At 43.2% G+C, this 576,689-nt stretch overlaps 1 protein-coding gene across 3 annotated transcripts; it reads right to left on the bottom strand.

Annotated features, from left to right (window-relative positions):
• Positions 1 to 115,347: 115,347 nt before the first annotated feature.
• TNR (tenascin R) lies at positions 115,348 to 549,398 on the bottom strand. Of its 3 annotated transcripts, none has more exons than XM_024251170.3 (23): positions 548,964 to 549,398; positions 326,173 to 326,273; positions 203,927 to 204,488; positions 200,898 to 201,374; positions 194,602 to 194,865; positions 191,829 to 191,944; positions 189,332 to 189,482; positions 184,060 to 184,329; positions 177,597 to 177,782; positions 164,459 to 164,548; positions 163,127 to 163,390; positions 162,262 to 162,531; positions 160,966 to 161,085; positions 159,921 to 160,067; positions 156,868 to 156,987; positions 153,583 to 153,726; positions 152,766 to 152,896; positions 151,656 to 151,788; positions 134,838 to 134,989; positions 133,011 to 133,107; positions 127,419 to 127,580; positions 121,700 to 121,863; positions 115,348 to 120,792 (listed from the first exon to the last, which is right to left on the bottom strand). In XM_024251170.3, exons 3-23 carry the CDS (start codon positions 204,423 to 204,425, stop codon positions 120,673 to 120,675), a joined length of 4,077 nt encoding a protein of 1,358 aa, XP_024106938.1. In that variant the 5' UTR covers positions 204,426 to 204,488; positions 326,173 to 326,273; positions 548,964 to 549,398; the 3' UTR covers positions 115,348 to 120,672. The 3 variants fall into 3 exon arrangements, with proteins under 3 accessions (XP_024106938.1, XP_054380867.1, XP_024106941.1); XM_054524892.2 differs by lacking the exon at positions 548,964 to 549,398 and adding an exon at positions 427,008 to 427,249; XM_024251173.3 differs by lacking the exons at positions 203,927 to 204,488; positions 326,173 to 326,273; positions 548,964 to 549,398 and having other exon boundaries at positions 194,602 to 194,761; positions 200,898 to 200,978.
• Between the last annotated feature and the right edge of the window lie 27,291 nt (positions 549,399 to 576,689).

Here is a 576,689-nt window from a genome sequence, read left to right as displayed (position 1 = left end):
TAGATTTCTTTAAAGCATGAATACAAAAAGGCACACACATGATGCTATGACATATTTGTTTTTTTAAATTTTAAACTATATTTTAATATAATTGGTTTCCTATATATTTTATTCTGTGCATTTCATTTAAAAACATTCCCCCTAAGCTTTATAGGTTTCACCAGACTACCAAGGGCTCATGAGCATAAGAAGTTAAGAACTCCCTGACCTAAAGCATATTAGCTAGCTCATAGCAGGATTGGTTACATAATTTTCAAGATCCAAGCAAAATGGAAAGGTGAGGCCTCTTGTTAAAAGAACTGTAAGAATTGCAAGATGGCAACAGCAGAGCATTAAACCAAGCACAGGGCCCTGCTGAACCTGGGGCCCTGTGTGATGGCACAGATTGCATAGCTATGAAGCTGGCCCTGGCTCACAGAATTTCCAGAAAGGTCTAGGGGCCAGGCTCAGGGGCTACGAAGCCAGGAACAATATGCAAATTGTGCTGGAGAACTGGCCTGGTGAAAACCCAGTGCTGCTCCTGCTGGGTGCAGATACTGAAGCTTGTGCTCATGCCACACTGACAGTAGATGCTGGAAACCACCCTTGAATCTGCTGCCACTGATGCATCAGCAAGCTGGATAGAGTTGTTCCCATTGCCAGAGTGACTCCTGCTTTGATGTATCACTAGTTTCCAATTTAAAGTCTTGATTAGATGCATTTGATTGGTGGTGCCTAGATCGTGGTCAGCCCTCCAGCTGCAAGGGAAGGTAGTGAAACAAATATCTGTGATTGCTAGCCTCCATAGAGGGAGATCAGCTCTGTCTAACAGGGAGAGGGACTCCCCAGACATAGGAAGGGGGTTCAGATGCCAAGTGGCCAAAAGCATGACAAACGTTCTCGACAGAACCCACGGACCCAATGGACATCTTGACTATTTTCGAAAATGCCTGTGGGCTAGTATAGAATATGTGGCCACCATTAGGTAGATGAGACTGTCTGGGAGACCATACTTTACATGCTGAAATATTTTTAATTTTGGGGACATTTGGATTGTTTCTAGTTACAATAAGGAAGAATATTTGGAATAGAGATTATTCAAGAAAATTCACACCGTATGGAGGTAGGACAAAGAAACTTGGCACTTTCACTAAATATTCTCTATCCACAAGACCAGACAAAGCCAAGAAGAGCAGATGGGCTCTACACTGTCACAGAATGACAAGGCCTAATTAATTTAAGAGTTTCCTTGAAGCAAAGGACAGTGAGTCAATGTGGATGCACTTAACGTTGTGCCGAGCCAAGGGGAGCAAGTGTTGTTCTGGAAATGAGCCACTGTGTAGTATTGTAGAGAAAGTAACACTCAGTGAGCAGGGGCTGGGCCCTAGCCTCAGCTCATGGCTCATTGCTTTCCTTCTCACTTTCAACTGAAAAGTAAATGAGCAAGTATGTGGTAGGTTTTCTGCCTCCCTATCTCAACAGAGTGATGGGTGGGCTGTTCTTTAAAAAGTGGTGCAAGGACAGAGCTGCTGCCAGTAGTCTTGGCAGGAGCCAGCAGAGTGCAAGCTGCTCCCTAGAAGTGGAGTTGAGAGGCCACTACTCACTGCCAAGGGGCTAAGCCATCCAGCAGCTCCTCAGGAGGTCAGGAACACAGGGGATCCTGCCTGATGAGACAGAGGAGCAGTTGCTGCGCCCAGAGGGCCTACCTATGAGAGCTGTCAATGAAAAGAGTCAAACTCTGTAAAACATTTGAAGAGATTTATCCCAAGCCAAATATGATTTACCAATGGTCTGTGACACAGCCCTCAGGAGATCCTGAGAACATGCATCCAAGGTGGTTGGGCCACAACTTGGTTTTATACATTTTATGGAGACATAAGACATCACTTAATACACATAAGATGTACATTTGGTTTGATCTGGAAAGATGGGACAACTGGAAATGGGGGTGGGGAAAGTAGGCTTCCAGGTCATAGGCAGATTCAGAGATTTTCTGATTGGCAATTTGTTGAAAGAGTTATTATTGACCAAGCACGGTAGTTCAAGCCTGTAATCCCAGCACTTTGGGAGACTGAGGAGGGTGGATCACCTGAGGTCAGGAGTTCGAGACCAGCCTGACCAACATGGTGAAACCTTATCTCTACTAAATACAAAAAATTAGCCGGGCACGGTGGTACATGCCCAGCTACTCAGGAGACTGAAGCAGGAGAATCGCTTGAACCTGGGAGATGGAAGTTGCAGTGAGCCGAGATTGCACCATTGCACTCCAGCCTGGGCAACAAGAGTGAAACTCCTTCTCAAAAAAAAAAAAGAAAGTTATTATCAATAGAAAGGGATATCTGGGTTATGATAAGGGGTTGTGGAGACCGAAGTTTTATCATGCAGATGAAGCCTCCAGGTAGCAGGCTTCAGAGACAATAAATTATAAATGTTTCTTATCGGAATTAAAGAGTTTGTTCTATCAGGAATTTCAAAAGGGAGGAGGGTATAATGAGGTATGTCCAGCTCCTCTTTCCCATTAAGGCCTGAACTAGTTTTTCAGATTAACTTTGGAATACCCTTGGCTGAGAGGAGGGTCTGTTCAGATGACTGGGGGGTATATAATTTTATTTTTGATTTATAGAACTCCTTTGAGAGGCTGGCAGGAGAGCCTGTGGAGTTGGCCTGAGAAGGAGCAAAGGGAAAGGCCTCTTACCTAGCTCCAGATGTGTGGAGTGCTCTATGTTCACTCTCTCCTTGATTCCCCACAGCAGCACTGGTGAGAGGTATTACTATCCCCATTTTACAGACTGGGGAGCCCAATTCTCAATTCTCTTTACGTTCTCAACATAGTATCTTGATGGGAAAGGAAGTTGGCCACCATCTTTTTTTTAACGTCTAGTAAAAAGCTGGAGCTAGTTGTCCTTTTAATACACTTTTCTCTATGGAGAAAGAATTATAATTCCAATCCCTCCCACTCATCAAATAAGAGTTGTTCAGCAAAGAAACCTTAACTTGCTATTTTTGTGTGATTTTAAAAATAAACAGTTAATTAAACTTTGGAATAATTGTAGATTTATAGAAAAGTTGCAAAGATGGGTGCAGAGATCCTGTCTACCTTTCATTCAGCTTTCCCTAATATTACCATCCAATGTAACCAATGGTGCATTTGTCAAAACTAAGAAATTAGCATGGTATAACACTTAACTAAACTATGATCTAAACGTGGTTGTTTTTTAGATTTAACCAATTTATCCATTTATATCCTTTTTCAATGTTTTAGGATCCAGTTAAGATACCATTGCTTTTGGGACAGTTTTCATTTTAAGAGAACATTCAGATTGCCACTGGAGGGTTTGACTCAGGATGAAAAACGAGTTTTATTTATAATATTCTCTTGTTTTCTTTACCAAAGAGCTTTGAATATTAAGTGCTTTTTAAAGTTTTGTGACCCCAATGGGCTCTTAGCTGCTTCATTGACATGTTAACACCAGACAAGGTTGAAGTGATTTGAAGACTTTGGAATCAAGATACTGCAAAGGTGCAAAATATTGTGGTCTTTGGAAATTTGGTATATCCAGGTCTATTTCTTCTCCTCAAGTTCCAAGTCTTAAACAACAGGATACTTTTCACACAGACTTCCTCCTTACATCTTCCTGTGGAGTCATATAAGTTTAGGCTTGGACTCTTGCTTTGTGCTGAGGCCAAAAAAGAATTAAAGCAGGTGAGGTGTTGTGTGATCTCATTTGTGCAATTGGTTTCTCTGAGTTACCCAATCCATTGTTCATAGCCCTGGCTTTGCACTGGCAATATTCCAAGTCATGAAATGTCTTATTATATTTGTCTGGGCTTCTGCTTATTCAGTGGGCATTCTTGCTAACATAGTTTATATTCTCTTGAGAGGGATTTAAAAATGAAATTATTGTTAGATATTCTTGAGTCTATGGCAGGTCCCTCTTTATATTCTACTGACCTGGACTCTTGGTGCTTTTGGAAATCTGAAAAATTTCAGGAGCTGGGTGGCTGGAGGTCCCCAGTTATGAGGAACTGAGATCCCACAGAATAACTCTAATAAGAGTTATTTATGAGACTTCAAGAAATAGATATAGCATAATTCATAAGTGCTTGCTTGACTGATAATTTAACTCTCCACTCCCAACCATTATCAAAAGGTGTGAGCATATTATAGAACTGTACATAATAATACCAAAATGTGGAGATATTATAGAACCATACGTATAAATCTATCCATCTGCCTTGTAGTCCACCTAACTCTTAGGGCTTACTTTTAGAATAGTGATACTTGCTAATGTTTGTTGAGCTTTTACTATGTGTTAGGTAGTCTACTATATTATTTACATGTTTTTATTTTGTACACTTTTTCATAACTCTGTGTGGTAGGTACTATTATTATGTTCATGATTTGGATGAGGAAAATTAAATTAAAAACTTAATTTCATCCAAGGTCAGATAAATAGGAAATAGGGAAGCCAGGACTTGAACACAGAGCCCTCTAACAACTCCAAGCCCAGTATTCTCTTAACCACCTTGTCACTGAACCAGGATATATGGATAGTTGGTAAATATACATACACTTTTCCAAGCAATGACTCCCTATACCCCTTTTATGCAAAGACTACTTAAGTTCCAGAAATCAATAATCTACGTTATTAAAAAAACTTTTTCTACATGCAGAACCCTGTGTTTGGTACTCAACGGTATAGAGAAATCAAGAAAATTAAGAAACTACTGGAAGAGAAAGATCCTGGGAGACCTAATTTCTCATTCCAGCGCATTCACTGATTGGTTTGGCCACATGATGCAATCTCTTTGAGCATTAGATGATTTATCTGTAAAATGAGCAGGTGGGATTAGATGAACAAAAAGGTCCCTGCCAGTTCTTTGATTCTGTGCCCCCAGCTTTGTGTCAAACATGGCACAGGAAAAATGCCAGATCAGATGTCATTCCTGTCCTCAAGGACCATAAACCGAAACCTTCAAACACATGAAGCAATTAGAGAACAGTAGAGTTGTAAATTGTCTACCATGTGCTATAAGCAATCACTGGATAAGTACTCACTTGAGCCTCTTATGTGCTCAGCAGTGTTAGGGATAAAAGACGTGTGTCATAATTTCTGCCATTAATCACTGTACAAATTAGTTGGGAAAACAAGACCTAAGAATTTGGAACAATAGCTAACACAAGACATTAGATAATTAAATGCTAAACTGTGTCATGTAGTTATTGTGTGGTGATTGTAAAATGGTAACAACTGACATTTACTACCTTACTTGCTTAGGCAAGTGTGCAAAATTTAAGGAGTGTAAAAAACCTCCTCAGTAATCAAGATAAGTAATATTTTAATGCAATATTTTAAAAAATAAAAATTAATGCAAAAATTTCATGCTGAACAAAATATCAAAATCTTAAAGAAAGATTCGATCATTATTATGGATTTTTCCTTTTGTCTCAGGGTCCAGTAAGGCTCAGCATAGCACTGTGTGCTGGAGACTATACCTTGCTGGTTTATGTTCATTGTCTTATTTAATCCTCACAATGATTCTTGTGATTAGATTCTACTATTAGTGGAAGAGGAAACTGAGGCTTGGAAACCTCAAATCTTAGAGGTTGTAAGTGGCAGGACTTGCATTCAGGTCTCTGGCTTTATAATTCATGCTTTTAAACACTGCTGTATATGTTCTTACAAACATGCAGAGTTCACTGCCCTGGAAGGCCATGCCCCAGTGCTGCTGAGCTGGGAAGGTCTCTGCCCAGGGCAACCCTGTGGTCCTCCTGGAGGGGCACTCAGTGCAGCTGTGCTCCTTGCACCTGTTGCCTGCTGGCTGGAACACTTAAAGGGCTCTTTTCCCCAACCAGATCCTGAAACCACTGTTGGGGGATCCCCAGCCAACACTACAACACCAGGGTGCTCTTCACATTCCAGGGTGTGTTTCACATTCATTTCATTCATCCAGAAGTAGGGAATCCAAGGTGAGAGTCACTGAAATTGTACTTTCTGCCTGACCCCATGAAAAAAAGAGGCTCTGTGAACGTTTACCAATATCTCCCAGCAAAGGAAACCATGCTGAATGCAGAGCCTATCTTAGAAGTTTTTATCATCTAAGGCCCCATCTGCAACACTGAGCTGCATTTCTGGGCAGGAAATGAAACCACAGAGTACAAGTGAGGTCTTGATTTTCAAGTTACCACTTTGGGGCAGCAGTCAGTATTTTGGCAGCTGTACATCCAGCACACATTTGCCCAAGGTTGGGGGCGAAGGCACGGACCATCTAGGCTCATGGGGCACTTCAGCTGAACTACACAGTTTGGGCCAAAAATCCACTCACATAGAGTTGGGTTTCTGTTGCCCAAGACAATTGATTCTTAATACAGACGGAGCCTTGAGATAACTAGATATAAAGGAAAAGAGGAAAGAATGGCAAACTGTCAAAAAGGGAGCTGACTTTCAAGGTTATCTGGTTCATTTCTTCCTTTTACAGAAGAGGGATTAGAAGCCCAGATAAATTATGTGACCTTGGGAAAGGTCACATAGCCACTTTGTGGTAGGTGTGGGACATAAAATTGAGTAGATATTTTGAAGTGGTAATTTAAACACAACCACAGGGCCTAGGATGACACCTAAAAAGCACTATTTTTAAGAGTACAATGAATAGTTTCACTCTTCTTTGATCTCGCTTATCCCCTTCTCTCAGGTTCAGTGGGGAAACAACTGAGATCATCTAGTGATGTCTTCCACAGTGGAAGCCCATGTGTAACACATTGGCTATTCCTGCAGCATAAGTCAGATAATCCGTAGTAGCACAAAACCCTAGGGTGTTTTGGGTCTCCCCACAAATTGTCATATACTGTCTTTATTTTTAATCTTAGAGGAAATTTTTCCATTTTTGTTTTGTGGAATAAACAAACTATGTCTTAGGTTTCACTTTGTACATAGCTGATTTATGTACTACTCATAGCTCTATCATATTATTAACAATTCCAAAATCTGTATTCCTTTAGGATGTTGGGTTGCTTTCTTGGGCCATGGATATGCACACACTGGGAAGTTGTATCCCTTTATCTTTCAGCCCCCTTCCTTCCTATCCCTTCCCATGGTCATCATAATTGTGGGTGATCTGTCCCATAAGAATTTAAGAATCTGTGAAAAGCAAGGTATCGATGACTGAGGGCCATTTAATGATCTATAATTGGTTACATTTCAGGTGTTAGAATTGACGTTATAAGGTGAATCTGATGAGTGATTAGGTGAATCACAGAATAGGGAGGGAAAGGGTATGGTGCATGCATCAACAAAATGGGAATAATTATTTGCTGTTGAGTGCACAAGTATATTAAGATATGTTTATACTATACATGTTAGACACTATATACGCATACATAATGTATGCCTTATAAATGTCCCAATTTTTATGGAGCTATCCACAGTTCCCCGATTTTACCCCATAATTTCAGCCTTTTCCAAGAGGTTCTCCTTGCATGCACTGCCCTTTCCTTCTGTTGGCATGGCAAGCTTCTTATCTTTTAAGAAGGTCCAGCTCAATTGTTACTATGTTTGAGAAATATTTCTTAATCCTTCAGGTTAAACAGGCCACTCTTTTCTTTGTGCCACCATGTGTCATCATACATGCCTTCAGAACAGCTAATCACACTCTGTTGTCAATTATTTGTTTATAGGACTATCTCTCTAACTGAGGACAGGGATCATGATCTGTCCATCATGGTGTTCCAGAGCCTAGCATGGTACCTGGAATCTTAACTATTTGTTAGGCAAACCCTGTCTTCAGGTCAATGATGTTCTAGGAAATGTTCTAGCAGACTCTTTAGTTATGGGTGCATAGGGTGGTCCTTCCAGGGTCATTTGGAAAGAGGTGGTCACATGTCATGAATACACATGTCCCTCTATATTTGGAACACTTTTGCTTCAAATGCAGCAGTTTTTTTCCAATAAGGTGCCAGTATTTTCGGTACTGTGCCTATAGGTGTTTATATAAACTTGTGGCTATAAAAGAAAACTTCATTTTTAAAAAATGATTTTCCGTTTCCTTTACTTTTGCTTTAAAAAATGAAATACTTATTGAAGTATAATCATTATCCTGTGCAGATTCCAAATTACTTTTTTATGTTGTTATCTCTTTCTATATATGTGATTTTATGCTCCGACTACACATTTGTCAGTCAACAAGTATTTACTGAGAGCCCTGTGGGGTATCTAAGATAACATTTTTAAAGCATAGTATACTTTTCTTAAGTATTTTCCTGGTGTTATAACTTTGGTTTCTAATATGGTTTAAATTAGAAAAATATTTCATGTGAAGGTGTTTTGGAATTCATAATCCAGAGATAGGTGCCTTTGACAGGGAAAGGGACAGTTATAATTTATTGGCCTACTATGTGCCAGGCATTATGCTTCACAATTTACATACATTATCTTATTTAATTCTCACAGCCATCTTACATATTGATGCTCTAATAATTACATTTTACAGCTAAGAAAACACATTCAGAGATGGCAGGTTCCTATAACTAGAAAGGATCACCCAGGGCTTGAATTCAGGCCCATCTGAAGCAAAGCTCACACTCTTTCCCATGTATTATTTTCTTATTACATTAAACTAGCCAAATTTTATTAAAGGAAAATGTTTGGAATGATTACAGCTGAAAGTAGATTGTAAATTTGTCAAGGCTGGGACTGTGAATAAAACTAAAATGTGTCATTTGGTGATTTTAACATATGTTTGTGTCTCTTTTTTCCCTGGTATGTGAAAAATAGGACTCATACTGGGATTTCTCTCTAAGCAGCTGGAAATGATGTGAAGATTTCACATCCTCCATCCTTCCATCAGTCCCAAAGAATAATCTGCAGGAACTAACCCCAAACTCAAAAGCTGTGCAATGATTCCAACTGTATATTCATTCTTTTTTGTTAGTGCTCTTGCTTACACAGGGCTCTTCCTTGTGCGTTATGTGGTTTTTATTTGTCTTACTGTGTCTCTCTTTGTATGTGTGTGCATATATAAAAGGTCCTGGAATAAAGCAAAAAAATTATCAATACTGTATAATATATAAGGCATTGCATGGTCATTCATTCATTTGTTAGTTCATTTGTCAATCTATTTTGAGCCCTTTGATGTTTCTAGAAAGTGCCTGAAAAATGCACACTACTCACCTTTGAGGAACTCTTAGGCAAGTATGCACAGAGCTGACCGCAAGATGTTATATTAATTCCATATTAGTTCTGTGAACAAAGTCTAAGGGACTTCAGGAGAGTAAGAAATTAAGTATATAGGAGGAAGGATGAGAAAAGGGGAGACCAAGGAAATCAGCAGACTGGAAGAATCATTTAAGCTGGGTATTCAGCCATTCCACAAATATTTATTAACTACCTAATATGTGCCAGGCAATATTTAAAGTACTGGCAATGCAAAGATGAATAATACACAGATGAATAATAACCCCCAAGTCGTTCGCAGGATTGAAGAGGAAGAAAGACACAGAAGCAACTGTTAGGTACCAAGATCAATGTACAGGTTACAAGACAGAGTTTACATTATATTTTAGATATATTACTGAAAAGTTTTCTTCTAAAGCATTTACAATTCTATATTAAAATTTGAAAATACATATGAATTATGTTGATGGTCATTTAGGTTGCTTCTGCATCTTAGGTATTGTGAACAATGCTACAACAAACATGAGTGGAGATATCTCTTGTATATGCTGATTTCCCTTCTTTTGAGTATATACCCAGTAGTGAGATTGCTGGATCAAATGGTAGCTCAATTTTTAGTTTATTGAGGAACCTCCAAACCTTTATCCATAGTGGTTGTACTAACTTACATTCCCACCAACCACGTACAAGAGTTCCCTTTTCTCCACATCCTCACTGGCATTTGTTATTGCCTGTCTTTTGGATATAAGCCATTTTAACTGGGGTGAGATGATATCTCATTGTAGTTTTAATTTCCAGTTCTCTGATGATCAATGGTGTTGAGCACCTTTTATATGCCTGTCTGCCATCTGTATGTCTTCTTTTGATATATGTCTATTCAAATCTTTTGCCCATTTTTAAATCTAATTATTAGATTTTTTTTCCTAGAGGGTCGTTTGAGCTCCTTATGTATTCTGGCTATTAGTCCCTTGTCAGATGGGTAGTTTACAAATATTTTCCCCAATTCTGTGGATTGTCTCTTTACTTTGTTGATTGTATCCTTTTCTGAGCAGAAGCTTTTTAACTTGGTGCAATCCCATTTGTTTATTTTTGCTTTAGTTGCCTATATTTATGGAGTATTGCTCAAGAGATTTTTGCCCAGATCAATATCCTGGAGATTTTCCCCAGTGTTTTCTTGTAGTGGTTTCATAGTTTGAGGTCATCAACTTAAGTCTTTAATCCATTTTGATTTGATTTTTGTATATGGTGAGAGATAGGGGTCTAGTTTCAACTTCTGCATATGGATATCCAGTATTCCCAGCACCATTTATTGAAGAGACTGTCTTTTCCCCAGCATATATTCTTGGCTCCTTTGTTGAAAATAAGTTCATTGTAGGTGTGTAGATTTGTTTCTGGGTTCTCTATTCTGTTCCATTGGTCTATGTGTTGATTTTTATGCCAGTGCCATACTGTTTTGGTTACTATAGTTCTGTACCATAATTTTAAGTCAGGTAATGTGGTTTCTACAGGTTTTTTTTTTCTTGGTATAATTTTGGCTATTCTGGGTCCTTTCTGGTTCCATATAAATTTTCAGATTGTTTTTTCTATTTCTGTGTAGAATGTCATTGGTATTTTGATAGGGATTGCATTGAATCTGTAGATTGCTTTGGGCAGTATGAACATTTTAACAATATTGATTCTTCCAATTCATGAACATGGAATATCTTTCCCTTTTTTGTGGCCTGTTCAATTTCTTTAATCAGTGTTTTATAGTTTTCGTTATAGAGATCTTTCACTTGTTTTGTTAATCCCTAGGTATTCAATTTTATGTGTGGATATTATAAATGAGATTACTTTTTAAATTTATTTTTCACATTGTTCACTGTTGGCATATAGAAATGCTACTGATTTTTATATGTTGATTTTGTATCCTGGTTTTGTAAACTGAATTTGTTTATCAGTTATAATAGTTTTCTTGTGGAGTCTAGGTTTTTCCAAATATAAGATCTTATCATCTGCAAACAAGGATAATTTAATTTCTTCCTTTTCAATTTGGGTAGCTGCTCTAAAATCTTTGTAGGACCATTCTAATATCTCTTTCATCTCAGCATTGGCATTTATTGATTGTCTTTCTTCAGTCAGTATGAGATATTCCTGGCTCTTGGTATGAGGAATGATTTTCAATAGAAACCTGAATATTTTCATATCATGGTCTGAGACTCTTTATTTCATTTAAACTTTCTGGTTTTGTTGGCCTTTTTGGTACTACTATGGCAGGGGACAGGGGTGGGGGTCACCACCTTATTATTGCAAAGTGAAGGCAAAGACCATGTTCTTTACTTTGTCCTTTGTTGACAACTGACACTTGAGGGGGCTGCTTCTCATTACTGTGAGGGGAGGATTGGAGTTCTGTCTCCCCGTGTCATCTCCATTGACTCTGCAGTAAAGGTGCTTTTTTTACTGCTGGATAGTCATGAAAGTTTGGACTCTTTATGTGGCCTCCACCAGCACCACCCCAGAGGAGAGGAAAAGAGCTTCCTGGTAACTGCTGGATGAGGGGGTAGAAGTTCAGGCTTCCAATGTTGTCGCCACAGACACCATGGTGCGAGGTGGGTTGGGAAGCTTGTTACTGGCCAGTGGAGATGAAAGTCTCAGCTCCCTATGTGACCTTCTCCGACACCACTCCAGCAGATGTGTTAGACACCTCATTACAGTTTCTCAAAGGTAGAGAAATGGCTCCTACTTGGACTTTGCTGTCACAGGTAGGAGTGGGCCACAGGCTTTTGTTTGTTTGTTTGTTTGTTTTCTGTGGTGTTTGGTGAGAGAGGAATGGTTATTGCGTAAAATTTTCTTGTCATGCTACGCTGCTCCTTTTGTGGGTTTTTTTTTGGTCTGTGCCTTTTGATGTTTCTGGGTTGTTGTTTTGTTTAGCTCCAAATCTGAGATATATGAGGCAAAAAGAAAATCCAGAAAACTCACTGCTCTGTTATTCCTTGGGCTTTGGAGTCTTTAGCCAGTCTGCTTTCCTCACTGTACTTTTCAGTGTCTTCTTATCTTCATTTTATACATAATATCCAAGGTTTTTAGTTGTACTTAATGGGAGAAATAGATATGTCTACGTGTGTCTATTCCATCTTCCTGGAAGTAGAAGTATTGAATGCAAATACTTTAAATAAAAATTTTGTATAAAGCTGAATTTTAACTTAACTTTAAACAATTTAATTATATATTTTAAGTGTTTTTATAGAAATAAAGCAATTTATAGTTTTAGTATTCAAAATCTCTTTAGTTGACAATAAAAATATTGGTAGCATATAGATCACCACTACGTACAAATTTAAGGGTAATATGATTTGTTTAATATTGCAAAATACACCTCAGCTGCTACCTGCATCTGTTGCAAATACTGTGTTAATTTGTGAATATTTCTGGAGCCTCAAATTAGAATATAAAGAGAAGGAAGAAAATAGACATATGACACTATTAGGAAACAATTATTTGGCATGCAAAAAGTATTGCATTTAAGCTGAAAGGAAGAATTTGACAAGTTAATCTGTCTTTTCTCTTACACTTACGTGCTCCTGCTGCTCAAACTGTCCCCATGGTTCACTGCAGGACAGACCCCACAAACCTTCATGGCATTCAGATGCAGCTGCCTTCTGTTTCAAGGATATGGGCAAGAGATGGGAAATGTTTCCCTGAGGCCCAAAGAGTCCTAGAAACAAGACTGAATGTTTGGGGTTGTGGGTTGCTCTGCATCAGAGCCAAGCACCAGACCCCAAGTGACAGAGGTGTTCATATTGTCTTCAATAAGTGTATGTGTGTATAATATGAGAAATGGGAGACCCTCTAACACGTAGGCCTGGGGCAGGGACCCTCTTGCCCAGAACATAAAGGTAGTGCTGTATCCCACTGGGCAAATTTGGTTAAGACTTTTCAGCTACTTACCATATTTTAAGGGCCTTCTTTCTCATCTATTTTCTTGTAATCTGGTGTAAGACTATTAACAGTGTAAATGAGGCAAAACTAACCATTTCCACATTCAACTGAGAGTTAATATTAGGTAAACACAGATCAGGAGATGGTGAGAGTTCTTTCTCTGTAATTTATGATACAGTTTTAATGGCACTGCACCACTGTGTCTCTGTGTAGAGAAACCATGTGGACAGAGAGGAATATTTCTCCCCCCGATTCACTGGGAAAATAGCTTAATATTTTTTAACAGTCAATTTTTAAAAACTAGATTCAAACGCATGATATGATAATTAAAAATACATCAAGTCACCCAGAATAGTAGCAGTTGTGTGTTTGGCTAGATGACAGGATAAGAGCCAGCCCTTATCTCCAATTTTCAGACTTAAATGTCCTTCCCATTTAGTTTTAATTGGCTCTAGGCTTCCATCTATCCTTACCTTTGTGTCGATTGTTTTACATGAGCTAAGCCCATCTCCAATGGATACAATAAATCTTTGTATCTGGTTAATCTTTATTTTTATGGTTAATATTTTTAAGTTATAAAACCAGACTCTTCAGAATGTGAAATACAGGAGTAAGTCTCTGCATTCCAGAATTACTCTGTTGGTGTCTGAGAAAAGGCATTAGCTCTTGGGCATTAGCTTATTGAATTACATTTCTTAAAAGCTCTGTCTTAAAATTTTTTTTATATTTTTATTTTCCCTGCTTTTAACTCCTGTTGATTTTTCACAACTTCCATAGCAGGTATTTTTGAAAATTTAGATCTTTTCATAATGACTTCTTCTTTTTTCCCAGATCGCCAATTAAATAATGACCTGGTTTAAGGCTACATTACCACCTTAGGCTGTAATGTTCATGCAGAGTTCGACATGGTCCTGCTCACTGGCTATCGATAGTGGATAAAGCCTTTTTAGGGTGGAGAGGGGGTTGGAGATGCCTATAAATATCTTATTAGGTTGGAGATACTTGTAAATATCTTATTAAAATTACAAGCCCTGTCCTTAAAAAAATGCACTTAAATGCCTACAGTTTTAGGAGAGTCACAGACATCCTGAAGTTGTACCTATCTTCCTTAGGGTTTCCATGACCCCAGGTTAAGACCACTTGGTGGCAGAAGCATTTGCAGCAGTTATAACATAGTAATGTCTTGGATTACTTACAAGATGCAGCGTGCTGATGCTGTCTGGGCAGGTAGATTGAGGTAGAAAGTTCATTTTATTAGCCATGAATGTAATTAGAGGCTCAGTGCCTAAAGGATAGTAGGACAGAGAATGCTACAAATCAGAGAGTGGGCTTATAAATGAAATGAAAGACTCCTTCTCTGATTTCTAATGAATTAGAATTAAAGTCGTCATTATATTGGCAAAATGAAGAAAAAGGATCAACACTGAAAGCAGCTGTCTTTGCAAGCTGATGCTTCTAAAGGAGCCAAAGGATTTTGGTTCCATTGCACACCTAGATGGGCTTCAGACATGCAAAGCAGGGGAGAGAGCTACCATGCTCTCAGCCAGAAGTAGCAAGAATTCTCAGGGGAGAGAGGGAGAGAGGAGCTGTGGTGTTGCACATTAAGGCACGGCCAGTGAGAAATCCCCGGAGAATGTTCAAGAAATGGGACATCAAGTATCAGATGTTAGGTTGTTTGCTGTGTGGTGAGAAAATGTAACCCAACCCTCATGACCTACAAACCATCAGTAAAAATTCTGCTAACGTGCAATGCTTGTAAAAATGATTGCTTTTAGGTGAGAGGATAGGGTTGGGTGAAGAAGGTGCAGAATTATGGAGAACAGAGAATAAGAATTCAGCAAGGGCAGAAAATTGGGGCCAGAGGTGAGAGGAGAATATAAGCTCCCTTGCAATTTGCAGAAATCTCAAGGGAGGCATTAGATTTTTCCCTCGGACATAATATAGGGGTTTGAGCCAAACAGATGTATATTTTAAAGAGCCTAGCGACCTACACTGACCTCTGAGTAACATTTGTCTAAAGCTTTTACCTTTCTAGAGCACCTTTATACTCATTCCCATTGTTCTCCTTTGTCTGCACAGGCAGCAGGGCTGACAGCGGCCTGCCTTCTTAGTCTTGTGAGGTGGCACCTGCCCCAGGAAGCAGTGACAGAGAGAATGCAAGAGTGCTTTTAGAACGTGTGGGGAGAGAAGCGATTAATGCTGCTCTTAGAGTCAAATAAAAACGTTGATGGGGCCTGAAAATTTGAAAAGCATTTCAAAACTTTATTAAAAGGTGCCTAGTTTCATCATATCTAATTCCCAGGTGTGACAGCCCTGGCGCCTAGTGGTGCCACTTTAGTTTTTTTCTGGGAGGAAATGTCCTGTAAGAATATGCTGACCTGATCTGACCCCTGGTCTCTCCCAGACATGTAGAGCCCTGACTTTTGTGGGGCAAGAAGCAAGGTCTTGTCAGGTTGTGAGGTAAAGTAGAAGTGGGGTGGGCTGTGATAATTCCTTTCTTCTTTCAATTGTTGGCTGACAGGGCTAGGCCCTAGGACAAATTTGGTATGCTGACTTGCGCTGTCTCAAGTGAAAATAGAATAAGTACACCCATCTCCCTTGCGTATTAGTGTGCCTTATACATGCTTTGACTCTGCACAGGAATTCCTTCCTGGGGAAATCTTTAGTGCTCTTTGAACGTTCTCTGGAAGAGGGAGGGAGAAGGCGGATGCTGATGCAGAGCCATAAAAGGTGGAAGTGCAGGGCCTGAAGATAAGTTAACTTATGATAATTAAGAATGCTGGCCTGTTTCTTTGGTCACATGACCTGCATTCTCAGCCCTTTTCTACAAGAATCTAATATAAAATGTTTTCTGGAGACCTGGGGTGTTCCCCTTCAGAGTGGGTGAGGACACGAGCTGTGACAATACTAAGTCTTATATTGCATCAGGGATGCTTGCAGGGCTGAAGGGGGACATGGAAGTGTTGGGGAGGGGAAAGGGCATCCCTTGTTGGTTGGCAGCGATGACTCAGCATTGATGCATACACTAGGACATCATAAGTGCATTTCACCTGCAATGATCCACTTGACAAGTATTTACTGGGGGCAGGTAATATGCCAGGGGTTGGGGATGCAGAAATGAAAGTGGAGCTTATGGCAATTTCTATTCCAGGTGGTGGATTACAAATTCGGGCAAAGGCTTACAAGACCCTATCTGACTTGGACCCTGTTACTTCTCCACTCCAACTCCCCCTACTTTATCCTGTGTTCCCTCTGACATCCCCAGACACACTGGCCTCTTTGCTGTTCTTAGAACACCCAGGCACACTCCCACTTCAGGGTCTTTGCACTGACTGTTAACTCTGTCTAGGTTGTTCATTTCCCTCAACTCTTTCAGTGTTTACTCAACTGTCTGATCTCCCTATTAAAAGTGTGACTGGTTCTCTTGCCAATAGTGCTGATCTCTCTTATTTTGTTCTATATTTTCTTTCTAAAGCATTTATCTCCTTCTACCATACCATCCAGTTGATTTATTATGCTTTATTATTTATTTTCTGTCATCACCTGCTAGAATATGAGCTTCATGAAAGCAGGCATTGCTGATGCATCTCCAGCACCTAGAAGAGCGTCTGTTGAATGAATTAATAAACTATAGTGGGGGTTTCAGGAAGTCATCCTGCCCCTCCCCTTTCTAGGTCGGGCCTTTTCAGGGCTTTACTTGAGTTCAGCTCTCCTGCCCTTCTCTTGAATCTCACCCTTAGCAACTGTACCAGGGAAGATCTTTCAGGTTCTCTAAGCAAGCTTGGCTGCATGAGGAACTTTCTTCCTGTGGAGCCTGCAGGAAAAGCAATGCAACCAAGTAGAAGAGGGGACACACTGTCACTCTGGGAAATGTTTTTAGGAACTTAATTATCATGGCTTTGTGATAACTCAGCAAAGGAAGTTTTTGGAAGAAGGATTTTGTCTTTCATTTAGAGACTCAATTCTAGTCTCCCAAATGTGATCTAAATTTTGCTCATCCATCAAGTTCTAATTATCCTTCAAGAGGCTACACACACACACACACACACACACACACACACACACACCCCTGCTTCTGTCCCTCCAACATAAAATGGAATGTAAACTCCATGAAAACTAGAATCTCATCTGTCTTGTTCACTATGATAGCTCCAGGGCCTAGAAGATTGTCACATGGCACATAATAGGTGCCCAATAAATATTTGCTGAATGAATGGAAAACTCAGACCTCATCAAAAGTACCTAGTTTTTCATATTTTCTTATTTTTCAAGAAAAGCCAGAAATTCATATGTTAGGTATTCTCTCCTGATGTGGCAATTTATTTAAAATTGTTAAAATATTGTGTTAGTCAAATAAATCACACATGCAGGATTATTTGTCCTGCCAGCTTCTGGTTTGGAGTCATTGCCCTAAATTCATTGCAGATACTATGCTAAGTATTTTGGAGGGAGAAGAGAGAGAGGTTGGGAATTTTTAGGGGAAAGAGGTAAGAGAGGAGACAGGGGAAGTCTCCTTTTCTCAATGATCAGAGGGTCCCACAAAAAGTGGGGATCCCTGCTCTTCTCCCTGACAATGTGTTTGGGGAGGTGGTGAGATTTCAGAAGCGGGCAGGACTGTAGGCCCCAGGGGGATTGGGGCTCACAGTACCTCTCTAGGTTTACATGAAAGTCGTGGGGAGGTCAAATTCCAAGGGATCATGAGGCAGGCACAATGCAGTCACCAGTTATAAGGCAGGCGGGGACCTGCCAAATATTTTGGGTAGCCTAAGCATCCCCGGGCCCTTTGCATAACCCTAGTGGGTAGGTGGGGGCTGCAGTAATGACCGGACTGGATTTCCCACCAGACTGGAGGGAATGGGACTCAGAGGCACATTAAAATGAAAGTAAATAAAGCTGTAGGACATTTCTTGTACAACCAAGTTTGTGGACTAATATTCATTCACAGTGCTTCATATTTTGTTTCTGTCAAAGTGGGGAAGACAGCTGGGAAGGGAGAAAGTATAACATCAAACTGTGCCCCAACACAGGCTCCTAGTCCCAGGGTCCTCTTGAGCTCCCTTGGGCACCTTCCAGATCACCCTTGGACCGTGTCCTCCCGGATGTGTTTCCTGGTTTGAACTCCCACCCAGAGTAAGGCCTCACTTGCTCCAAAGCCCTGTTCCTTAGGAATTTGCAGTCACAGCATTTGCCACATATGTTCCGGCAACAGGGGTGAGGTTGAGGCATCACAGGCCTCTTATGGTCCAGATGAGGGATGATCAGTGCCAAATGCATAACATCCCTTGGTCGGCCGTGGCCTCAATCCTCCCAGCTTGTAAAGAGGAATTCCTAGGCTCTGTGAGCTCAGTCCTTCTGGGAAGAAAACAAAACCCTTCTTGACCCTTTTTATGTTCTAAATACCCCTCTCCTCCTCAGTCCTCTTCCCTCACCCCTCTCTCTAGAGAATGACCTGGAAAGAAGGAAACCAGCTGGCTCAGGGTGAGATTTTTGTGCAGAGTTTTTCACCAAATGGGAGCTGGAAGCTAGAGGTGGGATTGCTGCTGCCATCTCAGAAGCAGAGTTGCTCTCCGGCAGAGAGCTTAAGCAGGCAGCAGCAAGGTGCACTGTTCCTTTTGCAGACTCACCAGTCTCCTGGCCCCACCTACAGGAATTCCGAGGGCTTGTGAATTAAGTCTGCAGGACTTTCTGTGGGGGCGGGACTGCTTTGTGCTTCTAGAATGTTTTCCTTTTCCCCAAAGGAGGTGAGTGCACACAAATATGGGATAAAACCAAAAAGCTCCCAACTTTCTCTGAGGACTGGCAAACTATAAAATAGTTATCTGCTTCAGCAGTGGAGGAAAAATATCCTCAGGTTGAGTCATGCTTTTGCCTTTCTCCACATCTCACCCTTCTAACCCCACCACCTTGTCCTGGATAAGTAAAGGAGGGAAGGAAGGAGAGGGAGGGGATGGAAGAGAGGAGAAGAAAGGAGAGGGATGGAAGCCCCAAAGTCAGGTTTGAAAGTGGTTTGGCCAGGAACCGAGTATAAGATTGGGAAAACTGTCTTTATTGAGGGCATGAATGTAACGGCCTTAGGGGGACTTGAGGCCTGCTTGTGTCAATCACCATTTATAATGCAGGGTGTGCTGTAGCCACCACTGGAATTCAGACATGTCTGGGCATCTCTGGCAAATTGGTCCAGTGAGACAGGCAGGGACTCAGGAATCTACTGGAAGACTCCTCATCCTATGGGGGCAGAAATCAAGCACCACGATCTCAGCCACATAACAGGGCCTTAGACTTCTGAGGGGAGGAGTGACGGTGTGAGCCCAGTGTCTGTCAGGCACACCTGTCCCCGTGCTGGCTCCGTGCCCTAGCGATAGAGAGAACTAGCTGCTAGTGTAAACTCCCAAGAAGTGGGGCAGGAGCATCTCTGCTTTGGTAGTCCTGAAGCACTTCCTAACTGCACATGTGGAGGGAGGCGTTCTCCTCCATATGGTGCCATAGATAGCCAGTGTCTGGTGGGTGATGAGGCTGTTATGGGAAGTCTTTGTGGGAGCCAAATCATCACTGATCTAAATGGTGGAGGGCACATGCAGGTCAGTTCTGAGGACTCCCGGAACAACTCGGGTGGAGCTTGGTGGGGTGGGTATCTGGGATCCCACATCAACAGGATTACGGCAGCCACAATAGTAATTCTGCCTTGCATTTTATACCAGAATGGGCTTTACAGAAATTTTCACATATATGTTCTTATTTGCTCCTCATGACCTCCCATGTGGTAGAAGCAAGTGTAATAATCTTCCTCAGTACCAAGCAGGGCTGGACTCGACACCTTTGAGACCACTTCAGCTCCATCACTCCAGGGTTCTTGAGCATTGTCCAAGGGCCCACCTTGGGCTATTCATTAGGTAGGCACACTTCAGAAGCTGTGAAGTCAAGATACATGCATTGCTTGGGGGCCTCCTCCCTGCCTGGGGTTCTGAACAGGAGACACAACACTAAAGAGGGAGAGAAAAATATTACCTTTATTAATGCTAGAGGCTAAGTGGGAAGAAGCAACTTACAGTGAGAAACAAATGACCCTGCTATTTGAGCACAGGATTGGGCAGACCTGCCTACCCTATCCCAGCAGGGGACATTTTTCCAGGTAAGACTTTGAACATAAGAAGGCAAAAGGGAATAAGAAGAAATAGAGGAAGGGGCTGGATGACTCTGTCTGGTGCTTCCCTCCAACTCACCAACCAGGTGAAGGGTGGGAAGGGCCAGGAATATCACATGAATGGACGTCCCTCCACGTGGGAGAAACATCAGAGCTAGGGAAAACATGTTCCTATACGAACAACTGTATTGTATTGACATGCAACTTCTCTTGGGGCCAGGCCCTCTATACTGGCAGGAGTGGCTTAGTTTTTTGGCCCATTAAGAGTTCATAGCCATATTAGGATTCTCCAGGGAAACAGAACCAATGGGATATATAGGAGATGAGTGTGTGGGTGTGAGTGTGTGTGTGTGTGTGTGTGTACAGAGAGAGGGGGAGTACTGGGGAGGGAAAGAGACACCAATATAAGTAAATTCACTGAACAAAATTAAATTATGAAGATTGATATCCATCCTTGGATCAATTGGTACCTCTCAGTCATCTGGCATCTGTGGACCATGCCCTGAGTCATGGGGCTTCTTAAATATTTTTTTGTGTTGAAAACAAGATAAGAATGACTTGCTTCTTGATTCAAAGAGGAGGAGAAGTGTCTGCTGTGTGCATTGCCCTGTGTTGTAGAGGACACAAAGGGGAATGATATGTGGTATTTGTTTTCTGGGAGCTCAAGGTTAAGTTGATGATGGCAAAGCATAACATAATGAATGCGTTCAAGAAGATATAAGCCAAGTGTTGTGGTCTGAGGTGGGATTAATTCCCAGCTGGAGTCTGAAAAAGGCTCTGTGGAAAAGAAAACATTTAAATTGTAGCCTGAAGAGTGAACAGAATTTTGAAAAGCAGAATTTAGGCCGAGTATGGTGGCTCAGCCTGTAATCCCAGCACTTTGGGAGGCTGAGGAGGGCAGATCGCTTGAGGTCAGGAGTTCGAGACCAGCCTGTCAACATGGTGAAACCCCGTCTCCAATAAATATTCAAAAATCAGCTGAGTGTGGTGGTGTGTGCCTGTAATTCCAGCTACTCAGAAGGCTAAGGAAGGAGAATTGCTTGAACTCGGGAGGCAGAGGTTATAGCGAGCTGAGATCACACCACTGCACTCCAGCCTGGGCAACAGAGTGAGACTCCATCGCAAAAAAGAAAACAGAAAAAGAAAAAAGAAAAGCAGAAGTTAAAGAAAAGGATATTCCAGGCTGTGTCGAATTTGAGGAATGTTGATAAATCTGGTCTTGTTAGAATATTTTTGCTGTTGTTGTTGTTTTTTGTTTTCAAGACAGAGTCTCGCTCTGTCACCAAGACTGGAGTGCAGTGGCGCCATCTCGGCTCACTGCAACCTCCGCCTCCTGGGTTCAAGAAATTCTCATGCCTCAGCCTCCCAAGTAACTAGGATTACAGGAGCCCACCACCACACCTGGCTAATTTTTGTATTTTAGTAGAGATGAGATTTCGCCATGTTGGCCAGGCTGGTCTCAAACTCCTGACCTCAGGTGATCCACCTGCCTTGGTTTCCCAAAGTGCTGTGTTTATGGGGTGTGAAGTGGGGAGGGGGATGTCTATAGGGGCCTTCTTCTTGGGGCTGGAGCATGAGAAGAAAAAATTTAAAGACAGAGCTCAGGTGGAAAAGATAGCTTACGGTTACATTGGGAAAGGCATTGAGTGTTGTGCTAAGGAGTTAAGACTTCCCTCTGAAGGTAATGGGGGGCTATTCACTGTTTTTAAGGACAGGACACACACACACACACACACACACTCACTCTATATAGCCCATTGGTTCTGTTTCCCTGAAGAATGCTGACTAACACAGCAATGAAGGAGTGCCTTCTGGCAATGCAAATGCATGAAGGAAGAATGGTGGTCAGGGGCCAGTACGAGAGCCTTGGTAACAGTTGGATGAGGACTGAACCATTGCAGAGGCGGTGGGAATGGATACAAGGGCACTCACTGGAGAGGTTTGGAAGGCAGAACCTGATAACAGGAGTAATTTTGGTTGGCATGGGAGGACGTCAATCAGGAGATTATCCCTATTTTAACTTTGAAGCGACTCTTTCTTCTGTGTCCCCCAGGTCCCATCTAGATTGAAGGTTCGTTGAAGACAGTCGGAGCTTTCATCTTTGCGTGCCCCTAGCCTTCAGCACACAGCTCTGGCCAGGTGAGTGCCATATATAAATGTTAGTGACAATGAAGTGACCCCAGGAGGATAGGCCAGGGCATGCAAATCACATGGGAGAGGGTCTGTTTGTCTCTGTGTGGGCGTGCCACCTGGCACCTGAAGTGAAAATCTGCAAAGCACACGTGTGGTACAGAGGAGCCTGTGTGGGAAATCCCTTCTTGACACCCATGAGCAGTCACCTCATTAGCATCCCCAGAATGGTAGAGGGAGGGAGCCTGATCAGTAACAGGAGGCCAGGAAGGTCCTCCTATTCATCCTGTTCTGGGCTGGGGAAGACAGGCAGGCCAGGATTCCTGCTTGAGGGGAGCACAGGTCCTGGCCACTCACCAACCTAAGAATCACCACCTATGGCCATCACAGGAGCCACAAAAGGATGTGGAAGTTATCATTGGTGATAAGTTCCCGGGGTCACCTGCAGGGGCATTTGTCTGAAAGGATGAGGGCTAAACATTCTCTTCTTTTATATTTGATTTACTTTTTTTAGAAAAAGTAATGCAAGTAGAAAATTTTTAGAGTATTTGAAAGTCCATACAATTAAAAAGATAAATAAAAACACCCATTGTCCTACCAGAAAAGACAGCTTTTGCCAAATTTTCATGATTGTAAGGCAGCATGTCTTTTCCATACATATCAGGTATATATATTATTTATCATATATACGGTGTACCATATACCATACTGCATATATGGCCACTACCAAGTAGATGGTGCTTTTCATTTTTTCAGTTAATCACCAGGGTGCACTTTTATCCTTATTTGTAGGAAGTCCAGGTTCTCATGAGATGCCCTTTTCTCTTCCATTGTTCTGAACACCAGGGGGTCACTCAATACAAAGAGAGCCAGACTTTTGGCTCAAACACAGTAGGTGACAAAGCAGGGTCTGATCCAATGCCGCTTATTTTTCCTGCTGCCACATGGTATCCCTGTTGAAAACTATTTGCCAATCCCATGGCATCTTCAAAGTTCTAGGCTATTGTTAGTACTTAGGCTGCAAGGGTACAGCTCCCTAAGTTCACACTCTCACTCTCAAACATTGCTCCCAAAGGATTACCATGAGTTCTGACGGCTGCACTGTGAGCCTCTTTCTGCCTCAGCCACACACTGTCCCAGAGTTGATTCAAACCCATAAGCCTCAGGCCCCAGTGATAAGCCTGAGTCCCCAGCATGGCATCCCTTCACCGCTCTTGTCTTTGGGGCCTTAAGGATCCTCTCCTGCCAACAAAACATGGTCAGGCCACTCGTGCTTCTGTAATTTTAAATCTTGGGTAGAAAGGTGTAGGAGTGTAGGTTACTTCCTTTCCAGAAGATTCCGAATGCCATATGCCAATTGGTCCTTCTTTTCCCCAGAAATCAGCTCTGCATATTGAGGAATATTTGTTAGGCTACAAAAGGTTTAATTCCATTGTTCTCCAAGTAATGTGCCAAACAACTAAGATCTCCTCTAAGGTGTCAGAGAGGACAGCTACAATAGATAGTTGTATGACTGACTGAAAAGTTAGCTGATTTCTCACCTAGGAAGAGAAGCAGGGGCTGCTTTGATGCATGCTCACATGGGGCTTTCCCTTTGGATCCAATAAAATCTACTGCTCTGCCCACCTGAGTGCTGTCCTGGTGATTTGGGCCTCTCTGCACTCAATGGGCAGGCTTGGAATGCCAAACATTGCCTCCCAGGGCATTGATGAAATACTCAGCTCAGCTCTCTCAATCATCAGTTAAAAAAAATGGAAATGCTTCCAAACCTCAGAGCTGAGGATTCACTCTGAATAATAATTTTATGTGAAATTGAGGTACTCTGTTCAGATTAAATCCCACGTCTTATCACTTCTTACCACACAGGTTCATGCCACTATCATTGCTCATCTGGACAATTACAATAACCTCCTAGTTTTTTTGCTTACATGCTTTCCCCTCTGTTGTCTGTGCTTCACACAGCAGCCAGGATAGATGGCTCAAAGACCTCCAGTGCCTTCCGAGAGCACACTAGAATAAAATCCACACTCCCCACTGAGGCAAGTGGACCCTCCACTGTGTGACCCCTGTGAGTCTCTCCAATCTTACCCCTTTCTCTTGTCACTCCAGCCACACTGCCCTTCTTGCTCTTCCTTGAGTAACCAAGCCTGTTTCTTCCCCAGGGCTTTTATTTGTTTTTCCTTTTTCTTAGAATGTTCTTCCTTCATTCCTTTACACAGTTCACCTTCTTGATTCATTCAAAGCTGCTCAAAAGTCACTTTTTCAGAGAGGACTTTAAAAATAGACACTGCTTCCTGACCAGCGTCCTTCCTTGCTCCCACCTGTATCCCTGGATCACACTATTTTTCTTCATAATTTTTACCATTACCCCCACATTTTTTTTTTTTTTTTTTTGAGACAGAGTCTTGCTCAGTCGCCCAGGCTGGAGTGCAGTGGTGCGATCTCAGCTCACTGCAAGCTCTGCCTCCCGGGTTCATGCCATTCTCCTGCCTCAGACTCCCGAGTAGCTGGGACTACAGGTGCCCGCCACCATGCCCAGCCAATTTTTTTGTATTTTTAGTAGAGACAGGGTTTCACCATGTTAGCCAGGATGGTCTCAATCTCCTGACCTCGTGATCTGCCCACCTTGGTCTCCCGAAGTGCTGGGATTACAGGTGTTAGCCACCGTGCCCGGCCTACCCCCCCACATTTTATACTTTATTGATTTGTTTCTTTATGTGTTGTCTGTCTTCCTAGCATTAGAACTGAAGTTCCTTGAGAAAAGGCCATGTTTACCCTTTCCGTGGTGGAGTCCACTGGTCCTAGAGCAGTGCCCGGCACATAGTAGATGCTTAATGAATGTGTTGTACATGAATAAATGAAGGAATGAGACTGTTTGTCAAATCAAATAGTCTTTAACCTATTGTTTCTTTAATCTTTTGGGTTTATAAACAGGAATAGTTAGCAATTTGGATAGGGTTTGGCCAGATAATTCTGTTTCATGTGACACTGGCTGTTGTCATTTATTCATCTGCATTCAGCTGGTGCCTAACACGGGCTGCGAGATCCAAGAAGGCTTCATTCATATGTCTGGTTCCTCAATGCTCTCTAGAAAGCCTTTTTTTCTCCACATGGCTAACTGGGCTTCGTTACATCATGGTGGTCTCAAGGTGGTTGGACTTTTTACATGGCAACTGACTTCCAAGAGGGAGCAGCAGTCCACGCACTGAGTTCTAAAATATTACCATCTTTATGACACTGGAAAAATTATTTCAATTCTCTAGGCTTAAACTTCCTCATAGGTTTAAAGTGATATCTGTATAAGAGGAGAATGGAATCCCAGAACTTCATGACCCCTATGCTAGGGACAGGGCGAGAATTACTTTTCTATTCACTTCCTTTCCACTTATAAGAACTATTGATAAGAGAGGAGTTTCTGACCAGAAGTGCAAGAAAAATTGCCATTTCAAAGCTTCATATCTTTCAGCCTAGAAAACTCACATTAAAGGGTCGTTCGTGGTTATTGAAGGCAAAGCCCAGGGGCATGAAGTAAGACTAAGGGGATCTAAAAGTGCCCTGCGTTACAAAGTAACAGAAAATTTCTATTTTCTAGCCCTGGAGCTGAGAGAATGAGAGAAAGCTCGCAGTGGGAGGTTGAGATCCCAGGTACATGGCAGCCTTAGGCCTAGGCTCTAGAAGAGGGGGGGTTGGTGAGACTGTGATGTTAAACTCCAGCCTGTTTCCTTTTCTGTAATTGCTTCCATTATCACCAAACCATCAGGAAAACTTTGTGTTGGTATTATGTGGAGGCCTAAGGAGAAGGAGCCATATTTAACCTTCAATGAAAGAGGAGAGGAGAGAGGACAACATCTCAGGAGGAAGAGGGAGAGAGGAGGTAAGAGGTGAGCTGACAGCAGGAATTTGAAGAACATTTGAGCCCATATTAGAAATCCTGGAGAAAATTAAATTAGACTTCTCTGACATAGCATGTTACCTAGGGGCTCAGGCTATTTTGTTAGGGGAGGCTGACCCCAGGATATTAGTAGAGTAGGGGATATTCTGATTTTGCACATAAAATACTTGGCCCATTACTGACTTATCTTACGTGGTGACTCCTGCTATTATTATTCAGAGTTGAAATAACTTGCCAAAGGAAGTAAAGTTTGGCATGGCAACTGGCATTCAGAACCAGGCTTATCTGAGTCTTAATATCTTCATTTTTTCCACTCTACCACATTTATTTCAAGGACTATGTACTTGCTACTAAGTCTTTATTTAGAGTATTAAAGCCAAATGAAAGACCTAGTGGCAACTTGCAGCCAAGTTATATAATGACGCACTCTAGATCACCTAAGGCAAGGCAGGGGCATTTTTAGAACTGGCTGGAGATGGCCCAAGCACAATCTCTCTTGATTATTTTGGGGTCAAGTCTCCAGAGAGCATAAGGCCCTAAGTCCATCTCTGTTCCAGACTTTAAAAATCTTGTTTATATGCTAATTGTACTCCACCTTCAGCTGGGGTTCTATCATCTGTCAAGTAAATAGTTTCGATAATGAGAAAAGCAACCAGAAATGCAAATGAAAGGAGGCAAAGAGTGTGAGTGAGCCGGAGCAAGTTTAGATGAAACTTATAAATTCCTGCTGAGAGCCGCATTGTCTCATGTGTAAACTCACACCTTTATTTTTATTTATTCTGGCATAAAAAGCTTTCCTTGCATTGGTATTGATACGGTTAACGTTTTATAGGGTGTAGAGATCATGGTCACGTTGAAATCCTCCTTCAGTAGATGGAGGATTCTTATTTTTATTGAAACATGTACTGAGTTTGAGTCAGACTGTCATTTACCCCTACCAAGGACCTGAGAATTCTTCAGGGCTGTTGGTGACCTTTAGCCCTCCTTCCATTGTTAAAATACTCTCCTCTATGTCCCCAAAGAGTGAGACTCTTCAACCCTTTTTTCTTTTTTTAGTTTTTGAGACGGAGTTTCATCTTTACGCCCAGGCTGGAGTGAGGTGGCGCAATCTCAGCTCACTGCAACCTCCTTCCCCCGGTTTCAAGCGATTCTCCTGCCTCAGCCTTTGGAGTAGCTGGGATTACAGGCATGCACCATCACGCCTGGCTAATTTTTGTATTTTTAGTAGAGACAGGGTTTCACAACCCCTTTTTCTTAACTGAGACCTAGATCTTCTTGAAGACCCAACTTCCTCTGCAGCCTCCACCAATAGAGGCTACCCATTCTACATTCCATGCAGCCTCCTCCCCAGAAAAAGTTGCTGTTTTCCTAACTCACACCTCCACCTCCAGATCAGTACTCATTAATCTTCTGATGGAAGCTTTTTTTTCTTCTAAGTCTTATCACTCACTTATGTCATGTTCTTTCCTCCTGGTCACTAACATCAGCCTATGTCCTGGTTAGTTCCTGTATTAGTCAGGGTTTTTTTAGAGGGACAGAACTAATAGGACATATATACATATAAAAACCTAATAAAGTCCGCTATATATATATATGAACATATATACCCACACACATATATATAATAGGGTATATATAATAAACTTCCCTATGTATACACACATATACACACACACATATATAAACACACACATATATATACGTGTATGTATGTGTGTGTGTGAGTTTATTAAGTATTAACTTACACGATCACAAGGTCCCACAATAGGCTGTCTGCAAGCTGAGGAACAAGGTCCCACAATAGGCCGTCTGTAAGCTGAGGAGCAAGGAAAGCCAGTCCAAGTCCAAAAACTGAAGAACCTGGAGTCCGATGTTCAAGGGCAGGAAGCGTCCAGCACAGAGAAAGATGTAGGCTGGGAGGCTAGGCCTGTCTCTCCTTTTCACATTTTTCTGTCTACTTTGTATTTGCTGGCAGCTGATTAGATTGTGCCCACCAGATTAAGGGTGGGTCTGCCTTCCCCAGCCCACTGACACAAATGTTAATATCTTTTGGCAACACCCTCACAGACACACCCGGGATCAATAGTTTGTATCCTTCAGTCCAATCAAGTTCACACTCAGTATTAACTATCACAGTTCCCTTCCTTCATTGATGATTTTGGGTTGTCTGTCAGTCATTGTCCCTATTTATTTTGGGCAGAGTCCTAGGATATTTTAACATTTGTGAGACCGTCCAACAACCCAGTCTCCAAACTGCTAGACATTGTTGACTCCAGTGTATTCTATTTCTTTCCTCATCAACCAACCTCTGCTTGGGCAGTACTCCAGGATCCTGCCCTCTGATCCCAATGTCCAGTCCTTAAAATATTCTTCCATTACACTTTGACCTCATGTGCACTTCCTGTCCCTTGATCACTCCATTTTCCTCACATTTTATTAACACCTTTCTGACTGCTTTTTTTCTGTATGCAACCTAGATCCCATGGGTTATACAGATATCTGAACCACTCTTCTGCAAGCATCTTTGATTCTTTTTCATCGTTTATGCTTCTGTTATACCACCTAGTAAAATCCCAAACTAGAATCAATAGTACTATTACTCCCTGTCTCCTTTGTTCCTGTACCTGTGAAGAGAGAGAGGAATATACTGGAAAAATAATCATATAGTTGTATGGGTTGGTGTTGGTGTGCTAAAAATTTCATGGTCTCCCATTTTAGCTTGTCCCTTAGCCCTGCCTCTCAATCTTTCATCTTTAGTTAACACTTTCTCTCATTTCCTTCAATGACTTTCATATCTTTTTTTAATCCTCATACTCAACCCCTATTTCTTCACTCTCAGCAGAAAATCAAGAAAATCAATGAAATTAAGCATAATTTCTACTCCTGAATATAAACTTTTCCACATTTACCTCAACTGTGATAGATATTTACCCATAGTTATGCCCACCCATTTTTCCTTGATAACAGAACCTTGATTTGGTTTAGGTTTGTGGTACTCATGTTCTTCAGGGAGACCAGTCTCTTGCCTAGCCCCAGTGGATTGATCATAATTAGCCTAGCCCAAAACTATGATTACTTCATTTCCCTTGCCAGCACTTGGTTTAGACATGTGAAAAAATTCTGGCCATTGAATGGAAGTCTGTTGAGGGATGCTGGGAATGTTTTTCTCTCTCAAAAAATGGAGCCTCAAAAAGAGCTCTTTATCCCTGTTTTGTTCTGATGTAGACTGGAGCTACTGCAGTGGTCTGTTTACCATGATGGGAGTAGCTGATGTGTTGAGAGTGCTAGTACAGAAACATGGAAAGAAACTGAGTCCTTGATGATATTGTTAAGCCATCAAATTAGCCAACCCTACCTGTAACCATCCCACTCTTTGACTTTTTGATAAATAAAACAATAAAGTTTTCTTATTCTTTAAACTTTATGTGGTTGGTTGGATTTTCTATTGCTTGCAAGCAAAATCATTCTAAATATTACACTGCCCCTTTTTTCCAGTCCCTAAAGTCACTCTCCTCTTTTAAAGGTCAATCTCCTCACCTGTGCTCTTAATCCTGTTGCTTATTGCTTTTTAAAAGGACTTTTTACATCATTCATCCCCCTTCCATCCTGTATCTTCTACCTTTCCTTCTCTAAGTCTGTTGACTTACTTAGGTTCTCCAATGTTAAGAGCTTCCCTTGAATCACATCTTCTAGTTCTCAACAAACCTCTCTTCTCCCCTTGTCATACAAAATTTTTGGAGTCCGTTGTAATTCTCATCTCTACTTCTTCACTTCCCATTTCTTCTCAATTCACTGAATTTGGCTTCTGGTTCCATCATTCCATCAAAATGGTCAAGTTAAAGTTATTAATGAGGACTTGGGAGGATCATGGCAGACAGGAGGTAGGACTAGATTGCAGCTCTGGAGACAGCAGCATGTGGAGGCTTGCATTGTACATTTTAGCTCCAGATGGACTGCAAGAAAAAACCAGCGATCCTGAGAGGACCCACAGATCCTCTGAAGGAGGCAGACTGCTCCTGCAGGACTTGGGAGAGACCCCAAATATTCTGAGTGCCCCAACTGCGGAAGTGGGAAAGGGAGACCCTCCTCTCCTGAACACACACACACCCACTGGAGAATTTGAAGTTCTGTTTGTGGGAGATGTCCCCGACTTTACTTGGAACTGAGTCAAGTTAGAGAGCCGAGCCTAGCAAAATACAGGGATGGAGGAGGCAGCAGGGAGGCCCTGAGAGCTCACTGAATCCCCAAGCAGCCCATTCCTGCCTGACACTACAGGGATCCATCAGGAGGGAGGCCAGAAGGGCAGGGGGTAAAACCCCACAGGGAGAAGGACTTCCCTAGCTGAACTTTGTAATAATCTGGCCAGAACTTGGGGGAGGGTGCAAATCCTGCTTGCAGACTTCACAGGCTGGGGAAGAACTAAAGCAGTTTTCTTTCACAACTGGGAGGCAGAAAGCCTGGGGCAAGTTTTCAAGCCTGCCCTCTGCCTGGAAACAGATTCGAGACTGTGGTGGGGGGCATGTTGGGAGTGAGACCAGCCCTTTGGTTTGTGTGGGAGCTGGGTGAGGCCTGTGACTGCTGGCTTTCCCCCACTTCCACGAAAACCTGCATGACTCAGCAGAGGCAGCAATAATCCTCCTAGGTACACAACTCTAGTGACCTGGGAATCTCATTCCATCCCCCACAGCAGCCACAGCAAGGCCTGCCCTAGAAGAGTCTGAGATCAGACACGCCTATCCCTGCACCCGCCTGATGGTCCTTCCCTACCTACCCTGGTAGAGGAAGACAAAGGACATATAATCTTGGGAGTTCTTGGGTCCCGCTTACTGCCAGTCCCTCTCCACACTACTACAGCTGATGCCCTCTGCAAAATGCCACCTCCTGACAGAAGGCCAACCAGCACAAAAATAGAGCATTAAACCACCAAAGCTAAGAGCATTCACAGAGTCCACTAACACCCTCTGCCACCTCCACTGGAATAGGCAGTGGTGTCCACAGCTGAGAGACCCATAGATGGTTCACATCACAGGGCTCTGTGCAGAAATCCCCAGTACCAGCCTGGAGCTGGGTAGACTTGGTGGGTGGCTAGACCCAGAAGAGAGGCAACAATCACTACAGTTTGGCTCACAGGAAGCCACAACCGCAGGGAAAGGGGGAGAGTACTACTTCAAGAGAGCACCTCGTGGGACAAAAAAAATCTGAACCACAGCCTTCAGCCCTAGACCTTCCTTCTGACAGAGCCTACACAAATGGGAAGGAACCAGAAAACCAATCCTGGTAATATGACAAAACAAGGCTCATCAACATGCCCCTCAAATCACACTACTTCACCAGCAATGAATCCAAACCAAGAAGAAATCCCTGATTTACCTGAAAAAGAATTCAGGAGGTTAGTTATTAAGCTAATCAGGGAGAGACCAGAGAAAGGTGAAGCCCAAAGCAAGGAAATCCAAAAAATGATACAAGAAGTGAAAGGAGAAATATTCAAGGAAATAGATAGCTTAAAGAAAAAACAATAAAAAAATTCAGGAAACTTTTAGAAATGTGAAATGCTCTGGAAAGTCTCAGCAATAGAATTGAACAAGTAGAAGAAAGAAATTCAGAGCTCCAAAACAAGGTCTTTGAACTAACCAAATCCAATAAAAACAAAGAAAAAAGATTAAGAAAATAGGAACAAAGCCTCCAAGAATTCTGGGATTATGTTAAACTACCAAACCTAAGATTAATCAGTGTTCCTGAGGAAGAAGACAATTCTGAAAGCTTGGAAAACATATTTGGGGGAATAATCAAGGAAAACTTCCCCAGCCTTGCTGGAGTCCTAGACATGCAAATACAAGAAGCACAAAGAACACCTGGGAGATTCCTCGCAAAAAGATCTTTGCCTAGGCACATTGTTGTCAGGTTATCCAAAGTTAAGGTGAAGGAAAGAATCTTAAGAGTTGTGAGACAGAAGCACCAGATAACCTATAAAGGAAAACCTATCATATTAACAGCAGACTTCTCAGAAGAAACCCTACGAGTTACAAGGGGTTGGGGCCCTATCTTCAACCTCCTCAAGCAAAACAAAACAAAACAATCATCAGCCAAGAATTTTGTATCAAGTGAAACTAAGCATCATACATAAAGGAAGATACAATCATTTTCAGACAAACAAATGCTGAGAGAATTCACCATTACCAAGCCATCACTACAGGAACCACTAAGAGGAGCTCTAAATCTTGAAACAAATCCTGGAAACACATCAAAAACAGAATCACTTTAAAGCATACAGGACCTATAAAACAAAAATACAGGTTAAAAATCAAAAACAAAAAAGAAATAACTCAAAGGATGCAGGCAACAAAGAGCACGATGAATGCAACAGTACATCACATTTCAATACTAGCATTGAATGTAAATGGCCTAAATGCTCCACTTAAAAGATACAAAACTGCAGAATGGATGAGAACTCACCAACCAACTTATCTGCTGCCTTCAGGAGACTCACCTAACACATAAGGACTGACATAAACTTAAAGTATAGGGGTGGAAAAAGGCATTTCATGCAAATGCACATCAAAAGCAAGCAGGGGTATCTATTCTTATATCAGACAAAACAAACTTTAAAGCAACAGTGGTTAAAAGAGACAAAGAAGGACATTATATAATGGTAAAAGGCCTTGTCCGACAGGAAAATATCACAATCCTAAACATATATGCACCTAACACTGGAGCTCCCAAATTTATTAAACCATTACTAATAGATCTAAGAAATGAGATAGACAGCAACACAATAATAGTGGGGGACTTCATTACTCCACTGACAGCACTAGACAGGTCACAAAGACAGAAAGTCAACAAAGAAACAATGGATTTAAACTATACCTTGGAACAAATGGACTTAACAGATATATACAGAGTATTTCATCCAACAACTGCTGAATATACATTCTATTCAACAGTGCATGGAACTTTCTCCAAGATAGACCACATGATAGGCCATAAAATGAGCCTCAATACAGTTCAGAAAATTGAAATTATATCGAGCACTCTCTCAGACCACAGTGGAATAAAACTGGAAATCAACTCCAAAAGGAACCCTCAAAACCATGCAAATACATGGAAATTAAATAACCTGCTCTTGAATGAGCATTGGGCCAATAACAAAATCAAGTTGAAATTTAAAAATTCTTCAAACTGAATGACAGTAATGACAAAACCTATCAAAACCTCTGGGATAACTAAGGTAGTGCTAAGAGGAAAGTTCATAGCCTTAAACACCTATATCAAAAAGTCTGAAAGAGCACAAACAGACAATCTAAGCACCTCAAGGAACTAGAGAAACAAGAAACTGAAACCCAGCAAAAGAAGAAATAACTAAGATCAGAGCAGAACTAAATGAAATTGAAACAAACAAACAAAAAACAGTACAAAAGAGAAATGAAACAAAAAGCTGGTTCTTTGAAAAGATAAATAAAATTGATAGACCATTAGCAAGATTAACCAAGAAAAGAAGACAGAAAATCCAACTAACCCCATTGAGAAATGATACAGGAGATATTACCATTGACACCACTGAAATACAAAAGATCATCCAAGGCTACTGTGAACACCTTTACGCACATAAACTAGAAAACCTAGAAGAGATGGATAAATTCCTGGAAAAACAGAACCCTCCTAGCTTAAATCAGGAAGAATTAGATACCCTGAATAAACCAAAAACAAACAATGAGATTGAAACTAAAAATTAAATTAATTATTTTATTTAAAAAATTTAAAAATTAAAAAATTACCAACAAAAAAAAAGTCCAGGACCAGATGAATTCACAGCAGAATTCTACAAGACATTCAAAGAAGAATTGGTACCAATCCTTTTGACATTATTACACAAGATAGAGAAAGAAGGAACCTTCCCTAATTCATTCTATGAAGCCAATATCACCCTAATACCAAAACCAGGAAAGGACACAACCAGAAAAGAAAACTACAGACTGATAACCTTGATGAACATAGATGCTAAAATCCTTTTTTTTTTTTTTTTTTTTTTTTGAGATGGAGTCTCGCTCTGTCGCCCAGGCTGGAGTGCAGTGGCGCAATCTCAGCTCACTGCAAGCTCTGCCTTCTGGGTTCACACTATTCTCCTGCCTCAGCCTCCCAAGTAGCTGGGACTACAGGCGCCTGCCACTGCGCCCAGCTAATTTTTTGTATTTTTAGTAGAGACGGGGTTTCACCGTGGTCTCGATCTCCTGACCTCGTGATCCGCCCACCTCAACCTCCCAAAGTGCTGAGATTACAGGCATGAGCCACCGCGCCTGGCCTTAAAATCCTTAACAAAATACTAGCTAACCAAATCCAACAATATGTCAAAAAGATAATCCACCATGATCAAGTGGGTTTCATATCAGGGATGCAGGGATGGTTTAACATACGCAAGTCAATAAATGTGATTTACCACATAAATAGAATTAAAAACAAAAATTACATGACCATCTCAATAGATGCAGAAAAACATTCAACAAAATCCAGCAACGTTTTATGATTAAAATCCTCAGCAAAACTGGCATACAAGGGTCATGCCTTAATTTAATAAAAGCCATCTATGACAAACCCACAGCCAACATAATACTGAGTGGGGAAAAGTTGAAAGCATTCCCCCTGAGAATGGGAACAAGACAAGTATACCTACTCTCACCACTCCTCTTCAACATAGTACTGGAAGTCTTAGCCAGAGCAATCAGACAAGAGAAAGAAATAAAGGGCATTCAAATCGGTAGAGGAAGTCAAACTGTCCCTGTTTGCTGATATGATCATTTACCTTGAAAACCCTAAGGAATCCCCCAGAAACCCCCTAGAACTGATAAAAGAATTCAGCAAAGTTTCTGGATACAAGATTAATGTACACAAATCAGTACTTCTTCTATACACCAACAGTGACCAAGCAGAGAATCAAATCAAGAACTCAACCCCTTTTACAATAGCCACAAAAAATAAATGAATAAATAAAATACTTAGGAATATACCTAACAAAGAAGCTGAAAGACCTCTACAAAGAAAACTACAACACACTGCTGAAAGAAATCGTAGAAGACACAAACAAATGGAAACACATCCCATGCTCATGGATGGGTGGAATCAATATTGTGAAAATGATCATACTGCCAAAAGCAATCTACAAATTCACACAATCCCCATCAAAATCCACCATCATTCTTCACGGAGTTGGAAAAAACAATTCTAAAAATCATATGGAACCAAAAAAGAGCCTGCATAGCCAAAGCAAAACTAAGCAAAAAGAATAAATCTGGAGGCATCACACTACCTGATTTCAAACTATACTATAAGGCCATAGTCATAAAAACAGTGTGATACTGGTATAAAAATAGGCACCTAGACCAATGGAACAGAATAGAGAACCCAGAAATAAACCCAAATACTTACAGACAACTGATCTTCAACAAAGCAAACAAAAATATAAAGTGGGGAAAGCACACCCTTTTCAACAAATGGTGCTGGGATAATTGGAAAGCCAAATGTGGGAGAATGGAACTGAATCCTCATCTCTCACCTAATACAAAAATCAACCCAAGATGGATAAAGGACTTAAACCTAAGACCTGCAACTATAAAAATTCTAGAAGATAACATTAGAAAAACCCTTCTAGACATGGGCTTAGGCAAGGATTTCATGACCAAAAACCCAAAAGTAATTGCAATAAAAACAAAGATAAATAGCTGGGACCTAATAAAACTAAAGAGTTTTTGCATGGCAAAAGGAACAGTTAGCAGAGTAAACAGACAATCCACAGAGTGGGAGAAAATCCTCATAATCTATACATCTGACAAAGGACTAATATCCAGAATCTACAACAAACTCAAACAAATAAGTAAGACAAAACCCAATCAATCCAATCAAAAAATGGGCTAAGGACATGAATAGACAATTCTCAAAAGAAGACATACAAATGGCCAAAAAAATATGGAAAAATGCTCAAAAATCACTAATGATCAGGAAAACACAAATCAAAACCACAATGTGATACCACCTTACTCCTGTAAGAATGGCCATAATAAAACAATCAAAAAACAGTAGATGCTGGCATGGATGCAGTGATCAGGGAACACTTCTACACTGCTGGTGGGAATATAAACTAGTATAGCCACTGTGAAAAACAGTGTGGAGATGTCTTAAAGAACTAAAAGTAGAACTACCATTTAATCCAGCAATCCCAGTACTGGGTATCTAACCAGAGGAAAAGAAGTCATTATTCAAAAAAGACACTTGCACATGCATGTTTATAGCAGCATGATTCCCAATAGCAAAATAGTGGAACCAACCCAAATGCCCATCAATCAACAAGCAGATAGAGAAACTGTGGTGTGTATATATACTCTCTCTATATGTATATAGTATACACACACACACACACACCATTTATCCATTTGTATCGTATATATGTATATATGATAGAAAAATGTGTATATATATATATATGAGAAACTCTGGTATATATATATATGTATATACCATATATATCTCATATATATGTATATACGATGGAATACTACTCAGCCATAAAAAGGAATGAATTAACAGTACTTTCAATGACCTGGATGAGATTAGAGACTATTATTCTAAGTGAAGTAACTCAGGAATGGAAAACCAAACATCGTATATTCTCTCTGATATGTAGGAGCTAAGCTATGAGGACACAAAGGCATAAGAATGATACAGTAGGCCAGGTATGGTGGCTCATGCCTGTAATCCTAGTACTTTGGGAGGCCAAGGTGGGCAGATCACGAGGTCAGGAGATTGAGACCATCCTGGCTAACACGGAGAAACCCGGTCTCTACTAAAAAAACAAAAAATTAGCCGAGAGGTGGTGGTACATGTCTGTGGTCCCAGCTACTCGGGAAGCTGAGGCAGAAGAATCGCTTGAACCCAGGAGGCAGAGGTTGCAGTGAGCCGAGGTCACACCACTGCACTCCAACCTGGGCAACAGAGCAAGACAGTAGACTTTGGGGACTTGAGAGAAAGAGTGGAAAGGGGGTGAGGGATAAAAGACAGCAAATATGGTGCAGTATATACTGCTTGGGTGATGGGTGCACCAGGATCTCACAAGTCACCACTAAAGAACTTACTCGTGTAACCAGATACCACCTGTATCCCAATAACTTATGGAAAAAAACAAAAAAACAACCCCCCCCCACCCAGCATTCTAAAAAAAATAAAAGAAAGGTGATCTTCCTTCCCTCGCCAAAAAAAGTTATTATTGATTTCTTAACCACCATGATTTAAGATTTTATGTTTTGCTGTACCTCTGCTGCATTTGATGCAAGTTGTTGAATTTCTTTACTATTTTGGCTTCCATGGAGCCACTGTCCTAGCTCTATAACACTTCTTTAGGTCTCTTATAGATAGACATGTTTCTCTTCTCTTGCCTCTTATATTTTGGTATCCCTCATGGTTATGCCATTCTTTCTTCTCATTCCACATAGTACTTCTGGATCAGTGCATCCACTTTTATGGTTTACATTGTCCCCACCTTGCTGCTGATGACTTCCAAATCTCAAATCTTTTGCCCGATGTTCAGATACTTCTGTTAAATGATTTGCTAAAAATCTGCACCAGACTGCCACTCAGCCCCTTCAACCTAATGTGGCTAGGCTGAACTCATCATCTTCCCCTCCAAACTTCCACCATCCTGTATTCTCCAGTTATGTTTGTGGCCCCACCATCTACTAATCTATGTAAGACACTTGAGGGCTACCCTGAACATTTCCTTTTATTCCCCTCTCCTCATTCAACGTACTACCAAATGCAATTTTGCCCCTCATGGAGCTCTCAGTTTTGTTCCTACCACTTCATTCCCACAGCCTCTCCTCCAGTTCAGGCTCCCATCACCTCCTTCCTAACCATAATGATGCTCTTTACCTTCTCCAACTCATTCTCCATACAGCCAGCAGAAAGTTACATCTTCACAATCAAGTTTGACTATGATATACCCTTGATTGAATTCTGTCCATGGCTTCCCAGTTTTCATATATAGAGTGAAGTGAACTTGCATTAATATGGCAAATTTTTTAATGAACAACCTCTGCTTGCTACCCCAGGTTTATTTCCTGGCATCTTGCCTCACAACTTATTCTTTAGCAACCAGAGGTTTCTTTTGCTCCCTATGTGTGATGGTTAATACCGAGTGTCAACTTGATTGGATTGAAGGATGCAAAGTATTGACCCTGGCTGTGTCTGTGAGGGTGTTGCCAAAGGAGATTAACAGTTGAGTCAGTGGGCTGGGGAAAGCAGATCCACGACCCACCCTTAATCTGGTGGGCACAATCTAATCAGCTGCCAATGAATATAAAGCAGGCAAAAAAATGTGAAGAGGAGAGACTGGCCTAGCCCCCCAGCCTACACCTTTCTCCCATGCTGGATGCTTCCTGCTCTCAAACATCTGACTCCAAATTCTTTAGTTTTGAGACTCAGATTGGCTCTCCTTGGTCCTCAAGCTTTCAGAGAGCCTATTGTGGGACCTTGTGATTGTGTAAGTTAACACTTAATAAACTACCCTTTATGTGTATGTGTGTGCATATATATATCTCTACATATATATGTGTATATATGTAGATATATATATACATATTATATATATAGATATATATATACACACTCATACAAAGGGTAGTTTATATATATATCTACATATATATAAACTATATACATATAAAGGGTAGATATATATGTCTACATATATACATATGTATGTATATTGTATATATATTCATATATATAATATATATAATATATATAATATATAATATGTATATAATATAGATATATATAATATGTATATAATATAGATAATATATATAATATGTATATAATATAGATATTATATATAATATGTATATAATATATATATTTTATATATAATATGTATATAATATATATATTATATATAATATATATATCTCCTATTAGTTCTGTCCCTCTAGGGAGCCCTGACTAATATAGATTTTGGTACCGGGGTGGTTCTAGAGGAACAGAATATTAAAGATGGAGTTCTTTTTTTGATTTGGGAGTTTCTGGAGTGGACTGCTTAATATGATTAGACCCCAAAATGCTAAGGATTCTACTTTTAATAGTATGGAGAACATTGATAGTCCTTGGCATAAACTGTTGTGAAAGATATGCAAAATAAATGCATTTGACACTCTTGATTCACCACTCATGAGAGGCAAGGAGTTTAGCTATTCTATACATAATACCTTTGACCATATGTGGAGAATCAAGGAACATAATGAAGCTGGTTGGTTGCTCCTAAGTTCAGTGGACAAAGTGATGAAAGAAAATGATGAACTCAGGGATTCTTTCTCCAAGTTTCAGAAGCAGATACTGAGCCTCAAATCTGCTAAGATTGCCCTGAGTGAGAGTCTTATCTCCTGTAGAGAAAGAGCTGAAATTGTTGAAAAGCAGACATAAGCTCTTATCATGTGAGTGGCTGATCTATAAGGAAAGATTCATGCACAGCCTCTCCAGGTGTCTACTGTTAAAGTGAGGTCATTGATTGGAAAAAAATGAGACCCTGCAACTTAGAATGGGGATGTGTGGGAGGGCCCTGATGAAGCTGGGGACACTGAGTTTTTAAACTCTGATGAAACTTTTTTTGCCACAAAGAACAGCTTCCCCATCCTCAGTAGTGGCAACACCCTCTCCCTGATCCATGCTGCCATCAGCCTTTCTACCTTTGTCTGAGGAGATAAACCCAGTGCTGCCTGAGGCAACAGTGATAGCCTCACCTGAGGCAGTTGCCAGGCAAAATAATGTTGATTATCCTCAGGAGCCACCCCCAACACCTCTGTTTGCTTCCAGACCCATAACTAGACTAAAGTCCTGGTGGGCATCTAGAGGTGAGGTTGATAGTGTGACCCATGCGGAAGTGCACTACACTGGAAAAGAAGTGCTTGAATTTTCTAATTTACATAAACAGAAATCTGGAGAACATGCATGGGAATGGATATTAAGGGTATGGGATAAGGGGGAAAGAACGTATAGTTGGATCAGGGTGAATTTATTGATTTGGGCCCAGTAAGTAGGAACTCTGCATTTAATGTTGCAGCTAGGGGAATTAAAAAAAGTTCTAATAGTTTATTTGGTTGGTTAGCTGAAATATGGATTAAAAATGGCCCACTGTGAGCAAGCTGGAAATACCTGATCTTCCTTAGTTTAATGTAGAGGAAGGTATCCGAAGGCTTAGGGAAATTGGGATGGTGGAGTAGATTAGTCACTTTAAAACTACTCATTCCAGCTGGGAGGATCCAGAAGATATACCCTTGACCAATGCCTTGTGAAGTGGATTTTTGAGGGCAGCACCTGCATCTTTGAAGAGCCCTGTAATTGCTCTTCTCTGTATGTCAGATCTAATGGTGGGAACAGCAGTCACTCAACTACAAAATGTAAGTACAATGGGAATAATTGGATCCTGAGGTGGCACGGGCCAAGTGGCAGCACTCAACTGTCAAAGGTAAGGTGGGCATAGCTATGTAATGGACAACAGAGGCAAAGTGGAAATCAGAATAGTATGACTCACGTAGAGCTCTGGCATTGGCTAATAAATCACAGTGTTCCTAGAAGTGAAATTGATAGGAAGCCTACTGCATTCCTACTTAAATTATATGAACAGAAAAATTCTAGGTCAAATAGACAAAAGACTAATTTGAATTATAAAAACAGAGAATCACAGCCCCTTAATCAATTTCCTGACTTGAGTCAGTTAACAGACCCAGAACCCCTTGAATGAAGGGGAGGCCACGTCCCCTTGAGGAAGGACACCACTACATTACTAACAATTTATGCAGTGAATTTTTCTCCCATCCTTCCCCAGGGAGACCTCCAGCCTTGTACCAGGGTAACTGCACTGGGGAAAAGGAAATGATCAGACATTTCAGGAACTACTGGACACTGGCTCTCTGAGCTGACATTGATTCCAGGGGACCCAAAACGTCATTGTGGTCCTCCAGTTAAAGTAGGGGCTTATGGAGGTCAGGTAATTAGTGGAGTTTTAGCTCAGATCTGACTTACAGTGGGTCCCCAGACTCATCTTGTGGTCATTTTCCCAGTGCCAGAATGTATAATTGGCATAGACATACTTAGCAGCTGTCAGAACCCTCACATTGGCTCCCTGACTGGTAGGGTGAGTGCTATTATGGTGGGAAAGGCCAAACAGAAGCCATTAGAGCTGCCTCTACCTAGAAAAACAGTAAATCAAAAACAATATTGCATCCCTGGAGGGACTGCAGAGATTAGTGCCACCATGAAGGACAGGGGTAATGATTTCCACCACACCCCAGTTCAACTCTCCCATTTGGGCTGTGCAGAAGATGGGTGGATCTTGGGGAATGACAGTGAATTATCATAAGCTTAACCAAGTGGTAACTCCAATTGCAGCTGCTGTACCAAATGTGGTTTCATTGCTTGAGCAAATTAACATGTCTCCTGGTACCTGCTATGCAACCATTGACTTGGCAAATGCCTTTTTCTCCATTTCTGTTTATAAGGCCCACAGAAGCAATTTGCCTTCAGCTGGCAAGGCCAGCAATATACCTTTACAGGCCTACCTCAGGGATATATCAACTCTCTGTCTGTGTGTCATAATCTTATTCCGAGAGACCCAGATCACTTTTTGCTTCTGCAAAATATCACACTGGTCCATTACATTGATGACATTATGCTGATTGGATCCAGTGAGCAAGAATTAACATACACACTGGACTTACTGGTGAGACATTTGTGTGCCAGAGGATGGGAAATAAATCTGACTGAGATTCAGGAACCTTCTACCTCAGTAAAATTTCTATGGGTCCAGTGGTGTGGAATATCTGTCAAGATATTCCTTCTAAGGAGAAGGATAAGTTGCTGCATTTGTTCCCCCCTACAACCAAGAAAAAGGCATCCCTATTTGGATTTTGAAGGCAACACATTCCTCATTTGGGTGTGTTACTCCAGTGCATTTATCGAGTGACCTGAAAGGCTGCCAGTTTAGAGTGTGGTCCAGAACAAGAGAAGGCTCAGCAACAGGCGCAGGCTGCTGTGCAAGCTGCTCTGCCACTTGAGCCACATGACCCATGTGGCTCTTGAGGTATCAGTGGCAGATAGGGATGCTGTTTGGAGCCTTTGGTAGACTCCCATAGGTGATTCACAGTGGAGGCCTCTAGGATTTTGGAGCAAGGCCCTGTCATCTGTAGATAGCTACTCTCCTTTTGAGAGACAGCTCTTGGCCTGTTACTGGGCTTTGGTGGTAACTGAAAGTCACTGTGTGACCTGAACTGCCTATCATGAACTGGGTGCTTTCTGACCCATCTAGCCATAAAGTGGGTCATGTACAGTAGCATTCCATCATCAAATGGAAGTAGTATATATGTGATCACGTTCAAGCAAGTCCTGAAGGCACAAGTCAGTTACATGAGAAAGTGGCTTAAATGCCCATGGTCTTCATTCCTGCCACCCTGCCTTCTCTTTCCCAGCCTGCACTCATGGGGAGTTCCCTATGATCAGTTGACACAGGAAGAGAAGATTAGGACCTGGTTCACAGATGGTTCTACACGATATGCAGGCACCACCTGAAAGTGGACAGCTGCAGCACTACAACCCCTTTCTAGGACATCCCTGAAGGACAGCAGTGAAGGGAAATCTTCCCAGTGGACAGAACTTTGAGCAGTGCACCTGATTGTGCACTTTGCATGGAAGGAGAAATGGCCAGGTGTGTGGTTATATACTGAGTAATGGGCTGTAGCCAATGGTTTGGCTGGATGTTCAGGGACTTGGAAGAAGCATGATTGGAAAATTGGTGACAAAGAAATTTGGGGAAGAGGTAGGCGGATGGACCTCTCTGAGTGGTCAAAAACTGTGAAGATATTTTTATCCCCTGTGATTGCTCACCAATGGGTGACCTTGGCAGAGGAGGATTTTAATAATGAAGTGGGTAGGATGACCTGTTTTGTAGTCACTACTCAGCCTCTTTCCCCAGTCGCCCCTGGCATCGCCAAATGGGCCCATGAACAAAGTGGCCATGGTGACAGGGATGGAGGTTACACATGGACTTAGCAACATGGACTTCCACTCACCAAGGCTGACCTGGCTACGGCCACTGCTGAGTGCCCAATTTGCCAGCAGCGGAGACCAACACTGAGCCCTCCATATGGCACCATTCCTCGGGGTGATCAGCCAGCTACCTGGTGGCAAGTTGATTATACTGGATATCTTCCATCACGGAAAGGGCAGAGTTTTGTCCTCATTGGAACAGACACTTACTCTGGATATGGGTTTGCCTATCCTGCATGTAATGCTACTGCCAAGACTACCATCTGTGAACTCATAAAATGCCTTATCCACCGTCATGGTACTTCACACAACATTGCCTCTGACTAAGGCACTCACTTTACGGCTAAAGCAGTGTGGCAGTGGGCTCATGCTCATGGAATTCACTGGGTCTTAACCATGTTCCCTGTCATCCTGAAGCAGCTGGATTGATAGAATGGTGGAATGGCTTTTTGAAGTCACAATTACAATGCCAACTAGGTGACAATACTTTGCCAGCCTGGGACAAAGTTCTCCAGAAGGCTGTGCATGCTCTGAATCAGCATCCAATATATGGTACTCTTTCTCCCATAGCCAGGATTCACAGGTCCAGGAATCAAGGGGTAGAAGTGGCACAACTCACCATCACCCCTAGTGATCCATTAGCAAAATTTTTGCTCCCTTTTCCTGCGACATTACGTTCTGCTGGCCTAGAGGTCTTAGTTCCAGAGGAAAGAACCCTGCCACCAGGAGATATGACAATGATTCAATTAAACTGGAAGTTAAGGTTGCCAACTGGCCACTTTGGGCTCCTGCTACTTTTAAGTCAACAGGCTAAGAAGGGAGTTACAGTGTTGGCTGGGGTGATTGACCCAGACTATCAAGATGAAATCAGTCTACTACTCCATAACTGAGGTAAGGAAGAGTATGCATGGAATACAGGAGATCCATTAGCACATCTCTTAGTATTACCATGCCCTGTGATTAAGGTCAGTGGGATACTACAACAGCCCAATCCAGGCAGGACTATAAATGGTCCAGACCCCTCAGGAATGAAGGTTTGGATCACTCCACCAGGAAAAAACCACGACTTGCTGAGGTGCTTGCTGAAGGCAAAGGGAATTCAGAATGGGTAGTAGAAGAAGGTAGTCATCAATACCAGCTATGACCACGTGAACAGCTGCAGACACGAGGACTGTAACTGTCATGAGTATTTCCTCCTTCTTTTGTTAAAAACAAAAGTGCATGTATACACTTGTACTAAGAAAATATCTTCATTCTATTTCCTCTTCCTTTATCATGTGACATAATATTTATTGACTTAATATCAGCGTTTAAATATTGTTAACTTTATGTAATAGTATTTGGGTTGGGGATTGGTGCATTTCAGGTTGTATGTAGGATAGTTGTATTATGTTAGGCACAATTATGACCTTCTTATTGTCTTTATTTGAAGATTATATATGATCTCAGGAGATGTGTATGGGTTCAGGTTGACAAGGGGTGAAGTTGTGATAGTTAATACAGAGTGTCAACTTGATTGGATTGAAGGATGCAAAGTATTGACCCTGGGTGTTTCTGTGAGGGTGTTGGCAAAGGAGATTAACATTTGAGTCAGTGGGGTGGGGAAGGCAGACCCACCCTTAATCTGGTATATATATATGATATATATATATATCTGGTATATATATATGATATATATATATATATCTGGTATATATATATGATATATATATATATCTGGTATATATATATGAATATATATATATCTGGTATATATATGAATATATATATATCTGGTATATATATATGAATATATATATCTGGTATATATATGAATATATATATATATGGTATATATATATGAATATATATATCTGGTATATATATATGAATATATATATATCTGGTATATATGTGATATATATATATCTGGTATATATATATGATATATATATATCTAGTATATATATATATATATCATATATATGATATATATATATATATATATATCATATATATGATATATATATATATATATATATCCTATTAGTCCTGTCCCTCTAGGGAACCCTGACTAATACGCTATGCATAAGGTATTATTTCTCAAAACATGAACACACACACACACACACACACACACATACACACACACACACACACCACTTTGTCTATCTCATTCTCTAAGTTGGATGCCATTTTACAATCCTATCATAGGACTCTGTCATTTGAGAGGAGTCTTGTTACTATCTGGGTTGCCAGTGATTAGCCCAGAGCAGGGATTCCATATTTGTTGAAGGAATAAACGGATGAATAAGTATATCCTCTAGGGGGTTCAGTTTCCTGGATTTGACTATAGATTGGGCCTCTCTGTTCCTTCAGCTCAGAGCCTGTAGAGTGAACTAAGAACTGTGCCTACAGATACCTCTGAGATTACCTTGTCATAGTTCCCATATATCCCATCCTATTGTAATTCTTAGATTGTGTTGTCACTGTTCTGGTGTTGGAATGTAGAAAGATTTCTCCATGGGTCCACATGCAAGAAATAGTAAAAACAACTTATGATTCTGGGATTATTTGTATAAAGTGAACATATGCATAAATAAACTGTTTGGTCCATTTTCAGGCTACCATAGAGGATGTTGTTTTCTGATTTTTTTTTTCCTTTGCCTCCTTATTCTCCCACACTCATTACCTCAGAACTGCTGGATGAAGAGATCCCCTGTCAAAAGAAGGAAAATCTTAGAGCTGGAGGAGGCTGAGAAACAAAGCAGTGGCCCCCGAGAACTTTGCCTCTTCCTGGATTTTATAGCCTACTGCATAAAAGTCTTTTCCAGTTTAGAAATGTTCCTTTCTCCATGAACGCCACTCTCCCTCCACCATTCATTTGGGAAATGCTGTTTCCCAAATACCCACCTGGAAGCCTCTGTACTCAGCTGGCCATATATGAAAAATGTAGAAGGTTAGCCCTGGGCACACTGTGGAATACATGGATTTAAATGCACTGTCTCGTGTCCCTTTCCTCCCTGCAACACAGAGAGAAAAGAAGGGACCTTCATCAGTGAATCAGAGGCAGAACTTCAGGCCAGAGAGATGGAACTATATGGGGTAGGCAGGCCTTTTGTTGATTCATGTCTTCAGTCCACATTACAGAGGCAATTGCATATTTGACCTCTTAATCAGAATAGGGTAACATTTATCTTTGACCAATAAGTTTTAAGATTCTTCAGACTTCCTGTAAATTCCTTAACTTCTTCCAATCACAAAGACTTCTTAAAGCAAACTGAGGGGCTGGGGTGGTATTGATAAAATTATAGATTTCTTTTTTTTTGTTACGCAAGTACTTACACACACAGGCTGTTCCTGAGGATAAGAAACAATTCTAAACTAGGAAAGACAGTTTGTGAGGACAAGAACAGCAAGGACACTTGCCAATAAGTGGCAGACTCTATTCTTCCTCTTGTCATTTGCTGCAGAAACATGAGTCATGATCAAACCTTTCCAGATCAGGGAAGGCCTCAGAGTCACCCCAAGATGCTCCCAGATGTGCCCTGTCAGATGTCCTGGGTGTGCCTGTGAGCTGTCTAAATGCCCTTTCCCTACTTTTAGAGCATTGAAATGGAAAATCCCAAGAATGTATTGCAGTGGGTTCTAGGGCTCCTAGGGCTCCTAGGCCTGGTGTACTTAGCTGTCTGGTGTTAAATAAAAGGGATTAGAAGAATGCCAATGGAGGTATTGTATGTGCAGGCTGTGGTTAGAGGAACAGAGTTACAGATACATGGGGCTGTATTCTTCAGGACTGGGGCAGTGAGGGAGAGGTAGAGTTGGAGGTCTGAGGGGCATATTTCACCTTCTGCAGCCTTTCTTGCCACAATCCTCTTAGGAGGTACCAGAAATCTCAATGGTGCAAACATGGCAGCATATTTTGTCTAAGAAAACATTCTGCTTTGATTTTTGGAAGTTATGATTCTGTAACTATGATAATCTTGTAAAAGTGTTAACAATATAGATAAGTCATGGATTATGACCCACACAATTAATCCCTCACTGTCTGTAGGTTTTAAAATCAACGATCAAACTCCCCTATCCATTTTATGAAGCACCCATGATTTTAACCTCAGGTTTTAACCAAGAACTAAAATAAAAAGAAAACTTTAGATTATTTTCTTTTATAGATAGAGGTATAGGGATTGTAAATAAAATATTAGCAGATGGAGGGCTGCTTTATAATCAGTAAGGAAATCCAAAAAGTGGGTGGGAATAAAGAGGTGAGTAAAAAGACATTAAAGACAAGCTCTACTCACTTAATTGTTTGGACAGGAGCATGCCCTGGTGAGATAATTAAATCAGGAAATGAAAGAGGAGAAGGTTGCAGACAACTATGAAGCTATGTTATTAGAATAATAGGTGGCAGTGGGTCAGATAAGTGAATTTGAATGCCAAATACTGGCATACCTTATGTCAGTGCCCAATACCTTATTTGGAAATAAAGTTGGATAAACTAGCTAAGTATAAAAATCAATCAATGGTATTTAAGAGGTAGTGAATGCAGTTTTAATAATGAGGAGATTGGGGACAGCCTATTTGCTTTGGGACCATAGAGAAGTCACTTAGCTTCTCTGTGAAATAGGGTGGCTGCTCTAGTTCAGCACTTCCCAAACTTTAATATGCGTATGCGTCATCTGAAGATTTTTGTTAAAATGTGGATTTTGGTTCAGTAGGGTCTGGGACTGGTCTGAGATTCTAATGAGGTGAGGCCAGTGCTACTGTTCTGTGGATGACACTCTGAATAGTAAGGATCTAGATGATCTCCATGTCTCTTCCAGTTCAATTAAACATGGTTTTATGACATACTCTTTCACAAGCAATCAGCTAAAAACTTTGTATTATAAGAACGAAGGTAAAATAATGACAAGAACTACTGTACTAAATAAGAAAAAAATCAAGAGATGTGGGCTCTCAATAGGATGGATCTAGCAGTTAAGTTTGACTCAGTGACTCAGTGAGTAAGAGAAGCAGAGCCAAGTTAAAATCAGGGAATGAATCTCAGTCCAAAGAATGTGACCAGAGAGAGGGAAGATCAATGGAGTACTTAGGAATCCTGTGTGACTGAAAGCCCTTAATGAAGCATCCCTTATACTGCAAAGGAACAGAAGGAGTCAGAGCCCTGTCAGCCCTCCATCAGTTCCCTCTCAGTCTCCTAGCTTCGTTTGAAGAACATATTGTCACTATGATCCTTGACATTCCTCCTAAGTCACTTAGTTTCTCTAAGATGCAAAGACAGAAAAGGAGTTCATTTGTAAACCCATTATAGAGCATTCTGAAGAGCCATTCAGATGTTGACTGATAGACATCCTAGTCTTTGGTTTAAGGCCAGCCACCAGGAGTGGAGGATCCACAACACAGGTCTCAGGCTTGTCTGAGAACCTGGGAGGGGAAGAAAAAGGTGAGGAGGACACAGCAAGATAAACACTCAAAATGCCTTCAAAACCAGAAATCTTCCCTATTGCATTTATTCATTGAAACATTGACTTCAGGTTCATGGCAATAATGTTTAGTAATCATTGGATATTAAGTAAAAATTCTATGGGGTTTATAAAGGCAGCATTGTGATTCAATGTAAAAAAGGAAGAAATCAATATTAGGCAGGTTGAGACCATCCAGCTAGTTAGTGTTGGAGGCAGAATTCAGCCAGTTAGTGGTGGAAGAGATCTCAGGTGTCTTCATCCCCAGTCAGTGGGGCTCCCTCTACAATGTTATGTACCTAGTACCACATGTATTTAAATATATTGGACTTTGACTTTTCTCAAATACTCCACTAACCTTTTGTATTCATTATTATTATATATTTACAAGATGCTTTGTTTTACTATTTGATAGCAAAATGTTGTAGAAAGTAAATGGTTTCCCATACTGGTGGGAGTGACAGTCGTTGTTGGTTGTCAATCCCAGAACATTTACTCTTTCTTCTTTGCTGACACATTTTATTTGTCTTCCTCTGAGAATCTGCTTTCTTCAGCAGGGGCTGAGATCTTCTTAGCCTTAGGGCACTGAATCTTAATTGATCTAAGCTAGTTAATATAGAGTCACTTGCCAAATGACTGTTGAACTGAGAGCATACGGTGAAATTGTGGCCAATGAGACATGAAAGGAGGTTGCTTATGCTTTCAAAAAGGCACACATTGCAGAGATATTCCCTTTTCTTCCTCTGGACTTTGCCTACTACAGGTGATGCCTGGAACTTGGAACCATGAGAATATATTTAATACAATGTGAGTAGTAGAGAAGAAAAAGAGATAGGACCTGGGTTCTTGATGATGTCACCGAGGCACCGAATCAACCAAATGCAGGACTGCTCCTCCTTCAGATTTTATCTGGGGTTTCTTTTATTAGCAGCCAAAAGCATCCCAACAAATACAGAGTGACTGAGATTCACTCTGCCGTAACTGGCATCAAACAACCAGAGATGAAATCTCAACAGTATCACCAACTAGCTTTGTAACCTTGAATAAGTTATTTTCCTTCCAAGAGCCTAACTCCTTATAAAAATACTTTATAAGGTAGAATTTCTAACATAAAATATAAAAACACCTGAAAATTATTATTATTACTATTCTATTTATTACTATTACATGATATATAAGAATAATGGCACCATAATCAGACTTCATCCTAAGCAATCTGCAGTGAGAATGCTTTCAAGTCTTTCTCTGTTTCCAGGAAAATCACTGCATCCTGGGACATTTGTACCTCCCCTTTCTCCTAAGGGCACATGACAAAAAGTCAGCCTGGCTATGGTTTGGAATGAGGGGAATTCAATGGAATATGAGAGCAACATCTTCTGACAAGCAAAAGGGGGCTCATCAGATTGCTTTTGGGGCTAATGTTCCATGAGAGTATTTCCAGCATTTCACTACATATGCAGGGCTGCAACACACACCAGGTAACTTCTCACCATTTTCCTTTGCTTTGAGAAGTGGAGAGCTCACAAATTTCAGGTGAAAGGTCATGTCTTTGGTGCATGGAAAAGAAATATATCTAGGAGCCCAACTGCACTGTATTACTGAAAGCAGCAGTTCCCCAACTAGAGATTTTTAAAGGGCTTTCTTCCATTTCATTTTTTCTGTCCTCCCTGCTCCTCTGGACAAGACAACTGTCAGTCTTTTCAGGCTGCTATAACAAAGTAGCACAGACTGCGTGGCATATAGACAACAGAAATTTATTTTTGACAGTTTTGGAAGCTGGGAAGCTCAAGATCTGAGTGTTTGCATGATTGGGTTCTGGTGAGGGCCGTTTTCTAGGTTGTAGACTGCCTTCTTGTTGTATGCTCACAGGATGGGAAGAGAGTGAGAGAGGAGAGAGCTCTTTGTGATTCAGGGTCCTTCTTATAAGGACAGTAATCCCATTTGTGAAAGTTTTACCTATTTCCCTTTCAAAGGCTCCATTGTCAATACCATCACATTGGGAGTTAGGATTTCAACATGTGAATTTTGGGAAGACACAAGCATTCAGTCCATTGCAACTACATCTTAAGTAGCCCCTAAACACTGCAGGACTTGGTTTGTTTACAGCTATAGCCATTTTATTACTCTTTTTGTTACAATAGTAAGGGCCAGAGGAGCGCTACATTGTGTATGTTGTTTGTATTAGCAATAGCCTCTTGTTTTGGGCTGAAAGTAAGAGTGTTGGATGTGTATGACACCTGTGAGGACACTCTCACTGCTGTTTGTTGTGAAAGCTCTGGAGAGGATTGGCAATGGGTTTGGACTGCATCATGAGGCCATGGGATCATTTCTTGACCCAGTTTCATCCCAGAGTTCACTGTTTGTTTTTTAAGTGGAAGGTCAAGAAATAAGGAGCTGGGCCTATGGACATCTGCCTGGAGTGGTAGTTCCAAATTGGTATTTCTCCTCTGGAGGTTTAGTTTCAAATTTAATTGGCTAATTCATGATGGTAATTACCATCATTAATTAATGAATGCTAAAGTGCTCTGACTAAACAAAGCACTAAGCATAATTTTAGGGCAGTTAATATCTGGTCTGACTGTGAGGACCAATTTGGGAAAGAGACTTTTACAGCAATAATATAAATAATAATAATAGTTATTTAATGATTTGGACTGAAACCTTCTCTTGGTCTGGAACATTCTCTTAGAGGAGCATCTTATACAGTCTCTAGTTTCCTTAGTGAAAAGATTTCTTGAAAAGACTTCTTTGCCAGAAGCATCCCTGGAGGAGGAAGACCTTGTGAGAGAGCGGCAAGTGTGCCTTTACAGTACAGTGGGTAAGACAAAAAAGTAAACAAGTAGTTATTATCCAGGAAGATATATACTGTGATAGGGAGTTATCCAAGGAGCTGTGGGATCACAGGAGGGGGTCTTGGAAGTGTCCCAATGGAGGTGAGAGCTCCTGGTGAGAGATGAGCAGGAGTTCCTCAGGCATAGATAGGAATGGGGAGAGGGTTAGAAGGGCAAATGTGTGTGTATGTGTGTGTGTGGGGCGGGTGGGGGAGAGAGGGAGAGGGAGAGTGCAAGTGCAAAGGAGAATCTAACACATTTTGAAAACTGCAAGTTGAGTGTGTTTGGAAGGGCATCAAGAGATTGAATAAAATTTGAACACTGCATTATCTTTCATCCCTGACAAAACTCTATTAAAGGGATGATCATAGGATTTTTTTTTTTCTCAAGATGAAGTCTTGCTCTGTCACCCAGGGTGGAGTGCAGTGGCATGATCTCGGCTCACTGCAACCTCCGCCCTGCGGGTTCAAGCAATTCTCCTGCCTCAGCCTCCCAAGTAGCTGAGATTACAGGCGCGTGCCACCACGCCTGGCTAATTTTTGTATTTTTAATAGAGACAGGGTTTCACCATATTGGCCAGGTTGGTCTCAAACTCCTGACTGTGTGAATTGCCTGCCTCGGCCTCCCAAAGTGCTGGGATTACAGGCATGAATCATCACACCAGGCTAATAATAGGGTTTTTTTAAAAACAAAATACATAAATATGGGAACAAACAGAACAGGAAAAAGACAATAGTAACAAAACTTTTAGAAGCTAAGCCATATGTGGAAGACTGTTAACTGATTTAGCATACTGGAGAAAGTGGAATTTGAACCTTAAGTAAGCAGTGGACAAACTAAGTAGGAAGCTGATTTGAACCAGGGATTGCCCTGCAAAAATCTCAAGAAACAGAGATAATGGGCACTCTGGAACTAGACCTAAAGGAAGATGTAAAATCAGGAGGATTATTTCAAATTCCTTTTTGTGTTTGTTTGTTTTTGAGAGACTGAGTCTCACTCTGTCGCTCTGTTGCCCAGACTGGAGTACAGTGGCACAGTCACAGCTCATTGCAGTCTTGACCTTTTCAGCTCAAGTGATCCTCCCATCTAACCTCCCGAGTAGCTGGGGCCACAGGCACATGCACCACAGTCTTCTAATTTTTAATTTTTTTTATTATTATACTTTAAGTTCTAGGGTACATGTGCACAACGTACAGGTTTGTTACATAGGTATACATGTGCCATGTTGGTTTGGTGCACCCATCACCTTGTCATTTATATTAGATATTTCTCCTAATGCTATTCCTCCCCCAACCCTCCACCCCCCAACAGATCCTGGTGTGTGATGTTCCTCTCCCTGTGTCCACTTGGTTTCATTGTTCGACTCCCACTTATGAGTAAGAATATGCTGTGTTTGGTTCTCTGTCCTTGTGATATTTTGCTGAGAATGACGGTTTCCAGTTTCATCCATGTCCCTGCAAAGGACATGAACTCATTCTTTTTTATGGCTGCATAGTATTCCATGGTATAGATGTGCCACATTTTCTTTATCCAGTCTATTATTGATGGACATTTGGGTTGGTTCCAAGTCTTTTCTATTGTGAATAGTGCCGCAATAAACATACGGGTGCATGTGTCTTTATAGTAGCATGATTTATAATCCTCTGGGTATATACCCAGTAATGGGATTGCTGGGTCAAATGGCATTTCTAGTTCTAGATCCTTGAGGAATAACCACACTGTCTTCCACAATGGATGAACTAATTTACACTCTCACCAACAGCATAAAAGCGTTCCTATTTCTCCACATCCTCTCCAGCATCTGTTGTTTCCTAACTTTTTAATGATTGCCATTTTAACTGGCGTTAGATGGTATCTCATTGTGGTTTTGATTTGCATTTCTCTGATGACCAGTGATGATAAGCATTTTTTCATATGTCTGTTGGCTGCATAAATGTCTTCTTTTGAGAAGTGTCTGTGCATATCCTTTGCCCACTTTTTGATGGGGTTGTTTTTTTTTTTTCTTGTAAATTTGTTTAAGTTCTTTGTAGTTTCTGGATATTAGCCCTTTGTCAGACGGATAGATTGCAAACATTTTCTCCCATTCTGTAGGTTTCCTGCTCACTCTGATACTAGTTTCTTTCGCTTTGCAGAAGCTCTTTAGTTTAATTAGATCCCATTTGTCAATTTTGGCTTTCGTTGCCATTGCTTTTGGTGTTTTAGTCATGAAGTCTTTGCCCATGCCTATGTGCTGAGTGGTATTGCCTAGGTTTTCTTCTAGGGTTTTTATGGTTTTAGGTCTTACATTTAAGTCTTTAATCCATCTTGAGTTAATTTTTGCATAAGGTGTAAGGAAGGGATCCAGTTTCAGCTTTCTACACATGGCTAGCCAGTTTTCCCAACACCATTTATTAAATAGGGAATCCTATCCCCACTGCTTGCTTTTGTCAGGTTTGTCAAAGATCAGATGGTTGTAGATGTGTGGTGTTATTTCTGAGGTCTCTGTTCTGTTCCATTGGTTTATATATCGGTTTTGGTACAAGTACCATGCTGTTTTGGTTACTGTAGCTTTGTAGTATAGTTTGAAGTCAGGTAGCATGATACCTCCAGCTTTGTTCTTTTTGCTTAGGATTGTCTTGGCTATATGGGCTCTTTTTTGGTTCCATATGAAATTTAAAGTAGATTTTTCCAATTCTGTGAAGAAAGTCATTGGTAGCTTGATGGGGATGGCATTGAATCTATAAATTACCTTGGGCAGTATGGCCATTTTCACCATATTGATTTTTCCTATCCATGTGCATGGAATGTTTTTCTATTTGTTTGTGTCCTCTCTTATTTCCTTTAGCAGTGGTTCATAGTTCTCCTTGAAGAGGTCCTTCACATCACTTGTAAGTTGGATTCCTAGGTATTTTATTCTCTTTGTAGCAATTGTGAGTGGGAGTTCACTCATGATTTGGCTCTCTGTTTGTCTGTTATTGGTATAGAAATGCTTCTGGTTTTTGCACATTGATTTTGTATCCTGAGACTTTGCTGAAGGTGCTTATCAGCTTAAGGAGATTTTGGGCTGAGACAATGGGGTTTTCTAAATATACAATCATGTCACCTGCAAACAGAGACAATTTGACTTTCTCTTTTCCTAATTGAATACCCTTTATTTCTTTCTCTTGCCTGATTGCCCTGGCCAGAACTTCCAATATTATATTGAATAGGAGTGGTGAGAGAGGGCATCCTTGTCTTGTGCTGGTTTTCAAAGGGAATGCTTCCAATTTTTGCCCATTCAGTATGATACTGGCTGTGGGTTTGTCATAAATAGCTCTTATTATTTTGAGATGTGTTCCATCAAAACCTAGTTTATTGAGTGTTTTTAGCATGAAAAGCTGTTGAATTTTGTCAAAGGCCCTTTCTGCATCTATTGAGATAGTCATGTGGTTTTTGTTGTTGGTTCTGTTTATGTGATGGATTATATTTATTGATTTGCATATGTTGAACCAATCTTGCATCCCAGGGATGAAGCCAACTTGATCATGGTGGATAAGCTTTTTGATGTGCTGCTGGATATGGTTTGCCAGTATTTTATTGAGGATTTTCACATCGATGTTCATCAGGGATATTGGCCTAAAATTCTCTTTTTTGTGTCTGTGCCAGGTTTTGGTATCAGGGTGATGCTGGCCTCATAAAATGAGTTAGGGAGGATTCCTTCTTTTTCTATTGTTTGGAATACTTTCAGAAGGAATGGTACCAGTTCCTCTTTGTACCTCTGGTAGAATTTGGCTATGAATCTGTATGGTCCTGGACTTTTTTTGTTGGTAGGCTATTAATTATTGCCTCAATTTCAGAACCTATTACTGGTCTATTCAGAGATTCAACTTTTTCCTGGTTTAATCTTGGGAGGGGGTATGTGTCCAGGAATTTATCCATTCTTCTAGATTTTCTAGTTTATTTGCGCAGAGGTGTTTATAGTATTCTCTGATGGTAGTTCGTGTTTCTGTGGGATTGATGGTGATATCCCCCTTATTTTTTTTATTGCGTCTATTTGATTCTTCTCTCTTTTCTTGTTTGTTAGTCTGGCTAGTGGTCTATTTTGTTGATCTTTTCAAAAAACCAGCTCCTGGATTCATTGATTTTTTGAAGGGTTTTTTGTGTCTCTATCTCCTTCAGTTCTGCTCTGATCTTAGTTATTTCTTGCCTTCTGCTAGCTTTTGAATGTTTGCTCTTGCTTCTCCAGTTCTTTTAATTGTGATGTTAGGGTGTCAATTTTATATCTTTTCCACTTTCTCTTGTGGGCATTTAGTGCTATAAGTTTCCCTCTACACACTGCTTTAAGTGTGTCCCAGAGATTCTGGTACGTTGTGTCTTTGTTCTCATTGGTTTCAAAGAATATCTTTATTTCTACCTACATTTCGTTATTTACCCAGTAGTCATTCAGGAGCAGGTTGACCCGTTTCCATGTAGTTGTGTGGTTTTGAGTGAGTTTCTTAAACCTGAGTTCTGATTTGATTGCACTGTGGTCTGAGAGACAGTTTGTTGTGATTTCTGTTCTTTTACATTTGCTGAGGAGTGTTTTACTTCCAATTATGTGGTCACTTTTAGAACAAGTGTGATGTGGTGCTGAGAAGAATGTATATTCTGTTGATTTGGGGTGGGGAGTTCTGTAGATGTCTATTAGGTCTGCTTGGTCCAGAGCTGAGTTCAAGTCCTGAATATCCTTATTAATTTTCTGTCTCGTTGATCTATCTAATATTGACAGTGGGGTGTTAAAGTCTCCCATTATTATTGTGTGGGAATCTAAGACTGTTTGTAGGTCTCTAAGAACTTTCTTTATGAATCTAGGTGCTTCTGTATTCAGTGCATATATATTTAGGATAGTTAGCTCTTCTTGTTGAATTGATCCCTTTACCACTATGTAATGGCCTTGTTTGTCTCTTTTGATCTTTGTTGGTTTAAAGTCTGTTTTATCAGAGATTAGGATTGCAACCCCTGCTTTTTTTTTTTTTTTTTGCTTTCCATTTGCTCCCATCTTCCTCCTTACCTTTATTTTGAGCCTATGTGTATCTTTGCACGTGAGATGGGACTCCTGAATACAGCACACATACCTGACAAAAACAAACAGTGGGGATAGGATTCCCTATTTAATAAATGGTATTTGGAAAACTGGCTAGCCGTATGTAGAAAGCTGAAACTGGATCTCTTCCTTACACCTTACACAAAAATTATCTCAAGATTGATGAAGGGTCTTGACCCTTTATCCAATTTGCCAGTCTGTGTCTTTTAATTGGGCATTTAGCCCATTTACATTTAAGGTTAATATTGTCATGTGTGAATTTGATCCTATCATTATGATGTTAGCTGGTTATTTCACCCATTAATTGATGCAGTTTCTTCACAGCATCGATGGTCTTTACAATTTGGCATGTTTTTACAGTGGCTGGTACTGGTTGTTCCTTTCCATGTTTAGTGCTTCTTTCAGGAGCTCTTGTAAGGTAGGCCAGGTGGTGACAAAATCTCTCAGCATTTGCTTGTCTGTAAAGGATTTTATTTCTCCTTCACTTATGAAGCTTAGTTTAGCTGGATATAAAATTCTGGGTTGAAAATTCTTTTCTTTAAGAATGTTGAATATTGGCCCCCATTCTCTTCTGGCTTGTAGGGTTTCTGCTGAGAGATCCACTGTTAGTCTGATGGGCTTCCCTTTGTGGGTAACCCGACCTTGCTCTCTGGCTGCCCTTAACATTTATTCCTTATTTCAACCTTGGTGAATTTGACAATTATGTATCTTGGGGTTGCTCTTCTTGAGGAGTATCTTTGTGGTGTTCTCTGTATTTCCTGAATTTGAATGTTGGCCTGCCTTGCTAGGCTGGGGAAGTTCTCCTGGAAAATATCCTGAAGAGTGTTTTCTAATTTGGTTCCATTCTCTCTGTCACTTTCAGGTACACCAATCAAATGTAGATGTGGTCTTTTCACACAGTCCCATATTTCTTGTAGGTTTTGTTCATTTCTTTTCACTCTTTTTTCTCTAATCTTGTCTTCTTGCTTTATTTCATTAATATGATCTTCAACCACTGATATCCTTTCTTCTGCTTGATCGAATCAGCTATTGAAGCATGTGTTTGCTTCATGAAGTTCTTGTACTGTGGTTTTCAGCTCCATCAGGTCATTTAAGCTCTCCTTTACACTGGTTATTCTAGTTAGCCATTTGTCTAACCTTTTTATGAGGTTTTTAGCTTCCTTGCATTGGGTTAGAACATGCTCCTTTAGCTTGGAGAAGTTTGTTATTACTGACCTTCTAAAGCCTATTTCTGTCAATTCATCAAACTCATTCTCCATCCAGTTTTGTTCCCTTATTACTGGTGAGGAGCTGTGTTCCTTTGGAGGAGAAGAGGTGTTCTGCTTTTTGGAATTTTCAGCCTTCCTGCTCTGGTTTCTCCCCATCTTTGTGGTTTTTATCTACCTTTGGTCTTTGATGTTGGTGATGTATGGATGGGGTTTTGGGGTGGATGTCCTTGTTGTTGATGTTGATGCTATTCCTTTCTGTTTGCTAGTTTTCCTTCTAACAGACAGGCCCCACAGCTGCAGGTCTGTTGGAGTTTGCTAGAGGCCCATTCCAGACCCTGTTTGCCTGGGTGTCACCAGTGGAGGCTGCAGAATAGCAAATATTGCTGCCTGATCCTTCCTCTAGAAGCTTCTTCCCAGAGGGGCACCTGCCTGTATGAGGTGCCTGTTGGCTCCTACTGGGAGGGGTCTCCCAGTCAGGCTACATGGGGTTCAGGGACCCACTTGAGGAGGCAGTCTGTCCGTTATCGGAGCTTAAGCACCATGCTTAGAGAACCACTGCTCTCTTCAGAGCTGTCAGGCAGGGAAGTTTAAGTCTGCAGAAGTTGTCTGCTGCCTTTTGTTCAGATATGCCACCCCCAGAGGTGGAATCTAGAGAGGCAGTAGGCCTTGCTGAGCTGCAGTGGGCTCTGCCCAGTTGGAGCTTCCCTGCCACTTTGTTTACACTGTGAGCATAGAACCACCTACTCAAGCCTCAGCAATGGCGGATGCCTCTCCCCCTGCCAAGCTCCACTGTCCCAGGATGATCTCAGACTGCTGCATTAGCAGTGAGCAAGGCTCTGTGGGCGTAGGACCCACTGAGCCAGGCATGGGAGGGAATCTCCTGTTCTACCAGTTGTGATGACCATGAGAAAAGTGCAGTATTTGGGCAGAAGTGTACCATTCCTCCAGGTACAGTCACTCATGGCTTCCTTTGGCTAGGAAAGGGAAATCCCCCAACCCCTTGGGCTTCTCAGGTAAGGCGGTGCCCTTACCTGCTTTGGCTCACCCTCTGTGGGCTGTACCCACTGTCCAACCAGTCCCAGTGAGATGAACCAGGTACCTCAGTTGGAATTGCAGAAATCACCCATCTTCTCTGTCAGTCTTACTGGGAGCTGTAGACTGGAGCTGTTCCTATATGGCCATCTTGGAAGCAACCCTGTAATTTTTATTTTTTTTTTTACAGATGAGGTTTCACTGTGTTTCCAAGGCTGGTCATGAGCTCCTGGGCTCAAGTGATTCTCTTGCCTCATCCTATCAAAGGGAGGGAATAGAAGCATGAGCCACAACACCTGGCCTCAAATTCTTATAAAGAAAGATTTGGACTCCCAAATCATTTCTCCTTTGTAATAAGATGACTTCCCACTTCAACTCTGACAGAAGACTGGAGGATTATTCTCTTAAGAGAAAAAATTAGATGCCATGTAGAGTTGGGTATGAGAATATCATATGGAAAATGTGGTGAGTTAGCAAAAGTTTACATATTGAAACTGAGACACCCTAAGTCTTCATCTCCTAACAGGCTCTTAGAATTTTAATAGTCATCTTTATACTCGAGAAGGAGACTAAAAGAGCCTTCTCTGGAAGGATGACTAACCCAAGAAAAATGATCTAAAGTTACAACATCAGGGCTTTCCTAGGGAGCCCAGTGAGATACCAACAATGAAGATTACAAGTTCATCCATAGACTGAGAGCTTCCAATCAACTTCTTCGAACACCAAGGATTGGCTGAGAAAAGCTACAAATATAAAAGATAGCAATAAAAACAAACAGAAACAAGCAGCTTAGACAAGGTAGAGAACAAAGGAAGAAAAAACTTAAATAATATACCATAATTAATATCCATGGAAAGGCAAAAGAGGGTACTGCATCAAAGAAACAGAAATATGATGCTATAAAAATAACACCCAGAGAACAAAAAGAGAGCTCTTGGAAATTAAAGATGTAAAAGTAGAAATAAAAATTTCAGTAGAAGCTTTGGAACATAAGATTAATGAACTCTCCCAGAAAGAAGAATATAAAAGCAAAAGGAAATAGGAGAGAAAAGATTTTAAAAACTGTCCATCATCCAAATAAAAATTTCCAGACAGAGAGAAAAGGTACATTGAAGAGAAGGAAAGTATCAATAATTAAATCCGAAAATTTCTTAGAACCAAAAGACATGAGTACCAGAGTTCTGTACAATGAATGAAAATAAAACCACACAGAGGGTCATCACTGTGCAATTTCAGAATAACACAAATAAAAAATGAAAATCTACAATTTTTGAGATGGGGGAAAAGATGTCATACAAAGGATCAAGATTCAGAATTACATCAGACTTCTCCTTATCAACATTGAAAACTGGAACGCAATGGAATGATGCCTCCAAAATATGGAGGGACAGTAACACAACTTAAAATTCTACCAGCCAAATTCCTACTTAGAGTAAAATAAAGACATTTTGAGACATGAAACATTTAAAAAATCTGCTAACATACATCTTTTATTAGGAAGCTAGTGGAGGATGTGATCCACCAAAATGAGGGAGTAATACCATGTAAGAGAAAACTGTGCAATCCAAGAAACAAAGGATCAAGCAACAGAGAGAGGTGAGTGGCATCCCCATGATGATGGTGAACAGAGTTAACAAGATGAACAGTCTTGTAATATAGTTGGAGAGCTGGAAGCTCAGATGGAGCCGGTTAGAAGGCTTCAGGATGGTTTCTTCAAGAAAGAGAAATTGATAGAAAATTGATAGGATACCTAATATACCAAGATGGGTTATACAATTGATGGAAATGTGAATGAAGACCATGAGTCTACCCCTAGACACAGAGCTTCCAATCAGCTGAATTACTGGTAAGTATACAGAAAAAACTAAAGATGCATTCATAAAAATCTAAGCAAATAAACAAAAGACAACTAACTTCAAGGAAACCAGAGAGTTGTGCAAGAAAGGAAAAGTCATTATAGTACACTACATGGCTCAGTTACAAAACATGTTTACATAGTCATCATAATATAAGCAAGTAATGTTTATGCTACCAAAATTCTAAATTACAAGTAGGGTGGAGGGATGGAAAGTGTATGCTGGGAACAGGGATGTATGTGAGAGAGAACATCCTATCCTCATCTTCTACAGTAGAAAATCAATAGGTTACATCTAATAATGGAAAAATCAGGAAGTAGTAATATAGTGATGGTCTTTATCAAGATAGGAAACACAGGAATTATGAGGGCTGTAATAAGATGTATTGTTGAATTGTGGGTTTTGAGATATCTGTGAAACAACCAAGGGGAGATGTCTGCTAGGCAGTTGGCTTTATGGGTTCAGTGCCAACCAGCCTGAAGAAGGGTTCTTGGAAGGAATTAAGTCCTACATAAAATTATTTGCATGACTATTTTTCTCAATTATTTCCCAGAATGACTGATAACTACTCACATTCTAAATACGTAGGAGAGAAGTCCATTAATGATATACAAGTCATACCTAAGGGCACTAGAGCTTAATGTCCTTACAGAAGCAACTGAAAATGGCTGATCAGTATGGTGGGAAATAGAGATTTGAACTCATTGTCTGTCTTGTCTGGGGAGTAGATGAAACTGGAAGAGGGCCAAGGATAACTGCTAGGGGACACTAACAGTTTACAGATGGGCAGGGCAAGAGGCAACTACAAAGAGACTAAGGAGTAATAAGAAATATCTAGAGAACATGGCATCTAGAAGAAACAGAAGGGATTTTGAAAGAGAAGGTACCTGGGAGGTGCCAACAGCTGCAGAGAAGTTATATGAAGTAAGGACTATAAGGGGGCTATTGATTTTTACCCATAAGGAAGTTGTGAGTGACCTTAGTTGAAGCAGTTCATTGGATTAGGTGGTATTCAGAAGCCAGATTTCAGTGTACTTGGAACCCAGCAATCAGTCAGTTGAAACTAGCTGTTTCTTAATGCCCATCTCTGAACTGAAGCTAATACTTCATTCATGCTCCAAGTCACATCTAGGAGGGAACTGTGTTTTCACCCAGGAGACCACTTAGACACACAACACTGGGTTTCCACAACAACTTTATGAGAGCATTTCTAGGGATTCATGGACCCTGGCCAATCTTATTATTGCATTCTTTAGATTAGTTATTTTTATGTTTTTTTTTTCTCTTTTGTGAAAGCTGACATGGGATGAGTCCCAAACTGACCAGGGGAAGAGTGTGTTGCATTACCTTGTCGTTTAAGTAATCTCTCAACATGGGCCAAGAACTACTGCTAGAAAAGTAAGAACTTCCCTGTAATAGAATGGGTGCTATTTATCTGTCACTGAAACTTCAGGTGGTATGACCTTACTACTCCAAATATCTGTCATTATTTATCATTCATTCATTTTTTCAAATACAGTAGTCTCCCCTTTATCCACCAGGGATAAGTCCCAAAGCTCCCAATGGGTGCCTAAAACTGTGGGTAGAACAGACTTTTATATATACAATATTTATTTTCCTGTACATGCATGCCTATGATAAAGTTAAATTTATAAATTAGTCAAAGTAAGAGATTAACAACAACAATAATAAAATAGGACAATTATAGCAATATGACAGCATCACTACTCTTGCACTTTGGGGCCATTGTAAGTAAAATAAGAATGACCTAAACACAAGCACTGTGATACTGAGACAGCTAATCTTATCACTGAGACAGTTACTAAGTGGACTAAAGGTCAGGTAGTATATACAGTGTAGATACACTGGACAAAGGGAAGACTCATGTCCTGGGTGGGATAGAAGGAGACAGGGCTAGATTCCATCCCTCTACTCAGAACAGCACGTGATTTAAAACTTACAGATTGTCTATTTCTGGGATTTTCCATTTAATATTTTCAGATCATAGGTAATATTAAAGCCATGGAAAGCAAAACTGCAGAGAAGGGAAGACTATTGTATTTACAGTATCCTAGGAGTTATAGAGATAAAACATGGAGCAAATACGAATCATGCTTTCAAGAAGTTTATAGCAAAGGGATGGTTCATGAGCCCACGTACCACTGGTACAAGGTAAAAAGGACTAGAGAACCTCCTTCTTCTGGAGGGTCTTCTATCCAAATCAGCCATACAAGGGAGGACTAAAGTGGGGTGTGGTCTCCTACGAAGTGTATTAATGGTTTTGCCTTGACATTGTCCCTCATCTGACCTAAGTGTTACCTCAGTTTTTCCAAAGTGGTATGGGTTGTGAACTCTCAACCTACAGGACTGCTTTCAAATAGTGTAGCTGTGCCTCATATGCAAATAGAGGGTGAATTGGAGGCTCCATCTGAAGCTTGTCTTTGGAGTTTGTTATAAAGCTCCCTCCTCAAAGGATAGCAAACAAACAAACAAAAACAAACAAACTGTTTTTCCTACTCTCCACTCTCACATTTAATACAACACAGCACTTCTGTTTATCAAAATGTGTGGGGATTTCTCTGCACATACAACCAAGCAATTCTGTAGTAGATTCTCCAGTAGACACCAGGTGGGTGTCCTACAGTTTAACTAAATTCTGATTATCTACCTGGAGATAGCGTCAGATCTCACAGGTTGAGGGCTCAGTCCCACAAGACTGCCCCCACCCTTGAGATACTAGCATGGCCTGTGCTTCTAATCACCTGGCTATCAGTGGGGTTTCCCATAATCCCCTCTTTGAGTTGCTAGAGTGGCTCACAGAACTCAAGGAAACACTTTACTTATGTTACCCATTTATTATAAAGAGTATTACAAGGGATACAGAAAAACAGCTAGTAGAGAGATGCACAGGGCAAAGTTTAGAAGAAGGGGCACTGAACATTGCTCCCAGGCCCTCTCTTGGTGTGCCACCCTCCAAGAAGCTTCATGTGTTCAGCTATCCTGAAGATTTCTGAAACCAGTCCTTTTGGATTTTTATGTAGGTTTCATTAAGTAGGCATGATAGATTAGATCATTGGCCATTGGTCACCAATTCAACCTTCAGTGCTCCATCCTCTTCCCAGAGATTAGAGGGACCCAACTTTCTAATTAGGCATGGACTTTCGGGTGACCAGCCCCCATCCTGAAGCTCTCAGGGTGCCCCCAGCTACCAGGCATCTCAGCATACAAAAGACACTCATCACACCAGAGATTTCCAAGGGTTTTAGGAGATGAATGTCAGGAAATAGGATGAAGACCAAATATGTATTTCACAATAGCATACTTCCTACAAAGGAATTATAAACTTGGGTGCATGAGTAAGGTGATACTCCTGAGCTGCTAAGTGCTCAAAGAGTGTATCAAAATTTAAACAAGGAATCTCAACACTTGTAACTGAAAGACCCAGATCTTACTTATCTTTGGCTATGAAGTCAAATCAGATTTACAGTAATACCCCAAATATCAATGCTCAGAGCCTAAACATCCTTGACAGGCAGAGATCTCTTTGCTTCCAGGAGTTTCTCTTCCTAAATATTTCTGGGGCTGCTCTCATAGATGTTTGTGCATCTCAAATGTTCTCTTGGTTTCCTGGGGTTATGCTAGGTTGGGATTTGTGGGGGGCCAGCAGCTTCTCACAGTTGTCAGCAGAGCCTCTGCCAGCAGCTCTGATTTCCATGGCCATTGGTCAGCCAGGGATGCTGTGTATTCTTCCAGCTGGCCTGATGGCTTTAGGATGCTTCTCCCTCTGCGTCCATGGGGAATGCCTTTCTCTGCTAATCAGCTCTTTCTGGAGTGTTCTGCAGAGCACAGCTGTTGAACTTCAGTGACACAGTCTCTCCTTTGCCCTACAGCCCATGCCTTCCCAGAGTGGACAGCTCAGCTAAGAGGAGTTTGGTTGGGTGATGTCAGACTCCACATCACACTCCCCTGGAACATTTGCTCCTCCAAATCCCAGACCTATTCTACCACTAAGCTCACTTATATGTTTGTTTTGTTCTTGGCCATTAGGCATAGCAGGGCTATTATTGGGTAGCTACTTTAGAGTCCTTCAATATTTCTGGGCAGTTAAGAAGCTCCCTTAAACATGCTCAAGGAATCCCAAGAATTTCTTGAAGAAAGTGCTGCCTCATTTCACAACACTGACCTAGCCAGCTGTGTGTGGGGGTTGAGGGGAGGTTAGGATAGGAGGCATATTTTTAATTTAAGTGTGAAAAACTAACAAAATTATCTTTAAAAATGTGAACGTGTATATTAATGCCTAGAAGGGTTACTTGGGGCAGGGATGGTGAAGTGGGCATACAAAACCAAAAAAACACGTGAAGTTTTGATTGTAACTTTCAAACCTGAGCCATTGCCAGCAGTGGTAGCTCCACAGGTTTGAGGGAGCTTGGCTCATTAAATAACATGCTATTATAATGTTTGCTGGAGAGTCTCAGCTATTTGTAGATTAGTTTCTGAAACTTCATTTTGCCTTAACATTTGTACTAGACAGAGGAGGCGGAATGTATGTGTTGTAGCAGGATGAGAGAGCAAAGTCTAACTGAATATGAAGTAAGGAAGTTGGGGAGGATAAAAAATGTTTTCGGAAAGTGGACATTTGTCATTATTTTTGGCTGAATACTCAACTCTTCCCCTTTTATCTTGAGACATTCTCCTTTTTGGCAGAGAGCAGAGTCCTCTTCACTCAGTAGAACTTACATACCATTCTAACCTTCCTTCTAGCTAGGTTATAGGCACATGACTCAGGATACGTGATGATTCATCAGTTCCATCCAAGGTAGATTGTAACTTAGAAGGTAGGAATCCACAGAGCCAGGGCCACCAGGAAGCTATCTTGGTGAAGTTAATGGTGTCTGTGGTGGCTAGATCCAGTTTCCAGAGTTCATGGTAATGGTTCCAGCAGCCAGCAGGGGCCAGTGTCCAGCATCAGTGTTGCCAGTGGGACAAGCAGTTGAGTCTGTGCCTGGTAAAAACAACAGTTGTGCCTTCACAGAATCAGTTATATGAGGGAATTTTGAATGTTTTTCTTGGATGGGCGGCATTTAAGATGATTCTGACACTCCTGGAACTTCCATGAGTAACACAATATCCTTCAATAATTCCCTTTCTACCTAATCACTCAGCTTGTCAGAGGCGTTTGAAGCAGAGCAACTCCATCTTGAATGGGGGTGGGAAAATGAGTTTGAGACTTGTTGGGCCACATTCCCAGGAGGCTAGGTATCTTAGTCACAAGGTATTTACAGTTAAGGGAACAGAAACAGACCCAGGCAATGTCCTGATGTCCTGATATCTTGAGAACAAAAGCATTCCTAGTTTAAGAACAAGTTTTCCTTTAAAGATAATAATATAGACTCTTGTGAAAGATAGTAGTTACACAAAGATTAGCAATCCTTTATCCCAAATCCTTGTGGTAGAGCACATCTCTCCCATGATTTGTCGTTATATACAAACAAGCATTGTACCTAAGGTGGGTTTATTCCTGTGCTTACTTTCAGGAACACCCTGCTCTGTCTATGGAGTAGCTATTCTTACATTCCTTTAGTTTTTAAAATAAACTTGTATTCACTTTCCTCTTGGACTTGGTCTGAATTCTTTCCTGAACAAGATCCAAGAACCCTCTCTTGAGGTCTCGATGGGGACAACTTTCCGGTAACATCCTTCTGGTGAACCACAAAGGGACTAATGAAGAGACCCCTGACCCAAAGGAAATAAATTGCAGCACCAATTGGCCAACTTTGGGTAAGTAGTGGGGGTATATTCTATCCCAGGTAAAGAATGAAATTGGATTAGAGACCCAACCTGGAAGGGTTGGAGCTACACCTAAAACATAGGGGCTTAAAGACTCCTCTTGGTAAAGAGCAAGGATGGTTGTCCAAACTCGGGTTAAAGGCCCAACTTAGGGGGGTTAGAGTCCCTCCTAAGACATAGGGCATTAGAGATGCCCCTTGGTAAGCCCCCTCTTGGTTAAAAATAGATCTGACTCTACAGGATGTTTATCACTATTAACTTTGGATTAATTCACCTTGTCCTCTTCGCTTCCTGAATCAATTTCCTGGTTGCTGTCTTTGTTTCACGGCCACTTTCAGGAGACCTCATTTAACTGGTCTTGGGATTTTAAGTACCAGGATGGAAATTAGGGGATTTTCCTTGCTGTTTTGTTTCATTTGTACACTAACAAAGCTTCTTTCCTTTCTTGGATTCAGGCAAATTGGCTTTGTTGTCCAACCCATGCTGCCACTATTGCCCAGAACCTGCTCTCTCTGGTCATCCACACCTAAATCCTTCCCATTTCCTTTGCCTGATTTGACATTTCTTTTGTAAGCTTCCATATCATGGTTTATCTAGGGCCCATGGCTCAGCCTGTTTGTATTATCTGGCTAATATAAATAAGGGAATTCAATTTTCAGCAGGTTTTCGGTCATAATGCAGCGTGCCTTAAAAACTCTCTTGTCCTTTTTAATGGAACTTGGCCAATGGCAATACAGTCTCGTAGGTTTGGAACTTTTCTTTCAACATCATCTACCTCCTTTATGGGGAATACAGCATCAATCCCAGAGGACTCATCACTAGGATGTATTCTCGAACACTGGGACAAGTTTAAACCAAATGGGCTTAAGAAAAGAAAATTGGTGGTTTCATATAATACTACCTGGCCTCAAATTACTATACTTGGAAAAATAAGAAAAATTGTCACCTACCAGAACTATGGCCTTTAATACTATACTTCAACTTGATTTGTTTTGTAAGTGTGAGGGCAAATGGGATGAAACCAATATGTTCAAGCATTTTTATTGCCCAGTCAGAATAAAACTCTGCAATAGGTATGTGCATGTTTAATGAAAGGAAAGGAAGAAAAAGAATTAGACATACTAGATGATCACTTGATGCAAGACCACCCCGCCCCGCCTCCCGCGCCAACCAGTTCAACGGGTACGTTTGAGTGGAACATGTCAGCTCTGACGCTTCAGGTCTATTGGCCTCTTCTTCTAGCCTCTTTGGAAGTCCTATTGAGACTCCTTTGTCCCCTCCTCCCTACCTGTCTAATCCCACTCTATACCTGCTACTCCCTAAGGAACCTAGCCCTGCTAGTACTACTTGTAGTGGAGCCTCTTATCAACTTCCAAAGGGAAATTTTTGTCTGCTTAGAGCAGTGGCAAACCGGGAAGAAGGCACTGTAAGGGTACATGTCCCCTTTTTTATGTCTGATTTGGCTTTGTGTAGAGAAAGTTGGTCATTTCTCTGAAGATCCAGGGAAATTCATAGATGAGTTTGAGAAATTAACTCTGACCTATAACTTGACCTGGCAGGATCTGTATGTTTTGTTGTCTGTTTGTTGTGCAGTGGAAGGGAAGCAATACATTCTGGGAATGGCTCAGACCCATGCAAATGAGGTATTGGCCCATAACCCTAACCATAATATCTATCAGGCAGTGGGTGCAGCAGTCCCTGATCAAGATCCAGGATGGAACTATCAAAGGGGCAGTGAGGACTTGGGGAAGAGAGATCACGTGGTCATTTGTTTTTTGGAAGGATTGAAGTATATGAAAAAGCCTGTTAATTATGAAAAGATTAACAAAAGTATTCACGGTAAAGATGAGAATCCAGCGTTGTGTCAAGTTAAGACAATCAGGAAATGTGTAAAACTGATCCTGCATCAAGGAAATAACAGACTTTATTGGGAGTACATTTTATAACCCCATCTGCCTCTGATAGTAATAGGAAACTACAAAAAGCAGCCTTGGGTCCCTGGACTCCTATGAATCAGCGTTTGGATATGGCATTGATAGTTTTTAATAACAAGGACAAAACAAAGGAAGCAGAAAGAGCTAACAGAAACTTCCACAAAGTGCAGCTTTTGGTTGCAGCCTTAGGTTCACCTCCTGCATGGGTTGCCCTTATGGCTGTTGGCCTGGACAAGGGAAGCTAGAAGGTGGAAAGCCCTGAGTTGGGCTTCCAAGTCATTGTGCCTTGGGCACAAATCAGTGTGCACACTGTCAGAAAACTGGCCATTGGAAGAGGGAATTCCCAGTGTTCTGAAGGGAGCCATCAGCACCTGAACAAATGATGGCCAAAATAGCCAAGCAAGCCCATGAGTGATGGGGCCTCAGACCTTCAGCCACCAGTCCCACTGGACAACTAACCATTTCTTTGGAGGAGCCTCAGGTAACCCTTGAAGTGGCAGATAAAAATATTAACTTTCTTTTGGATACAAGGGCTGCTTTCTCTGTTTTGAACCATTATAATGGGCCACTGTCACCTTAAAACTGTGTGGTCATGGGGATAGATGGACAAACTCACAGATACCATTTTACCTGTCTGTTAAGATGCTCTTTAGGGACTTCAGCTTTCTCATATGCCTTTTCTTATCATGCCTGCATGTCCCACCGCTTTGTTAGGAAATAATTTGTTGACTCAGCTGCAAACAGTGGCATCTTTTGGAGATCACAGGGCAGATAAGGGATTGCTTCTTCTCCTTTTCTGTGATAAGAGAGGATAGTCAATAGGGACTTATCTAGCTTGCCTATTGAAGTAACCTCCCAAATAAATCCTATAGTATGGGATATTGAGGTTCCAGATAAAGCATTAAATGTTCCTCTGGTTTGCATTTAGCTTAAGCCTGATGCCCTGTACTCCTGGAAGAGACAAGATCCCCTAAAGCCAGAGGCATAAAGAGGGATTCATCCATTAAGAACTAAGTTTTTGCAATTTGGTTTGTTAAGACCCTTTGAGTTTCCTTGTAATACTCTAATCTTGCCAATTAGAAAGCCAAATGGAGACTATAGATTTGTTCAAGATCTTCAAGCTGTCAACAGTGCTGTCATTCCCAAACATCCTGTAGTACCCAACCCCTACATGCTGTTAGCCCAGGTCCTTGGGGATGCAAGTTGGTTTACAGTCTTAGAGCTCAGGGATTTTTTTTTTTCTGCATTTGACTATACCATGATTCAAAATTTATCTTTGCTTTTGGATTGACTGACCCTTGATAGTCATTTGGTTTCTCAATTAACTTGGACGGTTTTTCCCCAGGAGTTTAGGGACAGCCCACATTTATTTGGAAATGCACTGACTAGAGAATTAAAGATGTTAAAATTGAATAGGGGCATAATATTTGGTATGTGAATGATTTGTTGGTAGCTAGCCCAACCAAAAGGGGCTCAAATAAAAATGCCATTACGTTGCTAGATTTTCTGGGCACTAATGGGTATAGAGTGTCACTGCATAAGGCCCATGTTTCAACTCAAGAAGTTAAATATTTAACACATGTCTTAACCCCTGGCAATAGCCCTCAGAAAAAAAAAGAAGTGATTTATTTCTGGGCAATAGCCCCCAGAAAAAAAAGAAGTGATCTTGGGAATCCTGGAACCCCAAACTAGAAAGCAGCTGTGGGCTTTCCTAAGGATGGGACGATTCTGCTCTTAATGAGTGCCTGGATTTCGGCATATGGCCAAGTCTTTATGTAAGGCTCTAAAAGGAGTACACTTGATCCTTTTGAATGCAGTATCAATTGTAAAACATACTTTTAATCCTCTCAAGGAGAAACTGGGAACAGCTCTAGCCCTAGGGGTCCCCAATCTTGATAAGCCATTTCCTTTATGTGGCTGAAAAACAAAGAACACTCTGGAAGTCCTTGTCCAGAAACTGGGAGGCATCCCTGACCAGTAGCATATTTTTCTAAGTAATTAGACCATGTAGCTTTGGGATGGCCCAGATGTCTCAGGGCAGTTGCAGCAATGGCTCTTTTGGTAAATGAAGCCAATAAACTGGCTTTGGGACAACATCTGGAGGTTTTGACCCCACACCAAGAACAAGGAGTACTAGAAGCTAAAGGACACCAGAGGATGACTGGGGGACATGTATTAAAGTATCAGGTTTTGTTGCTAGACACTCCTGATGTAACCCTTAAAGTTTGCCAGACTTTAAAGCCTGCTACTTATCTGCCTGAATTCACAGGCACCCTAGATCATTCTTGCATGCAAGTTATGGAGCAAGTTTATTCCAACTGGTTGTACTTAAAGGATGAGCCTCTAGATAAACCTGAGGTAGAGCAGTTTACATGTGGAAGTAGCTTTGTGCACCAGGGAAACAGAAAAGCTGGGTATGCTATTGTCAGTCAACATGACATAATTGAAGCTCAGCCATTACTGGCTTCTACCTCAGCTCAAAAGGCTGAATTAGTGGCTCTTATTGCCCTACAGCTGGGAAAGGGTTTAAGAGTTAGTTGGCCTGGCGCGGTGGCTCACACCTGTAATCCCAGCACTTTGGGAGGCCGAGGCGGGTGGATCACGAGGTCAGGAGATCGAGAGCATCCTGGCTAACACAGTGAAACCCCGTCTCTGCTAAAAATACAAAAAATTAGCTGGGCGTGGTGGTGGGCGCCTGTTGTCCCAGCTACTCGGGAGGCTGAGGCAGGAGAATGGCGTGAACCCGGGAGGCAGAGCTTGCAGTGAGCCGAGATCTCACCACTGCACTCCAGCCTGGGCGACAGAGGGAGACTCCGTCTCAAAAAAAAAAAGAGTTAGCATTTCCACTGATTCTAAGTATGCCTTTCTGGTGCTTCATGCTCATGCTGCTATCTGGAAGGAATGAGAACTCCTAATTGCTAAGGGTTCCATTATAAAACATCACTTGGAAATTCTAAATCTGTTAGATGCATTTTGCTGCCCAAGGGAGTAGCTGTAATCCATTGCAGAGGGCATCTGAAAGGGAACTCCAGTGTGACAAAGGGAAACTCCTTTGCAGATGCTGCAGCTAAAGTCACTGCATTAAAGGATCCAGTTAAACTTGTAGATACGTTAGTGCCCACTGCCCCAGTAATAACAGAACTGAGATACACTAAAGAGGAACAAGAATGGGCTAACTGTCATGGCTTAATTCAAGATCCTTCTGGCTGGCTGATTAGTGACAGCAGACTATTGACACCAGATGCTAATTAAAGGAAAATAAACATTTGCGTGACTCTACTCACTTGGGAAGAGATTCCTTGTTTCAATAAATGTTTCATCTTTTTATAGGAAAAGGCTTACGTGAAACCGTAAAGCAGGTAACTTGAGCCTGTGAACTTGGTGCCTGAAATAATCTAAATAACCCAGCTTTACCTTCTCCTTCAGTAAGGCTTGTTCTGCATAGGGGAACATATCCCAGTGAAGACTGGCAAATAGACTATACTCAGATGCCCCCGTGAAACAGGTTTAAATATCTATTAGTATTTGTTGACACCTTTTCTAGTTGGATTGAGGCTTTTCTTACCTGGTCTGAAAAGGCAATCAAGGTTTCTAAATTCTTATTAAATGAATAATTCCTAGGTGTGGGCTGCCTAAAAGCTTGCAGAGTGATAATGGCCCATCTTTAACTGCAACAATAACCCAAAACATATCTTTAGCCCTAGGAATTCAGTACTGCCTTCATTCAGCATGGAGCCCACATCTTCAGAGAAAGTAGAAAGAGCCAATCGAACTCTAAAAAGGACTGTTGCTAAACTCTGCCAGGAAACATCAGAAGCCTGGCTGACTCTATTGCCTATGGCCTTGTTGCGGGTTTGTGCTGCCCTTAAAGGAAACCTACACTTCAGCCCTTTTAAAATAATGTTTGGAAGACTTTTCTTAACTACAGACTTCCTAATAGACATAGATACTTTCAAGCTACAAAATTATATAATCAACTTAGGACAAGTGCAAAAAGCACTCCTTGAATATGGAAATAAAAGACTTCTTTTCCCTGCTTAGGAAGAGAATCTTATTATAACCTCGTGGGGAGACTGGGTCCTATTAAAAACTTGGAAAGAAGTATCCACAGCAGATCAGCTTTCCCCAAAATGGAAGGGATCCTACGAAGTCCTCCTTAGTACCCCAATTGCAGTTAAACTTCTAGGAATAAATAGCTGGGTCCAGTTATCTTGAATTAAACCTGTCCCTTAGGAAGCCCCACAGGCCACTGGAGATGGAGACTGATCCCACTTATTCCTATGAGCCAACCAGTGACCTCTGGCTCCTGTTCAGAAGAAATGAAAAGGATGGATAACATAAAATATGGACTGGCATTCTACTTTTGGGTATAAGTTAGAATCACATGGAGAATAACTTATTTGCTGAGTGGGCACAGACTTTAGCCTCCCTGCATAATCAGACCAAATATTGGGTATGTGGAAAATTACCACTTTCCTTCACTTCCAGATTGCCCTGGCATATTCAACCAGCCAACCTAAGTTTATGGGGACTTTATTATGATTGGGAAACTGAAAATAATAAACATACACCCTCTTTCCCCATGCACTATAGCTTGTGTGGCCTAAGCCCCTTTCCTCTCATACAGGGAGACAAAGACGCACTTTTTTTTTTTTTGTTTAATTAGGAAACAGCTAAATTCCATCCCAACTTAGGTTATACTGTGCAGGATGGACTTGGGTGGATAACAGGTATCAAGCAAAGTGTCTCTATGTCTTGAAAGGCACAATGACAGTCACCACCAGACAGGGACCCATGACATGGGATTGTTGCCACCTCAACAGTGTAATCAGACCCTTCTTTAACAGACCAAATGTGGATGGGATGGCAACATAATTCACCAAAAATAGGTGCCTACCCTTCTCCTTGGGGATGGTTATGGGCTTGTGGAACTCATGGCTAGCCATACTTACCTTAAAATTGGATTGGAAGGTGTATGTGGGGTTGTCCTTATCTCCCAGGATGTATGCTCACTAAATTGGACTCTCTGCCATCTAACTGGGAAATTGTAAAGGCTCGCCATAGGTGACAAAAACAAGCATCTTGATGGTTTTACCTGATGGCTATAGTTTCCCCACAGGCAGCCACAATTGATATTGCACTCAACAAACTCACACTTGCAGCTTTCAATAATACACACCATGCCCTTACCTTCCTAACTGAGGAAACTTCTCAAATTAGGCAGGCAGCCTTACAAAACTGCATGGGTTTGGACATTTTAACAACGGCTCAAGGGAGAACTTGTGCTTTGATCAAAACTGAATGTTGTGTATATGTTACAGACTACTCACATACTATTACCCAAGCTATAAAGGCTTTAGACATTCATATCTCTGCCACTGATGTGCCGTTAGTTGACCCCATATTGGCTTGATTCCAGCAATTGTCTAGTTCTTGGAAAGACTTCTTGTTTAGTTTACCTGGAATACTTTTACTTATATTGCCTTCCTGTTGTGGAATATAGTGCAGTGGTACTCTTTGTGTAGGAATGCAAGATAAGCTTACTCAACGCTTTCATAAATTGGAAACTTATTAATCTTCCAGATTTCACCTTTTATCAGGACTCAGAGTTGTGAAAGACCCTCACCATACCAACGTTTTCTGACTGAGCTCCTCCATACTCTGAATACAAGAGACCCTAATGATTAGATGGGAATATCATTGCCTCTGTTCAGCATGAAGAAGCTACAGAAGATGGATCTTCATCCCTCTGCAACTCTTAGGATTAAAGATCTCCTTGTAAAAGGAAGGGGGGAAATGTCAGAGGCATTTGAACTAGAGCAACTCCATCTTGAATAGGGACTGGGTAAAATGAGGCCAAAGCCTGCTGGGCGGCACTTCCGGAAGGTTAGGCATTCTTAGCCACTAGATATTTTTGCGTAAGGAAACAGAAACAGACCCAAGACCTAACAGACCCAGGAAATGTCCTGATGTCCCGATATATTAAGAACAAAACCATTCCTAGTTTAAGAGTAAGTTTTGCTTTAAAGATAATAATATAGACTCTTGTGAACGGTAGTAGTTACGCAAAGATCAGCAATCCTTTATCCCAAATCCTTGTAGTAGAGTACATCTCCCTCATGATTTTGGTTATCTGATAAATAAACAAGCTTCGTACCTAAGGTGGGTGCGTTCCTCCTTTTATTTTTTGGGAACACCCTGCTCTGTCTATTCTTTTATTCCTTTACTTTCTTAATAAACTTGCTTTCACTTTATTCTGTGGACTCAAATTGTTTCTTGCACAAGATCCAAGAACTCTCTCTTGGGGTCTGGATTGGAACCCCTTTCCAGTAACAAACTTGCAACTAAGAACCCTGACACCAAAATAAATAAATCAACAAAATAATCAAAACAATTTCGATTACAACATGCTTGGAAAGGAGGAAAAAGGCCCCATAACCTTATCGCTTTAACACAAAAATACTGACTGCTATGTTTCCCTCAAGGCACCCTCCCAAAAGGATTTCATAAAACACTGGATGTCATGTGGACAAAAAAAGGCTCCATCATAAAATGATTTCAGAAATTTGAGAAATGTTCTGATAATATTACACAGCTTTCTTTACTTTGTTGCATAACTTCTCAAAATCTTTAGTATGGTAATACACTTTAAGAAGATTCAAGAAAGGGATAAACAGCTACATTTTTCCCCCTGGGAACATTTCAAGGGATATTGAGGAACACATGCTGCAAAATGCTGCCTTCTGCTCTTTTTGCACATCCAAGTGATTTACATCATGATAAGTATAGGGCATGTGCAATTTTCTTCCCTGCTTTCTTCTATGCTGTCCTGGGACTTTGAAGACAAGGCTGTGTGTAGAAGCAGATTCTCTCCATTAGTCTCTGGGGTCTGTAAGTGTTAACCTGAGATGATCCAGCAGCAAGCGAGAAGGTAGGAACACCTGCCCTGAGCTAGCAGATGGCATCTTGGTAGATAGTCTCCACTCATGTGTACTCTTGTAGAAGCAGATTGTCAGGCCTTGAAATTAGGGCCAAGACCTCCTAATCCTGAAATAAACTTAATTTACTTGGGTATTTCCAACTCACTAAAAAGCACATCCAACTTCCCATTCACTTCCCAAGCTTAAGGGTGCGACCTCTACAGTGATTTTACACAGACTATAAAGGAGGAAAAGAAAACTGATTTTCCAGACCTAAGCATGACCGACTACAGCAGGGTTTGCCATGTAAATGGACAAAGAATATCCTCCTTGCTCTCAATTATGCCCACTGTGGAAGGGGCAGAGATTTAAGAAGACTTAACTCTGAGGAATGAAAAATAATGGATCATTTGTGGAGCATGGGCTGTTAAAGGAAAAAAAAAAAAAACCTCCTTTTCACTCTAGTATTTTTTTTCACCTGCTGAGTTGGCCTCAGGAAACATGACACTGATAGCTCTATCCCAACTGTGGTGCATAACTCTGCTGGTTAGAACATAGTACTGAAAAAGTCACAGACATGAATCTCCATTTGAATTTACATTCAGTGAGGATAGGGACTTGGTTTTCTTTCACTGCTATATCCCCAGGATGTAGAATAGTGGCACTATAAATATTTGTTGAATTAATGAAATCTATCTTTTTAGAGAAGAACTAGTTTGGCTAGGCCTCACAGACAGAGGTTGAACCTCGAATCCCCACCAGCCTGAAACTTCTAGTTTAGTATGTATGTGTGTGTATAAAGGTAATTACTATCATATTTCTCTAAGTTTCCTTTGAAAAACTGTCAAGCCACAGATCTTTGTTTTGTCCTGTTTAGTCAGAATTCACAGTGAATAATCTCCTTGCTGTAAACATGCTTGTTCAGAAATGCATTGCTCTGTTTCTGGTAATATAATGGCTAGGTACCTGCAACAATCTTCTTGCTAATATTAAAAAAGCAAGTTAATGTATATTTTAAAAACTCTTCCTAAAGGCATCCAAGAGCTGGTAAAACATAGCAGCAAGGATTTATCAGTCCAACATCTAAGGGAAGGCAGGAACCAGGAGAAGTAAGCAAAACTCCGAAACTGGTTTTACCCTGAGGGCTATTGCTGAATATGATGAACCTGAGCTTCAATTTTCATATTATTTTAGGACAAGTGCCTCTGTGTGTATGGGGTGTGTGTGTGTGTGTATGCATGTGTGTATGTGTAAAAGAGAGAAAGAGAGAGACAGCAAACAAAGTTCAAAGCCTATTCCCAAATTCTGTAAACCCAATGTGTCACAAGCTAAGTGTAGATGTGAGTGAGATCTAAACCCAACTTCAACCTTTCCACACACAGGAAATTTCAAGGCAAGTAGCTTAAGTACCCAACAAAACAGGGGTTAAAAAAAAAAACAAAAAAAAACCAGCCGGGCGCGGTGGCTCGCGCCTGTAATCCCAGCACTTTGGGAGGCCGAGGTGGGCAGATCACGAGGTCAGGAGATCGAGACCACGGTGAAACCCCGTCTCTACTAAAATTACAAAAAATTAGCCGGGCGTGGTGGCGGGCGCCTGTAGTCCCAACTACTCAGGAGGCGGAGGCAGGAGAATGGCGTGAACCCGGGAGGCGGAGCTTTCAGTGAGCCGAGATCGCGCCACTGCACTCCAGCCTGGGCAACTGAGTGAGACTCCGTCTGAAAAAAAAAAAAAACAAACAAAGCCAGAGCAAAAGATCTGAATGGACACCTTACCAAGGAAGATAGATGACATGTAAGCATGTGAAAAGATACTCGACAGCATTTGTTATAAGGGAATTGCAAATAAAACAACAATGAGATACCACTACACACCTATATAGTCAAAAGTAAAAAACTGACAATATAAGATCCTGGCTAAGATTCAGAGAAACAGAAACTCTCATTTATTGCTGGTGGGAATGCAAAATGGTACAGCCACTTTGAAAGAGTTTGGTAGTTTCTTACAAAGCTAAACATAGTCTTAACTATACCTTCTGGCAATCAAATTTCTACATGTTTATCCAGTTAAGCTGAAAATTTATATCCACTCAAAAACCTTCACACAAATGTTTGTAAGAGTGTTACTCTTAATTGCCCCACACTGGAGGCAACCAAGATGTTCTTCAATAGGTGAATGGATAAACAAACTGGTATATCCATGAAATATTATTCAGTGATAAAAGAAATAAGCTATGAAGCCATGATAAGACATGGAGGAATCTTAAATCCATGTTGCTAAATAAAAGAAACCAGTCTGAAAAGGCTATATATTATTTGATTACAGTTACATGAAATTCTACAAATGTCAAAACTATACAGTCAGTAAAAAGATCAGTGGTTGCCAGGGGATTAGAAAGTGAGGAATGAATGAACAAAGCACAGGGGAATTTTTTTTTTTTTTAGGGCAGCATAACTATTCCGTATGCCACTATGATGGAGGATACATGATGTTATGCTTTTGTCAAAACTCATAGGGCGGTACAACACAAACAGTGGACCTCGATGCATACAAATTAAGAGAAAAATCATTTAGGTGTCTGAGTGATCCCCAGAAATAATGCAACTGTGACAACAGAATCTAACTAGATCACAAATACATTTTAAAAGATCTCACTGAACAGGGTGGGAGAATAGGTGGGAGAGATAGGTGGTAGGTTTGGAAATAAATGGTGTCTGTTAAAACTAAAGGCGAATGGAACATAAGCACTGGACTCTAGCTGACAAAATTGCCTCCCATGGAGGTACAGGCTAACAATTCTGATACTACTATGGCTGTATACTGGAGTTGTACAGTTAAGTAAATGGATGGCAGATGGTGGGAGTTAGGTGTCTCACTGTTGGAGTGGGAATTTACAGAGAAGCATGGAGAAGAGGCTAGAATGAGCCATATGGACTAGAGTTGGGAACATCAGTAAGAACTTAAGTCATCTGATATAGATAAAAATGGTTATGTGTGGGTTAATATACACACAGATATTTATTTGCCCTGTCAACTGAGAGGGCCTGAGAGAAATGACACCCCAGTCACAACGAACACACCTAGCTCCCAGATCTTGATTTATAATACCCTTATCCAATAATAATAATTTAAAAAGTCAGGCTTCTTGGAGAAATGGTTGATTCTAAGGCTGGGGCAGGAAATATGCAAAATAAGCCTAGAACATCTTGGAATGCTATAAAGTAAGAAAGTGCTCAAACAAACAGAAAAAAATTAAAACAAAACAGAACAAAAATGTCACCATGATGTACGGGTGCAGGGAGCCAACTAGAAGAGCTCTCAAAAGCCAAAACTGGAGGAATTTGAGCCATAAAATGAAATAATATTGACTTATAACACAAAGTTAAAGCAAATATCCATGAGTCTATAGAGATAAAAATGATTGAATGAATAAGTAAATGAAAGAGAAGAAACAATTCTCCCATGCAGAAAAACTGCAAGTAATTTCTGTAGCTGCTTTGCACTCAAGGAGATGATGCATAACTCAAGTGTGGTCTGCACATACTGACTTCCAAAAAATACAGTATGGATGTGGGAAAAGAAGAATAACCTAATAATGGAGAAACTTGATAAACACTATCTCAGCCCAGTGAGTGGGGTCAACCTCAGCAGTGATAAGTCATGTTGATAGCATGTACCCTTGTTATGATGTGATGAAAACGGCACTTTACTTCTGTGTTATTCCTCCTCAAAACAAACTATGTCAAGCCTAATTATAAGAAAAAAATCAGACAAATCCCAATTGGGAGACATTTTACAAAATATCTGACCAGTAATCTTCAAAACTGTCAAGGTCATGAAAGACAAGGAAAGCCTTAAAAATCATCACAGCCAAGAGGAATCTAAGGGGACATTGTGACTAAATGTAATGTGTTATCCTGGATGGAATCCTGGAACAGAAGAAGGATATTAGGTAAAAAGAAATCTGGGCTGGGCACGGTGGCTTGCACCTGTAATCCCAGCACTTTGGGAGGCTGAGGCGGGTAGATTGCTTGAGTTCAGGAGTTTGAGACCTACTTGGGCAACATGGAGAGACCCCATTTCCAAAAAACAAAAAAGAAAAAAAAAGAAAAAAAAAGAAATCTGACTTTAGTTAATAATAATTAAATTAGTAGCTGATATTGATTATATCAGCTAATTAATTATAATATATTTATATATAATATATAATTATAAAAATATAATATATTAACATAAGATGTTAATAATAGGGGCAACTGGGTATAGAATATATGGAAACCTTCTGTGCTGCCTTTGTAATTTTTTTGTAAATCTAAAACTGTTCTAAAAAATACAGCTTATTTAATAAATTTTTTATTAAATAAAATGTGTATTTTATTAAATAAAAATAGTTTATTTAATGAAAAAAGAATAAGTGCTACACAGTTAACAGCAAAAAGATGATCTGACTGGATAAAATACAAAATCCAACTATATGCTATCTATAAAAGAAACATCTAAAATATAAGGATATAGAAAGGGTAAAAGAAAAAAGAATGAAAAAAGATACATCAGGCAAAATCTAACCAAAAGGAAACTACTGTAATTTAAGATCAGAAAAGCCAAAATTCTTACCAGAGATAATCACTTCATAAAAACAAAAAAGCCCACTTCAGTTTATCAAAAAGTTATAATAATTTTAAATTATATATACCTTAATAATAAGACATCCAAATATTCAAGCAAAAATGGTCAGAATGCAAAGAAGAAATAGACAAATCCATAATCATAGTGGGTTATTTTATTTTATTTTGAGATGGAGTCTTGCTCTATGGCCAAGGCTGGAGTGTAGTGAGGTGATCTCGGCTCACTGCAACCTCCACCTCCTGGGTTCAACTGATTGTCGTGCCTCAGCCTCTCAAGTAGCTGGAACTACAGGCATGGGCCACCAAACCCTGCTAATTTTTGTATTTTTTAGTAGAGATAGGGTTTCACCGTGTTGGCCGGGCAGGTCTTGAGCTCCTGACCTCAAGGGATCCGCCCGCCTCGGCCTCCCAAAGTGCTGAGATTACAGGCAGGAGCCACTGCACCTGGCCTCATAGTGGGTCATTTAAATACTCCTTTTTCAATAATTGATTGAACGAGCAAATAAAAGTATCAATTGAAATATAGAGTATTTTGAACAACCCGATGGAAAAACTTGACTTAATGAACACATATTATTGCCTTAATGAACACATATCATTGCCTTGACCAGTGCAGCATATTCATTTTTTTCAAAATACACAGAATATCTTACAAAAATTGGCTATATGCTGACTGTAAAGCAAACCTACACAAGTTTTAAAAGACTGAAAAATGTAGATGGAGTCTTCTGAGCGCAACCAAATTGAGCTAGAAATTGATGATAGAATGATAACTAGAAGGATTATTGTTTTGAGGATGAAAAAACACTTCTAAATAACCCTTGGTTCAAAAAAGAAATGCTTATGGAAATTAGAAAAAATTTAAATCGAATGATAATAAAAAATACTAGATACCAAAATGTGTGAGATGAAGCTAAAGCAGGACTTGAAGAAAATTTTATACCCCAAATGCCAACATAAATAAAAAGATTAATCAAATTTAACAATGTATAAAACTGATAATGCATCCTGACAAAGTTGAGTTTATCTCAAGAATGTAATATTTTAATATAGAAAATTACATTTATTTTAACATTACTAGATAAATGGAGGAAAGTCATGTCATGATAACTAACAATAGGTGCAGAAAATATATTATCCAGTATAACATTTAGCAAAGCATTTAGCAAAGTGGAAGTAAGCATTGTAAACATTTAGCAAAGTGAAAGTAGAAAAGAATTATTTAATTTAATAGAAAGTATCTATAAAAATAAAAGGGGAGAGATGAAGAGAAAGCATCATTTATAATGATACAATTTTGAAAACTTTCTCTTTGAGATTAAAAGAAAATGAGATGAGAGTGCTATCTCTCACCACTTACATTGCTCTGGAGATTTTAACCAATGAAATAAAACAGGAAAAAAAGAATAAAAGATGTGATGTTTAGGACAAAAGAAACAATACTTTATTATTGAAAATATGATTTACATACTATTTTAACTGATGCAGTTTACTTTTATCTTTTTTTTTTTAAAGAAAACATACAAGATATTATTTTATAGAATGGAAGGATAGGCCAGGCACAGTGGCTCACACCTGTAATCCCAGCACTTCAGGAGGCTGAGGCAGGTGGATCACTTGAGGTCAGGAGTTTGAGACCAGCCTGGCCAACATGGTAAAACCCCGTCTTTACTAAAAATACAAAAATTAGCTGGATGTGGTAGAACATGCCTGTAATCCCAGCTACTCGAAAGGCTAAGGCAGGAGAATTGCTTGAACCCAGGATGTGAAGGTTGCAATGAGCCAAGATGGTGCCACTGCACTCTAGCTTGGGCGACAGAGTGAGTGAGACTCTGCCCCAAGGAAAAAAAAAAAAAGAATGGAAGGATAAATGATTAGAATTAATGAGTTTGGTATGCATGCTAAAAGATTAGTATACAAAATTAAATTATATTTCTGCATATCAGCAACAGAGAGTTAGAAAATGAAATTTTTACAAAGGTAATCATTTACAAGATGACTTTTACAAGAATGCAAGGCCCCAACAATTCTTCATGCAGGCCACAAGGGGTTGCTTTTGCAGTGAAAAATCTTGCAGGACAAGATAATATCTTCCTCTGGAGAAAAGAGCAAGCCTGCTTCTTGTTTGCAATGGAATAATGGCTTTCCCAAGCTCAGTGTTCCTCAGCTGTCAGGCAAACCCCCTCCGTGCATAGCATCCACCCGTAATCCTTCATGGGACTTGGGTTGAGGAAAACCAATGCACATGCTGCTTGCTAGGCCGTAAGTAATAGAGTTTTCATCTCTTCAGGAGGCTTGTGTCTTCTGCCAGCATTCATGAAACAATAATAGGTCAACTTATTAGCTTGTAAGTAGTATAAAATCAAATCTCAGACCCAAAATAGTACCTTGCAGGGAATCTAATAAGAGACATATAAAACCTCTTAGATGAAAATTATAACTTTTTATTGAAAGATATTAAATAAGACATAAATTGAGAGGTATTCGGTGTTCATTGACTGAAGGATCCAACATTGCGAAAAGGACTATTCTTCCAAGTTGATGTATGGAGTTAGTGCAATTCCAATTAAAATTCTCACTGTTTTTTGTTTGTTTGTTTGTTTGTTGTTGTTGAAAACTTACAAGCTGATTAAAGAACTTATTTGGAAAGGCAGAGTCAAGAATAGCCAAATTCACTGACAAGAAAGAACAAGGTGGGAGGTCTTGCCCTAAAGATATTAATAATTGTTTTAAAACCATAATAATCGAGTTGTGTAGTATTGGAACAGAGATCAACAAAAAGAACTACATTAGAAAGATGGCACTGTGGATCAGTGGGCAAGATAGACTTGTAAATAAATAGTAATGGGGAAATCTGCTACTCATATGGGAAGAAACAAAAATATATTCCTGCCTCATATCATATATTGTGTTGAATGATACAGAATCGCAATTTTGTAGGTCAAAAGCTGTCAAGTATAGGCAATTTTATTCAACCTAATGAAACATAATAATAATTTAATTCAACCTAATTAAAAATTCTGGGTAGATTAAAAACCTAAATGTAAAAGGTAAAAACACAACGTTTCTGAAGATAACATAGGAGAATATACTCATGTGTCAGGATCAGAAAACAAGGCCAACAAACACTAACCATTAAAGAAAAGACTGATAAATTTGACTACATAAAAACCAAAAAATTCTCTTTATTGAAGACATCATAAAGAGGGGGAAAGACAAGCAAATAGTACAAGATAAGATATAAATGCACATAACTGAAAAATGCTTCCTATCTAGAAAAAAAAACCTCCTAAAACCAATAAGAAAATGACAAACAACCTAACAGAAAAATGGTTCAATGAGTTATGCAGATCTTTCAAATCTGACATATCTTATTATACAATATCAAAAAATTACATTTTTACATGACTACTGATCTCATCAGAAAAGATCTTAAATGCTGGGAAGCTGTCAAGCTTACTGTGGTAGATACAAGTTTTTCAAAATTCTAATTTTCTCTTGAGAGCTGAAATTTTATCAAGATTGTTTTCCTTGAAGTGACAGGTTCACTTGCTCATTTTCGAGGAAATGTCTGCCAGATACCCAAGTCTGAGAAAACCACAGTTTGTCAGTTGTTCTTTCAAGTAAAAATGGCATTTCATGAAAAAAGCAACTAGTTCAGCTGGTGATTTGAACAATCACACAAGCTCTTTTCCTCAAGACGATCATTGTACTTGGGTATACCGCAGAAGTGCTTTAAGCATACTTTCCATTTAGTCACACAGAATTAAAAAGACACGCAATCACGGTCAAGATGTACTAAAGTTAATAATTTCTGCTCTTTTGTCAAGGACATTCTTAAGTGAAGTGATTTTTTGTTTGTTTGTTTTACTGGGAATAAAAAATATAATTACTGTGAGTACGGTTTGTTGCCATTGCCTTGATTTGTGCTAAGACCCCTGTAGTTTTGCCAACCACTGGTGCAAATGTCGATGTGATGAAATTTTTCCTTAATATTGTTTTAAAAATAGTGTGGATTTTGTGGGTCTCCTGAAAAGGCCTCATGGGCTCCTAAGGATCCATGGACTACAGTTTGACAAATGTTGACCCAGAGGGGTGATTTTGCTGATGTCAACAAGGCAATAATAAAAACACCTAAAATCCATGTGGTCATTATCTTTCTTTTTTGCCATAAGGTCTCTTGGGACCATTCTGCCTGAAATGGTAATCAGGGCATTTTGATGGGTTCTATATGATGGAGAACTTTTGACATAACTCATTTGACTACACAACTGACATGACTTTGGGATGGATGCAGTGAGTTCAAAGACGGACAGAAATTATATTCAACTCTCCTTAGCTTTTTTTCAAAACTGGAAGTTAATAATAGACTTCTTTTTAGACTGGGTCAAAACTTTCCTGATGTCTAAATGTCATAAATCTACTTACCATATTTTACAAGGTAAGAGGCCTTTAACAGTGTTCAATTAAACTAAATTTGGCCTAAGAATGCCTCCATACTTTGAATCCTTACATAATGAACTGTAACCTAACTTAATACATAAGCTAACTCAAAGCCTAACTTCTGTCACAAATGGCTGAGGCTCAGCCAATCACAACAGTGGAGCTTCAGTCAATTGCAGGCAGCCCATGGATCAGGTGATGTTCAAAAAAGGTAAACGCAGAGCTGTAACCAATAAGGCTGTTTCTGCATCTCACTTCTGTTTTCTGTCCATAAATGCTTCCTGCCCACGTTGTGGAGTGGCGCTCTCTGAACCTCTGCTGCTTCTGAGGGATTCACAATATATTTTTTGCTCAATTAAACTCCTAAATCTAATTTATCTAAAGCTTTTCTTTTAACAGTACCAAATAACAGAAAACCCAACTGAAACTGTCTTAAACAAACAAACAAACAAAAAAAAAAGGAGATACATTCATGATTCCGGGTCAGAACTGACTTAGCAATTTGAAAATGTAATCAGAACTCAGTTTCTTTCAGTGTTTCTGTTTAGCCTCATGTGGTGTCAGCTTCATTCCAAGCCTGGCGTTTTTTCATTTTAAGCCTGGCTTTTTTCCTTAGTGCAGGGAAAATGAAAGCACTGGTTCTTAGAGTTTCGTTCATATACTACAAAATTTAGAGAGAGTGAGAGTTTCATTTCGTGAGGCTAACAAAGAAACATTTGCTGTAATACTCTTGAACTGAATTGGGACATGTGTTTCCCCTTGAAAAGATAACTGTGGGCCAGAATGGGATTGTAATAATCGACTTAGGCCGGAACAACTGTGTTCTACCCCTGCAGCAGTGGTTTTCAAAGGGAAATGATTTTGCTCCCATGGAACAACTGGAGGGAGGGAGGTGTGCTACTGGTATCTAGTCGGTGGAGGCCAGGGAAGATGCTAAACATCTAGCAATGTTATGGTGCACAGGATGGTCCATCCCTCCACCCACAAAGAATTAGCTGGCTCAGAATGTCAATAGTGCCAACATTGAGAAACTCTGCCCTAGGGGAAGGTGTGTATATCTGAATGAATTTGGAGGAATTTAGTAAGAATAAAGGGAATAGATGTTGGGTAGGCAGGCAAGTATTAAGTCTATTACGTATACTTTTCCCCACTTCAACTATCTTCTATTTGGTCTCAATTCCCACTCAGGAAATTGGGAAGACATTTTTACTTTCATTAGGAATAGAAAAGGATTTAAATGTTGCCGATTGCCTTTGAATACTTTAAGGATTGAATAAGTATGATAGTATCTGAAGTGAAAGGAAAAGGAAATTCTCTCTTAGGTGGACACTGTGAAAGTTGTCAGAATCAAAATGGAGTCGCTTGTGTTAAAAAAAAATCTTGACAAATAGATCCAGGGAAGGCCATGAAGAGAAGGTTCTCATGCATACGTGACTGATAACAAGAATATCACAAAAGACTGAAAAAAACACAACTTTGCACAAAGGCCATTACAACCTTACACCAAAAAATACTCCTGTGGGGACAGCTGCCCAGCAACTGCCTGTCTAATCTTGAGCTAATGCTACTCTTGTTCTTGATCCTTGTAGTCAAGGATAGTTAACTACAGTGTATGTGTTCCCATTGTAATGCTGCACCCCCAAATAAGCATCACTTTCTTCTATACAGCCTCTCTGATAGAAATGGTGTCCAGAAGTGGGACCTTATATAAGATCACTTTTGGAAGGAATTGGTGATTCCTGGAACTGGTATGCAGTACTCACCTGAGCCCTGTGGGCTCTCTCCTTCATGGCTCACCTTTTCTGCACAAGGAGTCTTCTCTCAAGCCAAGCCCCCTTCTTTTTGGTACAGGCTTTTTGAATTTATTCGGGATTTGGTTTTGTTATAAGGCTATCTTAAATAAAAAACCTTGCCTCTATCTCTCTTGGGACACTGGAAGTTTTTTTTTTTTTTTCTTTGAAAGCCCTTTCTTGTATAAAGACAAGTGTCCTGGTCTGAGTAGCTTGGTTTCTACAGGATTTACATTCTCTATGGGGCATATCTTTTCTGGTGAATTCATCTTAGTTCTGTGTGCCTAATTTAATATTGTGTTTGATCTGTATGCTTGATTTAAAATATTTGTGAACACACTGATTTCAGTTTCATTTTGGCTTGGTTAGGTGTGTCTACAAATGATTTGACTCTTTTCCCTTCTTGTTTTTGAAAATTTTCTGAGAGCGAAAGAGAACATTCTAAATGGTGGATGCAAGATGGCCAGTTAAAAGCCACTTAGGACAGTGAACACCATATAAACACCAGTCCAAACTCCTGATATTCCCCGATCAAAGTTATAGGATTTTCTTGACTCTGGAAAGATTGATAAGAAAGGGAATGGGATTCTCAAAATTCTAAGGCATGCCAGTTTTTCTACGGCCCCAGCAGACTACATGGCTTTTCTCATGCGCATTTCTAAATCCATGGCTATCATGGAGATCATTTGAACTCACCAAGCCTGTTTTTCTTGGAGCTGAAGTAAAAACTGCAACTATGGAGTTAATATATAGAGCCTTCTAAGATCTCTCGTTATTTATTTATTTTTTTCCAGCCTACTTCTGACCTTTCTGCTGATGTTGAGATGAACGCCAAATATTCACAGCCTATAAAAATGATTAACAGGGAAATAACTTGAAATGATGACTTGCTTTGTTCAATATGTCAGTTTTCATAAATGGTCTAGGTAAATTTTTGAAAAATAAATAATTTAGGTAAAAAACTGGGTAAATAACAAAATTAAGGCAGAAATAAATACGTTATTTGAAACCAGTGAGAACAAAGACACAATGTACCAGAATCTCTGGGACACATTTAAAGCAGTGTGTAGAGGGAAATTTATAGTACTAAATGCCCACAGGAGAAAGTGGGAAAGATCTAAAATTGACATCCTAACATCACAATTAAAAGAACTAGAGAAGCAAGAGCAAACTAACTTGAAAGCTAGCAGAAGACAAGAAATAACTAAGATCAGAGAAGAACTGAAGGAGATAGAGACATAAAAACTCCTCTAAAAATCAATGAATCAATGAATCCAGGAGCTGGTTTTTTGCAAAGATTAACAAAATACATAGGCCACTAGACAGATTAATAAAGAAGAAAAGAGAGAAGAATCAAATAAACACAATAAAAAATGATAAACGGGATATCACCAATGATCCCACAGAAAAAAAACCTAGCATCAGAGAATACTATAAACACCTCTATACAAATAAACTAGAAAATCTAGAAGAAACAGATAAATTCCTGGACACATACACACTCCCAAGACTATATCAAGAAGGAGTGAAATCCCTGAACAGACAAGTAACAAGTTCTGAAACTGAGGCAGTAATTAATAGCCTACGAACAAAAAAAACCTCAGGACCAGATGAATTCACAGCTGAATTCTACCAGAGGTACAAAGAGGAGCTGGTGCCATTCCTTCTGAAACTATTCCAAACAATAGAAAAAAGGAATCCTCCCTAACTCATTTTATGAGGCCAGCATCACCCTGATACCAAAACCTGGCAGAGACACAACAAAAAAGAGAATTTTAGGCCAATATCCCTGATGAACATCAATGTGAAAATCCTCAATAAAATACTGGCAAACCAAATCCAGCAGCACATCAAAAAGCTTATCCACCATGATCATGTCGGCTTCATCCCTGGGATGCAAGGCTGGTTCAACATATGCAAATCAATAAACATAATTCATCACATAAACAGAACCAATGGCAAAAACCACATGATTATCTCAATAGATGCAGAAAAGACCTTCGATAAAATTCAACACCCCTTCATGCTAAAAACTCTCAATAAACTAGGTACTGATGGAACGTATCTCAAAATAATAAGAGCTATTTATGACAAACCCACAGTCAATATCATACTGAATGGGCAAAAGCTGGAAGCATTCCCTTTGAAAACTGGCACAAGACAAGGATGCCCTCTCTCACCATACTATTAGTCCATACTATTCAACATAGTATTGGAAGTTCTGGCCGGGGCAATCAGGCAAGAGAAAGAAAGAAAGGGTATTCAAATAGGAAAAGAGAAAGTCAAATTGTCTCTGTTTGCAGATGACATGATTGTATATTTAGAAAACCCCATCGTCTCAGCCCAAAATCTCCTCAAGCTGATAAGCACCTTCAGCAAAGTCTCAGGATACAAAATCAATGTGCAAAAACCAGAAGCTATCCTATACACCAAGAACAGACAAACAGAGAGCCAAATCATGAGTGAACTCCCATTCACAATTGCTACAAAGACAATAAAATACCTAAGAATCCAACTTACACGGGATGTGAAGGACCTCTTCAAGGAGAACTACAAACCACTGCTCAAGGGAAGAGAGAGGACACAAACAAATGGAAAAACTTTCCATGCTCATGGATAGGAAGAATCAATATCATGAAAATGGCCATACTGCCCAAAGTAATTTATGTATTCAGTGCTATCCCCATCAAGCTACCATTGACTTCCTTCACAGAATTAGAAAAAACTACTTTAAATTTCATATGGAACCAAAAAAGAGCCTATATAGCCAAGAAAATCCTAAGCAAAAAGAGCAAACCTGGAGGCATCATGCTACCTGACTTCAAACTATACTACAAGGCTACAGCAACCAAAACAGCATGGTACTGATATTAAAACAGAGATATAGACCAATGGAACAGAACAGAGACCTCAGAAATAATGCCGCACATCTACAACCATCTGAACTTTGACAATCCTGACAAAAGCAAGCAATAGGGAAAGGATTCCCTATTTAATCAATGGTGTTGGGAACACTGGCTAGCCATATAGAGAAAACTGAAACTGGACCGTTCCTTACAAAATTTGACTCAAGATGGATTAAAGACTTAAACATAAGACCTAAAGCCATAAAAACTCTAGAAGAATACCTAGACATTTCCATTCAGGACATAAGCATGGGCAAGGACTTCATGACTAAAACACTGAAAGCAATGACAACAAAAGCCAAAATTGACAAATGGGATCTAATTAAACTAAAGAGCTTCTGCACAGCAAAAGAAACTATCGTCAGAGTAACAGGCAACCTACAGAATGGGAGAAAATGTTTGCAATCTATCCATCTGTTAAAGGGCTAATATCCAGAATCCACAAGGAACTTAAACGAATTTACAAGAAAAAAACAACCCCATCAAAAAGTGGGCAAAGGATATGAACAGACACTTCTCAAAAGAATACATTTATGTGGCCAACAAACATATGAAAAAAAGCTCATCATCACTGGTCATTAGAGAAATGCAAATCAAGACCACATTGAGATACCATCTCATGCCAGTTAGAATGGCGATCATTAAAAAGTCAGGAAACAACAGATGGTGGAAAGGATGTGGAGAAACAGGAATGCTTTTACACTGTTGGTGGGAGTGTAAATTAGTCAACCATTGTGGAAGACAGTGTGGCGATTCCTCAAGGATCTAGAACCAGAAATACCATTTAATCCAGCAATCTCATTACTGGGTATATGCCCAAAGGATTATCAATCATTCTACTACAGAGACACATGCACACATATGTTTATTGCAGCACTATTCACAATAGCAAAGACTTGGAACCAATCCACACATATACACCATGGAATACTGTGTAGCCATGAAAAAGAATAAGTTCATGTCCTTTGCAGAAATATGGATGAAGCTGGAAACCATCATTCTCAGCAAACTAACGCAGGAACAGAAAACCAAACACTGCATGTTCTCACTCATAAGTGGGAGCTGAACAACGAGAACACATGGACACAGGGAGGGGAATATCACACACCAGGGCCTGTAGGGAGGTGGAGGGCTACGGGACAGATAGCATTAGGAGAAATACCTAATGTAGATGATGGGTTGATGTGTGCAGCAAACCACCATGGCACGTGTATACCTATGTAACAAACTTGCACATTCTGCACATGTATCCCAGAACTTAAAGTATAATAATAAAAAAATGCAATAATGAGAAGAAAAAATAAAAAAATAGAAAATAAGTCAAATACATGTTTATAAATGAACTTTTCATGTAATTTAAAGTCTTAAAATTATGTTAAATTAAGTGATAGATATTAACGTCTAGGTCATTTACAAATAAGATAAAATACTGAGATGTAGCCGACAGTTCAAAATTTCTTGCTTCCTAGGTTTTCACTAGAAATTGAGGTTACTAAGAGTCAAAAATTCTAAGTAATATATAATTCTGAAGTATACCAAAAAGTAAGATATGTTTTTAATGACAGAAATTATAAGAAAAGCATAAAAATGTATTCCTCTGTTGGGCGCAGTGGCTCACGCCTCTAATGCCAGCACTTTGGGAGGCCAAGGTGGGCGGATCACGAGGTCAGGAGATCAAGACCATCCTGGTTAACACGGTAAAACCTGTCTCTACTAAAAATACAAAAAAATTAGCCAGGCATGGTGGCGGGCGCCTGTAGTGCCAGCTACTTGGGAGGCTGAGGCAGGAGAATGGCGTGAACCCGGGAGGTGGAGCTTGCTGTGAGCCAAGATCGCGCCACTGCCTGGGTGACAGAGCGAGACTCCGACTCAAAACAAAACAAAACAAAAAAATGTATTCCTCACTGAGAAAAAAAAAATTAGTCTCAATCCAGAGGCTTGTTTCCAGAAGTAAATTTAGAAAAGACGTAGAATAAGATAGAAAGGAACCAGTAAGTAGGAGAGTGAGAGATGTGAAGAAAGGTACAGGTATGAAGATGTATTTTTGGTAAGGAAGATTAAAAAACAACAAAAGAAAAATTTTGTATGAGAAAGAATTTTGTGTAGTGAATTTTTTCCTAAAGTAAAATGACTAGTTATTTAAGAAAGAGGAAGCATAGAACAAAGCAAAAGGCTGAAGCATGTCATTGACAGTCTGAGTAAGTTGTGATAAGGTTTGTGAAGGATGAATTTAGGAAAGAAATTTTGTCTGTGATCAAGTTGGCTATAATTAGATGGAAATTATGTCTTTCTAAAGATTGAGCTTTGATATAAAAATTGAGCTTTTGTTATGAAAAATTAAAAAGATTGAGCTTTGATACATAACTAAAAAATTTTGGTTCCCTGTGTTAGCACAACCAAGTTTCTTTTGAAGTATTGATCTTCTCTTAGTAAAAGTTCCAAGAGGTTTTGATTTTTGATTCTGAAATCTGTTTCTTTTAATTTTCAATTATCTTCTGAACTGCAGCTTCTTCCTGTTGTACGGTTTATGCTTCTGCCACATTTCTTCCTGAAATACATTTAGTTTTTCCTAGTTTCTGGTTAGAAATGTGGTTTTAGAATGGTAATTTCACTTATCAAGGTAAAGTTTTCCTCTTGAAGATTCTTGGATTCGTATATCAGAAGTTCAGCTTTTGCTATATCTCTGCATGAGATTTGTAGGTCACATATCATTGCTTTCTGATCTCCTCCTTTCTCTCCTTGAGAAGGTCTAGGATGAGAACTCTCTCCTTAAATATTTTTGCCAGCTCCTATAACATTTTCTCTATTTCTATCCCTACCGTTATGGCCCCACACTAAAATGTTTCCCTTGAAGGCCTAGCAAAGCAACGTTTTCCTCCAGTATAACTTGACTCTCTATTCTTGGCTTTTCTTAATGTGTCTGTCTTAATTGTTTCATGTAGCCAGAAAACTTCCCATGCTATTACTAAAAGCCATGGATTACCCTGCTCAAGGTGTTGGTTTTCCTGTTTATGTTCCTCTTTAATGTGGTGTACGCTCATAGCTTTGAACATGTTCTTCCTGCGTCTGATTAAATTCAAGTGCCTTTTCATCAGGTTTGACTCCAGAATATCTAAATGGGTTTCCCATAAAAAGAAGCAATCATACTGCCAGAAGATTTTAATAAAAACAAAATCCTTTTGGTAACTGGCCTGAGAAACAAAGATTGTGTATTTTATTAAGATAATTTCAGGTTGTGTTTATTAGGTTTTTGATTACTTAGAGAAACTGAATTTTGATGAGGTTAAGGATTTTTACATCCATGTAACTTTCTGTATTGCTTTTGAAGTCTTTTGATTATCACTTTAGTTAAATGAATAACTAGTATTTCCATAATGACCTGTGATCCTGTTTTGATCAAGTGTTTTAAACCTTTTGGTATCTTTGACAGACTTCCCCATGTCAAAATTCTAAATTAAGTATTTTTGACCTAAAATTGACTTTGATATTTTTCAGTGGTGTCCCTGGAGAGCTTCAAAGGATGTATTCCTCATCTTGTAGAGAGATATTAAATGATTAGGCTTATTTGGTAAATTATATGGGGAACATTATCAAATGAGAGTGATACTAGATATTTTTCCAGTTACATTTATGGGTATGTTACTAATAAAAATGTTTCAAAACTGCATACAAGATTCTTTTTTTTTGAGACGAAGTCTCGTTCTTGTCCCCCAGGCTGGAGTGCAATGGCATGATCTCGGCTCACTGCAACCTCCGCCTCCCAGGTTCAAGCGATTCTCCTGCCTCAGCCTCCCGAGTAGCTAGGATTACAGATGCCTGCCACCACACCGGGCTAATTTTTGTATTTTTAGTAAAGACGGGGTTTCACCCTGTTGGCCAGGCTGGTCTCGAACTCCTGACCTCAGGTGATCCGCCTGCCTCGGCCTCCCAAAGTGCTGAGATTACAGGAGTCAGCCACCCCGCCCAGCCCTATAAAATTCTTAAAAGTGTAATGTGTCGTATCTGTAATAGTTCTGGTTATTACATTGCATGCCACAAAAAAAACCAAATTCCCTTGTCAATTGCTGATTGTAATGAACTTTCATCAGATTTTTAACCATGGCTATTTTAAGTCTGTCTTCCACGTTATTGTCTCAATTTTTCTCTAAAAGCATTTGTAATCAGATTCATGGAAAAGACACTAACAAGTATTCTTAAATACAGGTTTCTAATAGCTTTAAAATCAATGGACTAAATAAAAATTTCCCAGAATTCTAATAAAAATGCCGATGGATTCATGAAGATGCTAATCAAGACAAAGCAGAACAAAGTTAATGACACTGGAAAACTGGTGAAAAAAATGTTTGTTTTGTTTCCTTTTTCTTTGAGACGGAGTCTCACTCTGTGCTCAGGCTGAAGTGCAGTGGGGTGGTCTCGGCTCACTGCAATCTCCGTCTCCAAGGTTTAAGCTATTCTCATGTCTCAGCCTCCTGAGTAGCTGGAACTACAGGCGCACATCATTAAGCCTGGCTAATTTTTGTATTTTTAGTAGAGATGGGGTTTTGCCATGTTGGCCAGGCTGGTCTACAACTTCTGACTTCAAGTGATCCACACTCCTCGGCCTCCCAAAGTGCTGGGATTACAGATGTGAGCCACTGCATCAGGCCAAAAATAATGTTTTTATGACTTTTATTTGAAACATCATTGGTTCTTTACTTAAATGCTTTATTTTTCAGATTTAAGGAAATTTTATCTCTTAAGCTATCTATAGTTTACAGCTATTTGGTAAGGTATACTTCTGTGAACAAAGGTGAAAACATTTGCTTTTTCTTCTTATTTGATCCCTCCAAAATTTGAAAACATTTGTGAGTATTCTTCTTCTTCTTATTTTTTGCAATATGGTTACTTGCATAAATTCAGTAAGAATCTGTTCTCTTTATACAGGATATGCCTTTACCTCATTATACTCCTGAAAGCAAGATGGGTCACCAGCAGCTCTGCTGGAGAAAATTCAGCCAGGGTTTGCACTCTTGCTGCGTCTGCTCAAACTGGCATAGTCTGATTCAGAAATATGACCTCAGTAGGTGCCACCGGTGTTTCCATCAGTACGTGAAGGATATAGATTTCGTTTAGTTGGACTAAGTGATCTTCTTTAAATGGATTATCCAAGGCATCCGTGCAATGAAAGAAACCATGTTACCTATTTTTACATAAAATAAAAATTTTATAAAACAAGCAAAAAATATAACAGTATACAATAGAATTCATTGGTTATATTACCAAGGCTTTGACTGAAATGTCCTATTTGTGAATGTGCATAGAATGCCTGACTTCAAAGATTCTCACCCTTACGGTGAGTGAATAAAAATTGTCACTTCCTGGCAGGCCCAAGAACCTTCAGACTATAAGTGAAATCTGAAGTCTTCCTTGATGTGGCTTTCTAGGCTGAGGAAGTTTTGAGGGTTTTATTTCTTTTTATCACTTTTTATCTCTAGGTTGATCACTTTTTATCTCTAAGTTGAATTACACAGGAAGTTCAGATTTGAGTTCCTATGTAATTCCTATGTACTTTCTATGTTTTAAAAACACTAGAATTCTCCTTTTATTAAACTGTAGCCGTATACATTTTTTCCAAATTCTTGTTATCTGTTTATAGACTGGACTAAATCCTAAATTCTTCTAGTTTCCTCCAGTTCAATTTTCTTCCGTAAAATTACCAAAAATAAGAAATGCACTGTTCTGGAAGCCCTATACACTGAAGTTATTAATAGATAAATTTTAAGGAACAAGTCTCAGGGTTGATGTATAGGTCAAACAAAGTTCATCAAACTGTCTGATGCCATCAACAAAGGCATTTGAACTGCAAACCAGTACAAGAAGTTGATGTTTTTATGCTGAAGACGGCTTTTCCCAAGATATTAGAACAAGATTCCATATCATAATGAGAGTCTTACCCCTCTTAATTTCTACCTTTTTCATTTGGCAGGATAATGGTTATATGATTTATTTAATTGTTTGCCTTTTTAAGCCTAGGTTCATGGCTCAAAACTGTTATGCAAACTGGGATTGGCATATTACAATTAATTTTACTTTGTATTTTTATTTTTAAAACTTTGTATCTGTTACTTGTTAAATTTTTGCAGACATATAACTCCTGAGAAAATAATGCAGGCCCAACACTTTGAGATGATAGCAAAAGACTATGGAACAGACAAAATTGAACTTAATAATGAACTTCGGGTAGATGTAGCCTGAGAGCTACTCCCTTCAAACCTCCCTTGTTGCTCAAATGTGGTCAAAAGGATTTTGACACGGCTCCTAGGCACCATTCACTCCTTCCCATGAGGGACCAGACCAACAATCTGGGATAGGTCCATCCTAGCATCCAGGGACAATGAAAACCTAACTACAGGATAATTGATCACTGGTGCTTTTGGAGAAAGATCTTGATCAAAAAGGGGAAATGTGAAAGCTTTCAGAATAAAAATGAGGTCACTTGTGTTAAACAAACAAACAAGAAAACAAACAAATGAAATCCTGACAAAACCAAGGAAGGCCATGATGGGTAGGTTCTCATGCATAAAAGGCTGACAACAAAAACTGTCATGAAAGACTGCAAAAAACACAACATGGCACAAAGGCCATTGCAATCTTAAACACACACACAGAAAAATACTCCTGTAGGAACACTGCCCAGCAACTACCTGTTTAACCTTGAACTGGCATCACCCTTGTTACTGATCCTTGTAGTCAAGGATAATAATCTCAAAAACAATTATGTAATCCTCCTTACTTTTCCTTTAAAGGTCTTTGTCTTCCTTTATCTTCCCAACTATGCACATAGTTTACTATGGCATGTGTATTCCAATTGCAAAGCGGTATTCTCCACAAAATACCATTTTTCTTTTAAGAGAGTCTCTGTTTGTTATGTAGGTTGACAACATCAAAGTATTATGGTTTCCCTGAATTATTAGGTAATCTGTGATTTTCTGGCTTCCAGTTCCCTAGCTGGATGTTGTGACCAAGCCAACTGTATACTTATAAGGCCTTCCAAATAGTTTCTGCAAACTATTATACATCCTGAAATAAAATGCCTAAATATTTGCAGAGGCCCATATAGCTGCTTCTCAGACAAAGAAGAGAGAACTCCGACTGTTGAGAATATCCTCAGAATCCATTTCATCCTTTATACACACACATTTTTTTTTTCATTTTTATTTGACTTCTTAGAGAAAGAAGAGGCAGAGAATCTGAAATGCCTTTTCCTTTTTCAATCTGACTTTTTTTAGGTTTCTCTTGAACGTAGACCCCCACCCTCTTGCCCCCCCATATTTCTCTAGGGGTTTCACTCACTCTAGTCATATTTTCACACCACTACCATCAATCCTCTGTCAAGGTCACAAATAAACTTTTTACCTTATGTCTTCTCTCAGCAGTATTCAACACAATTGATCACTCCCTCGTCTTTGAATATTTTCTTTGTTGGATTTTTGTTGTTGTTGTTTTGTTTTTTTTTTTTAGACAAAGTCTCTGTCACCAGGCTGGAGTGCAGTGGCGCAATCTCGGCTCACTGCAACCTCCACCTCCCGGGTTCAAGCGATTCCCCTGCCTCAGCCTCACGAGTAGCTGGGACTACAGGCGCACGCCACCACGCCCAGCTAATTTTTTGTATTTTAGTAGAGACAAAGTTTCATTATGTTGGCCAGGATAGTCTCGATCTCCTGACCTCGTGATCCGCCTGCCTCAGCCTCCCAAAGTGCTGGGATTACAGCTGTGAGCCACTGCATCCAGCCTTTACTTGGATTTTAGGATACCACACCCTCCCGAGTTTTCCGCTTCTCTCAGTACCTTCTCCTTTTCAGGCTCCTTTCCCCATCAACCTTTTAAAGTTGTAATGTTCCACCTATTAATTATAATCCCCAGGGAAACTATAAAGAAAATAGCTAAAAAATGTAGTAAAAGAAATAAGTGGCAGGGCGCGGTGGCTCCCTCCTGTAATCCTAGCACTTTGGGAGGCCTAGGCGGGCGGATCACCTGAGGTTGGGAGTTTGAGACCAGTGTGACCAACATGGAGAAACCCCGTCTCTACTAAAAATACAAAATTAGCCGGGCGTGGTGATGGGTGCCTGTAATCCCAGCTACTCAGGAGGCTGAGGCAGGAGAATCGCTTGAACCTGGTAGGTGGAAGTTGTGGTGAGCCTAGATCAGCCTGGGCAACAAGAGTGAAACTCTGTCTCAAAAAAATGAAATAGAGGAACAAAAAGGTATAAGACATGTAGAAAAGAATAAAATGGCATAGGCAAGTCCTACCTTATCTGTAGTTTTATTAAATATAAAAAGATAAAACACCCTAATTCAAAGGAAAAAATTTGTGGGATAGATTAAAAAAAGATGATATAACAAGCTGTCTCTAAGAGGCATGTTTTTGATTCACAGACAAAAATAGGCTGAAAGGAAAAGAATGAGCAAAGCTATACCATGCAAACTAATCTCTCAAAAGAAAGCTGAAGGGTCTACATTAATATCAGACAAAACAGACTTTATGGCAAAAATTGCTACAGGAGACAAAGATATTTTATAATGATAAAAGGGTTAATCCATCAAGAAAATAGAATAATTATAAATGCATGTGCACCTAACAACAGAGCCCAGAATCACAAAATAATATAATTGAAAGGAGAAAGAGACAATTTAACAGCAATTATAGAATTCGATACCCCATTTTCTATAATGCATAGAACAACCAGAAAGAAGATCAAGAAAGAAATAGAAGACTTGAAAACACTGTGAAACAACTAGATCTAACGGATACCTATAGAACATTCCATCCCAAATCAGCAGAAAAGTCAATATCTCAAGGGCACATGAAATATTCTCCAGGCCACAAAACAAGTCTTAATAAATTTAAAAGGTTTTAAATCTTATAAAATGTATTCTCTGTCTACAATTGAAATCAATAAACAGAAGGAAATTTGGGAAACTCACAAATTAATGAGAATTAAACAACATACTCTTAAATAGCCAATAGTTTAAAGACCTAATCACAAAGGGAATTAGAAAATACTTTGAAATGGATGGAAATGAAAACACAACATACCAGAACTTACAAGATGCAGCTAATGCCGTGTTTAGAGGGAATTTTCAGCTGTGAATGCCTATACTAAATAATAATAAGATCTAAAATCAATAACTTAAACTTCACCTGGAGAAGCTAGAAAAAGGAAAGCAAATAAAACCCCAGGCCAAGAGAAGGAAGAAAATAAAGGGTAGAGCAGAAATACATGAAATATGAAATAAAAAAAATTTAGAAAATCAATGAGACTAAAAGTTTCTTCTTTGAAAATATCAACAATATTGACAAACTTTAAGCTAGACTGAGAAACAATAGAGAAGACTCAAATTACTGAAATTTGGAATTAAAGAGAAAACATTGCTACTGGTCTTACAGGAATAAAAAAGATTCTAGGACAATACTGTGAAAAATTTATGCCAACAAATTCAATTGCCTAGATGAAATGGAAAAAGTTCCTGGAAACACACAAACTACTGAAACTGGCTAAAGAAGAAATAAAACATCTCAGTAGGTATATAACAAGTCAAGAGGTTGAGTTAGTAATAAAAACCTTCCTACAAAGAAAATGCCAGGCCCAGATAAGTTACTCATGAATTCTACCAAATGTTTAAAGAATAATTAATATCAGTTCTTCACAAACTGTTCCAAAATAAAAACATGAGGAAACACTTTCCAATTTTTTCTATGAGACTGGTATCACTATAATACCAAAACATAATAAAGACATCACAGACACACATAAAAAAAACCATAGGCCAATGTCCCTTATAAATATATATCAGATAAAAAAATTCTCAAGAAAATACTAGCAAAGTGAATCTAGCAACATATACAGAGGGGTTATATACTATGATCAACTGGGATTTATCCCATGAAGGCAGGGTTGTTTCAACATATGAAAATTTATCAAGGTAATTAAGGACAAAATCACATGATCTTCTCAATAGTTGCAGAAAAATCCCATGATTATCTCAATAGTTGCAGAAAAAGCATTTGACAAAATCTAATACCAAAAGTACAAGCAACTAACAAAATAAATTGAACTTCATCAAAATTAAAAACTTTTGTGCTTTAAACAAACTCTTAAGAAAGCAAAAAAGCAACCCGCAGAATGAAAGAAAATGTTTGCAAATAGTGTATTTGATAAAGGTATGAATGAGAATATGGAGAGACTATAAAGAACTTACAGTGCAGCAAAAAAAAAATAACCCAATTAATAATGGGCAAATAATTTAATATGTATTTCTCCAAGGAAGATATACAAGCAGTGAACACATGAAAAGACAGTCGACATCATTAGTCATTAGGGAAATGTAAATTTCTACAATGAGATACCACTTTACACCCACCACTATGGCAATTATTAAAAAAACGCAGGGCAATAAGAAAAGCTGGTGAGTATGTAGAGAAATTGAAACCTTTGTTCATTGCTGGTAGTGCAAAATGGTGCAACTGCTTTGGAAACATTGTTAGCTGCTATATGACCCACGAGTTCCACTCCTCGGTAAGTTTCCAAGAGAAAGAAAAACATATCTCTACTTAAAAACTTTGTGCATGAATGTTCATGGGAGCATTATTCAGAATAGCCAAAAAGTGGAAACAACTCATATGACCATCAATTGTTGAGTGGCTAGACAAAATGTGGAATATCTGTGTAATAGAATACTAACCAGCCATAAAAAGGAATGAAGTACATGTTGCAATGTGGATGAACATTGGAAACACTACAGAAAGTGAAAAGCACCAGACACAACTGACCACATAATGTATGATTCCATTTATATGAAATGTCCAGAATGGGAAAATCCATAGAGATATAGAGTAGATGTGTGATTTTCAAGAGTTGGAGGAAGGGAATACTGGGAATGACTGCTAATGGGTAAGAGGTTTCTTTTTGGAGTGGTAAAATGTTTTGGAATTAGGTCTTAGTGATTGTTGTACAACCTCATGAGTATACTAAAACCACCACATTGTATACCTTTAAAAGATGTATTTTATGGTATATAAATTATACCTCAATTTTAAAAGATTCTTATTTCAAAAGTCAGGGCTTGGGAGAAATTGTAGTCATTCTTGACTTTTACCATTCTACATCCAATCCATCAGGAAATCCTGCCAGCTATACTTAGAAATATATCCAGAAACAGATCACTTTCACCAACTCCATTGCTACATCCCCTGGTTTAAGCAACCATAATTTCTTCCTCAATTATTGTACTAGCCTCCTCACTGGACATTCTGCTTCCATACTTGCCTCCTACTCTATTCTTAACACAGCAGCTACAGTGATGATGTCATTCTTCTACACAAAAATCTCTAATGTCATTCCACTTCACTGACAGTAAAAACCAAAGTTGCTATTATGGTCCATAGGCTCTAGAGCTATACAGCCATTAGTCACATGTGGTTATTGAGGCCTTGAAACGGAACCTCAGCAAATAAGGAATTTTGAAAGTGTATTTGGAAGAACTCATGTGTGTGTGAATCTACTTTTCCAAGTGCGAATTTTACATAGTTTTAGATTTAGAAAGCTAAATACAGGTTGCAATTTTTTACTAGGGATGCCATACAAAGTACCACAGACTGGCCAGCTTAAACAGAAATCCATTTTCTCATGATTCTAGAGGGTGAAAGTCTGAGATGAAGGTGTCACTGCGTTGATATCTTCTGAGGTCTCTTTCTTTGGCTTGCAGATGGCTATCTTCTGCTGTCTTACACTGTCTTCCTTCTGTGTGTGTCTGTGCCCTGATCTCTCTTCTTATAAGGACACCAGTCATTTGGATTCTTCTTATAAGGACGCCAGTCATTTAGATTAGGGCTCACCTATACGACCTCATTTTACCATATTCACCTCTTTAAGGGCCTTCTCTCCAAATATAATCACATTCTGAGGTCCTTGGAGTTAGAATTTCAACATGTGAATTTTGAGGAAATGAAATTTAGCCCATAATATGGGTTAAATATGTTTAATGAAAATTTAGCATCCAAATTGACATGGGCTGCAATCATAAATTATAAACCAGAATTTGAAGATATAGTGATGAGAAAAAGAATCTAAAATACCCCCCACCCCGCCCACTTTTTGAGACGGGTATAGATCTTGCCATGTTGCCCAGGCTGGCCTCAAACTCCTGGGCTCAAGTGATCCTCCCGCCTTAGCCTCCCAGGTAGCTGGGACTACAGGTGCATGTAACAAATCTTTTTGATAAATTCTTTTATATTGATCACATGTTGAAAAAAATAGTATTTTGGATATATTGACTAAATATATTATTAAATCTACTTTACCTGTTTCTTTTTTAAGTGTGGCTACTAGAAAGTTTAGAATCCTATCTGTGGCTCACATTCTATTTCTATTGTCCAGCACTACTCTGCAATGTAGCCTCACATTTTACCCAGCTAATCCCATTTCCTGCTGCTCTATTCCAGTCTCTCTGTACCAGCTTCATTGGTGCGCCTAGAACTCTGAGGTCTTTGCACTTGCTGTTCTTTCTGTCTGGAACACTTGAGCTCCAGATGTCCCTGTGACTTGCTCCCCACCTTCTTGGGACATTATTCAAACATTGTGACACCTCTGATTGACTTTCACACATATGTGTATATATACGCATATATATATACACACACATATATGCATATATATGCACATATATGCGCATATATGTATATATATGCACATATATGTATATACATGCACATATATGTATATATACACATATATGTATATATATGCACATATATGTATATACATGCATATATGTATATATATGCACATATATGTATATATACATGCATATATGTGTATATATGCATATATATACACACATGTATATATATGCATATATACACACATATGTATATATATGCATATATATACACACATATATATATATGCATATATATACACACATATATATACACATATATGTGTATATATGTGTGTATATATTTACTGAATATATATATATACTGAATATATATACATATACTGAATATATATATACTGAATATATATATACTGAATATATATATATACTGAATATATATATATACTGAATATATATATACAGTAAATATATATATGTGTGTGTATATATATATTTACTGAAGCACAGTGAGGTCATAGGGAAGTGGAAAAGGGAAGGGGTGAAAGTCAGTCGGAGGTGTCACAACAGTGGGAGACCCTCTGAGAAACTAGGTAGAGCACATCTCAGAACTGTCTTGCTCAGGAGCAAGGAAGCTGGGGTATATCCATCACCTGCTTTCTCAAATTATTTGAGAATCACTCCTAGGGACAGTCATTCTATAACGTTTCCATAGAAAAACATTGAAGCTTGAGGTGAAATTCCATTGGCATGAATGAGAACTATCCACAAAAGCTACAGGTGACCTGGGGGAGAGCTAACAGTCTCTGCTGTACTCCTTTGCCCCCAACACTCCCCACCCTCTGAGACCAACTGAACTGTGTCCTCCAAAATTCACATGTTGAAATCCTAACTCCCAATGTGACTGTACTTGGAGACAAGATCTTTAAGGAGATCATTAAGGTTAAATGAAGTCCTAAGGTTGGAGCCCTGATCCAGTAGGATTCATGTCCTTAAAAGAAGATACACTAGAACACTCACTCTGTCCACCTGCACAGAGAAAGGCCATGTGAGCACACAGCAAGAAGACAATCATCTGCAAGCCAAGAAGAGAGAAACAGAATTTGCTGCTACCTTTATCTTGGGCTTCTAGTCTCCAGAACAGTGAGAGAATACATTTCTGTTGCTTAAGCCACTGCTGTTTACGGTATTTTTTATGGCAGCTCTAGCAGACTGATCCACTCTCTGTGTTTATTTATTTACCTTCTGAGGTTTACCACCATCTCACACGGTATGTATTGTACTAGTTTATTTCATTTGTTTGTTTTCTTCATCCACGATTGCATAGAGTCTGTGAGGACAGATATTTTTGTCTCTTTTGTTGTCTGCTATTTCACCAGTGCATAGAAGAATGCCTGGAGTGTATTTGTTGAATGAACAAATGAATTCATGTCTGTAGCTTCAATTGTGGCCAGTGTCTTATTGATATTATGAAATATTAAGGACCACCTACATAATTTATGGGGGCCTGGTGCAAAATAAAAATGTGGGAGTTTCTTGCTCAGAAACTTCAAGTGCTGACAACAAAGTGTTAAATCACACATGGGACCTTTCTAGCATAAGGCCCTATGTGACTGTACAGGTCACAAGCCCATGAAGCTAGCCGTGTATGTGATCCCCAGGTATCTCTGGCTTGGGCCACTCCTTTGAATTTTAGTCCTACACATGCAGCTGCTAGTCTCTTTTGCCTGGATATCTGAAGGCATCTCTAGCTGATGCTCCAAATGGAGTTCCTGTTTTTGGCTCTCACCCAGTGTCTCTTCCTTAGCTGGGCGGCCACCACCCACCCAGTCAGGCTGTCCAGAGTTCTATACACCATCATTGTACCTTCCTCATCCACATGTTTGGTTCTGTCCATTTAATTCCTAAATATCCCTTGAGAATATATATTTTCCCAGCTCTACTAAAACCACCTGAGTCCAACTTATCCTAATTTCTCATCTGAACCATTCCTGATTTCCCCCCAAATCTTGTGTACCCCTTCATCATTTACACAATAGCCACAGCCAACTCTCTTAAATGCAGATATGATCATCTCACTCTCCTGCTTGGGCACCTCCGATGGCTTCCCACCACTCTTTTTGTTTGTTTGTTTGAGATGGAGTCTCACTCTGTCGTCAGGCTGGAATGTAGTGGTGCAATCTCAGCTCACTGCAACCTTTGCCTCCCGGATTCAAGTGATTCCTGTGACTCAGCCTCCTGAGTAGCTGGGATTACAGGTGTGTGCCACCATGCCCGGCTAATTTTTTGTATTTTAGTACAGACAGGGTTTCACCATGTTGGCCAGGATGGTCTTGATCTCCTGACCTTGTGATTCGCCTGCCTTGGCCTCCCAAAGTTCTTGGATTACAGGCGTGAGCCATCGCGCCCAGCCCTACCACTCTTATAATCGATGAAGATTCAAGCATGGCTTGCAGGGCCCTGTCTGATTAGGTCCTGCTGTCCTTCCCAGCTGCACCTGTGTTACCCATCCCCACCCATCTGTGCTCCAGCCACTCTGGTTCTTCATCATGGCCTGCTCCCCACCTTCACTTGGAAAGGCAGTTATTCTTTATACCATTTTACAGATAAGGACACTGAGCTTCAAAGTGACAAAAGGACTTACCCCAGGGCACACTACCAGTAAGAGGCGTGTTCTGGAATCTTTACTGAATGAATGAATGCATGCAGGCATGAATGAACAAGTGAATGATGCAGTAAACAAAGGCCCTAGGTCAGGAGTACTTAGGTGGCTCAGTGGAGATGCACTGAAGGACATGGTCACCTGTTAGGCCCTGCCAGGGCTCTCTTCGGCAGTGTGTGCCTTACTATGTGTGAGGAGGTGCTGTTTTGCTTTCAGTGTGTAAATATCATGCCTTGATGGAGAAACTGCAGCAGAGAGGCCCTGCTGCCCCAGCACATCTGTCACAGCCCACACAACACCTCCAGAGTGAGAGCAACAAACTCAACGAACTGCAAAGTTTTCTGTACCACCTGGGTGCAAGCAGGAGTGAGTGCGAATGTGATAGTTTCTGTTCCTTTTCTTTTTATAGGTTGGGAGCTGGGAGAGGTGAATGATTCTCAAGGTGGCTATGAGCCTTTTGCTCTTTTATATTGCCATGCAGAATCAGTGCTAGGATGTGACAGGCTGTTCCCCCAATCCCAGGCCGCCGGGGTGAGGCTGGGGGACAGAGAGTTCCCAGCTCCTAGCTCACAGTCAGTGGAGTGGAGTGGGGGACCTTCTCTGATAGCCCACACTTCTGTCAGTGGGAAGTTTTGGATTTGTTCTAAGGCACAGAAGCAGATATTCCTTCCTATGTGGGGCTACTGTGCAAAGTTTGGGGGCAAAGCCGGGTGGAGAAATGTCAGTATTTAGAATAATGGCTGCCTTTTCAAATGAAAACTCTTTAAACATTTGTTTCACATCTATGTAGAACTGGGGCTAAGACTGCAGTTACAAGGGGGATATGAGGAAGGTGCTGATGGCAGCGCTCTGCCTCTCTGTTCCTTGGGTCCCAGGCAGCCCACTCAACACAACAGAAATCCACAATCCTTAGGAGCCACTCAAAAGCCCCCTCCTAGAAGTTATCATCTATACTGTTAAAGCATGCCCTTTGCTGGGCTAACTCGAGAACCCAGCAGGCCTCTCAACCAGCGGCGTGGTCTCCTGGGAAGAATTTTGAAAAATGCAAGGGCTCTTAGTGAGGTGCCCTCAACCCACACATCTGAAGGATTGCCATTAACTACCTCTTTGTAATGGCTGCTGAGGGCCTGGGGCAGCACAGGTGGTGGAGGAATGGATTGGAACCTGACTGTCCTTAGAGAGCCTGTGGCTCTGAAACATACTGGGCTGGCTTTTGCACACAGCTTGGTCTTCTTCACCATTCTTCCCCAGCAGAGTCGTCGTGGGGCTGGCCTCTGATGTGGAGGTTTTGTCCCACTCTGCGTCCTCTGTTCCCTTCGGCTCCAACCCCACCCTTGTCCCCTTTCTGCTCTCAGGTGTCTATCAGCTGACCCTTGATAGCAGGTTGATGCTCTTATTTTGCCCAGAGCATTTCTTTAAGGCAATAAGTTGTTTTGGAGAACCAGGTGAGTGAAATTTCAGGCCATAACACTGTTATGAAGATAATAAGGCTGCTTTTCAACACCTTTTAACTTCTACCAAGTTCACACATTCTCAGTTGTAAGAACATCTGCTGTAAAGCATTTTTCTGCCCATTTTATAGTTTGCCCTTCACAATAGTCTGTGAAGTAGGAAGGACATTATTCTTAATCCCATTTTACAGATAAGGACACTAAGCTCCTGAGTGACAAAAGGACTTATCCTAGGGCACACTACCAATAAGAGGCAGAAAGAGGCTGACTACTGATATGGTTTGACTCTGTATCTGCACCCAAATCTTACCTTGAATTATAATCCTCATCATCCCTATGTGTCAAGGGCAGAACCAGGTGGAGGTAATTGGATCATGGGGTCAGTCTCCCTCATGCTGTTTTTGTGATAGTGAGTGAGTTCTCGCAAGATCGGATGATTCTATGTCTAGCATTTCCTTTGCTTTCACTCACTCTGTCCTTCCACCCTGTGAAGAAGGTGCTTGCTTCTCCTTTGCCTTCTGTCATGATCGCAAGTTCCCTGAGGCCTCCCTAGCAATGCGGAACTGAGTCAATTAAACCTCTTTCCTTTATAAATTACGCAGTCTCAGGTATTTCCTCATAGCAGTGTGAGAACACACCTCTACAACTATATAGGTCTTTTGACGTCAAATACAATGTTCTTTCCTCTGCTCCTCAGATAATCTTAATATTTGCTCTTCTTGAATATTTTATGGATCTGTCCTAAATTTTACAGTACTAAAAGCTATTAATTGAGTTTCTTTCATAGACGGAAGATACAGTTGATTCAATTCAGTTTACATCAATTCTATACTGAGTCCAAACAGAGTTCTGGGCTAAATACTGGAAATAGAAATGGAAAGCCAAGGCTCTTCCCTTAAAGAGGTCACAGATGATGGGAATTCTCTTCTCACCGGTGCCTTCCCAATCGCTTCCCAATCCTCTCCAGCCCTTTGGAAAGAAAATAAACGCTTTACTTTGCCAAGCTGGCAGTCTTTCCTCCTCAGAGTGTTTTTGTCTTGGAAGAGAAATAAATGGTTCTGCAAATCTGGTAGTGGGTTACAGCCAGGTTCTAATAGGAGAGACCTGTTTGGGGATGCTTCACTGGCTCTTGATCTGGAAGAAGACCATGTGATAAACAGGATCATGATGGAGAGCAGCATACCTCCTTTAGCACCAAGAGGTGAACTTCGAATTGTCCTTCTTTGCTGTGAGCTCTGTGGTAAGGTCCACCCTTGCAGGAAGGGACCTTATCAGAGTTTCTTGAGAGACTGAACTGATCTCTCTGTCTGGCCAAGAGAAGTAGATGTGAGGACCGTTGATGCCAGTCACATTCACATGTTGACCTGATCTCAGGTGACCTTCCCAACTAACATGCCATTACAGAGACCTACTGTGGTGACTACATTTGTTTAAAACAAGACTAGACCATGTAGCCCAACAGTCATGGCCAGGACAATTGGAAAGAAAAATCAGCATTGAAATATTTCTGAAAAAGCTAGAAGTGAACATCTGCCCCCACCCTACCCTGTCCCTGGTCTCTTCCTTTCTGTGTACTGGACTTCTTATCTGGGAGGATGAATTGGGTAAAAGGGTTTAGCTGAGGGTGTTTTTCTCTGCCACAAGCTGAGACTACAGCTGGTTAGCCCTTTGCTTTCCCTAACATCATGGAACACTCCCTTAGGCATGCGACTTAGATATTCACATTCTCCTGGGGAGCTTGGGTGGTGATACTGCCCTTCCTTGCTCTGTTGACTGCAATCCTGGACCTGAATATCATTCTTACATAGAATTGTGGCACAAAATCTTCTCTTCCTTCTATCTTTAGTGCCTAATTACCCTGTATTTCTTTCTTCTTAAGAAATCTTTAGGACATATGAGATTGTGAGGTATTTGGGGATCTTAAACAATCAATGCCGTTTATTATTGTCCATCAGGTGAAGCAACAGAGCCAAAGGTCTAATTTACAAGTGACTCTTGGTTTGAAATCTAATTGATTGCTGGGGAGCCATGACAAATTGGACCATTGTAAGACAAACTCTCATTTTCTGTAAGTGTCGTTTTATCAATTCCACTTTCTACCTTGGAATCTAATCTTATACCACAAAAATACCCAGAGTAATTCCGACAAAATGAAACTAAAATAAAACACAGATATAAGCTTTTCAAACATTTATAAACTACATAAAGACAAATTCAATAGAAAAGCTATAACAATGTTCCATTTGGGTGATCCTTTTGTCTTTTGGGCTGAAATGAACCAGGCTGAAGCTTTTTGAAATATTGCTTCCATGAAGTCTGGATTGAAGTTATCTCTTCTTTCTGTGATAAATCTCCCTGTAACAGTGGCTCTCAACTGAAGGTGATTTTTTTTCCCCCAGAGGACATTTGGCAATGTCTGGAGACATTTTTGGTTGTTACAACATGGTGGGAGGCAGGGGTCCTACTGGAATTTAGTGGGTAAAATCACAGGCCAGGTCCCTACAACAAAGAATTATCTGACCAAAATGTCAATAGTACTGCTGTATTGAAACACTGCTTTGTAGCATGGACATTTCAAAATGAGTTAACATTCAGGTCATTTCGTTGAAAGATAAAACCAGATTTATGTGAATATGTCTCAATTTCTTTAAATGGTACTGGTTGGGGGTTAGGGGAGGATGGGGGGCAGGCCGTTCCACGTTGACTTTTTCAATCATCTTTTGCTTTTCCAAGTCAATAAGTCAACTGGGTTACATTTAATTGCAACCCAGGTTGTTATTGTTGTTGCCAATTGTTTCAGTGTAGCTTTGGTTGTAAATACAAGCTTTGGTTATTACTTTGTGGTTTTTATTTGTGGGGGGAGAAATCATAAACAGTGAATGGGCTCACAAATCAAGCTAGGTATTACCTGCATGCAGGCATAATATATGCACTCCTCATAGTTTTCATTGTTTATCTTGGATCTTTAAATTTCCTGTACAGCTAGCATACTGAATTTTCATAATTGCTACTGCATTTCTTATAATTTACACATATTTGCCGGAAACCTCTGAAGAGCTTGTTGTTTGTCATGAAGAACACAGCTGTGAATGAATGCCTAAAGTGATCTCTGATGATAGCAATTTTTATTTAAAGCATTAAAGGGCATCAACATCTAAAAGTTGATCCATACCTTCCACTGGCCTCTGGCCCCTGCCCCCAGGGAAAATTCTACAGTAATCAGTTTTTTTAAAGGAGGTTCTGTCAACTTTTTGGATTCAAGAGGCTCCTTAATTGCCACTTTTCTTAGTGTTAGAAGTGTTTGAAATGTGTCTGAGTTTTAAAAAAATATTGTCAGTGTTGAAATGACAACGCTCATCTAATTAACTGAGTTTTTTCACTGTATATCTCTTTCCATTTTCTCATGAACACATAAACATAAGTTTGGAAATTTTACTTTATTCTATTTTAAAAAACTGAAGCAAGGAGCCTTACAAATGTGTGAAATATCTGAATTAGAGAGTAGGGAGTTTGGTAAAAACTGGTGGAAAAGGAAAGAGTCAAAAAGAGAATAAATGTCTGGCCCTTGGGCCATGGATTGCTGAATCTCTTTCTAGAGAATGACTTCCCCACCAGCAGGAACGTCTCTGGGAAAGGAACCACGTCTGGTTTGTTTACTGCCTTGCAACTGTGTGATGGTTTATTTTATGTGTCAACTTGACTGCACCACAGGGTGCCCCGATTAAACATTATTTCTGGGTGTGTCTGCAAAGGTGTTTTTGGATGAGATTGGCATTTGAATTGGAGCACTGAGTAAAGTAGATTGCTCTGTCTAATGTGAATGGGCATTGTCCAATCCATTGAGGAGCTGAATAGAACAAAAAGGCTGAGGATAGAGAAATTTGCCTTTTGTTTTCTTTCTGCCCACGTATTAAGCTGAAATGTTGTTGTTCTTTAATGATTTGAGTGGGATTTACAACAGTGGCTTTTCTAATTCTCAGGCCTTTGGAATTGGACCGAATTGTTCAACCAGGTTTCTTGAGTCTGTGGCTTGCAGACAGCAGACTGTGGGACTTCTTAGTCTCCATAATCACATAAGCCATTTCCTCATAAGTCTCTCTCTCTCTCTCACACACACACACACGCACACACACACACACACACGCACACACACACACACACATGCAAACATAATGTAAATCTCCTATTGGTTCTGTTTCTCTGGAGAATCCTGACTAATACAAACCAGTATTAAAGTTTCAATAAAAGAATTTTTTTTAACTGGGAAAAAAGAGAGAGACAGAGAGAGACCAAACCTCTTCCGGGAGAAGCAGAGGGTGTGCAGGCCTTTCATCTTTTTGTATATCCAGAATCAGTATTGGATCTGGTATACAGTAGGTACTTATTGAATGTGGATGGTGAGATGAGTGAAGAGGAACACGAGACTCATTTTTGTGTAGCTTTACAAGTCCAATGCATACTCTTTTTATAATTATTTGAAAACCTGGGCAATGGGGAATATTGTACATGTCACATGAGTGAAAAGATACAGGCCCAGAGGGCCCTAATTTGTGGTGATGTCTTATTGCTGACTGGCAAAGGGGTCACTGCTAAAGCACACGTCCCCAGGAACACTGGGGGTATTATGGGCAAGAAGATGCTACTGGGTAATTGCACTGATTACTAATGTTGCTAACATTTCTCTTGCTTAATAATCCACTTTTAATATTACCCCTGGCAGTTCTTCATTCCCATAACAAAACAATAATTAAATCTGTGTTCAGATGGTTGTAAATGCACCCAGAGGTCTTAAGCAATGGGTGAATTATACTCATTTAAGTTAGAACATAATGCTATCATTCAGCAACCTCAGGAATAAATACTAATTATTAGAGTTCCTTTAAGTTTCACTGTATCACATTAGTTTCCATTTTCATTTTCAAGACAATGTACAGGACAAGAGTCAAATGACAGGTTTTTATCTCGATATTACAGCAGTCACTCTTCCAGTCCCATAATCCTGAGCTATAGGTTTCCAGAATGGCTTATTTAAAACAGGACCAGGAAATGTGGCTGTTTTTAAAGGGCCACCTTGGTCTGACATTCCAGAATTTTTTATTTTATTTTATTTTTTTTTTTAGGAAATGAGAAAAAGAGGAAATGTGGCATAGGGCAAGGGCTAGGAAAGGTGCTTTGCCTGCTCTGTTTGCGAGGGTGCCTTCTAGGTAGATGGCCATGTGGCTGGAGTTTTGTCCCTGTTTTACACATGGCCCCAGGGGTGTGAAGAAGCCTGCTGGTGTCAAGCCTTTTTAAAAATTTATTTCCAGGGTTGGGATTCTGTTCCTTCTTTAAAGCACTCATTATTTCTCCCTTTTAACATGGAAGGTGGAGAAAGGTCTCTCCTTTGTGGTCTTGGGTCTTCACAATGCCCAGTCTGTTCCTGGCTCTGTTATTGAACTTCAAGCAAACATGAGTACTAAACCACACCTGGCCCCGTTCCAGCAGGCTCTGCCGTTTTGTGCCCCGACCCTTGTTGATGAGGCTCCCACCTCTTTTTTTCCTCTTGGATAATTTCTGTTGTCATACGACCTCCCCCGGACAGGCTCCTAATATCCCCCTGCCCACTCCAGCATGGGAGAGCATGTCTGGGTTTGCGGTGCTTTCCCTACACCGTTACTCAGTTATCTCTGCACTTCCTGACTGCCTGTGCCCTTGGAACTGGACTGGAAGAAGCTCCCCTCACGACTCTCTTTTTGAGGCTGTTCCCTGACTGGGGTCTTACTTAATGTAACCCGGAGGTGAGAGTTGATCTTATATTATGCACTGGGTCCATTTTTAAGGGACAGAAAGGGGAAAGGTTTTTCCAAGTGACCAAGGCTGAGAGGCAGTGGCTAATGGTGCATTAGCTGGAGCTGCTCCCAGGCAGAGCAACAGAACCTGGCAGTGGAGGAGCTGACTGAGTGGAGGGCAGGCTGGCTCAGCATGTGGGGCCTGTCAAATGTTCTCCGGCAGTACCCACAGATGGCACTAGAGCCTTGGGGATCAGACCACCCCTGGGTACTTCAGGGTTGAGGGAGCCAGGAGATGAGGCTGGAAGGAGGTAGGCAGTGAGTCACCATCTCTGTGGCTGATCAAGGACTCAAAACTGTACAAAAGGCCTGTCTGGTAATACTAGGGCAGCAGAGACCACCACCCATTGGTGACCTTTTCTGATGGTAAAAGCAAAGGCTGAGATGAAATTGGTATTTTTACCTGAAAAGGCTGTTAAAGGTTAAAATGACAAAATAAAATTCAGAGGGTTTGGAGGATTTGGTGTTTATGATTTCTCAAAGTGAATGGAAGGTAGGGAAGAAAGAGAAAGGAAGAGAGAGAGAAAGATGCAAAGAGAGAGAGAAAGACGCAAAGAGAGGAGAGAAGCAGGAGAGTAGAAGAGAGGAGAGAAGAAGGAGAGAAGAATGAGGAGGGGGGCTGAGATATTTAGGATATAATGAGAGAACAGAAACAGAGCGGACAAGGGGCGTAGATGGGGGAGCAGGGCCACGGGGGAGAACAGTCCACCCAAAGGGTGATGCAGAGAAGACGGGCTGGCAGAAGCGGGCCGGAAACGTTAAGGAGAGGAGGCCCAGAGAAAAGAAGGCAGGCCCATCCTTAAGACAGGCATGCCCCCCAGTTCCTCTAGGACTCAGAAGACACACATCATTCTTTCAGGATATTTTATTAACGTATAGAAAATGTGTTTAAAAAAGGAACTATACAGAGGCTAAAAGCAACCAGGACTAAAAATACTAGTTAACAATGGTTAACAAGCAGAGATTCCAGTCTTTGAGCTACAGTGCCATGAAAGGATCAGGGAAGTTGGTTTTTCCTCTCCCTTCGTCTGTACATTTTTATTTTTATTTTAGCTAATTAAAGTGTGCATCGTCTAAGGAGTATGTACTCCATTTTCTTCTTTTTTTTCTTCCCTCCAGTCTTTAAGTAAGTGCTTTTTCAAGCTCATTGTAGCTACAAAGTCAGTAAATTGGTCTTTGTTATTTTTACCTGAAAAGGCTGTTAAAGGTTAAAATGACAAACTCAAATTCAGAGGGATTGGAGGATTTGGTGTTTATGATTTCTCAGAACAACGATCTAGAGACCACCAGGGTGGGTTTCAGCTGCTTGGAGCCCCAGTTAATGACCCCCTCAGTGTCACAGTGATTTGCTTAGGGTACCTGGGCATCCCCATGGGCCCGGGGAGTATTCGAGGTTGGAATCATTAGATGTGTGTGTTTGTGCATGTGCACCTGTGTATGTGTGCATGCATGTGTGTGCGCGCATGTGTGTGTGTGTGAGTGAATGATTGGAAGGAGGAGCCTGTGTGTTAACCAGAATAGACTCACATAGATTCTAAACCTTGAGTCTGTGGGACCATAGTGTGAGTCTGGGCCTCCGCAGTTGGTAAAGGAGCACTTAGTTGGCCAACATTTTTGCAGGAATTGAAGTGTCTGTTGCATCTAATGCACAGGTGTCACTGCTGCCCAAGCAGCCCCCACACTGGAATGGAACCAGTGTTCTGGGGTTCTTTCTTGGGAAGATCTATTCCTTTATATATAAACATCATTCAATTAAAGGGAAGGGGTTTATGTCTGGAATTTTGGCCTGGCAGCTAAAAATACCAGGTTGCCAAGTACTGATTTCCTTCTAAATTCCCCAAAGTAGCAAAGAAAGCTGAGATTGTAGCCAACTGTCTTCTGATGCCTTCCTACCCACTAGGGATGTGGGGCAGGTAAGGAGTGGGGAAAAGAAACCAGGGGGATAAGTGAAATGAATGTATCTCCTGCCTTCTAGCCTCATTCCCCAAATATTTCCACTGACGTACTCCCGCAGAGGACTGTGAAGGTGTTTGTACCCCTCGGAGTCTGGAAGGAGGTAGCCTAAATCAGTCTACGACCTGCTGGTGTTAGCCTAAAAATTTATAGGATATCTGCGTTTGTGCTATCCATACTGGTTTGAATACACTAATAATATAATCCTTTCTTCCAAAATTCTGGAGTGAAATTGACGCCCTGAGAACATGTGCCATGTTTGTTCTGTGGCTTCTCCTTCCTTAATCCTGGCTACGCTGCCTGCTTCAGCTTGAAAAAAATGGCTTTGGATATCCCACTCTTCTAATGTTGGCATATTCCCAAAAGAGTGGGGTGGGGGTATTGGGTTTATGTTCTGGTTCTTATCTTCCGCCTCTCATTCTGTTGGGGACCCTCTCCCTCATCTACCAAATTTAAAAAGAAAGAAAAAGGAAAGAGATGTCAAGATGTTTCTTATTCCCCATGATGATGAGATTGAGGGTCCCCTGGAGTACATGGCAAAAATAATGCAAGAATTTCCTTTTCTTAAAAGTCAGAGGAAGTGGCATCAAAGCCCCTTTGTAAGAATATTAGTAAAATCCAAGATGGTGGTCACTTGGCTAAATAAATATAAAGAGCAGCCTCATGAAGTGGAAAAATCAAGGGCTTCAAAATTAGACAAAGTTCAGATTATGGCTCTATTTAGTAGCTGTGTGACTTTGAGCATGTTACTTAACCTTCCTGGCCCTCTATTCCCTCTACTATAAAATGGTTAAACCTGACTTAAAGTTTATGGTGAGGATTTAGTAAAGTAATATATGTAAAGCCCTTTGCACAGTATCTAGTTAATAGTAGGTATGCAATAAATGCTATTTGTCTTAGTCTTCATTTGGGGAGAATCAAATTAAAAAGCCTATACCAGACCTGAACTCAGCTCTGTTACTAATTGCCTGTGTGAATGTGAGCAAATTGCCTAAACTTTCTTGCCCTTGGTTTCCTTGAGAGGAAATAAAAGGAGACGATCATATTAGATGATCTTGAGTCCCATCCAGCTCTGAAAGTGTATTTCTAACATTTGCCTGTTGGAGGCAGTGTTGAGCATATTAGTGCTCAATGTCAGAATATTAAAGAGAAACACAGGGTCTCCCTGGGGGCTGCTAAACCAGTGATGGGAAGAAAATAATAGTTCATGCATTCTTGTCCATGCGTTCACTTACTGACAGTGCATCTGGACTGAAACCCTTTCTTGTGACCTAGGTGTTCTAGCCCTGTTGGGTGTATGGCTTGCTTCTCAGGGAAGATGTTTGCACCACCTGACCTGAATCCATGGTGCCAATGAGTGAGTGCCAGTACCCAGGAGAGCTGGCCTCATAAGAATAATACAGTTAATGTTTTTGAACTGGAACTTTAGCATTAGCCTGGCTTCATGGCCCAGACAATAAGGAGCAGTTTTATGAAGTTATCAGAGGGGGCCGAGTGCATCTGTGGAACAAGAGCTGTATTATTTGGATGCACTGCAAGAGCCTTATTAAGCTTGAGGAAGGAGGGAGGATTTCCCGTTTGGAGAAAATGCAACACTGTCCAAAGACTGTGAGGTTTGCCAAGGACATTTGGACAATGAAGTGCTGCAGGTGCAATGAAGTCATGTTTCAGGCAAAGATTGACCTTAAAAAAATAAACAGAATGCTGGAGATGACAAATCAGGCTTGTGACTACTGGTGACGCAAAAGTGAGATCCAGGCAGAACTGGTTGAGCAAAGAAAGAAAGTCCTTCTGCTTCTGGTTTTCGGTGCAGTGACAGGCCTTTGTGCCTTAGTTTCTCCTCAAGTTAAATGCGTGAATGGCAGAAGTTCTGGTGGGAGGCTGGAGGCCAGAATGTGAGAAGCCAATGCTGCTTCCTTTCCCATGGCTGCTCCTGCCTGGTCTCTGAATTTTAGTGTGGCGCCACCGGTAGAAGGCTTGTTTTGAATCTCCAGTGATCCATCAGCTTCTTCTGAATTTTATATTTTTCTTCTTTCCACCTGTTTCTCAAAGCTTGATGAATGTAGAACTGGCATAAACAAATCCAGAGTAGATACAATTAGAAAGGACCAGAGACAGTTTTTCAAATTGGACCTGAATCTACACCAATACATCATCTTAAAGCATATAGCAATTACTTTTCCCTGCTTGCTTTTGAAAGTTTTCATTCGGTCTGTGAGTTCTCATCTGGACTGGTAGTGTCCAAATGCCCCAGTATTGTTGAAGGAAGCTTTATCACATATGTGTAGGATTGGGTTATGGAAGAAGCAAAGGTTTGAGGAGGCATTCAGCTAAACATCTTCAGGAACGTGGTCAAAGAGAGGCTACAGGCACAACCCCAGGGGCCAGCCTGTAACTCAGCTTTCTTTAGACGATAGACCCTCTCTGTCATGGTAACCTGGATGAAAGCAGACCATCAGGGAAGTGAGGCAGAGCTGAATATGCAGCTCCTGGCATCTGGGTGGGAGGCAGACTCCCAGACTTCACACATCTGCCCCATTCCTCTGAGGTCCTGAGACTCCTCCTGCAGCCATGGCAAGTTTGAAGCAAGTGAAAACAAATTATCCCAACTTCTTTGGGATTATTGAAACTGAACTGAATTTTGAATCTTTCAGAGGTTTCTTAATAAAAATTTAAGAGTGGACAGTGAGATGCAAGGAAGGTGGAAAGTGTCCCCCAACCCCATGCCCTACCTCCTTGGAAGAAAAGACATGGAACTAAGAAGTTAGATTGAATAGTATTCTGGTGATAAGAAAGCAAGCAGTAGAATACCATATATCCTGGGCATGTGGTCCCACTTTTCCTGAAATTCTGGGTGGAGGTTACAAAAAAGAAAAAGAAAAAAATGTTTTCATGTCCCAAGGGTATTTGCAAATCCAGGTCACCAGCTAGTCTATTTCAACACCCATAGCTTGGTGTATCTAGTGTTCTTGCACGTTCCACCTTTTCTTCAGAGGAGAGGACAAAGAAGAACTCATAAACTCTTTCCCAACTGATGCTTTTACAAGAGCTATTTGGAAAGATTCCACAATGACTTTTTGTCCCTTAATCTACAGCTCTGCTCTGGGACTGGATTTGAAAAGTAAAAATGTGATTAGGACTGTTTGGTTTGGCATTGAACTCATTGGCAACCATGATTCTTTAGGTCTGGCTTTGAAATATCAGGGTGCTGGTTGGTTCTCAGGTGGAAGGAAGCAGGGCATTAGGAGTCCTACCACTTTCTGAGTAGTAGAGCGGGAGGTTGGTAGGTGAGGGAAGGGTGGATTCAAATATTTGTAGATGTTTGCTTGGCATTTCCTTGCTGCCATATGTTGTTGTTGTTCTTTTACAAATCAATCTCTCATACAAATCAGCTAGCCAGTTTTCCTGAGTCCTGGTTTGGCTCTCCTGGAAACCTGGAGACGTGGCCTTTCTCAACCCCGCTGACGTTTCACACAGGGTTTCAGAAGATGACTGCCACCTTGTGGCCACACGTAGCAAGTCCCTCTCCACCAGTTCACTGTGGTCTCAAGGCCAGCAGTTTTCCATAGCCTTGTCATTCTTGCCACCTCTTCTACACCTGACCCCTTCACCTTCCAGAAATAAGCCTGGTGAATGTGCGTCTGATATGTTGGAAACTACCTTTATATGTTGGGGAAATGCAAGAAAGGGAAACTGCCTGGACCTTGGGTCTAGACAGTGAATCTATTGCAGTCATTGGTGGTGGTTTTGGTTTTGGGTATTAGTACGTAACCTGATGTGTCTGCAGTTAAACAGTCTCTGAGAAGGGTCTACCTCGATTCCTTTTGAGTCCCTTGAGGGAAACTGGTGTGCATAGGGTGGGTGCTTTGCGAGTATTGCTTACTGGATCTACCTTTGGGAAATGCAGTTGTGCTTGGAGGAGCAGGATAAGCAGGAATCAGTGAGGAAAGTTAAGAGCATTGAGTCAAGTTGACCATAGACCTTGGGATGAGAGTGGGGCACAGTGTCTTTTAAACATGGTGAAAACTCATGAGAAAATCACCCTATTAAATAAAAGGAATCTATAAATCCTTTTATAGAGGGTTGAATAAACTGATCTTTGAAGTCTCTTTCTTGCCTCAAAATAAAGCTATGCAATGCCACTGGTACTATTTATAAAAATGTTCCATAGTGTAGAATGGTTTCAATAAATGGAAGATTTTGGTTTCCACTGATGTTTCTTGACTTTCACCTGAATTGACAACACATAATCTTTTTCCATTTCAAATTCCTTGATGAAGTGGGCTGTGCTGGCACCACCCAGGTACCTGGTCTCTGTTTTTATGGACAAAAAGAGTTCAGCCTCTCACTCGGCATGCTCCGTGTGTGTGTGTGTGTGTTTTACTTATGACTCCTGAATCAATCTCTCTCTTTTCTTTCCCTTCCTCCCTCCCCTTCCTTCCTTCCTTCCTTCTTTCCTCATGAAACAGGGAGTCTAGTGAATTTTCATTACCTAAGTGTGCTGTCCCACCATGCCAATTTCTACTCAGGTTTTCAGATCACAGATTAACATCGTTGACTGTCAAAACTGAAAGGGAAATTAGAACTCATTCTAGTCTAATCTCTCATCTGACAGATGAAGAAACTGTGGCCCAGAGAGGTGAAACAACCCAGTCGATGTCACGTAGCTAAGATGACAGCTGTTGGCCTGTACCTCGGCCCTCAAGTTTCCCATGCAATGTGCTTCCTACTATTCATTGTTGCCCCGTCTCTAGGTAAGTCTTCTGTAATTTATATGCTTGTTGAAAGGATCTGTTTCTGTTTTTTCCTCATCCCAGTTTGTTGAAGCCCATGGTGAACTGAGAAATGCAAGTGGCGCCCAGGTTTTACAGGGTATGCCTGTCACATCCACACTGCAGCAGTGAACAAAGCCTAGAAGCCTGCGGCAAGGAGAGTGCCTCCATTCAACGGTGGCTGGCTGCATCCCCATGAGGTCCGAGGCATGATGGTCAGCCCAAGGGACTGTTCATCCTGGTTCTCAAAGCTTGGTAAGAGTGAGGATGTTTCCATTAGAAAATTGCCAACACTCAGGCTCATCCAGTAACTGGTTGGCAAAGGTACACACTGCCCTGGTCAGACAAACATAGGCACTACAGAAAATGGTGCTGGGCCTTGAGGAATGGGAGAGGAAAGGGAGAAGACAGCTCAGGGAACTGGGCATGGATTTGGGCAGATGTTGCGGGGATGGTTGCTGATATTTGATTTGGAGGAGAAATTGAAAGGTCATGGCTTCTAGAGCCTCTAGCTCTCTTGGGCTTAAGAATCAAATCATGCTAGTGAAGACAGTGCATCTCATAAAATGGGAAGTAGGCCCACAGTTATCACCTATTCACCTTTGGATTTCTGGATGTAATTTCCTTTGGCTGTTGTCATTTTTCCTTTCCAAGGCAGAATAATAAAAGAAGATGGAAAGGCGTCTCATGATCTTACCTCATTAGGAAGGTCATTTCTGTTTCCCATAGGACTAAAAAAGAAAAAACAATTCAACCTCTTTCCAGGAGTATCAGTCAGGGGTATAGCTCTCTGGGCATATACCTTCTTCTTCTGACTCTTATTAAGCCACCTACACTAAGGAGGGCTTGGGTGAAGACAGATATGAGGCCTTCGGTTTGCAATTCAGAAAAAAAGAATCTGTGACAAATAGGACCAGAAATGGAGAAAACAGGGCTAGGGAAGATCTGTGTTTCCCATGGAAACTATAATCTCTACGGCAGTACCCTGATTTTGACTTCTTCAGTCCTTTCTTCAATGCCTGACCCAAAAGTGCTAAAAACTACAACCATCTCCCCCTCCTACCTTTGCAGAAAGTGACTGTCTGACCTGAGGGTGGGGGCAGTGGCTGATGACTCACAGGCACATAGCCACTGTGCCACCCAGGGCCAGGAGCAGGCAATGCCTTGGGAACTAGATTCCAAAATGCTGGTTGGGCTTGTGAGGCTCTGGGGTCTAAGACAGGATGGGATTAGGCAAAAGGCTCCATTAGGGCCAGAAAAGAGCCACTGTTCTTGAAAGGTAACAGGACATGTGGCTGGTATAGTAAGAGTGTCAGAAGATGAGAATCTTTGGCCCATTATAAAGGACTTGGGGTTGTAATCAGTGGCTGTATCCTGTAATCCCAGCATTTTGGGAGGCTGAGGTGGGAGGATTGTTCAAGGCCAGGAGTTTGTGACAAGCCTGGACAACACAGTGAGACCCCCAACTCTACAAAAAAATAAAAGAAAAATCAGCCAGGTATGGTGGCTCATGCCTGTGGTCCCAGCTACTCAAGAGGCTGAGATGAGAGGATCACTTAAGCTCAGGAAGTCGAGGCTGTAGTGAGCTGAGATTGCACCACTGCACTCCAGCCTGAGCAAGAGTGAGATACTGTCAAGAAAGAAAGAAAGAAGGGAGGGAAGGAGGGAAGGCAGGAAAGAAGGAAAGGAGGAAGGAAGGAAGGAAGGAAGGAGGGGAAAGAACCTGGGTTGTTGGGATGCAGTATAGTTGATCTGTTTCCTTTTAAGGGGAATTGTTGGCAAACCTCTCTTGCTGAGGCTCTTTTTTTCTGGGCCAATGTGAGAACCTGGCCATGTCAGGCTGTGACAAAATCACATATAGCTGGAAGGCAGAGGACATCTCAGAAGAAGGGTAGAAAAAGGTGTGCGCCTGTCACCATAACAATCTGCACCCCATGACTTGGCTTTGAATTGGCCCTTTAAGAAAACTTCCTACTTCTCCTCCTTGGTGGGAAAGGAGGTGAAGGTTGAGGAGGCCTGGGTAGAAGGGAGAATGGAGACTGAGGGTCAGGCTCCAGGGCAGCAGAAACCAAGAGCAGATGGTAGCCAACGGATTCCTGCTACATCCCTGCTTCCTTCACATACTCTTAATATGTTGCAAAACACATTGCTATTACCCTCCCCCCTTGTTTCATATCATAAAATACAAACAAATGACAGAAAAGATTGGTTGGCTCGCGGCTGCCCACTGCTCAGAACTGTAAGGACTGCCGTTTTCTCCCTGCCATGAGACGGTGGTTGTAGGGGCGCATCTTCATTTCCACAAAGGGGATGGAGAACTCGTGGCCTTTCCAATGGTACCAGTTGATGCCCTGGGCGTGAGAAAGATAAGCATGTCAGGTCATCCCCCACCATGGAACGCCCCACTTCAAAAAAAGGGTAATTATGGGAACAGGGAATCCACAATGTGGGGTTAGCTATTTTCAGCTAACATGAAGCTTCGAGGCCGAGTTCCCAATAAAGCAAAAGAGTCTCTTTCCAGCTTTCTCCTTAAATGTGCCGGTGACCTGGGTCTTTCCAGGGAACATGTTGCAGGTCATTCCTTATTGCCAGCTTTGTTTTTGGCTTCCAGGAGTGGCATGCACCAGTAGATGGTTGTGAAATCCCAACAGGGTGGAAGCATTTGGAAGAGAATAACTGTGTTTGACTGCTCACCCCTAATGGGAGACTTAGGCGGTTTCTACCTAGGGTGACAAACCCTTTTGGTTTGCCTAGAACTGAGGGGTTTCCCTGATGTGGGCTGTTTCAGTGTTAACACTTAGAAAGTCTAGTTGGTCATGCTGGTCTCCCTGTCACCCAGCTCAGCCTATAAACTTGTGGTGTCTGATAGGGAAAGATTGTCCAGTTTACACTGGTATTTTCAATGTCTACCTTCCTGGGACCGTTTTTAGGGTAAAGTTGAGTCTGTGAAGCTGTCCCCAGGACTGATAAACTCTCTTCATGGGATCTTCTGGATAAGGGAATGGAATGGAACTTGACTGGGTATCAAGGGCTTCTCTGGGTAAGTTCTGGCTCCTGGGTCTTTTCCTTTCCTTTCCCTCCTCTGGCTTCTACTCTGTCCTGATCTTATCCCATTGTCTGCATTACTTTTCTCAAGACTCCAAATATTTCTTTTTAAAGGGAAATGAAGGACTCACATGCGCCTTTAAAACATAAAGCTAAGGGAGCACGGATTCCACAGCTGTGGCTCATTCATAGCAGAGGTGGAGCATCGCTTACCTGACTGTGCCTGGACTCTCCGTACTTCCCATTGAGGTTGGTCCGGTGGCAGTTCTTATACCACCACGCTCCCTTGTACGACATGGCACAGTTAGTCACTGCAACATCATTGTCTCTATCCTCTGTGGAGAAAGGGCGTCCTTGATGATAGCTGAGGGAGTCCCCTGCAAAAAAGATACATTCATTAGGCTGTCCCATTTGTCATTGCTTTATCAGGATTTTGTGGACATTTGACCCACTTCCAGCAAACCTGGCTTCCACTTATGGAACCTTTTCATTTCCACCCAGTTTCTCAGCGTGGCTGTACTGAACTCTTACTCCACTTTATCCCTGGGGCCAACCACCTCCATGCTACTCTGTCCAACCCACTTCCTAATCCCTTTGACCACTTTTGCTGAGAATTTTCTCCACTTAGCCCGATCTCATTGCCCACCCCGCCCCCAACCCTCAGCTGTTTCCCCCAGGCCTGCACTGGGACACAGGCCGCTCATGGTTCCTCCTGTCTTCAGAGGAGATGGTGATGAGCCAGGCAGACTTGGGCCATTCTGGGTCACCACGATGCGGCCTCAGGCTGGCTTCTCCCTGGCTCACCAGGCCTGCTCAGATGACCACCCAAGAAACCACATTCCGAACCTGAGGCCACATGGGAAGAGGGGTATCAGCAAATTAGAATTCCCATCCATAAGAAACAGGATGATGAAAAAAAATAACCATGTCAAAGGAGAAGTGCTTGGGACATCTGGGCTGTATCTTGAGGAAGAGCGGACTTCAAGAGGGAGACATAGCCTGTGATTACTGTCACCAAATATTTGATGGGCTACTGAGAAAAAAATTAAATAAATTCTGTGGGGAAGTATGAGGATTAGTAGGTGGAGACGAAGACATTTATGCAGCCAACAGACACATGAAAAAATGCTCATCATCATTGGCCATCAGAGAAATGCAAATCAAAACCACAGTGCGATACCATCTCACACCAGTTAGAATGGCGATCATTAAAAAGTCAGGAAACAACAGATGCTGGAGAGGATGTGGAGAAATAGGAACAATTTTACACTGTTGGTGGGACTAAAAACTAGTTCAACCATTGTGGAAGACAGTGTGGCGATTCCTCAAGGATCTAGAACTAGAAATACCATTTGACCCAGCCATCCCATTACTGAGTATATACTCAAAGGATTATAAATCACGCTGCTATAAAGACACATGCACATGTATGTTTGCATCACTGTTCACAATAGCATAGACTTGGAACCAACCCAAATGTCCATCAGTGATAGACTGGATTAAGAAAATGTGGCACATATACACCATGGAATACTATGCAGCCATAAAAAAGGATGAGTTCATGTCCTTTGTAGGGACATGGATGAAGGTGGAAACCATCATTCTCAGCAAACTATCGCAAGGACAGAAAACCAAACACTGCATGTTCTCACTCATAGGTGGGAATTGAACAATGAGAACACTTGGACACAGGGTGGGGAACATCACACACCAGGGCCTGACGTGGGGTGGGGAGATGGGGGAGGGATAGCATTAGGAGATTTACCTAATGTAAATAACAAGTTAATGGGTGCAGCACACCAGCATGGCACATGTATACATATGTAACAAACCTGCACATTGTGCACATGTACCCTAGAACTTAGAGTATAATAAAAAAAGAGAGGCATATTTAGGCTAAATATACATGGATAAATTACCTAAATATTAGAGGTGTTCACAAGTGGAATAGACTGCTTAAAGAGGTGGTGAGATTTCTATTCTGAGGGGCAAACAGGCTGCGTGTTCTCTTTTGGGGATATTGTGCAGGGGGCTCAGGTAAATTGTGTATTTAAGGTGAGGGATAAGACTGTAATTAAATTATAACAGTTGATAAAACTTTTAGCAGGATCAGGATTTGTGGCTAGGGATGTTGTGAAGGGGGCTCATGCTATTTATTGAATGAAAGAGGTCTTGGGTGCTTTTGAGCTTGCATTAAGTGAGGAAAGACCTATTCTAATTCTGTGGCTTCTGAGTCCAGGCTCACAGTGGCTACTCAATGCCTCCGATGCCTCCCACCACAACTTAACTCTCAGGAGGTTGATCTTTATTTTATAGGGAAGGCTGATGCCCTCATAGGGGAGGCCCTAACTCAACATGTCATGATCTTCATTCCGTCTTCTTTGTCTTCCCCTTCCAGTCTCCAGGGACTCAGATTTTTATGCCCATCTAGAGTTAACCCCACCATCTGCAATTCACTCTTTCCCATCTCTTCCGGATCCTGGAAAAGTTAAAACATATTGCTTACTTTTTCCTTTTTCTTTTCTTTTTATTATTTATTTATTTTTTGTGTGTGAGACAATCTCACTCTGTTGCCCAGACTGGAGTGCAATGGCACAATCTTGGTTCACTGCAATGTCTGCCTCCCAGGTTCAAGCGATTCTCCTGCCTCAGCCTCCCAAGTAGCTGGGATTACAGGCATGCACCACCACACCTAGCTAATTTTTGTATTTTCTGTAGAGACGAGGTTTCACTATGCTGGCCAGGATGATCTTGATCTCCTGACCTCATGATCCGCCTGCCTCGGCCTCCCAAAGTGCTGGGATTACAGGTGTGAGCCAGGCCCTTTTACTTTTATTTTTTTTTTTTTTAATTTTCACCTCCTCTCATCCTAAGTTACATTTATATCTTTTGTCTTAAAAATTCTTAGATTAATCCTGCTCCTTAATGATTATTTCTTTCACTGTCAGTTCCTTGATTTTGTGGTCTCCACCCACATCCTATCTTCTCACTCCCTGCGTCTCCCTCTGTTATCTAGAATTTGTCTTCATTATTCCCCTGGAGCAGTTCTCTCCAGCTTCCACTCTGAGGCTGCCTTCCACTGTTGCAGATTGCTCCCAATGTTGGTCTTTACATCCTCCCAAAGCCTGGCTCCCCTTCCCATTTCTGCCTCATATAGCCACCTCATGTGTTTAACACATTAGGTCCTGGTTTCTGTCTCTCAAACCACTGTTCAGATTTATAATACCTTTTCCTTAATTTCCAACATTAGTCAAGACTCCTATTGTCTCCTATTAGGTCTGATGCAGCAGCCATCAGCCGCTCTACGTTCTTCTCTCGGACTTACTTTATCCTGTTTGTGGCTGTCACAGGGATCTTCCTAAACCCCACTTCTATTTTTCTTCTTGGGACCTACAATGGCCCTCCACTGCTACCATGTTAAGACCGAATTCCTCTGCCCCTTGGTTTTCCAGCTTCTGGATCTGGCTCTACCCGCCTCACCAATCTTCTCTATTCCTCCTGAATTTACACTTTGCCCTGCTCTGCCAGTCCCTTCACAGCCTCCCCTCCTCCACAGCATCTGCTCCTTCTGTAACTTCCAGGGTTTGTTTTCCTTACCATGGGGATCCCAGTCGAATGCAGCTGCCTTTATGATGCCATCCTCCACCACCCAGACTCCTCTTCCACGAACACCCCTTAAACTAGAAATGAGATGCCAGGTGCGGTGGCTCATGCCTGTAATCCCAGCACTTTGGCAGGCCGAGGTGGGTGGATCACCAAGGACAGGAGTTTGAGACCAGCCTGGCCAGCATGGCAAAACCCCGTCTCTACTAAAAATACAAAAATTAGCTGGGCATGGTGGCGTGTGCCTGTAATCCCAGCTACTCAGGAGGCTGAGGCAGGAGAATTGCTTGAACCCAGGAGGCGGAGGTTGCAGTGAGCCAAGATCACGCCACTGCACACCAGCCTGGGTGAAAGAGTGAGACTCTATCTCAAAAACACAAAAACAAAAACAGAAAAAAACCAGAAGTGAGTACCATTGATTGCGTGATGAGTTACTTCCTGTTTCTTTTTAAAACTAGACATTTAGTTTTTGTAAAGGCCATGTTTTATGCTTCTTTTGAGTCCCCACAACTTGCACAATAAACTTTTAGGAGCTGCTCAGCAACCTCTGATTGATAACTTAATTTGGAATTTTCAGTTCTGATCCAAGTAGCGTCCTAGAGACTTGAATGTTTGCAGCCTTGGGAAATGGGGAGCAGGAGAAAAGGCTGAACTTGGATCGGAGGCCCTGGAGATGGGTTGATTCAGAAGGCCACTACTAAAGATAAGGTCCAGGGGAATTGGGCGATATTAAATGCCAGAAGAGAGGGGATGGGATCTTCCTTCCCAGAAACTTTCTGATCTAGAAAGAACAACCATTGTGTGGTGTTGCCGAGAGGGGATGGCAGCCTAAGGAAGCCTAGCTTTTCATCTTTTGAAGAAGATGAACTGAATATTCGAGATGAGAGATAAGACCCTAATTAGCTGATGATGAACAGCCAAACTGTTGGCAGGATCTGCCTCTGAGACATGAGAATAGCATGCAGTCCAACTGTTCTGGCCTCCATAGGCCCCGAAGCAAGACAGAGCTGGAACAGAGGGAGCAAAGGCCAGGCCCAAGCAAAGCAGATGAAAGCACAGGCGGATGAAGAGGAGGGAGGGAGGGGGTGCTGTAGGGAAGCTGGAGGGCTGGCTTCTTTTCCTGTAGGAGAAATCGGAATGGCTTTTCTACAGGCACAATTCTAATCTTGGAAGTGAATAGCATCAGGTGATTTTTAAAATGATTTAGTCTGGCATCTTGTTTAATATGCTCCATTTCAATGGCTATTTTATGCCCACAGTGTGTCAAATTGGGCCTTTTGTTGCGGGCACTTCAGGCTGATCTCATTGCTCTTGGAAATGATCTCAGAGGTGAGCATAATAAAGGAAAGCATGTCTTCTCTTTGGAGTATCTGGCTAAGAAGAGAAATAATTGAACAGATGCAGTAACTGGAAGGACAACACCTTAATGCTCTTCTTAATTTCAAGAGTCATAAAAATGTCGTTAAAATTATACACCAGCATTTAACCCTAAAATTGGTGTTAATGAAAGGGCCAATAATGCCAAGTATCAAACATTAGAATATTTGAAAAAGCAGTTTTTATGAAATGTGTTATAATAGAACACGGGAAACAGATTGGCAAAGCCCAAGAAGCAGACTGGATGTTACGTTCTGAAAAAACTACTAATGCAACCAAGCTTGATGGGTGGTTGTTCTGCTTGGTAGAAATGCTGTAAAAATCTACACAGAAAACCTGACTGTCTATGTGGTTCTTGCGGAGGAATGAAAAGAAACATGGCAAATGAGGAACAGGTAAGTGGCATCGTTTGCTCCTTGACCAGGCGTTAGCATGACCGCCGATGGCCAGGGTGGGGTGTTGGGAGCATCTCAGAGACGGGCAACATCTGTATGATTTGCACTAATTCAAAGATGGTTTTCCTGGATGTCATTGCATGGGAGATTTCTAGCCAGACAGTAGGTGATTCCGCTCTCACTGCATAAGAGCCCATAGTGACTAATCTAGACAAAGAAAACAATCTTTCATCTTCACATTGCATCTTTTTTAAACCTTAAAAGTACATTCACTCCACTGATTTTTTTCTGACTACTCAGTGAAGTAGGGCAGGTATCCTTATTACGATTTTCCAGATGATGAAACTGAAGTCCTGCAAAGTTGCTTTTAGGTGAGTGGTCAGGGAGAGCTGGGACCAGTGCCAGTGGTTCCCAGTGGCATGGCCCTTCTCCCTGTCTAGCAACGAATGCAGGAACTCTGTGGGTGCTGCTGCTTCCTGAGGCAGTTTATGCCTAGAGTCTGGGGGCTCTTGTCCCACGCCCACTGCCCTTGGGGTCTGCCCAGGAGCCATAGGTACCTGCAGTGCCGTTGTAGCTTCCTATGCGGAGTTTGTACAAGTTTCTGCTGTCCTCGACAGAGAACCTGTCGTAGGAGGCAAAGGCGGCCTCCTGGCCATCTCGCATGTCCACGCGCAGCTCATAGCGGCCCTGGGATGTGATCCTGTGTATGTTGTCCAGCCCTGTGGAGAAGAGCAGAAAATGCACTGAGACTGGCCCCCAGCAGCTTTGGAAAATGGGAGGGAAATGCGTCTGTGGCCTCAAAACATGTTACAGGGAAGAGGAGGGGACTCCAGATTGCTTTTGCTCTTGGTGCTTCACAGGTTGTTATCAAATGGACCCTGCTAGACTCTGAATTTCTTCCTGCAAAGAGGACAGTCCAGGTCTGCTGATGGGTTTCCAACACAGGAAACTCAGGGGTTCTAATACCTCCTCTTGACCCAGTAACTGACGAGCCCTGAGCCTCAGGATTCCTGGCCCTGTCCCCTCTCACCTCCTCTGACAAACCATGGTACTAGAAGAAAATTACAAGAGGTATTACATGGGTATGAGTCTTTGGGCATGAGTGATCGAAAGCAAGAGGTGAAAACATTGATTAGAGGAGTTCAGAGCATCTGGAACATCTTAACATCTCCTAGTAGCATCTAGGAAGGGCTCTGTTGACCTTTCCTTACACTGCCTCTCCTGCCCTCAGCCTAGGCTTCCTGGGGCTCCATAGCCAGGTCATAGAATATTATTCTCTGCCTCCTGACTCCAGTCCTTTCTCTCTAATCTGCCTGCTACATTTGCACGGCTACCTTTCCACTGGCCTTTTCGGCCAGTTACCCTCATTCATCTGCTTCCTCCTTTGCCTCTAACCTTCCCAGGCCTTGGTCTAATATACTCTTGTAAGGTGCAAACCTTTGTAAGTCCCCAGGTTAGGCAGAGTCCAGATCCCCCTTGGTGATATTTTCTTTTTGTTTCTTTCTTTCTTTTTCTTTCTTTCTTTCTTTCTTTCTTTCTTTCTTTCTTTCTTTCTTTCTTTCTTTCTTTCTTTCTTTCCTTCCTTCCTTCCTTCCTTCTTTCTTTCTTTCTTTCCTTTCTTTCCTTCCTTCTTTCTTTTTTTCTTTCTCTCTCTCTTTCTTTCTTTCTTTCTTTGTTTCCTCCCTCCCTCCCTCCTTCCCTTCCTTCCTTCCTTCCTTTCTTTCCTTCGACGGAGTCTCTCTCTGTTGCCCAGGCTGGAGTGCAGTGGCATGATCTTGGCTCACTGCAAGCGCCACTTCCCGGGTTCACACCGTTACTCCTGCCTCAACCTCCCAAGTAGCTGGGACTACAGGCACCCGCCACCATGCCCAGCTCATTTTTTGTATTTTTAGTAAAGATGGGGTTTCACTGTGTTAGCTAGGATGATCTCGATCTCCTGACCTCGTGATCCGCCTGCCTCAGCCTCTCAAAGCGCTGGGATTACAGGTGTGAGCCACCATGCCTGGCCGATATTTTCTTATATACATTTTCTTGCCTGCTTGTCATGATTAGCCATGCCCTGGGACTCTCCAATTTTGATCTACCTGCCCAAACTTTGAACTATTCATCTTGTGTTGCTGGTAATTTCTGTGAATTCTAATTTTTGTCTGCTTACTGAACTAGAGTCCCCTTGCTTTGCTGTGACATCTGATATCTACTTGAGTATGCTGTGATTTAGAATCAAACAATTGCAGAGACTGAAGGGAATTTAGTGGTTACTCAGGCCAGTGTCTTTGTTTTGCGGAAGAGGAAGCTAAAGTCCAAGAGAGGTGAAATGATTGGCCTGAAGGTCATCCAGATCTTTTGGCTTTCCTGTCCCTTTTGAGACTTAGAGCTTTACCTTGATTATAAGTCAAAGGCGGTTTGACTGCTGTTTGCTGTCGGCTGAGTTGCTGACCCACAACTCACCCTAGACTTGTGCTTGTGTAGATGTAGTAGATGCTGATGTTGTTCTGCCAGGATGTCTTTAATTGGCAGATAGATCCATCCCAAGCTGCTACAAGTGTTGGCTGTTAGCAACTTGCAGCTGCCTTCTTGGAAAATTGCCCTTGAGCAAATGGGAGTCACTTCATCCTGGAAGCTAAGCTCTCTCCCACCATGCCTTGGAGCAGACCTCCATCAGTGACTGATGTGGAGGGGTACAAAAGCTTGGCCTCCTTGCCTAAGTGGTGACCAGCTCTGAGGATCAATTCATGCTCCCAAGCTTCCCTAGGGATCACACTGAAGTGAGTCTCCAGCAAAAACCACATTTTTGCAGTTTTCTCTGCCCTATTTTGGTTCCCCTATTCCCTTCTCCCCAGTGAAGTCCCCCAGTAAGTCACTTGAACAAGAATCCCTGTTTCGATCTCTGCTTCTAGAGAACCCCATATAGTACATAAACTATGGGTCACAGTGTTATCCCCAACTTGAGTATTGCTCCCAAAGTACACCACACCAGGCCTAGCCTCTTCAAGAGCCCTCCCTGTCTCCCTCTTACCTACATCATCAAGTGAAGACTTCTCTTTCCGATTTTTAAGTTCCCTACTGTGCCTCTATTCAACCCATTCACCTCATTGTTTTCTTTCCCTCACTGGGGATGGGTTTCCTCCCTGGCCTAAGTTTGCAGTTGTCAGAAGAATTCCTGCCTTGCCTCCTTTTCATCCCTTTCCTTCCTCCATTCTTCTGACTGACTCATCCCTCAATGCCTTCTCCAGGAAGCTGGTCTCTTCCTTCTTTGAATATCTGTGGCCTTATTTTCAGAGACTCTTAGGTTAGAACAGTGTTACCCAGTGTGGATGGCATCTCTGATGACATGAGATATATAAGGCACTAAATAACCTTGAATAATGGGAAGAAAGGTATTTCCAAATTTAATCTCAGTCTTTTGTAATAGATGAAGGAGATACCTTAACCCTGATCCTAACCTTCACTCACAGTCTCAGTTTTGTTCTAGTATTTTAGTGGTTTGTTTAGCATGAAACCATGAAACACTTCCTAATCTCCATTTTTAATACCACCACCACTGCCAGCAACAACAGGCTTGGAGTCCCTGTATTTAACTGTCATTTAATGCTATTAATAGTTTTCTTTTAATTGCATTTATTTTTGCGGCTTTTTTATTTATGGCACATGATAACTAGGTTTCTATTTTTGGCAATGCTATAACGTTTCTTTTAAAAATAGACTTAATTAAAGAGTAATCTATAGAAATTTTAAGCACATGATAGTTTACGTATTTCAGAAAATATGACACAAATTGTGAAAGCGGTATACAGCAGCTCAGCTTTGGGAAACATGAGTCCTGTCTGCTTATGGATGTATTGATTCATGGGTATTACACTTGTCTCCCAAGTTGCTTGCTGATGCTTTCAAGGTAAGAATATTTTTCAATTTGTTTGACTTTTATGTCAATGTTTTTGTATGGCATTTACCTTATATTTTTATTGTCTATATCAGCAAACACAAATCTGTGGATTTAATATGCATTCAATTAATTCTTATCATTGATTGATTTATAGATTATCTACATTTTAGGTACCTACTATCTCTCAGGCACTGTCATAGGTATATAGGTAACGGGGTTAGAAGATAAATATAAGGTGGTCCCAGCCCTCAATGAAGCTCACATAGCAGAGACAGACAGGAAGTAAAATGGACACTATGATCTGTGCCACAAAAGAAGGAGTGGCCACTTCTCCCACAGGCAATAGGGGAGAAAACTGGTGAGGACTGGCTCTGTGGAGGAGAAGGTGCTTAGCTGTGTCTCTGAATATACACAGATGGCACTCACCACACAAGGCATGTGGGGAAAGGAGGACAGTTGGCTAGGAGTGCTCCTGGCAGAGGAAGCATCGGGGGTTGTGCATGTGTGGAGTTTAGTGTTGGAGAGGAGCGGGGGGAAGAGCAGGTGAGGTACTTAGGGTGTAGAGGAGGCTTCAGAGGCAGGTGAGAGAGGGCCTGTACTTTGGCTAAGGCATTGGGCCTTCTCCTGGTGGTAATGTGGAGTCATTGAAAAGTTTTACAAAGGGGATTAGCCATCACCCATATTTGGGGTGTGAGGAAGATCATTATAGTGGCCATGAACCCACCTTTGCAAAGATCATGACAGTGACAGAAGTCTAACATGGCTGATTCCTTGCTTCTGGCCTCACTGGCTGGCTGCCCTTCTCACTCATTTCTGGGCATAGGCCAAGCTAACCATGGGAGAAATTTAGTTTATAGTTTAATTTTAAAGCAAGGATGATAATAGTCCCTCCCTAAAACTGCTCCCCTCATTTTCAGGGACTGAAACTACCTTTGTAAGACTAATGAAAGGCCAAGAGATTACGATTACGGGAGGGACTTGAGTTCTGCTAAAATGTAGGCATAGTTTCTATAATCCCTTACTGCTCAGAGTCATGTGGCCAGAGATTTGTGACTTTCCCAGTTGCTCCTAGAGATAACAGCACTATTGCAGATTGGTCTTTTGAGATGTTTTTCAGACTTTTGCATTCAGGCAACCAAGTGACCCCATCTGGACCAGTGACACATGACTCAACTGGGCCTGCGACCCCTACCCAGATGCAGACTCAGGGCACGAGGACCATTTTCCACACTCCTATGATTTTATCCCCAACCAATTGGCAGCACCCATTCCCTAGCCCCCTGCCCACCAAATTGTCCATAAAAACCCTAGCTTCTGAGTTTTTGGAGAGATTGATTTGAGTAATAACTCCAGTCCTTCTACTTGGTGGCCTTGTGTTAATTAAACTCTTTCTTTATTGCAATAATGCTGTCTCAGAGAATTGGGTTTATCTGTGCAAAAGGCAAGAAGAACCTGTTGGGTGATTATAGCCATGTGGACAATGGGGTGGTCCTAGAGGCAGAGAGGCCAGTAAGAAGCTTGTTATCTAGGCATCCAGGAGAAGAAGATGAGATGAGATAGTGGCAGGGAAGACAGAGAGGAGACCGCAAATATGGAACTTGATAATTAATCTTTTTCTCTACCTCCCTTTATCCATCACTATGAAAATCTAACTAAGGGGGGACACAGGTCATAATAAATGGACCACTTTCCAGAACTTGGCACCACCACCATCTGCCTGGCTTGGATGTGTGTTTACCATCTCACACCAGTTTGGTTCTCGATCTATATTTCCTGCCGGTGTCAGACCTCTAGGAAATTTCCAGTCACCTCTAATGCCACTTTCATTTTTTCCCTTTTCCTTCCCAGGTCAGGTAATAACATTCTCCAAGGAACTAAGCAGAGTGGCTGGCCTCATTTCTCCCCTGACCTGCAGGCTGGCTGGCTGGTTGACTTGCTTCTGGGAAATGGCAGCCTTTTGCTCCCTGTGCCCCTCCCCGACCAGGCAGCTCACTCCCTTTGTAGTAGCCTCATGTCAAAGTCCATCAGAATAAAAAAACTATTAATGAGGATGGGAAGAGACAGAGAAAAGAGGAAAACACCACAGTAAGATAAAAACAGATCAATAGTGAAGCTAAATAGAGCAAGAGGTTCTGAAAGCAATTCAGGAGCTGTTAGCTTCTCAACAAACACAGGGTTTCTGATAATCTCAGATGGACACAAGAAGGAGAGAGATGGACAAAAAGCCAGAGAAGCACATCAAGGGAAAGCAATAAGGAGGCTTTACCCAGCCAGAACTCATCCTCCAGGTTCCCGAAGCCAACACGGTAATCAGCCCATTTCCGGAAAAAATCAGTTTGGCCATTCTGCCGCCTCTGGAATACCTATGAAGGAAAGAAAAAAAAAAAAAAAAAAAAAACAAAACCAAAAACAAAACCCAAAGAGATGCTAAGGAAAATAAACTGTGATAAGTAAAATTGATATAACTGGGTTTTATATCTGCAATGACAAAGATGTCCAAAGAAGGAACATTTCAGAGCAGAGCTCAGTATTTGCACAGCAGTTTTTGTAGGAGACACTCAGAGCACTTCTCTTGAAGTGTAGGGGCCCCTGATGAATAGGCTCCAGTGTGATGTTGACACTAATTTGCACCCCTGCAATGTAGAAAAGACTCAGGATACATATCAAGCCCTAAATATCAGGGGAAATAGGCTTGGCTCTCAAATGAATCTTTTGCACTACAGAGTGCAGTAGAAAGCATTTCTCACCAAAAGAACAGGACCAACTTCAAATCAGCTAGTAACTGTCATTGTCCTATTGCAGGCAAAGCAATATTGCATATCATTCACTTTCTGAGCTGTTTAAGTGCTTATTTTATTTAACCTCCAATATATCAGCCTTGGCTTCAATTTCCAATTACATTTTAAGAAGGAGGCACAAATATGTCAGCAACATAAAAGAAAATGTCTCCCAAGAGTAGCTGTTATGAGCACATCACCATTCAAAACCTAACCATTTTGCACCAGGAAACATCCAGCACCGTTAGCAGAGTGAGAGAGGGAATCCGAAGAAGGGTGGAGGGGCTGGTTTTCCATCCTAAAGCGATTCAGCTAATGTTGGGCTGCTTTAGGGCCAGGTGGTGGGAACTCCCGGCTGCTCTGGCAGGCTTGCATTAAGGAGGCTGCCCTTATTTTCCATCACTCTGTATTGCCCTTTCAGGCATGGGAGGAGGGCGGTGACAGGAAACAGTGTCTCTCTTTTCCTGACCAGTGGTGCTCCCTGAAGGCTGTGTCAGCTCTGGGGAAGAACCAGGGAGACCCTGGGAAGAATGGGGAAGGGGAGTCAGCTATCCATGTTTGGGCCCTCATCTGTTTTCCCAACTGCAATCCTCAATCGGAGGCTTCTGATCATCTCTCTGTTGCGGTGATGACCTCCTCATACAGAAATACTTCTCCTCAACTGCCTTTTTTGTTTGTTTGTTTGTTTTGTTTTTTGAGTCTTACTCATTCTGTCACCCAGGCTACAATGCAGTGGCATGATCTCTTCTCACTACAACCTCCACCTCCCGGGTTCAAGTGATTCCCCTGCCTCAGCCTCCTGAGAAGCTGGGACTGCAGGCATGCGCCACCATGCCCGGCTAATTTTTGTATTTTTAGTAGAGATACAGGGTTTTGCCATGTTGGCCAGGCTGGTCTCGAACTCCTGGCCTCAAGTCATCCACCCGCCTTGGCCTCCCAAAGTGCCGGGATTACAGGAATGAGCCACTCTGCCCAGCACCTCCACTGCTTTATTATAGACGCATTTCTCAGCAGGCAAGATCCTTGGGCCCAACAGAGCCGCGATTACCTTTCTCCAGCACCCTCCTGCTTAACTGTCCTTTCCTCCTCATCCTTCTGTGAGGACAGATATAGTTATTCCTTTCCCTGCCTGGCCAGACATATGACTGGACTGCTGAACGTGGGCCTTGAGGGCAATGAGGAGCCCCAAGATGGACATGTGGGGGGTGATAAAGGGATGACCAGAAGGATGGTGAAGTTGGCTTGGCAGGTGCTGAGCTAGGTAGACTAGAACACTGAGGATGCTTCTGTGCAAGGAGAGCACAGATTGTACTTACAATCCAGCCGCCCCCGTCGGTGGTCATATCACAGTACACTTGTAATTTCTGGCTCAGCTCCCCATTGAGGAAGATGAGGTAAACCCCGCTCAAAGTGTCTCCATTCATCAAATGCTGGGCACAGTCTTGGGGATGAGGGAACACCCGGCCCCCTGCAAGGAAAATAGACAATGTCCAGAAAGGATTCTTTCTCTCACAGTGCACAAGAGCTCCTTGGATTATAGAAGGTCTTAGCAGGCCTCCTGGTACATCATCAACAGCTGTAAGAAATCCTCAATGGAGCTCAAGGTGTGGGTGTGGGGACTTGGCATCATCTTGGATTTCCCTTCCACAACTGTTGTTAGACTTATCAGACAACATACAATTTCATGGGATCTGAGAACTAAAGGGCTGGGTTCATGGTCTAGCTCCACCAGTTACTTATTTATATGACTTTAAGTAAATCAGTTGGGCATCAGTTTTCTTATCAGTAAAATGGGGATAATAAAAATCTCCCCCTTGAAGGGCAAAGATGTGTTAATGCAGGTAGTGACTGGTTACTCAGGCAACGATTACAGATACATGGGCCAAAATAAATCACTGCAGACTCCACCTTTCGAAAGAATGAGAGGCATCTGAGCAAAGCTTTCTGTCATCTTTACAGTAGCCGTTAAGGAATGCCCAAACAAGCTCGACATTAGCAAGAAGATGAATTATCTATTCCTTGTACAAAATAATATCCTGATTGGACTAAACAATCAAGTAGCCATGTTTTACAGTTCAGTTTAAGGAGAGGGCAGGGGAAGTAAATTGCAGCTCATCTTTCAGAGACAACAGCCCAATTTGTAGAACAATATCTAATTAGCTGAAAGAGGAGCTTAAATCCTATGTCTTGAAGAGCTTAGCTTCAGGGCAAATTTTAACGCTGAGCAGGCATGCCAAGAAGCAGAAAGCCCACCGGGGGAGCTTTTCTGAACTGCAGGAGCTGCTAAAGCAAGCTAAAGGCAGAGCTTGCTGTGTGGGTAAGGGTGGTTTGGGTGCTCTGTAAACAGAATGATCTTCTGGGTTAACGAAGAGCATGCTGCGATTGATCTAGTTCTGCATCCTTGAACTGTTGCAGTCAGGAAGAGAGGCTGGGGAGGGACCGCACGTGTCAGTTACTGCAGTATCCCCTAGTGGCAGAACCGGTGCACTACAGGTGTGACATAGGGCCCGCTGGTGGGTCAGAGTAAGTGACAGCACAACGCTACCCAAGGATGGCAACATAGCAACCTCACCGAAAGCCCTGATCACCTCAGACCCCATCATAGATCACCAGTGAAGCCTGTGTCAGGAAGAGGTGGTTAGAGTCGGTTTATGGAAGGCCCCCCTGGAGATGTGTTAACTGCCCCCGCACCAAGACTGCCCTTCAACTTGCTGCCACACACCCGTCGAGGGCGCACCCACCTAACGTAGTTTAGAACAAAGGCATTGACTACTGCAGGCATGGTTATACCAGGGAATGACAATATATTTCTATAGAACCTGTCCTTTACCAAGTGTTTTTATTTCCATTTAATTCTTGCAAGAAACTTGAGAGGACAGCAGATTGGTATAGATACACTTATTTTACAGAGAAGGAAACTGCATTCAGAAAGATTACATGACTCAGATTGCTGGAACTCACATTTTCAGATGGCTTAACTGCTGTTTGCACTCTACTAAAGCAGGAAATATAATGCATGATTGAATTTACTGAAGATAGAAATCTATGCATACAGCAAAGGATTAATTAATACCTGCATTTATCTTACAAGCAAAAAAACCCCAAAGATTAAAGATCTCAAAAATTTCTATGTTCAAATCAAATATCTATACCCTCTCAAACTGATTTCCTTAATAGCTGCAGAAAAGCTAACTGTCATCTGCAGTGTGTCCTAGAACTCTTCACAGTTCCTGATGCCACCTACCCCTAGAGGCTACAGTTACATTTCAGGAGACAGGTGTGAGCTGTCTCTGTCTCCTCTCCCTGCTGATTTGGGAGCACTGCTATTATTTCCTGGTTTCCTGGTCATTCTTGACCTGGCCTCTGGAACAACCAGCCTGTCTGCCTTTCTTTCTCCCCTTTCATCTCACTGAGTTTCTCATTTCAGAAGATCAGCAATTAGTGCCCTTGGTCTTTAGCTTACTCCTAAGGTATGCACTAATAGCCCTTTTTCCTGAAGAAAGGTTTCTTCATGCAATAAACTCAGCTTCTTGAAGGAGTCAGAACACCAAATTTCTTGCCAATATCCAATGTATCCCCAACAAAACATCTCCCCACAAATCTCAAAATGACAGTCTCGTACAAATACACATATAACTCTAAACATCAGAATGGGGAAAGAAAAGATCTCATGCAGGCTTCTTCATATTGATAATGTAGATTGATTTAATATTTATATTACAGATACTTTTTAAAGGCTCAAACATATTAGTTGCTTTAAAGCTAGACCTACAGACAAATACAGTAAACTGAGATGACTTAGACAGGGGAGTTTTGAATACCTGAATGGCTATCATATAAAATTGTGATTCATTTTTTAAAGTTAGAAAAATAAGAATAAAATTATCTTAAGAAAAAAGTGTTTTCTAAGGGGTGCCAAACACTGGATGGGATAAACATCCCAGATTACACCCTGGGAGAGGAAGGACCATGCTTTCTTCCTTCCAGGCCCACAATGAGCTGGTTAGTGGGGTGGGGGAGGGTACTCCCCAGATGTGCATGAGGCAATGATGCATGGTTGCTGGGTGCGCTTGCCTTCCCTTTGACAAATTGCAAGGCCGTTTGGTTGTTCACAGATTACATTTGCTGTGATTTAGTCTGTGGCATTAATGTAAAGACAACAAGCATTTTGCTCACACAGACTATCAAGAGCAGCAACCTGGGATTTTCACATCTTCGGAACTTGGAGAAGACCCCACGTTTACAGCAAAACCATTCCTTTTCAACACGCTCCAGCCTGCAACTCTAGTCCTTGTCCAAAATATTATTCCTTTTTTTTCAGACAAAAGAAGGCAGAGGCTCACTAATGGTTCTCAGACTGGGACCTTATTAAAATTCAGATTCCTGGTTTCCATAGCAGATTCACTGAATCAATATCAGGGGATGGCGCAGGGAATCAGTGTTTTACCGAAGCTTCTCAGACAAGTCTGAAGACCAGCTAGATTTGAACCTGCTCTTTGTCTGGCACATTTTCCTCTTCTCTAGAGGCCAAGAAGTGGAACTGGTAAACTAAGCAATGCCTCAGAGGAGCCCTGTGGTCTGTGTTCTCTGCCCAGATCCTTGTGGCTGGGTGGATGAATACTGTAGATTGAATCTCTGTCTCTCTCTCTCTCCCACTTGCCCTCTTTGCTCCTCTTTCCCTTTCCCAGTAGGTATGTCTTGAGTGGGCTGGTTCCAAGAATTGGATTGAGTGCGATAGGAAGGAGAGGGGATGAGAGATTGCATTTAGCCTGGAGTCTAAGCTTTGTGTTCTAGTTTTTATTGTTTTGTTCTGCTTTGGGGGTTATTGGACTTTGCTTAGCTAATAATAAAGAACACACTGGTTCCTGTTCTGCTGTATTCAGTGTGAATGTACTGGGGCTTTATACATTTTAGGAGACTGTCAGGGCAAATTTCAGGCACTCCTAGCTCTCTGGATGTCACACCATTTAATAGTATCAGAAACTTGCCTCTAACCCCAACATATATCAGCTCAGTAATTTTTCCCAAAGGAAAATCTTAAGACCAAGAGCAAAACTGGAAGGTTTTTCTTCCTTTTGGTGCAATAACTGGAGCCTAGACTGATGGAGAATCTTTTAATTTTTATTTTTTTTTAGCACAGGCTGTGGTGATTACTAAGTTAACAGAAAAACCACAAGTGCTTGGTACACTGAAATGTCTCATAGTTAAGTGTTTCTAGATGTAATTGTGAGATCAACAGGACCATGGTGTTCACCAGAAGAATTGCTCCGAAATTGGTTTATTTTGGCAAGTGGAGGCTGAATGCTGAGTAGAGTGGAGCAAGCTACGTGACACGCAGTGCAGTCGAGGGACCACCGCTGCTGGGACAGACTTTCTCTGTCCTGGCCCTGCCCTTTACTTGTTTCGGATTCTTGGGTGTTCCTTTAAAATGATCAGCTTTAATGGCCCTGGCAAGTGTCTTTCCACTTTTCTGGCCTCAGCATCAGGACTGAAGCCACAATGTCAGCATTTGTCTCTGAAAACAGCCTCAGCAGGTTTCTCTGTAAGCGCAGAACACAGTGTTGCGCCATAGAAGTGCAGGCGGCCACCTCTGGCTATCAACACTTAGATTTGCTTTTTCCCAGAAGCTTGTTTGTGGTTGACTCTCCCTTGTTAGAATCAATGGCCCACATCTGCAGAGTAGCTGGCGAGACTGTCAGGGGCAGCCTAAGTCTGCCAACAGGGCAAGGTTACCTGCTCAGCTCACATGGGATGAGCCACTTGGTCTTCTCACAGCGTCTTCCAGTATATTTACCTGCTCACACTCTTACTAACTCAAATGTATAACAGAGTGTCTGTTGGGTTCTAAATACTGGGCTAAAAGACGGGAATATAAAGAAGGAAAAGACACAGTCACAACCTTTCAGGCTGCTCATGCTGTGGTGGGAGAAACAAATATAACTTTGAGATCTAAGTGCTCTGGGAAAGAGATAAACATTGTGGGCTGGCAAAACCTGGATGTGGGTGTGCAATGATGCCTGGCTGGCAAGGACAGGGTGAGAAGTGGGGACCCGGGATAGGGCAAGGGGTGACAACTGCTAATCAGAAAGTTACTTTAGGAACTGACCTAAATGCTGGCCACAGATCGGTGGAGAAGGGTGTTCCAGACCTGTGCAAAAGTACGGCCCCTTTGAGAAGTTGAAGGTTTAGCCGGAGACAGAGCAAGAATCGGGTGGGATGGAGGAGAGAGAGCGCTGGGGAGGTAAGCAGGGATGGGATCATGTCATTTATGGAGGCAATTGGAGGAAGAGTCTTTTGGTGGACTTTAAGCTCAACTTGTTAGAAATAACATTCTCAGTGCAGTGTGGAGAATGAATTAGATGGGGGTGAGCCTGGAGGCAGGACTCCATTCAGGATATAGTAGTGGGAACCCAGGAAGAGAGTGACAATAGCCTTTAAGGAAGTAATAGAGTGAGTGGAGAATTAACTGAACAAGACAGCTTTGATGTGTTCACCCTCAACAGAGTTCCAGAAGAAGGTCCCCAGGCTCTGCAGACCACCTGCCTTCTGCCCAAGGGCAAGTGCAACAGACATCTAAGACATCGAAATCTTCCCTTCACAGGTCAGCTAAAGGCATCCTAGTACTAGAGGAATGTTCTGACATCATTTCTCTTATTATTCCTTTGATCCACTTATATCAGAAGACCCAATTTCATGGCAGATTAGGTCGATCACAGACTGGCAGTTGCCAGCCTGGCCCCTCTCTGTGGCTCTTGATTCAACATGGCAAGGGAGGGCTGGGTCCTGATGACACTTCCTACTGGTTTCCCTGCTGCCATTCTGGTCCCACCTGCATTCATTCTCCACACTTTAGCCAGAGTGACCTTTTTATTGCGTGAATGTGATCTGATTTCATCCTATCTTTTACTTGCCCAAAACCCTTCAATGGCTTATTTATTGCAATTAGAATAAAATCCAGAATCCCTACCATGGCCTACAAAGGCCTGTACACTCCGTCTCTGTCCTGCACTCCTCCCCGCTTTCACTATTCTTCAGCCTCATTGCCTTTCTTGTAACAGATGGAAAAGGCCAAACTTACTCCTCCCTCAGGGTGTAGTAATTACTCCTCCTTAGGCCTGGAATGCTCTTCTTTGTGGATTCACTCTCATTATTCAAGTCTTGGCTCACAGGTCTCAGTTAAAGAGATGCCTGTTCTGACCACCCTAGTTGAGACCAGGCTCTGGGATCGGTGGAGGAAGTGGCAAGTGATAATCAAGAAAGACTTCCTACTATAGGTGCTGTCCTAGAAGTCAGCTCTTTACACTGTCCCTATTCTATTACTCTGTTTATTTATTTACTTAGTTTTTGGTCAATTCCCATTGCCCCGTCCCCTGGAATGTAAGTTCCATGACAGTATAATCATCTGGCTCTTACCTTATTCATCACTCAGCACTTAGAGCAGTGTCTGACCTAAAGTAGGTGCTCAATCAGTATTTGTTAAATGTATGATGCCATGTGAGCACTATATCCTATCCCTCCCCTATGGTTATGAAAAGGAAAATTAAAATTAGATTTTCTGAAAACATTTGGGACAACACAATTTAAAATAGGCCAGAGCAAGTTCTGTATATAGCAATATGTAAGGTTCTGCTGTAACATTCACAATGTCACCTTCAACCCATGGTGTTACTGGAAGGCAGGCCTCGAGTACAGTATGTCCAGGTTTTTGGCGTTTTTGAACAAAGAATTGGACAAAACGCACAAACAAAGTAACACAGGAATGAAACACAGGAATGAAGCAGAGAAAGCAGGGATTTACTAAAGCAAGAAAGCACTCCACAAGGTGAGAGTGCGCCTGGGCAAGTGGCTCAAGGGCCTGGTTACAAAGTTTCCTGGGTTTTAAGTACTCCTTTTGAGATCTCTATCGGCTACCCCTTATCTGAATGAAGGCTTTGGTTTGTGGCTAATTAAAGGCTGGGGTGAATTGAGTGCAGATGAAGGGATGGCCGGTGCTTAGGGTGGCCAATCCAGGACACTTTCCCTTTCCATCTGAGATGTGGTGGATGTGGGGGAGTTGTAGGGAGAGCAGGCTTTGAACCTTTGTTACTAGGCGTTGGGGGATGGGTTTTTTTCTTTTGGTTTAACTTTAGGAAGTTAACGTTAATTGGCCTTAGGGTCCCTGCCTTCATACCCAGGTGTTTTCCTTTTGATCCAGCTTTGGGAAGTCAGCACGAATTGATCTTAGATTCCCTGCCTCCAGGCCCTATTCTCCTGCCTCAATAGTAGGTTGTATTATTGCTTGGCAAGATTCACTGCCTCCCTGTGGGGGATCACATGTCCCTGTCCTATTGAATAGTACAAACAATTCTATGGAAATCAATTCAGTAACTTAGATGACATAGACCAATTTCTTGAAAATCACCACATCCCCAAAGTTGTGCAAGATAAAATGAAAAGATAACCTGAATAGGACGAAACTATTTTTAAAAATTGAATTTGTGCTTAAAATCTCTAGAAAAAGAATTTCCAGGCCTAGGTAGCTTCACTGTGAATTCTACCAAGAATTTAAAGAATAAATATCATTAATTTTATACACTCTTTTCCACGAAATAGAACAAGAGGGAACATTGCACAACTCATTCATTGCAGCCAGCATTAGTCTGATTAAAAAAAAAAAAAAAAAAGAAAACAAACAAGACCAACCTTGCCAACATGGTGAAACCCTGTCTCTACTAAAAATACAAAAAATTAGCTGAGTGTAGTGGCGGGTGCCTGTAATCCCAGCTATTCGGGAGGCTGAGGCAGGAGAATCTCTTAAACCCGGGAGATGGAGGTTGCAGTGAGCCGAGATCATGCCACTGCACTCCAGCCCAGGTGACAGAGTGAGACTCTGTCAAAAAAACAAACAAAACAAAACAACAACAAAAAAACCCCACAAAACCAAACAGCACCAAAAAAAGGGAGAGGAAGGCTTGGAAGAAAGTTTTGAAAAAGTCTGTTTTGCTTGTCTTTCGTATTGCCATGGAGTAATGACTGCCAATCCTTCACATGTCTGTGGCCTTTTTCTAATACCTGCATTACCAAGCAGAGGAGCTGATAACCCCAAAGGAACACGAGCTCACAGGTCAGAATATCCATTCACTGAAGAGTAAGACTACTGTGAAAGAAAGACCACAACCGTTATGAGATTGATCATCTGGTACAGAATTATTAGAATAGAATTTAAATTAAGCACAATAACTTTATTTAAGGAGGTAAGTAAATTAACAATATGAAAAAGGATTTTTAAAAAATCAAATAAATAAAAATTAATATATTAACAGTTTAAAGTAAGAATATAGCAGATAGGGTGAATAAGGGATTTAAATAAGCTAAAGAGTAAGCAAGTGAATTGGAAGTTCTGATTAAAGAACTATTGAGGACATAAAAAGAAAGAATAAAGAGGAAGAAAACATTTAAAAAGCTAAGGTATTTGGAGGATAGACTATGTATTTCAACATCTAGCTAACAGAAGTCCTGAAAATAAAAATAAAAAAGGAGAAAATGCTTAAATAAATAATGAAGATAAATGTCTCAGAATTAAAGATAAAACAGATCAGATTTAAAGGGTGTATAGAGTGTGAAACTGGAGATAAAAACATAAATGAACTTCAAGACATATAATGAAGTGTAAGAGTTGCAAAAAGAAAGAAATACTGTTTTTAAAGCTTCTAGAAAGTAAAAGCAGATCCCTACAGAAGAACAAGAACCAGATTAACATTCAACTTCTCAAAGGCAACACTGCATTTGAGAAGATAATGGAATAATATTTTTAAATATGATGGGAACAAATATTTTTAGGTAGTATTTTATATCTGATTAAATTACAGTTTAAATGTATGAAAAAAAAAACAAAAGTTCCTCAGGCATATGAAATTGCAGAAGGTTTGCCTTACAAAATCCATTACTGAAAATTTAGAGAACACAAATAAGAGTGACAAGTTCTAGAGATGTGAAAAGTAAGAATGATTAACTACTTGGAAAAACTTTATTTATATTGTCTTAAATAAAAGGCTATAATTAACAGAGAGAAAAGAGAAAGCCTATCCATAAGAATCCAGAGCCAAAACCTAGACAGAGCTTGTTTGTGGGGAGATGAAGCAGGTAGGGAGGAAACAGTCCAGAGGGATTTCAGAGGGTGCTCAAGTACTTGGATTGTTACACAAAGATGCCATATTGACATATTTAAGAAAGGAGGAGGGATAAATAAACATGACTATGGATCTGAAATCTAAAGTCTGGTTCTTTGAAAATATTAATAAGAGAAATATATCACTGGGAAGACTGAGAAGTAAAGACAGAATATGAAAAAATAAAATGAAAAAGGGAAAATAGCTACAGATGCGGTAGAGATAAAAAAAACAATGAAAAGTCTTTTGAAGAATTTTGTGCTACTAAATTCTGGAACTCAGATGAAATGAATATATTTCCAAAAATTTATAAAGGGTCAAAACTGGTACAAGAAGAAAGCAAGAGTGTGGATAGATAATTAATTTAAAAAACTTAGATGTGGTAGTCAAATGTTTCCCATTCCAAAAACAAAGAAACAACAAGACACAAACAAAACCACAACAACGTGCCCAGGTGGTTTTAGTGAGGAGTTCTGTCCTGAACAAGTTATTCCACAAAAGATAAAAAAAAATAAGAAACAAAAAAGAAAAAAGAGTGAAAGATGAAGCTGTCTAGCTTTTTTTTTTTTTTTTTAGAGTGAGATTAGTGAACATGGATTTCAAAACCCAATAAAGAGGTATACACAAGAAAAAAAAATATATAGGTCAGTTTCATTTATGACTGTAGATGTGAAAAGTCTAAATGGATAGTAGCTAACCACATATAACAGTGCATTAACAAATCATATTCAGGTGAGATTTCTCTAAGGATTGTAATTAGTATATCGAGAAAGAAGCTATTAATATAACTCACCTCATTAGTATACTAACTGACAAAAGTCATATAATAAATTAAATAGGTATTATAAAAACCATTTGATAAAGTTTAACAACAAAGCTTATTACAAAAACTCTTAACTTAGAAGAAAATTCTATACCTTGATAAATGTTTTAAAACTCAAATCTAAACAAACACTATTTGTGTTTATTTAAGGTTAGCCAATTATATATTTTCTTCATTTTAGAAAGAATTAAATAGGCTTTTTTGTTTGTTTTATTATTTATTTATTTATTTATTTTGAGACAGGGTCTTGCTCTGTTGCTCAGGTTGGAGTGCAGTGGTGTCATCTTGGCTCACAGCAGCCTCCGCCTCCCAGGGTCAAGCGATTCTCCTGTCTCAGCCTCCTGAGTAGCTGGAATTATAGGTGTGCACCACCATGCCCAGCTAACTTATGTATTTTTAGTAGAGACGGGGTTTCATCATGTTGCACAGGCTGTTCTCGACCACCTGACCTCAAGTGATCCGCCTGCTTCCAAAGTGCTGGGATTACAGGTGTGAGCCACTGAGCCTGGCCTAAATCGTTTTTTTAACTTAAATTTAAATTTTAATTTTTATCTAAAGGAAGTTTTAAAAGGAAGATTTAGCAAAGATTACGCAACATGATAATGCTTTAGTTGCATTCCTTTTGCGAATGTAACTAAAGTCAAAGTACCTAATATTACTGTCACTGTTTAACATAGTTCAGGAGGTCCTAGGTAATGTGATAAGAAAAGAAAAATAAATAAGAGGTATAAGAATTAGAAGTATAGAAAAAAATTGTCATTATTTGTAGATGACATAAAACATTTACCTAAAAATATTAACAGAAACAATAGATACTTAGAATCAATAAGAGAGTTCAGCAGGATTGCTAGATACTGGATTGATATAAAAAATTAATGGTATTTTTCTACATTGGTAATAACCAACTAGAAAATATATATTTTTAAATTAGACAAAAATTATCAGCAATACAAAATGAAATGTTCAGAAATTAGCCAAGAACATATAGAATGTTTGTTATGAATACAAAGGAAAAACATAACTATTAAAAAATAAGGATGATTTGAACAAATGAAGATGCATTATAGGCCTTCAGAAGGGATGACTGTGGTATTACAAAGATGTAAGTTCTCCCCAAATTAATTTATAAATTCATTGTAATTTCAATCTAAATTCAAGTTAAAAATTTTGAGAGGGGGACTTGATAAACTTGATAAACTAAACTTGTTAGACTAAGATGCCTTTGGAAAAATAAAGGTCACCAATTAGGTAAGTCAACCTCAAAAAGAAAACTAAGGAAAACTGTTTTACCATATATTAGTGTATTAAGCTATACCTATAAAAACACAATGTGGTATTTATGGAATACCATATGGAAAAATAGATCTGAGAGTAGAATAGGGAGTTCAGGGGTCAAAGAGAGATCCATGTACATATGGGAACTTAATATACAATGAGACACCACAAACCAATACAGAACAGATGGATTATTTAATAAATGGTGTTAGGAGAACTGGTTCACTATAGAAAGAAAAATGAAACTGTATCCTCAACTAATACCAATATAAAATAGGCTAAATATAAAGACATAAATCTAGAAAGTTAATAGCAGAACATATTGAAGAAAACCTTTTGGCTGAAAAGCAGAGAAAGACTTCTTAAGAAAGGTTTCAAAAGCTCAAATAATAATAGCTAATATTCAGTACAGGAACCCAGTGGAAAATTGACAAACTATATGAGCAGGCAATTTAGAGGAAAATAACACTCAAAGGACTAAAAAACATATGAAGAGATGTTTAAACTCAAACTAATTATTAAAGACATTCAACTAGAAAAATGAGATATAAATTATCTCTATAAGATTATCAAAAATGACAAAGCCAGGCCATGTCAAGGCATTTGGAATGATGCATGTTGTTAGGAAATAGGAGCTTTTGTGCACTGTTGAGGGAGTGTAGACTAGTACAGCCATGTGGGAGAGCAGCACATAGTTAAACTATGTAAACACATCCCCTATGACCCAGCAATTCCTCTTCTGGGCATATATTCCAGAAGGCATTACCTTAGTGATCCATAAGTGGACATGTACAAAGTATTTACTGCAGCACCATTTGTGGTGGTGGGAGGTTGGAGACAATCTGATGTCCATTTTCGGGAGAATGGAGAGGTAAAATAAGATGGGTGCCCACCATGCAGTATTTTGCAACAATTGGAAGCGAAAGACTATATAGATGCATGACAACACGGATGGGTCTGAAAAACAGTGCTGAGCAAAAACTATGAGAATAGGGAATGAATTATGTAACCCAATACCGCTTACATATATTTAAAATATTTATACTCAAAGTAATTTTACAAGAACACATTTTCAAAAATACATACAAACTAAAGGACACAAATTTAATGTATCAGAATGCTTGCCTATGGAAGGTGGAAGAAGAGAAGAGGGTAAAAGGAAATAAATGAGTAAATACAGACTGGGACCTTGTTGGAGATTGACATGGGTGATATGTGAAAAACTGTGCAGTGTGATTAATTGAAACCTCTGATCTGACACCTATCCTTCTATTAATTTTGGACATGCATGGAAATGGTTTGTTCAAATGGGATAATTAGTGCCCTACTTCCTTCTCCACAGCCAGGTCCCAAAGAAAGAAGGTAGACTTCTCCTTTTAGGGGTTTGTTTGTCTTATAATAAAGCAAGAACACAAGCTGTTTCTAAATAGTGGAGCAGAGAGAAGCCCCATCACCTCTGCACTTTGGTGAAAAGGATTTGTGGCATATCTGAGGATAGATAGCCGTCGATAGTGATCATGAGGCTTTCCTTTCTAACTAGAATGTCTATCTGATAAGCATGTGAATTTCCATGATCTGCCACCTATTGTTCCAGAGTGTGGTGTTTGCCAATCTTCATTAATTTTCACAACCTCAAAAGCTGAAGCTTGTGTTAGAGTAGACTCCAAAGTTTTCTTAAAAAGCCCCACAGAACAGCTCAGCCTGGATGTGGAAGGGCAGGGACAGGAGCAAAGGTAATAAAAGAAAACTTCTTATTGTCCATCTCTGGGTACCTCTGCAAATGATTGTCTTCACTTAACCTCAAGGTCAAGACAACCTATTTTATAGTGCTCACTGTCTCTTAGGACAAGCTTTAGCGAGAACCTTGTTTGCTTTTTATAGTATTAAAAGAGACAATGAAACTGCCTCTCAGACAATCATTTCACAAGTCCTGGCTGCTCTGTGGGGAATATTTGTTTCCTCATTTATATTCATATCTCTAAAAGACAAGTAGACCTTGGATGAAATTTCAGGCGACAGTAAATTATAAATAATGTATCCATATTTTTTCTCTTCCATACTACTTGTACTTAATTCCCTCCAGAGTCTTGTGCAAACACCAGAGACAAGAGGACAGGAAGCTATTAACATGAAGGAAAGGATGAAATGGACTTATGTTATGTGGCAGAAACACAACAAGGGAAGACATCTTGATCAAAGGAGGTTTTTGAGGGTTTGTGAGTGCCAGTTCTTTTCTTTTCTTCTCTTTTTTAGTTTTATTATTATTTTTTGACATCTTAACTCTTTTCCAGGCCATCAGGTAGGCGTCTTGCTTACAATGAACCTCTTATGGTCCACTTGGGACAAGGTGAGGGTTTATCCGTGGATAGAGGCAACTTTGGGCCAAACTTTAAGCTCTCTTGTTCCATCAGAGAAGGCATAGAAAACACTCAGAATGATGAGCTGAGATCAACCCATCCTAAAAGTAGGATACTGCTAAGTGGAAAGTCAGGTATTGTCAATGAAATTGGAAAGGATGCTAATTGCTAAAAAGAAATTAGCCTCTAAATCCATTAGCCCTGGCTTGCGATCACCTGGGAGGCTTCCAGTGTTTCTCAGACTTCTTGCTCAGCAAGAGTAATTCATGCCTGTGGGGTCCTGACTGGCAGCACTCCAGTCTTGCATATAAGTGAAGATACACTACTCTTCAATTTTGCTTTTCCTTATTGGTAATGTCCCCATTCCCATCTCACCAAGTTTGGAAGCTGATACCCTTGTATTCTTTTCATCCTTAATAAAATTTGCTCTTGGGTAGGGGTAGAAAACTTTGGGGTAGAGAGGTGGCACAGGCAACGAGAGCTCATTAATATTAACATGCAAATGACTATGTAGCCTAGTGGAATTTATTCAGGGAAATTTGCATTGAGGTGGCTGACAGAGCCTGAAATTAGAGGGAATTTGGGCATCTTACTCTTGAAGGCTGTACCTCTTTGCCTGTGCTATCCCTACAAGGGATATTAAAAATCGCCTTAGGCTTTGTTTTATCAGAGACCCCTCTTCTGCACTCTGCAGCTGAGATTTGACTATTCAATTTAACCAGTATCTATTATGTCTGGTATGTGTCAGGCTTTGTGCAAGATACTTTCACATGCATTATTTCTGCCCAAGAATCTTTCATTCTGCAACCAGTCATTTCAGTGGGTTCTGATAAATCTCCAAGACAAAGCCAGCAGAGTTTGGTATGCATCAGTGACTTACATTTAAATTTGAGCTTTCCAGTAAAACTGCGAAAGCTTCCAAACACAGACATATCTTTGCCATGTACCACAGAAGTAATAATACAAACTCTACATGGAGCAGCTCAGTCAGTAGCTACACTCACCACATAGGAAATTGGGCTCTTCTGTTTTCCCCTTTCTGAGCTGATATTGGTCATGCCCCAAGAGCCTGGTGTCAACTGGAGTCTTGTAAACACAAATAAACAACCTGAATACATCCTGATGGTCCCCTGCACTGTCCACCAAATGAAGCCTTTATTCTGCCTCCTCTCCAGATTTCCATGTGTGTTGTTAATCTTCCGCTTATTTGATCCTACTGAGGCCCCAGGTGGATTTGGGATCCCAGATCCAAAAAATTGCACACTGCTTGGTGCAGCTGCATCTAAGAGAGGGCAGTGAGGGGCACAGAAGCTGGTTTGCTTTTACAGCCCAGGTGGGTCTGGAGCGAGGCACAGCTGTAAGATGCCACAGAGACTTGAGGCACATTGTCATACTGCTCACAACTGCTAGCTATGGCATCACCAGTGTGGGAATTAAAAGCCCATACTACACTGAGCAAACATTGAAACCCATGCATTTTGGGGATAAAATGATTAATTTAGACCTAATAAATATGCAAATTGGGAGCTTGGTTTAAGTGTCTGTCATCTGTGTCCTTTTTATAGAAAAGAAATTCTTATTTCAATGGAAAGCTCCAACCCGTGGGTCTTTAAGTGGTAGCATGGAAAAGAGGACCATGGAGGTCTCTTTAATTAACCCGCGAATGTGCTGGGAAGGGCTTAACAAGAAGAGGGTAGCACCTTAGTTCTGAGATCAGACACCTTTGAAAGAGCATGGAGGGGGAGCATAATTGACTCCAACCCCATAAAAGAGATCAAGTGTCTTCTAAGTTCCACTTGGTAAAGATACATCTTGGATTCATGTCTGTTTGTGTACCCAAGGTTTATTTTTATTTTTTTAATTAAAACACTTGTTTCTCTGATTAATGTGCTCATTTAAGATACTTTGCGATGTATTGAAAAGTGTAAAAAAAGAAGGGAGAAGAGGACTCGTTCACAGTCTCCGCACTCTATAGAACCACTGGGGATATTTTGTCATATCTAATCAGTGTCTTGCTTTGTCATTTAGAACGAGTGCAGTGGGGGAGACAACTGCTGGGGCTGGGGGACTTTCTCTCACCTCTCTGGGGATGGAGGAAGAGGCTCTGAGGCATGGACGGGAATCCAGTCATTCTGGTGCTCTGACATGGCAGGCAGGATGTGGCTGAGTATATGGGACATGCTCAGGTTTGCCTCACATGTATGCACCCACACCCCCATAATGTGGGGCAGGGAGAGAATTAAAAGTCGGGGCTGGGCAGCCTTACATTATGGACTGTAGAGAGGCACAGTGGGAGGTGGTAGAGAGAAACATTAATAATACAGACCCCAGAGCTGATACATCTGGGGTCAAATTCCAGCTCCCTTACTTAAGAGCTATGGGATCTTGGGTGAGTTACCTCATCTCTCTGTGGCCCAATTTCCTCATTTGTAAAAAATAGAGATGATAGTGCATACCACATAGGCTGTTGTGAGGATTACATTAGATAATACATGTAATGCAGTTAAACAGTACTTGGCAAGTAACTCTCAAAAGTCAGATATTAGGTTATTTCCTGTTACAGAGATTAGGACTTTTTTTATCCTTTAGCAGCGTTTTTCAAGTATCTTCTGCTGACTTAAGGAGGGAAGGCAGCCAGAACAGTTGCATTTAGAAGTAGAAGACCTGGGTTCAAGTTCTGACTCAGCTATTTACTAGCCATGTAAGTCTTTGGTTTCCGTGCACCTTGGTTTCATCATCTGTGGAATGGGGATCATAGGCCTTCCTGACCAGTTGTTATATAAGAACTGAGTGATCATAGGAATGCAAAAGTGCTTTGTGTGTGGAAAAGAGCTGCAGGTTTAATGTTGAGGGTTTACTACTGCTGCTTTTACTAAGTGAGTCTCTGATTACAGGTAGCAGAGGAAGGAGGAAGAGAAAGATAAACTTTGCTGGAAAACCACTTGCAGAAAACCTGAATGGGAAGGAACCTGATTTTTTTTATTTTTATTTATTTATTTTTTTTGAGATGGAGTCTCACTTTTTCACCCAGGCTGGAGTACAGTGGCACAATCTCAGCTCACTGCAACCTCTGCTTCCTAGGTTCAAGTGATTCTCTTGCCTCAGCCTCCTGAGTAGCTGGGATTACAGGCGCACACCACCACGCCCAACTAATTTTTGTGTTTTCAGTAGAGACAGGGTTTTATCATGTTGGACAGGCTGGTCTCAAACTCCTGACCTCAGGTAATCTGCCCATCTAGGCCCCCGAAATGCTGGGATTATAGGTGTGAGTCACCGCGCCCAGCCAGAACCTGATGTGTTTACTTGGTGCATTTAATTGGTCTGGGTGGATCAGGGAGTTGTACTGCTGGTTCCTGTGGTTGCCTTGTTAGTGAGAGGTCTCCTGGTAGGGGCTTGGAAAAGGGAAAAGAAGGAGGAGGCAATTGAGCTTTTTTGATAAACTGCTCCCAGGGCAAGTCTCAGCAGAGGCTGCTGATGAGCCAAACATTAGGAAGTGGAGAAGAAGGCATCAAAGTGGCCATGCTCCCTCACCTGTGGTGAAGGCGGTGGAGGTGATGCTGCTCCACGCAGTGTCCTGTGCTGCCTGCAGGAGCACCGTGTAGTCTGTGTTCTCCAACAGGCCCTCCAGTCGAATCCAGGTGTCTTCTGCATCCACAATCAGCTCCTGTATAATAAGCCAAAGGAAGGGTGGTAGAAGGGAGCAACTGGCTTGCAATTTGGGAAAGTAGGGAAGGTAAGTCCAAATCCTATGGGCAGCTAGGTCAGTATTGCAATGGCCATTGTCATCCTCTCCATCCCACAATAAGGATTTCTGCACCAATAAGCAGAGAGGAGAGCTCCCATGTGAAATTTAGGCCAGCTCCTATCTCAGGAATGCACATTGGGATAAATTTAGGTACCTGCATTATTGAATCTAGAAGTTTTCAGATTGCACTGTACTTGCTTGAGAGCAGAGAAAGAGCTGAGGAAGCGGGATCCAAGGCCTCCTTACTTCTATCAAGCAGACTAACTCTGCTGAAATGTATTCTGTGTTTTTGGTTTCTGCATATGATTTGCCTTTAAAAAGAGGTTGCTTCACTAACAAAAACTTGAAAATCAGTGTTCTGGATGAACTGTTTCAACTGATGAAATAAAACAAAAATTTGTTGTTTCTTTACTGTAGGCTACACAGATATCGCCTTTATAATGCTTATCAAGAGGCATAAAAGCCTATTGAATTTGGTATCCAGCTCATGTTTGCTCAGCCCTGTTGTTGAAAAACTATTCCAATATCATGTACTTGGGAGTTTCCAATGAGCTTTGTGTCATTGTATTGGAAGCACCAGCACAACCCAGTGAAGTTGCAGGGGTAGAGACCCTCATTAGCTCGAGAAGAAAGCAAGCCTTGAAGAGGTTTAGTCCTTTGCCTCAACTTACGTAGAGAGTAGCAGTAGAGCTAGGACTATCATCCAAATCTTCTGGCTTGCAGACTAGGGCTCTCTCTTCAACAGCAGGCTGGGTATCCTTGATGAGAAGCTGATGAGTTCCCTGTGGATTTCTTCCTTCCCCCTCCCTCCAACGTCCTGTGGTCACTCCACTAGTCAGTTTCCACATGGCCTCACTTGGGAGAAATGGTCTTTTCCCTTTCCAGCAAAATCTCACCTTGCGGCTTCCGTCGGTGGATTTGTAGGTCAAGACGTAATTTTCAATCTCTGCCCTGGGAGGCTGCCAGGAGATCAGGGCACTTTGTCTGGTGACTTCACTGGCTGTCAGGTTTGCCGGAGGGTCCAGGACTGCAAAGAGGAGAAAGTGCCAGGGCATGCCTGCCTCTCCAGCTCCTCCCCCTGCTTGATTTCAGGTATGGGTATCTGTTTGCCCACCTCTTTCGTCTCAGGATTGCTCACATGCTGAACCCTGCTCTGGCTTGGACAGGAGCATAAAGGGTGCTCCTGGGTCAGACGATAATCATTCAGTGCCACAATCATTTTTGCAGCTACTTCCCCTTCCCTCACCGGGCCTCTAGGCTTGGGTGTGACATCTTCTACACTGACCTTCTATGCCTGAGATCTGGAACCTGATAAACTCTCATGTCTGCTCGTTCACTCGTGAACTTATGTTTCCACATGTTACCTATGTCTACTTTCTCCTATTCATCACTCTACTCAGCAGCTCTTTCCTAGATATCTAGGCTTTTAATATCCATCAGACTTTTCTGGGGCAGATGCATTCTGAGTACAGACCTCTCTTGACCTGGTTCTTCTGCTGTCACCCAGGGTGAGAGCAGAAAACAGACATGTCTCTGCTGGCCAAAAGTTGCAGCTCAGTTTCACTGAATTTGGGCTGTAGTCAGTCCAAATAAGAACAGCTCATAGCTGCCCTGTCCAAAGCCTATAAGTGATAATCTAGTCCACCACAAGAAAGCTGATCATTTCCACATAAGTCCCCAGGGATACGGGTATGTAGGTGATCATGTACTCACGAGTAGAAAAGTTGGTGCTGATGGTGCCACTGGTGAGAGGCCCATTGGTGGCATACATGGTGGCAGTATAGTGGGTGCTAGGAAGCAGGTCAACAAGCCGAAATTCCTCACTGACTCCGTCAACCAGGATGGTCTCTCCAGCAACTGAACTCAAATGAATATGAATAAGGGTTGAATAAGGCTACTCAGTTTAGGAAAGATCTACCAAATCCAAAGGTATTTCACATGGATTTACTACTAGAGAATTTTGGAAAAAAATCTTTCATAGGTTATCTAGCTTAGTATCTTACTCCATGCAAGGATTCCCCTCTTATCTCATATCTTAATTGAAAAAAAGTGTTCTTTATGTGCAGGTCAAATTGTCTTCTCTATAACTTCTATTGTGTCTCTGGAGTTATAAAGGATAAATCTAGTCTTTTGTCTACATGACCCCTTCCTCTCCACCACCCTTCCTAATCAAGTTCTCTCTCCACTAGACTGAGAAAATTCAGCCCCCACTTCCTATCACATTTATGTGACAATTTTAAAACCTTCACAGTCCTGTCTACTTTTCTCTGAACAAGTAACAGTTTATCAAGGTCCCTGCTAAAGTCCAAAACTCAAAGAACTGAGAACAATAATGGAGAGGTACTGACCAATGAAATAAACAGGGTCAGTCTGTGCTTGTGCCACTTATATTAATTAGTTAGGTTTTGGAAATGCCATGTGATATTGTTGTCACATGCCAAGATTATTGCTAATCAAAGACCTTCTTTGTAACCACTCCGCCTACCTCCCAATCCAATTTTGTTAGTTGATTTTTTATACCCATGGGCAGAGCTTTGCATTTATTTCTATTGCATTTTGCCTCGATTGAGTTTTGGGCCACTGTTTCAGTTTATTAAAATATTTTTGAACTTGGATTCTATTGATCACAATTTTGTTTTATACACAAATTTGGTAAGCATGTCTTCTCTGAATTCATTCAAGCTGTTGATAAAACTGTTCGTTAGTTCAGGGCCGACTCCTCTGTTGGGCAATTAGAATACTTGGAAATTATTTAATATTTAACAGTTTACTAGGCACATTTTCAGACCAGGTAGGGCTTTGAGATTTCAAGTTTCTTGTGGTCTAAAGGCATACAAACAAGTTAAAATTCAAACTAATGCTTAAGCTTTGGAAGAGCATGTATAAGGATATCATCTTTTTAATGTCCCCCTTTGCACATCATGCCATTGATCAATGCTCCAGCCATACCAAACTATGGTAGTTCTTCAGACTTCTTACACTCTCACATCTCTGCAAATGTCCACAGTCTGCTCTTTTTCTTGAAATTCCCTTTCTTCTCCTTTTCTTCTTTCACTTTATCTAAGACTTTTCTTCTTTCTTTCCCTCCGCACCTTGACCCTATTCATAGTAGCCCACTGGACATGGCCCATGGTGTTCTGCACATGTCTTTAGCATACACTGCTCACATCAAGTTGTAAGTATTTACTTCTCTGCAGCATCATTAGAAGTGAGTTCCATAAAGATGAGAGCTCAGTTTTTGTTTCTGAATCCTTATAGCCTTATAGAGTGTGTGGCGCATGGGATGGCATCAAAAGTATTTGTGGAATGAATGGATGTTCATTGCTCTGTTGGAGCTGTGTGTTTTGTGTCTGTGAGCAGATGTGTCTGACTGCCTTCAGGGAAGCTTTGACAGAAGAGATAGGGTTGAAACCACGACTTGAAGGATGGGTTTTCTAGGCGGACAAATGGGGAAGTTTCCTGGTGAAAGAAATAGCATGTGCAAATGCATGGAGGCTTGAGAAAGCATGGTGATAGTTAAAAAATGCGGGATCATGTTATGAAAGGAGGGGTGACAGGAATTGAGATGGATTGTGCATGCTCACAGAGGGGTTAGGACATATCCATAGTAATGATATCCCTTCTTCATGGAGGGTCATTCATTCAGCTACAGTCCCAGCTACCTCCAAATATAACCTTTCATCTATTTTTCCATGTTAACTAAGGACTAAGTGATAAGTGGGGTTTTCTGATGCCTTGCTGAAATACAAATGTACTAGCAGATTTGCCAACGAAAACAAAGATATAAAGTAGTTTTGATAAAACTTATTCTTGGTGAATCTGTGCTGCTATATGGTAATCAGTAATTCCTTTTCCAAGTTGTTTAATTGTCTGTTTTAGTTTTTACCTTCCTAAGTTTTGACAATAAGTTTACTTCTTTGCAGCTTACAGAATTAGCTTTCTCTGTCATTTTTGAAAACCAAGACATCTGCCTGCCTCTATCTTCTGGTATCTTTGTTCTCTGGATTCCTGAATATAACCCAAAACAATTCTGTGATCACATGTTTGATGTAGGCAGGGAAATAATTTCCCTAAGCTTAGAGACTTGGAGGACTCAACACTATTTTGCTTTGGGCTTCTCTGTTCTGTTCAACTTCAAATGGTGTAAGGTGAACAAGCATGATGCAGAAGACAGTGAAATTCAAGATTTCGTGTCAGTTAAACCTGTTGGGCTGGATATGAACAGAGAAGACAAAAACACAGAAGAGTTTAGCAGTCCTGAATCTTTTGTCACCTGTTAGCCTGTACTCTCTGTTTCAAACTTGGTCCTATATCTTCAGTGTTTTTCTGGCTCTGCGAATATTTAGAAAAGCCTGCTTTCTTGTTTGCAGCATTTTGGGGGCAAGTCTTAGCTCTGTTCTGAGTTTCATCTTCTTAGTGCTATTGCTCTGTTTTTGTACTTGCCCTTGGTTACATGCCTTTCTTGTACCTTTCAGATTCAGCTTTCTCAGTTCCTAGATTTGATACAGTTTCCAGAGTTTGAGGACATCTTTTTTTTTTATTTAATTTTTTAGATGGAGTCTTGCTGTGACTCCCAGGCTGGAGTGCAATGGCGTGATCTTGGCTCACTGTAACCTCCACTTCCTGGGTTCAAGTGATTCTCCTGCTTCAGCCTCCCAAGTAGCTGGGACTACAGGTGTGTGCCACCACTCCCGGCTAATTTTTGTATTTTTAGAAGAGATGGGGTTTCACCATGTTGGCCAGGCTGGTCTTGAACTCCTTACCTTAAGTGATCCGCCTGCCTTGGCCTCCCAAAGTGTTGGGATTACAAGCATGAGCCACGATGCCCAGCATAGAGTTTGGGGATATCTTGAGGGCTTCATAGTATACCTGAAGTAGGAACTTTTCTAATCTGTCCTTCAGATTGAAAAAATGTTTTGTTTATTCACATCATACTGGTCTGCAGCTCCAATTCCCACCATTCCCACCTGCCTGATCTGCAGGCCTGCAGACACCCACCTGCAAAGTGTGTAAGAACAATGACGTAGTTCTCCACCTCACCCACTGGTGCCTTCCACTGCAGCAAGGCTTCTGTTGGAGTGATATTGGTAGCAATCAGATTCACAGGGTTGTCCATGGCTGAAACAGAATAGATTATCAGTTACAGGTAAGAGGAGCTGCAGGATAGAAATGCAGGGAACAATCTCAGAAGTTCCACTCATGATGCATGACTGCTGCTGCACTCTACAAAACAAAGAAGTGAGCAGAAACCTCTTCCCTTTCTCTTCTTCTGGTTCCATCAGCCTCTTCCATTTCTCCCTGCCTCCCTTCTCTCAAGTATCCAGTTCTCCCCCAATCGCCTCCAGCTCTTCCTTTTAATTAATTCATTAACTTCTTATGTGCAGAATACTGTGCCAGGTACTACAGAGGATTTCAAGATATGGCTGGAATGAATTTTCAACATTTAAATCTAGATGGAGCAACCAAGAACCCACATAAATTGTTATAATTTTTTAGTTAATGAGATCATCATACTTCCCAGGCTATTTGCACTTTTATAAATGTAAGGGTGTGCCTCGTGGAAAGATCTCTGTTGATGAGCTTCAGGAAGTGTGGTGGCAACTCCATAGGGGCAGGAGTATCCCCAGGACAGAGAACATAGAAGATCCACCCATGGAATGACTGCATGGGCTCAGTCAGGTTGCCTCAAAAGTCATGTCTGATTATTGGATGATTGCTTCACTGCTCACAAGTCTCACTCAGGACTGAGTCCTGGGTATTCTTTTTGTTGCATTAAGAGTCAAGAGGATTCTTCCAGGCTTAGGTAGGTCAAAAGGGCCTATTAGAGGAAAAGAGTGTGCTTGTCATAGGATCATCTTCCTAGTCTTACTTGCACATGCTCTAAGTCTTTGCTTTATTACTGTGCTTCTCTTCCATCAGGTTAGAATTTATCACAAGTGGATGTTATTACAACAGTTTAGGTATCAGCTCAACCCAAGTGTCATAAAATTTACTTTTGAGAACCAAGATCTGCTGTGGATCTTACCCTATTCTCTAATTGAAAGTATTTTTTCACTTGCCTATGTCCTTTATCACAAAGAAACAACCTGGACAATATTTTCATAATGTTAAAATCGGAATTGTATCCATAATATGCATGTTCAAAGAGTTCTTCAAATGCAGCCCTTAGACTATACTTGGCTTGATCTATCTGAGACATGCATGATACCATGAGACAAACATGACACCCTGAAGGAGTACTCACTTCCAAAAGTTGTAAGATCACAGACCTCAATGTAAAACCACAACAAACATAAAACAGCAAAATAAGATATTCTGGGGCAATCTAGTTATTGGAAGTTGCCAAAATAGCTCTGCCTAGACTTGAAGGAGGGCAGTTTGGATGGGCATACCATTTGAGTTGGTGTACCAAATATCTGCTTTAGAGATACTAGCTGCTCATGACCCAAGGATTTTTTTTTTCTTTTGAGAGACAAGGTCTTGCTCTGTCACTCAGGCTGGCATGCAGTGGCATGATCATGGCTCACTGTAGCCTCGGACTCCTGGATTCAAACGATCCTTCTGCCTCAGCCTCCCTGGTAGCTGAGACTACAGGTGCATGCATCCATGCCCTGCTAAAGAAATGAGTTTTTGACTGAAGCTGCTGCTCTCTTTTATCTTGGGGATAGGAGGCTCTTGAAATACATTTTATTGTCCTCAGTGGGAAAAAGGCTAATTTCTTTAATATGAATTTCTTGGTTCAGGAAGGTGGGATAGAGGCTTCTTTTGGTTTATCGGACCTCACTTCTTGTTAACACTTGTTGATATTTTAATGGTCACAGGTAATTTAATAGATAGGGCAAAACTGAATGGCTGTGTTATCTGTTGTCATAAGCCTGGAAGGAGACTAGGGAAGATCAGAATATCTTGTGCTGTCTTTAGAAGAATAATTTTTGTGTTTGTGAAGGAATATTTCTTGGCTCATTGCCTTAGAGATGCTGTTTCTGAGCTTCTGAGAACATCTACGAAAGCAGTGAGGAATTCTGAAGTATATTTCCCTCATTTGGGAAATACCATTCTCCAGGGAAATTAAGCAACCGTAGAAAATCCAGGTGTTCTAATGAGGCAAGCTGGATGTTTTCCCACGTGCTGTGGGAATGATGGCTTAACTAGGAGGTTTGGTCTAGGGTATGGGAATAGAAAACTTTGGCTGTGCCTGCTAGTGAGTTCTGCAGTGAATCTTTGCACGTTCTGCATGGTGTACTTTCTGAGGGGCCAGAGATGGAGGAGCAGTGGTGCTACCGAAGGAGCCTTCTCTTCAGCTCCACCGCGTGGGCTTGTTTTCAAGAGGCAGGCCATGGGATTTGGACTACCTTTCCCCACTTTCCCATATTGCAAGCCAGTCTCTCCCTTGTACCTCCCTTCCTCTGGTCATTATGCAGGAGCTAATGGAGAATGCAGAAGACATCTGGATCTGACTAGGGGGCCTGTCAGAGACATGAGCTATACGGTGCCACTGCAGGCAGCCCAGGATGCCCACGGAGCCACATCACCTCCACTGCTTTGGTCCCGGGTGAGGGAGTTATGGCCACTTTGGTGCCTTCTTTCTCCCTGGAGCACAAAGCAAGAGGAAAGGCAGCTTCTTGGTGGTTTCTGGCTATATCTGATGATGAATTTCATGACCCCATTCCATTACTGGAATAACAACCCTTTTCTTCTCTGAGGTGAAATTTTCCCATCTGAGTATTTTACAAAATCAGATGAATGATTCAGATATCTGTTTTAGAATTCACTTCCATCACATGTCTGAAAGGGTACTGTTTATGTTGGAAGTTCCATGAAAATTCCTAATCTAAACCAGCAAGACTTCTAGAGGGTGACTCTCTAAACTTTTAGTACTAGAGAGGAATATTGGGGGGAGAGAAATTGCAAATTGCCCTGCAAGACACAGTGAGTTGGAGGAGCACCCCGAAATGGAGCCTCAGCCTCCAGAACCTTTCTACGAGCCCGAACAACTTCACCGTGATCTTCAGCCAGGGTCCTGAGTTGACACAGCAGGGAGACATGCCCACCTGTGTGCACGAGAGTACAGATGCGCTCGCTTTCCTCCCTGCCCCGCACGCTGTTGAGACTGATTTCATATTCGGTAGCTGGGTACAGTCTGGTGATGGTGAATTCTGTCACAGTGTTGGGCACCACTGAGCTGTCTAGTCGTCCCACTGGAGAAGAGAAGAATCTATAGTTAAAATTCAGCAGCCCTTTCATCCAAGCAGCCCATGGTACAGTCTATGTCAATAAAGCACAGATGGGTGTGGGACTCAGCACTCAGTGGGGAGGGATGATACATGGTTCATGGGCTGGGAATGTTGGAGTGTGAAGAGGCTTTGCACACTGGTCTCACTCCTTCATTTTATGGGCTCCTCGGAGCAAAGAAAAATGACCTACCTATTAAGTGGTTTTCTAACAAGCTGGTCTTCTCTAAGACAATGACATTAAGGCAGTGTAGAGGGCACCGATGCAAGGAGCAGTCCCCGCAGTCCAGAGACAGTGTAGTCTAGAATGCTGTCCTGTGCCCTCACTGGAAATGAGTGTGCCCTCCACTTCCTTAAAAATGCCACATGTACCAGCAAGAACTGGCAGGATGCAGGTGAGGTCTGGGCCAATTTCCTCTGACTCATAACTTGTCTGGAGTAGCCGAAATGGGACCACATCACTGTGGTTCCCTCCAAGGCTCCATCTGGCTTTGCTGGGTCTTTAGCCATCCCTCTGGATCCTAGTCTTGAACTTCATTCTTGTAGGAATGTTCATGTGACCCAAGCTCTTGGCAGATTCTTTTGGGGCTCTTTTTTTCTCAAGACACTGCCTAGATAATGGTGATCAGTTACCTCTGCTAGCGAAGGGCCTACTTTCTGGGTGAATGCAATCAAGCCTTTCTCAAGAGGTATTGGTGAGTGCGGGGTTTCTTGGCTGCTCACCAGCCCACTCTCATTCTGCTGGAGCATGCCACAGAGAAGAGGAAAAACACAGGCAGGAGTGAATGTTCTGCGGGATATGCTAGTTCTCCCATAATCTTCACCCAAATCCTGGTATCTTTGAGAAATCAAATCACTTTGTTACCTTGGGTGGGTCGATATGATACTCGGTAGTAATCGAAAGATGCAACAGGAGGGCTCCAGGAGACCGTCACTGAGTCCTTGGTCACATTGCTAATTGCGATGTCTTTTGGGGGATCAATTCCTACAAGGACCCAGTGATTGTGGGAAAAAGACAGAAGGCACAGTGTGAAAAAGAAATTCTCGTCCCTGGTTTTATGTTGACCAAAAGCCAATGTCGTCCCAAAGGCAGACAAGATCTTTCCATGTAATAGGATATCTTAAAACCATGGTCAGGCTGATGTTTCACTTGAAACCTTGTAGGTATGACCAAAGCTATGTTCATGGAGAATATTTTAACATCATGAAGCCAAGCTGGCAAGCTCTGTACCTGTTACCTATCTGCAAGCCAACTAAGATTTTTTTTTTAAGTTCATATGTTTTGTTTTGAATTGGGAGAAACATAGGCATTTTCTCAGAGGTAATTTTTTTAAAGATAAACCAAATTTTGCCTGTATCTCTCATTCTTTAGCAGCCACCTTTGGTTTCAGTTTTGAAAAACTGCCTATTGACTGTACAGGGATTTCAGAGCACAAGTCCAGAACAAATCCGTTTTCCTAAATTGTATTTCATTTATGCTATGGGCTTTTTTTGACTGCTAGGGGATCACAGAGTTGATCAGCTGAGTGTTTAATCCACTTGTCCAGTTTGTGAGTTCTTGTTAGTAAGGAGGAAACTACCCAAACATACATATCTTCACCAACATGTACCTCATATTTGAAACTGTATTTGGGAATAATGAGCTGGGACTGATCCAATTCATCTCAGAGTGCCTGTGTTTTCTAAGCAACATCCAAATCAACCCCATTCTCTGAGTGCCAGGTCACTACCTGATTGCGTGCTAGTCCCATGTGAGACTAAGGAAGCATTATTGTACGAGTGAACTCTCTGGGCAGTTAAGAGATGGTTCCCAGAATAGGAACAGGCGTCTCTTCACTGTAGAGGGATTCCTCTTGGAGACTAGCTTCCTCCAGTGCTTTCTTTCTAAGCTGGTAGTGGGAGGTCTTTTGGACAAATGCATTCAAGCTTTGACCTCCTCAAGACATTGACTTTGTCCCACCTTCCAAGTGGGAGTTTCTCATCTAATGCATCTTCTGAGGCACTGGAGGAAGTAGCTGTTTCAGAACAGCTCACAGACTTTCTCTAGCCATAGAGGCAATCCCCTACTCCTTGGGTCTTTCTCTTTTAAAATTTCATTGATTTGTCCAAGGCTACTGTGAGAACGCCTTTCATCACCTGCTGCCAAGTCCTCCAGCCTCACCTGTGGTGATGGCGCCCACAATGGGCTCAGAGGTCACTGTGCCATGGACAGCCACAAGGTTCACAATGTACTCTGTGGCTGGTTGCAGGCCCATCAGGACAGCATGCCTCTTGGTGGCATCCAGGGAGACCTCCATCATCTCTTCCTCCTCATCCCTGGGGCTGTAGTTCAGAATGAGTCTGTCTGCTGGGGGAGATGGATCACTCCAAGTGATGTTCACACTGGAGGAGGTCACGTGAGAAAAGTGCAGATGAGAGATGGGACGGAAGCCTGCAAAGCAAAGGAGATGGATGGTCCTGAAACATGTGAGGAGATGGGCCATTGGGCTAGAAGAACTTCTTGGCTAAAGGGACCTGCTCTCCTTGCTAATAAAGGCCACACCTTCACCCATTAACCCAGAGATTCCACCTCCTCACTCTCCAGTACTGTTCACTCCACTTTTTCCAATCCAAATATGGGAAAATGGATTCTGTTAAAATAAGAACTACTTCTGTGAGTTAATCGTAATACTGACCCAGGACTGAAAGCCTGTATCCTGGAAGGAATTTTACATGATCCCGTGGATCCTCTGAATTCCCACTGATTTACTGCAGCAGGGAAAGATGGACAGAATCAACTACTATGTCAAGGCCATAGAAAAACCAGACACAAGTTTTCAGGAAGGTAACACCATTGCTCACATCCCCCCTTTACTTCCAACCCTTCCCTCTTGATGCACTTATTAGTTTTGGCTCTATCCTTTTCTACCCACCTCTCTTTTCTCCAAAGGAAATGGAACACTGGAAGAGTGAGTTGCCTGGATGAATTTCTCACACTAAGATCCACTGATCCCTGAACCTGGCTGGGATTTCTACTGCTCTGGTACCTGTGAAAGCATCCACAGTGGACTCCAAGCTCTGCTGCCGACCCCTCTCAGCAGTGATGGAAATGATGTACTCTGCCCCAGGCTCTAGATCTGTTAGTGTGTACGAGGTCCTGTCCTTGGGTACAGTGACTTCTGAGGCAATCCCAGAGGATGGGGTAAAGGTAATTCGGTAGTGGTCAATGGGGCCACTGGCCTTGGTCCAGATGAGGGAGATGGAGGTCTCCGAGGAGGCTGTCACCATGAGGTCTCGGGGACTGTCAAGTTCTGTGGATTGACATAAATGGCCTATTTTACACATGTTCCCCAGGAGGGCAGTATTTATTGGCCTGCTTTGTGTGTTTCCAAGCTATCAGCAGGCCTGCTGACTATAAGCACTAGCTTGTCATTGCTGACACTTATCTCACATTTTGCTAAGCACCTTCCCTCTGAATGATGGCCAGGGGCTTGGCAAATAGATGAACAATCTGAAGAAAGGCATGATGAGCTCGGATACCACTGGATTGCATCCACCTCTGGGACAAAGCTGGCTGCTGATTTTCAAGCTCGCCATATTCATTTTCTCCCATCCTTTCTCAATAAGCCAATAAGGACAAAATGGTAGCTACCACCAAGTAGGGATATGCCATTCCTGGCAACAGAAGTGCACCACCCTCCAACCCTGAGGCTATTTTGACTTGTTCTAACCATAGCCAGGCAGGCAGCTAGATCTGAGGACCTGGAGACCTTTGTCCATGTGGTTCTCTGGAGAGGCTGAACCTTGGGACAAGGACTGGTCTAAAATCCCTACCCCGGCCCAGGCTGCTAGTACCATAGCTGCTGAAATGTCTTTGAAATTTACCCAGGATTTGGAAGCAAAACTGCTGAATCCAGAGCAGCAAGGGTCTCAGCTGGACTTTTCTTCTGCCCTCAGATTTAATGGGTTGCTGCAAGTCTAGACCTTCACCCAAGTGGCGTTTGTGAGGGCCTCTGTGGTGTATGCAGGGCGAAGATGACCTATTCTGCCTGCTGTCGGGTGGTCTAGATAAAAATATGGCCTTCAATGGCATCAACCTATTTAGGATTTTCCACCTCTGCTCTGTACAGCCCTGAGCAGCAATTCAGACCATGGGGGACCAAGCACAGGTCTGTGGGGAAGAGGGTGACTCTGTCCTGCGTGTCAGAGATCAGGGATTAGGTATAAGGTGGATGTTGTTTCTAGGCTGACAGTTGTCACCAGAGCCCTGTTCACTGGAAGACATTGCTTTCTGATTAATTGTTGCTGGGACGAGCCTCCATGACTCCTTAGGCTTGTAGGCTAACCTGGTCTTCTTCCTTAGCAGTCCTCCTACTCACCAGTCCTGGCATTCATGGTGGCTGGCACGCTTTGCTGTGAGTTCATGACGGCAGATATTCCAACTCCATACTCAGTGCCGGGTACCAGATCTATCAGTGGATGGAGAAACAAACATTATTCTGTGTATGGGGCGGGGCTAGGAAGGCTGAAAGTGGGAAGAAAATGATCTTAGATTCCTATTCATACCTTGTGTTTAGTCCTCCTTGAATCCTCTCCTAATTTCAACTATTAGGAAATCCCAATTTCACTATTTAGGAATCCCAAGTCAATAGGATGAACCAGCTCACTCAGAGCTTCCTTCTTGCAGTCAGGCTATCTGGGAAGGCAGTGAGGCTGCCTTGTCAGTGACCTTCAGAGGTGTGCTCACCTAAGTATACAAGGACTCCTTGTATGCTTAGCGTCTCAGGTTGGCTTGAACCAGTGAGGGGATTTCTTGCTTAAATTGTGAATTTTGGGAGTATGTAATCAAGAGAGACAGTGTGGACATAGACCTCAAAAGCATTCCTTGAATGTTATATACAAGGACCAAGCTACACCTTTTATAGGAGCTGAGGCCATATGGGGACTCCTGGGTCCCTTCTAGGGAGCAACAGTGGATGGACTTTTTTTTCTAAGCACAGGGCTGTCAAGTAGGGGCATGCAGAAGTCCTGTTGCTGTGGCCCCCCGCCACCAAGTTCAGTAATTCAGGCCTCAGGGTATCTAAAGCTGTGGATCTAATTTTAGAATAATTTCCAGGGGAGTACAGGAAGACAGAGGAAACACAAAAACTGTCCCACTATAGGGTGTAAGCTTCTCTGAGGAAATCCTTTGGGAGGTTTACTACAAAGGATCTCTGAGAGCCTCCTAGAATATCTGGAATTCTCTAGGTTCTCTCCTTGCCCTCTTTCACATTTATTTTCAGACTAACTGGTTTGACTGGTGTACTAGTTTCCTATTGCTGCTGTAACACATCACCACAATTTAGTGACTTACAACAACAAAAGTGGATTCTCTTACAGTTAGTTCAGGAGGTCTGCAGTCTAAAGTAGTTCAGCAGGGCTGCATTCCTTCTGGAGGCTCTAGGAGAAAATCCATTTCCCTGACTTTTCTAGCTTCTAGAGGTTGCCTGCATTCTTTGGTTCATGGTCTCTTAATCTATCTTCAAAGTCAGCAGCTTGAAACAATCAAATCTGTTTTCTCTCTCTGACCTCTGCTCCTATCATTGCATCTACTCTGACTCTGACTTCCCTACATCCATCTTATGAAAATCCTTGCGATCACATTGGACCCACCTGGATAGTACAGGCTAGTCTCTCCTTCTCAAGATCTTTAATTTAATCGCACCTGCAAAGTCCTTTTTGCCCTGTAAGGTGGTTATGTTCACAGATGCTGGGGATTCTTTGAGGGCTATTTCATCTATTACAACTGGCATCAAACTCATCTTTATCTATTAGGACTGGGGTTGTAGAAAAGCCCAACAAAGGCGTGGCACGGTGGCTCACGCCTATAATCCCAACACTTTGGGAGGCCAAGGCCGGTGGATCATCTGAGGTCAGGAGTTCGAGACCAGCCTGACCAATATGGTGAAACCCATCTCTACTAAAATTACAACAATTAGCCGGGTGTGGTGGTGTGCACCTGTAGTCCCAGCTACTTGGGAGGCTGAGGCAGGAGAATTGCTTGAACCTGGGAGGCGGAGGTTGCAGTGAGCCAAGATCACGCCACTGCACTCCAGCCTGGGTGACAGAGCGAGACTCTGTATCAAAAAAACAAAAACAAACAAACAAACAAAAACAAAACAAAAAAACCCAATAAAATCAAGTGATCACCCTGCAGGCCTCCAATGGTCAGTCTGAGTCCTTTCGGTGGGCTCTTTCTGGGGCTTTGTGTGGGCTCATGGCTGATTGAAATGGTATTCTGTGTTTATATAACATCTGTGCTTTTCAAAATGGATTGTGTTTTAGAGTCTTATCACAACCTTGGGAGGAAGGTGGGATAAGCAGTCTTTTCTCCATCTACATTAGCTTCCTGTGGATGCTGTTATAAATTACCACACACAGTGTGGCTTAAAACAAACATGTGTCCTCCCACAGTTCTGAAGTCTAGAAGTCTGAAATCAAGGTGTTGCCAGGACCATGCTTCCTCTGAAGGCTCTAGGAGACCTAGGTTCTGGTGGTTGCCAGCACTCCCTGGCATTCCTTGGCTTGTAGTTGTGTCACCCCAGTCTCTGTCTCTATAGACACATGTGTGTCTGTGTCCTCCCCTCTTCTTATAAACACATCAGTCACATTGAATTTAGGGGCCACCCTAATCCAGTATGACCTCATCTTAACTCTACTGCATCTCTAAAGACTTTATTTCCAAATAAGGTCACACTCAAGGGTTTGGGGTGGACATGCATTTTGATGGGACTGTTATTCCACAGAGTACATCATCTTTTTATAAAAAGAAACTGTGGCACGGAGTAAGTCTGTGACCAGCTAGAGATGCCCCCTGCCTGGATTCTGGTCTCAGAGTTCAGGGCTTTTAGGAGGAATGGGATGTCCTATTACTTCCTTCCACCGCTCAGGGCAGCTGTGATTTCTCTGGAATCCCTGATTTTGGTTGGAAATACTTTGAGCAACATTTCTTTAACAAATGGCTTGGCTTGGCCAAGAGGAATGCTGCCTGGCAGCCAGGGGGTTCTTCATCCCCTTCCTCAGTAGGCTTTCGTGCAGTCCATGCAATAAATGTTGCTTAAGCATGGCAGAGCTTACCAGGCCAGTTTCCTTCCCAGGAATGCAGTCCCGAAGCCCTGTCTGGGTAGGCATTCGAATCAGCCCTCTTTTTTCTCTTCTTAAACCAGCTCCCTTTCTTTCCCAACCCTTAATTCTTTCTTTCTCTAAAGTGGCAACATCAGTGGAGGTAAACTTTGAAGTTTGACAGCCTTTGACATCTGACATATCTATATTCAGTCTCTTTCACCTTTTACCTGTGTAATTTTGATTACTTAACATCTATGAGCCTCAACTTCTGAAGAATGAGAATAATAACAGCATCTATATCAGAGGGTCATCATGAGGATTATATGAGTCAAAGTGTTTAAAGTCCAGCGCCTGGATCTTAGCGGTAGTAGCTAGTATTTTATTACTTTGCACAGAGAACTATTCCTGGATTTTGAGTACTTTTTTTTCTTTTGGTGAGTGGTCTCATCAACTACAGAAACTTCCCCAGGCAAGTACAGGCTGGTCCTGGGTGCACCTGTTGACTTGTTGTTATTGGTTTGCTGGTGCTTAGCCTGTTGGCTCTGTTGGAAACCGTGATTCAGGCAGTACAGGTGGCAGTGAGGACCTTGCCCCTGGCTGGGCCAAGTACCTATCTCTAGATTGAATGGGTGATTGCAATACCCCCAGATCCATTTGAAGCACACATTTATCTCCATCAATATGTTCAGTGAGTTCCAGGTACATCCTTGGTTGCAGAAATGAGATTACCTTTGGGACATAAACTACTTTTATCAGGCAACTGATTGAGACCTTCAATTGCCCATAATGAAGCAGAAATTCTCCAACATAGCTGAAGGGTGACAGATGGAGGGATTAAGACAGAAATTATACGTTGCCAAACAGATCTAACATGTAACATTTTCATCCCAGTTTCTTATTTATGAACCTTAAATGAAATGTTCAATAATTTACAATAGAATCATCTTCTCCCAGAAAATGCAGAGCAGAATTTAATGCGTTCTCGTCCCAGGTTTTCTGCCTAGAGGATGGAAAAGTGGGACTCGCTTATAGGTTTGTGCCTGCTGCTTTCCTTTGATTTCCAGCAGCTTTCTTCCATGCTACAAGTGAATTGTTGCTCTTTGCCAGCAGGTAAAATACAGTTCTGCTGGAAAAAAAAAAAAAACCACATGTATCCGAGGCATAGCCAGTGCACTTATATATCAGCACTCTGAGTACTTCTAGGGATTTTCCACTTTTTAAAGACCCCATTGCTCTCTATCAATGTCCCCTTTATCTCTCCATCCAACTCCTGCAAGTGGTAACATATAAATGGCCCTGTTCCCTTTCTTAACAATAGCACAGAAAATTCATCCCATAGGAAGTCACTACTCTCCGTTCCCTATAGAACTTTCTTTGTTCAACTTGGAGGTTGATGCTTTTCTCAACTCTTTCACCTCACACCCATTCTTCTTGGAACCCCTAAAGCACAGTCATCCACTCAACAAATATTATTAAGGGCCTCCTTTGTGTCAGACACAAGGCGGTGTGAACTGAACAAGACATTAGCCTTGCCTTTTGGGGGTGAAAAGGAATCTGTGCTAAAAAAAGTAAAATAATTATTTAGTGAGCACCCATAATATGCCAAGCACTAAGCTACATGGAAAAGAATAATGATGAAGGGGAGGGAAGAAAAAGAGAAGTAAAAAATGAAGACTTTTTGAGTGTCTGATGGTAAAGAGTTATGCAAGTATAACTGAGCTTCTTAAAGATTCACACATTATTTAATTTCCCTGCAGCGCTACTGATAGGGTATTGCAGATGAGCAAACAGGGGCTCCAAGAAGTCTATTCCTTGGCCAAGGTCACAAAACTGATACATGATAAAACTAGGTTTGGAACCCAAGTCTCTTGTTTTTTCTGACACATCATAGCATGGTTCCCATCCCTGAGTCTTACAGGCCAGGAGGAAGAAGTGGAGTAAGCAACTTGGAATTCGAGAGTGATTTGGTACCTGTTATAGTTTGGATGCTTGTCCCTTCCAAATCTCATGTTGAGTTGTCATCCCCAATGTTGGCGGTGGGGCCCAGTGGGAGGTGCTTGGGTCATGGGGGTGGATCCCTCATGAATGGCTTGGAGCTGTCCTCCAGATAGTGAGTTCGTTCTCGTGAGATCTGGTTGTTTAAAAGTGTGTGGCACCTCCCCCCAACACTTGCTCCCTCTCTCATTTTGTGATGCGCAGGCTCCCCCTCCGGCTTCCCGCATGATTGTAAGCTTTCCAAGGCCCTCACCAGAAGCAGATGCTGGCACCATGTTTCCTGTACACCCTGCAGAACTGTAAGCCAGTCAAACCTCCTTTCTTTATAAATTACCCACCCTCAGGTATTCCTTTATAGTAATGCAAATGGCCTAATGCAGGACCAAAGCAGAGGCTGCTAACTAAGAGGACAAGATCAGCATGGGACTAAGAGGACATGATCAGCAGGGAGAAGATCAGCCTGGGCTATAATAGTCAGATAAGTCTTTCCAGAGAAGGCATTTGAGTTGGAACTTAAAGCTGGCTAAGATAAGGAAAGATAGAGGGAAGGAAATATGGAATTCTCTAGTGGCCAGAATGGGGCATAATGAGCATTCATAGATTAATTAGGGCTAGAGGGGAACAGGAGCTAGCACATTCTCACCTGCAGTGCAAGGACTGTGGTAATAAAGGCAGAATGACTCACTTAGCCCTGTTTTGGGAACCTATTCTTCGTGCCTGCTGTCGCTACCAGGGAAAGTGGTAGGGAGAAGGAGGCCCAAGGAACAGAGATTGCTGTCTTTTGTTAGCAAAAACATGAATAAGATACTTGGGGTCTGCAGACTTGGTTGGGCTCAGGTGGACATGAGGAAATATGGACCTTTCCATCTTTAAATCCCTGAGATCATCTCCCAAGTGTCTGTGAAGCTCATGTCTATGAAACTGAGGTTAGGGGTGTGATTGGCCCTAGTGCACTGGGTGCCTACTTTCACAGAGAGGGACAAACTGAGGACCCTGTCCCCAAGGAACTTGCAGTCAATCTGCGATTTTTATAGTGATCATGCTATTATTGTTAGTTTTCATATTGGTTTCCTCACTAGACTCTTAAGTCTTTGGGTCAAATACTTTATTTTTTTCAGTATGTAGTATAGTGAGAAAACATGCACAGAAGCAGCATGGTGCTGGTGGCAGTAGCGGTGGTGGTGGGGAGTGTTGGGGAGACTCCGAAGAGAGGATATCTGGACTGGGTTTTGAAGGAGCAATGGACATCTGGTGGCAGGGAGGGCATCCCAGACAAAGGAAACAGGGCATGCAAAGGCAGCTCTGGCAAAATAATTCATGAAAACCCAGGGACTAATATAGGGTCCCTCATAGAGAAATTTCCCATCAGTGGAATTTGGAGACCAGAGGTTTCATGGGGGAGATATGTGGAGAAGATCTTCGGAGAGCCCCTGAAATCACACCAGATAGGCACCAATCTACTTTTTAGTTAAATGGAGATCTGAGCAATCAGCGCCCCCCACACTTATCTCTTTGGGTAATGACAGGTGCATCTTCAGGATTCCTGGAATGAGTCAGTCTTTCGAGGCCATCTCCCTGCTTTTTTGGGTGTGCATGATGTTCAAGTTTCAAGAGAAGCAGCCAATTCCATCCTGATTTAAAGGAAGGGACTGGCCTAACAAGCCCATTTTTGATAAGAAAAATAATACTTCTAAGGACTGTTTCCAGATGGAACTTTCTTATTGCTGGTGGAATTAATGAGAAACACAGCTCATCAACCTTGTCATATAGGAGCATCCCTATTCTGGGTTGTTGCTGTGAACAAGTACTCCCTGCTGAGGAAGTGGAAGCTGCAGCTGAAATATTCCCACCTGGCTTTTCCCCTGGCCCCCTTCTCCCCAGCCTTTAAGACAAAGAAGGAATAGGCCCCGTATGTCCCAGCTCCGTGAGGAAGAGGTATGTGGAAGCCTTTGTCCTTTCTTTCCTCCTCTTCAACTTGGGTCTCTGCAGCCCACTCCCCAGCTTCCCGCCCCTGGAAGGTGACACCATGTTTAGAGGGTGCCTTACCAAAGTGACCACTTGGGGTCACTGTGACTTCGCCCAAAGGAGGCTGAGCACTGTCTGGCCCAGGACCCCAGGCCCTGTGCCTGGTCCTTTCCTCCTCAGAAGAGCTGCAGGGCGTTGAAGGTCTGGTGCTGGGTTTGGTGTTTGTGCACTGGCCCATCAGGGAGTGCAGACATAGCGAGGTGGACATCGAGTGCCGTGGTCAGTGCTGACTTGCCAGCTGGACTCTCTCTGGAGTCTCAGATTTCTTCTCCTGCAGACAAGCACGTGGCCTGCCAGTGTACCCTGAGGAGCTGACCTTCTCACCACTAGACCCCCATTTGGGCCAGAAACCTTGAAGGTGGCAACTCCCAAAGCATGATCAGGACGTGCTTGCAGGCATCAGCCTAGTGTGTGTGAGTGTGTGTACGTGTGAGGGTATGTGAAAGTGTAGTGTGTATGTATGAGTGCATGAGCATGTGTGGTGTGTATGACTATGAGTGTGTGCATGTGTGTATGAGTATGTGTGTATGTGCATGTGAGTGTGTGTATGTGCTTAAGTGTAAGTCTAAGAGTCTGTAGGTGTGTTTGTGTGTACATGTGTGCATGTGGTGAGTGTGAGTGCATCATGTGGGGCTAGCTGTAAGTCTCTGTTTTCTTTTTTTTTTTTAATCTTTCCATGACTTTATTTCCAAAGACACAGCAATACTGAAAACAAAGACAGACTTAATTAAGTTTTAAAAATAGATTCTGAAAAATTAACTGCATTTGCTAATTAATTTGTAATGCAGAAAAACCTTCCATTGAGTGATATTAAATAAATACATTTTCAGTGTGTCAATGGCCTAAAGCCTTTATTTGTCCAGATTTAGACAAACCTGCTCTTGAGAGTCTGGCTAATTTTTTTTTTAAATTAATTTATTTTTTAATTATTATTATCCATTACTGGGTATATATCCAAAGGACTATAAATCATGCTGCTATAAAGACACATGCACACGTATGTTTATTGCGGCATTATTCACAATAGCAAAGACTTGGAACCAACCCAAATGTCCAACAATGATAGACTGGATTAAGAAAATGTGGCACATATACACCATGGAATACTATGCAGCCATAAAAAAAGATGAGTTCATGTCCTTTGTAGGGACATGGATGAAATTGGAAATCATCATTCTCAGTAAACTATCGCAAGAACAAAAAACCAAACACCGCATATTCTCACTCATAGGTGGGAATTGAACAATGAGAACACATGGACACAGGAAGGGGAACATCACACTTCGGGGACTGTTGTGGGGTGGGGGGAGGGGGGAGGGATAGCATTGGGCGATATACCTAATGCTAGATGACGAGTTAGTGGGTGCAGCGCACCAGCATGGCACATGTATACATATGTAACTAACCTGCACATTGCGCACATGTACCATAAAACCTAAAGTCTCTGTTTTCTTGCAGTCCTATGTTGTATCACATCTGTAGAAACTGTCAAGCTTCTGGATTTCCTAGGCCCTGTTGGTGATTTTTCAGCTTGTCAACTGGAGATAGAGATAGTCCTGGTGCAGGGAGATGCAGCAGGTTAGCAAATGCCACCATGAGGCCCACAGGCAGGTGCCCTGTGGAGTGGGTAAGGGGTGCGATGAACAGGCCCTGGGTGGTTGTGAGAGCAGGGTGCTCCTGTGACCGTATGGGCCTGGCTCCTTTTGCCTTGTTTCCTGGTCATGAGAATCCTTATGGATCCTAGGCTTCTGTTCATGAGGGAAGACCAGGTGAGAGAGTGTGGATGGCTGAGGGCAAGCCCCCTCCTCTTCTGCTAAAACACAACTACATGCCTTTTTGATGACAGATTAGAGCAGTCACCTTGGACACAAGGGCAGAGTAGTGTTTATAATTTGTGTTAGTCCCAGTCAGGGAAGTTGATTTTTTTCGCTAAATTGCAATCAGCAACTAAAAATCTTCTCCCTCCCTTCTCTCTCTCTTTCCCTCCCTCCCTCCACTTGGAGTTTTCTAAATGATTTATTGTTTTTTTGTTGCTGCCCAGAAAGCAGAATGGTATTGTATCCTGTTACATGGTGCCAGGTTCTAATCTGGCTGGTAAGGTGTGTAACCCTCAAGGACCCCTTTGGGACTATAGGTATGGTGCACAGGCCAAACAGACATCATACAGGCTAAGTGACTGAGCCTAAAACAGACTTATTGAGGACACAGAAGCCACCAGAGCAGAGAGAAAAAGTCATTGCAGACATTGAGTCTGTCGTTCAGAAACAAATTCATATCCCAGAAGGAATTCTCTGGACATTGCCTACAGAGAATAATGGGGCGAATGTTTTGAATTTTGGGCTCCAGCCTGGACTCTGTGTGGCAGAGGGCAACATTTGTAAAGAGGAAGGTCAAGAGGGGGTACTTGCTGCCAGCCAGCCCTGGGAATGTCTCAGAGACCAGGAGAGTCAGGAAGGGCCTGGATTCCACAGCAAAGAGGAAAATGGTGGCCTCAGAGATAAGGGCTCCCGCAGGGAATGGCAAATACAGGTGCCATAGAGCTTTAAGCTTTGAGAGTCAACAGTGAGAGTAAAGGGGGCCTGATCTTGTGCCCAGCAAAGGCCAGGCTGCCACGGCTTCAGGTCTGAGCTTTGTGAGGATTAATATCAATAAAAAATCGAATGGGTATTGAGTGCTTGCTGTGTGCCAGGCTCCATCCTAAGTTCTTGAATAGGGCTATATGTATGATTTCATTTAATTCTCACTACAACCCAGTGAGGTAGATAGGATGTCTTTTAGATGAGAAAACTAAAGTGCAGGAAATGTAAGAAATTTGCTCAAGGATGCACACTTCATGAAGCTGGCCTCCGCCCTGAGTGGGGTACTTCCAAAGCTGTGCTCGAAGTGAGTGCTTCTCACTCATAGATTTCCTTGAAGCAGGGGTGCTAAAATGCAGGCTCTGTGTTGGTAGTTCTCGGGGGAAGAGGCCTCCAACATCTCTGGGGGTAATGCCTGGGCTGCTGGTGGCTGCACCACGCTGTGAGAGGCAAGGTTCTAAACCACTAGGCCATATGGACTAAAGGAGGACATCCTAAACCATCTAGTAGCTCACAGACTCCTCATCTCTTTCTTCTTCACCACTGTCATCCACTTACTGAGTAGTTTGTTGTCAGGAGCACTACCTTAAACTCGTTAAATGTATTGCCTCATGAATGCCTCATAATGGCACTGTGGGGTCAGTGGTATCAGTCCCCTTTAACAGATGAAGAAACAGAGGTTTAGAAAGATTCAATCAACTGTCCCAAATCACACAGCAAGTGGCAAGCCTGGGTACAGAGTTGAAAGTCTAGGCTCTTAGCATGTTGCATGGAGCAGAGCATTCAAATCAAACTGAGTCTGAATACAGGCATTGGAGGCTGAAAAACTTAACTTTTTAGGCTCTAAGTTGGAGAGTGAGGGAGAAAGCACAATGTTTTAGAGCCAGAGTCAAACTTCTCCCTTTTATCCCTTTCTCTTTTTTGTGGCTCTCCCTTCTCTTCCCCCAGATGCCTCAGCAAGAGAACCAACAATCCTTGCAACTAGCATCTCAGCGAGTACAAATACACTTGATTTCCTTATATGCCAATAATCCCTTCTTAAATTATGTTAAGCTATTTGCCTCATAAATCTCCTTAGCAGTGAACTCCCTGAGATAATTATGTGTAATATATAAATGTAATGTTATATATATATATATATATTTGAAATGTTTTAAATCTGACTGTAACAAAAAATCAATCTACTTAAGCCCCCTACTCAGTAATAATTTTCCCATCCCTTCTAGGTCTGTGGCATTTAAATTTGGACTGTCCCTTACATTTTACTTCTTTAGCAGAAGCAGCTGTGGAAGGGGAATCTTCTGACTGGGACTCGGAAGGACTGGCTTTGAATCACAGCTGTGCCCCTTGCTAGCCTTGTGAACTTGGGCAGGTTTTCAAACTCCATGAGCCTCAGTTTCCTCATCTGCAAAATGGGAATGCTAACCATACCCACCTCATGAGGTGGTTGTGAAGATTAAAGAAGCTATAACTGTATGAGGGTGCCTGGAATAAGACAGATGATCAGTGAGTGTCGAATCTTCTTTTTTCCCAGTAGAGGGAAATAATAACTAGGACGTGTGTGGGTTTTCTGTCTCTCTCATGACGTCATGATGCATCCTCCATATGAACAGTTAGCCATCGATTTTATATAACTGCTAATTATCAAATTAGCCTGTGGCTCTAGGCAGGGATGGGCTGCACTTAGAATCAGTTCCCTCCTGTATCATTTCAGGTTTTTTTCTGTTTTTTGTTTTTTTGATTTAGCTTAATTTTTGTGACTGTTTCTAGCTCTCTGCAAGGCCCTATGCCAGCTGGTCTATCCTTTCTCTGCTTAATTCACCCCCGTTAATCTGCTTGGTCAGCATATCTTCTCTTCTCCTTGCTGTGCCTTTAGGAGTGCGTCTGTCTGGAAAAGGCATTTATTGTATTTACTTTTACTGGCTGTGTTTGGCAAGGTGGTCTGGGATTTCAACTTGGGAGGAAAACTGCTTTGATTATACTGCCCTTGTTTACTGTATGCACTCTTTGCTGTGTATCCCTTGTCTACCAAGACAGCAAATACTTTTGCAGGAATCCAGGACACAAATTAAACAAAATCTCTGTCTGTGAGCACATTGGCAGCTCCTGGTCCACGACTGTTCTGCACAGCATCTCCTTTATCTGAAAACCACACCCCCATTTCCAGTCTTCTACCCTTTGGTGAGTTTGGGAAGGGAGGTTTTCTTGGATGGGTGAGCCAGAGGGCCCAGGAGTGGTGTTGCCTGGGTCTCACACTCCCAGGGGACAGGGAACACTTACCAGCCAGGTATCATGGTGACCGAGGACACTGCCTTAGTCCATGCCATCATCATCTCCCTTTGACTCCAGCAACAGCCTCCTAACCAGTCTTCCTGCCTCTGACCTTGCCCTTCTCTGTACAATCCAGTCATTACATCACCGTATTTAAAATCTTTCAATGACTCTCCATTGCCCTCAAGAATAAACCCAAACTTTTCATAGGGTGCATAAGGCATGACTTGGCTCTTATTTTATCAGTGAATTCTTGCAATCCATGCCCAAGTCATAATGAACTTCTGCAGTTTCACTCATTCATTCATTCATTCATTCAGGAAATGGTGAACCCTGAGATTCAATGATGAGCAAAACCAAATATGGTGCAATGTTGACAGAGATTTAGGTCTAGGGTGGAGACTGACAGTCAAATAATCATGCCACACATGTAAAATGATAACGTGAGGAGTGCTAAGAGGTGAGTGGAAACTGGGAAGACGAAGCTGCCGGACAGAATGAACGGAACTCTTTCAGGAACAATATCAAATTTGACCACTAAAGCTCCCTAAAGTAGGGAGTAACCTGGGAGTGGAAAGGGAAGCCTGCATCGGCTAGATGAAGAGGTTCCCATCAGGCAGAGGGAACAGCATTTGCCAGTCCTATATAGCAGGAGGGAAAACGTATTTGAGAAATGGAAAGAAGCAGACTTGTGCGCCTGGAGCCCAGAAAACATCAGGGGACGTGGGTGGGAGGTGAGCCTGGAGAGGGCAGGGGAAACCAGGCAGGGCCTGGTGTCCACACAAAGGGTCTGGGCTTATCCTAAGAGCAGTGGGAAGTCCCTGGAATATCTGCACAGTGCAATGGCATAATCAAAAATGTACTTTGAAAAAGTCACCGGAAGGCCAGGTGCAGTGGCTCACACCTGTAATCCCAGCACTTTGAGAAGCCGAGGCGGGTGGATCACCTGAGATCGGGAGTTTGTGACCAGCCTGACCAACATGGAGAAACCCTGTCTCTACTAAAAATACAAAATTAGCCAGGAGTGGTGGCAGATGCCTGTAATCCCAGCTACTCAGGAGGCTGAGGCAGGAGAATCACTTGAACCCGGGAGGCAGAGGTTGCAGTGAGCCAAGATCGCACCACTGCATTCCAGCCTGTGCAACAAGAGCGAAACTCCATCTCAAAAAAAAAAAAAAAAAAAAAAAAGTCACTGGAGGAGGTATGAAGAGTGGGCCAGGAGACAATGTGAGGGGGTTATTGTAGTGGTTAAGATAATAGATGAGAACCTGGGAGATGGCGGTTGCAGTGAGCTGAGATTGTGCCATTGCACTCCAGCCTGGGTGACAGAGAGACTCCGCCTCAAACAAACAAAAAAAGGAGATGTTAGTAGCTTAGAACAGGTGATGGCAGTACAATGGACAGTACTAGACATATGTGCTAGGCACTTAAGAGATGAGATCAATAGGAATTGGCCATGGGTTTTTAAGGTGTGTGGGTTGGAGAGACAGCTGTGAGGGTATAGACTCAGCAACCAGCATAACCCCAAGAGATAGGTCTTACTCACCTGTCAGGGTGGCCCTGGTGGTTGGACCAATGCCCTTGGGGACCAGTACCTCGTGATATTGCTCACCCGCCAGGGTGCTGTACACAATCTTGTACTCCTGAACTTCGGCCTCACTGTTATCCCACTCGAGGTCAAGGCTGGTTGCTGTGCGAGAACCAACTCGCAAGTTCTTGGGGGCATCGATCTCTAAAAATAGACAGACATCACCAACATCGCACATGATAATGTAATGTACATTTGTGGTGCATCTTGAACTCTGAAAAGATTGGTGGTGACAGACCACACCCCCTGCCCCTCTGGCTCACATTTGAATGAACACTGTGGCTACCCTTAGCTTTTTGGTCTGCCGTGACAAATTCCTTGGGCAGGTTAGAGCGATACTTGGGAGGTGAAGATCAATACACTTTATGCTTCCCCCATTTCCATTCAAGAGTTCCAGTGGCATTCTAGAAACTTTAAAATGAACCAGTCAACACCATAAGCTTAAAAACAAAACAAGGGAAACCCCAGGAGGAGAAAATCAGAGCCAGCTCCCGAGTGATGGAGATGGAATAGAACAATATCAAATTTGACCACTAAACAAAAAGAAGACTGTTGATTTCCAGGTTTTGAAGTGTAAGGTGCCTTCCTCTGTGTTTACTTGAATAAACACAGCTGTAAAGGTAAGACATGTATGGAGGATGTGATGTAGCAGAAATAATATAGGCTTTGGAGTCAGGCTTCAGTTTGATCACCAGCTCTGACATCTTTGGTAATGGAACCATGGGCAAGTCTTTTAACCCTGCTTGGCCTTGATGGCCAGCTTTGTAAAAGGGGCAAATCATATCAACATTTCAGGTTGTTGCATGGATTAGGCAATCCATGGGCATCTGTACAAAAATAGGTGCCCAACGCCTGTAGTCCCAGCTACTTGGGATGCTGAGGCAGGAGAATGGCGTGAACCTGGGAGGCGGAGCTTGCAGTGAGCCGAGATCACACCACTGCACTCCAGCCTGGGCCACAGAGCGAGACTCTGTCTCCAAAAAAAAAAAAAAAAAAAAAAATAGGTGCCCAAGGCCTGGGCAGGCTTCCTGTTGCCTCTGAAGCTTTTCCTGAGTTCCATCAACCACAATGCTTGTTCTCTGGGGTTGCCACAAAAAGACCATGGGGACACTGCTTTTTTTCTCCGAAGACTGGCTATCTCCTCAAGCTGCTTTGGGCAGAAACAGCATAAACAACTTGCAGTGCAATAATGTGCTGCCCAGAACAACTGTCACTTAAAACGTTTAAACTAGTTCTTGCCTTTGACACTTGAATTTAAATTTGGAGTGAACTAGCCATTCGTTCTGAAAAAACTTCGAGTGGACTGTTGTAATTTGCAAATGCAAGGCAAGTTTCCACCAATTGTTCTTGTGGAAGACTGAAATGCCATGAATCAATCTGAGCGCAGAGGCTTTGGAGTGAGAAGTGTTCTGTTTAGCGATGTAAATTGGGTGAATCTTTTAGCAGATTTATGTCTCTGCAGCTTGTTTTCCTGAGAAATGCTTCCTCACTCACTGTACTTTAGCTTGCCAGATACTATGTATTCTTGATGTGTTATGTGTGTTATTTCTCTAGCAGTTGGATGGAGAGAGGAGCTTGGATAGAGAGGCATGTGGAGGAACACCTGCCCCTGCATTGTTGCCCCTAAATTTCATGCATGAGGAGAAGCTGGACAAAGGGACTGGACTGGGCTTGGGGTGTGCAGCTTGAACTGAACTGGGGCAAAATAAGTTTAGGTTTAGGGTTAAGGTTGAGACTTCTACCTAGTGCTCTTCACAACTAAAAACCCAGGCCTTGGAAATGTTAGACTATGGTTTTTGTTGTTGTTGTTGTTGTTTTGTATTTTTGATCATAGGGGTTGTGGTCTGTAGATTAAGGGGCAGTGTTATCTCTGAAGGGACCAGACACCGCCAATGTCAATGATCCTGAAAGAAGTCAATCCTGAGAATGAGGTCTGGAAAGGTGGTTGTTAGAGCTAGGACAAGATGAAATTTTTTGCTCCCTCTGGCCTTGAAGTCTTACCTCTAGGAGACTGTGGCCACCGAGGGCACCCCTGTAGGTGGGAGCTGTTCCCTGCAACGTCAGCAAGTCAAGAGTGAGGCAAAGACAGATGTCTGGTGGAGGCTGTGTGGAGAGACTTGAGACTATGGAATAGATATATCTAGCCTCTAAAACATAAATTAGATTAGGTAATTCCCTTGCTTAAAACTTTTCTGTTGCTTCCTGTTACAAACTCCTAATTGTAGCCAGCAGGGCTCTGAGTGATCCGGCCCTGCCTGCTTCTCAGATATCTCCATGTACAACTTCTACATTTATTTGTTGTGCTCTACCTATATTGCTTTTTTTCTGCTCTTGAAACTCATCAAGCTTATTCATACCTCAGGACCTTTGCACTGGCTTCTGCCTTTGCCTGGAATGTTCTCCAGATCCTCACATGGCTTAGGTCATCTAGGTCTTAGTTAAAACGTCACCTTTTCAGAGAGGCCTTTTCAAACTACTCGTTCCAACATGGCCATGCCTCTGTACCGTTCATTTCGCTTTTCATTATAGTACTCATAATCAAAATAATTTTGGGTGTTTTCTTCTGCCTTGTCCAGTTTCTCCACTGGAATGTAATTCATGTGAACCAGGATCTTGTCTATCTGTTTATTCTGTAGCCTCAGTGCCTAGAATAGTGCTTGACACCTGGTAAGTGTTCGATAAACACACATCAAGTTTTAGAAAAGTCCTGTTAAATATTTCAGCTGTGGAGCATTGAGAATGCTTGCGATGGGAAGGTGCAGAAAAAAGGATAGCTTTGACTGAGGGTGCTGGTCTTGTATGAGCAGGAAGTCCTACTCTGCTCTTTGCAGCCAGATTCTTGGCTGAGGTGCAAGTGCCATCCAGGTTGAAATTGTGAAAGAATTTCCTGAAGAGTCCTAGAGCGGTATCACTGCCAAGCAGGTAGGGGCTTGAACTGTTGGGACTTGGATGTTCCTATTAGTTTCCCAGGGCTGCCATAACAAGGTACCAACTGGGTGTCTTAAATAATAGAAATTATTGTCTAATTACGGTGGCTCACACCTGTAATCCTAGCATGCCGGGAGGCTGAGGCGGGCAGATCATGAGGTCAGGAGATGGAGACCATCCTGGCTAACATGGTGAAACCCCGTCTCTACTAAAAATCCAAAAATTAGCTGGGCATGGTGGTGGGTACCTGTAGTCCTAGCTACTTGGGAGGCTGAGGCAGGAGAATTGCTTGAACCTGGGAGGCGGAGTTGCAGTGAGCCGAGACCACGCCACTGCACTCCAGACTGGGTGACAGAGTGAGACGCCATCTCAAAAAAAAAAAGAAAAAATTATTTTCTCACAGACTCAAGGTCCAGGTGTCAGTAGGACTGCTTCCTTCTGAGGGCTGTGAGTGAGAATCTGTTGCATGCCTCTCCTAGCTGCTAGTGATTTGCTGGTGATCTTTGGCGTTTCTTGGCTTCTGGAAGAATCAAGAACCATTCCGATCTCAGCCTTCATCTTCACCATGGTGTTCTTCTTGTGGGCATGTCTGTCTCTGTGTCCAAATTTCCCCTTTCTATAAGGACACAGTCATATTGGCTTAGGGCCAACTCTAATGACCTCATGTTAACTTGATTATCTGCAAAAACTCTATATCCAAATAAGGTCACAATCACAGGCATGGGGATCAGGACTTCAACGTCTTTTTAGGGAACACAATTCAACCTATAATAGCAATAAAGAGAAATCTGGGGTATTCAGGTCAAAACAGCAGCCTCTGGTTGACCAGATGCCCTGGTGGCTGTGCTTGGAACATTGAGGGATCTGCTTAAAAAGAAGGCCTCCAGAGGAGAGAAATGGTGCCAGGAGTTCCCTCCTGAGGGCAACTGAAACCAGAGCTGCTGAGGGCAGGGAGGGGTTTTGGAGATTGGCCTCTGGGTTTTCTGGGCTGGCTTCTCTCCAATCACCGGCCGTGGTGCACTTTGTTCAGGGTTCTTTCCTTTTCAGAACAGCTCTAAGACCCAAGCAAATATCCTACTTACCATGCAGGAAGCAAATCTCTGCTTTAATTGCCTGTGCAATTAGTGCACTCCTAGTGTCGGAGCCATCACCTGGAAAAGCACTTTGGTTAATTTGAATTTAAGCGGAGCTCTGAAATGACTGAGGGCTTCATCGTGAGGGTCTGGGTATCCTCTCATCATTTAACTGGCACCTGCCAACCCAGGCCTGGAGAATCTGTCTGCAGTGCTGTTTGCATCTCCTCATCCCTTCTTTCCCCTCACCCTCCTCCAGCAGAGGGGAGCATATTTGAGGTATAGGCTGAGGCTGTATTGAGAAGTCAGCCGCCTGACAGCTGCCAATCCACCAGGCAACCGGAAACAGAAAGCCATGGAGCAATGAACTGAAACTCATGAGGAGCTCCTAGGAGGCAGAATGTAATTGTCTTGATCAGAATTTTCCTGGGCCACCAGCCAATCCTGCTTCCATCTTGTTGACCTGAACATCAAGAATTTGTTTTCCATCACGCTGCTCAAGAGCTCTCCTCTCCTTTTTGCCGCTTCAAACTTATCAGAGCAGAGCACGAAGAAACCACTTTTCAAACAAAACTATCTTGAAATTAAGAAAAGGATGCAGGACTCGTTGTCCACAGAAGATACCACCGCCCTGAGCAAGTGGTATTGTGGGGGTGGGAAATGAGAAGCTGACCTAGAATTAACTAAGAAGGGACATGAACATCTTTTGTTAAATAAGGAAGCAGAAGGGAAGAGAAATGGGCAGAATTTAGTTCATTGTTTCAAGATGCACATCTGGTCACTCCGGATTCCAAGATATGTTCAGTAAAAATCCCACTGGGCACCCCCTGGGTGAGAGGGTGGCATCTGGCCCAGGCGCTGCAGAGAAAACCTAAAAGGGTCTTTTTCAGAAATAAACTTTGTCTTCTCCATTTTGTCGGTGTCTGCACTTGCTCCTTTTTAAGGGGGAAGCTCTTCCCTGCCCTTGATGTTTCCTTCCTAAGGCTCTTGTCTCTCTTTTGCTGGGGAAAATGAGCTTACCTAAATGGTGAGTTTTGCAGCAGGGCCTGGGCATTGCCCTTCTGTTCCCCTCTCTTGTGGACAGGCTGTTCCAAGGGTTCAGGTGTCTACTTGTTCCTCTATGCTGTAAGTCCTAACCTGGATAGTCTCCCAACTTCTGCCATATGGAGAGACTTGCCCAGGTCCACACTGGCCATCCAGTTTGCAAACCCATCTGGCCATGACACTAAGTTACATGCTGCAATCTTGGGGACATTTTGGTGTCCATCTGTTTCACTTTTTCCCTTATTTATCAATTGATTTTAAACCCAGTGGAACACAGGGGTGTTATTTATTTATTGAATCTTCCTGAAAACCCTGGACTCATTCCATTCTGTAGCAGGCTCTTATGCCATGATCTAAGGTAGAATTCTTGAATTAGTGATTCTCCAACTTTACCCCATCTGAAGATGCTGGTTCTTAGATCTTACAGATGTTATCAGTTTTCATTGATCCCTGGGTCAACTTGGAGTTGGCAGAGATATTATTTGACACATGACCACCCCAAGGCAAAGAGGGTGAGACTGAGAATCCAGATGACAGACACAATCACTAATCTGATCATAGGCCCTTATTGACCCAATGAGGGTGCCAGAAAGCCCATCCTTTGGATGGTGCCTGTCCTACTAGCCCACTAGCTGGCCAGACTGATGGGCACTGAGAGAGTCAGGGAGCAAGTCACCCCGAGGTCTGGCCTTTCCCAACTGTTGGCAAAGCTCTTTAAGATTCCCAATGGCCTTGAGAATGTGGGGGTGAGTGGTAATCATAGCAAGGCAGGTTTTACATGGGCTTTATGAACTTCCTGTCTGTGGGAGTCAGCCTCATATTAGCCTTACTGCTAGTGCTTACAAACGGCAGGGTGAGTCACAGAATTGGTCAGAAGTTCTGCTTGGAGTTGTACAGGCTGGGCTTAGCATAATGCCAATGCACGTCATCATGGTGGTGCAGTCATTATAGGTTTATAGAATTATTATGATAATTTCCAGCAAATGGTAAGAATGTGTCTTGAGAAAGAGACACCTTTCCTGAATTCTCACAAAATTTCCATTTGGACTAGCAATATGGATGCTTACATGTGTTCAAGGCAAACTTGTCATTTTACAAACAGGAAACCTGAGGCCCATAGTGGGGAAGGATTTATATCAAGCACAGATCTGGCTGCCAGTAGAGGTAGAATGAGAAGCTAGTTTTCCTCTCCTAGTGAGGGAGCGCTGCTTTTCCTCTGTGCTGGAAACCTCTCGCTTCCTTCTCACGGTGTCTATGACAAGGCCGATGCTCTAACACACCTCGGCTCATTCTTAATACCCCTCTTGCTGTGATGACACCACCGGCTGGCTCCAACCCTCTTTCCCTCCTTGTGCATCTCTCCCCCGCAGCCTTACCTGTTGTGAACTGAGTGGTGGCAGAATCGCTCTCGTTGGTCCCTCTGACGGCACTGACTGACACCTCGTAGCGGGAGCCAGGCCGCAGGGCCTGCACTGAGTATTGGCTCAGGGGAGGCTGCAGGCGGAAGGCGGTCCTCCCACCTTCCCCGCCCACCAGGCCATATTTCAAGAGAATGAAATCGACTTTGGCTCGAGGGGGAATCCACTCCACAAAAGCCACGGTGTCAGAGACATCTCGAACCAGGATCTGCGTGGGGCCGTCAATGACTGAGTGAGAAGGATCAAATAGAACAAAAAGTTTGAGTGAGAAATAAGCCTTGGGCGTCAGGTTTCTCTTTTCCTCCTTACGGAAGTCTGGTCAGTCAGAGAGAGGATGGGTATTGTTACTGCATTTTACAGATGAGGGAAATGAGACACAGTAAGATGAATATCTTTCCTGAGGACATGCAGTTTGCCTTGGTTCTCCTGAATTTTGGTCTAATTGCTCTTTTACCAGGCTGTAGTTTCCAGGTGATGGCACTTCCCAGTCTGGGCAGGGGAAGGGCACTTGCTGGCTTGAAAGAGTCAGCCCTGTTTCTTTCTGGAGGTCATGGGACAGGGAATTGAGAACTGGGTTTCTGGTGCATGTTTGCCACTCAGCTCTCACCTTCTTTGAGCCTTGAGGAAAGACCTAGGAAATGACCAGCCTGCCTAAACATCCAAGACTTCCAGACTGGTTGCCAAAGAGGTCATCGTGAGTATTCAAAAGATGTCCCTGCTCAGCCACTCTAACAGCCCAGTCAACACAGTTGCTAAGACCATTTAAAAACCAACAGACATTTGCATTTGAGGACATGAAACATGCCTTCTGGGTAAACTTGCTCCTCTGGATAAAAGGATAAAAAGGACCCCAGCTTTGGAACAGCCTCTTACAGGTCATTTTTTCTCCATCTGTTCTTGCATATTTCTACAGCAGAAGGGCATTGCAGTCACCTTTTCAAGGTTCTCCAGTATATGTCCCTCATAAGCCCTGGCCTCTGGCACTGTGCAAGTCAGGGTAACACCTGGAATGCTGGTTGATTTCCTGCAGGGCCCACCAGCTATGGCTCCAGCACCCACTTGAGGTTCTGTTCATACTGAATTAGGTAATGGGGAGGTGAGGGAATGTAGAAGGAGAAAGAAAAAGAAACAGCCAAGTGAGGAGAATAGGAAATGGTCTTCTCAACTTCTCATGGGATGTCCGCATGGCCAACATGCTCTTGCCTCCATGTTTTCATTTATTATTGGGGCTATACCCTTCTGGCTGGAGCTGATTATTCATGTTAATATTCTTTAAGGATTTGGAACTAAAACCAGAACTCTGGTTCTCTAATTAGCCTGTGTTGGACCATGCAGAGCCAGGGCTGGTGTGGCCATTTTCTACCATTCTGATACCGATATAGAAAACATTTGATCTGGAGAAAAGGGGAAAGAGGGAGAAAAGGAGAGAGGGAGAGAGAAACCAGTGGCCATGCATAGCTTCTAGAAAGATATATGGAATAACTTGATTCCTGATGTTCCATTTTCTGGTGCAAGTCTTTTGTGAGGCCCAGATGCATTTCTGGCCCTGGGATTCCCATGAGACACTCTATGTCCTTCCAGTAAATTCTCTCTTTTGCTTCAGTGAGTTTAAGTAAGTCTCTCTTCCTTGTTACTGGAGAGCCTTGGCTAAGACTTGTTTCTAACCAGTCCACTCTGGCCCACCTCCTACTCTGTCTCCAGAATGAAGTTTCTCCCTCAGGACTGTCTTAGGCTGACCTTGAGCCTTTCAGTTTTTCAAGGTTGAGCCTTTCCCTGGGTACCCCTCCCTCTTTCTGGGTCTTAGCCTAGTCCCGTCCTCTCTTAAGCTGCTTAGGACTCTTGGTCCAGCACCAGCTAAAATGAAAATCACCAGACCACTTGGGTGCCACCTGGTTTGGACTTAAAATGAAGTCCTGGTTTTCATATTTGAGGTAGTAATGTGATTTAACAGAATATATCCAGTTTCTTTTCAGCATGCTGCACTTGGTGGTTTTAGATAACTTAGGCCTTTTACATTTAATTTAACTTAATTATGAAATGGGGGAAGTGGCCTCCTAGCTGCTGTGTAAGCATGATATCCGAAGCATAGTAGACACTCAGTAAATGTGTGTCGAGTAAATGAAATGAATGGAAAATCTTCTTTATCCATGAGAAAGAAGGGGAAGCATTTCAATAAACTGGAGCTTTTCGGGGGAAAAAAAGTGTCAGGGAAATGCAACTGACCACAAAAGGCTTTTGTCCTTCAACTCTTTAAATCCAGAAAACCCTAATCATAATGGATTGAACGTATTAAAATGTGATTATGTAGCTCAGAGGGCTTTAGCTGTGGGAGGTCTTGTAATTTGCATTCACAAAATGGCCTGCCTAGAAGAAGGCAGCCTGAGTGCCTGATGAGGACACAGAGCTTCGCAGTAGGGGGTTGGTGTAGGTCAGACCTTAGCAGAAGGAAATAATTAAACAATCGTTTCCTAAAAACAGCACACAGGATTGGGAGCCAACCGTCTTTTTTGTAGCCACTCTTGGATTCTGCCCTTTGTTGGCCACTTGGTAGCAATGTTCCATTACAATCAAGGAGGTATCAACTTGCTTCCAGCTTTGGTCCTAATTTCTAAACAAACACAGTCCCTGCTCAAAAAGTAAACTGGAATAAATGTTTTTCCATTTCTTCATGACTCTGTAGATGATGCCAAAATATTAAGGACAATTTTTCTTAAATGAAAATAATTCTGCCTAGCTTTACCACAAATTTCTAGATCTGGAATTTTAATTTTAATCTTAAGGAACTGCCAAACCAAAAAATACTGCAAATGTTATAAGAATGTGGTTTGACTATAAGACTAAGGCAAGGTTGGACTACCTTCTCTATGTTCTGTCAATATTCTAGGAGAAAAATATTCTTCAACTGCAATGTTTTCTATCCTCTTATGAACTGTCTTCTCCTTTTAGCCTTTTGTCTTTTGCTAATACTTTCTTAATATCAAATCACAGGAATAACTTGGGCACCTTGAAACATTTCATATCAGAAGAGGAGAAGCTGCACCTGCTATTGTTGGGTTCATCACAGGACACCCCAAAGTTTGGCACCTTGGTGTGTTGAGTACTTTGAATTAAAGAGGAACGAAAGAGCCTCAGAAACAGCCCCGGAAGCAAGCAAGGTCTTTCTGACCATCTGCAGTCCTCCCATCTCCTGACCCTTCTTCTCCCTTTGAAGTGATTCACAGAAATCAGAATTCCTCTTCCTCAAGGCAGGTCATAGAAACTAGAACTCCTCTTCCCCAAAGCAAGCCATAAAACCTAGAAAGGTAACTTTTTCCCTCTTCCCTTCTCCCTTGAGGACCCTCATTCCAGTGGGGTCCTGTCCCACAGAGGAGGTGGAGAAGAAATGCTTCACAGAGAGGCCAAGAAGAATCTGGGCAGACAGGCCTTGCTGGGTCTCCCCCTTAGACTATTACCATTAGATCACAGCCATTTGTCCAATTACGTTTCTACATGGCTGTCCATTCTTCCTCAAACCTAAGCGTAAAAACAGACAATTTCCCCTAGATCTTTGGGTCTTCATTTCTGAAGGGCTCCCGTGTCATGTGAAACTTTGATTAAATAAATTTGTTATGCTTTCTCTTGTTAACATGTCTTTTGTGATAGCAGTGTTGTTGTGACGCTTATATGATGGATGAGAAAGGGCATCACACCTTTCTGGTCCCAAGTTATCGAATGTCAACTCTTCAGGTTACAGCATAACCTTGGGGAACAGAGCTGTGGAAAACCTCAGCCACCGGCCTTCTGGAGGGATTCCTACAGAACACTTTAGGTTTTATGGTTATGGGGTTTCTTCTAAAACATACTATTTAGAGCAGAACAATGGTTTGAAAGCTTTTTGGGTGGTAAACTTATTTTTTAAAGGACAAAAATCTTAAATGGATGTACAAAATATAAAACAGATCAAAGTGGAGCCATCCTGGTTGGAGGCATGGAAGAGGGAGTAATTAGAGGTCTGGCTTTCCACCGGATTCTAGCCTCAAGGCACTGCCATAGAACCTTGGTGCACTAATGGAACACAAGCTACTGCCACAATAGTTCTGAACCAATGTTTTCTAAACTGAGCTTAAGCCTTGGCACCTGATGTTGTTTGGTTTGGATTCAGTAGCAGAGCATGAATCACTAATCTATAAATGTGGTCTCATTACATTGTGTTGTGGTTCTCATCTCTGGTCAACTCAGCCTTTTGTCCTGGACTTAAAACTGGCTTTCTGGTACATCAATTTCTGTTTATGAAAAACACATAAAGCTGTACCAATAGTCACCTATCTCAATTTCTGTTACTGACAGAGAAAGTTGCTTAGCCTCTGAGTTTCAGCTCCATCAACAATAAAACGAGAACCAAAACTTATGCCAGATGCTATTTATAACTTTCGAGACATTCTTGGTGAGGACACACACACATTTATACATCACAATAACTAATTTACAGAATTGAAGTTGAACACTCTTTGTTAGCTGAGGATACAATAAGGCAAAATATGACAATTAATGAATCAATCCTGGAAATATAATAATCTTGAATGAGGTGAACTGTGGGGATGGAATAATAATAGACTTAAGCCATCACCTTGAACAGTGACCCAACCCATACCTACTTATTTTTGAATGACTTGTTTCCTACCACTTTCACTTCTGAGTATGTTCTGAGTATATGCGTGTATACCAAGTATTGAGCACTCACTCTCATCAGCACAGAGCTGATTGCTTTGTGTGCTTTATCTAATTCCATCCTCATATTAACTTAATGAAGAAGGTATTCTTGTTTATCCTAAATTATTCTTGCTTATCTTGTAAAATAAATTGAGGTTTGGGAAGGTTCAGATGACTTTCTCCAAATATCATCACAGGTAAGAGTGAGTCAGCTCTTGCTGCTTCCAAAGATCATTGACACCAGAGGCTGACAAATGAGGCTTCTTCATGAGTAAGATCAGAATAAATACAATGGAAATATTAAAAAGGAGTTGTCTCCGTGAAACACTCTCCCAGATGTCAGTATTTGTAAGGATGAGTAATAAGGAAGATGACGAGCTAAGCATCTGGTAGAGTAGCTCCATTGCCGGGTACCAGAATTGTCCCAGCTCTAGGAGAAATTCTAGCACCTCTTTTGTCTCTCCACTCCTTGGGCAATTCTGTGGTTCTTTTCCAAGTGACCTAGTAGGCAGCTCTAGGGAGAAGGGTTGGAGGCACTCACCTGTGGAGACGCTGGCCGAGGTGGGGGGGCTGCGGGCCTGTTCTTTCAGAGCCACCACATTGACAATGTATTCCTCCCCAGGCTTTAGTCCCGTCTGGTTAAAGGACGTAACATCGCTGGGGACCTGAGCAATCACTCCCCCTTCATTGTTCTGGACAGTGGGGAGAAGCAGAGAGCAAAAGAGAAAAGTCACTGGGAGAGAAATCTGATGAGAGAAAGATAAAGGTATGGAATACTAATTGTGGATTGTGAATTTAAAATGGGGGTGATGTCTCTTTCCTCCATGCTGACAGCTGAGTATCTGGGGCCAGAAATAACTCCCCATAGACTCCATAAGAATGACACCACCCTATGAGGATTTGGCAAATGGAGGATCAATTTTTAAGAACATTTCTTTGGCCTCTCCTGAGTTTGCTGAGTTTGCCAATAAAAATTAGTCATGAGGTGGTGCAGACTGGCTCTTGCCAAAGATCAAATGTTTGATGGTTACGGTTAACATTCATCAGAGGTTTTTGGCATTTATCGTAATGAACATGCCCCCGGCTATTTAGGAGGATAGTCATGTGTGTTTGTGTGTAAACATCTTTATATATACACACACAACACATTTCAAACTAAGACATTGCTATGAGATAATTGTTTATGAGCCAGAGCTAATATTTTGCTATATCTGGAGTTTCTCATGGTGTTACATTTGGTGTGAATCTGTCAACGCCTTGTTTCCCCTTCACCCAGATGAATCAGGACTCAGTGACACAACCAAATATGAAGTACAAAGAAAGGAAAAAGGAAGCTTGGAAAAAGATTATACAAAGAAGAGAAGGAGACAAGAGGGAAGAGGGAATGAGAAAGAGTAACTTGACAAAATTGAATCTAGGATTTATTATCTATCTTCCTATCTTATCGTTCCCTCTGTCTCTTTCCCTCCATATACTTTCTATGAGTGTCCTTAGAAATGGAGGAGACAAGAGGGCTTTTTTTGGAGGGCACTGCCATTCTCCCCTATTCTTTGGCCTCTATTTATGGTACCCAGAGTGCCTTATATGTAATTTACAGTCATACTCTTATAAATCAGTGTGATGAATGCTCCCCAGTGGCCTCAACCTACAGATCACAACAGTTATTAAACCACGTGGCCATGCATTTGGCCTTGGCATTCCCTGGTCAGCCTCTCTTTTAATTAGAGTTTTACATATTGGGTATAGGTAACAGGAGAACCTGGCGTAATTTTTCTTCCTGAAAAACATTGGTAGCAATGTTCCATTCCAATTGACATGATTGTTTCAATTGTTATGTAACTCAATTGCCTGCCATACTTTATTTATCATTTTAACTCAAATAGGACAAATTTGTATAGATGTCTGTTTAGATTTATTTACCTTGCTGTGATGTGACTATGATATGACTGTAAATAAGAAAATGGGGCATACATATTTAGTGAATAGAGCCCCGGGATAGGTGGTGGAGACCCAGGTACTCGTTTTAAGCCTGTCACCAACTAGCTGTATGATGTCCTTCAAGTTTTCTGAATCATAGTCTCTATAAATTAAACTAAACTAGATGTAAAATGAGGGGTAGTACCTGTGAACTTGAAGGTCTTTTGTAACTCCAACAGTTCACGGCTCCAAGAATTTTGAAGTAAAAGAATGGTGATATCATGGTCTTGTTAGCCAAATATGTGTCATTTGTCATTAAGTCTGATGAATGGCTAAAAAATGTTCTTTGATGTTGAAGAATAAAGACAGAGGGAAGGAGTATAATTGAACTTTACATCCTCATGAGTGGTACAGTTAGGGAGGACATTGGTAGGGTCAACAAATTCTGGAAATTTAGAGTCAGGCATGCACCTGTGGCAATTCGGAAAAGTTAGTTTTAGAATTAAGAAAATAAATAAAATGCTGCTTTAGAGAGTAGAAAGGAATCTTAGGATACTTTAAAAGTCATAGACTAATAAAAAAAAGTTGCTAAATTAATAGGTTACAAACGTATTATGAATAATCCAGGAGAGCCAAGGTGTTTTTGTTTTATGTCCGTAACCTTTAGGGATTGATGCCATGTAAGCTGACTTTTCTGTGGTGCATCTGTCTGCACAGAATGAAGCTTTCAGCTGATTATGTGACTGATTCAGTCTGGCTTTTCTTATGTCCTAAAGAGAAGCCTCAATTTTTTGAGGGTCTGGTTTTCATGCTCACCAAAACCATGGCTCATCAGACCCCAGAGTTATCTCAGCAGAGAGCTGGAGCTGGTGGCTGCTTCCCACATCCTCTGTTCTGCAAGGCCAGGGTGCCATGCTCGGGGTTACTCTTGTCAGCAGATCATTACCACATATTTGTCACAGAAATGTTCTACATCCCAGACACCCACAACATGCCATTTTGTGTCTTTAATGGCATGGAGAGAAATATTGGGTAGCACCTTCCTTTCTGCCCCTGATTCCAAGCTAAAGGTACAAATATTCCAAATAAGTCTGTTTGGCAGTCTAACAGGTGAGTGTTACCTTTGGAATGAAGCTGATTTCCCACCCATCGAAGGAAAATGAGAAGGGCTCCCACTGCACCTCCACGGTGGTCTCTGTGATCGTCTTAAATTGTAGCCCTTGAGGAGTGGAGAGATCTGGAACACAGCAATGTAGGTGACAATGTCATGGCTAACACTTGGGACAGACAGCATTGCCTGGTGCTTTGTCTTGGTGAACTCCCTCCACGCCATGGGTGTGGTGGTGTCTGGCGCACAATCCCAATCTTACTCCAGACACAGTGAGTCCCAGGTGCAGAATCAACCCACCCAATTGTGGCTCTAGTGCTCGATGTTGATGGAATACATGAGTTAACTTAAACACAATCTATATAAACAATTTTTTATGCTTTTTATTGCATTAATAGGTTACTATTAAAATGCAGACATCATTTTCCTTTTCTTACTAATGTGGTAGATCTTGGCATTTCATATATAGTACAGTGCCTTTTTCAGAGGACTTGAGCAGTATCTTCAGCTTTACAGGACTCCCGGGAGGTACTATGATGGCTTCTATCAGTGTTCTGTGATGGCTTCTATCATTTTGCACACAGGAAAAGAGAGGCACAGAGAAAGCTGGCTAAATTTGTGGAGCAAACCAATTTCAGAATTAATACTAGAGTGATTTCCTTGATCATCTGATGCACATTGAGAGTATTTTGTTTAGCTCAAGTCACTAAGTCTAGGATGGTCTGAATTTTTCATTTCATGTGTCTCCCTCTTTTCCTCCCACCACTCCTTCTCTCCCAACCACACAGTCACATACACATGCACAGGCTTTGTGAGATGGAAGTGTGCTTGTCCTAATGGAGTTCCAATTATCAGCCCTGAAATATGACAGCATGACTTTTCTCAGTTCTCCAGGAAGCCTGCTCCCACTTTAGCTTTGCCTCTCATGGGCTATTCCCATTGGAAAAAGGACAGATTTTCTCATCCTTCCTGTTTGGAGGCATTCTCATGCTTCTTGGTTGGAAGGCAGGGCTGACTGCGAACCCACCTGAAGGTGTGTCAGGTGGTTTACGTGATTTTGACCTTGTCGCCTGGGAGCTTGCCTGAGGGAATGCCCTGAATTGGCATAATAAATGCCACAGAAGATGGAAACCTCATCACTGTGCATGCATGTGGATCAGAGAGGAGACGCTTGGGAGTTAGGCCAGGCACTTAGGGTGGTGACTCATCCCGGAGCAAGGTGGGAAAAGCGGCAGATGGTGACCTGCCTCTCTGCACAATCATTGCAGATATTTAAAACCAGTTCTCAGGCACCAGAGGATTTTTTTTTTTTAAAAAAGGTCAAATATAAACAGAGATAATTATAGGCATATTAACAGAGTCAGCACTCATCTCATAGCGGAGTCCAAAATTAAAGCAGAATTTCTGTCACCTGAAAAGCAAGGGGACAAGATGACTTCTTAAACTCTTTCCCCTCTGCCTGTCTCTATCCTTGCATCCTTCAAAGGTCAATTCAGTCCTGGAGCTTCCATGAAGATTTCAAGGCTAACTCTTTCTACCTTGACCTTTTCCTTTTCTGAACTTTCGTGGCATTTGTTACGTAAATACCATCTTACCTACACAAAATGGGCTCAGATCTCTTACCCCTTATCTGGTGGTAAGTCCTATTTACTGGCCCAGGGGCTTTCTGAATTCTAGAGGGCTTATGTTTTCATGGTCACTTCTTGTTCCACTTTCTTGTTACTGCTAAAAATCTCTGTATCACTCATACCTCATCCCCTTTGAATGTTCTCTTCTCTCTTCCCGGATTTTAATCAGATACAGCCCCTTTTTCATGATCTCTCCAAAGACTTTCCACATAAGGCACACAGGCATTTGTGTGCATGCAGGTTTTGCAGTAGACTTGGGGTGATGAGAACTTCTCTTGCCTAAATTATTCTGCCTGGCTTTTGAAATTCTAAACTGAAACAGGCTTATTGGATCAATTTAAGAATTCAGAGGGATATAAAGAAAAATATAATAATTATTTCCTATCTCCTTCTTATTCCACTCTTTGATGTAGTCAGTGTTAATAATTGGTATGCAATCTTTTATATTTTTCTATGCTTGAACATACACAAAATATAGGTACACACCCACAGAAGTTTCCCATTATGTATAAAAAAACTGGTCATTTCTTATGGAGAGCAGTTTAGATTGCTTTCTGTCTCCATCTCTCTCTTCCCTGTGAATCCTTCTAAACTATGCTCTAGGGCTTCAAATTTTATAACTAAAATGAACTATTAAGATATTTTGCTAAACAAAAGACCAGGAGGAAATTATGCCACCTCTCTATCAAGAGAAGGGGATGTTGTCGGCTGTGGTTTTAAATAAGATTTTGTTCTCACTTTGCTATACACTTATGGTCGAGAACATACCATTTAGCACTTGCTTCTTAGAGGTCCTAGTTCATATCTCCTTGTTTTGCATCCCTAACTGATTCAAAGTCTGTAGATGTCTTATACTTTCCTTGACTTCTAATCAGAGTCTAGCTTATAACAAGTCAGTACTCCATAATTAAAGTACTTTTTGTCCTTTTGGTTCTATAATTTATGAAAACTGCCTGAATTTGGAAACTCTCTTAATCGAAAGTGCCTTTTTAATGATGTACCCTTTCTAAATGGGTCACATCTCTAGCCCTTCCCCTCAAGGGCAATGACTATTCCAGGCATCCCTGAAGAACTAAGAAAAGACGCTACTACCATGAATGCCCATGATCTCATGTAGGAGAAAAGAAAAATGAAGCAGGACGGGGAAATGGTACGTACGGGTGGCCACCTTGGCAGTGATGGGAAGGCTGAGGATGTTGCTAATGACAGCGTAGACGCTGATGTTGTAGGTGAGACCTGGCTCCAGCTCCGTGATGGTGACACCACTCCAATCTCCAGGCACCCGCTGCTGGAGCTGGAGGCCCCCCAGGGCCGTCGGCTGGTAAGAGATCACATATTCCGTCACTGCCATCGGCCCGTCCCATTCCAGCTCAATGGACCTGTCGCTGATACCAGCCACTCGCAAGTCCTCTGGAGGGGCAACTACCGGGAGGCAATACACAGATAGCATGAGCTCAGAGGATTGCCTTCCCCATCCTGGACTCAACTTTCTTCCTCACATCTCACCCCCCATGCCATGTCTATATGTTCTGCTGGGCTCAACGGCTTTAAGTAATTTGTAACTTCCTTTGTGAGCAGGCTCTTGTCCTTTTGGTGCTTAGTACCCCAATCTCTATAAGGTCATGAACATGCACTGGAGCCAGCTCCTACTGGCTTGTAAAGGCTGATTGTCAAATTTTCAGGACTGTTTCAAGACTGTCATTGAATACAGCCATTATTAAAGATTCAATTTTATAACCTAATACTTAAGTAAATTATATTAAAAACAAAGGTAATAGATATTCAAAATTTATCACTTTCAAATTATTTGACTACATTTTACTATTATCTATACCTTTAAGATAATTTATGTGTGCTCTATCTGTCTGGTGAAAATATTCTATGAATGTACTCTACTACACATCTGTTTCCAGCTCCATGCTTAGTGACGTCATGTTGGTAATTGAAATTGTCCATGGAGAGAGTATTTACATCATGGAAACTGGCAAATGCTACACAACAGGGCTTTGAAATTTTTTTCCTTTAGACAGCCAGGTTGTTAGATATTTAACAGCACACCACTGGCCAAAATTTTTGGTGGTTTAATAAGTTGTTGTCATCAGATTACCCTGGGAGCCAATATCTGATTTGGCAAGTGGAAATAAAGACTCATTCCTGATTATCTTGCAAATTATGAGAAGCCAAAACAGTAAGTCCTGGATACCATGGCCTGATGAAGACACTCAACAGCCCATTATTGTAGAATTTTCCCTTTTAAAGACCACTTATGCTCTGAAAGAAATCTAGCTTGTGTTAAACTAATTTTTACTAGCCTCGATCTTGGACATGATGATGATAAAAAAACATTCTTGAGGACTTTGCTTTACTTTCTTCTGATTTCTCAAATGCTACTTGGAGTCATCAAAGGTTAAAACACATAGAAATAGACTTTTGTGTATCGTCTTGGAAAATGAAGATTCACCAGTGTTGTGGTCATTAAATAATTAAGCCTTTAAGACTAACTAGGAGGCTAACTCCAGTGTGTCTGTAATTAGACTTGCCCATAGATTAAATCAAAGATCAAGCCAATATTTAAATGGTCATTATTAACTTATAAATTTATACGTAGTGGAGGCTTCGATGAGTTTAAGAGTTGTCATAGGTTTTGAATTTCTCCCCTGGGTAATCTCACCCTTCCCCCTTTACAACCAGGTAGGCTGAGGCCAGCTGTGTTTTGCTGGACCATGTGAGTGGAGAGTGCTGTCTCCTCATTGTACTCACATGTGCACCCTCAAATCCTCAGCAAAGGCAGAGACACAAGGAGACCTTTAACAGATCCAAGACTCACAGGATAGAATCAGCAGCATATATATGCACAGCTGGACATTTGCTTCAATTACTTTTGCCTAAAACCATTCATTGAATAAAACAGTCTAGAAAGCAGAGCTTCTTGAGGATGGCAAATGTTGACCAAAACAAAAATTAAAAAAATTTTCGTTTAAAATTTATAAAACTCAAGAAGTGTAAATGAAATTTAAATTAGCTTTCAAATGATGTTTTATAAACTGTATCACCTACAGTTCTGACCTTATTAAAGCTTTGAATTTCACTAAAACCTTTGGGACAACCTATACAACACATACAGAATGACTCCTAGGCCATGAGAAGAAGAGTTGATATTTAGAACCTGTCAGGATTTTGCATGATTATACTGAGTACTTATTATGCACCAGGCACAATGCTAACCACTTTTACATAGATTATTTCATTTCATCCTCTCACCAACACCATGGGATTAAGGTATCATTATTACTACTATTTTATAGATGACAAAATTGGGCCACACAGTCAGCAAACATAGAAGCTAGGATTAGAATGCAGGCAGAATGACTATAAACCTTCTTAGCCAATATACAATACCACTTTACATTTATATAGCATTTCACAGTCTATAAACTATTTTCATATATACCATCTAACTAGAATTTTTAAAAATATTTAGTAGCAGTCCTATGAGGTAGTTCATGTAGAGATAATTATCCCAGCTTTACCAATGAGGAAACTGAATCCCAGGTTAAGGGATGTGCCAAAAGTCAGAGTGGGTCATAGCAGAACTGACTGTCAAACCCTGATGTTCTACAGTTTTCATTCTTTCCCCTACAATTTAGACAGCAGGTTACAGATTGCGCGAGATGCCTCCTTTCATTTATACATGGTGTCCCAAAGTAAACTATATTAGGAATAATTCAGACGATCTTAATAGATGTGATCTCTAGACTGGTGCTCATCCTACAGGTAAGAAAATTCTTTTTAAACAGGTTCTCTAGTGCCTGTCTCCTGTGATTCAACACGTTAACTCCAGGTTTCCTATGCAGGACTTCTGCCATAGTGGCAGAAATGGCCACTCCAAATTTCAAGTCACCAGCAATTCTTAGGGCATTTGGAACAAATCAGTGTATTCCTTTTTGCTTCCTTCTTCAAAGCTAATATTGACAATAGAGGGTGATCTAAGAAGAGCATTTTGGGATTTTAAAGCAAAAAAGGAGGTGCAGAAGGATTTAAAAAAAAATCTGGGCAACTTAGCTTGAGGCCTGAGCCTAGTGGTAAAGTTGCCTACACTTCTGAATGAGAAAGCAGCAACTGGCGTCATTCCTCGTGGAAGTGGTCTTGACAATGGTGGCTCAATGGAGGAGACCACCACCACTTTCACTCTAACTTAGCAGCAACTATGTACACTAGGCGTCAGTAATCCTTACAAAAGAAAATTATATTGAACTGTACCACAAACAATCAAAGAGCCTCATGCCTTAATTCAATGAATTCATGGTGGGTGCAAAGTATTCTTAGCCTTACTTTCTTTGTGGTGTCAACTTTGAAACTTGAGGAAGAGCAGGCTGTTAAAGAGGAATAAACTGTGGCTTGAGGAATCAGGGTCGCTTATCTGCAAAGATGCCATGCTGTTTCCTCTTTAGATCTTGCATAAATATTGCACTTATGTGGTGAGAGAAGTTGGAATTAGTTCCATGATGTGTCTTACTCCAAAGAGTAAGTGGTTTCGGGTGCCAAAGGTTGGGCTGGCTGCAGTCCTGACAGAGCAGAGGCTGACATTGATGAATCTCCGCGGGTCTGACTGAAGTCCAGGGAACAGCTTTCTGGATTGTCTCAAGACCCTGCTCTGATGGTTCTTTTATCCTGCTGGCTCTGGGGGAGTTTTGGCCACAGCTCACTGGCCAGCCCCGGCACTAACCACCATCACTGGGGACAGATGTGCACAAACGGTTGAATGTGCTTTTCCACCCTACCTCTGACATCTCATTTTTTTAATCATGTGATGGAGCTCAGCTTTCATATCAAAAGGCTACTTCTTTGGGTATATGGCTTTAAAATTTTTATTTTTCAATTATATTCTACTTTGCATTCCAGAGAAGATAAAAGAGTGCTAGAAGCTGGTAGGAGATCAGGATTCTTTTTCTTACTCCACCATTAATTAGCTCTCTGGCTCTGGGAAAATCTGTCTCACTGACTGCTGCTTTTTAAATCTGTAAAATGAGAAGCTTCTTTCTAAGGCCTGTTTTAAGTTCTCATATTCGTGAATGTTTTGTCCTATTATCTGTACAAATCTGTACATGGGCAGAGAATGGAGGCAGAAGTCTTGAGATTTTGTCCCTTGGCACACTATGAGGATAGATCAAGGCTAGGAATCAAATGTAGTGACCTTGGCAACACTATTCAATTGTGCTCAAGTGCTGCAGACCTAGGGGGCCTCAGAATGAAATCCACACAACGGGCAGCTATTTTCTATGCCCTTGCCAAAGAGAAAAGAATGTCCTATAAGGAAGTATATTTTGTGGCTCTCAGTGTTTTCACCTTCCTAACCCTTCTCTCTCCTCTCCTCAGTCCTGTGGGCAATGGGAACATCATGTTGTGGTGTGTGCACCCGGCCAGGAACGTCAAACAGTGGATAAATAGCCCCTTCTACAGTCTTTTCACAAACAGCAAGCAAAGGAGCACTTTAGATAATGACCTAGATACTTCTCTGGAAGAGACCTGTAGCACTTGGTTTAAAAAGCAGGTCTTAAGAGCAGACCTCCTGCAAATGAGTGGTGGCTCTAGGGTTGCTATAGAAACAGATGGAGATTATGCAACTGTCCTTCTTCACATGCTTTGGGAACCTGTAAAGTAATTTGTCTGGGCCTATTGAAGTGTTCCTCAAGCAGCACAGAGGTACCACGTCGGAGGTAACGTGCTCATAGTTTGAACTCAACCCAGTTGTAGCTATGCTAGCAGCTGCTGCGTCTTCACTGAGGTAGCCAGGAGGGTTCAGTGTGAGTCCTGGATTAGATCAAGATTTTGTTTGCAAATGAACCTATTCCTGTAGAAAGGCAGGGTCAAGAATATGACAGGTATGTCCAGACCACCAAAGATTAAGTCTACTAAGAAGAATGTGTGCTACAGAATAGCGTTAACACAGCGATGGCCCACACTGACCCTGGGTGTCCTCCAGATGGGGTCTCATGGAGCCTGATCCCCTGGACGGGAACTGGAGCCATGTGTCAGCCTGGCTTCCCAGAAGGTGCCTAGTGACTTTGGATTCAGAAACAATAAGGCTTAACTTCTGCTTGAATTTCACTTTGGGATAATTGGGGTGGTGACTATATTTTTAGAAAGATATTTCAATTCAGTAAACAAAATTGGGAGGCTAAATGAAATAATTGGATATGGAAAATATTAAGGAACATTAAATTTTTTTCCATAAGCACAGTGCATTATTGTTGTTTTTCTTTTCATTATTACCATTGATTTTTGAAAATAATTTAAGTTGAAGTTACATGTGCGGGAACATTGCCTGCCATGTAGGAGTGAGTAACTCTGGCTTACAGAAGGCTGGTGAACCCGGCTTACGAGGCTTTCCCCCTTAAGTTGATGTCACATGACTTATCAGAAAATTCCTAAAATTGCTCCATTAGAAGGTTTAAAATGTTTGTTTGCTGTTATTTTTTATTTTAAATAATCCCAGTGGGCTCTCTGAGCCCTAAATAGAAAAGACCAACCACTTAATCTGTACTGTTTAAAACATAAACAAATGTATGAGCAGTAGTCACTGATTTAGTCAGAAGAGGATGAGCTATAGTGAAATAATAAACATAATCTGATTTGCATAAAAAAGGGAATCAGCCCCAATGAGATACTTTTTTTTTTTTCTCACTGTTGGGTTTAGATCCCCATTTTAGTACATCATCCTTCTGTCAGCTTTGACAGTGTAGAGTATACATAGGGTTGGTTCTAATTTGCTAGATAGTCATCTGGAAGAAAGTGAGTCATACTCTTTTAATATTCTGTACTAATTGTTAGCATGTTAGCTGTTGCCCAATGTCCTTAGTACTTTATTCCTGTTTAGATTTAAGTCCTTGTCTAAAAACAGTCTGCCCCACTAGAATCATTTCATAAATTAATAACATCTTGCAATCTGTAAGCTCCAAGATAATCAGAGAGCGTCACAGACCAACCACCATCTCTTGCAGTAGCATTGTGGAAGGCATTCCTGGAACATGGCAACTGGTGAGGGAGATAATTTTGAGCAGGTGGAATGCTTGGGATCCCTCAGAGTTAGAGAATGGCCTTGCCTAAGGTGGTCCCATGACTTCACTCTCTACCCTCCCCCACCTCAAGGACAATGAAGTGTTGTCATCATTGTTACCACTGCCTTTTTCATAGTCTCAGGGGTAACAATCCAGCTCTCAGCCTGAACTTGACCTTTTCCTATTTCCACTCTTTATCCCTTTTAATCTGCCTCATCAATTGTTATTGACTCAAGAAGTCAGCTCTCTTAGAAAGCAAATGAGAACAACTCAATTGAGAATTATTTTGCCTAAACTTCACTTTCTCACTCATCTTTCTTCCCAAGCTAACTGGAGACATCCAGCTAGTTTGCTGGACCACCCTTGCCAAACACCCCAGAGAGTTCCCCTGCCTACCTGCTGAGCAGTCAGGGCCCTGGTAGCCCTCTTCACAGACGCAGAGCCCCTCCTCACATTGTCCTCGCCCACTGCAGGCATTCAGACACTGCCGCTGGCCGCAGTCCTCACCAACGTAGCCCTCCTCACATAAACAGGTACCGTTGGCACATCTCCCCTTCCCCGAACAGTCCCCGGGGCACCTCAGTTCCCTGCAGTCCTCGCCAGTGTAGGGCTCTTCACAGACACACTCCCCGTCCACGCAGAGCCCCCGGGAGCTGCAGTCTGTTGGGCACCGGAGTTCAGAACAGTCATCCCCGCTGTACTCGCTGTCACAGATGCACTGGCCATCCACACACACCCCCCGGCTGGAGCAACCCAGCGGGCAGTAGGGCTCCGAGCAATTCTTGCCAAACCAGCCTTCGTTGCAGATGCAGCCACAGGACTCAAAGCTAAAGTTGCCGTGGCCACTGCAGTGAGGGATATAGTCCAGTTGTCCTGGAATGGTCAAGGAGAAGGTCAAAGAGCAGCAGTGGCCTCTCCTGTCAATGGTGTTGGGGAAGGATGGGCAAAGGCCTCTCTACTCATTCTCTGACCAGATTTCTGTTGCTGAGAGTGAAGCTCAACATAGTTTGGTACATATTCAATTTAATAAATATTTTCACCTAGCATGGACTGTCTGTGCCTAGCACAGGGCTGGGGGCAAAGATGAATGAGATCTGGGCCCTTGTCCTTCAGAAGTTGATCTTTAAGGTGTCTTAGGATGGATTCCTTAGAAGTAGGTCTTTGCTAAAGATTCATGTGAAAGTGATTTATTGGAAGGTGTTTCCAGAAAAAACTGGTAGGGAAGAGTGGAAAATTGGGAAGGGAACCTGCTCAAGCCCAGGTGCATTATCAAGCCAAGTCCCAGGAGAGTCACTTGGGTTCAGTTCTGCAGGGCGCCCTGGGCAGTGCAGGTCACATCTCATTGTGGGTTAAGGTCTATGTCCCTGAGGGCATGCGAATCCCCCAGCCCCTCATTCTCTCTCTGGGCAGCCCAAGAAGTTTCCAACAAACTGAGGACAGCCTTCTCACCAGGATGCCCAGGTGCTGGCTATGGGATTTTATGAGGGACCTAAGTGGGTATAGGCTGAGCACTGAGTCCACTGTGCAGAGAAAGGTCTTATGTGTTACAAACCTGTCCCGCTACCTCCCTGCCTGCCATCTGACTCACTCTGCTCATTCATCAAAACCCAGCTCCACGGTTACTTCAAAGGCTCCCCAGGACCTCACTCTCGTTTAGTTACTGTTTGCTATAACCCTTCTGGGATTCTATGCGTGTCTCTGTCCTAGACCTTACAGTGGGATAACTACAGTGGCTAATTTATCTGCCTAGCCTGATTCAAGTAAACGTATTAAACAAATACAAATGGAGTACCTGCTGGCATCCTTCTTTGCACTTGGCCCTGAGGATATGAAGTCTAGTAAGTTACATCTTTGTTTAATTCTGCCACTTCATGCCGCCCCCATGAAAATATACTTTACTGACATTATTTAACTTAGCTCTTCCTTGCAGATTTTTCCCACGTTTGCCAGGGATCCTGGTGGAAGGCTGGCAAAAAGTTCACTTATAGAAGCTCCAGCTTCCTGAGCTGCAGAGTCCATGCTCATGGAAACCTAGGACTTTCCCCTATTCTCCTGCTCCATTGAAAAGACAAGCTGACCTGACCATTGTCATTGAAGCACAGGAGAACTGGACTTGCTCTTCTGTTCTTCAGATTGTTTTATTTATAGTGTTGGTTATTGGGAGGAGAAGGAGGTGAGAGGAACCCACGAAATATTTTAGTCCTCAGTGACTGCCTCTAGACTTGCTGTGTCTCAGGGTGAATGTGTCAGATACCCCTCTGCAGCTCCGGGCCATCCAGGCTCTGTTAAAATTTCACTCTGCCACCTCCAGCTTTCATCCCCGTGAAAGCCTTGAGATCATGGATCCTATAGAGGTGAGTGCTTGAACTCAAGACAAATGCCTCTTGTCATCAAAGAACTGAATTGCATGGGGTCTAAGGTACCTTTTGGGAGAGAAAAGCTGTGCACAAAGGGGTACAGACACAATTCCCACTCACTGGTGTCAGCCGATAACAGCTGTTGCTTATACGGTACTTATAGAAGCCAGGCTGACATCTGAATATGTGCCTTTATTGTTAATAACTTTTTGTTGCTCTAGTCTAGCACCATTTGTAGATGAGGAAAGGAAGGCACAGATATGGAACTGCTTAGGTCATCAGCTAGGAAGCAGTAGAGCCAGGATCTGAACTTGGGAATTCTGACTCTGAAAACTTAATTATGTCTTGCAGAGGTAAAGATAACTCATAAGGGTTACTAATTAGGGGGTGGGCAATGTTAGAAGTAAATCTCCTGAGATTTCAGCCTTTTGGAGGGTGCACTAAGCTGTGTGAGTGTGTTGTGTGTGACAGCATGTGTGTGTGTGAGAGAGAGAGTGTGTGTGCATACGCTTCTGTGTGTTTTTTGAGGGGGTGGGGGCTAAAACTTCCATCTCACTGGAGAAGATGGGGATAGGTCCTCTGAGACTTTAACGACTATCATCTACTCAGATGGGAGAAAGGCTGTGATTGAGTGAGCAGAGCATCTGCATTCTCTAGTTCCTCAGGTTAACATGGATAGATATCAATTCAACAGCCTGTGTAAACCAAAGAGGAATAAAGACAGACATCAAATTCCCTGCTCGCCATCGAAGTTGCTGTGCTGAACCGATGAACATTACTTGATTCATCCCCCCAAAATCAGGTTAATGTATTTCAAACTGGCTACACAGTGTAGAAAATCCCTGGACTGAATCCCTCGGGGAAGAACTGCGTTTAGATCTTAGAGACATATTAACCGGCAGCTACAGACTAGGACACTTTTTTCCTTTGACCGTGTGAAGAGATGCCGGGGTTTTGCTGGAAGTGCATTTTTGCTGAAAGTGCATTGGTCCTTCTTGTTCACTCTCCCTCTCTGCTCAGCCCTCTCCTTCCCCTCCTGAGACCACGCTGCAAGCTCCCGGACTCTACCTGTGGCAGCACTTTCTTGGCAGCAGTTGGCGTTGCACTGGTCTCTCAGCACCGACACCTCCCTCTCCAGCATCTCGATCCGGCTCAGCAGCTCCTGCAGCACCTGGGCTGAACCGGCACATGGGCAGGCCTTTTTGGGGAAGTTGATCCTGTGTGTAAAGGTGACCTGGCTCTCGTGGTCTGAGGTCTGGCCTGTGTACTCTGCCAGAGTCTCATCTTCTGCACTCACCTCCTGCTCAGCAGAGGCCTCTAGCCCTGAGGAGCAGAGGCTGTCCAAGGGCACGTTAATGTTGTACACGTGGTTGAAGACCACAGGCTGCTCTTTGCGGGATGTGTTGTAGTTGGCAATGCCTCCCTCCTCCTCCGCTGACTGTCTCTGGACCCTTTCTGTGGTGACCTCCAGCTGACACTCTGAAGACTTGATCATGGAGCCCAGAAGGATCAGGTTGACGCCAATGAGCATGTTCTTCAGAACCACTGTTTCCCCATCTGCCCCCATCCTCTCAGCCAGAGATCTGGGTTCAGGACCAGCCTGCAGCACACAGCATGGAGTTGTGGGAATCTGCAATGGAAACCAAGGAAAGAGACAACCTCTGAGACCTATGCCTTGGCACCATGGCTCTGCACAAGCCTACAAAGCTCAGGAGTAGGCAGCCAGAGATTTTCAAGGGGGGCGTCAGGAAAGGACAGTGGCTGCCAATGTCATAAAGGCCCAGGACTTTGTTCCTTAAAGGACTGGACCCCTGAAAATGGACACTGCTTCTGAATACTATTTTGTTTTCTCAAAAGGCTTATCTAGAACACACAGGTCTGGTCCCATGGTGGGCAAATGGTTCTTGGAGGAAACATGAGGGCTGGGGGCTGGGGCCCTGTGGATGGGCTGTTCCTCTGAGGAGAGCTCAGAGTTTCTTTTCACTTCTAGGAGAGAAATTGGACCAGAGAGCCTTGGGTGTCCTCTCCTATTTCCCCAGATATTTATTGCAAAGGGACTCTGCCAGCCACTTCAAAATAACTTCATGAGCTCCTCTCATCTCATCTATTCATACAAGTTGTCTTCAGAATAACCAGCCAGGCAAATAATATAGTTCCAGGTAATTGTGATTGTTAATAATCCTTGGGTACATTTGTGATTATCTGGGGCTGTGTGAGCTGAACTTTCTTTTAATCTTCTTATTAGTATAATCCTCATGCTCTGTGACCACCAGGTGCTTTTCTTCCAAGTTCCTGTTTAAATTGGTAAAATAATGAATTAGCTCTTCTGCTGGTTACCTAGTCACCAAGAACCATAGAGTACAATAAACTCACTGGGATGCAAATCAGTTTTACAGAAATTTTATTCCTTTTGTATTCTCTATGCAAAACAGAAAAGAGATTTACAAAACTTAGTTCTAAAAGTTAGAGCTACTAAGAAGATTAAGGACTAAGGGACCAAGTGAGTGTGACTATGCATCGGAGAAGAAGGTCACAACTAGGATTTACTGTATTTGCACTCAGTACAGACTGTGCTGCGCCCCTCACACAGGAGCCTACATGACCCTAAGGACAACCTTATGATGGGTCACTATGAATAGCCCCATCTTCTAATGGAGGAAGTTCTTCCGAGAGAGGTTAAGATTTGAATGCAGGTCTGACTCCAAAACCTGTGTTATGAATTACTATGTCCCAGGGCTTTTCTTGAAAAGAGTGTTCCATTTTCTCTTGCCTTTGATGGAAATTGTGTAATTTCTAAGATCTTCCCAGGAATATCGCGATTAGAAAATTTTGCTAGGGTCAGATTCAATGTTCTTTTCTCCATGAGCATTTGTCTGTCATCTTTTCCCTCCTGCCTCCTCTGCTATTCTCCCAAATGCAGGCTGAATTCATGTCCCTCTCTTCCAGGCCCCACTTCTGACAGCACTTGCCATGCTAGACCGTGGGTTTCCTTTGCCAGCTTTTCCCCACCTGGACTGCTAAGTCCTTGTTGGTCGGACCGTGTCTTATCTGCAATGTGTGACCGTCACTCCAGGACGGCGAGAGTGCTCAGTGCATAGTTGTTGAATAAGTGGTTAAGTAGATCCCTGGAAGGATGGAAAGATGAATTCATGAGAAAATGCTCAGTGAGCCAAAGGTTAAATCATTCTCCAACTAATTTAATCCCTCTCCATTATCCTCAAGTTAGATACTGGTCTGTTCAATTTCAGTTCTGAAAAATGCCTGAGGGTTGACTTTATTAGGAGTAACCTGTATTAGTGCCTAGTATAAAATCATGCCTTATTATTCATCCCTTACATTATATACTAGACTATAGTCTGTCCCTGCTTCCAATGTGGACAGGGAGCAGACCAGAGCAGAGCTGTTGAGACTACAGACTCTGGACCCTATAGAGTCTCTGTTTAGGTTCAAGCCTCAGCTCTTTCATTTTCTAGCTGTGGGAAGATCACTTAAGCTCTCTGTGCCTCAGTTTCACTTACACGCTCTGTGCCTCAGTTTCCCTATCTATAAAGTGGCGATAATAATGGTACTTATCTTACAAGGTTGGAGGGCTAATGGAATTATTATCTGTATAATATTTACCCAGAACCTGGCATTAACTAACATAAATAAATACTGTTTGCAGACAAGTGGAATAATTGTTCTGGTTCTTCCCCTAGTCAAGGACTTCCCTGAAATCACTGGAACGTATGAAATGTCTTATCCATTTGTGGACAGCAGAAAAGCCCAATCCTTAACATAGCCTTGTCCAAAGAGGGGTGAGATCCTTGGAGCAATGTGGGAAATGATGATCTGTTGGTCACTTCCAGACAAGGTAAATAAACCTTGAGGATAGGTAGAGTGACATGTTGGAATCAAATTGCCCTCCTAACTGTAAGCTCCTAAAGCCCCCTTTCATCCAAAGCTCTACTTGCCTTCTCACTTTCAGGTTCTCTAGGTGTGACTTTCTTGAGCATCACTTCTACCCTCCTATCATTGAAAGTCTCCCAGAAATGGCTCTGCTATCTGTCATTTACACACAGACGGGGTCTTGGCTATCTTTCTCATTGAACCCAAGTTTGTTTATCTGATCCATGTGGATATTGCTAAATAACTTTTTCTTCTGGGAATTGGAAAATGATCACATAACACCCCGTAGCACTTAACAGCTTTTTTGCACATAGATGACACTCAAAATAAGTGAATGAATAAATGACATTATCAACGAAAAGGAAGACAAGTGACAGGGAAATTAAGAAAGAAAAATGTTAGGTCCTACACTTTTAGGTCCAAAGTGACAGCTACAAAATTACATAGAGGGGGAAAGGTACAGCTTTATGTGTAAAAAACACTAAATATTTTAGTCGATAACTAAACTTGCTATGAGTCGGTCAACAGTGTGATTTTTGTAACCCCCGAAATCTTATTCAAATGTAGGTTTTATTAATTAAAATATAGGATAAAAGATAGACAAGGGGCTATGTTGTTCTACTCTTTACTGCACTGATTATTGATCACTTCTAGGTGCCTGGGATGTTGAAGGGACTCAAAATCCTATAATATAAGAGGGATAAGTTTAGCATTTTGGCCCAAAGATGTGAAGACTCAGGGGGTACATTTATTCATTTATCATTCATTCATTTGACAGATATTTATTGAGTACCTACTATATGCTGGTCTTTTTCTTTTTAGAAGTTGCATTCAAGTGCATGTGGGTGGGTGGGTTGGGGCATATAAATAAATACCACAGACAATTATACATGTCATATATAATGTATTATATAATAGAAATTATGTGATATTTAACATGTGATAATGCAACACACATGAGTTTGTGTTTGTGTCAGGAAGTGGTAACTGCTACGGAGGGAGCAGGGGTGTTAACAAGGCAGGTCGACATTGTATGGGGCATGGTCAGGACAGGCTTCTCTGATAAGCTGACAGCTGAGAAGACACCCGACAGAAGTGGGGTGGTGAGCTGAATAGATAGTGAGGGAATAGCGAGTTCGAGTCTCTGAGACAGGGGCCGGCCTGGTGAATTTGAGACATAGTGTGGCTGGGGCCAAATGAACAAGGGAGCCCCGTGGGGAGATAAGGTCAGAGAAGTAGTGGGGGCCAGGTCATGCCCAGCCTTGTGAACCCCTGTAAGTTATTTGGCTTTTACACTGGATAGATGGTCACTGTTCTCAAATGCATCCACATATCAAACATGTATTATGCCCTAACTTGTCCTTGAGAAACTCTCATTTTCATGGAGGAGATGAAAACACAAGTAAATATAATGACAATGCAATGTGATAATTACCATGGCTAACAAATACATCAGCTGCTCTTAGAAGGCTGGAGGAGATGCTAGCAACTCTGCCGGGGGCTGCAGGGAGGGGCACGCAGAGTGGGTGGGGTGGCCATCAGTGCCGTTTGCCAAATATTTCTGGCCTGGCTTTCCAGGACTGCATCTTCCAGCCCTGTCTTGGTTAGGTGAGGCCATGGCACTAGTTCTGGCTGATGAATTGTGAGAGGAAGTGGTGTGTGTCTTTTCTGGGCTGGTACATTAACATTGCTGATTGGAGACACCCTAGAGCTTTCTCTCTCTGGAGGGGACTGGCAGAGTTCAAGATAGTGGTTGCTCTGCTCTGTCAGCCTGGGCCCCTGAGTGACCACAGAGTTTCCTGCTGACTCACAGTGGACATGTCATGTGAGAACATGTCATGTGAGAAATAATCTTTTGGTGTTTGAAGCCCAGATTTGGGGATTGCTTTTTCCCACCACGTAACCTACTTATCAGGGGATAATACCAAACTTGACTTTAATGGAATATTCTTTAGGTGGAGAAGGCCAAAGTTCATTTCACACAGAAGAACTTACATTTGCTAAAATTATGACATGTGCAAGAGCATGGTTTGTTCAATGAATGCAAATATTTGAAGGGTTGTAAAATGCTAAGTATACGGCAAAAGGTCCCAGGGAAGTGGTTTCCACCAAATGGGAGAATCTACAAGGAAACAGATTTTAGCTCAAAATACAGACTAGCATTGCTAATAATGAAAGATACCTGGGTGTCATTGTAAGTAGTGACTTCCTGGTCACTGGAAGTGTTCAGGTACAAGCGGAAACACAACTTAATGAGAGTGTCGAAGAGGGGATGTTAAGCATCAGATGAGCGATTGGGCTAGAATGAACATTGAGGTCTTCTCTTTCCTGATACTTTATAAATTCTTGGTCTTAGTGGGTTTTGAGGAGCCAACCCACTATAATATGGCATTAGTTCCCTAGGGCTGCTGTAACAAATAATCACAAACTGAGTGGCTTAAAACAACAGAACTATATTCTCTCATAGTTCTGGTGGCAGAAGTCCAAAGTCAGGCATCAGCAGGGTTGATTCTTCCCTAGGTCTCTGAGAGGGAATCTGCCCCATTCCCCTCTCCCAGCTGCTGGTGGCTGCTAGCATCCCAAGCCATTCCTCTGATTGTAGATGCATCACTCCCATCTGTGCCTCTGTCTGTGCACTGTGCTCTCCTTGTTTCTTCATATGGTTGTCTCCTTAAAAGTACAGCAGTCACTATGGATTAGAGGAACCACTCTACTCCAGTATGATCTCATCTTAACTTCGTTACTTATATCTGCAATGACCCTATTTCCAAATAAGGTTACATTCTGAGGTTCTGGGGTTAGGACTTCAACACATCTTCTTTGGAAAGTGGGGACACAATTCAGCCCATAACAAATACTAGTAGTAATTGGGCCAAACTAAGCATTTTCCTTGTATTATTTTATTTATTTCTCACAGCAACCTATAAGCTACGGAACAGTGACATTTAGGAGTCAAGATATTTAGTGACTGGTATGGTTTGGGCTGCAACCAATCAGAATAGGGCATCAGTCAATCAGACTTGCTGCAGACAACCAGCAGGTCCCTATGGTGATTTTCCTGTGATGGTAGGTCCTCTTTCTGTCTTCATTATTATTATTTTTTCTATCTCCATTATTTAAGATGAAGAAAATCAATCTCAGGAAAGGCCAAAGGATTTGACCAAGATTGCACAGTTAATGCGCAGAGGAGCCAAGAATGAACCCAGATTTTGCTGACCATGGTCTGTGCTCTTAGCGGCTGTTTTCCAGCCAGCTTTAGTTAGGGTCTTCATACCAATCTCATGAAAAGACTTAGAGCTCTTACAAGTCAACACTCTTCTCCCCCTGGGTTCAGATTTAGGACTTCCTGACAGGGATGACTTTGAGATTAATGTTTTCTCCACCAATCCAAGCTATCTCCCCAGAAATTTCTTCAGTCTGTCCTCCTTGAGAGGAGGCTTGTTTGATGGCTCTTTATTTAAAAGTCTTCAGCCTCTATAGCGTCCCCCAAATCAGGAGCAATTGTAAACCAGTAAACCTTGATCCTAGAGGAGCTGGGGGACATTTTCTAAACTTGTCATTTTCCAGAACAATTCTCCACTGAGCCAGCAGTTACAGAAACCCATGGCCTTTCATGGGCTCCCTCTGTCTTCATTCACTTCTCTGAGATCCCCCAGTGTGTCCCGCACTCCAGCTCCACCCAAGGGATGGATCCATCCCTTGTCACACCACCATCAACCTCTCTGCTTCTCCCCTGTGCTGCTTTTCTAGGGGAAGGCAGAGAAAGAAGATAGAATGAATGGCGTGAGGTGCTCCATTTTTCTCACTTTCTCTGAGGCCTGCTGAAGGGGGAAGTGAAACTAATGTTTATTAAATGCCTACTTAATCAATGTGCCTGTCCCTAGTGTTGCTAAGCTCATGTCACTTAATTATTTCAAAGTGGCTTTCTTTCTTGTGTCCCTGAAAACTTCACTTCTGGCTTTATTCTCTACTGCCACCTCCTATTCTTCCGTATTGCAAAGAATGCTGACTGTTCTGCAGGTGACATCTGTCTTTTGCACTTTTTTTTTTTTTTTTTTTTTTTTTTGAGACAGAGTCTCACTCTGTCAGCCAGGCTGGAGTGCAGTGGCATGATCTCTAGTCACTGTAACCTCCATCTCCCAGGCTCAAGCAATTCTCCTGCCTCAGCCTCCCAAGTAGCTGGGATTATAGGCATGTGCCACCATGCCCAGCTAATTTTTGTATTTTTAGTAGAGATGGGGTTTCACCATGTTGGCCAGGCTGATCTCGAACTCCTGACCTCAGGTAATCCACCTGCCTTGGCCTCCCAAAGTGTTGGGATTACAGGCGTGAGCCACCGTGCTCAGTCTCTTTGGCACTTTTTAGTGATGCTGTTGGGCAGATTTTGCAGCTTGCCATGAGGAAGGCCTGGCCTAATGCTGTGGCATGTCTGGAAGTGCTGCATTGGATATGTTCATCTCCTTTAGAGAGGTCCCACTTGTTCTGCGACCCATTCTGTGTCTTTGGTATGAGGCAGTGGGTAATGTTTAAATCACATGCAAAACCTGTCTCCAAAGGCAACAACTTAGAAGGCTCAAGGGGACTAGCAGAGCCTCCTCTCTGCCCTTCACTCTCTTCCTGTATCTCAGATGAGTCAAAGAGACTAGAATGACTAAGAGTCCAGGACTAGAACCAAAATAGGCCAGTTAGAGAGATAAACTGGTGGTAGGAGAAGCAGGATGCCATGGTCTGAATGTTTGTGTCCCTCCAAAATTCATGTGCTGAAATTCCCAAGAGGATGGCATTAGGAGGTAGAGACTTTGGGAGGTGATTAAGTCATGATGGCAAAACCCTCATGAATAGGAATAGTGCCCTTATTAAAGATGTAGAGAGAGTTGGACACAGTGGCTCATGCCTGTAATCTCAGCACTTTGAGAGGCCAAGGCAGGTGTATTGCTTGAGCCCAGGAGTTTGAGACCAGCCTGGACAACATGGCGAAACCATGCCTCTACAAAAATTACAAAAATTAGCCATGCGTGGTGGTGTGTGTCTGTAGCCCCAGCTACTTGGGAGGCTGAGGTGGGAGGGTCACTTGAGGCTGCAGTGAGCTGAGATTGTGCCAGTGCACTCCACCCTGGGTGACAGAGTAAGATCCTATATCAAAATAAAAGAGAGGTAAGGATACTCCTTACCTCTTCTACATGTGAGGACACAGCTAGAAGGTGCCATCTACGAACCAAAGAGTGAGCCCTCCCCAGACTCTGAATTTGCCAGCACCTTGACCTGGGACTTCCCAGCTTCTAGAATGGTGAGAAAGAAATTTCTTTTGTTCATAAGCCACCCAGTCTATGGTATTTTCTTTTAGCAGCCCAAGTGGACTAAGACGGGGGAAAAGAGGGAAAAACAGAGAACGAAGAAAAAAAAAGAGAAGGTGGAGGAGAAAAAAAAAATGAAAGAGTGCCAGGCTGGCGGAGAAACAGATAAGAGTTTCACAGGTAGACCGTGAAAATACAAACCTGAGGGATGGATAATACACCCAAGGCTCAACGATACACTAACAGTTGTGAGCAAGACAGATGTTTAATGACCCTACAAATGGGAGTGCAAGAGAGTTGCAGTAATTCGATAGATTGATACTCAAGATATTCGTGCGTTTCCATTGATTCATGTCCTCCACTCCAGCTTCCTTATCAATATAATTATCATGGCCAGCACCAGAGGTGTCTCCGGGTAATTTGTAAGAGGTGGATAACAGGATCGTCCTCAAGGCTGATTTAGTGCCTTGTTAATGAGGTGCTCACTCCCTTCTAGGGAGGCCTGTGGTGAGAAACTTGGGTCACCCAGGTTAGCTGAAGCTTGTGTCCCACCTAAAGTTGTTTTTCTTTTCTTCTTCCTCCCCCACATGACCTCCTCTGACTTTTGAGGGACTGGGAGGAAGGACTGGGAAGGTGAGGAGGAAAAGAAGTAGCTAGAAGGTACCAACATGCCTTTGAGCTTTTTTCTTTTCTTTTTCTTTTTTTCCCAGAGTCAAAATGGGGTGGAAAAGACCAACATGGGCCAGTGGGGCCTCAGGGGGAAAAAAAAAAAAAGGTGCAGGAGGGAGAGTGAAATGAGTGTGAAGGTTGTTGGGCAGGGAAGGAGAAGTGACCTCCTGGGGTTGGGTGGCTTGTGCTCGATTTGGATTTTCCAGCTTCTGCCATTCATGGTCCCCACTCTGTCCTTAGGGGTGATTTATAAACCAGAACTATATCTGTGGAAAATGACACTCTTTCTTTGTGCTTTTTTTTGTGCTTTTTTTTTGTTAGAATTCGTTTAAAAATAGTTTCCTCCCTGCCGCTGGGATGCTCTGTCACTTGGAGAAAGAGGGTAATTATGAAAGACTAGGGTGTAATGTGATTACAGCCGGCCCCATTGTGTCAGTGGAGGCAGCGCTGGGCTGCTGGGAGAACTCGGAGCCAGTTCCTCTCCATCAGCGCTGGGCCTTTATTGGGCCTGTCAGATTTCTGAAAAGAACCCGAAGGCAGAAAACTCCCAGCAGACAGGACTCCATGGCTGGCCCAGGGCTGTCAACAAGGACATGGAATGGTGTGGGAGGATGTGCTGGGCCAGCCCGGGTGCCGCCTCCCACTAGGCGCGGCTGCCCAACGCCCCTGACCATGTGCTCTTTGATGTATCCCCGTGTGGGAATCTGCAGGAAGGTTCTTTGTTTCAGAACCTAATGGATCCACACTCATTTTTCAGCACGTGCGGTCAGCCCAGCATGTTCGTGGCTTCGTGTCAGTGTGGATTAGGAGAAACCTCAGTGGCTGGTATATGGGACCCAGCTTCTGGTCTTGTCCTGGGGCACTGCCTTGTACTACCTGGGAGAACTCTAATTGACATTACCTTTCACAGAGACACTCCTTCATCTGGAAAATGGGATCTTGAGTATCAGTCAAGGGAATGATACCAGGGGAGTAATGAAAATATCATGATTGGAAGTGAAGATTGGAAGTGAAGGTGAGGTCAGCTAGGTTGGGGTTCCCACTTACAATACAACTGGCAAGGCTGGGCAAATCTTACTGCTGGGGGTGGGGGGCGCCTATTTCTTTTTAGGCAGCTGTTGATAGAAAGTCTGTCTTGTAACATTAGCTCTTAAATTTTATGATGCATGGACTAGGTTTCCCTATGACAAATAGAAACCTAATTTAAGTGAGAATTTATTTGATTTTTATAGGCTACAGAGAATTCTTAACATCTGTAAAGCATCTGACAATTTTTTATATGTATATATACACACACATATATATAAAACACATATACAAACACACAGACACACATACACACATAAACATATTGTATATGATCCCATTTAATCTTCACAAGAATTGATGAAATTATTCCCATTTTATAGATGAGGGTATGGGAATGATTTGCCCAAGGCACACAGTAAGTTAGAGTCAAAGTAAATCCTGAATCATATTTCCAGGCTCTCAGTTCAGTAGTAGACACCATAGCCTCCCTTCAGCAGCTGCCTCTATCCTTGGGAAGTAGGTAGGATATAAATAATGAATTCCTAATTAATCTACACCATTTTGGTCAGAAATTCCTCTAAGCACCTGACCTTTTGCTATCATTAATGTCTATTTTTCATCTGTGTTTCTTGAGCTTGGAGAACAGCATGTCACCATTCACTGTTCAATTATTCTTCTTGAAGAGTCATATTACCTTTCATCTTTTTCTTCTCTACATTTAATACAACTGCAAAGAAAGTTCTTTGCAAGAAAGATTGCCAGCCAGACTGTAGCCCAAATTGATGGTTTCTGTTTCCTGCCCACACCCCTTAGAACAGATTGAGAAATTGGTTTGAAATATAAGAAGTGGGCCGGGCGCAGTGGCTCACGCCTGTAATCTCAGCACTTTGGGAGGCCGAGACGGGCGGATCACGACATCAGGAGATTGAGACTGTCCTGGTTAACACCGGGAAACCCGTCTCTACTAAAAATACAAAAAAATTAGCTGGGCGTGGTGATGGGCGCCTGTAGTCCCAGCTACTCGGGAGGCTGAGGCAGGAGAATGGCGTGAACCCGGGAGGCGGAGCTTGCAGTGAGCCAAGATTGCGCCACTGCACTCCAGCCTGGGCGACAGAGTGAGACTCCGTCTCAAAAAAAAAAAAAAAAGAAAGAAATCTAAGAAGTGGTCTCTTCCCTCATGGGGCTTATAATCTAGTTGAGAAGACTAGGCTAACACACACGAAACTGAAGAACAAGGCAAGCCAGTCCATTTTTGTGTATTGAATTAACATTACTCATTTAAAATTAGTGTTTTAAAGGTGAGCACAGACGAGTGTGGGAGACGTGACTGGAGAAGGCTTTGTGAAGAGATGGTATCTGAATCCAGATGGAGAGGGATGGTGGAGTGTGGAGAGGAGTTGTGGGCAGTGGGTGGGAGAGGGGGCGGCAAAGGGTATAGAACCAGCAGAGTTAACTGGAGCCCCAAGGCCAAATGAAAAGAAGTGTGGCTGCTTAAGGGACCATCTTCAGTCTTCATGAAGGCTTAAAGTCGATTAACACTGAAAATAATACATACATACTTCGTGTGTGCCTGTTAGATAAGGGGCTGGTCGCATATTAACGTATTAGCAGATGGACCACTGGATATCAAGCTCTGGAAACACTAATAATATGTCCTAAACATGGGCTCAGAACTTCTAAGTAATTATAACTGTAAATGTAGGAACTGATTGCTTGCTTTTTTTTCTTAGAACATTGAAACCCTTTAGAAACAAACAAATCTTAGGAATAGTCACCTTTGAAAATTATACTCATCCACATCCAGAATACCAGATAAATTTATCTGCCCTAAAAATATCAAATGACAGATTCAAATATCAAATTCATGCTGTTTCCAGTTATATAGCATAACTATATTGGAGTTGATCCTTCCAGCAGGAAGCAAATAATTGCTTTCATATATTGGATAGCCATTCATTTCTTCAGATTACTTATGTGCTGGAAGTGGCAACGTATTAAAGTTCAGCTCTAGTAGTCTAAATGAGTTATTTACTTCATTGTGTACATTATGTCTTTTAGAGCATTAAATAGCACTGCCCTGACCCAAAGACTACAAGCAGGTGAATTATACCTTCTAGTGCATGAAATAACATAATTATTTTCTACCTGAAATTTGAGGAAGCTCTGGGAGTACTGGTATATGGAGCAAAACCTGCTTAATTAAATTCAGTTACACACTGATTGCATGCCAGGAACGGGACTAGGTTCCATTCTAGATGTTGAGGTCAGGATAAAGAAGTCTTAGGCGACCCTCTGTGTGACTAGGAGAAAGGTATTCATATAACAAGCATAAATAGCAGGACATGAGAAGTACCATATCAGAGGTATGGGAACTTCTTCTGGGAGTCCAGCAGAAGGAGGCATTTCAACTGCAAGACTTCTCTAGAGAAAGACTAATGGAAAAGGTGGCTTTTGAGCTGAGTCTTGAAGAATGAGAAAGATTTTGAAAGAAGGAGGCAATGGAAAAGGCAGTTGAGGCCGGGCGGGGTGGCTCACGCCTGTAATCCCAACATTTTGGGAGGCCAAGGCAGACAGATCACGAGGTCAGGAGATTGAGACCATTCTGGCCAACATGGCGAAACCCCGTCTCTACTAAAAATACAAAAATTAGTTGGGCGTGGTGGCACACGCCTGTAATCCCCGCTACTCAGGAGGCTGAGGCACGAGAGAATCGCTTGAACCCGGGAGGCGGAGGTTGCCGTGAGCCGAGATTGCGCCGCTGCACTCCAGCCTGGTAACAGAGCGAGAAAAAAAAAAAAAAAAAAAAAAAAAAGCAGTTGAGGCAGAGTAGACAACAAGGGGAGTCATGTTTGTAGAAGGGCTTGGTTCCTGGGATAGTACAATGTAGGGGTGATTGTACTTAGGGATGAAGTGTACTAAGAAGATGTCAGAGGGCCTTGATTGGCATTTTTAGAAATTTGCTTTGTATCTGTGTGCTTGTTGAGCCAGGAATGTTTTCAAAGCAGGGCATAACATGATTAAGAGGCCCTTTGACATCTGCAATTGCAATTGGCCCCAAAGATGAATTTCAACCTGAAAAACATAAAAGATTTTTCCTTATCGCTTATCTTATTTTGCAGTTATTTAGTCAGTAAGGCTCAGATTAGCCTTCCTCATTACTTTAGAGAATGGTTCTTCAGGGTACATAATTTCTTAAATCCCCTTTCTCTCACTTTCTTGACAAAATGCATTTTGCTCTCCATTAAGTTATACTGCATCATCTTTGTTCATTATTGTTAAAAGGGGCGCCAATGGAATTCAAATGTTCTTTTATTAACTGCTAAATTTAGGATATGTATTGTAAAATATTGGACTTTTAAATGTGTTCAATCTGAATAAAGACAAGAATTGACCATTTAGCTACATGCAGCTGCCTTTCTGACAACGTAAGAATACAGATGGCACTGACTGGGCTCTGAGGGATGTTGATAAACAGAGCACGTTTTGAGGGTTCCCAAAGTTCGTGTGGGATCCATATAGGTTATAAAAAAACCCACTAAGGGGATGCAGAACGTTTCAGGGGGCTTGGGGTTTATATCTGAAATAACTTGTGCATGGTGTCCAATTCCTCTGTGGCACGATCTCAGCTCACTGCAACCTCCACCTCCCGGGTTCAAGTGATTCTCGTGCCTCAGCCTCCCAAGTAGTTAGGATTGTGGGTGGCCGCCACGATGCCTGGCTAATTTTTATATTTTTAGTAGAGAAGGAGTTTCACCATGTTGGCCAAGCTGGTCTCAAACTCCTGACCTCAGGTGATCTACCGCCTCAGCCTCCCAAAGTGCTGAAATTACAGGTGTGAGTCACCGCACCTGACCCCAATTCCCTTTTACTGGAGTTCTTCTTCCTTTAGCACAACTTCCCTTTCTCCCTCAGCCTTTGTGGTGCACTGCTGTGCGGGACTCCTTCTCTTGGCACACACACTTCTTGGAACCCTTCATTTGCCGCTCCAGAGCTTCTCTCTTTCCCAGGAGGCTACCTTACCCTGGAGCTTCCCATTCTGCCGAAGGGGAGCTCCACCCAGAGAGCTGCGGTGTGGAAGAGAGTCAGGCCCTGGCTGCCTCCCTGGGAGGCTGCCTGGGGCTGGATGTGCCCCTTGGCTGACGCGCACTGCTTCTCTCAAGGTGACCTTCTCTACACCACTGAGCAGACTCTATTTCCGGGTTTTAGTAGCCTCTCATCCACATCTCTCACCTCTTTGGGGCTCAACTTCAACGAGACCTGACCACCTGGACACAGTTCCCTCACTGACCAACCCGTGGCTGCCCAGTGCCTGTCTCTGCAGGTACCCACAGGAATCTGACTTCCTGGAAGGGCTGTTTAATCCAGATGCTTCTTCCTGTCCCCAAGTCTATTTAAAATTTACCTTCCTCTGTTACTCATTCCCTCCGTAGTCAAATGCCAAAGTGATACAAGATACAGCATTGGCAATAAATTAATGCCTTCTGAAAACCTATTTGGAAACAGGTAAGCCTAATACCATAAATAACAGTGACATTTTCATTTTAACAACAGCCTTCAACTAACCTAACAGTGGACATGGTTCAGTGTGGCTTCATGCTGTAGCAGAGAAGATTTATTGCCTGTAAAAGATTTCAACATTTTTTCTCACATTGATCTTCCTACCTTTCCCCTTTTGAAAAGCACTAAAATGAGTCAGAATAACAGAACATCTGGTATTTGTAGAGCTCATCTGAGTTTTCAAGGTGCTTTCATAAACATAATCACGATTGATTCCTCTACCAATTCTGTAAAGCATGTAAGGTGGGCGTATTGCTCCACTTTACAGATAAGTAAACTAAGGCTCAGTCCTATGGATAACAAGCCATGAAGTTGGTATTAAAGAAGTGCTCTGAGGGTAATGTATGCTATCTCTGAGAAATTTACAGTGTAAAAAGGAATCCAGCTCACATCTTTAGTTTGGTTTTCTCATAGTGAGATTGGAAAAATACAGTGACGTTTAAAAAAAATAATAAAGGTGCAGGTTTATTTAATGATTTATCTTTATTTCTCAGGAAGAATATGTTCTCTGAACTTTTTTTTAAAGTTTCAGCCTTCTACTTTCTCTGCTCTCTGGACACTTACAGTTGCTTTAGCGAGCAGCTAGCTGAGGTGGGGGTGTGGGAGCTCACCAACATTGACTCCAAGCAGCAGAGCTGGACATGGGTTGAGTCTGCAGCTGAGGGCGAGATGAGAGTGAGTGAAGCCAAAGCCAGTCATTGCGGAGGGAAACCTTGCTGTTTCTCTCTATGGATTTACTCAACAATTCTCCTTCTCCAGGACTGGATCACCAGGCCCCATGAGGCTCTCAGATTTCCCTAGCAACAACTCAAAACTTGATTCTTTCCTTGGAGTACTTAATAGGAAAACCTATTTCTTTGATCCTAGTTTGCATTATCAAACAGAATTGCTGCAGGGAAATCATTATAAAAGCATTCCCCCCTGCTGAGCAAGACACTAGTTCTATTCACTAAATAGAAAGCCCAAAGCAGGTGAGCTATTTCCTAAAAGAATGGTTTTGATCATTTTCCATGTTATATTCATCAGGGGCTGTTAGAAGATAATTATAAGATAGTCAGTGATGTGTCTTTCTACCATTCTAGAATATTATACCTTCATTTGTCTACACCCACAAATGTGTCTAGAATGATCTAAACTTTTTATCTGTAAGATAAGTCTACAGTATTAAGTCAACAAGGAATATTTATTGCCTTTCTCCAAAATAACAAGATCTCTGGGCTCTTCCTACATGACCAAAAACATGGGACTGGTGGCTAGGTCTGCCCAAACCAGCTGCATTTGATAAGGAAGGGAACACCCCCACCACCTTCAAGCTAAACTGATCAGATATGATTATATGCCCCAGAGCTTGTGCATTCTGCCCTGTCCCAATATGCATGCGGGGTTGCGCTGTGAAGGAAAGGAAAGGAAGGGCTTTCTTAGACATTGTCCAGGCACATGCCAACCAGTCTTCTAAGGGCTTCATATATTACCTCATTTCATCCTCACAGCAGTCATATCACATCATTACTATCCCATTTTACAGATGCAGCAGTTGAAGAAATTGAGGTACAGAGTGGTTAAGTGACTTGTCTAAAAGTCACAAAGCCTTTAGGTGAGGGCACCATGATTCAAAGTTAAGCAGCCTGATTCCATAGTCTTTGAATGTCAAGAGCTGTATGCAGTTGATTGGGAAGCCTTCTTATAAGAAAGAATTTGTGACAATCATCTCCCTCTCTGAGCTCCAGCAGAACTTGTTTTTACACTTATCACAATAGTTATCTGCACAGCTGTTTGTTTTCCCCCTGGAGGGTCCCTAGAAGGCAGAGTCTATAATCTAGTTATCTTTTATCACAGCATTCATCATAGAGCCCAAAGTCTAATAGGTCCTCTCTCTCTCTTTCAATACATATACACACACGTGATGTGGTTCCAGCCATCCTTACCTACCCAGGTGTCCTGCATATTTCCACAAATTGGTCTTTCCTGCTTCCTAAGCTTCTGGAATTTTTCTCTCTGCAGTGCTATCTGGGAGAACTGCTGCTGGGAGTGTGTGGGGTGGCCCTGAGAGGTCTGGGACCCACTGTCATGCTAGCCATCGGCACAGTTCATTGTTTGTGTAACAAATGTCCTGCCTACCCACTTTGTAGCCTCTCTCACTGATAGCTCCAGGATTGTAGGTCTCCCCTCTAACCCCAGTTTCTCTTGATTACAGCTGCCTGTCACATTGTTTCTTATTATTGACCTTGGTACCTGTCAGATCATCCACACCCCGCAATTGCCTTTCCCTGCCACATGTCCATCTTCACTGAGAAACTGGTTTCCCGGATTACACAGGCCCTATTGGTCTCTCATAGGTGCACCTGCTTCTCAGAAATGGAGTGATCTTTGGCCTTCTTTGGCCTTCTTTGCCCTTGGACTTGATGAGGTGGTTGGCTGTGAGCTAGGTCATAGGTACTCCCCTCCAGGGGCCTCCATCAGGGAGATTCTAGAGAAGGGTCATTGCCTGGTGAACAGGTCACCTGCTTTGGAGACACAATGCCTATCTGTCTCTCGTGCCACTTCCATTCTCAGGCTTTATGAGCTTGAGCAAGTCATGTGACTGCTCCAAGTTTCAGTTTTCAGATCTGTGAAGTGAGGACTATTTATAGTGAGAATGCAGTATATGCAAAAGCATTTCATAAGCTACAAAGTGGCACATAATTGATGGGAAGGTATCAGCATTGTTAATACATCAAATATAAAGAAGCACATGGTGTTCATTTCCTCATGGGCCAGAGGTTCATCATGGGCCATCCAGCTGTGGGGTCTTCTTTCCTCCTCCATCTTCCTCAGCCTCAGGCTTAGCAGGGGTGCAAGTGGGAGAGTGGGTCATCACTGGGTGCTAAATTAATTGTTGAATTGAGCAGAATTGAGGATGCTTGGGTGACTCTGAGTGGCAAATCCCATGGCGGCATTTGTGGTGCATCTTCTTGACCCAGGGTATAGATGAGTACAATTGCTTCATGCAGATGATCAGTGACTCTCAGGGAATGGTCAACCCTGCTTTCCAGAGTGGGGCTGACTAGGATGTGAATCGAGATCTCAATGCCCTAGGATCCGTGAGGATTCCTAAAATATTTCTTGTTTTCTCCTGTGCTGTGTGGCCCCTGAAACTAGACCCTAAGAAACCAGAGGGGATCCAGGGGTTGGAACAATCCACCTGGATACAGCAGCTGGACCTGAAACTTCAGAGGCAAGCATCCCAGTCCAAGGTCAAAGCAGGCTGGCCTGAGCAGGGCTGGAGCATGGGGCTGCGAGACTAGGGTGGATAAAGCAACATAATAGGGTGCAGCTAGGGTCAACTGAAACTCACAGAGCTGGATTAGCACTACTAGGGTCAGAGCCAGAAGGAGAGGAGGCACTCAACAGAACCAGGTGTGAATCCCACGAGTTCCAGGGGTCTGGATGTGAGTGTGCCAGCCAAAAGCTATGGGCCTTGGGGGTTAGAATCCCTGCACCAGTGCCCTAAAGATAAATCAGTAAGTCTATATTGAAAAAAAAGTTTTTTCTGATTAGAAAATCTGTGCATATTTATTATAGAATAACCAGAACATACAGAAAGATTTTATTTTTAATTACTGATTTTGGTGGGGTTTTTTCCACTTTTTAATCTGTGTTAATTTCCATAATTGAGATTGCACCCTATTTTGAATGAATACTTTAAACCAACAAGTCCTTGGTCTTGCTGTCTCTGGGGAAGCACTGCCCAATGACTCTGCTCTGACTCTGGCAGGCCCAGAAGGCAGGTCTAAGGTTGACTTGGGTCTGCATTGGAAGCCGGGCTGCATTGTCAAGCAAATCAGACACACCTGGCCTGGCCAGGCAGTGGTGGGAGCTGGGCAGTTCCCAACAAGGGAAAAGCTTCTGTATTTTCCCCTCTGCCCTGGCACCAAGCACACATCTCTGTCAGTGGAGGAGCCTTGGTAAGTGTTGACGAGGTGACCAGCTTCCTCTCCATTAACAGGTGTGCAGAATTGTGTCTAAACCCCACAGCTCTTGTAGGGGGCATTTTGTTTGGTCCTGATCAGAATAATGAATTGGGCTGATTAGAGAAAGTCCTGTGGGAGGGAAAGGTCTGCTCTCCCTGACTCTGAGGTTTCTGACCAATCTGAACAGCAGGGCCCTTGGGCCAGTGGATCTGAAGCTCGGGGGAAGAGAAATGTCAGCAAGGATGGGAGTTACAGGACTGGAGGCCCAGCAGACAGGCTACATCGGGATGCAAACCCCCTGCTTCCCATTCTCTACCCAGCACCAGCTAGTTGCTGCCAGAGTATCAGAAGCTTCAAAGGGGGCTGGAAGGGACAGTGGCCAAGTGTGTGTGGAGCACAGTAACCACTGGCTTCTGTCTGGAGCACATGCTCAGAAAGAGCTTCAGATACTTTGAAACTAAGCAAAAAATATCAAGCTGAAGACCCTGGAGGGTGACTCAAGCCAGAGGGCTCTAGTAGTGTTGTATCTGTCAGCAGACCTGGGGGTCCTGGGGAGGATGGGTTCTTGCCCTCTAGAGAGATTCTGGGAGTAATTCTCACCCCAAGCACTATAAGCAGACCTCAGGGCTCAGATTTGTGGATGCTATTTTGGGCTTATGAAACCACTGTCGAAGACCTTATATTAAGAATACTTGAAGTAGAAGACAAGACGGTGCCATATGTGTGGAGCTTGGGAATCATACAGCTCTGGATTAGCACTGCTAGGGTCAGAGCCAGAAGGAGAGGAGGCACTCAACAGAATCTAGTCTGGAATCTAGTCTGAGTGTACTAGCTGTGGCAGCGTGCAAGCAATGTATTTTCTCTGAGCTTCCGTTTTCTCATCTGTAACATGGAGATACTTAATAATGACATTGATCTCACAGGGTGGTTTTAAGTGCTTAATATATAACAGATATTAAGTATTTAACATAGGGCCTAGCACAAAATAAGTGCCCTAAAAAAAGTATTAGTCTAACTGATAGTGTTTTCTGAGGTGCCATGTGGAACTCAAGGTGAATGAGCTCTTACCATCAGGAGTGTATGATATGACTCTTCTGGGTAATTCATGAGCATGGGATGGAATTGGTTTTTATAAAAATCTATGACGTCAGTTCCTGGAGCAGTGTCCTCCGAAGCTGAGAAAATGGCCTTAATTGACCACCACTGAGCAGGGTAAAATGGCAGCTGGGAGCAATAGGATCTGTGTGCACCCTTTCGCTCCACACATTGTCCCCCGTCACTGCTGCACTTGAATTTGCAAACAGTAGCAATTTTTTTAAACATTTCTATAGGCTGGGCCTGGGAACATAGGGTCCATCAGGCCCTTCTTCTCTAAGCAGTGAGTAAGGTGAAAAACAACGCTGAGAGTTTCAGGGCATTCTTGGGGTTAAACAGCTGTCACAATGCAGGAAGCCATAGCTTCCATGGTGCCTATGGCCTTGCATCATTGGGATAAGGCCAGGATTACAGCCCTGGGTGGGCCTCAGTCTCTGCCACCTGTAAGGCCAGGGTTCTTTAAACCATGACTTGCCTCCATGCTGTTGTTGGGTCCTAAATCAACCTGGAGCTGGGCCTTTGGCTGCTAGAGGAAGCTGTAACGGGAGCCTGCTGAGGTCAGGGAGACTCAGCCTCCAGGAGAGTGCAGCGTCTGTATTCTTCTAATTTAGTTACCTCAAGGGATGAAGTGTTTGGAGTGGTAGATTCCCTGAGTAGTCTGGAGAGGACACTTTTATGGCCACACAAAGATGTGCTGAAGGAAGAAGCACACATCTCTATGGATAATATTAGCAACATAAGGTGAGGTCTAATTTGTCTTTGAGGGGTGTTGCTTCTTGCTCCTGGGATACTGGGGTGCTGCGTTTGCTCCCCTGCCTGAATCTACCAGGGCTGCAGTAGTCCACTGTTGGTGCTGTCGCTGCTTCCCATGCCAGCCTCTGCACTCTTATGACTCACAGGGATGGATGAGGAGGTGGTGCAGCTGCCCTTCTCTCCTCCTTTAGTGCAACCTCAGGAGAGCTTGCAAAGTTTCCACGGGCAGAACTTGAAAGTGACAGGACTGACCTGATGCATCTCTGAATCTCCCTAGTCAGATACAAATCATAGCCTTTGTTGTTTATGCCAGGACACTCTGGCTCAAGGAAGTCCTGTTTCATCATGGCCAATTTAGAAAAGGGATGTTCAAGCACTTTTACTCTATTGACCATAAAGATGCATTTTACTTCGTAACCTAATACCTAATACATCTGTAATTACTGTCTAATGTGTGTGTGTATATATATACACGCGTGTGTGTGTGTGTATATATATATAATGTATATATATATATTATGTATATATATATTATGGGTATATATATATATGTATATATACAGGCATGCGTGTGTATAATATATATATTTTATATATATATATATGAAACCAAAGTTTCACAGAAGAATATTTACCTTTACTAAATGCCATGGATTCTAAAATCTTCTGATCCCTAGTCAGACATGTTCTCCATTGCACCACTGACCTGCACAATGCCATGCATGCTAATCTAATTTATTTGTTCTATTCTCCTTAAAAAAAATACAGGTTGTCACCCACTTAATAGGTTTCACGATCCACCAAGACATCACAAACCACAGCTCAAAAATCATTGCTCCAGAGCAGCACTGTCCAATGACTATACAATACAAGTCACTGAGTGTGAGCCATGTATGTAATTTTAAATTCTCTAGTAGCCACACTAAAGAGGTAAAAATAAGCAGGTGAAATGAATTTTGATAATATATTTTATACAGCAAAAAATTTTTATATAGCTAAATATTATTATTTTGACATGGAATCCATATAAAAATTATGAGTGATATATGTTGCTTTTTTATACTAAGTCTTTGAAATCTGGTATGTATTTTTACACTCACAGCACAGGATTAGGCACATTTCAGTGCTCAATGGTCCCATGTGGCTGGTGGCTACAGTGTTGGGCAGGGTAGCTTTAGAGGCTAGTTCATGAAGAAGAACCAAGTGTTTATCATGGTTTATTTTTTATTATTTATTATTTTTTATCATGGTCTTTACAGGTATATGAGGTACTGGGAAAGTGTTTTGTTTCCTTCCTTCCTTCCTTCCCTTCTTCTCTCCTTCCCTCTTTCTTCCTTCCTTCTTTCCTTCCTTCCTTCCTCCCTTCCTTCCTCCCCTCTTTCTTTCCCTTCCTTCCTCCCCTCTTTCTTTCCCTTCCTTCCTTCCTTCCTCCCCTCTTTTTTCCTTCCTCCCTTCCTCCCTCCCTTCCCTCTTTTTTCCTTCCTTCCTTCCTTCTTCCCTCCCTTCTTCCCTCCCTCCCTCCCTCCGTTCCTTCCTTCCTTCCTGTCTCCATTTCCCAGGCACTTCCTTCCCAGCACCAAAAAATGCATTACAGCAGAATGGATTTCGGATTGGTGTCTAGATTTTTAGATAAAAATCCTATCTTTTTTGTAGCTTTCAGGAAAAGTTGAGGGGAAAGTTAAGAAGATAGACTTTCTACTTCTTTAAGTAACCTCAAGATGTGTAAGTTGGTGAATTCAGCAAACAATTATTGAATAGCTATTATGTATCAACAGTAAACCAATGCCTTGGCATCTAAGGGAATTTTTAGGGAATCTTTTCATCAGATCTAGAAGCTAATTTGGTTAGGGCTTGTCCCTCTTTGTCCTTAATGGTCTTTCTTTTTAATTCTTGCTGTACTAGAGGCTGCGTATCCCTGTATGCCTACTGCTGACCAGCGTTGCCTACTCATGGCATAAGTCTGGTGAGATGTGGCTGAGGGAACTGATATAAGCTACTATGTCTGGGTTTCAAATCATGCTAAGTTTATGATTGTTAATGATGACAGGACTTGCAGCTGAAGTTTACATAAGCCTTTAAAATTAAAACTTGCTTAAAAATACATCATCTAATTTAATTTTCCAAGCAACCCTGGAAGTCGAAGTTATTATTGTCATTTTCATATTATATATGAGAAAATTAAAGCTTAGGGAGGTTAAGTAAATTGTTCAAGATTACACATTTGTTCAAATCAACATATGTTTTTTGAGCACCTGCCAGGCATAATATTATATGTTGGCCATATAACATGGAATAAAGTGTCCACCATTGGTTGAATTCCGATTCAAATACAAATCTCTTCAGTTTGAATTTCAAGCTTTTTTCCCCCTATGCTGCACGATTCTCATTTTATGTAAGTGGAAATGCTCACCAACTACTCTTGGTTTATTCTTGGTTTGACATGACTCATCTGTCTGTCATCTATCACCACTTACTTAAACAATTAACTGGATATCCAGGGATAGAATCCATTCTGCTTTTTCCATTTAGGGACTCCCTTTAAACTCATTTGGGACCTGAAAAATTAGGCACCCCTCCCTTGGGTTTTGAGTCTTCTAGTTATACATTTGGTCCAAATAAAGCAGAAATCAGAGCCAAGGATTTAAGAGTTTCATCCTTCCATTTTATAGCTCAGTCCTCAGAAGGATATTTTCATGGTGCTCTAGAACATTCTATGATATGGGTTGTGATTAGAAGCAAAGCAAAGGGAGAAAAAAGTATCTGTAAGGGGTTCCTTGTGTCAAATAAATTAAAGAATCATAGAATTAAATAACATTAGATTTCTTTACAGAAGAAATTTTCAGAGTCTTTAACATGCAAACATGATTTGTGACTCACTAAGATAGATATAGATGTATATGTAAATATAGATTTAGAATTGATATATAGATAAATATACAGATTATAAATATAGATAAATACAGAAATGGGAGGCAGCATCAACTGGTATTAAAAGAACAGATTCTAAATCTGGACTGCCAGAGTGAATCCTGACTCCAATATTTGCTCTCTTGTTTCAGTTTCCTCACCTGTGAAATGGGCAAAATAGAGTTGTGAGGATTAATTTAACTAATACCTACAAAGCACTTACAACAGAACCTATGACATGATCAGTGTTCAGTAACTACTACATGAAAATACTAGTATCTAGCTGAATTTGGCATGCAGAGAATCCTGAATGTAAGAGGGCCTTCTTTTAAATAGCATCTTATGAGATTAATATTACATGAAACACTCTTTATAAAGTGCTTCCCAAGGATGTAGAGCACAGGTTTGAATAGGTGGAGAAATTGGGTAGGGTCTAGAATATGGAAGAAGAGTTTTGTATAATGTCACTGATGGAGGAAAAATGTTTTCTCTGGAATAATTTGATCCTTGCCATTGTAGTCTCATCACCAAGAAGGCACAGGTAGGTAGCCCAAAAGCCCAGGAGCCCAGGGTTAGCAAATAAGTGATAGGCGTGTCTTTACTTCTGAGTTTTCCCTCATGACATACATTGCTAATTGATCACAGCACACTCTCCTGCCAACCTTCTCACAGTACTTTGTGCAATTTCACAAAAATGATGGAATATGTATGTAAGATACAGCCTATTTTATATCCCTGGGTCTATTATCATTTAGTGGTGAAAAAAAGTGGCAGTACTTCACCACAACTGTTTCTGAAACCCCAAGCAATAGCTTGGACAACAAATTCTATTGCACCAACAAATTCTCAGCCAGCTTTGTTTAGAACTGGCTCTGCTTAGAGCCTGAGGAAGTTAAATAATGGCCAAAGTAATGGCGGTCATAAAAGTGAGAAAGAAATTGCTGAATGGTAACCTAGATGACTCTTAAGAATGAACTCCCTCAGAAGGAATTAAGTCAGGGGTCCTGAAATCAGAATTGGACAACAATCTAAATGAGAACATTTGTTTTCTCATATTGCAGGCTAGGAAGATCATTCTAGTGGCTGAAATCATGCTATGTCCTGGACTATTTCCCACTACTCCCACTCCCATCTGTATGTACTTTCAATGAGTACAGACTCCAAGACATGGAATCAGAGAACAGAATTTAGAGATCACCTTACACCTTTTTATTTGACAGGTGAGAAAAACCAGTTCTTAGTGGTGGAGCTGAGATTAGAATGTAGGTCTCCTGAATCCTGGTTCCATGCTCCTTCCACTGTAGAACCTTCCACCTTCAATGGCAGCTGATACTTCTCCTTTACATCGAAAGATAACCATGTTTTTCACTGAAATATTTCAAGTTTCTTCTCTGCTTTCCTCTCACTGTCTTTAGATAAAACTTGTTTGGATCTACCATATAGAGAAGAGGGCTCAGGGAAACATCATTACTTAAAGGAAAATTATTACTGCAATAATGGGTCATTTTTTATTTTGTAGTAAAAAATATAATTTTCTATGGGAAGGAAAATTTTGTTTTAACTATTTAAAGTATTTTGGAGTCTCTCTGGGGTCCAATTTGGGCATCCTTATGTTGCATGTCTATACATGGACTGGGGGAGATATTTGACCTCATCATCTGCTTTTTCTCATAAGAGTACCTATTCCAGGAACGGAATCTTTCATGACTCCCCACAGGGCCCGGGGAGCAGCCTGCGTTTTGCATAATCATCTGCATGACATTCAGCAAGGGACATTCTCAAAACTGCCTTTTCATTTGGGGACTGTACCAAATGGATCTTTAGGGAGGAATAAATCAATTGGGAGAAAAATCCGAACATGAATCCTTTCCTTGGAAGTTTTAAAATATAAATTTGTTATGAAAAGTATTTAAGTTTTCATCTCAACTATGCAGTGCTGAGAAACAATAGACATGTTCTCATGTATTTATCTAACAAGCATTATCAAGTGCGTACCATGTGTAGACAGCACTGTCCTTGGTGTTGATAATAATATAAAACAGATTTAAGAACACAATCTGTTCTACACCAACTTAGCTTAAATTCTCACTAAGGTGATACCATAGGTGAGATCCCCATGTTTTTCCTCTTCTCTCCCTTCTATGGGGGGTTGAACTAGCATCCAATCAGTCCTTTAGATCCTAGGAAGCTCCAGAGTAAAACTAGCTTACTTGGAGTGGGCACCATTTCTCCTAGGTGGCCAGGAAAGCTTCCACTGACAATAATATATATATATATTTTTTTGTAATGGGGCCAGGCCTCAGGCAGAGGAGGAAGAACCCAGCTTTCCAGCACAATCACAGAGAAAGAGTAGTGGTCACGGTGGTAGTCTTCTGATCCCTCCAGGGCAGAGCCAGAAAGCTGATGAAGACAGATGCTTGTGAATGGTGATTACTTCTAGGCAACCTAGTAAGAGGATCAGCCAGTCTTCAGCTCTCACAGGGGTGGAGGCGGGGGGCAGGGGGTTGTCCACATTCATTTCTCTTGTTTATGGACCATAATCTCTCTCTCTCTCTCTCTACCTCCCTTCCTCTCTCTCTCTCTCTCCCTCTGTCTCTGCAGCCTACTGATGGAGGTAAGAATACCAACGTATCTTCTTCCAAGGCTTGAGATCTTGTTTCCCCCAGCTGGCAAGATATAAGAAGGCATCATGCGTGAGCCTCTGCCTGTGGGGAGGGAGCCAGGGATATGGGGTTGCTGACTGGGAGTGTTGAAGCAGGGCCTGCACATCACAGGTAGAGGAGGCATCCACAGAGGACAATCTGTCCCAGAGGCGGGTTGGCAAGGGGTCATCTAAGTGAATGGCAACATCGACCCTTGAGATGCTGACCCTATAGTAAAGAACTCCGAGAATTGTCTGGTGAAAGCTGATGGCCAAAAGTAGCCAAAGGATAGGGGGACTGACTGGTCCCATTTTCTAGGCATTGCAGGAGAAAAGACTGGAACAACTGTGGTTAGAAGTAATAGCAGGGAGCCCAGCACCAAGGAAGACACAGAAGAAAACCCTCAGCTCCAGAAACAGGAATCCAAAACTTGCCCAGGCAGCAAAAGTCACCCCTAAGGATAGAAAATGGGCACCTGGAAACACCTGCATTACATTTTCCTTTCCCTTCTTTCTATAGCCTTTTCTTTATTTCTTCCTTGTTCTTATTCCCCATTATTTTTCCTACACGACTTTCTTTCTTACTTTCCTTCTTTCATTTTCTTTTCCTTCTCTGCTCCATCTTTCCTTTCTTCTTTCAGTTTTCCCATTATTTCAAGGCTTTTTCCTCTTGCTGAGTATTTTTTTTATTGCTTTATGTTCTATGGTATTGTATTGGGAGCCTAGGGGCCTCTGCTCTGCTCCTCATATGCTTATAACCTAAATGGAGCTGAGACTGCTGGACTTCACCCAATATTCACTCTCCTCTTCTCTTTTGGTGTCAAACACATAATGCTATTTGGGGTCATATTGCATTCAACTCAAAGACTGCACATCCCAGTCTTTCTTTTTAGGAGTGGCCAGGTAATCAAGGGAAGGCCAATGAGATGTAAGTTGATTATAATGTGGGACTCAGAAAGTTGACCAGCTGTGAAATGTAGGAGCCGACCACCTGATAATTGCACCATTTTTGCCCTTTCATCTTCCTTCTTCCTGTTGACTGGAGCATGGGCATGATGGCTGGAGCTCCAGAAGCCACCTTGGACCATGCAGTGAATGTGAGGATGAAAGCTACACAATCAGAGGAGTAGAGAGAAGACAGAAGGAGCCTGGGTTATGTTGACACTATGTGTCCACAATACTAGTGCTGAACTGGATGTCTCTGGACTTCCTATACATGAGAGAGAAATAAGTTTCTATATTGTTAAGCCATTGATACCTCCAGTCTCTGTGATTATAACTGAACCCAGCCCTAGTTGATTCACTAACCTCATCAAAAAATATTTCGCATGCTCCACTATCCCCTCTTCTGTCTTCACTATCAAGTAGGACTTGATGCTTTGAGGGTGACCTGGGCACCATCACGTTAGATGGCTCATCTTAAGCAACGTAGCATCTCTCACTCTGTTCTCCATCCAACAAAGCCTTCACAGAAACAACATGGGACTTTGGGGAGTTAGGGGATGTCACAGCTGAAGGCCTGTGTCCTTTGTACTTGCAGTAGAGCCTCCTACAGAAGTGTCATATGGAGAAGCAAAGGCAATCTGTCTGAGGCTGTCAGCTACTGTCCAGGACCTTGGGCAAGGCAACAATTTATGAGATGCCTTTGACTCTGAGTGTAGGAGAGGGCTTCATCAAGCAGACTTTGCTGGCTGTGTTGTATGTACATTCACGAAGTGATTTACAGTTCCCTTGGAAACATGAAAAAGTTTGGGTCTAAATTTAGAGTGTTCACTCTGAGCTGATGTAATCAGCTCAAAAAATATTCAGAATGAAGAAACATGGGACAATTCACCCATCAATCTATAAACATCAAGCCCATCCATTGCATCATGGAGACCACAGTTGCTCCTTCAGGAGGTTAGTACCCCGCCTACTCCTCACAGTCAAAGGACAGAGGGGAGGTGACTACTTTTCTGCCTGCTCTAGGAACTCTGGTCCTCAATGCATTATTTGTTGGTTTACTCCTTTGCTTTCTCAGTTGTGTGAGGCCCCATGACATTTGCCATCTGTCTTCTGTTAAATTTTCTTCCAAAGTGTCTCAGTGTGTGGTCCCAAGGAATCAGCATGCAAAGCTCTGGATGCAGCCAGATTGCATTTTCAAGATTCGTCCACATGCTGGTTTCCTAGGAAGGTTCTGACAGCCTGTGAGGTAATGCACATCCATTTCCAGAGAGCAGGCGTGAGGCAGAGCACTGGAAGGAATGAAAGCTCCAGAGAAGCTCCACCTTTTATGTTAACATATGGGGTGTCGACTGTCCCTGGGAACACAATTTCTTCCCTGGGCCTGATAATGGATCACTTCTTGCCTCAATTGGAGATGAGTCCTCCAACTGATATTGCTCTGCTTCCCGTGTGTCGCCCTCCCAGCCATTCTCCAGACGGTTGGAGAGAGGATCTGGCCAGCACCGCGGCTGCTCGCTGGCACCCGCTACTGGCCTGTAACACTATGACCTTCCCGCCATTTGCCCTGCAGTTGATACATTGTCCATATTAATTCAAAAAAAGTTTATCAAGTTACTGAATAAAACCATCTTGAAACCTTGAAATGTCTCCCCAACATCTATATTCCAAGCTCATTAACTCAACAATAAAGGTGGTCTACGATATGACTCTGTTTAGGCCCCTAACCTTACCTCTTACCACTCCTGGCCCCGTGATTTATGCCCGGGAATATGGTATGTGTGTTTCTCCCTATTTCAGTTCCTACCACGTTTTGGTACACAGCATGGAGTTTCTGAATTCTCTGAATTTGCTCCTGTTGCTCCTCTGCTAAAGAACCCTTGACAATTCTTGGTTCCTTACTTTCACCCCACCACATGCACCTTACCTCACTAACTCCTTAATTTTGAGACTCTGATATCACCTCTTCCAGGTAGCTTTCCATGATCCTCACCAGGCTAGGGTAATTGCTTCTCCTTTTCACTCCCACAGCCAGCACTCTGTCATTGCACTTTTACGTTGCCTTGGTAATATATTTTTATATTTCTGTCTTCTCTGTTAGACTGTGAGCTCCTTAAGGACAAGGACTGAATTCAGTTGGGAAACTGTTGGAGAGTTACGAGCAGACAAGTGACATGATCTGACTTAGGTTTTGAAAGATCACTTGGCTGCTTATGCAGAATGGTCTCATGTGTTGGGGAGCGGTGCAAGTTGGGGGTAGAAAGACCAGTTAGGAGGTGGGTGAGACATGAAGGTGGCTTCAACCAGGGTGGTAGTGGAAGAACAAGTATGTCATGGTCAGATTCTAGATACATTTTGAAGGAAGAATTAATGGGATTCCAGCCTGATAGATTGATAGTTGGTGAGAGAAAGAAGGAAGTAAAAGATAGCACCAGATATTTTGGTCTGTGGAAATAGAAGATTGACATTGCATTAACTATGATGGGAAAGACCATGGAGGATCAGGTTTAGAACACGGAGTAATTAAAGGCTCAACTGGGGACATATGAAATTTGAGATAGCGATTAGAATTCCAGGAAGCCATATTGAGGGGAACGCTGAATATATGAATCTAGAATTCAAAGGAGAAGTTGGGTTGGAGATGTAAATTTGGTGAATATTCGTGGAAATGGGTGGTGTGAGAGCAGGAGGAGAAAAGAAGGATTCCAAGGTCTGATTCCCGTGGCACGTCAGCATTTAGAGAGTTCATTGATGTTAGCTGGTTATTTTGCTCATTAGTTGATGCAGTTTCTTCCTAGCCTCTATGGTCTTTACCATTTGGCATGTTTTCGCAGTGGCTGGTACCGATTGTTACTTTCCATGTTTAGTGCTTCCTTCAGGAGCTCTTTTAGGGCAGGCATGGTGGTGACAAAATCTCTCAGCATTTGCTTGTCTGTAAAGGATTTTATTTCTCCTTCACTTATGAAGCTTAGTTTGGCTGGATATGAAATTCTGGGTTGAAAATTCTTTTGTTTAAGAATGTTGAATAATGGCCCCCACTCTCTTCTGGCTTGTAGAGTTTCTGCCAAGAGATCCGCTGTTAGTCTGATGGGCTTCCCTTTGTGGGTAACTCAACCTTTCTCTCTGGCTGCCCTTAACATTTTTTCCTTCATTTCAACTTTGGTGAATCTGACAACTATGTGTCTTGGAGTTGCTCTTCTCAAGGAGTATCTTTGTGGCCTTCTCTGTATTTCCTGAATTTGAATGTTGGCCTGCCTTGCTAGATTGGGGAAGTTCTCCTGGATAATATCCTGCAGAGTGTTTTCCAACTTGGTTCCATTCTCCCCGTCACTTTCAGGTACACCAGTCAGACGTAGATTTGGTCTTTTCACATAGTCCCATATTTCTTGGCGGCTTTGTTCGTTTCTTTTTATTCTTTTTTCTCTAAACTTCTCTTCTCACTTCATTTCATTCATTTCATCTTCCATCACTGATACCCTTTCTTCCAGTTGATCGAATTGGCTACTGAGGCTTGTGCATTCATCACGGAGTTCTTGTTCCTTGGTTTTCAGCTCCATCAGGTCATTTAAGGACTTCAGGATCAAATTCACACATAACAATATTAACCTTAAATGTAAATGGGCTAAATGCTCCAATTAAAAGACATTTTGGCAAACTGGATAAAGAGGCAAGACCCATCAGTGTGCTGTATTCAGGAAAACCACCTCACGTGCAGAGACACACATAGGCTCAAAATAAAAGGGTGGAGGAAGATCTACCAAGCAAATGGAAAACAAAAAAAGGCAGGGGTTGCATCCTAGTTTCTGATAAAAGAGACTTTAAACCAACAAAGAGCAAAAGAGACAAAGAAGGCCATTACATAATGGTAAAGGGATCAATTCAACAAGAAGAGCTAACTATCCTAAATATATATGTACCCAATACAGGAGCACCCAGATACATAAAGCAAGTCCTGAGTGACCTACAAAGAGACTTAGACTCCCACACAATAATAATGGGAGACTTTAACACCCTACTGTCAACATTAGACAGATCAACGAGACAGAAAGTTAACAAAAATATCCAGGAATTGAACTCAGCTCTGCACCAAGTGGACCTAATAGACATCTACAGAACTCTCCAACCCAAATCAACAGAATATACATTCTTCTCAGCACCACACCAGACCTATTCCAAAATTGACCACATAGTTGGAAGTAAAGCTCTCCTCAGCAAATGTAAAAGAACAGAAATTATAACAAACTGTTTCTCAGACCACAGTTCAATCAAACTAGAACTCAGGATTAAGAAACTCACTCAAAACCACTCAACTACATGGAAACTGAACAACCGGCTCCTGAATGACTACTGGGTACATAACAAAATGAAGGCAGAAATAAAGATGTTCTTTGAAACCAACGAGAACAAAGACACAACATACCAGAATCTCTGGGACACATTCAAAGCAGTGTGTAGAGGGAAATTTACAGCACTAAATGCCCACAAGAGAAAGCAGGAAAGATCTAAAATTGACACCCTAACATCACAATTAAAAGAACTAGAGAAGCAAGAGCAAACACATTCAAAAGCTAGCAGAAGGCAAGAAATAAGTAAGATCAGAGCAGAACTGAAGGAAATAGAGACACAAAAAACCCTTCAAAAAATTAATGAATCCAGGAGCTGGTTTTTTGAAAAGATCAACAAAATTGATAGACCACTAGCAAGATTAATAAAGAAGAAAAGAGAGAAGAATCAAATAGACACAATAAAAAATGACAAAGGGGATATCACCACGGATCCCCAGAAATACAAACTACCATCAGAGAATACTATAAATACCTCTATGCAAATAAACTAGAAAATCTAGAAGAAATGGATAAATTCCTTGACACATACACCCTCCCAAGACTAAACCAGGAAGAAGTTGAATCTCTGAATAGACCAATAACAGGATCTGAAATTGAGGCAATAATTAATAGCTTACCAACCAAAAACAGTCCAGGACCAGATGGATTCACAGCCGAATTCTACCAGAGGTACAAGGAGTAGCTGGTACCATTCCTTCTGAAACTATTTCAATCAATAGAAAAAGAGGGAATCCTCCCTAACTCATTTTATGAGGCCAGCATCATCCTGATACCAAAGCCTGGCAGAGACACAACAAAAAAAGAGAATTTTAGACTAATATCCTTGATGAACATTGCTGCAAAAATCCTCAATAAAATACAGGCAAACTGAATCCAGCAGCACATCAAAAAGCTTATCCACCATGATCAAGTGGGCTTCATCCCTGGGATGCAAGGCTGGTTCAACATACGCAAATCAATAAACGTAATCCAGCATATAAACAGAAACAATGACAAAAACCACATGATTATCTCAATAGATGCAGAAAAGGCCTTTGACAAAATTCAACAACCCTTCATGCTAAAAACTCTCAATAAATTAGGTATTGATGGGACATATCTCAAAATAATAAGAGCTATCTGTGACAAACCCACAGCCAATATCATACTGAATGGACAAAAACTGAAAGCATTCCCTTTGAAAACTGGCAGAAGACAGGGATGCCCTCTATCACCACTCCTATTCAACATAGTGTTGGAAGTTCTGGCCAGGGCAATCAGGCAGGAGAAGGAAATCAAGGGTTTTCAATTAGGAAAAGAGGAAGTCAAATTTTCCCTGTTTGCAGATGACATGATTGTATATCTAGAAAACCCCATTGTCTCAGCCCAAAATCTCCTTAAGCTGATAAGCAACTTCAGCAAAGTCTCAGGATACAAAATCAATGTGCAAAAATCACAAGCATTCTTATACACCAATAACAGACAAAGAGAGAGCCAAATTATGAGTGAACTCCCATTCACAATTGCTTCAAAGAGAATAAAATACCTAGGAATCCAACTTACAAGGGATGTGAAGGACCTCTTCAAGGAGAACTACAAACCATTGCTCAAGGAAATAAAAGAGGATACAAACAAATGGAAGAACATTCCATGCTCATGGGTAAGAAGAATCAATATTGTGAAAATGGCCATACTGCCCAAGGTAATTTATAGATTGAATGCCATCCCCATCAAGCTACCAATGACTTTCTTCACAGAATTGGAAAAAAACTACTTTAAAGTTCATATGGAACCAAAAAAGAGCCCACATTGCCAAGTCAATCCTAAGCCAAAAGAACAAAGCTGGAGGCATCACGCTACCTGACTTCAAACTATACTACAAGGCTACAGTAACCAAAACAGCATGGTACTGGTACCAAAACAGAGATATAGACCAATGGAACAGAACAGAGCCCTCAGAAATAATGCCACATATCTACAACTATCTGATCTTTGACAAACCTGAGAAAAACAAGCAATGGGGAAAGGATTCCCTATTTAATAAATGGTGCTGGGAAAACTGGCTAGCCATATGTAGAAAGCTGAAACTGGATCCCTTCCTTACACCTTATACAAAAATCAATTCAAGATGCATTAAAGACTTAAATGTTAGACCCAAAACCATAAAAACCTTAGAAGAAAACCTAGGCAATACCATTCAGGACATAGGCATGGGCAAGGACTTCATGTCTAAAACACCAAAAGCAATGGCAACAAAAGCCAAAACTGACAAATGGGATCTAATTAAACTAAAGAGCTTCTGCACAGCAAAAGAAACTACCATCAGAGTGAACAGGCAACCTACAGAATGGGAGAAAATTTTTGCAATCTACTCATCTGACAAAGGGCTAATATCCAGAATCTACAAGGAACTTAAACAAATTTACAAGAGAAAACAAACAACCCCATCAGAAAGTGCGCGAAGGATACGAACAGACACTTCTCAAAAGAAGACATTTATGCAGTCAAAAAACAAAGGAAAAAATGCTCATCATCACTGGCCATCAGAGAAATGCAAATCAAAACCACAGTGAGATACCATCTCACACCAGTTAGAATGGCAATCATTAAAAAGTCAGGAAACAACAGGTGCTGGAGAGGATGCGGAGACATAAGAACACTTTTACACTGTTGGTGGGACTGTAAACTAGTTCAGCCATGTGGAAGTCAGTGTGGCGATTCCTCAGGGATCTAGAACTAGAAATACCATTTGACTCAGCCATCCCATTACTTGGTATATACCCAAAGGATTATAAATCATGCTGCTATAAAGACACATGAACATGTATGTTTATTGCGGCACTATTCACAACAGAAAAGACTTGGAACCAACCCAAATGTCCATCAATGATAGACTGGATTAAGAAAATGTGGCACATATACACCATAGAATACTATGCAGCCATAAAAAATGATGAGTTCGTGTCCTTTGTAGGGACATGGATGAAGCTGGAAACCATCATTCTCAGCAAACTATCGCAAGGACAAAAAACCAAACACCGCATGTTCTCACTCATAGGTGGGAATTGAACAATGAGAACACATGGACACAGGAAGGGGAACATCATACACCGGGGACTGTTGTGGGGTGGGGGGGGAGGGGGGAGAGATAGCATTAGGAGATATACCTAATGCTAAATGACGAGTTAATGGGTGCAGCACACCAAAATGGCACATGTACACATATGTAACAAACCTGTACGTTGTGCACATGTACCCTAAAGCTTAAAGTACAATAATAATAAAATAAAATAAAATAAAAGGAAAAAAAAGTGAAAAAAAAAGAAACAGAGCTCATTGATGACGAGAGCCCAGCAAAGGAGAATGAGAAGGAGGGACTATTGAAGTGAGAGGGGAACAAAAAGAGAGGATTAATTGATACCAAGTGAAGACCATGTTTCAGGGTCGGGGGAGGATTCAGTTCTGTTAAGAGTTGAGAATAGATTCAGTAAGATCTGTTAGTCCTATTAGATCCTCAGTCTGAGGACTGAGAGCTGACCATTGGATTTGAAAATGTGGAAGTCATAAATGATTTAAGAACAGAGAAAATATATGCTACAGAATAGAGAGGATATTTGCTGGCCTGATGTCCTTAAGTAGGAGAGAGGGGATAAGATCCAATAAGCATCTGAAGGGGGCTGGTTTTAGATAAAAGCCTAGCCACTAGAGGGAAGGTACTGTATATGGCCCTAAAAGCAAGCTGATTGGTAGATGAAAAGGTGGGGGTGATAGAATTTCTCTTTTGATTGCCTCCTTTTCTCAAAGAAATAAGAAGCCAGGTCATCAGCTGAGTATGAAGGTGAGAGCACATGTCTTATTCATCTTAGTGTCATCTTCTTGTCCCCAACAATTAACATGATGCCTGGCACATGGTTGGCATTAACACAGGTTGGTAAATAAGTGAACTGGAGGTCTGCCAAATGACTTGACATTAGGGGTTTGGATTTCTTTTCTGTCTGTCTTGGAGGTGCAATTTCACTCTAGTTTTGATCTGTTTTATGTGTTCAGAACATTTGTTGGAATTGTGCAAAAAGAGAAGAGGGGATATCATGATAGAAAACAACATGTTTTGACTAAAAATACAATAGATGAGTGCTTTCACGGAGTATGCATATAGTGTATTTATATGTATATGTATGTATGTTATAAATATGTTTACTTTTATACCAACTTAAATATTTGTTAATAATACCAGGTACTATATATATATTAAAGCAGAAGCAAATCCATCTTAGATTATTGTTCTTCCCTATTACAGACATGGACAACATTCTGCCAGCTATAAAAATACAGATACTTTCAAAAGATTGTGGGAAGTCAGGTCCATGGATGACCAGCACAGCTGTGTGTGTGTGTGTTATGGGGGGGGCTCTAGGTAGCCCCTCGAGCTACATTATAGAAATCACTACACCTCATCTACCTAGTCCTAAAACTGGCCTGAGTAGGACCATGCCCTGTTCTGCCTTCCCAGCTGATGATTTCTGACCAGCTATTTCTCAGTGACTTAGCCCTTAAAGCTCCTTATACTATATCATATTGCCAAGAGAAGAACATGAGGAAAGTCTTCTTCAAAAAATCTAAAAACCAAGGTGGTGGGGGTTAGGTAAGCAAGGAAGAGGAGTGTGAATTACTAAAAAACAGAACTGAAAAGTTATGTAGAAGCGTGACATATTTTGCATTTGGAAGTCTTCCCAACCCGAAACTAGCTGCAGTGGTAACAGAGGGGGAAAAGCTGGCATCTGTTGGATGACGGTGGAGTCTCTGGGACTGCCGTGGTTTCAATCTGCGGAGGGGCTCCCTGTTTATCTTCTTCCTAGCGGGGGCTCTTGAAGAATACAGCTGGTAGATAGTGCAGTCAATTTTAGTTTGCCTCATTGACCTCCTTTTTTTAATATCTTATTTTTCTCTTGGCTTTTTGCACCTTCTCTTCCCCCTTCTCTTTCAACCAATTCATAGAATTTGCTGTGAAAAGCAGGAAGCAGGGCATGTAAACTAGTCTCATAAATTAGGACAAGACAACCCCCTATCAGTCTGGCTCTGAATCACAAAAGTGGTAGGGGGCTTAAGTAGGAACAAGATGAAAGCAAGTGTAAGTGAAGTGGTCCTAGGGTCATGCCTGAGGAGAGGGTGGAAGATCTGGAGAGAGATGGCTTAAAGCATTTATGTTCAATCCTAGGGCTCTGAAATTATATTGACTGGATTATTGGAAGATTGAGAGTGAGAAGGTGGTCTCAAGGCCAACGCAGACACAAACAGAGATTGCATTTGGAAGCTCCGAACCATGACTAGAGGTGTTGTCTGTTGAGATAGATGCACACAGAGCAACCAAAGGGAAGAGGAGAATGTTTCTCCTGCATCTGCCCTGGCATGCTTCAGCCATTAGCTCTTCTCTTTCCAAGCATTAAAGTATAATAAATAGGAAAAGTCTTGTCAACTGCCCGAGACTATATTTATTCAAATCAGCCAGAATGGGTTTCTCAAAGCAAATGTCAACATATCAGAAAGGTGCAAGTGATCTAGGAGAACGTAGTCTTGAGACAACTCCAAAACAGGTTATCACACTCAAAGACAGTTGATATATTTCCAGGCTCCACAAATTTACCTATATTGTATACCTTGTTTTAAATACCCATACTTTTCCAAGTGTTCAGTGCTATTTTGGTTTTAGAAGGCTGTAATAAGTGTGAAATGGGTTGTAAAGATAGTAACATATTCACCCTTGTATATTTACAGCACATTCCTGCAGGCAACTTGTAGCTCAATGGAACATTTATCCTGTAGTATAATTTTTCAATAATATTACATACATTAATAAAGGTAATTTAGAAAAAGCCTCATAAAGTCATTTGACTTTTTTTGCCAATTGCCAGAGTAATAAAAATGTCTTTACTTTATGCTGCAATAGAAAAGCTGCGCCCTTTTGCTTGATTAAGTCCCTTCAGCGTTTACAACTAGATATTTGTGTCTCACTTTATTGCCATCTTATTTTAATTTGAACTATGAATTTCCTCCTCTGAATGGCACTACCCTTATAGTTTTGGAGAATGGCACTCTTATCTTGCACAGCAGGAAGATTAAGGCGTGAATCCTGGCCTAGGATGCCCTATCTCTACTAACTGCTCATGATACTTAGGTTATACCCCAGGCTCCCAGGCCAATCAGGTCTTCCAGTCAATGCTCAGCAAGTGTTTACTCTTCATCTTGTATGTGCTTAGCTCTGTGGTTGGGACTGTAGGGGATACTGAAGCAAGATTGTAGTCTGGGGTGAGAAGCTTTTAAATAGCTTTGCTAAGGGTCTGGGGTAGAGGATGAGACAGCCCCAGTACATGTTTCAGCTTCTACAGGTGATCACTACATTTCTCTGCCAGAACCAGAGAGAATTGTTTTGGCCTTGAGAAAGAGGGAGAATAGAGAGATGGGAAGAAAAAGGAGGGAGGGTCCATGAGAAAAGAAGATGATGAGTTAGTAAGGAAGGAAGAAGAAAGAAAAGGCAATGCAAAAAGATGGATTGTGAGATTGATTGCTCCTTAGTTTGAGAAGTGATTTCCTTCTTTGTAACTCCTAAAATCTTCAGAAAATTTTACTGTCCCTACAAATGCTGTCATTAGGGGTTGATTTTTTGGGGTAGGGGATCTGCAGAGGAATCTAATAGAGGACTGGATTTCTAATTGATGTGCGCTTAGGGCACAGGGGCTCATAAAACTGTGTTTATGGGAGAGCTTTAGGCTTCATCTGGACATGGACTTAGGGGGTGGTCTGTGTCCATTAAATCTAGATCTCTTGGGACAGGGAAGTCCCAGCCAACTTCTGAATTATGCCATAATCAGAGACTCCAGTCAAAATACTTATAACCAGATAGGAAAATTAAAACCAGCATACAAAGCCGAGGCATCTGATAGAGACAATACAACAAAGTGGTACATTGTGAGTTATGGCTGTGCTGGTCAGGAGAGGAGGGACCCCTGCAAGATGAGGATGGGTTTTAAATAGCCTCTTGATTTCCTGACCAAGAAATCTAAGACCCCTTTAAAGGAATATGCGAGGCTCAATGGAGGCCTTAAATGGTCTAAGGATTTGGATCAACTGAATGGAATCTGGGGACATGCCAAGAAAGAGGTGCACATGAACAGGTTCATGACAGATAGAGGAAGTATGGCTGGCCCACCGCTGGGTTCCTTACTCCTTGGTCTGTGCTCAGAGCTTCTTGGGCCCTGATTCCTACAAATACGTTAGGTCCTGACTCAAACCTGTCCTTCACACACCACATCCCAGAATTAACAAATACCATGGTTTATTCACTCATTCATTCAAGATGGCAAGTAGCATTCTTATGGCTAGAATTACAGTGTAAATAATACAGGCACAGTTTCTGCTGTGCTGTCCCATGGGAGAGACAGAGGCCTAGCATGTAAAGCCAGACAACCAGACAACTCTAAATTGTAATTGATGACTTGGAGAAAACCAACAGGCTGCTGTTGGATACCACTACAGAGCCTTGCTGGGGAGGTGATGTTTCATCTGGGACCTGAAGAAATGATAAAGCAAAAATCATGCAGAGAGTATGGGGACAGAGGAAGGAATGACTCAGGGAGAGGGGAAAGCCTGTGCAAAGGCCCTGAGTGGGGAGCGAATCTGACGCTTCGGAAGATTTTTGAAGATCAGCATGGCAGAGTTAGTAAGGCAGTAAGAAGCCTGAGACAGCCGGGCGCAGTGGCTCACGCCTGTAATCCCAGTACTTTGGGAGGCCAAGGTGGGTGCATCACAAGGTTAGGAGATTGAGACCATCTTAGCTAACACGGTGAAACCCCATCTCTACTAAAAATACAAAAAATTAGCTAGGTGTGGTGGCAGGCACCTGTAGTCCCAGCTACTCGGGAGGCTGAGGCAGGAGAATGGCGTGAACCCAGGAGGCGGAGGTTGCAGTCAGCCGAGATCGCACCACTTCATTCCAGCCTGGGCGAAAGTGCGAGACTCCGTCTCAAAAAAAAAAAAAAAAAAAAAAAGAAGCCTGAGACAGAGCTGGGGAGAGAGTTGGATCAGATACCAGATAATTTAAAGCCTTGTAAGCCAAACAAAGGAATTTAGATTCTATGCAGACTGCAATGAGAATTCATCAAAAGATTTTGAGCAGAAGTTTTAAACCTGTTCAAGGATTTTTTTTTTTTTTTTCATTTCTTGGTCTCTCTGTGAAAATTTTCAACAATAAATTCAACACAAAAAGTGTTGACTTTACAGGCATGTACAAGCTGCAGTCATCTATGCTACAGAAAATGGCATAACCTGCTAAGGTTTACTCATTACAGGTCCCAGAGCAGCCAACAGATGGATAATAACATTTAGTCACTGCCGACTGGTAATTACAGTATATATTTAAAGAAGAAATAAGTACATTTCCTGCTTCAAGTTCTCGCTTATGAAATGGAGAACCAATATTTCCCAAATTGTATACCACTCAAGCAATCCATAGTTCCCAGAACTGATAGAAAACTCCCCGAGGTTAATAATTCATGCATGACCTATGATTGCAGTTGTACGTTATATCTGTTTTCATTAGATGTTCCCCTTTATTGAGTTTTCACAGTGCACATCAGTAGCCTCTATGTGCCCCTGCTCAAAATAAGCTGCTTGCTTTTAAAATGTTCTGGACTATATAATTTCATTCAAGCCATTATGGGAAACACACGGTTCCTGTGTGTCTGGCTTTTTAAATCTTTTCGCACTCTAGTCTAAGACTGTGGTTTGGTTATTGATCCCAAACTATCTAGGTCTAAAGAATCCTGGTTCTTTTTTTCTTATGGATGGATTTGCCCCTCCTGCTCCTCAATGCAGGATTTTCTGATTCCGAGAGGAGGGTTTCTAATTCAGGGCATTTTGCAAGAAGGCATTGCACATATGTTGACACAAACGAAGTTCTTGGTTTGAGTGCAGCAAGAAAATGACAGCTCAGTCACTCAGAGTCTGATGCTTGTACTCAGGGAACTGCTGCATCAGAACCAGAGTTTGGGATCTGACCTGGCTCTGTACCAAATCCTTGGGTCAGAAGCTGGGCTCTGTCACATCTTCCTTTGAGGGATTCATTGTTCCATCCACAAAATGGCTATTATTTTTTCTTTATTTTAGTTTCCTGGGACCAGATAGAAATTTCTGAAATAAGGGCTGCCTTGTAGTTATGGGTGACATAGTCTAATTTATGGCTCTCATCTTTTTCTATCTGATTTAAAAACCAAATTGAAGCTATATTGCTATGAAGATACAACTTATATGTATAGATCCATCGATAGATATGTACAAACACATACATTATTAATAGTAGCCATTTCTGGATGGTGAAATTTTAATTGTTACTTTTGTTATCAATATTTTCTAACTTTTTTGCAATGAACCCAAATTATTTGTATAATTTTTAAAAAAGCAAACAAAAAAAATCTCATTCTTGGTGCTCAGAGCAAGGGAACTGTAAGTCATGGTCAGCTGGAAAAAGGAGAAAAATGATGGCCCTAAGATAGCCTGCAGGACCAGCCACCCCGCGAGGTACTCAGGGTGTGACTGCCTTGGACTTTTGTTGTGTGTATGTGTGTTCATGTGTCTGTACATGTGCATGCATATGTGTATTCATATGTATGGGCATGCATGTATGTGTGTTGTATGCATGTGCATGTGTGTGTTATATGTATGTGCAAATGTGTATGTGTGTATGTGTAATCATGTGTATGGGCATATGTGTTATGTTTACATATATGTGTTGTGTGTTATATGCATGTGCATGTGTGTTTGCGTGTATGTGCATGTGTGTACGCATATTCGTGTGTGTGTTCCAGATGCTCAGAACCATCCCCGTGCTGCCCCCTGGGACACAAGCCCAGCACTCCTCATCTGGGATCTTTCACTCTTCACTTGGATTTCTATCTTCTGGAAGTAGATGTGGTATGGAGTCAGGGGAGGACTGGGTGCGGAGTGGGTGGGGAGGGGAGAGGCCTGGTCCCTTCCCAGTCCCCCACACCAGCAGTGGATTTGTTCTTCTTCTTTCTTAGTCTTCCTCCTGCTTCTCTGAAGGTTTTCATTTCCCATTCTCTCCACTCCTCCTTCTCTGATTTTATTCCTGCTCTTTTTTGGAGGGTGGGCAGCGGGAAGGAGGGAAAGGCATGTTTCTTATATCATTCATTGTTCTGCCTTCTTCCCAGCCCCTGTTTATGGCTGGCACGTTTAGCATTCAGTTCCTTCTGCTTTTGACTCTTGATAAAGTCAAACTTTTGGAACTTAGAAAACATTTTCTCTATAAATCAGCAAATTGAAAAGTCTTGGTCCTTTTGCGAATCAGAAGCAGGGGGACCTCAAGACTGTTGCCTCTGCTGTGCCTTCTACAATGCCTATTTTGGAAACATGATTTCTGTGTTGTCTCTTTTTTGTTGTTGTTGTTGTCAGTTGCTTTCTATTCTTGATTTTGTATCCTTTCTATTTGTAGGCAAAGAGTGGCTCCTGAGGCAATGAAGGCCTTAGCTCCGTGTTGTCAGGGAGATGTGTGGAGCTCAATAAGGGAAAATTCCTCAGTTAATATCACCAAATTTCATTCCAACACATGTAATGTGGGACCAATTATGTACCTATTCCTTCAGGTTGTTATGAGGATTTAATGAGATAATCCGTGAGAAACCTTTAACACACTGCCTGGCATGTAGAAAGGGCTCAGTAAATGTTGTCTGTTATTATTATTACTATCAGTGTCACGCTGCTCATTGCTTTCCACTGGAAAAAGAAAATAGACTTCTGGATTCACTGTCCCCAGCCAGTGAACAGAGGTGGTTTGGAAGCCATGGCAGCACCCAGTGACCTCCGCCTGTACTCTTCTCCTCAAACTCGGCTTCTCTGATTAGGTGAGCCCCCGAGCCTTGGGAGGTAGCCTTATCTTACCTCCCACATCCTGCTCTAAGTAGCCTTCAGGGATTTTATTTTTATTTTTATTTTTATTTTTTTTGAGATGGAGCCTTGCTCTGTCACCCAGGCTGGAGTGCAGTGGCGCAATCTTGGCTCACTGCAACCTCCACCTCCCAGGTTCAAGTGATTCTCCTGTCTCCCGAGTAGCTGGGACTACAGGCGTGTGCCACCACACCTGGCTAATTTTTGTATTTTTAGTAGAGATGGGGTTTCACTATGTTAGCCAGGATGGTCTCAATCTCCTGAGCTCGTGATCCGCCCACTTTGGCCTCCCAAAGTGCTGGGATTACAGGCATGAGCCACCGTGCCCGGTGCCTTCAGGGATTTTATAACTTCCCAGTCTGGTGGTCAGCAGCTCACTGTGCTCCTCTATCCACCTCAGACCAGGCCAAGGTTACTGTTCACATGTAACACATAGAGACTTAGGCATGCTGGCTCAGCTTTCGAGCCGTGGAGGCAACCAGAAGCCACTGGAGGAAGCCAACCAACCACACACCCTCCCAGGTGGGTAGCAGTGTTTCCAGGTTCAAGGCTTCTGATATTCACTTTCGTGACCCCTGGAAGTCCACCAGCAAACCTGTGGTATAGGACTTAGCCTGGGGCTGTTTCTATTCCAAAGGCGGGCAGGGGTGGACTAAGGGAGAAAATAGGCATGGTGGGACAGTGAGCCCGCACTGCAGGATGAGCAGGTGTCGCAAAAGCAAAGCATGATTGTGCTGAAGGTGGCTGAGAGGCTGCAGGAGGGAGTGGATGTGGTTCTGAGTTGTCCTGCTTCCCTCCGTGCCAAAAAAGAGGCCTGTTCTGATCCTGCACCAACACAGAAGAGTGGTCTGGTCAATGTTGTTCACTTTGGTCCTTCCTTGAGTCAGGGAAGACCTGGCTCCAATCTAACAGGATTATTTTTCTGTAGGTCCTGGCATCTGACCCAAGTATCAGCCTACCAGCATTGCCACCTGCGGACACATTTACATGGTAATAGATTATGGGAGGTTCTGCAAAGACCCTGAACTGTCTTATCCACAGTAGTAGAGACCACTTTGAGTTGTAGGGAGCACTACGTGGAAATTGCCATCTGCCCAAGCAGCTTGATTAGATGACATCTGCAGACCTCCATAGAACCAGCTGGTAAAAAACATTTTTCCCAGGGCATTCTGCTCCTCCTTTGTTCTCACACACACAAACACATATGCATGCATGTGCACACACAGACGCATGTGTGTGCATGCACATACGAACAAACACACATGCCCACAGAAATTCCCAGGATACCACAGGCTCTGAGTACCTCAAGGATACTCAGATGTCTTAAGGGCCATCATTCCTCTCCCTTTCCTTCCTCTTTTTCTTCTTCCTCTGCACATGCTAGATTCTTGAATATATTCAGTGGTTCTGCAGACCTGTTAGGAGTCATTTTATACTGGTACTGGGTCAGTTGCTAAATGAATAGTCCTGAAGACTAGATATTCATGGCTGCTGCCTGTCCCTGGAAAGGCGTTAGTAAAGATTAAGGTAAAGGGAGAAACAAAAAAGATGAAGCTACAAGGAAATACTGAGACTTTACCAACAGGTCAGAAGAAGCATGGGGATTCCATGAGATGGTTAGCATGTTGGGCCCCAGTTGAATTGGGCTGGATTTTTGAAGAGATTTTCTTTCCCCTACTCATATAGGAGAGAGGAGAGGCCTCTGAGTTAAGACGGCCAGGAAAATCCTGCCACTTTTCATTTGAGATTTGAGCCTCCCTCCCCAAGGCTTCCTTCTTTGTAACCCAGAAGTCTCAGTTTTTCTGCCCAATCACAGATGGACTCCACCTGCAGCCTCTCAGCCACCTTCAGCACAATCATGCTTTGCTTTTGCGACACCTGCTCATCCTGCAGTGCGGTCTCACTGTCCCACCATGCCTATTTTCTCCCTTAGTCCACCCCTACCTGGCTTCCCTTCCTTCTACCATCTGGCTTTAGATCCTGGGCCTGCCACTCAAACTACTCTCCTGGAGGAGGGTCAGCTCCCTCACTGTCTTATGAATTTACTGCATCTTCTGGAAAAGTTCCAACACTCCACCGATAGACCCTCTTCCTTACCTGGCACTATGGGGAGAAAACTATTTCCAATCTTGTCATTTGGTGCCATGAAAGATTCATGGCCTCTGGATTCAGCAGGGGCTTCACAGTCACTCTCTCTGTTTCTCTCCCATCAGACCCTCACCCCTCACCTCAAGCCCTAGTTCCTTGCAACTGTGAGCTGATCTTAACCTTTAGCAATGACAAAAATGGAGATATTTAGGCAGAATCCTCTAAGACCCAGCTCAGGGGCCACCTCCTCCAGGGAGACCTCCCTGATGGCCGAGGACCTCTCCCAGTTCTGGGTTAAGTTCTCTGCTCTGGGCTCCCAAAGTGGCTTGTTAGACAGCTGACAGCTCATAACATGTATCACACCAGAGAGGCCTTTCAAACCCTGTTTACTTGTTTTACTTGTCTTCTGGACAGTGAGCTCCAAGAGAACAAAGACTGTATCTTCTTTCTCTGTAGCTAGAGTGCCTGGCACAAAGTTTAAGTGCTCAGCACTTTTGTTTGATGAATGAATGAATGAAATCTTCCTTCATAGAAATATGGACCTTGACCAGGAGGGTTGTGTGGGACACAGCAGTTAGGGGTAGTGGCTCTTCCTAAAAGGGCCCATAAAAATCTAGTTGGTCCTGAGAAACCATCTGCAGCATTGGGGTCTGAAAGCACAGTTAAGTTGCATCCATCTGTCTGTGACATCCCACAGACTGTTAACTGCTCATTTTAGGGGAAGGGGAGTAATTTCCTCCACCATTCTTTTTTTCTCACACAGATAAATTCACCCTTAGCTTGAAGTTTGGATTATACAACCCCACTACAAGCTGGTGCAAGGCAGACTGTGAAGGGGATGAAGGCATTTGTGATTCTCCTCTCCTCTCATTGCAACCTTTTGTTTTATCTGACCAAAGAGCTCAAAAACTTAGAATTTCCAAGCTAAAAAGGTCTGATAGATTATCTGACCCAATTGCCAGCCTTTGCACTTGAGGAAACTGAGGCCTAAAGAGATTTAAAGCCTGCTCAAGGCATCTGGTTAGTTTTTTTTTTTAATTTTAATTTTAATTTTTTTTATTATACTTTAAGTTCTAGGGTACATGTGCACAACGTGCAGGTTTGTTATATATGTATACATGTGCCATGTTGGTGTGCTGCACCCAATAACTCATTTACATTAGGTATATCTCCTAATGCTTTCCCTTCCGCCTTCCCCCACCCCACAACAGGCCCCAGTGTGTGATGTTCCCTTTCCTGTGTCCAAGTGTTCTCATTGTAAGGCACCTGGTTAGTAAGAGGGGTGATCTAGAAGCCAGGCCGCCAGGCCTCCAGGCCTCCAGTCTGGTGCTCTGCCATGCCATGTTGCTTCCTGCAGGGGAAGCCTCAGTTACATCTCTCCAATAGGGGATTTTGTCACTGTGGGACTAGGACTGGGGAGACGCTTTTGGATCCGCCATCCCAGAGGAGCAGACATGTGGAACCTGCTGAAAATAGTGCGGTGGCTGGCATTCCCTCAGCCCTTTATGGAGCCCGCCTATCTCAGCAGCAGGTAGAGCTACCTGCTCCCATCTTGGCAGGATTGTAGCTCTTACTGATGAAAGAGAAATCAAGCCAAGCCTGAAAAACGACTTAGCATTTTGAACGTTGGAGAGACACAGACTAATGGGTTCTCTCCTTATATGTTATATGGTTCAGTGACTTGGCTGTACTTCTATAATGAATTGCTCTGGTTGTACCCAGCCAGGTCTTACCTGTCATCTGTGAGCTCTCTGGGAACACAAAGCCTGACGTGACTGAGAGTGGACATGTGCTTTGGGTATTATGTCAAGTGTGCTGTGCCATGCCACATGTTTCTCTGTCCCAGGCTCCCACTCAGGGGCAACCAACGCAGCAGCCAAAAGAGAGGAAGCAGAAGTTAGCAGCTGAGGTGAGAATGTAAAGGGGACCAGCATCGTGCACCGGTGCCTCCCTTCTGTCAGCTCCCTTTGAGGTCCTGGGACTCCTTTATTCTGCTACACTTTCACTCTGGATGGTCAAATCAGATATCCAGACTTAATGCATCCCACAAGCATTGGGAAATGCCTCCTGTGTTCAGGCATTGTTCTGGGTCTGAGGCTCAGCAGTGAACAAAGCGCCCTGCTCGAAAGTCTAGTGGGCGAAACGACAATACACAACAGTGATGTGATAGGATATCAGGGCTGTAACTTTTACAAAGAAAATAAACCCTGGGAACAGGGCCTGGGGACTGCATGGGCACAGGGGGCTGCTGCAGTGCAGGTGGGTGGGGGGGAAGTCTGTCGGAGGAGGAAGTATTTCAGCAGAGACGTGGATGGAGAGAAGGAGCTGGCCACGCTCAGGCCTGGGGAAGAGTTGGTGCAAAGGCCCTCCCAGGCCACGCTTTGGGGGTGTGAGAGCTGGGCAGAGGCTCACATGGCTGTAGCCTGGGAAGCTGGGGGGACAAAGGTGACAGAAGCTGGGACCTGTGGGGCCTAGTGGATGAGGGGAAAGAGTTTAAATTGTGAAGTTTGGAAGAGCTGTAAGGGAATAAAGAGTGACAGGAACTGATTTATATTTCTAAAGGATGACCCTACACACCTACTCTTTGTAGCAGCATGATTCACAATAGCCAAAAGGTGGAAAAAGCTCAAATGTCCATTGAGGGATAAATGGAAAAACAAAATGTGGCATATATATACCATAGCATACTATTCAGTCTTAAAAAGGAAGGAGATTCTGACACATGCTACAACATGGACGAACCGTGAAGTCATTATGTGGAGGGAGAGAAGCCTGTCAGACAGGGGGCAGCGGGAGTTACTGTGTAATGGATGCAGAGATGCAGCCAGCATGATGGAAAAGTTCTGGAGACAGATGGTGGTCACGGTGGTACAACAATGTGAATATACTTAATGCCAGTGAATTATACACTTAAAATCGTTAAAATGGTATATATATTTTATATATCTCTTACCAAAACAAAAGACAAGCAAGAACCAAAGACAATCCTGCCTTCTGTGCGGAGAATCTAGGGAGACAAAGGAAAGGATGAAAATGACACTTACAGAAAAGTTGCAAGAATAGGGCAGAAACTCCCACTAATGCCTCATCCGGATGATTGGTGACATATTTTGGAAATAAAGCTGAGCCAGACTTGATGTTGAGCCAGGTGTGAGGGCTGAGGGAAGGGGAAGTTTATGGTCTGTCCCCTGGAGCCATAGAAAGTTACATGTGGAAGGGAAGCAACTGAGTCACAGACTGCCAGGTACTAGATCACAAAGATAAGCCCGGAGAGGGGAGGGGACCTCTCTGGGGACACACAGGTTTCTGCAAAGGGCCATGATGTGAGCTTAGGTTTCTAACTTGCAGTTTTTTGGTTTTTAAACATTAATTATTTATTGATTATTTTATTATTATTATTTTTCAGAGAAAAGGTCTCTCTCTGTCATCCAGGCTGGAGTGCTGTGGCGTGATTATAGCTTACCACAGCCTTGAGCTCCTGTGCTCCTGGGCTCCAGTGATCCTCCCACCTCAGCCTCCCAAGTAGCTGGGACTACAGGCATGCACCACCACACCCGGCTAATTAAAAAAAAATTTTTTAGAGACTATGTCTCCCTTTGTTGTCCAGTCTGGTCTCGAATTCCTGGCTTCAAGTGAGCCTCCTGCCTTGGCCTCTCAAAGTGCTGGGGTTACAGGTATAAGCCACTGTGCCCGGCTGTTTTTGTTTTTTTAAATCAAGGGTGAAACATTTTCATTTTAGCCATATTTCACCTTTATAAAAAGGTCAGCCAGGTGGTGAGAAAGGGGTGGACAGGGTGAATTTTTTCCAGAGATAGGGCCCTGCTGTCCTCACAGGGAAAGGAGGATGTGCTTAGGCCTAGTACTGTTGCAGCCACTCAACAGCTGCTCAGTTTCTCCATCTTCTAAATGGGTCTGGTTGTCTGTCCGTTGGGGTTGGTCTAGTTGTCTGTCTCTTGGGGTTGATAAAAGGGTTTTAGTAGACAGAGCTCTATCCAAAACATCTCCCATGCTCCTAAATGTCTTCCACGCTTCTTTTCACAGTGTGTGAAATTCCCATTGTTCGAATCATTCATTCAGATTACAGGCAGAGGCCAGAGAATGTTCAGGAGCTGCTGGCCATACTGCATTCATTCATCCGTTCATTCACAGTGTGCCAAACTCTACGCTAAACATAGGGTTGTAGAACTAAGACATTCTCTCTTTCCCACAACAGCTATTCAGATAAGATAAAAAGAGCATGTGCGCTGCAGTCCAGCAAAGCCCTCTGAGTATTGGTTCCATTGTATTTTATTCATTCATTTATTTATTTTTTGAGACAGAGTCTCACTCTGTTGCCCAGGATGGAGTGCAATGGTGCAATATTGGCTCACTGCAACCTCCCCTCTCCTGGGTTCAAGCGATTCTCCTGCCTCAGCCTCCGGAGTAGCTGGGATTACAGGCATGTGCCACCACACCTGGCTAATTTTTGTGTTTTTAGTAGAGACAGGGTTTCACCATGTTGGCCAGGCTGGTCTCGAACTCCTGACCTCAGGTGATCCACCCGCCTTGGCCTCCCAAAGTGCTAGGATTACAGGTATGAGCCACCATGCTGGCCTGGTTCTATTGCATTTTAGCTGAATGATTTTAAACAAGTATCCTACACTCTCTGAGCCTTGGTTTCTTCATCTGCACGGTGGGAACATGGGCAGCTTTAAAGTATGGCTACACGTTCTTTTCTGTTCCTCCCATTGATAGGTGGGGTCTATATCCCCTCCTCTTGAATCTGAGCAGCTTGCGATTGCTTTAACCAATAGAGGATGGAGGAAGTGATGTTCTGTGTCTTCTGAGGCTACATTATGAACGCAATGAAGCTTCTTCCTTGTTCTCAGGAATGCTGAGCCGCTACATAAACCACCATGCTGGAGAGGTCACACTCATGCTGATAATCCCAGCCTGTGAGTTATGCCAGCAGTGGGCCAGACATGTGCATGAAGAAGCTATCCTGGAAACAGATCCTCCAGTCCCCAAGAGCCCGAGCCTCCGGCCATTCTACTACCCAGAGACCAGCTAGTTACATCTGCTCTGCATTGTTCAAACTCCTCACCCATGGAATCTGTGGGCATAATAGAATGGCTGTTATTTTATACCACTAAGTTTTGGGGTGGTTTGTTACACTGATAATCAGAACAAGGCCAATACAATATTCCTTAGAATTAATGTGCATTTTAAATGAAAAATGAAAAACCTTACAAAGCATCTAGCTTCTTATAAAGCCCCAATAAGTAGGAGTTTCCCCTTTCAAAAGAAAGATCCTTGCTGTCTAGCAGTAGGAGCAGGCATGCTATTAATAACTAAATACGATGTGTAAACATCATAACAAATTTGAAAACCAAGTGCAAAACACATCAGTCAAGGCACTCTTTAATTTTGTGAGGATTTGGGACTGTGGGACTATGTCTAGGAAGTCTTCGGAAGGAGGAGACATTTGAATGACACCCCGAAAAGCCAGACGGGTTTTTGGAGTTCACCAGCAGACAAAATGGGAGACATTCGAGGAAGAGAGGCAACAACTTGAGTTTGGCAATAATCTTGGAAATAGTTTCTCTGCTCCCACCTGGGCTCCTTGTCAGGCCCTCCTAAACAGTGCAGCCAGAGGATGCATCCTTGAGGATGAAAGTTGGGTCCTGTCACTGGGTTCCAACTCCCACGGAGTCACCCTACTGGTGACCTGCATATGGAGGGACCACATTTGTCATCTAAACTGGGGTGCTTTGAGAGTGAACAGGGGCAGTATTAATAATTCTTCCAGGACAACAGAACAGACCTAATTCAGGATTGTCCTGAGCGATCAAGATGTGTGGTCACCTGACCTACGTGCCAGCTCTAAGGCATGTCATACCTGCCTGATTGCATCTGCCCTGAGCTCACCAGCTCACCCGTGCTCACCCTAGTCCAGCCACACTAGCTTTCCTGATGACTCCTGAATATGCCAGGCAAGTTTCTGCCCCAGCCCCTCTGTACCTCCAGGTCCCTCTGCCTAGAGTGCTCTTGCTTTGGAAGGTCACATGACTTGTTCCCTCACCTCCCTCAAGTCTTCACTCAATGTTATTTGAGTGAAGGGCCTTCCTGGCCAAACTATTTAAAGTGGACTCTTCCCATAGCCTTCACTTCTTCCTTGCTTTGTTTTTCTTATAGTATCCATCACCTTCTAATATACTGTGTAACTTACTATTTATTTTGTTAATATTTTTGTGTCCCCTCACTACAATGCAAGTTCCACAAAGGCGAGGATTTTTGACTGTTTTATTTGCTGCTGCATCCCTGAATGTCTACAACAATGCTTAACATTTAGACGGTGCTTAATAAATCTCCTAAGTAAAAGTAGTTGACTGGCCTCCTGAATGAAATATAGTCTCAAAATGAACAGTTCAGGCAGTTCAGCCTAAGTGTACTGAAGAATGTTTTGCATGAGAGATTTTTTTAAGTTAGTAGCTTTTGAAAACAGCCTAGAGCCATGTCTAAAACAAAATGTATGGCCCATGTTCAGCACAATTTTCTGTTATAAACTTTCCCTCCATGTCTCTTAGTATCATAAATTATTATAGCTGGAAGAAATCAGCTCTAAAATTCTATGATTCTAAGTGACAAGCTCTATTATATCTTAAAAAATTGAAATGATCTCTTTTCTGGATAGTCAAGAAAACTGGAGGTCAGGGCAGTAAAGGGAAACTGAGGATTTGGACAATTTATTAGTCAATTTCTGAGGTTGGCAGACTGTTGGCCTTTCTCCCAATTGCTGTGGGGGGCATTTCAATCCTGCCTCTAGCTGCTGGAATAATACTTCTTCCATTTCTTTAGCTCTCCTCTAAAGTCTGCAGATTCAGGTAGATAAATTGTCAGCAGTCTTTCCCATTTCTGAGGCATTAAGCTTAAATCCTGTTAAGGTTCCTCATATATTAAAAATAAAACTTCTATTAACTTTTCCCCTGTCAGTGTGATCAGAGTTAAATTAATTTTTAACACTTGGGTACAACAGCAGAAGAGAAATATGCCCCCAGAGCCATCATGCACAGGCTACTGGTCGGTTAGGGAGACTTGAACCATCAGACTCCTCGCAGATGCTGCCCCAACCACTAGGATGTATTGGGAGGGGCTCCATTCTGATAGACAGTGCCCATAGGCATTACAAAAGATATTGGTGGCATCCCAGGCTACAGCCATCAGGCCATGTGCAGGCAGATTGCTAAGCAAGACATTGAGCTGTGGCTTGGTGGTAGACCACTGAGTTGGTCGGCCAACCCAGCCTGTCTGGTTTGGTCATGTGGCATCCTCACTCCTAGAGAAGATGCTCTGTGACTCACCCACTGTGCCCAGGGAAATAGCTCATTTCTGGGGCTGAATCTATGGTGTGTGAGAACATGGGCTCTACACCAGATCTATAAATGAACGTGTTTTCATCATTTCAAAGCTAGGAGATCTTGAAGCAAAAAAAACAGAAAGAAAAAAGAGCTACTATTGACATTGCACTTACTTTGTCTTGGGCACTGAGCAAAGATATGCATATATGTGTGTATAATATGTCTAACAGTATTATATTCAATAGTTATAATTTGTCATTTTATTAGGTATATACTTATAAAACAGAAAGAGATTTTCCTCATTGAATCCTCCTTTGTACAGTTAAGTATTATTTCCCCACTTCTTAGATGAAGAAACTGAGGTCTGGGAACAAAAATTGATATCATAAAAGCCATGCAACTGGCAAATGCCAGAGTTGTTGTTTGAACTCATGTCTGTCTGAATAGAAAGTGAGTATTGTTAACCAAATAATACAAATTATTCAAAATCTCTGATCCTAGGTTTTCCATCTGTAAAATGGAGAAATAGTACCCACTTCACAGGATTGTTGTGAAAATTAATGAAGATAATGTGTGTAAAGTGCTGAGCACAGAGCCTGGTGCAGAGCTCCACAAATGCTAGCTATTGTAGTGGTAGTAGCAGTAAATGCTAGCTATTGTAGAAGTAGTAGCAGTAACTAAATTCCCTCTTCCTTGCAAGTCATTAGAAGATCTTTATGCTCAAATTAATGTTATGATTACTGTGTAAACCATTATGCTGTGTGTACCTTCTGGAGATAATAATAGCACCATAGATTTACTCATCAATCCATTCATTCATTTGTTTAATATATATATTTGTTTAAAGGGTACGGGATTTAAGAAGGACAAGGCATGCACCCTGTCTTCAAGGAGCTTACAATCTGGTTGGGGAGGTCAAACATACACACAAGCTAAAATAAATAATAATTAAAGCAATATATGAGCTAGGGCAAATGAGTAAGTTTTGAGGAGGGGAGTCACCACGGTGTAGAGCTGTGGAGGTGAGCTGGAGCTGGGGTCTAGAGTAAGCAAGATTTGGCCTTTAGGAGAGAGGATGGTCAGGACACCTTGTCCCAAAGTCAAGAAAGTGCTTTGGACACCAGGAGGCAGTCAGTCCCTCAAAAATGGAACTTTCATTTTGTAACCTCTATTTTGTGATACACAAATTTGGACAGGAATTCAGATAAAGAGTTTTATGGAGGTCTGATTTGAAATAGGAGCAAAGTGCTTTCTTTAAAAAGAGGTATCCTATTCGTTAAGAAAAAATATTTTGAATGCAAAGATTATATTGTGACACAGACCACGGCCATTATCACCATCACTGTCAGCATTATGATCATCACCACGTCCACTATCCTCCCACTGTCATCATTGCTTCTACCACCACCACCATCATCACCACCACCATTATCACCTCCACCAACACCATCACCACCACGTTAACTGCACAACCAAACCATCAACACCACCACCACTACCACCATCATCATTAACAACATCACTGTTGCCTCTACTATTACCACCATCATCACCTCTACTATCATCACTAATACCACCAACATTATTACCATCACCATCCGTTCTGCCATCACTACCACCTCCACCATTACCACCAACACTATTATCATCACCTCCCCCATTGCCATTATTACCACCACCATCACCACCATTCCCTCAATGCCATTATCACAATGACCACCACCATCATCACCTCTACTATCATCACTAATACCACCAACATTATTACCATCACCATCCCTTCTGCCATCACTACCACCTCCACCATTACCACCAACACTATTATCATCACCTCCCCCATTGCCATTATTACCACCACCATCACCACCATTCCCTCAATGCCATTATCACAATGACCACCACCATCATCACCTCTACCATCACTACTGACACCATCACCATTGCTACCATCACCTCCGCCACCGTCAGCATTACCTCCAACATTATTACCACCACCATTACTACTGCCATCTCCACCAGGCAAAACTCCTAACCTCTGAGCCAATATGATTATGAAAATCTGCATTTTAAGGCTCACACCAGTGCAAAATGAGTAAGAGATTTATTTCTTCTGCTCTCCAATGTGAGGCCAAGTGGGAGCTGGTCTTGACTCTAAACAAACCTATTGAGAACACCTTCCCCAAATTGTGATAATTTGTTAAGGCCAATGCTACAGAGAAAATGCATTAAGTAACTGGCCTTACTCTGAACCAAGGTTCCCACCTCCTCAAGTGTGTCTGGCAATCTGAAGGAAGATCCAGTTCTTCACAGTTCCAGGAGGTGGGGTGGCAGCAGTGGTGGCCATGGAGAGGGGAGCCTGAGAAAGCCTGGCAGACAGGGGCTGTTTCTCTCCCACTCAAAGCAGCCCACTCCCTTCAGGCAATAGACAGCTCTGACTTCAAACCCTAGCCAGCGATACTGCCACATGAGTAATGCCCAGAAAGATTCTATAAATGGTTTCTTTCATCTCCTATTGAAATGAAAGAACAAGAGAGAGAGAGAGTAGAAATGAATTGTATTCCTACTGCAGAGTTCATTTGATAAATAATGTATATAGAGTTTGCAGTAATAATGGCTCTTTTCCGATTCAGCATGTGTGGGTGAGTTTTGACATATATTCTCTGTATTTCTAACAGACGGTGACTGACTGGTGCCCAGATTGGCATTATGAAAAGCAAGGCAGACTGCTAACATTTGCTGTCATGTCAGAAAGGTTAATCTGGTTTTTCCCCTGAGCTAGAGGCAGGGATCCTTTGCCTTTCAGTGAAGGTGTGGGAGGGGAGGCAGGAGATAGGTGGAGGATTTGCCTTGCTCTGGGCTCCTAGAAATGGAAAGCAAAGTGACACATGCCCAAGGTAGAGTGACCAGGGAAACTGTTTCTTGAAGGTCTTGCTCTCTACTACCTTCTGCTAGCTTCTTTAACATCAAAGCAAGTCCAAGAGACCCAATGGGCTTTGGAAAAAGTACAGAGACATGTACGCAAGGCCATAGGAGGTCCCTCACTCCCACCAAGAAGGAAGAGGCACCCGAATATTGGAAAACCTGATTCTCTGCAGTTGTCTCTCCAGTCAGCCCTTAGATTTCAAGAGGATGAACACTGGACTCATGCTGGAATATTAGTAATTTGATCATCACATATTACTTTCTGTTCTGCCACTAAAACGGTGAGAACTCCTGTGTTTTTACAATGTGTTTTGGCTTACAAAGTATCCTTATAAGTGTGACCTCATTTAATCTTCACAATAATGAGGCAAGAATTGTTACTCCACCTCATAGATGAGCAAACTGAGCTTCTGAAAGGTTTAGTAACTTGTCCAAGGTGGCAAAGGGTAAGAGGAAGAATTCACTCTAAATATGCTGCAGTTAGGTTTTCTGACTCTAAGGCCAGTTCTTTACTACTCAAAGTTACCTCTCTAGAGGCACTTCCACAGAGATCTTGTTGGTATGTGTAAGGGGGGTTGAGGAGTACACACACAGAAACACATGGATGCACACACACATACAGGCACCCACACGCGTACATGCTCACATAGATGTGTGCACATATGCATCCATGCACACATGCACTTATGGGTGTGCACACATACACACATGCATGTGCACACACTGATGCATGCTTGCATGGCTGAAACCAGAAGGGCATTCCCAGTGGGAGACGGCTTCTGCTATTCAGCTTGTTTGCCTCTGCTTCAGTGAAAAATTACTGAAAGCCTCAAGAATCGCTCCCTTCCTGGTCCCAGATGGATGGGTGAAACAACCTGGAAGCCCCAGAAAATAATTTTCACCCTGCAGGGGTCTGCATTTCTGGAGAGTCATGATCCAGTGGCCTTTTTAAGCCACTGACCTGCAGCTGGGGTTCATAGCAGCTGGTGGCTGCAATTTACTGGGACTAAGATTTATAGCACTCAGTGTCCAGGAAGATGAAATTTACCTCACAGAAGGGATGGCTTTTGCTCCCAACAAAATGTTTTACCTCCCCTGGCTCACCTTTAGATTTAAGAAATCACTCCAAGGGGTGAAAGAGTGTCTAAAATTTTAAATATTGGTTCACTTCCGCCAAAATTAGATAACATTAATGTCAGCACTGAATCATGGTTTTATCAGGGGCCCTTTCTTAGTTCTCTACTCAAATAACCTACAAGGAACTTTCCATGAAAGAACAGAAAACGAAATCTCTACATCTATCTTAAATGTTACTTTCATCCTCCATCTTTGGCTTCGATTTCTTTCTGTGACATCTGTTGGAAAATCTTACTTTTTCATATTTTCAGGTGTTTACTGCTTCTGCTCACTATTTTTTTCTGTCAATTTCCAGTTTTCTTTTCAATGAGACCTTTTCCTTCTACCTCTATGAATTCTTAATAGTTTCCTTCTGATAGTTCCTTATTTCTACAGATTATTTTGCTTTTCTTTTCACATGTCCTGGGCCTTCAGTTTGTCCTTGCCTTTGCTTTTTCTCTTCCATCCTTTGCAGGGAGGTGTTCTAGGCAGAGCGAGGACTTGAGATTGAGAAGAACACTGGTGTGAGTCCAGGCTCTATCACTTTAATAGCAGCATGACCTTGGCAAACTATTTTCGCTACTCTGCAACCCTGGTTTCCAGATTTGAAATATGGATGTAATATGCCTATAACGTAGAGTTGTTTTGAGACTCAAATGAGATCCTATTTGAAAGCACCTATCCCACGACCTAAAATGCAATAGCTGTCCAGAGAATGTCCAGTTGCTCTCCTCACTTTCTCCCTTGATTATAAAATATGTCCACTTCTAGTCCTTTTGGGGTTCAGTAATTCATCTAAATTAGTTTGCATGGATTCATTAGGCCACATAAAGGTAGAAGTGTTCCCTATTTGGTGTATGTGGAAGATGACAAACAAGGATGGGTTTGATTTGATGCCGACTCTAATGAAAACACAGAAGCAACTTGAACAATGAAGGAAACGATGAGGCTGACATGAGTCAAAGATCAGTCTTCTCAGGCTTCTTGTGTGTACCGAAAACATTTTGATAAACAGGGAGGGAGAAAAAATCAAAATGTGCTCTTTGGTTCAAACAAGCTGTCATAGCCTGTGAGATAAAGATGTGCCCGTCCACAGAAGCCAGCTTCTAGACACACACCCTCATTATGCACAATTTAATAATATACACAGACATTCTCCAGAGTTCTTATTTGGCAGCAGCCAACACTCTGAGAGCTGATCTTGCTAATTTTGTGTATTTGGATTCTGCAGTAAAACAAGCAGTCTCAATATTTGGGTTCACTGGGAACTAGTTCTGGAATCATAATGATGATTAAGTGTGGGAATGTCCTTGTTGCCTTAAAACTTAGTTAATTTATCCTGACAAGGTGAGTGATGATTTGCAAATCACACCATCCCTATCAATGATAGCAACACCCTTCCACCACCACCCACAGACACACAGCAACAAGACAAGGCCAGCTGGTCAGAGAACATGAGCAATGGTTGAAAGGGCTATAGGGGAGGGGCAAAAGTTTGCACCCTGCTGTGGTGGAGTTTTTTTGGTTAATAATCTTCCTTGCCAATAAGATACTTTTTATCCTTTGGACATAGTGAGAGAGCATGTTTTAGAAACTGTTTCTGTAGAATGTCGAATTGTGTTGTACTTTTATTAGAGGAGGAACAGGCCAACAGTAACTTTCTGGAAGTCAGGGGCCAGAGCAGAAGGTCAGTTTTCTCTGAATCGCACTAGAGAATCTCCGCCTTAAAAGATTCTATATCTGTTTTTACCCACAGAGAGCCTAGAGTCCCAAGCAATTGTCCTGGAGACAGCAGGTGACCTTTACATAGGGCCTCATTAGGTTCCTTATACCACTGATTTGAAGGTTTCAACAGGAGCTCCTGATTCCGTTTTCCAGAGATTTCAGCCCCTTCCTGATTTTACTGCATACACTTGTTGAGTGTGCTTCATAAGTATGCTTTTGCCAGCACCACCACTCTTTCTTCTTTTACCACCCTTTCAACGTATGAACTTGTCAAAAGCCACAGCATGGGCAAAGCCAGTTTATTTAGCAGTTAAATGCAACATCCAGGAATAAGGTTATTTCTGTCTTCTCGCATTGACAATTCTCATTATGTTGACTTTTATTCTCAGTCTAGGTGCCTCTTGATTCCAGAGTAATTTACACAGCTCCACTTATCATATCCTTACCCAGCAATGTCCAAAGTTCGGAAGTGAAGTAAGAAGGAGTTTCCCTTTCTTGTAGCCCTTTTAAGATGTGAAAATGTTCCCTAAAGCTGCTTCACAGCTAATTGTCCAGAATTGTGCCATATGCCCATTTCCATGACAATTATTTGCAAGGGAGAACAGAGTTACCATCTCTGGTTTAGATTGATCAAGATTACCCCTTCCACACTAGAGGCTAGAGTAGGAACAAGCTAAACTACTGTCAGACAGTTCAACCAAACTGGGATTCTGCTGCAAGGGAGAAATGAGGGAAGGTTGCTGGGGAAACAACCACAGAATATATGATTTCCAACGGAGTCAATAACGTAACTCCATTATCTGCTTTATGTATATAAAGCAGAAGGCTGCCAAGGAGTGATGTTCTTTTCTTCTGTTTTAACCTCAGCGTTCTTGAATCTGAACCATGGATATGCTGTCAAAAAGAATGTGTGGTTATCACATAAGCTTGTTAATACCGAATAGTTGATCCCTTGATCCTCACATGACTAATCACTTTCCTCACAGGATCTAAGCCACAAATCTCTTTTCCTCAACACTTAATAGAAAGCCTTGAACTGAAAGGGGAATAATCAAGGAAAAGAATTATTTGATAATAAGACAAAGCCCAATTGCATTAAACTCAGCACTTCTGAATGAGGGGCAAATCCATTTTCCCCACCAGGTTAAATAGACACGGGTTAACCTTTGTCTTAGGGGCCCCAGGGCTTCAGAAATTCAATATCCAGAATTAAAGTAGTAAGTGAAATGTGAACAATCTTGAAGGAAAGCAAGAAGCCCATTAATAAAGACAATAGATGATACAAAACTAGAAGACACTGCCAACTCCAAGGAAGACGAGAAATTGGCCAAAGGGGCTAGAAGAAATAAAGAAGCAGGGACTAGCAATGAGAAGGTCAGGAGTTGCTGGAAAAGACACACACCTCAGGTGTAATAGCACCCAGAACATAGGCTTTCAGGCACCCGGGCAATTGCTAGATGGTGCCTTGGACTATTCCTTAACAATTGGCTGAGCAAAGGTTATGAACAGAAAGGTTGTAAGTATAAGTGAACGATAGTTAATGTGAGCTGAGGTCATTTTTTAGAGCAGAAAAGCAGCTCTTTTAGGACCTTCCACTGTCATATTGCTTTAACAGTAGCCAGAAAATGCTCGTTCTAATAGATAACATTTATTTCTATTCTACTGCCTCCTGTCCCAGCCATTGACAATATTTATTTATTTATTTCCTGATCTAGTACACTGGAGGGGGCACTGCAAATGCAGGGCTTGAGGAGTCTCACCACCAGTTCGCTGCTAGAGAGTGGGTATTGCCTTTCCTGGAGGGGAGAGGAGAGAAGGCTCTTAGCTTTCACAGGCACTCATCCTGCCCTGCCTGTTCCTAAGTGGGCACTGAGCCTGAGCAGGTTTGGAAAGCCAGTATGCAGATTCGGTTGTTGGGGTTTCAATTCAAAACATCAATATCCTCCTGCCCACAAGCCAGGTGGCATCCACCCAGGCATCATGGAGAACTGAGCAGGAGTCCACCGGCCCTGGCCAGAAGTCTGATAACACACAGCTCTTAAAAAGCTCAGCCAGCCTATAATCTCAGCTCTACCACTTACTTGCAAGATCTCGGGCAAGTTTCCTTCTTTTGGTCTTAGTTTCCTTATCTATCAAATGGGGATAATGATGCTACTGAAACTCCTAGGTTGAAAGGGTTAAAACAAACAATCCATGGAACTTTTAAGTTTGGTGTCTGGCTTATGATAAGTGCTCGATAAATGCCAGCTATTATTATGTGCCAGTCAGTGGCACAGAATGAGACTTGATGACAAATGCTTAAGTAGATTTTCAAGCATATTGATCATAAAGCAGCTAAGTGTCCTTATGGGATTTTTTTATGAGGTCTTTCAGAAGTAAGAAGATGCTTGCTTTTCCCCTGGAGTCAGCAGGGCCTTGTTTCCCGGTCTCTTCATCCCTGCAGTCAGGCTCTTTCCAGGTTCTTAGGGTCAAGCCTCTCATGTCTGGCACATAGTAGGGGATCCAGAAATATATGTGGAAGGAAGATGGAAAGGAAAGGAGGAAGGAACAGAGGGAGTGAAGAAGTATCCAGGAGCTCCACCTCCTCCTTGCTCTGATGCAGCCTTGCTCATGGCTCCACGCTAACCTCTAGAACCATCACTGGCCCTGCAAAGGGCAAGCCCAGTGTGAATCTGCCCACACTCACTCTAGCTCAGGTCCCTCAAGCCCCACTCCTCTTATAAGCAGACCTGCTGGTTAATATAACTGCTGGTTGATATAACACTCTTGGGGTCCCACAGTAGTGTGGAGTAGGTTGAGATAGGTCTTGCTTGGTCCTCACATTTTCATACCCTAAATCTGTTTTACCCATTTGGACCCTGGCTCTGCAACCTTGACCTCCATTCTGCCTCTGGTCTCTTGAACTTGCTGTGTGGAAGTGGTCTTTCCTGTGTTGCACTAACAATAGACTTTCAGGAACTGAGCTCCATCACCCTATGTAGCCATCACACTGGATGCTATTACGTGCCTCTCCATTGATACTCAAAACAATCCTGTGAATTAAATATTATGAGCCTCATTTTATACATATGGAAACTGAGGCTCACGCAGGTGAAGTGCCTGGCTTAAGGCCACATAGCTAGGAATCAAGTACCAGTCTCTGGCTTCAAATCTCCTGTTCTAGTCATTCTTCAGCCTCTGCTTTTCTGATGGTTTTCAATTTGTCTCTCACAGTCCCCTGAAAAATCAGGGAAGACCCCTTGTTCCCCAGTTCTAGATATGTAGAACTCAGTTTCCCCATTTGGTCACTTGGCTTCTGTCTAAACTAGACAAACCTGCAGTGCTTCCGTCTTCCCAGGAGATTTGTGTGCTGCTGACCCAGTCTTTCTAGGCTTGGAACAAGCACCCCTTGCAAGAGACTGAAGTCCTGGCCTTGGATCTCTGTTCAGTTACTGGGCCCTGCCATCAATGGCCATATTTTTTTTCTGGGCCAGCCAGGGTGTCTACCAGCTCCCTATCTGGGGACTCCACATTATTGATCTTTTCATGCTAGGAAATGCTGTTGCTTCTTTCAGATCCCTGATGCCCAGTGCTTGTCAGAAGGACCACCTGGCATTGTCTGATGCTGTGGAGAGCTTGTTCAACCTGCCAGATTGCCTACTGCAACCTGCACCTACACATTGCCACCCTCCATCTGGCACGTTCTACACCCAGTAGACAAACTAGCCTGGGTAGGAATCCAGGCTCCTCTTTCCTACTGGGTTCCCCATTAGTATCCAAGCCACCAAGCTCCACATCTGGGACATGAGACAGTCCTGAACTTCCCTGGCCCTTGCTCTCTGAGGTCTGATTAAATTGTGGCAGAGGTGGGAGAAATGGGACTTACCCCCTGAATCCTCAGAAGACAGAGGCTGGGATTCCAGGGCCTGGCAAATGATTAATAGGCCTGGCATATTAGATTCGACCCATCAGGGCAACATTAAATGTGACTTATGACTTGGTTTTAATTGAGATTTTACTGAATTATTATTCGATGCAGAGAACAGACTGGGACTAATATTTCTAAGTGTCCTAGAGTCCTGCACTCAGAGCTGGGGGAATGTGGTCTGCCCAAGGGTGATGTCCACTCTCTCCCAGTGTGGATCAAGGCAGCTTCTCGCTCTGCCCACCCTCTACCTCTCCCACCCCACCAGCAAGTGCCAACCTTGCAGTAGTGACAAAAACAAAGCACTTTGCTTTCTGTCTCCTCATGTTCTTTAAAACCCTCAAACCAAGTTCAAACCACAGGTTGACCTAGTTTGCAAAAAAACTAGATAAAGTTAAGGTATGAGTGACCCCATGGAGAATTTCCACTTAAAAGAGGACAGAAGAATTAGGCAATGCTTAACTCAGAAGAATGACCTTTCTAGCCAGGGGACATCAGCCCAATGGGGAGATGTTCGATGGGCTTTGGCACAGGGAGGCATCCAGAGATGGCCACAAGTTTTGGAGGTGTGAGTCTTGAGGCCACCTGGACCCAGGGGCTAGAGAGTGTAGCTGACATGCTGACTACTAGTGATAGCTGCACTGAACATACTGATATCGCAGGGCACAGAGGGCATGAGGGCAGGGAAGAGGAAAAGGAAATATGTGGGAATTTTCTTCCCATCCCCATGAGGCTCCTCTCTGACCTACAAGTGGGGGACTTGAGCTTAAATAGCATTTATTGAATTTTGAACTGCATTGGGCAAAGAAATTACTCGTTAATATATAAAGGACTGCATTTCCCATAATGCCAATGCTAGTAAAAAATAGATTCATGCCTACTTCATGGAGAGAAGCTTGCCTTTAAAGTACTAACATAAATATGTCCTTAGGGAGAGAGGGAATGGCAAGTTAGATAGAAGTTTGTGATATGATACGGCAGCAGAGAAAGCTTATGCTCAGCTCCATGCCTGCAGACATGTGGAGATGAAAGAGAGGATTTGCAGAGTAGCAGAAGCAACAGGAGTGGGACAGGGTGTCTTGATCTCTGGAAAGTTGGGACACCTTGGTTCCTGGAGATTTCCGAGGGTGGGAACTTGCCACCGATACTCTAGTGAAGGAGATAGCACAGAGTGGGGAAAGGGCACGGGATGGAGTGTAGATGTGGATATGAATCCCTGTTCTACCTCCGGGTGATTACCTTCTTTAAGCTTTAATTTCCTCAATCGTATATGGATGGAAACAATAATACTTTCCCTGTGGAGTGCCTGTGCAACTTAATTGAGATGACGCATTGAAGGCATCTGGCATATAATCACACCAGTTCATTTTCTCTACCTTTAGAGACTTCTTTAACAAAATATGTTCACTTAGTCAACATGTATTGAGCACTTATTACATGCAATATGGCTCCTGATCCCAAGGAGCGTAGGATGTTGTGGTAAGCTCAACAACAGTGACATGGCCAGGAGACTATGAACACAGGGTAGGTGGAATTAATCCAATCTGAGGAAATGGGGAGGAATCCGAGAAAATTACCAGACCAAGGGGTTACCTATGTTTAGTTTTCAGTATGAGCCGGAGCATCCCAGGGAAGGGGCATTCTAGGTAGGAGGGTCTGCACCAGCAAAGACGTGATGGTGAGCATCAGCATGGTGTGTTTAAAGACCTGCAAGTGCTTCAGCGTGGCTGGAGCCTGAGGTGGAGGCCAGTAGCAGGAGGAGGTGGGGCCAACCTGGTAGTCAGGATGGGGACTTTTCTTTCAGTAGTAAAAGAGAACTTCTGAAGGGCTCTCATAAGGTGAGCACAAAGCTGGCGGCCTTGAGGAGGCTGGTACAGTAGTCCAGGTGATAGTCACTGAAGGCAGAAGTAGCATGTTGGTGGCAGGGGAGGGGAGGGCAGACTTGAGAGATATTTAGAAAGTAAAATGAGAAGAAAATAGGGCTGAGGGAGGAGTCAAAATGACCTTCAGTTTGGAGATTGCCACCTAACCATGATAGAGAATTCAGGAAAAGGAGCATTTGGTGAGGAAGACATTGAGCTCAGTTTGAGGCTTGTTGAGTCTGACGGACCTACGAGGCTGCTGGTTGGAGATGATCAGAGAGTGTGGGGCCATACAGGACTGGATGGAAGAGATGCACCTGGTTCTCTGGATCCCAATAACAAGAAGACACAGCCTCTACCTTTAAGAAGTTCAGTGTCTTGCCAGGAGGCAGACATTCAAATGGGAAATTATAACACAGGCTAAGAGAGACCCGATGGCCGTAAGAATGCACCCACTGCCCTCACATCCACTGTTTTCTCAGATAGCAGTATGCTCAGTACAACTATCACTAGTAGCAAGTGGGTAATTAATGGTGTGTAGTTGGGTCAGAGAAGGTTCAGAGAACAAGAGTGTTTTGAACTGGACCCTAAAGAATAAACAGAAATTTACCAAGCAGGGGACTGAGGTTGGCATGTGGGTTAGCACTTCCCAACTGTTGGGAAGAGACACATAAAAACATGGAGGAGTTAAAGGGAGGGTTTTGTGGCCTCTTGTTGGGGCTGCTTGGTAACTAGAGGGACGGGGAAAGGAGATGAGAGAGTAAAGGGATGAGAGATTGAGAGGGCTTGGAAGGCAGGCTAAAGTGCTCTGACATGATTCTATGGGAAGTGAGATCTGTCTACTGGTCTTAAATATGGTAGACCTGGGTTTTAGACTTGGGTTTTGGGCCAATTTCTTTGACATCAATATGGCTCATAGATTGGAGAGAAGTGCTACTGAGGCTGAAAGGACAGAGACTGGCCTGGAGACTACTGCAATGGTCCAAGCAGGAGAGAGTGAGGGCATCAGCTGCTGTGGGGTAAGTGAGCAGCAGGATGGAAAGAGTGAATGCAAAAGACCCTTTAGAGAGAAAACGTGTAGTGATGATCACTAGATGGGGGCCAGGGAAGAGGCAGGATGACAGGGAGATTTCTAACTGGCATGGTTGGTATAATCCACTGTGAAAAGAAACTGTGAGGAGTAAAGTGTGGAGAGATGGAGGTACACAGAAGGAGTTCAGTATTGGACGGGTTGCATTTGAGGAGTCTACAGAGAACTCGAATAAGCAGCTGGTATGTGGATCTGGAGCTCAGAAGAGAGATTCAGACTTACGAGCCGCCAGTGTAAAGGTGACAGTTGGGCCTTGGAACGGATTAGATCATTGAAAGAAAATGTATAAAGTGAAAAGAAAAGAAGTCAGGAAATGACATAGGGGGATCATCAGCAAGCAAAGGGCCGCAGGGGAAGACAAAATGCAAAAAGGGCAGACTGAGGATGATGAGGGAGAGGTCAAAAGGGAATCCACCCAAAGGCATGCCACCAACATCAGGAACAGAAGTGTGCCTCCTCCAGACTCCCATGGTATTTCCAGCCCTCCCTTTATGTTATTTTTAATTTTTAACTGTTTAATTTTTAACAATTTTTTTGAGTACATAGTAGGTGTATATATTTATGGGGTACATGAAATATTTTGACACAGGCATGCAATGTGAAATAAGTTAATCATGGAGAATGGGGTATCTATCCCTTCAAACATTTATTCTTTGAGTTGCAAAAAACCCAAGTACATTCTTTAAGTTATTTAAAAATACACAATTAAGTTGTTATTGACTATAGTCATCCTATTGTGCTATCAAATAGTAGGGCTTATTCATTCCAGCCCTCCCTTGAACAGGATGCATCTCCATGCCTTGTGATTGTTTATTCACTTGTTTCTCTATTAGCTTGTGGACTCCTGACATTCAGTGGCCATGTCCTGCACCACTGTTGGCTGAAATTTGGCACAGGTTTGGGCATAAGGTGGGAACTCGATGACCACTGGCCAATGAAGAAGTTAATGCCATCAAATGTAGCAGAGAGTCAGGTAAAATGAAGAGGCAGAGGCAATTGGATGCACTAGAAATTTTAGCTGTTTCTGCAGGGTGGAATGAAGAAGTCAGTTTGTGTTGCTGGGAACAGGAGGCTCACTGCTCTTGTTTGACACATCTGAGTTAGTCAGTGAAGAGAGAAGGGCAATAAATACTCCGCAATTAGTAAAACAGAAGAACTGTCTTATGAGTCACCACAAGACTGAAGTTAACACATTGGGCTGAGTAATGAACTCATTTATGTCCTTCCCTGCCCATCTCTGTGCTTGTTGCATCACAGCTTGTAAAAATCTTTATTTGGGATCCTTGACAGAGCCAGTGATCACGTCAGTCTGTACTTGTTACAAGATAAGTACAGTCACGCGTTGTTTAACCTCGAGGATTAGGGCTAAGAAATGTGCCGTTAGTCTATTGTGTGAACATCATAGAATGCACTTACACAAACCTAGGTGGTAGAGCCTATTACACACCTAGGTATATGGTGTATGTAGCCTATTGCTCCTACCCTGCAAACCTGCAGACCATGTTACTGTACTGAGGACTGTAGGCAATTGTAACACGATGGTAAATATTTGTGTCTCTAAACATAGAAGAGGTACAGTACAAATACAGCATAAAGGATTTAAAAAATGGTACATCTATACAGGGCACTTACTATGAATGGAGCCTGCATGAGTGTAAGCTGCTCTGGGTGAGTCACTGTGTGAGTGGTGAGTGAATGTGGAGGCCCAGGACATCACCATACACTGCTGTAGGCTTTATCAACACTGAATACTTAGGTCATACTAATTTTATTAGATTTTTTTCTTCAATTATAAATTAACCTTAGTTTACTGTAACATTTTTACGTTATACACTTAAATTTTTAAAACGTTTTGACTCTTTTGTAATAACATAACTTAAAACACAGACACGTGATACGTCTCTACAAAAATATTTTCTTTTTTAGATCCCTATTTCGTAAGCTTTTTTCTATTTCTATTTTTTTTAATTTTTCAACTTTTTTTGTTAAAAACCAAAGCACACTAGCTGGGCATGGTGGCACATGCCTGCAGTACTAGCTACCCAGGAGGCTGAGGCAGGAGGATCACTTGAGCACAGGAGTTCCAGGCTGCAGTGAGCTGTGATCCTGCCACTGCACTCCAGCCTGGATGATGGAACAAGACCCTGTCTCTACAAAACAAACAAACAAAGGCATGAATGCACAGATTAGCCTATGTCTATACAGGGTCAGGATCATCAATATCACTGTCTTCCACCTGGACATCTTGTCTCGCTGGAAGGTCTTCAGGAGCAATAACATGCATGGAGATGTCAGCCCCTGTGATAACAATGCCTTCTAGAATCCTCCTGAAGGACCGGCCTGAGGCTGTTCTACATTAACTTTTAAAAAAAATAAGCAGAAGGAGTACACTCTAAAATAACTATAAAAAGTGTAGCATAGTAAATATATAAAATAGTAACATAGTTGTTTATTTCATTATCAATTATTATGTATTGTACATAACTGCATGTGTTAGACTTTTTTATGACTCACAGTGCGGTAGGTTTGTTTACACCAGCATCACTACAAACACGTGAGTAATGCATTGGGCTACAACATCTTGACAGCTACTACGTCACTAGAGGACAGGAATTTTTCAGTTCCCTTATAATCGTGTGAGACCACTGTCATATATGCAGCCCATTATTGACCAAATCGTGGTTACACAGCACATGACTGTAATTTGTGCTGTATGTATATTTACAAAGATTGGAGGAGCTGTTAAGTCAGGAAGGGATGATGTCTCGGAGGAAGGAGGGTACGTAGTCATCTGGGTTCCATTTGGGTCCTTGATTCTCTAATCTGTAACATCTACTATCCCTGGCTGGGCTTGTGATGAATCAGGCCTCACACCTGCCCTTCCAGACCAGCACTGGGCCACTCTCTGTCTCATAGCCCATCTTTGTGCCTGACGAGCAGCGGTATCTAGCTTTGGGAGATGACACTGAGTTAGAAGTTAAGATTCGGTCTAAGACTAGAAGGCTTTGGAGCAGAGGTAGCGAATGTAGTAGTGATGAAAGAGGTGGCTGCTTTAAAATAAGAGGTGGTCCAGGAAGAAATGGCTCTGGCAGGATTAGCCCTTAGCAGAATTGTTATATTTCAGCAGACAAAGATCCTAGTGAGGATTGTCTAACTGATGTCTGAAGACAAGCTGCGACTCCATCTCAGGCAGTAGCAAACCCCAGGCACAAGATTTCTTCATCCAGCTTCTTTCTCCAGCTGCCAAATGCATTTTCCTCTTGTTTTCATTAAGCTTCTGGTTTCTGCTCCTGTCAATATCATCACATCAAATGCATGCACACACATGCTCATCATCAGCAGCCCCCCAGAGATGCTCTTGGCCATCATCTTGAATTTTAAAAACCAGTATTGCCCCCTTGATGAAGAAACACCAGGGGAGGGATGTTGTTTAGGACATGCTTCAGGCCGAATTGTTGTTCCTAAGAAATGGAGCAACTCAAGTCCTCTCCTAGGGAATGGAAGCTCTAGGATGGGAAAAATGACCCAATGCACTGGCAGTGACTTCTCAGCCATGGAGGAAAGCCGGTCAAGTGGGCAGAGAAGATGGCCAAGGCCTAAATGTCTACAGAGCCTTGGACATGGGATTTGGGTGGCTCCTGCCCCTTGTTTGATTCTGCCCACTAGACCCTAATTGGTAGCCATAGTGATGCTGGAGGGATAAGGCTGAAGCACGTTGTCTTTGATTCTTGCTTCCCTTTTATGTGGGAGCGGCTAACAGAGTGTGAAAGTGCACTCTTTAATGTACAATCTACCCGGAAAGATCAATGGCAGCTTAACATGCATTTCTGTCTAATATTCACTTTGTCAGGTCTTTGTAATAAAAAATGCCGGTTTTAATGAAGTGCATCAAGATGAGGAGATTCATGGCCAGCCTGTATGCTTTTATCACCATTGCCTCCCCTTGAGCTATCAGTGCACAAGCCATTCTGTGGAAGCAAGGCAGAGGGGTATCATTTTAGGAATCACACACACACACAAATTCTCCATTTTCGCAAAGATCCATGTTACTGGCGGATATATTTCGATTTAATACACGTTATTTCTATAATATGAGATCTTCCCAGAGATGTGTCTTTGGGAGGAAGTTGCATTTAGGAGCCAGGTAAGTGGACACAATGGAGAGAAGACACCTGTTATGGGCTAAATAGTGTCCTACCAAATTCCTATGTTGAAGTCCTAACTCTCAGAACCTCAGAATTTGACTGTATTTACAGATAAGGCCTTTACAGCGATGATTAAGTTCAAATGAGGCCATTAGGGTGGGCCTTAATCCAATGACTTGTGTTCTTCTAAGAGGAGATCAGGGCATCCAGAGGCACCAGGGGTGCATGTGCACAGTGAACCAGCCATGTGAAGAGACCACAAACCAAGCAGAGAGGCCTCAGAGAGGGCTAACCCTGCCAGCTCCTGATGTTGGACTTCCAAACTCCAGAACAGGGGGAAAAGACATTTCTGTTGTGTAAGCCACCTAAGCTGTGGTGATTTGTTATGGAAGCCTGAGCAAACTAGCACAAGATCTCAAGCTTGAGATTGGAGCAGTGGGCTCTGAGCTCATTCTTAGGGAGGAGAAAGTGATCCAAGAGCATGAGAGGGCATCCATAGCCATGTGTGTCCTGGAGTGAGGTCATTAGGGACATCTGGAAACTTCTTGAAAATAGAGTGCTTTAAATGTTGCCGCTGGTAAGAGGGAACATGCTGCATGAGGAGGCTGTGCTTGTAACTATGGGTAAAATGTTTGCATAGGTAGGAAGGTGCTCAGTTTGTATTTGTTGAATGTTACTGAATGAACTGAAAGACAGCATAGCCTAGCTGTCAGAAGCACAAACACTGGAACCTAGGCTCTAACACATACCAGCTAGGTGACCTCTCTGACCTCATGGACTGTTGTGAGGATTAAATTGGTTAATATTTTTTAGTGCTTAGAATAATGCCAAGCATACAGAGAATGTTCTCTAAATGTTTGTTACGGGCAGAAGTGGCTTGGACTCAAGAAGAGGAAGTCTATAGCAACAGCTGCTCATATAAACCCAGAGGCTCCTGGGATGCCCAGTGAGCTCTTTATCACCCAAGTCACCAAGTCCTTCCCACCACCACCATGTCCCCTGACTCCTCCCTTTCCTCTATTCCCTGGCACTGCTTCACTGTGGGTTCTCATCAACTTATCTAGACTCATCTCCATATCTTTCTTCTGGTCTCCTTGCCCCTAGCATTATCTCCCCATTCTCTTACGCCTTTCTGCCAAAGTAAATTTAGGGATGATGGCACCTTTCTGCTTATGATCTCTATCATCAAAGGGCTTGGGGAGGAAGCATGGCAGTGTTGGTGAGTTGGTTACTCCCTTTCATGAGATGACATGTAAGTGTTGTGGACATGCTGGCTTTTCAGGGGTGACAGGAATACAATCAAGCTCTTTGGCACAAAAGGGTCCTTAAAAACCTGATCTTTTGTATACTCCTCTGGCTTTATTTCCTATTGTTTCCCATTAATGGAAGTTTTCTACTACACAAATGCAAAATTCTTACAGTTCTAGGATCATGCAGTTCTGGGATGGTGCCACCGTGCCTTTGCACCTGCTGGACCCTGTATCCTGAAATACTCTTTTCCTTCTTTTATTAAACTGGCAAATTTTTGTTCATCTTTCAAAATCCAGATTGCTTCCTTCAGGAAGGCAATTACTCTTCAAGTAGAATTAAGAACCCCATGTGTTCCTTTTCCTACCCTGGATGAGGAAAAGAACTCATTCTTACCCAGCTTATTTATTATCAATACATAAATATAAGAAGGAGAATCCAAGAAATAATGAGCAATTTGAGAAATCTAAGGACTAAAACTGGCACTTCTTCCAGAGTATCTAACTTCCCCTCTAACCTGCAATCGTCCTATAATGAAATGATATTTTAAGGTATAAGCTATCTCTGCAGGATAAGGGGAACATTAAAGTCAATGATGTGAACAAAAAAGGGAGCTGAACAGGAAGACCAAACGCAGCCCAAGTGGGAGAATCAAGGGAATGTGATGTTGTCCAGTGGCCACAAATTTATCAACACACCTATGCCTGGTAACCTGTTATCTTGTTCTTGCTCCACTCCATCCTTAGGCATTGAGAACAAGAGGTGAGAGTCCTCAGTGACCACTTAACTGTCTCTCAGAGCCTAGAAGCAGCCTGGTGCTTGCCATGATCACAGGACAGGGTGATCTCAGGAAAACCACAGGCTTTCTGGGCATTGGTTTACACATCTATAAAATGGGCTTTCTAGAGTCTAATTGACAAGATTTCCTAGAGCTTAAGTAGATGATGTATGGCAAAAGTACTTTCCTAGCTCAGAACGCCGCCCAGACTTCCATTTTGCTTTTGGGAGGAACTGCTCTGTAGGTAGCTTTGATGCTCCCCACTCTGCTTTCCCATCTGACATCTCATTGAGATACTACTTTGAGCACCTGATCCACAGTCTTCAGTGTCCTCTTGCTGCTTAGAAACCTCCGAAGGCTATCCTGAGATTGATGCTCTTTGGGCCTCCCTTCTTTGGAGCTGTCTGAAATAATTCACATTCCACACTTCCTCCCCATCCTCCCAAAGCTACACCTCACAGTAAAAAACCTAACAGTCTCTTCAGGGGTGCTGGAAAGTGGAGTAATTTATCTGCTAACTGATTTTTGCAAAAGCATTATCAGGTAATAACACCATTGTATGTAACCACTGTTCTGTAAAGTAATAGAGACATATTACCTGACATATTACCAGAACCCTAAATGGTGACCCCTAGGGAATTTGAATTCTGGAAGCTCAGAATGTGGGTGAGGGAAGCAAACTCATAACTATTGGTCTTTAGAGACCCGTAACAGCACTAGGGAGCATCTATTATCTAGGCCTATGAATAAATTGTAGGATTCTGTAATAGAATTACAGTTCCTTCCTCTAACTATGTTTTAAGGAGAGTATAATGGAGAGACAGGACTTCATGGGAAAGGAGAGCCAAAAGAATGGCTCTTAAATGTTTCTGTATTTTGGTGATACACTAGCAAAATATAAGGGAAAATACCTGCAAGGATAAATGAGATAATAACAACCATGGATCATTTTTAGTTCCTGGGAAGGAAAGCACATATAGATTTGAGGTATTATTATTATGCATACAATATATATATAGACATTGTATATTTATTCACAGTGAAGCTCACATATGTCATTCCCACTAATAACATTTCTTTTCTAGCTCCCACGTAAGAGGAGATATGCCATTTTCATATGTTCCACACATACTCAGAGGAACCTGCGTAGAATATTTTTGCTGATGAAATTTTTTGGGTTGTAACATTTATCTTTTTGAAGAGCTTCCTTCCTATAACCCCACGTGGAGAGCTGTGCTTTTACCTCTCACTGTGATGCTATCTACATGTGGATTTTTGTGTCAACTGCTTATCTTAGCCATTAACCAATTTCTTGTCTGTTTGTATTGTTTATAAAGTGTTGGGCATACATAGTGCTTTGCCAATGCATGGGGCCCTGGCTCCCAGCCCCGTGGAGTGCACCATCTAATGAAAATGGACAAGCTCAGCACAATAGAAATCATACAAATATGAGACCCAGAAAGATGCTACTGGCTTGGGAATGAGGGCAGGCCAGTCAGGGATTAAGTGGAGGATCTGAAGAAAGAGAGGAAACCATTTGGGAGAAAATTAGATGAAGGCTGTTCTAACAGAGGCACACATGTACAACATATACTCAGTCAGTTCTTATACAAACACAGGGCTGGAAGAAAGCGTTACAGGTTCCCTGTCCATTCTATCTCCCTGAGCAGAGTGTTTCACTCCCTTCCGCAGTCCTTTAGCTTCTGATTGATCATCCTCGGGGGTATGGATAGGCCAGCTAGTGTGCATCTTTGCAGAGCAAGTGCTTAATCTCCAGCTGGCTTCTTTTGCCACTCAACATGATTCTGGGTGGCTCACTGCCTACACTGTCACTTGCTAGGCGCTCAAAGAATGCAAATTCACTTGGGCAAAGCATAATAGAGAAATTAAATATGCTGCAAATAGAGGGGCACACATTTTATTCTCAACTAAAAATAAACCATTTGGGGTTATGTGTAATTGCTCTCTTGGATTTTTCACTCCATTGGCATTTCTCTTTAGAGTGGATAATTAGAAACTCCCAGTTTAATTTCTATACACAGTCCTACACAGTTTTCAAGTGAGAAAACTTGCACCAACTTTCAATATGTGTGCATATATTGTCCACATGGAGCAACATTAGTATGGGAGGAAGAGAAGAAGGAAGAGGAATGGAGCAGGCAGGACTTGGATGAATTTAGAAAGAAAGCAGAGTGCAATCAAGGGCAGAAATGGAGTGCAAGCCAGACACTGATTCATGGTCTGACCTTGGACAAAATCACCCCAGCTCTCTGTGCGTCCACTTCTCTGTCTGATTATGTGCTTTGTAAACATTCAATTACCTTTGAGGTGTGGTTCAAGAGGTAGGGCAGAGGCTACCCTGGGGATAATTTCTGTGTCTGTGAATGAATTCTATCCAACCCAGCCTCCTTTGGGGATGCCTACCCTCCCTACATTAAAAAAAAAATCCACTAGCTGCACTTTCCTTCAGACAGCCTCCAGGGTGATGCTGTACGAAAGGAGGGACAATCCATGCCTGGTTCAGTTTCCTGCCACTGAGGAAAAGGAGATCGGGGGACCTTGTTTATATAAAAAGATAATGTGGCTGCCTCCCTGTGGTAAGACCTGCTCTTGTTTTTTCCAGAAATTGTGCTTAAGCTGTCAGCATTCTCTTATTAAATTATGCTTATGATCACTGACAAATTGGCCAGTGGGGCTCATATTATACAAATGCAGACACTAAAAGGAAATAGGACTTTAGACTATGGTTACAGGCTAGTAAATCCTGGGGGCATATGGGTTACATTAGTCTGTGTACTCTTACCATTTACCTTTGCAAAGCCCTTTAAATATATTACCTTATTTCATCTTTACACTAGGTACTTGACACTATTACCTCCATTTGACAGGTAGAAAAAATTAAGGTTTAGAAGAGTTCAAAAAATTCCTCAAGATTACACACAAGGTAGTGCTGGGATTCAAACCATGGGAAATTTGTTCTCAATCTCTGGCAAGATTTCACCCCATGTTGACTCTCTGGCTCCCTAAATGGTTGCCCAATTGCCCTCTCCTTTGAGATGGGAAAGACACTCTCTCCACTGATGGTCTAACTCTGGTTTCCTTGAGCAATTTGGGGCAACTATTTTCCTAGCATTGGGTTAGAATACATTCAGAGGGCCCTCCCAGGGGTTCCCTGACAAGTTTCCCCCCACCAACAATGCGGTATCCCAAGGTAGAGCCTGACTTGCTTCAGTCTCTTCCATCTTCGGATGATTAGGCTGATCATGTGCAGACTCTCCAAGTGGGTGGGGTAGAATTCACCTTGTTCTCCTCCCTAGGAGTTTTAATCCTGGTGACCTACCACCTCAAACTCAGCTCCCTAAATTCCGAAGTTTTCCATGAGCCCCATCAGCAATTTTTCCCCCTAGGTCTCCTGGCTGAATGTGGCAGACAGAGTTCTGAGGTTTATATTCAGATCGGCCCCACATACTGCCTTGACGTCAAGCTAAAATAACAGCACTGCTTGGCTACTCACTGATTACTGACTCACAGAGGCAACTGAATCCTCAATCTGATATGTGGGCTTCTGAAGATCTTATCATGTCCCTCTGATATGCTTTGTGGCTAGTAGGTTCCTTTGAAAAACCTCCCAGCTGCTGTGGGTAGCTGCATTTTCCAGTTACTTCTGAACCAAGCTAATGAGGCATGCTACTTTTGGAAAATGCATAACCATCCACCAATCTACCTCAAATCTCCAGGAATAGAATTCTGGGGAGATTCTAGATAAATACTAAGAAGTAGCTCCTGTCTTCATGTTCCTCAGAAGGTGCAAGGTCAGGTGGTGATACCAGCCAAGTAGGAGAAGGAGCAGAGGGAAGAGAGGCAGGAATGACCACAGGGACTTGTCTGCCCATGTGCAGTAATGAGGCCTTCCTCCCAGACTCAGAGCTGACAGTGACCCAAGGACTCCTCCTACATGTCTCTGGACTGATCTTTGGCTCCATTCTCCAGCTGCATAGTCAGGAGCTTGGATGTGCCCTGAAGCCTGTGCTCACTGCAGGAGAGCTGCATAAAGTTGAGAAGGCAGCACCAACAAGTGGCTCAGGGAATGTGATGAGCAGAGGGAGGGCTGGACATAGTAAAAAAAAAAATGAAGAAGAAAGAAAGAAAGAGAGAGAGAAGGAAGGAAGGAAGGAGAGAGAAAGAAAGAGGGAGAGAGAAAAAAGGAAAGAGAAGAAAGAAAGAATGAAAGAAAGAAAGAAAGAAAAGAGAAAGAAAGAAAGGAAGGAAGGAAGAAAGAAAGAAAGAAAGGAAGAAAAAAGAAAAGAAAAAAAGAAAAGAAAAAGAGGTAGGGGTCGAGTTTGCCCTGCTGTTTCCACAGCCTCATTTATAGCCTATTCCTTCTCTCTGGTCATAATGACTTGACTCATGTTTACTGAATGCTAACATGCCCAGCGTCGTGCTGAGTATTTTACATGACATTCATGGCTTAGTTCCCACACGCTATATGAGGATTTTGAAGGAAGGTTTACAGAGGTTAAGAGGCTCACCTGAAATCGGATGCTAGTAAATGAGAGAGGCCAGATTTGAATTCAGAACATATCCTCCAAAACCACTATTCATACTGCCTTTTTTTCTGACCTCCCTCTTTTCTCCAAGTGCCTAATGGCTTAAATTCCCCCCTGCCTTTTTTAGCTCTTTGAGTCTCATTGTACTACCTCATGTTAGAAGCATATCCTAGATCACTTCTTATCCCTTTTATTAATTAAAACTTACATGGTTCTGTATTTATTCACCCAAAGGTTGCCTTTTTCTGACAGAATAAACTAATTTCTACTAAAGTGTTAATGACTACCAAGGAGTAATCTGTAACTTTGAACTGAAAACCTTCTGCATTGTCACTGTGGATTAGCATGCTTTAAGACCAAGGAGACATAAATTTGTACATTTCAGGCATTGTCTGGACCAGCGAGAGAGAAAATGTGGGGTTAGGGAAAGGAGATTGGGGCATTCATCCTTGCACCCTGTGAATAGCATTATCTTATAGTAAATGCTCAATAAATGTTTGCTGAAAAATTACTGATTCATGAATGAGTGAACAAACGAATGAATGAATGTGAATTACCTAGACGAGATTTAAGTATGTGGTAATACTATGTCTGGTCGGTAGAGGCCACTGTTAACATTTTCCAACATCTGTACCTGAAAGGAGAGCCTGGGGTATGGGAAATTCTGTCATCCTAAAGGTTGATTTTGGGCATAAGATTCTGAGATGAGTTCCAGTATGCTCCCTTCCATCAGTAAGACCCTCGTTGGAGGAATTTTCAGGTACAGACAAGGGATTATCCCCTCTGCTGCTTGGAGAGGACAGGACACTTTCCCAGCCCGTGGATGGCCAATGCAGCTGAGGCGTCCACAACACAGTAGAATGAGACACAGCCCCGGCAGAATAATCAGAGCAGAAACCTGATCAGACTACGTGCTTGTGGCTGACTTGGAAAAGAGGGTGGTGGGTGGGCCCACGGAGGGACCATTGGCTAAATGTTGGGTTTTGCTTTTTTGTGTGTCTTTCTGATTGTAGCACTACTAGAAGACAGTATTCCAGGTCATCCTCAAGGTCCAGCCTTACTCTGGTATCCTGAACAGGAACTTGGGAATCTAGATTGACACAGAACTTTTCTCTAAGAACAAGCACACACGTCTGCCCAGAAAGCACTGTCCTGCTGCCTCCTGCTGGAAGTTGGGAACCATATCTGTTCTGGTTGTCATTCCTCTGTACCAGAGCCAACTGAATAGTGCCTAAGGGTTGCCTCTTCTGTGAAGCCCACCAGATGCACTCAGCCTCCACAACCACACCCTGCCTCGTGTTGTCACACTACACACCAACCGTGAGGGGTCAGTTAATTGTCATGTTCTGGATATGTAAGCTGTGAGTTCAAGGGCAAACACAGTTTTCTTTTATCTTTAGGTGCTAGCAACTGGCACAAGAACAAGCACAGAGTCCTTGATAAATGTTTGTTGAATGAAAGAACGAGTGAATGAAGTCCACTAGGCTGCACTGTGGTAATCCGAATCAGCTTCCAAGATGACCACATTAATCAGACCTATTTAACTGTCATATTATTTATGTCACATGGATACAGGAAAGTGAAAAAAGTGAAAACAGCTCTTCCCAGACTTTGCCTTTGTGGCCTGGCTAGGAGACCGGAAGGGATAAAACTTTTCTTGCTGAACATAATGAACCAGAGTTAATTTTATCCATGTTAGTATTGGGCTCTTGCACACACAACAGGAGACCCTTAATGGCCATCCAAGTTGTATCTTATTAAATTTAAAAAGATGAAATGAATCGCAGGAACCATAAGCTCATATGCTACCGCAGGCCAATGAGGAACATGCTGATTAAAGTTTACTCAGCAAAGAACAGTAACATTCTGTATCCCAGGCATATGAAAATAAATGTACACTGAGAAGACGCCTTAAGAAGGTGAACATCTAGCCTGGCACTTCATAATTATCAATTGAGTATATTAATATGAATGAATTAACTGGCTAGAAACAATCCAATAAATGAAGGCATTAAGACCCCTCTACTCCCTTCGTGATTGATTACAGGAGCCAAACTTCTCTAAGGTTCTATAAATTTCTCTAAGGTTCTATAAAATGTGAGGCTTGTACTAAGAGAGCAGAAATGCAAGCCTGTCACCCTCCCTGGGCTTTGTCTGTGCACCAGCACAATCAGGAGCAGTACCAAGACCTCACCCAATGGAAACCTCACCTGGTGGGCGCTCCTGGGGAAGTCTGCCATTCCATTTTGCAGATCAAAATGTGTCTTGTATGAAATGGGAAGAGGGGTTGAGCAATCCCTCCAAACTGAATTAGGGATTGCCTGCAACTCAACTCACTGGGGACTCATTTCAAGTCAGCTCCCTAAACATTTGTAAAACACTTTGTGTAAGCAAGGAGCTATGCCAGGCGCCAGTGGTAAACAGATGAATGAACAGGCTCTAGTCCATGCCTTCAAAGGCCCTGTAGCCTACCGGGAAAGACAGTCTAGTCAAGAGATGGTTAAGACATCAGGTGTGGTAACTGCTATGAGAGAGGTACAGTGAGGGCCTGGGGAAAGGGATGCCTGACCTGCCTGGGCTCAGCGAGAGAGGTTAGTGGAGGAAAGCTTTTCAGGAGCAGAAGGAGAGGATGTGGAATCTGGAATGAATCTTAGGGTGACTTCAAAGTGTATATCAAAGGCACTGTAAGGGCAGGTGGGGCAGGGACAGGAAACATGTCCCAGCAGGGGCTCCTTACCTGTAAAAGAATGGAGGCCTCTTCACAGACCTGCAAGCACTTCAGTATGGCTGGAACATGATGGAAAGATAGGAGAGTTAGTAAGAAAATGGGCACAGTGTAAATACAAGCCGGAAGGAAAAGGGCCTGGATGTTAGGAGTTTGCAATTGATCCTGAAGAGGAGAGAGAGACACTGAGCGATTCCATGACAGATGGAAAACGAGGCTGCTATTGGGTTTGATCCTTCATATGCAGGTTAGAGATGAGTTATCAGGATGTCGGGCCTTGAAGGGCTCAAAACCAAACCCCAAGGGAGCCAGATGGTGGGGGCTGGGAACTACGAGTTTGAGTTGCAGGCCAGGCTCTGTGGCTGAGCATCTCTGAGGCTGGAGGGCTCTTGGAGGCTAGCCTTTTGGTTTGTGTTTCACTCTGCCAGGTGCACTGTCACCTACCTCTCTTGCTGCCCATGCCACACACACACACGACTGTCCTGGGACTCTTCTGCAAGATTTCCATGGTTCCAGCACTACCCTAACCCTCACACCATGGTCCTGGCCAGTTCACTTGTCCATATACCCCCGCTGCACTGTGAGCTCCTTGTGGACAAGGACCTTGTTTGCCTTATTCAACACTGTGTCCCTGGTGCCTGGCACTGTGCAGTGCACACAAAAGGTGCACAATAAATAATTGCTCAATTGTATGAATGGAAATCAGGTGGATAAAAGGTCACTTAACCCTTCATGCCTTTATTTACTTACTGGGAAAATGAAAACCATCTCTATGCTAATTTTCAATAATGAAACTCTCCATTCCAACCATCCACAATTCCTAAATGTGTTACTTTTCCTCTCTCCCACCCCACATATTCTTTTTATCCTCTTCCTCCTTTTCTGTCTACACTCCCACTCTTCCTCTTTCCCTTTCTGTGATTCTTGCTGTGTTTCTGCTGGTCATGTATTATGTTCCAGTTCTTCACTTTACCTTGGCTTTCTTATTTACTAAATTTCCTTCCCTTACCTTTCCACTCTTTCCTTTTGCAGTCCACTCTCCCCTGGCCTGTGTCTTGTTTCCTGGCTCTCCTAGTCTTTCTCTCTCTCTCTCTCTGAGTCTTCCCTGTTTCTTTGCATTTATTCCTCCTTCCCTTCCTCAATTGTTTTTGTTCTCATGAAATTTCCACTAACCTAATTTCCTGTTTGGCTTTTTGCTCCTGGCATTTGGTTCTAACTGACCTCCAGACTCTTTTCTCTATTTATTCTGAACAGAACAAATTGGTGATGATAATGGTGCTGATGCTATTTCAGCAAAGAAAGGAATAAAGATGCAGAGATGTCTGAAGGGACTGGCAGGTCAGCTGTGGACGGAAGAAGGAACACCACTTAGTTCATCACTGAGAATAACCTGTCCTTCGATGGAGCTTCAGAGAGTTTGTGAGCATATGATGAGCATCTGGAACTGTTCCTTCCAGAAAATAACATATCAGAAGGCAGAAAAATAATTATGTTTCCCTCAATGATCCCAGCAAAGAAGTTTGCTCTCCTAAAGGACCTCAAGGCACTCATAAAACTAAGAAAACTGAGTTAAATGCTTTTTATTAAACCATTAAGAGATTTTATTCAGCTAAGACAAATGTCTTCACTGAAGGATAGAGTTTGATAGTATAGAAAATACCCAGATGAAAATGTGTCTGAATAAATTAGACTGATGCATTTGGCATTTCAGGCTCCAAGTGTCTGATTCCCTCCAGCCCCAGTCTGCCGGCCAACCAAAAACATCTCTGATGGTGGATTCACTGAGTCCACCATTAGGCACAAGGGAGCAGGCGCAAGAGAGCTTGACAGCACTGGAAGTTTCCCCCAAACTGTAAACAGCTTTGAGGACAAAGACATAAGTAGCAAAGAATGCATTTTCTTTCTTTAATAGCCATTGGCTCCCAGATCTCCCTGACCTTGTCCCTTTCAGAGACCAAGAAACAGGCCAAGGAGCACACAGGACATTGGCAAGGAGAAAGGGTTTGGGGTGGGGTGGGCACAGTCAGAAATAGGAGAACTTACATTCAATTTCAGGGTCCTCAAATTTCTGGTCTGCCACTCAATACATAGAAGGTGTGGACTTAGAGGAGATAAATTTAAAGGCAGATGAATTTAAAGACACTCACTCCCAGCTTTTCCTGCCACACATGCTGGATCCTTTATCATCCTAGAAAAGATTCTTCTGGGGATATCACAGCTCTCCCCCAACTTTTCAAGACAGAAAAGGAACTGGCCATGGGAATCTTGTGTGCCAAGGGATTTAGTATAATGTTTATTTATATAGAATAAAATTGAGCCAGGCACGGCGAGCTTGCAATGGCTCAGACTAAAAAATAGTAATAGCTAACATTTATTGGGTATTTACCATGTGTCAGGCATCATGCCAAGCATTTTACATATAATTTTTTATTTTGTTCTCACAACAGTTCATGAGGAACGTATTGTTATCACCATCCTTCTGATGAATAATCCAGGTTTAGCAAAGTGATTTAACCTACCCAAAGTCACTCTAAGGCAGTTATTCCTCATCATTTTGGCACCAGGGACTGGTTTCACCAGAGAAGACAATTTTTCCATTAACTAGGAGGTAGAGGATGGTTTTGGGATGAACCTGTTCCACCTCAGATCATCAAACATTAGGTTCTTTTTTTTTTTTTAAATTATACTTTAAGTTCTGGGATACATGTGCAGAATGTGCAGGTTTGTTGCATCGGTATACACGTGGCATGGTGGTTTGCTGCACCCATCAACCCGTCATCTAAATTAGGTATTTCTCCTAGTGCTATCCCTTCCCTATCCCCCCACCCCCCAACAGGCCCTGTTTGTGTGATGTTCCCCTCCCTGTGTCCATGTGTTCTCATTGTTCAACTCCCACTTATGAGTGAGAATGTGCGGTGTTTGGTTTTCTGTTCTTGTGTTAGTTTGCTGAGAATGATGGTTTCCAGCTTCATCCATGTCCCTGTAAAAGGACATGAACTCATCCTTTTTTATGGCTGCATAGTATTCCATGGCGTATATGTGCCACATTTTCTTTATCCAGTCTATCATTGATGGGCATTTGGGTTGGTTCCAAGTCTGCTATTGTGAACAGTGCTGCAATAAACATACACAAGTATGTGTCTTTATAGTAGAATGATTTATAACCCTTTGGGTATATACCCAGTAATGGGATTGCTGGGTCAAATAGTGTTTCTTGTTTTAGATCCTTGAGGAATTGCCACACTGTCTTCCACAATTGTTGAACTAATTTACACTCCCACCAACAGTGTAAAAGCATTCCTATTTCTTCACATCCTCTCCAGCATCTGTTGTTTCCTGACTTTTTAGTGATCACCATTCTAACTGACTTCAGATGGTATCTCATTGTGGTTTTGATTTGCATTTATCTAATGACCAGTGATGATGAACGTTTTTCATATGTTTGTTGCATGCATAAATGTCTTCTTTTGAGAAGTGTCTGTTCATATCCTTTGCCCACTTCTTGATGGGGTTGTTTGTTTTTTTCTTGTAAATTTGTTTAAGTTCTTTGTAGATTCTGGATGTTAGCCCTTTGTCAGATGGGTAGATTGCAAAATTTTTCTCCCATTCTGTAGGTTGCCTGTTTACTCTGATGATAGTTTCTTTTGCTGTGCAGAAGCTCTTTAGTTTAATTAGATCCCATTTGTTAATTCTGGCTTCTGTTGCCATTGCTTTTGGTGTTTTAGTCAGGTACTAGGTTCTTATAAGGAGCACGCAACCTACATCCCTTGAATGTGCAGTTCACAATAGGGTGCACGCTTCTGTGAGAATCTAATGCTGCCACTGATCCGACAGGAGGTGGAGCTCAGGTGGTAATGCTTACTGGCCCACCACTCACCTCCTGCTGTGCAGCCCGGTTTCTAAAAGGCCATGAACTGGTACCCATCCATGGCTCAGGGGTTGGGGACCCCGGCTGTAAGGCATACTCATTTGATGATCTTCCCGACATCCTTTGATTTTGGACACTGCTTGCCTTCTTCCTTCTGGAAACTGCTTTCTCCCTTTTCTTCCACCCTACCCATGTGGCTACCATGGTTTTCTGTAGCTCTTCCCCTGGCCCATCATCCTCCCCTCAAAGCTAAGCCCATGCTTTGGAGTCAGACAGTCTAAGATTAACCAAAACTCCATTAATCCCTGCTTCTGTGATCTTGAGCAAGGCGCCTGCTTCCTCATGCCTCAACCTCATCTGAAAATGGGGATAATCACAGTACCCACCACCAAAGACTTCGTAGGAATCATTGTTCAGGTAAAGCATTTTACACAGTGCCTGGTACATGGTAAGTTTCCAAAAAAAGATAGTGCCTCTTGTTTTTAATACCAAATGGAATTGTTATTTTAGTTATTGTTCTTAATCTTATTTCTCCTGATCACTTATCAGGAATTTAATTATGTCTCTCTGATGGTACTTTGGATTTTGAACTTGCCACTCAAGGACAGAAGGTATCTGCAGAGAGTGTGTGGATGGCTGTGAGTGGGCTCAGGTGGGCCTTGGGTGAGAGCATTGAGCTGTTTTCTGGCATGCATAAGGGTGGTTCCAAAAGTAAGAGCTAGTAATATCTTCAGGAGACTTCAGTGCACAGACTGCCATTCTGTGCAAACTGTGAGGTGGGGTGCAAGAAAGCAGAGAGGCAGATTGATTTTTAAAAGGCTGAACTTCCAAGCTGTTGTAAGAAGCAGCCAGCAAATGAGAGATCCATAAACCCCGGGAACATGCACTGCATCGCTGTGAATGGTGCTGGAAGATGGTTTAGGCATTGAAAATGAGTACTTTGCAGAACAAAGAAGTTTTTATATGATGTCAGAATTTAGAAATTCCCATGATTGTTTTTTATGGGCAAAGTTAGGTGGGAAGGGAAGAATGGAGGATGAAATTAAATTTCTTAAAAGGATCACCACTGAGGATTAAATACTGGTTTGAAGAGAGGCTAGGAGCCAGATATGATTTGGGAATGCAGTGAGGGGCAATGGAGGGGAATAGATTCAATACAACCCTGCCCAGTTTCTCTGCTGGGCTGGGAAATTGATTTAGTGGGAGCTAAGCAGGAGATCCTCAAAGGCCCTGCACAGTCTTTGGTGGTAAGTTGGGCAGATTTGCTATGGGCCCAGCTTTAAATGCTTCCAGGCACCACTCTCCAGGAAAGTCACTTGGGTGAGGACACTGATTATTGATCCCCAGCTGCCACCGAAGTTCTACTATGGGCTAGTGCACATGTCACTCAAGGAAAAGCAAGAAGATGAAACTCCCAGAATCCTCCTGCCACTGTGAAAAGCTCATATATCAAGTGAAAAACAGGGAATAAGAAGGGAGTATTTTTGCCAGGTCCCAGAAGGGTGGATGGGGCAAGGGTTGTGGAATAGGGGAGGGAGAAAGGGTGCCTGCACTTTGAGGAAAGGTCAGAAAGGATAGAAAGCTTGGAGTAAAGGAACAGCAATCCCGAGGACAAAGGCCTGTTCAGAATTTATGGGTTTTGAATCTGCAAGTGAATTTAGAGTCTACCACGGGTAGGTCGTGGTGAATGCGCCACAGCCCCAGAATTTCAGGTCATTCCTTTTTAATTTACTTGTTTGTAGCTACACAATAGTTTACATGCCCTTTCAATGCTGTAAGGATGGAAAAAGGTGATATAATTATCCCCGTTGAATATGTGGGCAAACGAAGCCTCCCTCCAAAAACTTAACAGTCCAAGATCACCCGGGCCAAGCTAGGAATGGAACCTAGAACCTCTTGAATTCTAGCTCCTTCCCTTCCACTTTGCTCACAAAGGGCACATCCACTTCTGAGTGCATAACTCATGTGGTCCCCAGGTACTCTGCAATCTCATGCAAGAGTGTTCCACTCCACAGATGGAGGTTAGATATGGTTATAGCTGCCATCCTCGATGGGGAAAAGTTAGGGGTTTTTACAGTCACCTCTAGGGTCTGTACAAAGAATTTGATCATCCCAAACACCTTGTGAATCATGGTTGCTGAGCCAAGCTGGACAGCGTGTGATTTCCTTCAGAAGGGCTAAGACTAGAGTGAAGAAGGCACCTTCCTGGGGAGACCATGTAACCTTATTCTCTGCCCTGTGGTCTCTTTGCTCTGGGAGACCTGAAACACTAGGGCTCATGGGAAGAAACTGTTAGCTATTTGATGTTGTGAACATCAACAAGAGAATGGTGATAGCAAGCTGAATGCCCTTGTGTTTGACAGGCTTGGTGTTTAATAACATTTGCCATTCAGAGTCTGATATTTTTCTGAGTTTTACATCTGTTTTTTACATCACTTTTTAGAAAGTTGAAATCCTACATACATATATATACATATATGTACACACATACTTTTTTTCAACTTCAACCAAAAGAACTATACATTTTCAATCCATGTTATATAGGTTTTTTATGAACATAAAAAATCCAAATACCTGAATAGCCAAGACAATCCTAAGCAAAAATAACAAAGCTGGAGGCATCATGTTACCCAACTTCAAAATATACTACTAGGCTACAGTAACCAAAACAGCATGGTATTGGTACAAAAACAGACACGTAGACCAACGGAACAAAATAGAGATCTCAGAAATAAGATTGCATATCTACAACCATCTGATCTTTGACAAGCCTGACAAAAACAAGCAATGAGGAAAAGATTCCCTATTTAATAAATGGTTCTGGGAGAACTGGCTAGCCTCATGCAGAAAATTGTAACTGGACACCTTCCTTCCACCATATAAAAAATTAACTCAAGGTGAATTAAAGACTTAAATGTAAAACCCAAAACTATAAAAACCTTAGATGAAAATCTAGGAAATACCATTCAGGACACAGGCATAGGCAAAGATTCTATGATGAAAATGTGAAAAGCAATTGCGACAAAAGCAAAAATTGACAAATGGGATCTAAGTAAACTAAAGAGCTTCTGCACAACAAAAGAAACTATCAACGGAGTGAACAGACAACCTACGGAATGGGAGAAAATTTTTGCAATCTATCCATCTGATGAAGGTCTAATATCCAGAGTCTATAAGGAACTTACACAAATTTACAAGAAAAAACCAATCCCACTAAAAAGTGGGCAAAAGACATGAACAGACACTTCCCAAATGAAGACATTCATGTGGCCAAAAAACATATGAAGAAAACCTCAACATCACTGATCATTAGAGAAATGCAAATCAAAATCACAATGAGTTACCATCTCACACGTCAGAAAGCTATTATTAAAAACTCAAAAAAAATCAGATGCTAGCAAGATTGTGAAGAAAAAGGAACACTTTTACACTGTTGGTGGGAGTGACAATCAGTTCAACCATTGTGGAAGACAATGTGGCAATTCCTCAAAGACCTAGAGGCAGAAATACCATTTGACCCAATAATCTCATTACTGGGTGTATACCCAAAAGGATATAAATCATTCTATTACAAAGATACATGTATGTGTATGTTTATTGCAGCACTATTCACAATAGCAAAGACATAGAATTAACCTAAATGCCCATCAATGATAGATTGGATAAAGAAAATGTAGTACATATATACCTGGAATAATATGTAGCCATAAAAAGGAATGAAATAATGTTCTTTGCAGGGACATAGATGGAATTGGAAGCCATTGTCCTCTGCAAACTAATGCAAGAACAGAGAATCAATCACTGTATGTTCTCACTTGTAAGTGGGAGCTGAATGATGAGAACACATGGGCATATGTGGGGGAAAAACACACACTGGGGCCTGTCAGAGGGGAGCTTGGGGGAGGGAGATCATCAGGAAGAATAGCTAATGGATGCTGGGCTTAATATCTAGGTGATGGGATGATCTGTGTAGCAAACCACCATGGCACATATTTACCTATGAAACAAACTTGCGCACCTAACACATGTACCCCTGAACTTAAAATAAAAGTGAAAGAAAAAAAATAAATTCAAATGTTAATTTTTCTTCTTCTCTTCACAGAATCCTTTTAGCACGTAACCTCCTGACTTCTTTACCTGCTTACAGGGAGAAAGGCTGAACTATGATGATTTAGTCATTTTTACAAATGAGCAGTAAAGGGTCAGAATTACACAAGGTCGCGGAAGCATCTAGACTTTCTGAGTTAGATAATGCACTTTCTACCATAGCACAAGCATCTGTGTAGTTATGTCTAAATTTGCAGGCCCAGACTTTTTTTTTTTTTTTTTTTTTGAGATGGAGTCTTACTCTGTTGCCCAGGCTGGAGCGTAGTGGCGCAATCTCTGCTCACTGCAAGCTCTGCCTCCAGGGTTCACGCCATTCTCCTGCCTCAGCCTTCTGAGTAGATGGGACTACAGGCACCCACCACCACACCCAGCTAATTTTTTGTATTTTTAGTAGAGACAGGGTTTCACCATGTTAGCCAGGATGGTCTCAATCTCCTGACTTCGTGATCCACCCACCTCGGCCTCCCAAAGTGCTGGGATTACAGGCGTGAGCCACCGCGCCCAGCCAGGCCCAGACTTTTAAACTATAAACTTTTTCATAGTTGGTTCCATGAATTATTTAAAAGTTTCATGACGAAAGACCACTCATTGTGGGCCAAAGGCCATTGATGGCAATCAGACAAGAGATCCAAATTCAGGCCTCCTAGTAACTATTTCCATAAACAACTTTGCTTTCCTGCTCAATGAACAAATAGATTTCATCAAAATTTTGGAGGAAAAAAAAGGAGCATTTATTCTTCAGTCTTTTCCCCCTCTGGAGAAAGCCTAAGTTTGTTTTGTCTATTGGTTTTGAATATTGCATGTGCTACTATCATTTATGAGAGTCATTTGGTGATCAGACTGCATGTCTCCCTTGTTAAGGTAGTTCTGCAGATGGACTGGCAGTTGCTCGCATACAGCTGTGCACATCTGGCATGCAGGTGGGTTTTCTGATAGGCTAGCTTGCTTACAAAATGATTTCTTCTGGGAATGAAGCGGAGAGATTGCCCAAGGCCTGAGATGAAGCTGTCCACAAGCTTGGACACTGATTTGTTTCTAACAGTGGTTTTCTGAGCAGGGTAGTTTGGGAAAGATGATGAGAAGCATACACCTAGAAAATGAGCGGTCACAGAGTTCCTATCCTCAAAGGTGGGTGTGTGCCAAGGCCTAAGCTGATTTTTGGGGGGCCTGAGAGAGTTTGGAGGGTTAATGCTCTAATCAAAACTATATCTATGGATATTTATGGATGAAATGACATGATAAGTTAGAATTGCTTCAAAAAAATCCTATGTGGGTGTGTGTGGGTGTGTGGGGAATGGGGTTTAGGGATGCAACAAGAGAGATGTTGGGTTGATGATTTTTATAGCGGAGTGATTAGTACATGGGGTTCATTGACAATTCAGTCTATTTTTATGTATTTTTGAAATTTTCTAGAATAAAAAGTTAAAAACAAAATCTGTTCCTATATATGGGCCTCCAGAAGCACATTTAATCCCGATGGGCCTCTTGTTAATTCCAGGTAGTGGATGGCTGGTGGGGTGCAGGCATGGACACAGGCAATAGGAGGAGCAGGAGGTGGGTGGGTGGTCCCTCACACAGCCAAAGGAGGCAGAGTGGACTTGGCGCATTTCTCCTGTGACACATTATTCTCTGCTGTACCCGTCAGAAGGCAGGTGTTGTTTCCTCATGCACCATAGCTGTCCCCTCTCCTCTCCTCTTCTCCTTGGCAATCTCTCCAAGATGCTCAGGGTTGCACAGAGCCCAGAAATGACCAGAAAAAGGGCTGGTAGAAACAAAATGGGTACTAATGCCACATTCTGTCAGAATTCCAAACCTAATCTAAGGTATAGCCCGAGAAAAGGAGAAAGGTGGAAGGGAACAGAAAGGTGACAAAGTAAACCAAGAAACTGAGGAAGTTTTAGAAGAAATGTTCATTTTTTGGGAGAGAGACTTCCCTGGGCCGTCTCCTTGCTAATAGAACATGCAGATGCCCAGCAGAAGTGAGAGGTGAGTGCCTCAGGCCACTAGAAGAGACCAGGGTGGCCTCTCTGGCCCTTGAGGTGCTAGGAGGAGCTGGCTCCGCCCCAAGCTCACCAGGAGAAGGTCATCACCTGGATTTCTAACAGCCTTCACGGAGGAAGCAGCTACTAGCTTTCCACAGGACAGCCTCTGCCAGGCCCCCTTCTGGACCCTTCCAAAACAAAAAGTGCTCCGCACTAAGCTCATAAATGACCTTTCCATTCCCGACGCCGGTTGGTGTCTACGTTTAGCTTCCCTCCTTTCCTCCTGGGGACACTAAGGTGGGGGGTAGTGGTCCTGGCCCCAAGCCACAGGAGCCGGTGCCTGGGCAGCGAGGTGAGAGCACCAGCGGCTTCCAGAGAGTCCATATGGCTGCGTGGCCACAAATAGCTGCACCGACTTGAAAAAAACGCCCACCCCTCTGAAACACACTCTGTGTACTTGAGGCAGACACATTCTGTTCTCTCTCTTCATCCTGACAGGAGCCTCCGTGAGATCCACTCTCAGCTGAGGGGTCCCTACAACCTCTCTTCTTGAACACCCACTCTCCCAACCTGTTTTTCTTTGTATCCGCTGCTCTCCCTGCGTCTTCCTCCCGCCTCTGACTCTATCCTGCACCCGCTTCCCATCTCTCTGGTCTGTGCCTCGTTTCCCCTGTTCCTCCCACCAGCCTGTCACTGTGCCGCCCTCCTCTCCCTTCTCCACCCCGCCCCCTCCCGCCCGCCTCTTTCTGCTCCACACAGCTGGGCTCTCTGGGGATGTGGCTGTTTGGGCTGCAGTTCTATGGGCACAGGTGGCATTGGCAGATGCAAGTCCTTTCCATTCATGTGGGTAAACAGTAAACATTATATTAAAATATTCATCACGAGGCCCTCTGTCTGAATGTTAATCTGGGGTGGGAGCTGATTCATAGTCCCCGGCACCAGCTCCTGGGCAGAGCCCCACAGTGACGATGCAACTCTGCAGCAGTAGAGTGGTCAGGAGAGGTTGGCATGGGAGCAAAAGCATTGATTTTGCATTTGGTTCAAGAGTGATACATGGTGGAGCTTTCTGGCCAGAGAAACTGCCTGTCTGCCTGGGGAGGACATGCTTTTGTAGGGCAGTCACTGGCAGCTGAGCGCAGGTGGGCCTGAACAGACCTGTAGAACAAGCAGGTATCTGACACTGGGCTCCTGGTCGCCTGTTTATCATTTTTGTATTTATATGTCTGGCTATGTGCAGAGTGCTAACAAGCCCGGTGGCACCTTAAAAACCCACTGGTGATCCATTTGCTCTCTGTTGTTAACAGTGGCACACCATGTACCTGTTTCATTTCACAGTTAAAGCCTAGGAATCCTGCTGGATTCTGGACAATGTTTCAATGATATCGAAGAAAAATCTAGACTATTTCTAAGGGATAGATTTTTGGAGGAAGGATGGCACACGGTTCTCAGTGTCTAAAACATTTCTTCATCAGGAACTTCTTTCCTATAATGAATCTAGATCCCTCATACTCCAGAGAAGTTGAATACGGGTCAGTCATGGTGCTCTAGGTGAGACCCTTCATGTACAGGAGACCTCTATTAGCTCACACACTGTCTTCAGCATTCACTTCTGCAGGCATGGCTGCATTCATTCATTCATTCATTCATTCATTGCTCACCCACTCGTTTATTCAATGACAATTATGGATTGCCTGCCCAGTGACTCATACTGGGCCAGGCAAGGTTGAAGAGACGAGTTGTCCTCCCGGCCTGCCCTTGAGAATTCACAGTCCAGTGCAGAAGAGAGACAGATACATCATGCACAGGGCTAATTACTCAGTGCAAAGAGCTATGGGAACCCAGATGAGGGAGTGACAACACCTCACAGATGTTGTTTTTGAGCTCCTCAAGGGCAAAGATCCTACTGTAGTCATATTTTTAATTTTAGTGGCTACACAGTGCCTGCTTCATAGTGATTGCTCATGGAATATTTGTTGAATGAATGAATGAAGGTTGTTCTTAGGACACAAAGATGAGAAAGATGATCCCTGCTATCCAGGGGCTTAGCTTTGTTAGGGAAACAAGAAATTATTGAAGGCATGAGTGAGCATGGGGCCCAACAGTCACCAAATTACTGAGATCTTCTAAATTTCCTTTCTGTAATACCCCCACTGTACTCCGTATGGGGATATCTAAGCACCCACAAAACTTTACAATATATTGTTTGTTGTCTGCCTCTCTAGCTGGACTACGTGGGACCAAGCTCTGGGAATAGTCGACCCTGCGGCCATTCCCTCAGGACACATCCATGACATTTACATGCTGTCTAACTGAACTTGTATATTGAGGCAGAGTGGTACTCATGACATCAGAAGTGCCGTTTGTGTGGCGAGAAGCTGGGACCTGCGTCAGGCACTTCACATAGGCAGTCACAATAATCCTCGTACACTCAAACTGTATCTTTTTGAACTCATTCAGGAGGCGGAGCAGAATTCAGAAGTCTTGCTAGAGTCCCTGAATAATATTATATTGTGTTACTTCCCCACATCCTGTCACCATGCCTCAGAGAAACACTGGATTATACTGCGGGGAGAGCCTTTCAACATCCTGCTGGCTGATGTTTAACATCCCACTCTCTTCAAGCCATTTTGGAATTGATGTGAAGAAGTCTTTGCATTGTTTCTCTATATAGAGAAATTCATGTTCTCGTGAGTTTTCCTGTTATTAAAATAGAAACGCTCATCACTTTTATTTTCTGAGTGCCTGATTCCCACAGATACTAGAAAATGGTATCTGTGTCCCTGCTATTTTAATACTCCAGTATATATGCTACTGAGGTCTGTTGGAGCCAAATTCGTCTCACTAATTTAAATACCTTTCACCAGGTATTCCCCAACTTCTCCTTGTTTTTCCACCCTGCCAATCTGTGTTGATGTGCTACATATGTCTCTCTAATAACCTGGGTGGGAGCTCAGCGCACACATGGCTCCTTATTCCATGAAATAAGTAAAAATTAAAGTGCTGGCTGGCACGTACTCTTCTTGGTGACTCGGGGCTGCCATATGCAGAAGCATCTCTGGCACTGTTTACTGAAGTCTCTCATTTTCTGTCTTGCTGGCATCTGGGAATACTTTAAATATTCAGCTCGAGGTAGTGCTTAACATTTATTAACTGCTGATTCTGTGCCAGGCACCGGCCAGGGCATATCCACATTCATCTCAACCCCCATGAGACCATTCCGTGAGGCTATAAAATGGTCCTCATTTTAGAAACAAGAAACTGAGGCTCCGGGCTGAAAGGAACTGGCTTCAAGTCTCCTAGCTGTTAAAAAGGGACACAGGAGTTCTCATCTAGTCTTCTGTGTTTTACAGACATCTGTATAGGGCTTACTCTGTTCTAGATGCCACTGTAAACATTTTACAAACATAAACACTTTTAATCCTCACAACAACCCTGTGAGGGAGGTAGTATCTGATGCTAACACTTAAGGAAACTGAGGCATAGAGGGGTGGAATCACTGTCCTCATTTATCTAGCTGCAGCACTGTGCTGCCTCTCCCCCCTAAGTCCTAGACTTCAAGTCATGCCTGTCTAGGCCAAGGGTGTTAGAGAGGGGATCCCAAAAGAACAAAGCTTATCCTGAGGCTAAAAACCTCAGTCTTTTCTGATTTTCTTAATTGTGATACTAATTGCACAGCTGTCTAGGCATTCTTCTTTTCCTCCTTGCTTTCTTTTAATAGTCCTTCAGGGAAAAAAATAGTATTTACAATCTAATTTTCCAGAACGCATACTTTGCGGCCAGCCCTCCCTTTCTTCTTCCCTTCGTTTCTCCTCGGTTTTGGTTTGGCGTGGGAGCAGAATCCGCTAAGTCTGAGAGATCATGTGCTCCTCCGCTTGCCCCATCTCCCTCTCTCACCGTCAATTACAGCAACTGTCATTAATTTGAAAGGCAAGGGACCAGGAAGAATGGATTTTGAATTAACTAGTTCAAATAATCTGATATTTTTACTGGAGCATGACAGGGTATCCAGTTAGCTGGGGAACAACAATTGCTTCCAATTGTACATTCTCTTGGATAAACCGATATCCGCTTAACAAGGTTTTTCTGTAAAGGGCAATCAAACAGTCATTTGTGTTTCACGGGGCTTCTGAGCCTGGATCCTAATGCCTAGGGCAGCTGCTGTTGTGCTGTTGTGTTGTACTGCCTTGTGGGAGAAATAGGCTTCCCCCTTCATGCAAAAAAGCATGCTTCTGGGACTCCCTGGGGCTCAGACATATTATCTGCCCTAGGCCCTCACCAGTACCATGAGTCGGTCCCTTGGATTCTTTAGTGTTAGGTAATAATCACCAGTGCTTATATTAAACACCTCCTGGCTGGGCATGGCGGCTCATGCCTGTAATCCCAGCACTTTGGGAGGCTGAGGTGGGCAGATCACCTGAGGTCAGGAGTTTGAGACCAGTCTGGCCAACATGGTGAAACCCTGTCTCCACTAAAAATAGAAAAATTAGCTGGGTGTGGTGGTGCGCACCTGTTGTCCCAGCTACTCAGGAGGCTGAGGCAGGAGGATCGCTTGAACTCAGTGGGTGGAGGTTGCAGTAAGCCGAGATCGCGCCACTGTACTCCAGCCTGGGTAACAGAGAGAGGATCCATCTCAAAACAACAACAACAACAACAAAAACAAAACAAAAAACAAACAAAGAAAACAAACAAACACAAATCCTGCTTGGGTCTTGTAAAATTCCTGGTAGCAGAAATGACTAATGATTCACCAAAAACTTGTGCAACCCCTTGCATAGTAAGAAACTGTTGCCAGGAGCAGCTGCCCCACTACAGGCTACATTATCCAGCCTCCTGGCATTCAGGGCCAGTTTTTGCTGATGGGATATGAGCCTGAGTGGTCTGTGTCACTCCCAGGGTGAGAAAGGAATGTAGGTGAGTCTTTCCCTTTCTTCTCTGTCTGCTAGCTGGATGCAAGGATTCTGACGACCAAGGAATGGTGGAGCTATAACACAGAGAAAGAAGCCTTAGCCCCTTGGTCACCACAAAGAGGAAGATCGTCTGCTGATGAGAACACCCATACTGGGCTGGTACGAGAGAGCAAAATAGCCTTCTGTTGTGCAACATCTATTTGTTCCCACAGCTCTTGTTAGCCTAACTTATGTGCCATCATCCCCTCTTCCATTCTTGTGTTTTTCTTCCTAGCATAGGCAGAAAAGTTTCATGCCCTAGTTTGAAGTTAAGCAGAGAAGGAATATGGTATTGGAGAAAACCATGAGGGAGGGCATACATACTGGAGAGCTGGCAGAGTGCAAGGAGGTGGGGATTCAAAACCTGACTATATAAAAGTCATCCCCTGGGTAGTAACTTAAGTGAGCTGCTTATCTGGTATGGTCAATTACCATGCAGCACATATAACCGTTAGTATCATCATCTATTAATAACATGTGCTATATTAACGTGGTTGTAGTTGCATTTGATGATAGCATTAAACTGTTTGCTCTGCCTTCTGTTGCTCATATTCAGGCTACCACATTTTGTGTAACAAGGTCATTTGGTCATACTTAAAAAGAAAAACAATAAGAGAGGCTACATTAACAGGAAAGAAGACCTATGAAAGTCGACATACCACAAAGCACATGCCTCCTGCTTTGGTTCCTTCAAGGTTGATACTGTGTGGGATCTCGCCAATCATGAGTTTAGTTTCTGGCTTGTTTTTGTTTTTGCTGTCAGCTCTTCCTTTCCAAATATATACAGAAGAGGCAAAAATATATTGCTTCAGAGTAGAAACTGGACATGCCATCATCTTCTTCTCCAATTAAAAATTACAAAGGAAAGCATGCCTCATGAGTAAGAATAATAATCACAATTAAAATAATTGACACTTTTGAGTATTTAATATGGGCCAGCAGAACTCTAAGGGCTCCACTTGTCAAATGCAGGATTGTAAAGTTGGGCTCTCCCCGCAAGGCTGATGGGAGCTGACCTGGCTTCTCCCTGCTCCTTGGCCCATCCCATTACCTTTGTTTCCCATGTACCTCCGGCTCAACTTAAGACCTGGGTATGTTTTGCATGTGCAGCCCCTGTTCACCTTCCTCCACACCCTCTCTTCTGGAATGATCAGACTCTGCACCCCAGCTTTAGCAGGTGTGGCTTTCTTTACCCCATCCCTGTGTCCTATGCAAAGGTCTTCCTCTGACTAGGTTTTTCTGGGAAACAATGGCTAATCAAGCAAATTACTCCTTATAATTAGTTCATCAAAGTGCTCCCCTTATAGCCATCAGATGCCTTCAGTGTCTTGGGTCATGTACCCTCGAAGTCCTTCTGGAGTGGGTTAGAGTGAAAGGAGAACCTACCTTTATTGTGGTTTCTCTTAGCAGGAAGTACACGAGCCTATCTCTCTTTTTCATCCCCTCTGCCTCTCCTCCCAGTCAATCTACTACATAACTACACTGTTGCCCCTAAGATTGAACTTGTTTGACAAGCACAAGTCATGGTGCAATACAGCAGAATATCTGAAAATGAAAGTACCTCAGAAAATACAATGCCTATGGATGTGGCCTTCAGAGTCTGGACTTCACAGGTAACTTGCCTCATGTCTCTCCTGCCCTTGCATATGATGATAATTCTTGTTCCATGGAAGCCCCAATCTACTTGAGACTTGAACCAAATGGGAACAATAGCCAAGTCAGAACAGCAGCCCAGTGGAGCTCAAAGGCTGACTTTTCACCACCTGGGGGACATGAATGAGTCACTACTTCCAGGAGGGATTTTTTTTAGGATAATTTAGCTTCTGCTATGACACATCAGTCACTTGAGTTTCCGGGAATGAATATTGAGCCCAGGGAGTTGCTTGCTAGAAGGGAAAGCTAAAAAGTGGAGCTCAGGCCTTACAAGTCACGTTCTCCTAAGTTTCCATTTTTCTTGTGTGGATGTAGAATTTCTAAGTGGATTTGGGGCCTGGGAGGGCCTCCAAAGCCCAGTGTCTCTGACCTAGCTGCCGACCCAGTAACCCCAGGATCCTGTAATAGGCCCAGGTGAATAGAAGCTGTGTGTTGACAACAAAGGATGCTGGCAGGAGGCTGTGCGGGCAGGGAAAACCAAGGCTGGGCTGGTGCTGGGTGACCTTGGGGACAAGCGTGTTTGACTTCTGTGCTTCTCTACACGACTCAGCTAGAGCTTTGTTTTAAAAGCAGAACCAGATGCTGCCTCTGAGCTCAGCTTTAGGGCTGAAAATAAATTAGGAAAAGAGGGCTCCATGCAGTGAGGCAGCAGGGCAAGGAACGCAGCATGCCCTAAAAAAGCCATTAAGACCATGTCACAGAAGGGAAGTCTCCCTGTTCAAAGGGGCTGGACAGAAGAGGTCTGGAGCAGGAGGACGCTTAGACCTTTGCCTGGCTTTCCCCTTTTAGCAGTTGTGCTGTTAGCTAAATGCGATCTTGGCAAAGAAATAGCCATCCAGTCCTAATGGGCAAGGAAGAAAAACAGAGCCAGGCAGAATGGCAATGGGCTTGTGCTCCAGTGGGTTAGAGAGGAGTCCAAGATGGCCCCAACATTTCTATCCCCTGGTGTACACACCCTGCGTGATGCCTCCCTGTGAGTGTGGCGAGGAACCTGTGAATATGGTGGGAGATCATGCCCATGATTATGCTATGTTGTAGGGCAATGGGAAGTTTGCAGATGCCTTTAAGTTCTCTAATTAGCTGACCCGAGTTAATGAAAAGGGGCTCTATCCTAGGTAATCTAGCCTGATCTAATCATGTGAGCCTTTAAAAGAAGGTGAAGTATCAGACACACTCTCCTTTTGGCCTGAAGGAAGTAGACAGCCAAAATATAGAAAATAATAATAATAAAGGAAGTAAGCAGCTTCTTTGTAAATGGACTATGAATGTGACCATGTAGCTAGGACCTAGGGGAGGGCTCCAGAAGTTGAGATCAGCCCCCTGCCAATAGCCAGCAAGAAACTAGGTACTTCAGTCTGTTAACCACAGGAACTAAATTTCCCCAACAACCTGAATGAGCTTGGAAGAGGACCCTGAGTTCCAGGTGAGAACCTGACCCAGCTGAAACATTGATTGCAGCCTTGTGAGGCCTGAGCAGAGGACCTAGCTATGTCATGCCCAGACTTTTGACCCAGAAAAAGTGGGAGAGAATAAATGAGTGTTGTTTTAAGACATTAAGTTTTTGATAATTTGTTTCACAGCAGTAGAAGACAAATACAGCCAGCTAAAGACAGCAAATCAGTGGACATTTCTTGCCTCCTTCCTTCTTCTTAACTTCATCCTTTCTTCTTTCCTTTCTTGCTTCTTTCCTTCTCTCTCTTTTTGCCACCTATTTACGTCTAAATTCATTCATTCATTGATATATTGGCCCATTTGTCCATGTATTCATATTTTCAATCATGTATTCAACACTGTGAAGCACTGTGCTAAGGTGTGGGTCACAGTGGTGACCTGAGCACAGCCCCTGTCTTCAAAGCTAGTCTGGTGTGGGTACAGACAATGGCAATCACAATTCAGTGTAGTAGGAGCTATGATAGGCAAGAATACAGGGTACCAGGGGCGGAAGCACAATGCAATTTTGAGCAGTCAGGGCGGGGGGCTTCTCAGTGGAAGAGGTTTCTCCATTGATTCCTGCAGTACAGAACAATGGGTTCCAAACAGTGCTGTGCATTGGAATCACTGGGGAAGATTAACCGACCCCCCATGCCTAGGTCCCACCTCATACTCATTTAATCAGGATGTCTGGGGTGGGAGTCTAACTCAAATGGTATAGGGTATGACCTGAGCACTGGGATTTCAAAAAGCTTCCCAGGTAACCCTAATATGCACCAAAGTTTGGGAACTCTGATGTGGAGAATGCTGGAGTGCTTTGTTCGGAGCACTCCGCTTTGGGGCAGACGCATTGAACCTCCATGCAGGGAATATTGGCTGTTGAAAGCTCATAGCTGTGGCCCTCACTGAGAATTGCCCTGGGATAGAGGAAACTTCCCCATGCAAGACTTCCCTTTCCAGATCTTTGCAGGGATACAAACTCAGGGCTCCTTGCCTCAATTTGACACAATTCTGATGGGTCATCCTAGTTCCAGAGCTTCCTGTAGGGTTGACTGAGGCCTCAGTTAAAGCCACATATGAATCAGTTTTTCCCACTGCTCAATCTTGCCTTCCTCACCTTCTTAGAGGCCCATCTCCCAAAAGTTCTCCCCAATAAACCTCTTGCATGCAATTCCCTGGCTCAGAATATGTTTCCAGGAAAACCAGTCTAAAGCAATGAATGAGTTAGCACAACAAAGATGCAGTGGCAAGGGTTACAGACAGGGAGAATAGCATCTGCGGAAGCCCAGATGAAAGTGAAGCTGTTGAATTGTAGAAGACGGTATATAAATTAACATGGTTGGAGTATAGAGTTGGAGGGTGGGAGAGATCAGAAGGTATGAAAGACATGATCAAATATGCCCAAGACTGCAGGATAGATGGACCCCCTAGATGAACCAAGGATATCCTTTGTTTTTTAAAGGGGTGCTACAATTATCCCATAAATGTTGGAGCAGGGTTTGAGTGCCTGATACAGGATCTTGAAATGTGGTCAGCATATGCTCATCCCAACCCTGCTTCCCAGGATGTCCACATGTGTGAATTAGAGAAAATAGGATGCCCCACTGCAGTGGTGCGTGAGTGGACACAGGTCCTTATGAACAGCCAGTACATGTTGCTGAGGATGACTGGGAGACCAGAGGACCCATGGCTGAGGGAGGAGAAGCCTCCCTAAGATGAGAAGGCGCAGCTGAAGGGGCCTCTGGAAGGCTGCATTCCAATAGCAATGGGCCCTGAGGATGGATCCCAACCAAGGACAGGGCTTATGCCTCAGTGCTCAGAGTTTAAGGAAGTGACAGACCCACGTTCTTTTTCTGCAATGGATTGTAATAGCACTATTCATATGGAAGGAATCAATATATTTTTAGAGTGTTATATTATCATGTATTATCTATAAATTAGGTAATGTATATATGAGAGTACTTGGTAAACAGAAAAAGAGCTGTACAGATGAAAGGTATTATGTCTTCTTCTATGGTATTTATGTAAATGAGCCGACAGGGATGACTGTTACCTGGAAACTGTAAATCCTGTACAAATGAGAAGCTGCATGATTAGGTATTTCACAAGGTACCTTGGGCCCTGGGCAGGCAGGTCCTGGCTTCCATTCCACAAGGGCAGCTTTCTCCCAGCAGAATGAGCACTGTGTGCAGAGCCAGTGGGCTGAAATCTCATGACGCTCCATTCAAGGAGCCGTGGAATAACAGCATTCAAGCTGAGCAATTTGCAGAGAGTAAATTAAGGGGAATGAAACTCCTGTAACAGATCCTGGGAGGAGGGAGGAGACAAAGAGGAAGAGGGGGGAGGCAGGCAGAAATTTTTTAGCAATGCCTTCCTTTTGAGGTAATCTGTTACATGTAGCCTGCAGGGAATCGAAGCCAGGCCAAATTGTGCCCCCATGGAATGCTCTTCTGGGTGGGATGCTGGGTTTACACATTGACAAAGGGCTTCTAGTCTCCAAAAGCCTTCTCCAAGTGCAGCCTCATGGCGGATGCTGCGACGGGCTGCACGGCAGGGTGTACGAAGAAGGCTGATGCCCAGGAGCTCTTCGAGGATTCACACTTGTTTTGCCAATGATGAGGCTGGTCCTAGAAGGAACTGGTCTTTGAAGGGAGTTTCTAGAGTGAAAAATCTCCTTTGGGCTCATTGATTCAGCTAGCATCTTTAATATTTCATATTACCGTGATTCCAGCTGTCACTTCCCATTCAACCAATGCTCAATGAGTGGCTGTCTTTTCCAGGCCCAGTGCTAGGCGCTCTGCATGCATTATCTCTGTATCCCTTACGATACTGCAAGGTAGGTACCATTAGTATCTGTTTTATAGATGTGGACACTGAGGCTTCAAGAGGATGGATAACTGCTCCACCCAAGCAGAGGAGGCAGGTAGCGGTGAACATAGCTCACTAGAATCGACACTTTGTGCAGCTGCTAACATCTTGCAGCTTCAGCAGCCTCTAAACTCCTTCCTTCACCCTCACCCCTGTCCTGCCTCCGCTGTGAGTCGGGTGCTCATTTCTCCCCCTCACTCTGGCTGTGGCTGCCGTCTCCAGGTCTACTCAGTGTGGAGAGCACCTCCTCCCCTGTCAGCCGATGTCCCTGTGGGTCAGTCCCCTCCCCAGGGCAAGTGAGTCCTGCTGCTCCCTCAGTATGGAGCCCCCGCCCCTCCATAAGGAAAAGGTTTAGTCAGGAAAGCTAGGTCAGAGTGGTTATCAGAATCGGTTCCCCATGTGTTGGAGCCCTAGTCCCTAGTACCTCAGAATGTCACTGTATTTGGAACTAGGGCCTTTAAAGAGGTGATCAAATTAAAATAGGTCATATGAGTGGGCCCTACTCCGGTATGACTGGTGTCCTTATAAGAAGAATTTGGACACAAGTACAGAGGGAAGATGATGGGAAGAGACACAGCGAGGAGGTGGAACATCTAGAAGCCAAGGAGAGAGGACTGGAACAGCTCCCTTTCTCACGGTCTGCCGACACCTGGACCTCGGACTCCCAGCCTCCAGGACCGTGTGGCGATATCCGCCTGCTGTGCAAGCCCCGGCCTGTGGGACGCTGTTCGGGCAGGTCCAGGAACTGAATACAACGTCGTTTCCAGTCTGCAGCCCCCACACCCACACAGGCTGCCTCGGCTGTGCCCACCTCTGCTCCTCCCCCTCCCGCGTGTTTTGGCTGCTTGGCATTTATTTAGCCCTCTCTGCTGACAGGAGCGGCTCTGCGCCACAGTACAACAGGAAGCCTGGCTCCCCTGCAGAACTCTTTCCCACTGAGCTTATCTCCGGCTTCCCCGGGTGAGGCAGGAGCGGGACTGACGGGCTGGCTGAAAGGCAGCTGAGAGATCCCTACCCAGGGCTGACTGAGCAAGCAAGGAGGCCGCGCGCTAAGCATGCGTTCTCAGCCCTCCTCCGTTCCCCGGGGACGCCGGGGCCTTTTCCAGGAGGTCAGCACCTCCGCCTCACTACACCTATGGAGAAGGCCAGAGACGTCAGAGCAGCGCCTGGGCTGAGGCAGGGGCTGCGATCCCTTCAAGACGCTACCCACGCCCGAACCAGCACCATCTCAGTGGGCAGCGAGCTGCCAGGAAAATGCCTGGGTGTGAATCCCAGCTCTGCCATTGATTGGCTGTGTGAATTTAGACAAATTACTCAACCTCTCTGAATCCAGTTTCTCCATTTGTAAAATTGCAATTCTCACTTAATAGGATTGTTATGAAGAACATATAAGAAACAACAGATAAGGCCGGACATGGTGGCTCACCTGAGCCATCCCAGCACTTTGGGAGGCTGAGGTGGGTGGATCACCTGAGGCCAGGGGTTCAAGACCAGTCTGGCCAACATAGCAAAACCCTGTCTCTACTAAAAATACAATAATTAGCCAGGCGTCGTGGCACATGCCTATAATCCCAGCTACTCGGGAGGCTGAGGTGAGAGGATCACTTGACTCCAGGAGGTGGAGGTTACAGTGAGCTGAGATCACACCACTGCACTCCAGCCTGGGCGACATAGTGAGACTCTGTCTCAGAAACAACAGATGAAATGGATTCTGTAAATGATGGGCACAATAATCACCTACCAGGTGAGGTGGGATAGGGAGGAGAATTGGGAAGCCATCCTTAGTGGCACTAGGCTGTTCTGGAAGGATGATCCTATGAAGGAACACTGAGTAACAGAAGCCTCCTTTAACTTTCTGAATGAGCATCAAAACACTTTTAAAAAGGTGCTGATTCGAGAGTGCCTTTCTGTTATATTTGTTCAGAAACAATGTGTTTCCTGTTTTCCTTCCAAATTGTTAGTGGTCATTGAGAGCACTTTTGTGGGCTATATTCTAGCCAACATTCTAAACACTTATGTTAGCTCAGAAACTAAATCGTGTCCCCCCAGGTTCATATGTTAAAGTCCTAACCCCCAGTACTTGAGAATGTGGCTGTTTTAGGAAATAGGACCATTAAAGAGATGATTAATGTAGCCGTTAGGGTGGGCCCTAGGCTAATCTGACTAGCATCCCTATAAGAAGAGGTGACTGAAGCACATGGCAGGGGGACACACATGCGTGGAGAAAAGGCCCTGTGAGGAGGCAGCGAGAAGACCCCCTTTGCAAGCCTAAGAGTGAGGCCTCAGAGGAAACGCATCCTGCCAACACCTCGATCTTGGACTTCAGCCTCCAGAACTGTGAGAAAATAGACTTCTGGTTTTGAAGGCTCACAATCTGCAATCACTTGCTAGGGCAGTCCAAGCAAACAAACACAATCATCACAACAATGAGGCAGGGAATAGCATTGGTCCCATTTTGATTCATTCACTTATTTGGCACAAATTTTCTAGGCACCCACTCTGGGCCAGGCCTCAGTTAGGTGCCAAGGATGGACTGGACACAGGCTTGCCCTGGAAGAGATAAAAGACTGGTGTGCTTATGCGAGGTAGAGACAGACAAGTAAGCAGACCCTAACAGTATAGCAGGAGTGCGTGTCACAACAGGGAGTGTGTGTCCCACAGGGTCCTGGTTGCACAGAGGGTCATGAAGCCAAGTCAGATGGGCTGTATGTAAAGTCTTCATTCTGGTTCGCTGCTCAGTGTTTGCAAAGCCCTTGCCAGTGCTCCGTGGATAAGGACAGCCACAGTACCTGAGCCTCCACCTCCCTCTGCAGTGGTGTATGTGCCCCGCTGGAGGTGGGGAGCAGGGGCGGTGTGTGGGGATACAGGCCAACGAGGATGGAATTGCTGTGATGCACCCTCAGTGCCACACGAGCTTTCATGGGTTGCCTGGGAATCCTGATTTCAAGGATTCCAAATATTAATTCACTTGCAGGCTCATTTGGGTCTTCCCACAATGGTCTTCCCTCTTTCTCCCATCAGAGTTCTTTTTTTCTAAAATAGAACCACAGCTAATGATAACTGAACACTCCTGTGTGCCACGAATGTTACATGAGTCCTTTGATATCATCACCTGATGGAGTCCCAGAGTCTCCCTGAGTATCTGAGGTTGTTGATAGCCCTTGCTTTCTTGTCTGTCAGCCTCACATCTGATCCCCCCTTCCCTGTCCCGCTACCTGACACATACCCCATGCTTCAGTCCTATATGGCCTCAAACTTATTCTTGCTCTCTCCTCTTTCTATAACAGTCCTCAGCCTCAAATGTTTTCCCACCCAGCATAATGAACTCCTACATATCCTTCAAGACCCAGTTTCTTTTATTTGTTTTCATGCAGTACCCAGAAAATATTCTATTAAAATACTTATCACAATGTATCACCTCCAACATGTTTTCATGTCTCTGTCCGGCACCAGCCTGAGTGACAAGGAGGGGCTGTTTGCTCATTTTGTATTTCCAGCATCTAGCACATCAGTGATGCAAAGTATGCATTAAAGCAATCTCTGTGGAATTTACTTATCTATTTATCTTTGTTTTTTCTCCTTTTGAATTCTGGTGTTTTTGCTATAGGAATAATCAACTATGGTCTTGTCCCTTTTTTAAAAAGACTGTGTATCCAGGAACAGAAAACCAAACACCACATGTTCTCACTCATAAGTGGGAGTTGAACAATGAGAACACATAGACACAGGGAGGGAAAGATCACACAGGAGGCCCTGTCGGGGGGTGGGGGCAAGGGGAGGGAGGGCATTAGGACAGATACCTAATGTACGTGGGGCTTAAAACCTAGATGATGGGTTGATAGGTGCAGCAAACCACCATGGCACATTCGTATCTAGGTAACAAACCTACAAGTTCTGCATATGTATCCCAGAACTTAAAGTAAAATTAAAATAAGTAAATAATAAATATCTTTATTATTAAAATAAATTAATTAAAATAAATAAAAATAAATATCTTTAAGTAAGAAGAACCCTAGATACAGCCCTGTTGGTTGCTGTGGTGAGCAGCATTTGGGATGGTCCCCAGTCATGCCACCTCCTGGTATTCACACCCTTGTCTAATTCCCTTCCCTGGAGTGGGGGCTGGATTTATTGACTCACTTCTAACAATTAGAATATGGCAGAAGTGACTGGATTATAAAAAGACCAAGTCACTTTTAAGACTAGGTTATAAAAAGGCTGTGGCTTCTGTTCTGGGGCTTTTTCGCTCTCAAACTGCTCACTGTGGCAGGAGCCAGCTGCCATGTAAAGTAGCCCTGTGTAGAGGCCCACATGATGAGATGCAGAGGCCCTCGAGGACCCATGGGTGTGTGTGGGAGCAAATCTTTCTCCAGTTCTGCCTTGAGATGACTGCATCCCCAGCTAACAGCTTGATTGTAACCTCACAAGAGACCCTGAGCGTGAACCAACCAACTAAGCTGCTTCCAGATTCCATTCCTGGCCCTCAGAAACTGTGAAGCACTGAATGATTGTTGTCTTAAGCCAGTTAGTGTGGGGTCATTTGTGACTCAGCAATAGACAATTAATACAATCATGTACTCAAAATGACTTTCTTGTATTTCTCCCTTCTGACTCCTGCAGCACCATGTGAGTGAGCTCATGGACAGAAGCTCATGTTAGGCCTCATGTGTCCTAACAATGTGAGTCAGCCCTAGTCAGCCCTCTCCTCAGAAGTAGATGATAGATTCTTCGAAGGCAGGGACTGTATCTTAAAAGTAAATAGACATTCTTCAAGAGTATTTATGGAATTAACTTGGAAGAATTTTCCTGTTTCCTACCAGAAAACCAGTAGGAGCCATTATTTTGCTGGGGCAGTTGTTTCTAGTTTTCTCTTTCTCTCTGGACCAGCCTAGGAAGTATGATCCTTCCTCCACCAGTGGTGTTTTTATTTGATAACGGTAAAAAAAAGAAAAGTTTTTGACCAAACACCTACAAGCTTTTTTCAATTACCTGGTGAAGTTACTTAAGCTGAACTCTTTTTGCAGCACTGATCCTTTTCTTTCTCCTTTCGAATTGCTAGATGGGAGAGAAAATGGTCTTTGGATGATAAAGCCTGTTTCCAGGTTATCTTTGAGAAAAATGTAATCCACTGTATTCTTCTGCTCTGAGTTTTTCTCCTGCCTCCTGATTTTCTTGGCTCTTATCTCCTTTTCATTATCTCACAGTTGCCTGGGCACCTAAAGAACTTCTCCCTCCATAACTCCCTGACCCTCATTTTCCAGAGTTTGTTTCATGGCACTTCCAAGCCACCTCACCCCTGATGCTTGACACTAGGGTTGAGAAAAAGCTGGCAGAGAGGACAGTCTTCCAGAAAATGATCTTTTCCAGTCAACTCAATAATAACTTGGCCTAATAGTAAACCTAAAGAGTTAAGAATTCATAGTCTGATGTTAGCTTGAAAGGGCTGTATCTAAACTCTTTCTAACCAATAAAGAATGGATGCTTTGTTAAATGTAGCAATCTCTGGACCAGGGACCATCTTGTACTGTATTTTTAAACTTCCTTCTTTTTCCTGAGGATGGAACTAACATTTTCCAAATGGTGGAGACAGGCTTTATGGGGTGTGTGTATGTGTATGTGTTAAATTCTTTTCTAAAATGTATTTAAGGTCCAGACATAGTGGCTCACACTCATCTGTAATCCCAGCAATTTGGGAGGATGAGGCGGGCAGATTGCTTGAGCCCAGGAGTTTGAGAACAGTCTGGGGAACATGGCAAAATCCTGTCTTTATAAAAAATATAAAAATTAGCTGTATGTGGTGGCGCATGCCTGTAGTCTCAGGTCCTCAGGAGGCTGAGGTGGGAGGATCACTTGAGCCCAGGAGGTCGAGGCCACAGTGAGTCATGTTTGCACCACTGCACTCCAGCCTGGCAGAGTAAGACCCTGTCTTGAAAATAAATGAAATGAAATGAAATGAAATGTATTTAAGGGTTTTCCTCTTCTAAGTTCAGGGACTTTATTTTGTTTATAAATTACATCCTCATCTTCAAAGTGCACTTGATCCTAAGAACTGTGAAGACCTTTGCCCAAAGCGAAGAAAAAAAAAGACACCACAAGTTACCATCCGTGTGCGCAAAAGTTATCTGTTACTTTTGACCCTGACTCAGTTTACAACCTCTATCCTGTGTCCACCGTGGCCTTTTCCTGGTGAGAGTCAGCACCATCATTATTGTTTCCTATCCCTCTTCCAGGATGGAGGTCGTTGTACCAGGTGAGTGGTTAGGTAAAGCAAATAATAACCATAGTCAAATAATGTCCCTATAACTACAAGCTGTTGAAAAGCTCTTAATTGGAACTACAAACTCCTGATTCAGGAAACTATAAAAAGAAGAAAGTAAATAAGTATCTGGAATTTCAAATCAAAATAGTATTATTTGCCTATTTCAAAGCAAGTTTATTCTATAAATCCAGGAGTTGGGTACATTTATCTTTAAAGTATCAGATAGTAAATTAATGAGATAGCTTTGGGTACATTTATCTTTAAAGTATCAGATAGTAAATTAATGAGATAGCTTTGCCACAGCTTCCCCTGAAGTGATAGTATCATAGAACTGGCAGATTGTTTTTCTAGAAAGTTTAGCAAGGATATTTTTTACAATGTTCCCAAAATTATTCGGTTCAGAATTTATATAGAAGTCACATTAAGACTAGTTTAGAGTAGAATTACTGAAAGGAATTAGCTGCTTATATGGCAAAAATATCACCAACATGGAGGTGAATAGCCCACTCTTGCCTTGCAAAAATGGATGTAATCGTTTTGTTACACAACTTCCTGCCCCAATTCAGCCAAATTTTCCTGCCAACAGAACCAGAGTGTGGGCCTGTGGGACTCTCCGAGTTGGGACTCCCTGGATCCCTTAGCTTCTGTTTCTTCACAAGCAAGCCTCAGAGCCCAGTGCAGTAAACACATAATAAAACAAAGCTCTGCTGCAATTGAAACAACAGAGCATGCACAGCAAATTAATTTAAATAAAGCATGTCAAATATTTGCATCACTTTAAATTCATAAAATGCCATTTCATTAAATTGTGTTTTCATTTATGTCAGGCAACTGTCATGCCAAAGCTATTTTTTATTATTTTAGAAGTTGGAAAATGTAGGAAAATACACTTTTAGAATAAAATACTGTCATGATAAAGATATTTGAGCCCTGTAATATTGATTTGATAGAGGAATGATGGATTGTGAAGTCTAAGGTTTTATTGTACTGCAATTAGAATAAACATTCATGAAAGGTCTCTACATTCCCTGTATGATGACCCTGTGACAACTGCCATTTGGTGCCTCTGAGAAGTAACATTCCTGACTCTCATGACTCAAGCACATCTTGCAGTGAGAAGCAGGGGTCTGAGCAGGCTGGGATCAAGACAGGGATGCTAAGGAAAATAAGAAGCCCTGCCTGAAAGGGAAGTTAATTTGTGAGTCATGGGGCCACTATTTCTAACTCCTGGGACTGCTTCTCACACTGACAAATCTCTGAGTTCCCCTTTCCTTTCCCTGACCCCTAGTGAGGTGATCACGGACCCTCCTCCCAGAAAGGCACAACAATCCTGAGTTTTGGAACTCTCTCCTGGCATTGTTTCCTGGTACACAATGACTTCTCGCTAAGCATGATATTATTACATTACTTTTTGAAGAGCAAGACTTCTCATTCATTGCTAAAGTCAACAACATATATTGGGTAACCACTCTGATCCAGCACTTTAATAGGTGCTACAGCTATAGGATGATTGAGATAGACTCTCTTGACTCTGGAAGAACTTATGGTCTAGTAGGTAGAAATATTCATTAAAAAAATTCCAACATAAATGGATGTGGCATTCACTCTTAGAACATGTCTCCTTGGAACAGAACTCTCTTCACCCTAGAAAGAAGCATGTAAAAGTGCCAGAACTATCTGGGGAAAGTGAGCCATTTAGAAGGAGGAGCACCCTCTCCAAAGGAGTTAAGATCCGTGACCATTTCAAGTAGGCAGGAGAGGCATCATCTTGAGGATTTCACTAAAACTAGTATTTCAATGAGATTGATTCTAAGTGTAAATTAGAAATATTTTAAAAATCTTTATCAGACACTCAAAGTTACAAGGTTTCCTTTTTTTATTTTCTGGCTATTGGGGAAAAGCAATTTTAAAAATATAGATATAGGATAGCAACTCTTAGTAGACTCTTTTGGTATCTACCAAACAAGTGATGACTTCTTTCCTCTGGAATTATCCTCCCTCCAACATATCCCTATGGAGATGGAGAGATGAGTACTATAACCCCAGGCCCCTGAACCTGGTGAAAATAGCTGACCTGACTTGAGTCAGTCATATTCTCTGCCTAGGAATTTAGAATGGAGACTAAAAGAGTGCTAATCTGTCTTCAGTGTCCAGAGGAAAAGCACCTTTAAGAGTTGTGCGGAGTCCATCACATGCATGAAAACATAGACAGAAGACAGCATTGGTCATCAAGAGAAGCAGAAATGAGAGACGGAGAGAGCAAGCACATCGTGGGTTCCTAGAAACGCATTAGTTCCTGGGGTCAGTCCCTTCCCAACACGTGCCCTTTGCTCTTTTGTTCTGCAAGATACCCATGGATCCTGCAATGCTCTTTTGTTCTGCAAGATACCCATGGATCCTGCAACACACTTCCCCTTTTAGGTAAGCCAGCTCCAGTTGGTTTCTGTAACTTTCAACCAGAAGTTCTCTGGTTTAGGTATAGTCCAGCCTAAATGACTGAATGGACCAAGGTATCAGCCATTTCCTCACTTGGATGCTATAGAATTTCAGGTCAGTATGGTTCCCTGGCCCTAACTTACACCTACTGAATCTGAATCGCCTAGGGTAAGGGTCCAGGAAACCACATTTTGTAACAAGTTCTTAGGATGTTCTGATGGGTTGCCAGGTTTTGACTTGGTGGATAACATAGTAATCCTTGTAATGGGATTCCTGCTGTGCATCAGGTGCTTCCGCGTGGGCTGTCTCTCTGTCTTCCCCACTACACTGTGATGTAGGCATTATTTATTGGGGGAAATGTTGATTCATCTCCTGATGTTTCCTCCCATATGGAGGCAGCTCTATGAGCTGTAACTCTCCTGTCTCATCTCCATCCCCTTATTCACTAGTGATCTACCTGCTTGCTAAGTTTGGAAAAAGAAATCGAACACATGTAGTCTAGGTTCTTCTTCTTCCTTTTTGGAGTTGGTCTGCCTGCAGAGAGCAGGTGCTCTCAGATGCACTCCTCCTTCCTAGAAATCCCTCTCCACATAGTCTGTCCCTGCCTGCAGGGGGCTGCAGGGCAGGGACCCTCTCCAGTGCAGTGCTGCTGTGACTGGTTAGGAAGAAGCCCTCCTCACCTCAAGGTTCAATGTTATAGGTGCAGGCAAAAGTAACATCATCAAATATCAGTTTACCAATGTGAAATCTAGGTCTCTATCTGGCTCCCTTCTTTTTCTTACATTTCTATTTGTTCAGAGCTCTGACAGGGAAGAGGGGTGCTATTGACTGGGCTCCTCAGGACCCGTTCCTTATTACATGTTTCCAGGTAAAATCATTTTTCAACACCAGAGTCTAAGCTCTTTCCTCTGCCTGCTCAGGGAACCTCTGGAGAGGGCTTCTCAAACTCACCGCACATGCACATCTAATCCCTGGGAAATTTGTGAAAATGTAGATTCTGATTCTGAAGGTCTGGGATGGGTTTGGAGTATCTGCATTTTTAAAAAGCTTCCAGGTGACTCTGATGTCACCATTGGAAGGTCCACACTGGACCCATGAGGTTATGTAAAGTATCACTTCCAGAGGTCCAGAGTCATATAGGTTGTGATGGGCAGAATAATGACCCCTCAAAGACACGCATACCTTAGTCTCTGGAATCTGTGAATATGCTACCTTATATAGCAAAGAGGACTTAAAGTTGCTCATCAGTTGACCTTAAAATAGGGAGATTAACCTGATGAACTGGGTATTCCTAGTGTAATCACAAGGGTCCCTAAAAGTGGAAGAGGGAGGCAGAAGAGGAAAACAGAGTGATGCTATGTGAGAACTCCATCAGCCATTGCTGGCTTTGATATGGAGGAAGAGGGCACCAGCCAAAGAGCATGGGTAGCCTGTACCCTGCATGGAAAATGCAAGAAAACAGGTTCTCCCCCAGAGCCTCCAGAAAGAATGCAGCCCTGCCAACACCTTGGCAATAGCTCAGTGTGACCTGTGTCTGACCTACAGAGCAGTAAGATAATACATTTTTATTGTTTTCAGCCACGAAGTCTGTGGTCATCTGTTATGGCATCAACAGGAAACGAATACACAGATACTTCTCTTACAGCAGCTGGACTATTCAACTAGGGAACCAGCCTGAGAGGTTTTTGTGTAGGGAGATGCTTGGCAAAAACGTAGTGTACCTTGATGAAAAAGTCTAAAGTTTTAAATGCCAAAACTACCAGACTGAGTGAATAGGACCAACTAATGCCTGAACAGGCTTGATTTTAAATTAAGTGAGCATGACGAGCACGTTGTTAAAAACTCAGACCTGATTAAATCTCTGATGAAGCACAGCATGATAAATGCCAGGCGACCACAGCTCTGTGAAAACCAGATGCAGTGTGCAGAGCGGGGGAGATTTCCTGTGGGGCTGGATGCCTGCCCCTGAGGAAGGCAACATGGTCACCACGTGGTTTGTGCTAATAGTGGTTTCCTGCTGCAGGGAAACATCTCGTCCATGCTGCCCAGTCTATTTTTTTTTCAGATAAAGAGTGGGAGGATAAAGAAGTTGCAATGGTGTCACTTACTGTGGGGAGACCCACTCGTTCTGGGCCAAGTCTTCACCAACTGAATGTCAGGTTATGAAAATAAACTTTTAAAATGCTTCTGCCCAGAGCTGGAGAATGGAAGTGTGGCTGCTGGAATTAGCATAAATCATGTGATCAGGTGTATTTATTTATTCAGTCATTATTTCATGTATTCAGTCATTGGCCCATTCATTCATCCATCAAATATTTGCTATGCATCTACCCTATGCCCAGCCTTGACAATACAAGGTGAAACACTGTGTAGTCTTACTCTCGAGGAGATGTCAATCTAGTTGAAGAGAAAGATCTGTGCTCCCGCATATAGTATTGAATGCTCTGTTCAATAATTGAGCTCCGCCCTCAGATGCTAAGGAAATATGGGTGCCTAATTCAGTCTAGGTTTGGGGGTAAAGAGGGAGTCAGAGAGGGTTTGAGGAGGAGGCAATGTTCAGGATGAACTTTAAAAGGAGAGAATTAGTTTGGAGCAGGCACTCTAGTGCAAGGAACAACATGGCACTAAGAAAGAGCATAGAACATTCTGGACTTGGGTGTGGCCAGAATACAGGGTGCATTCCTATAGGGGTCTAAGAAGAGATGAGGCTGGAAAGACAAGCCTGGTCCCGAATTGTTGTGCATTCCTTGCTAAGAAAGTGAAAACAGTGAAAATGGTTAGTGAGTGTTAGGCAGGGACATGAACAGCCACTAGGGTGCTGTGGGGAAAGTGTCCTGACGGGAGGGAGTCTGGATGCAAGTAGGCCAGATGGGAACAAAGGGAATTTCAGAGTCTGAATGGGGCTATAGGCATGGATGCTCTTTTTAAGAAAAGACTCACCTTAGGACTAAACTAAAGTATATTCTAAATTGGGATGAGGGCTTCAAAATGTATCCAGCTCACTTGAAAAAGCATGAAGAAAATAGTAGGAAAGTGGCAAACATGGAAGGTTCTTGTTGGTGGCTGCAATATGTTCTTTAGGCTCCAAAAGAGTTTGTGGACTAAGAATGGATGGATGTGAGGACTGTTTAATATCCAATTTTATATTGTTGCCGTCTGTTGTGATTATAGGCTTGGCTCTTGGTTTTTTATTCAGAACCATTTATTCAGAAAATTTCTTATTCAGAATTCGAGTTTATTCCTCATTAATTCAGTAGTGGCTTTCTGTAACGTAGTGATTGAATTACCTAATAGCACCTGCCTGAAATGATTAACATAAGAGGAAGCCATGGGGTTGTATTTGATACAAATGATTTGTTTTCTGAAGATGTAATTTTATTAAGGGGAGACCCAGTGAACCACCTTTGCAAATGAGGCAAGGTCCTGGTTTCCGCAAAGTACCTGGAAGGTTAACGAATGATTAGCAGCTAACAAATGACAGCGTGGCCCAGGAGGAAAGTGGTACTTCTCAAGTGGTGGGTCAGCATCCTGGAAAAATGAGGAATGGTTTCTAAGGGACTGTGTGGTCCACTTCCTGATAAGGTTGGGGACCAAGGAGAGAGGGAGAAATGACCATGCCCATGATATCGCTCCCTGACACACCCTCAATCTAATTGCTTGAACCATTCCCATATGGATCAAGCAGGGGTTGAACTTCACCACTCCTTTCTGGGTTTCTGTTTCTCTGAAACAGATCCAGGCAGACTGATGCCAGCAGGACCTGAGCTTTTCCAAAGTGACTATGGCAGTATGCTAGGATCTTTCAGTTAGCTGCTGATTTAAGAGTTTGAGTTGGAGGGAACAGGAAGAATTAGGGCACTATCTATTAATAAATATTCTATTATTTTGTTCAGAAATTGAAAAAATACATTTTATTTGTAGTGCATTGTTTAGTAATTATACCTGTTTTCTTTGTTGATAGAAGAATAAACATGTGGACACGTGCACAACTTATATGTCATATAAGGACAGAGATAATTTGTACTTCCCAAGACATAAATTGAATATTTTCATGATTTTGACACTTTTTAATCCCTGAGAATTCTGAAGCACAAATTAGTACGTCTGAAAGCTGAGAGAGAGAGAGAGAGAGAGAGAGACCTTCAAATACAGCACAGTGGTGCCAACCCCTCACCTCTAAATCCATATCCATCCCCACAAGTAGAGGTGCTGAAATATCTTTTCTGGACACTTTCCCCTACCTCCCCCCAACATTTTCTCCTCTGCTCTTCTCACATATGCTTCAGCTCCTGTACTGCTTTATCTTTATATTCCAGAAAAAATAGGGGCCTGTGGCTCAGTGCTGCCTATTGCCATAGTGGTATTCTAGGAGTTCTTTTCTGGGAGACTGTGTAAGTCAATTGTGTGACTTCACAGGGGAAAAGTACACCCATGTGCAGATGGAGGAATAGGCAGGTGGAGGATGATTTTTTTCTACCCATATCCCACTGTAAGGACTGATCTCAAAAGTTTGGTTTGTCCTACTCCCAGGAAATATGCCTTCTCTACCTCTTCCCTATTATAAGGGACACAGGTTGGCATTTAGGCGGTTGAAAAAATGGAATAATTTCATGGGAATTTTTAAAAATACAGATTCCTAGGCCAGTCCCCAACCGATAGAATTGGACTCGCCATGAGGTGAGACCTAGGAATCTGTATTTTTGTAAAAGCTGTCCTACTGGTTTTGGTTTTAGTATAGTTGGTCAAAAAGGTAGCATTCAGTCCCAGAGGCAGAGAACCTGTGTTTCATACACACTTCCTTGCACAGATGATAAGTTTCTTTAGCTGACTCTGATCCCTTTATTTGCTGTGTGTCTTACTCACATCTCCGCATGTGTGATGTGGGTCTGGGATCATTTGTCTGTTTTTAGCTAGTCTACCCACTGTGCATGTTTCCAGGCTGCTCAGCACGGAAACACCAGCAGCACTGGAGATCCTAGTGCATACCCATTCCCTGGGTTCCTTCCCAGAGCCCAGTGTGCTAGGCAAGCACAAGAAAGAACTGCAGAGCCTTGGAGTAACAAGCTCCTAATTCTCTACTTAGGAGGAGTGTTGATGGTTTAAGTCAATAAATACATAAATAAATATCCCCTTCATTCATTCACTTCTTCTGAAAACTCACAGATCTCCCAGATATTACATTGAAATATAATACTTCTGTAAGCAGATGTGTTTACACATCTGTAATCATGTGTATTGTCATGACTTAAGGACAAAATTTAGATTGCAAGCTTGAATTGCTGCTTCTGCTAGGTCTGTTCATCCTGGACTGGCTTCATGCACAACAAATGCCTTGTACAAGCAAGAGCAGCTGCATTAAGCCAAGTCACCCACAGGGCCAGGTCTAGTGAACGTCTCTCAGACTGCGCAGTCTTGGGACACACAAATATGTCCACACAGGTCTGTCCTCGATCCCATCCCCATTCCTCCTCTCATGTCTCCCCCTACAGTCCTAAATACCATCACAAGGCTCCTGATTTTCATGGGGTCATCATCTTTTCCATTAATGTCATTATCATATTCCAGGGTCCATTAGAACTCCTGCTGTAATGAGAACTTTGAGTGTAGCTGTTCGTTATTTTCCTGGTCACCCACAGCTCTAGCTGTCATGATGAATGCTCTGCATACAATTCTCACCTGTATCACACCGTCCCTCTTGCTGCCATTAAGATGATCATCCTTTTCCCCCCATTCTGTAGTCATCATCTCATTATAACTCCATTACCTTTTAGCATCATCTACATTATAACTCCATTATCTTTCACATAGCCACCATTACCTCCCTTATCACCCCCCTCTACATTTCGGTTGCCCTCACCTTCTCCTTTACAGCCACCAGCTTTTCAATTACAGGTCCATTATCTTTATTATTACCTAAGTTACAATCATAATTGCTACCATAACAAATTTCAATGTCTTTATCCACCCCTCCGCCATGCAAGAACCTGGCCACCTTTGATAAAGCTACAGGCACCTCTATTACACACTGGACATGTAGTCCAACATCTCCATTAATGTTAGAATTCCCTTCTTTTCTTTCACCAAATCATGTTAACTACAAAATTCCACCACTTTCTACAGCAGTTTCACTATTGCCATTGTCACTCTTATTTACAACTCACTCCTGCATCCTCATTTCTCTTTCTGTAACAGCCAGACAGTAATAATCCTCATCTTAAAGACACAAACACAGTCCTCTGTTACAGTTACCGCTCTGACTCTAAGAATTCTAACTACCAATGTCTTCCTTAAGGCAATTCAAGGCCATACTAATATAACTGCAGTGCATACCGGCATTTCTGATCTTCCAGTGTGTGTGTTCAGGGAAAGGAAATTGTTTACAATTGTCCCGTGTTATCCATTAAATTTTGAGCTCATGGTGGACTAGACCTCATTTCCTTCCAAAAGCACTTAGCATCTGGACAAAGTTAGCATTCAGCAGGCGTGGTTGATTGAAGGACCAAAAATGCATCACCACGCTTCCTTTATCTTTACACTTGCAGTCTATTGCTGTTGCATTGATCACTATCAAAACCTCATCAATATACTTTTTACCATTTCATTACCTCAAGCTCTTCCTCTTCATGGAGAGATGCATCTGCTCTTCCATTTCTTGGCCATTATCACAATAATTATCACAGCTTCAATTGCAGTGGCTCCATTACAATTCATTACCTCTTCTGATGAAGGAGAGATAGGCTGCTCCACTGGGGTGCCCTGCTTTCCTTTCAGAACAGCCCTCAGCTCCCACAAGGAATCGTGGTCTTTTTGCCACCACAATTATTGTGACTTCTCCCCTAACATGCCTTCATCATTGTACAAGTGATATTTACACCCTAACTTGGAAGTGACAAGATTCAACTCACAAAAGGCTGCCTGATTTCCTTCCTGGTGTCTGGTTGTATGGTCTTGGATAAATCATTCAGGGCAGTGCTTGTGTGAAGGAGCCCTGGACTCAAACTACTTGGGTTCAAATCCCTGTTCTTCCACTTACTAAGTTGTTTGAATTCATGCAAATTATTTAGCTTTTCTGCATCTGGATTTTCTTATCTATAAAATGGAGACAGTAATATTTCCTACTATTGTTGGTTGTTAGGAGGAGTAAATGAGTGAATACACATAAAGTAATCAAAAAGTGCTTAGCATATAGAAAGCACTTGATAAATCTTAACTCCTCTCAGGACTCTATTTTTTCCCTAGCTTGAGAATGAGGGTTGAGGTAGAATGAGCTCTAAAGTCCTAGACTGAGCATTTGATGGGTCTGTGATTCTGGTATCAGATGAACAGAGTTCTGACAGAATCCTTACACTACAATTCTTAAATCATCTTCCAGCTTTATTGTTCTCTGCTGACTCAGCAGAGAAGCGTGGCACTCCCTTGGCCCTGGCCACAGTTGTTCTGCACTGAGGCTGATTTCTAGGCATTTTCTTCCTCAAGCCTAACAAACAACTTGCTGTGGTTTTGCCACTGCTGGACTTAGCCACATACTCGTATATTCACCCTCCCACCTGGCCAACCTCACAAATAGCCCTGCTCTGTTTTTCCATATTAAACAATGCTGAGCCTTCTCAGGTGGCACTTGAACATGTCCAACTTTAATGTTGGAGCTATCCAATCGGTCAGGGCTGCTCCAGGCCACATGGCCAAGGATACAGAGTTTGATTCTGGCTTTGTTGCATTGTGATTTTCCTGCTCTTCTCTCTCTCTCTCTCTCTCTCTCCTTGTGGCTATATTTTCTCCCCTCCTTCTCCTCATTAGCCATCCGTGTCCACCATTTGCATCCATCACCCTCAATCCTGCCTTTCCTAGCAGGGTGCCATGTTCTAAAATTATTTTTCCCTCTGGTTTCATCCTTATTTCTCCTCTTCTCTGCTTTTTCCTCCTTCTGTGGCCCTTAGACAGAAATTCTACTAACATAACTAGCATTCCATTGTGGATAAACAGGTCTCTCAGAGGACACCTACCTTTCTGAAGGGAAATCTGGAAGAGGTAACACCTTGTCAAGAACATACCTCAAATAGTAGGATTTAAGACAACATGGCAGAACTGGTGCTACTCATTTGTTAGTTTGTGTCCTTTTCTTAAAATTTGGGTGGGGATGAGGATGGGATGGAGGGTAATTTGAGGGGCAGGGAAATTCCACTGTGCCAATCAAAACACATTTTTTTTTGGCGATATCCTGCTCTCCATAGAACCCTTTGAAATGTATTTAATATATTGTCCTTACTTTACCAATCTCTTCGTTTCTCACAGAGCCTCCTAGAACTTCCAGCTAATGAAGCCATCTCATTTGTTGTGGAGCTTCTGTGGGTCCTTTACACCCAATTGTTAGTCATATGAGAATTCAGTTGTCAATGGTCACTCTGAAGGGTGTGATGTTTTCAGTGTAAACAGCATTCCTCTCAAGTAAACATGAGGAAAAAGATGCCTCACTTTGTGATTACTGAGGCAACAAAAACCGACTGGCTCTGGTCCAATTCTGCATAGATGACTGGGACCACAGAAATATTTTCTGCCTCTAAATTGTTGGTCTTTGGCCAAGGCAATCCAAGGGTTGGCACAGGTGCCCAGGGAGACGTAAGTGGCAGCTGCTCTACCATCAAAATCCTCAGAAACTTTTTCTGTTTTCTCTTCTCTTTCGTCTCCTCCTTTTGTTCTTACTTTTTTCCTCTTACTTTTTTTCATAGTCTGAGGTGTCATGCTCATTCGGCCCTCCTGGGTTTGTATCACCTCTATTTTCAAGGCCCAGCTCAATGCTTGTGGCCTCTCCCGTGAGGTTTTTTCTGGTCTCCTCCACTCCCATGAACCCTGTGACACTTGCCCTATTTCTGCTTTCACTACTATAACACAGCCAATGCCAGGAAGTAGTATTTAGGGCTTGATTATATTGTCATGCACTGCTATTTTGTTTGTTTCCTGGGTTTAGAATTGCCCTCTTGGATAAATTCTTAGCCCTTGGAGTGCAGCAAGCACGATACATACTTCTTTTGTGTGGCCTGTGATGCATACTTTTATATTTGACACAAAAATTACTCAACAAAGACTTGCTTAACTATGCCTTCTACTCCTTTCTCTTAATTTTCCTTTAGCTGCCTTGCATTTCCTTTTATCCACCCCACTCCACTTCTCCTTTTCTTTTCTCCTGCCTAAATGCCACAGGCTGGCGGCACTCAAAGCCACTGCTTAAGTGTGCTGGATGCCATGTGGGCTTAGAAGATTTCTGACTCCTAGTTTCCTAGAGCTAGGGATTGTGTCTAAGAGTGAAAACTCGGGTACCACAGTAGATAGGGCTAACTCATGGCCAATCAGAGTCTTTTGGTTTGAAACATCATACATTCTCACTCATAAGTGGGAGCTAAGCTATGAGGATGCAAAGGCATAAGAATGACACAGTGGACTTTGGGCACTCAGCAGGAAAGCGTAGGAAGGGGATGGGGGATGAAAGACTACAAATTGGGTGCAGCATATACTGCTTAGGTGATGGGTGCACCAAAATCTCACAAATCACCACTAAAGAACTTACTCATGTAACCAAACACCAACTGTTCTCCAATAACTTATGGAAATAAAAAATAAAAAATAAATTGGTTTCTTAAACAGAACTTATGCAAAACTACAATCTGTAGGCAAAACAATGAAGTTGACACAATATGTAGTACTGGAGGAAAAAAAAAGAATCATTTGGTTTGGCATGAGACAGAGAGGCTAACCTCAGGGTTGTAAAAAGATGCCAAAAAAAAAATAAAGCTGTTATGAGGCCACTTAAGTCCACACATAAAGAAACTCGATCACAAAATTGTAAGTACTGGTTCACTCGTTATGACATATTTGTTAACAATATAGATACTTTCATTTGGGGAAATCCAGAGAATTTAAATTTGCCTTTATGACATACCAATGGATAATTTTATAAAGCTTTTTCACCATAAATATGGGTCCTGCTTATGATCAATTCTCATCTGTATGTTGGAAAGCAATTTCAGTAAGTACTTAGCTTAATCAATTTGTATCTGCACATTGACCTTCGGGACTCTGCGCGTGGGTCCCATTATGCAGTGTGCTCTGCAATTCTCTGTCTCTTTAGACAGCATATTTCTCAATATTTGTACATGGTTTTCATACTCAATCAATGCAATCATCTGTTCTCTCCTTTCAACCACTTCCCTTGACTGGGGAGGTGAGAATCCAGCAGCGCCTCTGTCGCTTGTGTGTATTAGCGAATACTTGTTTACTATTTCCCCAAAACCTGAAGAACTACAAAGATAGTGGGGCATTGTGGGATAACAAAAATAATGTGAAAAATAAAAATAAATTTATAAGCTTGTTTACACTATTATGCAAATGATGAGCACTTATACATGGCTGATTCCTCAATTATTCATGGTTTGAAGCCCTTGAAAATTCAATTCAAGGTACTGTAATTTGAGGAAAGGGAGACAAAGATACAATTTGATAAGGAACATTAGAGAAATACACAAATGACTGCAATACAAGTTGAATAAGCACAGTAAGAAAAAGTACAATACATGCTCTGAGGGTTTAGTGCAGAAGAGATAACATCTGTTTGGGTGGATTTGTGGAGAATGGAGGAGATTACGTTAGAATCCCCTCTTCTCCATCCCTAGCACAGGTTATTTTGGTTGAGGTCCTTATCACCTCTCATCTGGACTATTAGAGCAACTTCCTATCTCATCTCCCCCTCTAATTGCTGTGTCCTGAGTGATCTTTCTAAAGGCAACCTGATTATGTCACTCCTGCCTTTAAACCCTCTATTGTTCCCATTGTCTGCAAGAAAAGGGTTAAAGTTTCTCAGATCTCCACTCAAAGTCTAAATGTCTGTCATTCTGTGAAGCCTCCATACTCCTTGCCTCCCTGCCATGTACATAGCGCCTTCTACACGTCAGGCTGCTTGGGCCCCATGATCTCAATGACCTTGCCCATGCTGCTCCTCCTACTGGACTGGCCTCCCTCTTCTCTCTTTTTCTCGTTTCTCTTCATGGGTCCCCCATTTGCTGGAGAACTCCTTTGACACTTTCCTTGCTGCCCCCTCCCCCAAGACAGGGCTGATGATTCTCACCCTGCCTCTCTACAGTGCATAGCTTCACCATCTCACTATCACACTGTAGTTAGGCGTGGGGGAGGCATGCCTTGCCTTCCTTGTAAGAGTGTGTCCTTCTTGTGTTCAGAGTCCAGACAGGGTGTGGCACCTAGTATATGCTACTTGCATGTCTGCCGAATTAGGTTGAATTTGTTGCACGGGTAGGTAGGATGCACTACTTTCCATAGGATTCAGGGATAAGTAAATGGTGAGAAGTGAAGGTAGAATGTTCTTCCCTGGAATCCAGGACAAGAGAAAGAGAGAGAGAATCAGGAAATCAAGGGAAAGCTTTTTGTTTGTTTGTTTTAATGGAGACCAAGTATTGTTTACAAGCAGAAGAAAAAGAACTTAAAGAGAGTGAGAGAAAATGCAAGTGAGGAAAGGAGAGCAATGGGTGGATCAGGCTATAGAGGAGAAGGGTAAGGAAGAGACCAAGGACTCAGTGGAAGAATTAGTTGTGGCCAGGAGGAACCCTTTCTCTCCAGAGACAGGACAAAAGCAAGTTGGGCAGGATGATTGCACAGAAGCATTCTGAGAAGGAGAGTGAAATTGAACAAGCTCTTTATAGCTCCAGGCTTAGCGAAGGAGGAGGTGAGTTTGCATGTAAACTGCCAGTTGATGCATCCAATGCCATTACATTTTGCACATGTAAAGCACAAGATGTTGAGAGCAAACACAAGTACTAGGAAGGTACTTGGACAAGCAGTCGCCTGTTAGATAATATGGTCTTAATGAAAGCCTTGTCACAATGGCACGGAATGCTTAATTTCCCAAGACGTGGGTGGGCCAAGGCATGGAGGCTCTGCCAAGACCTCCTCTGATACTCCTCTTTCCCCTTCCATAGTGATATGGTTTGGCTGTGTCCCCACCCACATCTCATCTTGAATTGCAGTTCCTATAATTCCCACATGTCATGGGAGGGACCTAGTGGGAGGTACTTGAATCATGTGGGCGGTTACCTCTATGCTGCTATTCTCATGATGGTGAGTGAGTTTTCCTGAGATCTGACAGTTTTATAAGGGGCTTTTCCCTTTTTGCCTGGCACTTCTCCTTCCTGCCATCATATGAAGAAGGACATGTTTGCTTCCCCTTCTGCCATGATTGTAAGTTTCCTGAGGCCTCCCCAACCATGCTGAACTGTGAGTCAATTAAACCTCTTTCCTTTATAAATTACCCAGTCCCAGGCAGTTCTTTACAGAAGTGTGAGAACAGACTAATACACATAGGGAACAGCCATTTGAGCTCTGACTGATCAGAGGTTTGGCATAGAGTCAAACACTGCAATTCTGGAGTTGTACTTTGCTCAGCCTCCTCAACCTGGTTTTATCACACAGCAAAGCAGACATTTACACTCTAACTGTAGTTTATGATCAAAGCCATAGTTTAAATGGATTACAAGTAATTTCCTCCTGAAACCCCTCAAGAGTCCCTGAAGTCTGGGGTGAGCTTTGGACTGGCAGGGCCAGTGCAGGAAAAGTGGGTTTGCCCACAGCTATGCTCAAGCCCCAGGTCCCCTCCTTCACCTACCTGGCTCCTTGGAGTCCTCAACATCCCTCCAGGGAGATATGGTGGGCAGTCGTTCCCCACCTGAGTGCTAATGCTCAAGGGTTAAGCTCAAGGTTTAGCTTCTCTTGAAAGTCTGTAAGAGCAGCTACATTTGTTAAGCATTTCACAAAGAAGCTTAAATTCAGGGACACTTCTTTCATGACCACCCATATCCAGAAGGGCAAATTGTGTTTTTAGGAGTTTCAAGATTTAACTCTGGGGATAGCCAGGTGCCTAGTTTGGCCGGGGCAATATAGCAAGCAGATAACTCAGTTTATTTGTCTGTAAGAATACATTTACCTAAACATTGAACCATTTGTTTACGTCCACTTTTGCTTGTTTTTTTAAATTCCCCTTTCCCATTTTGCTTTTATTTTTATAAAATCTGACAGAAGGGTATTAAGTTGAAAGGCTATATCTATTTGGCTTGATAAGTGTGTTTTTCCTTTTTGGGAGTGAACCCACTCATAAGAGTTACAGTGGGTGCTGAACATATTCATAAAGTGAAACATTCATATTTCTGACTATCTTACATTATTCTCAGCCAAAGTCAGGTACTAACAGCATTAATATCAAAGTAAATGGCTAAATAACAGTTGCTCAATAAAGGTTATTGTCTGGAACTGAAAGTTATCATAAGGTGTGGGGGTATAGAGTGAAGCTTTTCCATAGATTATCACAATTGAAAGCTAGAACTCTGTCCTGGGCCCCTTCCCCCAAATTACCATTTTTTGAAAATGCATGATCATGGAGACATATCTACACAGAGAATCACAGACCTTTGGAGAGGAAGAGCACCTTATGGACACACACAAACCCAGTTTTAGGCTGCAAAACGGGAGAAGGTAATATGGTACTTCAAAACCTGTCTGCAGTACAGAGCAGGCTTGAAACTGGGAGCTCAACTCCCCAAATATCACATTTATCTCAATTTGGCAAGAAGCTGAAAACCTATCTGGGACCATTTAAATTCTAATGTTATTAAGGGCTCATCTAATCAGCTTTTAAAATAAGCTGCTTCGAATGCATGGGAAATGAAGGTGAGATAGAAGCAGGCGAGCAAGGCAGTTTAGGCCAGCCTGTGAGCACCTGGGTTTGAATTGCCAAGCAGCCATGAGGGGACCTGGCTGCCTACCTATTTGGTAACTCCTGCAATTCCAACACCAAGCCATGCTAGTGAAAAGTGATTTGTAAGTGTGTGGGAGGGGACTAATCTGGACAAGCTATGTTCTCCTGTGAGGTGGTTCAGACACATGTGACAGGCTTGGCCGGGAAAGATGGACTGCCCTCTGTGCTAGGAGGTGGCTTTGAGATTTAATCAGCATAGTTTGTCAAATATTCTTTTAACCACACAAGTGCTTTCCCTGAGCAGAGTGCAGGTCAGTAAAAATGTCTTCATTGTAATACACTGCCAGTGTTGCTTTCATGACAGGCACCCTTAGCCCTTAGCCGCTGGTACACCCTGGTCCACCTTTCAGCTCTGCTTGGTTGCAGAGAACTTGATCTGAACCCGCTGGTATCCTAGAAGCAACAAATTAACCAAGTCTCCCTTCAGTGTGAATGGTTGATAGCCAGCGTGATGTGATGATGTCTCTTGTGAATTGGAATGTTCAAAGGTGTTTTAAATGGCATGGGGTACTTTGTAGTCAAGTGCCCCCAAGGGAGGCAGGCTGCCACTGAGGGTGTTCTGGGCTGATTCAAACATGGGGCTTCAGAAAAGACTTGCCTTAAATCTGTAGAGTAGCATGATGGATACTGAGACTGCAGTGAGTCTAAGGAAGAAAATGAGCTCCTGAACAAACTTTTCTCAAAAAACTTAAGCAATTGTATAACAAACACAGAGAGAAGACTGGTGGCTATATTATTGTTTTGTGCAATAAAAAAGGGCCACACCTGTTTGAGAAGTTCCCAGTTCAGTATATCAAGTTTGAGTGCCATGGAAAGTTATTAAAGGAGCAAAATATTCACTGTGCCTGCCAACTCTATGAATCCTAACAGCCTTCTCCTGTGGACCATTTTTTAGAGGTTATTATTTCAACCTGAAAATTCTTTAGACATATATATGTGGTATGAAAAAGGAATTAGGAAAGCTTTTAAATTAAAGGAAATAAAACGACAGGTTTTTCCTCCAGCCATATAGTTATGGATAGAGATAAAGAGATGGATATTTTTTTCATAATACTTTCTTAGGGGTTTTGGAACTCCAGAAATTTTAGAGTGAGACTGGTGAATAATTTAGCACTGATTCATGCGGGCCCAGTGCAGGCATGGGCAGGCTGGGAGTCAAGTCTAGCTTCTTGGAGGGACTGAGCGCAGAAACACACTTTTATTACCAACCGCATCATGAAATGCATTCAGAAATATTTTATGAGAAGCCAAAGCCTTGGTACTCAGTTTCTCTAGCTTTTTCAGAGACTGCAAGAAGCCCAGAGGAGCTAATGCTGTTGACCACCTCATTTCAAGGAGACTAGCCCCCAGGGTGTTGTTTCAGTAACAAAGGGTCTCAGATCCCTGGGAATATGCAGTTATATATGAAAGCCTCAAACTGGCCACGGGAGTGATGAATGATCAAATGTTCACAGGAAATGATACCTTTCGTGATGGTGTCTTCGATGCTTTCTCTTTACTGCACGTTCTTTAATCCTAATTCCAAAAGACACCTGCCCTCTATGCAGTTAAAACGATGCAGCCACCTGAAAAAGAAATAAGCGAGGGAAGAAATATATTAATGGTTTCAAAATAACAAACCCTGGTTTCCCTTTTTATTCTAAGTACCACATCTCCTTTAAAATAAATTTGTAGGTGCACCATGTGAATTTCCAAAGCAAAGAAAATTGTTGCTTAGTTGCTTTTTCTCTCCAGAGACTTTCATTTATTTCATTGATTTTCTTTCATTCATTCTCATAGTTTTCAATAAAAAGGAAAATATTTGAGGTAAACAAATCTATAGAATGATTATAAATCCAGAAATGTGCTTTAGGTCTTTGAAAGTGACTGTAATAACATGCTTAGCTGATCTGATTATGACAAATGCTTGACACTCTCTCCAAAAGGCCTCCCATACAAACCTCCTCCCCAACCTGACCCCCTCTTATGTCCTTAATGTCCTTGGCACTCTAAGCATTCCTATGTCGTGAAAATCTCCATGTACTATAAACCTCTTTAATTGTGCCATGCTCACTCTGGACTCCCAACTCCTCAGGGTCAGAATCTTTGACTTTCTCACTGCTTTAGTTCCTGTCCCAAGCACAATGCCAGTGCATAAAAGTTCAACAAAGAAGGAATAAATGCATGCAAAACAAAGTAATTCTCCCAGGTTAGAACAACCTCCAATAAAAGCAGTGGCATTGATTGTTAAGTGAGAGCCTTCTGAGTAAGCAAATTTGTCAGCTTCTGTAATCAGGGGTCCTACGTAGATCTTCAGCCAGGCCTCTGCTACACAATTTCCAAGGATGTGTCAACACAGTTGGTGGCTCGATAATTACGCCTTCAAGGGCTTGCTTCTCACAAACCCTGCTAAGCCTTCTCCAAATGGGACACTGAGCCTCAGGGATATCATTTATAGGTGCTTCAAGAGGATGGATTTGCAAAAATCAGGTGACATCTGAGAGAAGAAGAAGCAAGCATTTGGCTGAAGTAGAGGCTTGCTCATCTAAGACATTTGTGAATAAATTAACCTTCCCTGGAGGACCTCATGAAACCTCAGAATTGGAAGAAGTGTAAAGATTATTTAGTTCTGGAAGGGCAAACATTTTCCATCTTGAGTAAATACTCCAGTGCATTCACTGTGGCTGCTGGAGAGTGGGGACAATAATTCTGAGGTGGCATCACAGGGAAAGAACTGGTCATCAATGGGCTTGCCAGGGCCCAGGACTGGGAGGTGTTGCAGGTGATATAAATGCCAGGTATTTTTCTCTTCCAATTCTAATCTGGCTGCTCACCAAATGGAAGAATCGCAGGTTCTTTGGACAGTGTAATTTAGATGGTAGCTGCCCACAAATTGCAGCCTATCTGGGGGGCAGATAGCTCTGAGACTAGAAAATCTCTTCTTCCATGGAATTACAACTCCCCCTCCTGTTTGCTTCTACCCACTGACCTTTCTTTTCCTCATCCTCATCTGTGAGGTGCTAACCTCACTCTCAGAAAGCTGGTCCAATATCTTTTGAACCAACTACATCAAAAGTCATGAAAAATATTATGAAAATCCCCTTCACTTGAGTTTATTAAAAACACTAAGTACTTTTGACATGCTATTTTATTGTTACCTATTTCTCCAACTAGATGTAGGCACAGTTATTCACTCATTCAACTAACATGTTTATTACATTTTAAAGTTCTTCATTTGATATTCCTAAAATTATAAAAGTGACACATGCTTATTATAATAAAAAAGTCAATATAAAAATGTATGCAGAAGACGCTAATCATTTCTCCCAATCTCGGTTCCTTAAGTAACATTTTAATACGCTGGTAAGTATCCTTCCACACTGTCATAATTCCCAGGAAACAGCTTGAGACTGGATATGCACACAGAAGACTTACTGAGACTTACTCCTGAGGGCTACAGCACCTGGGGGAAGTACAGGAAGTGGAACTGGCCAGAGGGAACGTTGGAGTTGTCCTGCATTGAAAAAGGATCCAGGTCTTTGGGCCCCACACACACCCACACATCTTTGGCTCTGGGCTGCCCCCAGGGAGAGGATGGGCAAAGAAGCTCTTTTTGGCTGGTGCTGATTCCTGAAAAGGGACTCAGCTGTGAGCTCTCAGCAGCCAACGCTCCCAGCAGCTGCAGAATTGAGTGCCTCAGTTGGGTGGTGTCTCAAAGCACCTAAATATACACCCTCCCTTTTGCTCATTTAAATGTAATTATGCATATATAACAGATATATGGGATGTTTTTGTTTATAGTTTTTAACTGAAATACTCTGCAACTTGCTCTGACTTAACATACAAACATCATCATTTTTCCTCTAATTTGTTTATGCATACATACACATGCTTTTACAAGATTATACTATACATGTAGAATTTTTAGTGCACTCTCTTTTTTTTTTTTTTTCTCCATTGCCTGCCTGTCTCTACCTCCTCTCCCTCCCTGCACCATCCACATTACCTCAGTCCCTGTGTTGGCAGCATGGAGTACATCCTTTTAGACTTCCTTTCACGCTCAATTTAACCACATATATACGTATGTGAATGTGGGTACGTGTGCTTATTTACTTTTTTAGTCATTGGCAGCAACCATTTACTAAGAGCCTTGTGAGTACCCAGGCCCATGCCAGGCACCGGGAATATGAAGAAGAGGATACAGCCACCACCTGCAAGGAGCCCCTGTCCTTGAGGGAGAGGGCCATGGGAACATGTCAGGGCATGCACCTCCAAAGTGATTTAGAGGACTAGAACTAGAATGTGGGGCTTCTGTATTCTAGTCCTGTCTGCTTTTCCACTTAACCAGTTTTATTTATTTAAATGGGTTTCCAACTGTTGGCTGAGCAACTGCCAAACTGAAGTGGAATGTGTGTGCCAGTCTTCCTGAAGTCATTACCACACTTGCTCTGACAGAATGAAGCTCATTGTGAACCTCATATACTGGCCTTTGTGATATAACACGCATTACCTCACTAGTAGATCCACTTAATTTGATGAACAAGTCCTACAGCCCTAATGATATCACACAAAGGCCTTATCTTAAGATAGATTCATATAACTGGTGACAAGGCAAAGGATTATTATGACAGCCATTCTTGAAGTTGATGTGTCACAAGGTAGTCATATATTCCTGCAACAGCAAGTTCTAGAGGCAAAACCATTGGCTTAGACAAATATGCGGTACAGGGCTCATGGTCCCAAATCCTTTTAGCTTACACAGTTTCAGAGGGACCCGAGGGAGAGGGGAAGTGGCATCCCGAGAGACATACACGAGAGTAAAGAGCATGCTGACCTGACTGTCCAGCAGCTTCAGCAAATGGATGTGTTCTTTCTGTCCATGCTGCAACCTACTCATTTACCTGTATGTACACTTTCCAGTGCCCAGCATTATCTGGGGTCAACTTGCAACAGCTCATCTTTGGAAAAAAATTCCTATGAAATATGTCTAGAAAATGTGCATTATATTTTCCTTCCTCATCAAGTGCTGACCCCTCTGTAACACAGGTGAGTTCGGCCATCAGAGGGTCTTGGCTTGGACTTTGTAGCATGGGCTCCCTGCCCCTGACTGCCTAGGCAAGAGCTGCGGAACTGGACAGTCCAAAAAGTGCAACCCAAGAGACTCTGTTGATCTCAATCACAGATTTTTCTCCAGGGCTTTGTGTTTTTGTCCTCTTTGGCTTAGGTGAGTCATGGACTTCAGAAGAAAGACACCTGCTGGGCCAGGTGAGATCCAACAATCAAAAACTGCAGAGGTTTCAGACTTTACAGTAACAGTTCTTTTTGACATCCAGTATAAACCTTGTTGCTTGAAAGGTTTTGGTTGATGTACTGCAAATTGCTGGAGATGTTCCAGTAATGGTGATTTGATCCCAAGGATGCGGATCAGCTATAGACAAAATTGCCCAATACCCCCAAAGTATGGTCAATTCATTTTGTTCTCAATTCTCACAGCAGTTGGTTGCTGAACAATGGATCAGATTGTGAACAACCTTCAAATTGTTCTTAGTCATCTTAATGTGAAAATGGGAAATTTAGGCAACTGTTCGTGATGTGACCCATATTCTGCTTCTAAACTCACAAGGCTTCCAACCAGGAGGTATCCTGATGGCTGTTATTTCAGACTCCTACTTTCAGGCATACAAATTTGAATGTTTCTTAGAGGGATTTCTCTGACCCACTGGTATTGGCAAGGCTTTGCAATTCAGCAGAGTGTAAGAAGTTCATGAATTCTCCATTTATCTACTGATGCATAACAAATTACCCTAAAACTCAGTGGTTGAAAACAATAAACATTTATTATCTCATAATTTCTGTGGGTCAGGAATTCAGAAGCAGTTTATCTGAGTGGTTCTGGCTCAGGGTCTGTCATGAGGTTTCAGTCAAGATGTTGAAGGCTGCAGTCTTCAAGCTGGTAGGAATAGAGGATCTGCTTCCAAGATGGCTCGTTTGTGTGATATTGGTCATTGCAGGAGGCCTCAGCTTCTCCCCATGTGGGCTTCTACAAGGGTGCTTGAGTGTCCTTACAACATAGTGGCTAGCTTCCCCAAGAGTGAACAATCTGAGAAAGTGCAAGGTGGAAGCCACAGTGTCTTATAAGACTAAGCTCACCATCATTTCTGCAAGATTCTATTGGTATGCAGGTTAGCCCCATTTAATAAGGGAAAAAGCTGCAGAAGGGTATGAATGCCACAAAGCAAAGGTCAACTGGGGGTCATCTTGAAGCCTAGCTGCCACAAATGCTTTGCGCTTTTGCTTTGTCAATAATGGTAAAGACAAGGAAAAAGACATTTCTCTTTCTTGTACCTACCTGGAACTACAAATGAAAAGTGTAACATTTGGCTCAAATCCTAGCTCCTACCAGCCACAGACTTGGAAAGGAATTTACTGAATCCCTCTAAGCACTTATTTTCTAATCTGTAAGATGGGAATAATAATATTTCTTTACAGAGTTGCAATGAGAATTTACTTAGGTAATACATGTAAAAGTCGTAGCTCAGTGTGCAGCAGAAGGAAAGAACTCAAAACTTGTTAGTTCCTTTCCCTTCTCCCACATTCTTTCCTCTCAGAGTCATGATGTAACAACTGAATGCTGTAGTTAAATGGCTGGTCCTCAAAGTCAGCCTTCCTCACCACTCACCTGACACCACCCTGTTTTGTAAATCCAGGGAAGGGCTCAGCCTTGGCTATTTAGGTTTCTCGTTTCCTGAGGAAGATTTGCTGAGGCTTAATAAAGTCAGGATGTGTGAGAGATGCTGAAGTTCTTTCATATCTTAATTAGCAGTTAATTAAGTGGAGGTGCTGGTGTCTGGAATATCTGACAGACAGGTTCCATAATTATCTTTTATTATTATTACTAATGGAAAATATGATCATGGAGTTCAAGTTTTCCCAGAATCTCAGGTTTAATTGAATGACCCAGTGGAGGATTAAAATGAACAGGCTGCCCTTTCCACATTGTTTTATTAAAAATATTTTGAAATTGAGTGGTGCCTTGCACGCAGGAGCTTTGTTGGTGATCTTTAACTAGGCATAGAGGAAGCTTGGTGTGCTACCACGGGGTTGCAGGGTCCCTCCAGGAAAGCACACAGTCACATTTTGATGACTGTACCAGCAGCATTTTATTAACAACCTGCTCCTCTTCCCAGGGAAGGTCTTGGTTTGGAGGTCAGAAGACATTGCTTTAAGGTCTGAACTGGAGAAGAGAAGAGAGGCGCTTTTTAAATGTTGCCAGAGTGATATTGGCCTCAATCTTTTAGAAGTTTCATCCAGGAGGTGCAGCAAATCCCTAAGTTGATGTTGGTGGCTCAACAACCTCATGCTCACACAAGAGCAATGGACCATCCTGGCTGAGGCTGGCCATTCCTGGAGGACTCACAGGGTTGGGTGTCCTGAGGGATGTTGAGGAAAGCAAGCTGGGGCCTGCCTCCCTTGTATCCTGAATTCACATGGGGTGGACTCTCCACAGAAGTTGTTTGACAATGACTAGACAAGCCATTCTAAGCCTTCAGTCTTCTAGAGTTTCCTTGGGACAGCTGAACATATGTCAGACTACCTTCTCACCTCGGAGAGAGTTGCACAGTGTCACTATCCACACACAGGTGTGTGTTTGTGCAGATTGTATCACACCTCCTAGATTTAGTGCTACCTCATTCTCATGATTTCTGAATGGATTATTTGGATGAGTCCTCACACACTGCCCAAGTGCATCAGGGCTCTGACCCGGGTGTCTGGCAGGTTCTAAGTGGTGTCAGTTGGTATCCTTTATCTAGTGAGCAATTTCCATTACTCATAATTCAGGATTCAGACAAGATCATTCATCAGGTCTAACAAGAGATTTGAGATCCGTGGGACAGCTGGTACTAGAGGGGCTGCAGGACTCTAGCTTGGCTTCTGGGCTGCTAAGGTGAAGACTGGCTTGCCCTGCCTATAGAGGCTGATATGGTTTGGCTCTGTGTCCCCACCCAAATCTCACCATGAATTGTAAAAATCCCCACATGTCAAGGATTCAACCAGGTGGAGATAATTGAATCATGGGGGCAGTTTCCTCCATGCTGCTGTTATGATAGTGAGTGAGTTCTCAGGAGATCTGATGGTTTTATAAGAGGCTTTTCCCCCTTTGCTTGATACTTTTCTCTCTTGCCACCAAGTGGAGAAGGACATGTTTCCTTCCCCTTCCACCATGATTGTAAGTTTCCTGATCTGTGGAACTGTGAGTCAATTAAACCTCTTTCCTTTTAAATTACCCAGTCTTGGGTATTTCTTCATAGCAAAGTGAGAACGGGCTAATACAGGGGCCATGCTGAGAAGGGCAGAAGCCCTTTTCCAGAAAGGGGGCTGCATGTAGCTTCTGGCCTATATTTGTGGTGCTTAGAGTTGGCTCTTTGCTGAAGTCCCTGATCAGCATTCTCTGTTCCTCAATGTCCCTCCAAGTGAAGTTACAATCTAATAATCCTGCCTGCAGCAGATTCAGTGCCTGAAAAATAGATTAGCAATGAGCTCCACATCTCAACAGTTAAACTACTATATCAAATGTTAACAGTGGCTCTCTCTGGATGGTGTTTTTAAATCTTTGTCTTTTTCTGCTTAATCTGTATTTCTCATTTATTTATTTATTTATTTTTTGTTGTTGTTGTTGTTGTTGCTTCGAGACGGCGTCTCGCTCTTTCGCCCAGGCTGGAGTGCAGTGGCGCAATCTCGGCTCACTGCAAGCTCTGCCTCCCATGTTCACGCCATTCTCCTGCCTCAGCCTCCCAAGTAGCTGGGACTACAGGCACTCGCCAACACACCCGGCTATTTTTTTTTTTTTGTATTTTTAGTAGAGACGGGGTCTCACTGTGTTAGCTATATTTCTTAATTTTGGTATAATGTTTATATTTGGCTTTAGTAATGAGAAAATAAATACTTTAAAATTTTAGAAAGGATGGAATTTAGAAAGCATTATTTTATCAAGCTTTATAGCAATGGTTCTTATCCTGGGGTTCACAGAGGGTCCATGAACTTTTACGGAAAAAACTGCATCTTTAATTTCACCAACCTCTAGCTAAAATTTAGCAGCTCCTCTAATTTTAAATGTAGGCAACAAGTCACAGTAGTATCAGCAGAAACTATAATTTTTCACCAATAGAAATCACAGATATTTTTATATCTCATTACAGTTGTTGCAGATATGTTGAAACATTGTTTAAGCTTATTACTAACTTCAGAATCACAGTAGTTATTAGACCTGCCAGCAGATCTTGTTATTTACTGTGTTAAGAAAGAAACACATATATTACTATACCACAAATCTGTTTTTTTAATATTTTGATAGCAATATTTCAATAAAAAATGCAGTTTCCTTTGTAATCTTATATATTTTATTTTATACGTGTATACCATTATTTTGAGAAGGATTCGTATGCTACACTAGGCTGGTTGAATTTTTTCAACCATGCCTTTTTTATGGCGTGATCCATTTTTTTATGGGCCATGCCATTAAAAAGGGTCAGAACCCTGGCCTTGGGAGGAAGAAATGACTGGCATCTGTGGACACTGCCATGGCTAGGGCCTGGGTGTCCTGGGCACTGACCTGCAGAATCCTCACAAAGAGTTAAGAAGGAAAGTTCCATCATTATCCCCATTTTACAGTCAGGAAACTGAGACACAAAGTGATTGTGTAACTTGCTCAAGGTCACTGAACTTCCAAGTGGCAGAGCTGAAATGAGAGCTTGGACAGACAGGATCCAGATGGCCTCCTTTGTCCTTCCTTCTGTTAGCACCACAGATGAGTCAATGTTTAATGTACTCCTTCATGTGTTTGTGTGAGGCCGGGTTATCCACTGATGCCTGGAAGTTTGAGGGCAGTGTTTTTGACCTTCCCAGCTAGAATACAAATAACTCAAGGGCAGCAGAGTCTGGGCTGAGGTTTTTGGTCATCTCTTCCAGGCACCAAAGGAAGTGGAATTAAGGAATTCTATTTCTCTGAGCACTAGGATAATTAGCAAATATTATAGAAATTCAGTCATTGAAGGTACCCACTAACCCCCAATTCATGTTTGGACCTCATATTGGGAATGTCCTTTTTGGCCAAGTGGGCCCATTCTTCTTGGGATGAGCCTTCCTTCAAGCCGGGAGTGCTCTCTAGCCTCCACTCTGTCTCTTCCCCACTCCACCTTCCATTCCCACTTTTTTGCCCACAGCCTCTCTGCATCTAAAGGAAGCAGGAATTTCGGGTGGTCAAAGCTTGACAGAGACAAATGTTTCATTACCAGGAGGCTTCGGTGCACGATCAAGTGATCACCAAACCTGGAATGCCACATTGGAAAGACAACCCTTGGAGAGCACTTAACGGGCCCTAATTGCATTTGCTAGCCATCAATCACCAGGGTAATTTCCTGTCTTAAAACATGTGCTCTCCTCAGTGAAAGAGCCAAAAATGAGGCCAAAAAGGAAAGAGAAAACTTCAGAATGAAGGAGAGTTCTGGCCCTCTCTTCACCTGACATAAAGCCCTTCCTTGTCCGGGTGTGGACCTAGGTGAATATTTCTTCTCTCCTTTAAATGGCTCTTGTAGGGCAGGTAATTGCTTACTCAGTGCTTGGCTGGCAAAACTGTGACCTTCAGGAGCAGAGCCTGAGTACATTTTTTCCTAATGGTGGCTCTCAGGCCATCCTCCAAGGTAGCCAGTTCCCACTAAAGGATCTGACTTTAGGGACTGACCTGACTGGCCCAGGAATCTCTGTCATCTCAGAACAAGTTCAATTTTAATTTGCTTGATATCATCTCCCCTGGATCTGCATTTAAGAGGGGATGAGTTGCTAGAATGATAAAAGCTTGATTTTCCAGGCATTTGATGAAGGACTCTGGGTTAGGTTGGGCTGGGAGCCAAAACCCTTCTGTATCCCCATCAGTCAGCATGAGAGCAGAGAACAGAGGACTCTCCGAGCAGATGGCACAGATAGCACCTAAGTCCCTCTCCCTTGTCAGGGGCCAAGCCAGGCATCTGTGTGAACCAGGGCCTGCTTCTGGGACTGTGAACTGGTTGGGTAATGGTGCAGAACTGGTGGTGGGGGGCGGTTCCAGTCAAACAGGAAGTGGATCCTACTAAGAGTCAAGTTCAAATCCAGTGGAGACATGATTGCCATTTTGAGTGGGATAATTCTCTTTTGGGTGAAACTCTCCAAGGTCACGATGTGGAGAAGTAGAGTATTTAAGAAACCTGAGCAAGGGCAAAATATGGGAGGTAAAACTGGAGCTTAAGAGCTTAGTGCATGTATAAGCAGGCCAAGATGTTGGAAACTAGGCCAGAACAAGGCACAAGGGGTCCACTGGGCCATGACCATGGCTGGGGTGTTCACAGTTGCTCTGTACAGATGACAACCTGTGGAAAATGGGAAGGGGAGGTATAAGATCAAAGCAGAGAGTGGCCAGCTACAGTGTGACTACAAGGCCACTGTCTTTTGGGCTACAATTGTTTGAGTATAGTCTCAACTTAGCAGAACCTATGTTCAGGTCAGAAAGTTTCCTGAGGAAAAAAAGGTTGAAGATATTTTCCTTACAGTTCATTTCCAAATATGGAAGTATAAGAGATTAATCCAATGTGGAGGAGTGTTGATTGTGGGTTAATACAAAGTAGGCCCTGGAAAATGAAAATATATTTTCTTTAGGCAGCAACCGGGTCTTCAAAAATTAAAATTCTATCTAAAACCTTGACTTCTTGGGGTCCAACAATCCAAGGTTGCTGTGTAGCCTTATGTTTTAGAGTGCACTATTACCATGTGGGGTGAGTTGATTCCTCTTTGGATGAGACTGTCCAGGGTGCTGCAGGTGGACTTCCATCTCTGGCCTCCATCCATGCTGTGTTGGTATGCCTTCTGACAGCATTTTGACTACCAACAATACCCCTCCACATACACATTTCCAAATATTCCCAGGGTGAGAGGGAGGAGGCAGCCAAGACAGACTCTGGCTAATCCAGCTACTTTCTTGGCATACAGGAAGGTTGCTAATGTCCCAGATGTTGGAATTATGCTCAAGAACTTGAGGCAGAGGTTTGACAGCCTCCTCAGACCCTGAGATCTCAACCTAGTCAGAGATGGCCAATTCCCAAGTGGTGGATTTTCAGGACAAGGCCATCCTCATGGGGGAAGAGAAAACCATGCTTTCAACAGTTTCACCCTCTTACATTTATGTTTGAACTGATATTGTGAGATCCTTGAAGACACACATAGTGACTTTTCCATTCTGGTCTCCCCAGTCAGTGAGGGCCTGATGAATATAAAAATATAGCCTTGAAAAACACTAGACGCATGCTCCCAAATAAAGTCACACTCAGCTTTTCACAGTGCAGTCAACTGTTTACACAGTTCCCCAGGAAAAGAAAAGGAAAAGAAAAAAGAAACAAACAATAAATTACTGATCACTTATTATCAGCAAGAGCTAAAAATTGCTGGAGGTAAAGACAATAATAGGAAATGGCTACTGCTCTTGAGAAAGAAGCTCACAGCCCATGAAGAAGACACAGTCATGTACACCTGGAGATGTGTCCACATGGTTTTGCATCAAAGATTTAATGGAGGTGTAAACAAACTTCCTGGAAACCCACGTGTGGAATCTGGGAAGGCTCCCCTTCCCAGGGGAGAGGAATCAGATGAAGACGGAAGTGTCAAGGTTCAGAAATGGGAAAGAGTATCTCAGGCAGAGAAAAACAGTTGTGCTGAGACCTGCTGGCTCTGGAGGTCTCTTGACCTAGGATCCATATCCTCAGGATTAAGTTGAATGGAAACAGAGACCCTCTCCGATTTGCCTCATTGACATTCTGAAGAAACTTTGTAGTTCCTTCCGGGAATGTGCCAGAATCAAGAAGGCATATCCTGAGGCCAGGCTGTTGCTCATGCAGTGTGATTGGAAGGTCTTCACAAAACCCTCCAAATCTCTGTTTCTAAAACTCACACAACTACCATTAGGTTTATACCTTTATGTTATGATTTGCCCTTCCCAGAGATATTTGCATTTTAAACCAAATCATAAGTAGCTCACACTATAACATAAACTAGTCTCATCAGTTATTGGTCTGGGACACCCAGAGAGAAGAGGGACTTAAGGACTGCCATGGAAGACATCAAAAGGAGAGAGGAAAAATGGTAAGACCACCAAGAATAGTGATAAAGAAGACAAGTTGAATCTCCCTCACACTTTCTGTGCTTTTCCAGAAAGGATGGCAAAAGAGGCACTGACTAACACATCAGTCTCAGATATAGAGTGGGGAGGGAACTGGCACTGTTTTGGTTTTCTGTTTTTGCTTTTGTAGTCAAACCACATTATTGCCATGGCAATTCCCTCATCAACTAGTCCTTCCTCTGATCCCACTAACAAGTGTCATCCTGATAACAGAGGCTCCATGTGACCCTGCATTCAGAAGCTGTGGAAGAAATCTCAGGCAGAGATTCACCTTTCCCTGCAGCTGAGCACCACTGATCACACTCCCAGAGAATCCTTCAGCTCCAGGGTTTGACTCAAATCTTTGAATGGTGATGCCAGACTCCCAGGAGGGCCAGATTTATCAGAACCTGGGGATGGTGAGGAGAAGGGAAAGGTTTTCAATTTCCTTTCATTGGTCAGGATCACTGTAAGAATTACACAGTGTTGTTATTCTTATGGCTAAGGAAAGGGCCAAGCTCTCAGCTCTGTTGCTGTGACAGCCCAGTCTCACCTACAGATAGCCCTGGCCTACAGCTAGATGGTTTGGTTTCTTTGGGAGCAGACAAGTACTCCAGCTCATCTTTGAAAGAGTACAGCCAGACACTTGTCTTCGGCACTTTTTTTCCTTTACCATCCTTTCTGCCCCACCCAGCATTCACTTCAAATCCATCCACTCTCCCCTTCCCCAGAGCTAGCCACTTCTCTCAGCCCTTGTTATCTCCAGCCTGGTTCACTGCCTCTACCTCCTTTCTCCTCATTTCCTACTTCCACTCTCAGCCCACTTCCAATCCATTCTCCATGCTACTCCCAGAGGATTTTTTCTAAAGCAAATCCATGCAAGTTATTTCTTCTTAAACCTCTCAAGGTTTAAGGTGTGCCCAAGGCCTATTACAACCTGACCCCACTTATTTCCCCAACCTCCTTTCTCAATGCCCACCCTCCCCTGCCTCCTCTCTGTACTCTAACCATGCTCGGCTGCATACATATTCCCTATCCCCAGGCTTGCTCAACCTGGACATTTGCATCTGTTGTTTCATATGCAAAGAAACGCCAGCCTGGTTACTATTTATTCTCCAGAATTCACCTCCTCCTGGAAGACTTCCTGACATTCTAGGGATGGGTTAGACGCCATTCCCTCCACCTGCCCTCCTTGTACCATAAACTCTCGCAATAACCTTTTCCAAGTTATGTTGCAGTTGCCATGTATAAATCAGCATATCCTCAGCACCCAGCTTTAGCTTCGCCTGCAGGAGAGGATCAATAAGTATCAAACTAAAGCAGGAAGGCTTAGGGCTCCCCATGGCAGCTCCCTGCCCCTATGGCTTGGAAAACTCAATTCGCTCTGTAAAGGGAAAATGTTCACATTAAATACTGCTGTATGCTGCTAGAAACTGTGTGCAGAGGGAAAACAAACAAGTGATTAAGTAATGGCAGGCAAGTATTTCACTAAGAGTCCTATCCAAATAAAATAACAGGAAAAGTGCCTTTCAGTACTGATTAATCACAGCTGAGAATTAAAGATCATTTGTAACAAATCATTATAGTCAACTGATTAAAAATGAATGAGTTTGTACAGAGAACCATTACTGAATCTGGGGCTGAAAAAAAAAAAGACAGTTAAAGCATATTAACATGAAACTCCCAACCTGTGTATACGTTGCTGCATGAGGTTGATTTACCATTTACACCAAGGGGGATGCCAGGTGTGGAGAAAAACGTGCATTTGAGTTGGAGTTCTGCTTAGGGTTCAACCCCACCCCTGACTCTATGAAACTGGTAAAGTCTCTCTAAGCTTCCACTTTTTGCTACTGAAAAAATGGGGTTAATATCACCACCAATGTTAGTTTGAACCATATGAAATTGCCAATGTTTGACCACATTTGGCCTACAGAGATGGCACGTTCATATGGTTTAAGCTTAAACTTACCAAACAAAGCTGTTACGGGGATCAAAATGAGATAATGTAAACCAGAAGATGCTCTACAAATGCAAGCCATCAGAAGAACCTCCTGGCACTAGGGTAAGACTGTGATAATTGACAACAGTGTGGTGCTCAGCTTGGCATGCCACTGGGTTTGGGGCAAATCTGGGAACTACGAACCTTCCTCATTTGCATTAATTGTTAGGTTGAAGGAAGGGAAAAGAGAAAGACCAAAAGAAATAAAAGAATTCTTCCAACCCCAATGCAGGCCCTCCCTCTCTCAGCCCTGTCTCTCCTCAAAAAATACTATACCCCTCCTCTCTGGTATTTTATTTGTAGGTGTTAGCTTTATTTAGTGTAAATCCACAGGAACTTTGGAAGGGGGGTGCTGCATGCTTGGATGCACTTAGCCCACCTCGGGCTCCTGTGGCCAGTCCCCATGTCTCATCAGGCACCTGCCCCTGCTATGAGGAAACCTTCTAATCTGAGCGACTGGCATACAATGAGTCCTGTATAAGTGTTCAGTGAAATAAATGAATGAAGAAATGAATGAGTTCTCCAACACTGCTTATTCTGTTGCTTGTTCTTTTGCCATCTGACAGAGCCCTAATAGAGGATAAAGGCATTTCCCACCCACATCTCCAAACAATGGAATTAATGTAATCACTCTACATCTCCTGATCAGATGCAAACATTGACAAGCAATTTTTTCATAATTAAAAATGCTTCTGATGAGACAACTTATTCTTACTAAAACAACTTCTACATGGCATTGGTCCAAACTCTTTACTTATCAAATAATCATATATATTAATCATACATATACACACACATATAATTTTTTAAACTCTCTTTTTCAACTAAAACTTATTCCACTAAATTCTTTCCAGTGCTTTTGCCCACATGCAGGGTCCCCTCTCTTCACCTTTGCTAACTCATTTTCCTGAAGCATTGATATATTTCTAGTTTGACCTTCTGCATGTAGCTACTGCTTGGAACTGTCAGGCAGAGCTCAGGGCCAGATTCATAGGCATGAGACTCAATCGTGCAGTCACAGTGCTCAGAAGGGCCTTGTGCTTGGTTTACTGCTTTGCTGTTGCCATTTTGAAATTATAAATAACGTTTGAACAAACGGCCCCAAATTGTCATTTTGCACCAGGCCCTGCAAAGTTAGTAGCTGGCTCTGACAGCTACTAGAGGAAAGGAAACGGTGAGAAAAAACAAAATGGGGCAGAAAGAGTAATAGGGTAGTCCAGTTTAGAGAACTCCCAGAGGGGAGCGGAAAAGAGTGACTGAGCTGGCCTGTAGGGGGTCATTCAGGAAAGCTAGAGAGAAGAGAATGCAGCTGCAGAGGAGCCATTTAATGGGAGAGACAGGTTCTAGAAAAGGGAGATTTACTAAGGAATCCTACGAGGCTAGCACTGTCAGATTCAGGCTGTCAGGGCTTCAGAGAGAGTACTTTTAATATGAAGACAAGAAGTTAGTCCTCCAACATAGGAAGGGGACCTAGAGACAGAGAGCAGCCAGAGCCAGAGAGCAGCCAGAGAGTAAAACTGACAAGTAGAAAAACCTGACCATTGAGCTAATGGAACACAAACTGGAGTACATCATTCATTTATTTACCCCTTCCTTCAATATACATATATTGAGTATCTAATGTGTATGTACTGTGTTAGCTCCTGGGCAATTTCAAAGATGATAATGATTCAGTTCCTGTTCTGGGAAACATAATTTATATAAGAAGAGAAAGACATGTGAGCAATAACATCATATGATTAATGTTATTACAAAGGTTAATGTTACCTATTGTGAAGTAGGGGCAAGGGGAATGGGCAAGTTTGGGGTAAGTTTTATGAAAGATGCCCAGACTATACTCTGGTTTCTCTTCAGATCATATTAATCTTTCACCTTCTACTGAAAGGTGCCCAGACTAGGTCTTGAAGGATCAACAGGAAGTCACACAGAAAAAAAAAAGAGCATTTGGGCAGAGGGAATAGTGTGAGTAAATACACAGAAATGAGAAACATCATGTGGCATTTAGCTACCAATAAGAAGTCCAAAACAGCCAGGGCAGAGGGTGCAAGACAGACAGCAGCGGGAATGGGTGTGCAAAGACAAGCAAGGTTTGGTTATGAAAAACCTTGAATGCCACACCATGGAGCCTGAATTTTACTTCAGGTATGTGGGAGAGCCTTTGAAGGTCGTAAGCAAAGAAGAAACAAGATCAGATTTTGGGGGAGATGGGAGATATTGTTTGCTGCAATGCAGAAATGGTCTCTAGGGAAGAGTAACTGAAGCATGCAGGCCAGTTAGAGAATAACTGATGGCTAAAATTCAAGCAAACGATAGTGAGAGCCCAAACTCAGGCAATAGCAGAGTAAGTAAAGAGTAGGGAAGAGAGTAGAGACTTCTTTTAAAGGTAGAATGAATTATAGTTGACTCATTAGATGGGATGGGGGCAGGGAGGAATAATTAAGCCTTCTCAGGTTTCTGATTTAAACATTTGAGTTAAAAACATTATTAACCATGAAGGAGAATAAGGGAATAGGAAGATAAGAAAATGAGTTGAATTTTGGGCATGTTAAATTCAAGGACACTGCTAAATATGTTCAGCGAGGGTCTGTGCTAGAGATTTGGAAGTCATAAGAACATAGGTATATTGGTGCTAATTGGTGTTAAGGGCATTGGATATGAGTACTCAAAGAATGGATGCAAAGCAAGAAGCTCTTGAGAACACTGATATTTAGGAAGTGGGTTGAACATGACAACCTGGTGAAGGAAGCAATCAAGGAGCTATTGGAAAGGCAGAAGGAGAACCAGTGTGGTATTATTTTTTCCCTATCATTGGCTGTTTTTCTTGGGAGATGACTTTATGTCCCTGCTTGTTGCAAGTCTTTTGATGTCAGGCTTGGGCCACATGGCTGGCTTTGGCCAACAGAATGTGAGCAAAGGTGATATACACTATACCCAAGCAGAAGTTTTAGGAATCTCTATGTATGGGTCGGTGTTAGCCATTTTTTTCTGCCATAAGATCACCTATTCCTTCATCCTGGATCCCTAAATGCAGATGGTATGTGGAGCAGAGCTATATCTAACCCTCAGATGTAAAATTTGAGCGTAAAGGAAAACCTTTATTGTTGTAAGCCACTGAGATTTGGGGATTATTACTTGAATGTAACCTAACAAAAGCTAACTGCTACAACCAAAAAAGAATAATGTCTCAGAAAAGAAAACAGTTTGAGAACAAGTGAGCGGTCAATAGGGTCAAAAGTGACAGAGAGGTAATTAGGTGTCTCAATAGGTAGGTTAATGGTGATCTTAGTGGGAACAGTTTTAGTGGTGTGGCAAAAGCTGAAGCCAGATTGCTATGGATTGAGGCAAGAATGGGAGGTGAGTGGGTGGAGATTATCAGTGTAGATTACTTATTTAATGATGTTGACTGTGAAAAGAAAGAAATATATAGAGAGAAACAGCTTAAGATGGAAATAGAGCATGAATAAAATTATTCAGGATAGAAAAGATTTGAAACTGCAGACTGAGGAGGGAGATTTGGTGGAAATGGAGAGCCTGAAATTGCACTGAGGCTATATGCCTGAAAACATTTGAACCTCTGATTCCCTCTTAATATTAAAAATAATGATAGCAAACACATAGTGCTCACTAAGTGTCTGGCACTGCTTTGATTGCCTTGCATGTATTAATTTATTTGATCTTCAAAGCAACTCTATGAAGTAGGTACTGTAGTTATGATTCCCATCAAACAGATGAATAAAAGAAGGCATAGGGATTTTGATTAACTTATTCCAATTCACACAGCTAATAAGTAGCAAACAGAGGCCATCCAGCTTCAGAGAGCGTATCCTTCACTACCATGCCAGGTTGCCTCTCACAGAGGTACAGAAAGATTTTGAGCTATAAGCATGGCCTGGGAAGAGGATATGCCAGAGATGGGCTATAGCATTATAGATGAGGGATGTGGCAGGGAAGTATAAAGAGTATGCCTCCAAAGGAGAAAGTTCTGGCTTCCTGGAGAGTGGAATTGGAATGTGAAGAACACTGAGCCTTCCATTTGGGGTACCAAGTTGGTTTGTTCACAGCCTCCCCTCAGCCCCTGTCAACTGGACTGGAATTGGAATGTGAGAAAAAATAAATGAACAGGGGAAAAATTAGATTACAATGGATGGCAGAAGAATCAAAGGACAGGAACAGAGGAGGAAGCCAAGCTCATTTTTGTGGTGCACTTGTGCTCATGATGTGCCCAGCACTGCATCAGAGCAAGGGCACACGGAAGAAGACCCGGCTGTTTCTCAAATGAGTTACCCAGGATAATGGGCAACATGGACATAAAGAGGCTGCTTTAACATGGAGGTAGGTTAAGTGGGGTGTATGTGAACAGCTAAGGAAAAATAGGCTACAGAGTGACAGAATCTGCTGGTGTAGCGTCCATCAAGCAAGAAGCAGGATTGCTGGCCATCTCACATCTTAAAGATTTCTGTCCACTGTCTCTTTGTGAGGATCAGGACATGGCTAATGGGATGTGGAACTTCCCTCCAACCTGGACTAAAGGCAGGGAGGCCATGAGGGCAGAGTTGCTTTTCAGCGTTCAAAGCTGGAGAAATCTAAAATGATATCACATAACCAAGTACCCAAGAGTGGCGTGCCTTTCAGGAGGCATTTCAAAGTGTGAGTGGCCTTTCATCACTATCAAGTCTGCGGGACATGGTGTGAGTTGTTAGATTACCCCATGTCAGCTCAGTGTTCAGAGGATGCTCTGAACTGGAGAGGATTCCTCTGGCCTCTTCAGAAGTCTGAAGACTTCTTTCCATTGTAAGTAAAGATATGCGGGCAAGGGAAGCAGGTGAATTTCTCAAGACTGGCAGTGAGCTGAGTAAAGCAAGGGTCATGCAGGTGGGCAAGTTGGCACAGGCTCACCTCAAGTTGACCAGAGTCAATTTTTTCCCAGATAAGGAACTGGAGGCCAGTAACAATGGGCACTGCTCCGCAAAGTGCCTGTCACTTTCCCCCTTCCTTCTTTCCTTTGCACTTTGTACAGTACTTTGTCTTTCTAGCTCATCCCGACACTCCATTTAGGAGCTACCACTATCCAGACAGGCACAGCATACACATTAGCTTTCTTAAGTATAGCAGAGGTCCTCTGTCTTCAAGTAGGCCCCTTTGCCTCTTGCAAGCCTGCGTAGCAGATTCCTGACCCAGGAGCACCAGAGACAGCTCATTCCAGCAGCTCAGATATCAGCATCTCTGCCCCAGTGTCCTCCACATCTGACTGATTCCCACCTGGGTCACATTGAAGCCACATGACCCTGAAATCCCTTTTATGTGGGACTGTCGCCACCCTCCTTGGAAGAGTCTAAAACTCCATCAACCCCTTCCCCACAACTTTGAGCTTCTGTAATCTTTACTTCTCCTTAATTAATTGCTAGGTCACTCTGCAGACCCCTGTGTGCCTTGAGGAGGAAAAGATGAAGTAGGAATCAGTGGTAAGGAAAGATCTGCAGAGGAAGTGAGACTGAGCTGATACTTGAAGGATGGGTGGCATGCTTTCTCTCATTTAGACAAAGGAGAAAGAAAGAAAGAAAGAAAGAAAGAAAGAAAGAAAGAGAAAGAAAGAAAAGAAAGAGAAAAGAAGGAAAAGGGTGCTCTAGACAGAAGGAGCAGCATGTGCAAAGGCACCAAAGTATGACAGTGCAGAGTGATTCCATGAGAAGTACAAGTCAGTGGGGCTAAAGCATAGGTGTGTGGGGCACAGCAGCTGGAATTGACACTGTTAAAGCCACTCTGTAGAGAGTGTTGAATGCTATGCTCAGAAATTTGGCCTCGGACTTGGCTGTGTCAACAATTAAAGTCCATAAAAATTTTTTAAGTATGGATCTAACATGATTAAATTTGGGTTGTAGAAAGCTAAAGGTGGCTGCATGAAAGGTGGATTCATGTGGGCAAAGACCCAAGGCAAAGAGACCTGGTGGGGAGCTGTTAAAATCACATCCAGGCGAGACAACAGCCAGGTCCTCGTTGACTCCATGGTGGACCAGGTGGACCACACATCTGGCACAACTGAGGCGGCTCTTACGCAGGGGCTCTGGGCACTTATGCGGAGAGGAATCTTAGGTCCTCCCTAGGATACGGGTTTAGAAGCCCGTGTCTACAGTTTTAGAACCCTGTCTCTCCACTCTCCTTTTCCCAGGACAGTGAATAAAGTAGATTTTTCTGAAGAGGAAGCCCAGAGACCGTTGCTAAGAATGAAGGCAGAATGGTATATAGAGTAAGACATGCCCTGCTGCCACTCTATCTAGTAGCTGCACGAGGAGGCTCCTCGATGAATTTCTTCCAAATATTGCACACATTTCACTGGTTTACTGATGCCAAGTTGGCTACAATGAGAAATGTGCCAGCATCAGAAAGATTCCAAAACAGACCACTCTCCCCCGTGTCAGTCTCCTCCCTCTTCCTATATCCACTCTTTCTCTCTTCTCTCCCTTTAATCTAAGACCAAATTGTGCATGACCTTTCTCTCCCCTCAGGGCTCCTCTTTCTGCTGGTTACCTGCTACTGGCTCTCCTGCTAGTTTCACTGTAAACAAAATTAAAAAAAAAAAAAGGTGGGATGGGCAGGGAGCCTCTCCACTGGGGAGCATCCAACAGTGAAGGTTAGAAGACATGAGGCTAATGAACTACAGAATATTGGTTACATCTCACTTGATTACACTTAGAAAATGTAAAACCATCCTTTAGTCATGACTGGCCATTTATCTGCTGGAATGCTCAGAGCAACACCCCCAATCACATTTATCTCCCACCTTCAGGTTCCAGTCAAGGTTTCTAGAAATTAGTGATTCATCACTGAATACAACAACTACCATTGGGATCTGCCAAGACAGGAAAAATCACCATGCCCCTGTGCCAAGGTGCTGTCTCTCATTTGTAATATCTTCATGCAGCTGCTAGGACCAGCACACAAAATCCATACACGTGCCAGGAGCAGCAGAGTCACCTGATTGTGTGTGCCATTAAGAACAAAACAGAGTTACATTGGTCCAGTCTGGCCCCCAGGCCCCTGAGAGGAAGGGAAGAAGGGAGCCCATTGAGGGTCTGCTTTGGGTCCTTAGGTACATGAGGTTTACTCATTTGGGTGAGAGAGGAGGAAATCTTGTTTTTCCTGGGCCATAACTAAAGGGAGCACCACTCACACATGAAACGTTCAGAGTCAAGTTTGTTGTAATGTCTGAAATACTGATATTAAAAACGGCAAGGCAATAACAATAGCAATGCATTGATGAGGGTGTGAAAACCTTCTAATCAAACACAGTGGATTAAACATACACAGTTATTTCTCCTCCCTCCTAAAAATCTCACCACTGTGGTGGCAGAATCTTAAGATAGCCTGAAAGATTTCTCCCTTCCTGGTACACATGCTCTGTGTACTCCTTGGAGCTATGAATATCAGATTTTACTCCTGTGATGAGTTTATGTTACATGACACAGTTTGGTGTTAAGACAGAAAGATTATAGAGGTGGGCCTGTCCTAATTGCATGAGAACTTTAAAAGCCTTACTTTTTTTCAGCTTGTTGCAGAGAGGGAAGCATGAAAGAAATTCAGTGCAGGAGAGGTTCTCTGTTGCTGAGTGGAGGTGGCCCATAGCAAGGATCTGAGACTCATCAACAGCCAGCAAAACAATGGGATTTCAGCCCTACAACTGCAAGGAAATGAATTCTGCCATCAATGTGGAGTAGCTTGGAACAGTCTTTCCCTAAGCCAAGCGTTCACATGAGGGTGCAGCTGCACCATGTGAACACCATGTCAACACTATGATCCCAGTCTGAGAACCTGAGCTAAGTACCCAGCTAAAACACCCTGGACTCCTGACCCACGAAAACTGTGAGATAGTTAATTTGTGTTGTTTTAACCTGCTATTTTTGTGATAATTTGTTGTGCAGCAATAGAAAGCTAACACGCTCTCTAAAAGTAATAAAGATTTAAACCCATAAAGGGAGGCTATTACAACAGAGGAGAGGTGGCCAACAAATTTTGCCAGATGGGAAACAGGTAGACATAGGTCACTAATTTAGAAGAACAGAAAAAGCGCCTGCAGAAGGGGAAGCCAAAAAGTAACTATCTGATTTGGGACTCAGGAAGTAGAGAGACAAGTGCCTCTGAAGAATGGGGTGCACATGACACTGCAAACCGGAAGACCAGGCAGGAGGCTGCATGAGGAGCTACTAGACTCCCTAGAGTCCCTCTCTGCCCCTAACCAGCCAAACAACTTTCCAACCCTCACCTCCACAGGAGGCAAATAAATGGTTACCCTCTGAGATGCTGAATCAGATAGACTCTGGACTTGAGGACATCTGTCACAAAGAATAGTAGATGTGAGGTGAAGTACTAAAAACAGGAGTATTAAGTGAGGCCCCTATACTGAGCCATGGGACTCTCCCCCCCTCACCCCCCATCCTTTTCCCCTTTCAGTCCTTTTCCCCTTTCCCTCACCCCCTTGGGAAGGAGACTGGAACAATGTCTCTGTAGAAATGAAGCTGATAATGCTTCTCCCTACCCTACTTCCACTCCATGTGTGCACATGTATATACACAGATATGCACACAGCATATATAATCAGCTTTTTGTGCCTCGTTTATACTTAAGATATGACTAGAAAAAAATTAGCAGACATTTGAAGTCTCTGATATAGAAAAAAATCAAAACAAAGAAGAAAATGAGAGTCAGAAAATGCAGGGAACAGGAAAAAAAAACCTAAGCAAAAACAATATTTCAGCCATGAAACAACAAAATAGGATCCTACTTACAAAGGGACACATTCAGAAAACAAGAAAAAGCTCTTGGATATTAAAGATTAAGATAACAGGGAAAAATGTTTAAATCGACACCATGTGTAGGAGATAAAAGTGAGGCAATCTCCCAGAAAACAGCACACAAACATAGAAAATAGGAAAGAAAAGATAAGAAAATTAGGTGATCCATCCCTGGAGGTCCAACTTCCAACCAACAGGAGTCAGAGAAAGAGAAATGCAAAGAAAATGGTTGAGTGAAAATTATTAAGAAATATATAAGAAAGTTCTCTTCTATGAAGGATCTCATTAGAAACTTCCAGAGAAAAAAGGCAGGTGACAAAATATTAGAAATCTGAGTGGCATCTGACTTCCAAGGCAACATGGGGTTCTAAAAGACAATGGAGGAGTTTCTTCAAAATTCTGAGTGAAAACAATTTTCAGCATAATGGTATATACTCAATCAAATTACTTATCAAGTGTGAGGGAGGGATAATTGCATTTTCAGATATTAAGCCCTCAGTCTCAAAAAAGTTACCTCTGATGCACCATTTCTAAGGAAGCTAGTGGAGGATGCAGGTCACAAAACAAAGGAATAATCCAAAAATGGGGAAAGCACTGGGTCTGGAAATCAGAGAATCTTAAAGAGGAGAAAGGGAAAAGGGGTTACTGGGGTACCAGTGAAGGGAGTTTCAGAAGGCTGAGTGTTGCAGACTTAGAAAGCAACCAGTCAACAGGTTGGGAAGATCTCCCAGGAAAATGCAGAAATGACACATGGCTTGGAGTATCTATTTGTTTTCAATATGGTTTGTCAAAGGGTTTGCTAATAATTGTAATTAAGAACAAAGAAAAATGAGAAGATGAAAAATTAAACTCCAGGACAACCAATAAGTTATAGAAGAGGAGAAATGTGATCATTGGTCTCGACACTGCTTTGTTGTGAATAATATTAACAAAGGTAAAATAATGAAAATACAAAATATCAACTTAAACAATGATTGTAATTAACTACATATATTGGAAGAATGGGGAGGGACAACGTGTGTGCACCTGTGTGAGCGTGTGTGGTGAATGGAGTGGAGGGAGGGTTGTAAGGGTCTAAGTCCTTACCTTCCACAGTTGTAAATCAACATATGATTTCTACATTTGAAAAGCAAAAACATACTCAAGAAATAGCCTTATAACGATATTATCTAAACTTATTCAGGTAAATACTAAAATAAATGGCTAAAAGTTGTTGCCCCTGAGGAACAGCCCTCAGGGTTGAGGAGGAATGAGCCAGGAAATCATTTTTTTGTGTGTGAAAAATCTTATAGTATTGTTTGACTTTTCCAATTCCATGTTGGTAGCTAGGAGGCCATAGAAAACTATCTAATTTACATAGTACCTTGATAATAAGAACACTCTCCTCTCATCCCGTGGTAGGGGTGGGAGGTGGAAAAGCATTGTTTCTGATAACTTTAACCTGACTTGACAGTGATGTCCTTGCAGGTGAGCATATACCTCCAGTTCCTTCTGCTAACCCCCATGGCATGCTAACATGCCATGCTAACATGCCATGTTCTGAATGGCAGGACCCAACTGTAGAGAGCTGAGACACAACTGTAATCCTGTCTTCTACCCATATGGTGCTGTCCAGTTTACAAAGTCCTTGCACATATGTTATCTTGTTTGATCTTCCTAACAACCATGTGCAGTACTCAGGGTGAGGAATTTGTACAGAGAAGAAACTGGAACTCTTAGAGGCTGGTTGGCTTATTCATTGTCACACAGCCTGGACTCCAAACTATCTGCTACTTCATGGGCTGACTGAAGCCATCTATGTAAGGCAAGGGGAAATATGGCACAATTTTGGAAGAAGTCAGTATGTCTGGTACATTGTCTATTTGAGGTCTTCTAATTTTGTGATATTGAGTCTTTCTACTCTTTATCTTCCCTGTCTGTCCACCACATCAATTCCTAAATTTTTCCTTCCTGTTCCTGAATTACTCCCATTCTGACATTTTGGATCTTATTCCTGCTTCTTTTCTCATGCCTCCAGATTTAATTCTTGGCTTCAGGAATTGAAACATTTGAACACTGAGCCTAATCAGATAAATAGTGAGTATAGTGTTGACTTCATGGTTAGAAGTGGCCACCCTGGCCAGTCTGCAGCCTGGGAATTTGAACTAGACCTGAGAGCCCTCTTGATCAGAACCACGAAGCACCCAGGCCATCACACATGATCTGCTTGGACCTCTGTTCACCCAGTTCAGTCTTCCACAAACACAGGGGCTTTGGCACATGAAATACATCACTGAAGATAGATTTCACATTATATTTTAATCTTTTGATTTATTCCTCAAGCACACACTAAGTCTGAGGCTAAAGAAACGGTGGGAAAAAAATGAGATGGGAAAAGTGGTGGGGATGAAAGACACTATTCAAAACATTAGGGTTTATGTCCACCCTCAATGGCTGCTGAGGGCTAAGGGGATTAGAAAGGCTCATGTGTGAGCCATCAACACTTTTTCCTCAGACTCCTTGGAGATTTCTTGATCCATTTTGTGATTGAGGTAGACAGGATCACAGCATCCAGTGTTATGGCTGCAGGCATAATTCCAACATCTGAGAACATTTTCCTCCCAGATATTTAATTTCCTCTTCCAGCTGTTTACCACTGGGGCCCTAAAACCACTTCACAACTCTATCCACCACATCATCTTAGCCTCTTTTGCAAGTCTTTTAATATCCATTGGAAAATAATGCTGTCTTTGATTCTGAGAAATCCCTAACACTTCTTCCCTTGTTTCTAATTAGCAATATTTCTGTGGTAATTAAGATGGGAGTAGCTCCTCAGTTCTGCAGCATTTTCAAGTCAGAAAGAAAGAAAAATACAATAATAATATAAAGTGGCTCTAAGAATGAATTTGTTAGGGGACTTGAGTGTATGATAAATAATTTCAGCCCTTCTTAAAATACACACACACATTCGTGTAGATATACATACATATTATACATACGCATATACAGGAACACACACACACACACACACAAACAATAATTACCCAATTCTGGAAAAACAGGATTCAAAATGCACTAATGGAAATACTGTCATTCTGTGGGCAGAACAAATGCATTATCTTAAACTCTAGGCATCCCACAAAATGAACAATTGCAGTGAGCTGAATGCTGATGAAAGATGGCCACAAACAGGCCGCCTTTCTTCTCTCATGGGATGGCTGGAAATGGGCACATTTCCTTGCTGGTCAAACACTCAGTGACTTGGCATTTTCAATACTTTTCAAAGGCCCGCTGCATATATTCACTCTGTGTTAGCTTTTGTTTTTGCTAAGTGTGGAGTGAGTCAGAGCTCTGCATTGCCAGACAAAATCTAATGCTGTAGATTTTGAGCCAAGAGTCAAAGGTGCTATCATTTCTACTTTACAGATGGCACTCCTATCTCTAAACTTGGGTTTGTGCATGAGTGCACAAATACATGCTTATACATCTTCCTAAGGGATTAACAAAAAGATGTCCTACATGTCAAAAAAAAAAAAGATATCCTTTCTTCATTTCTGACTTTTTAAAATCAAGGCATATTTTGAGGCTGGTGCTCATCAGAGTGCAGGTAATGAGCTCTTGCTTGTAATTCTGTGAGTGTATATTTTCTCAGGGAATTGACAGATAGCATAGGGTTCTATTTGTTTGGAAATTATAATTATTTCTGGCAATTTGGTAATTATTTCTCCTGTAGCTAGTTACTTGTTGCCTTCTCAAGCAAAACTGTGTTTGCCAAGAGCTGGCTGGGGCAGTGCAGTATTTGGTGGCTAAGGATCTGGGCGTAGCCCATGGGGATGGTGGCCCTGCTAAGGACAGGCTCCCAGCTACTTGATTTCTCCAGCCCCCACCCCTGAGCTTGTCCATATCTGAGGAAGCTGAGCTGCTAAGTAGAATGCTTCTCTTTGTTTTAGTTTTTTCTTCCATTGTGAAATCCAGGATTCTCCCACTCCTATGTTTATTCAATCATAAAACCATTGGGAGTTAGAGTTCATTGAGCCTTAGAGATCATCTTATTCACCCTCTCATTTTATGAATCGAAAATCTGTGGTGCACAATGGATGTTTATGCCAAGGTCATCCAGCAGTCGGGAAGGGCTAGGCTAGAACACAGGTCTCTTTACTCTCTGGCCAGTGCTCCTTTATCCTCCATGTGATGATTTAACTCTTTTTAGTTAAGCAACTTGTACAGAATTTCTAGTATGGATTAAGCATAGTGCTAAGTGCTGCAAGCTCAAGAAAGCCAAAAAAGAGGGAATGGTAGATGTCAAATGAGACAATATTAGAAGAGAACATTACACAGTGCCTGGCCCAGAGGAGATATTCCATGAGTCCCTGCTTTTCTTCCCTTTGCTCTTCCCTACCTGCTATAGATAAATACAGAGGGGAAAAATCTCAGATATTTGAGGTAGTCAAATTCCTGCGAGTGTCAGAAGGGAAGCTGACAGACAACTCCGGTTACTCCTTTAGAAGCACATTTTCTAGTTCCTAATAAAACCTCTCAGGCTAGGCCCACACCTGGAAGAACTCCCTGGTATTCTATAAAGACATCAGCTCCCGGGCTGCCCCTCTATTCCAGAGTGTTGATGAATGTGTGGCTCGCCCACACTGCCTGATTCATAAGCACATTAGTGCTGACTCACCGATAACTGAGAGCAAAAAAAAAAAAACTCCTCAGGTTTTGACTTGAGATGAAGACACTTACAAGACGCAGAATTCAGCTCTACTGATGGAATGATAACTGAAACACACCATGAGCTAGTCATCTGGGGAAAATATTGTCAAGGCTATTTGGTCTCCAACCCAAGTTCTTGTACCCATTTTCTGAATTCATAATAGAACCTTCATTTTCCAGAGATTTAAAAGTCTCCTTACTTTACTGTTAACCAAAAACAAGAAGCATAAAACCATGAAGAATGTAAAGTAGCTGACCCAAGTTATCCCCGAGTTCAGCCTTGAATAGGAGGATTTGGCTAGAAGGCTCCTTCCAACCATGAGTTGTGTGGCTATAAGATTATCACCAACCATCTTAGTGCCAGCTTTACATGAATCTGTTGTTCAATGATTTGAAGCTTCTCTAGATCTTATTCAAAGCAAGGCATAAAAGCTCAGACAGCCTGCTCCACCTCTGGATATTTATATAGAATAATTATGTAGAAATTATTGAATTGAGGGCAGCCAAGGCTGCAACTTGAGTTCCTGGGCCCCTCCGCAAATACATCTCCAAATAAGAAGACCGACAGCCTTTTTGGCATGTAATGAAATACAGAGCCATTCTGAAGATGGGCTCCTTGGCCACTGGGGAAGGCCATCCTTTGGTTTTGGCCTCAGCTCCTTGCCCTTTGATTCTTTTCCACCTCCTCATCAGAAGGCTAACAATCTAAACACCAAGTTCAAAACACCCAGATCAGTTAGCAGGCAGTTTTAGCCACATATAGCACAACACAAGTAATGTCCATGAAGGATGAAGCATATTCAAGTGCATAAAGGACTGGTATACTGCCTGGTATAGAACCAAGCCTGATTTTAGCACACATCTTTCATCTTTTTCTAAATCCAACTTGTACCAAAATACATTATGACAAAAACTGTCTCTCTAAACTCTGTGAAAACAAGACCTTTTCTGGCAAGATTCCTGGTGCTGCCTGTCCTGTCTCCAAGCAGGACCCCATCATCCATAATGGCTGCTCGGTAAGCCTGGGTGTCCCTGTTACACTCACCTTCTCTGAACTCTGCTTTTTTGGTTGTTTAGCCTCTCAGCCTCCCTGACTCTCCTCTTCTTGCTGCTTCTCAGTCTCAGCTGTGCTTTTCTGTATTTGTGCATGTGTGTCTGACTCCTCTGTTGCCCCTCTCATGGTACCCAGGGAGGCACTAGTACTCCTGTGTCCTCAACACAGTCCCCTTCCTTGGGCAGAAAAACTCAGAAATTGCCCCCATGATCTTTGCCTCCTGGTACTCATCACCTTATGTAGTCTCCTCGCCATGAGTGTGTGTGGGACCATTGATGCACTTCTAGCCAACACCGTATAGCAAAAGTGTTGAGATGTCACTTCCATGATTATGTTGTGTACAATTGTGACATCTTGTTGGCAGACTCCCTCCCTTGATGGTTTTGATGAAGCAAGAAGGCACATTGGAAAGGTCTATGTTTCCAGTATAAGACAGGGAACTGAGGATGTCTCCCCACTGCCCAATAATCAGGAATTGAGGGCAGCCTCTCACAGACAGTCAGCAAGAATCTGAGGCCTTCAGCCCAACAAGCCAGAAGGAACTGAATTCTGCTAACAACCACATGACATTGGAAGCAGACCTTTCTCCAATTGAGAAGATACCACAGTCCTGGCTGACATCTAGGTTGCAGCTTTCAGATGAGACCCTGAGCCAGAGGACCCAACAAAGCCATGTGCAGACTCCTGACCCACGGAAGTGGTACGATAATGTGTGTTGTTTTAAGCCACTAAGTTTGTGATAATATTACTCACAGCAATAAATAACCAATATACATCATACATGAAGCACCCAACAATATGACTATTCAGTTTCAAGACTGTTTAGATTCAACAGTGTGTGAGGAGGATAACAGAAAACATTTACCCTAACATCCCTTTTTGCAGAATTCCCTCTCCCCAGCACCTTGGACAGTTCACATCCAATCTCAACTTGAACTTTGATAGCTTTGAGAAGCTCAGTGTCGTACAAGATAGCCATTCTATCTATGGACAACTCTTTCTTTTTTAAAATAATTATCTTATATCTATGCCACACTTATTCTGTGGTATTCACTACTCTATAATGTATATGCTTCATTGAAATTATTTCTCACAGTAATTCTATTAGGTCAGTACTATTGTTATCTACACTGAAAATATGAGGAAACTAAAGTTCAGAGAAGTTAAGCAACTTTTCCAAAATGAGTGCATTAAACAGACTTTAACCCAGCTCTGTCTAACTCAAAGTCATATTCTGAACTACTGTGACATACTGCTCCAATCTTGTTAGAATATTCCTCCTTATGTTAAACCAAACTCTTCCTTCTTCTGATAGCCCTTATTGATCCCATGGAAACTTTACAGGATAAAAATTGTATTTCTCTTCCACAGGAACAATTTTAAGATGTTTAAAGATAGTTATTATGTTTCCTCTTTCCTTCTTTATTACAATTTTTTTAAAGCACCCTCCTTAAAAACTCAGTATGGAGAGGGATGAGTAAGCAGAGCAGAGAGAAATTTTAGGGCAGTGAAACTACTTTGTGTGATACTGTAATGGTGGATACATGTCATTATACATTTGTCCAAACCCAAAATATGTACACCAAGAGTAAATCCTAGTGCGAACTGTATAATAATGATGTTTCAATTTAGTTTCATCAATTATAACAAATGTGCCACTCTGGTGGGAGATGTTGATAGCTAGGAACGTTGTGCATGTGTTGGGGTAGGGACACATGGGAAGTGTCTGTACCTTTCATTCACTTCTGCTGTGAACCTAAAACCACTCTGAAAACTAAAAATCTATTCCTTAAAAAAATTTCACTATACAAACAAACAAACGAACAAAAATCTTTCTATGGGGAATGAAGAGAAACTAGCTAATGGATATGTGGTTTCGTTTGTAGTGATAGAAATGCTTTGAAATTAGATAGAGTTGGTGGCTCCACACATTGTGAATGTACTAAATGCTACTGAATTGTTCACTTTAAAATTGTTAATTTTATGCCATGTGAATTTCATTATAATATATTTTTAAAATTCCTCCCTCAAAATGCATTATTTGTATTTCAAACATAGAAAATGATAAACAGAGTGAAATAATATGGACCTATATATCCAACCACCAGCTTAAGAAAGAAAACATTTTAAATAGAATAAAAATTGTGTTTTTCCACCACATACTATCTTGCCCTCCCTTTCCACTGAGACACAACCACTACTCTGGATTTGGTAGTTCTCACTCCCATGAATTTCTTTATTACTTTCCTTCATACATATGTATCACTGAACAATACATATCATTATTGTACATGTTTTTAGATGTAAATAAATGCTATCATATTGTAGGTATTCTTATTCAACTTCCTTTTTCCATTCTAATTATGTTTGTGAGATTCATGAATATACCACATTTTCTTTATCCATTCTCCTGTTGATGGACATTCAGGTTATTTCTGTTTGTAGCCATAACAATGAATGCTGCTAGGAGCACACTTATATGTGTCTTCTTATAAACAAGTGCAAGAATTTTTTAGGTTATATATCTAGAAATATCTTTAGCTCCACCAGCCATTGCTTAGTTACTCTTATGGCAACCTTCTGAGATGACTCATCATTGTATTTGTCCTCCCTGAAGAAGTTCTGGCTTGTCAGGAACACTGGTCCAGGAAAATGAGACGATTGCCTCTTTTGTCCTGGGCAGAATACGTCTAGCAGTGGTCTGAGATTGCAGAAAATGTTTTATCAGTCTTATACCTTGTAATCTGCTATTGATATTTGTGTCAGACAGTAAACCTTAAGTGTTTTTCACATGAATTATTCTTAAACCAGGTATCCCCAGTCTGTACCTACACAGGTTTTGTTTTAAGCCTGAATGCAGAACTTTAGTACTATCCCTGTTGAATTTCACCGTGTTAGTTTTAGCCAGTCCCATAGTCTGTAGACATATTTTGAGTCCTAACTCTGCTATCCCATCCATGAACTCAATAATCATGCTTTCTGCATCTTCATCTAAATCCTTGATAAAATAGAGGATACAGCCAAAGATGAAGCCCTGTGATTCATGATAAGATGTTCTCAGATGTTGATGTAATCAGCTGCCTGGGCATGGCTGGTCAATTAACCATGATGTAGCTCTCAATTTCCATTCAATCCACAAGAATATAAAGGCAAATTTTGTCAGGGGCCTTGCCATATTGGTGGTATTTAGCTGATTTACATAACTAGCAATCTGGTGGAATATGGAAATGGGATTCCATTTAATATGCCTTGTTCTCAGTGAACCCATGCTGGTTTCTAGTGACTACTGCTTCTCATCCAAGAGGCCATAAACCATTTGAATAGTAATTCATCTTAGGATTTCTATGATGATCAGTATCAAATCCAGCAGGCTGTACAATCTGAAATCCGCTTTCTTTCTACAAAAAATCCAGTTTTTCTCATCTCTAGTCTTTTGGTATCTTTCCCTTAATCATTTCTAAATTGTGGTTTTATGAGCATTTGTACAAGTTTTTTAAAATTCTGGCATAAAACTTGTCAAGTTTGAAAACTTTTAAAGCCTCTGGGTGACCACTTAAATTTGTTTAGCCAGTTTGAGTTTCAAGATTATTTTAACAAAATCAATTTTGTTCCTCTCTGTTGAAAGAGCTTGCCTTTTGGTAAAAAAACAAAATACTTGAGTGATTCTCCTTTCTCTTCTCATCTTTAACGTTGCACCAAATTCCCCAAGCAGTGAGATTGTCCCTTCCTTGTTCTTCTAATTCAGAACATAGCTACTGAAAGCTGTTTTTGTTGTCTCTGGCATTTTTCTAGTCTCTGCTCATTCTGAGTGTTAGCCTGTCTGGCACTATTCTTGCAGGCTTATAATACTCTTTTGTATTTGTCCTTGGTTATGTGTTTCTCTTTCCATCTTTTCTACACAGTATTAATATATTGAATTCACTCAACAGCATTCTGGCTTACCTCACTGTTATTTCAGGATGTCACCTCATTTCTCTCCTCTCTCTTCAGAAAAAATGCTATTGCTTGTCTACTTCTGAAGGAGATAATGGGGCCCAATATTCAAACAATTGGAAAGCAGCATAATCATCATACATAGACTGCCTTCCATGCCAGCCCCACCTCCTGTGATTTGTTTCTTCCTCCTTTCTTCTCTTCCCTTCACCCACATGGAGGCAAAGAATAGCAGAGAACCAGAAGGAAATCATGAATTAATGGATGCAGGAAGCTTTTCAGCCTCCTTGAGCTCTTTGGCCCCATAATTGGTAGGGTTTTATGGTACTAGAGATGCTCAGTGAATCCCATAGTCATCTGCTTAAGCCTGAATTAAGACCTGATTTTCAGAGGAGGAAAACACAGAAGCTAACAAACTCTGCTGTGTTCAGACCTTAAAGAGTCAATCAAATCTAGATTGCAAAATGATAGGAGTGCATCTAAGGAAAGAAACTGGTTGGAAAGATTAGTATTCATTTCTTCCCACATTAGAGCTGGGACTTTTCTATAATGGCTTGGTGTGTATAATGTTGTAGTACACAGTCCCTTATTCTGGATACCTGTGAGGCCCGTGAGACCTGGGCCCCTGAGTCTGTTTTCAGTGGCCATGATCCATTGGCAAGAATATTAGAATAGACCAGTTCAGCTGGGGACCACTCCTCACATATCACAAGCTCTTTCCCCTTTCTGAAGCAAACTTCCAGCCCTGAAATATGAGAAAAATTACATGACTTCCTGCCATCACCTGTGGAAGAAGAATAAGAAGGCTAATGACATAATATATGTAAATCTCCTTGGCAAAAGAGGCTACATTATATTTTGATGTACATGATGGTGCTCAAATCTAGTAGGTGTTCACAATGTTAGCTCCTCCTTTCCTATAAGCTACATTGTTATATTTATTTTCTCACTATCTAAATAATTTTTCTTGTCGATTTTTTCTCCAGCACTGAAGAAGCCTGATGGAAATTTTATAAATTCAGTGGCTCCCAAGTTCTCTAACCAAGTCTTCCGCCCTCACCATCATTCAATAAATGCTCAACTCAGACACATTTATATGCCCAAGTGCCTCACATGGCCAATGAATCCTAAGTGCTAAACAGATTTGTTCTGGACTTGGAGTCTGAGCCTAAGGAGCAAGGCTGAGATAATTTAAGCGCCTCTTGTAACAGAAGGCAACTGGAATTCAATAGAGATAAATGTAAAATATTGAACTAGGGAGCTGAACCATTGGCAGGGTACAATTCTAAATGGAAAGGTTATGGCTGAATGACTAAGCAGGGGAGAACACACACCACACCCAAGGAATTCTTGCAGAAATACAAGTCTTGGGCGGACCTTGCAGAGAACAAGAGACAGGATGTGGTAGAACAGCATGGCCAAAGGAGAGCCATTGGGGCTCAGTAGAGGCCACTGCTGGGAAGTCTCCCTCCTGAGGCAGACTGTCTGACAAGCGACAGAGGGATTTGGCTGGCTATGTAAAGCTGCAGTTTTTAGCTGCTGTCATGAGCAATCCATTTTGCTTTTTCTCTGCCAGGCTCCAAATACCAGAAGTAAAACATCTAATGATAACCTGAGGCATTGGCTGTGTCTACTAGGAAAACAAAAACAAAAACAGCCACTCAGGTTGATGAATTCAATCAAATGATTGGCCAAGTTCTATGAAGAGATCGATAGAATCAGTGGTTAACCAAATGGAGAGGTTGAATCAGGAAGCATGATTAATCCCATAACCCCATGCAGATTCAGCCAAGCAAGGCAATGTATTTGCTCATGAAAAGGTCTCTTGGGTGCCCACAAATTTGTCTTGCAATAAGTCCACGACATTGGCACGGGCCTGAAATACATCTGACATGGTTCTCTCTTTTCCTTCTTTTAAAGTATGTTTTCATACAATTAATGGAAGGGCAGGAATTTGCCCTCTTTTAGATTGGCCACACCAGGAACAGAAAAAGGGAATGGAGAAAGCCAGTAAAAAGGCAAGTGGATGAACCTAGGCTATGATTCAAAAAGTTTTCAAAGCAGTCAACACATTTCTTGGGACACAAAAATTACTTGCAGTATTTTCTGGACAAGATCCATCAACACTTAGCAAACTAGCAACCCCCATGAAAACACTTCATTCCTTAGCTAATGGTTTGCCTATTTCATGCTCCTCAACGGCCTATCAAAGGGTATTAAAAGACACACCGGTTACTAGCCTTGAGAACAAAAGAGGTAACACAAGCCCAATTTCTCCCTTTGCTTAGCCTCCTCAATGTCCACTTTGACAGCCCCCAGTCCCTGATGAAGAGGGCATCCATCAATTAAATTAGGGCAGCCTTACAAATCTCTATAGAGTGTTGACATATATACTAAGCTCTTTTGGCCCAAGTTCCAAATTCATTCCTCGTTTTTGGCAAGGAGCAACATGGAGACTTCTGCTGGGAAAACGCATCGCTATTGGAATGCATGAGAAAGATGAGCTGCGAGTGCTGGTATTGTCCTCACACACACTCTCCTGCCTTCTATTTTCCAATCAACTGTGAACAGTCAGGTCTTTTCTGACATGTTGGCTGGGTGATAAAGGTTCTGTCTTACAGCCCTGTGTTTTAGCAAAGTGCTTTCTCTAAGGCTCATGCCACCCTTCTCCAAAGTTCACAAAACCCCCTGGAAAAGCCAGGCTTGTTTGCTTTCCTCCATCACTTCAGAAACTGGTGTGTGCTGAATCTTCATTCTTTAGACCAGAGTCACAGTCAGACTTTCTAGAGAACCAGTTGTTGATTTAGACAACGATTAGCAAAAGCATAATTATTAGCTTTAAAAGTGCTCTCAAGGCAATCTGTAAGCATCAACAAGCCAAACTGCAGAAATCCCACTCTGCTTTCCAAGCCCCTGACTTCTTCAAGGCACTTGGCAGCTTACGGAAAACGAAATGTACCTGTGTCTTCCTGGCAGAGGCCCTGGGGCCTCCCTCCTGCTGCCTGCCCTGTCTCTCTGACCACCCCAAGCAGGACAGGTGGCTGTGAAGTGAGCACCTGGATTCAGCTCCATTGCACCAGAGGTTCCCTCATTAGCATTCAGTTGTTATGCTTTCCTGGGGCCTTTTATGGTTTACAGGATGGGAAAGAAACCCCTCAAGAGCCTTAGAAAATCTTGTGAGTGGTGGTTCTTTATTAATCCGCTTAATCAGTAAATTACATAATTAATATATCAAATGGTACCTAGAGGCTCAGAATATTTAAAAATAATGTTGTATTGGTTGCACATTTTGATGCTGATTCTAGATATTCCTGGGGACATCTCCAGAATTTCCATATAGAAGGGGCTTCAGGGTGCAATTTGGTTTGAAGGGGGGAGCTTAGGGAACACATTGAAATTAAATGTTTATTTGGGGTGGTTTTTGGGGAGGGGAGGTCAGCTGGAGACTGGGGCCACTCCTGAACACACCTACACACTGCTGAGCCCTTCTGCATTCTTGCTGTATTGAAGCAGGCAGGCCCTGGGAACCCAGATGGCTTTGATAAAGCGCTCACCTCCAATTTTCTCTCCCCTCTGCCAGCTTCTTGTTCTGCCCTTGGCTCTTTGCCTCCCCTGTGTCTGGCTTCCCTCTTCAGCTTTCTACCTGCACCCTTGCCCTTTCCTTCACCACTAACTTTGTTTCGAAATCTATCTCCTCTTTATCTCAGTCTAGTAATAAATGGCTAAAAGGCAGGAATGCCCAAGGGACTGCCATAAACCAGAATTATGACATAGCATCCAAGGCTAAAAGCTGAGCTCACTATTCTAGTTTGAGAGCAAATGTTTTAAATGGTTCAGCCCATAAAGAATCCTGCATCTTAAGAAAATCACAAAGGTTTGGCTTTCTTTTCTTTTTACAAATAAGGACAAACAAGATGACTTTGCCAAGCCAGACATTTTGTTTCTGAGGGTGCTGGCTTTCTAAGAGTGGGCGAGGATATGTTGCTTCTTTCTGGGGCTCTTGTCTTTTTAACCTTTCCCTCCTCATTCCACTCCCATCCCCACCAGAGGTGACATCACAGAACAGAAATGGTGAATCTACAAACAAGGTCAGACAAACCGGTGGAGGATGAAAACAATAGTTTGACCTTTACAAATATACAGTATTGGATTTGAAAGGGCTTGAACCCAGAGATCAGGAGCCAAGGGTAAAGGCACTGGATAATAATGCCACTCACTGGGAGCAATTCCATGTATGGAAGTTATTTCTCACTGAGATCTGACCCTAGAAAATGTCCTCCCAGGATCTCCTGAGTGAGAGTGCAGGGAAATCGGAACACTTATACATTGTTGAATACTTTTGGAGTGTAAATCAGTGACATGTATCCAAACCCTTATAGACACACATTGACTTTTTTCTTCAGCATTACTTTCTAGGACTTTACCCTCAGAAAACAATTAAGAAAGTGCACAAGACTTACTTAAAAGGATGCTCATCAAAGTACTGTTAGAAATACTGAAAAATGATCTATGTGTCCAATAATGATTCTAGTTAAATAAATTATGGTGTATCATACAATGAAATATCATGAAACTACTAAAAAATGAATTACATTTGTTGACACGTTCATAAGGTATTTTGGGTGGAAATGAAAGGCAGGAAGGATGTGAATTGAAATTAGACTCAGACCTGGCCCTCAAAAAGCAGGCACTCTAATAGGGGATGGACAACAGGTAGAATCTTGAAAAGGCTTTCAAAAGAAAAGACGAGACAATCAGATCCTGGTTGATTATTTTGTGTTGTTTCCACAAAACCCCTTGTTGTTCTACACAAGGTCTAAATTACTCAGCCTCAAGCAGAGAAGGAAGAAAATAAAGAAGACTACATTAGCTTGGGAACATATCCCTGAATAAACGAGAGTTCATTATGGACTCTTAGTACATCAAAATCCAATTAATTCCTTAGCTCTGCACTTGCATTTTTATTCTTTCCCCCTGGCTGCCAGCCTTTTACCCTATGATGTAATTTACTAGTAACCCCAAAATGGGGTGAGTAGGGGAAATAAAAAGGAGATAAAACCCAAATGAATCGATTTGCTACTTGTTAAGTACGATGGACGCGAGCGGGTGGTGAAGGCAGGGAGAAGTGCTGACAACATGATGTTTGTGAGGCTCTGGCAGAGGCCCCGCCTTGCAAGAGAACAGCGTGTGCGGTGCACATGGGCCCTGAGTAGAAAGTGAGTGAGGGAGTCCATGTGTAGTCCTTGGAGCTATAGGGCCCCCAAGCCACATGCTGCCTGCTGCAGATTTTCTGGGATTGCCAGTGAGACAGGGGGTTCAGCCGGAAGGGGATCTTCCTCTTCTGACTGCCTACCCTTGAATTCTTTCTTTTCAGAAACATGACTCCTACAGTCACCATGGAGTCTTTGAGTGACATGAAGTCTCCATGTTATGGATGGCCCGGCAGCTGCTGAATGAGGCATGCTCACGTTCTGATTCCCCAGATTAATCAACCTCACTCCTGCCATCTATTCCATCCCTCTGCAATCTCCTACTCACTTGAGTATCATAAGTCTACATTTTTTTGTCCACAAGGAGAAAATAATTCTTATAACTTTAGTCCCTAGACTGTTACTTTTCAAAGTACTCTTTAGGGAACAGAAATAGAATGCATCAAATCATGTCTGCAGCTACTGTCCCTACTGAAATGTGGCACATCTTGTGTGCCATTAGCCCCCGTGGCCTTATATTCTTTTCCACAAAACCATTACTCATGTTTTTATTTTCTGCCCTGTTTCCCTCAGCCTGAGTTGCATTTTTAAAAATGGTATCTCAAGATCTTTAAGACACCTACAGTGGTTACTCTTTTATTAGTCTTCCTATTCAAGCCTTGGCATGAAAAATTTAAGACCTCAGATCTCCTAAAAATCATGTGTGTATAATTACGTTTAATTTTGTTTGGAACAATATTTAAGTGTAAATTTCCTACGAGAAAAGAAGAGCCTGGGATATATGCATTGGAAAAGGAAAGGTGGCCCATGTCGAGGCATTTGCACTGGACCATCCGCCAAGCGAGTCCCTGAGAGCCGACAGTGCTGCGGGCTGATGGGCTAGCATGTGCAAAATGAAAGTTCAACCTAGATAGAAACAGCCTTTCGGGGCTGCCTCCCAGGAAGCCAGGGAGGACTGTGATGATTGACTTGCAGCAGAACCTTGTGCCATCCCCCAAGCAGTCAGGTGATGTGCTATTTAGAAAACACCTCAGAGCCACGGCAATGAGGAAATGATGGTTGAAGCATCTGCGGGTCTAACATGGCCATGGGAGGAGCATCTCTTTTGTGATGTTCATGTCATATCAAGAACTCTTTCTATCTAAGGTGGAAAGTGTGGTCTCGTGGAAGACAGTGGGGAGTGAGAAGGAGGAACCTGGGACCTCTGCCCCTGTATGCCCTGCACAAGCCCCTCCCTGCTCTGGAACTCATTTGCCTCTCCTACGAAATTGCAAGAGAAGTAGGGGCTTTCTAAGCATGGCCCCCCAACTCCTTGATCGTTCTAGGAATCTCTGATACTTTCATGTGAGTGAAGTGGGATGGACATTCTTAATGAGCTTCTGCCAGTCTCACAATTCCTGTAGTTTAACTTAAAAAAAAATCAAGGAAAACAAACACTGGAGAAATTAATGATGAAAATGCAGTCTGGCCATTTCTTTATTTCAATTTTCCTGTCATCCTTATGTCCCTAAACCAGGGATAATAACAAGTTAGTAGGTATATTTCTTTACAATAACATAAGTCTGCAAAAATATTTTCAAGTTCCTTGTTTGACCTTACTGAAGGCAACATAAGCTGTTACAGCTGACAGATCATCTCAAGCCCAAGCCTCTGTGGTCCCAGAGCAAAGTCCCACTCAGGTCCAGCTGTGAACAGGCAGGTGCCCTTTCAAGGACTGCTTTTCAGGTTTCTTTTCATATACTATCACCCTCATGTAGTGAATATTTATTTAGCTGTCTGAAGTATGATGATGGATCACTGCTTTTCTCTCTTTAAACATACAAGCCTAACTGCTGGGTTTTTTTTTTCTTTTTCCTTGTTGATAGCTGGTTTCTTCTTGTTTCATGTAATTGTTTAAAGAGCTTTGGGTCCATGAAACAAACTTTGTGGGCATTGCTCGGCAATCAATTTGTCCTCTTAATAGCTCCATCCCTTCCCATAGAGAAGATCCTTCACTTTAAAAGAGGTGCTCAGATTTGAAATGATCTGTCTCCCTCCATCCATCAGTCCTTTGCACCTCTTGTCTGCCTCTTTGCACTATGTGCTCTCCCTTTGCATGGGTCCTTCTGCTTATTTCACTCTCTGAGGATCTGGAGCCTGTTATCTGGTGTATCCAGTCCTCTGCCTCCTATCCAATCCTGGATCAATTGCTGGAGCCCTGCAAGTCACTTCATCTCTGTTCATGGTTTCTACTGTTCATGCTTTCTCTGCACAGTGCAGAGAAGAGCAACGTGCTGAGGCTAGAGTTCACAGGAACCCTCTTCTTAGGGACTTGAGACTCTTGAAGGAAGCCATAATGGCTTCCAGATAGATGAAATGGAATGCATGAAGGCAAGGCAGTTTCACTCTCCTCAGTGCAGACTGCATTGAAAAGGAAGAGCTTGCCTTCATTTTGATGCCAAGACTAAGGAAAAGTTCCTCTGAAGGGTTTCTCTCTCTTGCCCTGTCCACTTTTTTTTAAAGTAAGAGGCTTTTTTTTCTAGTCTCAGTATTTTTATTCTACTTTCTACGCAGGGACTGCCAAGGAAAGGCCTGTGGTTGGCCAGGAAGGAGAGGAAACACAGCACTGAAAGTGAGGATGAGAGAAGGCAAAGAAAGCCAATAAGTTAACCTTCTAGGAGGTGGCAAAACGCTACCCAAAGGGCTAGGAAGAAAGTTGCAGCTCAATTGCACTTGCTGTGGACTTTCAATTTTTCTCTTATTTAATTAGAGGCACACGTGTTGAACACAGGAGATAAAGACATCTGCAGACAGGTCTTCAAGAGTGCTTCAAGAGTGCTCTCCACTAGCCCTCCTTCTTCCCTACCCCTTCAGTCTGACCAGCAGAGAGCTCTCCCATGCATGAGTGTCCTCCCAGCATCCCAAATTGTGTCCACAAAAGAACCAAAGATTCAATCCCCAAATATTTACTAAGGTCAACTATTGTTCCTAGCTGATGCCAGGCAAGCTGTATACAACTGGATCTCTGCTTTCAAGCAGCTGACGATATAATTGTTGGGACAAGACAGAGACAAATGAAACAACGAAAACCAGTGTAAAACCATATATCACTCGGAGATGAAATTTGTGGTTTTTGCAGTTTTGTTTTGACCCGTACTCATAGAACTGTCAGCGATCAATAAAATGCTTGCCGGTGATATCAATATGTCATCAAAATTAATAGCACACCATGGCTGAGTTCCATTTATTCACTCATTCAACAAGTACTTATTAAGCACTTACTCTAATGATATTTTTGGATTTGCAAAGAGCTTTACAGTTTGCTAAACACTTTCATAGTGACTTATTTGATTCTTATTAGGCAGGCAGATTTACAGGAGATGGACAATGAGACTCAGAAAGGTTAGGTAGTTTTCCAGATTACCAAGTTAATAAGCCTGAGATCCAAGACTGTAGCTCTCTCTGGTCATCCATGTACCCTCTTCCAATTCACCCCTGAGGCTCAGCCATAAACAATGGCTGTATATTTGAGTCAATATGGTTAGCTGGCGGCCAAGACCTTATGCATCCTACCCACTCCTCCTTTACACACAATTATGGATAAAAAGGCTTTCCTTCAAGTTCTATATAAATAGGAGTCCTAGGAATTCCATCAAAAGTTTTGTATAGATCTGCACACACACACTTTCCTGGCCGTTATACTCTGCTTCTTTCATCCCCTCTCCTTTTGTGTGGAGAAGACCAAACTGCTGATTTGTGATCTTTGTGAATGTCTCCAGAGGCCCAGGATGAACTTTACAAACCCACCTCAATTTCAGGCTGAGAGGCAGGGTCATTTGCACAACTCTCTCCATCTTTCTCACCCCTCAAACTCTGATTAAAATGGTAATTGAGGGCAGTTGGGGTGGGGAGGAGAAAAAAGAAAGGAGCTGAGCTTTTATGAGGCTAAAAAAGGCAGCTGCTTTCATTACCACTTGGAGAGGGTGTGTGGGGGGTGTTCATGTGTAGGGTGGACATGAATGATATGACATGAATGGATTTTATTACTTTAGTCTGTGCCATAGCTGAACATGAATGATATGACATGAATGGATTTTATTACTTCAGTCTGTGCCATAACTGACTATACCTGCAAAGACTAGGGTACCAAGATTGATATGTAAAGATTCCCCACAAATCACAGTGAGGGTGCCTTTTCATGTACCAAGATTGAATTTATCTTTTTCTCTCTTCCCTCCTTCTTTCCTTTTTTCCTTCCATTTTTCCCCTTTCTCCTTTTGTCCTTTCTTCCTTCTCTCTCTTTTTTTTATAATGTTCCCCCTTTCATAAATCTATTCCTTACAGCACAAACGACTCCTTTATAAAAGGAGTCATCAAAATTAAATTGCATTCCAGACTCCATTGCAAAAAACAAAACTCACTACCAATATCTCCAAATACTTCAATAATGTTTTTTCTCCCACACCATTCCTAAATAGAAACATCTCTCTTCACATGACACCAGAATCTCCAGGTTTTTTCATTGGAGGCTACTCCTCCTTCTCTCACCCAGTAGGACCCAGAGATGGTGTTGACATTCCTTGAGGTGCATGTAGATTGATGTCATTTACTGTCTTCCAGACCCACCTCTATTTAGAATTGTGACACTCTCTGCTCTTCACCCAGCCCCACTCATCATCAGAGTTGGCTCTAACCCATCTAACATCTCAACCTTAAAGTTTCTTTACCTTCTGAACAAAAACCTTTGTCCGCAACCCATCCTGGAGTCCCATGACCTTGGCTCAGTTGAGAAGCTATCATGATGCGGGACTGCTCCACCTTTGGAACGTTCACTTTGTCATATCACTCTCTGACCACCTCTCCTTCTCCTTCTCTCTCTTTTAGTGCCTTTTTCAAACCCCATCTTCTTTTGAATCTCAGTAAAAATATAATTCTGTAGTTAATGTTTACTGGAAGCTTTTTATGTGCCAAATCCTGTGTGTATATTATCTAACTTATCCTCACAACAACTCTATAGATGTAGGTGTTATTACTACCTCCATGTTACAGATGAGGAAGCCTCAGCTTAGAGCAATTCCCTCAAAGTCACACAATTAACAAATGTGTTAAAAAGCTGGCAAGTGCCCCAGAGCTTATACTGCTAACCTGTATGCTAAAACCCTTCCATTTTGCCTACTCCATTAACTCACACATAACTCCACTTCCTCTCCTATCTGCCCTGAAAATCTGGATGCATGACTTTGCCCTCCATTTAGCCACACCTTTGCATTTTTCACTCCATGTCCTTCTCCTGCTGTCACCCCACTAACCTCCAGGCTTGAATTCATCCAACTACCTGCATGTTTTACTCCAGCCCTGGGCTGATGAGCCCCCAGATTCATACTTGGGTTGAAATCTAATGTCAATGCCACTTTACTTGTGTCTTCAGAGGCCAAGCTCCAAAAAGAGCATCAGGCAGAGTAGGGACTGTCAAAGGCAACCCTGGCACAACCACCAGAGTCCAAATGAAACTTTATGTAGGAAGTATGCATGCCTTCCATGGAATCAGGTCTATTTGCCCTCAAGGAAGTAGCCACCAATAAAACAAATTAGGAAACAAACACCCTAGGTGTTTGTTGTTGAACAAACTTCATGATGCCTGCAGTCTCATGAGAAGCACCCTCACCCTCAGCAGTCTGTGCTGTCTGAGCACCTTCTACACCTGGACTGGACAGGAGCAAAGATCATGGGCCGCTACTGCTGACAGCACTGATGTACACTAATGCTAATGAGCTCACACCGAGGTCAGCAGAATGACCTCAGCCTGAACCTACTGCCTCAGTTGGCTTAAAGAGTAGCCACTGCCATTTCATTCATTCACTCATTCATTCAGTCAACAATTTCTTGAATGTCCTGAGATAAGCAGTGAGGATACCATAAAGAATATGACATTTACATCTGGAAATATTTACGTTCTTTAGTAATCAAGACTTCATTCCTATATTTACTGTCCGAAAACCACTTATGAAACCAGAAGAGGCTGAGGTATTTTAGTAGAGAATGGGCCCAAAGAAAAAAAAAATGGACAGATAATGTCCCTCTTGATATTCCTCTTGATATTTTCTGAAGAGTGTACAGGAGAGGGAGAAGCACCTTTGATGTGGGTCACATCAATCAGTCAGTCAATCATAATGGGCATTATCATCCATCTGTGGTGTTTGTGTTTACTTCAAGTACAAAAGTACAGACTTATTATAAGAAACTTAGAAAACATAAAAAAATTGAAAGATACATATACCATAATATAATTACATGTAACAGAATAACACATAAATTACATATAGAGAGAATATGTATATATTCCAACATCTGAATTTAACTATTTTATCATTTTGGTGTATTCCCTTCCAGTATGTTTGTCTCATTCACATCTTTCTCTAAAATAAAATAAAATAAAATAAATTCATCCATATGCATTCTAGATGCCATATGAGTAGAGCTCATATCCTTTCACCCTACCTAGCCTCCCTAACCATGATTTAGAATTTCCCAAGTGACTTTCTTTTTCGTCCAGGGAGACATGCCTCAAGAGAAGGAGGCTTAATTTTAATAGCTTAAGTTGAGAAGATTGACTGTTAAATATCTTGCGATTCATCCTGAAGCTAAATGCATTATATATCATTTTGTTTGCATTTGTTGGCAGTTTTTAGTGGTCCAAATTGATCCTCTGATTAGCGTGCCTAAGCAGGCATTGACCATAGAGGTATTTCATACTCCCTGTACTTGTGTACAAGTGTGTGTGTACACCCTCCAGCCACGCTCCACCAGCTACCCTCTGACTTTGATTAAGGAAGAAATAAGTTTATGTCACCTGCAACCTGCCTTCTGTTTTATATCAGTAAAAGATTCTGCCCTTGCTAGGGTTGTGAGCCCACCCTCCCTCAGAGCCCTGCTGCTTTTCCAGGAAGCAGGGAGGTGAGGTATGGAGCTATCACTGCAGCAGCTGTGTGGGAGAGCAGGATGGTGGCTGAGTAATAAAGATCCTGGCTGCTGTTTTCTGGAGTGAGAAGGCCTGGCTTGCTAAGCAAAGTAAGATGGAAAGAAGTAACTGGAGAGTAGCTTGTCACACCCACCCAGCCTGACAGCCCAACAGGTGAGTTAGCAAATGCTACATTGTAAGGAATTGCAAGCTATTTTCTGCAAAGTGGGCAAAGACTCTGGGATTAACGACTGTACAGCATGATAGATGTTGCTAAAGAAGGCCATAAATTACCAGCCATAAACCTGGCAAAGCTTATCCGATTGTATGTTGCAATCTGGGGCACTGGCAGATTTCCAGCACGGCTGGGGGTGGCAGGGTGGGCGTGGGAGTTGATGCAGAAGCTGGCAATGCATACTCCTGGCCGTAGGGTACAGATGGTGAGCTTGGCAGATGTCCAGAATTGGAGGCTGTGGAGGCAGCAATGCTACTGGATGAGCTCTGCCTTCTCTGAATGGCAGCCCTTGGTCAGAGAGGCTAGAAAAGCCCACAATAAGGCTTGTCATGAGCAATTAAAATAAAAACAAAAAACCTCAGTCTTCTTCCCATTTCCTGGGTATGGGATGGATGGCCAAGGGGGCCCTTCCTTGGATATGAGTTGTGAGATCAGATCCCAGTTGTTTTTTAACTCAGGTCTTGAAGAAGAAGATGAGAGGTGGTGGGAGTGGGCGTGGAGAGAAGACCTGGGATGACGTCTGCTCCCAACTTCCTCTGTCAGGGATCCTAAACCTGGTTAAGCGCTGTGGATCTAAACTGTGACCATGACAAGGACCTTCAGGCCATTACCGTGGCCTTAAATGATGACCAATCTCCAGCCAGACCCAAGTCCAGTTCTCACATTCCCAAAACCTTCTCCTTTCTCCCCACCCTGGGTGAAATGAAAAGACATCCTCTCCCCATTGTCTTTTTCTGTCTGCTCCTGTGGTTTTAAGAAAAGGTATAAGATAATCAAAGTACAGAAAAAAGAAGAAGAGAGAGAAAAAAGAGGATCAAATGAAAGAAAAGATGGGAGTAGGAGTCAAAGAATCACACCATTTCCTCAGGTCTTTCCCTCCAATCCACACTACCAAGAGTTGCATCAAACATGACACTGATTAACTGCTAGTGGGAGATATGCAGCAATAAGATATGGAGTAATCTTCTACCTTCTTCCCATCCAGTACACACTTGTACATACACACACACACACACACACACAACCTTTTTATACACGTACTTTTCAAAAAGTGTCTGCTTACCAAATAACAAAGATCAGCCTTAACAGATAATTGTTCCCCTCCTTTCTTTCCTCTCCTATGGTGCAGAAAGCAATACACCTAAGCAACACTGATCCTCGTGTGTAAGGACTGCAAAGCAGTGAAGGCATGCTGCTTCCTTCCAAGTGCTGATGGTCACAGAGGCATGGAAGGGAGATCGAAGGCCAAGAAAGCACATGATCTCAGTTCTGCATGAAGATAAAGGGTCAGAAAAAGGTTGACTATCAGCCTATGTATTTACTGAGTACCTATTATGTACTGTGTCAGCCATTAGGGATTCAGTGGTGGACAAAACAGATGTAGCACATTCCTCATGGAATTTAGTAACTAAGAAGTCTGGAGAAGTCATTGGTGCTATTGACCAAGTATCTCTTGCTCTCTGCCTTCTGGAGGCCTGGCAGGATTGCACTTTCTGGCCCCTTTAGGTTTGCTGGGGCCATGTGGCTTGTGAGTGGAGGTGCACCGTGTCACTTCCAGGACAAAGCTTTATTTTATTGCCAGTGTGAGGCCTTCCCAAGCAATATTCAAGTTGGTGGCTGTTCTAACAGCCTGGGTCCCTGAAAAACTAAAATAAGCAGAGTCTGCCAGCTAACTTGCAATGGACAGGTGGCATGAACAAGAAATAAACTTACATTGTTTTAAGCCACTGAGCATTTGGGAGCATTTTTTTACTATAGCATAACCTAGCCTGTCCTGACTGATATACTCCTATCAGGGACCAACACCTTTATTGAGAATCCACTATCTGCAAGCCTTGTGCTGGGCACCGTAGTTGGATAGAAGCATTCATGGGTACTAATCTCTACCCTCAGCCTGTCACAACCTGGTTGAAGAACACATGAGGAACATGCCAACCATCATTTTTAGCACATAGACACCCAATAAATGTATTGGTTGCTAATAGGAGTCTATCAGTCAGAGGCTAAAGATGAATAGAACTCAAAGGAGACAGAGAGAGTGCCACAGGTTTGGTAGTGAGGAAAGACTTTGTGAAGGTTTGGACTTGAGTTGGGCCTTGAAGGCTAGACTGAGTGTAACCAGGCAGACAGCAGTGGATAGAGCATTCCAGGTGGGAGAGAGCCAGCACCACAGCGCACCGGGGGACTGTGTATGATGGGCTTAGGAGGCAGTTGGTAAAAGTTGCTGTCCCCACACCAGCAGTGAGAAGGCTAAGTGGTGGGGATCGCACTGTTAAGTTGAACCAAGCTGGAGCCTGCAGATGCTGGTGGAAACGTCATCCTCCTGGGAGATGTGGGGGCAAAGGAAAAGGTGGGGCAAAGTGGATGGCCCAGGCCTGCTCTGCTAGGGGCTGCGATTCGAGACATCCTCATGTGGGGAGCTGTGCCTCCAGCCAGCAGCCGTTTTTCCCCTCATTCTCTGCAGAAGGTAATAACCTGTCACCAGAGCAAATACAGTCTGATTTACATGAAATTTAATGCTAAGCATTTTCCTTTATTCCCCGGCACTGCGGTGGCAGGATGGCAGTGCTGGCACAGCCGGGCCTGCTGTGTGCAGCTGCGGGATTTCACTGGATAGAAGTTTAAAAAGAAATTACTTTTCTGTGACAGGGTCTATCACCATGGGCAGGGGGGTCTCAGTCAGCTTGGCAATTTCCCACCTGTTTTCCCTGAAAGAGATGCAAAGTCAGGTGGAGAGAATTTGAGCAAGGTGAGAGGAGAGGAGGAAGTGCAGTCAGAAATCTATTCAGTATTTCCGGGCGCTGGTGGGTGATCCTTAGCCTCACTGTGACAGTGACTTGAGTCTTATAAAGCAGCACTGGTACCACCCTTGCACAGGCCATCATGATTGCCATCTATCACCAACGATCAGAAATATTCTTTCAGGACCAGCCCTGACTGTGCTAGGCACAGCAGCTACAAACACAAGGCCACTGTCCCTAGGAATTTATTCTTAGTGACACTAGCTACTCACATAAAAGCATGATCTTTCCCCACCTCCATCATCATCCCACCACATCATCCCAAGCTTGTAAATACTTCATAAACTTTACTATCTTTTGCTAAATGTTCACCCTTTCACTTAGAATATCTGTATACATCCTATTCATTTTTTGAGACTCTGCAATAATCCTACTTCATTTTTGAGACACTACTTTCTGAGATGCCACCTCTTCCATGAAGCCTTCTTCAATCCCCAAACCAAAATAAGGCTCCTCTTCCTCTGTGCTCCCAATTCATACTAATTACAACTTATTTTAGTGCTCATTATTTCTCTACTCTGTGTATGATAATTGAGATGCGTGTGTTTTCCCATCACTGGACTCTGTAAAATCCTCAAAGACTAATATAAAGACCCTGGTAATTAGCCAAAGAAGGGCAATCCATTCTTTTTCAGGCATGCCCCCTGGGGGTTTCAATTCATTCCCCCACACCATATGCAGGGTGATTAGAGACCTTGTGTTATTCTCATCTGGCAGGGAAAGGGAGTTCATGCAGTGGGGTAAGCATATATAGGGTACAAGAAGTAGGCTACAGAGAGTCTTGAATCTCAGGCCAGGGAGTCTGGATCCAACTCTAGAGACAATAGGGGCCCGGGGAAGAATTTAGGGTAACTGCCTTCAAGTAGTTCAATAACTTCCCCTACAGTTTGTTGGGCAGGTTCTGTCTTATTATTTCTTTTCTTTGTCCTTGGGATCCACGTTTTAGGAGTTTGCTAGGTATGGCAGTGAAGACATTTCTTTTTCTTGGCCAAGTGACCTGAGGATTCCCTGGTCACCCTCTTGGTCCATGACAGTTCCATTTCCGGGATCTCTCTGCTGCCTAACACACAACAGACAGTCAATTACTCTTGCCATGATTTATCTGAGGCCACACTGGAATCCCATCTTCACTAGATGTCTGACACTGCCCCACACAAACCTTGGTCAGTGTGGGTGCTCAGGAAGTAGAAATGACTTAGAGGGCTGGGGGTGCGGGTTTGGGAGCGAGGTAGGGAAAAGGGCTGGTAGCTATCACACTGACCCTTCCTGCCCCTATGAATAATGCCGTCTATAATATCGTTTCTGTGGAGGGCCACATTAACCGTCAGAGTGATGAGAATCTGTGGTCTACCCATTGGCCTTTCCTGCACTGTATTTGATGGTCCAGCTGCAGTAGAGCAGCACGAGGAGGGAAATCTACTACCCCAAATGCTATATTCCAGAGCCTATTAGAAATGAGTTTCACATTTTTCTGCAGGGAAAGATTATCCATGCCATTGCTCATGCAGATAACTAAGAGTGGGTTGTCAATATCCTACATATTAACTGTGTGACCTTGAGTGAGTTATTTCACCTCCCTGAGCCTTGGCTTCCTCCTCTGTAATATAAGGAGGAAATTGCTTTGAAAAGTTGTTGAAAGCAGAAAATGAAGACCCAGCCCAGGGCCTGCTGTATGCTGGATGCTCAATATATGTTAGCACTTGTTATTAGTAGTGAATAGATCCAGACCTCTCGGGTCTGTAGTTGTGTGTGCCTGGCTGAGCAGGGTTCACCTCACAGTGGAGTTTAGTAGGTTCCACTTGTCAAATGTGTACGTGGGTGTGAGGTGGAGCGGGCAGGCCTGCCAGGGGAACCTGGATACATTCAGGGATGATCTGGGGACAGAGAGGGAGGGGTGAGGGCAATTTAACTACATAGATAACCAGACAATAACAAGATGAGGGGCCATGGAGAAGGTAAACAAGATTGATAAAAGAGATTAAAAAGGAGGGAGAGGAAAGGCACTGGAGGGGAATATAAATAGAACAGAATATCAACAGGATAGATGCTGTGGATGAAAAGGGGCTGTAAAGCAGAACAGGCAGAAAATACAAACAGTGCAAAGAGCCCAGTGGATAGAATATGAAAATGACATGGGCATACAGATGGGGAGCATTACCTAGACAGATGCAGGAACAGTGGGGAGAGAGATGAATGAGAGAAGGGAGGAGGGAGACCCTCCAGGCCGCAGCTCCACCTCGGGTTCGCTGCCTCTGGCTAGTCTCTGGCCCCAGTGGCTTCAGTGATGTGGCTTAATGAGGAGATCCCTGGAGCTGAACTAGAATTAAAACAAATGGAAATCCTGTCGGGATTTTGTCACCTCTTCTGCACTCGCCATTGAGAAGAATTTAAATGAGAGCCAGCCTGGCAATTAGTGCATCATCCTGTAGCTGTGATGAGGGAGGACTTCTGTGGGTTCTGATGCTGGAGCAGGTGAGGGTGGTGGCTACCCCTGGTGAGGTGAAGTCTGTCTGGGCAGAAGCCCCCTCCTCTACTGCCAGGAACCCTGGATGTCATGGCAGGCCCTGTCTCAATTCACCAAGGCGAGGAACTCTTTGCCTTGGCCACAGTGCTACCACCAAATGTTATCCGTATAACTCTCTCAACTAAGCAAAAATAACTGACTGAGACTCCTTCACCATTTCCCATCATAAGTCCCATTTATTCAGAGTTTGAGGCTGAGGTAAGTCCTCCCTCTCTCCCTCCCTCCCTTCCTTCCTTCCTTCCCTTCTTTCCTTCCTTCCTTCCTTCCTTCCTTCCTTCTTGCCTGCCTACCTGCCTGCCTGCCTGCCTGCATTTAAGATTTGCTAAGCATTTAGGCATCATTATATAACACAAGATATTTTACATGGGCTATGGGAGTGCTACAGACTGTAGGAATGATGAGGAGTCAAAGGCAGGAAGACAAGCTTGCTGTGGGCTGGTGAGCATGGAGAGGAGCTTGAAGTATGAGCAGGTTCAATACGGAAGATAGGTGGGACTGGCAGACCAGGCAGAGGGGAGGGTCTGAGATAGAAAATGAAGGGCACATTTGGGCAACGGCGATTAGACCAATGTGGTGGGAGCTGAGGATTTGGCAGAAGAGCAGTGGGCATAAAGTATGGAAAAGTCATTTGGATGAATGGGATGGTCAAGGTCAGGAATTTGGATGTTATCTAGTATCACTTATAACCCACTGAGGTTTTGAGGAGTACAGACAAGGTCAGTTTGGGATGGTGATGGGTAAAATGATAGAGAAGACATGGGGTAGGAGACAAAGAGGCCAGGGCAGGGGTCCCGTCCTTGGAAATAGAGGGGAGAGGGTCAGCAGCACCACCCGCCCTTCTTTCCCATAGTCCTTCCCTTGGATACCCAACTTCTATTCTGATCCCCAGGCAGGTCCTGCCTTTTATCCTTCCATTCCTTTCCTTCTTCCTTCCCTTTCCCTTTCAGTGGGGTGGCTTCAGTTTTTAAGGAGGCTATTGGTCCCCATGGCAACTTAGACACATCAGAGATCCCTGAAAAGATGCTGAGGTCCAAACAGCATAAGGAAAGGAAAGCTAGAGACAGGCCCCACCATCAAGGCATTCACCTGCAGAGTCGACCCCAAGAAGCCCACTACCTGACATCTAGACATTTGATTCGGGGAGGCAGCTGCTGGGGAGAAAAGTGGGGAGGTGGCTCTGGCAGCTGATGGAAGACAGCTTGACGCTCTCACATGAGGTGTGGCCAATTATTTTGACAATTCTGTCTTGCGTGTCAGTTAAATGTTTTGTGCTGTACAACCTAACTTCTCCCCAAAGATAGCAGGGGCAGGAAAATGAAGCCTACCTTTTTTGTATGCCCCGTAGAACCTGGCACAGTGCTGCACACTGGGTAAGAGCTCAGAAATACCATTTAAATAAATGAGTGAAGCCCGACACTGTACCTGGGGGGGTCTCTATTTGCCTATGAAATGTGATTAACTTTTTACAGAGATCCAAGGGAGGCTGTCATTCAAAGTAATGCCTTTGCTGATTCTCCCACTGCTCAAAATATCCTTTGAACTTCTCTTAGAATTATCTTTAAGGCTAGTTAACGAGCCACACAAGAATAGCAGTCTTATTACATTACAATCACCCTGTGCACATGGAATAAACCCTCCCTTCTTCTGCAACTTTCAGCAAAAGAAAGCTTGTGGGATGATTTTTACCTCCTTTCAAAGAAGCCCTTTTGTGGTTCATTTAACTTATTTTTTTACTTTCAAGATTGTCCATGATATTTTCACGTAATCTTATTTACATGAGAGAAGGGAATGGTGTTTTTGTGTTTGTGTAGGATATGGTCAATTAAGGGCAGCTTGCCCTGCCCCGGCATCCCACCATTTTATGGCATGTATTTCCTTCAATTGCTTTAAAAATTCTCAATATTGTCTTCCCATTGTGAGAGTGGGGAGCTCCTATATATTCTTCTAGAAAGAACAGAGGGCTTCAAGTTGTCAGGGGGTGGGGGATGGGGGTCTCTGCTTTGAAAACAAAAACTGTGTGAAAAGGTACAGTTATGAAGTTATGATTGACAGCAAGTCAGTTTTCCTTCCAGGTTTACAAGTGGGAACACTGCCAGTCTAGCCATCAGGACTGAAAGCTCAGTGGAACAAGCTTGAACTGACAGCTGGCTTTCAAAAATCCACAGAACTTTCTGCATGGTGTTGTGGCTGGCCCAGGCTTTGCAGAGACTGCTGCTGCTGCCCGCAATTGTGTCAACTAGAACTGAAAATGGGAACCCCTCATCCTTGCCTACTGTCTGTATCTACCCAGTGTCTTTTCCTCCAGAGCAGGAGTTGCTGGATATAATGCCATGGATGTGTCAAGAGCAGCCTTCACTGTAATCTCCACACTCTCAGACAGGGGTTCATCTGAGCAGAGGACTAAATCCTTTCTTGGCATGTGGGCTAAAGTCTCTTGGCAAAGAAACAGAGGTCCCAGCTCATCAGAAATTCTATCTTCGGCAGCCATGAGCAGATGGATTGGAGTTTCTTGGGGTCGAGCATTTGCACTTGTCCACCTCCACCTCCAAACTGGATATTTATAGTAGAAAAACAATCTGTTGGTTGGGAAGAGCAAGGAACCCTCATGGCAGCATGGGGTGGTGGAGAGAAAATGTGGTGGGAGTTCTGATCTCCTTGAACTTGTATGTGCCCAGTGATCCTTGTCTTTGACTTCACTACAATGAAGCTTTGGAATCTTTGGGGCATTTTTTTCTTACCTTTTAAGAGTTCCATTTTTATGTTTGCAAAATGACAGATTAGATAAGATGATCAGGTTTATAGTGTTGGTGACAGGCATAAAGTGACATGGCCCCTGCTAACAAAGAAAGATAAGGCTAGAAACTCAGTAACAAGTCAGTATTTCCCATTACTAGTGTATCTAGAAGCCAGCAAGATTGCGCTTATTCATCCCTATCTAAATGCCAGGGACTGACAGCACATGTTTGGGATGTAAGAAGCCAGAATTAGAGATATTATCTCTGGCCCTAGACTAGAGCAAAACCAATCAAATCCTGCAGGCCAGAATCTAGGATTCATCAAAAGGATGCTTCAACCAACTAAACTCACAAATTCTGGGTGGTACCAGGAAAAGATTCTCTTTTTGGCTGCAAAATCTTAAAGATTAAACAAAAGTAAAGCAATATTCTAAAATATTTTCTCACGACTTTTCCTTTATAGGTAATGCCTTTTTACCTATAACTCTTTCACCTTTGAAACTAGACCATCAGGCCGAAGCTAATTGCCCCAGGGCACCATAGAACCTCTTTTTTTTAATTATTATTATACTTTAAGTTTTAGGGTACATGTGCACAATGTGCAGGTTAGTTACATATGTATACATGTGCCATGCTGGTGTGCTACACCCATTAACTCGTCATTTAGCATTAGGTACATCTCCTAATGCTATCCCTCCCCCCTCTCCCCACCCCACAACAGTCCCCAGAGTGTGATGTTCCCCTTCCTGTGTCCATGTGTTCTCATTGTTCAATTCTCATCTATGAGTGAGAACATGCGGTGTTTGGTTTTTTGTCCTTGCAATAGTTCACTGAGAATGATGATTTCCAGTTTCATCCATGTCCCTACAAAGGACATGAACTCATCATTTTTTATGGCTGCATAGTATTCCATGGTGTATATGTGCCACATTTTCTTAATCCAGTCTATCATTGTTGGACATTTGGGTTGGTTCCAAGTCTTTGCTATTGTGAATAGTGCCACAATAAACATATGTGTGCATGTGTCTTTATAGCAGCACGATTTATAGTCCTTTGGGTATATACCCAGTAATGAGATGGCTGGGTCAAACGGTATTTCTAGTTCTAGATCCCTGAGGAATCAACACACTGACTTCCACAAGGGTTGAACTAGTTTACAGTCCCACCAACAGTGTAAAAGTGTTCCTGTTTCTCCACATCCTCTCCAGCATCTGTTGTTTCCTGACTTTTTAATGATTGCCATTCTAACTGGTGTGAGATGGTATCTCATTGCGGTTTTGATTTGCATTTCTTTGATGGCCAGTGATGATGAGCATTTTTTCATGTGTGTTTTGGCTGCATAAATGTCTTCTTTTGAGAAGTGTCTGTTCATATCCTTTGCCCACTTTTCGATAGGGTTGTTTGTGTTTTTCTTGTAAATTTGTTGGAGTTCATTGTAGATTCTGGATATTAGCCCTTTGTCAGATGAGTAGGTTGCAAAAGTTTTCTCCCATTTTGCATGTTGCCTGTTCACTCTGATGGTAGTTTCTTTTGCTGTGCAGAAGCTCTTTAGTTTAATTAGATCCCATTTGTCAATTTTGGCTTTTGTTGCCATTGCTTTTGGTGTTTTAGACATGAAGTCCTTGCCCATGCCTATGTCCTGAACAGTAATGCCTAGGTTTTCTTCTAGGGTTTTTATGGTTTTAGGTCTAACATTTAAGTCTTTAATCCATCTTGAATTGATTTTTGTATAAGGTGTAAGGAAGGGATCCATTTTCAGCTTTCTACATATGGCTAGCCAGTTTCCCCAATACCATTTATTAAATAGGGAATCCTTTCCCCATTGCTTGTTTTTCTCAGGTTTGTCAAAGATCAGATAGTTGTAGATATGTGGCGTTATTTCTGAGGGCTCTGTTCTGTTCCATTGATCTATATCTCTGCTTTGGTACCAGTAGCATGCTGTTTTGGCTACTGTAGCCTTGTAGTATAGTTTGAAGTCAGGTAGCATGATGCCTCCAGCTTTGTTCTTTTGCCTTAGGATTGACTTGGCGATGCAGGCTCTTTTTTGGTTCCATATGAACTTGAAAGTAGTTTTTTCCAATTCTGTGAAGAAAGTCATTGGTAGCTTGGTGGGGATGGCATTCAATCTACAAATTACCTTGGGCAGTATGGCCATTTTCACCATGTTGATTCTTCCTATCCATGAGCATGGAATGTTTTTTCATTTGTTTGTATCCTCTTTTATTTCATTGAGCAGTGGTTTGTAGTTCTCCTTGAAGAGGTCCTTCACGTCCCTTGTAAGTTGGATTCTTAAGTATTTTATTCTCTTTGAAGCAATTGTGAATGGGAGTTCACTCATGATTTGGCTCTGTGTTTGTCTGTTATTTGTGTATAAGAATGCTTGTGATTTTTGTACATTGATTTTGTATCCTGAGACTTTGCTGAAGTTGCTTGTCAGCTTAAGGAGATTTTGGGCTGAGACAATGGGGTTTTCTAGATATACAATCATGGCATCTGCAAAGAGGGACAGTTTGACTTCCTCTTTTCCTAATTGAATACCCTTTTTTTCCTTCTCCTGCCTAATTGCCCTGGCCAGAACTTCCAACACTATGTTGAATAGGAGTGCTGACAGAGGGCATCCCTGTCTTCTGCCAGTTTTCAAAGGGAATGCTTCCAGTTTTTGCCCATTCAGTATCATATTGGCTGTGGGTTTGTCATAGATAGCTCTTATTATTTTGAGATACGTCCCATCAATACCTAATTTATTGAGAGTTTTTAGCATGAAGGGTTGTTGAATTTTGTCAAAGGCCTTTTCTGCATCTATTGAGATAATGATGTGGTTTTTGTCTTTGGTTCTGTTTATATGCTGGATTACATTTATTGATTTGCATATATTGAACCAGCCTTGCATCCCAGGGATGAAGCCCACTTGATCATGGTGGATAAGCTTTTTGATGTGCTGCTGGATTTGGTTTGCCAGTATTTTATTGAGGATTTTTGCATCAATGTTCATCAAGGATATTGGTCTAAAATTCTCTTTTTTGGTTGTGTCTCTGCCCGGCTTTGGTATCAGGATGATGCTGGCCTCATAAAATGAATTAGGGAGGATTCCCTCTTTTTCTATTAATTGGAATGGTTTCACAAGGAATGGTACCAGTTCCTCCTTGTATCTCTGGTAGAATTTGGCTGTGAATCCATCTGGTCCTGGACTCTTTTTGGTTGGTAAGCTATTGATTATTGCCACAATTTCAGATCCTGTTATTGGTCTATTCAGAGATTCAACTTCTTCCTGGTTTAGTCTTGGGAGAGTGTATGTGTCAAGGAATTTATCCATTTCTTCTAGATTTTCTAGTTTATTTGCATGGAGGTGTTTGTAGTATTCTCTGATGGTAGTTTGTATTTCTGTGGGATCGGTGGTGATATCCCCTTTATCATTTTTTATTGTGTCTATTTGACTCTTCTCTCTTTTTTTATTAGTCTTGCTAGCAGTCTATCAATTTTGTTGATCCTTTCAAAAAACCAGCTCCTGGATTCATTAATTTTTTGAAGGGTTTTTTGTGTCTCTATTTCCTTCAGTTCTGCTCTGATTTTAGTTATTTCTTGCCTTCTGCTAGCTTTTGAATGTGTTTGCTCTTGCTTTTCTAGTTCTTTTAATTGTGATGTTAGGGTGTCAATTTTGGATCTTTCCTGCTTTCTCTTGTGGGCATTTAGTGCTAAAAATTTCCCTCTACACACTGCTTCAAATGTGTCCCAGAGATTCTGGTATGTTGTGTCTTTGTTCTCATTGGTTTCAAAGAACATCTTTATTTCTGCCTTCATTTCGTTATGTACCCAGTAGTCATGCAGGAGCAGGTTGTTCAGTTTCCATGTAGTTGAGTGGTTTTGAGTGAGTTTCTTAATCCTGAGCTCTAGTTTGATTACACTGTTGTCTGAGAGACAGTTTGTTATAATTTCTGTTCTTTTACATTTGCTGAGGAGAGCTTTACTTCCGACTATGTGGTCAGTTTTGGAATAGGTGTCATGTGGTGCTGAAAAAAATGTATATTCTGTTGATTTGGGTTGGAGAGTTCTGTAGATGTCTATTAGGTCCACTTGGTGCAGAGCTGAGTTCAATTCCTGGGTATCCTTGTTAACTTTCTGTCTCGTTGATGTGTCTAATGTTGACAGTGGGGTGTTAAAGTCTCCCATTATTATTGTGTGGGAGTCTAAGTCTCTTTGTAGGTCACTCAGGACTTGCTTTATGAATCTGGGTGCTCCTGTATTGGGTGCATATATATTTAGGATAGTTAGCTCTTCTTGTTGAATTGATCCCTTTACCATTATGTAATGGCCTTCTTTGTCTCTTTTGATCTTTGTTGGTTTAAAGTCTGTTTTATCAGAGACTAAGATTGCAACCCCTGCCTTTTTTTGTTTTCCATTTGCTTGGTAGATCTTCCTCCATCCTTTTATTTTGAGCCTATGTGTGTCTCTGCACGTGAGATGGGTTTCCTGAATACAGCACACTGATTGGTCTTGACTCTATCCAATTTGCCAGTCTGTGTCTTTTAAATGGAGCATTTAGTCCATTTACATTTAAAGTTAATATTGTTATGTGTGAATTTGAGCCTGTCATTATGATGTTAGCTGGTTCTTTTGCTTGTTAATTGATGTAGTTTCTTCCTAGTCTCGATGGTCTTTACATTTTGGCATGATTTTGCAGCGGCTGGTACTGGTTTTTCCTTTCCATGTTTAGTGCTTCCTTCAGGAGCTCTTTTAGGGCAGGCCTGGTGGTGACAAAATCTCTCAGCATTTGCTTGTCTGTGAAGTATTTTATTTCTCCTTCACTTATGAAGCTTAGTTTGGCAGGATATGAAATTCTGGGTTGAAAATTCTTTTCTTTAAGAATGTTGAATATTGGCCCCCACTCTCTTCTGGCTTGTAGAGTTTCTGCTGAGAGATCCGCTGTTAGTTTGATGGGCTTCCCTTTGTGGGTAACCCGACCTTTCTCTCTGGCTGCCCTTAACATTTTTTCCTTCATTTCAACTTTGGTGAATCTGACAATTATATGTCTTGGAGTTGCTCTTCTCGAGGAGTATCTCTGTGGTGTTCTCTGTATTTCCTGAATCTGAATGTTGGCCTGCCTTGCTAGATTGGGGAAGTTCTCCTGGATAATATCCTGCAGTGTGTTTTCCAACTTGGTTCCATTCTCCCTGTCACTTTCAGGTACACCAATCAGACGTAGATTTGGTCTTTTCACATAGTCCCATATTTCTTGGAGGCTTTGTTCATTTCTTTTTATTCTCTTTTCTCTAAACTTCCCTTCTCGCTTCATTTCATTCATTTCATCTTCCATCACTGAAACCCTTTCTTCCAGTTGATGGCATCAGCTCCTAAGGCTTCTGCATTCTTCACATAGTTCTTGAGCCTTGGCTTTCAGCTCCATCAGCTCCTTTAAGCACTTCTCTGTATTGGTTATTCTAGTTATACATTCGTCTAAATTTTTTTCAAAGCTTTCAACTTCTTTGCCTTTGGTTTGAATTTCGTCCTGTAGCTCGGAGTAGTCTGATCATCTGAAGCCTTCTTCTCTCAACTTGTCAAAGTCATTCTCCATCCAGCTTTGCTCCGTTGCTGGTGAGGAACTGTGTTCCTTTGGAGGAAGAGAGGCGCTCTGCTTTTTAGAGTTTCCAGTTTTTCTGCTCTGTTTTTTCCCCATCTTTGTGGTTTTTTCTACTTTTGGTCTTTGATGATGGTGATGTACAGATGGGTTTTTGGTGTGGATGTCCTTTCTGTTTGTTAGTTTTCCTTCTAACAGACAGGACCCTCAGCTGCAGGTCTGTTGGAGTTTGCTAGAGGTCCACTCCAGACCCTGTTTGCCTGGGTAACAGCAGTGGTGGCTGCAGAACAGCGGATTTTCGTGAACCGTGAATGCTGCTGTCTGATCGTTCCTCTGGAAGTTTTGTCTCAGAGAAGTACCCAGCTGTGTGAGGTGTCAGTCTGCCCCTACTGGGGGGTGCCTCCCAGTTAGGCTGCTCGGGGGTCAGGGGTCAGGGACCCACTTGAGGAGGCAGTCTGCCCGTTCTCAGATCTCCAGCTGCATCCTGGGAGAACCACTGCTCTCTTCAAAGCTGTCAGACAGGGACATTTAAGTCTGCAGAGGTTACTGCTGTCTTTTTGTTTGTCTGTGCCCTACCCCCAGAGGTGGAGCCTACAGAGGCAGGCAGGCCTCCTTGAGCTGTGGTGGGCTCCACCCAGATCGAGCTTCTGGGCTGCTTTGTTTACCTAAGCAAGCCTGGGCAATGGCGGGCGCCCCTCCCACAGCCTCGCTGCCGCCTTGCAGTTTGATCTCAGACTGTTGTGCTAGCAATCATCGCAACTCCATGGGCGTAGGACCCTCGAGCCAGGTGCGGGATATAATCTCCTGGTGCGCCATTTCCTAAGCCCATCAGAAAAGCACAGTATTAGGGTGGGAGTGACCCGATTTTCCAGGTGCTGTCTGTCATCCCTTTCCTTGACCAGGAAGGGGAACTCCCTAACCCCTTGCGCTTCCCGAGTGAGGCAATGCCTCGCCCAGCTTCGGCTCGCACACAGTGCACTGCACACCCTGTCCTGCGCCCACTGTCTGGCACTCCCTAGGGAGATGAACCTGGTACCTCAGATGGAAATGCAGAAATCACCCATCTTCTGCGTCGCTCACACTGGGAGCTGTAGACCAGAGCTCTTCCTATTCGGCCATCTTTAACTTTTGTTCAGAACCTCTTGAGAACCAAGACTTAGAGTGTTGTTTTTGAGTTCTTGAAAGCCAATATTTGCTATTGCAAGAGATAGGACTCATTGTAGTTATTGCTGCATTGTTTTTGTTTTAATATCAAAACTTAGCTTTGACTGTGGCGAGAAAAGGCTGAAGGACTCAAGCATGGAATTGACACTACAAATTAGAGAAGAAGAAACTCCTAAGGCTGTAAAGACAGTTGCACCATCGTACAGAGAGGAGGTAGGACCTTTTCTAGACTTGAGAGAAAATCCTGAGGAAGATGGGAAGATGACTACAAACAAGTTTCAGTGGTGAGTATTGGCCATGCTCCATGTTCTACTTTGAGGTTGAAACCCTGGGAGAGGGGGTGGTGGAGAACTCCACATAGTGAGCCAAGAGGCCTTTACCATGCTTCTTGCCTGGACTAGTAGTATTAGTGTTCTTGCCTGGACCCAGAGGACCACACCACTGTGGCGAGTTGTGTAGATGAAAGGTGTAATGGTTTGAATGCTTGTATCCTCCAAAACTCATGTTGAAATTTAATTGCCATTTTAACAGTATTAAGAGGTGGAACCTTTACAAGGTGATTAAGCCATGAGGGAGGGCTCCACCGTTATGAATGGATTAATGCCACTATCATGGGATTGGGTTCATTATAAAAGGGTTAGTTCAGCCCCCTTTTCTCCTCTTAACCTCTCTCTGCCCTTCTGCCATTTCTGTGCCTTCTACAATATGATGACACGCAAAAAAGCACCCCCCCCAACCCCCAAGATGCCAGCACCTTGATCTTGGACTTCCCAGTCTTCAGAACTATGAGAAATACCTTTTTGTTTATTACAAATTACTGTCTCAGCTATTATGTTACAGCAGCATAAAATAGACTAAGACAACATGATAGGTATGGGCAAAGAGAGGGCCAGAGGAGATAATTCCTCCTACCTCAACCCCCTAGACTGCCTCCCTAAGGGTGTGGAAGAGATCTCATGTGCCTGAGTAGAACAGAGGTGGCTGTTATTTGAAATCCAAGAGACCTTCCAGGGTAGCGAGGGGAAGAAGAGCCCAGGTAGGAGCTGAGCTGGCATTGAAGCCTCAGAAAGCCACAGTGCCTGTGAGAGCTGAAGTAGGAGCCCAGCTGGCTAGGGGAGCCTGTTGAGCTGACTCAGGACAATGACAAGCATGCTACAAGAATTGCAAGACACCCAGCAGCAGGCAGCAGCAGAGAAGAGACCCTGCTGCCAAGGTCATGCACAATTTCCACTCCTGCCCATACCCAGAACCTAAGAGACCCCGATAGGACTGAGACAGTGACTAACAGGGGGCTAGCAGGTCTAAGAAAGCTCATGGGACAGAAGAGGAGGGCACAGGGAGACTGCATGGACTGGTCAGTGGAGGCCATAGTAGAACAGTGGTCAACTAGTGGAAACAACCTTAGTGGAAACAAGCAAGGCAAAAGGGTGGCTTAGATACCAAATACCCCCTTCCCCTCATTCCTGCAGCATTCAGGGTATCCTCTGACTGTACATGGGCAGGCATAGTGAGGGTCAGCCACTACTTGAAACACAGAAAAGGGAAAGGACATCTCCAGTTGAGATAGTTCATGCAAAGATTACAGAACTGATTGATCAAATTCAGACAAATATGTGCTGTAGAGAACTGCAGGATCAACCATGTCATAAGAGAGGCCAGCTCACCCTGCCCAGAATGACACACCAGAAGAGCCAGCACAGGGAAGCCAAGGAGTGTGGGGAACTAGTCCAGAAGACGTGGAGCTGTGTGACCTGGACACCTTTCTTGACCCTCTTAGGCTCAAATACCTCACCTGTAATATAAACTTTAATGGGTGCTATTACTGGCTAAATTGTACCCCTCTAAAAAGATATGTTGAAGTCCTAATCACCAGTACCTCAGAATGTGACCCTATTTGGAAATAGGATTTTAACAGAGGTAACCCAATTAAAATGAGGTAATTGGTGTAGGCCCTAATCCAATGTGACTGGTGTCCTTATCAAAAGGGGGAATTTGGACACAGATGCAGACACAACAGAGGGAAGATGATTTGATGACATGCAGGGAAAAGGCAGCCACATGACTGGAGTGATACTTCTACCAGCCAAGGAATGACAAGAATTGCAGAGAAACACCAGAAACCAGAAGAAGCAAGGGAGGATTCTCCCTTAGAGACATCAGAAAGAGCATGGACCTGCTGACACCCTGATTCTGGACTTGGACTTCTGGCTTGCAGAACTGTGAGACAATAAATTACTGTTGCTTTTAGCCATCCAGTTTTTGGTATTTTGTTATGGCAACCCAAGGAAACTAATATAGGTGGCCTGCAAAGTTTGAATGTGTGATGTATGAAAAGCATCAACCACATAACAGATTCTAAAACACTGAAAATTATAACAATACTCGCTATTTGATGCTTAAACCTCTTTATGACTCTGGGCTCAAGGGCCTAGGATCTTCTGGTTCATAGATAACCTCGGTTTGTATCAACATTTTTACTCATAATAATTGGCATGTGATAATAATAACAGGAAGTTCTCAATATTCTCACCAGCCTACAGCCTCATTTTTAAAAAAAAGTTTGGTTTAATTTATTTTAGGCTTAGGAGCTTGTACTAATTAGTATAGCTGTATATATATTAAGTGTAAATGAACTTTTCTACATCTCCCACCCAACTGTCAATGAAGGGCTCCAATTTCAGATGCTTTGGTGTCTCCTCCACAATTGCACAGAAGCAGTCTGGACAGGGGTGTGTCTGCACGTCATTGGTTTACTGGCTTCCTTTAGCTACCTCCTACTAAATAACGTTGCTAATAGCAAATACAAACATGAGTGTTGATGATGTGCAGGCACATTCTGAGGGCTTAACTCATGTCAACCCATTTAACCTTCTTAACAAAAACTGATGATGTGACCTGGGCACAAAAACTGATAAAGTATGTGCAGTTATGTATATTTGATGAAATAAAACAAAAAACAGAGGCATGGAAGATGGAGGAGGGTTAAATAATTTGCCTAAGGTCATATAACTAATAAATATAAAACCAGGATTTGAATGCAACTACTCAAACTTAAGCACAAAACTATATGAACTATCATTTGCTGCAAAAGTCATTCCTGAAGTAGTTCTGAAAGAAAATCGCAAAATGTTAGAGAAAATCTTGAGCATGTATTATGTGCCAAGAGTATTGCAAAAACATTATCTTGTTAATTCTCATAATAGCCTAAAAATGAAACTACTATTATTCCCATTTTATGGATGAGAAAGCTGAGGCATACGGATTAAATAACTTGAATGAATACCATAGATCTTAAGTCTCAGAGCTGGGATTCAGACTTGTGTTTTTCAGATTCCAAAGCCCATGTTCTTTATACCAGATCATTCTGGCTCGAAAGACAGGAGGACCTTAATAGTATAATAGCATAATATCCTATCCAGACAGGAACTGCTTGAAGAACACCCTAGTAAATGGTGGTTCTTGAGTATCTTCAGTTGCTGAAAATCTGTTCTCACATGGTCAGCCTCCCACTTCCTTCCCTTCCTTCCTTCTCTCTTTCTCCCTCTCTTCCTTCTTCCCTTTCCCTCTGTCTCTCATTTCCTTCTCTCCTGTCATTAATGAAGGGCCTAAAAAAGTTTCCTAACTTTTGTGATGTCTTGGCACACATAAAGAATAGTTTCCAGACTTACGCTGCTCAGGGCTCCAGCAGCTAGGATGCCCTAAGCACTGAGGTGTGCCAAAACTTGGGCACACTTGTAACTCACCTGGAGAACATAGTTAAGAAGCTTTGATCTAAAAGAAGTGACTAATAAGTAATGAGGCAATGTTAATACAGCATGGTGTGTCCTATGATGAGATGAGTACAGGACTGGAAGAATATCAGCAGAATAATGACTCAATCTTTGGTGAACAGGGAAGCCCTCAAGGAAGAGGGATTTTCCAGGATGTCATCTAAAAGAGGTTGATTTCAGCCTGGGAAAGAGAGGGATGCTGGGTAGGGGGATTTGTAGTCAGGAGGAATCCTATCTGGAGATGCCAGGTGCTCCAAACATAGCTTTAGTTGTCTTTTTATTTCTCTTTTCTATATTTCACTTTTGTTACTTCTACCCTCTTCTCTTTCCTGGACCACTTTCCTTATTCTTTTTTTTTTTTTTCCCTGCAACCTCCACCTCCCAGGTTCAAGCGATTCTCCTGCCTCAGCTTCCTGAGTAGCTGGGATTACAGGCGTCCACCACCATGGCCAGCTAATTTTTTTATTTTTAGTAGAGACAAGGTTTCACCACGTTGGCCAGGGTGGTCTGGTCTCAAACTACTGACCTCAGGTTATCTGCCCACCTCAGCCTCCCAAAGTGCTGGGATTACAAGCGTAAGCCACCATGCCCAGCCCTGCTTTCCTTATTCTTATCATTCCTTCCTAGCTGCTACTGTCAGTGTATAGGTGGCCCCCATAAATAGCCCTCCAACCTATGGAGAAAAAAGTGGCCATCTTCATTAGAGTACGTTCCAGAAGTTTTGGTGAGAAGAGTCACAGAGCCACTGGATATTGGTCATGGTACTGAGACTCACCTGACTGGGATGGTCTTTAAAGGATGGGATAAATCTTGTGGCTGAAACAACGTGAAGTCACTCTGGTCACTTCTGGCAAAGAGACCAAAGTTGTAGGGATGAAGAGTGGCCAGGGCATGGCAGCTCTTCCGTTAATTACCAAATTTGCTGTACATAATGAAACATCAGCAACAGCCCATCAGTATTCTACAGTTCTGTGGGAAATAATTTTATATATGGCTCTTTATTTTCTCAAAGATTTTATTCTGACATTTATTTCACAACCAAATACCAAAGACTTATTTCTCTACAAAGCCTGCATTACGTCAACATGATTTTTCCTTCAAGAAAACATACCCATAAACAAATCATTGAGAAAATGGAAAATGCTCCATGTCCCACTGCAGCTTGGCAGATTACCCCAAAAATTTCAGTTCATAACAGTTGCTGGCTTAGGACATGTCTAGCATAGGGTAGGTCCTGATTGTTAATAAATAATTGTTACGTTAATTGAATTAAGGAATGCAGAGTGGCATAAAAGAAAGGTAGGCTTTGGACTGTGATCCAGGTTTGAATCTGAACCCAGCCACTTGTATAGCTGAGTAACCCAGAGTGAATTATTTAATCCTTTTGAGCTTCAGTTTTCTCTTTTATAAAACTGAGGCAAAACCACCTGATTCACATTTGAGGATTAAATGAAATCATGTAGTTAAGAATCTAGCTCAGTACTTGTGTATGGTAGATACATAGAAAAAATAGTTCTCTCCTTTTTTCAAATTGGCCCACCAACAAAGTTGTGTAGCATGCTCCAATAAATCATTGGCCAATCAAAGCAACAATCAAGGACCTGGTGTCAGAAGCATTGATTCTTAATTCTGGCCACATAAAAGAATTACATGGACTTTAAAAAAAAAAAGTCAGAGCCTAGACCCCACCCCAATAATTTTTAATTTAACAGTTCAGGGATGGAGCCAGGAAAACAATATTTTTTTCAAAAGCTGCCCAGGTGATTTTTAATGTGCAGAAGGGTTGAAAAGCACTGGACAAGAAAAAGAAAGCCCTTTTGCTCTACTCTGGTCTGATCAGCCTGTGCAGGTTGTTGCATTCCATTCCCATGTAACCATTAAGAGAGGGGAAGCAAACAGTGAGGACCACTCACATGGTGGAGGGGATTAAGCCTAAGTCATAAAGTGAAGAGCTCAAGGATGGGGACCATTGGCTTGACTGACTGAAGATGGCCAGGAGTGAATGATCACTTTCCAATCATGTAAAGGGTTACTAAGTAAAGAGGGATTGGATTTGTCTTGCATTGTATGAAGAGGTGAAGTTCAAGTTGGATATGACCAAAGGTGGGATGGACTGCTTTTAGAGACAGTGAGTTCACAGTCACTGGAGGAATTCAATAAGATATTCCATGACTGCTTAATGGCAACAGAGAGGAGGAATGCAAGCATTGAATAAGCAGTTGGACTAACTCTTAATGGCCTATCTCAAAACTTTGTGGCGGTAGCAGTGTGACTAATTTTAAGAAATTTCTTGGGACAAAGATGTTGGATGACATGAAAGAGTAAAAAAATTCAAGCCATCATTCTGCGTGTGTCTCTACAGCTTGGGTCTTCCTAGCCCATGGGGTTAGGTGAACACATCTTTCAGACACAGCTAAAGCAAACTTGGCACTCCTGAAAACCGCAGCCAAAAGACCATAGACTCAAGCATCATAGTAGCTGCTGGGATTATCACAATCATCTAGACAAATGTTTCATGTCTTTTTTTTTCTAAGCAGTGAAAACTTCTCTCTCTTTTTTTAAACCAAATAAAATAAATCCTACACAGGTATCTAATAATTAATCAAACTGGGGCTGCTCTGGTTGAAGCATGTGGCTATGTTCATCTGCCTCACAATCCCATCAGTTGCCCCTGAGAGACCTGCTCATAACCCTAGAATTCCATAATACAGGTTTTGAAGATCATACTGTTATAGATAACCCTCTCTTTTTACACATGAATAAACTGGCCTCAGAATGGCTAAGTAACTTGGTTAGGGTAACTTAGTTCATGAGAGTAGAGATAAGCCCGAACCTAATCTCCTCAATTCTGGGCCAGCGCCTCTCCCATGAGCCCACAGTAATGCCTTAACTGGGAACAAGAGTAGCCCCAGTATGGCCAGTTCTTGTCACATTCATCTACGGTAACAATGATGCAAAAGAAGCCCAAGCACCCATTTCAACCAAAAATGCCAACCTTCTCCCTGGAGGATACCCATTCTTTGTTTCTGGTGGTGGCGATGGATTTGCTCTAATAGTTAGTCTCTTAGTCAGTGTCCACAGTAATCAGCATCTTCTTTTTGTACATTGACCAACTAGGATTGAGGAGGGGAAGGGAGGCACTCTCTCTTGAGATCCAAACCAAGCAACTGGCCCACACATACAAGATCTCTAATCTTGGCCCCATCATATGGTGCTCCAACTAATTGAGCAAAGCACATTTAGCTGACTCAATTTACAGCATTATTTTTCTTTTCTTCCTTTTCTACAAACTTGGGAAAGGGTTTAGATGAATTGAACCAAAAGGCAGATAATAGAATAAAAAAGTAGTTGGTAAGGACACACGTGTAATTCTGGAAGTAAATATGGACACTTTGGATAATTAGAGGTTTATTCTGGAAAGTTTTCCTAACCATTCACTCATGTACTCACTCAGTCACCATCTCCCTGACTCTCATTTGATATTCATAGAGCACCTATCACAGTCTGGGCAATATCTTTAAAACAAAAATTAATGCAAAGAACAGGTAGGATGAACAAATTTTAAAATTTTGAGTTAAGACAGAATCAGAGACTGGATAAAGAAAATGTGGCACATATACACCATGGAATACTATGCAGCCATAAAAAAGGATGAGTTCATGTCCTTTGCAGGGACTTGGATGAAGCTAGAGACCATAATTCTCAGCAAACTAACACCAGAACAGAAAACCAAACACCACATGTTCTCACTCATAAGCGGGAGTTGAACAATGAGAACACATGGACACAGGGAGGGGAACATCATACACCAGGGCCTGTCAGGGGGTTGGGGGCTAGGGGAGGGATAGCGTTAGGAGAAATACCTAATGTAGATGATGGATTAATCGGTGCAGCAAACCACCATGACATGTGTATACCTATGTAACAAATCTGCACGTTTTGCACATGTATCCCAGAACCTAAAGTATAATAAAAAAAAAAAAAGACAGAATCAGTATTTCTGATTTTTCCTTTTGCCTCAGACTCTAGTATGATTTGATATGGTACTGCAACTGATCTATCTTTATTTCAAATGTTGAGGGCTATAGTTAATACTATTGTATTATACACTGAAAGATTGCTAAGTGAGTGGATTTGAGATCCTCTTATCAAAAAAGAAAGGTAAGTATGGGAGATGATAGATATATTTGCTTACCTGTAGTAATCATTATTGTATGTCTATATAAAAACACTATGTTGTACATCTTAAATTTCTAAAAATGATAAAATAAAATAAAAATTTGATATTTCATTTATCATGGATTTTCACATTAATTTTGATTTTTAAAATATTGCATTAAATATTATTTATTTTAACTGCTGAGTTTTTTTGGTGTCCCTTTACATTTTGTGTCCCCACAAAGTGCCTCACTCACCTAACTTTAGACCTGGTCCTGTTGAGGCATTGGTAAAGGCAGAGGATACAAAAAGTAAATACAACATGTCTATTCTCAAGGAGTTCTCAGCCTGGTGGAGAAGACAGACAGGTAAACAATGAACTGAAATACAAATATTTCTATAATAGAACTATGTGCAAGGACAGTGTTGGCACAAAGGAGGGAGGGATCCACTCGGTTGAGGTGGGTGGCCAGCAGTGAGGAGTGGAAGGGCATTCTAGGCCAAAAGACAGCATGGGCTAGGGTGAGGAGAACTGCAATGGCAAGATGAGTGGTTCATTCCAACCAGCAGGGTGAAAAGTGAAAGCAAAGGAGGTAATAGCAGGAGGTAAGCTCAGAGAGGTAGTCAGGTGCCAGGGGCTGCAAACACTAATTGAATACCTTGTATGTGTGCAGTGCTCTGAGCGTCCCCACAAAGCATCAGTCATAATACGAGCGCTGAGGATCTCACGCTAGTTATAGCAGACAGGGCAACTCATACAGGAAAAACAAACAAATAATAAAACCAGGTAACAACAAGGAGTGCAGGGACAGACTGAGAGGACAGCAGTTCCAAGGAAGGCACAGTCAGATCTCTGAACTGGGGAGGGGAGATCTCAGTAAACTATCACAAGAACAAAAAACCAAACACCGCATATTCTCACTCATAGGTGGGAATTGAACAATGAGAACACATGGACACAGGAAGGGGAACATCACACTTCGGGGACTGTTGTGGGGTGGGGGGAGGGGGGAGGGATAGCACTGGGAGATATACCTAATGCTAGATGACGAGTTGGTGGGTGCAGCGCACCAGCATGGCACATGTATACATATGTAACTTACCTGCACGTTGCGCACATGTACCATAGAGCCTAAAGTATAATAATAATAATAATAATATATTATATTATATACCATAGAGCCTAAAGTATAATAATAATAATAATAATAATAAAAAGAAAAAAATTAAAAACAAAAACAAAAACAAAAACAAACAAAAAAGAAATAGCTTTTAGGCTTAGCTCTAAGGGAATAAGCAAGGTCTCAAGATGCCACCTCCTCTCTGATGTGTGTGTCTGCATCTTTGTAACTAAATAGCCTCCATTCAGTCCTCTGTATGAATGCAGACTGGGAGCCAGCTGAGGAGGAAGAGCCCTCAACAGCCCTAGCTTGGATGGCAGCCAGGGCTCTGTGTCCCTGGAACATAATCCCAACTGACTCTCCTTGCTGGATGAGCACAGCAAAAGGTATAAATAACAGCAGAAATGAACCCCTCCCAGGACTGCTGTGGGATTAATAAGCCCTTGAGACCCTGGCACTTCAAACCCTGTGGAAACTAGTGCTTCAATTGCTATTATGAGCAGACTCCCAGCCATGGCTCCTTCAGCACATGCTGCTAGATAATCTCTCCCCAACTACTGCCGGGAGCTATCAATCACCCAGTGCCTATCTCTTAACCCACAGCCTGAGAAGGGAAGGCAAAAGGCTGCAAGGACAGTGTGGGGTGGTGACATGAAGGGGGAAGAGATTATCAGCTGGTTGATCTCTTCCAGAAGGGTGAGAATAGTGCACAGGCTCTGAAGTCAGCCAATGTGGTTTTGAAACTTGGTTTTCCCACCTATTACATCTGTGAAGCTAGGTGGCCAATAACAGGGCTGTTGACAAATATTCCCATTCTCTAACTGGGTTCATGGTAGAATTACACTTATCCGCCCCCTCTGGAGTTAGGTGTGGCCATGTGACTTGCTTTGGACAAGCAATATGAGGGAATGAATGTGGAAGTGGGAGTTTTAAAAGCTAGTGCAAAATTCACCACATACCCTTCCTCCTCCTGTAGCATTTGAGGAAGCATGTGTCAATTTGGATTTACCCTGGGAATCTAAGTGACCAAGATAAACAGAGACTCCTGGTCACCTGCTTTCAATATAAATAAAAAATAAACTTCTATTGCTTTAAGCCACTAAGACTTGGGAGTTTTTTTACTGCAGCATCATGTAGTGATCCTGACTAGTTCGGGGCAAGTTAAGTTACTCAATCTTTTGAAGACTCAGTTTCTTCACTTGTAAGATGGGAATAATAATATCTATATTATAGAGTTATGGTAAGACATAAGAGATAATTTATGTAAAATCATTAGCAAATAGTCCATAATAAGTGCTCAACAATTGTTAACTCAAGTGGTTATTATCATTATGTCACGTTATTATCGCGTAGATTACAACTCTCTTCTTAGGCTCCTCCAGGGGCCAGTGCACCTCTCTACTCTGAGGCAGCCAGTTCAAGTGATAAATAGGTGAGGAGCTCACATATCTCAGGTTTGGCAATGCCCCTTTATGTTGGTTGTCAGCAGAATTATTAATGATCCCCCTGTGGATGGTGATCCATGTAGGTGACCCAGCCCCTGCAGGAGCCTGACTGAGGGACCCCTGGCTCGAGGAGCCGGAGGCTCTTTCACTTTTCTGGCTGGTGCTGGGTGAGATAGTCTTTGCTCTCACTCTCTCTTGCCGTCACTCATCTAGGCAGTACATTTCTGAAGATCAATCACTACAGTCCTTTACATCACAATTTCACTCTGCTGTTAACCATCATTCAGCGGACAGCATCAGGTGAGTTACAGAGGAGGCAACTGAAGTTCACTGAGGTTAAGTGACTCTCCCAGGGACACAGCTTAGGGCTGGAGCAAGAAGAGGGCCCAGCCTCCATTTCCTTTGGTGCTTAGTCTCCTAGATTGGACATTTTTATTCTTATTAGTTTCAGGTTGGGCAGTGATTTTAAAAGCCTCATCTTCTCCTCTCATCCTTCCTTCTCCTCATTAATGGCCAAGCAAGAAGGTCTTCAAGGGCAAACTGGTTTTTCTGGGACTTCTGATTGAAGTGTAGAGCTGTTGTTTTGGTGGTTATCTACCTACAGTGCTGGAAGATACATCCCTGTTGTCCTTGGTCATGGGAGGAAGAAAGCATTTATCCATTGCATCTCTGACTGGGGGTTTTCCTTTGATGCCACCGGTTGAATCTCTTCCAAAGAGAATCAATAGTGGCAGAGTTTCTTTATGGAAGGGCATTAAGCGTAGCAATCTGGTTGGGAGGCAGCAGGTGTAGGGAACTCATCTTGAAGTATACTTGCAGAGCAACAATCGACTTTTACTTAATCTGTTTATTTGCCATGGTTGTATGGAGAGCACTGATAGAGGCCATGAAAGAGCTCAAGCCAGTCCTACACCCTCCAACCCAGCCCTTTACACTGTTCACAGTGCTGTTGTAAACCAAGCTTCACATCGAGCCAGTTAATGGAGAAATAGAAAAGTCAAAGAGAGTGTAGATCAATCGGAACCAAACCAAGCCAACAGTTTGCAGCTCAAAAAGCCGTGAGAAAATAGAGACCCCTCTTATGTAGGGCCCTCTTAATATCTACCAAGTGGCTTTATGGGCAAGCAATTCCTGTACAAATAGAATCTAATAAAAGATTGTCAGCTCAGGTTTTAGGAGTCACAAGTTTTGGAAACTAGCATTGTTTGATAGGCTCTCGATTCCCTCGTCACTATGAGCTTCCTTCACTGGTTGAACCAAAATCAATAAAATTGTATTCCAAAAGAGCCTGTCCTTCAGAAACCTTGTTGCTAGCAGTCCCACAGTCTTCACCAGACTCTGTCCCCTGTTCTACTGTCTGCACAGAGAAGATGTTGTGGGTGTCTTCTGCCTGGCAAGTAGGGCCAAAGATATTTGTTTTCTCTATGTTAGAGAAATATTCTCAAGTTTCCCTCCACAGCACCAAGTGTCCTCCCAAACAGATGGGGCACAGGCAGCATATTTCACATTGATGACTTCAAAACTCTGGCTGGCAACAGTGCTGAATTTCTTTTATTAGACTTTATTTCTGTGGTCATTATTCACCCATAAAAAAACACATGGTAGATCTTAGGAGGCTCAGCACAAGAGGAATCTCTCTCTTTTCACACATCTCCCCTCCCTGTTACTTTAGCATCTCTTAGGAGACTCCCATTTCTTGGTGGGCATCTTGTTATCTTCCCAGAGTTCCTTAAGCCCCATGGAACACTTTGTAAAGAAACAGAGAAGGTGGGTGTAACAATCAGGTACTATAATTTTCCAGGGTCTTCCTGATAGGGATTGGGAATGTTATTCTGGGGCCTGTAGGAATTATGCCTCTGAGCATTTTTTTTTCAGTTCTCTGAATCTGTATATCAGTTACTATAGAGAAAGGCAAAGGGCTTCTACCCACCCTTCCCACCTCTTTGCTTTTGGCCTTGCTGTTATTCCTCCAGAATGCACTTCCCCCACCCCTTTTGTTCCTGTCCATCAGAAATACACCTATTATTCAATCTTTCCCTTATCAATATGGGTCTAACTTATGCTTCCCTTTCTACCTCCTAAAGCATTTATTTGCATCTTTTGTTTATGCATTTAATCATATATTATCTTGAATTGTTATCTGTTTCACGTATATAATATTAATCTTCCAAGTGAGATAAAAAAATTATTTTAGGGGCCCAGGTACAGTGGTTCATGCCTGTAATCCCAACACTTTGGGAGACTGACGTGGGCCAATCTCTTGAGCCCAGGAGTTTGAGACCAGTCTGGGCAACACAGCAAAACCCCATCTCTACAAAAGCTACAAAAATTATCCATGCGTGGTGGTGCACACCTGTAGTTCCAGCTACTCAGGAGGCTGAGGTGGGAGGATCACTTGAGCCCAGAAGGCAGGAGGTTGCAGTGGGCCAAGATTGCACCACTACACTCCAGCCTGGGCAACAGAGTGAGACCTTGTTTCTGAAAAATAAAAATAAAAAAAAAATTATTGGCTGGGCATGGTGGCTCATGCCTGTAATCCCAGCACTTTGGAAGGCCAAAGCCTAAGGTCAGGATCACCTAAGGTCAGGAGTTCGAGACCAGCCTGGCCAACATGGTGAAACCCTGTCTCTACTAAAAATACAAAAAAATTAGCTGGATATGGCAGTGGGCGCCTGTAGTCCCAGCTACTCAGGAGGCTGAGGCAGGAGAATCGCTTGAACCTGGGAGGCGGAGGTTGCAGTGAGCTGAGATTGCACCACTGCACTCCAGCCTGGGTGACAGAGGGAGACTCCATCTCAAAAAATATATATATTTTAGGATAGGAATAATTGAATCATTGATAACTGACATTTGGTGATTGCCAGCTTTTGGTAGGGAATGTATTATGTGGAAGAAGCTATAGACACAGACTCAGAAAATTAAAGCTGAAAGGGGCTGAGAGGTCGTCCAGACCAACTCCTTTCTTTTCCAAATAAGATGCAAAAGCAACTACTAAAGGAGCCTTTTACACTCCCAAGTATATACCAAAACTGAAACCTAGATTAAACCCTATTTCAGAGCTTACTCCTGTGCCTCCGTCTCTGCTAGAGTTTGTCATCAAAAATTGCCTTTTGGAAACAGATGGATGAAGTTGAACCTTTTGGATTCTTCGAAGCCATGAGGGTAAAGTCGGTATACTTTTGCACTGACTTAATTGGCTTTGCAACTATTTCCCATCCTGCAACCCTCAGAAGTACTGGCTTTCAATGGTCTGTCCCATCTTTTCTGTTTTAAGTTTATAGTAGACCCACAAAATTACCAGACTGAATTGGACCAAAGAGAATTAGGCAATGGAGACAGTGTCATGGAACAGAAAGGGCAAGGGCATTAGACTCAATTCCTAGCTAGTTAAAAATCGTTAGCTAGTTAAAAAAACGAGAACCAGCAATAATAACAAATAGGGCTTAATGAATGCTCATGATTGCTAGTCTGCTAGCATTTTGCACTTATTCTCTCATTTATTACTCATAACATCCTTATGAGGTAGGTGCTCTTATTATGCTAATGGTACAAATGAGGAGACTGAGGCACAGAGAAATTAAACAATTTGTGGTGGAGGCAGGGGAATATGATAATGGAGAAGGAGGGGCTATTAGAATCCTATGGTTCTTCTGTTATTCTAAGACTCTCTTGGCCTTAGAAAATCCACTTTTAAAAGCCCATTCTAGTTTCATTGGAAAATTCACATTTGTTTAGGGCAAAGGTTGACAACAACATCCCATGGCTTAGATCTTTGATTTGGCTACACGATGTTTTTTTAAAAGAAAAAGAAAAAGAATTTGTGAATAACATTTCACATTGGGAGATGATATATAGAATTATTGATTTTTGACTTCCCTCGAAAGATGAAGAAACCCGTGTTTCTGTATGGTAAGAGGGAGCTGGAGCTGAGGAGTGGAGGGTCCTTCTAGAAGGTCCTCCAGTTCCCCCCACCCATCCTTCACCACTTTCTACCAGTTCACAACATGGTGACCATGCTCAGCTGTCATGACGCCTGCCCTACTTCCCTCTTGTATGTGGCCTACCTGGCTCCCAGAATCATTTCAATTTGAGACACCTGCTGTATTGTGGGCTCTTCTGCTACTCAAAGTCTGATTCTGTAAAAGAAAAAGAACTTTGAGAGTTCTCCTGAAAATCAATGATCTTTCTAAAGTGGAAGGATGGATTATTGTCCACGTAACAAACCTCATTTTCCAGTGTGGGAAAAAAAATCGTTGAAATAATTTCTCTAGAAAGAAACAATTTCATTATATGGAAAAATCAGCCTCCGTTCAGCAACCCTTGAATGGTGGCTTCAAACATTAGAACCTTGCCAAACCAATTTTCTCCTCTCAGATTTAACACTGCTCCATTTATCTCAGTGGGGACTAAAGACCGGCTAAATTTGAAGTCATAAAGCTCAGCCTTTTTGAATGATTTTGGTCAAAACAGCTCTTTTGTAAGCAGACAAAGTGTGCTTATTTAATGTTCTTCCTTCTCAAAAGAGACTAAAGAAAAATTTCTAAAAATTTCCCAAAACATTTCACCTCTGAGCTGATTATAAAGGTGGAGAATTTCAGTTGGAAAGGGGGTGCATATTTCAGGGTTATCAGCTCTCAGAAATAGATTATAATGGAATCAGGGCTCCTCCCCACTTGCTTTTAACTACAGTTAATGCTTCTGTAATCATTATAATAATGATGTTTTGCATTTATATAGCACTATTCATTCTTCTTAGGAGCTCAGAATGCTTTACAAACATTATCTCATTAAATCCTCTTGACATCCCTGTGAGGCAGGTAATGACAAGAGAGATTGTCCCTGAGGTACAAGGCTCTCTCAGGAGCCAGCACAGTGGTGAGATGAGCTGCCCGTAATCCCAGACCAAGTCCCCACAGGGCTGGAAATAGAGCACTGGTCTGCAGGATGCTTGACAGAACCTCACGTGAGGAACAGCATCTCCTAGGGAATGTGAGAAGTGACTTTCTTCCCCACATGTCCTGGCACAGCTTCCAGAGGCTCGTGTAATAGGAAACAATGCCTGGGTCCTCCCATCTGGAAACTGCTTTTGGATACTGTGGATAGAGGGAGCATTCAGTGACTACTGCTGAATGCATGAATGCTAGTTTAGTCTCAAGATTTCCAGCTGCACTTGGTTGTGCTAAAAGTTCAAATTGTACCCAAGAGCTGAATTTTCAGAGGCTTTCCTTTACTTTTCAGACACTGGGGCTTGTCTATACCTGGTGATGGTTTTAGATGGAGGAAGAGGCCTATTGGTTTGGAATATTCAGGTAAAAACCTTGCTGAGGAGTGTATTGGAAATGTGGGGGTATGGGGGCCCTAGTTAGCTGGACCAGTCATGTAAGTTAGCATTGATCCATTCACCTCCATGCATTTGTCCAGGCCCAAAAGAAAAACAGATGGCAGTTAGGGAAGAATAAATTTTAATAAAAATGGAAACTACTGATTTTTCTGCAGTAACAATATTCCTCTAGACTCATTTCCATTGTTCTCTGTCATCACTAGAGAACAGAGAAGGGTTAGTGAAAATTGAACAGACTTCTGCGCCAGCTAGGGTCTTTAAATCTAGCTTCTCAAGAAGTTCACAAGAAATCAGATAATCTTAGATTATCTTTCCTGGACCTCACCTTTATCATCAACAAATAATTCTTTTAGGCCACCACACACAGGGCATGTTCCTGAGAATGCCCAGAACAATATAAGGCAGTAAGGCAAGGGACCGTCCTTGCATTAGTCAAACAGGATGTGTACTCAAGAACAACAGTAACAGTCTCCAGAAACCAATTATGAACATCCCTGAGGAAGTGAAGATCACCATGCAAATGCGAGGTGTTTTCCCACCGGTGATTCAACCGTAGACCTCATTTAGTCCAATTCTCTATTTCAGTTCAGTTTAACGATTATTTTTAGAGCATTTACCAAAACTAAAGGCCATACAGATTAAATGACTTGATCAAGATCACTTCATTAGTCATATCATTGAAAACATAAAAACAAATCAACTCACCAAGATTAGAGGTGCTATTTTCCATGGGACACAAACAAAAGGAATATTAAATGCTGCAGGAATTCAGGCAATACAGTTGTGGTTTTCAGCAAGCATGTTTCTGTTTCCAAAGCCTTGGACGTGGGCATGGAATATATGCTTATGGAATGTACAGTATGCTGTATAAACAGGAGGCATGCGTGAAATGGCATGGTGACTGTGAGAATCCAAATTCTAAAAGGTTATGAGTATCTAAAACTGGAGAACCAAATGAATAGAGGTACATTTAGGAGAAGTATGCACTCTGCAGTTAGTTTCTAGAAGGACAGAATATGGGTCACATCTGACACTGATCCAGAGACTTTAGTCAAGTGTGGGAAGGCGCTCAAAGAGCCAAGGTCTAGGTAAGACTCCATTAGGTCAGGCACCCAGCCGCTCAGTGGCATGTAAATCACTCTGCCACTCTGGAATCTCAAGATCCCTAAGTCTTCACATTTTCTGGAATGCTCTAATGAATTTGTAAGCTCCATGAGGGCAGACATCCAACTCGTGCAGGAATCCCTCCCTCTTTGTTGAGCAGAGAGGAGATGCGTCCTTAAATCGAATGCACTCCTAGGTGGCTCCGGCTCTCCAGGAGCTAAAGGGCTTCCCCAAGGTCACACGTTCAGTGACGGAGAGGCAGGGTGGAGCAGCGGTCTCCAGACTCCATTCCAGCCTCTATGGGCCCCGGGTTGGGGGGTCACCAATTTGCAGAGCTGAGGGAGAAGAGAGGAGGGAGGAAGGAAAGCAGGAGGGAGGGGAAGCTGTCCCCAGCTGCCAGATGGGAAGTGTCAGCTTGGCCTTGGCCACCTCGGGTCACTGCTCCTCCCTTTCGGGCGCCCTAGTTTGCCCACCGCGAAGAGCAGTGGCGGAGACATCGCAGCAACGCTAACGCGGCAGACCCCATAGGGGCCCTGCGAGGCACACACGCGCCTACTGCTCACACCTCAGGCAGTCAGAGGGGCCCGGCGGAGCTGTGTTCGTGTTGTCATGGCGACGGGAGCAGACCATTAGAGCATTACGAGGAAATGAGAAGACTTGGGGTCTTGCGATCGCCGCCGAGTGACGGAGTAATTCGCAGATGCCACCGAGCGGTGGGGCGGCGCGGTTAATGGGGTCTCTGCTGGGCTAGTTTCCCGCATCAGTGGTAATGGGGCCGGCCCACCCGGGGGCAGCCCGGAGCAGCGTCGCCCCAGCAGGCTTATGCGGGCCTGGCTAACTCCAGAGGCCGGCGGCTCCTTGTGGTTGGGAGAGGAGGACAGAGGGCCCAAGTGGGGCGGGGTCTGCAATCAGCCCAGGCTTTTCGTGAGACCCATTGGCGGGTTCCCTGCCACCAATATGCAGTCTCACAACTGTTTTCTGTCCCACTTGAAACCAGAAAATACACTTCCCAGATAGCAAGGAGGGGGGATTTGGATTCAACTCTTGCTGCAACTCGGGATGGAGGCAACCCCTCAGCGTGGGGATGCTGAGGCAGGCTGGAGGACTGGGGCTGGTTCTACAGGAGGGAGGAAAAGAGCGAGCCATATGATAGAGTCAAATCCCTTGCAGGACTTCCATTCGACTGCACGCCTACCTATCCTGGCATTCTGCATGTTTCCAGCATTTTAGGAAAGTGTCACAGTGGTTAATTAGCACAGACTCTGGAACTGAACTCGGGGATTGGAACCCCAGCTTTACCACTTGTATTAGCTGTGACATTGAGCAGGTTACTTAACTCCCTTGTGTGTCAGAGAAGTTCTGCATTTGTACAATGGAGATAATAGTAATAATACCTTAAAGAGGTGTTATGAGATGTGTATTTATAATGATGCCTGGCATATAGTAAGAATTAACTATTTTTACTATTTAGCTATTACTGGTATTATCATTAGCATTATTAGTATCAGTCTGGATTTATGCAGTGAGATGTCCTATAAAACAAGAGGGTTGGAAGAAGTGATCTTCCATTGCAGTATGTGGAACAGTTCTGCAAACATAGTTTTGTATGTTACTCTTGGCTACCAATATCTATTTGATTTAAAGGTGATTTGGCTTAGCAGAAAGCAAGGCTTCTGTTTATGTCTATACATGAGATGCACCACCAGACACTGACTGTATTGAATTGAATGGCCCCACAGCTATAATACCCACAGGGTTTGCACAGAAAGATAGGGCCACCATGTACAGTTGAGTTGGTTGTATATCCTGCACAAAGGTGCCCAGCTGAGGGGTGAGTAGGAGCAGAAACCCAGCCCCTGCTTTACTCCTGAAGCTATGCTCCCTGGCGTAGTGCTATGTCTGCCTGGAGGAAGGAGCGCATTTTAAAAATTTTCAACAACTTACCTTATGGGCTTTCAGCAGCCTTGTGATCTTTGGGAAGGTCACAGCAAAACAAAAACAATGAAAAACCCAAAAAGCAAAAAACAGAAAACAAAACATGACATTTAGTCAGATGCAGATCCTGAATTTAAGACTTACGCTACAGAGAAACTCCTGAGTTTGTTTGTGGTCTTTAGTGAAAAAAAAATTTGCCTTTCCTCTGACAGTTCCTCATTCTCTTTCCTCTACCTTGCGCAGCATTTGTTTAGATAAACTTTGCTGAGGAGATCAAATCGCTTTGCTTATAACAGAAATGATATTGTTGTTTCAACATATTTATACAGATTTATATGTGTGCCGAAATATGTTTACACGTGTAGAAACATGAAGGTACAGAAATGCCTTTATCTTCAGTTTGTGTTTAGCTTACTTTGATAGTCCAGTAGCTATACCTCTCAGAGGAGTCTGGTAACAACTGCCACATCCTGCACTTGCTCTGCAGAGGGTAGAGTTTGGGTAAGGTCACTTGGCCAGTTCTTACTCAGAGATGTGGCCCTGAGGCGCCGAAAAAGCCAAAACCCTTGCCTTTGAGGTTGGCCGTGGCCACTATTACACAAAGCTTAGTCATTCAATTTGATATATGTTTGCATGTCTTTGGGGGACTTAATGTGTGATCCACAGACTTCTAGTCATCATGGCAGAAGAGAAAGGTGAATGGGGCTAAACTTAAGAGGCCCGAGTTCCACTTCTGGATTTGTAATATTAAAATCTGTACAATTTTGATAAACACTTAGCCACTCAAGTTTGAGTTCCTTGATTTGAAAATAGGGATAATCATATTCACGAATATTTATGGAGATAAAATGCTAAAAGCCATGTGAGAATTATGAAAACGCTATATACAGTCAAGAAACAGATTCAACTAAGAGTCATTGAGAACCTGTTGTGTGCCAGGGCCTGAGCTAAGCAATACCTAGAGAGAAATCACTCCCCTCTCCACTCACTTATGATCTGCAAAATGAGGAGGTTGTATTATACTATCTCTATAGTTTATTTCAGCTTTAGGGCTTTTAAAACTCTATTCCTACCTAATAGAATAATCATATAATTTTACAGCTTGGAAGGACTCCATCTTGGGAGGAAGAATGAACATAGTTGCAAAACACACATGAACAATTTAAAGAAAAGCCATGAAAAAATGCACACAGTAAGGAAGGCATCTTCAGAGGACACACTTGGCCCCGCTGTTGGCCTGCTCCAGCACCCCACTGTATAGAGCAGGGAGATCAAAAACCATCTGGGGAGACTTAGCATGCAGAAGAGGAAGGATGTCAACCAGACTTTCCTCTGAGTGGGTTTTGAAAGTATATGGATCTGCTTTAAATTGATAATATAAATATTTGTTCTCCAGGCTCCTGCCAAGACAGTGTATCTTCCAACTACCTGCTGCCTGACTCTAATCAAAGGATCAAAGGCAAAAAAAAAAAAAAAAAAAAAATAGCGTTCCTGTAATTGTCAAAAGGACATGCGATCTACTCATTCCTCTCTATATCACACTGGTCCTCAAATTGCATCAGAGCTTGTTAAAATACAGGTTCCCTGGCTCCATTCCCAGAGTTTCTGATTCTATAGGTCTGAGTTGAGCTAAAAAATTTGTATATCTAATAAGTTCCCAGGTGATAGTGATATTGCAAGTTCAGGACTACTACACTCTGAGAACAACTGGTCTGACTAACATCAAGTTTATCAACAGGTCAAGCCTAAAACAAACAGATGCATACTTTAGCACATTGTTCTGATCCCTCAGTAAAAGCAGGGTGTCTTGAATTTACGGACACTGCACGGTGTCCTTCTCTTGCATTGAGAAATAATACAAATAACGGCCTTAAGAAATGACTGGCATCTTCACTCCTGTGAAGTTGTTGAGGATGCAGATTCCTACATCTCTCAATGTCCTTTTATTAGTATCCAAGAAAGAAATCTCTCAGTTATTAGAAGGAGGAAGAAGTGCTCATTTTATCCCCAGAACAACTGGGATGCTTTCTTCTTTCAGGTTACATGACTTCATTTGCTTCATTAGCTTCCTAGAAAGCTCTGAGACCAACAAATAGCTCATTTCCAATAAACGGGGAGAAACTTATGGCACATATTTGAGGGTACTAATTTTCCCTGTCATATATTTTTATTCAACTTATTTTTTCTTTGTCTTCTTCTCCTTTGTAAGTTTTCCCAAATCTCTCCTAGAATAAAGGAGGAAAAAATAAATACATACATAATAAAATAAGGAAATGGTGAAAATTACGTGTGCTAGTTCTGAGGGGACAAGAAATAACCGAGTAATGAAGTTGGTGTCCGTAAATGTGTGTTGTCTGTTTTAGTGTGGTAGGTAACAAAAATGGTTTACCCAAGGTCCACCAGCTATGTGCTGTAGACCTGGCACTAAAGTATAAATCTTTTTGCTCCAGTGACAGAGACCTTTTTTTCTAGTCTTTCCTGCTTCCCATACATAAAGCATTGAGATAACTGGGCTCCTGCCTCAGTGTTTGGTGTCAAGTTATCCAACCTGAGAAATCAATAAAGCGAGTTTGCTTCAAGCCCAGGCACTACTCCTCCCAAAGGAAATAGTAAGGGGTCAGTAAGAATTGACAAAAACTTGAAAAGATGACCTGAATCATTAATAGAGAAATTTTTTCAAGTTGGGAGGGGACTGATCCTTCCTCCTACTTCTCAGCAGTCACTGTAGCAATTATTGAATGGACATTAGCAGGAGCAAGAAGTGTTAGGTTTTATAGGATGCTAAAAATGATGCTTTGATGAATTCACAGTAAAAATCACAAGGGTGATGAAGAGTGATGCTAGTGGTTAAGTAATAGCCATTGCTCAAGTACCCCATGTCTTTGGGGTTAAATCAGGGGTACTGGCTGCTTGGCAGTCTGTGTGAATCACTCTAGGTTAGCATCTGTGAGTGGTAAGGTGTGGGTAACCCTCTCACCAACCCAGTGCTCCTTTACCCCTTCTGGGAGGCCTGGAGGGGGCAGGTCAGCCCTTCCTCTGGCCTCTCACTGCCTCTTGTGTGCTGCACTCACCACGTTACCCTGAAGTTATCTATCCGCCGTCCATGTGGCTAGACTGCAGGCTCCTTCAGGAGACAGCCTGAGAAACGATTCCAGCTTGGTCAACACAGAGAAGGGAGTCCCTTTTATTTTCACTATTTTATTTTCAAGTAAATAGATCAAAAAGCTTTTAACTCTTGCTGTGGGAGCACACCAGTGCTCCCACCATGAAGACCCATCAGACCCTGATCAACTTTTACTTTCTTAGTTGAAAAAGCCAAACTGAAGGAGTGAGGGGGTGGGGAGATGAGGACAGTGGCAGCTTTTCCCCTTCCCCGCTCCCCTCTTCTAATGAATTCTTCAAGCAGCATCCAGAGGAGGAGATGGGCCAAGGCAGGCCCACGCTGCTAGCCAGCTACATTAATCACACTCCATCCCTTCAGCCCAGCGGAGATGGATGGCCCCTCAGCAGGCCAGTGTTCAGGTGCGGTTCTAATAATAGGCTTCATTCAGCACTTCTTGACTCTCACAGTAGCTCCCTTCTCTCCCCGACAACTGACCAGCCCCATGAAGTAAGTTACATCAAAGACCTTAAAAGGCATGAAGTTCCAAGGAACTCCGGGTTGGAAATGTAGGCCTGGTCTCAGCCTTCCTTTTACAGTTGGGAAGACTCAGGCCAAGGAAGGTCACCCAAGGTCACAGTGGGAAGGCTGGGCAGCATAAAGAAAAGCTCACTTCCCTGCCCGATGCTATCTTGCTGCCCAGAGAGAAGAAAAGGGAAGCAGAGACAGACTGGCTGACTCCATGGAGCTCCAGTTTTTTGAGAATCTATCTTTATGCCATCCTCTCTCCTACTCTCCTTTTGTTTAAATTCCATTTGCCCTTCAAGAACCAGTCTGTTTTGTGTACAACTGATGGATTGATTCTGTTATTGGTAGGGCTTTCAAAGGCAGCTCCTGTGCACCTCCCATTTAAGTGCAATAGCCCCTGGGTCCCTAGCGCCCTCATTCTGTCACCCTTTGCCGCAGCGCCAACCAGGGCAACATGACCACCTATGATAGAAATCATACCTGTAAGTGCCTAGGGGAAGAATGGCCAGAGAAACACAAAATGTAGCTCTTCGAGTTTATATCCTAGAGGAGAGAAGGAAGCATACAAAATGGAACACCCAAAGAAGCGCCTGACAAAGTATAATTAATGAATTGGCTTGAAGCTCATCTTTTTCCTTTCTCCAGGGTACCAAAGGGAGAAAGTGTAGGCAAAAGATGGAATGACAAAATGGTGGGCAGCATAGGGAAGGATGATGACTCATTCTCACATCAGGCAGCCAGACTGCACATCATAAAGAATTATCAATAGATAAATTGTCAATCCAATAAAAACCATAGACTTTGGAGTCAGAAAGACCTTGGTTTGAATTCCAGCTCTTCCATTTATTCACTATCTGGCCTCAGGAAAGTTATTTAACCTTTCCGAAAATTTCAATTTTCTTATCTGCAAAATGGTTATACCTATCTCACTGTTGAGAGGTTTGTATGACTCAAGGAGGTCAATGTCTAGCACTATGCCTGGATCAATATTGGCACTTTAAAACTGCCAGTGCATGTATACACTTACTTAGTCATTTAACACATATATAATGAGCACCTATCATGTACTAGACATTGTACTAAGTCTGGCATACATCAAGGGTGAACAAAAAAGACAGTGACCTTCTCCTCATGAACATAGCATTGTGGCCAGTGAAATAGATAAGCAAATTGACAATTATAATTTGGTCTGTTAAATGCAGGATGAAGGAAGCACAGGTCAGGCCACAGGAGACCAGAAAAGACATTCCTATTTCATTCTTAAAATTTCTTTTCCCATCCCCTTAGTCACTTGCATTATTTTTTCTCCTTCCTTCTTTTTAAAGATTATCTGGCCAATTGATTTTTTTTTTCCTTATGCTGATAAATCTTTACTGCTCTAAGGAATTGCTGGTCATCTCATCTGCCCAGCCAGCAAGCATGACAGCTTTCTCATCTTTCAGAGTTTCTTTCCTCCCTGCCTGGTTGTCCTCACAATTCTTCAAAAGCAGGCTTAACCCCTTGGTGGCTCTCTGCTGTTTGGTCTGTCTATCTATCAGAAGAGCTGGCGAGAGAGATTTAGTGTTGGGAAGGGTTAGGCAAAGCTCTGGATTGAAAAATCCTGATACTAAGCTGAGGGAAAGAAAAGGCAGAAGCCATTTGCGCACTCTTTGCTTCATCCACTCTTTCATTCTTAAACGGACAATAATTTATTTGATGTAGGCTGAGATTTATTTCATGACTTACAGGACTGGAGATTTTGGGGCAATAAAAATTTGTCAGACTATTCAGACCTGTCATTTTCTGAGTGCCTTCTTCAGGCGCCAAGGTTTCCTTAACTACCCAGATAAGTCTTCCAGATGACTGTGGGGCCCTCTGTCAAGGAAATAATTCTGTTTTCTACTGGGCCACCAAGCAGGGCTCAGTGGGCTGGCTGGGACTTGCAAGGACAGATGCTGGGCCTCAAAGAAGCCAGACTCTGGGCAGAGAATAATGTAAATAAAATGCAAAATATGATCGACTGAGTTGGCACAGTATTCCTTTCAGCTTGCAGGTAAGTGAGGTGGCAAGAAGTAGTTGAAAGAGAACTAGACTTAAATTAAGGATCCTGACACTCTAAATTTGTCACAAATCAGTTTACATGATTTTTGGAAAGTACTTTAACCTCTCTGTGCCTCTACTTTCTCATCTGTAAAGTGAAGGGGTTTCCTAGGATCCCTAGGAATGCCTACAGGCTGGCAGAATTCCTGAACATGACTTATGGAAGGGCTACAGACCCTTGTCTAGAGCAGCTCTGTTGATGCTTTGCCCGGGATCTCCCAGACCCCTACAGCTTCTGTGAGCCTTTGCCTCTCTGCCCAGTTCTCCTCTGAGGATAGCCCTCGACCACTGGAGCAGCTTGGGGTTTGCATTCCACCATACTTTCTCTTTCTGGCTTTGAACAAATGCCTGATAGAGGGGGGAGTGTGAAAGCCCAGCAACTTGGGGTCAAGTCTGAAGAAGCTCTGAGATGCCCAGTGCACTCCAGGACTCCCTTGCAGGATCAAGCTGAGACTAGGATTTTGCCTGAAATGTTGCCTTTGCTTGGCTCCTTCCCTTCCCTGTCCTGCTTCACTTCCTCCCTTACTAGGCTCTCCTGAGCCACTTTCACATGGGTCTTTGTCCTGCGGTCTGTCTCTGGAGACCCCAAGCTGTGACACCTTTCAAATCCAGAAAGTTGGTAGAGTTTGTTCTGTTAACAAAACATCCACCTATCCCATTTCTTTCTATTCCTCCTTTCTGTATCTCCAGTGTTTATGAATTTGTGGACCATATGTTTCCTTTGCCAATGGTAATGGTGGACAATTGTTGAGACTGAGTGGTCCTGAGACTAGAGGTCAGATGACAAGCTTGCAAGTGGCTCAAGTAAGAAGGACATTTCATGCCAGAAGGAGGTTCTCTCCTTTAATTCCTAGAAGCCCAAATGGAATCCCTGGCACTACAGCCCTGCTAAGCATTTGTGCAACCCAATAGTCAACATCCAAATTTGTTTCTACAGCATCCATGGAGGTCTAATGGAGCGGGTGCCTCTTGGAGAAAGGTAAAGATTGGAAACATTTCCCCAAATTCTGAGTAATCACAGAATTCAGTCCTCCTCTAAGGCAGCTCTGCTTTCCTGACCTATATTGTACTGGCTTGTAGCTACATCTTATCTTCCAGGTAAGACCACATGCTCTTCAAGGACAGACTCCTCATCTGGTGAATCCTTTCTGCACCAAACACAATACCTTACAGTGGTCAGGGCTCAGTAAACATTATGTCTGAAAGGATCAAAGTGAACGTGAAGAGCAGTATGCCAGAGGGAAGGGCCAGCAGTGATGGAGTTAAGCTCACCTAGGCTCAAACCTAGCTCTGTCCCTTCTCTGCTAGGCAAGCTGGTTGGTATATACTTATTCAGTCTCTTTGCATCTCAGCTTTCTCATCTGTAAAATGGAGATGTACTAGCTACTTCATGAGGCTTTCCTGAACATTAACGAGGTAGTATACTTAAAGGAATTCTGAAAGTTTCCATCATACTGCAGCCGCTTAACTGATGTACAGGTTGCCCCTGAGCTTGGTCAGTTCTGTGGTCAGAGAAGGGACAGCAGAGGCTTTCTGACCTAAAACCACTGTGCCTCGCTAGGAAGAGGCAAGGAGCTTTGCTGTCTGTGTAAGTTTTCCCCTAGATTGCAGCTCACCCTGGAAGTACTACAGGCTTTTAGAAGCCTTTGTCATTCCTATTTTCAAGAATTCTTCTGAAGGCTTATTACTCCCAACAAGTGAATCCAATCAGTAAACTTTCTGGTAATACACATTCTACAGAAATTTAATATATAGTAAAGTGGCACTACAACTCAATGGGAAAGGGATACATAGCTTAGAAGGTGTTCAGAAAACCTGAAGATTTCACAAACTTATCTGCCTTTTACATTTGCTGAAGGTGTCTTTCTGGAAAAAAAACAAACTGGATTCCTTTAAATGCACATCACATACGGAAGTAAAATTATGGACAGATTAAAGAAGTAAATGCAATGGTTAGTAGAAGGTTAAAAGAAGAAAATATAAGAGAATAACTTTTTGACCTTGGGATAGGCAAGGATTTATTAAACACAACTTTGAAAGCATAAGATATGAGGCAAAAGGTTGGATTTTACTAATTGAAAATTAAGGATTTATGGACAGTGTGGATAAAACTGAAAGATGATATTGGGAAAAAGTAGTTGTAATGTCTAAAACTGACAAGGGATTGAGATATAGCATGTTCAAGGAGCTTCTGTAAATCAACAACAAAAAAGCAGCAACTCTTAACAAAAAAAAATGGGCAAGAATGGGAGATTAAGAGGAAATCAAACCCCAAAGCCTTGTAAGTTTGAGAAGAGATGTTCAAATTTATTGGTAATCAGAAATGTGCAAAGTAAAACAGCAAAACACCAATTTTAACCTGTGGGAGTATCAAAAATTAGAAAGCTGGATGCTGCCAGGCAGGGATATGGACTATAGAAACCTCCAGGCCTGCAGGCGGGAGTGCAGCCCTCAGTCAACTTGAGTGCACACAAGCAGGAATCCAGAAATTCTGATCCTGGGCAAATATCCCAAGAAACTGTCCTTCCACAGGCCCATAAGAGGCACAAAAGGGACTACTCCTCACAGCACTATTTGTTGAGAAGTGTGGTAGTGGTTCTCTGAGTGTCTGTCCCTGGGGAATGGATAAGCCAGGCATGGCATGTGCACATCATAGAGTACTTTGCAGCGGAAAGGAGCTAAATACTGGATGCACAAATACTGACACAGATGGAGCTTTCAAACATAGTGGGAAGTAGAGAAAGAAGGAAGTTGAATGACGTCTAAACCCAGTTTGACTTATATAAATATTAAACACAAATCAATAATCAATAATTTGCAAGAATGTATACATACATACATCAAGCACATTAGAATGCTTGCCTATCGGGGTAAGAGCATGGGAGCGGGGACTGAAGATAAACAGCAATAAATCAATAAAAAGAAGAAAAAAATATTGAGGATGGGTCCATGTTTTCTCTCATTCTTCAGTGGCTGCTGAGATCAAAGTGACTTGGGAGATCGCTCCTTCTGACAGTCTTTGTTGCAGAGAGTAGAAGGTTTTATAAAATGGTAGCTGGATATAGTAGTGGTGTCATCTGAGGTGATATCCAAGGTGTCATCCTTAGGGGGCACCTTGCAGATGCCCGTGCACTCTTGGACTTGGTTTTGACTTTGCAGGGCTAGAGACAAGCTGTCATTGGCCATGAGACCCTGGGGACCCACCTGTGCTGAGATGCATGTGAGACAGGTAGATGTCAGAAGGCCAACTGATAAGCTACAATAAGAAGTAATTGTCATACAACCAGAGCACTAAAAGCTGCCTGATTAGTGCATTCTCTTCTTGTAGTCAAACTACATAGGAAGCCAAATCATAATCAGAAGGACAAGAACAGAGATGAAGCAAAAGAAATTTAGATGATCTTATAAAAAGCCACTCAACTGAGACAGTTTGAGGGATTGTTCCAGGACACAAATAGTCTTGCTAATAATGGGAACAAGATACTGGGATTATATACATGTTGGAGTTTGGGCATATAAAAAACATCTAATTAAATACAACTAATTAGAAAGAAAGATAGGATGAAGATTGGGGCCTAAACAATTTTGAACATAAGCAGAAACCTGATTCAAAACAGATAATATAACCAACCACCTCAGGAAAAATAAATCTCAGAACAAATCTTCTCTGGTCTCTGCAGACTGTAAGGAATAAATGAATAAATGCAAGAAAGCCTTCTCACACATGGGAATTTTGAGTTTTACCTAAGACCCATGATCCTGGAAAACAGAGAAGGTTAAGAAATAACCCCCCTCCTTTTGTTCTGGGAAATGGCTTACTACGAAGAACCACTGTTACCCCATGACTTAGCTAAGACTCACGGATGACCCTTTGTTTACCCATGGCAAGGCCAGACTCAGACTCTCCAAATTCCTGTGCATTGCTTCATAAAGGATTAGCTAAACAGCTCTTCATTCCTGGTCAATTGAAACAAAAATACTAGTTAACCAAACTTTAGTTAAGCTTCTCTTCTGCTCCCAGTTATCTGAACTTTGGTGAGCATACAACTCCCCTTTAACAGCCCCTCCTGAGAAGCAGCTGGCCTCAGGGTCAAACACTCTGATCTATTAGCCCATCATGGCAGACTTTCACCCCATTTCCCCACACCTGGTTCTTTCCAGCCTTGTTTACTCCTCCCTATAAAGGAAAGTTATTTTTGCCTGTCCCTTGAGATGCTTGCAGATCTTATGGTCACTGAAGTCCCACTATTGCAATAGCTCCTTTTATCCCTTGCAATCATCCTTTCTAACAAAACCTCTCCTTACTAAGTCCAGAAATGTTCTTTGATTTGACACACATCATAGACCATGCCCTCTAACTTCTCTGACACACCTGGAGGAGAAGCCACCACTGCAGTAAGAGAGAAGGGGAGAGAAAGAATACATTCCGTAGGGCCCACTATGCATTCATGCCACCGTAGAGTTTTTTCCTAACGTAAATAATATTACATGGCTTGATCACTGAGCCAGTTTGGTGCGCCCTCTTGGCAGGGAAACCTAACCTGTCCAGATGCTGTTGCCTACCTTCTACTTTAGAGGTTACCTCTTGATGTTTCTGTGAAAAATTCTTTCCTCCCCCTTGCCCTTTGCTTGGTTCTTCACTGATATATATTCTTTAAAAACCTTAAAAAATTGCAGGCTAATTTAACCCGTTCCTTCATTTGGGAAGAAAGCCACAAAGCTTTTGATCACTGGAGGCTTGTGTTCATCTGGGAATCGCTCTTTATTTTATCACGTCAGGGAAATGATGTCCACTCAGGTCCCTTCTCTACATACATTTTTTTTAATTTTTCTTGGCACCTATCCTGGTCTCCATTTCCTTCATTTCTACTCTTTTTTTTAAAGACATGGGGTCTTGCTCTGTTGCCCAGCCTGGAGTGCAGTGGTATAATCATGGCTCACTGCAGTCTCAAACTGCCGGACTCAATCAACCCTCCTGTCTCAGTCTCTCAAGTAGCTGAGACTACAGGCACTCATCACCATTCCTGGCTAAATTTTTAAAATTTTTAAAGAGATGGGGTCTTGCTATGTTGCTCAGGCTGTTCTGCAACTCCTGGCCTCAAGCAATCCACCCTCCTTGGCTTCTCAAAGTGCTGGGATTACAGGCATGAGCCACTATGCCTAGCCATTTCTGCTCTTTCTTAATCTCCATCTCTTTCTTTTCCCTCATGTTGACCCACTGAGAAATTAATTAATGTGTTCAGTAACTAAACAAGTGCCTATGGAACACTGACTATATATCCAGGGTTATTCTAGGCACTGGAAACTCACAGACGCATAGTCTCTACCATCAAGAAGCTCAAAAAGAGCAGAGGAAACAGACCTATAAAGTAATATAGCACGACATGATTAATCCTGTAATGGAGATATAAAAGAAAAATAAAGTGCTGTAGACTGAATGTAAATCAATGGGTGGAAAAACAACAGACAAGTAACAATCGAAAATGTTTCCTTTTTTTAATCAAATACTAAATCTCCTTCCAGTCTGGTTAGATGACATGTGGCTTAGAGTTCACAGACTGGAAAATAAGGATTTTAATCTTTTAGGTACCTGCCACAGAGTCCTTTCTAGGAAGCAGTATGATAAACCCTATCTTGATTTTGAAGAAGCAGCCCACAGGTTGGGTTTTTGGGGGAGCACTGGCCTGGATTCCCTTGCCCTTGCCTTTCCACAGTCACTCAGAGAACCTCCTCTGTTAATCTCAGAGGTTACAGAGATGTGAGTGAGCCCCATCCCACCCCTAGGTTTCTCCTACACTGCTTGGGGCTAAAAGGTGTTCCAGCAATGGTAGCCCTCAAAGCTCTCAATGACCCATGTGGTTTTGCTGGTGAGATCTGAGTCTCTTTCTTGCAAAGGCAGCCCCTTGTCTTTGCATATGTGGTGAATTTTATAGGAATTCCTCTTGCTGCAGAGGAAATTCAGGTTGTGGGCAATGACCTTCTATTTTAGAAATGCCCTGCAGGGACAGGCATCAGTCAATGGGTCAGGCCTTCATTCTGTTATTCAAAGGCTGGGCCCACAGGCAGTGCTAAACACTGGGATTTTTCTTCTCCCTGAGGACTTGATAGATTTTTATTTCTATTACCCAAAACCCCCCACTTTTCTTCACATATAAAATAATGCAGCAGTTTTACAAATGAAATAAGGACCTTCTAACCTTGACAAATGTATCCTTAATCTTTCTGTGATGTCTTTAAAATCCCAAACCACTTATGAGATGAGAGAAAGGCTGGGAAAGAGAAGAACATCATACTGTGGGAATATAAACTCCTCCAAGTTTTCTGAAGATATGTTGACTTTCTTTAATATTCTTTTTCCATTAGTGAACTTGATTCCAATCATTTACTCAAAAAAATATTCAAATGTTTTTCATGTGTCTGGCATTGTGCTAGGTGCTGGGGTAGGAACACAGCCTCCCTTTCCCTCAAGGTATCTACAGTTAAGAGGGAATGAAGGTCTATGATTTCAACACAGCACCTGGTACCTTGAAAGACCTTAAAAAATGTTTGATAAATGAATGGATGAATCATTACCTTGTGACTAGAGGTTTTTGGTCCAGATCCCTAAAGCTGTATGTTTGGGAGAGTTAGAAAGCAGTGAACAGTTGCCAGGAGAGACTTTGCAGGGTCTCCTCTGGATATTCTGTAAGCAGAGCTATCTTTCTAGAAGGGTGCCACAGGGCAAAGACATAATCTCTCCAAATTCCTATGATTCTCTCTAGGCCTCTGAGTCTCTGTAGCTAGGTCCTATTTTGCTGGCAAGGGCTCAAATCCTTGCCATAGTGCATCCTGGTTCTAATGGTAAAGGCTCCTTGTCCAAATCTGAGGTATTTTGTGAACCAGTCAACATCACATTGGTAGCTTTAAATTGGCCACGTTGGGAGCATTTACACCTTGGGAACTGGCAAATCCTACAAGTTAGCACCCATATCCCCCTCCATCAACCCCACCCCATCCCACCCCAAAGGCAGTTTATCAGCATTTCCTGCCTGGTTCCTCTGGCCTGCAGCTAATCTCACTGGCATGATTGGAGCCTGCCCTCTGTAGCCTGGCTGCTCCTCCTGCCCTCTGATTCCAGAGGACCTGTTGCTCTGCCCTGTTCCTTGCCTTGTTGCTGTGGGTGTGTTATTATTACCACCTACTGAACAGATGGTCTTCTGACCTCCACTTTGGCCAGTGGAGGCCAGAATTCTCTTGTCCTATCAAGTTACTGCCCTCTCCCTTCAGGAAAACACTGTCAGCAAAGCCAAGGGAGCCTGCTTCAGAATTTGGCCTCCTGCATATCCAGTCTACATCAAATCTTTATTAAATGCCTCCTATAAGATGAACATGATGCTGTCTGTGCTCAAGGAGTGTCACAATTTAAATCCCATCACCTCAGAGAGATTTTATGGTATCCTGAGAAAGGATGTGCTCTGGAGAAATATGAACCCAGTCAAATCCTAGCCCAGCCATTTACTAGCTAGGTGGTCCTAGGCAAGTTACTTAACCTTTCTAAGCCTCCATTTCTTTATCTATAAATTAAGGGCAATAGTATTTACCTTGCATGGCTACTGTTATTATTAGAGATGATGTACATAGTAGATGTTCAATAAGTTTTAGCTATTACATCTTGCTTATGTGTTAATACTTAATTTTTCTTATTAAAGAACTGAGTGCATGCCATCAAAATCCTATTGTTGTCAAATTGGAATATGGTGGGAAGAGAGAGAGAGGTGTGGGGAAAAGATTATGATACGCACGTATGGTGTGGAGCAAGGTGAAGAGGGCAGCAAGGCTGAGCTGACATTGACAAATGGGCTTTAAGTGAGCCAGGCACCCTAGATCAGGAGGGAGAGGGTTTTCTTTCCTTTCCTCTCCCACCTGTGTCCTCTCTGTTATTGAGCCAAACTGGAATCTGCCCACCTGGCTTGGGAGGTATGCCCAGCAGACACTTAAAAGGAGTCCCTGCTCTGTCTCACCTCTTACCACCTTCTTGGCAGAACGTCTGACTTTTTCCACTTTCTAGGCATCTTTTTATGACTGTTTTCCTTGATTATTTCATCCCTCCTTTCTGGGAACATATCATCATCATCTCAAATTGTTAAAAGGAAGGCTGACTCTTTCTAGCAAAAACTACGGATATGCACTTCAGGCAAGAAGCTGGGCAGTTCCCTTGGTGACCTTAGTGTCCCCCAGGCCTCCCCTGCCATGTCCCTCTCCAAACACTCCTCCTTGGTATTTACAGCGTCTTGGAAGGGGAATTTTGTAACCAGGGGCTCCTTGGGGTAACTGTGGTCTCATCCTGACCTGTATGAGCACACACAGAGACTTCTCAGCACTCAGGTTCTTCCACACAGTGGGTGACCTGCTGTTCAATGGCAGGGCATTTGGGTGTCATAAAGGTGACAATGAAGCAATGAGCAAAAATACTGAGGAAGAAAAAGCCGTGGAACTCCCTTCCTCTAACCCACAGCCTGGAGGGCTGCTATGCAGCCATCTGGACTCATGGGGATCCCCCCACCTGAGTGGGGCTGGTGAAATAGCTTTCTTCCTGAGGGAGGAAGGAAGGAAGGAAGGAAGGGAAATGGCTCAGTTACATTAGTGGAGATAAATCGAGGGTGGACAATAAAGGCTAAGAGGGCTGCTAAAAGAATTATAAACCTTTCATCTTTGGATGTGGCTGGTGTGGTCAGAGCCTGAAGAGAGTACAACCAAATTCTATTTTTAACTGGTGTGTGTCTCCCAGCTGAAGGGGAGGGAGGATTCTTGGACCTTCTTTTCTCCTTAAAGTTTGCTCTATGAGCTTTTCCATAAAGGGATGTTGAGCACCAAGCCTGGACTTTAGTCTGGGCAGGTGATTAAACAGTAACTGCTCCTTTTTCAGAAACTGGATTTTAAACATGTATTGGGAGAGGAGGGATCAGGCTTAGTCTGCAGGCCTGGAGATGCTTTAGTGATGTTGAGGACCCCATGTCCCACCCCTTACACAGGCAGGGATCCAATGCCTGGAGGAGTGGGGGTCTGAGGTCCACACCAAGGCCCCACCCTGAGGCTCCGAGGTCACAGAGCCTATGTGTCTCCTTATGGTGTAAACTCAGATGAGTGTGAGCTTTAATCCTGTTCCTGACTCACTTTGGCCAGTCTCCTGACCTCTCAGGACTTCAGCGTCCTCCTGCTTCAGGAATTAGAGTATAGAGAGGAGCATGGAGATTAAGAGGAGCCTTCTAATCGTGGCATATTTAGTGGCACTGAATGGAGACAAGAAACCAAACTGGAGCTCTAAACACCCTTATTTACAGTCTGCATCACAAACATAGCTTGCACCTTTCAGTTAGGCTTCTAAGGCATCCCACATCCACATATATTTAGGTTTTACTTTGCATAGTAGTTAAGAATCTCACTGAAGCCTGCGCTCAAAGGATATTTAATGATGTTCCATCCTCAATGCTAGGAGTTGCAAAAGCAATACTGTAATATAGGTATATATTAAATGTGTTTACCTAAAGTACATACCTAAAATAGCTAGATTAAGGTAATTTTTAAAAATAACTGAGAGAATGGCATGTGGATAGGCTCTGCTCTTTCTACATGGGACAAAGCATCTACCAGGAGATGTGCCAGGGGCCAAATATAGGTCAGCTATATTTCCCCATGTGACCCTAAAGGGCATTTCTAGATTCCAAGGGTTCTGTTCAGAAGTATTCTCTGGGGGATGCATTTTGTCTGATCTATTTGCCCTTCACCCTGCTCGTGGCCCTGTGTTCACGACCAAAGCCTCCCCTCTATAGCCTTCAGTGCCTGGCCCTGCCTGGGAGGTCCCCCACCTGCCTTGGCATGCACGCATTACAGCCCTCAGGAGATGTCACATGTCTCCTTGAGAAAGTGACACTGACCCTTAGCCCTCTGCAGGCACCCACACCTCCTGGTGGCTGGCGGGTGATGCTAGGTGTGCTTTGGGATCCAGGCATGTGAAAGTGGCCACCTCTCTGAAGCAGAACTTTGAAGGCTTGGGGGTCTGGTGTAGCCTGGTTTCTCCCTGCTGCAGGATGGGGGCAAAGGAAACAAAATCTTTTCTCTGGAAATCAAACAGGTGGTGTTCAGAGCTGAGGGGATCACGGGGCTCAGCAAAGAGGCAAGGAGGGCTGTGCTCCTTGGTGGTCCCCACTCCTGTGCTCCCTCTGTCTGGGCATTGGCATGTAGATATTTCAAGAAGCAAGTTTCATTTATCTGGCATGAGGAGCACAGGAAAGAAGACATGGTTGAGAACTGGGAAAATTGGGCTCTAGTGTTCCCAGCTACTCCCTGTGTGACTTTTGCTATCAACCCCCTGTGTGGCTGACTGCATGCAGCTTTGCCACCAACTCCCTGTGTGGCTGTAGGACAGGCACTAAGTCTCAGTTTCTTGGACTGTGAAATGAGAGGTTGAAAAAGATAACTTCAAAGATGCCTTCCAGCTTCAGCCATCTATAATTCTGGTATTCTTTTCGGTGCCAGCCATTAACAAATATGTGAAGTTGGCAATGTCTACTCTTTCCACCACTCCCAAAATAAATTCATTCCTCTCTCCCTGCTTCCTCCTCCCATCAGCCCTTCTTTCTCCTCTTCCTTCTATTAAGGAGTAACTGAGCCCCTTCCACAAGCCAATTGTGAGGATTCAATGGCATGGTTAGAGTCCCTGTCCAGGACCATGCTTGCTGCCATATTCACTGAGAGTTTTCTGATACCGGAACACCTTTACTGATCATTACACAAAAATATATCTTCCTCAGAATCTTCCTATGTCCTCTCCCCATGGAGATTTACCCTTTTAGGTGTTGGTCCCTTGCACTGAAGACCTGACCCTTAGTCACATGTGAGTGTCTGGGTGCCTCTATGTGCCAGCCTTCCCAGACACAGCTTGCATTTCAATTACCACTGTCTGTGCCAGGAGGTCCAGGAGCTAATGTCGGCACTGGCTCCAGTCAGCAGGGTAGAGACAATTTGGTGACCATGCGATCCCTCTGCCCTATGTCCCATTACCTTCCACAGCAGGATTCTTGCATCGGGATGGCCTAAAGCCTTCTATTCATAGTGTGGTGTGAGACCAGCCACAACAGCATTACCTAGGAGCTTCTAAGAAAGCAGAACCTAAGGTCCCATTCCAGACCTGCTAAATCGAAATCTAAGATCCTCAGTGATTTGTTTGTGCATTAAAGTCTGAGAAGTACTGGCTGAAGCCTTTGAAATATTAATAATAACAGTTTCACGTTCCTTCACTATCAAAAGATGTTCTTCACCCTGGGAATAATAGTAATAGTTAATAACCACACAACATCTTTTTTTATTTCACAGAGGTTTCACACAAATATGATCTTTTTAAAAATCTTTATCTTTTCAAAGTAGTTTTTATTTTACCCATTTTAGATCACGAGACTGATACTCAAAAAGGTTTAGTTCTTGACCAAGATCATGCAGCCAGTAAATAAAAGAGCAAGAACATGAACTCAAGACTCTGGACTTCAAACTTGACTTCCTGAATCACTCCTAGGTAGAGGTACCTACTTTTCCCCTAAAATCTCTTTTGTTACTTAATTGGGAGGGTCATTCAAGCTCAATCAACATTCCTTATGATAACTACAGTATTGGGGTAGGCTCCCTGCACTCACCCAATTTATATATTTTCATTCCTTCTCTTAAGCTGAGTAAATTGTATGGAAATAGATCTGGACCCTGTTTGTAAATGTTTATTGCCCACTAATCAGAAGTAAGTTGCAATTAGACTGAAGTTAGAAAGTAATGGCATAGTGGTTACCATGTGATTAAGGAGTAATGGCATGTGATTATATTTCTGGCCCTGAGGTTTAAAGTGATATCATTAGAGCCCACCTCCTATTCAGAGAAACCTAGAATACAAATGTAGCATCAATGCAGACACTACAAATCCACCTGGCAGGGCTGGTTATTTTTCCCCTCTCCCCTTTAATTTTACTACACTTCCTGGACTCAACTGAATGCATATTGGCAGCCACTTAGCTGCTTTTGTTCCATGCTATTAAACTGCAGTTCTTTTTCACATGGGGAGTCTCTGTCCCAACCGGCTAAGAGGAAACCATTTGTTCCCTCTGCCCACCCTGCTGGTAGACACTCTCTTTAGCCCTAGGAGTAGGGCACTGCTTTGCTCAGGAGAACCATACAGAAAGCCATAGGGCCGTTGCTTACAGCAGGGAGTGGAACCCCCCAACCTGGTTGGCCTGAATACGCCAGCTTTATAATCTATAGAGGAACCCACATCCTGCTTGTCACCTCCAGGAACACACTGGAAAGAGGGTTAACCTGGGTGCTGGGACTGTTGGAGGTTCTACTTTAGGCAATGCCATTGATCAAACACTGCCCTTGCCTTCTGCCCAGGAGCACCCGGCACACAGGTTGTGATTCATTTGAGAAGACTGAGGATTTGGTTGGCCACTAACCTAACGTGCCCATTTGGTTTTCCATCTGGCTGTTCATTAGGGCACAGCTGTGCCCACCTGGCCTCATTGCCCAGCTCGGTGAAGGGCTGGCAGGGCAAGTTCTGCAACTAGAGAGCAAATGGCCTCCATGAAAAGAGGCCTTGCTGCCCTGGGGTGCTAGGAGGGTCTCCATTAGTGACTGAGTGCCTGTTCTCTCCAGTCTCCTCCTCTATCACAGCCTACTCCTCCACATCCCTCCTAGGCCATCTCAAGTTGCCCAGCTTGCTAATGGAAAAAGACAGTTCCATTAGAAATCTGGGCAACCATGAGAGCAATGGACCTTGAGAGCATTGTCCATTCCTGTCCAAAGGACCAAAAAGAAAATCTAGTATTTGAGTCCTTTACCAGCTTGCAACACATAAAACTTCATGCAGAATGTCAGTCTAGGATGGCCTCCCAGGACAATGGCCCAGAGCAGGAGGTACATTATGGAACCATTTCAATGCAGAATGATTCCAGTTTCAGGAGACCAGAAAAGCCATGCAGATAACCCACCTGATGTATTGAGTAGAACAAAGCTAAGCAGGCTCATTAGTCTATCAAATGCCAACCTGGCTGGGGAGAAAACAAGTATCCTCTATAGCCCGCTTTGGACCTGAAAAAAGAGTAAATCAATACCAGCCATGGATGTATAGAATTAGAACACAAGTCTTGGGAAATTATTCAATCCAAACCCACCATCTTGCAGATGAGGTAATAGAGTTCCAGAGATGTTGTGACACCTGTTCCCAAGACCCAATACTCGCCAGAGCGGAGCCAGGAAAAGTACCCAGGTCATGATGCTCAGGAAATTGGTAGTAATCAAATATTTTCCTGCTCTTCCCCAGAGGAAAAAAGCATAATACATACAGCCAATCACCACTAAAACAGTGCAAACACAGAGGCTGTGTGTTGGAATGAAAACAAGGAGGACTTCAGAATAAGAAAGCATTTGCTCCAACTTGTTTTTACCCTAGTGGCATGGCCTCTTCTGTAAATCACTGAAACTTACCCATCTATAAAATGGGATTAATAAAACCTACCTCACCAATTAAATGGAAGGGGAGAATTAAATGGAAGGTAAAGTGCTGTGTAATTGTTATAATGCGTAATTTCACATAGATGCAGTCATCTCTGTTAATAAATTTCCATCTGGCTCTTCCTTGGGCAAGGAAGTCCAAGAAGTGATTTCAGGGGCCCAGAGGTAAATTCTGGCACAGAACTCTTTCTCCCTGGTTTTTAAGAGAGTAATAGGCAGGATAGACAAAGTGCTTAGTGAGCTCAGAGCAATGAGTGTGCACTTTCAGCTAGACGGATTGCTCTCAGTTTTATTACCAACCCCACAGTTATTGAGCTTCTGCTGGGTGTGAGCTGAGCTTGGAAGCCTGATAGAATTGGAATAGGCAGAGAGAACTGGGTAGACGAAACATAATCACCAGGCTAGAGTATTGGTAGGAAAATTTTGACCCAGTAACCTCAACCGCCTTTCCCTTAACCTGGCTTTTGTCAGAGCTGTTAACAATGAGCCAAAGAAACTAGTCCAAGTTCTGGAGGCTTTCCATCCCTTCGCCCACCTCCAGCAGAGCTGCTAACAAGCAGAACACAGCCCAAAGGCTGTCAGCAGGAGGCAGAGAGAAAAGAAGCAGAGGGGCTAAGCTAGCCAAGCCTGTACAATTGGGCAGAGCAGTGGCGAGTAGGTGGTTCAAAGACTGAGGACCTAGGATGCGCTCCTGAATTTAGTCACACCAGTCATGCTGTGCACTGGGCTGGCCTCTGGTGTCCAGCACTGCAACAGTCACAGCTGCAGAGCCCCTCACCAGGGTGAGCAGGTGTATGGGATGCTCTTTCATAGAAGCTCAATCTCAAATGAGTTTGTGTGAGTAGAAAAAAAAAGAGAGAGAGAGAGAAGCTCTTCTAAACTCCAACTTGCTTTATAAGTTCGGTTGTTCTGTTTAGTCTCATACTTACCTGCCAGGTGGGCTGGCCCCTGACCCACAGGCATAGTTTCCAGAGTGCTGAGAGCACTCTGAATGCCTCCATTGCCATGTTCTGTTAATTCTAAATGCTAAATGCTACTACCACGCACCTCTCTTCCCTTTGCTGTCACTCTTGCCTTGATTCAGGACGGCATTGCCATCGTCCTTGACTGTTAACTGCAAGAGGGTGGAGACCTCTTCTTTCCAGCTGACCGCTCTGTTCTGGCACATGGCAGGCACTCAACATGTATTGTGACCGACTGATGGGCATGATGTACTGTAATAGGACCCCTGCTCATCTCACTGTCTACATCTGTCTGCGCTGTAGCCTGAATTCTGCTGCCAGACTAGTCTTCCTGATCAAAATCTTCTAATGCCTCCTTACTGCCTGCTGAATCAAGTCCAAATCCTTACCTTGAATTCCCCACTTGTCATGACCTGGCCCCATCTGACCCTCCTTGCTTCCCTTCATGGATCTGACACCCCCACCACACTCAGCTACTCACTGCCCCAAACTCACCCCTGAGGTGCATTTCAGGACGCTTTCTTCCTCTGGCCATTATCCTCACTGCCAGATGTATCTATCTAAATTATACTCCACTTTCCTGTGCCTCCAATTTCCTAATGTATTAAATGGGTTAATAGTAGTACCTATCTCATAGGGTTGTTGTATAAAGCATTGACACAGTTTCACAGCTAGCACGTGCTTGATAAGCTCTTGTCAATATTATTAGCTACCTACCCTTCAATGTCCAGCTCAAATTTCACTTCCTCACTTGGAACTTTCCTGCTCCTCCCTCCTTCCTCTCCGCCCTTATATCCCATCCATCTTATACCTTCTCTAAGCACTTAGAAACTATCAACATTCAACATGTTTTGAGTTATGGCTGTCCTACTTTTCCTACTAGATTATAAGCACCATAGAGGCAAGGATTTGTATTGCACAAAGGTTAAGGGTATGGCCCTAGATTGAGCCTACCCTGGTTCACATCTCAGCTCCACAGCTTCCTGGCTGAAACACTTTTGCAAGTTATTTAATCTCTGCAGGTTTGGTTCCTTCTCTTTGAAAGAGGGATAATAATGTTATTCACTCTGTGAGGATGTTAAGAGCATTGAGTGAGATAATCCATGTAAAGCACTAAGCAGAGTGCTTTGTACATAATATATGTTGGGTAAATGTTAGGTATTATTGTTATACATTTCTGTATCTTACATATTGAATGTAGAACTTTGAGCACTAAATAAATATTTGGGAAATAAATGAGTCTTGGAGACTCTGAATCTGGAAGGAGCACTGTAGGCAGAAAAGCCTTACATGCCCTCATTTCCTATTGAATCCCTGACTGATACTCCTCTACAGCAGGGAATCAGGTGTTTGCAGGTACATGGCAGAGCTGGGGCACCAGGCACCCATAGCACTCATGCCAGTTTTGGAGAACTACCTCAACAGAAGCAGGTGACCTGGTCCCTCCTTCTTTTTCTGTCCACATTGCTTTTCAGTCCACATCAAGCCCCGTGGGACACCCACACTAACCTCTATCTAACCAGGCTTTCTTCCCCAGGCATTTGTATATACTGTTTCCTTTCCGCGGAACACCCTGTAGCCCGATATCCACGTGCCACTCACACCCTGTCCTTTGCCAACTCCTACGCATATTTAAGGCCCCAGTATGGGCATCTCTTCCTCTGGGAAGCTTTCCCAGAACTCTCTAGACTGCTTTAGGTGCCTGTATTGATTTCTTAAGGTTGTAACGAAGTATAACAACTGAGTACCTTAAAACAACAGAAATTTGTCATCTGATAGTTATGGAAGCTAAAAGTCCTAAATTAAGGTATTAGCAGGGCTATGATCCCTCTGAAACCTATAGGGAGAATTTTTTCTTGCCTCTTCCTAGCTTCTGGTGATTTGTGGGCACTCTCTGGCATGCCTTAGCTTAAAGCTGCTTAAGCCCGTCTCTGTCTTCATATTTACGTGGGGTTGTCCCTGGTGCCTCTGTTTCCCCATGGCTGTTTTATAAGGACACCAGCAATATTGGATTAAGAACCCACCCTACTCCAGTATGACCCCATCCTAATTATGTCTGCAAAGATCCTATTTCCAAATAAGGTTACATTCTGAGGTACTGAGGGTTAAGATTTCAACATACCTTTTTTGGAAGACAAATTCAACCTATAACAGTGCTCTTCAACTTGTCTCTCATGGGATCTGAAAGTACTATTGGCTTACCTTTCTAAAGGATCAATTGACCTAAATTGACCTGGTTGATCATAAACTCTGTGTGTACAAAGACATCATCTGCCAAATTCACCACTATTGTGTGTGTGCATATATATGTTGGGTAAATATTAGGTATTACTATTACACATTTCTCTCTATACCTACACAGTATAATATATATCTAGTACCTGATACAGTCTTTGGATAATAAATAAAAGACTCGCAGAAAACAGTTTCTTACCCAAAATGTAGCCTCCTAGTTGTTCCTAATGCTGTGAATCAGCCCTCTTGCTCTGGGCATCCCAATTTGTTGGAGGTGCAGGAGGTGAGGTTTGCTCACAGGACTATTGCCTGCAGAGAAGAGGTGGCAGGAAGGAAACCAGCAGAGGATTAGAGTGAGCTAATTTGCCCACATGTATGATGATAAAATGCTAGGGGAAGAATTGACGTAGGGGTCTTCTGGTCCTATCCCCCCATACTACAGAGGAGCCTGAAGCCACTGAAGTGCTCCAGGGCCCACACTGGTTACAGGTGAAGCCAAGGCTTGGGCCCAGGTCTACTGACACAAGTCAAGGAGCTCTTTCCTCTAGCTACCCTAGTTTTCTGACTCTTATTTTTTCTAAGAATGCCCTGATATTTTATTTCCATCTATATAAAAATGCTAGCATGGTGATGAGAGCCACTCAACAAGATTAGGTAAAGTGGGCACACACCCACCTGGAGTAATCTGGTCTCCAGGCCTTCCCAGTGTATAGAATTCCACCATCAGAGATTCATTCATAGAAAATCTTCCCTCTCCACCAATTGCTCCTCCTCCCCTAGCTTACACGGTGGTACCTCTTAATGAATCTTTTGGTACACCCAGGCTCATCAGTCATCCTCACTATATTGAGAATAAGATTATACAATTCTTTCCTGGAAATAGATGATAGAGAGTGTGTACTGGGTTGATCATGTCCCTTCCCCCTATCCCCCAATTCATATTATTCCTGGAGCTTCAGAATGTGACCTTACTTGGAAAAAGGATCTTTGCAGATATATCAGCTAGTTAGGTCATACTGAAGTAGAGTGGGCCCATAATTCAACATGACTGGTACGTTTATAAGAAAAGGAGATGAGACAGATACAGAGACATACAAGAGAAGAACTCCATGTAACAACAGAGACAGAGATCGAGGGAAGCAGAGGTTTCAAAAGCAAGCCAAGAAATGCTAAGGAGTGTCTGCAAACCACCAGAAGCTGCGACGAGGTGAAGAGAGAGTCCCACTACAGGTTTCAAAGAAATCTTGGCCCTACTGACACCTTGATTTTGCACTTCTAGCCTCCAGAACTGTCAGACAATATAATTTCCGTTGTTTTAAGCTGCTCAGTTTATGGCACTTCATTACTGTAGCCCTGGGAAACTCATACAGAAAACCTAAGGGAATGGTGGGCTCCTGGGATAGGGAATGGACAGCCACCAAGAGGCAGATGGAGCAATGTGCAGAGAAGATAGAGTTCCAAAGACAATCATATTCTATTTCACCATGGGGTCACTACAGGATGGGGCCCCCTTCTTCAGTACTAAGGGAAGACCAGCCTTCAGCTGAGCACCTGCTGCTCCAGATTTCCCACTTGCCCGGTTTTCTGGGGAGCTCTTAGATGAGGAAGCTCAAAGGCACCTCTAGGGCCTCCTCCTAAGCTTGGCCAGAAGTACTGATGCTCCAGCACCAAGGAGCTAGCATCCATTGCAGCTTAAGAACTCTAGGGAAGAAGGGACCTCTGCTTACCTGAAAAAGCTCCCAAGAGCCTTGAATAGCCACAAATTTGGCTTCTATGATTCCCAAGTCAGCTCTGATCATCCTTTCTGATGTTTTTTTCCTTTCTTTTCAAATAACCCTCAACTGTGAAAAACAACAGTGTGATTTTTCTGCCCATTCTTTCTGTAAAATATCCCTTCCTAAGTGCCAGAGAAACAGAATATCATGAATGCAAAGACTGTAGCAGAACTAGATGTTGGGCCCTGTCAAAGTGATTATGTAATGGCTGGTAAAGAGGGACACAGGGGTGGCATTGGCTCGCTGGCACTAGCTTGCACTGGGTCTGCTAGCAGCATCTGGGGAAATGCACTTTTTTGGCCTGTAGGCTGCCACTGCTCCTTGCAAAAGCCCTAGTGCAGAGGAATTCCCAGAGGCCTGAGCGCCAGACTGGCTCAGCCAGGCCTGTGTGCTCCATAGTTGCTGTAGGAAGTAAGAGTGACTCTGAGCAGAGCCTCCCCATGGGATTCACTATCCTGTTCTCAATAGAGAATGTTTCTGCTGCTGTTAAAGGGCTCCCCACTACTTCCAGCCTTGGCCTGTGACAGCAGGCACTGCAGAAGTTGATTGCAACAGCAGCATCAGAGCAGTCAGGACTGAGATTGGTCCGCTTTCTGCAGAGGGCCTGATTTCATGGTCAGCAAGGGTCTCTGAGCCTTCTAGCCCATCCCCCGCTACTGCCAGCCATCTGCACATCTCCCCACAGGCTGAAATGATATCAAACCAAACAAGGACAAGATGCTCCTGGATATGGCTTGGCTCTGACCCCACCCAAATCTCAACTTCAATTGAATCTCCCAGAATTCCCAAGTGTTGTGGGAGGGACCCAGGGGGAGGTAATTGAATCATAGGGGCCTGTCTTTCCTGTGCTATTCTCATGATAGTGAATAAGTTTCACGAGGTCTGATGGGCTTATCAGGGGTTTCTGCTTTTGCTTCTTCCTCTTTCTCTCTTGCCACTGCCATGTAAGAAGTGCCTTTCACCCTTTGCCATGATTCTGAGACATTCCCCAGCCATGTGGAACTGTAAGTCCAATTAAACCTCTTCCTTTTGTAAATTGCCCAGTCTCGGGTATGTCTTTATCAGCAGTGTGAAAATGGACTAATACACTCCTACCATTCCCCATTCCAGAAGTAGGTTTTGATAACTATGATCGTGCGAAGGTCATTAAAATCTCACCCAAGCAGGTCATGACTGTGAAGTAGCTGCTTCCAGAACCATTCCACCCACTTCCAGCTCTCTTTCTGCTGCTCCCTCAGTGCTGAGCTGCTATCCTCTCTCTTCTGCCTTCTGGGTGGGCTCTTGCATTTCATAGCTACCTTCTCGGGTTGCCCTAACCTTAATACCCTTTTGCTCTAAAAGAATCCCTCACTGTCCCTAATTCTCAACAAAAACCATTCTTCATGGCAGCCTTCAGTTAGTAATCGAGAAGAAAGCAACTGAGAGAGAAATTGAAATGAACCGTATATGTTTTCTAATGAGCTTTGTGTATTTATACATATGTCTTATTTATATTTGTGTCTTAAAATACTAGTTACCTATTGTGTTAGATTCAATGCTGGGCCCCAGAAGATATGTCTATGTTTTAACCCTCAGAACTTGTTTAGAAAAGGGTCTTTGCAGACATAATTAAGTTAAAGATCCTGAGATGAAATCATGCAGGATTATCCAGGTGAAGCCTAAATCCAATGACAAGTGATAAAAGGCAGAAGAGAAGAAAGACATAGAGGTGAAGGCCATGACAGAAGTTAAGATTGGAGTGATGTCACCACAAGCCAAGGAATGCCTGGAGCCCCCAGAAGCTGGAAGAGCCAGAAAGATTTTTCTCCTAGATCCTTCAGAGGAACCTAGATCCTGTTATCATCTTGATTTTGGACTTCTGGCCTCCAGAACTCTGAGAACATAAAACTGTGTTGTTTTAAGCCACAAAGTAATTTGCTATGGCAGCCCCACCAAACTCATACACTTGTTAATCTAAACTAACAGTATTGCTGCCTCTTGGGTATATAACTTGTGATTGACATGGCAAGAGGACAAAGCAGAATCTCATGAAAGAAAAAGCCCTGGATTGACAGTAAATGCCCTGTGTTGTTCAAACTTTGACTGTGTTTCTTACTAGTGCACAAGCTGGGATGAAAAACTCTAATCCTTAGCTTTCTCATTTATAAAACTTGTTCTGTCTGCCTCACAGCATTGGTGTAAACATCAAAACAGAACAGTGGATGGGGATGGGCTTTAGCTTTATAAATTTGCATATACTTGAAAAGGAGTTACTAGCTTCAGAAAGACTGAGTTCAAATTCTATTATTATATCAGTTACTAGTTATGTGATTTTCAACCACAAATTTCTCATCTGGTAAAAATGGCATAATGATACTCACCATATTGGAACATTGTAAAGATTAAATGAAATTATGAGTAGTTTGCACCAGGCTTAGAACTTGATAGGCCATCAATAAATTATAGCTCTAATTGTAATGATCATCATAATTGCCATCCCCCATCCATACCCACCCCACCCCCAAAATGAGTAAAATCAGTTCTACTTTCAAGTTAATCTGAGGCTCTCCTAACATTTTTACACATTCAGATGTGTTCTTTGGAAACACAACTTTTCCTATTGGAGAGAGCTCAAGAGAGCTGTCTTGGAGGAAGCTGCAAATTTCTAAGAAGCCTTTGGCCTTTACCATAATAGCCACTGAGAGTAATGAGAGGTCTGTAAAAGCCAAAGAAGCCAGCAGTCTCAGCTGCCCCAATCTACATGATAGTCAGAACGAGCCAGGACCACTGGGAGAAACACCTCCAAATTACAGCCAGTGGCTCTCAAACTGTGCCTTAGAATCTCACAGAAGGCAGGTTAAAAAGCTTATTTCCTTGGAAGCCATGGCAGAGATTCTGATTTAGTAATTCTGGGCAGGGAACTAAAAATATGCTCTTTACCAGCATTCCAGGTGTTTCTAATGCCGTTGTCTGCAGACCACACTCTGAGAAATGTTGCCATAAGGCAGCAAGGAAAATGTGTTTTCAGGGTTTATCTTTCTCCCCAGGGGATCAAGTCCAAGCGCTGTGATTTGGGGTGGAGGGAACCTCTCCTACAGGTTCCTAGAGCCTTTTTAGGATCTCTGAAATCTGTGGCTTAGATAGTACTTTGCTTGAAGGCCACTTAAAGGGACCTATGGGGAAGAGGTAAAGAGTGGCACCTTTTAGGAGATATACCTAATGCAAAATGACGAGTTAATGGGTGCAGCACACCAACATGGTTCATGTATACATATGTAACAATAATAATAAAATTTAAAAAAAAAGAGTGGCACCGTTTTTTGTGCCACTGTTAACATTTTAGCTCAAATGAGCTCATTGAGTGGGTTCCAGCTGAGAGCTGGAGAAACCCAGGGTCACTGGGTTTGAAGCTTGTGCCAACACTGGGCAGCTGAGGAGCAGGGACAGACAAAGGGAAGAGGAGCAGCAGAGAAAGAATGAAGAGGTACTGAGGACAAACTTCCTCTACAGCACTTTGCAAGTTGGCCCAGTGCCAGCCTGGAGGGAGATGGAAAGAGAAGCCCATCAATCATCTTCAATGGTGGTGCCAATTCATTCCATTTGTCTATCAGATCCCTCTGGGCCTGCAGTGGGGCTTCTTGTGGCCATCCAGCTTAAGTCATGAAGGACACTTATCTATGGGACTCTGTAGAAAACAAAAGAAATCTCATTTTCTCTCAAATTTAATTTTACCTTGTGCTCTGAAAGTGTGATCCTATCAGGGCTGGAGTGTAATAGCCCCATTGGAGTGGATCAGATTGGATTTTCTATAGCACCCGAGAGCTCCCATGTGGCAGGCACATCCTGCCTCAGCTGTCTGTGGTGCACTGGGCTTCTGAGAGCGTAGGAGATGATTCGCCTCCTCTCCATCTCCAGCAACTGATCTTGTCTCTCTGCTTTAACATATGGCCAGAGGTACTGAGGCACTGAAAATGTCCTACAGATCCAGGCTAAGATGTTTCTATCATAGGACCCCAGGCTACGATGTTTCTATCACAGGATCCCAGGGGAAACCGGATTGTTTTAAATTTTCTAACAACTGGGAGAAAATGATGCCAGGATCATAGCCTCATCCCAGGCTTCCAAGAGTAGGCAGGAATGTCAGGCCAAGACAAGCAGCTCATGAACATTAAAAATGCAGAAATGTGGAGGGTAGGCCTGCAGAGACTGGAATGCAGTTAAACAGCCAATGCGTGGCATTGCTGAGAACAATTTTCTTTTCTGTATAGAGATGCGGGGGAGGGGGTGAGAAGAGTGGACAGGTGGGACTGGCCTCACTAAGTATTTGCGGTCACTAGGCTGGCGTCAGACCCTGAGCATCAGAGGGGTGGAGCTAGGGGCTAGAAGGCTGTAAGGGGCTGCAGGAACCTGAGGGCCTGGTGCGGCCTCAGAGTCAGTACTGAGAGATCAAAGCCAACACCATGGTCAAAGTGGAGATTTGGAAGCCAAGAATTTTACCAGTGGAAATAGGGTTAGAGGCAATTGCCAGATAATTGCTACAAAATAGCCTTGAGGTGTCTGAAGCTCACTTCTATTCTTGGATTGTCCTTAAAGAGCTAGAATGGGACAGACACAATCATTAGTAGGTAAATGAATGGAGATATGGACATAATACCTATAGAATTTAAAAGTGGTGATAGTTGAGGCACGGCTCCTCATTGTACAAATAAGTTATTATCAGCTTTTTAGGCTGAACCTCAGACCCATACTGCGTCCTGGGAAGGGACTTTCTGGTGTGTCCTCTGCCCAAGGTCATTGCCCAGGACACTCCCTAGAGCACACAGAGCTCTCTGGGGTCTGGAGACCTGCCTGCCATGGCTGCCGAAGTGCAGGCCCAAGTCTAAGAACAAGGGCTTTGCAGGTGGAAGACTCCAGGGGATCCATGCTCAAAAAATATCAAGAGCGATAGGTTACTTTGATGCTCTGGACTCCAAGAAGAGATCTGAAGAGTAGCAAGGTCCCATTCTGCTTTAGAGAGAAGAGCCTTTACTTCAGGCCTGCAGAAAAGAGGAACTCTTGTCTTATCCCTAGAAGCTACAGATAAGTAAAGTCTTTTAATAGAAACTTTCCTGAAATCGTGGTTCATTGAGGATGTGTCTATCAGTAGCAAATCCCAAGTTGAAAACAATTACGTTGTTCAGTTATTTGATAATGATAGCAGCAATCACAATTGATTAAGCAGCCACCATGTAGCAGGCATGGGGTTAGGCGCTGCACATACTTCACTACTGGTCTACAGCAATCTGCAAGGGTTCAGGATGTGACTCCACTCGTTCTCTCTCTCTTTTCCTCCCTTCCTCCCTTTCTTTCTCTTTTATCTTTAGCAAATAGAAGAGTTTGTCAGATAGGAGGGTTTTGGCCTCTGTTTCAAATATACTTCTTCAGGTGTTTAGGGGAATCCCTTTCCTACCGCGGTATTTAGCTTCACTGTTAGGCATCCTTTTAATGAATAAAACAAAACCTTTTATAACTGTCAGGGCTATTTCACACTAAATTTACTTGTGCTCCTAAAACTACCTGAGAATCCAGCTGAGCTCTGCTCCAAAAAAAGGGAAGCCGGACAGCTTATGAATAACAGGCTGAATTCTCGCCAAATAAGGGGAGCAGGGCAGGGCCCAGGCCTCTGCATGGTGTATTCAGACAGTGGTCATCCAGCTGCTCTGGAGAGAAAAGCAGGGGCAAGGAGATTCATTTAATTAATTTCTGCTTTATCTGATTCACAAAAAATAAAAAGACTGGTACTACCCAGGACTGGGAAGGATGTGGGTCAGTGGGTGTTCTCAAATTTCAGCGGCACAATCTTTGTGAAATAGGACCTGGAATGTCCTATGAAAATAAAAAATGCCCAAGTCTGATCAGTCACCCCTCATTGTGAGACTTTAATACAGAAATATATATGTGTGCATGCAGATCTATAAACACATATGCACATACATACATGAAATGCATATATAGGAATATTTCTTCTGGCCTTATTTGTTAAGATAAAAGAAAACTAGAAAGAATTGAATTCAGATTATGCAGAGAATTGTCAAATACATTTTGATACATCCTTACAATGGAATGTTATATAGCTATTTAGAAATAAATTACATCTACAGGTCTATAGCAAGCTTGTTCAATCCATGGCCCATGTGGCCCAGGACAGCTTTGAATGCAGTCCAACCCAAATTTGTAAACTTTCTTGAAACATTATGAAATTTTTTCTTTGGTGATTTTTTTTTAGCTCACCAGCTGTTATTAGTGTTAGTGTATTTTATGTGTGGCCCAAGACAATTCTTCTTCTTCCAACGTGGCCCAAGGAAGCCAAAAGATTGAACACCTGTGGTCTATATATTGGGGGTCAATTTGCATGGTAATGTGTAGTGAATGATTCCATTTGCCAAATCAGACAGAAAAATATACGCATGTGTATGAGTGTGTGTGTGAGTGTGAGGGTGTGTGTGTTTGTGTGTGTGATGTGTGTGTGATGTATGTGTAAACATAGAGAAAACCATGGAAAGGACACATTGGTTTTCTCAGTCAAGAGGAATTGGGGGAGCAGAAGGATATTAGCTCTTTCTTTATGCTTCTCTACACTGCTTTATATGTCATAAATAGCATGTAATGCTTTTTGACTAAAAATGGAATTTTAAAATCATGTTTAAGTATGTTTAGAAAAACCAGGAGGCATCTATCATTGCTAACAATAGCAATGTTTGACTAATTAGTACAATTTTTGCATTAGAGGAGATGGGTAGGAGGAAGCAAATACCATCAAAGTGCCCCAAGGGGCACTGGGAGAAGGAAACTTAGCTCTGTGGAAGATCTCAGCCTGGGCCTTCAGGGCCCATGCCACCCAAGCCCTTGCAGAGGGGGCCATTTAATGAGGATACTCATGCAGTTTCATTATCCACAGGGTTGCTCCACTTGGTAGAAATTTTGCAAACCAAAGAAAAGCAGCTTTGGCAAAAGTACTTGGCAAATCTGATTCTTATAGATGGTGTGAAGAGAACCAGTTTCTCTCTGTTCCCAAGGCTCCCCCGTGCACTATTGTCAACAACGGAGGACTCTGTAGGGCATTGGTGTGGGGTGAAAAAGTGGAACACCCAGGCTCTCATCTCACCACATGATCATTGAGGTCACCCCTGCTCCAACAGAAACTATTATTTCAACATCAGATTATTTTATTTCACTTAGAAAACAGAGTCTATATGGGTAGACAAGGCTAAACAACAAAACTATCTGAGATTTGAAAATGCTAGTAACCATGAATTAAGGATTGACTTTTTGTTAGATCCTGCAGAGACCAAGTAATTCTGTATATTTGTAAAGTATCTAATAATTTACAATAAGTTTTGGTGTTAAAAACAAAATAACATTAATATCAACCTTTATTAAATGCCTATTTAGCACTGTGTACCTTATCTCTTTCAATCCTGAGAATGGCCCTGCGAGGTCTTATTGTGCCTATTTTCCAGATGAAAAAAACGAGATGAGAAATTGGCGACCTGCCTAGGACCATACAGATGGTACACGGGAAAGCTAGAACTGAAACCCAGAGCATCTGGTGTCCATGACTCAAATCTAGAACCTCAATATTAAACTGAGACTCTCTCACTGTACCACACTGCCTCCCTATATAAGGTTATGATGTCTCTTCCCCTAAAGGAACAAATAGTCTTTGGTGTAGTTCTTGGCCATATACAGCTCTCTGTAGGGAAGAAACTTCCACCATTCCCCAAGATCCTGTCTCCATACCTTGTACACGCTGTCCCCTCTATCTGGAATACCCACCCCCTCTTCCCTGCTTTACAACTATTTACTACTCATCTCAAGACTTGGCTCAACTCCCCACACTGAGTTAGTGCTACACATACATCCAGGCCTGTTTCAAACCTACATCCATCCTCTTCAATCCACTGCATATGCAATTATCATCTGTGGGGTCTTTCTGTTATTCACACTTTATTGTCTTTATGGATTTTCTCCTTAATTAGACTATATGCATCTTGTAGGCCAAGACTTTGTCTTATGTTCTTTTTTAGTTTCCACTGCCCTTAGCACACAGAACTGAGGTATGGCTGGCCCCCTTTGATAGCCTATGTGTCAAATTACAAGGAAAGAAAAAAAATAAAGATCGGAGGATTAGAGGAATGGTGGGGAAGAAGGAAAGAAATTACAGCTATGAGACAAGAGGTTTTGCTGACAAAGAAAACACATGTTTTGGACAATCCAGTTTGTGCTAAAATTAAAATAGAAATGGCTTTCAAGGTGGCATATGTAATTACAATTAATTAAATATTCTGCTACCTAAATTATTTAATTACCAAATCTCACAGCCTGAGTTGATTTAATCGCAAATGCCATAAAAATTAGGGAAGTGGTGAATGGATGGCCTCTTAGTACATTCCATATTATAAATAGAATTTTCGGCCAGGAAAGGGAGGAGGAAAGCAGAGAGAAGAAGAGAAAGAGTGAGACAATGCTTGCTTATGCTCCAAACCACTGACATCTTTGTCTCAGAATGGGAGAGGTGGGGAGAGGAAAGGAAGAACATTAGGGAATTGTGTTCACATCTTCCATAGACCAGATATGGTTCTGGCAACAGCAGGGGACAGCAAAAAGGCTATGGGCTCAAGAGTCAGACAAACCCAAGTTCAGCCCAGCACCGGCAGTTACTAGCTGAGTAGACTTCCCTGACTTTGCTTTTTTCTTTCATAGGGCTGGGATGATGATGATGATGATGATGATGATGATGATGATGATGATGATGATGATGATGATAAGGCCAACCCCATGAAGTCACTGTCAGATGAAATAAGCTAATCTATGTAACCACTTGACACAATGAACGGCCCCTGGGACACTCAGTGATTGTCAATTTCTTGCTTTGATTTTGAAAAAAGTTTGCTGTTTATATCAGTGGCAGGGAGGAAGATGGGGAGGAGGGCAGAGCTGTGTGCCCCCATGTTTCAGTTCCCCTGAATGATTGTCTCTCTGTGTAAGACAATGCGGATGCTGATGAAATGCTCACTCCTCTTGTCACCAGCTCTGTCGCCTTCCCTCCATTTCATCCAGCCAGCTGCCAACATCTCTTATCCCACATCCCCATCAGCCTTGCCCTCTGTCTCACCTGTGGGTCTCTCTGCCTTGTGTGCAGAGCCATCTGTTCTGCTGATGGGCCTTTATCATCTTTCACATTTTGTTTTCTTGGCTAAATGATTGTCTATCTCAGGTGAGTGGTTTATCTCAATAACCCAAGTGCGTGTGAAGAATGGAATATATCAGAGAGGAAATGTAAGTCACTAGAGTGAAAATGTGGGCGTTGTTTGGGACTTAGTATGTGGGAGCACAAGACAGGACTCATGGGCTTGAAATATTAGAGTTGGAAGGGCCCTTAACACATCCCCCAATATTCCCTGTCTCCACCATCCTAAGTTCCAAGTATGGAAACCGAGGCACGGAAATGGAAAATGACTTGCTTGTTGTGCTCACAGAACTCCTGTAGCACCAGAAGTCAGTCCCAAGTTGCCACTCCTAATCGATATGCTTTTTTTGATAAACCACACTGTCTTTTCATAGCACATTATAATTTATACAGTGCTACTTATTACCAACTGCCCCCTCAAAACAAACAAAAAACTAAAAGAGGTTGTCATGGCTATTCAAAGTTGCCCCAGCCCTCCTCATTCTCTTAATGGCAAATGTTCCCAAACCAATATCCTAAAGCCACGGGTCCCTACCTAGCCCCTCCTCTGCTCCTTTGTAGGGTGCTACAGAGGCTGGCCAGGGGCACAGGGACAGGATCTCTAGTTTGTTAGACAGTTAATAAGGTATATCCCAGAAAACAAGAGGGCTGCTCCATCCTCACATACACCCAGAAGCTAAAGGCATGTGTGAGGGTCACCCTGCAAGGAGCTGGCCCAACAGGTCTGACTTAGAGGCCAGCTCTGACTTAGAAGACACCTGGACATATCTGGAAAGTTTTCGACTTTGAGCAGCTGGGGCAGCTCCATCTCGAGTGTGTTCACCAACATGTATGCAAACAAAAAGGTCTCTAATTTTTCTCTTTAAACTTTGCCCCAGGGAAGTGAATGACTTCTAGGAGTTTGGAAATTCTCCAGTTGGGATTTGTCCTGGTTTTAACATTTGCCTGCAACATCAGCCAGATAATTCCAATATTCAGCAAGAGTGAGTTTTCTTATCATGACTCCATATCTACATTTGTAGAACACATTTTATCAAGTGCTTGGCAGAAGATACGAAGCAGCAAGGAGGTAATTATCTTGTATTGCACTGATTTGAGAATTTTTAATAAAAATTCCCCCTAATCCAGTTGCACCAATACAGATGGAATTGGTAGTGTGTGCTTCAGATGGAATTGACTCTATAGAGACTGAATTAATTGCAGGAGTCCTCAGCAATCATCCCATTATCTACACTCCTGTGTGATGCTGTGTTCTACCCCTGCCACAGAACACCCTCAATTAAACAATAGCGCACATTCATCTTGGACTATTACAGTCCATCAAGCCCCACAGATTACGGAGAAAAGAGTTAGTATTACCTATATTTGGATTCCTAAGTGTTTTAGAAATATGAAAAATCCATACTTTAGAAATACGAAAATCCATTTCAATTCAAGAGGATTTATGTTTCCCTACACAGATATCATACATGCTCAGTTTTGGAGAGCTATTTATTACACGTAACTGCTCCAGAGTCAACTAATTAGGCTAGTCTCAGGCCATACCATGGGTGCCAGCTCCACCCCTAATTTTCTCTGTATCCAGTTCCCCAAACTGGACCTACTATTCCCTCTACCTGATGGATCATCCTTATGTTATTTCCCAGATGTGACTATCCAGAGATGTCTAAGGCAGTATCTAAATAGCCTCGCCCCCAGCAGTTGAGATTAGCATTGGTCACCTTACTGAACTGACATCCAGGTGTCCAATATTAACTACTACCTCCTCTGTCCTCAGAATCAGGATGATAGTGGTGATATAATAAAAATAGCTAACACCTACAGATGATTTACTTTGTTCTAAGTCCTTTACACATATAAGCACATTTAAGTTTCCCACAGACTTAATAGTTAAGTCTCAGTCATAGTTTCTCCCTGAGAGCCCCCTGCCCTCTTCTCCATGCCCCTGAGTCATAGTCTCTTCTTGAGAGCCCCTGAGTCATAGTTTCTCCCTGAGAAGCCCCTGCCATCCATGCCCCAGGTCCCAGGCTCCTTTGATTCTTTACCAATTGCCAATTCTCTTGCTTTTCCTAGATTCTCTTGTAGACTAAAGATCTTCCCCAAATCCCAATTTACGGGCTATGACGAGTCACCCATGGACAGAACTCCCAGAGAATGACCAACTGTCCCCTCAAACCTGCCTGATTTCTATAATTCCTCTGTGCAGTCTTTGCTGAAGCCCAGTTCCCTGTCCTTGGAATTCCAATGCTCTCTGCTATGTGAGTCTTGACAGAGGTGGTCTCTCTGTTTGGACACCAAGACTCACAAACCTCAACAAACTCATGTTTGGTGGTTGTAGGTCCACACTAGGTCTTTACCTGATGCCTCAGGCCAGAGTCTTGAAAAAAGAATAACAATATGTCAACAACACTATTCAATAATGAGTTCCCTTTGTGACCTCCATAACTAACATGCATTAGGTATGACTAAGCCAATTCAATTTATACCAATAATGAAGACAGTGATAGTGCAGTTCCAGCATGGATCTTACAGATTTGATTTTGAAATTTTATAGTGGTTTGGAAATTCCCTAGTTGGGATTTGTCCTGGTTTTAACATTTGCTTGCAATATCAGCCAGTTAGTCCCTATAGACTTAGTCCTTATGAATCTGATGTTTAAGAAATTAAGAGATAATGAAAGATGGCTGAGAATTCAAGACAGCCCTCTGGGCTTGCCTTTTGTTTATTTTTGTTGCTCTCCAGTATCCTGAGTTCTAATGATCCCTGATAAATAGCATGCTGGAATACGATAACAGAGCAGACTTTGTTATTACATGGTGAAGTTGTCAACTGTACAGCCATTACTACCGATGTTCAGGGATCCATAATAATGAAAGTAGAGATAACATGGATAATTAAAACTTAAAGAGAATTCAATATCATGTTTAAGCCATTTAGTTTCTCCAACACCAAATCTTATCTCCTAACTCACAAATGCATAGACTACATTGAGCTGCCCCTCTTCTTTGTACTCATACCCACCCTATGGTTGAGGGGAGATAGGACTGATTTATAAAATCATCAAAATACAGAAAGTAGCAAAAGAAAAAAAATAGAGAATCCCTGAGTAATCCACAGCCTGATTAATCAAGCCTGGGTGACAATGCATGAGAGGTAATACATTTATATTTTCATGATAGGTTCATCTTAAGGGGCCAAAATAATCCAGGTATCAGCTAATCAGTGGCTGGATAATTACGTGTTGGATGAACTTCTGTGCGGCTCCAAGAGGAAATCTACCACTAAGGGGGAAATGTCAAATCTAATGTCCTCTAGGCTCCTCTTCATTGTCTAAAGCTTGTCTCAGCTGTGAGTTTGGATTAGATCTCTTTGCTCAGACTTCTTATCTGTACATGTGGCCTCATGATCACCATCAGTCACTGCTCTGCAGTGAGGGAGATGCTGAATATAATGAGGGGGAAATGAGCATCAATCCCTAGAGAAGACAAACTCCTTCTCCCCACCCCCATCTCCAGTGAATTTTAGAAGAGACTCATGGATTTCCCAGGTTCCTCCATTACTTGACAAGCTGCATAGAAGCATCTAGTTGCTCCTCTCTGGAGAAGTATACCTCATACAGCTGGGTCCCTGTGAGTCAGGCTCTTGTGGAGCAGGGAGTGCAGACCTTCTAGGAATGTCCCTAATACCTGATGCTGAGATGGTCTCCAGAAGGAGTAGAGATAGCAAGAACAAGCTTCTTTTTATACAGAATCCTGCCGGAAGAGATGCCTTACAACTCTGCTCTTGTTCAACTGGTCAAGAGAACAAATTACAAAAGGTTTCTTAGTCACTGACAATAACCAACTGTGGCACTCTTGGGCAGGGTACAAGGTCCTCCTCCTCAGTGGCTTCTAGAGGATGTTCAACCTCCCTCCTGGGGGAAATGTCAGGCTCTCTCTCATTCATGGATTAGGGCCCCAAAACCCACTTGGACTGACTTTCCTTCGGATGGCTTCGTGGTAAGTGGGCGCTTGTGCATATGGCTTCAGGCCAGGTCTCAGCACAAATGACCATCCAGCAAAATACTGCTCTGGACCTCTGCACCAGGGCAAGGGAAAGAGGCGAAACTAGTACTGAAGCTAGTTGGTTGCAGATAACAAGGGCCTGCACACCAGAATCCTGGGGGAATGGAAAGTTAGGGTACCAAACTCCTCCAGCTGAGATTAGAATGTTACCAAATCATCTTCCACAGGATCCCTCCCATGATGATTGGATGACTCTAAAAAAACACCAAGTCCAAATTCCAACAAATCATCCACCCATAGGGCTAAATTATGCCCTGTGGCATAATTTAACTAAACAATCTGTTCTTGTTGGCATCTAGAATTTTTTTTCAAACAGAAGTATCAATTTTTCTTATTTTATTTTTAAACTCTTATTCTTTCTTATGAAAATACAGAGTTTTATTAAATGAAATATTTTCTTTGGGTTGCCCAAACCAAAATCTTAGAATGTTTCTTGACTTCTCTCTTTCTGTCAACATCCACATCCAATCTATGGGCAAAGTCTACGAACTTCATCTTCAGAATATATTCAAGATTTGTTCACTCCTCCACTTCTATGGCATGCACCCTGGTCCAAATAACAAGCATCTCTCATGGAAGCTGGTGTCCCTGTTTCACTGCCTCATTATAGTCTATATTCTACATAGTGGCCCAAATGATTAGTTTAAATCTCAAGTCAGATGACACCACTAAGGAGAGCAAAGATTACCCGGTGACCATCAAACAGATCATCTGGAGGCAAAATTTCTTATCTGAGCAATGTAGAAGGGAACAAAAGACCACCTGGTAGCAGGTAGTTCCAGGACTCTTTCAACTTTTATAAGTAGGCAAAATTTCTATACATCTCTGGAATGCCATGCTGAAACGCATTTTAGAATCCTAAGCTCCCACCTTAAGGTCCATAAATACCCCTAAGGAAAATCCACCATGGCGTGCTGAATGCTCTCATTGAGGTGCCCTTCAATGCCCTCTTGCAGTGTTCTTCCTTTCTAATAAACTTTCCTTTTTCAAACCTACACTGTTGTCAGTAAATTCTTTTTACCAACCCATGAATCAACCACTTCTGAGTGCTGGGGCTCTGACACCTTGCCCGGCAGCCACTCCTCTGCTCAAAAACCTTTAGTGTCTTTCCAGCTCATGTGAGGTAAAAGACAAGGACCCCATCACAATCTACAAGACCTTTCATGACCTCATCCTGGCTAACTTTCCAGCCTCACCAAGGACTTCTAGCTTAGTCCTCACCAGCCACCTGATTTCCAGGTTCATTCCAGCCTGGGAGTTCTGAATTTCCTCCCTTCCTTCAGCTTGGAATGCTCTTCTCCTAGATATTCATATAGTTCTCTTTTTTCACTTCATTTTGGTCTCTGTTCAAACGTCCTCTGTCAGAACCTTCCATAACCATTGAACTCCATGTCCTCCTTGTCTTGCTTGTTTTTCTCTGTGGAACCTGACAATCTCCAGGAGAATGTAAACTCAGGAAGTGCAAGGACTTCTTCTGTTTACTGCTGTATCCCCACTGGCTAGAACAGTGCCCAATAGGTAGCATTATCCCAAGAAATATTTGTTGCCTGAAAGAATAAAATCAGTTACATAAAGCTTCTTGCATATTTGGAAGGTGACATGAGTAAATAGGTAATTCCAGAGATAGATCTTTTTTAAGGGACAGCCTGAAGATTTCATCCCTGTATGCCTTCTACACAGCTTAAATTCAGGTAAAGGTCTGGGACCACAGAATAAGAGTATCCAAGTCTTCAAATTTCCTTCTTCTCTTTCCTCTATATGGCCTATGTGTGCCAGGCAAACATTGAGCACATCCTTTCAGAATATTTACCATGAACTGTAAGGGCAATGAGCTCCTCAAGTATTTGGACGTCTGTCTGGGAGGGAGAATTCAAAGGTGTCTTGGTTGTTAAGCCATGTATTGGCACCATTATCTCTAGCACCAATGCCAGCCAGAAATTTTTGGCAGACATTTGATTTAAAGCTTGCCTATCCAATTAACTGAGAATCTTTATTCTAAAAGCTTACTTTGCCCTACCCACTTCAAAAGATTTTGTGAAGAGCCCATATTTAGTGGTTCTTTACTATGTGGAAGGACCCAGGGTAAGGTTTCTGCCATTCCCTTATATATCCCTGGGCTCACAACTGTTCTCAAATCGTGTGTATGTTCTCTCCTATGCAAGACAATGCCCTCTGCTACCCTTTAAAGGCCCAGGGCTAAGTATTAGTTGTTCCACCCATTTCATCTGATCAATAACTTGTTACAACTAAATATATATATGTGTGTGTGTATATATATATGTGTGTATATATATATATATGGGATAATAAGCCTTAAAATAACTATAAATTACCAGAAACAAAAGCAAATTTTCCTTCTAAGAATTAAATGTGTAACCCCTGTCCTACCAAATAGAAGTGCCTTGTGTGAGATCATGTAACTGCCTATGTGCTGTTGGAAAAAGGTAACAACCTAGATTGACGATGTATAAATTACTCATCAAGCTGTCTTCTACATTATACATGCTCTCACTTTAGTTATTGTGATACGTATTTATGTGTTGATATGGTACCTCGATAATAAAAGAACTCAAAGTGCTGATAAAAAGATAAACCATAGAGCAAAATAAAATACATGAAATTTGGAGAAATTGGTTAAATAAAAATAAAGTAGGAAAACAATGCATCTTAAAATGAGGCCAATAAATAAAATTTATACCCTGGGGTCATACATACTAGCAAGTGGCCAACAAAACATTTAATTTCAAGCTTTTTACCAGCCAATGGTGGGACAGGGGGCAGGGTTGGAGAGAAGGAGGGGAAAAAGAAAAAAGAGAGAAAGAAAGCGAGAGAGAAAGAACATCAATTTTGTGGTTTGTATTGTTCATAAGATAAAAATAAATGAGTCTAGAAGTATCTAGGTGAGAATACCAAATAATTATCCTAAGTGTCCTTATAGGGAGGACATAGTAATGTAAAGATTAATATACTCAATGGCATCTTCTATTGCTGAAGAAGAGAAGGTACAATGGGATGGAATGGCTCATGGGGCAAGGAGTAGTTTTTACCCCATCTGTAGGAGAAGGAGGCTACTCCACAGTGCAGTGACCCTCCTTACACATTTTTGTCTTTCAGCTAGGATAAAACAAAAGAAAATAAACTTCCCAAGTCCGACACTGGAATAAAAAAGTACCTTTCACTAATGTGGCCTTTTGTTCATAAAGTCAAGTTACAAATGGGCTTGGTGTAGGATCTAGGATTGTGCTGAGGATCCTTTGTATTAAACCAAAGCAGGAGATGTGTTAGTCAATTATTGACTAGGAAAGCCTCATAGCGCAGGTTAAATAAATGAGCTATCCGAGGTGCTGGAGTCTATCAGTACAGGAAGAAAATGGAATTTTCATGCCAATGTACTTCAGTTCAGTTTAAAAGACATTTATTTGGAATCTAATAGGTGTTAGATACTGTTAAGCTAATGCTATGATGATTAATAAAACCCTGTCCCTGCTATCAAGTAGGTCATAATCAGAGGAGACAGAGAGGCAGACCCAGTAATCCCAATCCACAACCATATCATCCTTTAAGGACACTCTGCCAGAAAAGTGAAGGGGCCTGCAACTCAGCCCAAATGGATAAGAAATGACAACCAGAAGGGAAGATATGTGAACTGAATCTTGAAGAACACTTCCCCCACCACCCGCCCCCAGTCCACAAGGGATAACCAGAGTATGTGAAAAGTGTATAAGCATTGTGTGCACACATACACACACGTGCGTATGTGTTTGTGGTGGGGGAGAAAAAGCGTTGCAAACTTAGGAAACAGCATATGCAAAAGCTAGGAAGCATGAAACTGTAGGCAACTTGCCATGTTACTGAAACTTAATGTTAGAGGCAGGGAGTCACAGGAGATTCGTCTGGAGAAGAACCCAGAAGCCAGGTTATGATAGGAACTTGGGCTTTTTGTAAGCAATGAGGAATTACTAGAGTGGTTTAAGTTGAGGAGTGACATGGTCATAGTTACAGTCTATGTCAACCTTGTATGTCTATGTCAGCAATAGAGGAAGGGCTGAGGTTGGCAGCCAGGATGGGGTGCCAGGATGGAGGGGAGAGTGAACACTTGGAGAACTGGCTAGGCTGCTGTAATGTCAGTCAGAAAGGATGGGGCCTCAGCCTGCTGTGGTGTCTCACACCTGTAAACTCAGCACTTTGGGAGGCCAAGATAGGAGGATCTCTTGAGCCAGATGTTTGAGACTAGTCTGAGCAACATAGTGAGACCCCATCTTTACAAAAAATAAAAAATTAGCCAGGCGCAGTGGCATGCATCTGTAATTCCAGCTACTCAGGAGGCTGAAGGGGGAGGATCACTTGAGCCCAGGAGTTTGAGGCTGCAGTGAGCTATGATTGCACTACTGCACTCCAGCCTGGGTGACAGAGCGACATCCTATCTCTAAAACCATATATATAAGAAATGCACATATATAATATGTAAAAGCAAGGATTGAGCCTAAAATAGGATAATGACAACTGGAAAGAGGGGCAAGTGATAGTTTTGAGAATCACTAGAGAAACGTTAATAGAATTTTATAATCTATTGGGTGAGAGGTGAAGGAAACAATGATGTTTCTCTCATTTCTCATGAGCGTTGATGCACTGAGGGAACCCAGAAGGAGAAGCATGTCTATATTCCTGGCCTGCACCTCTTTTCAGATAACGTTGGTCCCTCACACCCAATTCCATAATCACTCTTGATATCCTGGAGTTATGCTCCATGCTCCTGTAAGTTGTAAGAGGACTTATCTGACACCTTATCAGCCTCTGATGAGAAGGCAGTGCTACTGAGTGGGAAGTGTTTGGAAAGGAATCAGGAGTTCTTGGCTTTTAAACCATCGCTGGGCCACAGTGGTATTTGTCTCCATGAGTCACCAACGCCCTGTGCCTCAGTTTCCTCATATACACAGTGGAGATTTCCATGGCCTGTTCATCCACCTCATAGTCAATGTGAGAACCAGACATGGTGCTTTGTTGGACAATGCCTTTAAAATATGTATACTATGCAAAGACAAGACGCTGTTATTATTATAGGAAGGAAAAACAAAACAAAGGATGGTTTGTTTGAAGGATCTAGGAGAAAGAAAAATCTAGAAATGCAAGGGTGGTTCTGCAGAGCCTGGAGAACTTTTAATTATTTTCCTTCCTCTTTTCATTTTCTTTTCAGTAGGCAATGAAAATCACATAGAAATATGACCACAGAAATGATGCCAAATTCAATACTCATAATATCTATTCAATATTCAGCAATACACAGGCAAAATCACAGATGGTTGTGGGATGTGATGGTCTCTTTCCAATAGTTCCAAAGGGGAAAACAAAATGTTATAAGACAACAACCAGTCATTTGATGCATCCTGATTGTTTAAGTGATATGAAAGTCAGCAATCATGTGCAAATTAAAACATAATTATGCACACAGACCACCCAGGATTAAGTAACATTTCACAGATGCATGGTAAATTACTAAACACCCTCTGAAATAAATTGTGATCATGATTTTCTATTTCCTCAAGAATATTATTACTTTAAAAAGTCAAAGTACAGAAATATATATTGCCTAGTACGTTAACAGTATGCATGTGATGAGAGATTGTTACTACAAATTAGGGGGTGTGTTAGCTGCTAAGTATTCATGTTACCCCACAGGGTCAGTAAACAATTTATGAAAATGTGCATCAACAGACACATTGTCCAACAGCACGCCATTCCTCCCTTGGCAATGCAGGCTGTTTAGCTCTGAGGTAGCTGGTCTCAGTTTATTGCAGATCTAATCAGTGTCACCTTCTCATAACCCCCAGCTGCAATCAAGAACACGTTTCTCTATCCTTGATGTGAGCTGTATTATACCGCAGTCTAACCAGATTATGGCTGTGGGCAGAAGGGCCACAGACTGGTGGTGTTGGAAGTTCGATCCAACAGTTGGAAGGTGAAGAAAAACTGAACTGCGTGAGGACATATGTTATAAAGTAGACCAGTGGTTAATTCCTCATTGTCACCATTCCTCAGCAGCCCTCATCCAATTCCACAAAGCTGGACAACGCCAAGGGAAAGGTGACAATGTCCTGGGGCCATTTTGTGAATTGTGGCACTGAGGATCTGTGTCTTCTTTTCTATGCAACCAGGCTAGGCAACTCCCCATCAATTCTGTCTTCCTTCTCCTGGCATGGGGCCAGGCACACAATAAATACTCAATGTGTGTTTGCTAAATACAGGAAATCTTAAAACAGGTAGAATCCATTTTCTGGTCTTGAAGTGCTGTGGCATGCTGGGAGTTCCTACTGGAATCCAAGCCTTCATTGAGTAAGTCACACATCTTCTTCCTGTGTCAGATGCCCTGTTTATTTACAGAGGAGGGAAAGAGTGTGTGAAAACTGTTCTTTCTCTCACTTCATCTTTGTGAATAAACTTTAATTTTTTACATGATTTAAGCTTTTTCCTTCTTTCAGAGTCTTGGGAATGAGCCATTAGTCAATGATGAAATGAACAAATTAGCAAGTATTTATTGAGTGCTAACTGGGTGTAGAGCTCTGAGTTAAGTATAACTGAATTTTTTATTACAATTTTAGCTGAGAAGGTTAAAGAGATACAAATGAAGTAATTTGAAAACAATAATAAAATGACACATTTTTAAATGATCTCAAAATATCTGTATAATTTACATACTGCTTACTTCCAAAACTATTTTAATCAACATACAATAAAACACATATACACATTAAACAATTAAAATAAAAACAACAGGATGAGACCAAGAAAATGAAGCAGAAGGACAGTTATGCTCCAAATTTAGGGGTATATGGTTGATGCCACCAGCATGAAGATAGGCTTTAAGATTCCCGGCAGCCATGGTGAAACAGAAAAGGGAGCATTCTGAGGTCTAGGATCTTTGTGATTACTTAAGAGGAAGCATTCTGTTTTGCCAAGAGAAGCAAACATTTTCTTGATATTAAATTCTAAGAGGAATTTATAATGTGGATCATTGTATCAGGAACATTGAACAACATAATGGACAATATCTTCCACAACAGTTTTTAGAGAAAATGTGAAAATGTTCTTCATTTGGCTGATTCTTAAAATGGCCTTCCATAAAAGTCATGGGCATGATAACCAACACGACTCAGTGAAGATATTTCTGCAGGGAATGAAGTTAATATGGTCCAGGAATATAGTTTTTTGAAGAGCCAACAAGAGTCAGGGAGAGAATTTAATTAACTTTAAGCAATAAATGATTGTCCTATACCTTGATCTAACTTAAAATGTATCCATTATCTCAACTAAGCTTTTGTCTGAAACTAAAAAGCAATTGCTTTAATACTGAATACTGTCAAATACTAGAATGTTGAGTGAAGACAGAGGCATATGCTTTAGATATAAGCCCTGCATATAAGACAAAGCTGGTATTTTGTTATAAAAGTCAGGAAATCTGATAATTTTTCTTGCCTGGACTAAGGGCCACAAGAAAGGATTTAGACAAAGATAATTTTTCCTAATGCTCAGGTGCCAAGGCAAGGAGGTAAGTTTGGGGTAGTATATTAAAGGGTGAATGTGTTTGGGGCAGGGAGGTAAAATAAAGATATTCTAGTTGCATACATTTATATCAAAGTGTCTCCCCACACTTTCTTCTTTATCCTTCTACTTAGATCTCTACAAACTTCCCATCCTATGGCCACTAAAAGGGCTCCCATCTGACTCAGGTAGTAACTCTGTGAAAATGTTACTCAGGATCTAACACTAACTTTGCATCTGTATTTGACTGCATTGACTGGGTCACTTTTTACTGGAAGCTAACCACATAAATAGTGATGGCATTATGTGTGGGCAGAACACCAATCTTCCAGGATGACATAGTCTGCCCGTAGAGCAGGAGCAGTGCCAGGTAGAATTCTTACTGAAAATTACTTTCCCAATGGAAAAGCTTCATAAAGCCTCCAGCTTTACCATTAGAGACTCCCTCTTGTAGGCTTCTTACCCTTAAGACGTTGCTGTTAAAATACTCAGTAGAGAAAGGAGAACTTTAATCCTCTACTGACTAACTTGCCAAACCAGAAGGGCCTTAGACATTATCTGATCCAGAGATCATAAGCTGACCACCTACAGGCCAAATTGGGCCTACAGCTGTGTTTGCCTGGCTTGAAGAGTCATTTAGAAGTTCTGGCAACACTAGGCTGGTCCACCTTATGGCAGCAATCAGTCAATGGACTAGTCCCTGCTCCTTAGTCATGACAGGCAGGGTTTCTCCATTCTGCCCAAGTTTCCACCACTCCTTACTGTCTTCTGCCAGGCCCACTGGAATTTTACATGACCTGCTTCATTCTGTGGCCATTGAGTTTTAATTCCTCTTGATCCAATACTCACATTTTGGGATCCAATACATCCCAAAGAGGGGAAGAGACTTGCTCAAGGTGCCACATCTGGTTAGTGGCTGAGCCAGGAGCTGACCCCATCTTTCCAAGCTCCCAGCTGCCCTCGGCAGGCAGGATGGGGCAGGCGCCAGCAGAGGCCAGCCCTGAAATACGAAAGAGGAGTTCGGAGAGCACCACAGACAAGCTTCACACCATTCACACAATTTTGCCCCAGGCAGGCTCTGCCTACAATAATATTTTACAGCATCCTCCAGAAAAATCAATTGTTTAAAACAGCAACTGATTTCGCCCTGGGTGAAAATATTTGGCATATGCAAAAAAAAGGAGCATTGTGTTTTCTTGAAAGCTCTTTCTAACCTGTGAACAAGCAGGATTGTTCACCACATGCACAAAAAAATGGTTCAAGTGTATTTTCTTGATGGAGGAACAGATTTAAAATTTAGGAAGGTGGAGTTTTATTTAATCCTTTAAGAGCCTTTCTTTCCTCCACATGATGCCTTTCTTTGTTATAGTATTTGAAAATACGCTTGTTACTATTTGGTGCAAAACAAACAAACAAACAAACAAAAAACCTCATTGTCTCAGGCTGCCTTTTAAGAGAAAGAAGCAAAGTAAAGGGAAGAGGGGAAGCTGGAGAAAATGGTTCGGCCTAGATGAAGAAATCACAGGCAGAACATTTCCAAGCTACCAAGCACCGGAAGGAGATAACAAGTAGTGTGCGAAATGCCAATTATGATGGTAACAATAATGAAAATAGTCTTAACAGCAATCCCACTGTGCTTTGGAAAGACTAGATTCCTCGGCAGACTTGAGCTTCTTTAGCTCTCAGGCATTCTTGACAGTGGGGCCTTCCTCACCTGGAAGTGGTGTGAATTTAGGGGTGTGGGTCAGCAATAAGAAGACCCAAAATAGCCCCAAAAGTAAGATGACCCCATCAGTTTCTTGTTTCAATTAATTGGCATGGTTTCTTCTCCAAAGCAGAAGCCCTGTTTTCCCAGCCCTTCCCACTTCAATCCTCGCAGACTGCCTTCTCAACTGTGTTCGAGTGCAGGTGGCAGGAGCTTTGGCTCACCTTATTTCCCCATTAGTGTGCCCTTCCCATTTTCAGCTTGAGGCAAAATTCCAGCCCTCTCTAAAGTTCTCTTCTCCTTGAAGCCTTCTCTGATCTCCCACACCCTCCACCCATCAGAATTATATTTTACTTTCTCTTCTCTGTGCTAGCTGTGGCTTGGGATCCCTTCCTAGCCCTGTTTTATTCTGCCTGGATTTACAGCTCTGGTTTAGCTGTCACCGTCCCTAACGAGACTGTGAATTCTTTGAGACTGAGCACAATGCCACAGCTATGTTTCTACCCTCAAACCTGCCAAGCTTTTTATCTATAGTAAGCACTTAATACGTGCTCAATGGATATAGGACTCTAATTTTAAAAAACGAGCTGCTTTGCTAGAATGGGAGGGCCTTATGTCATACTAGCTAGGTAGAAAGTAAGTTAATTATGGGAACACAGCCTCAGGCTACCCAGTCAGTTTAAAACATCTTAAAAGGGCAACCAACCAAGACCCCACACCACCAACAAATGGCAGCAAGTGGCTTGGCATCCCATCTAAGAGACTGAGATGGACTAATTTTAGTTCTCACCATTTCAAATTCTCTGTCTCTGAGAAGGGAGTGCCCCACCCCATACCCACACAATTCACTCCTTCTCAGTTCCTCCCGCCTGTCTTCTCTCACTTGCCTGTTCGGCTTTCCTTCCCTGTCCAGAAGCCCTTTCTCCTTCTGTGGCAGCAAACTCAGTCTTCTCCCATAGTAACAAAATGTCTCCCCCTTCCTTCAAGTCATCGTTCTCCTCTTTACCTCTGACAGCTCTCTGCCCAGCCCTGTCCTCAGTCTGCTCCACCGTTAGTCTTCCCATCTCAGTAAATGCAATGCCGTCTACCCAGATGCTTAGCCTAAAGTCTCAGGAGCCATCCTTGCTATCTCCAGGACGTCCATCACCTTCTCGGTTCATGTTGACTTGGGAATACCGCCTGATCTGCCCATGTCTCTCTCCACACTGTGGCGCCCATTATCTCAGGCCTGGACTACCTCAGCAGCATCCAAACTGCATCCTTGCCTCCACACTGACCTCTATGACCTTGATTCCTCCCCATACCCGGAGGGATTGCAAAGCCAGGAGAAGCCATGCCCCTCCCTGCTCGGAGCCGTCCACGGCTGCCCAAAGCATGAGGACCAATTCGGCCACGGTCAGGCTGGCGCTGCCCACTCTTCGCTCACTTCTGTTCAGCGGCTCTGCCTCCTAGCTTTGCCTTTAGCACACCCAGCAAATCTGTCTCAGGGCTATTGATTTGCTGTTCCTTCTGCCTCAAAAACTTTCCCAAGCGACCTTCAGGTCGCAGCTTGGTTTTACCTCCTCAGAGCACTTTCCTTCACCCCCTATTTAAAGAACCCCTGCCTGCAGTTACTTTTAATTATGCCACTGTGCTTATTTCCCTCTCAGTACTCAGTTCTGATTTCTGGTTATCAGAACTTATGATGTCACTGTGCTGTTTGCTTATGCAGTGTCCAGTCCTCATAAAAATGCCATCATCTCCATGGGGGCAGACAGCATCTTCCTTGTTTCGTGATGGAGCACAGTACTCGGCACAGAGCCCAGCACACAGAATGGGCCCAATACAAGAGTGACCACCAGGAGGTGAGCTTTCCACTGCTACCTTCACCCAGGCATCACTTCTTCACAGCCTGGCCCCCAGTTCCATGGGAGACCACTGCCTTCCTCACACTCTCCTGAAGCTGCTCCTAACTGCCATCCCATGGCCTCCTCGCAGCCGTTATCTTCCTCTGAGTCTCTGTAGCACCTCATTCATTCACAGCTGTTTTTCTACCCTTACTGCCCACTCTTCATGAACATATGTTCTAGAAACTTCTCTACCTGGGGCTCCTCACATGCACCCTCTGTATTCTCCTGATCCATATCTTTGCAAGTGATGCTTCCTTTGCCTGGAAGATGTTTCCCTCATTTTTTTTGAACTTGCAAAATATTACAACTTCCCCATGTTAACATGTTAAAACGACAAAAGATTAATCTTAAAAATAAATAGAGCAAAGCATGCAGGCAAGAAGTCCTTAAAAAACTGTTCTGTTCAAACTGGGATTAGCAGAACTCTAGGGATTTTTCAAAATTTGTGCTCTTCATTTTGATATCAATCTTTATTGGGAGGCTGAGGCAGGTAGCTCACTTGAAGTCCTGGGAGGCCAGGAGTTCAAGACCAGCCTGGCCAAGATGGTGAAACTCCCTTCTCTACTAAAAATACAAAAATTAGTGTGGTAGTGCATGCCTGTAATTCCAGCTACTTGGGAGGCTGAGGCACGAGAATCTCTTCAACCCAGAAGGCAGAGGATGAAGTGAGCTAAGATCATGCCACTGCACTCCAGCATGGACGACAGAGCAATATGGTTTCAAAGCAAACAAACAAACAAACAAACCAACCAACAAACAAAAACTAGTTAAGAGAAGAATAATCTGGATTATTGAGTTGACCATCTTATAACCAAGCACTCTGATGAGACTTCAATGCCTGTATTTGCATTATAATAACATTAGCAACAACTAGAGGAGTCTTAATTGGTACAGGCTAACAGACACTAAATATGGGAACAATATGTCCACTACTCTTGCCCCCACAAGATTACTAAATCCTCCCTACCTCGTTACTCCTCCTCCCCCACCTCAATATTACCCATCAATACAGCCACTGTATGGAGGCTGTCCCCACCTTATTACTACCTTTCCCCACCCCATTACTACCCCTCCCCCACCTCACTACTAATCCCTCCTCCCCCACCTCATTATTACCCTTCCCAACCTCATTATTACCCTTCCCCAGATCATTACTACCCCACCCCACCCCACCTCACTAATAACCGCTCTCCTACCTGATTACTAGCCCTCCCATACCTCATTGCTCCTCCTCCCCACCTCATAACTCGTCCTCTCCACCTCCCCCACATCATTACTGCCCTTCCTCACTTCATTACTACACCTCCCCCACCTCATTACTACCCCATCCCACCTCATTACTCGTCCTTCCCCATCTCATTACTACCCCATCCCACCTCATTACTACCCCATCCCACCTCATTACTCCTTCTCCCTCATCTCATTACTACCCCTCCCCCATCTCATTACTACCCCATCCCACCTCATTACTTCTTCTCCTCCATCTCATTACCACCCCTCCCTGCCTCATTACTACCCCTCTCCCACCTGATTACTCCTCCTCCCCAACCTCATTACTCCTCCTTCCCCATCTCATTACTACCCCTCCCCACCTCATTACTACCCCTCCCCCACCTCATTACTACCCCTCCCCACCTCAGTACTACCCCTCCCCACCTCATTACTACCTGTCCCCCACCTCATTACTACCCCTCCCCATCTCATTACTACCCCTCCCCATCTCATTACTACCCCTCCCCACCTCAGTACTACCCCTCCCCACCTCAGTACTACTCCCCACCTCATTACTACCCCTCCCCACCTCATTACTACCTGTCCCCCACCTCATTACTACCCCTCCCCATCTCATTACTACCTGTCCCCCACCTCATTACTACCCCTCCCCATCTCATTACTACCCCTCCCCACCTCATTACTACCCCTCCCCACCTCAGTACTACCCCTCCCCACCTCATTACTACCCCTCCCCATCTCATTACTACCCCTCCCCACCTCAGTACTACCCCTCCCCACCTCATTACTACCCCTCCTCACCTCATTACTACCCCTCCCCACCTCAGTACTACCCCTCCCCATCTCATTACTACCCCTCCCCACCTCAGTACTACCCCTCCCCATCTCAGTACTACCCCTCCCCACCTCAGTACTACTCCCCACCTCAGTACTACTCCCCACCTCATTACTACCCCTCCCCACCTCATTACTACCCCTCCCCACCTCAGTACTACCCCTCCCCACCTCAGTACTACTCCCCACCTCAGTACTACTCCCCACCTCATTACTACCCCTCCCCACCTCATTACTACCCCTCCCCATCTCATTACTACCCCTCCCCACCTCATTACTACCTGTCCCCCACCTCATTACTACCCCTCCCCATCTCATTACTACCTGTCCCCCACCTCATTACTACCCCTCCCCATCTCATTACTACCCCTCCCCACCTCAGTACTACCCCTCCCCACCTCATTACTACCCCTCCCCATCTCATTACTACCCCTCCCCACCTCAGTACTACCCCTCCCCACCTCATTACTACCCCTCCTCACCTCATTACTACCCCTCCCCACCTCAGTACTACCCCTCCCCATCTCATTACTACCCCTCCCCACCTCAGTACTACCCCTCCCCATCTCAGTACTACCCCTCCCCACCTCAGTACTACTCCCCACCTCATTACTACCCCTCCCCACCTCATTACTACCCCTCCCCACCTCAGTACTACCCCTCCCCACCTCAGTACTACTCCCCACCTCAGTACTACTCCCCACCTCATTACTACCCCTCCCCACCTCATTACTACCCCTCCCCATCTCATTACTACCCCTCCCCACCTCATTACTACCTGTCCCCCACCTCATTACTACCCCTCCCCATCTCATTACTACCTGTCCCCCACCTCATTACTACCCCTCCCCACCTCAGTACTACCTGTCCCCCACCTCATTACTACCCCTCCCCATCTCATTACTACCTGTCCGCCACCTCATTACTACCCCTCCCCATCTCATTACTACCCCTCCCCACCTCAGTACTACCCCTCCCCACCTCAGTACTACTCCCCACCTCATTACTACCCCTCCCCACCTCATTACTACCCCTCCCCACCTCATTACTACCTGTCCCCCACCTCATTACTACCCCTCCCCATCTCATTACTACCTGTCCCCCACCTCATTACTACCCCTCCCCATCTCATTACTACCCCTCCCCACCTCAGTACTACCCCTCCCCACCTCAGTACTACCCCTCCCCACCTCATTACTACCCCTCCCCATCTCATTACTACCCCTCCCCACCTCAGTACTACCCCTCCCCACCTCAGTACTACTCCCCACCTCAGTACTACTCCCCACCTCATTACTACCCCTCCCCACCTCATTACTACCTGTCCCCCACCTCATTACTACCCCTCCCCATCTCATTACTACCTGTCCCCCACCTCATTACTACCCCTCCCCATCTCATTACTACCCCTCCCCACCTCAGTACTACCCCTCCCCACCTCAGTACTACTCCCCACCTCATTACTACCCCTCCCCACCTCATTACTACCCCTCCCCACCTCATTACTACCTGTCCCCCACCTCATTACTACCCCTCCCCATCTCATTACTACCCGTCCCCCACCTCATTACTACCCGTCCCCCATCTCATTACTACCCCTCCCCACCTCAGTACTACCCCTCCCCACCTCATTACTACCCCTCCCCATCTCATTACTACCCCTCCCCACCTCATTACTACCCCTCCCCACCTCAGTACTACTCCCCATCTCATTACTACCCCTCCCCACCTCATTACTACCCCTCCCCACCTCAGTACTACCCCTCCCCACCTCAGTACTACTCCCCACCTCATTACTACCCCTCCCCACCTCATTACTACCCCTCCCCACCTCAGTACTACCCCTCCCCACCTCAGTACTACTCCCCACCTCATTGCTACCCCTCCCCCACCTCATTACTATCCCTCCCTATCTCATTCCTCCTCCCCTACTTCATTACTATCCCTCCCCACCTCGTTACTCCACTTTCCCCACCTCATTACTACCCCTCCGCACCTCATTACTACTCCTCTCCCACCTCATTACTCCTCCTCCCCAACCTCACTACTAAGCCTCCAGCATTACACTCACAGAGACAAGGTCTAGGCTTTTGGGATCAAGAGACACAGGTATGGGAAGAGAGCCTGGCCCAGGCAGAGGGTTCAGCATGTTCTCTTTGAGGGGAAAGGTTACCTTGAGGGGAGGGAAGGGATGAGTGGCAGATAGGAAGTGTCAGACCCACAGAGAAGCATAAAGGCTTTTTGCCCTAAGGGGAGAAATTCAAACACAGCAGACATTTTTCAAAAAAGAATATTGAAGAATTGTGAATATGTTTTAATAAACTGGAAAAACCTAGATAAAATATATAAACTTCAAAAAACATATAAAATATATTATTATTACAGATATTATAATGGTAATTGAAGAACTCCTTCCAGAGAATCCTAGGTCTGGTCATTTATACAGGCACATTCTGGTAGTGTTCAAACAAAATAATCCCTACATCATACAAGTTGTTTCAGAAAACAGAAAAAGAAAGATGCCCAACTCATTTCATGAGGCTAATATTATTGTGAGCCTAAAACTGGGTAAGGATAGTGCAAGAAGAACAAAAGTTATAGGTTCATTTCACTTATGCACACAGAAACAAAAATTCTAGACCAAATATTAACTAGCTGAATACAACAGTTATGAAATTGTAACCAAATAAGAGTTATTCCAGAAAAGAAAGGATAGTTTAACATCAGAAATCTGTTCTAAATTACTATGTTCATGGATGAAATAAGAATAATTATATTATTATTTTAATATATTCAAAAAAGGCGTTTGATGGAATATAATTCTATTTATGATTTTAAAATAACTTTCAGAAAACTAATAGAACTTTTTTAACCTGATAAAAGCTATATACTAAAAATCTGTAGGAAATCTCATACCTTAAGCTAATAGATTATGTATAATACGTTATATTATATATTTTATATAATATATTATGTATATAATAACATATAATATATAATGTAATATATTATATTATATTATTCTCTTATATATATACATATATATGAACATATTTGTCACCTCGAGTTGAGAAAACACTTTTGAAGCAAGACTTAAGGGGCACAAATGACAAGGTGAAAACTTAATAGTTTCAACTACATCAAAATTAAAGATTTTGATTCACCAGTGGCCATCATAGACAAAATTCACAGGTAGGATACAAACTTGGCAAATATTTTTCAATGTATAAAACCAATAAGAAGTTACTATCTGTATTTAAAAAAAAAATCCTGAAAATAAACAAAAAAGGGAACTGATAATAGTTTGGATTTGTGTCCCTGCCCAAATTTCATGTTAAATTGGCAGAGGGGCCTGGCGGGAGGTGACCAGATCATGAAGGTGGACTTCCCCCTTGCTGTTCTTGTGATAGTGAGTGAATTTTCATGAGATCTGGTGGTTTAAAAGTGTATGGCACTTCCCCATTAGCTCTCTGTCTCCTGCTCTGCCATGGTAAAACATGCCTGCTTCCGCTTTGCCTTCCACCATGGTTGTAAGTTTCCTGAGGCCTTCCAGTCGTGCTTCCTGTTCAGCCTGCAGAACTGTGAGTCAATTAAACCTCTTTTCTTCATAAATTACCCAGTCTCAGGTAGTTCTTTATAGCAGTGTGAAAACAAACGAATACAGGAAACCCAATAGAAAAGTGAGAAAAAGCTGTGAGTAGAAAATTCACAGCAAGGGAAAGCAAATTGGCTAACAATAACCATTTGAAGAGACTGTCAATGTCACTATTAATTTGGGAAAAAGTGCCACTTAAAACAATGATACATTACTTTACACCTATAAAGTTGGCAAACATCTTAAAGTCCGACACCATCAGGGAGAGGAAAATAAACCTAATGGACTCCTATGGGAAGCGTAAAGGGCACAGCAACTCTGGAGAACAACTGCATTGAAATGATGTACATGAAGTTTTCTTATAACCACTGGGCCCATTCCTGGAGGCATACTCTAGAGAAACTTTTATACAAATCTATGAGGACATTTGCCACAGCTTTGTTTGTGGCAGCTGGAAGTTGGGGTCAATCCAGGTGTTCCTTCCTAGGAAATGAGATGATTAAAACGTAGCCAACGCATAGCATGACACCGCATGCACAGTGAGAAGCAGTGTTTAGGAGCAACATGGGCAGTTCTTAACAACATGGCAGTAAACGATGAAAGTGAGAAGCAGAGTGAAGTATATTGCACCATATCAAAGCTCAAAACAACACTATATATCGTATTTTAAAACAAAACAAAAACAGCAGGTGTCCAAGGACACACTCAAATGGGTGTTGATAGGGCTAAGAGGACACTGGGAAGGCAGAGGAAATGAAGGAAAGAAAGAAAGTGGAACAATACAAGAGAGGGGGCTGGTAGTAACAAATTATGATATTTTGCCATGATTTTAAAGGATGTAATTAATTCAACTTTCTGTATCTTGAGTTTATAGGAAAGAAAAGCCAAGTGTTGGAAACACTGGGTTTATTATAGAACACATACAGTTATCTCGAAGTCAAAAAATTGGCACTGTATTGCTCAATACAGTCAGATTTGTTATTCACTTTCTAAGCAGAGATTTATTCTGAGCAAATTAACAGACTATCACATTAAATTGATGCTATTAACTTGAATGTGGGTTTTTTTAGTTTTTATTTAATTTCTAAATTTTCCTTTGTTTTATAATTATATACAATTTCCAAGCACTGGGAATATATACCTCATTTTTGCTTGTGTAAGTACCATTTATAATAAAAGTAATTTAACATTAGGGGGCCTTAAGAATACTTTTCCTACAAGGGATTTTTATTTACTCCAGCATGCAAAATACTGCTTGAGAGGTGTGACTTTTCTCCACCCCAGGAGATTTTATTATTATCTTAAAGCACACTGGTTTGATGCCCCAACATATCCTTTTGTGCCTTCCTCAATGGCTTTAGAGTATTTCTACAAATATCCTCTCAATCCTTCTTGCTTATTGCCTTTCATGGCCTTGAGACACCCAATTCCCCTTTGGCATATACATGCAAAAGATTGTTTCAATGGGATTCTTCAAGAGCAAGATGCTGGTTATAGCTGCAGAAAATCCTAGGTGTTTGGAAGGCATTTAAAGTGGTACTTGTCATAGATAACATAAAGAATGCATAAATGCAGAAGAAGTTAACCCCCCTTCATCTTGGAAAGAAGGGGATTTTGTAGTCTATATAAACTAGGTCAAGATGTTGCCCTTGGGTACTGACTTGAGAGGTAACATCGCTCTCTCCCATGGAGTCTCTTGACTTGGTGGGGATCGCATTTTTTCCAGCTCACAGCAATGAGGATCATAACACATTACAGGTATCCCAAGACCCAGCAAAGTTGGACTATTCCACTGCTCAACGTTTGGTGCCTTTGTCTAAGTTCTTCTCTCTTGTTGAAATGCATCCTCCTTCCTCCTACACAGCTGCCATCTGTCAAACTCTCTAAAAATCTATCTCAATGAATGTCTTCCACTATCTCCAATGAAAGGTCTCTTCTTTTTTTTTTTTTTTTTTTTTTTTGTGAGACGGAGTCTTGCTCTGTCACCCAGGCTGGAGTGCAGTGGCGTGACCTCAGCTCACTGCAAGCTCCACCTCCTGGGTTCACACCATTCTCCCGCCTCAGCCTCCCAAGTAGCTGGGACTACAGGGACCCGCCACCACGCCCAGCTAATTTTGTTTTTGTATTTTTAGTAGAGAAAGGGTTTCACCGTGTTAGCCAGGATGGTCTCGATCTCCTGACCTCGTGATCCGCCCACCTTGGCCTCCCAAAGTGCTGGGATTACAGGTGTGAGCCACCCCACCCAGCCCAAAATGTCCCTTCTGTCAAGTGGGTCTGATCTCTTCCTCCTTTGACTCCCATGCTTCTGTTTTGACGCTGAGGACTGATTTAGCTTTATGGTGCACTGCACTGGAATTGTGTTGCTACTGAGGCCTTGCAGGGTGGGGATGGTGGCTTGTTCACTGTTACAGCCCATGTATACCTGAGGGGCAACATGTACCCGCAAATGTTCCAGGAGGTAAATGAAAAATACAATTCAGCCTCTTCTAAACCATCCTTGTTGATAATCTCTGCTCCTTCTGAAAGTTAATTCGTTATTTGGACCCCATAATTTTTCCTATTAATTCACCCTATGCCAACTCCAAGAATGAAAAAAATTTATTTAATCTTTGCAATAAGCCTATAGTCAGGCAGCATTATCCTCAGTCTGCAAATAAGCTAAGGCTCAGAGAGGCTGTATACTGTCACTTAGATAGTAATTGGCAAGAGCTGGCATTCAGACCCAGATCTGCGGGATTCCTCACTCCATTCTCTTTCCACCACACTAGGCTGCTCCTTAAAATAGAATGATGCTGATGAGTGCTGTGGGAGTCCTCATGGTCACAGTCCTTCTCATGCAAAAGCACCTTGAAGACTGTGAAGTATTATCTGTAATCTAACTATTGTAATAAGTGTTATTAGTGCAGCTTCTCCCACTGCCATTAGCAAAGAAACAGCCATGACCTTATATAAGTGGGTTGTTCTGGTCATTTCCAGAGTAGGGACAGCTCAGACATCACACCTCACCAATGTCCTGCCCTGTAAGGGAGAAAGGAACAGGGAAGTCAGAGAGAGTTTTGTCACCCTTTGGTTCTAAGCTGTCACTATAAGGACGATGAGGAGTCTCCTTGGGGCCAGATGGGGAGATGGTAGGAGGATGCCTGTTCTGGGTGGCCTTGTAGGGTTAGAGTCACACAAGTTGTGCTGTCCACAGGCTCAAGTGTAGGGATAGGGGGTGCTGGATCCAGCCAGGGCTCTGTTCACCAAGCTATGTGCCCCATGCAGAGGAAGGGGCAGTGGCACACTGAAGCACCAAGCCACAAGACTATCTCCCCAGACAGGGCACCTTTAAAAAAATCTATCTTTACAGGGGAAGACGGGGAGGAAGGTTGAAGTGTGTGTGTGTGTGTGTGTGTGTGTGTGTGTGTGTGTGTGTATGTGGTCTACCTTTTTCTAATTTGCCCCAAGCATCCATCAGTTTGCCAAGCTCTATGCCAGCCCTGTGCCAACCCTGAGGTGCTACATGAACCAGCAATGACCTTGGCTATGTGGTAGGGCATGCAGGAGAACCTCTGCCAGCTAATGCAGGGCAGCCATAAGCTGTCAGACGAAAATATTTTTCAGTTCCTGCTGACTGGACCTGGGTCTGAACCAGCAACCTCTCAGTAAAAATCTCTCAACTCCATTAATTCAGCCAGCTCAGCCCAGCTCCTGATTATGGTTTAGTCCTGAAATCAGAGCCTTTGGCTGGGGACTCAATGTTTGCTGAGGTACCCTGTGCAGGAATATACTGGATGAGCTTGCAGCTGGCTTGCTCTACTGCCTGTGCTCTCTCCTATCCCAATTAGCCCAGGCTGGGGGTGGGAGTGTCACTGGAGGAGATGTGACTGGTCCTTGTAGTATGACAGCTCATCAGAGCAGAGCTGATGGAGGCAAGGAGATGAGAACTCTGTGGGTGTGGGGGCATTTTCTGAGTAAGGTTGTACGTGGCTGTGTTTGTGTGAGGTTTTGTATTACATGTGGTTGTATGAGCTTGAAGTTTTGTGTGTGTGGTGTGTGCATGTTGTGTGTAAAAGAATGCAAATGTGGTTATGCATTTTTATGATTGGAAGTATATAGGTATGCAGTTGTGTGTTTATTGTATGTTTGCTGTAGGATGCTATGCGTATTGAGTGCAACGGTGAGACAGAAAATTTGAGGAAGAAGGTTAGAAAGAGAAGATATAGGAGGTAAAGTGGTAGATCCAGGAAGGAAGAAGAATAGTTGCTAATGGAAGAGATGCAATGATTAAGAGAAAGGGGAAGAGCCTGTCCTTTAGGGCTGGTGGTTCTCAGAAGCAGAGGACTGGAACATTCTGTACCAGATGGATGTTCTGAGGTCCCCATCAAGATGCCAGGTGACCATCAGAGAAATGCAAATCAAAACCATAATGATATACCATCTCACACCAGTTAGAATGGTGATCACTAAAAAGTCAGGGAACAACAGGTGCTGGAAAGGATGTGGAGAAATAGGAGCAGTTTTACACTGTTGGTGGGACTGTAAACTAGTTCAACCATTGTGGAAGAGAGTGTGGCGATTCCTCAGGGATCTAGAACTAGAAATATCATTTGACCCAGCCATCCCATTACTGGGTATATATCCAAAGGATTATAAATCATGCTGCTATCAAGACACATGCACACGTATGTTTATTGTGGCACTATTCACAATAACAAAGACTTGGAACCAACTCAAATGTCCAACAATGATAGACTGGATTAAGAAAATGTGGCACATATACACCATGGAATACTATGCAGCCGTAAGAAATGATGAGTTCATGTCCTTTGTAGGGACATGGATGAAACTGGAAACCATCATTCTCAGCAAACTATCGCAAGGACAAAAAACCAAACACCGCATGTTCTCACTCATAGGTGGGAATTGAACAATGAGAACACATGGACACAGGAAGGGGAACATCACACACTGGGGCCTGTTGTGGGGTGGGGGGAGGGATAGCATTAGGAGATATACCTAATGTAAATGACGAGTTAATGGGTGCAGCACACCAACATGGCACATGTATATATATGTAACAAACCTGCACATTGTGCACATGTACCCTAAAACTTAAAGTATAATTTAAAAAAAAAAAGGATGCCAGGTGAAAGGGGGAATGGAGAGAGGAGAAGCAAGAGCAACTCCCCTGCCTCCACTTGGGTGCCCAGCAGTGCTGCAGACTTCCACTCAGGCAGCACATCACTGTGTCAAGTGACAAGCCCCAGGGGCCCTCAGCTCCAGGACTCTTACTCTTAGCTTGGTGAAGTGAGACCCCTGAACCTTAAGATGTGGAGTCAACACTGCTGTACTCTCACCCCCAGACCCTCAGGTCAGCAGCCCTCAGGTGGGTGGAACCCAGGCTCTCTGTTGTCCTAGGGTCAGGACAAGGACCATGCAGGAATGAGATGCTACTTTCCTTTGACTTTATGGGGAGGAGAAATGAGGCATGGGGCAGTTAAGCAGGTTTGCCAAAGTCCATTTACTCTACACATCACCCTGCTGCATGAAAGGTGGGAGGTTAGGAGCTCATACACTCAGGAGGCAGGCCAACCCTGTGGGTGAGGAAGTTGTTCCTGTGTGTTCCATGTGGTATGCTGCTAAGGCCAAGAATGACCTGTGCTGAGAGCAAAGTAAAACCTCATCACTGTTCACCTCACCTTCGGCACAGCTGCTAAATCATTGGCTGCAAAGGCCTGGCCAGGAGCACACAGGGAGGTGCTAAGTAGCTTGCAGAAACCTTCTATTCTCAAGTGGTCCCAATGGCTAGAACCTTTTCAGAGCTAATGCTCATGATCTGGAAATATATCTTCCCTTCTCTCTTCTTCCAGTCATTTATACCACTCAAACCTTTGGTGGGGTCAGACAGACTTTATAATAAACACATGTCCATTGGTTCATTGAAAACAGAGGCTCACAAATAGGGATTCTCTCCAAAATTCATACTAGAAAACAGAATTTCTCCTTTCCTCTTTTGCCAATCCCTGGATCCCATTTTCTGGAAACAGAACCAAATTAGAGGAAGAGAGGGAAGAAAACCAAGTCTAAAGCACTGACTATGCACAAGCTGCTGTGCTTTCACATCGATGTTTTAGGCACTCCTGAGCTGAGCTAGACCAGTAGAAGTTGGCAAATGTTCAGTGAGGGATTCTCAAACTAAGCAGCACTTTCCAGGGTGGGAGAAGGGAGAAAAGAGAATGGGGGTGGAAGCCACCTCTGCCACTACTCACCCCTGACTCTACTTCCAAAGAGGCCAAGCATTGCCCCAGCAGTCCCAGCTCATCAGAAGCCCCAGGTAGCAGCTCAGGCCTCCACTGGCAGAGCTAGTTAGAATCTCATGTCAAAATCCTTATCAGGTAAGTGAGGCTAAAAGAATCATGGCCTCGCCAAGAAGGCTGGAGCTGCAGCACACCTAGATTATTGGAAGCAGCTGAGGACAGGGGAAGACTAGTGGATCAGAACCCAACTGAAATAGATTCTCTTCAACCCATTATGTATGAAAGCAAAGGACAAGGTCTCTGCCAAGGATGAACATATCCCTGGAGCAAGCTGTTTTAAAGACTCTGTGTGCCAGCCAGGATGAGGAGAACTGGGAGGAGATCCTCTTCCAGATGAAGCAGCCAGGTGACCAGGCATGTTGACATACGGGCTCCACTTCATTCTTGCTTGTGTGTGTTGGTGCACCAAACACCTCCCTTCTTCACCTTCAGAATGATCCCTTTGTAAGAAACCAGGAAGGCCAGTTGAAGATCTTGGCAGCAAGACCCCAGGAGCCCAGGACTTTATCAAAATGCTCAGAGCCTCATCCAGCACTGCTTCTTCAGTCTCCCCAGCCATCAAACGGGAAGAATGGTCCCTGTCCTGCCTTTCTCACTGCGTTATTCTGTGGGCCAAAGGAGCTGATGTCTATACACCCTAGAGGACTACTCACAGAGACCACAGCTGCAAAGCCTCACTGCTGCAGGATCAGGCCACTGGGATAACTCCAGGAGGTGGCAGGTGTGGTGGGGAGGAGGGCCTGTTAGAAAAAATAACCTGGACTTTTACATGAAGTCCTTTGGGTGTTATTTTATTTTATTTTATTTTTTGCCTTCATCACTGCTCTTAATTTTTCTTTCACCAATTTTTTTCTGGATATAAATTTTGGAGGTGGATCTGGGTGGAATGCTAGAAAATTGACCCCTGACTTAGCTGCATAGATGCATAGTGTGTGCAGAAGACACAGTGTGGGTGAATTCAAGACCCTCTATGGGAGAACAGAGTGACTTCAAAGCAGTGTCATTCCCTCTCTGGACTCAGTTTCCACAAATTTAAATGAAAGCATTGAACTAGCAAAAGGCTCTGATGAAAGGCTGCATGCAACATGAATCAGGCCTTCTGACCAACTAGGGTGGTAAGTCAGGGTTGGGAGACAGGCACAGAGCAGAAACAAATCAATGACTCTACCATTTTGTCATGAGCTGCTTAGCTCATTCAGTTCCTACAATGCCCCAGCCAGCACATGGGCTGGGAATAGCTCCAGAGGCAGGCCCTGGGGACCTCAGTCGCCCTGGGCCCTGCGAGAAGGTCACTGACCCAACCAGCAGAAAGAATTTTCCTAGGGATTATAGATCTCTTTATTGACTGGTCATGTGACCCTGGGCAAATCCTCTCATTTTTCTGTATGCCTCAGTCTCTCTATCAGTAAAATGCCCTGTACAGCTCTCAGGCTTTCCATGAGGATCAAGTAAAAAGATAGTTATACAAACCCTGTAAAGGCATAGTCTGTCCACAAATAAGTTTCTGTCATTCAATATTTATGGGACTCACAAAAAATACCCAGAATTATCACGGACATTGGAGAGGGAGTGAGAAGTTGGTGAGAAGGTACCCAGAGACCACAGCTCCTTGGATGCATAGAGCTCCTGTTGGATTATAGGAGAGAGGAACAGCTCAAGAAAGTAGCTGGACAAACCGTGGAACACTGAGTCTACAAGTCCCAGAAGTGGAGGGAAGTTCATTCGTCTCTACTGACTCAGCAGAGGCTCCAGGAGAAACAGAACAAGAGTTGGGGCCTTAGAGATAGGAGAGGAGGCTCCAGCTGTACAGGGCCCTGGGAGTGAGAGGCATGTCCCCAGGAATAGCATTAATGTCCGGCACCCACTGCTGCCTGAAACAATTGTGCCCAGCCAGAGTCAGGATGTGTGTCGACATTATCATGATGCTCAGAGTTCTTGGGTTTGGGCGGTGCCCCCAAGTAATGTTCCATTCCACTCTTCAGTTACATGTGCATCCCACTCACACTTATTTCCTGAGCTCCTGCCCTCCACCAGACATCTGGTAGAAGAACAAGGCAGCCCAGTCAACAGTGAGAATGGAGGTCACAGACCCATGACCAAGCGGAGCCACCCTCGCTGAGGCACCAAACACACAAATGGAGAAGCATCTCAGGCATTCCAACCCCAGCTGGCTTCACGAGGAGCAGGAATGAACCATCTCCACTGTACCTGTCTGAATTCTTAACCTCAGAGCTTATGATAAATGATAAAGATAGTCACTGTTTTAAGCCCCGCTAAATGTTGGTGTAATTGAGAATGAAATAGGAACTCAGAGCTGGGGCGAGGCTGTGGAGGAGCACTTCTGGCAGGAACATCAAGGAAGACTTGGCTGGGGCAGTGGGTTTGGATTGGGCCTTGAGAGAAAAGGGTTTTTAGACCTCTTCATCCTGCCTCACGTTGTACTGCTCCACCCAAGAAGAGGCCTCCCGCTGCTTGACAGCAGGGCGGGAGTAAAGCAAATGTCTTCCCATAGCCAGGGATTGTTCTGCAAATCCCTAATCAATGAAGAAAAATTCAAAGAGATTAAGGTAGCTGCCACACTGCACATGCCTCCTCTCCCTGCTCCCTGCTGGACATTTCTCTCCCTGACTTTATTTTCTCCCTCTTTATTTCCTCCCCCTCTACATCTGCTCATCCTCTTTCTCTCCTCTCTCCCCGCACTCTTTTCTCTTCTTCCCACCAAGAACTTCTTCCCAAACTGTGTCTCTTTGCCGCACCCCTCTTTCTCCTGCCTCCACAGCAGCTCTCTGGCCTTGAGATGCTGCACTCACTGCTCATAAATTTAGGACCAGAAAAAGCTACTCTTTTGATGGACCTAGAAGGTGGCATTCCTGCTTTCATCCCCAGCCCCTGACACTATCCAAACTCAAAGGCAAAGAGCTTGGCCTCCTGACACTTCCCTGTCTTCATGTTTTAGGAAGAAGAGAGCAGGATTGGAGCATGGGGGTTAGGACCAGAAACCACAGGTGAGCAAGGAGGGGGGGTGGATTCAGGCTTGCGAATAGTAGTTGTCAGAAATCCAGATTTGAGCAAGAATAACCATGATGATATGACATGGTGGCTCATAAAAGCTGGTGTTTACTACATCACCCTATCAGCATCTCGAGGCACTCTTCTATATGTCTTGTTTCCTTCCTCCTGTAGGGTCTCCCCTAGTTACTCCAGTTGTCATGTCTGATCCCACTGTGAGTCCTGCCTCTTCCACAAAGCCCGGTGGACTCATTCCTATATCCCTGAGCAGCCCCTTCTCACAATTTGGCTCCTGATCATTCCCTGCCCTGTCTCCTCTTGGTGTTGCCTGTGTGTAAGTCTTATTTCCCTACTGGGCCTCCCCTGGGGCCCCAGCCAGGCCTAATGCTTCCTCTGTAACAGGGCAGAGTCTGGTTGGGTGCTGGGCATCAGGTAGGCAGTTGATAATGTATGATTGATGAATTGATAACTAGTCTCATCCAAACCTGTGAGGCAGGCAGGGATGAGCATCTTCTTTCTATCACTGTGATGCAAACAGAGTGGAGCTGGAGGGCGTCCGTAACCTGTCCTCAGGACCCAAAGAACATAGTGATTTAATTAACTCTGCAAGACATTCCACAGTCTGGGTGTGGGGGGCAGAGTAGGAAGAAGAGGCCGAGAAGGCCTATTACTGGTTTCCCTCGGGTTGGGGGTACCCTCAGGGTCTCACCTGATCAGCTGTTTGGGGTGGAGGTCATGTCTACAGGGTGAACACTTATAGTGCCTCAAGTATAATGACCAAGATTTCAGATTTGGTTTCAGATAGAATTGTATTCAAATCCCATTTAGGCTAGAAATATCTCTAAATTTTTTTCTTCTGTAAAATGGGTTTAATGTCTACCTCACTGATTTGTTGAAAGGATTACATGAGATAATTCATGTAACATCCTCAGCATAGCCCTTGGTAAGTGCACAAAAAATGACAGATACTGTTATCTTTTGAGGTCACAGGCTCCCGGTTGCCTGTGCCTTACTGTCAAGGAACCATTAGAATCCAGGAGCCACAGAGACCTCCTTCAGCTCCCCAAGCCGCCACGCTGGCAGGGGATCCACCCACCCTGAGCTCTGGCCCCTCACTCAGGGACACTGCCCTCTCTTTTTCCCCTCAGAATCTCAAGTGAGACGCTGGTGCCAGTCAGGGCGGGTCATTGCAAGGGTTCATTCCCAGGAGGAGTATGAGGAAGAGGAGAACTGCACTTTAGGAGCAGGGGGAAAACAGCCCCCTAATGAAGCCTTTGTAGTGCACAGGCAGGCAGAGGGCTGCCCTGGACGGCTAATTTGCCAGCAAGACGAGAAACATGAAGCAAGCTTGCAAGTAGAGGATGGGGATAAATGGCTTGTTAGCAGCATGCACAGAAAACACACAAGGATTTTTGTTGACTCTAAGTTCACCATGAACCAAGGATGTGATAGGATGAGAAAAAAAGCCAACAATAATCTACAGACAGGGAAAAGCCTAAATGGATGATTATGATATAGTGACTAAAAGGAGGGAGGGGGAAGTCCTACACTACTCTGTTAGATTATGGGTCTCAAGCCTGGCTCTCACCCTTTAAATGCCAGAGGGAACAGTGTGTTTAGAAGAGAACCGCCAGGACAGCTGAGGATGGAGAACTGTGACTTACAGGGAGCAGCTGAAAGACCCAAATGCTTTTAGTCTGGGGAACTGGAGAGTCCAAGGGCATCATATCACCCAATTGACAGGAAGCCTGAAAGAGGGATTTCACTCTTCCATGGGAACTCAGAGGAGATATTGACTGGGGAGGGGGGTAACATGGAGATGGCCTGTCCAGAATAAAGAGTTCACCAGCGTTTAGAACTGTCCAAGGGTGGGTCCCAGGGGAAGGCAGTGGGCTTATGTGAGTGGCATGTGAATAGAGTCTGGACCTCACTGCGGGGAGTCCAGAGACCTGGTGTTAGGAGGGAGGCTAGGCTGCATGGCCAAAGGGGCCCGTCTAACCCTCAGTAGCTATTTGATGAATAGCTAATTCTTTAAACTGTTTTTCTCCTTGACCAGCTACAGCCAGCTGGCCTCTGGGCAAAAACCTGGACCTAGGCTTCCTCCCTGTGGGGTTGGCCATGTGGGACCTGGGAGAAGAGGGTGACCTGGTTATCTTCCCCAGCTGGGATAAATTCCTATCAGAAGGGGCAGAGCAGTGGAGGTATGGTGTCCAGGAGGAGAGTAGAGGGGCCTCTTGCCAAACACCCGCTGCATCAGGTGTGATACGTGTGTGAATGTCTGCAGGTAAGTAAAGGAAGGAGTGAGTTATAAAAGTGGACTGCTCTGATAGCTGGTTGAAACCTTTCTGAGGCAGGGAAATGGGGAGAGGGAAAGGTGAGGTGGTCAGGGCAGAACTCTAACATGTGGTAGGCTACTCTGAAAAAATCAGGGATTTCAGAATTTCCTAGATCACCTAGAACCTGTGTGAGTCCTCTATTTTCTACAATTGCAAAGCTTCCCTAGAACTGTGTGAACTTTTCCTAAACATACTGTCCATTCCAATGACCACAGAAGAGGTAAAAGATGTCAACATTTACCTAAACAACCAATGAAAGATTCAGGTTAGAATAAGCCTACTTTTCTGTTTATTGTACTCACAATCCAACTTGGTAAATGTGATCGGCATAGACTGACAAAAATCAAAGGCAGAAGAGGCTGGAATGTGGGGCTGTTAGGAAACATGCTCTAAAATGACAAAGACAAGGAAATATAACAGAAGGCAAAACTTCCAGGGATGGCCCAAAGATAGCATACCTGAGTGAGTTTGCTTAGTGAAGGTAGACGAAACTCTCGGGCAGAAACAAAAACCAGTCAAAAGGATGACGGAATCTGAAGAGGGTGAATCTAACTTCCTACCCACCTGAAAGAGTGAATGATACAGCCAATGTTCACATGAGCAGAAATGCTGACAGCTTGGTCTCAACGTTAGCCAGCTGGTCTTCTAAATGCTGGACATCAATTTGAAATGAAGAAATAATTGTAGCACAGTTTTGTTTTGTTTTATCTCTGCCACAATCCTGGGAAAGTTGAGTTAGCACTTTGGGGATTTTATTTAAAATCAGGGTGTTGGATGAGGTGATTTGATTTCTAAAGTGTCTTTAAGTCCTGGTGTTCTAATTCTCTGGCCCAAACCCATACTCTCCGTGAGCTGGTTTTCCTCCATGTGTAAGAGACTACTGCCAGGCACAGCTCCCCGACTGGCTTCCAGGTGGTGACCTCAGGACTGCTGTGGTGCTCCCTGGGGCCCAGGAGGCAGGTGGGTGTGTGAAGAGGAGGAGGAAGCTGGCACTTTTCTCACATTGTCCACTCACATCCTGGAGGGCCCATCAGAGGACAGCCGAGGGAGAGCAAGGGACACAGAGAATGTTCCTTTATATCAGGGTGGTTCATAAGAGCAGCCACACAGAGCTGTGGTGTCACCTCACAGCACATTTGTTCTGGGGAGCAATAAAAATGATTCTGCTGATGAAAAGGAAATAAATAGTCATCACTTAGTCTTTTACTCGCTTATCTATTTCTTTATCCAACATTTGTGTGTTTCACCTGTACCAGGCACTGTTAGATACTGGAAATAAAAGGGTAGAGAATTTCCTTCACCTTTTCCAGTCCTAAGTGTTTTATAGTTTAGCGAGGAAGTCAGGAGGCAGTTAGGTCATAAACAGGAAATGTCCTATGATTATTACGTTCACGGTACAATGGAACAAGGGACAGGTATGTCTAAGTCTGCTTAAAAGAGTCCAGGACAGCTGACCCTAAAAGCTCCTGCTTACTGAATACCTACTATGTGCCAAAACTTGAGTAATGACAAAGATCATTCCATCCTCTTGGAAGGAAACAGTTTCTTGAGAAACCTTCCTAATTTACCGTAAGTGAAAGAAAAACTTAGTCATATGTTAAATTTCCACTGAGTACCTGTCCTGTCTCAGGGGCGTTAGATACATGACTAAACTCAAACGTCATATAACCCTGAAAGGTAAGTATTATTTATGTCCCCATTATACAGATGAGAACATTAAGACTCAGAGAAGTTGTACGACTTGCCCAAAATGAACTAGGGCAATTCTTGTCTGCAGTGTCCTTTAAGATGGGACATTGCCTGGCTTTATCTCTCTGGCCAACAATCCAAGGGTGTTGGTGCTTTCCCTTCCTGCTTCTTGTATCCTAAGGAGCAGCTTTCTAAACATGCTGTCATGGAACCAGGGCTCCCTGCATTCCCTTGACCACTCTTAGAACTCCAGTCTCCAAACCACCAGAGCTCCAGGCCAGCCTCAGGCCCTGAGGAAGCCTGTCGGCCACATGGAGTGAGGCCAGTCATCTCCTCTCTTCTTTCCAATGTTTCTGTTCTTATCTCAGGTGCTGATGCCTCCAGAGAGCTGCCCAGTGCTCCCAGTATAATGCTGCAATCTCCGTGCTGCCAAGCCCATCATCAGTGAAGCCAGCTTACTCCCACTGGCAGGACGAACGTCGGGCTGGCTGGACCCGGGGTTGCCCCAATAGAATATTCAGTTCCCACATCTCTGAAAACCTATTCTGGATGCTTCAGGGCCTTGCTTTTGAATCAAAACTTTCTCTGCTCCCTAGATTCATTGTTGTTATTGTTTATAGAGACAGGTTCTCTTTCCGTCACCAGGCTGGAGTCTAGTGGCATGATCAGAGCTCACTATAGCCTCAAACTCCAGGTTCAAGCAATCCTCCCACCTCAGCCTCTCCAGTAGCTAGGGCTACAGGCACACACCACCACGTATGGATAATTTTGTAAAACATTTTTTTATAGAGACAGAGTCTTACCATATTAACCTGGGTGGTCTTGAACTCCTGGCCTCAAGCGATCTTCCTGCCTCAGACTCCCAAATTGCTGGGATTATAGGAGTGAGCCACCATACCCAGCCGCTCCCCTCTTTTAATCATACTGTTCCTTCTTCCTGAATGACCTTCCTCATCCTTCTTCACCACTTGAAAACCTGCTCTTCCTTCAAGTCCTGGAAGAGCACCAGCTACACCACCACCTACATGACATCTTCCTTCCCTCCCTAAGCCAGGCCTTGTCTCTCCATCCTCTGTGCTCTCCCCACAGAACGACACTTTGCACACGTGGTCTGCTCTGTGTGGCAGTTCTTTGTGGACAGCAAGTCTCCCTCATGAGCCTGGAAGCTGTGACAGTGAGGACCATGCTTTAGCTTTCCATTTAAACCCCAGCCCACACCTAATGCTTTATAAACATTCATATAAGAAAATAAAGAGGCAGGGAGTGGAACCCATCCAACTTGTACGTGAATACATCATCCCTTATTCATTCTTAAACATTTCTTAAGCACCTGCTATGTGCTGGGAATTATGCCATATGCTGGGGACACAAGGGTGAATAAGGCCCTTCTTTGAGGAGTTTCCAGTCTGATTGGTGAGGCATACAAGTAAACAGGGAATTTCACATCAGAAGTACCAAGAAGGCACACCTAACACAAACTGGGAGATACAGCAGCGAGAGAGGATGGGCATTGTCGGGAGCAGCTGATGTATGGGATGAAACAGCACAGGGAGCTGCAGATCCTGCTTCCTGGCGTCCTCTCTTCCCTGATTCCCTTAACCTGATTGTTCATGCACCCACTTCCTTCTCTCCTCCTGCCTGTACCCTCTTGCTCAGATACACTTTTCTTGTATGTTGCAAAAGGAATGGAAAGACAAGTTGGAGGAACTCAGGGAGAAAGCACTAGGCAGCAGGTCAGCCAAAGAGACACAATCTACTCATGCCTTGCTACTCAAAGTGTAGCCATGGATTGGCGCTGTTAGCATCACCCAGGAGCATGTTAGAAATGCAGAATCTCAGGCCTCTTCCCAGATCTACTGAATCGGAGGTCACATTTTTAACAAGGTCCCCAGGTGGTTCATATGCTTATTATTCACACTGTAAAAGCCCTGGTCTAATCCATACCTTTTGATGAGCTTTAGTGGGAGCAGACTCAGAATCCTGCCTTGTAGAAATGGGGTCTGGGGGCATTTCTTGTGTACCATCTACCCAAGAAATTTGCATGAGGGAAATTAACAGATAAAGTATCTTACCAAAGAAAAGAAGTCAGTATGAGAGACACACGGGGAGGAAGGGTAAACCCACATGTTTTGGTGGACCTTAGTTTGAGTGGTCAGGTGGCTTTCAAGGCAGTTGTTCGAAGAGAGATGTCTAAGTGTCATCATCAGCCCCAGGCTCTGTTTCCTGCCAACAGCTGTGTCCCTGCACCGCCACCCATGCCTGCAATCTGGCATCCCCACAGCAGGGAGGGGGCTTTTCCTAAGCATGGCTGTTCTAAGACTCACCCGCTGGGTACTGGGATGCAATCCACCCTTTGTGGGAGGTAGAACGACTTGAGTGCCCTGGGACTGGGCAAAAGGGAGAAGCAGAACTTGCTGGCTGTCACGAATACTGACACCTGGCATCTCAAAAAGAGTCAGGGACTTACACCGGACACAGCTGTAATGAGCATAAGAATTGCCATTTATTGAACACCTACCATGACCGGCACCATGCTAATATTACACATACTCTCTCTAATGATCTCAAGAGTTCTACAAAGAAAGCAGCCTTACCTCCCTCTCAAAATTGAACAACTGAGGCTAAAAGAAGCCAGGGACTTACGTGAATTCACACAGATGGCAAGAGATAGCGTTGTGATATGCACTCAGATCTGTTTACACCAAAGCCTGCAGGTTCCCACAGCCTCTTACCTCCTTGGCCTGGTGTGCATAGCCCCCTGGGGTGTGGCAGCCCCACTTGCTCAGTTCCAGCATGTTGGGCCTCTACAAGGAGGATGATTTCCAAGGCTGAGTGAGAGCTGCACTGGGAGGCAGCTTTCCCTAGGAGCTTGCCCAGCTGCTTCCCCAGAGGCCCTCCTCCTTTGTCAGAATCCAATCACATCAGCTCCTGCCTCAGTTTCCCCATATTCTCCCAGTAGGCAGCAGTGAGAGATAATTCATTATCTCATGCAGGGCTCTGAGTGTTGAAGAGGTAATGATGGTAAAGTATGTGAAAGATTAAATGTGGTAACCATTATCATCACAGTCCTGCTCCAGCTGGAACTCCCTTCTCTGCAATCTAGAGTAGAAAACATTCCCTGGGAAGGCCATTGCCAGGCACAGGGCCAGGCGCTCAACATGGCTGATGAATGAACAACTGAATGAAAACCTCCAAGTTTGTCTAATTCCACTCCTTGTTCTCCTTTGCATCCATACTCCATTACCCACATCAAATAGGGCACCCATGCAGTGGTCAACACTGTAGGGTGACTTTGCCCTACACAGAGCGCCATTGCACCAAGGTTCAGTGATAAAACAGTTAATCATATTTTAGTAAATCTGCAGGTGTTCCACTCACAGGGCATGCAATTACCCAGATGGATCATTTCCTAGTAGAAGTCCAGGTTAAGGTTTTGCAAAAAGGCCCTACAAGAGTGTTAATGTCAACCATCACCAGCCGAGCCAGGGTTTCCAGAGGGTACAGCCTGTGTGGGCAGAGAGGAAGCCTCTAAGATCTTTCATGCAGAATCAGAGCTGGCTGCAGGGAGAGGGCTTTTCTGGGAGTAGGCAAGAACAGAGGAGGAATGGGTGGTTCCCTTCCAAATACCAATCTGAGTCATTGGTTTGATGATGTCAGGAAAGAATGACCTTTGCTGCCACCTTTACTGCTTCTGAGCATCTCCAGTGCAGGAACAGGGACTCTCTCTGCACCTTGCTTCCAGCACGTGGCACAGGAAGAACCTCAAGGTCAGGCTTGGGCCCTTGGTCCTCCCCAGAGAACTCTACACTCTGTTTCACTGTGTGGTTCACACCGTGCTAGGCCTCCATGTATAGCCAGCCCAACCCACAGCATGGCATCTCCCTTTATCCCCTCACCTCTCCTGCAGTAGTCAGCCAGCAGGAACAGGCCACTTTGAGTTTCTGGAGTATTGGAAAATGCCTTCATAGGCTCCAGACTGAGGTCATGAAATTCATTTCACTTATACTGAGACCTCAGCCACAGCAATATTTCCTATGTCCAGGGCCACGAGGCTGGTTACTTCATTAACCCCTGAGAGCTGTCAAAGCCCATTTGGGGATTTCAATCACATCAGAATCTGGTCATCCAGGGTGTGAGAGCCTCAAACCTAGGGCAGGAAGTCTGGTGGGAAGAACCTATTGAGTTCCTGGGACCACAGCATCCCTCAGAAGAGGGTAAAAAAGGCAGAGGTGGGTAGCATCTGAACAATCAGGAAAAAAAGCATTTTAATCCCATGTTGGCAATTTGTGAGCTCAGAGAGTTTGGTAAGTAAGTTTTCAATCTGGTAATTGCTTGTACATTTACTTATTCAGCTATCATTTAGTGAGCACTTACCAGGTGGTAGATGCAGCTCCACACAGGAACACAAAGTGCCATAGAGCAGTGTGATAGCAACAAGTGATTGAGATGAGCAGGCCTAGGTCGCTGGGGACAAGAGGAGCAGCTGCATAACCTCAGAGGGGAGGGGTTCTCATAAGGGATGACAATTGGGATGATTTTTTGATGACAAATAAAGTTAGGAAAGAGCATGAAATTTTCAGGAAAGCACAAATGGTTTTAGAGAGAGGGGGATGTGGATAGGGGAGGGTGGGATGGACCTAAAAATGTGGAAGAGGTAAATTATCAAACGCTTATATCCTGGACTAAAGATATTAATGTTGTTCTGAAATCCATGGGGAGCCAGTGACAGTCTGAATATGGGCAAGTACAAAATCAGGCTTAAATCTGGGAAAGATCACTCTGAGAGTGCTCTGTGGGGGGTAGGTTGGAGGAAGAATGAGTTACAAGCTATTAAAATAATTCAGGTGAAGGATGACGATGGCTGGAACTCAGGCCATGACATGGAGATGGAGAGAGGAGGACAGGATGGAGAGAGAGTTTTGAGGGAGGAAGAACACCATGAGTGGGTACTGAACACCCGTAGGGGTATCTAAGTCTAGGAAGAGAGACTGGCCAAAGTTGAGCCCATTGAGGGTGAGAGGTGCAGGCTTGGGGGAAAGACAATGGGCCAGCTTTAGACATGTTGGGTTTAAGTTTTGAGGAGCCTGTGACCATCCAGGTCATGGTGCCTAATGAACTCCTCCTTTATGCCCAGTTCTCAGGAGCCAGGAGACGCAGAGACAGAGCCTCACCCAGCAGCTGGCATTGTGCAGCCAGGCAGACTTGCTGTCTTGTGGGCAAGCTGGCCATGCTGAGGAGCACTGATCATCTAAGAGTGAGGGAGTGGGGACCACCTTGACCCTTTCTGGGTTGGCAGAAGCCATTTAGTACCCCTGGCACTTCTACCACCTTGCCAGGGCCCCTGAATGGGTATAGCAATGCCAGTCTTCACTCAGCATCGTGGCAGTGACAGGTGGCAAGGGCCATTTGCTAGATATCGTAGGAGGGCAAGTGAAATTTGAATCTCAGATAAACAATAAACAAATAAATGTTCAGTATAAGTATGTTTCCAAAATTGTGTGGGATACACTTATACTTAAAAAGTATTCATTGTTTACTAAATTCAAATTAACTGGGTTTGTCATATTTTTATTTGCTAAATCTAATGACTCTACAAGGGAGAGAAGCAAGGCTTACCTCCAGGAACTGATCCTACTAGGCACATAAAATTGCACTTGTGATAGTAGCAACATAATTACTCGGGCAGCCCAAGCTGGCACCTGTAGGCCCTGCCACATGCTCTCCTTATCCAAGGGAGTCTTATGAGCTGCACCTGTGTGTGTGTGTGTGTGTGTGTGTGTGTGTGTGTGTGTGTGTGTGTGTGTGTGTTGGAGAGGGGGAAAGGAATACCAATCTTTAACTGAAGGGCACAGGTTTGGCATCAACACACTAGTTGGCTCATAGCAGAACCCCAATAAATATTTGAATAAAGAGATAGATGGATAGATTCAAATTGCTGCTCCACAAGCAGAATGACTTTGAACAAGTTACTTATCTCTCCATCTCAATTTCCTCATTAGTAAAATGGGGACATTAAAACCTTCTTGCAGAAGTATTGTGAAGACCAAATTTAAAATCTTGTGTGAAGTGTCAAGCACAGGCACTCAACAAATGTCCCATCCCTGCCCTGCCTCCCCTGGTCAGCCAGCTTGCATTCCCCCACCTTATCTACCTGTGGCCAACATGAACCAGGAGATTCTCATGGATATGGCATCCTTCTGTAGTTGCCACCCTGACTTTCGCCCATGAGCTGGGACAACTCAGGGACTGGGCCTGAAGTAGGAATAGAGATGTGCTGACTTCCATCATTTTATTTTATTTTTTTAATGTAGTGAGTAGAAGGTGGGGCAATCACAAGTGTTGTTCTCCCTAAGTGAGGATAAACTGTCTTTGTAAATTAATATCCATTGACTGACAAGCCTTCACTCTCCATCCAAAGGCAGTTTCTGTAGGCCTTCTCAGTGAAGACAGCCACATACAGGCCACAACCTGTGCATTCACAGAGGTGAATTCTAACCAGACAAGAGGATATCCCACAGCTCTTTTTGCTGGCAGCACTTGAGAAACTTCCAAACCACTCCCCAAGCCAAATGAGACCTGGGGTCCCAGGGTTTCAGGTGTGCTGAGGAGGAGGAAGCAGGTGCATCCTTCAGGGCTTGGGTGTGATTTATCATTGTCATCGGCTTGCATTCATATTCCCTTTTCAATTCTACAGTACCTTCTGCAATGCTGCTTCCTCCTAGGTTGGTCACTACACTTTTCCCCCAATCAACAGACTCACTTCTTATTCCAAGTCTGCATGTCTCTTCTCATTCCTCTGCTTGGAAACACCCTGCCACAGCGCTGCTCCAAGGCCTCTTCTGAGTTCCAGCTAAGGCTGAGCAGCATCCTCTGACCTCTGAAGCCACACAGGGCCCTTACCAGTCTCAGAGTTCCCAAAGAAGGTGCCTCTGCATCCTTCACCGGGGTCCCTTACTAAAATCTGCTTTGAGCTTACTAAGAAACTAGTTCCTCTGAATGCCTTGTCCCCTCAACCTGATGGCAAGCTCTTGGAGGGAAAGGCAGAATGTGACATTTCTTTCCTGTCCTTCTCAAGTCCGAGCCTGCACTGACCCAGGAGGAAGCACTCAATGGATGATTAGAGAATGGATGAAACAATGAGAGCCAGCATCAAGCATGTTCATTTCTCCAGAGAATTAGCATGGCTGCAAGCCTTATGGGGAAGCAATTAAACAGACAGGGATCCTGCCCTTCAGGGGTTTATAAACTAAGAGAGACAAGGTGACTCTGATAGAGAATGTAGAAGCATTCAGAGGAATGAGCAGGTGCTGGATAAACAGTTAAGTGTTTGCTTTATGTGGAAGTAAAGGGGCAAGCATATGTGGGGTGCTGGAAGAATAAAAAGGGAGCCTCAAATGTGAGTTCATTCATTTAGTCATTCAACAAAGGCTGCTATGTGCCTCCTCTGAACTCAGCTCCATGCTGCTAGCTGAGGACGTATGGATGAATGAGTCTTGCTTCCTGCCCCTCAGGTCCTCACAGTCGAAGTGAGTGAACACTTCCCCTCATCCAGACAGAACAAGACAGCCTTCTTTGCAAGGTCAGATTTTAAGATCTGCTGGTATGGGAGGGTAGAATTAGAAAGAACTGAGAGTGCAGGGCATTTTGCCATGCCAATCATAATAAAAAGAAATCAGTGTATAGTTATTACTGGTCGACAGAGCCACAAAAGATGCACCCAAAGAACAAGAAACTCAAAAAAAACAGAAAACCACATCGGGAAACTTGAAGTGGCAAAGTACATAGTGCCATCCACCTAGGAGGTACTGGAGGCAATGATGCCTAAACTTCCCCTTCACCCTCTCACCGCGGGGCCCAGCAATGTGGAATAATAGTGCTGCATGCCTCAACTCTTCCCCTTCCTGGTGGCAAAGAGGAAGCAAGGGAGAAGGATATGGTGGTGCAGGGAACTGGGGGAGTGAGGGTCTAAAACCAGCTGTCCATTAAACAGGGCCTGTGTGTGTCCAGCTTGACCAGGGAAGAGATGCAAAGGGAGGGGTCCTACCTGGGGAAAGTTAAAGGAAAAGGGAAAAGGGCCAAGGAAGTGTAGAAAGAAAGACTGGGGATGCAGGGATGAATGCTCATTTTCTTTTCTTTTTACCATGAGATAGCTCCCCTCCTGAGCAATTCTCTTTAAAATGGAACAGAAAGACATAGCTCTGAATGGCAGCTCTAGCCTGGAGCTGGACCCCTGGAAACCACAACCCAACTCCATCAAAGTCCATTCTTTATATTTGAGCTGAAAAGCCTCCCACCAGGCTTAAGCTGTCAATCTTGCCCTTCTCCACCCCAGCCCATCTCACTTCACTACATGCACATGTGCACATGAATGTGCACACACAGCACACACAGCACACATGAATGCGCACACACAGCACACATGCCCCACACTGGCCTTACTACATCACTCTGTGGGGTTAGGGGGAGCAGTATGTTGGAGACTAGGGTGGCCAACCACCCCCTTTGCTAAACTGAGACAGTCCTGGGCAATCTGGACGCTTGTTCACCCTACAGTAGCCTGACTCCTCCAGGCTCAGACAGCAATGTCCTAGTGCCAGGCCAGGTGGCCTCCCTGGGCAGTTCCTCCCCAAGTTCCCTCTGCCTTTTCAGTCATGCTCCTCTTATGCATCCCTTGACAGAGAGGAGAGGACCAGGCCCCCCAGCATCAATCTGCTGGACTTCAGAAAACCTGTCCTGCTGTGATGGATTTTTTAATTGGATTGTGACAAACATTTAATACCTAATAGAGCTCTTACCCGCACAGCTAATTAAGAATGTGACTAATCTAATTTAGTGGGAGTGCAGAAAAAAAGAAGGAAAAGCCAGGAGAAGGGGGAGCAGGATTTGGGGAGATGGGGGTGGTTGGAGTTGCAGAATGACTATTGAGCTTATTTTTTGTTCAGGGTGTGGTGGGGACTCTGACATATAATGTAGAAAGATTGCATTAAGTTTGCAAGACAGAAGCAAAATGTTGGCAAGTTGCAGAGCAGTCAGGCAGACAAGGACCTCTCTTAGGTTCTCACTCTGTCCCATTGTGCACATCAGCTTGTCGCCGCTGGCTTGTTAGCAATGCCTGAATGAACAGGCTTTGTGGATCCTCTAAAGCTCTATGGATAACTGCTGAGTATTACAAGCCTCATTACTGAACCTGCCTCACAGAGGGTAGCACGGCTTGGCACTGCCAACCCAGAGCCAGTGGGCCCCATAACCCTTTGTGAAACCCCACTGTCATGGCAGACAGCAGTGTGAACACAAATATTGCATTCATGACTCCCCTTAACCACACAGGTGCATGCACACACAATCGCATTGTGTGAGTGTGCAGTGTATACATGCTCCATAAGTGTATGCTGTACACTTCAAGCATGCAGGTATCACGGTGGTTCCACACAGCAGAAATGCATGCACATGCATGTAAGGTGTACACACAGATGGAGTTACCAGCACAGTAATGCACATGGAGCATATCTGCACATCCTTCATAGGTACATGACCTGAACATAGGACCCCTTCTGTCTACAAGAAAAGTTTATCTCTTCCTTAGCCTTGCTGCTACCTAAGCAGGAACCTCCCACTCTCCTCCTGAGGTCTAAGTGTCTGCTTTCTGGGTGGGATGGGGCATAGCTATTAGACAGCTGTCACTTTCATTCTGGCAGGTAGCTCCATGTACAGGGGTGGGGAGGGGGCCTGTGGGAGGACGCTGGGCTGGTGTTCTGTGACTCTAGGCAATGAAAGATGCCCTGGAAACACTAGATTCTGTCAACATCACACCTGATTGTGGGGAGGACGCGAAAGGGAGGGCTCAGTGTCAGGGTTACCTTTCAAAAGGAGTGGTGGGGGGAAATATTAATCCATAATATGCATGGTGCCATAGTAACTGCTGGGGAAGAAGAACTATTTTGAGTTTCTCTCTGTTGCAGCACAGTGCAGGCACTGCACTGAGCTTTACAAATGTACAGCTTTCATATTCTCATCTTTAATGGCAGGTGATAAGATTAGGGCAAAAAAGCTGTGATTTAACAGTTTCCAGGCACTTGATATCTCACCAGGGCTCAGCTACCAGTTGTCTGCATTAATCCCCAAGGCAAACCTGAGAGGCAGGTGGGTGGAATTGAGCTACCTTTTATCTCAGAAAAGGGAAAAGCCAAGCTCCTTGAGCATCAGCTTCTGGAGGGCAAGAGGGCTCTTTCCCCAGCGTGCACCTCACCACCTCCATACTCAGCTCCGAGCCAACTGAAGCCCTCACTTTAACTGTCCCTCCAGAGAAAGGCCAGGGCACCTCCCAGCTAACCTGGTGAGTGTTGAGACCAGCAAGCGGAGCAGGCCATGCAGACCTGGCTGTGTGTGCAGAGTTGGGACAGCTGGCAGAACTCTCATTGGAACCGAAACAAAGGACAGGTCCCCCAATAGGACTGAAAAGAGATTGGGGATGAGGATCACAGCTGGAAAGGCCAGAAGACTCACCAGCAACAACCAAAAATGCTAGAAAAGAGGAAAAGCAGCCAGAAAGGGAAAAAATCCTATTTCTCCCTTCTGCACTTGTCTACTCCTAGTCGATAATTATTCCTTACCTTGCTATGGGCATTTACTATTCTCAGAAGCTTTCACATATATGGAACTCTTGAATACAAATGCCACAAAGAACCACGGGACTCTCCTGCACACGGAGCTAGTTAGAAGTGGAGCCACAAGAAGAACCCAGGACTCCTCAATCTCAAACAAGAGCTAGCTCTTCTACACAGGACCTCACTTAACCCTCCTGCGACACTGGGAGGAGGCAAGCATTGTTCCCGTTTTCCAGGTGAGAGGACTGAGGCTCAGAGGGTAAGTGACCAGTCACACCTGAGCCCACTCAGAAAAGAAGTAGCCAAGATAGGATTTGGAGTTAAGTGTGTGCAATCCCAGGGGAATGCTTTTTCTACTTCTCCCTTGCTGGGCTACTGTTCATTGGCAAGAAGTATTAAGAGAGGCTGAAGAAAGAAGGGCTGGAGTATAACTGGAACATAACTGCACTGAAGTTCCTTAACTGCCAGATGGCATGCTGTGCTGGCATGCAAAACTGAGGGGAGTATGTCAATAGTTGTAACCAGAGTGCATTCAGTGAGGATTTCCTGGGTGTCTTCTCCTACCTCTACCTCCCCTTTGGCCTCTAAGCAACTTTCTTAGATTTCCCTCCATTGCCTCCTAGTGTTTCTGCTCCTGGGCACTGCTGTCTCTCTTTGGTTGGTGGAGGCAAAGTGATCCTCTGTTATTTTGTGACTTTGCTTTCTGGAAGTAGCCACAGGAGGGAAAAGTCATCCTCATGAGGGACTCTCCCATCAGAGCACATCACTCCCTCCCAGGGCTGGGCACCAAAGCAGAGACCCTTTCACAACAACATCGACAACATCGCAGGCCTTTCCCCGCATTAGAAAACCTCTTAGCAATTGCTTCCCTAACAACTCTTTCCCAGGAGGAAAAGTCAAGACAGGCAACGAGGAGAAGAAGATGGAGAGAAGGGACAAGGAGAGGCAGAGTTGTGGCAATGGTAGGCTCGGGCTAGAACAAAGCAGTGTTTACCACTTCCTGGTGCAGTGACCTTAGCCAAGGCAGTACACATTTTGAACTTCATATATTAACTGGGAATTAAAAATCTCTGCACACCTCGCTGGATTCTTGTTGGAAAGAAATAATAGATAGGAAAGAGGTTTGAAAAAGGCAAAGGGCTACTGAAATGAAAAGTGTTTTTATTAAGTAGAGAAGAAGGAAGATCAAGAGTGACAGAGAGAGGAAAGAGAAGCCAAGGGGCTAGGAGTAAGTGCCAGCAGGAATGATTGCTTTCCCACCGAGAAGTGCATTAGGCACTGTCAAATGTTCTTTCTGTTCTAGACAATCATAAAGAAAAAGCTGTTCCTGATGGGCATCAATTATAAGAATTAAGAGTTAGTTTGTGGCACCTGTGATTGGGTTATATCATAGCAATTCTTTTCATTATTTCTCCAACCGCAGCCTGGTACACAAAATTTCCCATTTCTTACCCTCAGCCATCCTAGAAACAGCATCCCTTCCTAAGGATGAGGGAGGTGGCGTTGAGTCCCCCATGGAAGGTGGGCTGGGGTGGAATGATGGAATTTTGTGCTCCTCAGACATAGGTCTGCCTAGTGGGTGGGTAGAGGGGGCACGTGTCAAACACGCAGGTTCCCTTGCCCTACCCTATACCTACTGAATTCACATCTCCAGAGGAGGGCCCTGGCATCTGTATTTTTTAAAAAATATACAGCCACGTTTGAAAACCACCACTTTATCTCATGCCCTCCCAGTCACATGGGCCAGTCTGCAGGCTTAGCTGCCTTCTCGTCACCCCTCATTTCACAGAAAGGGGTCACCTCTGGAAGACACAGTGCTTAGATAATCCTGACTCCCTGCCCTGCCCACCTCCTCTGTCTGCTTCCTCTGGCCAGATATCCTTCCTCTGACCCAGAGTCCAGGGAGCTGTATCTGGGAGTGGGCTAGCTTGCAGCTTCAGGGCATTGACCAAAGAGAGATCTCAAAGACAAAGTCCAGAGGCAGAGGTGACATTGACAGCTAAGTAAGCAGAACAAAGAGGCCTAAAACCAAAGGGCTTGCCAGAGACAAGAAGACCAAGTGGGAAGCCATAGTGGTCAGGGAGGAGAGATAGAGAATCCCCGGGGCCCGTGGCCCTGCCCTTCTGGGAAGGTAGAGAGACTAGGAGATATCCTTCAGGCAAGATCATCTGCACCATCAGAGTACAAGTGGAAAGCTGTGGTCAGTTGGGGTGACTGGCTATGCTCCCTGCCATTTCTAGAGAGCAATTGGGTTCTGCCCTGCTTCCAAACCTATGTCTGTCCACACTGCCGGGGAATCTCTGAGTCAGGTGGGCACAGTTCTGCCAGAAGAGGGACAAACAGTTCACAAAAAGCAGCTTCTGACTTGCAGGAGGGCTTAAGAAAAGATTTTCCAGTGAATTCTCTATATTTTACTATTGATAAAGTTTACCCTTAGTGGTCAGGGTAAAGTACAGGAGGGCTTTTGGCAATCTTGCTTGGATGGCCCTAGCGGGTGCTTCGGAGCAAAGCTGCATCATCACTCAGGCTCTGCTTTCCCTCTCTGAAGCTTGCTAGACTTTATACATCCTCCCTGTGCCATGGGGCAGGCTCCTGGGCCAGACAGCTGGGGCACCAGTGAGAGATGTCCAAATTTCCAGCCAGATGCAAGCCCTCTAGCCATAGACCATATTTACTGAACACCTACTGAGTGCTTGATGCTAAAGTAGCAGCTAGAGGAGGGAGAGAGACAACATTAATAGAAGACATGATCCCTGTCCTCAAAATACCTACAGTTCAATTGGGTACGCAAAATGTCTAGTATGTGTCCATTCTATTATGAGGTGCTATCTGCCTAGCCACAAAGATTATATCACAGACCATTACCAGCAAGCTACAAAAGACAAGCTACTGAGGAAAGGAGGGATTAGAGGGAGGCTGGAATAATCAAAGGTTTCTTGGAAGAGGCCGGGCTTGAGCAAGTATGAGGGATGGGCCACCCAAGACTGTCCATGAGAAGGCCACAGGGGAGACCTGCATGGCTGCCTGCTATCAAAGCAATGTTCCCAAAGGCAGCATGGAGGAGGAGAGAACCCTGCAGAGAGGGAAAGGAAGGCCTAGATTCTGTTTGGCTCAAGTCATTCCATTGCCCTGGCTTCTGTTTCATCTGCCTAAGAGATAGCAGTGCCAGTGAGATAATTCATGGTCACTGCCAGCCGATCAAGTCCAGAGGTCCTCCGAGTACTGTGCTTCTGTCCGCTGAGGGCCTCGAGGGAAGACAGAGCTTCCCTGTGATCATGTAGCCTCCACCTAACTACAGCCTGGCCTTGGCTTTGAGAGGAGGCACTGGCTGAGAACCATGTAGACCCCCAGCTGAAGCCAACAACCACCCAGCTGCTCCATCTGTATGCAGGGCACTCCCCAGCCCCAGAGTTTATAAATAAAGCAAAGAAGTCATTTGTCCCAAGAGATCGCGATGTCTCTTGAAATACAGAGCTGTTCTTTCTTGTGCCTCTGTGGTTCCTGAGTTCATTGTTATTCTTTGGCAAGGAACAGGGCTTGGATTGAACATGGTTCCCATCTGCAGCTGAGAGTCTCAGAAAAGGGAGAGGGGGCAGGGCGGGCAGGCAGAGACAGACAGAGATGCTCTTGGTTGAGCCCGAAAGTAACAAATGGGGCCACTAAAGGAAGAAGAGAGGGAGACAAAAGAGAAGCATGGCAGAGAGGGAGTGAGAAAGGCGGGAGTGTGTTAAGATGGGAAAGGGGAAGTGAGAGAAAGAGATATTGACAGAGACATAGAGAAGAGATGCTGGCAGGATGACAGCTGAACACTGTGTGCCACCGGAGTAGAGAGATGAAAGAAATCAGAAGGAGAAAAATACAGAGGCAGACAGCTTGAAGTGAAGCATGAAGGCTGGGGAAATGCAAGAGGGACAGAGACAGAGCCTCAAGGGGTCAGAAAGCATGCTAAGGTACAAAAGAGGTGCAACAAGGGGTGGGGACACGGCATGGGGGACTAACACAGAGATGACAGTGAGTTATAAAGGGGTGCTGTGAGTACTTGGGGTCTGAGTGTAAGGACTGAGTACCAATGTGTCTACAAACAAAAGGGCAGCATTGTCTGCCTTGCATTTGCCATGGTATAAAGAAGTCACTTTATGTGGTATTCAGAGTATTAACTCTGGACCAAGACTGTCTGGGTAGGAATCTTGGTGCTACCAATTTCTAGTGGTGTGACATTGGGGAAGTTGGAACCACTCTGAACCTCAGTTGTTTCCCCCTGTGCAAATGGGGATGATATTAATACTGCCTCTAGGATTGTATGAAAGCACCTAGAGCAGTGCCTGGCACATAGGAAGACCCTTTGCGGGCTCCAGGTGCAGACAGGTTGGTGAGCACAAACAAATAAAAAGGGACAGGAAGAAGGGGGGCAGGGAGAAACAAAGGCCAAGGGTGAGCCACCTTTTATTTACAAGTCTATTAATTTTAGTAGGCATGCTTTTCATTGTGAGTGATGGAGCTGAGGAGGAAAGAACAGCTCCCAACAATGCATCAGTGCAGGAGGCCATGTGAGGAAGCCTGAGCCCAGAAAGAGAAGGAGAAAGGAGACACAGGTCAAAGTCAAATAGACTCTAAAGCAGCGATGTGAAAGGCAAGACTGGATTGCTGGGGATGCCAGTGGGACCCAGAGGAGGAGGAAGTCAAAGAGAACCAAGGGAAGAGCTGGCTTTCATGGCAAACTATGCTTGTAGCAAAGACAGCAGGAGCGAGGAGTGTGGAGGAAGGCTCCATCTATAGGGAGGTGCTGCGACTTGCCCCATTGATCCTTCCATAAAGCCCAGGAAGAGAAAGTTAGATTAAATCCGCCATCTCTCACTCAGCATGCTCCTTCTTCTCTCCTGCCCTCCAGGGATGGCTTGTGTTTTATTCTTCCTAAACTGATATGAGACTCTAGGAAATGATTTCCTCTGTAACCACGTCTCCACCTGTACACCAGTGGGAGCAGTGACACACTCCATAAGCAAGGTGCAGAGATGTCAGTGAGCAGAATCACAGATTGAGCAACTGCAGAGGGAAGGGCTGGGAGCAGGTGTGGGGAGTGGGGTAGGGTAGAAGGAGAAAGGTGGGAAGAAGGGGCCAGAAGCTTGTTCTGTTGGCATCTCCACCTGCCACCTGAAGCTGGCTTCATGCTCTCAGGGTGAAATGGGGGTCTGAAGGGAAGAAGGATAATTTCTCCTTCTGCCCCCCCCCACCCCCAAGAAAGGAGCTGCTGCTAATGCAGGAGACACAGCCAGCTTGAGAGCAGTGCCTTGCAAAGTAGGTGATTCTCAGTGAATGGCACTTTGTCATCAGGGATGGTTCCTGAATCAGTTAAGAGCTCAACAGCCTAAGGATGGTTTTAATCCTGAGAAAAATGCAGGCATCCAGTATCTTCAATCCCACATTTACTAAACCAGGCTCATGGTGTTGGAACTGAGCCTGAAGCAACAAACTTAAGGACCCTCTGAAAAAGTTACAATGTATTAATTACTAATTGCCTATGCTCACTTGTGGTTATGGATATTATAATCATAGCTATCACTTACTGTGAGCTTCCCCGGGCCCAGGTGCTTACATGCATAAGCTCCTAAATCCTCACAATGACCCTGTGGAGCAGGGGTGATGATTCCTGTGTTCTAGGCAGAGACGCCGCTCAGAGAGGCGAGTACCTCGTACAGTCAGACAGTCAGGGTGCAGCCTCCAGAGCCTCCACTCTTTCCATATCTAAATCTACCACAGGTTCTCTTAAGGAGTGTGGATTTTTTTTCATTTCACATTCTACTTTGTATTCAGTCCACTGGAAATCCTGACTCCCACCATCTTCTGCCCTTGTGAGATGGAATGCTGGGCTCAGCTGAGACCATCCTTATGATTACGCCTTACGATTATGGCATAATCCCAAGACTCTGACGGAGAGGACTAGCCTTCTGAAAGGTGCCTGCCCTGAGACGGATGTCAGTTCTGCTCCCTTCCTCCTTCGGTCATGGACTGCTTGGACTTCAGGTGGAAGCAGAACTGGGTTGTACCAAAGAGCCTCCTCACAAATTCTTATGGTAATAAGAGGGGTGCAAGAGCATGGCACCTTCACCCCTGGGACCCCACATGCACTCTACATGGGTGCTGGAATGGTGTGATTTCCCTTTTCAAATGTCCAAAGCCTAAGATCTTACTCTTGCAGAAAGGAAGTATTCTATGTGTAGCTAGAGCCAGGAAAGTACACAAAATAGTGGGGCTGCCATTTCTTTTTGCAACAGGACTCAAACTACCTCTGGCCAGATGTTCCCAGAAACAATGGGCGAGCTTGGGGGCAAGGATTGGCACCAACTTGACTGTAGTCTGTGGGACTGTGACAGTTCTTCCTGCTTCCCCTTTTCTCTCCCTGTCCACTTGAATGACTTTGTACACTGGTCAAAGATCCCAAGGAGGATCTGCTTAGAGCCAACTTCCATGTCCTTCTCTCCTTACTAATTGTGCATGCACACACACACAACACACACACAGCTTATTTCCTTACGAGATTAAAGACCTCACAGAGATCTAATCAGAAAGATAACGAAGGCTTGTCCTAGAAAAATCAGGTTAATATCTTTACAGGCAGCAGGTGGTAACATGTTACCAATACTGATCAAATTTAGTCTGGATGACCAACCCCACCATCTCCAAGTTACAGCTGCTTTTACTGGAACAATTTTTCTCAAGGAGTGATTCCACCAGGATCCTTCTCCAGAAAAGGCTCTGAAAACGTCTAAACTGACCAAGGGTGAGTCTGGCAGGTGGAGCTTCTAAGCTGCTTCATCTGCCCACGACCCTTCAGCACAAGGCAGGCAGATGTGCCCTGACTTCTTTCTCCAGCCCAGGCGGGACATCCACAGGGACCTGTGTGGTTTCCATACCAGTACCTGTCAGGCTGTCTCCCACCTCATCTCAAACACCGCAGTGGGAGGGGGAGGAGAGGGCAGGGAAAGGACAGATGAGGAAAGAGGGAAGAGCTGTGAGAGCATGTGAGGGTGTGTTTGAGGAAACCCCGGGAGATCAGCTTCCAACAGTGATTAATTTAGTGAGAGAAAATAGATTCTCACTGCCAGACACCAAGTCTGCAATAGCTGACAATGAAGCAGTCAGTTCTGCTTTCAGGCAGCTCTGGTCCTGTGAGAAGGCAATTTGTGAGCTTTCGTGCCCATACACCAACAGGAGAGTGACTGTGGGAGCCAGTCCCAAGGTGGGAAGGGAGCCAGCCTGGTCCGGGAGCTGGGAGACTCCAGCCAAACTGGGATTCAGGAACCCCAAGGTGCAGACTTCCTATGGACTCTGATGCCTGGCTGCACTGTTAGGGAGAATGTCCTTGTGGCACCTCTGTGCTGGGTGTGTGCATCAGACTGACTCAGTCACTGGAGGAAGGCTGAGATCTGGGATGTTAGTGTTCCATCTTCTTTTCTGACAGGCATTACATGATGGCTCATCAAATATGAAACCACTCATCTGTTCGTTCAACAAAATATGTTGAGCTTCAACTGTCTCAGGCCCTGTGTTAGGTGCTACAGTCATGAGGGTGCACAAAATAGATGCAAAGCCTACCCTCCTACCCTCCCAGAACTTACAGTTTAGAGAGGAGGACAGAAAATTGAGTGAGGAATGGGTTTCATCCATCTATCCTATAATTTTCACATGATTTCAATATTCAAAGGGCATCAATTAGGACTATAAAACCTAAAATCAAGTAGACATCAACATCCTCTAGCTCGCTGTAATTGACATGTGAGCAAACTAAAGCCCAGAGAAGTGGTATAACTGATCAAAGTTACACAGGTGGTGGGTGACAAAGGCTAAGACTGTAAGATTTCCATTCCTTCTTAAAATAATTTTCCTGCCACACCACCCTGCCACAATCCAAAGAGACCCAGTATGAATGATGCATACTGAACATTTCTGAAGTATGTTCTTTGAATACCTTCTCTGTCAAATGCTCCATGAAAAAGAGTGCTCTATAGTTAGCTAGGTTCAGAAAATGCCAGTAATGCATTTTCCTTATAGAGGTTGACAGTATACATGATCATATTAAAGGCTCCGAAGTCTATGGGAAAGAACTCTGTTTATCATGGTTTAACCTAGGATTTCCCAAAGTGCTTTCATCATGGAAGCCCCTTTATTGATGTAACTCAACCCCACACACTCCTCTTCCTCAGAACTTTGGGAAACCCCAAATCAGTTAAGGTTCTGTTCATTTTAGACATCCAACCCTTCCTTTCTGGCTTTTCCTATTTCCTTTTTTCGTCAAGGGGGCTTGGTTCTTCCCCTCTAAGTTATATTAGATCTGACTCTTCATTCTCCTCCACTCTTCAATACTTTCCACATTTTGGATAGCCCTTTTCCCTGGAATTCTGGGGCCTCTTATTCTCTGGATTTTCCTCACTTTGCTCTCTCTGAATTGCTTCTGAGATCTTTTCACCTTTTTGTCCCTCAGTAATTGATCTTCAATTTATTTCAGGCTTGCTTTTTCCTAAGCACTCAAGGAAAAGACTTGCAACTTCACCAATCATCTCCTTATGAATAAATCACAAATCCAATAACTGACCTGTGACCTTTCTCCACCATGATTTGCTTCTCCAGCTAACAGTTCATTCACATATTCAAACAATACTCATTGCACACTGATGTCAGGCCACATTAAAGGCCACTCTCCCAGCAATCTCTGGCTGGTCAATTCCACCAGTTACAGAACTGTGGGGTTAAGGTTAAGTTCATGGATTTGACCCCTGTTGGGCCCATGAGTTTCATTCTGCCCATGACCATGAATCCTGGCCAATATTCTCTCAAATGGGTGTCCTTGGCATGAAGGAGCAGGATAAGAAGTTGTGTCTGGCTTGGTTCAATTTGTCACCTTTAAAGGAAAAAAAATAGTCAAAGTCTATACCCTGGGATTAGAGGCATCATCATATTAAGTATGTCCAAGTGACCATCAGCTTTTCCCTACATCAGCCTTCTACCTAGTTTTCTCAGGTCCCAAATCATCCCCCCAAACATCTCCCTCTGCAAAATCCCATAATTATTTCATTGGGAAATAGCTAACATTTGCCTTTTATTCCTTTTTTACACAAACAAACCATTAACTGTTTTTTTTTTAAGTCCCCTGACACTGTGGTTCTCACGTGTTGCTCAGAGATTTCATTTGGACCTGAAGAAATGAGAGAAGTGGCCTTAAAAAATGTTACTATTCAACAGTAGAATTATAAGCATTATGGCTCCCTTTGCAAGAAGCTTTCTACCACCAGGCGTAAGACTGGATCTGAATTTTGATTGCACACACACACGCACACACACACACAGAGTGTTTTTCAATAAGAAGGAAAAAAATCATAAGCTTTTTATTTGCCATGATTTGCTTCTCCAGCTAACAGTTACTCATGTATTCAAACAATACTTATTGAACACTCATTTATAGGCCACACTAAAGGCCAGTTTCTTGTAATCCCTGGCTAGTTAATTCCCCCAATTTCATTTCCTGATAAAACTGAGAACTATTTTCATGGTATACCACCTATCACTCCTGCTTCTTCAATCGCCTTGGAAAATCTAAAATAGAAGACAAACCACATTCAACACAGAGTCACTAGATGTGTCATAGAGAACACTAGTAATGCTCACACCAAACATTAATTTGAAGACTGCATATAGACAAAGAGAGTTCCTAGCCAGTCTTAGTTTGCAAAACTCATTCCCTTTACCTACCACCAGGGATTCTTATTTTATTTTATTATAGATTCTGGGGTATGTGTGCAGATTTGTTACATGAGTATATTTTGTAATGCTTGGTACATTTCATAATGCTTCGAGTGAGCCCATCACCCAAATAGTAAATATAGTACCCAATAAGTAGTTTTTCAACCCTTGTCCCCTCCATCCCCCTCTTTTGGAGTCCCCAGTGTTTACTGTTTCCATCTTTATGTCCATTTGTACCCATTGTTTAGTTCCCACTTATAAGTGAGAACATGTGGTATTTGATTTTCTGTTTTCATTATTTCACTTAGGATAATGACCTCCAGCTGCATCCATGTTGCTATAAAGAACATGACTTCATTCTTTTTATGGCTGTGTAGTATTCCATGGTGTACATGTCCTAAATTTTCGTTATCCAACTCACCATTGATGGACACTTAAGTTGATTCCATGACTTTGCTACTGCGGATAGTGCTGTGATAAATATATGAGTGCAGGTGTATTTTTGATAAAATGATTTCTTTTCCTCTGGGTAGATACCCAGTAGTGGGATTTCTAGGGATTCTAGATTATTTTCCCTGAGAAGGCAGGAAAGACTTGGGAGCACAGTTGCATCTGTGCTCAGCCCCAGACATTCCCAAGGCACCATGGCATGAGCTAAGCTTAGTCAGAGTCCTCCTGGGCTCAGCTCTGCCTGCTCTGGTGCCTCCCTCTCCTCTCCACTGGTGCCCATTCTGCCTCCCTCCACTGAGCTCTGGCCAGAGGAGAAAAGAGAACATCATCATTTCCACTGACAAGCACCATCTCACTTCTCTTCTCACTCACTTTTCTTGTCTCTTAGAGCCCCCTTCGTGCCCTCTAAGTTTCTCTAAGACACCTCTGCTTACTCTGTCTCCAGCCCCTGCCTTTACCCCTGCATTACAGTCTTCTTACAAAGGCTTATTTTTCCAAATGTTCAGTCTGCATTAGTCCCATCAATTCTTTACACCCACAGAAAGGAAGCTTGCTATAATAGGAAGAACATAGCATTCAAAACAAAGCAACATGTTCTGTCCCTTCCTTTCCTTTTCTTTCTCCCAGAAACTTCCAGCTTACTTCTTCCCCATTTCTAAACCTTTCTAGACATAGTTAACCCCGAAATGAAGAAGAGAGGTGGTATGCTGAGCTAGCTCATGCCCAATCTCATCTCCCATGTGCTTTCTTTTCTTTTCAAAAGACAATAATGGGGACTGAATTCATGATGAAGTCCCCTGCTCCCCACACCAAGAACACGTGAGCCACAATGTGAGGCAGATGCCCTGTTAGGATCACATGCTTCAAGCAAGATGCATCCCATATGGCTCAGGCTGAAGACTGCCCAGCCCTCCCTATCTTCTGCTGTTAGCGCCCCCCACCACACCCTCCCCTCCCCCAGAATATGCTCCAATATTCCAGCAAGCCGGGAGTGAATACACCAGCCATCTCAAACACCCAGGGATTTGGGGAAAGTGTTAAGAAGGAATGTAAACAATACATACTAATTGCTGCTGTGACATAAGTTATAAATTAAATTAGATGGGCCAGAGTGCTGTACTCCCCTTCTCCCCAGCCTCCTTGGGAACACGATGGGAGAACAAGCGTCTCACATAGAGGAAACTGACTTCTAATGAGCACCTTTGATATGTCAATAACTAGGGCCCTGGATGCCTTGTGTCAAACGAGCCCTCAGCTCTGCTGAGTGCCAAGGTTCCAGAGCATTCTAGGCTGGGTACAGGGAGGAGCCCCAGGCCCAGGGGGGCAGCAGCAGACAAGCCTATCTACAGCTCCTGTGCTTCTCATTAGGGTTGCAGACTTGAGAATAAGCACTTCAGAATCAGCCCTGACTTAAGAAGAGGCCGGGAAGAAAGGAGGCAGTGAGCTTTCTAAATAACTGTGATGAGGCTTGCTATTCCCTTTTGTTGTGACTGCCCAGGAAATCTCTGTGCCTGGAGCAAAGCAGATGCTAAATGAACATTAGTTGAGCAAATGAATGAATGAACAAATGAGGAAGAGAATGACTGAGTCTGTTGCGGACCCCAAATGCCGCAGACCCCAGTTTTGTTCTGTTTTGTCCACTGAGTAACCCAGGAAGCAGAGGGCAGTGGGATCAGTTAGAAAGGAAGGAAATGAGAATGCAATTTGCATGGTGGGGGTGCCTGAGAGGCCTTGCCTTTGCCACTAGCAATCCCTAAAGCTGGCTGGATTTAACAGAATTCAGAAGCAACATGTGACTTTGTTTGGTAAAGTCTGAGTGCAGTGAGGACTAGGCCCTAAGTTTCTGTTTGTTTTTTTCCCAAAACTCCCTACCCATGAGCCAGTTCTCTGTAAGTCACTTCCATTCTCATCTTTCTGCCCTCTCAGAGAGTTTCTTCCATGCTGCAAGGCCAAGGCCATGTCTTTTATGATAGAAGCCAGAGATGGCGTTGTCAAAGTCATTCACTCAGCAAACATTATACAGTGACCTCTGCATGCTTGGCACTGTGTTGTGCTCTGGGAATCCATAAATGAATAAAACACGGCCACTGACCTCAGGGGGCTCCCAGTCTAGTGAGGAGATGGCAAGCACACAGGTAACTAGAGTTCTCGGCATCCTGCAGGCCTCAATGCCCTGGTTGTCTCTGTGGGACCACGTCGGAAACCCTCCCACTGATGGCTCATGTGAAGCCCAGAGAGGACCAGAGGCCTGAGCCTGGAATCTTCTCCTGGCTTCTGCCTAGGGCTCTTTGTCCTTCACCAGGCCACTATGCAACATCTTGGCCACCCAGAGGGACCCCAGGCAGTGACACACTGCCTTTTCATCACCTCCCTGCTCACTAAAACATGTCACAAAGAGCCCCTATTTCCACAGGGTTACCAGGTAGCATGGCCGAATACCTTAATCTACCCTGGTTTTTTCCCCATTGTTTTCGTCTGTATACATCCAAGGTGCCAAATACCTCTTAGATTGGAGGCCTGCAAGCTTCCAGGGAGGGAAATGATGCTGGGAGCAGGGCTATTTGCATGTTTTCATTAACGCAGGCTATGGCTGGCCAGGCTGCCAGCTCCCTTGAATGCGTGTCTTCCTGGGGTGATAGAGAATCAATTGGCTTGATGCAACTTCTGGATCCTTGTTACAGCCCTGGCTTGGGTCCCGTGGAGGCCCTCAGACAGACATCAATAACCTTGCCTCTCATTGCCTTTATTGGCCTTGATGCCATCCCATTAGAATGCACCAATATTTATGTACATTTTAATGGCACTGCCAACAGCAGCATTATAACAGGGTGGCCAGGCAGGGAGGGGTGAGGGAAGACTGCAGGCTGCATTTTCTCTCTCTCACTGTGCTTATTCAATCTACAGGCAGAGGGTTTCTTTCTCACTAAGTCCTTTTCTCCAATACCTGAGGCCTCGGTTTCCATTACTACCCAGAGGCTCAATACTAATAGGTAGAATTTGATGCGAATCCATAATAGGCAACACACACTATTTTCCATGATTCATTGTTTCATGTAATTATCACAACATTAAGTAGGATAATGGCACTGCTATTTAACAAATGGATAAGTCAAGGCTTAGAGTTGGTAAGCAAGTTCAAGGTCACACAGCTGTAAGCAGGTTTACAGGCAAAATTACAAGTTCATAGAGGAAGAACCAGGCTTTTGGCTTAGATCTGGGCCAAAGCTATGTCTTTTTATTCTATTACATTGCCATGGATCTTTATAACTCAATAAGCATAATAAATTTTGATTTGAGTACCCACTACGTGTAGGGTACTGTTATAGGCTCTGAAGTACTGAAGTGACAAAGACAGATGAGGTCTCTGCTTCAGTGTCTGGACATCATAAGAGAATCAACAAATGCTTAAACAAGAACATATGATCTGGTGATGAGTGTGCAAAGCATTAAAATAGACTGATGTGAGAGTGAGTGATGGGGTGGCTACTTCTAGATGGGGTGGCCAGGAAAGTCCTCTTGAGAAGGTAACATTCACACGAGTCATAAATAGCAAGAAGGAGCATTCCACATGACTCTCAGAAGATACAGCTCAGTCCCCAGGTGGGAATAAGCCGGGTGGGTTTGAGGACGGGAGGGAAGACCCGTGTGGCTGTAGCAGAGCAGTTGGGAGGATGAGAGGTGGCAAAGTGGGTGCAGAGCTAGGCAGGACCGGATCCTCTTGGCTTAAGTGCCAGGGGGAGCCATTCGGGTTTAAGTTTGATTGTGATAACAAGTCACTGGACTTGATCTGAAGTAATTATTTAATGTTCCCTCTGGCTTTGCGTGGAGAAGTATTGGAGTGGAACAAAAGAGAAACAGGTGGAGTGAGTTAGGAGACTATTGTGATGGCAGCTGAGGGAAGGGTGGAAGTCATTGAAGGAGGAGAGGAGATTGAACACATTCTAGATAGATTTAGGAAGTAAGATACATGAGACTGGCTGATGGATTGGACATGAGGTGTGAAGCAGAATGACAAATCAAGGAAACCTTCTAGGTCTGGGAACTAATCAACTTGGTGAGTCATGATAGCATTTGTTAAAATGGAGAGTGGAGACTGTTGGACGAAGAATTTGTTGGGGTGTTTGGCACAGGAAGTCAAGAGTTCTTTGGGGCCATTTTAAACTTGAGATGTTAATTAAACATCTCTGTAGTAAGTAGTTGGATAGCACCATGGACGGCATGCAGCTGAGAAGGGTGTCCAGTCCTATCCACACCTTAACACCCAGCAGCAGAGCAGAACAAGGGGGCTCTGCAGAGCAGGCTGGGAAACGCAGGCCACAGGTAGGAAGAAAACCTAGAGAAAGTGATGTCAAGGAAGTTGAGAGATCAACAGTTTCAAAATAATAATATTAATGATGATGATAATTATAAGAGGAGGAGGAAGAGGAAGGTAGTAGTAGTAACAACAAAGAACTTATTATGTGACAGGCACAGTTGTAAGAGTTTCCTATGTTTTAACTAACTTTAATTCCCACAACAAGCCTATAAAGGAGATACTGTTATTCTCTCCAAATTGTAGATGAGACAACTGAGCAGAGAGGCTACTCAAAAGTGAAATCTCTGGTCTCTCTACCCACTGTGTTCCTTAACAAGCCAGACCCAGCCCCTTCTTTCCAGGCCCTAAAAATCAGCTTCAGAGCCTCAAACAGGTACTGACTGAGTTCTTGGTAGGTCCTGTCCTTTTTCAGCCCCAAACTTGGTTTATTAATCTCTTTGTCGGTTTCAATGCTCAGATCAGGGGAAACCTGTTAGCTTAGGTGACAGACAGGCAGCCTGCAGCTGTGGAGAGTAATCAGATTTCTTATTTTTGCTCTATTCTCCAACACAAACCTCTTTGTTCAGGCTCATTGTCTCCCTAGCTGCTAAAATCATCGTGTGATATTCCCACATGCATTCCATTTCAGGAGGGCTATCCCATGCCATCCTGAAATGGCTCCAACTCCTGTCTCAAGACTCATCCAAGCCTCACCTCCTCTGAGGGGCTTCCTTGAGAAGAATACCCACATTCGTCTCTACAACCCCTCAGAAATTATTTCATATATAATTAATTTTCATTCTTAATTAAGTTCAATTTTGCACTTTGCATTGGCAAAGTAGTTCAGTTCCCATGACATACTTCACGGTCAAAATGCTGTTACCAGAGGTGGAAGTAACAATGAATGGAGCAAAATGTATCCGTGGGTGTCAGGAAAGGGAATAAGAGGGATAAAATGAAATTAGATGCCAATTAACCTTGGGGCAGACACATGCAAGAAGAGGGGCCATTGAAGAGAGCCAGGGAAAACATGGTCTGGGTCGGGACACTCCAGGACTGGGAAAAGACCTGGCTCTCTGCCCCGGCAATGCTTGGGACATGGTCTTGTGCAGCTAGACATGGCCCTGGCTGGACCTCCAGAGAGGAGGCACAGGGGACACCTGGGAATTTACTGGTTCTTGTCACATCCTTCCAAGATGGACCAAATATATTTGTGCATGGCATCTGCCCTAGCGATGGTTAATATAAGTGGAGAGTGCTTCAAGTTCCCTTCACCTATCTTTCCATCTGCTTTGGGTCTGAAATTTGCACACTTGAAGAATAAAGCCTTTAATTTGCAGCTATAAACAAGTAAGCTCATTTTCCCATGCACAGTTGAGAGAACACTATGGGCAAAGATCAGTCTCACTGAGGGCTAAGCAGGAGTAAGCAGTGGAGAGGTAGCCAGAGGAGTTACTGCCCTGAATGGGTCCACTAATGGGGGAGAGGAGAGGGAGTTCTTATGAAAAGGGCACTAGGAGACTTGGGAAGAAGAGTCATGAACTTCACAGGCCCTACCTTCCTTCAAGGTGTGCAGACAAACAGAGACAAATAGGGTAAAGAGGGATTATTTGTTACACATTGTTATATGAACTGGTGAGGACCCATGCAGGGAGCCAACATCACATGTAGGAAGAACCGTATCAGTCCTGCTTCACAGAATTGGGAAGAATGTTCACTCATTCATTCATCCAACAAATATTGATTGAACATCTACTCTGTGCAGGCACTGTTCCAGGTGCTTGCAATATGCCATTGAGGAAAACAGACACAGACATCTGCACTTGTGAAGTTATTCAACTGACAGGACACAGACAATAAACTACAAACATGATAAACAGTTGTAAACTATATAGAATGTTAGAGGTAATGAGGGCACAGTCTTTGAAAAAAAGAGACTTATTTCCCAAAAAGTACTGCATCATCACACACAATCCCAGCTTGCTCTCTGTTACCTCTCCAGGAGTCTCTGAGGCTGGAGTGGCCACACCTCTCACTTCTCTTTTATTTCTCAAACACCCTCCACCATCCACCTGTCTCTCTTGTAACCTGTATTACACGTGTGTGGGACACAGAGAAGGTGCTCAATCATGTGTGGCATCAAATTAACCATCCTAGTTTAGGAACACAAACTGACTCCTGACAGAAATCCTCCTCTAAGATGATCTGTTTACCTGTTTGCCAGGGCCCTAGAGCCCCGTCTCCATTGATCATCCCCTGTGTCACATGTGGGAAATGTGATTATCCAAGGAGACTTGGATGATTAATTTCCCTCCCTCCTCTTAGGTTTCCCAGGAGCCCATCTGTACGCTGTCATTCACAATGCCTCCTCTCCTGGCCATTCCTGACTCACAAGAGGGATGGGGATGAGGCAAACTCTGTGTTCTATAGGTGACTGTTCTAAAATTTGCCACATAGGACTGAGAATGCTTTGATTTAATCTCACGTCTATAGCCCCAACACCCTGAATGCGCCCAATCTCATCTGATTTGATCTCATTTCCAGCAATGTGTATACATGCATGAAATGGAGAAGCCAGCCTCCTTCCATGTGTCCAGCACTAGGGATGATGGGCAATAACTTTCTGTACAATAAAATCATGGACCACGCTGAAGTACATTTCAACTGCTCTCTTGTCCCTAACTTATTCATATATATAAAACATCAAATTCTATAAAGACTTAGCTGAGGAATGCCTTTAAATTCAGTATATGTAAAAAGTAGAAGAAAAAGCCTTCAAAATCCAATGTTTGTATGTGCCAGAGTTCTTTGAGGCTCAATCTCAGGATCCTTTCTCTTCTTACTCATGTTGTATTTCTGTCTAGTTTTACCCATGTCCTCTCTTCAGACACCACCTCTCTGCCAATGGCTCAGAGTCTAATATTTACAGTCCAGACTTTTCCTCTCAGTCTTATAACAAAGTACCATACAGTATCCCAAGGGATACCCCTACTTGGTTGACCTCCAGGCTCTTCAACACTCCACCATCAGAACAAATTCATGGTCTTCCTGCCATCACTTCTGAATCTGGACCTGTTCCATCATTCTTTATCTCACTAGAGATAAAACGTCACAACCATTCAGTGTCTCTAGCCAGAAATCCAAGCATCATCACTGACCTGACCTCCCTTGTTCTTGCCCTTCATATTCAATCTATCCAAAGTCTTATCAGTTTTGCATCCAAATAAATAAATTTTTGAATTTCACTGTTCACTGTCCAATCAGATCCCACATTGCAACCAGAGGAAATTCTAAATGCAAATAGTGCCACCCCTATGCTTAAATTACTCTAGTACTTTTCTGTTGCTCTAAGAATAAATACCAAAACCCTTATGGGCTCAATTATGTTCTCAAAATCATATGTTGAAATCCTACCCTGCCCAGTACTTGGAATGTGATCTTATTTGGAGATAGGGACTTTAATGAGACAATTAAGTTAAAGTGAGAACATTAGAATGGGCCCTAATCCCCTATGGCTGATGTTTTTATAAGAAGATATTAGGGTACCATCAGGCAGAGAAGGCCATGTGTAGACACAGTGAGAAGACATCTACAATCCAAGGAGAGGGGCCTCAAAGAAACCAACCCTGCTGACACCTTGATCTCAGACTTCTAGCCTACAGTACCATGAGAAAGTCAATATCTATGGTTTAAGCCACTCAGTCTGTAGAACTTTATTATGGCAGCCTTAGCAAACGAACACATCTCAACAAAGCTATAACGTCCTCTTGGCTTTTGTGGCAGTTTTAAAATATGTCCATGAATTTTTTGACACTCCCCATTCAAAAGGTGGAGCTGATTCTTCTCCCCTTGGGTGTGTTCTGCACTTACTGGCTCCCTTCTAACAAGTAGAACATGGTAGAGGGGATAAGGTGTAACTTCCAGATTAGGACATAAAAGCAATTAGGGCTTCCTGCTTGCTCTCCTTTTTGGATCCCTTTCTCTTGGGGAAGCCAGCTGCCACACATGAGGACTCTCAAGGAGCCCAGTGGAGAGTCCACATGGTGAGGACTGAAGCCTCCTGCCCACAGCCGTGTAAGTGAGAGATCCTGTACATAGATTCTGTGGTCCCAAACAAGCCTGAGGATTAAGGCAGCTCTTGCCAGTGTCTTTACTGCAACTTCAAGAGAGACTCTGAATCAGAACTGCACAGATAAGCTGCTCCACAATCCCTGACCCACAGAAACTATGAGATAATAAATGTTTGTTGTTTCAAGGTGCTAAATTCTAGGGCAACTTGTTATGCAGAAATAAATAATTAGTACAGTTTGAGTATCTTCTTCTAGGCTTGTCATTCATCACTCTTGTCTTGCTCTCTGAGCTCCAGCCTCATTTCCTTTCTTGCTCAAATTCTCTATGCTCCTTAAACCCCTCTTTCTAGAATGTACCCCTACGTTCTTCCTTATTTGAGTCCTACTCATTGTCTTGATCTCTTTCAAGCATTAATTTTTCAGAGAAATCTTTTTTGACCCCATTCCAGTAATATGTTTTATTAAACCTTGTTCCTTTCCTTCAGAACACTTTCCTAAGTTCATTATTATTTGTTCATTAGGGTGATTATTGGATTGATATCTATCTTCCTCACTAGACTTCAAGCTCCTCAAGGCCAGACATGGTGCTGTTTTTACTTATCTCTGTGTTCCCAGTGCCTATACAATATAGTCATTGAATACATAATTGTTGGATGGATGGATGGATGGATGGATGGATGGATGGATGGATGGATGGATAGATAGATTAATATTAGCCAATATGTGCATAGAAGCAAGTCTTGCATTTCAGGATTGTGCTTCTATTTAGTCTCCTGGCTGCAGGATCCTCTGTGAATTTACAAATACTGTTAACCAATCTGTAGCTAAACATGAATGAACTAGGCTCAGAAATCTGTACATGATTTGCTCATTTTATGCCATTAAATGAGGCTTCCTGTAGTATTTTTTTTTCAAAATCTAGAATAGATAAAAGGGTAAAGCCCCTACAGGTAAATGCGTGGGCCAGCTGGGAGTGCCATTCCTCATTTTTACAGCTGTAGGATACAATTAGAGAGGTTTAACACGTGGAAAGCAGGGTGGGCAGAGAGAAAATGGGCAAGGCCAGTCCTCTGGACTGAAGACATAAAGGTTGTTCAGATGGTACACTGCAAATAGTTTTGCCTTAATTGACGAGCCTTGAGAAAAAAAGCCAAATAAAAACATTGGTTATGAATTGGATAATCCTGCCAAGTACAGACAATAATACATATAGCTCAGTACCTGTCTGAGAGAGCAACCCAAGAGGAGAAGGTCCCAACCCATTTTAACAAATAAATATCATTAGCACTTTGGGAGGCCAAGGCAGGCAGATCACCTGTGGTCGGGAGTTTGAGACCAGCCTGACCAACATGGAGAAAACCCATGTCTACTAAAAATACAAAATTAGCCGGGTGTGGTGGCACATGCCTGTAATCCCAGCTACTCAGGAGGCTGAAGTAGGAAAATTGCTTGAACTCAGGAGATGGAGGTTGTGGTGGGCCAAGATCGTGCCACTGCACTTCAGCCTGGGCAACAAGAGCGAAATTCCATCTCAAAAAAAAAAAAAAAAAAAAAAAAAGAATATCATAATTTTAAATGAAAATAAATGCTTTTATATCCAAGAGCTTTATTAAGTCAAACTATTTAGCTGCACTTAGGCTGGTTTGCCCTAGTTTAAATTTGTGTTATTTGTGAGTATAGTTTATGAATAACATTTCTTTAAAAGAAAAAAAAACAACAACCAGAAACCTGTTTATCCCAAGCATCTTTATCTCAGGCTATTTTGCATGTATATGTATGTACATATATCTGTAATTTATCCCTAGGACCAGCAAAGTCAGGCTTGAGAAGAGCTTTTATTCATTATTTAATCAAGGAAAGAGCTTTAACTCAAACAAGAGCAAGGTGGGGAGGGGGTCGGGGCAGGGCATCCAGGCTGAAGTGAAAGAGGCTGGCCAAGAGAGAACATTTTTATAAACAGACTCTTGAGATAAAAACCTGAACAAAGAGCAACAAACAGCCCCTTTCTACGTCTTTTTTCTTTCTTTCTTGAAGCTCCTGACAGACTCAATTCTCTTCCTGCATAATCTCCTCTTATTTTTTTCTGGAGCAATATCAGTGTTCTGAATACAGAAATACATCATCACTTGTTTTCCCTTAAGGTTGCTCCTTCCTGTGGCTACAGGCAGAGGCTGGAAAGTCCCCGCCCAGCCCCCCACAGGTTGACTGTGCCTTCCACTTCACTCCCAGCCCCATCCTTTCCTTCTTTACTGCACTTTGATTTCAAGTCCTGCAACTGTCTACCCCTGTGGACCTTTCCCCTCATCTGAGATGGGTTTCCATGATCTAATTAGTTCTGCAAGGAGAAAATGGTGGCTGATATTCAGCCTCAGTTCCACTTGGGAGGGCACAGGGGGACTCGGCCCTGCCATGGGCCCGATTCAAGCCCAGCCAACCCTCCTGAGTCCTCACCACATGTCAGGCCTCATGCCAGCACCATCCCATGTGAGCCTCACAATAACCAGGGGAAGCAGGCCACTCCCATCCTCATTTTGCAGATAAGGTGACTAAGGCTCAGAATGGCAACTTCATGTTCATGGAAGGAGTCCTGACTTCAGAGTCAGCCCTGCCTTTCCATCATGAGAACCTCTCCAACTCTATCCATGTGTTTCTTGCCTTCCCCACTAAAATATTTCCCCTGAGAACATCCTTTTGCTGTCTGAACCTACCCTCCGTGTTTCTCTCATTAGCTGGACCCTATTCCCTCCTTTAACTTCCATTCATTCCATAATCCAATTACTATGTATTGTGCACCAGTGTGTGGGCAGGGACACTACCCTGGTGGCACTTACAGTCTAGGTTAGGAAGACAGACAACGAACAGTCAAACACACCACGTGTCAGGTGGCGCTCTGTGCCAAGAAAGGAGAATGCACTGAGCAGGGTACAGAGGATAGAGTGCTGGGGTGGGGGGAAGTCTTTGCCCTTCCATATGGCAAGACCAGGGAGGCCAAATCGAAAGGTGACACTGAAGAGCAGACGTGAAGGAACCGAGGAATTCAGCAGTGGGGAAAGAGGGCTCTATATAGAGGGGACAGTGAGTGCAAAGGCGCTGACATCCTTGACGTGTCCAAGAGATGGTGAGGAGACCAGCGGGCAGGGGCAGGGTGATCAAGGAGGATTGATGGGTGAGGCTAGCGTGGAAAGAGCAAAGCCAGTGGGAAACAAGAGGTGGTGCCAGCTGGGTGCAGTGGCTCATGCCTGTAATCTCAGCACTTTGGGAGGCAGAGGCGGGTGGATGGCCTGAGGTCAGGAGTTTGAGACCAGCCTGGCCAACATGATGAAACCCCTTCTCTACTAAAAATACAAAAATTAGCCGGGCATGGTGGCAGACATCTGTAATCCCTCAGGAGGCTGAGGCAGGGGAATCGCTTGGACCTGGGAGGTGGAGGTTGCAGTGATCCGAGATCATGCCTGGGCAATAAAAGTAAGACTCTGTCTCAAAAAAAAAAAAAAAAAAAAAAAAAAAGGGTGGTGCTGGCAGTGACGGGAGGCAGAGCCTGTGGGCCTTCTATCATAACAACTTTGGTTTTTGTTCTAAGTGAGCTAGAAAGTTATGGGAAGGTTGTCAGCAGAAAAACAATATGATCTAATTTGATCACTCTGGCTGCTGTGTTAACAATAGACTGGGAGTGGGCAGGCAAGATCAGAAGGAAGCAGGAATACCAATTAGGAGGCGCCACAGCAGCCCAGGCACAAGGTGATGGAGACAGGGGAAGTGATAAGAAGTGGTTTGATTTTGGAGCTGCTTAGAAGGTGGAGCCAGCAGGGTTTGCTAATGGCTTGGATGCAGAATGTGAGAAAATGGGAAGAATCCAGGCTGACTTCAAGGTTTTGGCCTGAGTAACTAGAAGAATGGAGTCACCATTATGGAGAAAGAGAAAAATGGTGAAAGGGAGAGGAGTTGTTTGAGGAAAGAGAAAGTGAGAAATCGTATGTAGGAGAGTGAATGGACAGGAAAGATAGTGTGGCATTGCCCACCAGAGCTGAGGGCTCATTTGAGGTTTGTGACCATAAGTTTAATGTAACATCATGGATTTTTTTTGTTCCTCTAGCCATTTTCAGTTGCATTCATGTCAGTGTGGAGTAGGTGGAGAGTTGGTTTTAACTGAGGTTGGAGATTTGCCAGCCAGCGCAATGGGAGAGTGAATGCACTGATGCACAGGGGAGATGATAATAATCAGTGAGGGCTAAGCAGGCTAAGGAGGGCAAGGGAAGATGGGGAGAGGAACAGTTAAAGTTGGCAGGCAGGATCGATGGGCTGTCTATTTTGGTAGGTGGGAGAGTTGTTGGAGTGGGGATACAGAGGAGTAAGCTGGATAGACAGAAGATGGTGGTGGCCAGAGACTGACAGGCTTACAATAGAGATTGTGGAAGGGGCATAGAAACAGGGGCAAAAGGTTCAAGGCTATAAGTATGGGAATAAGTAATGCCCAGGATCATCTTCCCTGATATCTCCATACCTTGGCCTCAGCTCCTTCTCTTCAGCTTGTGTGCATTTCCAAGAATCCTCTCCCTTCCTGGTATTTATATCACTAGCTGATACAAACTTGGCTCCTATTCTCCTCCTCAATGGCCTCAACTTGTGTTAGTCTGGGTCCTACAAGAAGCAGAAGGATTAAATACACAAGACTTTCATTAAAGGAAGTATCTATGTGAGAGGGAATGGGGAGGGAGTGGGTAAGGCTGGGACAGCTGCTGGACCACCATGACCCCAAGCGAAGGAGAAAGAGGGAGCACGTTGGGTGGAAGCATCCTAGATTGCCGTGCAGTCCAAGGAAGGCTAGAAGATTTGGCAAGCCGGTCAGTGAGTCCTCTAGCTAAAGGTAACTGTCAGAGGAGTCCCTGTCCCAGGAACAGCCCTCTCTTGGCCTCCCGGACACATCCAGTCATGGCTGAGCTAACACAGCAATGGGTTTCACACTCCAAAAGCTTGACCCCATGGTCAATTATGCTACCCATAATTAGAGTGATATGAAGCACCTTCTGACGCATGCCACACTATTGTAGCTGCAGGACCAAGCTCAGGAGTGAGGTCACTGCTCTTAAATTCACCATCCTGAGCTTTTTAGCCCTTTGCTAAGATCTGGGTGCTGAGATCGTCTTGAGAGAAGCAGATAGGCAACATGCAGCCTCCTTGGTTTCCTTCACACATAGCAGCACTCTCCACACTGACTTAACTTCTGAGAAGTCTCTGTGCCTTTGGAGATGGAGCACCGTGCATGCCCACTGCCAAGCTCATGTCCAGCTTCCACTGTTAAAACAGGCATGAGCACTGGGTCTGCAGGAGCTAAGCTTGGAGAGGATGAGGGCACAGTGTTCCATATATCAGGTGACCGTGGAGGTAGAATCAGGGGCCCTCTTGGGTCCCATTTGTCACTCCTCTGCTGACACTAGCAGACTCCAGGTCTCCACTGAAAGGCTATTTTCTTCCATCCATTTGGCATTCTTCATGTCCCACCAGATTCTCTGTCCTGCATTTTCTACTCACTGACACCTGAAAATTCAGCCTTCACAAAACCTTACCTCACTCAAAGCCTTCGTCCTCCTCCCCGAGCCTGATTTCTCAGGCCTGCCATCCAAATAAATACCCATCTTCAGCCCCTGCCAGTTTGTACTTTCACCACAAAATGCACCCTTGACTTCCCTTTGCCTCTGCAATTCCTTTCACTCCACGCCCCTCCACAAGGCCTAGCATGTCATTTTTGTGCTACCTCTCAAATTCCCTGTCCTTTTATGCCTGCTGCCAAAACACTGGTTCATGCTCCAGTTATTCCCCTCCTCAACACAATCTATTGCTTTTTGCCCTTGCAGTTTCTTTTTTCATTTTCATTTTGTTTCCTTCCCTATACATTCTCCCTCTTGCTGTGCTCCTGCCTCTCATGATTCCTGTTCCTGCTCTCCTCTCTTCACCATCAAAATGGATCTCACAGATCCACTTGCCCCACCCACCACTTCTTCTCATGGTGGCCTTGAATAAGTCCCCAATGCATTACCCTCAAAATAGTCTTCTCCTAAAAACAAACAAACAAACAAAAAAAAAACACCTTCCAAAGGCAGGGCCATCGACAGGAAAGTCTTAGTCCAACAAGTCCTTGGCTCCTCAACCCCAGCTGACTGTCATGGTCCACACTGGATGCACCCCTACAACAAGTGGAGCTTTTGGAGACTAGGGATGAGGTGAGAGTTGAGAAAATAATAAAGTGGAATGTGGCTTCTATGGGGGAGGGAGAGTTTCTCAAGTTTAGCCACTAATGAGTGGCTGAGCCAGAACTCAGATATAGTGACACTCAATTCACCATTCTTTCAATTGTATTAACAATGCTTCTGATTAAGAAGAAATTCCAGCATTGGGTGAGAGCAGGGTTTTCAGCCACTTCAGAGAGTTGGAGGAGGAGCAGCACCAGGGAGCTGGTTAGAAATGCAGCCTCTGGGCCCCAGCCAGACCTACTGAGTCACAATGTGCATTTTAACAGGATCCCCAGGTAATTTGCATGCACATTAAAATATAAGAAGAACCAATTAGAGAACCTAAGCCACATCTCCTTTCTCCAGGTTAGAGGCTCCAGAACACAGATATTTGGCAGTCAATTTATAGTGGAGTGCAAGGAGCTCTCTGTAACACAATAGATGCTGAATCAATTTTATTTACTGACAGATTGATTAAACAGTCTTGTCCCTTAATTATTTTTGTCTTCTATAAAGGGCAAGTCAAATTACTTATTTTCCAGGGTTTTTTTCCAAAGTAAGATACTCTAAGGGTGAGTCTGAGACACAATCAGTGGGTATTGTATCTTCCATGTGTGCTAAATGACCACACACTGGGACCCCGCTCTGCAATTTAGGAGCCTGCGCTTGGTGAAGAGCAGCAAGCAAATGTGAGTAAATCACAGAGGCAGCTCCTCAGCTCTGCCCCACCCACTAAGACGCCTGCTCAGTGCCCCAAGCTATTCTTAGACTGACATGCCGCCTCTGGGTTGTCACCCAGCCAGGATTCTTTGTGCTCCAAAGAAAGAGAGTCCCAGAAACATTGATTTTTGGATCCATGAGCACCTTCCAGCCTTCAGACCCACAGACAGGAAGAAAGGCATCGTTGGCAGGTGCCAGGTACCCTGGACCCAGCCTCTTGGTAGATGAGGGGCAGGAAAACGAATATGGGGGGTTGGCAATGTCTGGTTATCCCATGCTGAAATGGGGTAAAGGGTCAGAACACACTAGAAATAGTCCTACCTCTAGGCACAGCAGGTGTGTGTGTGTATACAGAGCAGTTACCAAAAAGAGCTTCAAGGAAGAAAACATTTCCATCTGAATGGCAGTGTCTGCACTACAGTGACACGAGATTTGGGGTTAGATGTGGGTGCACCTGCCCAATACACATAGAAAAACATCTGGAGCCATTAAATGTTCCACATTTGGGGAATGTTCTGGATCAATACCAAATGAGGATGTAGATATCTTTCTGCCCAGGGTAAAAATGTGCTTGAAACACGTAAAATCCTTTGGATCTGCCTCCATTTAAAAAGCACAGTTATTCCTAAAGTTTTCAGTTTGCTACCACAGACAGTTTCCTGCTCAAATATAGTAATCCAAAATATCCATCTATAATTCTTAGCATCTGCTCTATACAGAACACCATATTTCGACATTCCATGAAAATTTTTTAAATAAAAGAAGGAAGGAAAGAAGTAAAAAAAAAAATGGAAGGGAGGGAAGACCAAAATAAGTATTCTCTGAGAGTAATTTTTTCTCTGATAGGCCAATAATATATAAATGTTAAAAATATTTACATTGGCAGATTCTTATGTTGGTTAATTGATAGTCTACATATTTTCAGTAGAAGGCTGTTGGCAAAAGCAGGTGAAAACAATTAGTAATGCAATCATTATAGATCAATTTACTGTAAAGGTTAATAGCTCTTTGTTTCTAATAAGATCTCTACTAAACCTTCTGTGAACTGTGATGTTCCTTTGCACTCTTTGCAAACTTTAATAGTTTTTCCTATACCCAGCACAGTTCTTGGTTCAGAGGCATCATTCAATTAAAAAAAGTATTCAATGAATGAGCAAATCAATGTTTACATTTCTAAGAAAACTGCCTAAATGTATACCAGAATATTTGAATTTTATATATCCTGCATTTTACAGCTAGGGCAGGGCCTAGACTCGGTTAACACTTGGCTGTACTGATGACTTTAATTAAGATGTAAATAATGATCATTTACCAAGAAATCAGAACAGAAGCATTTCTTAAACTACTAATCAATAAACCACCCAATAGAAAAATGAGCAAAAGATATGAAAAGGTAAATCACAAAAAAAGAAAATATAGATGACCAATAAACATATGAAAAGATGTTCCCCAAACAAGCAATCAGAAAGTGCAAATTAAAACACCCAGAAGACACACCATGTTTAAACCATCAGACGGGCAGCAGTCAGATAAAATGGCACAGCGTATAGGGGTATGGGCTCTGAAGTCAGGCGGAGTCTAAATCCTGGCTACCACTTGCCAATGTAGGCCCCAAGACAAGATTCTTAACTTCACTAAGCCTGCAGAGGGTTAATAATATTAATTGGTATTGTATTGTGTATGGTAGTCAAAGAGGACTTTATTTCTTTGTGTTATCTTATTTTTTACAATGCATTCCTCTATTGTTTATATAATTAAAATGTAGTGAAGGGGAATAGAGAGTTAATGTTTAATGGATACAGCATTTCAGCTTGGGATGATGGAAAAGTTCTGGAAATGGATAGTGGTGATAGTTGCACAACCATGTAGATGTCCTAATAAGTACACTAAACTGTACACCTAAAAATGATTAAAATGTTAAATTTTATGTTATGTGGATTTTACCATAATAAACAAGTTGTGACTTAATAGAAAATCCTTTGTACCATAACATGTGACAAGAGGAAGACTTTAGTCAAAGATTTAGTCTGTGCCACAGAGTACAAAACTTGATGAGATTTAAGCTGAGTCTTTAAAGACATGCAGAATTTGGATCTGGAAAGCTTGGTGGACAGAGCTTGGAGAAAGAGGCATTGGGGAATGGGGCATCTGCCTAGAGAAGGATAGTCTGGAAAAAAGAAGGGAAACAAAATTAGGTAGATATTCTGTGTGAAGTCAAGCAGTACCCCATTGCTGGAACTTGGCCCTGATCTGCCAGGAGAGAAGGTAATTCCCCCAGCTCCTCCTTCCCCCTTTCTCCAGTCAACAGCCCTCCAGAGATGCTTTCCCCAATGGGGAGGAGCAGGGGAGGTGATGCAGAAGGAGAAGAAAGGGTCATAAAAAGTAGAATCTCCTAATGGCTTGTATTTTTGCTGCAGCTGCTCCTCCTTCAAAGAGCTGCCATGCACCTGGAGGGAGCTTGATTTCCTTCTGAGAATATGCCTTTCAAGTAGATTAAAAACTATTTTCATGAGTTGCGGCTGTTTACATGCAAACCTGTCATTCAGATGATGTGTGCCTTCACAGACGCCCACAGAGGCTTATCAACGGCTCCCTTCTTTTTTTGGATAATTTCCTTTAGGTTCCTATGCAGTGTGTCTGGGCAGGGGAGGGAAGTGAGGGGATGGGGGATGTTTTGTTTCCTCAGCAAGGTGAAAACAGAGATGCAAAGAAGATAATGGAGGTGGGGCCAGAGCAAGAGTCCAGAGTCTCCTTCAGCTGGACTAAGGGCAGGAAGGTCTCAGACGTGAGCGTCTGGTGTGAGCTCTCCTTGAGACAGGCAAGGCTCACCCTTGCCTGCAGATATGACAACTTCCCATAGCACCTGGTTCCTGCCTCCCATTCTTCAGTATTGAGGCCATGGTCTCAGAGATAGAAAGACTTTTTCTAGAAAAGAGCAGGCTGACTTCAGGAAATTGAAGGAGGTATAATAAAGCCTTGAACTCAGCCACTGTAAACACCAAATTCTATAATAAATTTTAAAATGTATGCTGAATTGAATTTTAGTTTTTTTTCTTTTGTCAAAAATTAAAAAGGAAGAAAGACATTAATAAGCCACTGTGATCTAGAAGCTACATTGTTTTCTAAGGCTTATGAAATTAAATGTTAAGTGTTCTCTACATTGAAGATTGATCTAAATTCTAAAAAGATAAAGATATGGTTTATGAGCCTTTGGAAAGAAAAAGTTGGTGCATTCAAAGAAGCACAAGACAAAAATAGATGCCAAACCAATGGTGTGTGTGTGTGATGTGTGTACCTATGTGTGTGTGTATGTATGTGTGTACCTGTGTGTGTGTGCGTGTGCATGTGTGTATTTGGCTGAAGTAGTTATACTGGTCCTAGGTAAATGCCATATTATAATATGTCCATACCAGATGCCATGGATCCAATGTGTCTTGATTTCAGCAAGACTTTTAAAATAATGTCTCTGAACAAAATGGAAAAGCATGGTCAGGATATTAACAAATATAAGCCGACAACAATATTGCCCCAAGATTATAACTTTTATAAATCTAGGTTTCTTCATGTATATAAGAAAAAAGTTGAATTAGATATCCACTAAGTTCTTTTCCACTTCTTCAGCCTGTGATTGTATCACTTCAAGGAAGTTCTCAAAAGGTATCTCCCAAGATTTTTCAAGGCCCAGGCCTGACTTGTGTAAAAACGTAGGAGATGTGCTTACAAAGCCAGAGAAGACAACAAGGGGAAGTACACTTGTGGCCTAGAGGATAGAGTCAGCATTCAAAGTTACCCACTCTACCCCCGCCAACCCCCAGCAAAATCAATAACACCATAGTTTGACATCAATGAGATAAAATGTAACAGAATAAAGTTTTGATTTAAAAAACTCATTCCATAAAGTCCACATATCAGAGATCTATCTTGGTAGTAGTTCGGATAAAGAAGTCACAGGGATTTAATTAACTTTAAATTAAGTACCAAATATCAGAATGGTATGTGTCAAGCCTGGGTGCAAAGGAGGACTTGGTACAGGCTAGGCTGTATTAATAAAACATAGGGTCCAAATCAAATGGCATCATTACCCCCACTCCATATTCTACCCTGAATTTGGAGTATTGGGCACTACCCATTGAGAAGGACATTAACAAGGCAGAAAGTATCTAGGGAACAGGAAAAGATGACAGGAAGACATCTTAAAGGTGTGTGGTAAGGACCAAGGTCTCATCTGGCCACCTCCACCCACTGGTCTCCTTGCTGTCACCCTTTCCACCCAGCTGAGCTCTTTCCCAGCATCTGTTCAGCATGGATGCCAGTTCTTGCTTGAAAAAACAGGATAGAAACATACCATCTCCCAAGGGAACCACCTTCTGATTGGCCTATTGCAAATTTCTTCCTTACCCTGAATGGAAATCTCATTCCCTATGACCCTTCGATTCACTGGCCCAGATTCTATCACTCTGGGCCCGTGCAGGTAAAATCTAATTCCCCTTCTACATAAATAGCCCTTCAAATAAGCCAAGAGAAGAGACAGTCACCACCTCCTTACCCCCAAAAAAACCCTTCCAAGTAAAACTGGTCTGTTTTAAAAAGTGAATCTACAAGAAGTTGTAGCTTTCTGTCCTCCATGTGTCCTGGAGATAAGGCCTGACTGGGATTCTTACCCCCTTGCACAGGTCAGAAGCAACCATGAGTGGTGAGAAGCTCACGGTGATGTGACCTCATTGATATTGCATCTGGCCTGTCATCCAGGGCCTACAGTCTTAGAAATTGGAGTGATGACTCCTAAATGTGACTTTTCTGATACATTAGGGTATTTCTAGTTTACACAAAATTCTCAAAACACTATTTTATCTCACATTAATTTCAAAAATAGACATATGCCCTAGAGCACTTTAAAAACACTATCAAAATTCCAGGTCTCAATTCCAAACAAGCAGAAATCATTGGCTCATTTTGCCATTTTTCTAGTCTAAAATCCCTTAATAATCTTACATTTTCTTAATATACTCTGAATGTTATGTGGATTCCTATTCTATATCTGACAGCCATTTATGTATTTTTAAATTCTGCTGCTGGTATTACTACAAATTTCCATTTATCTTATATTTATTTGAGTGCCTGTTTTGTGCTTGATACCTTGAAATACATGACAAAAACAAAATCAAAAATCTACAGTGAATTTGTTCAGACTGTGGTATGAAATGAAATCCCAAATTTATAAAGAAACACTGAGCTACAAACTGCCCAAAAGGTAGTTTGGCTGATCTGCCTTTAGAGGGTACAGAATTGGAACTCATCCTCCATCAACCCCATTTTTTCACAGGCCTAAAAAAGACCAGGAAGTGCTGGTGGGGTGTCCTCATTGATATTTTATAGCCTGTTTTTAAAACCCAACTTGTTCAAAGTAAATAAAATGTTGCTTGTGTAAGTAATTAATCAGAAATTACTTGGAAGGTTTATTATGAGGCCAATAGCAGGCAGTCTCCTGAGGCACTCAGCAAACTCTCTCTCTCAGTAAATAATTATTTAAGTTAAAATTATTTACTAAATTAAGTCATTCCTTTTGTGATATCTCTGAGACTTCAAGTAATTGCCTAGGTTTGCTTTAGTTTGGTGTTTTATAAAGAAAAAACAGGGCTACATAATGAATTAACTGTGCAATTAACTATAAATTTAGCACTCCAGAAACACATTTTAATGACTAGGAACAGGTACAAAGCGCCATGTGTGTGATTGTGTGTGTGTGTGTGTGTGTGTATTTAAACCTAGGTGTAATTTTCCATCTTAATGCAGCAAGGCTTGCAAAATGTTAGCACAGCATAACTTATTACTTTCCATTTACAGAGAGTCAGTAATATAGAAAGCCCATTTTAGGCAGAGCCATAGCCACAGGCCTCTGCCCTGGGCTCATGGTGAGATCTGCTTTGGCCTTGAGGCAGGGCCACCTCCTTCCTTTCACTGTTGAGCTCTCACAAAAAGGATAGCCTTCCCTGCACCCTCCTGGAGTTTGGAGAATAATGATCTGATGCCTAGAGCTTCCTCCCTTTCTCCAAACCAAGACTCTTCCTTGTTATAATTGTGAAGAGAGAAATGATGAAAAGTAGGGTCTGGGTTAATGAAAGCCTGAATTCATCTCATCAAACATCTGTACCATGCAAGAGTATATCCTTGCGCTTTATGATTTTCCACACACTTTTGGGTTTATAGTTTTGTAACAGGAAGGAAGCATCTACCATGTGCCAAGCACTTGGCTTCCTTCCATGATGCATGGAATAAAAGGATGTGCCTCTGTGCGTGGAGACAGACATCTACCTCCTGACCAGTCGTCAAGACTGGCCACTGCAGTGCTGACAGACAAAGGAACCATGGACTTGGTGGTGAGATGATACAGGGGACACTCTTCGGGCCTTAAGAAGGAAACCTTCCACCCACCAACCAACCATTTCAGACAAATGGAGTCTGAGTCCATTTTGGAAGAACTTTACAGGAGGAAATTCTATTTGCATTTTCAATTGTTCAAGTTACTTACAGCTAATCAATCTGTGATATTGTCAAGCACTATGAGCCAGCTCTGGAGGGGAAAAGGAGCTTACAGTCTCATAGAGACATGAGATATAAACAAATGTCTCATTATGCACACAAACACCCCCATGTGGCAAGCACTGGGGTCCTTCAAGCATGTTATATCATGTAATCCTCATGACAGCTCCATGATATTGGTGTGGTGTCACCTCACTGGGGGGAAGATGAAGGCCTTTCCATGAGATGACCTCTGCCTACACAGATGGATCTTTGCTGTTGCCCTCTATTTGTTCGGTGCTCCCCAGTGAAGGTGATATACAGGGCCTCCTCCACTTCTCCATCTCTTGTTTCCTGTGGAAGGATGCCAAAAGGACTCACAATGTGTGGAATGTGACAATGTGCCTTGTGTGTAGCTTCTTTGTAACACAGCCAAAATTGGGCTTCCTCTCTCACTTTCACACACACACACACACACACACACACCCTTCCAACAAGGAGAAATCAGGAATTTATTCAAAATGCTGTCTAAGGCACATTCTCTACCTTTGCTTGAAACATAAAGACCAAAGTTCAAATGAGCTCCCCAAATCCCCCATTTATTAATTAGGTTTCTGTAGTTAGTTGCTTTGGTACAATTGCTAAAGGCAGGGAAGTAAAACACATGTGTTGTAAAAAGAAATCATTTTGCCAACAAGGGTTAAAATAGAAAAGTTTGGATCTTCACCCTATGTAGACACATTAGTTAGCCAGAATGCTCATTCCCCTAACAGGCCAAACAAGGCCTCACATGATCAGTGACATCTCTTTTTGCTCCTAGAGATTGTGTTGTGGTACACAAACTTGCTTTCTGTTTCCATGCCAACTCCAAAGGCTTTTGCTCAGCCCTTCTTGGCCTCTTCGCAGCACTTGATCCTACTGAGCACCCTACTGCTTCATTCAACAATATCCATAGCACCTCCTCTATGCCAGGCACTCTGCTTGGTGTTCAGACATGATCCCCATCCTCAGAGAGCTCAAGGACTATCAGGTGAGGCCAACATCGCTGAAACTCACTCTAATGCAAAGTGAGGATGAGACAGATGTGGGTCAAGATTACAGTGGCAGGGCTTCGAAGCCATGTTAGGGATTTGGTAGATTATTCTAAGAACAATGAGATGCTATTGATGGGTTTTCATAGGAAAAATTATGATTGGACTTGCATTATTCAAGGATCACTTAGGTTATGTTAAAATAAGTAAATAAAACACCATTAGAGTGAATGGATTGGAGCATGACAAGAGGAGCCCCTGGAAGATGACTCAGGGGGCTACTGCCATTGTCTAGGAAAGAGAGGATGGCTGCCAGGCCTAGAGTGATGGCAGAGGAGAGAGAAAGTCATGGAGGACATGGCGAGTCCATAGACATGGGAAGGGAGGGACCTAGCTCCTGGCTGGACAGTGAAGCCTTCCCTGAGCTGTGGGCATGGAGCAGGCTGTAAAGGGTAGGGATGTTGATTTCTGTCCTGCTTATGTTGGGCATGAGGTCCCTGTGAGGTCTCCCAGGGGAGCCTCTAAAAAGCATCTATAGCTCAGTGACCTGCGCTGGAGTGACATATTTGGGAGTCCTGGCCCTATGGTTGATAGCTGAAGCCGTGGGAATGGCTGAGATCACCTTGAGAGAGTGTAGAATGCCAAGTGAAGAGGCCCTCAGTACAGAGCCCTCCAGACAGCCCTCTTAAGTCCCACCAGTTACCCAGCCCTATCAACAATTATTCCCTTAGCAGTTTCCTCAATCTGTCCCCCTTTCCTTCCCACTTCCACTCTCCAAGCTTAGGCCCTAACCACTTTTTTAAAATGACTGCAACAGTCTGGTCTCAGGAGTCTCACTCACTCCCTTCTATTTAATTTTCTCATCATTGCCAAACTCATTTTCCTAATGCTTGGCTCCTGTCATGTTGTTTTTCTCCTTCAAAACCTTCACAGTCTTCTTATTTCCTGCACAATAAAGCATAGTTAGTTCACCTGGATGCAGAGCCTTCCATACGATGGGCTAGCTGACATAGGCGTGCCTTCGCTGCTGTCCTCTACCTGTTCTGTGCTCTCCATCAAAGGTGATATACGGCACCTCCTCCACTTCTACACCTCTTACCTGCTAAGGAGGAATGCTGAAAGGACTCATGATGTGTGAAATAAGAGGATGTGCCTCTGGGTGGGGAGACAGACATCTACCTCCTGACATTGGTTTCTCCCTAGTCTTTAAAACAGGCAATACACACAAGAAATAAGTAGACTATATACTATGTCAGAGGGTGATAAGTGCTGTGTAGAAAGACAGAGCCAAGTAGGAGACTGGGAGTGCTGGGGGTGTGATTTGTTTTAAGTTGACCAGGGCAGACTTCACCATGAAGGTGCCATTTGAGCAAGACTTGGGGAGATGAGGGCTGAAGCATCTCACCCCTGGGGAAAGAGTGTTTCTGGCAGGGGGACACCAAGTGCAAAGCCCTAGGCAGGAGCATGCCTGCCACATGCAACGAACAGGAAGGAGGCCAGTGTGGCAGGAGTGGAGTGAGAGAGGGTGCAGGCAATGGGAGATGATAAGAGGAGTAATAGCAGGAAGGGGTCAGATGGAGCAGCACCCGGATCGCCCCAGTGGAAGATTCGGGGCAGGGGAGTGATTTAACTTTTGCCATAAAAGCAGCCCTCTGGCTGCTGCAGGAGAATAAGCCACAAAGGGTGAGGGTAGGAGTGAGGGGCTGGGGAGAAGGCTAGTGCAGTAGTCCAGGCAGAGGACTGTGTCCGGGCCCAGGACAACAGAAGCACTGGGAGAGGTGGTGGGAGGGGCTGAATTCTGAATTGATCTCACAGACGTGGAAACAGGACTTAAAGATGGAATGAATGGGGAATCCATGAGAGAGTGAGAGCAGTCGAGGTTTTTGGTATGAGCTCCTGGGAGGAAGCGATTGTCATCTGAGTTGGGAAATTATCATTTGAGTTGTGGGCAGGGCATGTTTGGGGGATAGAATATAAGTTCAGTTTTGAACTTGCTAAATGTGTGATGTACATTAGACATTCAGGAGAAAATGCTGTGTGGCCAGTTATGTACATGAATCTGCAGTTCAGGAGAAAGATTGGTGCTGCAGATAGAAATTTGGGTTCAGATTATAAAGACTTTCCTCTATAATAACAATAATAAAAACTACTCTCCCCTCTTCTCATCACCGCCATCACCTCTACCCCACTATTGATAATTGCTATGTGCCAGGCACTGTGCTAATTATTTTACTCATATTACCTCATTTACTTCTCATAACAACCCCATGAAGCAGCTACCAGAATTCCCATTTTTAGAGATGAGGCATCTTAGGCTTTGAAAACTTGCATATCTTGCCCAAGCTCACACAGCTGGAAAGAACTTCATGCTCATGCCGTGAAGAGCCATTAAAAAAATTGAGAATAACACCACCAAATGTTCATTTTAGATGAATTGCTCTGAGGATAGCATAGCAGCTAGAATAGGATGGTTGGAGACCAGTGAGGAGACCACTGCAATAACTCAAGAGTCCAAGCAAGAGGTGACATAAGACAAACTCAGGCTGTGGCTGCAGGAATGGGAAGGAAGGAATAGGACCCAGGAGTTACTAGGTAGCAGAACAAGGCTTGGGGGCTGACAGGGTTTGGATATTTGATCCTGCCCAAATCTCATATTGAATTGTAATCCCCATTGCTGGTGGTGGGGCCTGGTGGGAGGTGTTTGAATCACGAGAGCAGAACCCTCATGAATGGTTTAGGCCATTCCCTTGGTGATAGGTGAGTTCTCAGTCTGAGTTCACATGAGATCACCCACCCTCTCTCTCTTGCTTCTGCTCCGCCAGGTAAAGTGCCTGCTCCCTCTTTGCCTTCCGCCATGATTGTGAGCTTCCTGAGGCCTCCCGAGAAGCTGAGCAGATGCCAGCACCATACTTCCTGTACAGCCTGCAGACCTCTAAGCCAATTAAATCTCTTTTCTTTATAAATTACCCAATCTCAGCAAGGCAAGAATGAAAGAATGGCTAGTACAGGGACCTATTGCAGTGGGGGCATAAGGAAAAAGTCCATGATGTCTATAGGCTCCTGGCTGGGGGAACTGATTGAAGGGTGGTACCCTTTGGTTGAGATGGGGAACACAGGAGAAGAGTCAGGACCTGAGTCCATAAGGAGCCCCGCAGGCCAGTGCAAAAGGGACACCCAAGCAAGCAGGGGCGATAATGCTGGACGATAGGCTGGGATCAACCAAGGTAAGTCTTTCCTGTGAGGCTTAGGAGGTTAACTTTGCTCTGCAGACAAAGACGCCATTAAGATTCAAGCCAGATAAATGTGGTTACATGTAAGAATCAAGTCTTGTAATTCTTTAAGTCCTATGAGGACAGGACCTGGGTTTCCTGTGTGACATGTACTGCACAACCGTCTATGCACAGCAGCTACTTAATACCATAAACAACACTCTTGCCCCTATCCTTTTTTTCCCCATTTATTGGGCATACTTGCAGAAGATTCTTTTTTCAGATGCAAGAACATTGTGAGTTGAATAAGCTGACTAAATCCATTCACTATTTCTATAGAATATTTTTAAAATCTAACTTATAACAAGTAACAGCCTCCTGACTCCTCCACAACTCGCTACTCCCCACCACCCCTATTGTCTGTCCTGGCTGGGATAATGGGTAATTGTGTTTCAACATGCATTATGCTAAAACGCTTCTCATTGCCCGGCTTCAATCATCACCAAAACCCAGGTCCTAATCTAACTTCATTGTCATTAAGCCACCAAACCAGCTGCTGCAGTGAAAACAGGCAGGCAAAGGAAAAAGGCTTAGGAGAAGAGTGACATTTCTCTGAGAAACAAAAGAACCATCTCTGATCAAGTGACCTGCATGAGAGAAGAAGGAGAGAGCTCCCAGAGCTGACTAAACTGAAATTGCCAGTTAGGCCCTCTTCTCATTAGTTTTTCTTTCACACTTCACATTAGCTCAGTGAAAGGAAGATGAATTAAGAGTTAAATGCACCAAAATAACTAAAGCAATCTTTAAATAAGGCTTAAATGTGCTTTATGTTTCTACCAACACCCTCTTCCTGTCTCACTCTCCTCTCTCCCTCATGCTGGTGCTGCTCCTTCCTTTGTGCCTTCTCTTTGTCTCTTTTCTCCCTTGTTGATTCTGTTCTCTCTCTACGTGCTGTTCTGTCCTCTGCTTCTATGGTTTCTTCACTCCAATAGCTGCCCTCTCTTTAAAACTCCTGTACCCTTCAGCTCTGGCCCACCTGGGCACCCTCCTTCACATCTTTCTCTTCCCACTCCCTCTGCTGTCCTCAGACCTCCTTCTTCCCATCACACCCCTCTTCCACACCCATGCTTTCTGCCTTCCCGTATCTGGCCTCAGATGGCACCAGAAGCCAAATTTCTAGTGACGGAAAGCCCATTGTTGCCTGATGAAGGCAGATTATATAAACGAGGCAATTGCTTCAATACATAATTAAAATAAGCCAAATGAAGCAGCAAAACAAGACAGATTCATGGTTTGGAGATCTAAGGATGAACCCTTTGCAGAAGACAGTCCTCCTTCCCTCACCCCAGCTGGCACTGCGCCCTAGAAGCATATTGACTGGCCTATCAATTCTCAAATTCTAGATAGATGGGCTGGTGATAAACGATGACCCCGCAGCCCCTTTCTCAGCCCTGCCAGGCCCAGTTAATGCACACTGAACCATCCCCCATTTTGAAAGACCTTTCTGGGATTGTTTATCTCTCTCCCCTTTCCACTTTTGTTTCCAGCTACAGGGAACTCCTAAGTGGAAAATCGATAGGCTCTTTAATTACCGGCCCCCAATTCATCAGGGCCTCAACTGTAATTACTCTGCCTGAGCCAGAAGCCAATAAGCAGAGACCGCCAGGCACTGGACAATGTGCAAGACAATCAGACCAGAGTTTGTGGCTCAGCCTGGGGGGAGCCTTGTGAGGCTGCCTGCTCACCTTCCTACTATGGCTTTCCTGTCCCCTTTCCCTGATCAGCAGCAGGGGAGAGGCAGTCCCTAAAGAGATCCCAGAGCACAACTGGTAGGGGGCATGGGATGGACACAAAGCCAATCCTTCTACTCTCTCGCAGGCTCTTGACTCAGTCAACTGCCTCTAAAACCTTGCTTCTCAAAATGTGGTCCCAGGACCAGCAGCTTCAGCATCCTGTGGAAAACAGACACATAAAAGCTCAAGCCCCAACACAGATGCACTGAATCAGGTTCTGCATTTAACAATATCCCCACATTGAAGGATGAGAAGCACAGTTTGAAAATACATCCTGGTGTTTGTTTGCTTTGCTAGGGCTGGAAGGGAGTAGTGACTGTGCTCTCAGTACCTGTTTCATGGCCTGTCAATACTTATATCACCTAGAAGGGTTTCTTTAGAGTCTTTTTATTTAGGGTATGAAGGGCCCATAAATGCTAAAATGTTATTTTCCACTCCATGGCATCTTCATTCTTTTCCCTCCACTTCTGAGCGCTCCCCAAAGGCAGGTAGGTAAACTGAGGACCTGAGGGTTGATTGTCCACACTAGATTCTTTCCTTCTCTTTCTTCCATGATGAAGCCTGACCAGCTATGTGCACAGATGCAGAATCCTGTTCCTAGGGCCCCAGGACCCCTAAAGCTGTTGTGTTTCTGATTCCTGCCCTCCTCAGCTCTTGGGACTCTCGAAGGCTGAGTATCAGGGAAACCCACAGGGCTCCTCTCAGGAGCTAAGTTGGTACCATGGGATGATGCTGGGATGTCATAAGAGATGCTCTCATGGGGTCCCCTTTAAAGAGTGGGGGCTGATTACATTATTTTCCCCAGGAGGACAGGAATTCATCTTTGGGATGGCTCAGAATAAATGACTTATCTGTGATGGGTGAGGTCATAATCTGTGTGTGTCTGGGGCTTATTCCTCCTTCCTGCTACTGAAGGCCAAGAGTGGTGGCAAAATGAGCTCAGATTCTCTGTCAGAACACTGAGCAGGCTGTGTTTCTGGCGAGGGAGAGCTGGGATGCAACTGCCCTACTTCCTGCACACACATCAGTGAAGCTTCGTGTCTGAGCACGGAGCTATTGACTCAGCTGATCAATTTCCGAGTAACAGGCAGCCAGGCCCATGAAAAATGACTCTGTTGCCCATTGCCCATCCCCCGCAGACATTGGCCTTGGCTAATGCAAATGGAACAATTCTCCATTTAGGAATTGCTTCTAAGCTCCTCTTTGTCCTTCTGCTTCCTAGACCTAGGCTTTCCCACCTGAGCCCTCTCTGGTCTTCTCTTTCGCTTTTGTCTCTCAAAGCTCATGCACTCCCTCAGCCTCAACTACCACTTTTAGGAAGATGAGTCCTCAAGATTCTCCATTTTCCATTCTTAACCTAAATTTAAACCCACTTGACTTGCTGGGCATTCCTGTCTGATGGCCTAATAATCATTGCCTTTAAACTCAAGATATCTCAAATCCAAACCTTCCTCCTCCCACATCTGCCTCCCCTTCCCCCTGGTTGCTGTTTTCTCATTCCTGTGAAGGACACCCAGGCTTGCATTCTAGTTGTCATGGCTTGTACATTCCTGTTTATGCTCAGTCCTGGAGGTACTACCTTTCAAAGAGGTCTTGCCCATCCCTCTCTTTCTGTTCCCATTTTCACCTCCTTTATTCAGATCCTGTTGATGTTGTACCTGTGTGATTGTGACGGCCCCTTTGTGGAACCCGCCGTACCCCCCGCCCCCAACCAAGTCCTTCCATAATGCTAGTGAATCTCAATCCAAGCTGCAAATAGAATCATTCAGGGAGCTTTTATAAAACACCAATGAGACCAATGATTAGGATGAATTAACCAGAAAAGCTGGACATGGGGCCCAGGAGTTGGTCATTTTAAAGCCTGCTCAGGTGACTCTAATACTTAGCCAGGTGAAGACCACTGCTCTAGCCAATCTAGACCATTTGCTACGTGCAACCAACTTCTGTCCACATCGTCCTTTGTCATTTTGCCGTCACCCTTCCTTCTGCCTAGGATGACTTCCACTTCTCCCTCCATAGATGAAAATGCTCCCTATCCTTCCAAGCTGAGCCCAATGTTACCCGCTCTGTGACCCTTCTATTACAGAGCCCTCCTCAGAACTACTATAGCACTTACTTATACATTAGCCATACTGCATGCCCTGGCCTTCCTTGTACTATGCTCTGTGGTCTTGCCATATCCTCTTTATCTAAATGCCACCTTCTTGAAAGACTAAAACATTTCTTAGAGCATTTATCTTGGAGCCAGAAGAGCTAAATTTGTGTTCTGACACCTCATAAATAAAACTCTGGCTGTGAGACTTTGGATAGGTTTTTTAAAATCTCGGTTTCCTGTTCTGCAAAATGGGAAGCATGATTCTTATCTGTTTTATAAAAGTTCTAGTAGAGTAGGGAGGGAGGTAGAGGGACAAGGGTTGAAAAACTAACTATTGGCTACTATGCTCGGTACCTGGGTGATGAGATTAATCATACCCCAAACCTCAGCATCACGCAATATACCCAGGTGACAAAACTGCACTGTACCCCATGAATCTAAAATAGAAGTTGAAATCATTTTTAAAGTGTTCATCATTAGTAGTCTAACAGTGATTTTTGCCCTTCATGTTGTTTAACAGTGGCTTGGACAAATTAAGTGCTTAATAAGCGGGTGTTGAATAAAGACGTGAATATATCTACATTTTTATCATAGACTTTTTTTCTCCTCCTGAAAATAATTTCAAATTAGAAAATCAATGCACTAAGGTGTGGGACCTAAGGTCATGGGCCCAGCGCTTCCTACAGTGGAGTCAGGCACAGAGACATCTGCTTTCCTAACTACCCTTGTCAAAGGCCCTTGCTGTGACATTTAAACCACGTCCCTTTGTCCCTTTTGTCAGGTATCAAAACCAAAAGCACAGATGTCACAGTTTCTGTGTCTGCATGCAGGGTGTCCTCATGGGTGAGCGCACATGCATACACACACACAGCTAATAAATTGTTCTGCCCTTCGTAGATACCTGCATAATCGAGAAAGCCAGCTTCCCCCAGCAAGTGCTCTCAGAACCAGCACTCCAGGGACAAGGACTGAGCCTGGAGATTGTGGTCTACAGCTCTTAGTAACACATGGCAGAGTGTTCTGTTCACGTAAGTATCAAAGATGCCTACTGTCAGTTGTTAGCAGCTGGTCCCTTTTGGCTCAGCCATTGAATGAGTTAATAATAAAATGTATTTTTCAAGAGAGGGGCATGAGTGTGGGGGAATTCTGGAGCAGTGAAAGCTGAATTTCGAGGAGCCTGAGATCATGGGTGAAACAAAATATCATGTAGAGCCAAGGGCATCTGCCAAGCAACTCCCTAAAGCTCTGCCCCAGTCCTTCCCCAGCACCCCCTGTCCTGGCCGTCTCTGGCCTGCATTCCACAGCCTTCACTCTCATTTAAATGCTCATTTATGTTTCTGGATGAATAATCCCAGAAACAACTAGATTAGAAGAGTCCTTTATCCTGAGTTGCAGCACTCACACTAATGAGAAAGCATTATCTTATTCATCCCCTGAAACTCCAGAGAGGAGGTGGAGACCTGGGTAGGGGAAGGAGGTGGCCAAGGTCACAGGTAGGCAACTGCAAGGAGCAGGAAAGTGAGGGGCAAGACCCACGGTGTTTGTCAGGGCTAGGCAGTTTAGTAGGCTGGGTCCACCTGGGCTTGCGGCAAAGCCACAGAGACTTTTATCTCTCCTCGATGGGTCTGGTAATATTCTCATTCCATCCTAAATAGACCAATAAACTGAGACCGCATAACCCTGAGGGGTCAGACAAACCCAGAATGTCGTTAGGTGTTAGAAGGGCTTGGGAGATCTGTCACATGGCCATATCATGTAAACAGAAGCCCAGGGGATTATATGACTTGTCTAACGTAACACAGGTCATTTATGGCCAAGGCAAGCCTAGAATGCAAGTTTTCCGACTCCATCCAGTGCTTCTCCAGCATGCAGACATACACTTAGACTCTGTTAGGTGCTGGGCAAGAGAACTATCCCTGACCAACAGCTTGTCTGAGTTCTACCAGCAAGGACGTTCACTTTCCCCTCCCCGCAATCCCACAGTCTGCCAATTTCAGACAAGGAGGTCCCTTGAAGCTGCAGTTGGTTTGTCCCCAGTGGCCATCCAGGCCTATCTGCGGCCTTCATTTGCCTATCTTCTCTCTCTCTGGTATTCCTTTCTCTTTCTTCTCCTCCAGCCTCAAGTCCCTCCTTGTCTCTAGCTCCCTCCCTACAGAAGCATGGGTGAGAAAAGGCCCAAAAAGTGAGGATATGGAGTACCCCAAGCCTCAGAAGAGGCGGCAGCTGTCCCCGGGCTGTGGCCCACCTCTTGGGCTGCACACAGGGGTGTCGGGATGTTGGGGCATGATCTAAGAAGCTCAGGCTACTGTGGCTTAGCAGAGAGGTCCTCACCCCTCCCCCAGCCACACACTGCAGCACCCCCATTGGAAAGTGTGCACAGTGGCAGAGGCCACAGCCCTGAGGCAACCTGTGCAGCCATCAGAGTCTTGACTGCAGAGTTTTGAGCCGAGGTTCCCAGCTGCCATCACCAGCTGTGAGGATGTAGGCAGGTACTTCATCTCCCTCAGTTTTCCCATGAAAATGAGGCAACCAGTATGAGGATGCAGTAAGTTAGCACACATAAAGCACTTACAATTGTCCCAGGATGCAGTAAGCATTCAAAAACACATTCATTCGTTTTGCTGTTATTCTCGCCTAGCCCCCGGCTGCCCAAGTAGAATGGTCACAGTCTTGCAGGAAAGATGGCCAAGCCCAAGTGTCCCTGATTAGAGAGGCTGTGACTAGGACACAATGGTAGCAGAGACCCCGCTGGGAGACACAGCAAGTTCTCCTTTATTTCCCCACCTGTTGTCCCTTCCCTACCCCACTTCTAATACCCTCCCCATTCTTCAAACCAGCTCTCAGACCAGGATCAGATTCCACTTATTTGGCCTGTGTGGGACCCCGTTGGAGCCAAGTATGTTTCTTCCTAAATCTTCTCATTTCCCCAACAGTTCCTGTAGTGGCAGGCATGCCTGCCAGGCAGGGCACTGCCTGCTGCCTTCCCAGGACAGCCCTGCTGAGCAACACGTTTCTGCCCAAAGAGGGAGATCTGGACTATTTCTAGCACTGTCTCACTCACTCATATCTTCACTTACTGTTATAGACTGAATGTGTCCCCAAAACTCACATGTTAGAGCCCTAAACCCCAGTGTGACAATTTGGAGATAGGGTCCTTATGGAAGTAATTAAGGTTAAATGAGGTCATAAGGGTAGGGCTCTGATCAGATAGGATCAGCATCCTTATAAGAAGCAGGAGAGACCAGAGCTCACTTGCTCTCTTGTGCTCTCTCTCTCTCTCTTTCTGTCATGTGAGGATACACTGACAAGTTGATCATCCGCAAGCCAGAAAATGAGCCCTCACCAGGAATCTCATTAGCCAGAACCTTAAATCTTGAACATCTAGTCTCTAGTACTGTGGAAAACAAATTCCTGTGGTTTAAACCTCCTAGGCTACGGTGTTTCATTATGGCAGCCTTAGCTGACTAACATATCCACAATTGACTTGGTCCTTTAACTTCCATGGGGACACCTGCCCCAAGACTGGAACTGTGCTTGGGCTCAGAGCTTAAGGAGTTTACACATAAGTAAAGGAAGTAGGTGTTTCAATAGGTTGGTAGCTTTATAAACTATTTTAAAAGGCATAATGAGATAAGCGGTCAAATAGAGGTATTCTGCAATGGGAGCAGGAAGCAATAGATTTTAATGTGCAACAAGGCTTCCAGAGGCAACAGAGTTTGAGCATGGCTGCCTTTTAGGACAGAAGTTGCCTGCCCAGTGGAGGAAGGAGGATTACGCCTCAATCGAGAGGAAGCAGATATTCCTGTTTTGCTCTCATTCAAGGTTTTAGAAAACTATATAGCTTTTGTGCTGGTTTAAATAACCACGTTAGTGCTCTAAGGATCTTTCTTCAAGATCCAGCTGAAGTCCTACCTTTTCCATGAAGACTTTCAGAGATTTTATGCCACACTGAGCAGGGCTTAGCAATCATCTTGCCCAACCCTCTCATTTTTCAGATGGAGGAAGCAGAGCTACAGTGAGGACATGGGACCATTGTCTTATGTGTATTTGTCTTCATTGCTTAGCAGCATTCTGAGCTTTCTCCTTTCTGTTTTCTTCAGATGGGCACAAGACTGTCTTCTGCTCATCATTCAGGGCTCAGCTTAAATGCCACCTCCTCAGGCTGGTGCTTCCTAACTGCCCTCACTAAAGCAGCCCCACCTCTACTTCCCACATACCCTGTGAGTCTCTAACAAAGCACCCTATTTCATTGTTTCCATAGCTCTTTGGGGTATGTAAAATAATCTTATTTGATTATTTATTTACATGTTTATTATCTATTTCCTCGAGTTAGAATGTAAGCTCTTTGAGAGATGACCTTTTTCTGTATGCTCAGCCTGGCGCATAGTAAGCGCTCAACAAATATGTGTGGGCACGCTGAGTTGTGCTATGCTCTTAGTGGGGCAGTAAACGTGTACTGGCTGTGTTCACCCCACCCAGGTTTTTAAACCAGACTGATCCGCCCCCATTCCACCCGGCTGCCTCCCAAATGACTCTCTTGAAACCCGTTAGCTGTAATCCTGCTCCTGACAATGCCATGGGCTTCTCTTTATTCTGCACTGCCTTACTCAGCTCCTGAAACCTGCCTTCACCTTTTTCTCTTACTCACCATGGGCTCCCTCTCATTTCCGCACACCCCTAAGTCTCTCTTTTGTGTTGAGGAACAAGCCTTGTCTTTTCTCCCTAGCTCCCCAACCCTGTTCACACACTCAAATCAACTGGAGTGAAGAGTGAGTTCTTCCCAGAGGGCGACACCTGCTCTCATCCTGCGTATCCACTTTCCCCCAATTCTCAGATCCATCAGCGCCCTCCCCCGCCCCACTGACCAGCCTGCCTCCCTGGTCGGATGTGCTTCCCCTCTCTTGCAATCACAGGACAGCTGTGAGCCTGGCATCAGAATTTATTTTTAAACCCAATCATGAGCTGCTGGGCTGCTACCCCAGCTGTGACTGGCTTTCAGATGTAGGGACACTCCCTCAGTTTACCCATCCCAGGATTGCAAGATCACCCTCACTCCCTCCAGGTGTTCTCAGTTCCCCTGTCCAAGTCACCGGTGGGCTTTCCTCCCTCCATCACTCTGGCCTGGTCCCCTCGGGAGGCTGCTCCCATTGCCACCCTCCGGGCCCTCCCTGGCCATGGAGGGTTTCATTTCCTTGATGTTCCTTTCCTGGTCATTCCCCTCCTCCTCCTTCCCCTATCGGTTTGAATTGTGAATAATTCATGTGTTTTCATGATCCTGCCATGGGTTTTCTGCCTCATGAATCAAATCCCTGAGACACAGTTTATTTCTTCACCATCTTCTAGTCCGAGTTGCTGACAGGGAAAGGGTTTATTCCTGTAGGTCATGAATGGACGCCAATACTTATGCCTGCTTATGAGACAGTAACAATTTTTCCCACCCTATTCTTCTACCATGCTCTATTTTTCCTGTCTTTTTAATTTTTTTTAAGACAAGACCTCACTCTGTTGCCCAGACTAGAGTGCAGTGGCACCATCTCAGCTCAGTGCAACCTCTGCCTCCTAGGTTCAAGCAATCCTCCCATCTCAGCCTCCCAGGTAGCTGAGATTACAGGTGCACACCACCATGCCCAGCTAATCTTTGTGTTTTTTATAGAGACAGGGTTTCACCACGTTGCTCACACTGGTCTTGAACTCCTGAGCTCAAGCAATTTGCCTGCCTCAGCCTTCCAAAGTGCTGGGGGATTACAGGCATGAGCCACTGTGCCTGGCCTATTTTTGTTATACATATATATATAGTTGCTTCCCCCCTGCCCCCGAGACAGAGTCTTACTCTATTGCCCAGGCTGGAGTGCAGTGGCACGATCTCAGCTCACTGCAACTTCCACCTCCTGGGTTCAAGCGATTCTCCTGCCTCTGCCTCCCAAGTAGCTGGGATTACAGGCACACACCACCACAATGGGTTAATTTTTGTATTTTTAATTGAGATGGGGTTTCACCATGTTGGCCAGGCTGGTCTGAAGCTCCTGACCTCATGATCTGCCCGTCTTGGCCTCCCAAAGTGCTGGGACTACAGGCATGAGTCACTGCGCCCAGCCTCTAATATATTTTAATAGGTGTGCATTTGTATAATATTACATGATTGGATAGATAAACAAACAGATACATAGAAAGATGCACAATAGACAGACTTAATTATTTTCCCACGTAGCTTTCTTCATCACCTTTCTTATTTAAGGTTTTTGGGAGGAACATGACAGAGGCATCTAAACATATTCCTCATACACAGTGGATGCCCTAATGCCCAATTTGCAGCCCCCTTCTAAAAAGGGGTCCTCAGAAGGACTTTCATAAGATCTCAGCCCTTATCTGGAGTCTACCTGGGTGTCATCTCCACTCAGTCTCCAAATATGTATCGAGGATTCACTACACTCCAGGGACTGGGCAGGACTCTGGAAAGACAAAGGTGAGCAAAAGAGACTCTATCCTTGCTCTTTTGGAGCTTACACTCTACTGGGAAATATGGATATTAATTAAGTAGTCTTATATATATGGTTAGAATATATACATATATATTTCTAAACTGATAAATTTATTTTGCTAGGCATAGTGGCTCATGCTTATAATCCCAACAATTTAGGAGGCCGAAGCGAGCGGACAACTTGAGGCCAGGGGTTCGAGGCCAGCCTGGCCAACATGGTGAAACCCCGTCTCTATTAAAAATAATTTTTTAAAAATTAGCTGAGCATGGTGGCTCATGCCTGTAATCCCAGCTACTCAGAAGGCTGAGAATCACTTGAACCCAGGAGGCTGAGGTTTCAGTGAGCCAAGATCACACAACTGCACTCCAGCCTGGGCAACAGAGTGAGATTCTGTCTCAATAAATAAATAAATAAATTTATTTTTTCTTGGCTCCTAACAGGAAATAACTCACAAATTTATATATAAAGCATATGTTTACATAGAATATAATATTTTTATTTTTAATATTTTGAGCAAATTTGAGAAAATTGATATTGGATATATAAATTGTATCTATTTCTATGTTTATAAATTCTAAACCCTCCAAAAGTGAGGAGATTCTTACCATTAAGTCAGGAAAGCAGTTATTGCCAGTGGAGGTGAGAGTTTGTGACCAGGATTGTATTAGTTTGTTCTCACACTACTATAAAGAAATACCTGAGACTGGGTAATTTATAAAGAAAAGAGGTTTAATTGGCTCACAGTTCTGCAGGCTGTACAGGAAGCATGATGCTGGCATCTGCTTGCCTTCTGGGGAGGTCTCAGGAAAATTACAATCATGGCGGACGGCAAAGGGGAGCCAGTACTTTACATGGCCGCAGCAAGAGGAAGAGAGTGAGAAGGGACAGGTGCCACATACTTCTAAACAATCAGATCTAGTAAGAACTCACTCACTATCATGATGACAGTACCAAGGGGGATGGTGCTAAACCATTCATGAGAAATCTATTCCCATGATCCAATCACCTCCCACCAGGCCCCACCTACAACACTGGGGATTACAATTCGACATGAGATTTGGTGGGGACACAGATCCGAACCATATCAGGGGTATTCTTCTTGGTGTCTTAGTAATGTTCTATTCCTTGACCTGAAGGGTGGTTATGGGGAATTTGATTTATTGTTATTGATTAAATTTAATGTTTATGTTTTATGTATGTTTTACATTTCACAATTTAAAATTTTCAAATGATAAAGAGAAACTTAGAAGGTTCTATGAGAACATGTAACCATGGCACCTGGCTTGGTCTGGGGAGCCAGGGATGGCTTCCTGAAGGAAGGGGCATCTCAGCTGAGATCTTAGATAAAAATGAGTTTGGCAGAGGAAGGCAGGTGTGGTGAAATGGCCTGGAGGGGAGGGGAAGAAGGAAAAAGGGGAAGAACATACAGCAGACCCTAGGGAGTGTGGGGAACTCAGAAAACAGCCAAGTGTGGCTTGAGCCCAGGGTGTGAGAGGGGGCAAAGCTAGAGAGAAACAAGGACTGGATCATATAGAGCCTCGTTAAGAACTTTTGCCTATGTCCTACGATCAATGGGAAGTGCTTGAAGGTTTTAAGCAGGGGAGTGACATGATCAGATGTACATATTGCTGAGACCATCAGTGAAAGTGTAGAGAACAGATTGGAAAAAAGCAACAGGCCCCTTTCCACCATGTGAGGATGCAATGAGGAGGTACCATCTATGCAGAAGGCAAGCTCTCACCAAAACATGAATCTGCTGGTGCTTTGATCTTGAACTTCCCAATCTCTAGAACTAGAATATCCAACATGTGCCTTCCAGCCATATAAGTGAACCTTCCCATAACACTATGGAATTATCACAAATTTTAGTTTCCTCAGTCTTAAGCAATATGACAGTCATCACCATGAAAACCACAGCATTGTCAAAAATGGCAACATCAGGAGTCTCAACAGATATGACTTCCACCACTTTAAATTCTATAACTAAAATGACAAGTGTTCACAAAACACATCCAAGATGTCAACATCCACGATGACCAAAGCTCTCAATAGTTCAGTGACATCTGTTTCTTCACCAATAACCGTCATGGCAACTATTTATTCTAAAGAAAATAAAGGATCACAATTTGGGGGAAAAAATAACAGGCAAGAGAGGATGTGGGGAAAATAGGTGCTTGTTTTAATAGTAGAAGAGAAAGACAAAGACAGTTTAAGGTGCTAGCAGGTTAGAAATGGAGAGGAACGTCTTGATGTAAGAGATATTAAGGAGGTAAAGTCAGTAGAACTTGGCGATTGATGTGTTACATATCTCCCCCGAATGAATGTTTCAGGAGCTCAGAGGCCTTCATCACTGCTGGATATTCAGCACCTAGGACAGTTCCTGAGGCCTGGTTGCCTCTTACTTGAGGGCTCTACAACGTGTTCTTGTTTCTGTACTTCAGAATGTGTCATGGAAATCAAAGTGGAATGATGGGAGGAAGCATTAGAGGTGCCAAGTACATAAAAAATGCAATGAGAAAAAAGAGCTTAGAGTGTTTAGGAGCCACCCTGAGCTTTCCAGCACATCTTTCATAGAATGGACAAATAAATGGGGCAGAAAATTGATTACTTAAATGATAGTAAATTTGATAACAGAAAAACGTATAAAGTTATTAGTGCTATTGGGTATGCTAAAGTACCAGTCCTCAAGAACATCTCAAAGATTACACAGATAAGTAATAAAAGGCCATACCAACACCCGTCAACTAATCATCTGTTACTCAGATGATACAGGCATCTACCCTACGTTACCTTCAGCAGTGCTATAGAAGAACAGGAAATGATGAGCAGCAATATATTTGGTGGGATCTTTGGAGATGTAGGAGGAAGTCCAGGTTGTTGCTGATTAATAAGTTTTAAGTTAAAAAGTGTGATTGTATAGATTTTCTGCAGTTTAGGCCTGAACCTTAATATGAAAGTAAAGTTGCATCTCAGATATCCCTCCTCAATCTCCTAAGGTGCCTGTAGTCAAATAAGAATCTGAGGGTGTTGTTCAGTGAGTTTTCACAAGGAACAAAACTACCCTCCTTGTCTGTGGTCAGAGAAAGTACCTCTGCAAAGCAGAATATACTCTGTGACTAAGCAAACATCTTTTTCATTGGTTGTAGGTCAGCAAATGCCTAGGCAAGATCTGCATTTGAGGTTTAGACTTTTAAAGACCAAATCCAGGCCAATAATATAAAATATAAAAGAAAAATTGAAAGACAAAATGTGATCACAAATTATCACAAACACTGAGTACTTTTAAAATATTATTTTTTCAAAAAATTTATTTGATAGCATATTATGAAATCCTTCAAAGTAATGGCTGTTTTTCAGTGAAGTAAATATGATATACAAACAGCCCTTGATTATAGGTAAATCAACAGAGAGGTGGAAGTGGGCAGGGCTGGGGAAATCAGCTTGAATGAGCCCCAATGTGGCATGTAAGGAGTGACAGCCAAGGAGAAACAAGGGTGTGAAGAAGCCATGGCTCCACACTAGACTGAAAGGAAGATCCTTTCTCCCTGCCTACTCCTTGATGGCTCCAGAGAAAGAGGCCAGGCTCTCACAAGTGGGCTGCCTAAGCAATGACAAGGGAACGCTCCTGACTGTATGACCTTGCTGTTTGACCTTGTTGTCTACTTAACAGTGCATATGGAGTCAAAAAAATTGTTAATCTTTTTAGGAGGTCCATATTGCCTAAAACTTTGGATCTATAAGATCTTTGTTTAAAACCCTAAATTTCTCCATAGTAATTATCATGGACCCCAGTTTTCCCAATAGTAAGTATGAATAATTATCCAATAATGCTGAGAGGCCAAGTACCAAGTTAACATAGAAAAAGGACCAGGAGATTTGGTGAGATTAAGTTCACTGGAGACCTTGACAAGAGCAGTCTCTTTGGAGTAGTGAGGATGGAAGCCTGCTTGGGAGAAGAGAGACTGGAAGTGAGAATTGGAAACAGTGATGTTTTCAGTAAGTTTTGCTGTAGATGGGAGCTGAGAAATAGGGTGGAAACTGGAAGGAGAGTAGAGTCAAGAGAGACTTTCACTTTCTCAGGGTAGGAGATATCAGAACATATTTCTATGCTTACAGGAAAACAAAGTAGTAAGGGAGAAATTGAGGATTCAAGTGGTGATAATTGCAGGAACAGAGGCTTAGGAAGCCTGAGATGGTGTAGTCCAGGGCATTTGGGGAGGGTTGGCCTTGGCAAGAAGCAGGGCCATGGCACCCATGAATAAAAAGGGAAGGCTAAGAGGATGGGCACAGGGACAATAAGAGGTATGGAGTAGTGGCAGGAAAATGAGGGACTGCCTGTCTATAAAATACAAGGCAAGGTCATCATCTGAGAGGAGATTAAAAAGTGAGGGCAGCCGTCTCTTGAGAAAGGAGAAATAAAATTGTGGAGGCAGGAATGGTAACTTACTAGGAAAATATAGTGAGACTGCCAGACTATTTCTAGTATTCATTTGGGAATTATGGTCATTATTGTTAAGTGACAACAGTCAGCACAACTATCTATTTTTCTCTGGCAATGTATAGTTGTTCAGACATAAGTGTGGATAGACCAGAAATTGGGTTTAACCAGGTTGGGGTTTTGCCAGATGAGTACAAGAAAAGAAGTCCAGAGAGGTTTCTGCAGGAGATCAGTGGTAACAGTGGATGGTGGACTCTAAGCCTCGTAAGGTGAGGCCAGGGTGAGGCTATGGATGGCTAAAAAGAGGCAAAGTCAGAGGCTGCAATTGTGTAATTGCTGGAGTTGGAATACTAGAGCCAGAAGGAAAAGATAACCTGTCAGGATGACCGAAGTCAAGACTTTGGAGAAGGTACAATTAATGACACTGTCAAGGTCAAGGATATGGTCAGGGAGTGGGTGAGCCCTCCGATGCCAACATTAAAATTTGAGGGTGCTAACCCCTGCTCTTCTGACCCTGTGTACCATCTGTCCTTACATGTGATGAGAGAGGTGGTTTCCTAGCAGGCATGATTTAAGGAACTCTGCTGAAGCCTCATCACCCAAATTCTTGCTACAGAGGCCTGTAACTTGTTTCTAACATTCTGCCATTAAAGCTTCCTTTGGTTCTTGCCTTCTGCTTTCCATAAGTGCTACCACCTAACCTATTAATTCATTATCAATCATTTATATATAGGTGTGATTTAGTGGCTCAGGGCCTTTCAAGTAGGACAGCAACTGGCTGCAATCAGATTTTAATAGGCTATAGGGCATGGCCTTTGAGGAAGCAACTGAATATGGGATCCCGTACAGGGTAAAGGAGGTAGGGAAATCAATATTTGTTGAGCACCTACTATGTGTTATGCTCTTTCCAAGAGCTTTGCATAAGTGATATTTGAGATTCCATTGTTTCCTCCTACTTAAGGAACAGAAGAGGTGAGAGAGAAAGGCTTGTTATTTACCCAAGCTCCCGAGCTAATGAGTGATGAAGCCGGGGTCCGAAGTCAGAACTGCAGAGCCTGGGAGAGGTGTTTGGATCAGAGGGAGAGGCATTCAAAAGGAGAAATGCAAGGGTCTGAGACACATCTTGGTGAACCTCACAACCCTAGTGTTCCAGTTCCTTTCCTGAGGCCGTCATATCTTATGTGTGACTATTTTTATTCTCCTTAGCAGGTTGTTCCTTGACAAGTTTTTTCCTTCCTTCCATTTTTTTTAAACAATAATTTAAATTTTTATTAGGTGCTCAGCCACAGTATAAATACCCCCATTTGAATTGCTGACACACAAATCAATAGGGAAGCATTTTCCTGGAGTGGAGCCCCTGGCATGGGAGCCTCCCAGCCGCATCCTCTTTCCAGAAGAGAAGGGATTTAATAAGCAGAATGGACAATTTTCTTAAATAAGCCACAGTTAGAGCAAACAGAATGAGCATTCAAGTTTCTGGTGTAAGGCCTCTCTCTCTCTCTCTCTTTCTGTCCGCCTTTCAAGACAGGGTCTTGCTCTGTCTCCAGGCCAGAGTGCAGTGGTGAGATCATAGCTCACTGCAACGTCAAACTTCTGGCCTCAAGTGATCCCCTGCCTCAGCCTCCCAAAGCACTGGGATTACAGGCATAAGCCACCATGCCTAGTCTCTTCCTTCCTCCCTCCCTCCCTTCCTGTTCTTTCATTCATTTATTTCTGTATCTCTCATTCTCACTAAACAATCTTGCCTTTAATCTCTATATTACCAATCTGAGTGGTGTCATTTTTATGAAACTATCTAGAATGAATGAATCAGCATGGGTGGCTGGGAACTGGCCTTAAGTTGTTGAAACAAGAAGAGCACAGCATCCCCTGGCATTCTACTGAAGATGGGGAATCTGGCAGCTATGTGGGTCCCATCTACTCACCCCAAGTCCCTCCATCACTCTCGGACTTCGAGATCTTGCAGTAAAAGGTGTGACTAATATAAAAGAGAATCTCAATCGTGAATAAAATTTAGTTAAGCTGCTCCTGTAATTCTCTGATGAAAGAGGCAACAAACTTGCATCCTACAACATAGCTTAAGATCTCATGCCTAAGGTACTCTGAGCAGTTGGTAATTCTCCCCATGAGTATCCTGAAAGGAAGACCAAATTCCAGTCTCCTTTTTCAGTATCATCTCTCACCATTCTCACTACCGCCTGCATGAAGGCCCAATGCTTCTCTGTTCCAGCCACATCACGTTTCTCAGTTACCTTCCAATATGCCTTTTCTAGGACTCTGAGCCTTTGCATATGCTATTTTTTCTACCTGGAGTGCCCCTTCTGAGTTGGCAAAGCCCTACGCACACTTAACCTGCAACCCACCTGCCATTTCCTTTGTGGAACTTAATAAGATACCCTGAGCAGAATGAGTCACCCTTCCCTTGACCCCACTCCTACCTGAAACAGCTGGTTCCTAGACATTAGCACAATGCTAGGAAGTTATCTTTGTGACTCCCCCTCTACTCCAACCAGATTGGGAGATCCTCAAAGACAGGGAACCATCTCTCACTCAACTTCACGTCAAGCCTTTAATGAAATGACTGGCACAGAGTAGATCTTTAATAACAGCTTGTTGAAATAGAGAACACTGGATGAAAAGCGATTTGTTCATTCACTCAACCAATATTTACTGAACGCCAACAGAATTCCAGGCTGGGAATGTAAGTGTGAATAAGACAGAGAATGTCTTTATTCTCACCAGGTTTATATTCTATTGGGAGGGAACGGACAATAAGGAAGAAATAACATACATATATACTATATTGGCTGGTGATAAATGTGATAAACAAAAATAAAGTGGGAGAGTGGTGACAAGGAGAGCTATTTTAGATAAGAGTACTATGGTGGGCTTCTCTGTGGAGCTAATATTTGAGGCTACTGACCTGCTGCACACACAGGCTTTGTCTTCTGTGGTTAGTGGAGGAATGAGGTAGAAGCTGCTTCCTTTGCAGTGGCCAAGCTGAGTGACTCAGGTTCCCAAGATGTCTGTCTGGGGGCAGAAAGCCAAGGCTATTTGACTTAAAGGAAGCTTGGCCTCTATGGCATTCAGCCTAAGCTACTAAGGAAGCTACCTCAGAACACATTGTAGCAATAAGAGGACTTGAGAGGCCTGGTGCCAAAGTCTGTAAAGGACAGCCCAGGCCCTGCCCAGTATCCACAGAGATACTGCAGAGCCCATGGGGTTCGTTCTGTCTTCTGGCCATTGGAACAGTGGATCTTCTTGACCTTCATGATTTCAATCACCAGCCCAATTACAGGACAACAAAGGGAACCATAAATGGTTCAACTGAAAAGTGCAAGTTAGTGTGGTTGCGATCTCAATTCTGTCACTATTGCCCTGTGCTATCTTGGGCAAGTCACTGAAACTCTATAGTAATTCTCCCATCTATAAATTGGGAGCAATTAATAGCAATCATTTTGCTTACCTTCACCAATGGTTGTGCAGATCAAATATAGTATATAACTATGAAAAGTATAAAGCACAAACAAAATGCAGGAAATTATTCTTTCTACTGGGGGAATAAACATTTTCAGAGTACCTATTAAGTGCCTGGAGTCCTATATATGTTGCCTTATTCAATTTTCACAAAATTATGGACAGTAATTATTATTCCCATGTTAAAGACTAGAAAATGAAGGCTCAGAGAGGCTCAATGATTTCATTAAGGGGGCACAGCGGGCAGAGCCAAGATTCTGGTTCAAGTTCACTGTTCCCAGATCTCATGCTTACCCTTCATCCTGCTGCCTGTGGGTAGTTGTTCCAAGCCTGGCATGGGTTCTCAGCCCTGAATCACCTTACCCAGAGCTGTGATGTGCCTCCCCGCCAACTGTCTCCACTCAGCACCTGATGCAAAAGCTAAACCCTAGCTTCTAACCCAGCCTGCACTGGGGTTCTCAGGCCTGCCCGGACCCCAGTGCATCTCCTCTGGTAGAAGTCTGCCTCTTGGCATGGTTTGCTGCTGTGTCTGGCATGTTGTGGGTGGCTATAAAGTGCTGAACATCCCACCTGCTTCTTCTGCTGACACCCTGCTGTTATCTCCATCTCTGACTCCAGAGCAAGGATGTGCCTGGGCTGCCCCTGCATTGCCCCATATCCCCACCAGCACTCCCTGCCTCCCCTTGAATCTTCTGGAGGCTCTGGCTACCATTAGGGCTCAATTTATGGCCTCACAGCTGAACAAGAAAACTCCACAGGAACAAATTGGGCTTGGCTGTATCTGCCTTCCATATTCCTGCCCAGCTGGACCAATCATTTCAGAATCCATTTTAGGAATTTCATTTTTTGTGATGGCAGATCAGAGTTAAAAGAAGTGGCCCACAAGTGGATGAGTAGTTACAACTTTGGCCCAGATAATCCCCAAAGTGAATAAGCCACGAAGTGAATGAGGCTTTTGTGGATAGATGAGAATTGACACTACTTTGTGAGACTGGATGAAGGAAAACCCATTTAAGAAAACTCACTTGCTTTGGACCTAGATTCTTTTCTCATCTTGAGAGAGTTAGATGGGGCCTTGTTAAAAAACCAGAATGACTCCCCAAGGAAGTGGGGTAGGACTGGCAGAACCAAGCTCCAGAGAAAAATAGTGACTGCTCTGGTCTTACTTTGAACCTGACCTTTGTGGTTCAAACCAAGCTTGTAAGGACAGTCATTCTCCAGCTCCTTGTGTCACTCTCTGGCAGTGGGGAACCTGGAAGGTTTCTGAGTGATGCTCAGAGACAGCATAGTCATTAAGTATACAGAATCCCTGGGTTCAAATTCTGGCTGTGCCATTTGTCACGTGTCTTCAGGCAGGTTTTGTAAACTTTGTGTCTTGGTTTCCCCACCTGTAAAAAGGGGGTAATAATAGCACCTCATTCCAAAAGGGATTGTTGAGATCAGTTAGTTTCTATACATGAAGTACTTAGATCCTTCCTGAAAATAGTTTTTGTCATGTAGATGTTAGTGATTATTTTGCTACTGAAAATAGAGGTGGAGCTATTTGGGGACCCAGCTGGTGATTTCTGAACCCAGGAGATCCCTAAACATCCCCAAATCAGATCCCCAAATCATCACCATTTGCCACAGTGCCTCCTTTATCACTGGCAAGCCCTGGTCAGGCCAGTTGCTGAGCGTGGCTCTGGAGTGAGATGCAAAACGTTAGAAGTAAAAATGCTATTTTCCCTCTCGCAGGCTTCTGCCACTGGCAAATAATCTCTTTAGCAATATTTGACCTTAAGAACTTAAAATGAAAAGGTCAAAACATTTCAAGGAGTGGGAAGTGGGTCCCTTCCCAGATTTCCCACTATCACAGAGTTAGTGAATGTCAGGTGTGGTTGCCAGAGGCCCACAGGACCAGCCTCCCACAAGAAATAGTGAAAGCAGTGGAACAGGGTGAGTGCAGAGAGAGAGACAGGTCTCTGCACTTCTCACTGTCTCCTGGGCCTTCAGCCACAAAGAAGGATGCTGCTTGGGAGGGCTCTGTTGGGTCAGAGTGAAGACTTGGCCGGAGAAGTCACCCCCGGCCCTCTCGGGGGCTTTTGTCCCTTTCCCTCCCAGTCTCCAAGAATGGCTGCCTGAGTTTCTCATTCTCACTAAATTAAGCTGACAAAACACAAATGAAAAACAGGGGTAGGGGTAGAGGGGAGGGCATGGCACACTCTTGCTTTGCGTTTTAATAACTCAGGCACAGTGCCTCAGACCATTTTTAATGAGATTGACTGATAGTGGTCTCCTCCCCACACCCCACTCAGAACAGATCAGGGTCCAGATCAACAGCATGATTTCCTCCCCTCCAGAACATCTCACCTGGCCCCGCTCCTGGATGGAGGGTGGCCCACAATGAAACTCAAGCCCTTGGCATGATTTGCTGGCCTCTCGAGGGTCCACTCTGGAACGGCATCCCTAGTCACCCAAAACACACTTCCCAGGGAAACCATGCCCCGGTGAGCTGCACTGCTGCTTCTTGCCTTGTGAGGGAGTCAGTTATGACGACATAGCCAGGCCCCACCAAGGGCAACTTCATGGAGATAAGAGATATCTTATTTGGTCAGCCAACCTTCCCTTGAGCTCAGAGGCCTTGCAGCCAGGGAGAGCTGGTGACAGTATGAGAAGGGAACAGTGCTCAAGGCCACTGCCTGTCTCAAGAATGCAATGTCTTGTTCCTGCAGCCAGCCTCAGGCCAAATAGGGCTCCCCCACTCCATGGGGAGAATATATGTCAACATATATTGACATAGGTGAGGGCAACCTTGTGCCCCTGATCTCCAGCCTCAAAATGCACCCTTCCGGCCTGGAATTCCCACAAAATGAGTTCTCTATTAATTGAAGAATCTCTATGTGCTAAGGGCTGTTATAAGTCTTTTTGTAGAAAATGACATCTCATTTAAGAGACACGGCAATTCTGAGAGGTAGGAGCTATTTACCCCATTTCATGGGTGAGGAAACTGAGGCTCAGAGAAGTCAATGGATTTCCCCACGGCTCCACAGCTAGTAAGTGGCAGAGCCAAGATTCAAACTCTTGTTGGGCAGTTTCATTGAGTGTTTCTGCCTGGCCAGCATGGGCAGCAGGGGATGCAAGGTCAGCGGAGACACTTAGAGGGTGGAGCTGGTCAGGTGGGCTTTGCAGTCACATCCCATCTGGAGCTCTGAGGAGCAGAAACCTGGCAGCTTCCAAGGTAGATGAAAAGCCGACCTGCCTCAAATTGTTTTATTTAAAGCCAGGCTCCTGACTGTATGAAGCCGCTTGGTTTTGGCAGTGCTTTTCCCTTTTTCTCTTTTTTCTTCCTGTTTTTAAACAGCCCTCGCAGAAAAGGGGAGCGCATCGTTGCTGGGCGCCTCACTTGCAGATGCTCAAAAGACCTCTGTCCCTCCCACCCCACAGCTGGCTCCAGAGCAAGGCAGCTGGGCTGCGTGTGAGCGAGTGGGCACACGTGCTCACAGACAGCTCTCATTTGCAGAAAGGCAGGAAGCCCTGCATTGATCTGCACCTAAAGTATAGATACAGATGAAGTCTTTTGCTTTTATAGTGAGTTTCACCAGCATTAAACTTCATTTATATCTCTACAAATATATACAGCTTTGAATGGGAGGCTTTACAGCTTGCTTTGTAAGTTCCATCTCTCTGTGGCACAGACAGGGCCACCGTGAGGAGACCGTCCCTTTATAGGCGGCTCTGGCCTCTGCCCTTTTCAACATAGCCATTTGCAGGGCTCTCATCTGGTGTTCAGGGCCCTGTCCATCTGCCCAGCTGGCCATCTCTCCTCCCAGCACCTGGATAGACATGGGCTCTCCAGCCCTGGCACTGCCCTCTCCTCTGTCTGCCTGTGCCCTGTCACTCCTGGCTCACAGCTGGCCAGTCAGGAGGAGGGAGAGAGGGCACCATGACTGTCAGCTGATCTTCTCTCCACACCTGTCCCTGGGCCCAGCCACCACAGCTGACCTTGGTATTAACAAATTCACAGGGGACATCAGGAGGTACTTACACAGGACAAGCTGGAAAATCTGGCTTATTAGGGTATATGTTTTACAGAAATCCATTTAGATAAACAGGCTATCCATACAAACACCAGCACTCAGTGGCTACAGGCCTTATAATACTTCACGAAGCAGGCAGCAGCTTCTCTCCTGATGCACTTGTGGAGATAAATTCAAAGTAATCTATATAAACTCAAGCCTTTGAAATTGCACATCATCAAAAAATTCAAACAATTACTCTAGCCCAGCCAGGAGGTGGCTGTTAGATGTTCTTCTTATGGAAAACATAATTATAAAGGAAGGGAAAATGTTTCATAAATAAAATTCAGAATGGCAGAAGAACCTGGAGGGAGGGGAATGTAGAGAAAAGGAAACCCAAATGTTCATGGTCTCTGGCTGACTGCAGATAGGGCTCAGAAACCCTCCTTAAGGCTCAAATTAATCTCAGTCTAGTACAATTTCAAGGTAATTAATTGGGAAGAGGCATCTTTCAGGTGTTTGAAAATATCAGATTGGCTCTTGGTACTAAAAGAGTAGGAGAAAAAATAGCCAACACATGCTTCTAAAATCAAGGTGATGTAAAACAAGGGCCAACCCAACCCATTAGCACTTGAGGAGCATATAAAATCTGGGTCAGCCCAATAATTGCTAGCTTGTTGAAACACCAAGTACCCCGAGCTGCACCCAATCCCCAGGCCATATTAAATAGCAAGTGGCACAATCTGGGCTAGAGGACATGTTCCATGCCAGACACTGTCCCAGGGACTTTGTACTCATGCCCCATTTAATTCTCATAAAAACAACTTAAAGAAGATGTGATGGGCCGGGCGCAGTGGCTCACGCCTGTAATCCCAGCACTTTGGGAGGCCGAGGTGGGCAGATTACGAGGTCAGGAGATCGAGACCATCCTGGCTAACATGGTGAAACCCCATCTCTACTAAAAATACAAAAAATTAGCAGGGCGTGGTGGTGGGCGCCTATAGTCCCAGCTACTCGGGAGGCTGAGGCAGGAGAATGGTGTGAACCCGGGAGGAGGAGTTTGCAGTGAGCCGAGATTGTGCCACTGCACTCCAGCCTGGGCGACAGAGCAAAACTCCATCTCAAAAAAAAAAAAAAAAACAAAACAAAAAACAAGATGTGATGATCTCTATAGGCTTTTGTGGGGTGACGGAGGGTGAGGGAAAGAGGGGATGCGTAGGAATTTGAAGTCCAGTTTCCTGTTAATAGCTCCCCAGGTCTTGCTTCTTGATGCCTTTGCCCCATGGGTTCTGTGTACATGTGGCCCAGAGCAGGGATGACTAAGTTACAAGCAGCAGAGAGAATGGAAGAACTTAGTTTCTGTCCAGGTGCTTCTGCTTATAATCCCAACACTTTGGGAGGCCAAGGTGGGAGGATCACTTAAAGCAAGGAATTCAAGACCAGCCTGGGCAATATATCAAGACCCCCATCTCTACAAAAAAAAAAAAAATCAAAAAATTAGCTGGGCATGTAGGTACATGCCTGTAGTCCCAGCTCCTCAGGGGGCTGAGATGGAGGGATGGCTTGAGTCCAGGAGGTAGAGGCTACGGTGAGCCATGATCACACCACTGCACTCCAGCCTGGGTAACAGAGTGAGAGCCCATCTCAAAAACAAAGCAAAGCAAAAAGAAAAACAAAAATAACAACAACAACAACAAAGTAGGCTCTGTTCCAAACAGGTTTGGTTGAAAACCAGCCCTGCCACCTACTAGCTGTGTGGCCTTGGGCAAGCTTGTTAGCCTCTCTGAACACCTCAAGAGCTTGGTTTTATAAAATGTGAGGGCTTTATAAAAACTTTCTGATTTTCTGTTGGTTCTGTTCAACCCAGAAGAAAAAGTCATTTAGCATCACTATGCCTCAGTTTTTTCACCTGTAAAATGGGGACAATATTATATATCAAAATGTTTTACTCACTAAATGATGTAAAGTATTCAAAATGTTCATTAATAGTCATGACAGAAAACATTTATTAAGGGCATTCTCTGTGCCAAACACTTGGCCAAAGTTTATAGTAAGCACTCAGTAAGTGTTGACTAGCTTTATCATTAAGCCATAGAAAGACCCCAGCTGCCAGGGCCCAGGAATGTGAATTTTTAGGTGGACTAGGGTCAAAGACCAAATTCCAGCCCAGAGATGTTGCCAAGCTTTTGTCAGATGTTAGCCATCCTGGGTTGATAATGTCCTAGGACCAATGTTCCAGACTTCCTCCTTTGTCTTTCCTCATGCCATGTAGTTTGAGGAGGACACATCCAGATTTAAATAACCACAACTTCCTCCTGGGTCCTGGTAATAAACCTTTATTGAGTCATTTACAGCCACAGCATGAGACGTTATTATAGAAGCCATGTTGGGGTGCCCTTGGCAGTGCCCTGCTCTAGGATAGGGGTTCTGAGGAGACCAGGCTGGAACCCTTCAATAAACTAATGGGTCTGTTGGCTCATTTGTCCCTGACCCCAGAACTCCTTCCCCCATTATGAAGTCTCACCTTGTAATATATAACCCAGAGACATGCTCCCCAAGGGTGAGGGCTGCACCTCTTCCTGCCTGCTAGTACCACTCTGGCATAAGATTGGGGCACTTTGTTTAGCATCCATGCTCACTTAAACTTTGGCTGTTGTACAGATTAGCAATGAGAGTCTGAATATAGAAGATAAAGCTGATTCATTCATGTGCACCAGCCCCAAGTATCCTCCTCCGTTTGCCTCCAAGAAGCCACCTGCTTGAACGTCATAGGGAAAGGGTACAATTTTAACTCATGGGAATGTCATGACAAGAAAGTTTCCTTTTCTTACTTGATTGGAGAGTAAAGCAGAGGCAATTGGCAAGAATTAAAGGAGAGGAATAGGAAACAATGCAAGCATCCATTGATGGATGGATGAATAAACAAAATGTGGTACATACATACAGTGGAATGTTATTCAGCCATAAAAAGGAAGGAAGTTCTGACACATGCTATAGCATGGATGAACCTTGAGGACATTATGCTAAATAAAATGAACTGGCTACAAAAGGACAAATACTGTATGATTTCACTTACATGTAGTACCTAGGATAGTCAGGTTCATAGACACAGGAAGTAGAAGTTGCCAAAGGCTGGGGGAGGAGGAAATGGAGAATTAGCATTTACTGTGTACAGAGTTTCAATTTGGAAAAATGAGAAAGTTCGGAAAATGGATCATGGTGATGATGGTTGCATACAATGTAAATGTACTTAGTGCCACTGAACTATATTTTTAAATAGGAGAGAAAGAGAAAAAAACAAGGTTGCTTGAATTCCCTTTGCCAATTGGCATATTATCAGCTTGCTGTGTTCAAAATTTACCAATACAGTCGTAATTCAAAGTCACGTTTCCGAGGCAAAGATATAGTGGTTCTTATACATGATGGGAAATAGCTTTTGAACAATCCCATTCCAATTCCACCTTCCCCACTGGACTGTCTCTTAAGGAGATGAAACTCTAGTTAGGTAGGAAATCTCATCTTTATTACCATAGCCCATCATCAAAATGAGGCAAAAGTGTATCTCTGCGCTTCTGCCAAATCATCTACTGGAATTGGCTTGTGGGCATCATTCAACTTTGTATTTCTGTATTAGGGAGTCCTCACTTTGGCTGCCTTCTAACTTTCCATGACATGGTGGTTTAGCAACCAACACTTTACTCTGTGGGATCCCAGCCAGCAGAAATGACTCAGGAGCCTTCCCCTAAAAGAGCTGGTGGGTGCATTGAGTGCATTCTCAAAGGCAGGTGACCCCAGAAAGGGGCAAAACCCTGGAAGAAGGTGCTATAGTAAGGTCTCCAAATGGAAGGAGGCAGAGGACATCAGCAACCTCTGAACATGTAAATAGGTCTGTGACCTACCTGGACACATTTTAAGCTCTACTAAAGATTCTAATTTACTGATTAATCTGCCAGAAACTCTGATTTCCTTGTGGAAGACCCTATGTACAAATGGTGCACAAAATTCCCCATCTTTATCCAGTGGCCCTTAAATGAGGGACAGAGTAGAAGAGAATTGGACAGGCAAGGTGTCCAAACTGGTTATATATATTTGTACATGTGTGCTGATACCACACATGCACACACACATACACACACATTCACCAAAGTTACCAAACCTTCTGATAACTCCATTACTTCTTAATGGTAAAATGCAAAAGAGTACTACCTCACCCAGCCCACAACCCAGGAATGGGAGCAGGGTGAATGGAGACATCCCTGGATAGAGCTATGTTGGTACATAAGTCTCTGTAAGTGGCTTCTGGTTCTAAATTTACTCTTAAATAAAGAGAAACGGCACCCTCCTCAGCCATGACCTTTGTGGATAGGACTGAATTTCATGGCATAAGCTCTATCACAATGAATTCTCCTCTTTCTTTCTTTACTAAGCTCACATAGGTACTCTTTCCTCAGCTCACTCTCCTGGAGCCCACATGGGGAGATTCATGACCAGCCACCAACTTGCAATACTGAATCCTAAGTTTTTAATAAAAATTTCAAAATCATCTCTATGAACTCCATCAAATATCTCAGGTCAGCTCTGAGGCAGTTGCCTGCAGGAGCTTCCACAGTTTCTGTTCACATTTGATTGTTGGTTTCTATAAACACGGTTGAAATGACCACTTGACTTTCTAACACCATGACCTTAAGGCTGGGGTGCAGAATGTACCCCTCCCACATCTTTGCTACTTACCCAGTAACAATAGCCTCAGAACTCTGAGATGTTCTCTTGAAAGTCTAGGGTTTACATACCACATCTGTTAAGTAATACATTCAGCAATACATTTCCACTGCAAAATGTAGCAGCGTAAGCTATGGTGATACCACACATGCACACACACAAGTCAGAAAGTGATGGTGCTGGGAGAGGGAAAAATTGGAAAGAAGCACAGGGAACTTTTGTATATCTTTTTTGGGGTACACAAGTGTACACAATTGTCAAAACTTAATCTGAATACTTAAGATCAGTGCATTTTATTATACACAAGTTATACATCATTATTTCAACAACAAAAAAAGTAATAATGGCCCTTTCCAGGTAAAAGATGGCAACGTATGGCCATGGAGAATAGGGCAGAACAGCTGACCTCCTCCTTCCATCTTTCCCCACCACTTCTCATCTCCCCAGTCCTGGGTGGCAGCCCAGCAGTCTCCCCTGCACAGTGAAGGGGGGTTGGGCATGAGAACTTAGTGGCTTTGTCTCCAGATTGCTGGCCACGTGTGATGGCCAGGAATGCTGCAGAAGTGGCATTATATGTAAAGTGAGTTTGCATCCAGTTTCCCACTCCTCTTCTAGTGGTTCTATAGGTGGTCAGAGCCCAGCCCTCTCCTGCTCCTTAGTCATCCTTGCCACATTCAGAGCCACAGAGGACTCAATGAAGGTGGTCCCAGAAAAAGGTTCATAGAGAGAACAGTCACCAAACACCCAAAGCCAAGACATCTATGGCAACATGCCCCAGATAGGGTGGCTTCAGCTGGGATTTCTGGGGCATGGTGATGTGACAATCAGGTGCATGACATCAGTTCAGCCTAGATGCCACCAGCCCAGGGTTCTCTTTTTGCAGTAAGCCCAGAGAACTCTTTACTTGGCTCTTGGCCATCTTCTTAGCTGAGAAGTAAAGGCCAGCAGCACCTTGAGACTTCTGGCTGATTCTCATTCTTCACCAGAGAGAGGCCATTGCTCCACACTGAGTTCCCTAAAAGGCTTTGGCTGCAAGTCTGTCCAATGGGGAGCAATCCATTCCTTCTCTCCTGCACATGAGCATTACTGCATTTCCTAGGTGAGGGAATATTAGCAGGCTAGAAGTTCTATTTCCGCTTTTGCTATTCTCTGGCCTCCCACTTTAAGCATCTGTGTCTCTCCATTTATAAAATGGGTCCAATAATGTCACTGAGCACTTTTTTTTTCAGAGAAAATTTAAGGGCATTAATGAGATAATGACCACTAAGTATGGTGACTTCAGTAATAAACGGTGGTTTTGGACAGGGTCCACAGCAAGGGCATACTTTTTAAAAAATCCTTAGGGATGTGTCATGCAGAAATCCATCCACTCACTTGTTCAAACTGGAAGATTTCAAGGACAGGAGGTTTGGAGTGTTAAAATATTGAATGAGTCAGTGTTGGTTTCTGATGCTCTGCATTTGTCTATTTCAGTCTTTCTTCCCTACCCTTACAACCTCTGACTTCACTCTCTTCCTGGATGCATTCTACTTCCTGCCACTCTAGGGAGATGCTAAGATTTCTGTATCCAATGCCAAGCATAGTAAAAACGAAAAGTGGTGCCATTTAACTCAGAACTATGTCTCTCACCCAGAAGGCTCCCGAGCCAGAGGCGGAGAGTATTTTCTTCATCTTGGAGAAGGGGCCCATTGTGCTAAATTAAAAATAAGACAAAGAATCACCATTCTAGGGTCCATTTGGGGTTGGAAAGAGTGAAACCACCCCACCCTGCCTATGTATCTCCCCTGTCTCAACACACTTGAAGAAAGTGACCAGAACCATAAATAGGGGTTAAATCAAGGGAAGACTTGCTCCTACAAGAAGCCACATCTCTTTCAAGTTCCCTGTAGGATGCTGGCTCCATGGAGACTTGAATGATTGAAGGAAATCCTCAACACCACTTGTTGAATGACTCAACCAGGTAGGTGTGGCTAGGACTGAATGGGGCAGGGGCAGGCATATAGTGTCTCCAAGACAATACCAAAGCAGATGTAGGGAATTGACTGAACATACTTTAGAGAGGCAGAAAGCAGGAGAGACAGAGTAATACCTTGCAAAAAGTAGTAGCAGTGAAGAAAGAAGTAATAATGAGCTCCTGTTTGCAGAGTCTCTCAGTGCTCGAGGAGAACAGAGTACCACTTCAAGCCCTCCTGAGTCCGGGACAAGTCTAATTTTGTTTCCGCTCACCCTAGACATATAGAGACAAACCTTTCTTCTTAGTTGTTTTTCACTGCCAAATGCCCCAGAAAACAGGGCAGAACAGACTTTGTCCTCTTTCCAGCCACCCATAGCCAAGGATGACAGAAAAGTGGAGGGTACCTCCTGCCTCCTTGCAAATGTAATATAACACACACCAGCCAATCTCTGCAAAGCTCAAGACACTAGCACTTTCCTACCACCATAAAGTCAGAAGGGACCTCAGCCCCCCAAAGCCGCCCCAGCCTGAGCTTCACCTGTTGCACCTGCCCACTTGCCATGGGTTCACACCAGGAGAGAAAGTAAAAGGTCAGGTTGGGCTCTCTCCACAGCAAGAGCCCAGAGAATAGTAGGAAACTGACATTTTACAAAGCACCTCTTTCAAGCTCTCTCAGAGGTGCATAACTTTTAACTCTACCTCCACTCCCAACCCCCCAGGCTTCCTTTGCAACTCTTTCCCACCATGGATGGCTTATCGGGAGAGAGTTAAAGAAGGTGCACGACTAATTCCCCAAACCATCTCGCTTATCTACAGACAAAAAGAACAGCCCTACATGGAGACACGCAGAAACCACCGGCAATTTAGCTCAGACCTCACCTGTCTTATGCAACAGTACACACACATATACACACACACACACACACACACACACACACACCCCCGCAAGGCCAGAGTCCACATCCCCCTTTAATTCGGTAAACATAGTTTTGCGCCTTTCTTTTCCCTACGCAGAACCCGACTCTACTGGCAGCAGAGAAATAGATGTAACCCTAGTGCCAAATGCCTTGCAGAAACACACAGACACACAGGAACCAAAATGCATCTCATAGCTCTCCTTGGTGCTGAAATCACGTTAGCGAGAAAATCAAAGGAGCGAGTGCTCCGGACTCACCCAGGCTGGGGGTGGGCGGCTGGGGAGCGAGAGGAGCTTCCTGGGAAGAAAATTCTTGTCTGCTCAGGCTGGAGCCAGCTGATGCACTCACCTAGAGAGCCCACCTCTTTCCCTTCTCTTCCCTTCCTCCTTTTCTGGGAGGAAGAGACAAGGCTCCACGAAAGAAATGAAACCCAAGCTGTCAGGGCTACGGTGGAAGGAGAATGAGGAGGCAACCAAAATAAGATCAAAAAGTCAGGTGGCTTCACTCCACTAGTGGTAATTCCTTGGGTCAGAGAGGACCCCCTTCTCTCACTCTCCCTGGCTCTGCCCCTGTCTCCTCTGCGTGTTGAGCCAACAGCCTTAGCACAGTCGGTTCCTGCCTCTGACGTGAAAGAGAGGAGGAAGCCTGGGACTGCTTTGCTGTCTCTCTCTCTCTCTCTCTCTCTCTCTCTCTCTCTCACGCGCTCTCTCTTTTCCCCTCTTGCTGAAATTTCAGCAGCATGATTTTTTTAAGCCTCCGTTTTTTCCATCCCCCTACAAGCAGCCCCCTAGTGGACAGAAAAGAAAAGCATCCTAAATCCTCTTGAACAGTCCAGATTCAGGCACAGAAACACTCCCCGCACCCAACTCTTGGGGGCTGCCTCTGCATAGGCAGGGTCCTGAAGAAGATAGAGGCTTCCCTCTGACCAACCCAGATAGGAAGAGAAAGGGAGAGGATGGAAGCTTTTGCAGATCCTTTGCCCATGACTGAAGGAGAAATCCAGGGTGGAATGGGATGGGCGAGTGTTTGGGATAGAATGTTTTGGAATAAGGTCAGTTGTGGGGTTCTCAAGTGGTTTGAGGTCCTGGCTCAGCAGAAGGAACCCTCCAAAAAGTCAGGGTCTGCAGCCAGGTGAAGTATGTGTACACGTAGCACAAACCAGGCAGGGGAATGCCTCAAGAGGCAGAGGATACAGGGAGCTGGCCCTTCATCCAACTCCACAATATGGCTTTTTTTAAAGCTAGTAAGAAAAATATCTAAAAAGATATGGCCTGAGATCATCTCAGAGTTAGAGACAGAAGTGACCTTGATGCACATTTATGGAGAACCTTGGCAGAGAAGGGGCATCAAGGGGTCACTGCTCACAGGCTCATAAGGGATATCTAACATTCGCTTTTAAATGTACAGCCACACAGCCTCCCGGAAAGAGTCCTAATACTTACATCTAAAAACCTGAGTCCTAGTTTCAGACTGCCACTTGCTTACTGGACATTTTGCTTCTCTATGGCTCAATTTTACTGTTTGTAAAATGTGGATAATGCTGCCCCCTCCCTACTGAATAGGAATGCTAAAGGATTGGAATGATATAGAGACATAGAACCTCAGGATTGGCAGGGAGTTTAGAGGTAATCTTATCCAAACACTCTTCTTATATTTGATTCACCCCTGGCAAGTAACAATAGCTAACATTTATAGAGTGTTTATACCAGGTGCTAGGCACCGTTATAAGCCCTTACATGTATTAGCTCATTTAAGTCATACAATAACTCTATAATGCAGAGGCTATTATTGCTACTCTATAGACTAGGAAACTGAGTAACAGAGGAATGAAATAACTTTCCCAAGATCACACAACTAGTGAATGTCAGGGATGGAGATGGAACCTCAGCCATCTGACCCTGGAGCTTCCTCATTGAATTACCATGTTCTATAAATATACACTTCAGAAGTGACATTTGAAGTAAATAGAAGATAGCACCATAGTTATCATTGCTTTTATTTATGACAAAGTGCCTAGATTGTTACAATAAATTTATATGTGGCTGAGTTTTTAAAATAAAATATTTACCACTAGGGGTGCCAAACAAACTGTGGAAATTGCTATTACTGATGAGAATCTCCTAAGAAAATTAATTATCTTGGTGATTTGGGTAGTTTCACATATACAAAACTGGCTTTAAATCTTATAAAATTGGAAACTATTGGGTTTTAACATCAGTTCAGAAGACACATCACTCAATTTCTGTACCAGAAGCAAATTATTGCCCAGTGCCTAACACAGTGCAAGAATGGAGCCAGCAATTTGAAGAGCCGAAATGTTGCAATGCATTCAGGTAATAAGCACTCAGTGAGAAATTGACATTTTCTTCAGAATTTCAGAATTACGAATTCCTTAGCTGAGGTGGCTTACTTTTTCTGGCTTTTTTTTTTTGGATGAAAAGTGGATGAAGTAGGACAAAGATGGTATGTGACAATTAACATATCATGGTCCCTGTCCTCAACAGAGTTACCAGTCCCTCAAAGGTGGAAAGAAAGAGCAAGAAACAAATGATTACAATTCAAGGACTAAGTGCCAAGACATTGGGCAGTGAGCACATGGAAAAGACAACTAACCTGATCTTTGAGGGCTAGGGGAATTCCTAAGGCAAGTAGCATCTAAGCTGAGGCCTGAAGAATCAGAAGTCTTCCCAGCAAAAAGTGGGTGAGAGAATTAAGCTGAAGGCATGGCATGTGCAAATTCGTGGAGGAGGGAAAGGGGAAAGAGCACAGCATGAAACTTTCAAAGTATTACCCTTCCACTGACAAATGGGGAATCTGAGGCTCTTAAAAGTTAAGTGACTTGCTCAAGTTCACACATCTAATAAGTATAGAACCCAAATCAAATGCACATCTATTTGACTCTAAAGTCATCCCCTTTGTGAAGCATGATGATGTCTTCTCTCATCACTTAAAAGTGCCCACACCATTTAATAGAGTGTTTCAATAACGTAGAAGTTAACATAACCGAGTGAGGATGTAGCATCTACAAGGAAGCTGGAAGTATGATCTGTTACTATTAGATGAGAAACCCATAAAAAGGCACCAGTCAGTTCAAAAAAACGGGGAATTTAGGATGGTAGGATTTTTTTTCTGGTGGATATACAATTATTAAATGTATTGGGAAGTAGGAATATTTCAGAAGTATGGATACATTAGATACTTGCATTTGAAATGAAGATGAATGTAGAAAGGGCTAAAAGAAAGTTTCAGATTAAGTGCTCTGGGAGCCCAGAGGAAGGAAATGTCCTTCTGCCTAGGAGGGGTTATGGGAGACTTCACCTGAGAAGTGGCCATTCATCTGGACCCTAAAGAATGTAGGTTCAGGAGACTGCTCCATTGCACCTAGACATTTTATAAATAGAAAACATGAGATCTGAGTTGTCTTAATGAATAGTGAGACACTGATTAGAGGGAGAGTAGAAGATCATTGTAGACAGAAAGATGTGAAACTTTGGAATATGGATGGGTTTGGGAAGAGTAGAGAAGAAGTGAGATTGATGGATGAATTTGATTTTGGATATGTCAGGCTTTGGGAGACTGAGATTATATACTATCATAGAGCTGTCCTGGCAGTGGCTGGAGTTCTGGAGCTCAGATGAGAGATCTGGACTGGCGATTTAGATCTGGAGCCCATTTACATGGACATGATAGTTGCTGGATGGAGACCACCAAAAGGAGAGAAAACAAAGAAGACAGAGGGCAGAATCTCAACCCTATTTCCTTGATCTCCGGATCAAGTTTTATATTTCTTCTTTAGTCCTTGTGGCTGAAGTGCTTAATATCCAGAAAATAGCCTGAAAATACTTACTGATTGGCTCATAACAATAACCAAATATGTAGTTGCAGATGATATTGGGACTGAGATCAGTTACTTGTTCTTTGGATCAGTTACTGGTTCCTTGGCTTCTGATCTACTTCTAATGACAAAACCCCTCAGTCACCATTTTTTTTGGAAGCTGGTAATCATTGGCCCCTGGATTTTTGTTTTGTTTTGTTTTTTTTGAGGTGGAGTCTCACTCCTTCTGTCGCCCAGGCTGCAGTGCAGTGGTGCGATCTCGGCTCACTGCAACCTCTGCCTCCCAGGTTGAAGCTATTATTTTCTTGCCTCAGCCTCCCAAGTAGCTGAGATTACAGGCATGCACCACCTCCCAAGCTAATTTTGGTATTTTTAGTAGAGATGGGGTTTCACCATTTTGGCCAGGCCAGACTTGAACTCCTGACCTCACATGATCCACCTGCCTCAGCCTCCCAAAGTGCTGGGATTACAGGCATGAGCCACCTGTACAGCCGGCCCCTGAATGTTTGTTTTCTACCTAGCACTACAACCCCCAAGCTCTCCTCCACCAAACTGAGCATCTCCTTAGGCACCCAGCTATCTCCAGAGAATCGGGAGCCACTGTGTGGTGAACTATCTTGGTGGAATTTCACAAGGAAAATCCATACCATGACCAGCATTCCAGAAAGCTCTTGGATCAAGAGTACTTGAAGTCTGGACACAGGGACTCAGGAAGTGCAACTGTGTCTTTTTGACAGAAAAGGGAAGGGAACCTAGGATCCAGCTTTGAGATATGGCAAGTACAGAATGGCCAAGGGAGCCCTCAATTCCTAGGCTAACCTAGGCCCCCATCTTGCCACTGTTTCCATGAGCCTAGAAAGACAGGAATTGCCTACACAATTTCTGACTTGCAAGCCTGTGTTCACCTGGCCAAAGCTACGTAGGATTATAAATTATTGTCCTTTCATCCTATGAGGATACAAACTTCTTGGGGGCCAGAACAAGGTTTTCATTTAGGAAGCATCTAGCACTGCGGGTCTCAGTCCATTCCCACTCCTGGACTGAACCTGGGAGAGGGAGGGTGTTGGAAAAGAGAGAGGGAGAGAGGGAGGGAGAGATGGAGCTGGGGGAGGGGGGAAGAGAGAGAGAGAGAAAGACAGAGGGAGAGAGAAAGAAAGAGAGAGATGGGCTTCCAACAAAGTCTGCTAGGTTAAGAGAGAAAATAGAACGGATAGACTGAAGGTTCTTCCAGGTGGAGACACTATTTGGGGGGTAATTTTCTCTTTTCTCTTTCTTACCCCAAATATTTTCCCCATAGCGAAGGTAAGAAGGCTGAGTACCCCATGCAGTCTTTACACATGACTCTACCCACCACTGGGAAAAAGAGCCCTGCTATGAGCTGCCAACTGTGTGCCTCTACATCTCCTTACAAGAGCATTCACCACCACATTCTGTAGGTAGTGGGCTCAGGAGTGTTAGGCACAGAGACCCAGGAAATAAATGGCTTCCCTAAAGCAATGAAGCAGCTCAGCCCTGCCGGAAAATCCCAGCACTAGGGGAGGGAGTACAAGAGGGTACAGTGTCCCAGAGTTTCCCATAGAGCCCTGCACGCACTCCCATGCACAGCACCTGAGCATGTGTGGACTAGGGGAGCCTCTGCAATGGCTGGGAACTCACGCTTTCCCAGCACCTACCATACAGATAATCAGAGGTCAAATGTTCACACCATCCTAAGGAAGCTGCCTGGGGAACTCCCAGATGTTTAAAATAGGGGTCTAGGCACAATGTGATACTCACAAGGCCCACGAAGAGAGTGAAGAGCAAAGAGCAGACGTTGCCAACAGTAGTCAGACTTGCCTAATGGGCACTTCCTAAAAGTAGCCTAACTCAGGAAGGACAGCCACTCGTTAGGACATTGTGGGGGCATTCAAGTATTAGCTGGGTGGTTTCAGTAAATGACTTGTTTACTCCCTTCCAACTGAGATAATGTGGGGTTGTGCTGGACTAATGGCTAAGAGGTTTACTTAGAAAGGACTATTGCAAGACTTGGGGCTTCTTTTCTGGGAAGTGGAGGAGGGACTTCTTAAAAATGGCAGTGAATAAGCTGCTAAGTACTGGGTTAATTGTTTTAAAAGACAAAAATAAAAAGATGACCATGAGGATAGTGTAATTCAAATGCCTACCCTCACAAGGAGCTAGAGAAGGCCCTTTATCCCTAAAGCCAGGGCTGAGCTGGGTTCTGTCCCAGCCTGACTCAGCAGGACTTGGTGACCTCATTGCACAATAGGGATGATGTCTGGGAAAAGTTCCGGAGAGCCAGCTGCCTGCCACAGAGACAGGAAGGTTGGAGTTACAGGCAGGCAGTGGCTAGGGGAGGGAGCATGAGAAAGTGGCCACAACAAGCAATGATGAGCAAAAGGAACCTGAATGGTGGGGGGACTTGCCTGAGCTGGAAAAAAAGGTGGATGGTTGTACAGCTCCAAGCTCTGCCAGTCCAGGAAGAGCCAGGATTTTCCTGCTATGTTAGTGGAATAGGTGGAAAGGGACCCTACCCCTGCCCCAAATCTCTCTCCTACTCTGATCCCACAAGATAGTAAACACTTTTATGGTAAACTATGACAGCTAGCACTTTGCCTGCTGAATATCTCTCCCCAACCCGTTTTTCTAGAATTGGAACCTGCCCATCCCCCACCCCAGGCACTAACTCGGCCATTTGACCTAGGCCTGGCCAACAGAAGTTCCCCATTTCTCTAGACACAGTGATGGGTTCAGTGCACATGTCCCAGGCAGGTCCAATCAGGATCTTTCTCAGAAATTAAGAAAGAGAAGCTCTCTTTCTAATGGGCTTCCCAAGTAGGGACCATGTAAGCCCAGAGTTGACCACAGTCATCTTTCCTAGCTTTATGGCGGCAGAATCCTATCCACAGTAACAAATAATGACATCAATACCCAGCAGAAAATAGAACCAAATACAGAAAGAAATGGAGTCCAGACAATGTTGTTTGAGCTCCTAGATCCACCTATCCCTGAACTCCTAGGTAGGAGAGCCAATGAATGCTCCTCTGACTTAAGCTACTTTGTGTTGGGCTTTTGTCAAGCTGGCTTACCTTTTAAGTCTTTGAAAGTCCCTGGAAAAATTCAAATTCCCATTAGGTGTATGCCTTTAGCCAGGTGAGAAACACCTAAATGGGAACCCAAGAACCAATAGTTGCCTGGGCCCTGGGAGCGGGAGCAGGAGCAGGAGTGGAGAATGAGTTGGGCATTCAAAGAGGAAAAATAAACACTTCCTTCTCCATCATTCTGCTGGGGACAGGTACTGAGGCCCATGTGCTTTTCCTGGGGAGTATGGAGAGAAGGTCCAGTGGAATTGTAAGGCAGCCATTGCTACATCTGAATAGAAGACAGGGAGTTGTGGGGTGGGCCTACCCAAGAGTACACACTTGTTATGAAGCTTGTGTGCTTACTGTGCTTTCCAGATGGAAAGGCGCTGTACCCAGGGCCAGTTACTGTTGGCATCATGAGGCTCTGCTGCCTGCTTTGTGGAGTGCCTGCCTGGGTGAGGATGGCAGTCCCAGGCACTGTGTCCATCCATGACAGACCTGTTCTCCTCCACCCCAGGCTCCCAGCATGGAACATCTCCTCTGAATACTTCTCAATCCTTTTGGCTCCTCTATGGGCACAGCTGGCTCAGAGGGCTCTGAGCAGCATCTTTCTATTCTGGGAAACTACAGCCACGAGCCCATGTGAGCAAGTTTGCACCATCACGCTCTGAGACCAGAGTCCTGCCCTTTCTCCTCCTCTGTGCTTCAAGCTTCTGCATGTAGTGTGCCTGGCCCACTGATCCCTGCCTGGGGAGGGTGGGGTGCTGTGTGATGGAATGCTAGCTAGGGAGGGATGCGACTGAGCCCCAGCTCCCCAGCCTGCCTGCCAGCCAGAAGAATCGTTATCTACATCCAAGAGTGAGCCAGGCTTCCCACACTAAATTAGCAAGAGCAAAGCAGATGTCTCCCTTCAGTGCAGCAAAGGATTATATGGGATAGAGTCAGCTTATTTCCCCTTATGTTACAGATAAGGGCAAGTGTGGGGATCAGAGTAGCTGCCTTTCCTGGCCCAGGACCACACCATGAGTGGGCAGACTAAGGTCAAAGCTGCACTCACCCCCAGCCTGGTTCTGCTCTTCCCTGGCTACCCCAGGCAAGGTTTCCTTCCTCATAAACTTCTGACTCTCATTTTGCTCTTGGAGCTCTAGTATTCATTTCTTATGGTCTCTGAAGAAGGAATGGAGGCTATATTTTAGGTTTCATCTTCTTTTGTGTTGGCCATTTTGGAAACTTCACATTCTTGCCCTGTCTGCCCCCTTCCCCCACGAGCCCACTCCCCTGTGGGAGAGCTCTTGTCTGAGACACTAAGCCCTCTTCTCTTCTCTAGATGTTCTCCCCTGCTGCAGTGCATACGAAGTTCCTCATCAGTAGCATAATGGAGTTAACGCCGTTTAATTGTTTGTGTCCCCTCCAAAATTCATGTTGAAACTTAATCCCCAATTTAACAGTATTAAAAGTGCGGCTTTTAGGAGATGATTAGGCCACAAGGGCTCCACTTCCATCATGGATGGGTTAGTACCCTTATAAAGGGTACGGAGACAGTGAGTTTGAACTCTCTTTGTTCTTCCATCCTTTCCACCATGTGAGGACACCGAGCGCAAGGCTCTATCTTGGAGGCAGAGACTGAACCTCCCTGTGCTTTGATTTTGGGCTTTCCAGCCAACAGGGCTGTGAGAAATAAATTTCTATTATTTATAAGTTACTCAGACTCAGGTATTTTGCTATAGCAGCACTAACAGACTGAGACAGAGTGGAGGGGCCAGGGTCCTTGCTGGCTTGTCATTTTGTGATCTCCCACCATCTTCAGCTTCTCAGCCTGAGTTCTGGCAGGTGAAACCTTCCCACCTGAGATGGCCAGGTTCACACCTCCCTCTCTTTAGCACTTACACTCACTGCAGGTGGCAGACAATAATCGAGAAAGCATAGCTTCCTACACAGCCTGCCTGGGTTTGAATTCTCGCTCTGGCACTTACTCTCTGTAAGTTTAGAAAGTTACTTTCAGTTTTCTTGTGTGTAAATTGGAGATCGTCACCAGATAGGGTGGCACACACCTGTAGTCCCAGCTACAGGTGGGGAGAGGAACTGCGGGAAGGGGGTGAGGGTGAGGCAAGAAGGTTGCTTGAGCCCAGGAGTTCATGGCTGCTGTACACTATGATCCTGTCTGTGAATATCCACTGCACTCTAGCCTGGGCAATATAGCAAGACCCCATCTCTAAAACAGATAAATAAATGAATTTGATATTATAATCTTCCCTACTTCATAGGCCAGCTGTGCTAATTACATGAGTGCATTCATGGAAAGCCCTGGGATGGCGCATTCTGCTGCAGAGTGCTTCATTCATGCTAGCTGTTATTCAGCAAACATTTTTGAATGCATATCAAAAGAAAAAACACCCTACCCTTGCTTTAACTTGAGTTGGTCCTGACTTTATGTGTAAACCTCCTTTTTGGGGTTAGCATCTGCCCCCTTGCCTCTTGCTTGGCTGAACACCAATGGGACTCTATGGCTTTGGCTCTCTGGGGCTTTGTCAGGTTGTACCAAGAAACACCTCTGAGATGAAGGAGGTAGGAACCTAACCTGGGGTGTAGCAGAACTGGGTTTAAACTTCTGTTAAACCACTTATGAGATGTGCAGCCTCTGGATAATTCCTTATCCCTCCATATCTCAATTCTTCCTTCTGAAAGAAGTGGTCATCATGGGGACCCCCTCTTGATGGCTTATCGATCAGAGGAAATCACGGATGAGTGTTTCAAAAGCAGTGTCCAAAATGTGGTGGAAACTCAGCAGGGTGTCGAGGGTGAAGGTCTGCGGCACATGCCCGATCCTGCTCCCTCCCCACTCAAATGCCACCCCTCAAAGAGGTCTTTCCTGACATCCCCTCTAAAAACGGCCTCCCCAAGGCCCTTCCCAGCACTATTTTTCTTAATACCCCTAACACCAGCTGGCATTTTATATTTCATCCTTCCATTTGTTTATTGTCAAATTCTCCACTGCACTGACCCTCTCAGAGGGCAGGCCCTCTGCCTGAGTCTTGTTCCCAAAGCCTAAAGCAGTACCTGGCTCATGCGGACATATTCAATAAATGTTGCCACTTGAGAGCGTATTTTATATCCTAGTCATTTTTGGTTCCCTCATGGCATGTTTTATGGCAAGCGGCAAGGTTTTGAATCCAGCAGAACAGGATTTAAAACTTGCCTTTTCTACCTTAAGAAATGAACTCTGAGCTCCTGTTCGTCCTTTTGTAAAACAGAGAGAATAATATTTATACCACAGGGTTATCGTGAAGATGAACTGAGATGATGGTGTCTAGAACAGTGACTGACACACAGAGGTAGCTCACGAAACCCTTGCTGAATTGGTAAGTGCAGGAAGGAAAAACGGAAGCAACTCCCCCTTATCTGAGCCCCCACCTGCCCCACCTTTCTTTCCTCGCTCACGTCCTCCTTCCTTCCCCTCCCCGAGGCTGGCACACTGGGGACCCTGCTGATCCTACAGCCATAGGCATCTGTCTCTCTGAGTTCCTGCTGGCAGCAACAATCTGGATCAGCATTAGAAGTTATTACCCTTTAAAGAAAGGGTCAGCCACTATTTTAGCTCAAGTGCCACAGATAGGAAACAAATTTTGCCAGAGGCACCAGAGTGGCTGAAGGAACATTTTTCCAGTTTTCACAAAGGTGTTACCAATACCCATTGGCACTTTGGCTTTATGTTTGGCTTTTCTAAAAGGCCATTAATATTCACTTCCTGTATCTCTTTTTTCCTTTTTTCCAATCTATGCAAAGTCATTCTCCTTCTTCTTTCTTCCATTTTTTTTTTTTTTTTTTTTTTGAGACAGAGTCTCGCTCTGTCACCAGGCTGGAGTGCAGTGGCACAATCTCTGATCACTGCAACCTCCGCCTCCCTGGTTCAAATGATTCTCCTGCCTCAGCCTCCTGAGTAGCTGGGACTACAGGCACACACCGCCATGCCCAGCTAATTTTTTTTTTGTATTTTAGTAGAGATGGGTTTTCACCATGTTGCCCAGGCTGGTCTCAAACTTCTGAGCTCAGGCAATCTGCCTGCCTCGGCCTCCCAAAGTGCTAGTATTACAGTCATGAGCCACCATGCCCAGCCTCTCACTTCTATTTTTATACCTCTCCTTTTTTTCGGCTTTTGTCCTTTTCTTCTTTCCTTAAGAAGCAAGCCTCCTCGCGCTAGTCTCAGTGCCGTGTATTACAACCTTCTCTCACTGGTCCCTTACGCCCAACCCCATCTTCCTTGCTCTGCAGGTGGACAGAATATGGTAAGATTTCAGTATCTGGACACAGGAGGAGATAGAAGACCCAACATTGTGAGGCCTACATCACTGGAGAAAATTGATCCTACTAGTCTCCATCTCTCTCTTTTCAAGCTGTCAGAGCGAAAGCACTGGGTTATCCCTGCCACACAATTTTCTCCATTATCCTGTTAATAAGTAGAAAGAACTACACAGTTAGAACAAATACAAAGACAATGTACTCTGTGGGGCTTCTGAAAGAAGGCATCAGGGTTGTTGGGTCTGGGCTAGTTTGATTTCATAGTCTTCTCAGCCCTGTCCAAGAGTCAATCTGTAAGACTTCTGTAAACCACACACAGGCAGCTCACAGAGCACAGGCTCTAATCTTGGTGTTCAACCAGGGACCTGCCACTCTCCCTAGGGTCAGTCACCCTACCCTTCATCATTCATATATAGCCTCTTGAGTTTACATTTTCTCTTCTGTCAGATGAGAATAATAATCTCTACTCAGCTCTGCACCCTTTAGAGCCTGTTCCGGGGAACAAATGTGAGGCTGCAGGCTCTAGGCATTTGGAAAAAGGGTGGGGAGGGGCTTCAGAAAAAGTCTGTAAATGCATCCTGCTTTTTTCCCTGTTAACACGGGTAAATGGAGGTCCAGATCACATTTTTTTTTTTGCAAATTTGAGGGAAGCCCAGATTCAGAGGAGCAAGTCCCATCTGAGACGGAGTATTTTCTCACTTGGAATAGCACAGTTGGAAGGTGTCAACTCAACAGCTCAAGTCAGATTTTGAATACACTTGGCCTCAAGGCAAGCTATTCCTTCCTGTATCAGCATCCCAGCTTCACACATCCCATCTGAGCTGAGCCAGGGCTGGATCTCAGAAGACACATGCTCCCCGGGCCTTTGCTCAGTCTGAAGTCAGGGGCCTAGCCTTTGTCAGAATGTGATATGGTGCTGGGTGCCTTGAAGTGACTGGAGTCCATGGTACTTTGAACCTGAATGTGTCAGCCACTTAGGAGTAATCCAGAGAAACCTTTTTCTTAAAAAGAACAAGCTGAGTGGCCCTGGATTTTAAAAAATGAAAAGTGTTTTAAATGACACAGATATTTAGGCTAAAGGAGAAAGTTAGAGGAAGATATATTAGGAGAATATATATATGCACATATACAAATGAATACATTATTATGAGCCAGGCATTGTGCTAAGCACTTTACATGCTAGATTTCATTTATTTAAATGCTTAAGAAGAAAAATGGAGGAAAAGAGTTGTCTAAGTTGCTGAGAGCATACATTTATCCTGTACCACAGAATGAAGATGAATGAAAAGCCCTGGTAAGAAAGTCGGTAAAAGGATCCTACACAGAGACCATTTTTAGTCTGGGCTGCTAGCCAGAGGTATCTAGAAGAAAGGAAATAATGAACTTGTAGAATGTCAGAGCTGGAAAGAGCCTCAAAAATGCATCTTGTCTAACTACCGTCTGTTCCATCTTACAGATGAGGCTGCCGAGGTCCGAAGAAGGGAAGTGGCATATATCCACCGTGACACAGTTGGTCGGATCCAGTGCCCACTTCTCGGCCAGGGATCTTTCAGAAAAATCTAACAGGGTCCTCAATCTCTTACCAGCTAGATTTTTTTTTAAATGACTGTTCTAATGTTGCCCAAGCTGGTCTCAAACGCCTTGGCTCAAGCAATCCTCCTATCTCAGCCTCCCGAGTAGATGGAACTACAGGCACACAACCCTGTGCCCGTCAGCCAGATTTTTAAGTCACCATATTTCATGGACCAGAAAAGTCATCTCTCCTGGAGTGTTGTACATGTCTCTGCTATTCACTTGTTAACCTGTGAATGAGTAATCACTATGTGTTGCCATTGCCATGCATCACATAAAAAAGTCTCTTTTTGCTGATGTCCAGGCTTACCAATCCAGCACTAGAAGTGATGTGCCCTCCTTGGCTTCCTAACGCATCTGCTCATGGAGACAGCCAGCCAGCTTCATCCTGGATTATGGTCCCAATGTCTTTATTGAGGTCTGGCCCCTAAGCGCAAGAAAGCCAGGCTTGGCATCTGCCATTTGAACCTGCTTGTGTTTCTTGGGACCTTAGATTCACAGGACATTCAAGCTGATAGGGAGCCCACGTGGTATCTGGCTCAACCCCACCAATTATAGAGCAGCAAGATGACTTGCCAAAAAGTGGCACAACTAGTTAAAAGCTGTGATGCCAGTGCCTCTGCTCACTTCCTATAGGAAAGTACTAGTGTTGATTATGGTCATGTACTGGTATAGATCACTAGTACCAATGGATACTGGGAGAGTGTCACTGCTGGAACCACAGTATGAGGAGAGAGGAGTGGCAGGAAAGAGCAGCATCCATGCAGCCAGATGCTTGTGCACTGCACACCTGGTCAGGCAGGCTACAGGAGCTCTGCTGCCTTGCATTTGCCCAGAGAAACACTTTACCCTGTGCAACTCATTTACATCTCATTTGACCTTTAGGAAGGACACAGAACAATAATTCTCAGCTCCACTTCCCAATAAGGTTGTGGGAAGTGGCTCAAAGATAAATAATTGATATCAAATAACAATATGATTTAAGTTTAATATAAATAATAAATGATAATAATGTAGTATCAAATAATTGACTATGTTCACACAGCAAGTAAGTTATGGAGACTGAGGTCCCATATCTCTAGGGGTGCGCTTCCTACACAATAATTGCCATGATAATAAATGACACTTATTTAGCATTTACTAGATGCCTCGCACTGTCATTCTAAGCTACACAAACATATATATATGTATATATGTATGTATACATAACTTCTCATTCATTCTTCATAACAGCCTTTTTAACGTAGGTACCCATTTCATAGACAAGAATATCAAGAGATTAAAACAAAGTTCAAACCAAAACCATATTCAAATAGCAATACTTTGTTCAGGGATTTCAGCTCATGGAATCTGCCCAAGACTCAACGCTCTTGAATCATCAGTTGTAGGCAGAACTTTCCTTCCCTCATTGCCTTCCACCCAACCAAACACACACAGTCTCTTCATTCCAAAAAGGAGCTAAACTAAAGCCCAGAAGTTCTATGAACTTTTTGTTCCTGGGTTGCCCAGGATCTCTCATTTTAAGCTTAATAATAGCAAGAGGAAACCTCTGGGTGCGGCGGCACCACTTGCTGGGCTGCACAGCCTGGGCGAGCATGTCCTGAGAGTGGGGAGGCGGCAGGCCGCTCCAAGAGCGCCTCCAGAGGCCGAGCAGGGAAATGGCAGGGCCCAAGACTCCTGCAGCATGGGCGAGATGGGGATGCGCTTAAACAACAGTGATATTAAGAGAGTTTGATTCGAATCTAGAAAGCAATAAACTGAAATCTTTAAATCCATATAATGCCCCACAATCAAAAACCAAATTATCTGGTATCAAGAGCAACTGAGTAGATAGTAAGTACAGGCAAGCAACGGGTGGGTGGTGGAGTGAAAAATCCAGGGTGGAAAGAACATGCCGGTCAACAGGTGGGAGAGAGAAAAAGCAGGATAAACAGAGGATTTGCAAGAATGCCCAGGAGAGAAAATGAGATATTTGAGTAGAGCCGAGCTGCAGGATGGGGGTGGGATCGGCGTTTGCTTCCTCAGCACAGCATGATCAGAGGGTGCCAGCCTCAGGGACAGCGGGCTCCATGTTCTGCTTCTCCAGGTCTGGGATTCTGTTACCGCAGGGAAGAGCTTTTTCAGGAAAGGCATGCTGGAGGGACATGTGTCCTGTGATCGGTGTCAAGAGTGTGGTGCCATCCCTAAGGAGAGGCTAGAAATCAAAATTATAGCTTTAAAAATTGAAAAAAAATTATTTTCATTTCTATTTCCAGGTCACTAAGTCCAATAATAGGATCATTCACTTCTCAATCATGCTCAACCCCAGGCATCTGCTCAGTTCATATGTCTGCAGAATGGAAGAAATATGCAACCTGAATATCTACTAAAACCATGACAGGTTCTTTCTTTCTTTCCTTTTTTTTTTTTTTTTTTTTTTTTTTCTGATGGAGTCTCGCTCTTGTTGCCCAGGCTGGAGTACAGTGGCACAATTTCAGCTCACTGCAACCTCTGCCTCCTGGGTTCAAGTGATTCTCCTGCCTCAGCCTCCCGAGTAGCTAGGCTACTCACCTAGCTACTTTTTGTATTTTTAGTAGAGACGGGGTTTCACCATGTTGGCCAGGATGGTCTCCAACTCTTGACCTCATGATCCGCCCGCCTCGGCCTCCCAAAATGCTGGGATTACAGGTGTAAGCCACTGTGCCCAGATGCAGGTTCTTCCTTCTACGCTGAAGAGCTCACATTCCAAATTTGTCAGTAACTGTTTTTTTGTTTTATAGAATATCTCACACAGTAAGAAGCTCAGAGCTTCAGACAAGTGAGGAGATAACACTGCATATGTAATTCTGTCAGAATACCAAGCCAAGAGTTTGTGATGCTGAGCTGAGAGAGCATAGGGCCTCTCAGTGTTACTGAGGGTGTGTGTGTGTGTGTGTGTGTGTGTGTGTGTGTATGTGTGTTGTGCATCTGTGCATGTAACCCATGGACAACAGGGAATATGAAGTGGTCTACAGTAGACACTGGTGGGCCTGTCCCAAAGGTGTCACATGTGGCGTGCACATGTTCATCACCATCCCTGAACCAATCTGGAGAAGCAGGGTCCTGTGACTGTCTTACTGAAGGCTCCCACCCAGGGCTTCACTCTATGTACAGGGAATAAATCAAGCTTAAGGTAATGAACTGCTGTGGGCAGGTAACAAATCTCAGGGGAAGATGGATCCCTGTGGGCTACATTTGGATGTGCAAAGCCACCAAAAGAATAATAAACAAGGAGGGACATTCACAAAGACATAGCCCTGAGAACAAGGAGAGTGGGGGCTAAGATGTACCAAGAGGGGATCCTGATGAAGGATTAAGCTCCTTGGGTAATTTTCTTCCATCAGCTAGGTGAAAAATGGCACTGAGCTGCAGCTCTAAGTTTTCCATTCTATGAGATAACTCCATCTGTGCTTCTTTTCTAGGGCTGTGGCAGCAAATTACCACAAACCGGGTGGCTTAAAACGACAGAAATGTATTGTCTCATAGTTGTGGAGGCTGGAGGTCCAAACTCAAGTTGTCAGCAGGGCGGTGCTTCCTCTGCAACCTGTGGAGGGAATGCTCGCTCACCTCTCGCAGCCCCTAGTGGCTGCTGCCAATCCTTGGCATTTCCTGACTTGCGGCTGCAGCACCTCAGTCCCTGCCTCTACTTCTCCATTTCCTCTCTTTCCGCCATGTCTGTCTGTGTCCAAATTTCCCTCTCTCATAAGGACATTTTTCACTGGATTAGGGCCCAATCCCAATCCAGTGTGACCTCATCTTGACTTGACTACATCTCTAAAGATTTTATTTCCAAAAAAGGTGACAGTCACAGGTAATAAACATGTCTTTGAGGGGACACAATTCAACCCATCTCATCACCGATTACCTTAGCCTTTTGGTAAACCTCACACAGCCTTGAGTTGTACTGTGAAGAGACAGAGACAGAACCACAGAGGAAGTGTAGCCTGCCTCCTACCCCTCTCCACTGTGGCAGGAGGGAGGGGTTCTATTTAAACCAGCTTGGAAGATGCTGTGAAGAGCAATAGCAACTGCCTCATGTACTCCTTCTCTTCCCCAATATAATTTAGAGGGCAATGACCCTTAGAAGGGATGTGTGTGTGTGTGTGTGTGTATGTGTGTGTGTGTGTCCCATTTGCACTGGTCTTATTCCACCTCCATCCCCAGGAAATCATAAACCTCTTGGGAACAGAACGGTGCCTGGTTCCTATGTGTACTCTCTATATTCCAGGTGCAAGCTGCTGCACTCAATAAATATTTGTAGAATTGAATGGAATGAACCTAAATTGAGTTGTGGGGAACAAATTATGCCAACACTCCTTTGGCCTTGGAAAATAAAAAGAAGGGAATTTGTTAAGAGAAAGGCCAGGGCTGGGAAAGGAGAGAAAATGATTCCCCCGAAGTACTGATGAGGCCAGCCATGTCGATAGCTCTTCTTCTAGCATGTTATTAACTTTTCAAAGGTTCCACCTCTCTTTGTCCTCTCACTAAGGACATCTGTCCAGCTCTCTCTCTATGTTGTTTGAAATTATAAAAGTGTCACCTCCACCGAAGACCCTTCTGTTACCACATGACTGCTGGTGTCCCTCATGCATCCCCCGCAATGATGCTTCTATCACTGTTAGTACCCGAAAAGTAACAGTGCTGCCACTAACGCCCAGCTCACACCTCTGCAGCATCACTGACTCCAACCAAGCACCAAGGCCACCACCACTACCACTGTCACCAGCTTTCTGTGGAAGCCAGTACCACTGCCCCAAGCCTGCAACTCCTGTTATCAAAGCTGCTGCCAAAGCAGCTGCCCCCAGCCCTAAGGCTGCTGCCATGCTGGGCTCTCCATGCTTCTTGGAGAACATAGAAATACTGCTTCAGGTATCTATAATGCCTGTCTGGCAGCCCCCTCACCCTAAGGCCCAGCACAGGACCATGGGGATGAAGGCATCCTGAGCAGAAGACCACGCTAGTCTCTGGTCGCCCCTCCATGCTGCGATGGCCCACTGTCCTTGACCCAAGCACAGCTGCTGCATCCTTCCTCCAGTCAGATTTAGTCCTGATCTGGATCTCAGGCCCTGCAGACCTCTTTGTGGGACTTCCCAGCAAGCCTGAATCCTGCAGCAGACCCCGATAAAACCAAAGCCGGAAATCTAATACGTCAAAGCTTAATTTTTGCCTAACATGTATTCTAGGTAAAAAAGCTAAGCCTAGTGGCAGGGCCCAAGAGCAAGCAGGACAAGGTTAGCCAGCAGCTCTAACAAGGATCAAGCTTTGGGCAACAGAGAATCTCCGCGGCTCCATTTTCTTTTTCCCATTTGGCCTTTCTAAGAACTCTGAATGTGTTTCCTGTAGTCATCGTCCTCGCTTTGGGAAATTGATTAAGAGCAAGGGCCAGGACCTTGATACAATCAGAAATAGCCCAAATTGTGTGGGACAAAGTGAAAACTGCAATGCAGGCAGCCTGCTGGCTTTGCCACAACCATACCCGAGGCTGAGTGCAATCCATTTTATCAAGCTCTATATATTTACTTTTTTAAAAAATAAAGAAATTCCAGTATCCTACCAGTCCTCGCCCCACCTCCTCTTATGATACCAAAGTGTTCAAGGCCACAGCAGGCCCTTAGGCTTGGGCTGTCCTTGACTGGAGCTCTCTGGGGCTGATGCCTCCTGCTTTGAGGGACAAACCACAACATGACTGAAGGTCTCTATAGAGCTGTGAAGAGCTCCAAGGGTGCATCATAATCTTAACAATGGGTCAAACTCAACCATCCCTCCCCACAGCCCCACTTGACTCAGGGGCCAATGCACAGGAAGGCCATGGGAGCTGGCTGGAGGACTCTCAGGTCCTCATTCTATACTCAGAAGAGGCACTTAATGGAGAGAATGAAGTCACGTGCACAACAGAGATAGGAATGGAAAGACTTTGAAACAAATATGTCTTTTAACAAAAAGGGAGATCTCACTCTGTGTCCACCCAGTGCTAAGTTCTGTGCCTAAGAGATGCAGAATGTGTAAGACATGGCCTCCTGTCTTCAAGAAGTGCTTTCTTGAGGGCATTTAATGACCAACAGTGATCCATGGAACACCAGAAAGAATAATTTAAAAATGGACGCATAGAAGGGCCCAGCATTCACCTTTCAGTTGTTTGTGTGTTTTAATAGACTTTATGTTTCAGATCAGTGCTAGGATCATAGCAAAATTGAGCACAGGTACAGAGATTTTCCCATATACCTCCTCTCACCACACATGCGCAGCTTTCCTTGCTATCAATACACATCACCAGAGTGGTGCATTTGTTCCAGCTGATGAACCTACCTTGACTCATCACCATCACCCAGGGTCCATAGTTGACATTAGGGGTCCCTGCTGGTGTTGCACATTCTATTGGTTTGGGCAAGTGTGCAATGACATGCATCCACCATTATAGAATCATACAGAATAGTTTCACAGCTCTAAAAATTCTCTGTGCTCCACCTATTCATCCTACCTTTCCACTTTTACTAATAAGAGTTTGCTTCAATGAAAACAACAACAACAACAACTAGGAAGTAGCTTTTCCTGTTCTTGATTCATTCTGAACAACTCCTTGGGGAATGGGCTATGGAGAGCTGGCCCCAGGAAATTGGATGCTGTTAATGCCGATGTGAAGTAAAAAGATCGGAGAGTCGGGTTTCACCTCATTTGAAGGTTTTAACTGGTGAGAACCCTACTTAAGTAGGTACCTTCCTGTTGTGGGTTGAATCGTGTCCCCCAGAAAGACCAGTCCTACCCCTGGCTACCTGTGAATTCAATCTTATTTCGAAGTAGGGTCTTTGCAGATATAATCAAGCTAAGAGGAGGTCGTTCTAGATAAGAGTGGCTCCTGATCCAGTGACTAGTGACCTTATAAGAAAAGGGAAATTTGGACACAGAGACACACAGGCAGAGTGCCATGTGATGATGGAGGGAGAGCCTGGAGTGATAAACCTGCAAGCCAAGGAACACCAAAGATTGCTGGTAATTACCAGGAGCCAGGCAGAGGCAAGGGAGCCCTTCCTCCAGTGCCTTCAGAGGGAGCGTGGCCCTGTCAACATCTTGATTTTGGACCTCTGGTCATCATAACTGTGAGATGACAAATTTCCATCATTTTAAGCCATCCTTGTCATGGCAGCCCAAGACACTCATAAGCTTCCCAACCTCTACTTCCCTGTCCCTGCCCCTCAACTCCACACATGCCCCCAATGCTGGTGACACTTCTGCTGTTTTAAAGCAGAGACTTGGAACTGCTTCCTGCCTGGCCAAGATTTCCTCACTCCTCACACAGGGCCCTTGATCCTGGAGCAGTCTCCTGTGGCAGAGAAACATGAAGATGGTCAAAGCAGCCAGAAGAGACACCTCCAAGGGTGCCTGAGGAGCAAACAACTGAGACAACAGTGAGCGAAGATGCCACCAAAAAACATACTGCTGCTAACCTGACACAGAGGAAAGAGACTCTTGAGAGAACAGCATTTTATTTGTTCCAAGCTGGGACAGCCCCCAGCTAGGCCTCCCAGGACCATTTCGCTTCCTCTGAGGCTAGGAGAGCCCCTGGTGAGGGGAAGTAGCACCCTTCTCCATGCCAGGGCAGACAGCCTTGGAAGGTGGATGTGACTTACAGGGAGAACTCTCAGGTGCCTCCTCAGCTCCCACTTCCATCCCACATTGGCAGTTGAGTGCCCCTGCTTGTGAGTCTAGCCACACCCTTTCATAAAAGCACAGACTCAGTTGAAATCAGAGAGATTCTCAGAGCACAAAAAAACTCAGCCAGTGAAAACCCAGCCACCTGCACAATTGATAGGGCCCAGAGGCTTGGTTTCATTGTCTATGTGGAATTTATTTGCATTGCTATTCCCCTCCAAACTAATTGGCATACTCATAAATACCAGCCTATTCCCTAACTCACTAAGTGACAATAAGAAGTAAAGGGACTCCCAGTCCAATTCAAGCTCTCCTAAGACAGAGCTGCCTTCCCCTCTTCACTACTCGCAGTGCCTCACATTGGGGGAGCTCAGCAATGCTGCCAATTGGCAGGTTTGGTGAATTGAATTATGGGGAAGCACAAAGTCAACACATCCAAGGAGGTATTGCACAGAGCCAGGGTGTTTATTTACCTCCCTGGTGCCAAGAGATCTGCATCATATTTAGAAACCCATTTTGGCAGAAAAATAGTGAAAAGAAAAAAATTCACTGAGAAATCAATTAGTCCAACACCTTCATTTTGCAGCCCAGAGAAGTGACATAATTTGCTAAAGCCATACAAACACCTACGGAAAGACAGGGACTTGAATCTAGTTTCCTTGACTCCTAGTCCAGTGCTCTTTCTGGAACTGAAAGAGAGAAAGGCAAACAATGTGTACTTGGATGAACCAAGGACAAGAAGCAATAGGGATACTCAGGCCCAGGAGGACATTGAGAAACTGGCACTCAATTTGCCAACTTGATAGCCCTGGCCAAGAGCCCCCTTTTCACCCTTACTAGGTCATCCCCTAATCACCAAGCCAAATGGGGGCATTGCCTATATTCTTGTTGCCTGAGAAAGTGATTCTTAGGAGGTTAATATAGTTGTCCAAGCCACATTAAATCCAGAAAGTACTGTTGATCTGCTCTTTGGTGTTATGATGACCAAAAAGGAAAGCTCTAACTTTTTGTGCTTATTGTTGGATATCTAGGCATTCAGGGCCCTCTACAATCTGATTCCAATCTCCCTATTCAATCTTGCCTCTCTGGGAGGTGTAGATGTGTAAATTGTTTTACTGTCCAGCTTTCATCCCTCTTCTTATATTCATTTAAAGTAATGCTAGCTAGTAACAGGTAAACCTCAAAATTTTTAATATAATAAGCATGTTTCTTTTTTCACCTAACAGACCAGACAGACTGAATTGCATCTCCTCCAGGATGTAATTCAGAGATCTAAGCTCCTCTACCTTGCAAAGAAGCACCTTCAACATGTGGCTCTCGAGAGCATATTGGGTAATCATCTGCATTGCAGCCGGCCAGAGGGGAAAGGAGCATGGAAGAGCATACCTGGGAATTTGTATGGGAGTGATGCATGGGATATGGCTTCACTTCCACTCATATTCATTGGTTAGAACTCAGTCACATGTCCACACCCAAATACAAGGGAGGCTGGGACATACAGTCTAGTTCTGTGCCTAGGAAGAAGAAGGAGCTTTGTTAATTAACTGGTAGTTTCTGCTACATGTTCCAAATTACTTATGTGTACTTAATCTTTTCCTTATTTTGTGGAATTGACAGAAGGATGATTTTTAGTTCTCCCTCTCATTGGCCACCTCCCACTATGGAAGCCAAGGGATCCAGCAACTTCCTCTACAACATGCACAGCACAGGACCAAATATGTGACTTAAGCTCAGCCAATCACTTATTTTCTATCAGGACATTGAATCTTGAAACAAAGGCACAAAAGATGCAACAAAAGACACAGCGCTTGGAGGTCATTCTGATTACACAATGGTGGTGGTGATAGTGATGGTTATGGTGGTGGTGATAGTGATGGTTATGGTGGTGGTGATGGTGATGGTGATGGTGATGGTGGTGGTGATGATGGTGATGATGGTGGTGATAGTGATGATGGTGATGGCAGTGGTGATGGTGGTGGTGATGGTGATGATGGTGGTGGCGGCAATGGTGATGATGTTGATGGTGGTGGTGATGGTGGTGGTGGTGATGGCAGTAGTGGCGGTGGTGGTAATATTGTTGATGGCAGTAGTGGTGGTGATGGTCATGGTGGTGGTGATGGTGATGACGGTGGTGGTGCTGGTGGTGGTGGTGATGGTGATGAAGATGGTGGAAATGATGGTGGTGATGGTGGTGATGTGGTAGTGATGGTGATAGTAGTGTTACTAGTGATGATGGTGGTGGTAGTAGTGGTAGTGATGATGGTGGCGGTAGTGGTGATGGTGGTGACCTCTAGCGAACACTGAGATGTCCAGTGCATAAGCAGAGCCCAGGTTTGTGCCTTTACTTCTGTTTTCCATACCCACTCCACTTATCTTTCTTGCCATGGTGCCATGTGTTTACTTCCAGCATCTAAATATCACCACCTTGTTTTGCAGTAGAAAGAAAGTCTGAGAATGACTGTGCTGGGCAGAAAGATCTATCGCTTGGAAATCACATAATACTCACACCACCTGTTGCCACCAATGGCTGAAGAAATTCAGAAGATCTCACCTTTATTACAATCCCTTTATTTTCAAATGAGAGGAAAGTAAACGGCAAAAATTTAAAGACTTCAAACCCAGTAAGTGATGGGTGGAACAAATATCTTGACTACCCACTGCAGTCACCCACTCCCCTATTTCCACCTCCGTTTGCTTACAGAAGACTGTCACAATTGGCAGCCTACCCAGTGGCTGGAAGCAATTTAGTGTGAACTTGTTAATCTTAGCATTTAAAGGCAGCATCCTAGTGGCACTCCTCCCCTCAGTCTCCACAGGCTACTCCACTGTCCTCTCCTCTCCAGAGACCTGGGGTTGATGGGCTGCAGTGTTCAAGTCAAGGGAATGTTTTGGAGAGCAAGGCCTTCTAAGAGTCTCTCTACTTGGAATGGAGCTGTCTGCCCGTGTTAACTGCGTAGAGCGTGATAGGCACTAGAGATGCCAAAATGAAGAAATTCCAGTCCACACTCCATCTCTGAAGTGTATACTTAGATCAAAGTGAAGGCAACGGGTCTGAGGCAGATCGCTCCTCCCTAGGGAGGTGAAGCTGCCCTTCTGGCTGAGGAAATCTGAAGCAAGAGCCTCACAGAGGGTAAAGTGGAAGCTATCACAGAATGATATGGTTTGGATTTGTGTCCCCACCCAAATCTCATGTCGAATTGGAGGAGGGGCCTGGTGGGAGGTGATTGAGTAATGGGGGTGGATTTCCCTCTTGCTGTTCTTCTGACAGTGTGTGAGCTCTCATGAGATCTGATGGTTTCAAAGTGTGTGGCACTTGCCCCTTCTTTCTCTCTCCTGCCACCACATGAAGAAGGTGCTTGTTTCCTCTTCGCCTTCTGCTATGATTGTAAGTTTCCTGAGGCCTCCCAAGCCGTCAATTAAACCTCTTTTCTTCGTAAACTACCCAGTTTCAGATAGTTCTATACAGCAATGTGAGAATGGACTAATACCTAGATACTATTTAGTCCAGAAGTTTTCAAACTTTTAAAACTGAGAAACCCTGCTTTCAAATGAAATTCCATGTGGAATCCCAATACGTAACAGATATAAGTAGAGTGCTCTCTTTGAAGTAGGATTAGAAATTCTAGAACTCTGGCTGCCTGGCTCTCACTCCACCCTCTTGATGGGCTCACAGGCACTCAGAGTTCCAGGAATGCCAATTTGAAAACCACTGATCGTGCCTGGGCATGTGGCTTATGCCTATAATCCCAACAATTTGGGAGGCCAAAGCAGGTGGATTGCTTGAGCCCAGGAGTTCAAGACCAGCCTGGGTAACACGGCAAAACCCCATCTCTACTAAAAATACAAAAATTAGTTGGGCATAGTGTTGCACACCTGTGGTACCAGCTACTCTGGAGGCTGAGGTAGGAGAATTGCTTGAATCAGGAGGTGGAGGTTGCAGGGATCCATGATCATGCCACTGCCTGGGGGACAGAGTGAGACTCTGTTTCAAAGAAAAAAGAAGAAAACCACAGATGTCATCCAGCTGGTTGCTTATTTTACACATGAGGCATGTGATACTAGGCATTTTAGCCACATTAGTGACTGGAACCCATGTCTCCTGATCTTCATTTCTATTCTCTTTCCACGAAGTTTGCCATTTTCTGACTCAGTTTCTTCATCTTTAAAATGGGATAGACCCATCATATCTGCTTCACCTACCAGGGGGCTCCCTGAGGATCAAGGGGGTATGAAAGCACAATGAAAAGCCTAGCCAGGTACAGTGGCTCACGCCTATAATCCCAGCACTCTGAGAGGCTGAATGGGAGGATCACTTAGAGCCAAGGAGTCTGAGACCAGCCTGGGCAATATAGTGAGGCCCTGTCTCTACAAAAAAATTAAAAATTACCTGTGATTGGTGGTACACACCTGTGGTCCAGCTACTGAGGGGGCTGAGGTGGGAGAATCACTTGAGTGCAAGAGGTCAAAGATGCAATGAGCTATAATTGTGCTACTGAACTCCAGCCTGGGCAACAGAGTAAGACTTTGTCTCAAAAACAAAAAGAAAAACACAGTGAAAAGCCTAAATCTACTGTTATTGCTTCTCTAGAGTAAGGAAATTGTACCCAATGATGCTTCCTCAACATTCCTTGTTCCCATTGAAACTATTCCTTCTTCATCTCCAGGTGAGCAGAAGGAAGCCAAGGATCGGGGCTTAGAAACCAATGGGAGGCTCCCCATAAACAGGGTCTGCAACCCCCGGTACAGAGGGCAGGTGAGTGCTGCAGCAGTGTGCCTCGAAGGAGGCATAGCATCTGAGAAGTGCCCTCCCCTCTGTCAGAATGTCTCCTTGCTACTTAAAAGGAGCTTTAGGTTTCTCAGGAAAGTCTCAGAAGCCCCATTTTCTTAGTGTTTTTGCTGTGAGGAGCTACTCTAAGTACCTCAGGGCTGCCCGCTTAGAGCCCAGCTCCTTCATGAAGCTTTATCTTTATATCCCATTGTTTGCCTCCTGGGGAAGATGAGCAGTTTCTTGCCTAGGGCTTCAATTAACACAGGGTAGGACCAGCAGCCCTGCACCTTTTCTTGAGGGTGAGTGTAAGGCACCTTGCAGGGGCTCCTTGCAACGGAGGAAAGATGAGCTCAGAATGCTGCGGCTTAATTCTCAGGACTGGGAATGGGCAGAGAAGTAAAAGCAGATTCCTCATACTTTCCCTTGTCTGGAGATAAGGGGGCATCTAGAAGGATCCAGGCACTTTACTTGTACACCCTCACCTCCAGCTCCAGAGCCTCCCAAGCCTGAGAGGGGCAGGGAGGGCATCTGCAGGGGATGGGACTAGATGTAGTCAAACCTTTCTCATTGCCCCAGAAGCCCGTACCACATGACTCACTGTACTTAGGCACAGAACCTTCCCCAGGCACATTCTCGGATCCCGCAGATTCTGGTAGGAATCACGCGGCGAGAATATTATTAGCTCCACTGACAGATGAGCAAACAGATGCCCATCAAGGATAGGGGTTTGGCCTGCATCATGTGTGGGGACTTAAGCAGACATACGCTAGCCGGGGCTTCTACACCCCAATTTAGGACTGTTAATCGTCTGACTGAATACTGTTCCATCCCAACTCTGTGGGAGCTGTGGATGTGCTCATCTGAGATGGTAAAAGGTGAGAAACCAAACATGGGGCAAGAGACCTGGAGGGGAGTCCCAGGTTTTCCAAGGCCCTAAGCTAGTTTTCCCACACCAGCCACACTCAGCACATTTTGAGTCACAGTGAAGCAGACAAGTATCAGTTCCAACAGATCCAGACTGAGGTGGTATCTGAGTGCCTTAACTCTAGACTTTCCTGAAACTGTGAAGAGGCAGCACCCAAATGGAAGAAGCTATACAAGATGAGTGTGTTTACACCGCAGCAAAAGGGATTTAATTTAGATTGCAGGAGGAATTCCACAACATCAGGTATGCTGTTTCAAACGGTTTGAAGAAATGATATCTAAATCTCAAAGGCCTGATGATTTCTCTCAATTCATTCATTCTTTCTTCCTTTCTTTTTTTCTTTTTCTTTTCTCTCTCTCTCTTTCTTTTTTTTAGACAGGTTCTCACTCTATCGCCCAAGTGGAGTACAGTGGTACAATTATAGCTTACTGTAGCCTTGATCTGCCAAACTCAAGTGATCCTTCCACATCAGCCTACTGAGTAGCTGGGATGATGAGCACATGACACCACACCTGGCTAATTTAAAAAAAAAAAGAAAAAAAAAGTTTAGTAGAGATGTGGTCTTACTATATTGCCCAGGCCATTCACAAACTCCTGAGCTCAAGTGATCCTCCTGCCTCGGCCTCCTAAAGTGCTGAGATTACAGGTGTGAGCCACCACTCCCAGCCTCAAATATTTCTTTATCTGTCCTCCCCTCTCCTAGGTTGGAGGAATTCCTCTTTCACTTAGACAGCAGAGTGAGTCTCCTAACTGCCTCTCATCTTGCTTCCTTCTAAGCTGTCCTCCACATGGGAGACGGAGGCAGCTGTGAAACCAAGCCCGACCACACCACTCTCCTCCCCAGATCGTGACTAAGATGTTTGCCATGGGGTCCTACACTTTTGCCTTCCAGCAACACCAGTCTAGTCTCCTGCCCTACCCCATGCCGTTTTCAGCTCTGTGGCTTTGCATATCCTATTCCCTCTGCTTTGAAGCCCTTCTCTCCTACCTCGCTTCATCCTCTTCTTTACCTGGAAACTCTTACTTATCCTTCAAGACTCAGTGTAGGTGTTTCCACCTCTAGAAAGCCCATCCTGGCCACAGTGGGTCTGATGCCTCCCCTTCAGGTTCACTTGGCACCTGGACACACCTTCACCATTGCCCAGGTCATCCACGTCCTCACTGTCTGAATCTGTCTCCCGATGTGGCAGTGTTCTTTGAGGGAAGTGAGCCACATTCAACTCATCTTTGATACAGAGGGTATGGACTGAGAGGGGTTAACTAAGTCTTGGTGGAACTCTTTGGAACTGATATCCCTTAGTGTAGGGCAGCCCAGGACCACAGGATGAACTGAGCCCTCCTGGGGCTCCAGTCCCAGAGTTCCGTATGATCATGTGCTATGTGTGAGGCTCTGTCCTATAGGTCTTTAGGCCCAAAAGGGAGCCTTCAAACATCCTCAAGGAATTCCTGAAGCAATGGAAAAAAAAATCTTATTAAGAATTATTAATAATGATGTGATTAAAAGAAATAAGTCTTTCTGAGGGTAAAAGTAACGTCTTTTGCTGGGAGGAGGAGATATGAGGTTGTTCACTCACCAGAACATTGAGAGAAGAAATAAATCCATTTATCTATATTTGAAACAACTATTAGCCCCTTGATCTGGCTCTTCCCTTGGTCAGGTGAGCTTGCTGTGTCTGAAAGATCACCAAGCACATGCAGGGCTCAGTTTTCCCAGTAGCACCCCTGGGTCTCCAATGTGACCAGGGATTTTCTAGTGGGGATTTTTACCGAGGCTCTGAGGCCGTGGAGCCTGCACGTAAAGCGGTGGGGTGGGAAGAGGTTGAATTTAAAGCCACAAATTAG

This window comes from Pongo abelii, chromosome 1, assembly GCF_028885655.2.
Source record: "Pongo abelii isolate AG06213 chromosome 1, NHGRI_mPonAbe1-v2.0_pri, whole genome shotgun sequence".
NCBI lineage: Eukaryota > Metazoa > Chordata > Mammalia > Primates > Hominidae > Pongo > Pongo abelii.
This window is presented reverse-complemented; position numbering and strand designations above follow the sequence as displayed.

Coding starts and splice junctions, on each gene's coding strand:
- TNR (XM_024251170.3), bottom strand. CDS start 204,425: ATGGGGGCAGATGGGGAAACAGTGGTTCTGAAGAACATGCTCATTGGC. Junction 164,549..177,596: donor CACCAGGGCCACCCTGACAG/GTGAGTAAGACC, acceptor ATCCACTGATAG/ATCTGGTACCCGGCACTGAG. Junction 162,532..163,126: donor CACTGTGGATGCTTTCACAG/GTACCAGAGCAG, acceptor TTTGCTTTGCAG/GCTTCCGTCCCATCTCTCAT.